Genomic DNA, 497,743 nt, shown 5'->3' on the forward strand with positions numbered 1-497,743 from the left:
GGCAGAGGGCTGCCTATCCGTACCGTGGCAGGACGATCCATGTGTGTTTGAGCCCATATTCCTTGGAAGAATGGCTGGTTTGGGCAATGACATTCCTGAAAGAGCAGAGGACACCCTGTTTATAATGTTTGTCCGCAGTTGTGCTGGGTTTGGCTGGGATAGAGTTGGTCGTCTTCATAGTAGCTGGTATGGTGCTGTGTTTTGGATTTGTGACCAGAGCAGTGTTGGTCACACAGGGATGTGTTAGCTGTTGCTGAGGGAGTGGTGCTTGCGCAGCGTCAAGGTCTTCTCTCTTCCTCCCCCTGCCCCGCCAGCGAGCAGGCTGGGGGGGCACGAGGGGCTGGGAGGGGGCACAGCCAGACCCCACTGACCAAGGGATACCCCAGATCATATGGCACCACGCTCAGCAATAAAAGCCGGGGCAGAAGGAGGACGGGGACGTTCGGAGCGACGGCATTTGTCTTCCCCAGTCACCGTGAGGCGTGATGGAGCCCTGCTGTCCTGGGGGTGGCGGAACGCCTGCCTGCGGTGGGAAGCATGGGAAGGACAGAAGGAATTCCTCCTTTTGCTTTGCTTGCACGCACAGCTTGTGCTTTACCTGTTAAACTCTCCTTACCTCAACCCACCAGTTTTCGCACTTTTACGCATCTGATTCTGCCCCATCCTGCTGCGGGGGAGCGAGTGAGCGGCTGGGGGGGCTGCGCTGCCCGCCGGGGTTAACCCACGACAGCTGTCCCAGGTGAGACTTGCGACATGGCACGGCGACAGAGAAGGAAAGGAGAGGAAAGCCCTCCGTGGTGTGTTCGCAGCCGGTGTAAAGCCAGGGAAGGTGCCTGGCTCCGTGCTGGGCTGCACCCTTTGCGCAGCGAGTGCTCAGCCCAAGGGCCTCTCCCCTGAGCCGTGCTTGCCGTACAAATGCTGGTTTTACAACATGGAAGGCTGGGGAAGATGAATTTCCAGGATCTCTTCTATCTTCAGTGAATGTTAGCCACAGAGTTTGTCGGTGCTCGTAAAAATAATATTGTTGTATCTACTAAAGAGTATGTAAATGTTTAAGTTAAATCTAATTTCTGCTAGAAGAGTTTCTGACTGATTTCTTTTGTTAAATCTACTGGGCCCTTCTATTCAGATACATTGGTATAAAACAACATAGCCAAATACAGAAGGTGGAAAATATTTAGTGTCTAGCGCAGAGGGAAATTGAGTTTCTTCAGTTCCCATGATGAGGATGATGATAACGTGATATGAGCTTTCCTGACAGCCCTGGATTTACACAGGGTTAGGTATCATCGTGGAGGAGCTGCCAAGGAAACCTACCTGCATGATCCTGCAAAGTGAGGAAAAGTACTGCTGGGAGTGTGCTGAGTGCCGCCAGCTTTGCTGACCTTGCCTCAGGAAATCCCTTTTCTTGCTAGAGCCTGTTTTTCTTGGAAATTCTCAGCAGTAGGTTTTCACTCATGAACACTGAAATCATCAAAACAAATGATGTGGACCCATCTGAGCTGTGTTGGTTTACAGATGAGTATCTGTGCATTCAGATATCAGCCTAGCACTCGCATGTGGTTTGTTTTCAAGCGGGAATTCTTTAGGAGTTTTATCTTTGAAATACCCAGTCCTATGATTTCCCAAATTTCCCCCTCAAAGCAGATATTCCCGTGGTATGTTTTGCAAACACTCAGAGTTCAAAATAGCGCTTGGTCTGTGTTAAGGCTCCTGTCGTACTAAGTACTGACCTATAGTGCAAATTATGAAGGCTTTTGTTTTCTTAAATAGCTGGCCGCTGGAAAAATTCAGGTCGGAGTGAGCAGGAGTCATGTTGGTTTAACTCCAGTAAAGCAGTCGTGTGTAACTAATACTGTATTATTAACACTGGGGGAAATTTTCAACTTTCAGCATCTTGACAAAAAAACAGACAATAAAAATTGCTCGGTGACTTTTTCTAACCTTTGTAACATGTACTTTACTCACCAAGACCACTGTCTCTCCACTCCGTGGGCTCAGGCAGTGAAATAGAGATTAGAGCTGTGCCATTCACTGGGAAAATGCCTTTATTTTTTCTGAAGTGAACTTTTAGGAAATACTAATTTATTGATTCTCACATTTTTAATCTTTTGCTCTTTCATTTTTCCATGGTTTATATCTTCATAAGTCCGAAGTCCTGCATGGTGATACAGGTATTGAGGTAGGTGCAGGCATGGGATGATCCTCTGATCATCGATCAGATCACCAGAATGCAGACAGGCCTTGTGTCCTGCAGAAAGTGAAGTTTAAATAGCCAAATGCATGCAGAATTAACCCACCTGTGTGACTGGTTGTCCAACCTGGCTTTCCTCCCTGGCCCACCTTGCACACTGGGCTCTTATTTCGTAAGGGCAGTTTGTGCTTAGGTGCAAAATTGATGATTACAGAAGTCTAATGTCCTGGAGCTGCTTCTTAAGCCAGAAAAGGTCAATAAACAGAAGCAACACAGTCCCACCGATGGACAAAGAGTCTCTGTCCTGCGGCTGGGAGGGGGCGTATGACTTTAACAATAAGGCAACCTGCAGAGTAAAAAGTTGTCTGTGAGAGAAAACAAAAGAAGTGGTTTAGGAAAAGGATGGTTTACAACTGAAAAATGAAAGTTTTAATGGGAAGTTTTCATCCTGCTCTACTCAGAACAGAAATACTTGTTCTGTGGTGGATATTACAGTTATGACTATTACTGTACTGCTTCACTTGTATGAGGCATGTGGAAATAATTCTTGGTTATATTCAGTCTTTACACCATCAAGAAATGATAAGGGTTGTGTTCTCCCTTTCAGAACTGTGAGTAGTGGCAACTAGAGAAAGAACAAGAGGAAACTTCTTACAACTGGCAGATAGCAGGAGGAGGAGATGATGTGGCAGGAGAAGAACAATTTAGGATTTTTAATTGAGTAGCTAGCTTTTAATGTGAAAGCAGCAAGTAACTGTTTTTAAAACTAATGCCTGTGAATATTATTAATTTTCTTAATAGAAAACTAATGATTTTGCTTTATTGCCCTTCCTTGACCACCTTCGCTGACTTGGGTGGAGGACCACGTGCTGTCTGTTTTCATGGCCAGGGCCACTCACTGCATCTTCCCTGCTGTGCTTTGGCCAGGTATGCTGCACCGGTCCTCTCCTCCAATCCTTCCCTTAATACTTGGTTAAAAGGTGTTGGCGTTTCAGATGAAATGGATTTCAAAGGGATGTTTGACAGAGGAAAGTACTTAACCTGGAGAGGTGAGGAGAACTGAATGGATGAAGGAGGGACTGCAGAGAAGAAAAAATAATTATGTGTGAGCACATATGTGGAATATTTTCCGAGGTGCTTTAACTTGGGGAAGTTGTTTCCTGAAGTGGATGGTGCTAAATCAAAGAAAAGGGGGGATTCATAATTGTGGGATTAATTTGTGGGCTATTTTGGGAGCCAGCAAGATCTATTTGGAGATGTAAAATACGTATTTTATCAGTTCATTTCTCTGAAGAGCTAGACCTTGCTTGCAACTGTAAGTAATCTGTATGACAACTCCCAGTGAAACACGTTTCATACATCATTTTAGTTCACTGTGTGACTCTAGCTAGTGCCTTGTGCTAAACTACATTGTTCACAATCGGGTGATGCGTTATTTATAGTCTAAAATAATGAGCGATAGCTTGGGAATACACATTCTCTGAAAGCTCCCAGGGCAGGTTCAGCACATATTTCCACGGTGAGTTGTACCTTACATCACCCCACTGCTTTCCCCATTTCTTGCCAGACAGCGTTAAGGAGCTATTGACCTGTCTGATGCTGTTCCTGAAGGGCTTGAAAACGTGAATGCGGCGATGCCTCGTGTCCGCCCGACCCCACTTCGGGGCAGCTGCTACCATGTGTCTCCAGCAACAGCCTGAAGGACGGAGAGGAGAAAATGAGTATCGGGATTGCTTTGAGAGGTACGGCCTGTGTCAGGGCCGAGGAGAGGTGCAAAGGGCTGGAGGATGTGTGTGGACGTGGCGTGGGACAGCGTTTGTTCTGGCGGAGGCCACAACCCCAGCAGAAGGATGACTTCACCGAGCGGCTCAAGTGTGGGCTCAGCAGAACAAATCCAGGCTGTGAGTACGGGCGTTTGATCCGGTGCCTGGGAACCCATCGCAGCCTGGACACGAGGAGTCAACCACGTCATCAGCAAAGGTAAACGGCGTACAGCTCCCTCTGCAAACGGAGGCACCGGCCGTTTAACGCAGAACAGCCGTTGTGCTTCTTCCCACAGCAGCGGCAGTGCCCACGCTGCAACAGCCTGGGACCCTGGTCGTGGCACTTCTGAACTCGGCACTGTTTCAGCAGCTAATGCTTCATCTGTGTTAATACTTTTTTTTTTTTAATACAGAACCACTCTTTTTCAAGTTTGCCTTTCTTATGTGTGTTATGCGCTCATGCACGCGTTTTGGATCAGCTGTATGCACTGCACACATATGCAGGTTGCTTAAAAATTTATTTGATCTAAGAATTATTTTTTTTTCCTCTGACAAGTCCTCCTGGCTCTGGTTTTCAGTGGTGGAAAAAGCCAGCTCTAGCCCTGGAGAGCTGGAAGAGTGAGACATCTCTGGTGTACTCCAGAATGGGAAGAAATCGAGACATCATTTTAAGGCCATGCATCATTCCTAGAAAATAAGCTTGCATATTTTACATAAGAATTGCATAATTACTTTCTACCTCTGCACAGGGCTAGTTCTTTTGCATCTCATAATACCAAGAGTTTTTAATAGACATCTTAAAGACTCCATTGTCTTTGGCAGCATCCTGGCAGCTTGGCACGCAGCGTAAGCTGTAACAATGACACCGGCTCCCTTCCCCTCCCCTCCCTTAAACACCGTGTTACTGAGAATACAAGAAAATCTGGCAGAAGTCAGCGCTTTCCTCCCGGGTATGCCTCTCTCACCCACCGCCCCGTGTGCGGGAGGCTGCCGGACGGCCGGGACGAGGTGTTGCACCCCGGGAAAGGAGCGACATCGTCCCGGGTGTCGGGGTACCCCGGGGTGCCCCTGTCCCCTGTTTTGAGCAGAGGGAGGTGCATTTACCTGCGAGAGTTGAGAAACGTGCACTGGCCAGAGGCAAACCAAAGGCTGTCTGATGGGGTGTCTATGTGACCAACAAGCCCGGTCGCTGGGTCTCACTGGGATTTTGTGTGTGTTATTTTGGCCTGCAGTTTGCTTTAGCTCTCTCTTTCTCATATTTTTTACACTATACTGGAAGCCACTCCTGTCTCAGATGCATCCATGTAGCTTGTTTCTAAAACACTTGCAATATTCCCTTAAGGCAGCAGGGGAAAAGGGGGGGCTTTCAAAATAGAGTTTATGGGGAAAATCTTTCTCTTGGCAATTTATTTCACTGGCTTTGTCCGCCCCAGTCTGCAGCGGTGAAGGCTCTAGCCATACCTTGGTGATTGTTTCGTGGGCTGTTGAATTTCCATAGCTGATGCTGTTCACAGGGGCGGCTTTTGCTTTGTCTCTTTGCAGGGGCCGGTTTTGGTTATCGAGGTCTGGTGATGTCCTGGGAACTGCCGACATTTGTGTAAGCCATCCCAGGCGCCGTGACCGCAGGGCGGACCGTTAGGTGATCTGAATATTACTTGAAATAGTGTTAGTCTAAAAGCCGAGTCCTGCAGGCCCTGAGAAGCGTGGGGACACGGGCTGTTCCGCTGGGTTTGTGCGGGCATGGGCAATCCCAACATTGCTGCAGAGCGGAGAGCGGTTGGGTTAGAAGTGCCCGTGCCATCCGTGGCATCGGTGGCATCCCCAGCGGCAGCCCACCTTGGCCCCGAGTCCCCCAGATGCCCCAGTACCCACGTGTGCCCAGTGCGGGGTACCCCAGTGTCCCCAGTGCAGGGTACCCCAGTGTCCCCAGTGCAGGGTACCCCAGAGCCCAAGGACAGCCCAAGCGCAGCGGGGCGAGCACCGTCTGCCCAAAGCACTGACGGGTGTGCAAAGCTCTGGCAGCTCAGGCGGTTGCAGTAATTTTCTGTTCAACTGCAAGCGGACCAGAAGCCAGCAATATTGCCATAGTTTCCTCATCGGATTTTAAAAATCTGAGGTTCACCTCCCAAAATTTTCCAAAGCTCTGGTCTCTGGTGGTACCTCTGCAGCACGAGGCGGCGGGTGGTGACCAGCAGCTTCTTGCTCATTCGCACAGGTGGGAAGGTCGTTGTCCTCAGAAGCGTGAGACGAAGCTTGCGAGGGGCACGGCGTGCTCTGCAGGGACTTCACGGCAACAGCCGTTTCGTGGAGCGAAGTATCAGAATGGTACGATGCACATGTACGGGCCAGAAGGGTGCATTTGCTTAAAGTTAGCTAGCTAAAACCCCCTGAGAACTAACTGCGTGATCGGGTTAAGAAAGGTGACGGTCCTTGTTGGGGTCTCTCTCTCCTGAGGTGCCGACTGCCTGGTTGTGTTGCAGCACGACGCATGCAAACCTGCGGTGGGGAGCGGGAGGTCACCGGGCTGCGGCTGCGCTTAACGTCAGCGAGCGCCGGGGCTCTGCTCCGGCCAACGCGGCAATGCCAGCACAGCGTGGGAGACAACGTGCTCTTGACTTCTTCGTGGGTAAACACGTGCCAAAGCAGAGCCCGTGCGTAGACCTGGCTTCAAAACCTCAGCTGCAGCAGCAGAGCAGGTAAAATGTGTTGTTTTGGGTTTTTTTTCCCACAGAAGCGATTCTTAGAAATAGTCAGTAGTTTTTAATAATTACTTTTTATTAACAAGCGAGAATAACTCTCTGAATAACTTGACACAAAAGAAACAAAGTTTGAGGTGGTATGCATTTCTGAGTATCTGTTTATCACATTTTAATGTTGATGGAAAAATGGAGAAAAATGTTGATGGCATTTTTGTGAAATTCCACCCGTTTATGACCATATGAAATTAAAGCTTTTATACACTTATAAAGAATCTCCAAAGGGAACAAATATGTTTTTCCTACTGGAGTCTGCTTAAAGCATATAACAAATACGATTGCACAGCTCAATATTTCATATAAAACAATATGCTCTACCATTTTAATTTTCCCGTATAAAATTGTTTTTCATATGAATTCATGTTGCATTATTTTCTGATTCCAACTAAATTAGAACTATATAGATATAAATGATATACATTACATTTATTATACATAATCTAGGTAAATATGGAGTAATTCATCAACCATACCTCAGCTTTCATATAAATTATCTTTGTGGCATTTTCGCTTTTATATAAAGTCTTAGAGTTAGTTGAAGGAATATTTGACTGTATTTGTAACTATTGCGGCATTAATTTAATTGCATTTCTACATAAGAATTAATTTTACTTTCTCATAAGGCGTGTGGAAAGCAGAGACAAAGGAGGTATGGCAGGTTTTACTTCTAAGTATTTTCGGATTTCTGTTAGGTGGCTGGATGCTGTGGGCCATGCCGGACCCCTCTCGCAGGCGGTGGCGGAGCGGCACCTTCCCCCCGGGGGGGTCTGAATCCTCGAGGTGCTTTCCTCGGCCACCCAGACCCCGACACCTTCTGCCGGATGGTAACGCCGCCGATGCCGCTGGCTTCCCCGGGGATTCCCAGGTTGCAGAGCCGCGGGGACCGCTGTGCCTGGGGCAGGACGTGCCGATGGGACCACGGCGCAGGAACAGCTACGTGGGAACCGGCGCTCGCCCGGCGTCACCGCTCCTTCGCCATCACTGGAGGTCAAGAAGTAGAAGGTGGCCAAACGCAAGGAAACCAAAAAAAAGGTAGGGGGCTGGGGGAGCGCAGCCCTGGCAGCGCCCTGAGGGGCAGGGTATTAGGAAAATCCAATTTCCAAGGTACATGGTGGAGCAGGAGCCGCCCCGGTGCGACCTCCCTGCTCCGAAGGCATCGGGGATCGGCAATGGGGCGCAGCGCGGCCGCGGGTGTGGAGCTCCGTCCCCCCGCTCCGCCGCGGCACGGGGGCAGCGGGGGGTGACAGTGTCTGGCGGGCGAGCTGCCCAAACTGGCCAGGGGGCCGGGTGCCAGGCTGTCATCTCCGTCACTGGGAAATTGGTCTTTTGGTGTAATTTTCCTCCAGTAATTAGTCTCTCTGTGATTTTTAGACTTTGTGTCATGTTGTGAATGCAACGTGTTCGACAGCATACCTGCCGGGGAAAATATCTTCTGTGATGGGTAAGGAAATATCATTTTTCATGAAAGACATCAGAAAAAATTGAACGTGAAACTTCTGAGCAGTTGGGGGCACGATGACTCTCAATGACAGGGAGGACTCTGTCTGAGCCAGTCGGCAAGTGTCAAACTGCGCTAGCCTGCCTTTTTCTCGGCCGTTTGGGCTTTTTAGTTCCACACAGGGCAGCACGGGCACGGTGCTTCCTTAACACCCGGTCCTGGGGGCAAATGGGATAGCTACGGGCAGGCGACATTTCGCTGCATAAACCACCTGTAGATGTACTGGTCACAGGGAAAAAAGGGGCAGCTGAAAACCAGAGACAGCAGAAAAGCACTGTGCAAATGAAGGCCTCGCTTCTTTAAAGGATTTTGTCGCATGTTTAGGGATTCCAATAGATTAGTTGACTTCCGTGCAAATAATGGCAGTCAATTAAATTTAAGCCCAAGTATTGCGTTGGGTCTTAATATTGTAAGTGAGGTAAGTATGTATGGGGTTTTTTCAATACTGAGCCAACCTTATCGGAAAACGGTCATTTCCAGTGGGTGGTGGAGCTGGGAAGGGGACAGGGCAGACCCCGCCAGAGCTGCTGCTGGACGGGCTCAACGGGGTCAGGCGGCTCGAAGCAGACCACGCTCTTCGCACCAAGGAGCAGCCACAGGCTCCAGAGCTGCTGCTGGGACCCAGTGGGGACCACCGCTGGGTCTGGTCCGGAGCGGTGTCCGGGGGGCTTTGGCTGGAAGAGCCGCCTGGGCAGCCTGCGGTGGCCGGGCGGCTGTGGAGCCCTTTCCCGGGGCCGCCCGCGGCGCGGCTGGAAATCGGCTCGGAGCGCCGCATCCATCACGCCCAAATTGTTCAGCAACCTCCAGGACAGCGTGAGCAGCGAGCAGCATCTGTTCCTCCCCGCCAGAGCCGCGATGATGGACTGCCAAGGACGGAGCTCCCTCCTCCTAACTTCTCGCTGTCTGGAAGCCAAGGTGAGATCGAGTCGATGTAAAACGCGGCCACGGTGCCCGCAGCTGGCGGGGCTGCCTGTGCGGGGAAGGGAGCGGGGGGCGGTGGGTGCAGACCCTGCTTCGCCCCAAAGAGAGCTCGGTGCAACGCCTGCCGAAACTTGTGAGGGCTCTCCCGACTGGTTCGGTAGGGACTGGGTGAAGCGCAGGGTTTTGCCAGGCGCCGTTCCAGATTTAAGTGGGGAAAAACGCGAGTTCCCACCCGAAGCTGCACAGGACAGGACACGTCCTCGTCCTTGGCCCCCCTGCCCGTGGCAAAGAGAGGACAAAGGCCCTTGCTCCCCATCGGGAAGCCCCCCGCGCTGGAGAGGGCTGAGCAGAGGAGCGGGAGGCAGCACGTCCTGAAATAAGGCGTAATGCTGCTTTCATAAAGGGATGCGGCATTAGATAATCTAGGAGTCTCTTACGTGATTTAGTGGAAGTTAAAATACCATATGTGTTAGGGCTTGCAGGATACTATGTTATTTTTAACATCCACACATTTGTAGGAATTGTAACTAAATATGTTTTCCAACAGGAATAAAAGTACAGGCTTAGGTATTTTATGAATGGCAGCTGTGTCAAGAGTGATTCAATAAAAATATGTGCACGGTGCTATTAATCCAGGCAGGAATTTTGCTGGCGCTGCGCGGGGTGTCTGGAGCAGAGTTAAAGTCCTCGGCACTCACACTGCCCGAGCCTGCGTCTCACCGGCCTTCGGAGCGAGCCGGAGCTCGGCCAGGCTTTCCCAACAGCGCATGCCGGGGATATTTAAGGGGGATGTTTTCACAGTGCATTAGCTGGGCGGTATCCCTGCAGAAACCCGTGGAATCATCTGCCCTCCTGCTGCTGAGGGGAGGTTTGCGAAAGCATTTTGCCTCCTCCTGGCTGAAGGTATGGGGAGATATTGGCCTCTGCCAGCGAGGCAGAAAAAAGATGCTCCCCCTTTTCTACCTTTAAATCGCACCTTTTCTAGCAATAATTGGAAGAACTGATACTTACAGTTAGTTTGTCTTGGAAATGACTTATGTCCGCACCACGTGAAAGGGATGGTAATACAAATGGCAATAAATAAATTACGCGGGGCAAGTGGCAGGCAGTGATACTAAGGCTAATAGCAAGTGTGGCTGTTGCACCTGCACGTGCCACACTCATTACTCTAGTTAGGCGCAGGCATAAAAGAAAATATTATTGTTATTGTTGTTGCTGCTATTATTGTAATTATTACTCCCGTTTCCCGCTGGGGAGCGGAGGTGCGAAGCCCCAGGTGGCAGCTTCACGGGGGGGTTGGAAACCCGCGGGGGGGTGAGTTTCTGTGCCTCTGCGCGGCGGGCAGAGGGCAGCCCCCAGCCCTGCAGACCCCGTCCCCAGAGCCCTGCCCCACGCCCCAGCCTGGCTGCTGGCACAGCCGGCGGACGGGGCAGGACCCCCGCCAGGTGCCCCAAAAGCTGCAGGAGGTGATGGGGAGAGGGTCTGCCCCACGCCGCCCCGTCCCCCATCACCGCAGCCGAGCCGGCAGCCTTTTTCCCCGCCGGGATGGTGATGCCGGGGTGAGTGCCCGGCGAGGCGATGCCTTGGCACTGCCGCTCGGCTGCGGCTGCTCCCGGGAGCGCTGGCGCGGTGAGGCCGGGGAGACCCCACAAGCCCCCAGCCCCGCAGCAGGCGAGGGTCTGTGTTCGTGGTCCCGTTGCTCGCCAATGTCGGGGGGTGTGCTCAGCGTGCCCTGCGGCCCGAGGGGAGGTGGCAGATGCCACCGAGCCGGCTGCGGGGCAGGCTGTAAAGGCTTCGGCGTCGTACCTGCGAGGGCATCAGATGAAACCCTGCGGGGAGGGCAGCTGCCGGCACGGCCCAAAATCCGGCAGGGATGGGCTGACTTCTGGGGTCTGCCCGGGTCCTGCACCGGCGCTTGGAAACGGCACGAGCGGGGGCTGGGTGAGACCCCCTCACCTGGGTGGTTTCCTTGCGCGGTGCAGGGAGGTGGTGGCGGTGGCATCGGTGGCGGTGGCATCGGTGGCCGCGGTGGCCGCATGGAGCCAGGGCTGCCCTCTGCAACCTGCTGCTCTCCCGAGCACGCCTGGGTGCGTGCTGGCCGAGCTGCTCCTCCATCCCGTCCCACGTCGGATGCAGCTGGGCCGTCCCGGTCCTTCACACCCGCCCTGGAGCTCCTTGGAAGCCCCGTGGGCACCAGGCGCCTGCGAAGAGCCGTGGAAGCCGTGTTGCCAGCCCGGCGCGGGGCGGCACGTGCCGGCAGCCGTTCCACCCGCGTACGGGCAGGTCAGCCCCGGCGCGGGCAGTGCCTCGGTTTACCTGCAAGCCGTCTCTGCGGGCGCTTGCGGGGGCCTGGGTCACCCCACGCCTGCCCTCTCCCCTCCGGCCACCGCAGCCACCCTTTTCCCCGTGCCGGGGGCTGGCCCGGCCCCGGGTGGGAGCGCGGGGGGCTGGTGCCCCCGCTGTGGGAAATGCCAGCCTGCTCGCGCTTCCCATCGCTAAGCAACAGCGGGTGAAATATATCCCGATTTCTGCTGCTCCCATTTGGCACCTCCCACCATGTTCTTTCATGTGCAGTTGCACAGTGTAGCGGATAAAAAGCCCGTTTTCTATCTTTGGGTGCCAGTGCACATTGTAGCCATCGTCGGGAGGACAGGGAAGTCAATTGGCAAAGAGTAAATGACTGACATTAAGACCCTGAGCGACTGCCTGTACCGAGGCGCTGTTATTCATCTTGGGCCCGGATGCTGCCAAGCAAAGTCCAAAAAGTTTTTTTTCTGTTTTTTTTTTTTTTTTTTTTCTTCACATCAGAACTTCAAGCTGATCAAAGAAACAAACACTTTTAATGAAACATATGCAAGATACTTAGAAGGAGAAGATTCACAATGCATCTGCTGCGGGACCAGAAGGCTTATCAAAAGTGTGAAGTAGGAGGAGAAAAATTACGAGTGTATGATGCCAGAGAAGATTACAGAAATATTAAGCAGAAGGAATGTAAACACGTATAGCTGGTGATAGCTGGCGCGCGGCTCGCCGCGCACAAAGAGCCGCCATGCAGCGTTGGTCCGAGGATGCTCTTGCCGTTGTGTGCGAGAGCTGGCATGCAGGGCATGGGTGGCCCCCGCCGCAGCCCGGCCAGGGACCCCTGCAGCATCCCACGGACCCAGCCCTCCCATCCCACCCCTCGTCATGGGAAGGCAGCCGGGCCCCAGGGATCAGGCAGGGCTGGCCATAGCCACGTTTCAGAGGACAGTCCCCCTCCCAGGAGCCCCTCTCTCCCGCCGTCTGGCTCTATCTTGACGCCGAAACATGGGCAGAGAGCTGGCCACGCCGTCTAGTTCAACTGTCCGTAGAGCCGAGGAACGTCACAACAGCAATTTGCATTTTCCTTATGAAACAAAAACTTCAACGTAATACCAATTTTCTTGCGATGTGTTTTATTGAAAACATAAATACTGTGAAAAACTGTAATTTCTAGTGATAATATAGTAGGTTTACTATCAGCAGGAATATCACGTAATTATTTCTGTTCCACATTCAGGATTGTGCAGACATATGGCTTATCTGTTTCAGCCACTGGCCAAATTCTGCTCTCCCTTAACCCTTGCAACCTCGGTGAATTCAGCGAGGCTGCACAATTATAGCTGGCAGCAGGATCTGGAGCTCTTATTTCTTGTTAAATGAATATTTTTCATTTTCAAAGCTGCCTTCCTGTCTCCCCACATCCAGACTGCTATTCTTGCTGTGCAGTATAGTTTTGCTTTCTCCCTTCGCAGTGCTGGCAGTTGCGTGCAATGGGCTTTCTCCGCCAGTAAGTGCCACCACCGGCTCCACTGCAAGGCAGAGTTGGGGTGTCCCAGGAGGGGTGTCTCTGCCCCCTCCTCAGGCTGCTGGTGCTTTTTGGGGGGGGCTCAGTGTGGGCAGGGGCAGGGCACAGTGCCCTCCTGAGCACGGTGCCCACCAGGCATGGGAGGACGCGTGCTCGGGTCCCCGCTCTGCCGTGGGGACGGCCGGCAGCATTTCTAAGGGCTGAACCACAGAGGCTCAAGCACCAGGATGACAATAGTTAAAAAATAATTCCTCTCCAAAGGGCAGGTTGGCAGCCTCTGGAGTTTTAATGCAGTCTCGTGGCTTCTGTAAAAAGCCATTTTGCAAGCCTAAGCGCATGCCTGAGCAAGAAACGCACGCGCTGTGCTGGCTGGAGGGTGCTGTGGGCATCGTCCTGGGTCCTCCCCCGGCCTCTGGCTCCCTCGGGATGGCAGACGGGGCTGCCGTAGCATTCCCGGTCTTTGCAAAAGCAGAGGGAGGACCCACCAAGGGCTGGTCCACCAGCGCGTTTGGCTTAGTAACCTGCCTCGGGCAATGGCCAACGCCGCTGCAGCATGAGATACAGGCGAGGGAGCTGCTCCGGGATGGCTGAGCCAGCGCTGACCGGGCACGCTGTGGCCTTGTACTGTGATCTGCAGCCCTAAAACCGCTACGGGCACCCCAGTGCAGGTCAGCCCTGCTTCCCAGGGTCCCGGCTCCTCTTCCAGGGGCAGCCGTGCCCAGGCTGCTTATGGGGCTGGTGTGGCTCCCCAGGTTTGCAGGTCCTGCCCCAAGCCGCTACCCCACATGGCTGAACTGCAACGTGGTGCTGATCGCACTTCACCAATAATAACCCTCTCTATCAAACGATAATCAAATTTAGTCTTTTTCCTTAAATATTTATGTGCTGACCTAGCAGTTTGATAGATCTCATAGACAGCATCCTATCTGGGTACTATCAAATAATCACCATCACTGTCAGTCAGGACTGGCTCCTGTTGCTGTTGTTTCCCATCTCTTTTCCTAACACACGCGCAGGAAGATGCCTGTTTTCCCTCTGCCCAGGAAGGCTGACGCTCCAGTTTCCCTCTTGGCATTGCTCTGCAGGCAGGCGGGGGATGAGTCGAGGGGACGTGGCAGGTCCCGGCTGCCAGGTCAGTTTTGCCCGAGGTTACCAGCCACAGACGACCCACCAGCATATGCTGAGGTGGCCAGGAGGCAGGTTTAATGTATGCTCCTGACCTTTCCGATCGCTCTTCTAAGCTCTGCATCTGCGAGGCTGCCTGGTCACCCAAGAGGGACGGGTGCCCTCGCTTTGCCCTGTTCGGGAGGTGAAGCCCCCGCCGCTGCTGCCTCCCCCATCTCTCCGGCCGGAGAAGGAAAGGAGGAAGCAGCAGGCTCTGAAACACGCGGCGGTGTGGGCAGCACAGCCGTTGTCACCGCTTTCCAAAATGTCTGGCAGATGTTTCCTCGCCTTTTGTGGCCACAGCTGCCAACAGGAATAGAATAGAATAGAATAGAATAGAATAGAATAGAATAGAATAGAATAGAATAGAATAGATTTTCAGTTGGAAGGGACCTACAACGATCACCTAGTCCAACTGCCTGACTCCTTCAGGGCTGACTGAAAGTTAAAGCACAGTGTTAAGGGCATTGTCCAAATGCCTTGTACACACTGACAGGCTTGGGGCATCGACCACCTCTCTGGGAAGCCTGTTCCAGGGTTTGATCACCCTCTCGGTAAAGAAATGCTTCCTACTGTCCAGTCCGGAAGGCTCAAGTTTTCGAGGAAGGTTGCCACACTGCTGTCCGCGGACCGTCGGTGGTCCAAGGAGCAGAAAGAAGCTGGGGACCCACTGGGAGTGGGCGGGCGGGTGCCCCCGGTTCCCAGCTGCTAGATGTGACTGAAAGGAGCCAGGCCACCATCCAGCACGGCTTGGCTAGTGAAGATGCTAGTTCCATACTTTCCTACACCTGTGAGGGTGGGATGACCAGTAAGGCAACTGGGCATCACACCCCTCTCGACCACAAGTATTTCACGGGGCCGGGGGGGGCTTTCCTGTGTTTTTTCCAAGCAGTTATTCTGGATTTGCGACACGGTTACTGAAGAAGCACTTCCAGACTCCGCACTCAGGTATAGAGCAGTGTCTGCTTTGGAAAAGCTTGAGCATTCCTTAGAAATGCACTGTTTATTGCGGTTTATGAATAGCTCTCATGGTGTCATGTAAAGCCTGAAGTATTACGTACCACTCAGCGTGGTGTTGCTTGTCGGAGAAGGAGCCCTAGCAAAGTCAGACTTCTCTGCGGTTTTCAACATTTGTAAAAGCAAGCTGGAAATGAAAATAAATGAAGGCATGCAAATAAAATTCTTTCCAAAACACCCATGCTCAAGTGGGTTTTTTTCTACCACTGTTTTTAAAAAAGCATCTGGCAAGCCTTTCTTCAAATTTATTTTAGCTAAATGCAAACAAACAACAACTCTAATAAGCATAGTAGCATATTCATTAACAGTTCTGGCTACAGCTTTTGAAGATAAGATGAGGAAAAAGTTCTTTAATTTTACTTGGGGAAATGTATATGATCACCATGAAAGGGATTTTAATCATAAATAGCAAGGAGTATAAATGTATATAAAGCCCTGCTAGCACAGACATCACCTTTTCTGCTTCTCCCGGTGAAGGTGGAGCCGCAGGAAGAGCCGCAACCTTGTAGAGTGGGCGCTGCATTAGCACAGCCCTTCTGTCTGCTCGGATATTGGGATGGACACCAGGGTTCACCCTGGTATAAAGCCAAATAATAAAGCACCCCACTAGAAACAACCAACCTGTTCCAGCCTCATACGCTCTCCTGCCAGCAAAATGCCTGTGGTTTTTGCTTCTTGCTGAATCTAATGATCTACGTGAAGTAGCTTAACTGCTCCAAATCTTCCGTCGGCTTTGCTTTCCGAAAGAAGAGCCCTCGCAGGAAGGGCTGGGCACTGCGCCGTCCCCCCGGCGCAAGCAGGCAGCCTTGGGGGAGCGATGCTCGAGCTGGGGTTTCCCAGGGTTTGCCAAGGGCAGGACTGCAACGCCTGGGGATGGACGGATGGACACGCACGTGACACCTACCTGAGGTTTTCCTCATTTCAGACCCTTTTGGTCTACGGATTCAGAATCGCAGGAGCTTGTGTTTATTGTTTCAGTATTCGTCAATCAATTCCCACTTCAGTGGCCAGCAGAAATATCCAAGGTTCCTTTTTTACAGTGTTTTCTGTATGCAACGAACGTCTCAATTACAGCAGGCCTCTTTGTGCTTATATCCTCAGCCTTAAACTGTTTCATTTGCATGCACTGGGTGACTATATTTTGTTGTTGAAAAGTTAGCCTTCAGAAATGAAATTCAAAAATTCATCAACTTGAAAAGAGCTGTTGGGCATAGAAACTGCTTGATCATTTCTCAGCAGGGCCTCCAACACCCGCAATCTGAACTACGCAAATGGCCCGGCAGCCCTATGAAGAAGCACGCAGACAGGGAACCCTTTCTCCAGGATCACCCCAAGTCGGCACCAGGTGAAGGAGATGCCAGCGCACGGCAAAGCACGGGCACGTGAACCGCACGGGGGGAGATGCTGCAAGTTTTGGTAAAGCTGTGGATCCCATCGCCTTTGAATGAAAGGTGGCTGGCAACAATAGGATACAGCTGTAAAGATATAATTTATTGAACGTTACGGTTATGCCTTTCAAAGGTCAGCATTGCACTGTCTAAATTGGCTGCACGGGGTTTTGTACGAGGAAAGATAAGAGCAAATAACCTGTAGGCACGATCCCTAATGAAATCTATTCTCACATGTAAATTGATGTTTCGCCCTGCCTCTGGCATACGGCAGACCCAGCGCGGCTACCCTTCAGCACACAGCCGAAGCTCCTGGCTCCCTTCCTGGCTGCAGCCGAACGATCAGACGGCCGTCGGCATGCCGGGATGCTCCCACCGGCGACGCACCCAGGGACAGCACGACCGCAGCTCGCCTGGGCGCGGGGCTTTCTCCGTCCCACCGAGGCTGGTGCACGTGCTCCAGAATTGCAGAGAAATAATGAGAGAAACACGTTCGCGACGGTATAAATGAGACTCGTTAGAAAGCAAGTGGAAAAGATGGGGCTGATGTGAGTCATCAGGACTAAGAGTTTCCCAGATTCGTTTAGTATTCGCCGTGTGTAGTTTCTAAGAAGTCATTGCGTCTTTGCAAAAATTTCACTGCACACCTGCGTATCACGATGGTTGTTTCAGGCCTCGATCACACGATGCCTTCCCCAAGCCATTGATAATCACGTCAGGTTACTCAGGAGAAGCCAATATTTTTGTGCAAAGCTCAGATAGTAGCAGGTAATGAGTATTCCCATCTCAGCAGATTTCTAATGCAAACTCATACAGAGAAATATTACACATTAGCCTCCTTTAGAGGAAGCTCATTAAAATAGGAGTGTTTGCACTCCCACTGCTGTATGAAGATGTTGCATTTTTCAAATTTGATTCCTAAACCAATTAGTTTTCCGTACTATAAATGCCTTTCTTTATACACTGCACATTATAAGGCAGGGTTGTCATTTCTTTAATGGGAATCATTATTTGAGCTGAAATGTTTGGTCTGGTGAGTCAAGTTGGTTTCCATTGTGTAAAGTAAAAATGTAGCTGTCATTTGCCTGCTGCTTCTTGCTGCCGTGGTTTCTGGATGCTGAAGCATCCAGAGGGTACCCAAGCCCTGGATCCCACGGGATCCCCTCCGGGCAGTGGCCTGCCCGGGCGGGCACGCCGCTGCCTGGAGGGGATCCTGCCCACGTGCTTTTGCTTTGTCTGAGATGAACCGAAGTTTAATGTTGCTGGAAAACGTCCTCGGCTGTGAGACGCGTGCCACGAGGCGCTGTCTGCACCGTCTGAATGGGAGCGTGGTTTCTTTTCCTACTCGGCAGCTATCCTCCGATGCTAAAAGCTGATGGAAGCTGGTATCCGTGCTGCCTTTTCTCAAAAATGTTTGCCCCCCTCGTTGGGGGACCCACGTGGGTCCCTGGCACCGCTCCCGTCCCCGGAGCTGCATCGTGTTCCCGGGGCAGGGATGCCTGCGCAGCAGCGGTGGGAAGGAGGCTGCAAGGGTCCCACTGCTGCTCACATCTGATCCATGCGAAGTATGTGTGTGGGGGGGTAAACGAGATGTTTTTACTGCACACTTCAACCCTGTCTTTAAAGTATTGAGCTAGCATAAAATCCTGTTCCTTTTTAGAGGGATGCATTGCAAGGAGCTGGAGACATTCTGAAGACATACACAAGGAATCTGTTAAATTACATTTGCATTAAATTAACTTGGGTGGTCCGTGCGTTATCGAACATCTAAAGGACCGGAGAAAATGTATGGCTTAAGAAATGTATTATCACTATCTGCAGTGACCTGTTTAGTGGATGTCAATATGTTTTCTTTTAGGAGGACTCATTCATTTTTGCTCATAGTGAAACTATCCAGCCTCCCCGAAACATCTCAATGGGTGGTTCTGGGTGTTTTGCAACATGTGTGGGGTGACAGCTGCTCTCTGCGGTGGTTACCGGAGGTCGTGACTAAGAGCCATCAGACACGTATAACACCAGCTCTGTCTTTGGGAAAGAACAATGGAAAATTCTCTTCATTTCTGCAGCAAAACAGAGCTATTGCCACATGATTGCTCATTAGCAGTAAACAATAATTCTCTTTGTATTTGTTCACGTTTAGTGCAGCTTTATAAAAAGTCAGTGCCTGATAGACTAAATCATTGAAATGAAGACAGTGAGCCAAATTTAGCTTTCATTTACTGCCCTCAGGAGAGATGACCAGAATGTCATTAATAAAGTAAACAGCAGTAGGTGGCTTACGAGTAAAAGACATTAATTCCTGAAAGCAGGACACACATGGCAACATGTACATTGGCCAATAGTTTAAAAATAATTACGTCTGAGTTGTTTATACAAACGTGGCTAGATTTTGGTTTTATCTGAACTGATCAGATCTGTCCTGAAAACCAATCTCAATTCTGATTTCTATCCGGTCTAATGGTTCCCTGACCTATATCTACCGCTTACAGCGTGCACGGACAATAACGGCAGAAAAAATGCTATTGCCTGTCTGCACATGCTTAGGGCAGAATACGCAGCTTAGATATCGATGTGCTTTTGCGAGCGGCGATGAAATGCGGCGTCAGGTGGCGGTGACGGAGGAGCTGCACGCTCCGCGGCGAGGTGGCAGGGATGCCCGAGGTCACCCCGGGCATGCCGCTGCTTCGGGGCTCAGTCGCTTCACGAGGCTTCGGCACGTGGCAGGGCTGGGTCACGGCCGGCTCGCTGCAGTGGAGGAATGCGTTCCTGTCATGGCACCAAGTGGTTATAGTATACGTGATTTTGTTCAAGCTGATGATCAACCAGAGTCCTGCATTTTGAACAAGTCCAGGCATTGAAGAAGCCCTGTGGAAAATCTGCCTAGCCACAGGTACGTGCTTGCTGTGGCAAGTATATCCTGGGTGAGTATGTGCCATACCCTATACATCCATATTTCAAAGAGCCACTAACTTAATTTCTGGGGTTCATGTGCTCCAAAGCCATTTTAATAATGCTAGAAATGATCGAAAAGCTACGCCCTCACCAACTGAGGACTTGAGCAGCAAGACTTCCATTTTGCCAGCCGTGGATACAAAGCCAGCCCAATGCACGCATCCAGAAGCATCAGAAAGTTATTCCTGGGTGCCAGGGCACAGCCTCACATTGCGCTGCTCGCGGTGCAGGAGAGAAGCCGCTGTGCATCGCCTGGGTCCCTCCTGCACTTTGCTGCGTGCTCAGAAATGGTCTCTTGGGAGGTGTTTTATATGTAGTCACAAAATAGCTTCCCGATACCTTTGGTAAAACTGTATGTGATGGTCTGACCACAGTGCCGCCGGACTCAGTCCTCAGGGCCCCCGATATCCTTGTTGGTAGATATGGATAAACATTTTGCTCTTCTGTTTCCCTCATGGGAGGCAACAGCAGACACCCGAGGGTCAAGTCCTGGGACACGGGACAGTACCTCGACCCACGCGTTCAGGCGTGCGCTGATGTATTGTTTGGACAAACCCCCTCGTCTGTTGCCAACCCTTAATGACGGAGAGGTTTCCCTCGGTGCTCTGAGAAGCCACTGCAGGAGCGTTTCCAGCAGTCCCGTCAGTTCTGCCTGCAGCTCTTCACACGCGGAGGAAATGGCTGCTCCTCATCCAGTTAGCTTTCTGCAAGCCCCCCAAATTCACAAAAGTCATTCTAATTATTCACTTAAGAGAATGCTTGATAATAAGTGTAATAAACTTGGAAACTAGGTGTAAATAAAATATAGGTTATTAAAGTACTGTAATATGATGGTAAAGAGCTTATAGGTTCTCGTAATTAAATGGGCTACGTGTAAACAACGGTGCTGGCAGCTTAACTGTCCTCAGCAGCCACCAAGTAGGAGATTTCTTGAGTAAGCCGAGAGGAGAGCTACTGTTTGCATTATTACCTCTCTTATTTATTAACTCCCAAATACACAATAAACCCACACAACGCATTAGTTTGCAATCAATAGCACTCTTTGGGCATAAGGCTTTATGTCTTCTTTCGTGCCATCTGAAAGGGGAAGTCAAACCGGGTATGACGGCAAGTTCCACGCACTGAGTTAGGGAAGTCATTTTTCATTTCAGGAGAAGTCCTCTCCAATAATGGAAATGCTGAAGGTTATTACAATAATAAATGAGTTGGCAGTGCGATTTATATAAGAAACTAATGTATTTTCTTATGGAGCACTGTTTAATTCCTTGTAAATCTCGCGCTTACCGCCGGACAAGCTCTGACTCCCGAGCGGCTCTGCCGAAAGCCTGCAGAACCGGGAGTTCGTGTGGTTCATTTCTTGTTGTCCAAACAGCTGTTCGTGATCGTCCTCCCTGCAGGTATCTGTTTGGGGATTAGTAATGCTTCGCATGCTCGTACATCACAAGAAGTGGATGTGTAATTACATTAAACATGCTTCATCTCCTTGGACTCACTTATCCCAAAGTGCTGATATTGGCTCAACTGAATGAATTTTCTTCATAGACTCTTTTATTTTTTAGCATAATGTACTATTTGCAGATAGGAAGCCCCACACCAGGCAGTAGCTTTCGGCTTTCTCGCCGGGTGCCCCCGTTTTCAGCCTAACGGTTCCTCTCACGTGGACAAAACCATTTGGTTTTCGCACCTCTGTTTTCTGGGCATGGCTGACTCGGTCTGGCTGGACAGCAGACCGGGGCTGGTACCGGGAGATGCTGGCTGGCTGAGGGAGTCGCTGCTGCTGCGTAATCCTGCCGGTACGGTCCCCCGCCGCGGTGCTGTGGGGCAGCCGTGGGGCAGCCGTGGGGCAGCCGTGTCCAAACGGGAAGCTCTTGGCGAAGAAGCGCAGGGGTGCCCGTTCCACCGTCAGCAAATCTCGGAGGGTCTCAGTGCAGGGATATCGCACGTGTCAACCCCTCGGACAAATGCAAAGGGGGTAAAACCTCTTAAGAGGGTGAGCCCACCCCGTCCTGCCCGGATGCTTCCCCCCGGTCTCCGTGGTTCAAGAGGTGTCGGTGGGACCGCAGCGATGCAGGGGGCTTTCTGCAGGCTCCTGGCAAGGGGAAGACATTTCTTCCTCCGGCAGGCTTTAAAACATGAGTTAGGGGCTGGCCGGGCCAGAAAGGCTCTGCTGGAGTTGCTGTAGCCCAGCCCAAGCTCGGAGCATACCCCAGAACAGGGGACAACACACGTTATTTGCCTGGTAGAGCGCTGTGCCTCCTGTCCCTGCATCTGAATGGCACATAAAATCCTCTGAAACCCAGGGAAGAGGAATGCACTGTCCTGCACGGCACAGGAATGAATGAAGTCTTACAGATTCTCCCCTACCAACAAACTAATGTGCAACGGTACTACTTCTCTGCTTAATAGCATTTCCATTTTTAATTCAAAGCTCTGAGTGTTGTGGACAAGACAGACATCAGAAACTAGTAAACCTTCACAAAATGGGACTCTCATTGCTGGAGTTGGAGGTGTGTACCCGGTTCTATGCCACCTATACTGCATCACAGCACATCTGCGACCATTTCCAGGCATACTTTTTTTATATATAATATTTTATATTATTCTATATTCAGTGTTCTACTCTCATATTGAGTCAGAGCCTGGAAATGTTTCCTGCAAGACAGTGCCACGAGCAGCCCCTCTGACTTTTGAGGTGCTACCCTGTGTCAGCAATGACTGTACTGGCACCACCCGCCTGAGGGTGAAGGCTTCTGAAATGACCAGCATTGTCCTGGGTGAGAAACAGATACCTCCCTGATGTCTACAAATGAGAAATATGCAAAGAAAGTTATGAAGAAATCAGTAATAAGGGTTGAAAAAAGCTTAAAAGGGCTTTTAGGAGACGTCACCCCACTCCATCCCCTGCAGCTGGCCATTGAAACAGGGAGGTTTCTTGGAGTGATGCTCACTGTGTCGCAGGAGTTTCTGGTGGACTGAAAGCCGCCGATGGAAGAAAAGGAGCCCTCACTACACCTCGGGGCTCGGGACCGGCTGGTGCAGCCCCTCGTGCCTCCAGCCCCACCGAGGCTCCTCAGCCAGCCCACGGAGGCCCAGGCTTGGTGCCAAGCTGCTTATTTCCTAAATATAGTGTCTGCAGCAGCTACTGCATCGCTCATCAAATGCACCTGCCTACTCACACTTACCAGGAATGTCACCTTAAAAGGAAACTAGAGTTGGAACCTTAAAACTTCCCAGGAAAGTCCTGTAAAGGATGGGCACCCCCCTCCTAGCCAGATGGCAGAAGGATTTTTCCAGACTACCCTGGTTTCTTACAAGTATCTGCTGAACACACGCAGCTGCAGCGCTCTGGTTAAGGAAACACGAGTCACACTTAGATGCCCAGTGCATTTTTCATTTTCCTTGGGGGTCTAATCAGAAGAATCTATGATTGAAATAGATGAAGACAGTCACTTCAGTCTTTATTGCAGAAAAAAAAGAAATTAAATAAAAAAATAAAACGGAAAGACGACAGGGATGAAAACTTTAAATGAGAACCTCATGCCCCTGGAGTGATTCACATCTCTGCATGTTTTGGTCCCCCTCTAGCTGCACAGCAAAAGCCATAAAGATTTAGTGTACTCCCAAATGCGGCCCCCCTTCGCACTCATCCTTCATGACTGAGTCTCCTTGATTAAATCGTGTTGATTTTAGTTTATCTCAGTCCTAGGAAACCACAGATTTGCCTACATCAGAGTCCTAACAAAATCAAAAAAAGAAGTCTCAGACCCGGGAAGTTGCCCCAAGACTATATTAAGTTTTTCCCAGGGAAGATGCTGGATCCCAAGCCCTGAAATGGTTCACTCGGCTGGGACAGATGCAGCATGCAGGCATGCACAGAAAAAAGCGTCAGGCTCTGCGGCCAGGACTGCCCCGTGTCCGCTCCGTTCTGGTCTGGGGAGCCCTGGTGGCAATACCTAGTGAGCCCTTTAACCAAAGCAAGTGCATCGACTTCTGTGCCGTACAGCTCCTCACTACCCTTGCGCTGACTTTCAGCTAACTGAAATCAGGGGAAAAAAAAGATTTTCTTTTTTAGAGCAGCCACCCTTCCTGTGACGTGCCTATTTGTCATGGTCCTGACCCTCGCCCCTCGCAAAGCCCCTCGCAACGTCCACCCGGGAAAATTAGCACCTTTCTTACGGAACGCGAGAATGAAAAACATCCCCCAGCTCCCGATGGCTGCGTTTCAGTTATTGCTAAATCATCCCTCTGACTCCAGCGCGGCGTTTCCTCCGTTTTCCCCTGAAAGCACTTGCTTCATTTCTCTCACATGTTTCCCCGGCATCGTGGGGCTGCGCCTGCCGCCAGCCCGGGAATCGGCTTCCTGCGGGATCCCCCGCATCCTGACCCGCCGCACGGCCCCTTCCACCCGCCCGCGGGTACGCCCCGGGAATACGGCAGGAGTTCAGGAAAACTGTTTTTCTCATGCCGGGGGGGGATGAATTCCTATCGCATGTGCTGTAGCCGGGAGCGAGGAGCTCTCGGTGCGATTTCCTCCGGAGGGTCAGGGTGAGCGGCACGATGGGCTCGTGCCCCGAGGGCGTCCGCAGCCACCGGCGGCACCTCTGCACCTCCCAGAGCAAACCCTGGTAGACGTTGCACACTTTCTCACCATCCTTTCTGATTGCCATACAGGATTTCTCAAAAAAACCCCCCAAAAACCCAAATCAAAAGCTGCGAGTTTGTGATCCACTTGGATTCTGCTTTAATTTCCGCGGTGCTTAGATCCCACCTGTTGACATTTGGGATGTTTTCTACTCAGGTTGATGCTGCAAAAATAATAATGAAAAAAAAATCCTTCAAAGTAGATATAACGCCACTGAAAACTCAAAATGCATATTCTTAGTCTTTTGTTAGTCGTAGTTAGCTGTGAGGTTAGTTATCCTTCGTTTCCCCATGAAAAGAGAAGCTTTTGCAGCTAACTGCGTCTGACCACTCGGTTCCCCAGGGATGGGTCTGTGGTTCTATGCGTTTTTTCTTACCTTTCCTTACCCGCCTTTTTTAGGCAGTAATTTCCTGGACACTACCCGTGATTGCTGTGGCTTCAAGGCAGGGAAGGTCCGAAGGGGTGACGGGGACGGGAGCGGTGAGAAGCCTGAGCACCCCCGGGACGTGGTGCAGGGCAGGGGTGCAGCAGCCCCTGCTGAAGGTTGACCTGAAGGATGCCCCAGCCCTGGCCGAGGTCTCCTGGCACGGACGCCCCGCTGCCCCCCCGGTTTGGCAGCGTCCCCCCCCTCCCCTCGCCCCCTCCGCGGGAAGGAGCTGCAGGGCTGGAGGGAAGTTCGCGGCTGAGCCCTAACGAACGCGGCTTAAGAGACTTAAAGGCCTTGAATCTCCCCTTTGGTGGAAGATTAGAGTGCATTTCTCCTCCAAATTCGCACCAGAAGAAGCGAACTTCTTTAATCTCGTTCAGGGCCTTGTTATCCTCTTTTCCGAGACTCATCCCATTGAACGTGCAGCATCCCCAGACGTTTCCCAGAGGTCCCCGGCGCGGAGATCAGCCGCCCGGCAGAACCGGGGTGCCGTCCGCCTGCACAGGCAGCTCCCGTCGGGGGGATCCGTCTTCCGAGCAAGAGGTCCCGCTGCCGATGTCACGTCCAAATTCCCCCGACGGGCAGCACCCGCGGCATGTGGGCTTGGGTGGATGCCCTGGGGAAGGTGGCCACCATCTAACAGGCAGAATATCCACAGCAGCTGGGACCTCGCCTCGAATTTTAGTGCTGTTGTTTACATAGGGACTGAATCTGAATTTAGGGAAAAATGCCTACTGTTGCTGTGCATTCTTCATTAATGAATATTTTATTGTGAATATTGCTTGTACTCTGAGTCCAGAAGCTGTAGTAGATAAATGGACCCTTGCCTGCAGCTGGGTTATGCAGGTAGGCTGGAAGACCTCTTCATGACTCAAGATCTGTTTTGATGGAAACTCTTCGAGGCGATACTCCAATTCACTCTTCACGATCCAAATTCCTTGTGCAAGCTGGAATACTGCTTGGAGCAGTTTTCAAACATCAGGACACTTTAGCAGTTAGTCCCAAGTTTCAGCAATCGCTGAAAATCAGCGTTGGGTGAGTGCAGCGTACAGAAACTTGCCTCATTTCTTTTTACCTTAGTCCTTAAAAACTAGCAAGCGTTCCATAAAAAAATCTCACTTGTCTTAAGAAGCATCTTCTGAACACAGAAGTGGTTATTGCACTGATCTCCAGCCATTGATCTTCTTGAGTGGCAATCATAAGCAGCTCTCGTGAATTTAATGCGAATTCACGTTCAACCAAGTATCAGGCAGTAAGGCGGCAGGACCAGCGTGGCTCAGACTCCAACAGGAGCCTGCGGAGAAAAGGGCTGGAAATTCTGAAACTGAAAATTAACACACTCAAGCTAGAAAGAAATTGCAAATTTTTAACTGTGATCTGTCTTTAATATTTAGATAATGAAGTGGCAGTTTTTCTTCTCTAGCCTTTAAATGAAGATCACCTCTCAGAGCTCAAAGAGAAGTTACATTGCATTGCTGGGCAGCTGTCTGCAGCCTGTGATACAAGGGTACTTTCTCACCCTCAGGTACGTGATCTTATTAATTTTTCGAGTGATCTGGTACTTCCTATGGATAATGGACAAGGTAGATGGCTAATTCCCTTTTCTTTCTTTTTTTTCTTTCTTGTGGAGGAAGAACAGAAGAACAGAGAAAAGTGGGGAAGAAAGGAAAGATGTAATAAGACATACTTTCATGTAGTTGTATTTAAAGAATCACAGAATACGTTTCTTCCATCGTCTGCAAAGCCGCGCGGCGTTTCAAAAGCACCCGCACATTCAAACGGACAGGAATATTGTGGTTCATACCTCTCTCCCATTGATCTCTAATTCTACCATTATCCAATGAAAAATACCAATAGCAATAAAACAGAGAACTAGATGTGCCACAGACAATCTTCAAACGGATGGCTTGGCGAGTGAGAGGAGGAAATGAAGCACTTAAATCTCTCATCAGATGTTCTGAAAATTATTTCAGCTGCTAAAAATGCTAAACAAATTTTTATTTCAAAGGATATGTTCCAAAATCTTCCCCTTTGATAATTGCTTTTTTTTAAAACCATCTGTCATATATTTCATTCCCGTCTCAGAGGGCCAATGCTCCCCTCCCCTGTGCGCCTGGGAGGGTGAGGGGCAGCCCCCCCAGGTAAGGCTTTGGGATCCAGCCCTCGCCCCGGCATCCCGCGGCCAGTTGTTCGCAGGTCGCACGTGGTGGGAGTTCGGGATGCGGGCGCGGTGCCTGCGGCCGAGGGCGTCTTGCTCCACATTTCTGCAGTTTTAGACTTTTTTTTTTTTTTTTTTAACAATTTTTATTATTTATCGTGCATCATCTGGGTTTAGATTTAAACCCTGCCCCCGACGTTTCCCAATCCGTTGAGGCTATGTCCTCGGCCCTTCGACCATTTTCACTGACTGGTAGCCTCAATCTAAACGTTGGGCTTTTTTCTTTTTTTTCTTCTTCTTCTTCTTCTTCTTCTTTCTTTCCTTGGAAGTTCCTTCAGTCCCAAAACAGCTAAAAAAAAAAAAGGAGCCGCTCTGCCTGGCTGGTTTGGCGAGGGGGAACTCGCCGCTTTCTGCCTTTCTTCTCGCTTCTCCCCCCCCGCCGGCTGGAAGACCACCGTACCCCCCCGGCCCCCGGTGAAGAACAAGAGGCGAAGGGCCGGGGGGGGCAGCCCCGGCCGCCCCCTGCCCACGGCTCCGCTCGGTGGCGGCGCGTTCCCAGCCCTGGAACGGAGGGAAAAGTGCCACCTGGTGGGAGAAGCCTTTTCCCGGATTTCACCCCCAAAAGCCGGGCCAGAGGCTTTGGGGTTGGGGGGGGTGGTCGGGGGGGGGGGGGCAGCGCCCGTCTCTGCCCCGCCGCCCCCCCGGACGGGACGGGACGGGACGGGGAGGGCTGGGGGGGACTGGGGAGGATTGGGAAGGGCTGGGGAGGGCTGGGGAGGGCTGCGGCTCCTCTGCAGGCAGCCCCGGGGGTCCGGAGCCGCCCCCCCAGCCCGGGCTGGAGCCGAGGCCCGTCCAGCCCCCGGGGTGGGGGGGTCCGGGGGGGTGGCAGCGCTGTTTGACACGGTGGGTTAGCACTTCGCTGCGAAATTGTCAGCGATGGCTTCTGTCACTGACAGATCGACGCTCGCTCAGTCAGGTTTTTTTTTTTCTTTTTTTTTTTTTTTTTCCAAAACAATATTGTGAGAAGGTTTGAGATTTGCAAAATGCTTTCAATTTGGTGATGTTGTTGGAAAAATATTTGCTTCCAAATCAGTGTGCAGTGTAAAACAGAAGGGCTTAATGCTTGGTGCTTTGCATTACATGCTTTGCTAAGGAATGAGGAGCGCAGCTACGGCAGCCTTTTCCCACTGCTGGGGAAACTGAATGCTCTCTGCGGAAAACAGGATGTTATTGCCTGACTTAATTTTCTTATGGGGTTAGGATTTCAAATATCACTTGAAAATACCAAAGCTTGTGCTATTCTTTGACAGATTGATAGCCCACACTGTGATTTGTAATACTTTGGTGAACATCTTGAAATACTTATGTCATGACTGAGGTAAGGTTTGAAAAAAACATTTGCTTATTTTGTTACACTTTTTTAAATGTTATGATTTATACTAATATTAGCATATTGCTAACCCAAACAGTGCTGCACTCGGCTGTGCTTTTCCCCTCGCTGCTCGGTGAACCAGCACCTCTCCTTCCCGCAGCAGACCGGGGCCACGTGCCCAGCACCGGGCAGCAGGATGCGACTCCGGGCGCCCAGGCTCAAAGCCCCACCATCGTACAGCAACACCATCCACAGGCTCGTGCTTCACAAGGCTTCCTCTTTCGTCTTTCCAAAAAACCAAGCACAATATCAACCCAAACTGAGGCACAAATGAGCGACGAAGGAGTGCAAACGCCGTGGCGGGGCTTGGCAGATGATGGGGTCAGAGCTTTTTTGAAGGACACCGGTCCCTGGCTGCTGTTCCCGCACCGCACGGCCGGTTCTTGCCCCGGGGCTTTCATCCACGCCGTGCTGCGTTGGTGACGCTCCCTTGGGGTGGCCATGGCGGTGCTCAGCCCCGCTGTCCTCCCCGGCCTGGCGGAGGGCACTGGGGTGCTCCTCGCTGGGTGCTTATACCCCGAGGCAGCTGGCAGAAGTGGTGGTGGTGTGCTAGAGAGCTGATTGATCATTATTCTTGGCTCTAATGCATTTTGCTTGGCTAGGTATGCCGAGGTCCTTGGGCTTTTTTTTTTTTTAAGTTAGACCTCTGAAATCTAATGATCCTAAGGGTCTCTTTTGACATTACAGCAACATTTAAAATGAATTTGTAGGGGAATACACAAGAGAGGTAAAAAGTCAGGTTACCGTCGCATGTAGTGAAGCCATCTGACTGCGTGTAGCGAGGCTTTTGTGGTGGCAGGTGCCAGAGGACCCCCAGCCTGAGCCAGTCGCGAGCTGCGGGCTGTTACCTGCTCATAACCCACCCGAAGGGGCAGGGGGGCACAGCCTGCACCCTGCCAGCGAGAAAGCGCTTAGTGGCAAGGCTGGACATGGCCATCCTGCCAGGAGAAAGCTGTCGTGTTACGAAGTTCTTCCCCAAAATGACGTGAGGTGCGCAGCGTGTGTGATACACATGGGAAAGGGACTGGCGTCGGGGTGTCCCCATGCCTCCCCCTCTGTCCTTAGCGCAGAGGGTCTCCAGAGCTGCCCCTGGCACCCCCAGACCCCTCACTAACGGGCCGTAGGCTCAGCCTGCTCCTCAGCAGAGACGTTTGTCTCTTCAGGGTGGTTCTCTGAGGTCCCCATGGGCTCTGCTGGAGGCCCTGAGGGTCCTTGGTGCCCTCCCACCCCGGACGGCTTCTGCACGTCCTCCTGCACGTGTGTCACAGCAAAGCGACCGCCAGCATTCATTTCCCACCCCGAGCTACTTGTGGTTGGGTTTAATGGGCAGTTTTTCTCCCTTGGAGCGCACGCCTTGGGGAGATGACCTTGGAAAGCAATGCTCCTCCCCAGCGTGGACATGAGGTAGGTGTCGGTGTCATCTCAGGCCACGCTGGACCGACCCCAGCAGCGAGTGGGGAGCCACTTCTCCTTCTGCAAAGCTCCAGACATGATGGATAACTTTCACACTCCTGGGCACAGTGAGGTCTGGGGCGGGGATCCATCGCTGCTGGGAGTTTCTAATGGAAAAGAGTTCCTTATGTCTACAAATGGCTAATGGCAAAAGTCTTGGAAATGTATTTCTGTTTGTGTAAGAAATGTAATAATGACAGTTTCAGATCTAAAGCAGCCTGGGGCTGTACCCCCACGTCAGCGGTGGCGGGGACCATTCCCGGTCTCTGACCACCGGCGGCTGCCCCGGTGCCCATCCCGAGACTCGCTGCTGCTTCTCCCCCAAAACAAAACCCCCAACCCTACGCCACTCTCAAAATAGAACAAACACCCTTCCCTTCAGCTGGGGCTCAATCTCGTGTTTAAAGTGGAAACAAATGTGCCCCGCGCAAGCGGGCATGTTTAATTTGGGCGTGCGGCGATGGAGGGCCAGGACCGGCAAAGCCCGGCGCGGCCCCGCGGCAGCACCCCCAAGTGCCGGCGTGGGAGGGGGCTGCCTGCGGAGATGCCGTGCATGTTAATGTCTCGCTGGCTCCCTGGTGCCAGCAGTTGCAGCTCATCTGTTGGCAGTCGGCAATGTGCTGAGAAAATGTATCTATTGGATTAAAAAAAAGGCTATAGGGTGACCAGATGTTCTGGGCACCAAACCAAAACAGTTTGAGGGAGGGGGGAGTGAGATGTCTCTTCTAAAGTCGCATTAAGTTCTGGGGTTGTCTTTTCTGTGTGCAAAGAGCTCGGTCCTTCAGGGTACGCTGAGTAGCCTGGAGGCTGCAGAAGGCATCTTTCTCGAAGATGGGATGTTTATGCATCTCTCCCTCCATCTGACCCGTGGCAATAAGCTGTACTTACATCAGGTCTGCTTTTGCACTGGGCATCCTAGGATGCCTGATCGACCTCTCCTTAAGGGACCGGGACACTCGTGACAGCCCTAAAAGCTGCGAGACCCGTGCGTGGCAGGAGGATGGCGATGCTGGCTGATGTTTTTGTGGATACACTTGCTAAGAGTTTTAAAAGGGTGCTTGACACTGGTGGGGGTAACGGAACTCACTGTTTTGGGGTCCAATGTGATCACACACAGAGCCGTTTTGCCCAGTTTCCCTCCTGTCCTGGTTGAAGATGCCCTTGGGGGCAGGAACATCTCCTCTCAGTCACCAATTCCTCTTGCTCCTCCAGTTCCTGGGCATTTTGCTGCATGTGACAAGAGCCAGGGCTGATCTGGGCTTTATCCTCATACAGGGTTTAACCTCATTAGCCGATTGCTCAGATTTAACCTCAGTATGTTACGTGGCTTTTGGGGAGTGCAGCCCGGTGGCTCCTGGAGACTGAAACCAGGAGGACAGCAACTGTCCTGGTGGACTGGCTTAGTTTCAATGGGAGACCCTGGGATATTACAGGAGGAGGTGAGAAAACTGGTCCTCTGGAAATATTGCTGCAGATACACAGAAAATACGGAAGTTTTCTTACACTTTCCTCTCCCTTCAGATGCTGCATGAAGGGCAGGGTGAACGACAGTGGAACAAAGCCTCAACAGTTTCTCCAAGTCGTTCCCAGCCCAGCTCTTACTCTTTGCATTTCTCTCCTTCCTTCTCTCCCCTTCCCAAATCATCTGGAGTTTTGCTGCTTGGCCCCTTCTATTCACATTTGCACCCATTCTTCTCAAACCATATGTAAGGGTTGGTTTGCAAGAACGTAGCCTTGCGTGACTCCTGGAATAGCAGCAAGCCCAATAGCAGAAGAAAATTCAGCTTGAAAATGAATAGTTCCCCCTTAAGATGAATGCAAATCAGGGAGCTTGAAGAATAGTGGGAAATCAAGTAAAGTTAAGTCCTGGAAACTATTACCTCCTGCTGGTAGTTTAGGACTGTACAAGAGCCAAGTCCACAGACATCAAAGTATTTACAAATTAAAATAAAGTCAGCTCTCATGGTGCTGTAGGAAATGGGATGGGCTGATGAAGACCCAATGTGGGTTTCTTCATAAAAAAAGGAAAATTAATATGGGAAGGAATTTTATCATATGAAATTGCTGTATGCAGCCCACCCTAGATTTCAACAGTGGTTATAAAAATGACCCTTTAAACCAGTATCAGCATTATAGTAGCTTCACTTTGCTTTCTTTCATGTTCACGTGAGTAGCTGAAGAGCTACTGCAGTGATTCCAGTCCTCTGGGGCAGCTCGTGCCCGTGCACGGCGGCCGACAGAGCAGTGCCGGTGCACACGACCGGGGAACACGTCCAGGGCAGGTGGGATGAAACATACTGTGGAGGAGCCCGGGTCTTTCTGATGACTACAAAAGCAGCCCAAATGACCGGGCTAAACCAGAGACCAGCTTTTGGATGGCTAAAGTTAGGTCAGATGAAACCGTCTGTTCTTTTCTTTACTGGCATCAAACAAGCAACTTAGAAGTGAAAAGCTTTTAGACTATAAATAACTCAGCTGTTCAAGTGGCAATTTTTTCTTGTGAAAACAAAATCTATTTCTATCATCTTATCTTTTTAACAGCCTTTCGAAATTACACTTTTTAAAATAAACTTTTGGGGCAAAATGTGTTCTTAAAACATTACCCTCCTTCCCTGCTTTCGGTTACCTTCAACCTGAGCAAAGTAGTGACTCAAGAGGATGATGGGACAAGTCCAGATAGGCTGGATATAGTTATATAAAAGCGATGATTGGGAAGTGGGATTAAGTCCTTCATCCACTAATTCACATGTTGAAATGGAGCTTTTCCAAGCAATCGACAACACGCACCTCCTCCTTGCTGGCGATCTACTGCAGGCTGGGGTAGGAGGACATGGCCGTATTTGTCATTTATGGACATTGTGGTTTGAAAGGCAAAAGGGAAGTTCATGCTTAAAGGTTTCCAAAAGCCAGCTTACCAACATCTTGAAATATTGATACCCAAAATTCCTGAATCCTGCACTGCACAAAGGCGTAAGTGATAGGAATAACAGAGAGAGAACCCATGGTTAACTACATTGATGATACTCACTAGAAATGAGCAATTTGTTTTCCAGAACTTACATTTATGAGATGTGCCCCCTAGCACATAAAGAAATGAATATGTATACACAAATGTGTCTATGCCAGTATTAAGATACCCACCAGTTCTTCCAGCCCAAATCCAAGATAAAATCCCCATCCCCTTCCCTTACACCAAACTGAGAGGGGAAAACCTGCTCACACCGACGAGCATCCCCATCAGCTCTACAGAAAGACCACAGAAAAGATTACAAACCTCGACAGTGCTAGTTACAGGGACATTATCCATAAAGCATGTAATCCTATCCAAACCTTCCGACAACAGTTTCACAGTATGCCAGAATTTTTTTAGGATATTTTCTATTTTCATCCCGTGATCCCATGTAATACATAGTCTTGGCATTTCTTATCACTTCCAACCATGCATTTCTCGATTTTTTTAATGTTTGTTCCAAATTTCAGTGCTGTGCATCCTTTTTGCCTTAGACCAAAAGCATATCACACATTCTCATCATTTTAATTAAACTAGGGCCAATCCAGGGCAAATGTTTGATTTTGACTCAAAAGGTGCATGCAAATCACAAATTCCATTTGATTCAAAATGGAAAAGGCTCCCTGCTACATCCTTACTGTATATGGAATTAAGCAGTCTGCCAAATTCATGGCTGCACATCACTTTAAAAAGTGTCTGCATTTTTGAAATTAAAAAATGAATTCATACATTAAATGTAAGTTGTGCATGCATTGTTTTTAAGATCCACAGTGAATACTACAGTATAAAACTCAGATCTTTTCACTTGAGGCAAGCGCCATTTAAATTTATCAACTCTCAACAAGCAAAGACTTCAGCGTGGATGCTGACTGAGATTTGCATTAAATGTCTACTGAAACAAAATTTCCTAGCCTGTGAATGATCTTAAAATGACTTCCTCTTGTAATGGCTTTCCATTAAAAGCATTTCCAAGTGCAGCTGCAGAAATGGCACCAGTGGAAGGTATGAACGTGCACCTTGAGCTGGAAAAGCATGGTCCTGCGGGGGTGAAACGGCTTCTGTCCCGTGAAAATTTGCTATTTATATCTGGACGAAGCTGGAACCATTGACAATGTACTGCGGAACACCAAAGCTGTGTCTCAGAAACAGTCTGGTGGAGGAGGCACAGAGTTTGCAGTCCCGGCTTCTTCCTTCTCTGCCCGGTTTGCTCCCAGCGAATGCTGCAGACCAAGGGTCAAGTTCGGGTGCTGAACCAGGCCGAGTACAGCCTTGAACTTTGGCTGCAGCTGTCTCTGGTGAGGATGCTCACTCCAAGGTTAGTCTTGGATGCCAACTTCATTGTAAAACCCACCTTAGAGCTGCAAAATACTTCAGCTCAGTATTTTTCCAATACGCCACGCACTCATCAGCTGTTGCCTGGTGCTCAGTTCTTCCACCACCAGGGATCACTGGTTGGGTTGCAGCCCCTGCCAGGCCCATGGCCATGCGATAGGGCTCATCCTCTCTCTTTTGCTTTCTCACGGAAGCTCCAGAGCTGTGCTGGTGGCTGCCCACCTCTGCTGTCCTTCCCACGCTGCGTGTGTACGTTAGCAAAGGAGCACGTGGGTTATGTCCTCCAGCGCAGGATGCCCGAAAGGGTGAAGGACGGGGAAGACGTGGTGCAGTGTCAGATTGGTTGGTCCGTCGGATCTGGAAACACCCAGAAGTCACTGCTTTGCCATCTGCTGGAACATTGCCTCTCCACCCTGGGAATGCAGATCTGCTTGCTCTGAGAGAGGTCATCATTATCATGAAGTTGTTCCTTCTTCCTGTTTCCCATTACTGACGGGACACAAGTTTTGAACCACTTCTTTTTTTTATCAATAGAGAGCTCCTCGATGTGACTCTTTTCTTCATGCCTGCCGGTTCAGCCAGGCAATCTCCTCGTCATGGGAGCAGTCTGCGTCCTTTCCCGGCTTGGAACTAGTCCAGAAGACAAGAGCACGTTGGCTGAGCTGGCTCGAGATGTCTGCGGCTGCGTCACATCGCCATGCGATTTCTCATGCTCACAAAGCAGCCTGTTGACTTCTGAGTTTGAAAAGTAGCTGCAGAGCCCATAATGGTGTGAACTCTGATTACGCTTAGGACTTCATGCCCCCTGAGCTCGCATCTGAACTGTGCAGGTGATTGCATTTTTGTTGTACTGGCTGAATGGGCGTCTCCGTTCATGTTCCGCTAAGCCACAAAGCTTGCTTGCATACTCGTTCCTCGGCTCTGATAGCCCTTGCTTTCCCATTTATCTTCCTGTCTCACTTCCTTTCCTCAGAGCCCTTCAGTAAGTTTTGCAATTTTGTACTTTCAAATATGTTTGGGCGAGTCTCAGTAACACCTTTGTGAAGGAAAGGGCAATTCCTGAAACTGCTGCTCTTACGACAAGTGTGGCAACTGTCCCCGTTTCATGACGGTGATCCACTTGGGTGCCCAGTCTCCTGTTCAGGCAGAACACCTCCTGACAGTTAACTAAGAGCACAGCCTTTCTCATGTCGATCCTGGTGGCTTATGTGGCTCTCAAAAGCAGCCCAAGCTCTTGTAGGCATGGCTTATGTGAGCAAATACATGGCTGCTCACCAGTCATCATATCCTGCTATGAAAACGTGGATGGAAGCTGTGGAGCAGTTTGGGTTCTGGTGCATTTTTAACTCTCCAATCCTGACATCTGGATAAACCCAGTAGTACCTACCTTCAGCCCTTCTGTGCCATACCTCCCATTGCTATCGTCCATGAAGCTGCCATCGAAGGTGAGCCCAGGGTCTGCGTTCCAGTCCAGGACCTCCATGCTATTCAGCCCTGGATCCTGGGATACCATCTTATATTCCCTGCTATTGAACCTCCTGATGAAAACCAATTTTTTTATTAAAAACAATTTTTTAATTGCTTCTCCCATTGGAAGGCAAAACCTTACTGCTCTGATGTGAGATATCCAATTTCGAGGCAGTTTAATTTTAAAGGCTAACTGAAGCCCATTTCTCCTTCTCTAAGACATTGCCTTTTGTTTAGAGTGCTCTTCCTCCCCTCTGATACACTGCTAGGGACGAATCACATCCTTCTGTCTAAGTTCCGTTGGAATAAACGAGCCAAGCCCTGGTGGTCTCCACGCACGGAAGACCTCCCAGTGCCTTGCTCATCCTCAGGGCCTCTCCCCACCTGTCCCACCTGCGTTCCTCCCAGCTGACCAGAGTCTCTCCAGCTGTAGGTACATCCTTTATATCCCGAAGAGGAATTTTTGATGGCCTCTCTCATATTCCAGGGGGGATTGGTTTCCATAAATTGCCACACCATCGGTTTTCCCTCCTACCAGGCTGCGGTAGGAGAGAGGGAAGCACGCAACACGCAGGTGTTAACACATCGTTCTGCAGGATGCTATCAGCACCCCGGGGATTTCTCTGTGGTGAAAAGCAAAGAATAAACATTTGGCGTTCTTAGCCGTTCTCATTTCATTTCCTCCCTCGCTGGCTGCTGTATTATGTGACATCTTATCGCTAGATGCTGAGGAGCCTCACTTCCCCATGCAGGCAGTGCCACTGCTGTCACATTTATTGACTGCTGGCATGGATAATGCTTGTGAAGCATCTCAGCATGTAGGTCAGGCAGCTTCATACCAAAAGGCTCTGCCTGAGCTGCCTGCAGCGTGCTTCGGGTCTGGTTGTCGCATAAGGCCACACTCTGCCACCGAAGGGATGTTCCTCTTCTCCCGGACACAGGAGTCATGGAAAGCCCCGGGGTAGCATCGCTCCCCACAGATTGGGGTTGTGGTCGTGCTTGTGAAGGACACAGATAGCATGTACAGCGCAAGGCCTGGGCTCAAACATTCAAGGGAACCATTAACGAACCCTGTATTTGCCTGTTTCTTCACCGTGAAACCCGCAGGATTAAGCACTGCATCTCTTGCACGTAGTCAGGTCCTTTGGAGTTTTGTGGCACCAACCTGGATCTGACTGGAACAAAGCTGCACATTTAATTTCTTCCATCCGAATGAGTCTTTTTGGACTGGGGGTTCATCGGGCTGGAGACAGTTCAATGTGTTTATAAGCAGCCAGCCCAACACCACTGGGAGAGGAATCGGCTGCAGCTGAGGAGAAGGTTCAGCAGGCAAAGGGGGCTGAGTACGGGTCCCCCCCGTGGAGCACACCTCAGTGGGGTGCTGCTGAGCACTGGTGCTTCAGCCGTCGCGGGTAGATTCCCAGGAAGCAAAGAAATACCCCAGAAAAGCGATCAGGGGGGCACTCGCAGTGGTACCGACCGCTGGCACAGTCCTCTCTCCGGTGGGTTTTCAGGCCCTCAGTGCCGTCGTTTTCCTTTACTGCATGTTTTTGTCAGGATCTAAATGTTTTTTCAGCCAAACTGTATTTGAGTTATTTATTGGTAGTGTATTTTCACATGAAAAAATCTACAGGCTTGTAATTTGGATGTAATGCTCCCCAAAAGCCATTCAGGCAAAATTTCTTTTTAACTGTGGCTAATTACATACACTTGGTTGCTCAATACCAAAAATAAGAGCATCCAATGTAATGTTTATTATTTCTCTCACAAAGGGGAAAAATCATAAATTCTTTCTAATGGGATATTTAATAATAAAAAAGAACATAATCATTAGTATCAAAAGATGTATGGCTTCCATGGGGTTTACTTACCAGCATTTTGTCTGATTACATCTCTGTTACACTCACAGCATTAATTATTGGAGACTAATTAGGCAAAATTGCAATGTAAACCCTAATGAAAACTGGTCTCACAAAACCCTAACTCTCCTTGCTGCATCCTTTCAGCTAGGTAAACTTTTTGCTTGCAGCAAAGAGCCGATCTTGCTCGTTCATTTATTTGTCCTTCCGAGTCTTCTCTAAGCGCTTGGGAGCGTAACGCTTCCCACCGACGGGCGGTTTTACGGTACCGATCGCACATTTGACTTCGCTAAGATTAAGCAGGACTATTGACGGTGCAAGTTATTTTCCAGCTTTGCAAGTAGCTGTGCACGGCTCTCCTCTCTCTTTTGTGAATTCTCGTAAACGCTTTGATTCCCTTTGCCTCGTCCTGGCCTTTCCGGCTCTTCCAGGCGGCTGCGCGGCATCCCCGGTGAGCCCCCCGCGTGGCCGGTAGCCCGCCTGCAACGTGACCTCCTTTCCAGCTGGGCTGGAAATGCTTACAGCATCTTTACTCCAGCAGCTGATGTGCTTGCTCAGCTAAACAAGGTCACAAATTTCTTCCTCCCCAAGGGGCAACTGTCCTGGGATACAACCTTTCACAGGATATCTGAAATATAGTGAATTTCTGCTCACTTGCACAGTTTTTTAGAAGTACAGAAGCATGAAGGAGAGATTTGCCACCTCCATGCTGAACTTCAGCTCAATATGCTCTGCTGACTCCTTTGCTCTGTGGTGGGACTAAAAAAAAGGGAAAGAAAACGGCTAACTGCGTTGCTTCTTTTTTGGATAATAGATCCATTTAATTAATTTGCAATATCTCTCATTTTAGCTTGACAGTCATAGGAACCTACATCTCAAAGGATCTCAAGGCTTCTCACAAACACTATGCAGAGATCAGTGCAGACAACACAGGAGCATGGACGGACGCTGAACAGAAACATTCTTTTATCTGCAGCAGCTTCTCTTATTTGCCCGAGATAAACGGAAGGAACAACGTCCACCCGAACACCGCCATCACAGCGCTGTACAGGCTATCGCTGCAACCAACCCCTAAGAAAATGCCGTGGTGCCACACGCCGAGCTGCCGTTTTCCAGGAGAGCTGCTCTGCAGGGGTGTTCCCCCCGCAGCAGGACGAGTTGGAGAAGGGAGCAGAGACGGGGGGGGTGTGGCAGGGCATGGGGGCTGCTCAGGACAGCTCTCCACGCTGCGAGGCTGAGGACCAGAGGTGTGCCCTGGCAATGGTAGGTTGGCCACTATGGACGTGACCTGAGTACGTCCTGCCCTGTATTTGGTGGGCCTTGAGAGGAGCTCGTCACCCTCCTCTCTGCAGCGGCCTCAAACGTATTTGAAGAGTTTTTGCACGTCTTCCTTCACCCATCTCTTCCCTAGACTAAACAAGCCCAACTCTTTCGATCTCTCTTCTTAGGTAATTTTTTCTCGGCCTCTGATCATTCTTGCTGCTCTCCCTGGACTGTCTCCAGTTGGTCTCCAGCTTCCTCCAAACGCTGTGCCCAGACCAGAGACAGTTCTCCAGCTGAGACCTTCCCACCGCTGCCTGGAGCAGAGGATTACTTCATGTGTCTTACACATGACACTCCTGTTTATACATCCTGGTACGATGTTTGCTTTTTTTGCAACAGGATGACATTGTGTACTCAGCCCAGACACAACCCAGATTGCTTTCCTTGGAAGCAGTCCCTTGTATAATGTTTTCCTAAATAAAAATAATCATTACTTGAAGCTGTGTCCTTTCTAGTTTCCCAGTGAGGCACATCTGAAGTTTTCTTTTTCTTTTTTTTTTCAGTGCTTAACATTTTTCCCCATCATCTATGATCATTAATATTGCACAGAGACGATCTTCAGCACAGTACGCTTCGGATTCCTCACCATCAGAGTGATGGCCTCTTTTTCATATTTATTTCACTGGTCTTTTCGTATCAGTTCCATCTCATCTGGCTAAAAATAAATGTGGAAACTGGGATTTCTGTGCCTATCTCAGGCTGACACAGCTGCCAAGCAGATGTAGCTGCTTTTCAGTTTTCCTGTTTGTAAAATGGGTGCAGCTAAATCTGTCTGCAGCATAATTATTAGCATGAATGACAGCCTATGCTGTAAAGGATGTGGCACCTATGGCTCCTTAGGCATTTTCACACGCTGTTCCTTGATGCACAGGCTCAGATCTTTGCAGGTTGAAGGCCAAGAACATGGCATTTACTTTTTACAGGAAATAAGCTACAGGAGTGCAAAGAACGACCCCTTTTTACGTTTGCTAGAGATCCAGCCTTGTATGTTGCTTATTTTTTCCCATTTTTTCAGGAAGTGACATTCATTAGCATCTCAATTTACTTATTATTTGGATAATGCTAATGCATTTTGAAAGCCTTTCTAAATTTCCAGGTTTTAGACAGAAAGAAATTATTCTGTATCAAAAGAAGGCCTTGTTCCAGGCAAGAATGCAATTTCATTGCTAATAAATCTTTCCAATACTTTTTTAAGTTCAAGTCCATTTTAATCAGTAGAGTCGTGGCTGCTTGGAAACGGCCTTTTCACCAGCAGCAGGTAATGCCAACGGCCTGCTGCCTGCAGTTGTGTTTAACTCCACAAATTGAGATCCTGAATTGACCTCTCTCTCTCCTCTGTGCAGTCCGCAGTATTTCATATAGCAGAGGAGACGGGCGGTGTTTTCTTTACGCATGCAATAAAACATACTCAGTGGAAATACAGGGGTTTGTGCCCAAACCCAGGAGAAAGGTGTACCTGGCCCAACTTTGCTCGTAGACACTGTTGAAGCGCATTAGAGCACAGTCACCAAGGTACCTGCTTAATCCCTTAGGCAACCAGGATAGGAAGCATTTCACCTCGTTTTCGATATCTACAAATGTGGTAGGCATCTGAGCTTGAGTTCTAATCAGCAGAGGAGAAATAAGTACTTCTGAGGCACATTTTATCTGCCATGGTTTGATGTCTACTTTAGGATGAGATGAGCTGGGATGCTGTAGACTGCTAAATCCCATCCCTGAAGTCTGCTGGCAGCTCAGGTTTTAGCAGAAAAGTTCTCAAAGTTCATAAAAGTGGGGTTTTTTTTCTGTACATGTGCAAAGACGTAACTCCTTTTTTGGTTTTTGCTATGTTTTTGCCATACAGGTAGTGAGGAAAGCTGTAACATCTCCGGCTCAGTAAAGCCTTGGTTGACATGAGATCCCAACTAGCGTCTGTGTTCTCCTTGAAATCCTTAGCAGAAGACAGAATAAGGACGGCACCAACAGTAGTAATAACAACAGCTATACATCATGGATGGTAGGGACTGAGGGCAACCGATAATTACTGCACAGCTTTATTGGTAGTTAATTAAAAATAGATCCAAAGATGTCATGTAACCATTACTTTTGTTTGTAACCACGATTTAACTTTATTGGACTCTCTGTACCTCTGGTCACACAGTCAAACAATTTATTCTTCCCTAGCACCGTTCTGTCCCTGTAGGCCAATTAGGCAGAGATACCACCTTATGAAAGAAACACATGATGAAGCCACATGTCTTTGCTGCAATCAAGGCAAGTCATCACTTCTGCTGTTTATTTCTGATCTTCCCCATGGATTTCCTGGGAGGGTTTTGCCCTGTGAATTATATTTTGAACCTTTTAATTTATGCAGAGAAGATGATTCTGTGAAAGATAATATTGTGCAATTATCTACAGTTATTACTATAATAGTGAAATGGTGATCTTAATAATTATACTACTAAAGCTAGCATTTCATTAGAGGAGGGCAACTCTGGCTGTAACGATGCACTTTGATACACTGTTTCTGTGATTTGTTAATTGCACTCTCAGAATCAAGTACTGATTCAGTGACCATAAACTCTGCTTCCTATAGCATCATTAGATCATAAACTCCCTAATAGCAGAAAGTTTTAATTATGGAGCACATTCTCTCTACAATAAATATTTCTCAGTGTGACTTGCAGTGTGCAAGCACCAGGAGTCCAAGGGAATTGCAGGCGGGGGTTTGCGAGGGCTGGCAGGGGTGAGCTTGTGCGTTCGAATGGGGGCAGCCCCCATCTCCCCACCGGGTATAGCTGCGCTAATGCATCAAAGCCTCCAGCCTCGGCCGCTGCCTCCGGGCTCCGTTACGACGTGCGCGTGGAATTGCACCGTAATGCATCCAGAGTCTATTACAGCAAATAAAGAAAATAGTCAGAGAGAGGCTTGGAGGTGGTGGAACCGGCCGCTTCTGTCAAAATAAAAATTCTGCGTGCTTATTCTTAAATCGTTCTGTTTAGAAAGTAGGGAGGAGACTGCAGTTGGCAACAAAGGTTTTGGGTGTCTGTGAAATGAGGGTCATTCTCAGGAGGAGCATTCTCAGGAGCACCTCTCGGCAGGTGGGAAAGGGGTCCCTGCCCAGTGGGTGGGGGGCTCTGCTCCCCTCCGCTTCCCGAGGAACCTGCCGGAGCACCCAGGTCCTCCTTCAGCCACGTCCTCGGGTTTCCCTCCGGCAGGAATGGAGTTGTTTTGGAGACGAGCTCCTCCCTTGCCCGAGTTCGGTCCCGCAGGGAGAAGCTGGAGGCAGGAGGCTGGCACTGACCCGTGGCCCCCAGCCCAGCCGTGCCAGGCAGCCAGCAGGCGTGTGCCCGGGGGCTCTGCCGGGGGCGTTTTAGTATAGCCTGCATATAGAGCAGTATGGAAAGCGAGCTCTCTGGAGGATCTCACAACTCCCCTCCCTATGTGTGGGAATTGGCCAAAAAAAAAAAAATTAAAAAAAATTTGAAAATTGTGGTTTTGTCCTCAGGGAACCTGAGGTCTCTCGGGAGGTTCTGTAGGCAAACTGATGGAAATGAACGCTAATGACACCAGCATGACCTGTCTGGGCGAGGGGTGGCAAATGGGCAGGGGCGGGCTGCTGCCGTGTGCCCGCCGGTTGCCCACCGGTGCCGCTCGGTTCTGCATCGCTGCCGCCAGGTGCCCGCCGGGTGCCAGTCTGCACCGCAGACCTGCCAGCCCCCGTGGGAAATGCCAGTCACTCCTTTACCCGGAGCAGCGCTGGGATCTCCTAATAGCAGCCCTGCAGCCGGTGTTATTTTACACAATCCACCTGCTGCCCTGTATCAATAGTCCCAAGGTTCCCGTCTCTTCTCTTCTCCTTGCGGAATTCATTAAATGAAAAGAAGGGAAGGAAAAGGCATTCTCTGCTGGCTGGTATGAGTTGCTTTTCTGTTTTCAGCACTGAAAAGGCTGTTTACAGGGGTGTGTTTTAAAAAATAGTTGGGAATGGTAATTAAGTGGAGAATGGGATAAACAGAAGAACAGCAGAAGTTTTACTCAAGCCATCCATTCACTAGAGCTCCTTGTTCCCCCTTGGTGAGTTACATCATCATCTCCACTGCATTTTTCATCATTACCTAAGAAGATTAACGGCTTTTGGATGCCAGCATGATTTTAAAAGTCCAGTCTCTCCTTAGTGTGTATTCATATTGTGTAATTCCCTATTAAGTTTCACTCCAGCTTCCAGGGGAGAAGAGATCTCTTATAGGAGCGCAAGCATGAGTGAGATTTACTGCCAGATAGCCTTGTCAGATGTGTGGCAGAACTCCGGTTGAACCTAATGGGATTTGCATACCAGCAATTGCTGAAATAATCTGGCCCCCAAAGCTGTTAAGATCATACATATTAAGCGTACATAAAATAATAAGGAAAAAAGGCGAATTACCGGGGGGATGGGATAAAATCATTGCCTTTGGAGGAGTGACCCTGACCAGCCGCAGCTGGGGATGTGCTGCAGCCCGCATCCCGCCGTGCTCGGGGCCGGGGATCTGCCAGACCTCCCCGGCCTGGCAGGGCTGTCGGGAGGACGGGGCTACAACCGGGACGGCACCCACCGGAGCAGGCGCTGGTCCGGGTCGTCGCTGGCAGGCACTGGGAAGGTTATCGGCAGCAGGTGACTTTGTGGGTGTCTTGACGATTTAGTGCGGAGATGTTGCTCCAAAACATACTTCAAGTGTGAACAAGACTTGGTTTTTCCTACGTAGGAGGAGAGAAGCGCGGTGGTCCTCGATGGTTTGTGCAACAGCTCTGTGCTCGTTGCAGGGCAGCTCCCATCACTGCATCGGTGTCCCTGGGAGCGCTGGCATCCAGGAGACCTTCCAGCGAATTTCCTGGAACACACCCTGGTATTGCTAAAAACCCCCTTTTGTTTTGAGAGTTTTTATATTACCATCGCACAAGACTTCCGTTAATCCAGATAAGACTGAAATCTAATTGTTCTTAATAGCCACATGTGGACTCTGGCAGGAGAACAGGGGAGCTGCCCTCTGCGACTGCAGCAGCCCTTCGAAATCCCCGCTGGCAATTACACAGGTTTGCAGGTATCGGTGGTGATCTACCAGAGACAGCAGTTTGTTACCTGGGGAGCTGTCCCAGCAGCAGGGCTGTTCTTCATTTTCTACATTTATCTGGCCTCCGGGCTGGACTCTAGGAGCCCCTGAAGCCCACCGCCGCTGGTGGGTGCCCCGAGCAGGCTGCGCACCACTGCCCACATCGCCCCGGTGCCGCCGGCCTCGCAGCAGGAGTCGTCCTCCCCAGGGCAGCCGGGGAGGGGGCAAACCCCTGCAGCCATCGAACAATTCCTATTCTTCAAACTAGTATCTGTGCCCTTGAGTTTTAGAGCTGAGCTCCCCGCTGCTGTGGAGGAAACCCCATCTGCAAGTCTATTCCCTAACTCCTTAAACTCTGGCTAGCAAAGATCGTCTCAGTATTGCATATTCCCAAGACAAAAAATTGCACATAACGTGGTTTCGAAAACTCCTAGAGCACACAAGAGAAATAAATAGACCCACAGACTGTTTTTACAGAATCAGCATGTATTTTCAACTCATACCCAGGCAATAAAACATAAACTAAACCTATTGCATTTGACTCGATGCATTTGAGTCTCTCAGAGATAAAGAACAAGTTCTGGGGTACAAAAGGGCAGAGAGCCTTCAGAGGACAGTGCTGTTTAAAAGCAACTCAGCAAAGGGACTAAATCTTAACCTGCTAGATTTGTTATTCCTTGTGTTATGGATACTACACACGTATTATATACAGCTATGTGTATTATGTAGTTGTGTGTGTATACACACAGGGAGAGGATCCGCTATGGTTAAGGTGATTATTTTAACATTGTCATCCTACACGCCTAGCTGATATGTATATTTTGAGATGAATGTTGATATTATTGGTTTCCTCTTATGACCTCTGAGCCGTTTGCTTTTGATAACAAAATGTGGAGCAATCCACAAGGAATTATTTGAGTGATTTTCCTAAGACCATCCTGTTCTTTCTGTGGTAAGATAGAAATGAGGATTTATATATACCGTCAGCAATGTATAATCCGCCTTCTCTAACCTGTCTGGCAACTCCTATCAGAGCGTGCTGCGAAAAGGGAGAAGTGTGTGGAGTCAGCAGTAACTGTGAATGTGCAATATGTAAAACTAAACCAATAAAAAGGAAAGGAAAGAGGTTTAAAACTTGATGATGTGGCTCCAGGAGAACAGTTCACAACAAGGGGACCCCCCCGCTCTGCCTTTCCCATGCACGCCGAGGATGGGGGCGAGACCCTCACAATCGGGAGGCTGTGGCAGCCCCGTGCCCGGGTCGGTTTGCCGGTGGGGAGGCCAGTTGCTGTGGAAGGACGAGCTGTGGCGCAGGTGCACTCCCTCAGCCTCCCAGGCAGGCTGCAGGTTGCCCATCGGCAGTGGTCTCTGGCCGAGCCCCTTGCACGCGTGGGGGCTGCCGGGGGGGACCCTTCGGTGCCCTGAGCCGGACCTGCTCCGGGGGGACCCGAGCGCAGCCGGGCTCTGCGCGTGGGACCGTCCCTCGCCCCGGCTCGGAGCCCGGCGGGCACGGACCCCCCCGGGCAGGGACCCCCCGCACCCACGCGTCCGTGTCCCTTCGCCGGGCGCGGAGCAGCCCTGGGTGCCGCGGGACCACCGCCTGCCCGCGCGGCTGCTGATGGGTGCTGCGGGCCCGTCGGCGCTGCGCTAGGTATATTGCTGTTGCGCACACAGGCAGATTGTCCACCAGATGGTACAGCCTACTCTTTGAGAAATATTTGAAAGGGCAACAAAATACAGCAGAAGCCATTTGACAGTCCACATGGTTAGCGCAGAATTAGCCAAAATGACTCCGCTGGAAGCACAGCCAGTGCTGAGCAAAGCTGGAGATGCAGCTGAGGGGAGGCACCCAAGCCTTCCGAGATTTCGGTACAAGTGTCGTGCTCTTCTCTCATCCCCGGTCCTCCTTCCTACCTAGCATTGCTCTTCTGCAGCGCCTTGGGCGTTTGGGATGCCTTTAAGTGAAAGCACTGGTGAGACTCGCTCCCAAGCTGCACTGATCGCATCTGGACCACGCAAGCCTACCGGGTACCGAAAAATCCCCCGGATTTTTGCTGCAGTCTCTACCAAGGTCGGTGGAGCTGGAAGAGGGAAAGGAAACTGCAGCCGCAAAGGGATTCCTCCCCCGGGCTCCGCTCCCTCCCGTCCTCCAAAAGCAACTTACTCATCACGCGATTTATGTAAGAGGAGCCCTTTCATTTCTCAACCCGCCTGCGTTTCTTCACCCTCCCTGGCCCCCCATGCTGAGTCTGGAGCTCTCTAACCCAGTGCTCGGCATATGGCACAACCCTGGGAAATTTGTTGGGGTGGGAGACTGGGATTTCTGTGAGTGAAAAGCTGGCAGTCCTTGCTGGGACCTGAAAAGCTGGGGTTTTTTTCAAATACTGCCTGTTCCTACGTTTGCCCACCAAACTGCAGTAAAAGGGGGTGCATAGAGCTGAGCAGGGGCTGCTCTGGGGGGACTGTGGGGCTGCGAGGCCACCCCAACGTGGTGAAGAAGGGGGAGCTGGGACAGGGCAGGAGCCTGCAGAGACCCCGAGCAGAGGGCTGAGCCTGGAGCAGGGGATGCGGGGAGCAAGGGGATGCTGGGAACCAGTGGGAAACACAGGGGTACCAGCAATCCCAAGCTCTGCTAACAGATTCCCCCCACACTAGAAGAGGTTTTATGGTGGACAACATATGACAGTAGCAGAATAGTAAACTTTCCAGCTTCGCCTGAAATTCTTCCATTTTTAGTTCCCAGTAGGATTTTGTTCTGGGGTGGGGAGAGGTAGGGAAAGAGTGGAGGGTTGGAATTACACATCTTACCCCAAAGAAACATGCCCCCATCAGAGTGGTTTTCACCAGGGAATCCTGGGGTGTGACACAAAGCATCCCAAGCCCTTTCCCTTCCTGCTTTACCAGCACGTGCAATGGAAGAGAACGACCCATGCCGTGGCGGGCGAAGAGGAGCTCGTCACTTGGGCAAAGCCTCCCCCAGGCTCCTGCCATTCCTCCAGACCAAGGAGGAACGAACGGGGCTGTGACCCATCCCGGCAGTGGCACCGCCGTCCCTCCGCACCGCCAGCACCTCGGTGGCATTCCCTGGGGACAGCGGGGCCAGTGGGAAATCCCGTGTCCGTAGGAGCGAGGAGACGGCAGGGGAGGACACGTGCCCACCTCCCTGGCTCGGGCACAGCGATGCGGTCCGGTGTTGGTACAGAGATGTCCTCGTACGAAATAAAGAGCCAAGAAAGGAGCTACCGAGTGTCCCACTTGGATCCTGGCGAGACTTACTGCATTGCCACTGATTTAGGCAATTAAAGGCGCACTCTCTGCTGCTCCAAAGCTGACATCTTCAGGTGGCTCATAACAAAAATTAATACCGCTGCTAACTGTGCCACCTAGTCATGCTGCAAAGTAAATTAATTACTGCAACAGAACTAATAATAACAGTTTGGGCAGAATAGGAGCAATATTATGGTTTGCCATCAGAGACTGTGCTGAGACTTTTGCCTCTCTGCTGCCCATGAGTGCAACCCGGCAATTGCTGACTGTAACATTTCTATTGTATAGTTTATGCTAAATATGCATATCTTAATTGCATTAGTCAAAATAATTAGCTAATATATTTTTGCATAATGACGAGGTAAGCAAATATCACCATAGCTCAGTGCTTCTTGCATGAGTAAATTTGGAAAATTAATAGACTCCCAATTTCCTAATTATCTGTCTTTTATTCCAAACTCAAACAATGAAATGCTATTGCAGACTCCTGGGCATCTTGTAATTTAGTTTGCACCTTGAAAATTTTTAAGCACCTGTTTTTCTCTTTTCCTTTTTTCCCCCCTTTGAAAAGGAAACGTGAACAATCCTTCCTCCCTTTCACTGTCTTAGGGAATGAGGCTGCTGCACTCAAAGTGGAGGACCACAAAGTTCATGAGATTCCTAATTTCCAGACAGAGCTGGGGGTAGGAATTAGAATAAAAGCATCTTAGACTTAAAAATATGTATTGAATTGGAAAAGTATTAAAAGTTAGTTCCTTAGATGGGGAAAATGGGCAGTAATATCTATTAGGCATTTAATACCTCTGGAGGTGGATTGTTTCTGTGTGTGTGTTTTCAGAAGTGCTAGCCTGGAGTGTTCCTAAACCACTGAAAAACCCCACCACATGCTGACATTGTGCTAAAAAAAGGGTATTTTGCCAATAAGGATTTTTGCGCATCTCCAGTTTGCCAATTTTCATTTGTCTTCCAACGATGCAGGACTCGGCTGTTCTCCTCCTTCCCCCGGCTAAAAAGACAGCAGCCGAGATGGTGGGTGCTCCCAGCACCCAGCCCGAGCTTCAGCCCTCGGGAGACGGATCCCGGCTCACTCCCATCCTACGGGAAGGTGCCCGGGCACCGTGTCTGGCGAAGGATGGAAGGTCCTATCCCGGCGCTGACAGGCGTTTGCACAAAAGCAATTAGCACATAGCACTAACCAGCTGGGTTTCCGAGGGGTAGTCAGGCTTGCTGGGGCTTACGGGAAAGCAATTCGAGACGTGATGAAGAGAGCTCTCTGCTGATGACACTTGTCTCCACCAGACCCTCCCCGGCTGGTCCCTGTGCCGATGTAACCGTGCTGTGCTTTCCAGCGCCAACAAAAGCCGGAGCCGCTCTTTCCTAGAGCCCCGCGGAGTCGCAGAGTGCCATTTTGGTACTCAGACCCACCGCTCCAGCTGCAGCGGCTCAAAAACTATACCAACTTCTATATTAACATGCAAATTGCAGCATTATGGGACGGGTCTGGATGTAAAGCTTGTAAATTAATAAACACGGATCGTTAAAAGAAAAAGCCTGCTGGAATGGCTAAGCATTCCCTCTCTTTAACCTGTAGACGGCATGTAAGTGGAGAACTGGGAGCATCTCTGAGTACAAATGAAGAGCACACATCTGCAAACCTGATTTTCCTGGAACTTTTTCCTCACTTGGTCTGGAAGCCGCGGGCTGCAGACACAAAGAAGGCATGCTCCGCTCTCAGCAGGGACTCCTCCGCAGCCGCAAGAGCTGCACAGAGTCAAAAGGCAGGTTATTCCCTCCCTCCCCAGAAAGAATGAGAATTTTTTTTCCACACTTTTTTAGCAACGGAATTTTTTTCCGCTAAACCATTCATTCTTCGCCGAGGTCCCCTGTGTGGCTTTGTGCAACTTGCCACCCTGCAGCGCGCTGCACCTGGTGTTTGGTTATGAAATACAAGATTGCGTTTTCCTTCGACTGCCCCTGTTTGTGGTCACCTATGAGTTGCTTTTGCCTGGATGTTAGAGGTTGGAAATCCGGATAGGAATGGAAGTGGCAAAGGAAGGACTGAGGGGTCGAGGTGCCAACCACCACATTGCTTGCAGGCGGCTGCAGGTCCCGGCCAGCCTCGGGAGACGGCAAAGACCATCTGCAGACGTTAGTGGTGTGGTCAGGGAATTCCGGGATAAGGTGCCAAAGTGCCTGTGGCCGTCACAGAATTGGGCACATCTGGCTCAGCTTGACACAGCCGGCATCCAGTTCAGGCTTTGAGGGGCAGAAGAGCCCTTTTTGGGGTCCCACGGCTGCCACGGTCAGTGCTGGGCACACCGGGTGCCAGCAGCACCCACCCATGCACCGCATTTGGCTTCTGGTGTCTGCTACCATCGCCATTCGTCCTGGCAGTCTGTGAGCACTTGTTTCCATTTATAGGCACTTGCCATCCTCATTCTTTCTTAGTGGAGAGAGGTTTTATTCTAAAGCATCAGATCTGGGAAGTCTGGAAGGAGTCACAGCCACCCGTTTAGCAGGATGATACTTGTATGCTGTTAGTATTGCATGCTATTTTGTTACAGATTGCTTTAATCTAATCATTACAGGCCTTGTTGCCCACGTCTTCATACATCATACTTTTTAGAATACTCTGAGAAGAATAGTAATATTGTGAAACAGCCTTTAAAATTGAAAAAATATTCATCTAAAGGGAAGGAGGTTGCTCAGCCGTTTTTGTCTTCACATTCAAAAGAATCCATGGCCTTTTCCCAAAAAGCTGAATCATGAATTTGAGAGGGAGAACCGTAACTCCGGTAAGGCAACCGCCTCTCCAGTGTGTCCTTTCGTGCAGCACTCTGCAATGGCGTGGCTTGAAAAGCAAATTACGGGGAAACCCTGCAAGAGGCGTAACTTGTGCAGAGGGAAAAGGCATTCCCGTATTTAAAATCCCCACGGCTAAAAGAGATGTGGCCGAGTCAGTGGGCACCGGCACCGCGAGGGGATGCTCACAGGATGGGTCCCATCGGGTAAGCCGGCACCCGGGGGTCTGGGTTGTCACGTACAGAGCCTGAGGGGCTGCTCCGTGCATCGGGAAATGCCCCTATGTTTTCAGAAACGTGGTCGCATCCAGGCAATTTGAGCAAAATTGCAGGAAAGGTGCAGCTCGACCCCAGAGCAGGAATCCCTTACGCTTCTGCAGGGGGGGTGGTGGCCCCTGGCAGGGGCACCCCGCAAATGAGTTTTCCACGGTTGCATGAGGAAGCCGGTGCCATTCTTATCGTTTTATGCAAATGTTATAATTTCCTCGCTGCACACACAGAGGCAGCGATCATGGCGGGTTTAACCTGTGTTTAGTATATCACTGTCAGTAACTGTCTCGTGAAACTTCTGCAATATAAATGAACCAGCTGGTATTAGAAAAAGTGTGAAGATCTTTTTTTTCTCCTTTGGGTGGGGGAAGGGAAGGGGAGTGGGTGTGTTGCAAGGTTTGTCACATAAAGCTGAGAGCTTTGGTGGTTGTGAATATGGTTTCAGTAGAGTTCGGGCTATTATTATTTTTTTTTTGCTCTACCATGTTTCAGGAAATCTGCTGATCTTGTCGCACCTATTTGGTCGGCAGCTGTTATTAAGCCTTGTGGCACATTTGCATTTCGTCAACCCTCACTGCTGGGAATCCCGGCGGGGAGTGGGAGCCACACCACCGAGCCTGGCCCCTTCCACCCCTCCCCAAGCCCCAAGCGCCCCCCGCACGCTCAGGGTGGGCAGATGGGGAGCAACACCTCGGCAGAGGCTGGGGAAAGCAGTGAAGGCTTTTGGGGGAGCACAGACCCAGGCGGGAGAGCCTCTCTCTCCCCCTTTTCGTCACGCACGTCCAGTGTGAAAGCCAACCCTCCGCACCGGCTGTCTTTGCCGTCAGACCAGACGCGCCCCAGAGCAGCAGACCGGAGCTCTGCATCCCGGTCCCGAGGCACCCACCGTGTCCTCGCGAGGGGACGCAGGGCAGAGGGAAAAAGTGAAGAGACCCTCAGTATAAACTTCCCCGCACACCTTTATAATGTCACTTTTGGTTCATTTCCTAATCTGGGAAAATGTTAAATATCCACATGGGTTTGCTTATGGGATCAAAACAATTAGAGCGGAATTTTTCTAATATCCACGTAGGTCTCGCCTGCGGCGATGGATGTGAGCCCCGCGCTGCTCTGGCTGCCTCCCCCAAAGCAGCGAGGGAAGAGGCAGAGCGGCAGGGAGAGCCGGGGCCACGGGGGTCCGTGGGACCAGCCCCGCAGGGACGTGCAGACCCCCAGCTCTGTTTGCTGCCCCTGCACCCCTGCCTCTGGCATTCACCCCCAGGTTGTGTTTGTGGCTAAACAGAGGTGTGCCTTTGCTTTGAGACGGCTCATTACAAAAGGAATGTGTCCTCTCCATGGTTCAGATTTACCCTTCCTTCTCGGTGAGATGGAGGCATATTGAATCCTCTTAAAAACACTTATTTTTCAGTTGACATGGTCAGCAGAAAAATTAAAAGCCTGAGGAATAGCTCTGCAACTGCAACGGTGCGTTGACATGAGGGTTGCCTACAGCAGGCTGCTCCTTGATGTTAGGCGGCTCCTTTGAGATACTCCTGCCTTCTTCTCCTTCCCTCGCTTGGACTTCTCGGAAGTTTTTCCAGGGAAGCGTCCGCTGGGGGAAATCGGATGTGACATTTGCAGCCTTTTGTTTGCAATCTTGGCCAGATTGGAAGCAATCAAAAGTCATTTCCATCTGACGCTCGTCCTCCAGCCTGCCGGGAGCGAGCCGGGGGTCGCGCAAGAGCTCCTGCTTGCAAACGGGTCGAGCGGCGCGCTCTGCCTGTCAGTCCAGGTGGGCAGAGGAGGAGAAGCAATCTCGTACCTTGACGTGGTCCTTCGGAGGGCAGGGCTGACTTAGGGCATCCCCTGGGAGTGGAGATGAAGGGGTTAGAGCTGGCGCGGCTTTGCCCTCGAAGCAGTGGCGTAATCTATTTTGCAGAGGACAGACGGAGGTCCCCTCGTTCGTCTCCTGCTCTAACATCGACACCATAACTCAGGCTGGATGGGGTGGCTTCACCGGGTGCTAGGTGGGACACAGCCATGCAGAGCTCCCGGCGTCCCACCGCCCCTCGGCATGAGGTTGCAGCAGCGCAGGGTGCCGAGCATCATCTCCAGGCTCTGCCTATGAGCTGCAGGACCTGATGGCTTTGGGTGCCACCGCATTCGCCAATCTGGTTTGTACCAGAGACCACCCCGGCGCCCAGCCACCCCCTCGGCTCTGCCAAGAGGAGCACATTTCTCCCACCGCCGTGGCGAGTCCCAGCAGCCCTGTCCCTGATTTAGAGCCAGCTGCTATGTTTTCTCAGAGTTGAAAATTGTACTGTCAGCAATATCACAAAAGTGATTTCTTTATCAAAGGTCATTACCAATTATTTTGTAAAGAACTGACGCTTCAGTAATTACCTGATTTTATCTTTTTTTTATGTAGGTCATTTATATTTCATTATTGTCATGTTATGGCCTATCTGCTTGCAAAGAGGCATATATTAAAACCAGCAACTTCGCCTTAGTGTCAGAATTATTGCCCTATATTTCATTTGCCATTTTATCTACTGTTCTGGAGAAGATCATAGCTTGTTAGTTAAAGTGTTATATAAACTAACACACAGACACACACATATGCATGCTCCTCTCCCAACAGTTTCACTCTATATTGCCACCCTCTTCCCTACAGAGAGAGCAGTAAAGAATTTCCTGCCTATTTATTTTTAAATGCAGAGGACTATTGCCAGTACCTGGCTGCTTTTACATCACATCCCCATGAGAGGAACCCCACTACAGCCTGCAAGGGAATGCTGGCACTGGCAGTTTTGTCTTTCCCTACGGGACGGTGATGCCAGAGGGTCACCGAGGCAGGGTGAGACGCAGGGACCGGAGGAGCCAAACCACCGGGCAGGAGCCAGTGCCGTCCCCGGCCGCCCAGCCTCCCGGTCCTGCCTGCCGCTCAGCGCAAACCTCCTCGCCTTTGCTTTTTTTGCAGGCGAGCACCCGTGGGTGCCGCGGGGAGGCACAGCTTCCCAGAGGGGCGAGCATGCTACCTCACCGATGAAATGCCGTGCGGGTGTCAACGTCCCCCCCAGCCTTCCGCCCTCACGGTAAAAATGGTCTGGCAAAGTGTTGCCCGTGAGAGTAGTTTAATAAATGTTTCAGGCTGAGGCTGGGTAGGGAGCGTGCGGGAAAGGGAAGGAGAGGAGATATATTGCTGCTGCCTGGCAGCCCCGGCGCAGGGTGCCCGTACTCTGTCACCAGGTGTTGGTGGCACGTCCCCATCGACCCCGCTGCTCCCGGCCAGAGACCCTGCCTGCACGGACCTGATGGAAGCGATTCAAGCGGATGGGATATTTATTATCAGTGCTGAGTGATTCATCTGAAGCAAATAACTGATGTGATGAACTAAGTCTTATTTAACTCAGAGAATAACCACAGGTAGATCCTGGTTCCCCTGAATTTGCCTTCTCTGGTTTTGGGGTTGCTCAAATGCCTGTTGCCGGTGCTGTGCACAGGCTGTGGGGAGCTCTGCAGAAGCCCTGTCACCTGTGCTGCAGTTGGAATTAGGGGGGGTTTGTGTGTGAAATACATCACAAGGTGTTACCTCCACACCCTGGATATGTACTTTGGTTGGGAGGCATCCACGGACATCTCTGGAAAATGACCCACCTCAGGCACACAGAAGGGTGTCCCTCCAGAAATACCTGTCCACCGGCTCCACTGGGAGCTAAGGAGATCTGACCTTTAAGTGTTGGATAACCAACGCTCAGAGACAAGCCCTGTTTCATGTGCAGAAGTGGATCTGCGGTAGGTACGCTATGATTTAATGGGGAATTTCTAAGTCCTGTCTTCCCCTGTCCTGGTGTGGCCATGGGGTGACTGGTTGGTGTAGAGGCTGGTAGGAAAATACGGTGGAAAGAGAGCTGTCGTGTGGTTCTCATGTAGCTGCTTTAACCTGGTTATGAAGAAAAAACAGCTTCCAAAGAAGGCTTGTCCCAGGGTAACTTTTCTAATGGAGAAACTCTCCTTAACATGCACACAGGATATCGACAAGATTTCTTTCCAGGACTTGATGTGTGCCTGTGCCTGTGCCTGCACATACACTTTACAGTGTAAGCATTTCCGTTTTCTGATAAAGCATCCCAATGGGTGCACAGACAAGTAGGAAAATAGCTCCACACAGAGACGAATTTATAGTCCCAGCTGGGAACTATCAGCTAAAAACAACACCAACAAACCCAAAAAAGCCCCCACCAAAACCCCAAATCTAGGAGAAGACAGTAATATTGAATACAATCTGTTCTTTCCACGCTGTTTGGTTTATTATTAACCACCACCACTTTTTATTTCTTGTTGCATCTTGCTGATTAGCAATTCCTTGAAGAAATTTCTGGGGTTGTAAGTTGCTTGTAAAATATGTATTTGTTAGGGGGAAAGAAAACTAGGCCAGGTCCAAGACTTGGGAGCCATGCAAGCGTCAGTTGAAGACATCCAAGCCCCATTCAGCAGCCTGATCTCCCCGTGCAAACCCTGCCGGCTCCCAGTTGCGGCTGGTTTTGCTTGTCCTGAATGCAGCGGTGCCCGCCTGTTCTGCAGCAGCCTCTGAGCGGGCACACACCAGCCAGGAGCAGAAGGACCCGCCGTCGGTGACTTGGTCGGCTGGAACAGACGACAACCGGTTCAGTCACGGGCGACCCGTGGTACCGCAGGGCTCTTCGGGCTCTTCCCCTCCCTCCCACGGGAACTCAGCTACCGTGCAGAAATGGAGTGAGCCGTGGGAGAGGAGCAGGGACACGGTCACGTACCCGGGTGATCGGGGACCCTGTGAGAGGCCAGGGCTCTCGCCTTTGATCCGGCAGCCAAGGATGTAGTGTTATAGCGGTTCGGTACAGTTATTGCAGAACCCTATTAAAAGTATTAAATTCATCCTTATTAAATCCTAGAGGGCTTAGAGACTATTCTGCTGTTTATCATATGGTTTTACAGTTTATCATGACTGTCTCCTCCACATATGTAGGAATGACTAAGAAAGGGAAAATAATTTTGCAAACTCTGGGCGGGTGTTGCTCTCCGACACTGCACGTAAGGCTCACCCAATGGGGTTCGTATGGATTTTTGACACCCAGGAGAAACGCTAAATTCTGTGTTTGCTGGTGGAAGTTGCGCAGCATGGTGATGTCCAAGGCTGCTGTGTGCCAGAGCCGACGGTGGAGAGTGCCTGGCCGGAGCGCGGCCGGGCAGTGATGCTCCCCTCCCTGCCCGGGTGCCAACCGGGCGGAGGGAGAGGAGGCGAGTGCTGGAGAGAGGGTAGTTACTCCAGTTAATGACAAATCCAAGCAAAACTCTGCTAGTAAGCTAATTCTGTAATGGGGCTGTCTTGTATTATCATTTATGTTTCCCCATTGCCATAATAGTATTTTAATAATCTACGTAGCATTTAATTATAATTCAGTTACCTGACATAAGTAATTTCAGTGCCCTTTAATATAACAAATCTCTGGCGTGAAATATCGGAGTAATAAGACCTGACAGGTGGTTGTTATTATTCTGCAAACCTGACTGTCTTCAGCTGCCCCCCGTGCTTGTAAGGGGAGAGCCAGGGCTGCCGGCCCAGCTGGGGATGGGGTCCTGCTCCAGGGCTCCCGGTGACCCTCCGAAGCACGAGCGTGCCTCAGGACAGCCAGGCTGGGGGGCTCGGGTGCCCTGGCATCGCTGGTGAGGACCAGCCACATCCCGGGGAGGGCAGGGAGCGGTCCAGGCTCTGCCATCCGGGGGTGGAGGTGTTGCGGTGCTCGCAGCATCAGCGTGCTCTGGTCGCTGCGCCTGGCTGCAGGGCGCGAGCATAGGCTGTAGGGCAAAGAGACCACAGAGTTAATCGGTAGCAATTCTGATTTGTTTTCTGAAGTATAGGAGCACCCCGAAGAGGAGCATGCCTGAGACCAGCACCTCCGTGCATAGAGCCATCAAGGAGCTGTCAGAGAGTGATGTTCCCGCGTGACCTCACCCTTCCTCCGTCTGGATGCAAGGCAGGAACATTTAGGAGAGCTGGAAAATATATGTAATGGCTGTCTTTTGCCAGATGTGTGAATAAAACCAGATGTGACAGATAAGCTAAGAACAACTGCATGTCAGCTCACCCAAGGGCTGGGGAAAGCAGCCCCGGCTCGGCTGCGGAGAGGCAGGGTTAGCTCCGACATCGCTTCCTGACCTGCTTAGAAAAATAGCTACAGAGAGGTTGCAGGGGGTTTATAAATCAGCAGCACTGATCGCAGCATGTGGGATGTTCTGTTAAAAAAATAAAATGTAGAAATAAATGGTGACCTGACATATGCCAAAAGAAGTTATGGCAGCACGGCTGCAGATGATAGATGCCACGAGTGTGAACAGAAGATGTGAGACATGAGACCATCTCCGGGAAAGGTGGCAACAGCTCCAGCGTCAGATGAGACAGGGGAGAGACCCGCGGAAAGTGGGAGAAGGGGAAAAGACGATGCGAGCGTGTGAAGCCCGTGCGTGGGAGCAGGGTCCGGAGGGGTCCGTCCCTCCAGCCCGGGAGCTGCGAGCGGGGGGGCAGGCAGGGTCCTGGGGGAGCGGGCTGGGTGGCTGCGGGAGGGAGTGGACGCTGCTCCCGGGGCACTGCGGGGAGGTTCATTTTATGCATAGGTAACTCTGCCAGACACGTCTCTTGCTCTACTTAGCATTTAGCCTCCCCTGCCACCGTCGCATGTGCGGTCGCAGATGTTAGCATTTATCTTTCATCTCCTTTTTTAAACTGGCAGGTAAGGCTCTGTCTAACCGGGGGGGTGTGGGAGACCCCCGCCGCACCCCGGGTCCAGCTGCACCCCATGCCCACGGTCCTGCCCCTCCTTGGTCCCGCGTGGGGGTCCCGAAGGCTCCCTGCGGAAGGGCTGCAGGGCTCGGCTCCATCCAGGAGCAGTGCTGCAGAGCGGGGAGTGCTTCTGCCTGCTCCTTATTTTATTTTTTCTCTTTTTGCTCCCTAAGAATCTTATCTGGGAAAAGTTCATTTAAATAAGCGTATCCTGCTAATGGTGTATGTTCACTCTTGAGAGGTGCTGCTCTGAGGAAGCGTTTGGCATGATGTGTGCACTTAGGGTGTGACTGTCATGTCTTTTAATCGGCTTTGTATTTACTTCAGGAAAGTCACTCCTCACGCACTCCATGGCAAGTGAGAGGCAAATCAAGTCCCTAATTTACCCCCGCAAGCTCCTGCGAGCAGGAGGGCCAGCAGCCCCGCACGGCAGCCCTGCGGCAGGCGAGGTGGCCGGAGCGGGCAGGGACCAGCGCGGCTGCGAGAGCATCCCCAGCCCGGCCAGCCGCACCGGGGCTTGGGGGGGTCAACAAAGGCAAAGGCACGTTGCCTTCACAACTGCTGTCCTGAGAAACTGTTTAAATAACAGAAAAACTGCATTCTCCATTTTGGGACAAGAGCCTTTTGCCTCCTACTGTTCAATTAGTAAGCCAATAATTCCCATTTTTCCATTTTCTGGATGCGGCCGTGGTTTTGGAGGGGGAGGAAGGAGGGTTTGTGCAGCTCATGAATGCAAGAGCACTAGTCCTGCTGGTCAGCTAATGAGAGACTAACAATACTTGTAACAATGCTTTTAGACTCCCTGTCCCTCCCCTGATACCATGCCTGTGTGTGAGTACTGACACAGTTCATAAATGAGGTTAAATATTGTAGCCCAAGTATAAAAAGCAGGAATTTGCAGTTGCACAGATAGCAAAGCTGGGGCTTACATCCCCGTCAAGAGCTTAACAGTCAAGAGTTGAGAACTTAAGTAGGACATAAGTGGTCTTGTGGAAATGTTTCTCATCCTTGGGTGCAAGGACGAATTCCAGCTCCAGTGAACAATACTCTTTTAGCCAACTTTTAAGTCTTGCTCTTGTGCTATGCCTACCTAGTGACAAGGTTTGAAAGGATAGAAAGGATAGTTTATTTAAATATATTTGATTAAATGAACTGATGACAACTAGTCTATTCATGTTGCCTGTTGGTGTCTATTGTAAAAACGTCTTAGACTACTTGTTTTTCTCATACCTTCCTGATGTCTGATGGGAGATGCTCTCGAACTAATGTAGAGCTTCTTTTTGACCTAGCTGGAGTTTTCTCAGTTTTGCAGTGTCATTAATCACGAGAAGTCCGTGATTTTTATTCTTTGCTTAAAAACATACTGCAAAACATAAGCACCTAAGGCCCTTCCCACCAGCAAAGGTGAGGTAATAAACGATAACATAGGCAGGGATGGTGAGGCAGGGATCTGGGGAGATCATCTGGCCATACGCAGAGCGAGAAGGGTGCTGGCATTTTGGGCAGCACCTGGAGCCCAGTCCCTGGCTCCAGCCCGCGGCGGATGCCATCGGTGCGGATGCAGAAGCGGTGGTGGTGGTGCAGGTGGGACTGGTAGGACAGAGTAAAGCACATTCTGCTATTTTCATTGTAAACCCCACAACCGCTGCAAAAAATCCTTCAGAAGCTGCATACAAAATCTATGTGCAAAGAACAGTGCGCCAGCCACAAAGCCAGGCCTTTCAGAGCTGGAAAATATCAGATTTAGGATTGTGCATGTAACTCCCATTCCTCCCTCTCCTGTGTTTCCGCTATGACAGACTGCAGTCTCCTATTTTTGGACACAATTCAAAACGTCTTCCCTTAAAAAGGCCATTTTATGCTGTGGATGAATGCAAAGTAGAAGACTCGCTATCCAAGGGTGGAAGGTGTGAGCACCCGCTGCTTTCTGCATGGGACCTGCCTCGTGTACTGCACCCGAGAGGTGAACGTGGGCCAGGACCGAGGTGGAACCCAGCCCACACGTCTGACATCGCATATGATTTATTACATGTTGGTATATGTGTTTGTAGGGGTACTTGTATATATATGCATATAAGTATGTATATATGGATTTAATATGTGTATATATATATACACACGCATATGCATTAGAGGTAATAGGATTTACATAAGACACACATAAAATGAAAAGACACGTGTAGATAGCTACACACGCACACACCCACTTAAGTTCAAGCAGGACTGTAATTATATCATCTTGCAAACTTTTTAAACAAAAAAGTAATTTCCTTACAAATGGAACCCTTGTTAGATAACTTCATGAAGGAATTTACACACTTTAATTAAAGAAGCAGCTCTGCCTTGTCCTCCACGTACGACGAAATAAGGCAAATAGTTTTAAAATATTACACTCAATTATACTTATAAATCTTGCACAGGTAATGAACATATTCTTTAGATTGCAGAAAGAGCTGGACACTTATCTTACTCTTTAAGATAAAATACCACATCCATATAATGCATTGCTAAGCTTTCCTTTTACCATACACGTTGCCCAGAATCCCATTTTCTATTAAATAATAATCATTGTAATTAATAGACTAGTTATTTTATCTCCCTAATCTGGTTACAGTAATTTATCAAAGGTATGTAAATGAATGCAAAAAAAAGGCGGTTCATTATTATTTTCTAAAGGGTACATGTCTCTTGCTGAAGCATGTAAAATGTAATTCTCTTGAACTTAATAAGATACTTGACGTCGTGTAATTCTCGGAAAGAAAATCCATTCAATACTTTACTTTTTTATGTCACACTCAATTTGTTTTACTTACAATTCTCTGGCAGTTAAGGCTCGCTAATGGGCTGTTTTCCACACGCGCTTCTCATGACCATCAAAGATGCCACTGACGGAGGGGTGGGATATAATTCTTCCCCCGCTTCGCGCAGCCCAAGCCTCCCTCCCGCCCTGGGGACGGAGGGGCTGGGACACCGGGCGCTGCCCTGGGGGACTGCAGCTCCTCGCCTCCCCGCCGGCGCGGGCAGGCGGCATCTCCGCCTGCTCCGGCGCATCGCTGCCGGCGAACCGGAGCTGCTCCCGGGGAAGCCACGCGGCCCCGGGCTCCCTCGCCAGCCCACGGCCGGCACGTGCCGGCGGCGGTTTGACGGGAGGCAGCTGGTGGGCCAGGAGGCAGGGCGAGAGGGGCAGGTTGTGGTCTTGGTCTGCTGAACGCGACGCCGGAGCGCAGACCCCGCACCCGCGGGTCGCCAGGCGCTCCTGCGGCGTCACCGCTCCGAGCCCACCAGCCGTACGCGACACGAGCCATGATCGGCGCGGCTTTTGCCCCAGTAAGGACCGCAGCCCTGGGTGAACGTTGCGCGTCTCCGATTTCCAAGCCATTGATTCAACACCGGTTAGAAGGAGAGAAGGAAAACGCTCAAAGGGTATAACGTAGCTACTAATAGAGGCAGTGTGGGCACCCAGATGAAAGGGATCTGATTAATGATAGCACCTGAGATAAGTGGCACTTTAACCAACTTTAACTGTTGATGTATGATGACATAATGTCCCCTCCAATTAATGACAAGGATATAAAACACCTGTATTTAGCAGAGCAGATGTTGCTTTTATGGTTAAACGCACACAGAAATTGACTTTTAAAGGACCAACGTTAACTTCTCCATTATTTGTTTCTCTATTTGTTGCACTGTATTATGAGCAAGAGTGAAATGTAACCCCACATGCGAGGAAGGAAGAATACTTGCTCTTCACTAACAGTAATTTATAGGTCATCTCAGTTTATGGAACATAGGGTTATCTTTGCTCTTACATCTCTCTAGAGGCATCTCTCCCAAAGGATCTCAAAGCAACTTCCAAACAGAAGAGGAGTTTTTGAGGTACGTACTGGAATGACGTTATCCCACATCTTAGCCAGAACAAAAGCATTATGCAGCCTTTATATCGTATTTTCTTCTCATTCGTTGTCCACAAAGGGATAACTGCCTTTGAATCCAGCTAATATCTCTACTGCAGCTCCAGTGACAGTTATTTATGCTTTGACCCTAAGGAAGCCAACTTGTACTGTTAGTCATTCACATACTCACATCTATGTTATGCAATTCAGTTGCTATTTTCCGAGGAAAAAACATTTTGTTAAGAAAATTCCCATTAAGGGAAAAAAAGGATAAGGGGCAATTTATGTCCGGGGTGATCAAAGGATCCTACCTTTCTCCTTTGGCTTCGCAAAGCATTTTGGAGTGTTTCCTTCACATTAAATACAGAAAACAGGGAGAAGATGTTGCATTTCTCCATTGCTTTTCATCTTGGAAGGTGTCACAACTACCTGCTGTCCCCCCAGGCGCTGGGTGAGGAGCACCTGGCCGGGAGCAGACAGCCTGGGTCGGGCTGTGGGCTGCAGCGGCTCAGCAGGGACAGAACACAGAAATTATCATTCCCCTCAGCTCCTGCGCTAATGAGCAGCTCACACTTCCCAGGACTGCCTTCCCTGTGTCTCCTGAGGTTTAAAATACAGTAGCTGCATATGGGCTCTACGGAGGGTTTATTTATAGACCATAAGTGTTTCCAACTCTTCCAAGCTGATTGCAAGTCTTACAATATTAGGCACTGTTCTTAAAGTCCCAGCTTCTATACTCCTGGTATTTCATCTGAATCTAAGATTTCAGTGGGTAAATGAGAAGTAGCTGAGCCTCACGGGAACAGAGGAATACTACAAAACATCTCCTAGAAGTAAAAAGCCTGTGAACAACCCTTCCCTCCTTCCCTTCCTCACAGACGAGAGATAAAGAACCACTGACCAAAGAAGTCATCCCTGTTTTTTATGTCAGCTGTGAGCTGTGGATGTGTCTATAAACACCTGTAATTGGCAATGCCAAGCCCTACATCTCCTTCAGCCATCGCTGGGAAGGATCATCAGAAATACCCGCTCAGAGAGGCTGAGACCCCCAGGCACAGGCTGCTCTCACGTACGAGAGACATTAGCATGTTACTTATTACGAGCTATATCTGAGATTTTAAAAGAGCACTTTGTCTTCTTCTGGCTGGTTGTTTTTTTCAGAATCAAACACTTCGCATTACCAAGATTGCAACAATGACCTGTCTTTTCCAGTATACTAATATCATGGTTTTATATACTGGGCCTCTTGCAGCTGCTAAAACCTTGTGCCTGTCTATGTGTCAGGTGTCCTTGAGACAGTTAAAAATTACCAAAGAAATATTGTCCCAAGACAGCAGAAGAGCATCCGTGCAGTTCAGCATGCATCTCATCCTCAGGCCACTTAACCACTCATTTCACTCCTCAAGGAGCTCCTCTTCCCCAGCTGTGAACGGGGCAAAAATTCACCAGAGAAACACGAGAAGAAGCTGAAGGAAAGCAGACTGGGGCTATATCGTACGTGTCTCAGGAATTACTCTGAGGAATCAGGGTTGAAGTCAACAGAGTGACTTGTATTTTTCTGTTTACCATACATATTTATTTCACATCCATCACCCTAAACCTGCTTCAATTCTGACACCAAGTTCTTCAAATAATATTTTCAGGTGTTAAAATATGGCTCAGTAAGTGATTATAGCTCAAATATGATGAATGACCTTTCCTCCTAGAGAAAAAAAAAAAGACCTAAAGCTTGATATCCACACTTTGGTAACAGCACTTGCAAGGACTGTCTTGATGTGTATTGGACTTCTGTAGCTGATCTCCAGTCCAAAACCTGCCTTTTGGTGCCTGTAGATAACCCCTCTGAGGGCAGTTTCTTTTCATATGCAGTCAGTCATGGAAGTAGGATCTCGGATTGCAAGTTTGAGACTAGGCACCACCTCTTTCTTCAACCGTGGCAGCTGGTATGAAGATAATGATAGTAAATTAATGCTTTGTTGGCTTGCTATGTGTAGAAACAGCTGGTTTTATTTCATCTAAAATATCAGGACTATGTGGGATGTTTTGTGACCTCTTTACTTTTGTCTGGCCCATTTTTTTATACATCTCTTGACAGGATCTGGGGACAGACTTGAAGTTAAAGAAGAAAAGGAGGTAACGTGGCATTTCAGGGGTGACTTGCCACGTGTGAGAAACAGCCTGGGATCATGTCCAGCAACAATACAGGGAAAAGGAGTTTCTTTTTGTTATTAAGGACATCAAGTCTGAACACAGTGCTTACACACTCAAAACATTTCTGTAAATATTTATTGGCCAAATAAACTCTTTGGAATTGCTTGCATTTCCTTGGGGAACTCAAAGGACTACTCCTGCGTGCCATCTTCCCCAGATTTTTCCCCATTAGTGAATCACTCCACATAACACCTAATATCCTGGTGTTACCAGGCATTGGGTTTGCCCCTTTATTCTTGTTCTCTGTCTAAAAATTAAACAGAAAAAGTGAAATTTCTTTTCCTTCACTTCTCCTCCTTGCAAGCAATAGGTAATTATTCATTTTGCTTTTCCCAGCTTTCTGCTGCGCTAAGTCACTTGCAGAGCCCAGAGCTCCTCTGCAGGAGCTGGGTGGCTGCGTTTGGCCCTTTGGGGGCAGACACCTACTATCTGCTGTCACAAGGCATCTTGTAGAGGCTATGAGAAGGCATGAAAGCGAAGAAACATTCAAGCTCACATACAAGGAACGCAAAATCATGTCCAATTATCACAGCTTTCCTAAAGATCCTAAAATATTGCTTCCATAAGTCAGTCTGAGACAGAGAATTACATTCATTTCATCCTCCTGAGATTAGAGAAGAAGTTCAAGTTTCTGTTCTAGATAAATAAGATTTCCTTAAAGCAGTTTAACAGCTGCAACAAAAAAAAAAAAAAGAAAAAGTGAAGACATCCATTTTCTGCAATCAGTCGCACAGTGGCAGGTGCAAGTCAAGGGGCATGGCCTTTAGCAGGACCCAAGGGTTGGCCAGAGCATTGCCAATTAATCATCCAGTAAAATGCACTTGACAGCTTGGAGAAGTCTCCAATTCTTTTTCTCATGATTGCATTGCTAATTTGGTCTTTAAACTTACTAAGAACAGGCAAGACTTAAAGAAAAGCTGTCAAGTTTTCCAATATAATTTTTTTAAGGGGAAGATTTTCTAAGTTGGTTCAGTCAGTCATAGCTTGCGAGTGGCTAATATAGCTCAATAAGAAAGCATTTGAAAAAGTATTTCACCAGTGATGGGTATTCTCCATGGTGTTAATCTGCATGGGCTAATGCACATTTTCTTTCAGGCATGACGTAAACCCCTCTTTTCTTTCATCCACCTGTTTTTTTAAGGCAATACTGGTGAGAGATGATGCCTGGAGGCACAATTTAGGTGCCAAAGCCCATGTGGAAAGGGCACACAGGCATGCCTTGATGTTTCAGAGACGTGCTCAGATGTTCAGAGCTACTTTACTGGATCCAAAACAGAATTAGGGTCCTCAAAATACCGCTGACTTTTGCAGGAGTATCTCTATTTATAAACCATGACTCTGGTGTCCCTCATTTCTCCGGGACCACATAAGCCGATTGGCAATGACTGCGGTGGGCAGACCCATACCGGTGTGCCTGAAGAGGCCCCGATCCTTATAGAACCCTGTCCCATCTTGTCGTGGACAAAGAGGGGTTAACATTCACTGCAAGTAAAGGGGAGACCTATCCAGAGCATCCAGCGCATTTACACATCAAGCACTGTGATTCAGCTCCTGAAGAAATCAGTGGCAGGAGTCTCCTCGCCATGAGATGAACTCCAGGGCATCGGAGTTAGCTACAGACTAAATGGAGGTGCCAGGGCATCTTGTGTCCCTTCAAAACTCATGAAAAAAACGAGAGGCAGTAGTCATTAGTGTATTAATTAGAGGTGTTGTCATTATACTAGCGGTGAAGAGGGTGACTGAGAAAGTACAATTTAAGGGTAAAATGGGGATGAATTACAATACCAGAGTAAAAGAGGGGACTAGTGTTACGGCGGTGGGCTCTGTGGGGTGGTACCCACCTCTCCTACTGACAGAGGTTCAGCTCATGCTCAGCACGTGGTGGCCTGGGCTGCATCTCAATTTGTGCAACGAAAGAAGGCATAAAGGAGGCATAAAGTTGTCCCCAGCTCCACTGCACCAGCTGCACAGTAGCTGATGCATTTGGGTCTTGCCCATGGCTGCTTAGAAATTCTGGTCCTTACCGACGAGAGGACACTGAAACACAACGTGTGTGTGCCCGTGTGTGTGCGTGCGCATATGTGTGTATGTATTTGTGCACGTGTGTGAGTGCATTTGTGAGTATATTGGTGCCCATGTGCATCCAATACTCCCACACCTACACGTACCCAAAGTACTGCACTATCTTGTGGGAAAAATGTGTAAAGGGAAGTCATGACCTTGCGCTCACAGCATTTAGAGAAAAGCACCAGAGTAGCTTTATACTGTGTTTTCCTATTTTCTCAAAATAGTCAACTTGTTTGTTTGATGCCAACATCTCATAGACCGAAACAGCTCACTCGGGGATTTGGGCATGAGTTGGCACGTGTTACTTCTAGTTTATGTAAGGTCTTACTGCAGATTCTATTTTTAACCATGTTAATAAAAAGGATTGTTCATCATTATACCAGCTTAGCAGACACAAATCACATGCCTAGGCAAATCTTAAGGGGAAGTAAGGTGATTCATTCCATTAATCCTCTGCTGCACAAAGTCACAGTAAATCCTGGTTCTAATAAGTGGGTTGAAGGCTAAGACCTTAGGGTTCCGCTGTCTAGTGTTTGGCTCTACTTGCTTTTGGGCTGTCAGATTTCCATTTCCAATATACACTATTTTTTCTCTGGTAAAAAAAAAAAAGAAAAACAAACCCAGAAACTGAGCCCTTTATCAACACATAAGATAGATCTTAAATGAGTAATAGTAATAGACAAACATTAATAACTTGCAGTCTAAATAAGCATTGAAAAGTTTGAAAGCTGTTTTTTTTTTTTAAATATAAAAATAAACATGAAAAATGTTTTGTCCTAGAAACAGAGCCAGCAGTGTATTATCTCGGCAGACTGCAGCTGGACAGCAAATGACATGAGATTGTATTTTGGTTCCTCTACTTCAAGTGAAACATGATGAAGCCAAGTACATGCAGAAGCTGTATTGGCAGAGAGAGGAGAGGAAATGCAAGTGTACGTGAAGTTAACGGGGTTACTCCGGTGCAGAGCGGGGGATCAGACACTTCCCTGTAAACAGGCAGGCAATGGAATTTGCTTGGACACATCTACTGTCAAAGACTGAGAAATTTTTAATTTGAATGAATTAAGAAAGATAAATTCTGTTTTCCATAGGCACCCACTCTCAATCTTGATATGTTTCTGGGGCTCTCTTTCCCCCCAAAAGATGAGCTCTTCAGCAAAAAAAGGCAGATGTAGTGGGTTATAAGCAGAATAAAAGTTCTTGGAATATTCAGAGTATGTCAAACCCACGGGGACCTGATAATACTTACTTTGGCATCAATGCAGGTCAGTGATTAGATAACTTGAGTGTTGCCTCAAAGGCTGTACTTGTTCATGATATCCAAGCTGTCCACTCACCTCTCAGCTTCACAGCAAAGCTGTTGTCTCCTTGACATCCCTCATCGGGACTTACCTCCACGTGGAAGGCCCAGTAGTGCTGGATGATACGCAAAGACCGTATCATTACAACTATAACTTCCTTCCAATTGTGGATGCTGTTATATCAACACACAGATACAGGGAAAGAGGAATAAAGTGTGCTGGTCGTAGGCACCTTTATGCTAGTGAGAAAGGAACCTCATCTGTGTTTGGGCTTGGACCAGGTTCTTGTGTACCCAACGCAAGAAAATTCAAAACCGACATGCAGATGATGTGAAACGATTTTGGAAATGCCTGCAAGTCATCAAATGGTCTAACAGCCCTTTGTCATAAGTGATCGAGAGCCATTTAAGGGCCAAAGGGCAAGTGGGAGATGCCCAAGCCAGGACCATGTTGGCCACGTCGTGCGAAGAGCCAGACTACTCTGCTGACCGCGCCAAGCTGGTTTCAAGACCCGAGCCTGTGTCTCCGCGCAGCCCTGCGCTGCCCACGGGGATGTGCAACGGCCCGCTCGGGTTCCCTTACATGCGGTGGGCATGCCCAGAGTGTGGCTGGAATAAAAGTGCCTTGTAGTAATGATGGTGACGAAGGTGTTACAAGCAGACTGATGAGTAAACGCTGGGGGTAGTTTACAGGCTATGCTGTGCATGAGAGGTTGGAGCAGGCAAGGACCTTCCTTTAGCTGTTCTGTTACTCCTCTGTAAAACCAACAGTGGGAGAGAAGAGGAAAAGTAAGAGTCACATTTGTATTTAAAGAACTCTTACTAATTCCCCCTCTCATTCCCTACTCAAAATAAAAAAAACAAAAAAACCCAACAAAACTCACCAAGACTTAGATCCCTCAAACTGCTGTCTGTTACAGTAACATTAAGTATCTTACATTCACAATTAATCCAATAAGGCACAGAAATTCAGAGTTAAGTCTGACACCCTGTCCTGCAATCATACTGTTGTAATAATAAAAAGGTACAATTATGTAAGCTGAGACCTGAATGTCAGTTTGGATTTTCTCTGATTTTTTTTTTCCTTGCTCTTTATTTCAGAGGCATAAACATGAACAGAGCTGTTTAGCTGCAGTGTGACCTTGCCCCTCTTCCCCTCCGGAGCCGCCAGTTTTGGGGGAATAATGACAGTCCCTCAAACCTCCTGTGGCCTTTACCCCCCCGGCACACATCCACCCGGCAGGGTTGTTGGGCCACTGCCTTTAGCTGACACAAGGGGAGTTTCTGGGAAAAGCCTGCTATAACAAACGCAAGGGCTGTGCAGCATTAGTGCTGGCACGAGGTGGAGAGCTTCCCATTTCTGACCTCCCCGCCAGGACCCTGCCCCTCCACGACTCTCCGTGGTTTCCAGAGTCAGGATTAAATTAGGATTACATTTCTCAACCTCTAAAAAAAATCCAGGAAAGGATGAAATGTGGGATTAACAGCTCTGGGCAACAATCTAGGAAAATCTGTTGGTTGCTCAAAGATCTTGAACTGGTAATACAGAGATTTTGTGAAATTAGGAGTTTTAAATGCTTCTTGTAGCAGTCTGCGCTACGCATATGGCTAAACCAATCCTAATCTCTCAGATACCCAAGTCCATGTGAAGAGCTGGAAGGTGCTGCGAGATTCTCCCTCTTTTCCCATAGAAATATATTTTTGAATGTGAAGAAATTCTATAAATATCCCATAATAAAATAATAAATTATATATATATAAAAATAAATTTTATTATATAATAAATTATAATACCTTTGCAGAAATGGCAAAGTGCGGTACTGCGGCTCAGGATTATCGAGCCCTTACTGTCCATCCCTCGTAGATACCACGTCCAAAGCTGCAGAAACAGGCGTTTTGCCCTTGCTGCTTCACAAGCCTCAGGTTCATTTCCACCTAACTGTGGATGTTGTATTTCCCCTTGTGGTGGCTGCGCATATGCTTGTGAGCAGTCAGGGTCTCATGATGAGGCACAGGAGGGTCCCATTTGGTCAAAAATGAAGTTTTTGGGGGTAAAATTAGCTCTCAGCTGTTGAGTTCCTGCCACTGCATGGCCAAGGGTGGTGGCTCAATCAGCAGAAAATCAGAAGGCAGAGGCGAAGTTTGATGGGAGCTTTGGCTGCATTTCTGAGAAGGATCCAGCTGAGTGCTGGATGTCTTGAATTACCTTCCCTTGATTCTGTCCTAATGAATTTTTCCCCGTGGAACCCTTTGCAAAGAATCTGTGTGCATCCTGTGACATTTTCCAGAAGCAAGACCTAAGCAATCCTTTTCTCACAGTTCACTTGGAAACGGGCCCAGAGATGGAAAGTTTGGCCAGTTTGGACAGCAGCACCTGAGCTCCGTGGCTCCGGGTTTTCACTCGGAAAGAAGGGAGATGACAACGGTGAACCACATCCCGCTGCTCGGGGAGGTCTGGACCTGAGTTTGTTCCAGACCCACCAAATCCCATTTGATGGGACAAGAATTGCACAATGACAGGTAAAGCATAGTGATCTCCAGGACCAAAAGCTTTTCCATAAATTAACACTGTCCTCTCCAGGGTGTGCATGCCTAAGGGAGTTATTAGTAAATGCCACAGAGCCTTGTGTTGTGGGTTACGCCAAATCACAGACAAAAATGCAATGAGATATTAGTTCCATTTCTAATAATGTCTCACAGACTTGTTACACCTTCTTTAAGACCGAGTCAGGAAGCACCTCGCTGCTGCAAAGATTATGATAACACTCCAACCTGTTTTAAAATTGAGGAAAAGTGTCATTATCAAAATGTCATTCCAGCATGCATGCTGGCTGCTTTTATGTCTGTATGCTGCCTTTGCTACCAGGAAAAAAAAAAAAAAAAGCTTTATGCATAAGCATAGTCTTTCCAACCTGTTTCCACCCACCATTTCAAGCTAGCGCAGCCTAGGGCAAGTCCTTGGTCTCTAAATGGGGATATGGGCCCACTGACACCCGTGAAAGCCAGCCAGTGCTCAGCACGGATCTCTGGCCTGAGTCCATCCCCGGTCCGTGAAGGACGGAGCTGCGGCTGCTTAAAGGGTTCACACGTGTCTCCACGGAGGCAACACGCTGATGGACAGGCTCCCTCGTTACGGACAACTCTTCTGAAACCCGGGTGCTTTTACAGCATCACACATTTGGCTGATCAGCTCTCATCTAAGCATGTAAACCCTCATCTGCCTCATTACCTCTGGAAGGGAAGGTAACATATTGCATGATTCAATGCAATGATAATGCAATAATAATAAATAATAAAATTACACTCCTGTTGTCTTACTACCAAGGTTCAACAAAAAGGGAAATTTTACTGATATTGCTTGGCTGGGAAATGAAGCAGAAAGTATTAATAGCAGAATAGTTTTTGTGTTAATTCGGAAGTGACTGGCCCTATACCATAATGTAGCAGGACCACACCCAAGGCAAATAAGGCTGCAGACAAAGGTATCGTTGTCTTTTGAGCGTCTAAACTCCTACAGCAGCGAGCAGGCTCGGTGGCGAGCACGGATCCGTACCTGCGCTGGGAACCCAGATGGATGACATAAAAGCCATGCATCTTTATTAGCTGCCGTTGTGCAGCATCTGGAAACGGAGCGGGAAGGACTGAGCAATTATTTTTGCGGTACCTGTCCCAGGGACAGGTGTATTGTGCCAGGACGTTTCTATGGCTGGTTCAAGGCGCCCTGAGATGGATGAAAATCGTTATACTTCTGTGTAGTCAGCAGTCTGACACTGATGCCACATGATCTGGCTGATATTTTCTCCCGGGGGAATATAGACCAGAAACTTGGTAAAAAAACAAGGGCACTGCTTTATAAATCTGTTACTTAGAGATTTGGGGGAGGGGGTGGTGGCAGGTTTTTATATTTGATGACAATTTTCAAGACTTTCTATACCAGGTCATGCTGGAAAGTTAATAGGAATTAGTAAAAGGTGTGAATTTTTTAATGAGTTAGTTAAATTAAGCCATTGTAGAAACATGCACATTTGGAATGAAAGTGACCTTAATCTAAAATAGCTTGATTTTCTGCGACGTGAGGTGAGTTAAACTGAATTAAGGCCATTCTAATTCTAAGTAGGCCTGTGGTCAGACATTGGCTCTAGGAAACACTGTGGTTTGAGACATTACCACTTACTAAAAACACATTCCCACATGGATTTGTTTCCTTGCCCCTTTACCTCCTGGGTGGAATAGGCAAAGGGGGATGCAGCCAGCCCTGGTGCCTCAGCTGCTTTTGATCAAGTGCCCTTATTCCTAAGGGTGAGATATTAATATTATTTACCTGAGAAGGGTTCTGTAAGGGGTTCTGCCATCCTACAGAGAGACTGCAGGATCTGACAGCCCGGAGGATTCCTTTTGCTGGGCTAGGAAATATGTCTCTGTTTTGAAATCGAGGTAGCAAGGAAAAGGCAAATTACCTCACTTTAAAAGTTCAATGGTCACTCTCAAATGTGTCTGACAGAGCAGCTCATGCTGTGGGCTGGATATGGGAATCAGAAAGAAGCGGAGGGGAGTGTGAAGGGGAATACACGTGAACACTGAAGCCAAGAAAGAAACGAGATTGCTTTAGGTGACAAACTCTGTCTGGCCAGGATGGGTCTCCCAGGATCCCTGGAGACTACCCAGCCATGGGGGAATAATGCAGACTTTGCAGTGAAGAGGTAATTCAAAACATGAAATTTGGTGCAGAGTTTGATTTGTAGCTTTTGCTTTGAATTCATGCAACAACTGCTTAGCGCACTGAGATTTTGCACTGATGTTCCCACTTCCAGAAGGGTGCTAGCGACTTTATTAGCTTGTTTTTTAAAATAAATTGTATATATGCACAAATACACACATATATATATATATTGTCCTGCTCTGGCTATGCATATATGGGTGTATCTGCCTGTTTTTCTCTTCTGTTCTTAAACATTAAATACAAAATGATCAAATATGTATTCATATTCACAAACATTAATTACTAATAGCGATGTAATATTTACATATTGATTTTCAAAAATTGAGTTATTCCTAAATAACTGCTGATGCTATTCATCAATTTCAACCAAACTAGAATAATTCTTCCAGTGATTACTGTATGCTTCCAAGTGCCAAGAGGACAGATGACTGAACAGGGCAGGATGATCCTATAACTGGCGGGGCAGCTGCGTCAGTGCCGCCCGCCTGTCTTCCCGCAGGTACAGCTCTTGCCATTCCCCTTGCTTAGCGCAGAGACGATGGTCCAGCCTGGGCAGCGGTGCGGAGGAGACCCCCAGCCTGCAGCCCGAGAGCAGGTCCATCACCCCGGGGTGAGAGGCTCCTGCAAGGGAGGGTCTCCTGCCTTGGGTGTCCTGGATGCTCGTCGTCCCTAAACTAGCATTTCCTGGGAGACAAAGCTGGGAAAAAACACTGAAACATCTCAGCTTTGTGTATTTTTTCTAGTTGCGTGATTATTGCTTTAGCTGCTAAAAGAACTCATTAAAACACCAACTCTTTTGCTGCGGGAGGCAGCCGACGAGAAGAGGTTTGTGTGCCCGTCGGTGGTTTCGCCTCCCCCCGACGCGGTGCCATGCCAGCTCGCCGTCCGGCAGCGCTGCGTCCCTGGCTGGTGGCTGGCACGCTTTGGGAATAGCAGGGTGTCTGCCTCCACGTTTCGCTTTCGGTTCTTAATGAAAACATATTGCTGTAGTCATCCAGTTACTGCAGTGTGAGCAGACGGAAGGCTAATAAGGACATTATTGGGGAAAACATATATGAGCCAGGAAGACACGTTCCTTTTCCAACATATAAACATACCAGGATGATAAAGATGTCTGTCATTCCCCGATAACTACAGGCTGTGCATCAAACGCAGTGGCGTGGACAGTAATACCATTCCCATGACTAATGCCACAGGAATATCTAATAGAATCAGGTCCCAAAATACCTCTTTTTTACCTGCTTTTTTTTTTTTTTTGCCTCATATTTCTATTCTGTCATTCCGATATTCATTTTTCCTAATATAATTTTAAAACTTCCTGATATGATTATATTATTCATTGTATCCTATTAGTGAAAACAAAATTACTCAAACGAACCTATTAGGACATGACAGAAAACTGCTGACATGATGGAAAGTTTCTAGGGTGCTCCTGTTTGGATTCATGTAGCCATTCTTCTTTATTACTCCCGACGCTGCCTATCACCCGGTACCGGAGCAGGGATGCACCGGGGGCTGCCGGGGCGCAGGGGCTCAGCTGTGGGTCGGGGCCGGGCTCTGCCGAGGAAGGTGGGTGCTGCCGGGCGCGTGGCAGCTCCTCGGCACTTGGGGTGATGGACGCGTGGGGCAGGACACCCAGCCCGCTCGTGGCAGCCGTCCTAGAGGGAGCCCTGCCTCAAATTACCTCTGTTTCAGGTAAATAAACAAAAAAGCAAGGCAAGTTGGAAAGTGCTCCCGGGTGTCCTGCGGGTTAAGAGCGAGCCAGCCCTATGGGTACCCCTGGTCTGCAGAAAACCCCCCTCCTCCGGAGGAGAAAGCCCCTCGGTTCCTTCATCAAAAGTCCTCCAGAAGCGCTGTTCAAACCTCATCCTTCCTCGGGGCAGACCTCAGCTCCCTCGCCAGAGCCAGGCTGCCGGCTGGTTTCCAGCAGGATCCTCCTGCCTCCCCAAAGCCCGAGCTCTCCCGGCTCCCCCGTGTCCCACGGGATCGTCACGCGGCTCTCGGGGGTCCCCGCTCCCCCGGGGGCCGGGCAGGGGGAGGCAGGAGGGTTCCCACCTGTGGGCTTGACCCAGCACCCGAACCCCGCAATACGTATTTGCCGTTACTGACCCGCACGTATAGAAGCCGTTTAGCTTCTACGAGCACGCCTTAGCACGGCTACGGCATTTATTCTTCACTGAATTATGACAGCCTAAGGGAATAAGAGGAATTTACCTAAGCACCGGGAGTTCAAGGTCCCGTTTTTCCCCAGGGTTCAAGGATTTAAAGCAAAAGTTGATTCAAATGAGCGTAAATTGAAACGTTAGCTAGCCAATGCTTGCAGGAGGAAGGTAAATATTGTGATACCCATTGCCGAGACAGGCTGAAGGTGACAAAGAAGGTGAGCGCAGCAGCACAACAAACTTCTGGAAAGAGCTGATCGCCCTGAAAATCACCTGAGACAAAAAGGCATAAGCTGCAAATGCTTGTGACCCCTTCATTTCCAGTGATAATGGAGCAAGCCTTTCTCCCTCTTCTTGCCCTCTCTTTTTTTTAGTATTTCAAAGCCTGAAATCTGTATTTTATTCCATAGCTAAAAGGAAATGCACCCTGATTACAATATTACGGAAAGGAGTATTATTTATAGAAAATAGCAGCCATTGTGCTTTCCTTGAAAGTTGCCTTAAAAGATTTAGTTTATATTTTTGATGATGAGTGAAATTTTTTACTTTAAAAAAATTAATCAGCTGTCAGTGCTGCAAATTTTAATTCTCTATTCACTAATGTTTAATAATGCCATTATATAATAATACATTAAGCAGCAAAATAAGACAACCCACTTCATTTTGCTTTGGTCTGCCTTGAGGACTGGCACTTGAATCCTACAGATGAAAGGCTAATACTTTTATCCCTTAAACTACTCAGTCAGCCCCTGAAACTAAAGGACTTAAAGGAGAATAATTGGCTCTTTAAAGAAGAAGAACAGAACAATGTGCTCTCTGCCTCTCAAGTTCCGTTTTGCATCTGTCTCCATATTCGTTTCTTTGTATAAATAAATTAAATAATGTTACCTAAAGAATTAGATCACAAAAATATTCTCTCTTTACACTTTGTTCAAAATTAATTTCCAGATGGCCGTTCTCTTATGTTCTAGCCGAGGAGAAGGAGAAGATCTTGGCCCGTGTGAACCACAACCGAGGGCGGAGGGGGGGAACTGTCACTTCATCTTTGTATGTATTAATTGTAAAGACATCGCAAGCTGATGTCCATAAAAAACAATGTGGGGACGGTAGCATTTGCTTTCAAATATCCTAAATTTGCAGTGCTCAGAAAGAGGGGAAGCAGGAGAAAATAGAGGCAAAAATATACAGCCAATTTTTATTCATGTCCTGAAATCTGTAAAGGATGCTTTTGCCTGGGAGAGAGCACTTGTGCTCTCCATTTTGTTTCAGCAAGGGCAGTCTCAGGCTCCTGAATGTTGGCTGTAACTAGCGTACACTCGCCAAACCTTGATCAAGGCTCAATGCCAAGAGGATTTCATCTAGTTGAAGCAAGAATTCAATGTTCACTTGAGCTGAAAACATCCCTGTGCTGTGGCCAGCACAAGGTTATGAGCACTTATGTCCTACTTAAGCCCTATTTTGAGACCATAAATGTGACTTAAATGTTTTGCAGGCTGAATAACAATCCTCGCCACAAAGGTGAGTTTCAGCCCAGGTCTTTAGGCATGTTGTATCTGGTTTTTTTAGACTTCTTTTTTAAGCCGCTGCATGTACTCGTTCTGCATTTGCTCTATTTACAAGGCTAGCTTTTCTCCCCTTGGAGTTTTTCCCATCACTTCTGTGTCCACAGGCGTTGCAGTTCCCTCCTTACTCACCTGATGCACCTAGCAAGCACCATTGGCTTTGCCAATGAAGCTTGCAAGATCCTTTTTTCCACAGCTATTTGCAAATCCATCATGTAGATCTTGCATGCTTGGATTGTAACTTGGCCATCAGAGCTTGTAAAATCTTTCAGCCAACAAACATGCACACATGTGCAGTAACCTTGATTTAGGATTTTAATCTTAGGGATGTTTATGTAAGCAAAGACACATTGCACATTGGTTGCCAGTGAACTTTAAACATATGTGAAAGTATAAGGGCATGTGTAACTCCAAGTGTGTGAGTAGGCTGCTGAAACTAATCTCATTATGGAGTTCCCACCCGAGCTCCGTGATAGCAGCACCGAGTGGATTATATCCATCTTCACAAGTCATAACTGATTAAGGGGCAGACGGGGAGATGTTCTAGCAGTCCATCTCTGACTGTAGCGAAGGAGTCGAGAATGGGAAGTCGTCACTGCTCAGGTGCAGACAGCCAGGGAGGAAAATGTGAATCTCTCTGCTCAGCACTCACAGCCCAGAGTTTGTCCTTGTGTTAATTAAATGGGAGGATTGCTTCTTTTAAGGCACAGCTGAAAATACGCCGCATTTCTTTCTTAACAGGGTACTCACCTGGGAAATTGGAGTCTCGGGTGCAAACCCCATCCCTGCCTCAGGAGACAGGAATACCATTCCAAATCCTTAGGAAAAAAATTGTAAAAATATAGATGCAATGTCTGCACAGCACAGCTTTGCACAGATACTCAAACAAAGCCTAAGGAGCTCAATTAGGTAACAGAAGCTACGTGGCTGCACGGTCCATAGCTGGTCAGCTACGGCTGCACGGCAAAGCCTTAGGTGCATGGACGGCTTTACATCGTGATGTAGGGAGAGCCTTAGCCTCCTCTGCTAAAGCTGTCCCACTTTGCGTAGACCAATTAATTGACTGGGTTGAACACAGAGTGACCCCACCACTTCAGACTCGCAGGCTGGGAAAACTGCAGCTCATCGGGGGTCCCACAAACATTTCTGCGTTTCCTGCAGCTCGGGGCAGGAGAGCCTGAAGGACAGCAAACGTCGCCGGGTCTCCTGCGGGCTAGCGGGCAGGCACTGCCCCGGGGGCTTCCACTCCCCCGGTGGAAGAGGGAGCTGAGGCTGCCACAGTACAGGCTCCTGGGGTATGTTTGTGGCTTTTCAGCATCGTGCGTGTTCAGTACACATTTGCTCAACTGGGCTGCCTAAGGGGCAGAACATCTGCTTCGGGGATCCCATCAAGGTGGAGGCACGATCCAAGACCCACCAAGGTTTTGGTAGCTCTCCAACAGATGAAATTTAATTGCCACAGAATTACCAGGGAAAACTTAGCACTAGGAAGGCTCCAGTGCTCCCAAAGCCAGGCTGCAGCTGAACAGGAGTGTGTGATGCTGAACGGCTGGGGCTGGGCAAGTCCAGCTCCAAGCCATGCCTAGTCACTCTTGTCAACCAGCTTGTAGCGCAAATTATTTTGCAAGCCCAGAGCTGGTGCAGCTGACAGACTCACTGCCATACACCTTGAGTTACACGAGACAGCAAGCCGGCTGATGGGGCTGCCAGATTTCCTTTAGAAGTGACCACTCAAAATCTCCACGGACGTTATGCTCTGCACCTTATTTGCTACCCAGAGGCAATCAGACGTGTAAACTGGTGTGGCTCTGGCTGAAGTCAATGTGTGAAAAGGATTTACACCATCAGAAAGGCTGTTTCTGTCACCCAAAGAAGGTAATTAAACGGTGCAGAATTTCAAACCAGCCTTAACCGCTTTTTTCTGCTTTTCCTCCCACTCACATCAGTTTAGCAATCAACCAATTATAGGCAATTTTTTTCCGTGACTCTCCTTAAGCTTAGAAATGACCGGGGCCCCAGAGAGAAGGGAGCACAGCTCTCTTTTGACACCAAGAGGTCCTGGGGTTTTCGTGTGTCTGGTTTTGTTTCTTAGCTGGATGTGAAATGTAGCTGCTCTTTCTGGCAAAAACTTTCCAAACAGGATGCTCGGATAATCCGAAAAGGATGCTTCCCCCTGCTTCCCCTCACGAACAAGGAGAAACAGAAAACAGGCTGAGGAATCTTAATGGCTCCCAAATGTCTTGACACCAAAAGCCCTTCACACCTGGGGAGCGGACATCAAACGTCTCCGCCGGGCTGGTGGGCACCCGCGTCCGAGGGGCTGCACCCGATGCACGTCCTCCAGGAGAGCTGCAGTGCCTGCAGAGCCGGGATGCACTTCAGTGCAGTTTCACAACATCTGTTACAGATTTAACTAAGTAAAACCTGTTTGTACAATAAAATATTGAGCCTACGTTCGCTTATTATTCACAAGGAATCCATAAATATTCATAGTAATTTTCTGCCACTCCTTTGGGGATTTCTTTCCGTTTAGTTTCCCCCATTTTCTTCAAGCATCCAGGACTGTTGCGTTCCCTCTCCCTCCCTTTGGGCTTTTTGCACTACTCAGGTGCTTTTAACAGCCTCTGCAGGTACCGTGCGGAGGAGCGGGCTCCACACAAATACCAGCAAAGTAGCAACGAAATAATCAGGTAAAGCGAAGTGACACATCCCTAGGGGAAAAATTTGGGACTGTGAGAGCCTCACCGAGTACGGGCAGAGTCCGGGTGCATAACGTCACCTCCAGGGAGGTGGGGGGGCTGGCTGTGGGACGGCGGCACCTTCGGTACCCACCGCCTGCCGCCCCCCGCACGCGGTGGTGACGGTGGTGGAGATGGCGATGGTTTCCCAGGGCAGCCGTGGTCCAGGCTGGGACCTGGGATGTGGCGTGGCATCCGTAGCTGCAGCAGGGCCAGGACCTTTCTGCTCTTTGGCAAATGCCATTATCGGCATGTCAGGCTGTGCCCTTCGGTGCAGCCGTGCCGGTGCCGTCCGACGTCCAGCGGAGCTCCTCACGCTCCTAACAGACAGGGATGCGCAGGTGGCTCCCGCTGGAGAAATGGAAGTTGCCTGAGTGTAAAAGCAGACAGGAGCACGGCACTTTTCTGAAAGGCATGTATCTTTAAATTCAGCCTGTAGTGAACGCAAGGATCTTTTTGATATTAAAAAGAAGTAGAAATTCAACTCTGAAACCCAGATTTCTAGAGGTCTAAATCTGAATTCCCTCTGCTGAAATGCTTCTATAATATTACTTGATTTCTCCAAAGCAATCTGACGGCATGTGAAAGTCATTCTTATTTTTACCCTTCTTACCCATATGAAAAAGGAAACACAGTCCATTTGCTGTAAGCCCCTAAGCATCTGCTGATTTGTCAGTTTTATTTAGTTAAAATGCATTCACTTTTGCTGCATAGGGGACCATTTAGACAAGCTAGCTGGAGAAAATTAGTTCTACTTTACCAACATTAACTACCCTGATTGTACATTAATTAAGATATGCTTTGTGACATCTGATATGTCCTCATATAAATATTTTGGGAGTCAGGCAGTTTTGACAATTTGAAATTAGTATGGAAAGGGTAAAAATAGTGTTTGGTGGGAAAAATATTACTATACCTTGAGAATGTAGATGCTGTGGGTATTTTGTGTATGAGTGGATGTTAATGTTCTTTCATTATTTTTAGTTTTGGCTCCTTAATGAAAAATTCAGTCCAGTTACACTTACTGTGTGAAGTAACCCTACAGTCTCTGAGAGAGGCAGAACATGACATTATAACCCACCTTGCTTTTCCAAATCTTTCCCGAACAGACAGAGCTGCTACTAATTTGCAAGTTCGCTAATCTGGGAATATTTCCTGTGAAAGTGTCTTGGCAAAAGGCTTAAATCAGGGCACAGCTGCTGTTCAGGAGCATGGACCAGCCAGCTGATGTGATCCAGCATCTCCCAACCACCCAGAGGTGACTGCAGCAAGAAAGCGCACATGAGAAGGTCTATGCCCAGGAAAACCTGGTCCATATCACATTGGGGCATAGGGATAGTAAATTTATTTATAAATGTTGTCCCATCTTTCCAAACTCACCTCTTCCTTAGCTGCACAGCCCTCCCTCACTCTAGCTGCAAGCTGAGAGCCATATTTTCGGGATGCTCGACAATTGCTTGTTCATCAAAATAGCCATAATCTTGGACGTGCATTTCCTCCTCCTTACGGTGTCTGGAAAACATAGGTGCACTGAGAGCAGTATGGCTTGAAAGTTTTTAAGAGTTAATATCTGTCCCTGCAGCTGCCCTCACATGGGAGTCTCCATCAGAAGATGCTTTTTGTGATGAAATGTGGACAAGAATGGCGCAGGGGAAAGGGAGCCATTCTGTGAAGCTACAGTGGTGTGCAGAGAACTTTCGGAGTGATTAAAGGTGTATTAATATTTTTTATAATCCTCCTTCTTACTGTCTGAAATGAAGCAAGAAGTGCATCTACCTATTCATACATTGAAACACATTGGTGTAACCATACCGGCTTCTGCCAAAATACTCTTATTTGAGAAATTAGATGGTATTAACTGTTTGGAGCCTCACATAACATTTGATTCACTGTTTTTCTAATATTAAGGAATTAAAGGGCGCTTTTCCCATAGCAAATACTTACCCTGACCATCCTTTTCAAAGCTTCTTTTTGCAATGAGGGAGAACGTTGTGCAACTGGCTTAGAAAATGTCAGGGTCATCGGTAACAGTTTAGGGGACCTAAAATTACCAGGGGAGCTCTGGTCTCAAGATCAGCTCCCATAGATCTTTCTCCCGTCATTTCAGCCCTTTTCTTCAACATCACCTGACCGTGAACAAAGGGTTTCAAGGGTCTGGTGAGCCATGAGTTATTTGCAAGCAATATAAAAGTAGTGATAAACCTTTAAAAACAGCTGTACAGCATTTACCACATAAAACAAATAGATATAAAACATGTAGGTTTGTGTTTTTTTTCTTTACATGCATGCTTTTTAAAGCAGAAAAAGCCTGCCTAGGTAGCTGGCCTTTAAGCCTTCAATTAATTGAACAAAGATTTTAAAATTGTTCAATTGGTTTCATTAGGAAGTGTATAATAGAATAATAAAGTAAAACAAATGATATAAAGCAGACCCACTAATTAGCTCTACATGATTGATACAGCTTTGGACTAGGCATTTGATCTCAAACAAAATGCAGTTCCTTGTTAAGAGGATTTTTAATTGATGTGCAGAGAGGTATTAGATGATGTTGGAAAATAATTACTCAAAAGCTACTCATGCATTTGGCTGAACATAACAAATGAAGTTTGGGCTCTGGATCTGGCGGAGTGGACACATGCTAATTAATAATGAGAGGAACAAGCATCTTCCAGTAGTTTTTAACCCAGTGTTTACTAGGAGATTGCGTCGCAATTATGCACCATAATGAGGTTGTCATCTAAACAAAATCAACATTACTCAGATGTCATTGGAGATTGCTAAATGTTGCAGCCCATATATATGTTCAATTCTTTTTACAGATGGTAATATGTTATTAATCAGCAAAAGCTGTTGCTAGCTCTCCAGCTGCCATGGGCGTTCTGGTACGAGGGGACATTGACGCTCCTCTCCTCATTTCAGACTGTAAAACATCATGTCGCCAGAGCGGCGGAAATTCTAAAATTTGTTCTAAAAACCCTAAGCAAGAGGGATTAGCATATTCCTCCTCTTCAGAAACGCGACAAGTGGAAGTCTGAGCCGCCTTTCACGTGAAAGCATCGGCCGGGTGCTGCTTGTCCAGCCACCTCCGCTCCGCGCGTCGGCGTGCCCTCGTCAACAGCCCTCTGCTGCTGCAAGGCCCTTTTCAACAGCCTCTGCGGGCGCCAGAGACGAGAAGAGGGCCAGCCAGTGCTGAGTTTATCCTAGCTGTCTGTACGCAGTCCCTGCAGGTTAGATTTGAAGTCTATTGGCAAGGGCTGCGGGAGCTAGAAACGGTGCGCGCCATGCGGTGCCCATCCCCTGAGCAGGCTGCAGTCTCCAGGGCTACCGAGCTGGCACTGCCACCAGCGCTGAAACCGTAGCAGTTTAAAAAGAAAATAATAAACCTTGTAAGAGCCAGTTGCTTAGGATTCAAGCAGTCTATTTTTTCCCCTGTGCCACTCTGCTCTAATATCTCACCGCCTTTGCAGACTAAGGATGCAGTGCTGCGTCCTGACGATGAATTCCTCCTCCCGCAGAGTGGCACGGGGCTGGCGGTTGACTGTTCCTGCACCGAGCGGTTCTTGCCATGTGTTGGTGGGAAGGCTGCTGCGAGCAGGTGGGTCTTTCATCTCATGCCGATGTTGATGAGTGCCTGATTCAGATTCCTGCAGGTGATGAGGCTGTTTTGACTGTCACCCAGTCCTCCTCACGCAAGGGCTGTGGGACTCGATGGCTCAGGGGTGACATGAGGTTCAGGGCTTGGCGTTTAACCGTTGTCTTGCCATGTGAGTTTCTTTCATCTTCAGGCTATTTAAGCAAAGGGTTTGATTGAAATTATGATGTCTTCCTTTACCTTTCTGCTGAGCCTAGCAGCAGAGGTGCTGATCTTGACTGGGGCTTTTGCAGGATACCAGACTGGCTACGACATCCTCTTATTCTATGGAATATTTGATGGTAAAGATAGTATAACCAAATAGGCAGGATCTGCTTGTCTTTTCATGTCTTTCATTCCTCAGTTATGTAAACTCTTTGCTGCCTTCTCCCTTTGGAAAGACAACAGTATTGATGTATGTGCTTGTGGAGCACCCCAAGGTCTCTGGAAGAACAGCTCAAGGTGAGACATTCTTCTTCAGGAGGTGGCATGCCTGCTCAGCTGTCTGTGCTGGGTTGGGCTGCTGTTGAAATGCTGGAAACAGTTTAAAAAGAAAAATATCACATTTTCAAAAGTTCAGTGTACCTCTGAATGCTGTGATGCCTATTGTTCATCTCTTCCATGGAAAAAAAAAGCTAGATTTTAGGAGTTGGGTTTTTTTTATTTATTTATAGAAAACCCTCTAAAATACATTACATATTTGCAGAGTGATTTTTTGTTAAAGTCAGTAGCCTCTTTCCAAATAGCTTTTTCTGTTGATTTTTTTTTTTCAGAAGCTTTATCAAGAACATTTTCAGGTTGTGTTTTTATCTTAGAGTACTTCCAAAAAGAATCAATTAACTTATTTTTTAAAATCACTGTTATGCCTTTATTCTTTGGAGACCAATTCATTTCAGATACAAGCTTTCTACTTACACAAAGGTAGTACACAGTAAATGGCACGATGGGCTAGTGATATTTATTATCAGGTAGACCTCAGCCCTGTACAGTTAGGAAATAAGAAGAAGGGGATTTGTGTCCATTGTTCAGTGGCTATCACGGAGGGGACCCCCTGAATTCATCAGCTTGTGGCAATTCTCTTCATTGATGAAAATGACTTCAGAATGACATAATAGGTCTCCACTATTTCTCATTTCCACATGCATTTCAGGGATACCATCCTACCAATAACGTATTAATTCTCAAGCATTCTCAGTCCCTTCAGAGGACTCCCCCAAGATGCTACCCATTATGCCTACCCATAATAAGACACAATGAATAGAGGTTTGGAGGTTCAGTTGTGTAGATACTGTCTTCAGTTTTTAAAATCCACGTCGTTAGGGTCTTCTTTGTCTAAATAATGCTGCCTAACATTCCTCCTGTGTCTTGAAAACACACTCCATCATCCCAAAGATGAAATGGGGCACTTGGAGAAACTGAAAAATAGATCAGCAGTATCTGATTTAAACTTCCATCAGTAGGAGTGTGTGGAAATATTTTCTTTCTCAGTTCTTCATTAGGAGTGTCAACAACATTAAAAAAAGAAAAAAGATCACTATTTCGGCTGAGACTTACTCCTTCATTTTTTATTGCTGTTTATGTAACTTGGTGGCCTATTGCCATACCCAATGAGAAAAACTCCTCAAACATCTCCTAAGAGAATGCTAGCGCTATGTTAAATGCACCGGGCCTGCGCTGGTGAGGCTTAGAAGCACCATGAGAAGGTGTTGTGCCAAACGCATGTCTAGTTTACAGTGATATTAAAGTAGTTGTAGCTTTGCTAAATGCCATGAAGTAACCGTGGATTTACACCAAGACTGAGACCTGGATTTTGGTGCAAGGTGCAGGCATAAAAAAACAGTCCGTTTCTGCAAGAAGTTGGCATTTCTTTTTTTGTTATGCAGTACAGTGTCACTTGATGGTCACGAGGACAATGCCCTGAGAACGACTTCTCTTCCGTGGCTGCATCAGCAGCGGTTGCAGCAGCTGTAGCAGCAATATGTACTTTTATCCCTGGAAACTCTGAGAGTTGAATCCTCTGGGTCCTGCTGGTCCTTGTAAAACAAAGCAAGTCTTAAAACTTTGCTACCATTCTTTACCTTTATAAACAAAACTCAATTTATCTTTTAATAACTTAGCTTTGATTTAGAAGTATTGAATGAGGAATGAACAAAACCAGACATTTCTAAAAATCACTTTGGGTTTGGATGCCTCATTTCTAGTTGTCCAGTGTGAAACACCTTGAGCAGACTGGACTTCCACTCTTGGTAAACGGTCTTTAAAAATCTCTTATACTGGCACCTGAGTTTGGCCGCACAGGTGCCAGGGCACCCCAGCTCCTGGGCCAGTTTTGGAAAAGGTGCATGTGGGGCATCATTTAGACATAAACATAAAGAGGATTTTTCCCGGGGCCAATTTTTATTTTCATTGTACATTCAATTAGCGATTGTCAGGCAGCACGCTAAATGAAATTTCTTCCTTGCTATTTTTTAATTGCTTTCCAGTTTCTACATTTGCCCCCACACAAATACATGCACGTAAGCATTTATGCGTGTGTGCCTAAATAAACGAGCCCTGTCAGAAAAATCAAAAAACCCTAATCCAATGGTGCAACAGTCTGGCTGGCTGTGCTGGGAAACATAAGCTGCGTTATAACCAGGAGCCTGTTGTTCACAGGACTGATTATTTAAGACAACCGTTGCTCCTGTGTGCAGTCCTGTATGCACTGGGCAAATTATATTACTAATTTACTAGCTGGCCAAATGTCACTCTTTTGTAATGCACCGCATTCCCCGTAGCTCCAGACAAGCCGCTCCGCAGCATCCCTCTTTGGGAGACAACTTCTCAATTGATTTCGAGAGCGATGCCAAAAGTCTCACTTTTCTACTTCAAATAAATTACTCTGACACTTCACAGCCATGGCTTTATATTTTTACTTAAATGTGTGTTTTGTGGGTGAGAGTGCGGCGTGGTTTGAACAGTTGTCAGAAGTTTTATTTTTGGAAAAAGACAGATAGTATTTTGTGAGATAATTAAGAGTTTGTGAAGTTTCCTCGAGAAACGAAAGAGGCCCAAACCATCATCTTCTGTTCATATATGCATTTTACACTCAATTCCTCATTTGCCACCTCCTCCTCCACTAGTTTATAAATCTGTTAATTAATGGTGTTTATTCTCCTCTCAGCCTTGCCTGAGAAATGGTTTTATGATTATATTATTAGGAAGTGATGATAACGTATGTGGGAAAAGGTATTTTTTTGTATGTGGGCTTACCGATCGCTATGGAAACAAGCAAATATTTGCAGACCTCAACTACTGATTAATACCTACTGGTTATTTTGGCTTTATAAAGTTACTGTCTAGATGTGAAGAGTTTCTTGCGTGCAGTTCTCTATGACAATTTATTTACATGTGTAATAGTCTCATCAGAAATGACTCCGGTAATTTAAGGCTCCATCACATTGTAGCAGTTTCTGAAACAGCCATTTTATCAGCGTGTGATTGAAACACAAGCACTTGGCATTATTTTTAAACCCTTTGGTTCACATTTCAGTGACAAGAGTTTTATTACAAAAATATTTCTCCCTGAAAGGAGGGATGCAGATACATGCACTGACTAATAGTGTGTTATTAAAGTAGTATTGACAAGGCTGCGGCTGCCAGAACTGCTTGAACGGAGAAACTCAAGCAGCGCACTACGGGAGGACATTGCCAGCAATGTGAGCTGTGGCCCTCCTTGCCCTCATTGCTACAACACGTAGTATAACGAGCAACCTCAACCAGACCTGGGTTTGGACACAGCGATAATTAGCGTCGAGGATGCACTGAAGCACACAGATCACTGTGACATCGAGTGACGAAGGGGGATGATAGGAGAGAGGAGGGACGGGTTTGTCTCGATGTGTGAAGCTCTTTACACAAGTGTTACAGAACTTCATAGGAGAAATGTTCTTCTGCATGAGCTGTTGGGCTTCTCTATTGGAAGAAAATCGTTATGACCTTGGTTTGCAGGTCATAAACCCATCACAGAATTCTCTCAGGTAGCTAGAAAGTATTCAAAAAACAAAAACTTCGGTTAGTAAATTCTTTACTCTCCACACATTTTGGTCTTTCTAGAGAATCCTCAAGTCTGAGTTTTAGAATCCTAAATTCTGCAGTCTTCCAAAAGAAAAATAAAATAAATAAATAGATTTGGGTACGGGTCAGAATGATTTTGATTCCCGGGGTACTTTTGAAAATGGGATTTGAGTTCTTTAATCATAAAGGTATTAAAAATACTGAGGTAAATGGACAAAATGTAGTACTGAGTGTCCCTCTTACTGAACTATTAACTTTGCCAATACAGAATTACTAATCTACTTTATATTCTTGCTTGTCATAGCTCCACACTGACTCATGTTTTCATGAAATCTTTTTCTTTGGTTTTGTATAAATTTATGGCTCATCAAAAGAGCCAAGCGGGCAGCACCAGAAACTCAGCCCTGCTGCATTTATGTGAAGAAGAGATGTAGCACAGCAGAGACCACCATCACACACAACGCAGCCACCTCACCAGCATCCAGCCCAACTCCTTGGAGATGTCCATTAGCTCAAGGGTACCAACATCTCTCCCTTTGATCCCCATACCAAAATATCCACATGTGCTGAGCCACCAGACACATACCACAGTCCTCCCAGACCCAAACTGATGAGGCTCTCCTGGCATGGATGAAGGGTGTCAGCAGCTGGGTGGGAGAACAGAAGCTCCATGCGTTGTCTGATAGTAACGGGCTGGCGTGCAACCACTTCCACCAATGCCCACTGATGTCCTCTGTGGGTTCTTGCTGGGTCACTTCCCCCACAGCTGGAAATAAGGATTAATCAGCAGCTTCTGTGCATGTACAACCTCATTATACCTTTGATATGAAAGCTGCCTTCAGATTTACTGCAGCCTGGCCATGGCTCAAGAGCCAGAGGTTGTCCACCCATGAACTATTTCTTCAAGGCAGTTGGGGCTGGGAGATAGACGGGCTGCGGCGGGGAGCAGCGAGGCAGAAGGAAATGCAAAAGGTAGTAAGTGAAGCCATGGTGATCTGCAGGGCCTTGGGGCATCTCTCTGAACATCTGCAGTCACCTCGGGCAAAATCCTGTCCCTACTGAAGTAAATGGAAAATTTGCCGCTGACCTCGAAACGGCCAGAATTTCGTCCGGGTGCTGCCGGGCTGTGTCGCACCGTGTCGCGGGGTGTGCAGGCTGCCACGAGACAGGGCTTTGTCCCACCGCGGGTGCCTTGCTGGGGCTCCTCCACCCGGGGCAGCTCGCAGAGGTTAGCAGGGGCTGGGGGTGTGAGCACGAATGAAAAGGGGGCAGAAACGCCGGAGAGAAGAAGGGCCAGAGGTCTGTGGTTTTCCCTGCTCTGTTGTTTGATGGTGAAATTTTTCTCTGGGGAAAACTTTATTTTTAATCCAGTTGGGTTTCACAAGTGAATGCTTTAATGGTTGTGCCCAAGGTCCTTAGTCAGTCTTAATCGGTGTTACAAAATCAGCAAACGTGGCAGTTTACCAGAGGTCTGTCTGAGGGAGACTCACAGCTGGGATTACAGAGAAGCAGTGCATCGGTGCTGGACTGGGACCGGCCACCTGGGCTGGTAGCCCTCAAAACGCTGCCGGCCTGCTACTGGGGTAGCAATCCAGCGACTCAGGTATCATTCAGCAAGGTCAAATGTATGGAGCACATACGTGCCAGGGCATGGGTTTGATTCCTTTTAAGTCCCGGCTCCTCTCTCTTTGCAGAGTTTGTGAACAGCTTACGCAGTCACTGAGGTGGTGGCCTGAGAGCAAGTCCTTGAGAAGGTCTAGGGCTTATCTCACTTGATTAATATTTTCATTTTGCTGTGAATATAGCGATGCTTTGCCTCTTCACCTCTTTCTGTGGATCTTGAACTGTTTTCTAAGTAATAAATTTGGTCTTCAAATAGCTGTGTGAAGAAGTAGATACCGTCCCCTCGGTCCAGAGGAGAAAACCACAACAAAGGAAGGATAAAGCCTAAACCGCGTTGTTGCTGCACAGGATGTTGGATATGTCTGCAGCTGAACTGCAGGTTCAGAAACCAAAGTATGTGGTTGAAAATATAAATCTAAATCATGTTTGTAAGTATGGAATGAGTAACTTTAATCATATAGATATTTATTACGTAAATAGTACTGTAATAATGTATCTGATGATTTATCCCTTCATGCTGACAAATTACCCCTACATGACTTGCCTGAAGACACTCGTGAAGTCCATCTGCCAGGGAAGAGCACAGCCTGGGTCTCCCGAGTCCCGGTCCCGTGGATTGACTGTAAGACTATCTTCTCCCAGTCAATAGCTTCATCAATCATCATTTAAGTCAGCTGGATGGTTGGCTTTCTAAGGCCATCCCCGATGATTTATTCCTACCCTTCTCTCTTCAAAAGCTTGCAGCCTATGACTTGTCAGACGTCTGTAGAGACGTGCTCTCTGCCCACCGGTACTTTCCCCAGCGCTCGCGCTGTGAGCAGCCTGAAGCTCGCACTGCTGCTCTCGGGCACGCCGATGGCAAGACCCCTCCCGGAGTGACCTGCCCTCACGTGGCTCCGCACCAGTTTCTCCCCAGATGACGACGGTGAGCAGAGCTCCCCCGGCCGCAGCCCGGCTCCTCCAGTTTCGGGCGATAAGGGAGGAACGCAGAGGCCGATCTCACCGGGGCTGGGGCTCAGCCGTTCCCTCAGGGCTGTCCCCGCTGAGGGGGTCTCCGCTCCCGGCTCCAGCGGCGTGCAAGCCCCCACGTGCACGTGGATGCTGCGGTAAAGGAGGGCGTGCCGCAAGCTCCTCAAATGGATTTTTGGGAATACTCGTGCCAATTCTGTATTTCTACCCTCAGTCCCACCGCTTTATCCCTTTTCCCTCTGCTTTGCTGTCAGTCTGGTATTCCGCTTGTCAAATACGTGCTTCTCATGTATCATCTTCTGCTACACCAACTCTCATAATTCATCTTTATTCTCCAGTTTTCTGTCTCCTTTCCTGTCCTTTCTACTCAGGATTGCTTTTTTATGTGGTAATTTTATTTATTTCCACACTTGGGTTTTCTTTTATTTATTAGTCCTCTGTTAAAAATCACTCGTGTTAATTTTTCCCACACTAGTGCTTTTAAAATATGACATCTCTGTACATGCCCTTGTAAAAAAGTAATACAAGGCTGAAGTCAAAGTATTAATGGTAGGATTTTCTCGGCATTGATCTCATTCTGCTCCTTCTGAAATCAATGAGAATGGGTTAAGATAATGCTGAGCAATTCTTGGGAAAAAAGTGCCTCTGACTGTTGCGGTAATACAACACAGTTTGCTTAGCGTGTTATTAACAGTCCCAGCACCTGAAGACAACTGATGATAAAAGCATAAGAGATTTTAATAGCACCGAGGTAGGGCTTCAACACGTGACCTCAGGAGACCTTGGAGAAAGAAGGAAAATTCAAATAACAGAATATAGTCCTGCCTGGAATCCTGCAAGTGTGTGGATAAGATACTCAAATTTTTGGCAACACCAAAATCCCCACCAAAACACTTGACTGCACTGTCAACTAGGTGCAAGGTCCCACCTGCTCTTCGCAGTGCAGGATCAATTGGAAAGAGCTGGCCAGGGATTTTCTCCCAATAGAAGCTGGTCCTCTTCCCTTTTACCTCCTCCAGCAGACCTACTGCATCCCAAAGAAGAGAAAAATTCTTTATGTAGGAGCTACCTAACTTGTAGCTTGCTTTTTTTGAGACTTCTCATGGGAAATAATGTACGTTTGTAGCAAGGAGGAACCTGGAGGTTTATTCCAGGGATGTTCAGTAGCTGTGGCAGCTGGCATCCTGGAAAACCCACCTATTCCCAAATGCCACTCTGGGATCCCAGCAGGGTCAGAACAAGCTCTGGTGAGGAAGGAAGCCTTTCCCTGGATTAGTCCATTGTTAAGTCTTCACGATTATTATTTTGAGTGCCAAACGCAGCCCTGAAGGAGGATCAGTTACACCTTCTGCTTCCGCACTTTCCTCTGCCGCGTGAATCTGTGTACATGCATCACAATATTGATAATAGCATCAGCTTGGTATTTTACTTAGCAATGGTCTGGTTCCCTTAATGAAGCAGTCTCCAGCTTCTTCATTTCCTCTTCTTAGTAGCCAGATTATTGACTTGTAATTTGTCACAATGATATAGCTTGGTTACTAAATGGAAAATGTTTAAATCAAGCAGCAATTAATGCATTGTAAAGCACTTCAGGTAATTGTGTAATAAGCAGCACATTACCTAGAGTAGTAACACATTTTACAGCTAAACCAGCAGGAAAAATAATGTTTTTTGCCAGGTTATTTTAGGGTGTGAAACATGCTGTTGTGGAAAGGCAGTGTGAATCCATATTATGCAGAAATCAATGGATACCCATCTTTTCAGACTACAGTAGGAGCTGTGTGACAAGGGCACAGCATTTTTCCTAATCAAGCAGGTTATGTGAAAGCTAAGAGTCAAGCTGAGCTTGCTATATCCAGCTGTACTTTGTTTGCTACTTAATGGAGCAGGTCATAGTTATAACACCCCAAAGAAATCAGCTCGTCTCAGCCTGAGGAGCACAGAGAAAGTGTTGGAACTCCAGTGGCTCTGCATTAAATCACTCCTATAGGTCATCTGCAGAGAGAGGACTCGGGGAAATAATAAACCAGCGTCGTTCTGCTGCTGGTGCTTAAGGCTCATCCCCAGGGGAGGCAGTCTCTGGGTTTAGGTTGGGAAAAGCAATATGGCTAAAGAAACAGTTATTTATGTATTATACAGTCCTTGGCAAACCATCAGACACCGGGCTTGCAGCTCCCCCTCCTCTGGACAGAAGGAAGAGGAGTTTGTAAAGCAGGTTGGCGTGGATAAAGGATGATGTATGTATGGCTTCTGCTGTTAGAGGACCCGGGGGTCTTTAGCACTGGTGGGGCTCTGCAGAGCTACGCACGCCGGCCATGGAGATGAGTTTGCCATCGCAGTGCAATGTTGGGCTCTACTAATCCCGGTTTTCCAGGAGCTGGTCATGGCAGGGAGTAAAGTGTCTGCAATGAGGTCCCCAAAGCTTCAGCCCCATGTTCTTGCTGGCTTCCAAGCGTTCCTTAAGGTTGGAGGTGGACCCAATTTCACATGACAGCAAAGATGGTGGGAGGAGAGATAATCCTTAACTCCTTCCTAGCAGTAAATATCACTGTGGGTAGGTAAAGCACAAGCTGATCCTTTGGCTTTCAAGGAAAATCTTCCCTTTTTTTTTTAAAAAAAAATGGATTTCAGAGAAATGCTCCTGTAATGTATCCTATTTGGCCTTCCTGAGGAATCATTCCAGTTCTGGGACTTTAAGAGGAAAGAATAACACGTACATCATGTTCGCTCCTTTTCACGGTGCTCCTGGGGAGCGGCTGACCAAAGAAAGTGCTAACCATCATGTTTTCACCTTTAACTTTGAAACATGCTGATCACATTTTCTCCTTCAGCCTTTTTCTCTCAGCTGCTTGTGTATATAGTTTATTCAATTCATGGCAGTGTACAATAAAAATCAATAAAAAGCATTTATTATAAAGTACCAGAGATTAAAATAACTGACTTGGCTATGCTATTAAAACATGGGTCGCTCAAAGCAGGGATGCATGCTTCACACAAAATATGATTTATGCTCTGCAGAGGGGAAAAAGTCCAGTAAGCAGAAAAGGAAGTTTTATTGTCTTGCCAATGAATCACTGTCCTGCTTTAAAAAAAGTTAATAGACATGAAAACATTATTTAATAAAACTAATGTAGCATTTTATTATAAATACAACTGTTGTAAATAACGACTGTTTTCCCTGCTAGCAATAGTACCTTCAAAATTTTAATCAGGTCAGCAAAGTACCTGCCTCAGTTTCCAAGATTTACATAAAAACAATTTCATTTTGCTCGACAGTTTTACTTATTCACATGTTTCCAAGAGCATCAAAAGCTTTTGTTTGCAAGCTGGAGTGACACTGGGGCTACGAGTGCAGCGAAGGGGACCTATGCCACAAATACCATCTGGTGTCAGGAGCAATTAATCTGTGTCTTATTTACGCGGGCAGGACCGCAGCTCTGCTGGAGCCCTCCTGCCCGCAAACCTCACCGCGCCAGCTCCTCTCCTCCTCCCGCGAGCGTGTGGGAGCGCACCCTCAGCTTCACCTCCGCGGGATTTGAGCCCCGCTAACGTATCCCTGCGTACGTGACGCACCTTACGCAAACCAACAACTTCTTTTGGTTGAAGAAGGCTAATCTGAAACGACAACATTTCTTGGGAGGTTGTGAACAACAGGCGGGTTGCCCACCGCTGGTTTTACAGACGGAACTCACACGCTCCCACTTTATGAAGCACAGCCCTATTTCCCGGCACAGGCAGGCAGAGTTTCGTGCCCTCGTCCACATTGAAGTCACGTCCATCCATGGTGAAAAGGTCTGGTCTCCAAAGAAGCCGGCAGGAGCCGGGGGGTCCCGGGAGGACCTCCGGGCGCTGCCTCCCCGCGGGGACCCGTCCCGCGTGGTGAGCGGGTGTACGTCCACGCTGCGGCCCCGCTGCTGCCCTTGACGACTTTTGCCAGGCTAACAAGCCGGCGAGGATGGAGTCCTGACGTCCCGCATCTCCTGTTGGTAGCGGATTAGCAGCTGTCCACGTTAAAAGGCCGGGCAGCCCATCGCACAGATGCCTTCTGAGCATGCTGCAGTACGGCGATGCGGAGTCGTGAAAAGCTGAAGTCCTGGCAGAAGCAGCAAGACGTCTCTGCTGCATTATTAGCTGCTCGATGGAGAATTTCACAGGCAGGTTTGAAGTTTACTCAGCTTAGTAAAAAGAAGAGGAGAAATAGCTACTGTAGTTTGTTGCAACAGGCAAACTGAAATTCATTTAATTTGTTACTTGCCGTTTTCTCCTATAAACTCAAATACTTATTAACACTGTAAATATGCCTTTTTACTGGCTCGCTGACAGCTCACATGCTTTCTGTGCTGTCTCCTTAAACATTTATGAGCATTCATGAATATGCAAATTCACAATCTAATGTCTGCAAAATGGTTGCAAGTACAAATGCTGTGTTAATATTTCATACAATGATGGGAGCAAATCAACAATCATAAATTTTGAACAAATATGTTGCTTCATTAATAACTAATGAGGCAGTGCATGGAGCTCTAGATTTGGCATTTAATAGTAAAAGTGGTGTTTAAAAAGAGCTTATCAGGCACTACTTTCATTTGAAAGAGGGTTAGCAGCCTCTGTGGCTTACAGGAGGGTTCCAGGATGAGAAATGCTGGAGACGCACTCACAGAAACAGAAACAAGAGTTACAGCCGCACCTCCAAGAGTGACTCCTCTTCCCCAAGTATTTGCTGGCTTTGGAAGACCAAGAGCATTGCCAAACTGCACAGCACTCACCTGGAAGCCTCAGTGGTCTGCCTGTCTTCGTGAAACACGCTTCATATCCCGGGCTTTCTTTAAAGACTCCCACGTGAGATTTCGGCAAACTATTGGTGGAGGACCTCATTTTCCCAGCCTAAGCTCTGGTGAGGCACCTTTCCCTGAGGAACTCGCGCACGCTGCTTTGGCCAGCCTGGCTGGCCACGTGTCGGCAGTGGACCGTGCAGGACGGGACCACCAGCAGACCCGCTCCCCACCTGAGGCTGTGGCAGCTCCCACGAGCAAAACACAAGTTGCTGGTCTTGACGACTCTTGGAAAGTCACCGAGTGTGGCATATGCGGCTCCCACCCACGTGCGAAGGGCACAACAGGCTACACCAGTTTGTTCTGCCGTACGCCGAGGGGAGCGCTGGAGGCACCTTCCTCAGCCTTCACCTTCTGACAGCTCAGAAGAGAAACTAGTGATCTGCAAGGGGAAAAATAACCAGCCTTTCAGATGCCACATACGAATGGTGATATTAAGAATATTGTTAGTGTCTAAAGGTGTCAGTCCCATCCTGGGCAAGGTTTCTTTGCCTGTGCTGACTGGACCCCGTCCCCGAGCTGTGCATGCTCGCAGCAAGGGCACCGAGCTGCAGCGCCTCGTCCTGCCGCTTGGGAATACCGCAAGGGTCTGCAAGCTGTGGGGTGGAAATACCTGCGGTATTTTCCCTGGAGATTGCAGGATACTTGATGTAATACTAGGTCCCCAAAACACCAAAATGACCACAGCAATCCCGTGGTTTTCTTGGGCAAGACTTGGCCATTGGGAGATGGGCCCTGAGAGAAGAAGGTCTCTGCACCAAGGCGGTTTGCCGTCACCCACATCCTTCCTCTGAAACGCCCAGCTCTGCCATCACGATGTCAATAAGCATCAAAGTGTCTGATGGCACTGCAGCACATGTAAAGTCAGTTTAACTGGACGCCAGTCCATGGTGGAAGGGGAGGAAATCACTAAGAATGCCTCCCAAGTCACCCTGCACTTGAGTATCTTCTTCCGGCATCATTTGCTTTATACAGAGTTACTTTGACTGTGATTTAATTAAAGCCTGTCTTTACTGTTTCCCTACACAGAACCTACTCTACTCCTCCAGTGAGGTTAGCAAAATGGCATTTTTTTATTTTTCCTGGTAGCACTGTTTTCTGTCGCTCTGATGGAAGGGGGACCCCTGTGCTTCTTCCACGGAGCACAATGTCTACCAAAACTCCCCCTTAATTTGACTCGATTCGCTCGGGCAAGCAACGGCAGCTTCCTCAGAGCGGCTGCGCGAGCGGGAGAACGTACCCGTGATTCATCTGTTTATTTTCTTCTCTCCTCTTTCCTCCCGGTTTTGCTTCTGAAGTTTGGAGAGCTGGGGCCGCTGGGCGAGCGCTGGAGATCAGATGCATTCCTGCAGGGCCGGGGAGCGGCGCGGGCGCTGCTTGCAGATGCAAACTCGCCTCCCGAAACAGCCACCTTGTTTCTTTTCATGTCCGTGTCCTTTCTCCAAAAGATTGTGTAAACCATTTGACAGCAAAGCAAGACGGGGCAGTAAATGTCAAGGGAAATGGATGGGGGTCAGGAAGATCACTTTTTTGGAACCTGTTGATTTGTTTTAGGTTGACCAAAGCACAAACAGCTCCGCCGTTTATCTTGGGGAGGGGAGGGCTGCGGAGCCGAGCGGCAAGAACTTGTTAAAAGTCTCCAGATCCTGTCAAAATGCCTCCGTTTTATGGCTTTCAGTCGAAGGTTGAAGTTTTTGATGAGGTGCATGAACAGTGACCTCATAAATTGCTCTATAAAGTGTAAACATGATTTCTAAAAATTCTTTTTGAAACCCAACTTTAATAATAAGCCAAACTTGTTGGAACTGCCTTAAATATTTATGTGCGTGGCATGCTCTCTGCACAGCTTGTAATTATAGAATATTATTTCTCTTTTTGTACATTTTTAGGCTGTGCTGCCACTAGCTTTTGACACTTTAATTTAAGCATAGTTAAAAAAAAAAAGGATAATTTCTTTTTTCCACCTTAGTATAAAGATAAACCAGTGAAATCATTCCTGCATTTGCTGGTACAATTTCAGTTTTTAGCTATGTTGATAATTTACTTTTGATGCTAATTAATTACAAGTAATCATAAAAACAAATTAAAAGCACTATACTTGCAGCAGGTTTTTTTATGCTTATGAAATAATGCATCTTTATGCATCTGTTTACTTGCTATGTAAAAAAATGTAATCTATATTCATAGAAAAACAACTTTAGCACTCTGCACTGGTGCTGTAAACCATTACCACTCACGGGTTTTTAGCTATCTTTCCTTTTTCTAGAAAGAGGGCAGTCCAGTGTAAAACCCCAAAGTCCATCAGTTTTGAAGTGTGTGTTGAAGGTAAAAGCCTGGGATTTAGTGATCAACTGTATTTATAGACAGATTTGGCACTATGGATTTCAAAGGAAGTGCCCATTATTTATAGATAAATATCCATCCAAAATGACTTGAAATCAATTAATAGTTTAAAAGTAGCTCATGCTTAAAATAAATTATTATACATTAACGCTCCAGACTAGGCTTGGCAGGGCAGGGATACCCAGGTCCAGGGCTCTGCTTGCAGCAGAAGGTGGGGCCAGACGCCGGGGGTCCCTTCCCCCTTCCCACCTGGGTTTTTCTGTGCCATGAACTGGTTTTTAGCTGTGGAGCGGTAAGGCTTGCATTTGTGTGCAGGATTTTCTACTTGGTTTTGCCTCTTGCTTACTTTGCACGTGTGCAGATAATCCCGCTTGCACTCTGGCGGACCCTCGCCCGGCTGGTCCCTGTCAGAGGCGCGTTGGGCTCCTTGCGCAGGAGCAAAATGTTCTCAGAGGTGGGTGAGAGCACAGAGCCGGTCCCCTTCGGCACCTACAGCCTGCAGGAGGCATCCCCCAGAGACACGTATTTAGGTTTTAGGATCGGTCACGCATCGAGTTGGTGCTGCTCCGTAATGGGAAACGTGACCCAGCATTGCGTCATGGTCCTGCTTCGTTCATCAAAACATTCTGTTTGCCATGAAATCATCCCTTTCTTTAAGGTTTTATAAGGGAATGGCCCCATTTTTCATCTGGGCTTCTGTCTGGAATAGCTGCGGAGACGGCTTTGAGGTGCTGCTGTTTGTACGTGTCAGGAATGTGGAGATGTGGATGTCATCTGTGTCCTGATGGAACTGGCTCTGCAATGGCTCCTAATCTTCTCACGCGGTCTTCCGTATGTGTTAAATAGTTTATGGGAGAAGATAGAGACTCACAGATAACCCGCAGGTTTTGGGTCGATGCAGCTGGTCATTAAGACCTTCTGGGATCTCACAGGGAGGACGGATCAGAGCCAGTTCGGAAAACTTCCTCCCACCCTCGCCAAGTCTCAGAGCTGAGTCACCAACAACTCATTATCAAGACTTTGTGTATTGACCTAACTTCTGGAAGAAGGTCTTGAATTCCTTGGCAACTTCCAATATTAAGAAACAGAAGCTTTTATGGGATTAGATGTGAAAATTAATAAAACAATGCTATACAGTCATCTCTGCAGTACGCAACTCGGTATTAAATGAAGTATTTTTGTTATACTTCCCCATATTTTTTTTAGTTTTCAACTTGGTGCAAAATTTTGTTGTTCAAAGTTTTGTAAAGAAAAGCATGGAAAGGTCTGGAGGGGGTATCCTGAGCTATGGCAACTGGGAAATCTGTTGTCTTCACCAAACCCAGCCAGGCTAGAGCACTTTCCCAGCAGAAAGCAAGCTCTCGTTCCACACCAGAACTGGTGACAGGCATCACACCTGGGGCTCTGGTCTCCTGGTGGCTATGGAGCTGGGAGGTACCCACCCCAGGCTACCTTGTGCCCTTGTCAGAGCTCAAATGCTCGGCGTGGACAGAAGATCATCCACCAGCTTGGCAAAGGTTCCAAGCTGCTGGAGCTGCTGGACTTCATCCTCGGGCATTTAGACCTGGTCACGGCAGCTATGGGGCTGTTGGCCATCACCTTCTGGGACTGGGAGGAGCAGCAAAGCCGGGCTGTGCCGGAGGCAGTCCTGGTCCGGGTCTGCAGAGCTCGGGCCACGGGCGCAGCCCGCGTGGTGAACACACACCTTCGGCAGGACGGGGCAGGGCAGGGCTGCAGCACCAAATCAGTTTGGCAAATGAGAAACAGCACACACACAAAAATGTGTGCAATCAGATGGGAACAAGTTCAGCAGGGACACTTAGGCAAGAACAATCAAGGGTGCAAAGTCAGGATGAAGATCATCCAGTTGAGAAGTTGCTTAGGTGTACAGGGAAAGAAAAGGCGGGTGGGATGCAGCCGTTGAGGACTACGAGGTGCCTCAGTGGAAGAGAGAACCTGTTTTCCAGGCTCATAGCAGGTACTCGGAAAGGATGGGGTAAAATACAGTGAGAGAGCTTTGTTGGCCATCAGGACTATGATGGCCATGGTGAGCAGGACACGAGAAACAGATCCTCTGGGAGGCTGCGGCATCCCTGGCACTGGGAGCGCTGGGGAAGAGCCAGTGTCTATCGGGAGTCACAGCAGTGCTGGTCTTGGGTCTTGGAGGGTCCTCTTAGGAATGAATATCTGGAGGTTTATCTCCTTCGACAATTAACATTTTTGGTTTGGGTGTTTTCTCTGGCATTGATTTCACAAAGGGGCTGAACGCTTGGATCTCTCTCATTTTGGTGGTGTCTGGTGTTTTTTTAGCAAGACGGGTAATCAGACTGCTAGCAGAGATTAGGATATAAACGTCTCCCATGGAAGCTTACCATATCTGCTGGTGGAGACCAAAAGAAACATTTAGAAAAAAATTCCAGTAGCACTTCAAATTAGATGTCCCGAACAAAATACCTTAACCTCACATATGTTAGAGGTGTTTAAGATTTTTATTACATATTAAACAAATGTAGAGGGCAGTATATATAACACATGCAGTACCCATATTTGCTACATGGTTGTTGGACCTCTATATACAGTCTTTGCTTTTAATAATCACCTGCTGTATAATAAATATCCAACTGCTGTCTTAAAAAAAAAATCTAGAAAGGTGCATTTACATGCATGCTTATTGTATGTTAATTATTAGCACCAAGTATGCCAGAGAGGTTTAACTATGCGATAGATATAGATCTAACTAAATACCATAGGTGTTAAAGCTCAAGCAACACGTTTTTGTTAATCAAATGATACTGAATTAACATACTGTACAATAATTGCCTTGTTAAATTTAAATTAAAACCTTATTGAGACACATAATCTGGAGTGTGACTCACTGTTCTAACCACATTTAGATTGTTGTCAGTACAATTAGGATTTTGAATTTACAAGTTGGTTGTTTTTTTTAAATTTAATCAATCACTATAGCAACTGCAAAATTAAACAGGAGATGTTCCCCCTTCCAAGTCCAGTTTGTTGTACTGACTCCTCTTGCTGGTGGAAAAGCAAATTTAAAAACTTTCTGAAATGCAGCCATTTCAGAAGCTCGTCCAAGGTTCTGAGCCTGACCTCCTGAATGCCAGGTCTGGGAGATGCAAGGACCTGTGGAATCCATCACCCACCCTCTAGGAAAACCCTTTTGTGCCAGGTGGTGAAGCAGAGCAGCTCTGAGAAATCAGGAGCAGCACACGCCGAGCCGGCATTTGTCTGCTGTACAAATCAGAGCCCTCACCAAAGCTGCTGCTGCTGCTGCTGCTGGTACTTCTTAAAAAGGTGGGTGCTGCCTGTCCAACCCCTTTTTGCTCACTCTGTTGCTCAATGGAACAAACAATAACGCACCCTCGACTTCCCCAGCACATGGCAATCTCAGAACTTCTGGCTCAGGAGAGTTTCCCTGATTACTGGGGGAAGTTTCTCTTTGTTTGAGTTCAGATTTAATTTCACGTGGCCAGGGAGAGGGTGGAGTGTCTGAAGAAGGTAATGGACTGAGGTGCTCGAGCCCCCCGGCCCTCAGCGAGAGGGTAGTGTGTGCTCCGCCAGGTTTTCAGCTGTTCTCAAACTTCAGGTACAGGTAAGGTGCCATGTTCAAAAGTGCACGGGCAGAAGGGCTGCGGCCGACGACGGCTCTGGAGGGGAGAAATTGTCTTATGAACTATTTATTAATTCTGCCTATGAACGTAGGAGAAAGGGTGAAACTAACAAAGAAAATTATTTTCCAGAAACAGTTTTCTTAAACAAACAAACAAACAAATTCAGAAAAATAGCAAACCTTCTTCTCTGTGCTGTAACTCCCAGCTAATTCCCTTTCAGAGGGAGCTGTAGGGTCTGGGAGAGGTATGACTGCATGTGCAGCTATCCCTATACCCCTGAAAATCTAGCCTTTAGACAGCACTTTCACAGATGTTTATAATGGTTTCTCGTCTTTGCAGCAGCAATTCTGCTTCCCTCCTTGGGTTTGTCCTTATAATGTAGCTAAGCTCTCCGTTTGGGCTGGCTATAACATCCACTGTGTGTTGGTGCATGTGACCTTTTTCCTTGACTTTTCGCCTGGCTGTCCGTCCCACGCTGGCTTACAGCTCGTATTGGAAAAGCTGTGAGAAAGTCACTTAAAGAGAGGAAAATTCCCCTCCGTGCTGGTGCTCAAGGGCTGGGAAGACTCCCACACCAGCACTTGCTCTTTGCTCGATTGCGTTATGTATTTACTCAGTTTGTCCAAGAATGGAACATGCCAAGGGGAAAAAAAGCAAGTGAATTTTTCATCCAGAATAAAAAGTATTTGGGCTGGCTTTGAACCTTAACCAAACATTCAAGCTGGCTTATACAACGTGCAGCTTAGTTTGCTTGTGTGAACGAAGTTAAATATTATAGAATTTCATGAAGTTCATTATTTTAGCAAAGTGCAGTTGGATAAAGCATTTTTAAGGCTGCAGAGAAAACACATTTCGTACATAACTGCTTTAGTAGCGATTAACGCCGGTCCTGCTTCCTGACACACTACACCAGCGCTGCCGAAGCCAGGGCAATTACCCGGAGCCTTGCCCACGCCTGAGCAGACCCCAGCGCCCACACCGCCAGCACCTGGCACCATTAATAATCCCATTCATTGAACTCTTTATTTGTACCCTTACAGGTTTAGACATTGACCTCAGATTTACAGGTGTAACTTAACGAGGCACATGTTGCAGCCAGATGTCCTGCAAACAGATACCACATATATATCTTGGTACACGAATAATCCTGAAATATTCATTATGAGGCACGCTCATGAGATCTGCCTTGTTATTAGAGTACCAGTCTTGCACGTCAGCCGGAACAGATGGAAAAAACTGGAAAATGTATTTAACATTCCTGCTAGTTTCTTAAAAATAATTATCTGATTAAAAGTGCCAAATGCGATTTTCATTTTTCCTTATTCATCGTACTAGTAAAAGTGTAGTTAAATTGGCAGTGATGCAACACCACAGAATTATGACAGGAATCATAAAAGGAGCAGGCCAGCGAGTGAATTTTAACTCCAGAATACAGGATTTAAGTACCGTCCAACCTCATTAATTTACAACTGGGGCTTTGTGCAATAATCATAACATATAAATTATACATTAGGCACCTTTCAATCATAATAAATGTGTTGAAGGTATTCTGCAAGGAACAGCTAGAGAAACAAACTGTGGTGCATGGCATGGAAATGGCCCAGAGGACGTCTGCAGCGTGTGGGCTGGGGGCTCGCTGGGAGCGCACCAGGGCCTTGCTGGGAGCTTGCCAGGAGCTCACCAGCCCTGGGAAAGGTTGGCGTCTTCCTCAGGAAACAGACACCGTGGCGGATGGTCTGGAATGGGGAGACCGGGGTCCTCTCCTGGGCAGGGAGGTTGCATGGTGTCCTCTGCTCTGGAACACCAGCCGGCTTGTCTGCAAATGCAATGGCTCTTTAATGGGCCATGAACTTACTGAAAACTTCATTCTTTTCCTACTAGTAAAGTGTCGGTGGTGTCCATTAGTATGTCAGAAACCACTGAAGACGGGAAAGTATATACCTTAATTGCAAGAAAAAGACGTGAGAAGCCTGATTTTAAGTGCACACAGCTGAGGTGGGATTAGTCTCACTGACCATTGGGTCACTTCTGCATCTGAATCTGCTCTAATTGCCCCATGCCCTTTGCAGCCAGTGGAGTGACACCCATCCTTTGGGGTGAGTTTTGGGTGGTCTCCGTTCAGCACCTACCGTGGGATGAAGGGAGGGATGCCCAAGCGTGCTCCCAAGGACAGCGGGGAGAAGCGGGTGACCGCGCAGGACAGAAACCAGACAACTGGGCAAATCCCACCCTCGCTGCAAAGGTCTTTTGAAAGAAGAAAGAGAAGCTGCAGGTGAACATTTCAGCTCTTGCATGTGGGTGAGACATGTGGCTGAATGAGATTTGATCTTATTTTTGCAAAGCAACAGCCAAGTTGTGATTCAGGACCGTGTGTTACGCAGGCTGCCTTTTGCCTTTGACTTCAACTTACGTTTAACCCAACGAAGATCATTGTCTTTCTCAATAAACACCTGTTTAGAGTTTTTTAAATGTCTGGTTCCCAAGAGTTGTGTTATAATAAGGCACGGGTTTAATTGCATTGAAAGGAGAAAAAAAAAGGTATGATTTCTAAAAGGACAGAATACTTATGATATTTATGGACCCATTTAACACACTGCTTTGGTTTAAAGAGGTGGGGATTTACATGTGTTAAGTGCTCCTACAAATCTCCTTTACCCTTTCTTGGAAAAGGGCAACACAATAATAATTGTTAAATTTATGTGTTAAGACGTCTGTACTGTAGAGCTCTGCACATCAGTAAGCTAAGCACAATAGACTATCTGCCTCTACTTTTTATCCTTTAACTATCTTCACTAAAATGCCTGATTATCCCCTTACCTGTCTAACGGAGTGACTGCTGGCGGGCGCTCTGTCGTAGGGCTCCGTCTCTGCCGGATGTACCTGGCAAGGGGCTTCGATGAAGTTCAGGAAGCTTGTATGCCTGCTGCTTAAAGTTAACAAAATTTAATTACATTGCCAGCATATAACGTTTTGGTCTGGTAGACCACCAGAGCAGGAGTGGCCACCAGGACTGACGGCGGAGCCTCCAGGGTGGGCGAGCAGCAACGGTGCTGGAGCAGCCTCGCTGGTGCCTGGCTAGCTCCCTCCGGCTGCAGCACCAGAAATGGAGGTTTTCCCTTTAATGGACTATGAGGGTCCATTAATTCTGGCCAAAGCTGCTCCAACCCCAAGAGCGGTGCTGAGCCCCTGCCGTCCCGTCAATGCCTATGGGTGACGTAGCCTCGTCGCGGCGGGACGGTGCCGACTCCTGCACGGCAAGTTTCTCGAGGCAGATGCATAATGTTGTGCTGAAATACAGCAAGTCACTAGAGCAGATCTTCCTCTACCAGTGATAGAAATAGGCTGCACAAAATGTCAGAGATGTTAAATATGGTGCTAATTGCTGTTTGTTTATTCTTCTCCTTAAAAACCTTCAAACCAACTGAAATGAACCCTCAATGAACTTTTATCACTGATAACACAATCTCTTAATTTAGATGCCTGTAGATGAGCAGGCTGGGAAAAGGCACTCGTGTTTATCTTACCCTGCACTCAGTACAGAGCCCTGGAGAAAGTGTGTTTCTAAAGGCACTGATAGTCAGACAGTCTCCTCTGGGAGAACGGTGTGTTCCCAAATGAGGCTTGTTATGCTGATATTTATCACAGTTTGATTTTTAGAACTCCTGAATATGTTTGCTTTTCGTATTTTTCCATACTCTGCTGACTTCACTGCTATTTAGAACGACGTTTCTCTGCCGAGTGCGTGCTCGGGTGAGAATCTGATATGCACATACCTGCGAATTTCCCGACGCTGGAAGCGGTGCAGCGTCTGCGTGGGGATGCTGCTCCCCGTGGCACGCCGGTCCGAGGCGTGATCGACCCGGGCTCCTCGGTTGCAGCTGGGGAGGGACAGGGCAGCGGCGGCAGCGCTGTCTGCGCTCGGAGAGGGTGCACTGCCACGAGAAGGTCTGAGCTGGGCTGGGCTGGGCTGCCAGCGCGGTGATTCACAGAATGGTTTGGGTTGGAAGGGACCTTGAAGATCACGTAGTTCCACCCCCCTGCCATGGGCAGGGACACCTTCCACTAGACCAGGTTGCTCAAAGACCCATCCAACCTGGCCTTGAGCTCTTCCAGGGATGGGGCATCCACAGCCTCTATGGGCAACCTGTTCTGTGCCTCGCCACCCTCAGTGTAAAAGATTTCTTCTTTATACATAGTCTAAATCTACCCTCTTTCAGTTTAAAGCCATCAACCCTTGTCCTATCACTACAGGCCCTTGTGATCAAAGCCAGCTTTGCTGTAGGATGAATTAATTGTGATCTGGACTCCTTACATCATGACAAGCAATCTCATCAAGATATTTCATTGGGGTTTCATATATATATACAAACACATATACATATATGCATATATATGTGTGTGTTTATGTAAGCATATATTAAATATTTAAATAAATTTGATCAAATTATCACCAAGCTTGACAATACTGTTTAAGCTGTTATAACGCAGAAGCGAGGCTGCACAGGGCACAAGACTGGTAAGGCGGTGCTGTTAAGGACCCCACCTAATGCCCATGGGATTGTTAATATCCCGTCCATTTTGAGTCACGGTACTACCAGGACCTATTATGACATGAGGATGCCCTTCCACATCTGCTGTGCTACTCTCTGTTTCTCTCTGGTTTCGTTTGGATCATGTGGATATTACGGTGGTTTTCATGGTGCTGTGGGCACCAGAGAGAACATGAAACAGAGAGGTATATTCCCAGTTTTAGTTTAAATCATCAATATTAAGAATCAGAGCTCAACCCGGCTCCCCAGCTGCAGGCACAGCTTTTGGTGGCAGATACAAATATTTACTTAAGAGCAATGGATGATAGCATTTCAGATTTGAACTCAAATGACTGTAAACTAGCTGGGAGCCAGAAAAACCAGGTAAATTATTATTAATTCCTTCACTGAGGCAGCCTCCAGGTCTCACACCAGCTGCAGACCTGTGTGTGTAACCTTAGGTTCGAGGTTCCTCCCATTCCCTCTCGAGCTTGGCAGCCGCTGATGGGAAGCTGGGAGATACCCGATTTCTGCTCCCTCCTTCGACTCGGACTGCTCCCAGATGAGAGAGGCAGCCCAGCTAAGGCCATTTATTGGCACAAATATATAAAGCAAAGGAATGATGAATATTTAATCTCATGTCAGATACTAGGTTAAGTTAATATGACAAAACAATTATTATGCCTTGTCTATAACCCTTTCCAACTCTTAATAGAAATTATATGCTCAGTAAACAAAACATTGCCTGATATTTAACTTCTTCCAGTGTATTTGTACATAGGACTAGTGTGCTTATCCAGGAATGCCGAGAGCCTGACTCCCCACGCGTGTGCGCAGCCCGAGCTGCGGCAGGGACGGCTGCTGCCCTGCCGTGCTGCAGCCCGCACGGCCGAGCGAGCGTGAGGACCCTGCACCTTCTGCAGTTATTTTGGCGCTCGCTTGCTCTGGATTTTTTCCCAAACTCAGAGCAGTATTTTTCAGCACTGAGCTCATGCAGTGATTGTTTACCTGTTGTTGAGGACAGCGAGGCACGCTTTCCAGCCTCTCCTTGCAAGCCAAGGGCTGGAAACTTCCTTTATCCAGAGATAAGAGCGGAAATTCTCATCTAATCCCAGGGCTCCAGAGGCCACGACTCTGAGAAAATGCTCTGCCTTGCAAAGACCTGTGAGAAAACTCAAGAAAACAGGCGATGCAGCCCTTGCTGCAGGGGAGAGAGGCACCGCAGTGGCCCTGCACGCCAGGCTGCCGCCGCGGGTGCTCAGGAGGGGCACGGTGAGAGAGGAACGGGCGGCGAAGCCCCGCTGGGGTGGGCAGAGGAGGGGAAAACCTCTCTCCTGAGAGAATACCAGGTGAGGGAATATGCCTGTAAATGCGGCAGGGGTAAATGCTGTGGGACGAAAGGTACGGTTAAATTAAAAGAAAATGTTGGCGCAACAATAAATGACACTGGATAAACTTAGCCTGAAAACTAGAAGAAATTTCCTAACTGCTACGCCGGTTGGGTCTTTGCAAATGCCTTTTCAAAACAGCAACAGGGAAAAAAGTCTATCGACTCTAAGATGACTCTTGATAAACATTACAACAGGACATATGTTGATATAATTACTGGGGCCAGGACTTAAAGGCTCTGGGAGCATCTTCCAGGTTTCGTTCATTTAATTTCTCAAAAATGGTTGCAGTGTTTTCTGTTCCCAGTTCTTGCACTGAAGACTGCTCCTATCTTCTCTACAGCAAAATTCTGATGTGCAGGGATGGGCTTCTTCGCTGGGATGAAGCAGTGCCACGAGCAGAGTCTGTCTCTGCTGCCTGCATTCATTTCACCACTGCAAGCAGGATCCTGGCTCCGTCCCGTGCACCCTGGTGACAAAGCCCTGCACTGAGGATCCTGCAGAGATGGGGACAACAGGAACTATTTCCCCCCTCCCGGCAGAACCTGTTTCTGACTGAGGTGTCTGATACAGTGGCTGTTCTGCAGCTGGTGCTGTGCAGTGCTCGCCAGCTCCGCTGCCAGCCCCAAGGAAGGGAGATGGGAGAAGGGAATTTCTCTGGCTCTCAGCCTTGAAGTGGCCCGCACAGAGCACATGTGCTGCATAGTACAGGTACCTCACCAGACAGAGGTGACAGGCACTGGGAATATTTATCTATGCTTCATTCTTATCAGCAAAAAGACAGGAATAAGTTTATGGAGCTTTTTCTCCCAAGACGTGTCCTCTTTTCACACACATTCTCAGCAGACCAAGAGAACACTTGTCCATAGCTGCTGGACCTCCAGTAGCTCCGAGGACGTGACAAACGCCTGGAGACCCCATCTGTGGCATCCACACTGTGCAGGTCCCATCTCCGGGGCACACACAGCGGGTCTGGCAGAGCCTGGCCAGCCCCGGGGCTGCCTGACGGGCAGAAATGTGGCCTCGTCCCCTGCCAAAGGTCTCTTCAAAGCCACCCGCAGCCCCGTGTGATGGACATGACCTTCCCAGCACTGCTGTCCACCTCTGGCCATCGCCGACACTTTGTGCCCTTCAGTCTGCATTACACACCGGATAACTTGGGCTTCAGCAAGGGCAATCAGTTACAGCTGTTAACCATCGGGTCTGCTTGCAAAGCTCCAAAGAAAATCCCAACGTACAAATCCAACTGCAAATCCGCATGATTCACTGGCTACTGGTGCCAGATGATTTTGTTTTACCATTTATGCACAAAGCATTAGTGTATCATACACTAGTGATGTTTATCATCTCATATTGTACACACAATATTTGGCAGCTGTTTGCCCCAAGAAATGCGCTAATCAAAGCCACAGCTCAGCAAAGCACTTACGCATGTGCTGAACTCCAAGCCTGCACCCAATTCCCTTCCTTGCCAGAGAGGGGAGCGGCACACGCTCACAAATCAGCTTATGCCTCGTGTGGTTTTGCCGAAAAATTGCTCCTGTTGGGTCAAGGTTGGCCACAGCGGTAGTGGTTGCTTATCAAACGAAAGCTCGAGCGGCAGACTTGGGGTGGCTTTGTCGGAGGTGATGGTGACAGCCCCTCGCTCCCCGTGTCCCCTCCAAGATGGTCTGCCTCCTCAGGGACCCTTATTCCCATGGCAAAGGCGCAGGGTGGGGAGATTTAGTCCTTTTCTGGCTCACCCCTGTCCCTGACGTGCCCCTGCTCTTCCTCCCCACCTGTGCTCACCTCCTGCCACATATATATGTTAGTACATACATGTTTATAATGCACTATATCTATGCAAATACCTATACCCATACACACACACACTATACATCTGTGTATACAAAAGACTTCTTTCTGCCCAGGCTGGCTGCTTCTGTGCTTGCTACGAGCATTCGGGTGACGATGTGTTTCTCCAGAGGAGCGTGAGCACCGGAGCCCTACGTGCCGGCTGTGCCGGGGAGCGCTGGGCTGGAGCACGCTGCAGGGTGCTGGAAGCAGTTATGCAGAAACGCTATGTAAAACTCGAAGGAGATAAATTCTTTTTTTTTTTTTTTAATGACTGATCTCTGCTCTGAAGCTTCAGAACTTACAGTTGTTCTAAAAGAGGCTGTTGAAATACCTATATTGTCTGTGGATTTTTTTTTTTTTTTTTGATGGCTCCTATAAATGGCTGTTACAGCACGAGTCCATTAGCCTCTGGCTGGGCACTGCCTGTGACAGCCTCTGGTGAGGCACCTCGTTGAAACTTCAAAAGCTTCACTACGTTATATCCACCACTCCCTTCTCCCTTCTTATTGCTGTGTACAAAAATTCAAAGAGGTTCAGAGAAGTAAACCCGTGTAATAGTGGCGTTAAGATTTAAAGGTGAAATCATTGCAAGGACATTGAAATTATCCTCATTATAACCATTTCTAGGCCGGTGAGCTGTGGGTGAGACCCACCTGCAAAGAGCTAATCCAGGCTGGCTGGGTATGGAGATGTGCAGGCAAGGCACTGCACAACCTTAATTTCTGTCTGTTGGCAACATTTCCCCGATGAGGAAGACCCAGCACTGATGGCGGCTTTGAAAGCCAGCCCAGGCTGTTGGGGCCGTGGTTTGCCGTGCCGTGCCGTGGTTGTGCTGACTGTCCTGGGGCGGTTGCCCATGCATGGGGACACAGAGACCTGGGCAGCCGCGGAGCTGGGGATGTCCTCGGGGTTTTGGACCCTGGCTGCCGCCTGCTCTGCGAGGTAAAACGTGGCTAGCAATGAAAGCGTTTGAAATGTTTGGAAAGTAAAAATCCTGTAAATTCTATTATTGCACCCCAGCAGCAGCGAACACCGTTAATTTACATGGGGCGGTCAGGATGAAACCTGAGGACCGCAGGCTGTGGCCGTGCAGCAGAGGACAGGGATGATCAGAGAGGCAGCGCCCGTGGGACCAAGGTGCGTGCGTGGAGGTGTGAGGGGCTGGGGGTGCGTCCGTGGGACCCCGTCCTCGTGCTGCCTGTGGCTGCGCGGTGCCCCCGGCCGGGCCGCTCTTCAGGTGCTCCTGCGGGATGCTCCAGGTGGGTGCATCCGCATCCCTGCGGACGCCGGGATCCCAAGCCCTCGATGGGCTTCCCAGGCGCCTTTGCAGTTTATCAATTCCCATTCCCACTCTCTCCTCTTTTCGGTTTGCCTGTTTATCTACAATCTGTCTATTTAAATTCCTTCTAAACAAGATGGGAATATCTTTATGCCTGTTTGTAAGAATATTCTGCATCCATCTGTTATTTACATCATTCATTTTCCTGAGGTGTCTCCAACAAATCCTGGCTGGATGCTCTGTATGTGTTATTAATAAAACAGCTGTAAAAATATTAACTGTACGGCCTAATTGTCAGCCCTGATTAAGAGCCAAATTTATCCCCGAACGGATGCTGAGACACAGAATGTGGCTGTTATCCAGATCTGACCCTTGCAGCTCACTCTTTGCTTTGCTCTTTGAACACTTCAGTTGCAGAGCTGCAATGAAAGCCCTCGCCCTCACTCTGTTGCGTTCCTCTTTGTTTCTGTGCGTGGAGTCGCCAGTGCTCATTTTATTCTTTTAATTTGTCACTTCTACCTTGCTGTAATACAGTATTACTAGCGACGTTTAACCTCCACATCATGTCATCTGGGCTGAAATAGCAGCGCTCCAGCAGTGTGTTACTTTAAAAATTTATCAGTGTAAACTGGAAGCACCCTGTGTTTTCTCCCTGTGTGGAGGAACAAAACTGCATTTTCATAGCCTGACTCCGAAAGTTCAAATCCCTATTGAAGGGCCTCAGCTTCTCCACAGGAAAAACAGGGAGGTGCTGCATGAAAAGTAAATTTTGCTGCTCTTTTGGGGGAGCTCCACCTTCGGGGAGCACCTCGAGTGCACCCGGGCCATTGGGACCAACACCTCGGACTTCTTTGCAGTTTTTCAGTGTAAAAGGATGCTTCTCCCTGCCTCTCCTTGCCCTTCCCTGCCTCTGCGCTGGCTGAACCTGTCAGTTTGCTGGAGAAATCTAACAATACGTCCCGTTGTCAGAAATACCAGAGGTTTATCCTTAAAAGGCTGTGCTGTGCACCTGAGAGACAAACCAGAGCTTGGCAAACCAGACTCTGCAGATGCCTACGGAGAGGGAGGGAGCCCTGAAAGGCAGTGTTAACCTGGCCGTGGGGGCAGCCACTCGCTTCAGGGTCACTCCTTCCAGGATTTCCCACATCACTCCCAAAAGCAGCTGCCAGGCTGGATCTCAGTGCTGGAAAATTCAAGTTGACATAATAATTTGCAGGGTTTCAGTTAAAAGTGCCCGGTGGAGTCTTAACTGCTTTGCTGCTTCAGAAATATCATCCACTGCCAGTTTAACGGAGCACGAAGTTCGCCGAGCTCCGTAGAAATGTGTTTGCTCTCGCCAGTGCCCAGTTTGGTGCATGCCTCTTTGCAGACCAGCACGTGAAAGTCACGGCAGGACAACCAGAGGCATGAAACCATTGCTCCATGTCACTCAGGCTGATAGTACTTAATTCATTGGGCAGTTGTCCTAAAGCAAGAACACTGTTTTTAGAGGAAAATATCAGGATTTAACCCAGAATACGCATTTTCATTAATTTTTACTCTCAGTACTCTTTCAACAGGTGTCTTTTTCCTTCATCCTGTGGTCAGAACATGGGCCCTGTTTTCGCTGATTCCTCCACCTTTTGAAGGGCGACCTATGGTAAGAGTTGAACAGCACCAGCATCTTCTCATTTTGCAGAGACATGAGGAGACTGGGGAAAAATGCGAGCGCAGTGCCAATGCGAGTGCAATACCTTGTGCTAAGCTGTTTCACAACAGAGGGGTTGTGCAAACCCTACGGAGAGTCACCACGGGTGGCAGAGGACCCGAGGACAACACTGGTTCCTCACCAGGAAAAGAAGCATCCCCACTGCAAAGCTGGTTCCAAATCAGATACACTTTCTAAAGCAATGTGCTCGCTAGGATTTTGTGAGAAAAGAGTCTTGTTTTTTGAGATCTATGGAGATTCAAGATATTCCGCTTTATTTGAGAGCATTAACTTTTCCTGGGTGTAATTTCAAAGACAACTGAAATTTTGCTAAATTTAGGACCGCCGAGATGAAGAGCCTTCCCTGCATTTTACTCCGAGTTGTGCTCTCCCAGGAGCTGTAGTCTGAAGATGAGTGTTTGTGGCATTTTTTATGTTACCATGGGGATTGCTATAGTAACAATTCTCCTAACCCTTCATTTATTAATTTACTTTGTTATAAAACTAAAGGTAAACCAAATATCCAAAGAAACAATAGCTTTAAAGAGATTTCACCGTTCCCGTGATCCATGTTTAATGTTCCAGCGAAAGGGCCTTGAGTTTGTGTTTAAAGGACAACATTTGCAGATAATTTAATACAGTCAAAGGAATGAGATTCCACAAGGTTTCCTTTGAGACTGGAAAACAACAGCTGATCTATGTCATAACACATTACAGCGCGCGGCAGTTTAGCAATCCTTCTGCAGAGCATCCCTCGGCAGAAGGGAGCTCCAGCCTTCCCCTGCCCGCTGCGAAAGGCAGCGGCCGAGGGAGGCAGGGGATGGAAATCTCCAAATAATCTTTTCTGCCGCCGCAGAGCCGGGGGATGAGGAGGATCGGCCTTACGGCAAGGCCGTAGCGTCTCTAACGAGCAGCGTGGTTTCCATGCGGCACGGCCGGGAGCGGGGCGGGATGCCAGCCCCGGGGTTCCGGCTCTCCCCATCGCTCAGCCCGGTCCCCGTCCCGGGGGTCTGGGGGAAAGGAAACGTGCAGCAGCGCTGCATTGTGGGGAAAATGCAGGCAGAGACACAAAGGAAAGCCAGAAAGTATTAAATATTTTTAAATGCCTGTTTTATTTTACAAGGTGCAAATATTACACTTTGCAGTTACGTAGTAAATACCAGATTACTAGGTAATTATGCTTAAACATTACCAAGTACCGTACCTGCAAAAATAATTGCTATATTAAGGGCAGTTATTCAGTCCCTTGATAACCCTATAGTTTAACGGTTAGAAACAAGTATATCATTTATTCTCTTCACATAAAAGCTACCGACCATTCAGGTATTGCATATGATCAATAGAGGTTTTTAATGGAAGTGCTGCTGATCTAACCTAATAACCAGAGTATCATAAAAGGCAATAAGCAGCTTAAACCAACATGTGAAGCACAGTCTATATAGCAAGAGCGGGAGCTGTTCCAGGGCCCCAAAGGGTCTTCAAATCACTTTATTTTTATGGGGCAAACGTAACCACGTCAAAAGCCAAACTTGACATTTTAAAGTGGTTTAGAACTCACTGTAAAACCCTACTTCGGGCACAAGCTTTCTTTACAAGGTCTCAGCCCTGCAGCTATTGTTGTGTCTCTGTAGTTCAGCTTTCCCAGGCTTATTTTCCTTGAGTGGGTTGTTGTGTTCTTTTTTTTTAAGTAAAAATTTTATTGATGTGCCTTTTTTTGAAAGGAAAAAACATTTTCCTCTTTTTATTCCATGTCGTGTATTACGTCTCTGTGAAAGATAGCTCGGCCATACTGCGGCAGCCGCTTCCTTAACACACAGAGCTGCGTTTTCATCCAAATAGGCCAAATTAAAGGCTGAAGCTGTGAATATAAAACCTGGGATTTCTAAAGCAGGTCGGGCAGTTTGGTAGCCAGCTGCCATTGCCTTTCAGTGACAGCTCCATCCCGTAGGTCCCTTTGCAAATCACTCCCTGGAGAGGCTCTGCCAGCCCCGGGTGGGTGAGGACGGTGGGGGCACGGTGCACCGAGGGGTGATCCAGCAGCGGGACCCCCCCTCGACCTGCTCTTCCCTTCCCTGCACGTGTGTGGTGCGCCCAAAAGTGCTCTGAAAAAAGATGGAGAAAAGGAACTGGTCTACTAAAAGGTGAACTTTGCATTTCTGCCAGCACAGCAAAGGAGGCTTTCCAGCTTGATTTGTGTAATAAAGCTTTTTATGCGGCTCCAGTGAAAGCGCACCGCGCCCGTGCACTAAAATGTGTATCTGTGCCAGCAACAGAAAGCAAAGCAGCCAGCGAGGCCGTGCGCATGGACTTATCAGTACATTATAAGCACTATATAAATATAGCATGGAAAACAGACAACACTTCACAGATGCCAAGGCATCTTCCTCCGTGTGCTGGTGAGGCGTTCCCTCTGCCCTTCCTCCCGGTGAGGAGCTGCTGCAGCACTCCTGTGCTGGGGTCTCTCGGACACGGTGCCTTCTCCTCCTCCTGCGCCCTCCCGGCATCGCGGATGAACCCTGACTCCTGCTCCTGAATGGGGAAGTGCTGAGCCCTTACCAGATTTAGGAACTTTCTTTTGGAAAAACTCCTTACCAAACCGGGGATGAAGTCGCCCCTCGTGTCTGCTCGGTGACGTGAGGCTTCATCTTCAGCCTGGAGGCCAGACGTGCCTTCTGCTGGGGGAGACTCGGGAAGGACCGTGGTGGTCGGTCAGGGCGTGCGTCCAGCCGGCATCGCGCTTAGGTGTCTGTGACCTTATTTTCAACGCCCTCGTTACAGCCTTGCCCTTGTTGAATGGCCAGTGCCTGGAGGAGGGGGGTGCTTGGGTGCGAAGGGGACCTCAGCACACATCTCTGATTTCTGGTGACCGAGCGTAGTGCTCGCGTGGGCCCAGCTGTACAGGAGCTCCTGACGATGCCAGAAGTTCCCGAATCATCCTCAGTCAGGTCCCCGCGGCAGCAGCTGCCTGCAGCACATCGCCTTGCCTGCTCCCGGCGGGTACCGGCATCCTCCGCCTGCACAACCTGCGCTGCTGGGGGGACACACAGCTCCGAGGAGCTGCCCAGGCTGCTTGCTCGAGGACTGCCTGATTTTGGCACCAAACTGAAATTATTCCGGTTACGGATAATGCCCTGCTGTGTGTGCCGTGCTGCAGCCCGGGGGTGAGGAGCCCAGTGGGTCCCACGGGGGAAGCCCAGCGCCTTAGATCTGCAAACGCCGCTGGGACGATGCTCGCGGCTTTACGGCTTCGTGGAAGGACCTGCCCGCGGCCGAAGTATGTCCACGCGCTGCTGGGTCCACACCAGCGTCCTCCTGCGGGAAGGCGATCTCAGGGGCTGGGAGAAGCAAGGACCCCCGCGTGCCGGCGGGTGACAGCACCCTTCTTGGCTGTGCCGAACCAGCCCCGCCGCTCGGTGCCAGTGACGCGATGCGGCTAGAGCTATGCATAAAGCGAGCGCAAGGAAATCTGTCTCTCTGCGAGGGAGAAAATGTCATTCTCTACTTAGTGCTGCTTTGCATATTCTTTTGTAAACACAAAACTGTTGTTGGCAGCAAAAATTGCTTTTCTGTGAAAGTTACAGGGTCACGGCGCAGGTGGAACAGCACGGAGGGGACAAACAAGGTTAGCCGGGCTCCTCTGCAGCGTCAGGCTGGATCCTGCTCGGTCCGTACAGCACCCAGGTGTCAAACATGCGTCTGAGCCATCAGGGCTGGATTCAACCCGGGTGCTTTGCATGGCAGCAGACCCCGCATCTCCAAACGCCAGCTTGCTCAGTACCTCCGAGGGGATGCCGAGAGGTGCCCTGGGGAGGCAGAGGCATGGCGGGCTCAGCACCGCTCTCAGCACTGCTCCTCTCCTGTGGCACGAGCTCTGCACCCCGTGGCGCTGCTCCGTATCCTCAGCACCCCTCTGCAAGTGGGATCACATCCTGCCCTTCCCTTAGCCGTGCTCTGGGGCGAGCGGGTGCGGAGGGGCACGGGGGTGAGCGCTCTCGGCAGCACCGGTGTCTGAAAAGGTGGCTGGTGCTGTGCCAAAGAAGAAGTAAAGATAATGATAAAAATTGATAAAAATTGATAAAAGTTGTCCTGGACTGCTGGAGGCAGCAGAGACTGCGCCCGACGGTGCAGCGAGCGATGGGGAAGGGTGAGAGCCGGGGGCTGGCCCCTGCGGTGGGGTGGCCGCAGGAGATGACCGAGGAGGGGCTGGCTCCGTGGGGGGCTGCCGCCCATCCGCCGCCTCCCGAAACGCTGCGTCACTGAGCAGAAGTGGCTAACAAATCTCCATATGGCAGCCGGCTTATGTTGGCGGCCTCAAATCGAGTTAGGATGAGTAAGTGGAATTATATTGCATTGTTATTTTTAATATTTGAAATTTAGCCTATATTGGAGGCGCGGTATTGCTCTGTTTGTGAAGTATACATAAAATAGCAGCTAGTGACATGATCTCCATTTCAGAGGAACCCAGATAAACGTCACAAGGAGAAACACGTTCCAGAAAGGATATTTTCTTTGAGTTTTCAGTGTCTCTAATACAGATTGAAATGTTGTAAATCCAAGGTAGCAAATTCTATTAGTATCTCATTTGCAAGAGTCTTAACTGTGAAGAATGAATTGGATTATTTTGAAGGGAAGCGAAAGGTTTACATGCTGTAGCACCAAATCAGAGGGAAATCCAACTGTCCCAACAGAGGCACCCCACCACAGGCCCACCACTGAGCACCTCATCCTGCAATGAGAAGGATTTATCCTAGAATCATAGAATGGTTTGTGGTGGAAGGGACCTTTAAAGGTCATCTAGTCCAGCCCCCCCTGCTGTGGGCAGGAACACCTTCAATGCGATTCATCTTCAACCTTGAAGGTTTCCAGGAATGGAGCATCTACCACCTCTCTGGGCGACCTGTTCCAGTGCCTCATCACCCTTGTCATAAAACATTTCTTCCTTATATCTAGTCTGAATCTCCCCTCTTTTAGTTTAAGACCATTACCCCTTGTCCTATCGCTACAGGCCCCACTAAAAAGTCTGTCCCCACCTTTCTTATAAGCCCCCTGTAAGTATCGAAAGGAGATTTAGGCGCTTCATCACCTTTGGACTGACGTCTGCTGGCAGAGTCATTCCCAGACCAAATGCCCCGATGTTTGCAGGGTGGTTTGGGTCCACTGGCCCTGGCACCGGGTGCCCCGTGCCCAGGGTTTCTCCACGGGAGCTGTGGCCAGTGCCGGAGCCGAGCCCAGCAGTGCGGTGGTGGTCAGTGGTGAGCATGGACAACCCCGTGGGACCCAAGCCGCAGCCTTATTTAAATAGGACTGAGGAATATGTATCTTATGGTGCCTTCGGAAAGTTTACTCCTTGTCTAGAGAAAGGGTTTAGAGCTCTTTCAGATTATAAGACATTTTCTGCCCTACTTAGAATTGGGGCAGATTTCCAAAAATGTTTGGGTATTAAAAGATTCGGTGAAGCTCTCACCAGGTCCTTCAGAAACAGCTAAGCATTGACACCTGTGACAGTGAGCAGCCTAGTTTCCAACGACGTATCAGGTGCCTGTCTAGAAAATTTACTTTGAAAGGAGTGATCCCCATGTGTCGCAGCGCCAAGCAGATCAGCACCCAAGCCCCAGATCCTCAGAAGGCATTTTGGCACCTCTGAAGCCAATAGCATGGGCTGAACGTGTGCGTCTGGAGTCAGCGGAGGGGAGCGAGTGCCTCCGGAGGGACGCTCGGAGCACCCGCGGCCGTTCGGCGGCTGAGCTCAGTTGCTCTGCGGGGGGCCGGAGCCGGTCCCGCGGGCATCGCCGAGCCTCCCAGGGAGGACTTTGCAGAAATCGGCCCTCCCTTGGTGAGACGCTGGGCAATCTTCCACCAGGGGAAGAGGGAGGTCCGTCGGACGCGCCGAACGGGCGATGCGCAGCAAAGCTTCCCTCGTCCCCCGGAGCAGCGCCAAGCGCGTTTAAGTCGTGTTGGCTTAGTCCATGCAAACAGGAGCAAGGGAAGAAGAAGCCCGCGAGAAGGGTTCGTAAGGCTCAGGCGCTGGTACCAGAGCCACGCGGTTGGAGAAAGGGAAGGAAATGGAAAAGGAAAAAGCATGGACCGCAGGCTGCCGCGCCGAGGCGGTCCGGGCAGAGGTCTCCTCAGCCGCCCCCTTGCATAATGTTTTCTCAGAACTTCTGAAAAACTCCATTAGCTCTCTCTGCTTGAAGGTGACATTTATTTTCAATTCTCCCCACAATATGATGATGAAATTACATGAACTTTAAATCAAACTTTAGTGCGACAGGATAAATAAGCCTCACAGCTGACTGCACCGAACTGGCATCAGAACAATCGCGCCGGCGCTGCAATTTTATCATCTTAACAAATGTTTGTTTTCCATTTGCATTTGACAATGGAATTAATAAACTATTTCACCAATTTAAGTCTTATGAAAAAGTGTATCCTACGGCTCGGCTCCTGACCCCACTTATCTCATTTATAGAATTTGTAGTCTTTACAGGATGGTAAAATGAGGGACTTTCATTGCATCGTTTGAAACGCCTCTGCTTCCAATTTTCGCAGTAATAGTAAGGGCGCTTAACAACAATGGTCCAGTGATCTGGTTTGTCTCTTACCTGCCCTGCAGCCACCAGGCAATTGTTAAATGCAAAAGCCACAAAAGCAGATAACAAAATAGACCATTAGTGTATAGGTTTTGGCCACAATGGTTTCAATAATAATTAATATGCAGGATAGCTAGTCGTGTCACACACCATTTCAGACCTGAATTGCATCTGTCAGTCCAAATTCTGACTACATGCGAGGCATCCAGCACCGAATCTAGTTAGACAGCTAACTGAATTAAAACAAAAATCTACAGATGCATGATAAATGCACAGGATGCTATGTCACACATGAATGACTTCTGTGCAGGCCAAATGACAGATGTATTTCCTCGACTCCAGGCCAGACTCCAGCACAAACCACTCTTCATTTATCAATAATTGGGCCTTAATTTCATTTGGCAGTGCTAGAGCAGCATGCTCAGCTTCCTCTCCAATAGACTAACACTAATTAGACTTTTTTTTGGGCATCAATCTTTTTATTTTATCCTCTAATAATCAACCATAAGCATAGCTATATCTTGCCTTTTTCGAGGGACATGGTAGGCTTTACCCATAACTCGTTATTAGCGATAATGGAATGGGAATAGGAACCGTTCTATTATTTATGTCTGAGAGAGAGAGCGGCACCGAGGTAGGAGCAGGGATCATATTCTGCCTATTCACACTGAATCAATGTCTTGATTCGCTTGCCACCTCTTTTGAATAATAAATGTCATGTTCTATTAGTCCTTATATACCAAAAAGGGGATTTTAGTCAAACAGAGTCTATTTATCAGGGAGATTTTGGGGGAGAGTTAAACACAGGCACAGCAATTTGGATGTAAATGTGGCACACAGTATCCAGGCACTGGGACTGTTATGGTTCAATCCTGGAGACTGCTGAGTACTTCTGGGTGGTGCTGGGCAATGCCACTTAAAAAAAAAAGTAATCTTCACAGGAATTATGGGCACCAGGCAAGACCAGGTTTCTTAACTTCCCGGGTTAGTGATGGCAATCTGTAACATCCAAAAGAAATCGATCTTACATAAAATTTTTCCCTATATCCTATCACATATATGTACATGTATGTGGGTATATGTATATACACACATACTTACACACATACACACATATATTTGTAGGGAAGTGAAAGAATGTACATGGGAGCATGCATATGCATAAAGGCAGAGATCGGATAATCGTATAGCTTATTTACACCTCACATTATGCCATCAAAGGATTTATCCCTGCAGAGTTGAGCTTTGCAGCTAAATTCCCTGCAGTTTCAAATGCGGTGATTGAACTGACCTTGGTTTACATAAGTTTTGATCTTATCACCCATCTTCCCTATAAGCTCAGAGACGAGCACGATCTTCCCAAAGCCTTTTTCTGCCTTCAGGTGACAGACTGAAAAGACTGTTCCCATTTGCAGAGAAGACCTCAGCTTTAGGTAAGTGTTAAGCCCTATTGATTTGCTCCAGGGATCAGTGCTGCTCGGCGCCGCTCGCGCTCCCGTCAGTGTTTTCGCACAGAGTGCTGTGTTTATTGGCACAGACTAAATCAGTGATGTGGTCCTCGGGGCTGATTGCTATGCCCAGATGATCTGTTGGAGTTTGCTGCATGATCCAATCTATGGCATAATTGAAGAGGATGAGGAACAAAATTCATCCTTGTTTCACCCCAGTAACTACGCCAAATTCAACAGAGAGCTCTCCATATGGTCCAACACAAGTTAGGTAATGTGTATATTATGCCATAATAAATGAAGTCTCATAGGTCTTAGTGGCTAGTTATTATCAAAGATCTTTCCTAGCAATTCATTGTGATTGGAACAGAATGCAGCAACTGGAAAAATGATAAATAGTGCTGCCGTGCAGTTATGATAGTGATGGAAAAATCTGGGCTTGCAGTCTTTTGCTAAATAACAATGTGCCCACATGTGTTTGCTCTCCACTTTTGGAAAAGTCTAACCATTCTGAATTCAAATTCATTTATTTCCAGGATGAATGCAGATGTATTTGGAGGGCCTCTTCCCAAATAAGCTGTGTAAATCCTGGGAGACATCTTATCCCAGAGGGTAAGAAATCTGGGAGCACTCATGTGCTCTGGTGGTGTTCCAGTGAGTGAGCAAAGGTGGAGCATGCCTGGGAGTCAGGCTCTCCTTTCCTTTTGCTCCATCCCACCCAAATAAATGCAGTATTTTGACACTTCTTTAAGGTTGCAAACCTTTTTCTGGTCAGGAATGGGCTCAGTTTCACATCCTTCTTCTTTGTTGTTGCTATTTTCTCATTATTACTATAATTAAACTTTTTATGTAACAATTACATTTTCTCTAAAAAAAGTTCAGATGGAAATATCAGATAATGGAACAATATTCCACGGGGGTAGCAGAAGTGCCATTGAGGATGTATTTAACTACATGACTGGACAAAGCACCTGTAAAAAGTTGGTTTTCTCTCCAGCTCCATTTCAATGACTCTTAGTGTATTAAGTAGCCATACATTATATTGCAGTTCTGATAAATTATAGAATTATTTGTCACTGCTACCCTCTACAAAGAACTTTATTGTCAGTCTGATACCTGCCTTGCTTATTTATTTATTTCACTTGATGAGAACAACAAGGAAGCTCTTTCCTCCTGGTCCAGGTGCTCCTGGATGTTACACACATGTCTCTGCAAACAGAGCAGATCCAATAACCAGGTGGATATGCAGCTTTGATACTTCACAAAACCCCTTACTGGAGTCTTTTACCCCAAAAGCACCTTTTTCCCTCTATTTTATTACATGTGGCTTTCAAAATAGGGGTTTGCTTCCCAACTGTATCTTTGCTGTCTAAAGTAACACCGGAGAACAAAACACTGGTTTTTTCCATATTAGCCACAGAAGGAAGAAAGACCAGGTCTTCACAGAAGTCTACCCCAGCTCAATTGACTGATTACCGAATTCAATCCCTGATTATCTGAAGACGTGCACCTCCTTCTTCTGTCCATTTACTCAATCTGCAAGCCTGCCACTTAAAAAAGATTTGTTAATAGGGTTTCAGTGCCACTGGGCCCTTAACATTTCTTTTTGCCTATAAACTAATTTTATTGTTTTACTATAGTGAGGAAAATTGCTGCATTCATCTTGGAATGAAGAGTATTACCCTATTAAAGACAAATAGCTGATTAACAAAATAAGGTTTTAAAAAAATACTACTTTGGAGTAAATAAGAAGTTGCTAAGCTTAGTATAATTATGCAGCTTTTTACTTTCCCTCTTGCTTCTCCACGTCCAACTTCTCGCCCTAAAACTCCGGGACAAGGCTCGAGCAGGGAGGTGTGGGCTGCAGGAGCCAGCAGTGCGGAAGGGGTTTGCTCTCCACGCTGTCCCCAGGTGGGAAGATGGGCCAGAGACCTCAAGTCCTGCTCAAACCGGGAAAGCGGAGCCGGGGGGCTCACAGCAAAGGGCTCTGCTGTGAAAATGCAATTTTCCCATGGGCGGCCAAAGAGCAGAAGAGTTCCAGCAGGCTCCCCAGGCTACTCCCAAGCTTCGCCTGCAGGCTGCAACCCCAGGGATGCCATTCCTGCGTGCTTAGCCTAGGGAAGCTCAAAGCTCGGATCAACAGCGTCTCTCCAGAGAGGGGGGCACGCCGGGGCAGAGCCCGTGGCCCCCCGCGCGCATCGTCCCACGGCCGGCTCTGCTCCCCGCCGGGAGCATCCCCGGAGCACCCACCGCACCTCCCCTCCCACTGCCCCCACTTATCGATACCTTCCTCGTTCCCAGACTTTTCTGGTCTGTTACCATGGCAATCCCTTGCCTCAATAGGGTCCTTGTGAACTTGTTTACCATCCCAATTATAACATTTTCAAATCCAGGCTGATTATGACAGCTCTGTGTCGCCCATCTGTGCCTGATCCGATCAGCACTTCCACAACAATGCATTGGCAGGTCACCACCGCCCTGCAGCACACGTTCCCCCACGCTCGCCGAGCACAGCGCTTCTCGGCAGCCGGAAAGCAGCAAATTTAGACGCTTGCGGGAACTGGAGGATTCGCCGCTCGACGCCCAGCCTGCGAGGCAGACCGAGAGGGCAGAGGCACGTCCGGGAGCATTTGCCACACTGGCACCTCCCAGATTTCCTTTAAGGAAAGTAAAACGTAAAGAGGAACTTTTCTGTTGAGTTTGGGATCATGTCCTTGCTTGCGTCCTCATGGGATTAGACAGCGTGGAGGGAGCTGTCACACTCGCCGGCGATGCTTGCAGATCACTTGTCCCAGCCCCAGGCAGGAGAGGAGCCGTGGGGTGCAGGACCCCCAGACCACCCAGTGCCTGAGGGTGCTTTGGGTAGAGCCTTCTTGTCTCCCGTCTGGTCCAGACGGACACATCCATGGTTGGGCAGGACGGGAGTGAGGACGGGATTTAGGCACCGGCAACTGGGGGGATGTGCCCACCGCAGGGACACAGCTTGTGCCACCAACCATTAGGCTGCGAGGAGAATTTTGATGACCTGAAAATGGTCAAATAGTGAAGGTGCTGATATAATCTCAGTAAGTCCTGCAGGTGCAATCAAACTCCTGCTATAATAATTACAGTGCACCTACTCCTTTTCTCCACGTACAGCTCATATGAGGCAGCCTGATATTAGCAGATAGTAATTGTTGATGGTGTTCAGGTGGGTACAAGAAAATTGATTTTTTACAGAGCTTAGGTTTCAGTAATAAAAGTATTCCCAGGCACTGCTTGGGAAATCCTGGACCGCCTCAGCCACAGTGTCGGCACGAGGGGACTGCGTCTGTCACGGAGAAGAGGGGTCTCATCCTGTGCTGCCCTGTGGAGGGCAAGATATTGGTACAGTTATACCAAGGATGTATTTGGCCACAGGGTTGAATATTAAAATGGGTAGGATATAGACATTGAGAAAAAAGCAAAACCATATTCCTTTTCCTTGGCTTCTTTTTACGACTATTGCTCAAAAAAAATGGTGTGGTTTCACATCCTCTGGAAATAAACCACTTTTTCTAGTAAAAATGCAATTTGACCAAGGCATCGGACATAGCATAGCCAAGGAAAGGTTCAAGGGACAGGTAGCATCTCTTACAAGTTGACAAAAACCAGACGAGCTTTGGGGCACACAAGCCCTTCTTCAGACCCTGCATATTCACAGCTAAATTTCATAAGGAAAACCTGCTAATTTAACAAAGAGGACAGGGAAAGGTATGAGAAACCAGAGGCTTTAACATACCTGCCAAAGAATAGATTGGAATGGATCTCTTAATCCTACAGGCAGGAAGGAACTGAAATCCATGGTGGAAGTTGCAGCCAAATCATTTCAGGCTAGAGATAAGCAGGTTTTGGTATAAATTTTCAACAGGGATGAAAATTTAGCCATTGGAAGCATCTAGCAAGAACTATAACAGAAAGCCTTTCCCTTGAAGTCTTAAAATCAAGACAGATATCCTTCTGAAAGAGTTTCTCTAGCTCAGCAGCAGGACTGTGCTGGATGCAGCTATTCTGGGGCTTAGATTAAATTAAAGGATGATAATGGTCCCTTGTCTCTGAATCTATAAAAGAAAAGTACACTTTAAAAAAAATATGTGCTGGTGTCACTTGTGCCAACTGTGACTCAACTGCAACATGCGCATATTTCTCACAGTTCGGGATTTTTCCAAATAACTCGGTGTTCTCAATGGGTTCATTATGAGCCTCTGAAAGAGCATTGTTAGCATCAGTCCGGGATGGAGCCTCTGCTCCCTCCGCTTCCGTCCCCGTCCCCTTCCCGAACCCTGGCCATCCTGGGGAACGCTGCTTCCACTGGGTTTTCCCAATGAAGATAAAGCAAATCTGTCTGTCAGCATCTGTCTGATTAAGTATTTTCTTACTGTGCTTAAAAAAATAAAAAGGGATTTGGTGGCTAGCTGGAAAAGTACAATGGTGCAGATGTCCAAAAGAAGCTCCTGAGACACCGTATAAAAACAATATTTCTCTGGAAAAGAACAAACCAAACCAAAACACAACAGGAATTCGTGGTCCCCCAATGAAAACATTCTAATCTTCCACAATTTAACTGTCCGAACACTTTCTCCACGTCTATGGATGCCTGCCTCTGAAGGCGTCACTTTCCCGTGTACAAACAAAGCACTTTCTGTGCACTTTGGTTTTTACGTGGAAGAGCGTTGTCCTCTGCCTTTTCACAAGCACAGGTTAAGAACAGTGGAAACAGCCTCTGGTCGCTGGGGGACCAGGCGGTGGAAGGGCAGGTCCCCGCTGCCTCTCCTCAGCACGGGCGTGCAGCCCAGCTCCGTGTCTCCTCTGACGGGCTTTGCAATCGCACGGCTTGAACTGCAAAGACTTCCACAGTTTGTCCAGTGATGCATAATATTGGTCTAATTCTTAGCAACCAAATGAACTTTGCTTTCAGAATGAATGCTAAATTATGGTCTTTTTTTTTTTTTTTTTTTTTGCTTTTGTCCAACAATTACTGAAAGCTAATTTCCAGCACCTAACCTAGCTTTCTGGGGAAGTACAGACGGGTTGTGAAAGTTAGCTGCGCACCAAGCGTTTGCTGCTGGGAAGGGTTTCGCTCTCTGGCTCCTGCTCCCACCCACCAGGCATCGCCGCCGCAGCACCTCTGGCTTTCCCGGGGGATCTCAGCCCCGGGTCCAGCCCTGGCCGGGCAGTGCCAGGAGCCCGGCCCTGCGCGCTGTAGCTGCAGGCAGCATGTGCCACCAGACCTGGGGAGGGGGATATTTCCCTCCCCGCTCCCCCAAGCCTGGAACGGAGCATGGATTTGTTCTTTCAGTACAAACATCACAGGAGATTATAGGCTTGAACAGGCTTCCAAAGCACCATTTCTCTCTTTTTTTTTCTCATCTCATTTTCATCCCATTTCTGTTTCTCTGATTCCAATTTCAAATTCTGGAACAGCAATCGAGAGACTCTTGCTTATGAGCGGCAGCAAAAGCTACCAGTAACTTAATGAGCGGACAGCACTGGCATGCAAACAGCCAAGTAGCAGCTTTTGAGTAGCATATCTCCATCCTCCTCCTGCCCACGGTCAGGCTGCCTCTCCTCGGGTTGGAAGGGAGAGTTCCCGTCCTCATCCGCATCTGCCTGCCCCGCATGGCTGCACTGCGCGCTACCATGTGGCCGTGGGGACCTGGTTCTCTTTCAATCCATTTGCAACACTAGGAAAATGATGGGTTTTGGGGTGGTTGGGTGGGTTTTTTTTCAGATCCATTTTCTGTTTTTGTTTGCCATTAAATCCTAACTTAATTTCAGATGTGCCTGTGGCAGACAATTTTAGTTAAACGCCGCCTTGACTGCCAGAATACTTCTACCGTACTTTGTTTTTTAATCCCACTAAGCTGAGAACATCTTTCGCTTAGTTTGGAGAGACACAGCTGAAAAAAAAAAGAGCACAGAAGGCCCGTTTTTAAAAATGGATGTGTCTGTACATCAGGGACAGGGCTCTGTTTCTCTTACTTGTGCCGGCAGTGCCCGACCCCGCTGCGAGCCCACGGCTGCTGCTGCCAGCCGAGACGGTGCCGCGGCCAAGGGCTGGCTTCTGCAAGGGCAGAGGAGAAGGACACGGAGGAGTCTTTCATCCTAACATCCCTTTCCCTGACCTTGAGCCTGCCTGGATGTTACCCCTGCAGAAATCCTTGTGAAGGACAAATTGTGTTCACAGTCTCCTGAACCGCAGACCCCGCTTCCCAGGTGGGACGGGTTCCCACGCCGTGGTCGGTGTTGCGGGAACACAACAGTGTACAGCAGTGCATCGCCTCTTCCCATCCCTCCGGGAGCACCCACAGCTCCTGATGCTCCTGCCCTGGAGGGGCTCCTGCGGGGTCTCTGCACTGTCCATCGCACTCGCTGTGTGCTGGGTTTTACACTGGGCGAAGCTTGGATGGAGGAAGGGTCAAGCCCTAAGCCTGTGCCTCAACCAGGGAGCTTGTTACTCTGAATTTCTGGCCAAACCTGGCGTGTTTCTGCAGAAGTCTGTCCTCTTCCCCTTCCCAGGCAGAGCCGGGTCCTCTCCAGTCACTCACGTGCTGCCTGGCCAGCTGTGCCGTGGCATCTTCCAGGTGTAGCCACTGTGGGTTTTTTAAAGCACAGTGTTCTTTATTAGTTTTGTATTTTATATTTATATTTATGCTGTTATTATTATGTAGTGAACTGCTGTGCTATGCTAATATTAGAAGTTCCTGGCAAAAAAAAATCATGTAAATTCCTCCAGGTCCCAAGCTCAGAGAAATGGAAGAAGACCTGGGTTCGGTGACCCTCCCGAGGGTTTATTGTACCGTAGCCCAGCCCTGCTAACAACTTGCTTCTGCCTCAGTGGGAAGAGACGCGGGACCCAAAAGCAGCTCTTGGTCTGCAGCACGACCGGGGTTTGCAGATACCAGGGTGGGCTCCACGTGGCTGGGGGCTTGCGGTGAACACGAACCTCAGGCACGCACGCCGAAGGGCAGGTTAAAGCTTTGTTTGTTGATCGGATGATTCATCTTCCTTGTTGGATCTTTGTTTTAGATCCAATTTCCAGGGCATTTGAAAAAACAAACCAGAATCAGTTTGGTTACCTAAGTTGATTACTGTGTTTGTTATTTAAACCACAAAACTTCTATTAATCCCCGACAGGACAAACGCCTCTGCTCCTTCCAAGGGCCACAGCTGTGTCCCCCAGCTCAAACCAAGCCCCTGCTCCCGCTCCCTTTGGTTGCTTTTCCCCTTCCAGTGGAGCATCTCCCCCCAGCCCACCACGTCACCCCCGAGCATCTCCATCTGACTCCACGGCTCCTTCTGACATCTGGTGAGAGCAATAAATCCCTCCCAGCTCTGCTCGCGGAGGTGGACCCGTTGCTTGCTTAAATACAGCCCATGCTATTTGATTACCTTATGCCCTATGCAAATCTTGCCAGTGCCACTACCTTTCCGGTAATCTCTTAATTCTCTCGACTCTCCGGGAAGATGCTGCTGCTGGATTTCAGGCACATTCTTCAGCGCGGGGCTTTGCACGCAAGTGTCTTGCTGCACGTTTGGCTTTAGGCCCAGGGCTGGATTTAGTCATAGAGTGTTAATTTTAAATTCTTAAAAAAACTGAGGGTGAAGTGGGGAGGGTGGCTGGAGATTTCTGCTTTATTAGTGTTAGGGAGACAGATTCAGCTTTGTGGCACAGCGGAGAAAAACTCAAGGAAAACTGGTTTCAGTGGAATTTCCTCTTGCTCTTGATGGGAAACGGGTCAGGGGCCGAGTTCACCCCATGCCCGCAGACCCTCCCCGGGGCCACCCGCTCTGCCAGGTCTTCCTCGCCTGGAGGGGAAGGAGGCTTTCTGTGGTGAAGCCTACTTCTACAAAAAGGCCCCATTTCTGCCAAATCCGGGGTTTCCAGCGAGACCGGGAAGTGCCGAGAAAGGGAGCTCAGTGCAGGGGGGGGACTCGAGGCCGGGGGTCTGGATGTCCCCGCAGCGGCACGACCCCGAGTGCCCTCTTGCAGCAGGCAGCAGTGGCATCCACGCTGGGATATCTGCCCTGGTAAACTGGTCCTCGATTACAGAAAAAAAAAAAAACCCAAAAGGTGAAATGCTTGCACGCGCTCGCCATGCCAACTTATCGGTGAGTTTCTAGCGATTGCTTTGGGGCAGAGTCCTTGCAAAGGACAGCTGGGGGGTGCGGGCAGCCTGGGGCTGCCAAGGGAAGGTCCCCCCCGCCTCGCCGAGCCCCCACGCACCCACGGGCAGGGCAGGGAGCAAGCGCGCGAAGCAAGCACGCAGCTCCAAACCCGCGCGGAGCCGGAGGATTACATAAAGCATCCCATCAGGAAATAGAAACGCCACCGTATGACTCATGCAGCCAGCATGTCGCTGGAACTGTGAATTTCTTCTTTCATGAAAACGTTTGGGGACTTTTCTGGGAAGTCATAGTTTAGAGTTTGTGCTCAGGAACGGTGTGAGCAAATATTCATGGACGTTTTACCCGGTGAAGCCTGAAGAGCAGCTAACTGTTGTCAGGATGTGTCAATAAAGATCGCAGCACAGCATGTGAAAGCAATGCTCTATTTCATTTTATTTTTTCCACGGACGACGGGTCAGACTGCTTGCTTTGGGCTGGTCCTGAGCTGCAGACCTGCGTCTGTCCCCTGGACCCCTCCGCGCACAGGCAGAGCTGGGCAGGCAGAGCAGAAGGGTATTGCCCTTGGTTTTCTGCAGATGCAGAGATTACACTTCTGAAGGTGTTTTTAATTCTAAGAGAGAAACTGGGATCAATCACCTCTGCTGGGTGCCCGAGCCCAAAGCCACACCACGGCTGCGGCTACCAGCAGGTTGTTCCCAGCTCCGGTCCCCAGAGCTGTGGGACTAGCCCCTGCCCTGCTTCTGGTCCCAGGCGAAGAGCCAATCTCTTATGATGAACAATCAGCTTTTTAATGCAGAAACCTTCTGTTGTGTGAGGAAACACTACTTTGCATGGGAAGACCCTTTTTTTTTTAATTGGGAATGATTGAAAGATGGATGATCAATAACAGCAAGGACAGGCTCTTTATGAGCCTTGAAATGATTTGCAATAAACCTTGGCTCCCTGGAAATACAGATCATGTGTTCACTGGAGATAACATATGATTAAGATTGGTACTTTTTTTATACCTCATTTTCAAAGCATACACACCAGAGTGAGCAATATTCAGGTCTTCATAAAACGTGCTTCAGGAAAAAATATCAAGGGTCGCATCTCAGCTTTGGTAAATTGTTATAAACGATACGATACAAATTCCTCCATGAGACGTTCCAAAATGTTTTAATTTGCCTTTTTATTTGTTTTTAACCTGGTAGCATCTCTGGCAAAGCTGGTGGTGGCAGGGCTGCCACGGGCAGGGGCCGAGCCTGCCTCTGGGCTGGGTCAGTGGTGGGAGACTTCTGTCCTGCCCACAGGTCTCACTCTTTCTCCCTCCCACTAAATCGATGCTAATTTTCAAATACTCTACATTTTGCTCCCAAATATCTCTGCTTCCAGTTCCTAGCTTTCTCGGGAGAGGGTGAATAAAGGTGATTTGCTAAAAAGGGGACTTAATATTCAACTTTCTATATCATTCACCTATTTTTGATGGTTTATTATGATTGAAGGTACAACCCCATTGAGAGATCACTGCCTGCTGAAATTTTAAAAAGAATGGGGAAAATTGTATACGGTTATAGATTTTTTGATATGCATGTTAGTTTTAATCTGAGCAACATTATCATAATTTAACAGAGGAGATGTGAAACATTCAGATACAATAGCTGATGTAATTAAATGTAGAAGGGAGTTGCAGGGAAATGACAGGTTTCCATTTTCAGTACAAACACTCTTCCAAAAATTACGGGTGCTCAGCAACAAATATGACACCTATCTAAATTCAGGAAGTACAAAATGTTCATATTCATATTAAAAGAGAATGTGGAATCAGAAATCAGACCGAATGGTGGAAATGATGTAGTGGCGAAGACCGAGTCAGAAGAGAGGGGGGCACGGCTGACCTTGCCAGCTCTGAGCGGCACCTCTTGTACGTATTAGAAAATAAATCCTGATGCCGGTTTGCCTGCGGAAGGCTAAAAGTGGTGCAGTTCTGCCTTACATCCGATTGACACGTTGCAAAGCCATTTTGTTTTCTTGAGCAGTGGGAACTCTGTGTTTTTCCCCAGGGCTCCTGCCCGAGTTCTGAACTCTTCTTCCTCCTCCTCCTCCTCCTCCTGCTGCTGCTCCCTGCAGCCCCGTACCAGGGTCTGGCAGGACAGGGCTGTGGACGGGTGCTGTGCTTTCGGGAATGGTACAGGGATGGAGGGTGTCAGCGCTGAGTCGTACTGCACGGAAAGGAGAGGACTGGGAAGCTCTGCGTGGGAGATGGGGAGGAGGCAGATTAGTGGGTGTTCACTGATTTTATTTGCTTTATGGAAAGGCAACAATTGCCTCCATTCAGCAGATGAAGAAATGAGTCACCGAGAAGTTGATGGTTTGCACGTAGCTGCGGAGGACATCTGTGTCACGTCAGGCGGTGGAGGCCTCTACCCCAGCCTCCATCCTTCCCCCTCTCCCTTGTGTCCTTCGCCAGCTCCGTTTCACCCCGAGAAACGACGAGGCTGGGCGGTGAGACGCGCCAGGGCGAGGGGCTTTCTCCGAGGCGGGAGGCTCTGCAGCAGCAGAAGGGACTCGCTTTAATGTCAACTATTCCATTACTGAAAACTAGGGGGAAGAATTACACCGGGCTGGGAGCCGCCGATAAACAGGCAGCTGGCACAGGGAGGGAAATTTCTTTCTTCTATTACCTTGTGCTTCTGCAAGTCACAACTTTGTCAGCCAGTGCCTAGCTGTGGATTCAGGAACCCAACTGCAGACTCCCCGTCTTTTCCATGTCTGCTTGTGCCTCCGCCAGCAGCACACCACCGGGCCAGATGCTCGGCGGGGAGCGACTGGTGCGCGGCCAGGGATGCGGGGAGGGGGCAGGATAGCATCCTTTACCCCGGCTGTGCAGCTCCTCCGCTGCCCGCGGGGGGACAGGGACGCCAGAAGTGGGAACCACGGAGGTAGTCCCCTTTCCCCGGTAATGGTTAAAGCAGGAGGGGAGCGGCGTGGGGCATTGACCGTGAACTTGAAACAGCTCAGAGATCAAAACCGAAGTGAAACAGCAGAAATCCCTTGCTCCAGCTGAGGAGCTTGTGGAAATAAAGCGTATGAAGCTGGAGAAAGGTCAGATCCACTGCTGGTGTAAATCAACACCGCAGGAAAGAGCTGGGCCAGTTCATGCGCGTGCAGGACCTGGACGGCGAAGCCCAGCCACCGAGGGGACGTTAATTAGCGTGTGCTGGTGTGATTAAAGCAAGCCAGGAGCGAGGAAAGGTGGGCTGGTTCGGGGAGCGTTCCCCGGGGGAAAGACAGGCTTACAGTTTCCCAGCTCAGGTTTCCCCGGCTGCAGAGACCGTTGCCCTTCCCATCCCCAACGGCCGACCGCAGCAGTCCTTTTGCCGCTGGATAAAATCCACCGGCTGGGAACGACTGCCAAAAACGCGGGGCTGGACGTTACACAGCCCTCACGTGCTAAACCTGGGAGCGCAACGGGAATCCCTGAGCGGGGCCAGCGCGGGGACGATGCGGGGACAGCACCGGACCCCACTGGAGCAGAGGGGACGGAGAGCCCTGCAGAGGGACACCACGGGAAGGACAGATGCCCGCTTCCCATTTGCACAAACCCTATAGAAAACAGGCAAATTAAACTTCTTTGCATTGAACGGTATGCAAATCCAGGCTTCTCTGAATATCTTCACACAGCGAGTTTGCCAGAAAAGTACACAGCTGCATGGTAGTGAAATCCTCTCTGATGACTGGTTAGAAAAACAGAAGATTTGGTGCTGCTTGTAAGACTTCCTCCTCCTCTGATGCAGAGCTCGTTTGCTTGGTAGACAGTTCTCATGATCATTTCAAGCAGAAGGTAGCGATGGCGACTTGGCAAGACCCACACTGAAAATCCGTATTTGGATCATGAATCAGTACCATAATTTCTGTGTAAAGGAACATTTCAGGAGGATTTATAGCATAGCATGCTAACATCAGATCTGCTTGTCACAGATCGTGTTAAAGGCTACAGATAAAAGGTTTGCAGTTTACAGCCCTGGAAAATTAGAATGAATTCCCTGCTGTGAGCACAGAGCAGTGACTAGCAGAAATCTTTCCTGAGACACTAAGTTGGACCAAGAGCCGCAGCTGACTGATGGCAAAAACAACTCCAGGAAAATGATGAGGTACCTGGCCACTGCATCCCCAAACCCCCGGTGAGGCAGCACCGCTCAGCTCAGCATCAGCGCGCCGGGAGCGGCGGTGGCCGAGCGCTGCTGGCAGCCCCAGAGCAATCGGCGTGCCGAGACCCCGCATGGCTTCACCGCCGTGAGAGCAAGTTGGTTAACCCTGGCACAAGTTTGGGATCATAATGAGATAGCTAAAAAATAAGTGAACATATTTGGAGAGGACAGCTTTTCTGTACACTCCTTTCTTTGCTGAAAAGACTTTCTGCTTTTTAGTTCAGGACCTCTGACCTGTAATGAAAATCTTTTCCTAGTTAGTGTTGGGGTTTTGGTTTTTTCTGATTTAAAGATCTTGTAATGTACACAGACTGCTGCCGTTCCAGAAGTCTGGTACAAAACGATGCTGATGTGAAGCAATCCTCCCCCAGCTCTGCAGTCAGGTACAGGCTGAATTCAGGGAAGTTCAGACCGAACCCAACTTCCACAACTAACCTGCCAATTTCTAAAGGGCTGAAACCCCATTTCTAAGCACACAAAGATATTATAGCTTCATCCAGCTATACTTTAAAATTATTCAAAATTAAAGAGTTTCGCTTAAAGCTGTGATTGCATCTATGCACCTCTCAACACAGTCACATGCCAGGCAAGCGCACAGAAAACGGGAGCTACTTTCAACGCACAATTAGGAAAGACTGGATGGACTCATTCAGATTTCTTCTGTGAGATTTTAGGATGTTCAAGCTCAAAATGCGAAGTAAAATTTCTAAAACATTGAAACTAATACGTAGAAAAAAAATTAAGAAGTTTGCCGAAAAAGCTTCTAAAATGAGAGCACAGAATTTTTCACATGGAAGAGATGTACAAAAGCTCTACGAACATGTTTTCTCTTTTCAAAAGCTGTTTTCTAAATGTCAGTTTTATCGCCTTTTTTTTAAACCATTTATGACCATATGTGTTTTTATGATATTCACAACATGCTTGTGCCACACAAGATGCAAATGTAATTTCCTGTTATAATGGCACAATATGCATAGCAACAAATGAGAAATGAGTGACACAAAATAATGAAAAGTGGCTCTGTGTGTGCGTGTGTGTGCGCCTGGAAGGGGTTTTTTTTCCCCCTAGAAGGGAATTACCCAGAGCATTGACAGGGGGTTCAGGCTCCTATTCCTGCACAGCCGGTGCCCACATGTGGGGTTTGACCAAAACTCATTCCAAGGTGTCTTTCAACTCTTCAATTAGCAATTAGAGAAACCTCTTCGTCACAGATGCCATCTCTTTGTATGAGCAGGAGTTGGATTGCCCACTAATTGCCCTATTACAGCTTCATCCACTCCAGCCAGCCCTTTCACCAGGTGATCCCCATTTCCATCCCGTCCGGACGAGCGCAAAGGACTCTTGTACAAGAAGGTGGAGGAGCGGGCATCTCCCCGGAGCGGCGACCTGGGGCCGGTGGGAGCAGCCGACCTTGGAAAAAGATTAATCGCGCCGGGTTTGTGCATCCCTGCGAGGCAGCAGGAGCTCTTGCAGCGTGTGCAGGACCTGGACACATGCTTGGAAGTGAAAAAGAAGTTAGCAAAAATGGCTGGAGGAGGGCGAAAAAGGTGAAAGAAGTTAGCAAAAATGGCTGGAGGAGGGCGAAAAAGGTGAAAGAAGTTAGCAAAAATGGCTGGAGGAGGGCGAAAAAGGTGAAAGAAGTTAGCAAAAATGGCTGGAGGAGGAGATAAAATAGCAAGATGACTTGGCATAATTAGTCAGGCGCATTTCACCAGGTCTTAAGAGACAGCTGCTGCCTGTCCAGGTCTCTGTTTCCCCTGCACAAACGCTGCAGTAAGAGGTGGTGCCACCTGCGATGGGACAGTGCGGGGATGGGAAGGGACAAGAAGAAAAGGAAGAAAAAGGAGACCAAGAGTCGGGCAGGGAGGGGAATAGCGATTCCCCTGCTGAGCCCCCCGTCCCTGGCACTGCTCGCTTCTCGCACCGAACTTCTCCACCTCTACCGCCTCTGGGGATAAAAACTCTAAGTTTTTACGTTAGCAACGCTGCTGCTGTTGCTTTCAGAGCCGTCATTCCTGGATGCTTGGGCCAGGCCCACGGTCAGCTCGGGAGGTACCCCTCCTCCCAGGCTTGCAACCTCAGGGCACCGCAGCCTCCTCTGGAGCAATCCGTACTGTTGCTCCTGGTAACAGTCGCGTACGACAGCACATCTCGCAGCTGCCCTCATCAGAAATGCAGAGCGAGATGCTCCCCGGGGCTAGCTTCGCCCCAGGACATGTGCCGCGCACCGCCCCGCCGCCGGGAAACACCGCCGTGCCATCGCACCGGGCGAAGGCGAAGCATCGCCCACACCCGGCGTGCCGCAGTGATCCGCCGGCTGCCGGGATGAAATTCGGGGCCTGGAACCTGCCCGGGGCACGGCAGCAAACCAAGGGAGGTGTCGGCAAAACGAAGGCAGAAGCGGTGTGAAACGCCGGCCGGCCCCGTACCGCCGGCAGAGCACGGCGGCGACTGCGGGGAATGCTCCTTCTGCGGGGGGCTGCCCGGGTTGTGCCGTGGCCTTTCTTGCTGCTTTTGAAAGAGAATTAAAAAAAAAAAAAAAAGGGTGGAAAAATACATCATCAAGAAATGCTTGATTAAATACCGCTTAGCGCGTGCCGTCCGAATCACGGAAACAAATACAATAAAGAAGCAAATGAACCAAAAAAGGGGAAGAATTTCCTGGGAGGTGAACGGCGTTTGGGGGCTGCAGGGGCAATTTTGGTGGGAGCCAGGGCAGCGCCGTGCGGTAGAGGGGGGGGCCGGGATGGCCGAGGGCACCGGCGGCATGCCGAGGGGGGCTTGACCCGTCCCTGGCCATTCATTATCCAATAACTGAACAAAAAGGGGCTTTCAGGCAGTGCAGCTGACAGCGACTAATATTACACCGCAAAAATGTATTTTTAAACCAGCTGCAAACTTCAAAAGCCTCAAGTGAAATATTTTATTTCCTATTTTAAGTAAGCTCTGAGTGCACGACACATTGTGACTGGGGCTGGTTGGGAAAATGTTTACCGAAACAGTTCCTCGCAGGAAGAAACTGTTTGAAAAAACCCCCAGTTTCATCAAGAGACCGTATCACTCTTGACAGGGAAGAAATTACACAGAAAAATGTTTTGAAACAAAAAAGTGCATTCAAAGTTTTCATTAGCTATTTTAAAAGGTTTCATTTTTTATAATGTTTTCATTTTATGTTCCTACTATCTTAACAGTATGACATACTGCCACTTCTTGTGTAGGAAAAGGATAAAGTATAATGCTGAAATATTTTGGTATTTTCATCCTGCTTATTAATCATTATGGAAATTTGCAATTAAGAATCAATTGAAACATTTTATCCTCTCAAGAACAAAGTACTTTGCATTATTGTAAAATGATTCGAAAGCCCGATTTATGACTTTATTTGAGAATCCACAATTGATTACACCATATTTCAGAGTCTTATTTGCTTTTCACAAAATGCCAAACCCTCCCAAATACGCATTGTTGGTTTTGCAGATTCATAGACGGAGAGGAACCGTTAACAGCCAGTGCTGACACACGCTCCGCTACCGAGATCAATAATCTAGGATAAACGATACATATATCAGCTAGGAGAATTTAAAACATCTGAGGTGAAATTTTGAAAAACAGATCAGAGAGTCCAAAAATAGGAATAGGCGGGGAAATCCCATTTCCTGAGAAATTTTAAACACATTTGTACATCTTTTTTTCCAGCTGGGAGCAAGTGTCAAAGTGTTATCCTTTCTCACACAGTGTAAATGGAGAGTTTGGGCTAGTTCTGGCTATGACCTTCGGTGACACGTACAGCCTGTTAAAAAGGGAAAAAAAAGTTGTACTTAAAATATTCATACCTCGGCTTGCAGACTGACATGTGTAGCGGTTCGGAGGAAAACATTCCTCAGGGCTTCAGCTGCCTGATTTCAGCTTTTGTAGGAATTACTCATTGAATAATAAATTTCTATGAATTATTTACACGTTTCTCGTGTAATACACTGGAAGACAATTCCCACCTTGATGTGCATTTTCAAGCACGCAACTTTGCCGCAGCTTCCGAAGGCGATCCTGCCCCTCACCCCCCGCGCGGCAGCCGCGGAAGGGCGCTGGCGCCTTCTCACACCTCGCCGAGGTCACAGGCTGAAATCCCGGCGGAGACCAGGTGTGGGCTTCCTCTGCCATCTGTGAATCCAGGATGAAATATTCCTGCCGTGCCGGTAAAACCGCAGCTGCCTGCGCCCTGCCCGACCGGGGGATGCTCTGGGAGGGAGCGGCGAGGGCGGCGGGGGACCACGGGCAGCCCCACCGTCGCCCTTCCCCTGGTCCTGCGTGTAGGCACGTGCCTAGAAGTGGCACCTCTGCCCGATAAAGCACAGCAATAAGGCACGACCGTTTCCTGCGTGTGCTGCAGAAGCAGCTGATGGAATTAATCACCTATAAGGGTTGATTCAAATGGATCATCTTCTCCCATTTATAAATCATGTCTCCCGTTGGCTCACCTTGCCAACCTGCGGTACCTTGGTACCCGCAGCGCTTTCTTAATCACTGCTGGGCATTTGTCTCCGGTAAGGCACAAGGCACAGACTCTCACCCGTGAGCAGCTGTATGGCAGCCTGGGAAGGCTCTGGAGAGCAGCAGGCACAATAGGGACAGAAGGACAATTCAGTGGACATTTGGTTGTACCAGCGTTTGTGCACACAGCAAAGGTCATGAAGATTCGCAGGAGCATAGCATCCCCCCATGAATGTAGCATCTCCCCATGAACACGGCATCCTCCCATGAGGATGCTGCGGATGGCCACATTACCCAACAGCGTACCCGGTCACCAGCCCGGACCAGACACCAAAGTGCCACCGGCATCTCAGGGTGCGGGTTCGCAGGCGCAAATCGGGAGGTTGTCCTCATCGCCCACTTCCAGGCATGGACCTTTCCTCACCCTGCACTCTCAGACCCACCTGAGCCCCTTGCCCGTACTGTTGGGTTGGTTTAGGATGTGTCCCACCACTGCCACCTGGAATCAGCTTTGAGGCACGGTGGGGGGATGCCCAGCGCAGGTCCAGCCCTGCCGTCAATGGGGTGACAGTGCTGGGACCCAACGTGGCACCCGGCAAAGCCGTATGGGGCTGCAAGCACCAAACGCTGATGGAGAGGAAAGGAATTGAATTTTACTCCTGGACAAATACTCTGGAATCGCACCGGGGGATGGAATCAGACAATTAATAATGAGCGGAGGAGCAGTTTCAGTGGGGTTGTGCGTGGATGCAGCTCCCTTTGCAAGGAGTTAGGGCTGGCTCGCTCACCCCGGGCTGGAGCTGGCCGGGCATCTCCCTTATGTACTTATAAATAATACGCAGAGGGATTTTTTTTTTCCAAATGTGTGCAATATCGTGTTGTCCTAATTTAGGAGCTTTTGTATCTCGTCATAAAGAGCCCTAGAACAAGAGGATTAAGGGAAAACTCTTTGAAAATCAGAGCCCATGTTATTGCTTCTTGATGGACTAACAATTCAGATCTAATTGATCACGGCATTAATTATACATAATCTCTATGTACTCGGGTAGCCTTGTGGGATATTTCTAATCAAATTAAAACTAATTCAAAGCAATCTGACATTACAGAATGTTTTGTCTCTATTTTAGGACAGGGAGTCAGGGGATATGAAATGCATATTACATCTTGATCTGAGTGCATGCACTGTAAAAAGGCCTCTAATATAATCACTTCCACGCAGCGGTGATTATGAGTACGGTAGTCGTGTGGCTCACAGAAATGATTTTTTTAAAAAAATAAATTAAACTGGCAACATGAAAAAGCTGCTAAGTCGACATGTCAGCGTGAATAGGTGAGTCGATGCTTAAAACGGGAGCTGGGGAGGACGGCGGGCGGCTCTCCTGCCCTGGACGGCACACCTCCAGTAAGCAAAACAGCGAGGGAAAAAGGGCTTTCTGAGCAGGGGTAGACCGTTTAATCAAAGCCGTAATAATATATATACATTTGCGGATTAGAGGGCTTTTCATCATTTTTAACTGAAAGCATGGGTAGATATGTTTTGATTTCTTTTTATGAAAACACTCTGAGGAGTTGGGAGGATGTATTTAAGTTAAAAATAGTGGTTTTAATTGAAAGTAAAAAGGCAGCGTGCTTACCTCACAGCTTGAATGGAGCCCATCCAAAAACACACAGCAAGAAAAAAGGAGCGGGGACGCGATGCTCATCTGGTGTAAATCAGCGCGGCTTTATGGGCTTCGCCCCGCCGAGGGTCTGGCCCCGCTCGCCGCCTTCCCCGCTCCCGGGGGGACCAGCCCGGGGCCCCTGGCAGGAGGAGGGCGGCCGAGCCCGGTGGGGTGCTGGGTGCCGGGGGGCTGCCGGGGTGCCGGGGGCTGCCGGGGGCTCCTCGCCCAGGTGCTGCCGCTCGCCGCTCCCCTTTGACCCAAACCTGTTAAAAATCTTTGAAGGCTTCACGTTAGCGGCTCTCTGTATGTTTAGAATAACAGAACACGTTGGAAACTTCAATAAAAAGTGGTTTATTGATTCTAATTAAATCTTTTTTTTTTTAAAAGGTATAGCAGACACCGATCCTAGTTAACTTTAATTTAGGACTGACATTTACATGCTGCCTAAGAAGTGGGAATTCAGAGTGGACAATTCATTTTAATTTTGGTGAAAAATATCATTTAAATGCCAGAAAACTGCATATTTAACATTTGCAGTAATTAAGTGACTTTAATTTAATAATAAATCTCTCTTGTCTCTATCTATTTACACTCATTCCTCTGTCTTGGCCTGGCACATTCTGTAGTGATTGAACTACTACTAATTACTTCTTTTCAAGTGTAAATATGTTTTAATACTTTCTTCTAGCCAGGTAGCACGTTTACTATTTAGCCGATAATAACTTTTTGTAATGCAATCCTTAATTCGGGGCCTTCTTTCGTACGACAAGTTTTTGCGTCTATCCCGCAGCAGAAACAAGTCTAGACTAACCAGCCTGCATCTGGTCTGGGCGTAAATTCCTCTAAACCACCATCTGGAACGGTTTTCATATAAACACAAAGAAAATTCTACAATACACCCCCCCACCCTCCGCCCTTAGTCATCCTCAAACTGTTGTTAAAAAAAATCACTTTTTCTCTTTTCCTCCTTGATAGCACTTTGTTTTGCAGGGCACAACATGCAAACACAGAGCTCCCATTTTAAATTTTCTGATCAAAGATGGGCATCCAAGTATTTTCTCAGCACTCTGCATCAAGGCCTGGTGGATAGTGCCACGTTTGCCCTCTGCCCCTTCCCTGGTTTATCCTCTATTTTCTACCCAAAGTACAGAAGGAGATAAATGTGGTTTCTCTCAGCAAATTGTCCCTTGGTGCAAACACCCCTTAGGGACTTAGGCTGCATGAGGAGCTAAACCTTTAAAATTTGATCTGGATTTCACCTGAAAAGTTAAAAAAAAAAAAATCCTTCCTATCTTCCGATGCAAAATGAGCTGAGGTGTCAAAAATTTTAAAATATTTCTGAGCCATGATGGGACTCCAAGTAGAAGAGAGCAAATCTGGAAAGGGGGAATTCAGCAAGCAAAGCTGTTTGTGCTCCCTGGCAGCCCCCACCGTGCCCATGGCTGTCCCGTGCCGAACCTGCCCCCGCGGACCACGTCTTCTGCTGGGTGCAGACGGGGGCGAGCCCATCGCCCCCGGTCCTCAGGAGAGCCCCGGCGCTCAACCTGCCGGCCCACCCAAACTGGCCGGTGCCCTTCAGCCAGCCCTTCTCTTGTCCTTACAAAATGCACAAGTAGCAAGCACCTGAGGTTCTGTACTCTGCAAGATACCCTTCACCTCGGGTCACTTTGCTCTCTCGCATCCATACATCTTAAAGTGCTTTGATGTCCAACTCGAGGCTGCTGCTGTGCCTCTTTGCTGACTGCTGAGGATTTTGCTCCATATGTTATCGCTAGAAGTGTACATGTGTCAAAACCCTTTTTGAGCAGAGTTAGCTTAATGATACCTATTATTTAGGAACTGTAAATCAGTTTAATATTCTAATTAAGCCATTCAGTACCTTCAGACACACGGTGTACTGGAGTCCTCGCGACCATATGGATATGCGGTGGGAATCGTGCAGCTCGGCACATTGGGATTTAGCCATATGACTCCCATTAATAAAAAGGAGGTACAGAAATGCACCCATGCTCCCCAGTCTGACACCCTGCAGACCCAGCAGCACTGGGCAGAGAACTGAGGGATTCAGGCACCTGACACGGCTGAGCATCAGAGGCAGAGGCCATCACAAAATGCTGAGGTCCTGGGAAACCATCCTGGGTGGGAGGCGGGGGGAGAAGCAGCCAGGGCGATGTGAGGGATATGGGGCGCAGGACCGGGGGCTCCAATAGCAGCCCCAGCTTTGCTGCTCACAGCACGAGTTTTCAGCAGAGCTCCCTGGCTTAGGGGATAAATCCCAAGGGGGGTCCCAATGCTGCACCAGATCAGAGCTCCACCGGGGAAAGCAGGGACCCCCCCAACCCACCTTGGGCAGCCGCTGCAGGGACCTCGCACTATTCTCCGTCCTTCCCTCTGGTCAGCCAACAGCGATTTGTGCCAGCAGAAAGGCCAAACGTTGTGTTTACTCACCCCTGTACCCACCTTAGCTCAACAGATCCATTGAGGACAGGCTATTCTGTTAAATGACTCCAATTATTTATAATTTAGCAATTAGTCCTAACTAATATGTCAAATGAGGTTGAGCCCAGAATCCAGCAGGAAGGCTGTGATTGCGGGTTACTGCCCAGGCAGCTGAGTGTTGGCTTGCCCACAGCCTAGGCTTGCCAGGAACAGAAACACCGCCATGTTTTGCTGCACCCGGCTGAGACATTTCCAAGTAAAGAATTTCAGTGATTTTTCTTTTTTGTTTTTTTTAAAGGAGGGGAGTGGGATGTGGTGGTTTTGCCCCCCAGCATCTGGGTCCCTTCTCCCACGGGGCTGCAGCATCCCCCAGCCAGGAGGGTCCCACCCCACCCCGCTCCACGTGCCTCTGAGGTGCCCGGGCAAGTCCTTTTAAAATACAAACTGGTATTAAGAGATGAGACGGGAAGAGTGCAGCTGCCTCCTCTGCAGCACCGCAGACAGCCCGCAAACCGGCACAGCGATGTGCGGAGAACACCGCTCAGATAGCTCCTCTTTATTATAGGATGCAACCCCTCGTAGATCGCTGAGGCTGAACTCAGTCAAAGAAATCTTGTGCTTCACAACAGATGTTTCTAAATGTTTGGATTTATTTTTTATGAAGGTTTTACAAGAATCAATTCCAGTTTATAAGGCTTTTTTTTTTTTTTTCCTTTTCTTTTTTCCTGAGGACAGAAGAGGATTTGGAGAGTGCTTTCTTCTGTTCTGGTTGAAGTTTTACTTATTGCTTTTAAAACTCCACAATTTTATGTGAGCTGCAGCCTTTACAGACAGAGCCGCTATCGCATTTCACAAATCACTACTTCTCGTACAATGTAACACGTGAAATACTGGAGCTGCGAGGCTGTGAGCTGATAGATTTACTGGGCACAAGATGCAGAAGGAGAAATTAGCTCTGTGCATGGCAGTAAACATTTTTTTATTTATTTTTAGGGAAAAAGGGGCTGCAGGCAGAGCCGATCTGCCTGTGGGAAGGGAGCGACTTGGGGGCTCCAGCCCTGCCACCCTGCATCCCCGGGACAGACAGGGCTGGCAAGGTCCCCGAGATCCCTGGTCCCCGTGAACATGCGTGCACCTCCTGGCAAAAAAAACTTCTCAGAGAGAGAATTCTCAGAGAGAGACTTTGGAAATTTGGTCAGGTTTATCACTCAGTAATATAGCTATTCAAAGCAGGAACTGGAAAAAACATCTATGGCTGAAGCAAATGGCAAAGTTGGGGCTGGGGAGAGCACTCCCTGTCCTTGCAGCTGCCTGGCACTGCCAACCAAAAAATCCCATTTTCCCCTGCTTCTAGGTCTGCCGAGTTTCCTACTGTGCGGCAGTCTCCAGGTGACCTCTGGGTTTGGGGTTTTTTCCCCACAAAAGTAAATTCAGCCATTTCTGAGTATGCGGCTATGGAAAAATATATTCTACCCATTTTAAAATATTATGTCAAGCTTTTCTTTTAGGATAATGCCATATCACACGGCCTGTATTCATCTATAGCATTTCACACAGCATCTCTGCTGTACTAGCGCGTGTGTATATTTATAGAGAGAGAAGGTAAATATCATTTACAAGCAAAGGTCTCAGCCGAGATATTTGTTGAACAATCTTCCTAAGGTGACTAGAAATTGATTTTTCTAGTAATGTCAAAGTCTGTTGACAGAAGAATATAAAAGGACAAAATATTTATTACGAAAGCATGCCTGGATTTGAGTGGAGATCTGCCTCCCGCTGCCAGTCAGCAGCCCCTGTCCCCCGTAATAGTTCCTAACAGTACAAAACCAGAGCGAGCGGACCCGACCGGGGGGCACCAACGTGGAACGCCCCAGTCAGTCCAAGACCAGAAACCCCAATGACGGGCCATGGCCCCAAACGGGGAGCGAGCGCTCACCCAGCAAACATCACCTGGGCTCTCCCCCCTAACGCGTCCCAGCAGGCGCTGTGCAGCCCTCGCCAGCCGCAAGATGGGATCTTCTCTATTAGTTTTCAACCCTTGATCAAGTTTCCAGGCATTTTGTATTACACTTGATTTAGCTTTGCTAGACTAAGCACATTATTAATTGGTTCTCTTTTTATTTACAATACTATTGCTTGAAATATATACTACACTCGGTAATTGAATTTTTGGAATACAGTAATTAAAAAAGTCAAAAGAGCAATAAACAGAAGCGTTAGTAAATAATTGCATCTGAGAACGAGCATAAATCATCCAGATTAAATGATTTTATATCATATTTGAACTCTTTAATTTTAATTTATGGTTTCCAGACAATTTACAACCACTGCTGACTTTGTTTTCCTCTGCCTGCCTCATAGCCTTAGTGCTGATAAAAAGCTTTTCAAGAAATCTTAGATTTTTTTTATTATCATTTTCCCTTTTTTTTTTCTTTCGCACTCTGCAGGGGGTGAGCTGTATTCCAGCACCGGGGTCAGCACAAGAAAAATCATCGGAGATTGCTGCTGGCGTAGGGCTCGCCAGTGCAGCAGCGGGGAAGAGTTTGGAGATGGGCCGAGCAGGGCTGGGGGGGCAGGCGGAGGTGCTGCAGGGTGAGCTCGGGGGCTGCTGAGACCCAGGACTTGTTGTCCCTCCCTGCTCGCCTTGGGTGGGCAAAGCCCCCACTCACCTCCAAGGGTGACCCCGAGTCCTCCCAAGCCTGCCTGAGCCGCAGTGCTTCTCCTGCAGCCCTCCTTCACCGCTCCCCTCACCTCCGGGCACTCTGCTCCCCAAGGCGGCGGGGTAGTCAGGAGCACAGGGGGGTCTCGGGGTGGCTCTGCGTGTGCACGGGTGTGCAGGGTGCTTGTACGGGTGTGTGTGCGTGTGCTCCCACGGCTGGCACCCGGAGGGTCCCCCCCACGCAGCACGGAGGTGCCAGCCCGCGCCGTGGGACATCCTGACCCGCAGGGTGACTCTCACCCCTGCGGTGCAAGGTGCCACTTTCCAGCCGGCTGAGGGACGCAGTTACAGGTCAGGCGTTGGGAACGCGACTTTTCTCAGCAGCACCAGGCTTCAGGGCGCAAGCGCTGATGCTCACCATCGGTCTACGTCCCGCTGTCAGCCCCTCGGGGTGGCCGTGATGCCCCGTGCCCTGGCTGAGCCCCAGCCCGGATCCCAGCCCCGGCGCTGCGGTGAGGGGCACCCAATGTGGTGATTTTCCAGCAGCCGGGGCAGGTGCTGCAGCTCAGATGCTGTCTGAGGCGTGAGCGGGGATTATTGCTGCCCGCTGGTGTGATTACTGCCCTGCCTGCCTGCGTGGGGCACTGACCGACTCGAAGATTTCTGGCGTAACTTTAAGACCTGTAATGAGCTGGGTCCCAGATAATTCTTGGCATCTGCATCCCCAAGGCCAAGGGGATGAAGCTGTCAGAGGCAGGAGCCAGCGGGGCAGGATTAACTCTGCGCTCCCGCACTTCGAGAGCTGCAGAAAATGTCCCTGTGCCTGGGCGCTGGGTGCCGCACAGCCCGGGCTGGCCGAAGGGCACGGTGCCTCTCTGAGGACTTGTGGTGCGGCGTGCCATGGGCAGCTTGGCTTTCCTTGGGTTGGAAAGTCGGGAATTTGGTGTGGGGATCTTCCCTGGTAGGGAGGGGAAGGAGCAGATTTAGCCAGGGGGTTGGGCTTAAAAATAATGATTCCCAACCTGGCCATCGAGTAGGAAATTCCGCTGTTTGCAGAGAGAGGGGCAGGGCAGCAAGTGGGCAGGGGCTGCTGCTGGAGCACAATGGGACAGAGTTTATAAAACATTTATCAAATATTTAACTTGGCATTTTCTCTTTGAAACAATATGTTATTCAGCTTTTACGGCCTTAATTTCATTTAAAATTCCTGCAAGTTGGACTAATAGAAAAGGGCCGTTGCTTAACATAGTATTAGAAGGAAATTCATGGGCTGCTCACGCTACTTCTGTTTGAAGTTTATTTACTTTTTTCCAGTGAGCTGAACTTTATTCATTGTCACTTTTGAAATGTGCCATCTTTCTGGATTACACTTGATAAGCACTTGCTGAGGATATAAGCTATCAGTTTTGGAGTTTTGATCTCCCAGAATTCAATTTTTTCTGGCTTAAGATCAAAAGATGACAAATATCTTGAAAGAAGGCAGAAGCTTTATTGTTGCTATTTGAGGATATCAGCATGTCAAAAGTAGAGACGGGTTGTAAACTATCCTGTTACTTGGGACAAGTATTTCCAACCTACAGATTAACTTCAGCTTGATAATTTTACACATCTTTATTGGGAATAAAAGATGTTCTGTTGTACCGCTGATGCCGTCCACTCGCTGAAATCTGACAGTCGGCGCGGTTACTCTTCCTGAGGCATTTGAAAATGTCACTGGGGAAGTGCTGCTGCCAGAGGCACATTTTAACTGGCACTGGGAAGAATCAGCGTATCTCAAAGCATCTCTTGGAGGAAAAAAAAAAGAAGAAATACGAGACTTGTAATGCCGGCATCCACAAAAGCCTTCTACAGGCAGGGAAGGAAGCAGACAAATTATTTCAAAATGCTGAATGTGATGGGAGGGTAACAATGCACATACACTTTGTGCTTATGTAGGCAGCGAGCCTTCCCCAGGGGTAAGGTCTCAGAGCATCTCCCCCCTCTGAGCAGCACGACCTGCCCTTCCCAGACCCTCACCACGTTGGGTCCGGGTTACGCGGGGGCTGTGCGGGATGGTGTACGTGTGGGAGGCTGCGTGGGATGCTGGATGGGATGAAGTCCAGGAGGCTGCTTGGGGAGGCCGTCTGGGGATGGGGATGGTGTACAGGATGCTGAGCGGGGATGCTGTACAGGATGCTGAGCAGGGATGCTGTACAGGATGCTGAGCGGGGATGCTGTATGGGATGCTGATCAGACTGCTGGGTGTGCAGGGGCATGATTGGGGTGGCAGGGGTGGCATTGGCATGGCAGCAAGCTTCCTGGCAGTTTCCTTTTTTTTACTTTTCTTGGTGGCCTTTGTGGCAGCCAGCAGCAGGGAGGGTGCCACGTGCCGGGCGTTGGGCTCCCGCAGCAGACACCCGCCTGTGGCCACCATGATGCTCACCCAAGCAGTGGGACCGTGTGGATCCCGCTCAGGACCCCATTTTCGACGGGGGGGAAGCACGTCACTTTGTGGGAACGGGTCAGCCGGCCTCCAGCCTTGAAGGGAAATAACAAGCCACAGACCCCCAAATCATCGGAAACAACAGCCAAACCGTGGGGCTAGAGAGGAGAGGGGGAAGCGAACAAACCTCTTCCATTCAGACCCACGTGCCCCACGACGCTGCCACGGCCGTGCACCATGCGATCCATCGCCCCGCGGCACGGCTGTGCCCCAGCCAGTGCTGGGCTGTGCCGCAGGTGGGGGGATGCGGCAGCCGGCACTGTACCCCTGCGGGGGCCGTGGCTTCGCCTCCCCGGGGCCGCTCGCCCTGCGGTCAGGCACTGCGGGCTGGAACCGCCGCGGAGCCGCGTCCTCCCCCGGATAGCCGCAGTGCCGCACGCAACAGAAGTGCTTTTAACCACCGCAGCATTAATTGTTCTGCAGCATTAATTATTAATTTTCTTCATAGCAACCCAGTGCCTGGGGAATCACCTTCTTTTCTGGCTACCGTACAGCGGGAAACAAACTTCCCTCCGAGTGCTTGCGGTCCCACCCACCCCTCCTTATTCCTCTGCTGCAGACAATGCCAAAATAATATTCCCAAAGATGATTTTGAGTAAGGTAGGACCTGTAGTCTATGTCCTACAAAAAGCGGAGCAAGATAAAATGCTTTGCATAAAAAACTGATTTTCTCTAAGTGCCTTGATGCATTTCAGAGGCTCTGCCTAGCACATCACTGACTTCTACATAGTCCAGCCTCAGTCCGGTTGTATTCATATTTCTGGAGCAGCAAAGAAGAAGAGAGTGACTTGGTGTAGCAGCAGCATCATGTCAGGTGGGTAAGAGGAGGAGGCAGGAAGGATTTGTAACCTGCCTGTCTTTGGAAGAGGTGCCGGAGCATCGCTTCGGCACAGCCCCTCCAGGCAGTATCCTTATCTGTGGGCACCTGCTTATTGCAGGATTGGGTCTTTAAGCCCTCACCACTATTACTTGTGTTGGATTTTTTTTATCTGTGGCCATCAGAAAGGTCTTTAGGACTCCTAAGCTTATGTCAAATTACTCTTTCATGACATATTCCGTGGCTTTCATAATATGCTTTAGCACCTGGTAGAGCAGTGGCTATTTGCAGTAGTTCTGCCTTTTGAGGCAAGGTTTGAATCACACCTATGTATTTATAAAGAAAAGAAATGGCATGATTCATCAAGGAAAAAAAAAGAGAAAGATGTGGACTAAATGCATCTTTAGATCTCCTCTCACCAGAGAAGAGGCGTTGTCATATTAGTGTGCTGTTGTATTAAACAGCAATGCTAATTAAAGATGTATCAAATTACTCAAAGATAATTCAATTTTTTAGCCCACAAGACAGTGGCAAAATACATGCTGAAGCACCACATCAATTGGCACACATTATTTAGAAATGTCTTAGCAATGTAATCTGAATGTAAAAAGGCAATACTTAGCCAGTCCTTCCAGTATTTCTCTCCCTATAAAAAGAAATCCCAAGCCATAGAAGTCATTTTGACTAACGAAAAAAAAAGACATGTGTTATTCCAGGGCAGAAACATTTGGGGGTTTTCTTGAAAGTCCTTAATAGCAATTCCATGCCCTTGGGAATACTTGTGCTGCCTCTGACAAGAGCAGGGCAGCCGGCGGGTGCCGCTGGGGTCAGGGCTGCAGACTGACATGTGTCCCACATCCAGACTCATTTCCCCAAGCTCACAACAGCCTGTGCTGTGTCGTGCCAGACAGAAACACTCGCGAAGCTATTCCCCCAAAATCGCATTTAAGGAACACCTTGCTCATTCAGAGAAATTGGGCACATTTTAAAATAGCTGTGAAGAAAAAAAAAATTGGCCAAGGAATTCTGGTGGGGAAATAGTTGGTGACTTGTGAAAGCAGGATGGGCTGGAGGATACCAGGTCAACTGTGAGGATAAACAAAAGAAAAACCAACTTTTTCAATATATACTTTAAGCATCTATATACCCAGAAAAAAAGCATAAAATAGCCTAAGAATGTGGTATTGCTAAGAGAAAAACAAGCTAAGGTGAGTTTACTGGGGTTTTTTTTTTAGCCTCCATTTTTTAAATCCAGAAACCTTACTCTCACACCCAAGCAACGAATATCATTTCGGTTCTGCGAAAGACAAGATATGGACACCAGCTCTTGCTTTTGCTCGTTAACTCTTATACTCTGTGATTATGAAGGTTGTAAACCTGAGCTCGAAGGCTGCGTCTCCCCGGCCAAGGCGCGTGACGGTGCTGAGCACCCCGGGCAGCACCCTGCCTTTGATTTGGGCAACGAGCTTCTGCTCTGGATGCCTGCACGGGGAGCAGGCAGCGCAAACTGCCGTCGGGCAGCGGCACGTCTGGGGGGCCGAGGGCCGGTTCGGCAGCCGGCGCAGGCAGCCACGCGCCCTCCCGGCTCCCGGCTGCAGGCAGGGCTCCTGCCAGAGCTTACACAAAGGGGGCTTTTGTGCAGGGTGTATGCAACACAGGGCACTATTAAAAGCAAAAAAAAAAAAAAAATAGAAAAGAGAAAATTGAGCCTATTGTTTGGAGAGCTATTACAATTTCATTGTTAGGCCAATTTATTGGAGAAGGGTGGTGTTGGGCTTCTGCAAAAGCTGGCAGCTACCGGCGAGGGGCAAGAGATGGGTCTGCAACCAGGCACTGCTAACTGCGGGAGATGTTGGCTCTGCAAATGAGCAATGTTCTGATGGCACCGTAATACCGTGACTTGAAATGTACCCTATACCAGCCAGTACCCAAATCCCTCCTCGGTGCTGACGCTGCCATGACCCTACTGTTACTGCCGTGCCTTACTTTGCCCTGTTCTCCCTGTTGGGCATGTCGCCCGCTCCAGCCGGGAGGACAGTACGTTGGTTACCGTGTGCTTTTTCTCCACGGAGGAGACGTACAGTGGCATGTGTGGAGCACTAGTCCAGAAATAGACTCTAAAGTCCATGTTAAGACTTTTTGAAAACATGCAGAGGAAACGAAGGCTGGGAACAGCATTCTTCCCCCAGAGGAGGGAAGAACCATTTCCCAGTACTGCAGTCAAGAATTTGCACTAGTGTTTTGTGATGCTGATTGAAAATGGAAATTATTGGAATGAAAATGAAATTATTTGGACGCACTAACAAGGGCTGGAGAAGTGGCCAAGGGACAGTCGGTGGTGTCACGTGCTGGGTTGGAGGATGCAGTTTGGCACCCGATCACAGACCTGGCTCGTTTGCTGCCCTCGTCAGCGTGAACCACACAAGGGAGGCTCAATGGTGGGGAGAGCATGGGAGGGGAAGCAACTAAATACTAGGCATGGCTTTGCAGCCTGGGATGGATGCAACAAAAACAGTTATTAAGATTTTGAGCTGCATACACAAAGCCATCACTCTTCATAAAGGAGCATCACACTTCCCCTAAATAAATGAAGTTTTGCCTGATTTTCTTCATCTACTTTTGTCTTCCTGCTATCTGACAGGTCCCGTTCTCATTTCACAATGATTATTTTGGGGATGCAGAGACATCATCGATTTTAAAACGGACCAAAGCAAAGGTCAGAAGTAAAACAAAGCAGAGGTTGAGGCAAATTAAAATCCACTGGGTTCCATGCTGTAGGGAGAGGAGGTTGAAAAAATGCAGCAGTGTTTTGGATGTCCTAAAGCTGGAGGCAGGGATGGACTGAAGCTCTTCCAGTCTCCTCATTTTTCCACTTCCTAGAGCAAATACTCATGACAGCTCTGTGCACCCAGACCAGGAACCGCTCCCTCCGGCTCATGGTGGCATAGACTTTTCCCATTTTCCGAAGGCTCAGAGCTGTTGGAACCGGCTGAGCCGCGAGCCTGCCAGCTCCGGGTACAGCCTGCGATCCTTCTGCGTGAGACCCATTGGGTTTAATGGCTCAGATGCAAGAACAAGCTGATGCACTCTGCTTTTGAGCTTGGCATTGTGATATGCTTGACAGTTACATATGAATATTAGCCATCTGCAGGATATGAAGATACAGCTATGATTTCTCTCTTTATCTCCTCTTTTCTTTTTTTCTTTTTTTTTTTCTTTTTTTAATTTTTGGTGGAGCAAATTATTGCAGAACAGTATTTACCAGTGGTCTCTTTGGCCCTGGATTGAAATGAACACTTCTGAGTGCTATTTGGCAAATACACAGAGAGTAAGATAATAAGTAAAAAAAAAAAAAAAAAAAAAGAAACCTGTTTAAAAGCTATGTTGAGAGAAATGGGCTGTGGATAACTGCAGTTCTGATATGAAGAGTTTATCAGAACTTCGGATTATCCAGCTTTTGAATGGGAGTTTGGCACTTGTGTTAAAACAAAGGTCATTTTTCTGGATAGTTTGGTTGACTAATATATTTGCGGAATAAGCCTTACTTGCAGAGCATTAGTCATATCTTTTTAGGTTACTAAAATTAATTACTTTTGCATAGGTAAAACTCACTGTACTTGCTATTGCTCTATAGCCCTTCTCTGTGGCACAGTCGACTGTCTGCTTGAAAGAGCCGGAGCTGAAGGACTCTCCTGGTGTCATTGCCTAAGGGGGAGCAAAGGCCAGGGCGTTCCCGCGGTGCCCATCCCATTCCCAAGGGAGCAAGCACCGAAAGGGGGATGCGGTACGGCTCGCATTTCCATGCTTGCTTTTACCTGTCAGAACTGAGCCAGCAACCGTGTCCCTTAACACACCGTTACAAGCAATAACTTAAAATAGCCTTTCATCTGACGCTTGGCTTTCCCAGCTGCTCGGTCTGCCCATGGCCCATCGCCACGGAGGGAGCATCACTGTAGGGGTCGGCGTTCGGAAGATCTCGCGTTGTCACGGAAAGTTAGAGGGTTAGTCGCAGCCTTGTGATGTACCTGTAACCCCACCTCCCCTTGTTAGTATAAAAGGAATTAACTGCGCAATAAAAGGCGGAAGTTGGCGCTCACACTACGTGTGTTATCTGTCTCTTTCCCTGGTCCGGGCCGACCAGTGATCTAAGCGTGGCACCTTGATATGTAGCGAATGCTACACATCACCTCACTGAAAGCTGCCTCCACAAACTGTAAACAACTAACAGTGGCATATCAGCCCCTCGAAATGATAACTAGCAGTTGAAAAGGTCCCTCAAAGAGGGGAAAACCCCAGGAAAGCAGAGGGCGTCCCATGGTATAACCCTTCTGCCGCTGCTGTCAGCAGGAGCTGCCGGCTCAGGCATCCCCAGCCCAAAGGTAGGGCTGTCCCCGGCAGCCTTGCCAGTGACAGAAGAGAACGAGTGTAATTGCTTTCAAGAGCACAATTAAAAAATCACTTACTTGGGCTTTGTGTGATTTTGCCACAAATCACTTTAGCATGATGGGATGTGTATTCTGTGCCTTGAAAACATATGCTGGGGCATACTGGCATGTGGAGAAATTTAATCCAGTGCATTGATGTGCATCTAAATACAGGAATAGAAAACATCTTGATTGCCCATGGAAGGAATAACCTTCTCTGGGCAAAAATCATGCTCAAAGGACATGTTTCTCCCTACAATTCTGTTGACTTCATTGGGGATATAGAGGGAGAGGAGGAAAACTGGTTACTGGCTTATGCCTCCCTTGTTTATAGGATCACAAATTTCACCATGAAGAATCTGGGAGAGTTCCCAAAAAAGTTGGGGCTGATGAACCGGTGACATGGAGACTGCAGTTAGGGGAAAGGGTGGCTCGGCCCGGCCCGGCAGCAGGGCAGAGCCTGTGAGAGCCCCAGCAGGCTCATCCTAGTGGCAGGGACACGGGACAGTACAAGGAGAGTTAGGGCAGGGTAAAATACAAAGAAAAACACCACAAAAAATAGTAACAAAAGCCTTGTGATCAAATCAATACAACCTATCATGAGGCTTTTGTCCTCCTCCAGCTCTTGCTCTTAGGGACCTAGACAGAATTAGAAGGCAGATTAGAAAGACCAGCAGCTCATTACCAACAGCCAAGGATCCCCTAACGAGCTGGACTGCCTCTTGCAACGCCCACGCTAAACTCACCTCACCTAATTAAACACCCAGGGGAACTCCTCCGGGAAGTGAAATGCTAAGCATAAAAGAAACAAAAAAGCCCCAAACCAACCCTGGAAAGCCCCAGCGATACCCAGGCACAGCCCCGCATCCATGAGCGGTGGCAGGAGGAGCTGGCTCCCAGGCCGCGTTTGCTTGGAGCTCAGCGCGATGCCTTGGTTGTTGGCTGCATCACTCACGCCTTGGGAAGTGGTCCTAAAAATGGGTGGAATTAGGTGCAAGAAACATCATCCCCGGAGGGGATTTGTCGGTGCACGGTGCAGCCGGCAGTGCTGGGGTAGCAGCGGAGGGGGCACAAACTCCCGCCTCGCTTCTCTGCAAAGTCAGCGGTGCCAGGCTGCGGAAAAACACGTGCCAAATCTTTGGGTCAAACCACCTGATTTTTGGTTTGCGGACAACGCCGGGACCCAGCCCCCGGCTCCGGGGATGCGATGAGGGCTTTGCTCGTGAGCCCAGAAGCCATGCCCACCCCCACCTGCCTCCTCGCCGTGGCGGGCAAGCTCCGCTCCAGGGCTCTGTCCCACGGCTCAGCCCCTGCTCCAGCCACCCGCGGCTTCTTGCTGGGGCATCGTCCGTCAGCATCGGCCCTTCCAGCTGGGAAGAGCAGTCTCCCCAGCTCGGCACGTGGTGCGTCTGCTTTCTGCAGGGGGAACCGGCTCCCCCATAACTTTGTAACTTCATCGTTAACAAAGGTTGTATTTAAGATTCTCGTGTCTACTGCTTAATAACACCCAAATTAGTCTCGATGGAATTAGCTGTAATTAAGGACATTGTGAAATATGGTGGGGGCAAACAGAATTACACTATATTACTTTATTAATAATATTCTTTAACTACACTGTAAATTGCTATTAGGCCTGCATATTACTGCCTGGATATGGAAATAGTCTTTTGCTATGCTAATCTAACACAATTTTCTTTTAAATGTAAACAAATTATACTCTATTAATATGCTGTTCTACTTGCATAGTTAATTATTGTAACAGTAAGGAATAAAATTGTTCTGCTTTCTCTGTTTCTGATGGAAAAAGGGCTACATAAATAGTTTAATAGGGAACTAATTATGCAAAAAATTTAGATGCCTAAAATGTGTTTGTAATTGCATTAAAATGGTCTTCTGTTCAAATATTGGAAAGCCTGCTAATTGGAGGCTAGCTGGAAATTTAAATATTGTGAATCAATGATTTTAATACAGTACATGTTTGGTTGTGTTTCTGTTCATATTTGTCTTTGGAAATGAAGAGAATATTTAACGGTGTTTAATAAGAGGAGCTCTGGATTTCATACCAATGAGGTTCGTAAGCGGAAGACAGGAATTTTAAATGTGCGTGCCACGGCGTTAACCTTAACTCAGGCGGGGGTAAGGTGGTCTCTCCCACCGCAGCACCGCCAGCGGCAAACACCACACCATCCCCGGGCGAGCGATGCTCACCGGGACAGCGTGCGGGGGGGACGATGCCACGCAGCCGCCTAACGAGCTGGTGCGGCCGCGAGTTCCCTAATCGCCTTGGGCGCGCCGGGGAGCGCGAAGACGCGCCAGCGGCCATCCCGCGGGGAGACGAGCTGCGAGGAGACCCGTTTGGCGACGTCCCACCTCCGCCACGCAGTCGGGCACGGCACGGTGCGGCGGGCAGCCGGCGAACGCTCCGTCACGGGGACAGGGTGGCGGCAACGAAGCCGATGGTGGCTGCTGCGGTGTGACCCGGCGGGCAGGAGCACGGGCAGGAGCGGGAGCCCTCCCGCCTGCCCGCAGTGGGAACGCCGGCATCAAGCGTGCTCTTCACCGCAGTGCACCTAAGCAAAGCCTCGGGCTCGGCGCGAGGCGTCTGCACCGGCGCGCTAGCACCCAAGTATAGCGATTTGGAGTGGAAACACGCAAACAGCTTGCGGTACAAAGAAAAGGATAGATTTCCAAATGGCTAATCTCCAGCCACCCACACAAGTTTTGTCTCTCTTTAGCACCTTTCTCTGTTGCTAAGTCTCGCATCCAAAAAATGAAGAGGAGACACTCCAAATTATGCAGCAATATTGTGTCGAGCAGCTGAAAACAGGCTCGGAGAAGATCTCAGGGAACACAGCGAAATCATTATTATCTTTAGCAAAATGACACGGGGCAGCGCGGGACCAACAGCACGGTGTCCTTAAGGGGCCGGGGTGAGCAGGCGAGGCCCGTGCGCGCACCCGCGGCGCTGGGCTGGAGCGGGCTGGCGCAGACGGCTGAGCACCGCGTTGGCAGGTCTGCTGGCCCTCGCTGCCATCCGAGAAGCTGGGAGGACAGGCAGCAGACGCAGGCGGGTCTGTGTCACAGGGAAAGGGTGACCATCCTGTCCCGCTGCCCTGTCTGGGAGCGATGCTGCCCAGACTGAGCTTCCCTGCTTCCACGTGAGGTTCGCTCCCACGTGCTGCTATCCGCTTCCCCCGGCTGTCCTTTAATTGCGGATCGTATGAAGCGTGATCCGCTCGGTAGCCATCAGAGCGGCCTGAGCAGCAGCAAGAAGCACATAGCAACGGTGGCAGAAGAGGAGTTATTTACTCGGGCTGTCCTAGTGAAAAGAAACAGCAGGCAAAAAAATGATGCGATCCAACATGGGGCTCGCGGTCCTCCCAGCAGACAGGAGATGCTTTTGTGTGCCATGCAGAAGGTAAATGCAGCGGGAACAAAAGTCCCCCGGCAGCGACCGAGGCCGATCCCTCCCGGCTCCCCCTGCTCCCGCACAGCTCCTCGGGAAGCAGTCTCTGCTGAAGGGACGCCTGCAAATGAAACCGCAGCTAATAACGCAGCTCCGTGGAGTGAAGTAGAAGGCCAGGCGAAGACGGAGCCCCTGGGGAAGTGCTGGGGAGGGAGCTGCGTCCCTGCCTGCCAGGCTGGGGGCCAGATATCACTGCATCGCCTGGCGGCAACGGCTGGGGCTGTGTTTTAACGCTTGTCTTGAAAGAAAGGAAGAAGAGGGTCCATGCTGCATGAGGAAGGTGCACCAGGGTGGTACGCTCGGAGCAGGGCAAAGGGCTGCATTTGTCCTTGGTCCCCGCTAAACATAATATAGCATGGTGCTGGCCAGCTTGGTTAGGTCTCCACCACACCGAAAGCAGGAGAGCCACGTCCCTGCCCATCTGCTCTGCACAGCACCCAGCACAAGCCCAAGGCTGCCCGAGCATCGCCAAGCGCACAGGGGTTGCTGCATTTGCTGGAACAGCTACTGCACTGTCATTATCCGACGTGCTGCTTTGTAAAGCGTCAGGGATAGCTGGGGTATGAAAGAGGCCGTGGAAAGGCAATTTTATCCTACACTTGATAATCCCTCCATTTGCCCTTCAGGGTGCATCAGATTAAATGGAAACACTTAAATTTGTTTTATGCTATTTGACGTGACTGACCTGTGCCGTGCTACTTCTGTATTTAAATGAGAGGGGGAAGAAAAATCCTTAAAATATACCTGAAGCGGGCATGGGCAGAGGAGAGCCCTCAAAGTGAAAATGCTTGACAAATTAGATCGGTCCGTGAGTTATCACTTCAATTTTCATAGTAAATACCCTATCAAACAGAATTTCTTAAGCTTGCTTGTAAGGAGCCGAAGAAATCATTTGCTATGGGGGAAAAAAAAAGAAGAAATGAAAAAAAAGCCAAAAAGACATGTCATATCCCAGCTATCCTGCCAAAATCCCCAAACAGCTTCCTAGCTGTTTAAGAGAAGAGCATTTTAAATATCTTTGCAGAGTCTTGTCTGTTTGTCTGACAGATGTCTGCAATGTACTGGGAACTGTATTCATGCTTAGAATGTAAATAAGATTATAGGTCTTTAAATATTCCCATTACATTGTATTTACCTAGATGCTGATGAAAATAAATAGGAAGCATTTCTGTTGGTTTTTTTCCTAGCAGGTTTTTTCTCTGCATCCCACAAGCAGGCTTAACATTTTTTGCCTTGTCAGTTAAATGCACAGGTTTCCACTCTAATCTAGTGGTTAGTCCAAAGCATACATCTGTTAAACTAAAAGGGCAATTTCTGGCTAAAAATATAAATTGCTCATTTTGAAGTATCATTCATACCCTTTTTTTTTTCCCTAGAACAAATAACAATGGTCTTAACCACCGAGTTTAATCAGGCCTCTGCTCCATTCACCTGGGGACCACAGTATTCCCCAGGGGAGGAGAGCCGGCTCCCTCGTTACACCAGATATCCGACCGCACGAGAGTTCAGCAAATCAACGGAGTAAGCTGACACTGGAGATTAAATGGGCTTTTTGCATTTACCAGCTCTGACATAATTAAACACCAGGAGCCACGCAGGAGTGCTGGGAGCTCGGCTGCCGAAAAGGGGGCAGCTCAGGGTGGCCCCCCAGCAAACCGCCCCGCAGAGCGACCGGGTTGCCCGGCGATGGGTGCCCCGGGATGTCCCAGCCCCGGAGCACTGCCTCTGGGGGAAGGCAGGGTCTCCCCCCGCGGTGGGGAAGAGGGGATCTGGGTTTTGGAGGGGGGCAAATGGCCATTTTGGGATGCAAGGGGAGCACGGCCCCGTTCCCATGGTCCTGCCGGGGCAGGGGAGGGTGGGAAGGAGCCGCTCCAGGGCACTGGGGGTGGCAGAGGAAGGGCGGTCATGGCAGGAATTAGTCATTCCGCTTTTTCCATCCACTGCAAAGACTTAATTCCAGAAATTAATTCAACAAAATCTACATTCATAAAACAAAGCCTTTCTTCAAAGCTCCAAACCAGATGAAACAGCCCCACTGATTCACCCTTCCCCTGCCCCCTCCCGGGCCTTGAAATAGGTTGAGTGGTTTTGCTAAATACCCGGCGATCCCCGGCTTAGATCTTGGATGCCAAGAGTCAACCCAATGTTATGGCTGAGTAATAAATCCTTTAAAAGCAGTGTTTGAATTTGTAATGGAAATGTTGACAGACCCTCAACTAGAGCAGCGCAAGCTCCGCAAAGTCAATCTTGTAATTGATCCTGACTTCTACATCGAGCCACATGTGCGGGGCTTTGTGCACTGGGCAGCGGTTGTTAATATAGCTGCTTTCACCTGAAACAAATGAGGTCTAATTAGATTAATCTGTAAATCAGTGCTCACCAGTTGTATGATTAATGAGCACTTTGCATTTCTCAAAGATCAGATGAATGGATTATTTGAAGGGATTTAATAGGAAATAATAGATTTCCTCATCTGTGACAGGGCTAGCAGGGATCCCGCGTCGTCTGCATGAGCCTTCGAAGGGGGAAGGAGGAAGCGTAGACGAAGAAATTGGAGGCTCAATCTGTCCTTTTTTTGAGGAGCTGAACTTCTGATTGTGCGGGTGTCAGATGGACACTCTACAGCTGTTCTGGAACCATGTGTCAACATTATTTACCAAACTAATGTGATGATAATTATGGCATAAAGTATGGGGAGAAAGCATGCAGGCAGAATGGACATACATACTTAATGATTTTATTCTCCTGCATTCAAAATCAGTAGGAGCCGAGCTTGTCGCTGGAGACATGTTGAAGCAGCAGTGCAAGCTGTCTGTGCAGGATCCAGTGATGACTGTATGCGGCAGCATGCATTCAAAGTAAAAAATTAATTTACAAATGGTTTTCAGGGTTCCCACCAGATGGAAGAGCAATGAAGTCACGAGCGGTCCTTCTCTGCTGCTTAACCCTTGCGCTGACGCGCTGCGGCGGGAACGCGGCCAGCTATAAAAAATAATAATCTGAGGCCCCATTCAGAGTTTATTTTTAAAATGGTTACTTTAAAACCGAAACACCTGTACTTTTACTGCTGGCTAAGATGGACTGCAACATCACATGCAGAAGGCAGATGTGTAACTGGAGCCTTCATAACTGGTTCGAATTATAAAAACATTGCTTTAAAAGAAAGGGAGGGGGCTTGAGAATGCATTTTTAAGAAAGGCTTTTATTTCGAGATCAAACCTGAATCTTTAAAGAGTTTCTTCACATCACCTTTTGCTCCTGCTGAGCACTGGTTCTCTCTACAGCGAGTCCCACTGACATGGGTAAAGCTACCAATTAATTTCCAAAAGCTGGTGAAAGCCGAGGGGGATCGGGCCCCGAAGGTTACGCAGCCATCGGTTCCCCCCGTCAGGACACATTTATTTCTCCTAAACCATCCACCGACGGGGCATTGCTGAGCCCAAGCTCCTCTGCGGTCGTGCCCGATGGGACAGGGATCCTGAAAACGTTCCCCGCCTGGACAGGTGGAAAGCACACTTTTTCACGAGCAGTTTGGGTAAAACCCCCCGATGTACAAGGAATCCCTCCGTGCAAACTGCAGTAACACCCCCGTGTCCCGCTGGGCCATTGGGATGCGTTGAGGACACTGTGTGGGGTGGCAGGGCAGGCTGCTGCGGGCTCGGGGACTGCGCCCCAAATCCCGGCTTCCGAACACGGCTGGGTACGGGGAACGAGAGGATGGAGGGGACCCAGGAGGAAAGGCAGGAGACCGCAGGGCAGTGTCGGCTGGGGCCATGCCTCGGGGGTGGTGGGGACGGGGGACGGCCGTGTGTGGTGCCGGGGCAGCCGCGGTGAGCGCAGGGAGGACTGCTCGGCCTCGCGGAGGTGCCGAGCCGCTCCCGGGACGCACAGCTTCCCAGAAAGGCTTTATCTCTTCATGAATTGAATTTTTCAGGCGGCCTGTGAGAAAGCAGGAGGGCTGAACTTGGATGGGCTCCGTGCCTTTGCGCAATGCTGTTATAAAACATTCATTGTGGTAGAAGACGAAGTTCGGATGCGTTCCTAGAGCGAGCCATAGCATCCCTCCCACTATTTTTTCACAGGGGGGATATAAAATCCATGGATGCGCACCAATTTTTATCAGAGGAAGAGCGATTTATCCTTGGGGAGATGAGCAGCCTTTTCTCTCCAGCCCCCTGGAAGCCCTCAGCAGCCTACTTGGAGATGCAGGATGGGGACCGAGGCGAGGGGCCAGGCTGCTGCCTGGGGACAAAGCCTGCAAATGGCTTTTCTTCGTGGCTTTGTCCCAGCCCCGAGCTGCAACAACATGCCCTCTGGAACTAGGGTTTTGGAGCTCCATCTCAGAGCCGAAGGGCCATCCTGGGGCACGAGCGGGGATGCTGCGGGAGCGGAAACGCTCTCTGGGAGCAGGCAGTGGGGGGAATACCTCGTCCCCACCGACCCAGCCCAGGGAGCGGGATCACGCTGCGGGGTGACTCCCATTTCACAATTTAGAGTTGGTTTTGCAGCAGACATGGAGAGGTTCACACAGCGGGGCTGGGGTGTGTGGCAATGGCAGGGGCCGTTCGCCCCAAGCCTGGCCCTGCTCCCTCCCTGGGGCTGCCCAAGGCCAGCACCATTAAATGTCCGTATATGCTGCTCTAAAAAGATTTAGATTTTTTTTCCCCTCACATTTTGTCTAGTAATATTGCGAAGACCATAATAGGAAGAAAAATTTATTTTTCATCCCAGCCCTTTCAATACCTTTTGGGATTATCCTGTGGCTCTGCAAAGTGACCTGACCTCCAGTGCATGGTGCCCCTTTTTTTACTTCTTTCTTTTTTTTTCCTCTTTTTTTTTTAACTCTGAGCTCATTTGAAAATTCCAATTTCTATAATAATTTGATGCAGCTGCTAAGATGTTCTTTTTCTTTTGATCACTGTTATTAATGATGTGCTGTAACATATGCAACGCTAGCAATCCCAGCTACTATTTCTTACAAAGATCATTTTGTACTTCCCCCTCGTTCTCTCCCTCCTCCCTCCCCCCGCTCTGATGAAGCTCATATGTTTTAGGAAGTTCATCTCAGAGTTATTAGTCTAAGAATTAGGAAATGTGTGGGCAGCTCCTCTGTGGTATAAAAGACATTGGAAAAAGAAACCATTCCCCTTTATTCCCAAAAGAAGGATATTGGCTTTATTTTTGGTCTTGAGTTTACTGTTAAATATTTTATGGTTCATTCTTAATGTCATCTTTTGTAACTCTTATTTGCATCTATGTTTTGATAAAGCTGAGGTTTCTAGCTTATTATTTTTTACTTTCTTAAATGCTACTAGACCAAATTACGATCTTGATTTTGTAAATGCAAATGCCAGGTAACTCTACGGGACTCTGCGGATTTGCCCCAGATTTATAACAAGGCAAACGCGATCAGAAATTGAAAGCCAGGAGTCTGATTTTGCTCCCGCTCCAAGGTATTCAAACCCAGTTCAACTAAAGTCAGCACATTTACACCTGTACGAGGCAAGGAACAGACACAATTTGGCCCAAACCCTGTATTTAAAAGTTGTAGTGGTCAATACTGTATTCATCCCACCTTGCAGGAGTGAGCCTGTGAAGTGGATGTTGTTGTGGTCCTCACTCAGGAATGCAGGGAGCGAGTGAAACCCATCCATCCCTCTCATGGGGTCTTCCCAACAGACACTCTGTGTTTGCACTCTGCCATTTGCAATTAGTTTTCCTGGGGTATGTTCAGAGTGTTTTTTGTCATTGCATGCAAGTGTGTGTGTGTGTGTGTGTGTGTGTGTGTGTGTGTGTGTGTGTGTGTGTGTGTGTGTGTCTGCACCAACTGGCCACATCTACTGACAAGAACACAGTTGGAAACAAGAAATTTTGAAGGACGGGTTGTAGATTTTTAAACTGGCTTTTGTGGCCATCAAGTATAGCTGAACATGTAGAAGGATCTAGACCATTTAGAGATTGGACAATTTTAATTTTATTTTTTTTTAATTTACCTCCTCCCATTCCTAATAATTTATATACAAAAATACATGAACTAGGAATTATTCACCCCAGAAAGCCATGTTGAAGGTGGGTAAACCCAAGGAGACAGGAGGCATGGGGCAATCCTGGTGCGGGGTTGGGTGCTGCCCTTCTGCATTGACTTGCTTGGGGGCACCCGCGATGCTCAGGGGGATGAGGGCACAGGAGGTGCAGCTCAGGGGCAGGTCCTGGGTGGGCTTTAGGTGTCCATCTGCTGACCCAACGCTAACACCCTGGCCCATCTTCAGGGATGTGTCCCTCTGCCCCATATCCCCCTGCCCTCGGTTTCAGCCCCATGTTGGGGCAGCAGAGAGAAACGCTGCTCCTGTTCCCCCGCATCCCCATCCTCACGCTGCAGTGCCGGGCACGGAGGGGACCCTGGGCACATGGGGGTCCCCAAGGTAAAACCCAGCCCTCAATGTCTCCCTCTGCGGTACAGCACGCTCAGCGGCCTGTGCCAGCTACTCGGGGAGTCTCTCCTGCCTGCACACACGTGCACATGCATGCACACGCGTGCACATGCGTGTGCACATGCACACGTACTCGGGCACACGCATGCGTGCACATGTAGGCATACTTGTGCACACAAATACGCGGGCACACAGGCACGCCTACTCACGCACACGTACACACGCACCTACACGCGCTACCCCCCCCTGGGCTGCTCAGGGGTGCAGCGGGGGCTCGGCGGGGGCTGGCCCCGCTCCCCGGCGCAGGCAGGAGAAGTGCAGATCCACGGGGCTGTTTGTTAGCAGGAGACGACCTGCTTGTTTCACAAATAGCAATGACTGCACAAGACAACACTTAAGGTTAATGAGAGGCTAGGGGGAAAGGGAGGCTGATGTGCCTTGAGCTATTAATGCAAAAGAAATGCCCTGCTTTGAGGCTGACGCTGATGGAAATGGAAAAGGGGAGAAACAAATGAACAAAGCCCCATATTCAGGCACTGTAAGGTGGCATCATTTGGCACGCACAGGACACCCCCAGCCAGGACCGCAGGTGACCAGGTTGCCAGACCACTTTCCTGCTTTCCATTTGGCTCACCGTTATTTGAATGCAGCAAACTCAATTATTTTTAGTCTTCTAGCAACAGAATAAAGGGAAACAGGGACATGATGGAGGGTGCGTGTATTGACAAGCACTGCTAAATGGCTCTTTATTCATGAGCCTGGCTGCAGAAGTTTTCGTGCCCTACATTTCTCCCCCCCCAAGTTGGAACAACGCGACCATGAAAAAATAATCCAGGCTGCGATTTTTCCCCCTTCTTCTTTTCTTTTTTCTTTTTTTAATTGCTTCGCTATACGGGCAAAACAGGTGCTGAAATGTGAAACCCTACTGAGGGATTTCCTCTGCAGAACAGCTTGGTGCTAGCACGGACCTAAAGTTAGACGTGCTCCCAATGCTGCATGCTAAAGCGACTGCCTCTCCTATGGAAAGGGGCTCCATACCGCTAACTGTCAACAAAATAGCACACTGTCACTTTAAGAAAAAATAAACTAAAATATGAACTACCAAAAACCCTGCCATTTCCAGCCTGGGCTTGATTAATGATTTTTCTATCTAATAAAAGGTTCACAAACCATCTGTTTTTCTCCCTAATGCCTTGCCCAAAGGTTTTTCGTTCCTATTTCAGGCTTGGGGCCAACTGACATTCCCCTCTTTTTTTTTCCCAGCCTTGTAAACAAACCCTTCTCTCTTTTTAATCTTCCAGTGCTGTTTCCTACCCATCGTTATGCATATTCATTGCGAGTAAACATTTTTAGTGTCTACACTTAATCTCTTCCACTGGCAATTACTGTTCTATGCTGTTTTGTAATGCAGAAGGGCCAACGCTTTCCCTTCTAATAACAGCTGGGTCGCAGATGGGGCCTGCAGTCATTGTAGAAAATAAAAATTTACAAGATGCCAGTGGAATTTATTTCAGTTTTATGGAGTCACAGGAGGAACCTTTCTGTTATCCGCCTTCAGTGAAATCTGCAGGCACAAGGCAAGCTTTTGACATTTAATCAAAGGGGGGTTCAGGTAGGGTCTGGAACAACACGAGGAAGAAAGCAGGTGGATCGTATTAGGCAATGCCATGGTTAATTTATTTAGAAGTGATTGGCTTAGATGTGTGCAGCCAATATTTGACATCGTGTATATATCTTGTTTAGCATCCCGCTTCTAAATTGTTACCGCTGTCGAGGCGCTGAGCTGTCACTGCGGACCGAACCAGGTGTTAGGGCTGGTTGCGGCGCAGAGGTACCGGTGGCGACGGCGGCGATGGCAGCGAGAGCGCGGCAGCCGCTGCGCCGGGCAGCCTCCCCGTCCCCCCGCGCTCCTGTCGTGCTCCCCGCTACGGCGACGGCTCCTCCGGCACAGCCCGGCGCCTGCGACCGGGCTGCTGCGTGCAAGCGTCAGCCCTCCATTTAGCAAAGGAGTTTCACGAGAAATTTCCTGTAATTCGACGATATGAAAATGACTTTCCTTGGAATGTTTTTAAAAGCTCGTGTTTAGGTGATAGCAGAGATCTCGCACAGGATTAGTCTCGCTGTTACGTGCCGGTAAGTCGTTCTGCAGTGCTCAAGAGCTAAATGCAAATATATAAATGAAAAATGAGTATCTTTAAACTTGCCAGGCCATGCTCTGCTTTCACCAGCCCCGTAAATCCGGGGGAAATTGTGACCTCAGCGCACTCGCTTGGGATTTACACGGGGGTAAACAACAGTCAGATCAGCTCGGCGCCACTTTAGGAGACGTTTAAGATGGAGGGGCTGGCAGCTGCCTGCACTATTCAGGTCTGCCTGTCTGGGCAGAACAGCATCTCGGTGGGTATCGCTGTTTCCCAGCAGGAGAAAAAAATCTCAGGAAGAAATGTCGGACAGCAAGGGACCATGGCATGGGGGTACTTGGGGTGCTGACAGTGACACTCCAGCTGTGCACGGGGCTCCCATGTGGCCACGGCCACGGCCACGGCATGTCATGGGCATGGCATGGCTGTGGCACCGCATGGAAATAGCATGGCCACGGCACAGCCACGGCACGCCCGTGGCACAGCATGGCCACAGCAGAGGCACTACATGGCCAGGGACAGGGCACAGCACCGCCACAGCAGAGGCACGGCATGGCACAGCCCCGGCATGACATTGGTGTGATGTGGCCCATGGCACGGCCATGGCATGGCACAGCCACGCCATGGCACAGTCGTGGCACAGCAACGGCATGGCATAGCCATGGCACGATCACAGCGTGGCCACAGAAAGGTGACAGCACAGCCATGGAACAGCGTGGCCACAGCTTGGCATGGCCATGGTTTGCCACCACCATGGCTCAGCCATGGCACAACACGGCACAGCACGGCACGGCACAGGACGGCACAGCTCGCCTTCTTCCACCCCACGACCCTCACCATGTCACCACCTCCACCGGCATTTCGCTTTGTTCCCAAGCCCGTACCCACGGCAGGAGGTTTCCCCCTGGGAAGCCAGAGCTGGGGCTGCCTGAGGCTGCCGGAGGCCATCAGCTGCCTTCCACAGCCAGAGCGATTCCTGAAATTTCCTGACAGGCAAATATGTGGATGCACATAATGAGATTAGGAGTTGAAGTAGTTTAGAGGAAACTCACAATAAATAAAGGACATATTTCTATTTAGTGTGCATTGTATAGACAATTTTTCCAGATTTTTTAAAGTAGCTGAATGAAAAGATAAATGGCAAGTCTCACATCCCTCTTTTTTTCCCTCTTCCTCCCCTGTTACCAGCATCCAGAAACAGAAACTTATCGACTCACTCAAATTAATTAGATTTTAGGTTGTGTGTTTTTTATTATTCATGCATTTTCTTCATTTATAAACCCAGAGTTTTCAAGACTCTCTCTACTAAGGGCAACAGATCTTTTCCTTTTCTTAAAGATTCAAAATTTTTACTTCTCAAGGCATCCTGCTTCATGTAGAAGGAAACCACAACTTTCATGGGGAGAAAAATGAGAGAAAAACCTTCAGTTATTGTAAAGAGTTTATTCCTGCCTGACAAGTATTTCCCAGTGCTTGGATTTATGAAAAAAAAGTGCTATTAAAGTGTGTGGCTTAGTTAAAACTTTCCCTCCCCCCTTCCATTTTTAAAAATATGATAGTGTTATTTTTATATGCAAACTATGTTCAGAATATTGAATTTGGTACATTAAATACCAGAGATGAAGATCTTAGTAGCTTTTAATGAAGAGGATAAATTCTCATAACTAGATTTCCCTGTATATCATCCCCAGTCCCCTTTTCCCAACCCTTTCCTTCATTTACAAATTCAAAAGCTGCAAATAAGCCACTGTGAAGTTTGCTAATCTCAGCGAAATGCTGTTTCTATTGCAAATATTAGTAAAGATTACTACTACTAAGTCACAGGCGGGTAGAGGGCTCGGCGGGAACCTCAGAGGTTATCCAGTTTGCAGATCCTAGCAGTTCAAACTGGATCTGGCTAATCCCAGCATGAGCGAGGCTTCCCTGTGGGTACAGGGTACTTGGGAACCATCGTCCTTCTCCAGCAAAAAACGGGAACAGGGGAAGAAGCAGTAATCGCTTTGAAAAGCTCACCAAGCCTGGAAAAACTCAGAAGCCAAAAGGGAAAATAAAGTGGGGAATTATACGTGCTGGAGAGAAGCCTGGGCTGCAAACACAGCCCGTGTCGGCCCTGCGCTGCAGCTGCCCCAGGAGCCGTGGGGAGACCCCCGCGATGCCACAGGTCCCTGCTGACACTGGGGGGCTCCCAGGGAGCCGTGGGTCTGCGTACCCCAAACCCCCTCACCCTGTCACATCCTCGGCATCCCGACCCTGGGGCTGCCCATGGCTCTCCGGGGAGCAGAGGTGCCGTCCCGGGCCGGTTCCACAGAGAACCCACAGCTGGAGCAGCACTGCCTTACACCATGCCAGAGTCCAGCCCCTACCCTGGAAGCAAAGCCTTTTTTTTTTTTTTTTTTAATTGTACCATACAGAGAGAAAGCCAATAAAAAATAAACAACAGGCAGTCTTGATACATAACCTAAAATTATTTTTGCTCTGTTACTGCAGAAACAGCCAGAAGAGGGACCATAGATTAATTAGCATACTCTGAGCTGACATCACTGACGATGTTGCCGAGGATGCTTATAAACCCAAGCACTGGTCTGGGCATTTCAGCTCTGTTATTAACAAAAAGGAAGGGTAATCATTCCTGACAAATGAAAAGCAGCATTGGTGGGAGAGGATAGCAGGCTTCGGAAAGGAGCTGCGGAAAAGGGAGCATTGCAGATCGCTATACTCCAAATGGCTTGTGCGACCCATGAAATATTCAAGAGCTGATATGGGCTGCTTGGGGCTCCGGCTCTCTCCGCATCCTTGTGGTTTATGGTACAGTCTCAGCTCGCTCTCCGCCACGCTGAACATTACTTGCCTTTGCAGCGAGAGCAGTGTGTGGCGCTCAGCATCATTTGCGATGATGAGAGGTTCCTCAGCTCCCCAACTTTTCCCTTGGTCTTTATCGCAGGACTAACAGGTGGCTGCCCACAGGACCCCACTCCCTGCCTGCGCCTGCCCGCACTGGACCGGTGCGGGACGGCTCGGCAGCATGCTGGATGGAAAACGTTTTGCAGCAGAGCACACCAGCCTCCCCCCATCAAAAACACCCCGCGGGCTTGCAGCCATCACTCCTGGCCACAAATTTCAGTTTAACTTTGCACAGCATAGTCTTTGGGGCGGTGGAGTATGGCCAAAATCATTGCTGTAGAAGGGATGTGTAGGAAGAAGAGGAGGTGATGGTCCTTTGGTGGCTGAAGGAAATGTCTGGGTCTCTGGGACTGCACCAAGGCATAGGCAGCAGCAGCTGCAGGAGGACGACCCTCTCAGCTGTCTCTCTCAGCTTGTCTCACCTTGGCAAAGATGAGAAATAGGCATTTTCTCATTATATTGGACTTCTGGCAGTGACGAGATGCCTAACATACCGCAGAAAAGTGGTGGCAGCCGTGCTGGGCCAGAGCGAAGGTCTGCCTGCATTAACGTGCCTCCAGTGCCCAAAGCACTGCCTGCTCAAGAGCCAGAGAGAAAGACCCCAGACCAGGCTGCAAAATACATCACTAAATACAGATCAGATGGGGGACCCCATCTATTGTATTCAAGGAAACAGAACTTACCATCAATTATAAATAAATGGGATTGGACCAAAGAGGTATGAATAATTAGCTTATTTTCCTAATAAAAAAGAATCTACAAATTAGGAGGTCTTTGTTCAGCCAGAGCTTCAGACCACTGCTTTCCTAAGGCCAATTCTTCCCATGGACTTGAGGCCATGCCTGACACTCCTTCAGTAGCTGGCTCCTCTCACGCCCCTCTCCAGAGGGAAAGGGGACATGGATTCCCTGCCAGCCTGCTCCTTCCTTCAGGCTTCAGGGCAAAACAGTCAAAAAAGGCAGGAGCGGAGGCTGGTGCATACAGAAAGGACCCACGAGTGGTGGGTCACAGGAGCTAGCTTAGCAGGACTTCTGGGGTTACTTATCTGGTACTGAGGATCTGGGACTCTTGAGCTTCTGAGTGCTGAAGGGGAGGCTGAGGAGGGAGACTAATCATTTCTAGCAGAAAAAAATTCAGTGAATTGCTAGTTGGGTACCAAAATGAATGAGTTTCCTGAGATCTGTGGTTGCATCATTATGCTAACATTATTGCACATCTCAGCCTTTCCTGAAACTACACGTTTCCTTCCACAAGATACACTAGGCTTCTCTTGACAAAATATGCAGCATTAAAAGTTGTGGGATGTGTTTCCCAAGTACACAACACCATATCAAAAAGAATAAGGAGTCCCAGCATGGCAGGACAACCTGTAGGTGCACAGTTAGATTAATACTTTGCTCTGTGCTGAAGGACTCTACCCAGGATACAACAAGGCGGTTCACTAGTCTGCAAAAAAATAAATAGCAAACTATTTGCTCAAAATGAGTTTCTTGGGGAAAACGGATGGTTTCTCACCTACAATATAGAATTCTGAGAATAGGGAAATTTACTGTGGTTCATACTGGGCACACTGGACAGGGAAGAAGACTCTCCAAGAAGAATCTTTTCCATTACTTCTATGCTACTTCCTTCCAGACAATGCTGCTGCTGTATTCGGGGCTTTATATGACATAAGAGCGGGTGATTGGGAAGATAGATGCTGCTCCTACCCCTTCAAAACAGGCATTTGCAGGGAGTACAGCCGTCTGCACCACAGCTCTGAAAATGGCCAGGCTGTCGTAAACTCTCTGGAAGAGCAACAGAAACACTTTGACAGGTGGGTTAGCTCTCTTTTAGCTCTGGCTTTGTGTTCCCATCTCAGGCAATGGCACAAACGTAGTTTATGCTATAAAAGATAAGGGTCATATGCATATAGAGTATCTGCATTATGGCTGGCACACCATTTGCAGTTGTTTGTCATGGGCCGCTTGCCTGTTAAAAGTGACATTGAAAATATAGAAGGGGTAGCACATAAAATCCACAGCTAGTTTGGGCAGTTTGTCAAAGCTGGAAACATCTTAACAGAGCAGCAATGAGGCAACAACTTCCAAAGCATCAGCTGAAACAGCTGGAGTTACTTATTCAGAAGAAATCATCTGATAACAGTATATATTTTAACGTTTTCTGAAACCAAAATGGTAAGTAACAACTGAAAACCCAAAAAGTCAACCCGAAAAGTCAAACCCAAAATGTGTATGCAAAATATGCAGCTCCATTATCTTTATTCTTATTATTTACAATATTGAGGACAGTTTCAGTGATGTATAAATGAGATAAGCACAAGCCACAGAGTTCAGTTTTGGTCCAGATCCCAAGCATTGCTAAAAATCATTTTCTTAGAGGACTTATTTTTTCCATTTTATTGTGATAACGATAATTTTTGAATTTGTTCATCAAATGGTACTTATCAGTTTGTAAGATATTGGACACTGGCTTTATTTTTACACTCATTTTTCATAGTAAACCTGCTAGTCTAAATTTTCATGTGAAGCACCATAACCATTGACAGTGGTAGAGAGCTAAGGACTATGCTGCCTAAAATCAGCCAAAATTATACTCATGCACTACCCAAATATAGGCAAGAAGCACCTAGAAAATATCAAAAAGGAGATGTAGAGAGCTAATAATGGGGTACTGATGGTCATCCAGAATTAAAGGGCTGTCAGGGAGTTTACTGATCTATGAATTGCATCATTCCGTCTAATAGTGATGACTACAGAAATTCTTACCTTCTGCCTACCAACAGAAAACTGTCTGAGATTAGTGAAGGTGGAAATTATTATCACACAAAGATTTCCCATAGCCCCGGCCAGAGAAGACACTCACAACAGGTACCTTTTGGAGAAGTCCTAGAAAAGATGTAGGGCCTGGGCTGGGCTTTAAAAGGAGCTATGTCCCCTCCAGAGGTCATCAGTTTAGCCTCATCATGGGTCAGTGGTCCCATGGTGGATGCTGAGGGGGAGGAAAGTGAATGATTTTATGACTCCCGGCAGGAATGCCAGCACAGCCTCCTCCAGCAGGATGCTCTGCAGTGATGAGCAAATGGGATGTTCAGGCTGGGAATAACAGAAATTGTACTGGAAAGTGCCATGGGTGAATTCAGAGCCAGGAGCAAATGAAGTAAATGACACCTGCATTTTGCAAAATTTCACAGCCTACTGAAGTACGCAACAGTAGATTCAGGAGCAAACCAAGTCTGAGAAACAGCAAGAGAAATGTGATAGATTTAGTACTGGTAAATGAATGACAGGTATGTGCAATACCTCTTTGAAGGAGTTTCCCCGAAGAAAATACCTTTTAATTTCACAAATTTGTCATCTACAATGTCAAACAGCTTTGGGAGAAGAATTCACTGTGAAATCCAGTCTGATCCAGCAACAAGGCTCTAGACAAGCCGGAGGTAAAAAGCATGAAAGGAATGCAGCTCAAGGGTGCGTAGGGTCCTGCTTGGAGCTAAAGAGTGGGCAAAGACGACAGAGATCTGAGGTGACTTAATTAAGATGCATGAGAAAATAAGAGACGTAAGAATCCTAGATACTAGCAAATAGACAGTGAGAAGCACAAAACAAAGGGCAAGGAGAGGTTTTTAAGCAACCGAGACCAGACCTGGCAAAAAATGCTGAAAAGGCAAGAGGTGATGGCAAAGAACAAACCCTTGTCCCAAGGAGCTGAAGTGCCCGGGATAGCGCGAGCTGGGGTGGACACTAGGAGCACTCAGGCTGGAAAAACAGCAACAGAGACTTGATCAGGAACAGGGAAGGCTCCATGCTTGCATGTGGTATCAAAAGAGGTATTTGTGCAAGAGGAAGAAAGAACTGAGAGATATCAGCTAAGGGGAAAACAGCTGTTCCTCCTTGATAGACTTAGCATATAGGACATATCTGCTTTCAAATGTATAGGACAATTCTGCTATTGGGTGCAGTACAAGTGACTTGTAGCCCACATGAAAAGAAAAAAGAGCCTTAGACACAAAAATCATGCTGATCAAGACACATGAGTTCTTGATCTTCCATGCAGCGGGACACAAGCTGCTAAATGGCTTGAAAATGCAATGTTACAGGGCTTTGCTTGCAGTCAGCTATGGAGAGCAGCGCAGTAACAAGTCCTCCAGAGAAAACACTAGTGTGATATGGCAATACAGAAGAGGCTTTAGTAGTTTGGTGATGTCTTGCAGATGAAGGCAACCACCAGATCAGGACTCTCCTCTTTGGCTTAGAACAGAGAGAGTCAGACTTTGGAACAGACATTTCTATGAAGTTCAACAACTCTTCAGGAGGGCTTCTTCAAAAGGCAGCCTCTGAAATGGCAGCAATCATGAGTCTTGGCTATTACAGATGATCCTGTACCTCCCAGGAAAAAAATTAGAATTTTATTGATCTATTTTAAATGGTTAGGAACATATCTGTCATCTCGGGTATGTGTTTGGGAAGAGGAGGCAAGAGAAGAGAACGTGATGCAGAACTTTATTAATAAGAGCAGTAATACGTATAATTTCATGTGCACTGCACTGAGAAATTACTGCTCACTATCTAAAACTTGTTCCTAATTCAAAAAAAAAGAAGAGGAAGAGGAAGAAGAAGATCAAGAAGAGGAAGAAGAAAAAGAAGAAGAAAAAAAAGAAGAAGAAAGATGAAAAAGACTCAAAGTGCAAAATCAGAAAATCAGGTTGAATTTTGGAGTTTCCTCTAAATAAATATTAGAAACATTCCAAGAATGTTAAAACAGAAAATTATCAAATCTGCTGTATCTGTCCTGTACTTACAGACAGAATTTTATCAGTGAGCTCAAAAAAGCAAGCTAGTTTTGCTTTTTAAAATTTTACTTCTAGAAGCAATATTAGTGAACAAGGTAACTCTTTGCAAAAAGAGTACCTTTTTCACTAGAAAAATAGTGGATTTTGTGCCTAACTATAACAAAACTTTCTCTTTATGTGATATGTTCATGTAGTATGATCACTGGCCACATATTAACATGCAACACAACATCAGCTGAAATCTGGACTATTTGTTTGCAGTCTTTCTTACAACTAAAGCTCATTTCTACCATTGGCTCCAACAGGGTTTCTGCTGTGCTCCACATAAATCAGCAGCAAAGCTGCCATGGCCTTTTCTGGAGCACCCGCAAGCCCATAATGAAGGTCTCCATGAAATGGTCGTCATTCTCCTCATTTCATACAGATAGGAAGAACAGTATTTGTATTTGGTTTGTGCAGAAAGGCCTCCTTTTGTACAATCAGCTGGGCAAATTTGCATTTGGCACCATCCAAGCACATAAATAATAAATTCATTACTCCAGAGCTGTAATATATGGGTTGGTGTATTCTATGCAGTAGTGTAAAAGCAATATCAAAGCAATCTGTAGGACAAGCCAAATTTTAATCCACTCCTATGGCTAATCTCTAAGAACACTGCAATGGTCCTTCAAATGAACTGCTCCCCTAGGACCAACAGCTACAAGGCTGGTGCCCTAGCTTGTACATACACATGTGCAAGTAGTGCAAAACACTTCATCGCCTGAATACCACCAGCTCAGACACTGATCCTAGTCAGCGCTGCCACTCAGGGAGAAAGCAGGAGTGTCCCAGGTCTGTGCTGACTGCAGCAGGCAATGTTAGCAGGCTGTGGAAACAAGGAACAAGCGAAGAAGAAAATCTGCCTTTTGTAGCCTAGCTCCCTGCAATGCTGTGTTTCTAGTGGGTACAGATACAAAAATTAAACATACACCACTACCCCCTCTTTGATATGCAAAAATGCAACTGGCACTGCTTTCAATGTTTGCCATATATTCATCAACACAATCAAAAGTTTACTTTAAGTAAATATCTTTCATTAAATACCAATCCATGTACCAACTTTATTACCCTCGTGGGCCATGCTGTTTGTATAGCACAGCCTAACACGGATGGAACTGCCATTAAGCCAGGAGAACTTTACATGCTATTTCCTTATACACAACAGAACTACAAGTCAACCGCTCCTATTCCAGGATGAGTGCCCAAATGCATCTTTGCACCATCCTCTTGCTGCATCTTGTGATGCAGCCCTTCTAAAGCTATCATCTGAGAACATACTTCTGCAAAATTGTTATTATTTATTATTTTTACAATGGTTACAAGTGCTCCAGATCCTTTTCAATAATACATGAAACACCTGCACTGTCCCCAGTTGCTTTACAGTACAACTTAGACATGAATCAATGCTGTGCTGGGGATGAGGCCGTACTTGATGACCTCTCCAGGTCCTTTCAGACTACTTTTTATTATTTGGCCAGAGCAGACGCAAAGTTTGGCAAGGTGAGAGTCTGTGAGGGTAATTGCAGACCATCATGGTAGGTGGCTGTTCTCTGCAATGGGATCATTAGAGAGTACGCGCCTTTTTCTTCTATCCATTTCACTTTTGCATTTCCCCATCAAAAAATACATTTTCAAAAGAGCTACAGAGAATGGTCAACACAGTAAAACAATTCATATGGTGGATGATAGGAATTTTTTCCCCATTTTGACACATTCAAATGTTTGTTATGCATTGGCCTGCCCATTAAAAGCAGCCAGTGTCTCTTGACATCTGTACTATATAGCCAGCCTTATGCTATTAACTGTCTCCACTACTACAACCGCTGCTGCAATATCCATGCTCTCAGCCATGCAGTCATATAGATCTCGACTTTTTTCCTGGCACAACCTGTACTTTTAAAAGTAGCAGCAGTTCTCTGAGCAGCGACGAAGCCTGAAAAGAGCTGGCATGGGGCGTAAAGGGGCCCCGGAGCCCCCTTGCCGCAGCAGTGCAGCCTCACACACATGGCCCACCTCCTCACCCTTCACTCTCGCTGCGATGGGCCACGCAAGCTGCCGGCCTTTTGTTGATGTTTTCTTTAAATATTATTTTGTGCTTTTGGCACGGGGACGGAAGCATAGTAACCAGCTGGCACGGCCGCTTCCCTTTGATTGCAGCATTGATTGTGCACCACATGCCCTTCGCCTCCTCCTCCTCCTCGGTTTGCTACATCACTGGAGCTGATTGCTGCGGCCACTCATAGAGAAGGTTTGGCAGCTGCAAGACCCAGATGCCAATTTCTTTCGGCAGTGGCCTGTGGGTGTCAGCTTGTCTCCCTGTTTGGCATTTCCTCTGGCAATGAAACCTGCTCTGTGTCAGTGTGTCGTCTGCAGAATGAAAAAGTTATCACTGAAATACATCCGAAAGAGCCATGGTGAGGATGGAAGGAAAACTCTCTTGAAATTTGCATGGGCGAAGGAAGAGAGCAGTCTATCTCTGACCCGGGACTCGTCCAAACTGGCTCTACCACGGTAGCAGCAGGTGGCCGTAGAGGCGGCTCAAACGGCACACCTGGGAGAGGTGTCCCGGCCAGCGGGCTCAGCCTGAGCACACTCCTTGGTTGGAATTGTTCTTATGTGGGTCTTGCTTGGGCACGCAGCGACGGGTTGGTCCCGACACTGCCCTGTGGAAGAGGGGAGACCCGCCGCCCCCATACACACGCCGCAGCCCACGGTGCGGCACTGGGCGCTCCTTGGGACAAGGTTGCTGAAGGATATTGCTATCCACATAGTAAGGACACTAGTCCTTATTATGAAACAAAGGTACTTAACATTTTCCTGGGAAAAGACACATTCAGAATAAGGTTGCCTCCCAAACAAACTTGCCTACCAAAATAAAAAAAATAAATAAATAAATTGCAGGACTGGTTTGGTATCTTTACAGTGATTTTCCTCTATATATTTGAAATTTACTTTTTTATGAAAGATTAATCCAAAATATCAGTTACTAAGAAGTGAATATAACTGAATTTTATTTTGCACATAAATCCTTAAAAAAGCCTAATACCCTACAAAACAATAAAAAAGATAAATTAAATGAATACTAAACATACTGTTTCTTTAAATAATATTTTAAAGTACATTTCTCAGTTAAGGCCTAAACAAGGATCTTTGCCTTCTTTGAGCTGGTAATACTGATTGTCAGAGAAAGGAAGTGGAAACCTGATTATTTCCCCAATGAAACTGAGGGGTTTTGCTGCCAACTTCAGCAACAAAAACCGAGGGCCTTAACCGTTTGCTCAGATAATTTGCGAATGATTACTTGTGCCTTTTATACAGTTAAAATAATGAGCGGATTGCAATCTGCAGCAATTAAAAATTCTGCTTTTCTCCAGCTCAGCCTTAAGATTGTATTTTATTTATGTATGAATATCCAATTCAAGTTGCTTTTCTATGTTTAAACCCCTGCGTGAACTCTTTCGCCGCATCCCGAAGCAGACATGCTGGGGGTTCGCACGGCATCCTGAGGCACGGCAGATCCACCCCTCCCCATCCCCAAAATGCTCAACTCTATACCAAGGAGTTGGATTTAAGCCATAATATTTAAATGCCATTATATCCTTTTGTTGATGTGTGCAAAATGGGCATAAATCAGCTTTGGTCTTGCCTTTCATGGGTGTAAGTCATCACAAGCACTACACTGCAAGGAGCGGAGAGTCAGGCTCACGGTGAGGTAGCTGTAGGGTAACGGTTTTGCACAAATCACACGACAACTCAGTCGTAGCTGGGAGTGAAAAAGCACAGGGAGTTTTCTGGTGCTCTGATCTAACCCCTACTGACCACTTTCTCCAACTATATAACTTGGGCGCGAGTAAATCAGCTCCTTTGGAGCCAACAGAGCTATGTCACACCAGCATCTAATCTGTTCATTGTGCTTATTATGAAACAGCTCTCTAAATCTTTTGCTGCCTTATCTTTACCTCTTAACATTTAAAGAGGCATGAAATATAGCTCATAACTTCCACTTACTAAACAAAAGTCCTCCCAGTAATGTCATAGCTGTTCTTTTTGTGTTCCTAGCAAAAGCCCTGGACCAGGGACTGTCTTTCCATTCTGTGTACAAGCACTGTCGAGCACAACACAGGGCTGAAAAACTTAGGGCACTCAAATAAATAAGTAATAACAACCCACCATGGCAGTCCAGCAGAGGAACACAAGCTAACACCCGTCCTATTGGCACTGCGGTCCTGCCTGCACTGCGGACAGCAGATCAGGAGGCAGGGGAGAGAAGGACTTCCCCATTGCTTGGTGGTCCAAAGTGAACGTGGATTAGACAGAGAATTCATGACCGCCAAACACAAACCCAACAGAAGAAAAACACAAATAAACAACATCATTAATCTGCTTTAGGTAAAAAGAGGAGAGCAGTGAATACTCCAGGAACCACAACAGCAGAGAGCATGTGAACACCAGGAAGTAAAAGGACATCACTTAAAGGCTGTAAAGACGTTCTTCAGCAATACCAGATAAATAGATACTGCTACAACTAGTCAACCGGCTCCCACAAAGCTAATGACTGGGAACCTTCCCATGTCCTTGACACAGGCGCCAATCCCTGCTTCACCAGAGGGAGGTTTATGGACAGCAGCCTTCCTCCTCCACAATCAGGCTGCCCCGTCCCTGTCCCGTCCTGCCAGGCTTGGGAATGCTGTGGCGAATACCCTGGCGCTGGGGGCCAGGGGCTGGGGCTGGGCAGTGGAAATCTCGCTACTGGTTGCTACTGCAGGAGGAGGAAAACCGAGTCCCATCACTCGGTGAGGGTCTCAGAAGGGCTGGAGAAGGACTTCAACAGCATCTCCCACATTCACACACTTCCTCCCTTCCTCTCTCCTCAAGCACACAAACATGCACAAACGCCCATATTTAATACTTTGAAATCTATGTATACACACACATATGCTGTTATTTTCATAACGTTTGGTGTGGATTGTTGAGTGTAACACCTCCCAACTAGAAATATTTTACCTATGGTGAAATAGTATAAACCTATTTTAAAATGCCATTTTCCTAAATAGGGTCATGAAACAACCGCGTGGCTTTAAAGTATCGTTTCTAACTCTTAATTAACCTTGGAGTACTCTGGGGAAGGACAGAGTTTCTTCATTTCTCCTCCCCTCTGTGACTGGGACCATGCCTGGGAACACAAGCCTCGCCACCAGTTTTAGCACAGGCGTAGGCAGGTCCTCGCTGAGGAGATGTCACGGTGACCACAGCGAAGGCAGGGAGAAATTTTCAGCGAGTCTGAAAAAGGCAGGAGAGAGATTTCACACGCTGCCTGTGTCTTTGTCTTGTCACTCCAGCCCACCGCTCTGGAAGGGAGCGCGGCGTCAAGCACAATGACAGACGCTGGGGAGCCATCCAGCACCCAACGCCTCCCCGGAGCCGCATGCTGCCGCTGCTGAATGCCAGCCCGGAGATGCTGGGGTAGCGTGGAACGGGCCCAGCATCCCCAAGTTTTGCATCCTCTCCTCTGCTCCGCAGGCTGCACCGCGAAGGGACTCGCCACTCAGGGGAGGGAATGTAGGAAATCGGGAGCCTGGGGCGGGGGGAACACCGCTGCCTGGGACGACGAAACGAGGTTTGCCCGTTTTCCCAGCTAACAGAATGCAGCATGCTTTATCACCCAAGCATTAATCCAAGAATTACCCAAATACCGTGGGAGAAAGCGCAGCACAGGTCAGTAAGGTGCTGGCCTGGGAAGCATGAGATTTGGGTCTCAGCCCCTTGCAGCCTGCCGCGGATCTCCTGTGTCATTTCTGCCATTTCCGCTTCACTCTTGTCTTGATTAATATGGTATGTACAGTTGTATAAATGAAGACACTGCCTGCTTGGGGGGAAAGCATAGCCATAAAGCCAGCCACAAAGAAAACTAAAGTAAGACTTAGCTGTGGCTGGGGCAGGACTCCAGAAAAGGAGCATTTTGCAGGGCCAGAGAATTGTGATATCCCTGAGAATTAAGGCCTTCGGCTGTGTTTCAGGCCTAAATTCCCAATGGTCACTTGGAAGTGAATCTCGGTGCCTCAATAGGCTTTTAGGAATTTCCAAGGATTAGGTTTAATCAGTGATCTGAAGTAATTTAATATATTTCCAGTGCTCTCTTCTTTAATACTTAATGACTGATGATTAGGTTTGTGTATCAGATCTGAAATCTGCAAGTTATGTGGCAATTAATGTTTGAAGTACTCTGTAACTTCAAATATAATGATCATATTTGCAAAGTAATTACAGAATATATGTGACTAATAAATAATAACACTTAGCACTTACACAGCACTATTCACCTGAGGAGCTCTAAACGAAAAAATTCCAAAAATAATAGACGCGATTCAAATGCAAACCAGGTTTTCAGCAGCACCTCATGAGAAATGATGTAACAGTTTCTGTGTAGCCAAAGCACCACGCATGTCGTGGTGCTAACTCGGTACTGCAAGATGCACGTGATGCGGGTGACCGAAGGCTCTCACTCTGTTTTGGCAGGGAAATGGAGGGTGCAGCTCCAAGGGCAGATTTAGCTGCAAGGGCAGTGCTGGGAGCTGCTGCCTGTGCTCCGTGCGCCCACTCCTCTGCTACAGCTCATCACCCTTCCAGCTGCGCTTGGACAAGGCTGTACACGGACACACCATCAGCGAGGTACACCCAGGACCAGATTTAAAAAAAAAAAAACCAGCCCTGCAAACAACAGCAAAAAATACCTTTTAAATGCTCAGACCGCTCAACAGGTGGACTACAATGCACTGCAGTGTGCAGGGAAAAATGGATGGCAGATGGAAGGAGGAGCTGCGGGACATGGCTGATGCCCAGGATACGGGACGGACCTGGCCGTTCCCTGGGCACTGGATCTGTCCTCTCCCTGGAGCTCTGCTTTGGGAGCGTGCCACCCAGCCGCAAGCAACCCATCCCTACTCAGCTACAACAGGCAGGTGAAATCCCAACCTGTAGAGGCAACAAGACTGCTTCTTTTGAAAATAAATATTTAAGCACCCAGTCCCTATTTTGAAACAAGCTTCACATACAGAGGCAGATGTACGTGTAACTCAATGTACATTATTCAAAAGAGCGGGTCTATATAAGAGGGTCAACAATCAGCCAAGGCACCCTCTGTAAACAATCGTTTTGGTGTGGCAGCTTCTGGCAGACCGTGCTCCAGCTGCAGCATCCCTGCCGCCTCTCCGGGCCGGCTGCGTGCCGGAGGAGCGATGCTGCTCCCGAGCCGGCACACCAATGCCTGTCTGCCCTCATCTTCTGGGTCTGCAGGAGATTTCGGGTTCGTCCTTCCCTCTCCTGTCCTTATCAGCAGATGAGTTAGTTAGGAAAAAGGGAGTGATGTAACGCAGCAGGGTCCAGTCTCACTCGTTTCCATTACACGAACTTCCTCTCTGCTTAATTCCTGGTTGACCTTGAAGTTTAATTACAGGCTAAAAAGAACAGTTATGTAACGGAGGCAGCAAACCTAAATAAAACAAAACCAGAAGGGCCATATGCCACATAGCCCAGAAAAATCTAGAATCAAATTACACTCTTTGAATTATTTACAATATTTCTTCTTGCCAAATCTAAGCAAATATTCCACTTGCTTCAACTTCACTTTAAGAGCTTTAACTGTTTACTGTAAACCCAAGCATACAATAGCTCTTTCATCAAACATTTAACTGCACATTTCACATTAATAAATATTACAAGGATATTTTATTATAAAAAAGGCTAGATGTAGTTTTCATGAGTCTTCTAGCTGCTATACTGAAAATGAGTCTGAACAAGGCATTTCCTCTCAGGCCATGTAGTCTAGTAGCATTTGAGCTACTGAGTAAATATAGCAAAGCTAATATTATTATTATTTTAATAGCAGTTTCCCACCACATATTGAAATGGAAAAACGAACAAGGAAACATTTCATAATCATGTATTGTGTTTGCTCAGATTTATTCATTGTAATATGATTATAAAATACTATATACTCCTCAGTGGGACTGTTCAGCCTCTCTGATTAGGCAATTGTCTGAACATGCCTATCCTTATTTTCAGCAGGGAGCAGTACTTGCTTTGTGCAATAGGAGAGCTTCCACCACAATGGGTCATCCCATCTTTAGGCATTTAAATTAAAGATTTAAATGACAGAACATGGATTTAGTAACTACAGTTGGAAAATGGTGACCACTGTCTTAGTTTCCTTATCTAGAAAAACAGGATAATACTTGTTTGCCTGCACCGTAGGAACCTCCTGAGGGTTGTTGACATTTGAATGGCACTGCAAAGAAGTAAAGAAGTGATGTGATTAATCACTGTATAAGCTCCATGCTTTACAGCTAGGTGAGATGAGAATATCCCTGCCTTGACAAGTTGTATTCTTGAAAGACAATGTAAAAATAAAGAATGAGGAGGGTTACAAGGATGAGAAGGAAAGGGGAAAGAGAAGATGTAACAGATTCAACCAGTGGCTTCCAGCTCCATATTCCCACTGCCACACCACCACCACCTATTGCCTCCCCAGTTGGTTTTGCACCCCTTTTGATTGCAGCACACTGGAAGTGACATGCAGGGAACCAGATTTAAACCAAACCAAACCATGCCCGCTGGAGACAGCTCTCCGTACCGTACAGCAAGGCTGCCCCACTGCCTGGGGGGCTCAGACCCCACCTTGCACCCCGGGGTGGCTGCCCTGCTGCAGGCTGGTGAGCTGTTCTGGGGTCGGCTGTGGGAGGGAGGTCTTCGCACTCTCCTTGAAGCTGTTTTGCTCTACTGGAAACACACAAACTTCCCTGGCCTGGAGGAGAAGAGTAAGAGGAGCCTGTGCTGTGGGCTTCTGCTTAGCCACCTCACAGAGGGTGTCTGGGCTCCTGGCCCAAAGACCGTGCACATATTTTCCATAAATAGGTGGTATTTATTTATTGTGTATTTCACACAAGTATAGTTGCAGAATAAAAATATGAGGTGCCATTGCAGCAGGACCCGAAAGACATCATCTCCTAGGTCAGTCTCTGATCATTAGCTTAGACCATCCCACATGCTCTTGCTTTTTCTCTCTCCCCAGAGTTGTTTCCCCCCGTATCTTCCTGTGAATACCTGAGTATCTGTCCCACACAGCGAGGAACAGGTCTTCCAGTCGGAGACTGCAATCACCACTGAGGTTATTTGGGATGTGCCTTTTCAAGATAAGAACTACGACTATCCACCAAGGAAATCGGAGGATGAGTTAACTTTGGAGAGACAGAGCTCTTACAGTGTTTATTTGGTTAATATTGCAACCGCCAGCAACCTCTGTATGTAAAGAACATGGATATATACACAGGCTATTCAACGCGGAGCACGAAGTCCATCTGTTTTATGCCTGACCACCACTTCGGCTCTCCAGTGATGTGAAACCCAAACTTTTACTGTCTTTGCAGTTGGAAGAAGTCTGTTTTCTCCTGCACCTCCATACTCCTGGTAGGTATGCATCCACTGCTCCCAAAATAAACTTAGCTTGAATCTAACTTGAGACAGGAATTGACAGCATGAATCATGCTGGTGCAAACGTCATCTCAGTAATTGGAACATGGATATATGCCTGTGGAAATTATAAAAGTAGCAAATAACTGTATTACAGAACTAAGGAGAGGAAACCTGGCTCTGCCAAATCAAAGAAAGCTTTACTTGGCCTTCAGTAATGTCAAGAGCTAGTCTCATTGCCACTCTTTACAGCTGACAGTGTATTCTGCTTACTTCACCCATCTACAGATGGGATTCATTGCACCTAACTTTAGTCATATAGGAGTTAGGCATCTGGTCTGAGCTACTCTTCTCAGCTCCTCTTGCTGTAAATGGAAGAGGTGAGTACCTCAAAAAGAGGGGAATTCATCACATCCATTTTCAGGAGCAGTCTTAGGTCAGGACAAATCACCTCTCAGGAGTCAAATCTCTCTCCATTAATTATAGAAGAAACCTGGATTTTCTTAGACTAAACCAACTAATTTTCACATAGCCAATGACAGCTGTGATAAATCTGACCACATGGGATTGTACAAAGATTTTTGCTTTTGCCCCCATTTATCTCCAAATATCTGTCATTCTTTCCAAACTGTGATCAATACTTTGTGTCAAGAAATATTACTGAACTGGTGATTCTTTCTTTTATGGGCATGTTATGAGAGATAGGCCTTTGCTATAATGCTTTGGAGCACCTCACATAATAGTCCCATAAATATAATATGAGTTGAATTATCCATACTGTATCCACATTTCTCTTCACTATGACATGCCAAATTCATCTCCTCTCATGGATCACAATTCAGGTAAGTACAAGCAAGCCAGGAAGATGTTTATTTCATTTTTAATGACTCAAAGATGTCTTGAGGTCCTTCTGGTTATTTGAGAGACAGTATTTCTCAACTGCTTTATTTTATTCATTAAGCTAAGCTACTTGACTTCCTTCAGTGCTCCTTGAAGTGCTCAAGAGGGTCTGAAGAATTAAAAAGTGAGGTTCCCTCCAGACAGTATGTCTTCATATATATTTTTACAATCTGAAAAAAAAAAAACCAAAACCAAAACGAATTTGCAGAACCATGTTAGGAAGTAAAGCAACCTTATTTCAGATTCCTCATGCTTACAGGACACAGGTACTCCTTGTTCTATATTTTCTGTCATCCAAGAGCTCTTCCTCAGCCTTTTTGACCAGGCAGACTCCCTCACCACTGTCATGATCTTGTGCCTGACCGCTGCAGGTTGGGTTTGCCTCATTGCCAGCTGGAGCTGCTCTGCACTTGAGCCCATCAGTGGCTCTTGCTGGGACTTTCCTACTTCCACTGGCTCAAGATAGGAGATAAAAATGTCACTTTGGCTCATCCCATGTACTTTGACCTCAGCTGACTTTTCTTGTCCAGGAAAGAGTGCACACAACTCCTTTTCTATCCTACCTTAGAACAGGAAGATCAGCAAGGAAAACCTTCTGCCACTTTTGTGCCTTCACCTTCCTCTGGGCTCTGGCGGAGGTTCTTCATATCAAGGAGTCTCACCTTGAATCTCAGTTCTCTCTTTTCAGGCAAGTCAGTGCTTCCCATACTAGTACATCCCATATAATGAGGTAGCCAGCAGGATTTATACATATTTGCAAGATAATTTGAGTAATGGCTTATCCTTGACAGTACATCCTGAAGTAGAAATGCTTTAAACATGAAGCTGAGGTTTAGGTTTGTGCTCGGTGAGAAGGAAATAGGGGGAAGTTGTTTTTTTTTATTTGGATATGAAAACTGGACATTGGGAAACATCAGAAAAATCACAATAATGTACCTTTTTTTCCCCTCGGAAAGCCAAGTCTAAGCCTGCATATGAAACATGTGGAAGAGAAAGCACATATGAAGCCTTTATTTGATGAAGAACTGTTTCACTCAGGAAAGTTGATACAACCTCTATAGACACCCTTTGGTACAAATAGAGATAAACCAGGAAGACACTTGACAGAGGAGCAGCTTGTGGCTTATGAAATCAGCCAAGCTGGCTATGATGAGCCAGATCCAGAACATAGATGAAATTTGCTTAAATGGATCTTTATGAAAATGATAACTTCACAGTCTTGGGAAAATTCCCAGAGAACAGGGAACACTGCTAGCATGGACACAATGTCAGCTTGTTCAGGTATCAGCAAGGCAGGAATAGACATCTTCTCCTGACCAACCCCTTTTGCACACCTCAGGAAACTGTCAAAAAAATGACGAAGGCTACAAGGCTACTGAGACGGGTTTAGCTCCAGCCTGCAACATCTGAAAGCAGTGCTAGCTCTCCCCTTCCCCCTTCTCGAGTCTTTCACCTACTTGGCTGTGTACCAGAAAGAGCCTGAACAAAAGTGAGAGACCCTGAAGCTTGAAGCCACTCTATAGTTAGAAGCGGCGCTAAGATTAGAGAGCGAGAAGTGTGAGATAGCTGAAAGCCTGTGAATTGTGCTAAGGATAGAAAGTTAGAAGTAGGAGGCAGCCAAACTCGATACTGAGAAATCAGAAGTTGAGCACTAAAGTTGGATGAGATTTATGAGTAGAGAACATAGCCTCTTACTGCTCTGGAGGCAAGGTAGTGCCTAGCAGCCAAGGATGTCCTGCGAAGCCACGCTGTTCGGATCTGATAGCCTGCTTCCTAAAATAGGGATTATATCACATCTTTTGATAGAATGCGCGATTCACGTAAAGTACCAGAAGACCAGAAAACATGCTTTTCTTGCCCGTAGCTCCCAGGGAAAGTCCTGTCTCCCTTCGGCGCTCTAGACAGAGCCGGCAGCCAGCCAGGTTACCATGCATTCAGAGACGCTTTGACTTACTGCAGTGCTTCCACAGCCAAGAGATTTGCATTGCATAGATCTGCCTCTAGACTCTAGAAACAGGCTAAGTAGTGAACTAATGAAAAGGAAGGGGTGAATGATAGTACCTCTATTGCTGTTACCTCTCACAAGCAGCAAGGAGTGAACACCGTGAGTTGGCCTTACTCTCTAAACCCAGTTAAAATGTCATTAGCCAGTGCAATTCCTCCCACCTGTTTCAAGATACATCTCCAGAGCATCTGATGCACCAAGCATCATGCCATTGGAAAACGAATCTAAATGCCATCCTAATCGTATTAAACACCAGCACCATAGCCTGGGAAAGGACAGAGCATCTGTGATGAAAAGCCAGGGGTCTCTTGGGTCTCACTATACCTGTGGCAATTGTTGCTCAGTATATTAAATGGTCTGCAACCATTTAAAACCCACCACAATTTTAGCAACAGAAAGTGGTGTAGAACCAAGAGCTCAAAAATTAATTCTTACAAAAAAAAGCTTGAGAGGTGGGAGATTTTTTTGCTGCCTGCCAAAAATCAAAGTCTGTCAGTCAGTAGCAGTCAAGTACAGAAGGTCAGAGATAACCTGGCAGAGCAGATCAGCAAGGAGAGAAAAGGCACGTTGGAGCTGGCATCACAGGCAAACCTAGCAGCCTCCAGTGGTTACCATAATTAAGAAAGACAGGTGGGAGCAAAGCTCTGTGTGGATAAGAGAAGGCTCCGCGCCACGACCGTGCTCAGCCTCTACATACTGGATATCTTAAGCAGGCAAAATATCTCCACGCACTGGCTGTATCCGAGGGGCGCTGGCAAACCTCTGCTGGTAGCGCCTTCTCAGCAGAAATCTGCATTCAGCGCAAATGCAGGCTCTCGTGTTGAGGCCACACTTTTTAAACTGAACAATGCAGCAGCTTTTCAGATCATGGTCAATTAAATGTTGGCAAGATTGCATAACTTCATCCAAGCTGTGGATGGCCATGATCAGCAGCAGCTGAAAAGTAGCCAAGAAACATGTGGATTTGTGTTGTAAAGGCTAGAAGAGGCAATTTTAACCATTAAAGTGCAAAAATGTAAAACTAGAGCAATCGGGATTAATTACAGACACTATGAGACTCAAAGAGTGACAGGTAGTATGAAAAGGAAAAGGAGAATGCTCTGCAGATCTCTAAAGGTGAAGACCCTTCCTTGCCCAGCAGACTTTTCACAGCTCATAAGACAGGCTTGGCTATGAAAAGATTTGCAAATTCTTAGGTGAGTTACACAGAAAATTCCAGTGTGTTGCTCCTCCTTTTATTGGGCTCCATTAAAGGTGTAAACCCACCACGTAATTTTGTTAAAGGCCTGTGAATCAGTCTGGAGCTGGTAAGAGAAGCCTTGTTGGCAAGTTCTGTCCTTGCTAGCTGAAATTTTAACAAGATGTTTAAATTGTTGACTGAGGCTCCAGACACTGGATTAGGAAGCGTGCTTTGGCAGGTGGGAGAAAGCAACGGAAAACTGCCTTTGCTTTTTTAAAATGAAAAATCTGAACTTCATGTGAACAAATGCATTCAAATGAGTCATACCATTATGTGAACAGTCAAGTGAAATATTAGTCCTGAAAGCTCTTTCCTCTCTCAGCTGGCTTCATAGGGCGACTGGGATACGCCACAAGGACTCCAGCCCTTTAACACACACTCTATACTCATTACAGGCAGGGAGCACAGAGCAGAAGATTCACTGCATGTTGTGACAGTCCTGTGCTTTTGCCTCCAAAAGGGGACATCCGTCAGTCTTTGATGCTACCTTTCTTAGGCAGAACATACCGCACGGTCTCCCAAAGAGTAGTCTGGGAGTCAATCATCCCAAACCATTATCACTGCAAAGTGATTGCCATCACAGCTGGCTTTAGCTGAAGCCACTAATGATCTTCTTGCATCAGCATCATTTATATCAGTGTATGACATGCGACTGCCAAGTTACATACTTTATAGAAATATAAGGTTCTGTGTGTGAAGAAGCTTTACCCAGAACTTGAGCATAGATCTCCCAAACTTTATAGCAGACTAACAGTCTAGAAACAGCAAGTACCAAAGTGGTCAATGGTGCAATGGGGAGAGCTTTCAATTTCCCTTCTGATTACACTGAGAAAGAAGATAACCTCAGGTAAAGGACACATGAAGAAAATTGGTACCTGAGTAGAGCTGGAGGGAACCCAAGAAAAGAACCTGGGTGTAAAAGCAGACAGGTGACCTCAGACCAGGTTCTTTTTTCTGAGTGCAGCTGGAGGATGTAAGAGGTGGGATCCCAACCACATAACTGGGTAACTGTCTAAATGGGCTGCCAGCTGGATCACCAGATAAGGAGGCAGAACTGTGGTCTATTCTATTTCTCCTCAGATGCTTTTATAACAAGTGTGTTGTTGGGGTTTTGAAAATACATCATTTTAGTTAACCTCTTCTAGTTTGTGATAAGGGTGGTGTTGAAATAACTAGAAAACACCAAAGCAGAACAGTTCCTTAAACCAGAAAACTGGCTCATTCCTGTAACAGCTCACACCCCAAATGGTGTTTGGGTGTTTTCCAGAATAACCAAATAGGATACCTCTACTTAGCTGCTGAGCTAATTCATGAGTTAATGAGGCAGAAACTCTGTGGAAGGAGCACTTTCTGATGAAGAGCATTACCCTTGGCAAGCCTTACTACAGTGGAGAGCGTCCGAACCCTGTCTTGGGGTACGTGTTACACCTGCCGTCCCCTGCAACAAATGGCTGGGACTATACAAAGACCTTCAGCATGCAATCTGGATGACTCTGCCTGGCTCCAAAGTCATCACAAGTGTCATCCACATGTGCGGATGCCCCAGTGGAGGGCCAAGGCCATGTTTTGTTTTCTGGAGCATTTTACATGTGCCAAGCCAAGACCCCATTAACTTGAGTCACACGTGAACTCTCAGTACTTCAGACGTGGCCTCTCGCATGAATTAGTATCACACATGCTTTTTCAAACAACGGAGAAAGAAAGAGATTGAAGACCAGCTTTGAAAGAAATTAATGACTCGCTTTGGAAATGTCTGTTTAAGTGAATTACCAGCTTCCTACTCTCTGCCCCTGTCATTATTTTCCAACTTTTGCAACAAAGGGGACAATGTCCCAAGGCAGCAGTTTCCTTCACTGCACAGCTCCGAGCTCTGAACACTATACCTGCATGAGACAGAGCCCTTGGCAAAAGAAAACAACTCTTCTTGTGTGTCACCTGGGGTCTCTCTAGCATGCATTGTTTTAGCTAATTATGTGTGTGAAATATATATGTATGTACGCATGTATGCTCGGGAAAATTCAGCTATCCAAAATTCTACATGCTTCAGCAGATTTAAAGTACCATTGTAACAACCCAAAGGTATTGGAACAGGCAGGAACAAAGACAGTCGTAAGACCTTGATTTAATTTTGGAAAAATCAGATTTCCGGTTGCACTAAGAGGCAAACTAAGTACCTTGGATCTTGCAAAACCCCATGAATCAGATTTTGGTTTTGTAAAGCCATACCTAAAACCAGAAGTATTTTGAATGTAAATTCCAAAGTTTGGAGTAGGATTAGATAAAATATTCTAATGTAAGCCCATGTCTAGTTAATGGATAGAGTTCTCCTTCAGTATTTATCTTTCTGCTGCTCTTTCTTTATCACTACTTGATCCCCAGCTAATCTCTACTTCATAACTGAATGTTCTCTCTGCATATCTTAATCAGCTCTGCCTTCCAGGTCAAAGATCAGGGCATATATTTTAAAAGGGTATTTCAGACTAGAGCAGACACTCAATTGTTATGGTTGCAGTATAAATCATTTATGGAGAGAGAAGCTTTCTGGCTAATTCTCAGAGATATGCAAATGATAACTTCTGCTTGCTGCATGTTTACAATGCAATAACCATAAATGGAGATAAAATACGAAAAGTCCATGTCCCACAGAGGGAGGGGTGGGCTGATCTCAAATTATGGATGGGTTGAAAAAGAACAGATAGTTTGCAATAAATATCTAAACTTCTAGGGCAGGTTTTTTTCTTTCATTCTTTCCACGGCAAAACAATACAAGGAAACCACACAGGAACAGCTGGATCCCAAACATCCCTGTTTTCAGAATATATGCACCAAGATATGCACATACTGCTGCTCTGGGGGCTGCTGGTGGCTTTTCAAGCACGGAGCACAGCGAGCACTGTGGGAGGGCTCGCAGGCTGTTAAAAGGGAATCTCTGCTGTTCCTGCAGGGGCGTTTAGCAGTGGTGCAACTCTGCTCCCATTGAAGTCAATGGGAGTTTTACTTCAATGGAGCAGAGTTAGGTTAATGCTGAATGTTTTGGAAAACACCATTCCCACTTGCCAGCCTGAATCCTCTGAGATCTTCCCATCATTAGTTTAATTCAACCATAAATGTTTGGAACAGCAGCCAAGGGATTAAAATGATCAACAAAGTCAATTGCTTTGTTTGTAAATGTTCTTTTGCTTAGTTTTCTGCAATGTAAAAGTTGTTCTATGAACCTTGTTTTGACTCATTTAAACCCCATTTAGTAATCCTGCAGGAAAGACAGTATTTGTGATGTTAGTGTGATATCTTCCACCTAAAAAACATCCCCTACCCTTAGGAACTTCTAGGAGCTTGTCCCAGATTGGGCTGGTAAAGGCACTTCTGTTTTACAGAAGTGTGAAGTGCTCATATTTCAATAAAGAGTTTAAGAAAAGAATGCCAGAATTTTGTTCTTTTTCCAGAGTTTTTGAAGATGAAGACATTGAAGCTTTTAGAAATGCCTGGCATAGCATTTTTGGAAAGGTACATTAGCCTGCTTTTGAATTTCAGAACTGACTTAGTCTAGAAACCTCACATATATTTTCATACGCTGAGGCTCATAGAGGAATAATGAGCAGGTGGAAATGCCAAAATTATCTGAAATGAAAAAAAGACTAATTTTAACTGCTATTCAGAAATCTGCGACGACCTGCAGAGATCTGTCCAGGTGAGATTATTCTTGGTTTGGCTGTGCGATTCAAGTGATCAGCTCTGTTGCATTAGGAACTGCTACATCTCCATTCAGTGGGTAACTTTTATGAAAGATGCTCACCTCCCTCCTCCCTGCACACCACTCCTGTTAGCGTAGCACTGCTGTCGCAGTCTCCAGCAGCCCCACACTCCTGCCGTGCTAGCTGACTGTGTTTCTGGTCGTGCAAAGCAGCTCTGGGCAGCAAGCTATGGAGCAGACGGTTTTTTCTTTCCCCTCTGTGTTCTTTCTGAAGGAGGGATGAGCTGGACAATCTACTTGGTAGCTTTACTGCAGTCTTAGGATGGACAGCTGCACCCTGAAACCTTGGGTTGTATTTCCCCCTGCATTCCCTGGCCATAACTATAACTCCCTGTTCTGGAGAGGGATGTCAGATCTCTCCTTCTTCATCATTACCTTTCATTGTGATAATTAAATGGCTTGGCTCTCAACTTGGCCAAAAAAGCTTTAAAAGCAGAGGTCTGAGAATCTGCCGCTACCCATTTTCCTTTTCACTTGATGTGAACGCTTCCCAGCCATTTGATATTCCCCACTCTCTTTGTGATTGATAAATGTGCATTTGTGCACAGGTGATTTTTCCACCTCTCTAGTCACACCAGCTACTATACCTCCCATTGAGGTAATGGAAAGCATCCACTGCTTATCTCTGAGCAGCACATTAAACAAAGCAACATAATGAGCTGCATTTTGTTGAGGGCTCTCCAGGTCCCCCAAATCCTTCTCAAATGTTATTGTTTATAAAATGTTTGATAAAAAATAAATGATGCTTTCAATTTAAACAAAAACTCACACTGTTACCGGTTTTAATAACAGTTTTGACAGATGAGATTTTCATCATCTGTTTTTTCTTTGTAAAGGCTTCTTCAATAAACTAAAAATGCTTTAAACTAACAGATGTGACTATAAAGTAAGGCTGAGACATCAGGAGCTGAGGTTTGTCAAATGCTACAATATATAAATTAATTCCTAGTTTAAGCTTCCACTGAGCATTGGAACATCTATTTTCCCTTGTTGTTGGTTACTGAGTGGTTAGCTGACCTGGCACAGGTCTCACACATGGAGAAAAACTGAGCTTAAGAAATCTATACTTGTTCAATTAAAATGATATAGTTATATATGTGTTTTGAGCACTAAATAATGCAACAACTTATTGATGGTAAGTAAGAAGTTTGAAGCCAGAGCTAGACACCTGATGATGGTCTGGTATCCATCAAAGGGGAGCATTTTTCAGTTCCCTTGAATTCTCAGCACTTTTAAAATTCAGGCTAATTATCTGAATGCCGAAGTAGGAGCCCAGAAGTCTGCTTGTAGGCAAGAATTTCAAAACCTGCAGTCTGATTTCCTCCCTAACATTCCTCTACCTTTTCTTCAGGTCTAACCAATTTAGATTCTCTTATGTTACAAGCCTGTCTAAGAGGCACCCCAGAATCAATTTAGGGTAATGCTGATGCTTGAATAACTGATAAGCTGTGTATTTTTTAATCTGTGAAAAGTTCAGAAATTAGAATTTCCAATGATATTCTGTTTGCTGTAAACAACTTATATTTACTGATTTAGAGAGTTTTGCTTTGTTTAATGGGCTTTAAGCAATGCAATTTTTAAAGCTTGATTGCTTGTAAACCCTAAACCTGTTTGTTTTTAAATTTCTGATATTATTGTTCTTATGCTTTGCACGTTTTTCATCAGTCCTGCTTCTCTGACGAGCTGAGCTTCTGCAACGTAACGAGGACTCTGCACAGGAGCATGTGGCCACGTTGCTCCGTGCTGCTGACGCTGGCAGTGACGGCGGGGTACAGTGAAGCGTGGGGGATCCAGCCCTCTCCTCAGATGGTAAGGAACGCCTCTAAAGAAAACTTAACATGACCTGTACATTGCATCACTCATCAGCTCTGATTTTGGTCCCAGGGGTATTTCCATAACAAACTCCTGCTGGGTAGCTTGCAGGCAAAGGAGGAACAGAGAAAGGAGAGCATCCTGGGGAAACCTGTCCAATGCCTCTGAAGCCCCGAGAAGTTACAGTGCAGACACATCAAGCTATTTATTTTTCTCTTGTGGTTCTTATCGATGTGTTAAGGGTGTTAGTTTTCTGTATGTGTAGATAAACTACTTATACAATATGGCCATTACTTCAGCTCTGTCTCCAGATTTTACTGTAATACAAAAAATAATAAGTAAGACATAATGGGGTCTTGCCTCATGACTACGATTCTTAGGTGCTGCTGCAATACAAAGGCATGCATAAATGAATTAATAATAGCCACAAGGGTGATGGTATGTAAATATATTAGCTTAGGATAGGAAAAAAAGGGCGGATGAAACAAAAGTACTGATGTCATAAAAATTCAAAAATAAAATTATCTGAGCGTATTGATTTGATAAGTGAAAACTTAAATAAGCCTTCGGAAGAGAAATTTTCCAAAAGACACAACTCCTCTGAGATCTTTGCTGTCAGAAGCAGACAAGGTGCAACAAGGACGAATTCTCCATCGGAGGAGTCTTGGATATTTATGTAGATTCTTGAAAAGGTACATTATACTTACTTTTATTTGATGTTTCATTATGGAATCCCAGAGACTCCCCTGAAATACCTCCTCATTGTTATAGTTTTTATACCTTGATATCGCTCTATCTCAGATTCTCTTTTCAAACTTGGAGTGCCGTTCATTAAATTCTTTCTTCTATGGAGCCATAAATGCAGTAATCTAGATCCTGATAAAGGCTTTAAAGCTATCCCATAGGATACTTGTGGTTGGAACTGATGGAACATTAGTGTCAAGGAAGCATATTATTTGAGTCTCAATATAATTAATAAACCCTTTCTCTCCCCCACAGGAATGTGCTAAATCTCCGAGTCTTGTTTGTGTTAGGCAAAAGATTTAGTTACCTCTAACAGAAAAGAGGGAAAAAAAAAAAAAGATGAAAAAGGCTTTAAATATTTAACAGTTTAAACCCTACATAAATTGGAGATTTGAATAAAAAATCAGCCCAAGTATATTTGTATGAAACTGGTGAACAGAAGGAATATACATGCTCAGAGGAATAGATTTTATGCCAAACATCAATCAATCCCAGCTCCGAAGCCTATTTATAATACTGTGGGGGTTCTGGACGGTTGCACTTCACACTGTGAGGACCAATCCATGACATTATCTGTTGAACAATTGAAGTCTTTACAAATAATTAAAACTCTGTTTGAAAATGGAGATATTTTCCACAGCTTTTGTGTCCATGCACCGGATCATAGATATTTGAGTGTGTAAATAATGACTAGTTAATGTCGAGAGCCTGTAGCATATTTGCCTTGCAATACTGCTTTCTGCTGTGTCTTTCTCTCTATCTATTCACCCCTTGGCACAAATATGTACTTATTTCCACCTTTCGCTTCCCTCTCCCCTCACCTCCATCCACGGCAACTGAGTGCTGTTCCAGACCCCGAAGCAAAAGAAAAAAAATCATTTTTCCCTGCCTTTGCAACCTCCTGTCCTCCTCCCAGACCCCTCTATCTTTCTCCTTCTTGTTGTAGCACAATGTTTTCCAATCATTTCTATGTCCTCTGGGGCTGTTAGTAGTGCCAGGCCAGGCCCCACTCGGTTGCCCTACTTACACCTACGAAAACTAGGGCTAACGCTACCCAAGTGCACGTACGGCGCTGTCGGAGGTGTGAGACTCATCAGGCTCTCTCTACAGCAAAGAAATTGGTTGAGAATTGCACAGATTGAGAAGCGCCTCAGCTGTTGTTTCCAAATAATGGAGGAGTTGCTTGGTGCTGTATGGATGTTCCATGGTACCTCATACCCTAAGGAAATGCCCTGATTTGCTGAATTTCCTCAAGAAGGATACCTCATCACATTCCTGATGAGGGGAAGCATGGAGGTAGGGCCAGGGCTGGGCCAGAGCTTTGCCCATTGGCACCAAGGGAAAAAAAAAAGCAATAGCAGAACTTGGCATCTTGTTGGTGCTATTGATGGAGATCATTTTGCACACCTTTGTGGCGCTATGCTGCTCTGACAGGCCATGTTGGTCCCTTCAGTGAGAGACCTGCAGATGGGTTGCAAAGATTCATGGCAGGTTAAGGTTGCCATGACTCTGCTCTAGTATTTAGAGACTACAGCTACGTAGTGTGTAATAACAGGAATGTAATGCAGCATAAGATCCATAGATCAAAACATATGGTCCTGGGGATCCAATATCTATGCATCATACATACATATATATATATGCATATGTACGCATCTATGCATATACTATACCTATCCCTATTATCTCTAATATAGGAGTATGGACCAAATGCCCATGAGTGACTGGAGTGCATTAGCAGTGCTCCCGGATCACATTTTTTATTTAAATCCTAAGAATTGTGTTTCCATGCTCCAAGGTCACCGAGCAGTGCTAATCACAGTGCACGACACACACAGTACAGCCAGAAGATTGACTTCAAAATCACGCTCCTGGTGAGAGCTCAAATGCCAGTGTCCCTGCACCCAGAGAGCTGGAGTCTCACCATTGATCTGCGTGGGTCCTGTTCTGTTTGACACCAGCACCGACAGCAACGGTGCAGGACACGACATCCCTAGCAGGGCTGGTGTGGTTGGTGATAACTACCCACCACTGCGCCTTCTGTGTGCTGGGGAAGACGAGGGAGCTTGCTCATCAGCACAAGGTTAACATAATCTTCTATCTATGGGAGAACTGACAATCTCTACCCGTCCTGGAAAGGCAACACTGACCACAGCACATTTTCCTTCCAAGGGAGGTGAATTCAGAGGTTAGAGCACGGGCAGAGGTCACAGTGAGGTGGTGCATCCTCACATGTTCCAGCACGCTGTGCTCTGGATGCTGCTCAGCACAAAGAGCCCTCATTTCTCAAACCTTCTCAAGGATGTGCTTATTCTAGACATGAAATTCATTCCCTAAAAATTAATGACACCTTTCACTGCTTGCAGTAAGTCAAGTGCTCATATACCTTTTCCTGGACCAGGGCCTGAGTAAACAATAAAAAGAAAAATAAACTACCTGTCAAATCAAACACGTGTGAATTTCTTGAGGCTACATTTAGTAATAGGTTAATAGGACTCACATTTCAAATGAAACCTTCTAGAACTTACTTAAATTTTAAAAATAGTTTAAATTATTTTAATATTTTTCTTACTAGTATTTCTTGCATCATAAGCAGCGCCCATCCACAATTAAAACATCCAGATGTTTTAACTAAAGTTAAACTATGAAACCGAATAAAAATAAAAATCCATGAAACACTTGCCAGATAGCTCAAGCACATCTGTTCAGAAAAATATAATACCAGTTCAAAATAATAACAGCAACTATCATTTTCAAGCATGCACGGGATTAAAATAAAAACAAACACGGTTTTGTGCAGAGGATGAAGAATTGGAAAGCTGAGATTCTGCCCTGGAAATATAGTATCATTTGACCCCCTTTGAACTAGGGAAACATAAGCATATAAAATAAAACTGGCAGTGAGTGGCTGGTGTCCTGGGTGCGTTACGTGGGTCACCACCCAGTCTGACCCAGCCAGGAGCTTTGTCAGGGTGCTGCCTGCATCACAGATCACAAAAATGACCTTGGACAACCTTGGCCATCCAGGCAAGCACCAAGGCCACTGCTGTACATCTACAGGACAAAGAAGAGGTGGTAGTCTCATCGCTTATGGGGGGCTTTGGGTCCCTAAAACCCAACGCCAGGAGACCACCACCTCTTTTGGGTTTAAGCAGGAAAGACAAAGTTCTGCAGATTGCTCTCTTGCCTTTAAGCACCTAAATGCAATTTAAGCTCACGTTCGCCTGCTACCAGAACAGCATTGTTGGCAACCTGAATGAAGCCCATCTGCATGAGCTCTTTGTCTTAAATTAGTTGGGTGGTGTGGGGCCTCATCCTGCCGCAGCTGCATCCACAGGAGCTCCGTACCACCGAGATGAGCGATGTACCCACTGGGGAACCAGTTCCTTCACCACCAGACTAACGGCTTTCCAAACAGCCTCGCGTAGATGCGTGAACTAAAAGGTTGCACCCGTAAGAGTGCATTTCTACCCTGCCTGAGACGTGGCTCCCCAGCCTCTGCGATACCCTCGTAGAAAGCAGCCAGCCTTTGCAAAACCCACCCTGGTTCTTCTCCTCCCAGCAAACAGCTCGTTAGTTTTATTCTGGTTTTTTGCACCCAGAGGAGCCGGTGGCGGGGCCCTGGGTGCCCGAGCGCGGCGGCGAGGCCAGCCGTGGAGCTGGCTGCGTGCGGCAGAGCAGCAGGGGGAGCTCAGACATCCCATTTGGCTCTCTCCAAATGTCAGTCCTTAAGACCTTCTGAGCAATTAAACAAAATTTAGCATGAATCAATCATGCAGACATGAGGGTGTAAAATAATGAAGATAGATGTTGTTTAAATCCTTATAAGAGTTCCTGCCTGAGCTAGATATCATCCTGAGTAGTATTAGATTATCCAAGTGACCTTAGAAGTGTTCAAGTGTCCACATTAGCACGTCGAGATAGGAGGGAGCAGGCGGCGAAGTGGAGCGCCGTCAGTTCATTTGCCTCCTGGTTTTGGTCCCTTCTTTTTCAAGGTAACTCCTTCCCCCGAGCACTGCTGGCACGGTCTGGATGCACGGAGGCAGAGCGCCGCATCGAGCAGCACCAGCAGCCCTGCTGCAGCGACTGCCAGCGCGAGAGGAACGCTCGGTTGTCTGGGTTCCTTCTATCTTTCTACGAGCAAAATAAACCTCGGGCTTTGAGAGTGAAAATCCTTCTTAAAAAACTCTTCCCAGATGTGGGACCAATATATTTAGTTTCACTTAAAGTTCCTGAATCCGAAGGTCTATGCCGGGCTGGCTGCTCTCGCCTGTTTCCTCATCTGTGCTTTACAGAGGAAACAGGTGGGTTTAAAGCTCTCTAAAGACACCAAAGCGGTTCTTTACAAAGTGACTTGCAAAGCAAAAATGAAAAAAGATTATTTTTTTTCCCAGGGGTTTTTGAGCATATGAAGCACAAAAATAATCGCATAAATGGCGCAAAGAAAAAAAAAGGTTTTAGTCTAAGTCAGCAATCCAAATGCAGCCTCCACTCTCCCTGCTGCTTCACCCCCACGTCACAGGGACACGACACATCAGCCTGGATTTCAAGGGCCTCTTCTGCTTAGTAGTGGCCAAAACCAAGACCTTAAATCCCTAGGAACTGCGGGAAGCTGGGTTGCAAATCTTGAGATCTGGGCAGGTGATGCCATTCAGAAAGAACAAAATGTGCAATGCATTTTTGTATTCATTAAGGACAAAAATAGGTAATACTGGAGAGGGTAGCAGCCTGTCAGGGCACTGAGGGCTGGTTTCCCTGGCTTTCCCACCATGCCTGGGGCTGCTGCTGTGGCTGTCCCCACCGTGGTCCTACCTGGGGCTGGGGGCTGTGCCCTGCTGGCAAGGGCACTGTGTGCTGGGTGTCCCAAGGCTCCCGCTCAGCCTCTGCCCCGGAGCAGCCCCCCTCTCCCTGCTCCCGGACACATGCAGCCTTGAAATGCTCCATGTGTCTTCCAGACCAACCAGACAGGTCTCCCGGAACAGTGAGATGTCCATGTCATTTACAGCTGTTTCCCTCTTCTGCCATAGCTTAAATAAAACAAATAAATAATGAAATAAAAAAATCTTAGCTCTTCTAAAACAATCCAGATCTGTATCTTCCACCTCTAGGAAGAGACATACAGCATCGAGTAAGAAAATATACTGGCACCTTGCTTTCTTCCTGACCTATGCCAAATCTTTAAGCTGGGTTTTGCTCCAGAAGTTCTTTATCATTTTCACTGAGAAATCTTTGTATGAGAAAAAGAAATGCCCCTGGGAGCAGCAACCAGGATTCAAGTCAGGGTCTGTAACCCCAACAGCTGAGCTCAGGACTTCCTTGTCCTTGTGCTTTCCTGATCATCCAGCTCCTGCACCCTCCTGCTGAAAAATACAATCAGCTGTGGGTGCCCGCGCTGGCTGAGGCGAGCAGGGGAGAAAGCAGGACTCGGTGGACAGCCTTGATTTTGGACCGTGCTTCTCTGCACAGCTACAGGCCTTTTTACACAGAGTTTTGCAGAGGGCTTGGCTTCAGGTGCACATTGCACATTTCACTGGGGATTTGGTTGTTTTGTCTTGAGCTGAAACAAAAGTGGCATAAAGTCAGCTTAATTTCTGTGATTTCACTAATGTGGTGGGAAAAGAGGAAACTGGCTTCTTCCTTGGAAGAAATGCTGATGCTCTTTCATAATTTCTATAATGACATTTGATATTATGGTGATGAGTGCCTTAGAAATACATATGATAATCATTATAATCAAGCACATGTGTCTGGAGAGTGTAATAGGTACATTCTATAAATTGGAAAATAAACATGTGTTAAGGAATGACTTCTAATACTAATTTCCATTTTTAGAAAGCAAGGTCCCAGATCCAACTAGGGATTAAAGAGCCAAAACGGGACTTTGAATGGGATAGATGCCTAAATCCCAAATCATAATCCACAGCCCTCCCGCCCAGTTGTTGCTAACTGTGAAGGCAACTAAGCTCATTTGGTGACTCAGTATGCAAAGCGTTCAAGTTGCTCAGCCACCAAAAATTCTCCCTAAGTGAGGTATTCCCCTGGGTGCTTCCCTTCGCCCAGCAGAGTCACGCCAGGGGCCCTCCAGACATGCCTGCCGGGCTGCTGCTTCTCGCTGCCTGGCTCGCACCAGCCCACGCTGCCCCACGAGGGCTGGCGTTTCGGATATGCCGCTGCGTGCATTTCCCTGACGGCGGTACTTGGTGGTTCCCTGTTGGGTACCTTGCTTTCACTGGTCCCCTTCTCTCTGAAGCTCCAAATCTTCATCTAAATTGGAGTTCAGGCTTCCACTTGGGTAAGGGTGCCTAAGGACTGGCTACTGCTCTGCTCTGCTGGGTGTCACCTCCTCGCCTTTGTCGGGGGGTCCGTAAGCCCAACCTGACTTTCCTCCCGTGGTGAAGCACAGTTTTGCTCTTACAGTTAAACACAGACATACAAATACGCCACCGCATATGCAATTTAGCAGTAAGTAATTGGAGGCCACTTATAAAAACCAGTTAATAATTATAAGCGACAACCCTGCCTCACCTCCACGCTACCGAAGCTTTGCACTGATGTAGTGTCACAGACAGCAGCAGAATTACTCTGGGACAAAAGTAGGGCAATGCTCTGCTGAATGAGGCACATCACATTCCTTCTGAATGGAATAAAAACAAAATATCACTTTATGGACCTCTCAGGCAAGTCCAACAGCTGTTGTAAATCAGAGTAACCCCACTGGCTTCAGTGGATCTACTGCAATTTATAGCAGCTGGGAATCTGGCCTCGCGTTCCCCAGATAGGTACTGGATTTTACCATTAGCAGTTTAATCCTGTAAGTAGGGATTTATTACAGAAAGGAAAACATGAATAACTGTGAACAGAATGAACAATGTTATATTTTGAAATGAGTAAAAGAACAACACTGGAAGGTGCATAATAACTCTTGAGAAACAAAATTAATACTGCAAAGCCTGAGCAGCCAGGCACTGGGGTTACTTGGCCTCCCGAACTGTGGAATTTAACTCTACCAAAAAGCCTTGGCCCTTGACTGGAGTGCCGCTAAGATGAAAGACACTGTGTCTCTACCGCACTACACAGCCTATTGATTTTATAAGTCATCAATGTATATTGTCTGTCTATACTATTAACAGGACAAGCAGGAGGTGCACATAGTCATTTGACTGCATAAGCCAGTTGTCCCATGCTGTGCCCTATGGGAAGCCACTGATTCTTACACTTGGAGCAGGGACAATGCAACTTAATCAGACTGACAGGAAACAGGCAGCAATTACAGTGTGCAGCTACATCTGCTGGGTTCCACTTCACTGAAGGAAGAGTTATCTCAATTTTAATGTACATCCCTTTTTCATGTTTCATTTAACCTCTGCTGTATTATTAAACACATCAAAATATAATGACAGTCATTAAAAGAGAAAAAGAGAACATTTTGGAAATTTTGGACTCTCCCCCTTTATCTGTAATTTAACGGTATCGGTTTTACTTTCCTGCACCATTCTGCAGCAGTGGAAGTCTAATTTAATATATAGTTTTGTTTATTTTAAATAGCAAGTACAGACCCAATCCTACTTCTCGCAAAGTCAATGGCAAAATAACTACTGATTCACTGAAAGCAAGATGTGACCTGCTGATACTAAGTCTTATTAATTTAGACAGTGGAGTGAAGCCTTCCAAATAGTTTGCTCATTTTCACAAATTGTGTTGCTAACCTTGAAAGGCTCTTATTGTTAGTGTTTAACTGGCAAAGGAATAATTCTGAACTCTTAAAAGCGTCTGTGTGAAAACTGGGGGAAAGGGAACAAAACCTGCCTCTTGAAAGATAACGGGAGCCGCAGCACAGACTGCGAGGGACAGAGCCTTGTCCCTCATGGGCCGAACAGATAACCCAGCCAGGTGCACGCAGCCAGGACGGGAGCCCACCCGGGCTCTGCCGACCACCTCCAGCTTGCGGGGAGCAGGGCTGCGCTCACACCAGCTCCCGTGTCGTACTGAGGGCGTTTATGAACTTAGGTCAGATACCTCCACCCGTGCAAAGGATAAGCTAGTAATGTCCTCGTCTTAGCAGGAGACACAAAGTGCGACTTGGGAATCACTGGGCTGGAAATGAGACCAAAAGTTTTCAGTCTCAGGTCTGTGTGAAATACTGAAAATCTTGGCTGTGGGATTTGGTGCAGACAAGGCTGGGTCTATCAACATCGCATCAGGCTGGAAGTGTTCTCCCCCGTCTCCTAGCCAAGAGCTGGGGGGATTGGTAAAAACTCTGCACACAATCATGTGCCTAAGTCACAACTTCAGGGAGTACTGGTGATTCATCTCACCAGCCCACCTGGCTACTGGGAAAAAGAGGCGAGACTGGAGTCTTCCTCACATCCCTGCAGTTCAGGAGAAGAACCACTTGGGATGGGAGACCAAAGGTGGAGAACAGGTCCTTCAGTTCTCCCCACCCAGCTTTTGCCTATCCATAGGATTTGGTCACAGCATGGTCTTAAGTAAATAACATTATTAAATATTTTTAATAAAGTGCCTAAATGTGTTCAGGTATCTGCTAAGAACCTTCTTATTGTTAATGATTTATTATTGTCACTGAAAATAGGTTTGAGGGCTTACTAGATCCAACCTGCCTCAAACTTTCAGAAATATCCTTTCTGGTAAAATATTAATTTATTTCTTATTTTTATACAATACTTCCAATAGAAGTTAAATTCTTAATATTGCTGTACAACATATCTGCATAACTTCTCTATTGTGCTGTTACTCTGATTTACTACCTGAGAGTAGCTGTCAAGATTTGGTGCTTTTTCCTCTACAGCTTACCACTTACTACCACAATCATAACATTTCAGTTTTACCCAGGAGTATGTCTCATGTATGTGCCCATGTCCTGAGCTGGCCAGGCAGGAGCGTGCTCTGGAATCGGCGCGGCATGGTCATGTCAGCGCATCCCCACCCTGGAGCCATAAGCCACGTGGGGAGGATGGCTTCAGCAGCCCGAGCGCTGCACCGTGCTAATGCAGCTACGTGGCTTCGGGTGCAGAGCTACAGCTACTCAGCTACTCGTAGCTACTCTGCCACGGCTTTTAGCTTCCTTCGGCTGCTCCTCTATTCATGCTTTTGCTTGGTTTGGTTCTTCATTCTGCAGCCTACCAAGCAATGCTGTCATATATCTGCTCCATCAGACTGCAATTTGTAAAGCCAACAAAAGGGCAAGTCAGCACTATCTCTTGAGTTTCCCAGTGTCATCTTTTATCAGTGTGTATCTACTAAATCCAGCCAACACTGCCTGTAATCACTCTTGAGCTTGTGAGAAATCTTACTAAACCCAACTTCTCCAGGTCAGCAGGGGCATTTACATGCTTCCATCATGACAGTGTGCACTGATCTTTGTAGAAGCAAAGCCTCCTGTGGTAAGCTCTCTAGGACCAAGACTGAGTTTATTTGTGTAGAAAAGTAAGAACAAAACAAATTAGTACGATGATGCCATTGCACTCATTATTACTTCTTGGTAATAGTCCTAGAATTGGATGCAGAATAATCCTACAGGAATATATTGTTATAATTTATTTATCTAATATTTTGTTCACTGAGGGAGGCATGTGAGTTGTGCATCTTAAGTCAGGTTCTCAACCAACTAAATCTATACTGAATTCAAAGGAAATCAAGTGATTTACATCACTGAAGGACCTCACCCTCTGTTCTGCAGATACTCCTAGCAAGTCTTTCCACTGCAGAGACCACACAGTTCTTCAAGAGCACCACATTGCACGCAAATGTCTAAATTATTACATGGGTAGCTCTGAGCAGCAACAAAATCAGTTTATTTCAAACTGGTGAGCTTTCTTACCACAAAGGAGGGAAGCGTTTTGGCAGGTATCGGCATGAGAAGTCAGCATGGTTGCAACTGAAGCTCTAACAGAAGCTGCAGCCAACAATGCAGTGGCATAAATAACTCTATGGCTACAGCTCTCAGTAGCTACAGCATGACTGAGCCACTGCCTAGAAGGTAAGCCTGAATTCGGGAAACCTTGTGAGCAAAGGAAGCTCCCCAGACTCCTGGCCACCCTTAGGTCAGTATGCCCATTCATGAAGTGTTTGCAACGCAGTCCTTGTACAAGGGAGTGGCCCGATGGTGCAGTTGACCTGGAGGTCTTGAGGGGCAAGTCTACACCTTAGTGGTGAGAAAGCTGGCTTCTTAATGGGGCTCCACATACTGCCAAGGACTTAATTATGATCCCCCTGTGGAGGACTTTCTAGAACTGGATTTATCCTAGCTCACAATTGTCTAGTCCTAATGTTCTCCGTACGGTTGTAGTCCTGCTGTGCTGTTACAATGATCAGAGGTTGACGGCCACCCTCGCTGGAGGAAAGCTCCACCTTCCCTGATGGACAGACAGACAGACGGGTACATGACGATGAAGTGGCAGAGCAGCCAATGCATTTTCCTATTGTGCCTCATCCCGTGAAGCCTGTGGACAGTCTTTCTGTGAATGGGGACACAGCAGCAAACAGGTGTGGCTTAAGTGCAAGGTGATGCAGGCTATGCCATAAAATTTGATGGGACTGGTACTCACTGCCTCGAGGTGCTCCACGTGGGAGAGGTTTCAAGGCCAGGGCGTCCACCGCACCCAGGAGAATGCCCATGATTACAGGATGTATTCAAGGTTTCCTCCTCGGTGTGCCAGCTGGGGCACCCACGGGACCTCAGGGCACTCTTGGGGTTAGACAGTGTGGACAATGGACCAATTTGGCACTAAGGACACCATGGCAGGGTAAGTCATAAGCAAACATCGTGTATAATTTGCGGAGCAAGTTGGTACCAAAAAAGCAAGTGTTTACATGGAATATTGTGCTCTAAAATTTTGTTATGCAGTTGTGGTAAATGCACAAGCACTTCTCAAAACCTCCTGGCTCTCACAAGCTGTGCAGCATGCGGGTGTTAGAACCCAGCACCGTCATGGTGATGACTTTCCTCCATTTACTGCTCTAACTATCAGGCAAGGCTTTCTGAAGTGCACACAGAAAGCAGCTCAGCAGCAGGTGAAACGCTGCAGCTGCACTGATGTAAATGTTCTCCTTTGTTGCGGAACCAAAACGTGCCAGGATTCATCGCGCAGGATGACAGGTTTCCTCTCTCTGGAAACCAGCTTTTCTAACACTCGTTTTATGTGTGAGCTTCCAGTCCATTTTCTCCAGCAATCTTTCACTGCTGCATTTAGTATGGAGCTTGGACGTGGCCTTTTCAAGAAGGGAGGGAATTACCAAAGTTTTCCCAATGTTTTTTTTATTTCTAGTTTTGGAGACAGATTTCTTCCCCCCTCCTGGAAGATGAGAATCCTTGCATGCACAGTGAAGCTTAAATGATACGTCCCCTAAGCCTCCAGGTTTATTACAACTTACTTGGGAGATGATTACAGCTCCCAAAAGTCTTACCTAGGTTACTAATAACGTCTGACCATTAAAAATCAGATCTGTTCTACCACTTTAAATTAAGGGCATGAAGTTTGAGAAGAAGAAATAATTATCCATTCCGATTTGTTCTCTGTGTAAATACAAAGCCCTGCCTGCTGCCAGATTCTCTTTCCCTGAGAGGCACAGGACAGCCTCTACCAGGATGTGGACTACCCACATTTTTTTGCCTGCAGCCTAGTTATGCACCTAATTAAGAATCACTGGTTCACATATGAAAATCTAAAACTAGCTTGTCTAACATAAATTGAAAGTGTTAAACCAAGATGATACTTCTAAGCTGTAACCTAAACAAAATATATGAAAGCAGCTACTCTGTCTGGAAAACAATGAAGAAACCAACCGGAGGGGGTAATCAGCATTTGAGGAGTCTTTAATCTAACAAGGACATCTTAAGTGAAGTTGCCTGAAAAAACAGTTATGTGCAATTGCCAAACACCTACCCATATTCAGAGGATTCCTCTGAAGCACCGCATATTAATTGGAAGGAAGTTGGAAAGCTTTCTGTCAGGATCCTATAAAAAGCTTCATTAATATGGGATACAGTGGTGTATTGCATATTAATAAAAAGGCAGCCTAAGATAATTAAAGGGTGAATAAATTGAGAAATATATTGTCTATATGTGGTAGAAAAGTCTAACCTGGCACTGATATCCATGTGCTCATAAAAAAATACAGATAAGCGAGTGTGTACCAATAAGAGACGCAAAGAGGTAAGGGTAACTGAGGAAAGAGTGGCTCAGCTGGAGGTGTTACGACAAAAGCAAACACCCTGCAGAAATGCACATGAGTAGTCCTATTTTCTTAAGACTTTGTGAGTGCAGGGTCTAAAGAGGTTACCAGTTTGGGACAAATGACCCCTAACTTGTAGTAAGTACTGCTGCTCAACTCTAAGAGCATAACTAAAAGAATCATTCTGTTGAGCAAGACCTTAGATTGGATATGAATTATTCCATTTTCATTTCATTTAGTTTGATTTTCTCTCTATTTCCTATTTTCTAAATTAAATAAACCTTGCTTGATTTAAGATAATTTGCCTTTACTGACTATTACTTAAGGATAAGCATTGCAAAGCCACTCCATGAGAGGAGGAAAACAAAAACACTGAAATTAGGGTTTAGCAAAGCAGATATCCAAGTGAAATACCTGATGAAAGGCGAGTTGTCTACACCTCAGCCCCAAGAGCTGTTGTGAATCCAGGGAGATTCTGGACAGAAAGGAAATAGGGGAAAATCTTAAAATGAAGGTGCTACCTGTGTCCCAAACTCACCATCTACATCCAGTAAGTAATAGATTTTGTTCAAATATTTCCTCCCTTTCTCAACATCTAACATCACTGCCACATTGTACTACTCTACATGCATACCTGCTACTCATTTTACTGCCATCAAATAAATAATAGAATTATTTAATATTTCCACTCTATGCACTGAACAGACATTTGTGATTGCTACATCACTCACCCTCCAACTAAACAAAAATTTCCCAGGTATATTATACTCGCAGAGAGTTTTCGGCGGCACAAGGATGAACAATAGGGCTGGGGAGGGAGTTACCCATGGACTGGCAGGAGTAACTCTGTGGTGGGAGGAGCAGCAGTTTTGGTGCAGGTGAAGATTTGGGCAGGGGAGTAACAGCATCTGCTTCCGTAGATAGACTGCTCTCCATGTATGGAAGATGTGGAGAGCCCAGAAAACCCACTGCTGTGAGAGGGAGGTCTAAAAAAGGTCAGAGATTGTATGCACAGTATGTAAATGGTCATTGAGAGGGCATGTTTATGGGAAATAATCCCTTGAGGTGAGGAAGACAAGGGAATAATGGAGATAAAAATGGTCTCTGTGGGAGCTGTAGGCTCACAGGCTGAGAGAGATGTTTGCAGTCTCAATATGCTGTACACCTTTAAGAAATAAGCTGGCTTTGACCAATGCCACAAGCTTTCCCAGTGGTTCTACAGACACTGTCAAGCTTCCTTTGCGTATCCTATGCTTAAAAATTTTATAAGCTGAGCTACTCTTGTATTTACAGATAGTACAGCAACAGGGACCCATAACCGGTAAATAGAGTTGGATGATACACCTTTTTTCTTAGGGGTTATGTGGAGAGATTATGGGCTTCAACAATTTAACTGCCTTGTTTTATTTCTACATTATATTGCAGTTGCATCTGGAAATCAGAAAATTCAGTTTTAAAAATAAGAGAGGGAAAGAGAGGGGAGCAGAGGAGAGAGGAGGAAAGCAAGAAAAAAGAAGAAATTGAGCAAGTTAGACTGGATGTGTTCAGTTGCTTACTGGCTTGACCTAATCATAGAGGTTTCCCCCAAACTATTAATATCTGAAAGCTGAATGCCATTTTACTCATTATTCTCTCATTACATTTTACTATTTCCAGAGAGACAGGCAGCAAAGCATCTCTCTGACATTGCACCCTCGACCCCATGAAAATCTTTAACAGATTAATGTCTATAGTCTCGTATCTCTTTAGTAGCTGCTAATCTATGCAAAGCAAATTGTTTTGGATTTACCTAGAACATCACTGCCCACCCTGTAATTTGTAACTGCTGTTTGCCGTGACAGAAACTCTTAATCACACTACACGCTAGAGATATACCTTAAACTCATTAAAAGCAGCAAACTTTTTAAGGGCAAAACACCAGGAGCAGCTAACCACCTTGGCAGTTCAATTCTGAACAAAATTTCTCCATGGGACAATTCTTTCCATGGATTACTGTCCCTTGCACCATGCTTGTTGCCTGGGAGAGGAGGCGTTCGTTGGCTTGGATCCACCAGCTACACCCATCTCCTCTTCGTGCCCACTGCTGCCACCTCCGTGGCATCCCACCACGCTGCTGGAGTGGGGCAGAGAGGAGTCACGCCATGGGGCCGCACTCCCCAGCACCAACCTCCCACCTCCCATCCCACAGCGACTCACCGACGCCCTGGTAGGACAGGTCTCCTGGCTGCGGATCCGTCCTCAGGTCTGCCACTGTCACCACCGCTGAGCTGCCTGAGCACCTTCTTGATGAAAATCAGGATGTTCCACCTAGTACAGAGACATATCCATTTAGATCAAAATGTATCCGGGAACAATTTTTGCATGAAGATGTTCTTTCATTCCCATCTGTGCATATCACAGTTTTAAATAACGCTTGCACTTTCCAAACTCTTGCTTCACCAGAAAAAATAGCCAGAGCAAACTACAAGACAAAAACAAAACCAAAAAACCCCAACAAAAATAAATGAAAATGAGTAACGAATAAAACACAAAGAAACAAGGAAATGCTGAAGCAATCACTCCTCCTTATACATTTGTTTTGCTGTCTGACATACACAATAAATTGTAACAGTTACCAAATAACCATTCAAGTTCAAATGATGTACACACATCTATAATCTTAGTTAGCTGCTTGCTGGCATACTTCAGGAATGCCACTGTGTCCTCTGGTGTAATTCTGTATCAATGACTTTTCCAAATAAATCTAGTTGCTGGTTTATATTAATGAACTGTCACAGTTCCCATTGTTTTCCCATGGTCTTGCAGCTGCATTCTTTCACAGGTGCTTGGCAAATTAAAATGATGCTGGTTTGGGGTTTCAGGCTGATACAAAATCACTCCTTCAGCAGATTGTTAGGGAGTTATTCATGCAAGAAACACATCTTTACTTTAGACAGTCTGCTTTTCTCCTTATCCTCTTCTTCCTTCACTGACCCTTTGCATTTCTGATGCTTCCTGGTGATGAAATAAAAATCAAGATTGCTTCTTGTTTCTACTTAGAGAATAACTCATTTGACAATAATAAGCTTGGACTGGAAAGCACGGCTTGACTCTGCTCTGTTATCCTGATGTAAACCAAAAGCACTCCCAGTGAAGCCAGTGTGCTGGGCCTCATGATGGTGTAAACTGGCGTAGGTCTGTTGTCTGAGTGGAGCTGGACTAGGTTACAGACTAGTTAAAGATCTGGCACAACTTAAATGGGCATAACTGGTAGGATAATCGGGCCAGTAATTTTGTTAATCTACTAAAAGAACAATAATGGTAATTACGATTGTTTAATTTCTAAAGCGCAATTCAAAGTGAAATCTCAAAGCATTAAGAGTATTTATGACAGAACTCTCTGCCCCTGATCCTGGGGAACAGCAAAGCCCGGCAGCTTTCCCTGAAGTCAGCGGGAGATGTGGGTGCTACCGCTTCTCAGCCTCCATGCTCCCGTTACTCTGAGACAAACAGGCTTTAACCACCAATTACAAAGTTAGAGGCATCTGACATTTCAGGCTGTCTCCATTTTTGGATGCAAAAGCTGTAACATTCTGGTAAGGACCTCATCTGATGGTAGGCTTCTCCACTGATTTGCAGGATCTTTGTGTACTCAGCAGAGAGATGCTTTCTCGTGGTGGGTGACTGCAAGCAAGACCCAGCCTTGGGTGCTTTGAATTGCCAGCTGGAGGCATCTTAGCTTTTGCTATTCATATTAAGCTTAGGAATATCAGCTGTTTCATCTATATCTTCAGACTAGACCTGTAAAGTCACAAGCTATGAATCTCTTTGCTGTTGCACTGTTCTCAATGCAGAAGCAGGCAGCTACCCAGAGAGCTCGCAAATAGGCATGTGGCCGTGCCCCTTCCAAGCACAAACAGAACAAGAGGAAAGCTTTAGGTCAGCTGAACTAGATATTCAGCCGGTGTAACTCCGTGCAGCTTTCCCTGACTCAAGAGGTAGCACACTATTCTCATCCCTTGGGTAAGGCTGATCTCAAGGACGTGCAAAAAGGGTCATGGAGGAGCCTGCAGACTGCACAGACCACTGGGCTCTGAGGATCCATAGGAAATGTGCACACCAGCTGTACCTCCATGATTCCCCACCGAACCCAAAGGCTCACTATTAAAGTCATGGGTAAGAATGAGATATTAAATATTTGCCACGAGGTTAAACAGTTGTTGAAATGATCCAGCAGGGCGTCATTGCTTTTATTTAAAATATTTCACTTGTGACTCAATATTAACAATAACAATGAGAATATTTAATATGCAAGAACCTATTCATTTACGCTAGCCAGATGCACTTTTGCTTTGTGTTTCCTCCCTCTAGTGCTTTTTTTTCCTAATCCCTCATTTCTTTTCAACCTTTTAAGCTCTCTCTCTAGTTTTACAGACAACACAATCAATGTATCTGAACAAGGCCCTAGAGTTCCTGCTAGGGAACAGGAGGTTATTATATTTTAGGGATAACTTCATGCATTTCCATTGCTCCTTCTAAACCAATTCTAAGATATTTATTTACATTTAGTGCATATTAAGCGGTGAAAGAACGTTGCACTGGAGATGATACACACACCGCAATCAGTAGGTTCTGAGTTGGCAATTTTCAGATCATCTGAATGAGCACGGGGCAGAGGGAGATCTTGTGTCAATGCCCGTTTTACTGTCTCATGTGTAGGAGGTGGCCCAGAGACAGTGCAGAAACACGTCTGTATCTCTGATACTCTAGCTGGGGTGTCTGGAAGCACCAACCACAACTCTGCTGTAGGGTTATCATACCAAGAAACAGTAGGTCTGGAACAGCGCACTCAGACTACGTCCCGCTCTACCTATTCCCTGTTCTGGTCTCTCCTCACTTTCTGCTGCGTAGAGCTTTCTGGTTTCCTGAAGATCAATTACAGGACTTCACCCAACAGAAGGACCTCTCCTGCCACCTCACTGATCACCCTGCTATGCAACATTTAAGCTACTCTAGCAAGGGACAAGTTTCCTACAACTTCCAAGTCCCAATATGATTAATGATACAGGTTCCTAATGAAGATGACAACTTAGGGTAAACTACATGAATACATATGCTTTTGACTTTATAATTGGTTTATGCTGCAGGGCCCAACGTTCAATATAAAATGTACTATCCATAAAGTGTACCTGCCTCCAGACTCCAGCTCCTGGGTTTGGTCCCAAAAGGACTGGGAGGCATGAGGGAACAGGTCAAGCATGTTTATTTTGATGGCATTATGGGAGAAAAGTGAAACACATTTCATTTTTCAGGAAGGACAGCTTACAACAAAAAACCCTAACATCCTGATCCTACTGGTTCTGGTACCAACCAAGAAGTTTTAACCAATGTAAACCAAATCTCAGATCATACAGTGCACAGAACTGGAGCATGATGCACGCCTTCTTCAGGTAGGGGTTTTGTGATGCAGGCTCATCTGATGCTGTCAATTTGCCTGTTTTGCAAAACAACACACAGGAGCAGCAATGAAGGTTATGGGCAAACAAAATTACAGGGTTATGATATGTAAGAAGAAAGTAGTGCAAGCAAAGATCTTGCAGAAAAGCAGCAGATGCTAAAGAATTGTGTTCCAGGATTTCTACACAGTTACACTGAGCACAGCAAAGGTGTAGAACAGCATTCAGACACGGCACGTGGCGATAGACAAGAAAGCCTACGAAGATAAGCGTTACAATCAGCATGGGGATTTTGTTCATAGCAGTAAGATTATCTGTTACAGATCCTAGCTGTGAGAAACTAGGTACCCACTGGAGATGCACATTGCAAGAACCCACTTGAAAAAGCAGCAGGCAATAAAGTAAGAGAGCGCAGAACCATCACCAGCCGTGGCAAAAGGCACCGTACCGAACACCAGAGAAAGATGGAAAGCAGAGGACCGAAAGATTTTCTGAGGTTAATATCCTAGGCAGTTCATATTCTCCTGAGTCACACATGCTCAGTGAAACCTTGCAAGTTGCATTACTTGAGTTCAAACACAGATCTCATCCTCCACCTTGCTTTTTCAAAAGCCAGCATTCAGAAATCCTGTGCTTGCTGCTTCACTCATCTTTATGAATTGATTTCTTTCTAATGGATCAACAGCACTATCTTTTCTTAAGGACTTCACCTGTAGCAAATTTAAACTAAACCTGGCCTGCAGCTATCAAAATCATACCAACCGGTGTGGATAGGTAGTTCCACTGCTCCCAGCTCATACAATGCAACCTATTTGGTTTTTCTTCTTCTCAAAATGATTGTTTCTGAGAATGAGAAAGTTCAGCCCATTGTGTGGTGCTGATGATATCTGTAAAAAATGGCATATCGTAACCCTATTTCTTGTGAAAATTTAGAGTAGGTTTCAACCTTAAATATGGCTGCTCTTTTTTAAGATTCCAGAGGGCCCTATTAGCCATACCACATTAGCTATTAATGCAGAACTCTTAAAGTACATCCAAAAATTCATCTAGCTTATTTTCAAAAAAGAATGGGAGGATCTTTATTTTAAAAATCCTAAACCTGCAATATTACTGCAACTCTGTCATGTTAAAGGGATGATGTCAGGTAGTTCAGTTTAAAATCTAACTTTTTATCAAAACCAAAACATTCTACAAAAGCCAAACCCTAGTTCACTCTCTATTTGTGACAGTCTTTTCTTGATACCTTCCCTCTAAACCTTGCCTCATCAGAAAACTTGCCCAGTTCATGAAAATAGAAGACTTTAGAATTTGATCTCATTTTTAATACAAATGTCTTCATGCTTTTTAGGACACATTGCTTAAAATAACATTTACATTGGATTTAACCACTGTCCTGCAATACAATATTAGCAACCAGAGGGCTTGCTACTCGTTTGTGCAGAAATGACAAGTCACAGGGTGTTTCATCTCTTTCTTGCCAGCTGCTAATTGCATTACAAGATGCTAACTTTAAGCATATGCAAGTCTTATTTCCAGCCTCCAAGCAGAGAGGCAAGTCCAGAGAGGTGCTGTGCACCTGCAGCTCCTACACAATTTGCTCTAATCAGGTTATTCTCTCTCTCCTGGGTGCTTACAGGCAGCCTGTTATCCTAGCAGTTGGGTATTTCAGTTCAAATCCTAATACTCCGTTATTGCAGTCAAATAACTCCATCCTGATGCGACTGGCACGGTGTGCTGAAGCGTAGTTACTTTCCCAAGGCCACAGCAGATGTTTGTAAGGGAGCACAGGTTTGACCCAAGACTTGTCAGGTCTTAACCACGGTCCATCCTTACCCCCTCTGTGGAAGCCCGTGAGATCTTGTTGGTGGTTGAATTACAGTAGCATTACCAAGATACACAAGCCAACCCTTAGACTCTTTCCAGATAAGAAAATTCAGCGAATACAGTGGTAACATGTTTGGGCTTGATTTTGTGCCATTTGTAAGAAATATTTCTTCCTGATCTGCTGGCTTATTACTATATGATGCTATCCCATCTTTTCCCTTCATCCCAGGGTGAGGTATTGGGTCTACTCAGTGTTTTTTGCTGAGATGTCTTTGATGTCTTTTACGATTTCTCATAGCCAGAGGAAGCCTCTCTCTCACACTTCCTCACACTGGGTGTTTGGGTTGAAAGGCACAGCACTTAGGATTTGGTCGTGAGTGAGGTGCAAAAAGTAAACAGATGTTATAAGTGGAGAAGACTAAATTAGATCATGGAATTTCAAGATTGTTTCATTCAGATTCACAGCTGGGAAGTTATTAGGAACAGAAATAAGGACAAGCATTTTCTTTCACTATCTTATTTTCAACCTGAGAAAACTTGCCTGAGCTCATCTTAAAATTGTGCAGCGACAAAGTCACCTCTCAGCCACTTTCTCATTCATCTTTTCTGAGATTGTCAAATCTGTCAAACACTGTCATTGGGCTGTGAGCTACAAGTTTAAGAACGCCTTTATAGTCCGTGGAGATACGTGGGTGTAAGATGACCAAACATAGGTGTCTATACCAGGGTGAGCAGAGACACGTACCTCACATGTAAACATCTAAAGTGCAGACAGCCTAAATTTAGATATCTGAGTCAAGAGTAAATCTTTCCTGAAGCGATAAGAAGCACTTCATCGGGATCCAAGACCAACAGAGGTTTGATGCTAGGAAACTCATACCACTATGGGTTTTCTGCTCTTTGTATTACTGTTTCCTTTCCAAATTCATGAAGATGAAAGTTAAGCTGTTGCTAGGTCTGTGCAGTAATTGCACAGTGGAATATAAACCAGCTGCCCTTATAACTTGTGAATAAAAATAACAACAGAGCTGGGGAATTCAGATCTCACAGTTCAGAAGGAGCCTATCCACTAATCCTGATAGGACTCTACTCTCTCAACAGAAGTATCGTGGCCTATGAATTGATCTTGCTCTTATTCATTGATCCCGGTCACTTGTTGAATGATATCAGGTTGATAAATTACATTTGAAACATAATCTATAACCGACTGGCTGTTATTGAGTACGGTACGTTAGGATAAGCCACACCATCAATTTTGACTGTTAGATCTACACCTTGAAACTTCAGCAGTAGGTTGGAGAGTGGATGAAAAAATATTTTTGTAAATATAAAGCAGAAGGTACTAGACTGACTGTTTCTTGGCAAAGGAGATGCAGACTGACTGCCTGTGCCCACACATGAGGCTGGAAACCAGTAACAGGGCTGGCTTCAAATGAGAGCAATTCATGTTCTCACTTGATTAGAGAAGCTTACGTTTTCAGTGGTTGAGGACCACTAAATTGGTGAGATGATCTGGACTGAGATTAGAGCAGGTTATTTTAGATAAAATAAACAATAATTTCTGGGATTATATCGACCAAAAAGGTTATGCCAGCTCCTCTGCCAGAAGCATAACATAATTCTGAGATCTGCTGTTCCCCGCTCAACAGTTTCCAGGCTCTTTGTGTTAAGGGTTCATGCATCAATCATTCCCCTACTGCCCCTTCCTAGCTGCCATAAGCATCCTGCATTTCTTTATAACTCCATTTATTACAGAGAATCTGTAGGGAGCAAAGGCTGTGGCTTCCTTCTCTAATCTTTCTACACTGGTACTGTTAAAAATCCAGAAATCTCCATGGGAACCTGACTTTGTTTTGGATGTTGGGTTCCCTTTCTTTACCATTATCAATGGGAGTTGATGGCCCCGCACCCAGGAGCAGAACCCTGCACAGCATTGCAGTAAGGCTTTGCAACAAGCACGTTCACGCTCAGGGTAGGTATCACCAGGTCCTCGGGGCCGGGCTCCTGCGAGGGTGGAGCAGCGCTCTTCCCTTCCTCGCTCACGTGGATGCACACCCCAATGCTCACCAAAGCTAGAACTGAGACCCCTGGCAAAAAAGTGGATGGTATATATAAACGGTGCTATGCTGAACACAGTCCTTCATGAATAACTTTTTTTGCAATTTAAAGTGAAATGAGATGAGCCTTTCAGAACCTGTCATTCAATAAATTCAGCACTATTATCTATATTTTTGCTATGCAGAATATAAAAAATAATTTTACTGGCGAATCAAGCAGCTATAAACATTTTAAGCCTTGAATTACTTCCTCCCTCTTCTGCCAAAAGACACACAGTTCAACAACATGATGTAAAAAAGAGACAAATGTTCTGGATCTTCTCATTTTTCTCCTGAAGTTGGAACAGTGAAGGTGCAAGGGTACAAGCTCTTTTCCACAGCCATGAAGGAAAGAACTCTACTTTCCTTCCATGCAAAAGTCTCAGGCAATAATGCCCTACAGTCCCTATAGCTTGTTGGGACATTAGATAAATGGAATCTCTTTTGATTAATAAGTTTTGTCAATATTCATCATCTGTGAACATATACAGAGGAAGAGGTCAGGAGAAGGCAAAGTACCAGCCCTTCCTTTCCGTTGTTAATATTCTTGGAATTCAATAACAGTAAAAGAAACAATTATGTGGACAATTATTTCAGTGTTTCCTTTTACAACAATATAAAAGGTAGAAAATGAACATTTTCGTATGATATACTATATTCACTCTGATAGTATTCTGATGCTTTCAATTACTCTTGTTTCCAAGATTACATTGCACAGATAAAATAGTCATCTTGGAACATTAAAAAACAAAACAAAAAACATCATTCTCCATTTATGTAAATTTTATTCTTGACAATTATAATGAAGGCCACATAGAGAAGTAGGTGCATTTGCAACATCATTCTATTCATGCCTTCATTTTTTAGGCTTGATTGTTCAAAACTCCACTGAATAATTGAATGAATAGATGATAGCACACAAGAATATTTTCTTTTAAATAAGAAGACATTTAATTATTATGTTTTATATAATGTGGAACACTAAAGTCACTTGGAAACAGCTTCAAAAAAAGGCTTTTTAAAAAAATGTGGGTTTTGTTCAAGATTATTTATTTTGGGTTAATGGGTTTTGTAAAAGTGCTCAAGTGATTTAGGAGCTTAAATCCAGGAATAAGCCAATGAAAGAAGAGCTGTTAAGATACCCAAGTATCTTTGTACAATGTATTTTAAATGTTTTTGAACAAGCAAAGATTGGGAGGAAGACAAATTTGTCTAGAATGTAAATAATTTGCCCACTAATTACAAGATATTTTATGTGAAAAGTGAATGAACTTATATATATGTATGCCTTAAATATAAATCTGAATATTTTTTTAATGTCTTGTGTATTGCAGTTTCTATTATGCCTAAATGCATGTGCGTAATTCAAAGTGGATCTCAGGAAAAGAATGTTTTTGTATGAAGCAAAACAAGATCCAGAAGTAGCCAAATGAAAGCTCATCGAGGAAACAGAAAAGAAGGTATTACTTGCAGGGAGACTTACTTTATGGCCTCAGCTAAGCTGGCAATGTTGACATTTGCAAGGTCTAAACCTAGGATGAAGGGAATACCTACCACAGTCTATGTTACCATGTTGAGGAGAAAGCAGCAGCAGCAGCAGAAGGGCCACTGCCACAAACAGGCAGAGGAGCATCCTACAGAGATGTCTTTTGTTTCTCTGTGCACGCAGAAGATATTTGGGCTGAGTGGAATTGATCAAAATTTTGCCAAAAAGGGGCGAGAGTCAGTCATCTGCACTTTCTTACCCTTTCTCCATTAAACTTAGTGAACAAGTGCAGTTTTGCTTCGAAGAAGTTGCTCTGCAGTCATTTTATTGACTCATTAAGGTCAAGGCCCCATATGTAAAAAAATACTTTACTGGTGCCCAGTACAGCTGGGTAAGCTGCGGTGAAGTACTCGGGAAGCAGAGAGCGGGTGCAGAGGAGTTTGTGCCCAGGATACCGCGCTCTGCGACAGAAGGGAAGGGACACAGGACCGACGTGGTCCAACGTGCGGCGTGCCCCTTGCCCCTCCTGCCCACCCCTCCTTCCATTTCGGCTTGACAGGGACAATCCTACCGGGCCCTCCTCTGCGGCAAGCCTGCAACAACTAACCGGGGAACAGCAAGCCAACTTCATATCCAGCCTACCTCCTCACATCGGTGAAGTTACAATGGAGATTAGTTTAGCTCAATACGTTTTGGTCTATTATTTCAGTAATTGTTAGGTTTTACCGAGTGATCTGGCACTCAGATTTGCTTGGATTGTATTCTCCTCTGCTCATACAGTTCCTGCTCAGACTTAAGAGTTCTGTTTGTGTCCTATCTCTTTTTTTCAGAAGAGCTACTTTTAAAACCCGGTGCTGACTGAATTGCTAATCTTTAAAACATTTGCAGAAATAGAGATTTCATCCCACACAATGGATTATCCGAAAGAAAAAGAAATATTGGCACAAATATCACTCTGGCTGGGGTTTATTCTATAGCAAAGCAAATAATCTGAAAGAACAGAAGTCTGGTGGCCTGACTCCCATGTGTAGGTAGCACTGATGAGTAACTTCAAATTTCTATCTGCAATACTTAACTGTAACTTACACTAGTCATCTCATGCCTTAAATAGACCAGAAAGTTTTTTCATTACAGCATGAAGATATGTCAGCTTTTGAAAGCTGAGCCTCCTTTCAGGAAACTGTAAGTAAATTTTACAGCCTTTAACTTCACTATGGTCTGACAAAATCTGACCATTTTCATGTACATCTCTTGTGTGTTTTGTACTTCTTCACCCCAGGTAAGCAAAGGTTTCTCCATGAAGCTTGGACACTCAGGTTTATCATGCTCAAACATCATTCCTTGTGCTCACAGCCACAGGATCAGGTGCTCAGGATCCTTCCAGACCTGGATGCCTTGGAAGTTGCTACAGGCTACCACCATGCATTTGATCTAGGACAACCATAGACCTCAGAATCAGCATCTATGCCAAATGCTCTTTGGGCTCCTTGGAAGAAGCAGTACGGCAGGTTTGGCTGAAGCCACACCAGTCAGAGGTCATCCTGACTGCAAACACAATGACTTTGTTATGTTGTGTGTGTGAGAGGCAGGAAGGTTTGAGACGCTGCAGTGTGATCCAGTGTCAAAGACAAGTTTTAAAGCATAGACCTGCTCTTGAGCCAAAGAACTAGGGATATCTGAACAAAAAAAAGTCTTTAGAACATTCTTCTGTGAATAAAAGGAGAGTACACCTGATCAGTATTGCCTATTATTAGAGTATTTGATATAGCCAGAAAAAAACCAAACTTTGGGGCACAAAGCATTCATACCATTCCCACAGAATGGGAAATTTCCGGATAAGTAGGTGGGACACTTGTGCAGAGTTCAACTTAACATGTTGCTCAATTAGTCAGTTGGAGAGAAAAATGTAATTAGCATCTGCTGAACAAAAAGGATTGTTAGCAAAGAAAGAGGTGGTAAAACCCTATGGGATATGACACAGTTAGGTGGTTTATCAAAAAACATAAGTGCTCAGAATAGTAAAAGAAATTATACCTAATCTTATAATATATAATATAGGGGCAAAAGGGCATTAGTTATACCAGTCACTGTCACGCTTACTTCAAGAAGAATTTGAGACTTAAGTTCTAAAGGTAAAGTGTAAGTTCTAAAGTTGATTTAATTTTAGTAATTGGATTTTTGAAGTTTAATTTCTAAGAACTTCCTCAGTTGGTAACACCAGGGCTAGAGGCTGATAAAAGTAATGCAGAATTCAAAGGCAGGTCTCCTAGCTCAAGTGTTGCACTCTGAAGTTTTGCATTTAACATTCACAGGTAGCCCAATCTGAGCAATCATGTTATAGCTTACCAGTGTGTTACAAGTTCAGAGCAGGGATTTTCTATGCAACCCAAATATAAGGTAAAACTTGAAGACTGACAATTAAGGAGCAATTAACCTGTTTTTCATGTATGAAATCATTCACTAGAGAAAGCCACAGTCATCTTATTGTAACAACATTGTATTATTATCAATTTAAAAACTGAGAAACAAACAAAAAAACTCCCTTGTTTGGAAAATCACTAAATAAAGCACAGAATCTTCCTCTTCTTTGCATCATTTTATACAGATAAAAATAACCTGAGTTTTTGGAATCTTCAAACAACAGCATGTCACTGAACTGCTTAAGATAATGCAATGACATGTCAATGAAATGTAATTGCATGTTTCACTGCACCTCACAGAGAAAATGATCTAGAACGATCTCATGTTTTATATGCTGAATATATTATGATACACGCCTGGAGCCCTTGGCATGTGGCTTACGTGCCCAGAAGCTTGCTGTTCCCTCTCGGTTACACTTCTCTGTGCCATTACTACCTACATATTACTGCAAAGCTTAACGTTCAGGGCTAAATTCATGAAGTCTCCACTAGCTTAAGCTTTGAAGTCATCATGCCAATGGCTGTTCTGGTGACACTAACAGCCATCGTTCTGTCTTCACTGTCTTAAACATTCCAGACTTTTAATTTGTACCAAGTGCTACCAAAATCTCTTCCTTTGCCCTTGAGGGTCCGGGAAGGGCAAGGCAACAAGGAAAGGTATTATGCGTTTTTAATTCAGACAATGGATAGAGTTGACAAAAAAACAACATACTTTTGGACAAAATCTCTTTATCACATCCCTTTCTTACAGATACATACTTATTACTAAAGCAGGGAAGAAAGCAAAATGCCAGAGCTGGTGAAAGGACTATGTTACTGAAAGCTCGACAACTTTTTGCAGCTATCTGTTGGCCTAATAAAAGACACTGCGGTCTACAACCCCTGCAGTCCTACTTCTCCTTTTCCCTGACACAGTCAGGGCTCCAGCACTGCTGTGAAATGGCATTACTCTTCTGATTTGTGATATTTTGGCATCTCACTGTTTATTATCTTTTTATACCTGTAGGAAAAATATGTGACAGGTAGGGTACTGGAGAAGATTTTCTAGACTGACTCATAGCTAGGGTAAGCTTTTACAGGATGCTATCTGTTGTAGGCTGTCCAGTGCCAGGAACACTGCGATGCAGTGAGCTTCTTGCTACACATCTCTCAACGTATGCAAGCTAGTTGCCTACTTACCTAGTGAAAATAGCTTGAACTTTCTAGAGACTCAGGGGGTTTTCCTTTAGATCACAGCTGAAGTTATTGCTACCCAAATAGAGTATGTCTGCAATCCACAAGGAGATAAAGAAAAATACATTTTGTCAGAGGAGGTTCTTTTAATACTGAAGTCATAGGAAGGAAAGAGGGCATAGTTCCTGAGGCAGAGCCTAAAAATAGCAGTTTAGGTTTTGCCTCCAAAAGAGCACTAAATACATGCTTAATTTTAACCACATGTGTGTTCCCATCTTGATTCAACACAATGTTTAAGCATGAAGCACATGCTTAACTGGGATTTAAAAATATACCCTTAGAGTTAAGCACATACGTGTGTGCTTAAAACCACAGAGATAAAACTGCTCATGTCCCTACTTCTGAGCATATATTTAAGTGTCTTCTTGTCATTGTGCATAAGAAAATTGAGTGCTTTGTTACAGTAAAGGCTGCTCTACTGCCATGGAAAGCACTGCAGTGGTCCAAAGACATCTGCTGAGAGTGCTTGTTTCATTGCAATCCTCTGAAGTAAAGCCTGGGGTGTGGAAAATAGATGGAAGGAAGTAAGCATCTGGTTTCATACTGAATGTGTTCCTACAAGACGGTAGATTTTTTCCCAACTTCAAATCCTGAAAAGAATGCCTATGAAAGAACAAAACTCAATGCAAAAGCCATCTCTGAGAGCAAAGGGTGCAAAAGAGCTGAAGAGACATTTTGTTAGGAAAAGGGAACGAGGTAGGATCTCCACCCAGAACTTGCAGCTGTAAAAATAACACCTTGTTTGATGGGATATTTGAGGATTTGGTGTAATTTGTTGCAGTGACAGTGGACACTATGCAAAGCGTGAGACGGAAAACTTAGCAAAGACCCACAGAGTCACTGTTTTGTCAGAAGGGGTGGCGATATTGGTAACCGAGGATGAGTACGTTGAATTTGACAGTGATAAGCTCCTGAGTGGATGTGAAATTTAAACAGAAAAGAGTTTGTAGAGTGAGGCTGCAGAGTGTATTCTCACCCTGTAGAGTGAGAATATAATCCTCCTGCCTTGCATATTCATCCACATGACACAATAGTGGGAGAGCTTCCAAGGTACTTATTAGCCAGAAGTGTGAATGTTGGCCAGATGGTTTCTTTGGATTCTGAATAGTCAAGAGGATCAGACCTGTGATTTATTGTGGGTTCGGCAAGATATGCAGCTACAATAGGCTTTGCTGCTGTTGTTTGGTCAGCTATGGTTGCATGTTCATGCTGCTCTTGCTTTAGTAAATCCAGATGCCTTGGGTGAAATGGCGGACTTACCAGCAGCCAAAACAGCAGTAGCCAAAGACAGCTGAACACATTGCCATGGAGTTCTCTGAACCGCCTCATTGGTCATTTGAATATCTACTGCCAAATTTGATATAGCATCTTCCTTTGAGTCATTAGCAAGAACAGTTAGTTTAAATTAAGAATCCAGAAAATAGCCCTAAATGTATTTCTGAAAGCTGGGGCATGGGCTCTGGGTAGTTCTTCCCCAAACATTTTGGCATCCATGGAAAGACTCCTTGAGGATTTTATTTTCTCTTTACATGAAGTTTTTTAATTAACAGTACCAGAATGAAAAATCCTACTTTTGTAATGTGTATCACTGGTTTACCCATATTTAATACTTAACTCAATGATGGCCTGTTCACACTTTCAAAAAACATTTACAAAGCTGACCGACGGAGTCCTTTTTTGTTCTCAGTTCATTTCATTGATTTAGTCCCTACTACGTGCCTTTGCTGACCAAACTCTCTGAAACGTATAATTCACTAAAATTTTCTGAACAGCTTTGTAGTAGGAAACACACTCACATTTGCAGCATTCCATGAAGCACTCCAGTTTTCCATCAAATACTGAAAGGTATTTTATTGCTTTTGATAATATTCAACATATGATGTGAAAGATGCACATACATTTAGTCTTTCAACATATATTACTTACTCTTCTGTATTTACTCTATGATTATTCAAACATTGCACAAATTAAGTGCATAGAGACTACATGCAAAGTGCTGAAATCCTAAATTGGCAGCATTTGCAAGCCAGTGGACACTCACATTTCACAGCTGTGGATTGCCATGTGCACCACAGGGCCTGAAAGAGCAGAAATTATCAGGGATAATTTACAGGAAAGAAGGTACAAACCCAGCTAAACCCCACTGCGGTCAAAGTTAGATTGAATGTGGTGGTTTGCTGCAACAGTTTTTCAGACTATCTCCCCACAAAATCAGTTCACATTTACCAAAATTCCAAGACGAGACCAGCCCTCCACGACAATGAGAAACTATTCTACTAACACCAAGCAGCTCAATTTAAACTTTTTGCATGGTTACAGAATCTTTACAACAACCTGTTTGAATAGTGCTTCTATTTTTTTTTAATCTCTAAAATAAATTCTCTTTTAACAGGCTTTCTCTTACAGTTCTATGAGAAGTTACTTGATTTTTTTCTATAGCCATCTTTAGTTTCCAGTGCTAGTCTCATGACAAACTACTAATCTATCAGTGTAACGAACTCCCAGAAATCTTCCCATTGCTTTCAAATATGTTGTAAAATTTCTAGGGAAAAGCCATTTATGATGAAGAAAAGCATGTTCCACATAAATTCTTCTATTTTATTTGATGTTTTTGTTGTACCACACAAAAATCTGACAGCCCTTGATCACCTAAATTCATTATACGAACTGGAAATAATGCATATTTTGTGCAGTGGGTTCCCTGCTTCCACCATCAACAGAACACTGTAATGATCATTATTCTAACAACCCTCAGTTTTTGTAAGGCAAAAGGAGTTTGTGATTGTTTATGTAATATTCATTATTATGACATTTTTATGGAGTTAATCTGTGAATGAGTATCTCACATACCCCACCTGCAATTTCAGATGTGTTACTAATTTTGACGGGTTATAGATATCTATATCTATATATCTATATATATATATAACATGTACATATATGTATCGATATATATGTATTATATGTCCATCTCTCTCTCTCTCCATAAATACATGGTTACATGTATCCAATGTCATCTTTCCTCTTCCTGAGTGGATGAATGAAGACCTACTTCCAACTTTAGTTCAATATGAAATTTCGTTCCCTCCAAAACTTTGAACCTAATTTGCCATGAAAATGAATTCTAGTAGAATCTCCTTCCTCATATTCATCTCAAATAATCAACTTAATTTTGACCAAATGCTAATAGATTTTTTTGGCAATTTTCACATAGCTATTCGCTTTGTTTTCCCCTGCTGATATGGCACTCCCCCTAGCAAAACAGAGATAGATTGATATAATCAAACCTCTGATGACCATGCCAAAGAAAACACTGGTAAAATATGAGCTGATCGATGGCAAAGCAGACCTTCTCCTGGATCTAGAAATAATATACCTGTGTCTCCAGTTCACAGTGTTTAAATCAAACATCACGTTTTACGTTCAATCTCTTTATTAAGCACACATACACTTTTTTTTTTTTAAAGTTAGATTATGTCCTAGGCTGTTCCCAGAAAACTCTGTTGCACTTGAAACAAAGGTTGAAATTTTTATCATACACTGCATGGTTTAATAAAAGGAGCTTAATATGGAAATGAAACAAATCTAGCATTAGAAAAATAAGCAGAATCAAAATCCATTTAACTGAAACCTGAAGCTCTTTATATTTAAATCATAATACACTTACAGTAGCAGCTTCACTAAAAACTGTCCTTGTCAGAGATAGCCCTTTATTCTTTCTTCTGTATTGCTTGTCAAGTAGCTAATTCAAGTAGCTAATTGTGAAAATAACTAATCCAGCCACCATGTATTCCTTCAATTATTTTCATCTTCATCCCTTTTCTATTCTTATTTCCATGTATTTTTTTACATCATCTTTTAATTAGATTATAAGGACAAGCAAAGTATGTCAGCCCACAGTACCCAAACCCAAGGATCTCTGATGATCTTCTGTGCATCTGGGATCAATAATAAAAATAATATATAATAATAATAACAACAATATGTTGTTAATATATAACATATATTATGATAATATATAATAATAACAACAACAATTTTCCACTATCAATGTAGAGATTTCAAAGAACACTCGATATGTTAAATAATGCCATTTGGGTGAACAGACTATTAAATCTCATAAACTCTCTAAAAGGATCCCTTCACATGATATATGAGCCAAGAAAATGCCATCTATCTTGGCATTTTTTAAGCAGGCTGTATAAAATGTTGTGAACTTTGCCCTTGGCCTTAGATAGTTTAAAATAATTTTCCATGTAAAAACTATGAGCGTCGAGACTCATGTATAAAAGAGGAATATTAGACAGAAGACAATTCTGGTTGTCGTAGCCTGACTTCAGCTGGGCAAAACTGGATATGAAAACTCTTGCAGACCTACTCAAAACTGTCTGGTGGTTTACTTCACATTAAGAAAAAAAAAAAAGCTAAGCAGCTATTTTTATGATACTTGGCCTTGAGAGTAAACATATCACCTCCAATGAATTAGCCATCACTAAGGTTTTTAATCACTTAGTCATACAGCAGCTGCACGCTTGTATTCTCTCATGAAGAGTGTCACTCTAAAAGAAGTTTCCTATTTTTTGCAAGTGAAGAACAAGCATGTTTGATTTCAACAAAAACAAGTAACTAAGTTATTCTTGTTCGATTAAATTCTAGGAAGAAAGAACATAAAATCTCCAAGTGGATACATTTTCTTTAGCATTCTTCCATTATTGATTCAGCAAATTTGTTCCTGTGTGAATTGTGACACTTGTCCCATCTCTCCGAAGACATTAGCTGCATCACATCAGCACCACCCAGTAACTGTGGGTTTAGAGCTGCTGATGGCCTGAGCCCAGGGACCAGATGCTAACTCTTTTTCCACTGTTTCTTTAGAATATTTTTTCTTGATTGCAATTGTTCAGAAGACAGAGACAGATACCTGTTCTGTAGATATTGAGGAAAATGGTAACTTTCTGAAATACTGATATAAATTCCTATTATATTTCCCATGACATTTGGGAAATGACTGTAGATACTCCTATTAACGGGGAGCACAAGATGCTAAAACCTTCCACGGCACTCATTCCTGCCTTAGAGGTCAATTAGATGCAAGTTCCTAGTGCCTCCTAGAAAAAGGTCCGTAATATTTAATTCAATATCTGCTAGAATTAACTAAAAGACTTCCAAATCTTAAGTATCTATCCAAATGTCATCATTTACCTGAAAAAGACGTTTGAAACAACAGCAACATGACTTGTAGAATTTGCAAGCTTTGTCCTACCTTTGCACAGATAAAATATTAGTTCAATGCCAAAAATGAAGACAAAACTGTTAATGAGAGTAAAGTCCTAGAAATTAAAATGATCGCATCTGAGATGGAAGCAGTACTTAAAAACTTTAACGTGCTCAATCTGGGGATGATCTCCAGCCCAGATGACTTAAAGAGCTGGCACGGTAAATCATCAGTCTATCAAACAACTAGCACAAACATATTATTGAAGCATGGCAAATGTGGACATCTTTTAAGAACAGGTTAGCAGCCACTGAACCATTAGCTAGACTTTAATACACAAAGTTTAAGAATAAGCTTTGATGAAAACAATAATTAAGCACATGAACATAAGTGGGAGAATGACTTATGAAAGATAGATGATGTTAGACAAATCTAATGTTTTCCTCTGATAGGAAACCTTAGGATTTAAGCAATCTAGATCTAGTGTGATTGGACTTTGGAAGTGTTTGATCATCCAACACAGAAGAAGTGTCAGTTAGCTTGAAAAAACATGATTATTTAACTAACAAAAGAGGAGCTGACAGTAAGTTTTCTGAACGTACTGGTTGAATATAACCCACAATGTTCATCAATGATTAGTGCTGGAACTGATCTTACTGCTCGAAATTTCAACAATGATCTCTGTAGTAAGGGGAGGAGTATGCTAATGAAATGTTCCAGTGACAAATTAAGGGAGGTAATGGCAATGACAGGAGCATCATACTGGAAGATCTGCTCAATGAAGACCAAAGCAATAGAAAGGAGATTAGGTTTAATAATATATAATGAAAAATATACTTAGTGAGTGATTCACCCCATCTAAGAGCCATCCAGAAGACAGGTCTCTAGTCAAATGCAGCTAGATAGAGAACCCTCCAGACAGCGATTCATCACCTCTATTGTTGACACCTCTTTTTGAGCTGAGGATCCACACCTGGCCTGCTAAGATTAGGTAAGTTGAGTCTACCAGTTTGATAAACATAACAAAAAGGTTATAACCTGACAGACACCAGTTAGAAATAATACAGGAGAATGATCTGGACATACTACTCAGTTGCAAGATAAATACCAGTTATCAATCCGGTATGGTTGTAAGAAAAAAAAATGATACTAGGATGTTATCCAGGTTATTTCTGGCAGACGTAGACAACCATTAACTGCATTGTACAAGATGTCACAAGGGCCATATGTGGAGTGCTGTATGGAATTCTAGTCAACCTGTTCAGAAAAGATGGATTCAAGCTGAAAAAAAGGCTGGGAAAGGCTACTTAGAAGAGAATGGAGAATCTAGCATGTAAGGAACTTATTGTTTACCCTAGCATGATTAGTATTATTATTCATAAACAAACTCAAGAAGCAAACACAAGAGAGAAAGCACTAAAGTTACAGGATGATACTAATAACAAAAATACTGTCAAGCTTATCTTTACATGAGGAATTAAAAGACTTTTTTTTTTTTTTAATCAATCAAAGGACTGAATTTCCAAAGCAGATTTCCAAAGTGAGCAATACAGTAAAATTCCAGGTAGTCTTAAGATGATTCTCACACTTTATGGAAGAAATTACATGGTGTGTTTTTCTGACATAATAGGGCGTGATCAAGAAATTTTATCTTCCATATTTGAAATAAGAATTTAAAAGAGAATTTAAAAATTAGCTGAAATTTTGATGTAAGAAGAGTAAGGGCATTAAACATTTCCCAAAACACATTCAGAGTTAAACTTTTCAAGTACATCTTTTATGAAAAGTCATGTTATGATGTTTTCTCACAGCTGAAAGCTTCTTCCTTTACTTGGAAAGTAAGATTTGTCTTCAAACGTTACAGTGGAGTTGTATTTGAACTGGTAATTCTGATATCCATAGTTATATTTATGACTACTCACAAATTCCAAAATTAAAAGAAAGAACAGAAAAGAAATAAAATCCAAAGGAAGAAAAGAACAGTTTGTTTCATACACATACTATGTTGATTCAATTCAAAATCTAAAGAGAAATAACCTCTATTACCCTAACAAAGGGCTTGGTCCTGTAAAATGACATCGCATGCAAATTGTCAGTGATGACACTCATCAGCGCACTGAATTCATCTAGAAGCCTAGACACTTCACATCCGTTTTTGTTTGTGTTAGTGTAAAATGTACATTTTACATGGCATGCCTTGTTCCAAACACCTCCTATCTTCATTTGTCAGCTTTGTGAGGAAAGCCGTAAGTTATATTATTGTAAGTAGAATATTTTGCTGTACTTTAGTCAGCACCTAGATGACAAGCAGTAGACAAACAATAACAATAATGTTTGTTTTACTGGCTTTTCACTAAGTAAATCAGCTATGATACACCGCCAAATAACATTTCCCTATCATTTCACAAAAAAAAAAAAAGTATTTTAAAAATGTTTCCAGGGGAAAAACATTTTTTCCAGATGCTGGTTCTTTAGGAAATATTAAAGATACCCGCTGAAATCTTTATAAGAAATTGCTTTATTGCACATTTTGTATTCTTAGCCAAGCTGTCATCACGACCTATGTATTTCCATAACTACCTACATATGCCCATTTACTTGACTGAAGTAAACGGACACAACTAACTTCACTGTAGTTTGACTCAAGAAGAAATTTTTAGATGACAAACATAAAGGGCAAGCCCCCCCTCCCCAAAACATGGAAAACCTCTTTTGAATTAAAAAATAGCATGTAGGATGATGCTTTGAACAGAATACAGAAATATTTTTTTTTAAATAAAGTATGTTAAAATTCACTCGTATGGACTTTCTAACACTCACAGAACATACTGTACAGTCTTATCAAGAACAAAATATCACCGACTGCCGCTGCTGCCAATGAACACAGTTGACCGTTACAGCACACAGCATTTCCAACTGGGCCATGACTGCTCAGATCCATGAAACTGATGATGAGGCTGAAGGATTTAGGAAATCCATCACCAGAAAGGTCTAACAGAGATAGCCCTAAGCCCTGCAATTACAAAGGAAAGCAGGCAAGAGGAAAACCACTGCCCCTGCAGTGTGCTGGTAGAATACATGTACGCACATATTTTCACCCTGAATGTGAAACATCCCCTGTACCTACTGGCCTTTTTCCAAATCCACTGTCTTCTCCCTAATGGACTAAGGTATTGCATACCCGTTAAAACCACGCAGTATGTCCTAAAATGATGATATTTCATTTTAATTGAAATCAAACATACTCTTCCACTAGGGAATAAGAAAGTACACCAAATTTTAATAGGAATTCACAGAAATACAGAAGAATATTTTTCTCCCTCCTATATTATCTTTCCATGGAAATCTGAGAACAAATATTTTTGAGGCAATAGACGAATTACTCTTAGTTAAACTGTACTGAAATTAGTGAAGTTATATGAAGTAATAATTTGGTTCCTTTGTTTCTGTGGAAATGAGACTGTACTGGATATATGTTTACTAAACTACACTACTTACCATAAACTTCACAAAAAGTACCTATAGATTTAGCCTCTAAAATAAAGTTTATTGATAAAGGGAGTCTACTCTAAGTCTACTCTAGAGTATTATTATTCTGGAAGAAGAGTGCCATTTTCTAAATTTGCTTTATATACTGTAAAAATCAGTTCAGATAAACCAAAAAGAGACATCTCTTTTCTGTAAAGAAGCATCCTTGCAGAATGTGATGCTGGCATAACAATTCCTCTTTAGAGTCACATTCTGGTTTACTCTGAATGTTTCCTATTTACATAAATCCTAATATGCTCTCTCAGAATTTCCCTCCAAACTCTCAAGCCTTCAGTTCCAAAACCAATCATATCTGAGAAGGGAAGAAAGGTGAAAGCACAATTTTTGTTTCTGTGGACAGGCTGGACATAATGAACCTGTCCAGGAGCTGCAAAACGTCAGAATTCTGCCAGCAGAGAGGCTGTAGCTGGTTAGGTGTTGGTATCGTAGCAATCATGACCTCTCGATTTTCTGGGCTTCAGAGAAATGCTGTGGACACTGCTGAGCGCTAGTAATAGCTGGCCGTGACAGCGACAGATATCCCATTGGTCAAACAACTTGCAACCCTGCAAACAAGGAAATTACCTACCTCTAAAACACCCTCCTAAACTGGACAAGGCAACGCACACTGACTGCTCCCTAGGCTAGTTACATCAAGAGAGTGTACCTTCAACTACTTCTTGCTAAGGTGAAGCTGTTGTGCTTAAAGAAATGGTTCTGAGCCAATTAAGAGCTGAACTGCTACTTGTTAGATGTTAGAAAATAGATTGCCTAGCTCACAACTTTAATTCTGACTGTACACTCAGAACTTCAGTTAGCAAGGTTATCTAAAAATTAGGTTTGGGGCACTTTTTCCCCTCTTTACCTTCCTCTCAAGAAAACACAAAATCTTACGATATTCCTCCTGATCTTGGCCAGTCCATGATATCCACATTTTACACTATGTTCCTGTCATGCACATTTCTCAGTCCTCAGACCTCATATTGCAGTGCAGGTTTCTTGTGACAGAAAACATGAGCACAGAATTCGATAGTCATTATGAATTTCTATAGTGACAATGTTTTTGGAAACTACTGACAATGCAGCACTGACTTGTACAACCTCCTCTGATCAGAGCGCACTGGACTCTTACACACTCTGTTGGACTTGAGGAAGAGGTATAAAACCCTCAGCTTAAAAGTTGTAAGGGCTAGACCTTGACAAATGTTTTATTCTTTGTTATTAAAAAGCCACACTGATAAATATACAAGGGAAAACAATACAATTCAACTACAAAACAAAGAGCAGAATAATGTTAAGGGAAAAAGCTGGCAAAGAAATGTCAACTGTAGAGTGCTGAAGTGTCACAAATCTTAAAACGAAGTGCCAGAGGTACAGGTGATGGAAGTGGCAAGCCCTCACTCTCCTGAGAACCCTGTGCTTTTTCTCACTGGCTCACAGATTTTTCAGCTGAGATTCAGATAAGACTTCAGTTGTTTTAAGACCTATTTATCCCATCAAAGTCAGCAGTAAAAATTTACAATGATTTAACCAGATGTCTCATAGGACTTGGACACATCCCTCAGGATGTATCACGCAGTCTCACCCTCACTTCTAGGAAAGCCTTACTGCTGACAGCGTCTTTTGTTGAAATGGGCATTTTTGAAGTGGGCCGCTGTTGTGACAAAAAGACAGGGGACACAACACTCCAAACTCTCCTGAAGACATCAGTAAAAGCATTTTGATCTGCAAAGGCCAAATTTCTTCCTCCCGTTCATCCCCTCAGACTTCAGCCACTAAAGTTTTTGGCTAGGATTTTGAGGTTCTTCTTCGGGAATTTCTTGGTTCCTCTTTCTTTGTCCCCAGAAGTTTTACCATGGTGAAAGTTTTCAGCCTTACTTAGACCTCCCATTTGTTCTAATGAGACTTTAGTTCTAATGAGAATTTTGACTCAATGACTATGGGATTTAACTACCAAAAATATTTACCATTTACACAATGTACTACAGATTCAAGGTTCATTGCAAATGTGAATTAGCCCATAGGTACTTGCGAAGCAGAAAAGACTTAAAAATGTCTACAATTATAAAATAAACTACAAACTATAAGAAATACATCTATTTAACTATATGATTAAGCCATATAGTTATTAATGTCGCAAAGTCAAGTACCTCAACCATAGTTCTGTCCCCTTTTTTTTTTTTGCCTTGTTTCCTGAATGAAGCAGAATATAACAAGGAAGCACAAAGGGATGTATTAGAGGTTGCATGGAAACCCTTAAGCTTTTTTTGTGCTTCATTTTTCCACTTTTTGAGGGAGAGGGGAGAAGCAAACAATTTAGTGGTTTGGGGGTTTATTCTACACCATTTATGAAGTTCAACTTTGTTCCACCCCTGCTTCATCACAAAAACTAACATGGCGGCTCTGGATCACATCTCTTTAATCTACAAGATCAGCAGGAGGGAAAATAATTAGAGTATCTTGGCCCAACCTAGTCATCTCAGTTGTCTCCATCTCTTCTCACGGGTGTGCCGTCACGGATGTGAGGATGCATACTGGTACCATGGGGTAGGTCTGGAAGCCTTTCATAAGCCTTTTTTTTTCATTCCCACCCTCAGTTTGGTGTTGAGCAAGTTCCTACCTCATGGGATGCCAACAGGGTTTGAATGGTGTGGCTCTGCAGCACGGCTGAGGAGACAAGCTTGGTCCTCCACTATGCTCCATCAACGCTCTGTGGTCTCCGAGCTAAGGCTCCACTCCCTGGCTCTGAGGGCAGCATCGCCCTAGGCACAGAGAATATTCTTGTGTACTTAAGCATCTGCAAGTGAAAGAAGAGAAATAAAGATTTTTACCAGTTTATAATTCACCCAACCTGAATCCTGACACATCTCAAACATTGAGGGTGTTAGACTTTCTCCCAAAAAAAGACCAGTAGTAACTTTCTCACAGGCATGTGTTATGTAGCCTAAAAATACATGCCACTACCATCTCTGTCTGGAACAAACACTTCTAAGGTTTTTTCTTAGAACTGCTCTGCAATACCTGGACTTTGTTTTGGTGAAGGGTCCCTAAATTTACTACTGCTAGCTCGCTGACACTTCCATGGACTATCAGCATAGTAACACACAAGTGGCGCGTTTGTATACAGTGCAGCTGCACAGAGCACAGGCTGGGCGTCCTGGCATTAGACTATTTTAATGAAACTCATCAGGTCTTATCTTCTTATTTCTGACCTTGTGAAAGCTATTGACTTGCTTTTCTATTCTGATGGTTTAGCACTCAATATCTGAAACACCATTATGAATAAAGTGAAGTGTAGTATTTTATAGATATGTGTGGCCTACAGTCCTCTGCCCATTTTCAGTCTTAAAACAGCAAAAAGCAAAGGGAGGGGAAACAACTGCAAGGTGTTATCTCTGGGCAAAACACAGATATGTTCTCGATTCAGTGCCAACAATACCCAGTTTTTGAAAGTTACCTCTCACTACACATTACTTAAAGCATATCCAAGCAAAGAAAGGCAACACCCATGCAAGGATTCATTAGCAATAATGTTGTGGTTTCAGCCTCGTTCCTTTAAAAATGACTCACCAGAAAAAAAGCTCAGAAAAGACCTCTGTCTTAATCATTGTCCTGGCCTCAACATGGCTCTTTTTATCTGCTCATGCAGAGCCGTCACGCGAGGAACTCGCTGAGCAGCAGAGCCTGCACCCATCTCCCCTGCTCCTGGGCAGCCACTACCCTGCTGGGAGGGAAAAAGCACTGCTGTGGGGCGAGATGCAGGATGGTGCTGCACGCCCTCCATCTTGGCAGAGGACCCACTGAGCCATGTGGCTGAGCATGGCCAGGAAAGCCCTGGGAGAAGCAGCCTCTCGTAGACACGTCGATACGGAGAGCCAGGCAGCGGCAGCCATTCCACCAGCACCGCTTGTGGTGTTGGACAGGAGAGCATCAACACTGTAGCTGCAGCCAGCTTCTTCAGCACACATTTTTGACACAGGCATTAATTACCTCATCACATGCCATTTTTTCCAGAGGGCCCCTGCCTGGTTCCGTGCACGGAGCGGATCATGCTCACTGAGCAAACTGCCATGCAGCCGTCATTTGGTGCGTGGCCCTAGGACTCGTTAACGGCACCGTATGCAGGCTGTGCATGCCATGCCGCCAGAATTAGCAATTTCCACATGGGTTCTTCCATGGCATCAGTTATTGTAGCAAGACAGCGCTTCATAACATTAATCAATTTATTTTCAAAATACTCCGATAAAATTTCCAAAGAGTTTATCTGCAAATCCACAAAGAGTATCCACTGAACATGTGCACACTCAACTTTTTCATGGGTTTACAATAAGGCCACATTTTGACGGATTTTTATAGGAATGGAAAAGAGCACCATCAAAGCCCCAAACTAGAACAAAATGCAGTCTAGTACTTTGCTATCCTGCTGTTGAAGTCTACAGGCAGGGTGAAAAAATTTCTCTGGAGACATATAGTTAACGGACACATTCAGGAACCTCAAGATGTGAATTTTTGTCTAATGCTCGTACTTGTAACACCACTTACCATGTTAACAGAGTACCTCAGCTAACATCGCATGGCTCCAAATTGCTTCACATGCCTTCTGAGGTGGTAAAAGGCCCAACTGCCAGCAGCCCCTCTCGGTCTGCAGCAACATCTGCACTTGTGAATTGTCCATACAAAATTCTGTGGCACACTGAAAACCAGACATATGGGGACAGTATAAAATACAGTGGATTAAAATTGCAAAATAAATAATACTGGGGCCAGTACGGCAGTTGTGTTATTCCTTTTCCCATTTAATTTAAAAACAAAACCCCATAGCCCATTATTAACTGTAGCTTCTGCATTAATTTTCAGTCTGCCAACCTAGTGTACTCCAGAAAGACAAGGTCTTGCTACAGAAACTAGCTTCACTTGTGTTACTATGTGTGAAGTCTTATGTGTCACCGTAAATTTACATTTTGTGGTTTATTAATATTTCACTGTTGTGAGGTGAATAATTATATTTACCTCTATTTTCCCTGAAAGTAGTGTATTTTTATATTACTTTAATACCACCAATGCTTCAGTTATTGTTAATATTAAAAATGGATTTAATTATGACTTGATTAATCCAGAACTAAAACATGGTTGATATCCGAACAGGCCAGGCACAAATCAGGTGTAATTTACATCCCTAATTATTGCATTAACAATTTCTTTCTTCTGAAACACTGAAATGGCACGCCTGGTATAATCATGATGAAGAGCACCAGCAGGCCAGGAAACGTAGTCAGCTTAAACAAGGTACGCGCTGCACTGAAATAGCTAAGCACAACAGATAAGAAATGATACCAAAGAAGCCTTTAGAAATTAGGAAACAGGGCTGGGACAGCCCTGCACACTGTGCGGGCCCGTGATTTCTGGGATTCCCCGATCCTCGGGGGGAAACCGTCCCGCGGGAGGGTCCACGAGCCCCTCACCCTTGAAGGCCCGCCATCAGAGCACCAGCAGCCCCCGCTCTCCTCTTCCTTTCCGTACGCGGGGGATGAGCGTCGTCCAAACCGGGACTCACGAGGCCCTCTTTTTCCCAGTCTAATCTCTACTAATGCTTCATTTCTTCAGTGGTATCTGGAGAACCTGGACGCATTACTGGGTTAAATAATTAAATAAAGCCTTGCCTCTCCTCTGTGGGCTCACGCTATTTTTTTTTTCCCTCCAGTTTTCTCTGCATTGATCCACTTTGGGGGAAAAAAATAAACCTGCACTTTAAACAACAAGCAATTTGGCACCGGCCCTGTCTCTTCTTTGTACCACGTATAGCTCTAAGACCACTGTTGGTGCCAAGGGAGTAATAACTCACAGATAAAAAAACCCCCTCAATTCTAGAGGGACACGGCTGTGCTTTGAGCCCTGCCAGCCTGCCGAGCCCCCCCTCGACACCCAGCTCTGGGGTACAGCGAGCGAGGAGCCCTCACCACCAAAATCTTCCCTCTCCCCTGGTCCTGAGTCCCTTGCCGTGCCCCAGAGCCCGCCAGCCGGGGACGAGGGCACTGCCTGCCTTTGCGTCGCCATCAGGCAGGGCCGCTTCGCTCCTTGCCGCCTCTCCCCCTCTGACAGCCACCCGCGCCCCTTCGAGGGACGGCACCCCGGGGCTCGCACCACCCGAGCAGCTGCCCACGGGCACGGGCACGGGCACGTCCCCGGGGAGCACGGACCCCGCACGCCCTGAGAAGAGCCAGCCTCCCCACCACAGGCGCCTGAGGGGCTGCCGCCTGAAGAGAAGGGCAGGCTGTCATGGAGCCCTGCCAGCTCCAGTGGGCTAAAGCGGCCCTCAGCCACCCCGGGGCCCCTGCCTGTGGGCACAGGAGCCCCATTTTGGCTCGGGCCTTCTGGGGGTACAGCAGAGGAATGGGGTGCCCCGTCCCTCACAACTCTCAGGCCCTTGTGGGGCTTCCTGGGCGGCCTTGGGCCTCCCTCGTGAGGTACTGACCTTTGTCTGAGGAGACCTGCGCTGGTGGCGGAGCCGTGGCCATCACCACCCTGCTCTGGCCGCCTGCCGCAGGCTGTGGGACTTTGTGCCATCATCCGGGTCAAGGCTCTGGGACTGCGCCTGGCCTGTGGTTGCCCACGGCTCCCATCCCGCCTTCCCTCATGGAGCACGCCGCTCTGGCTGCTTTCCCGTGTCTACTCTTCATCTACGAGGCGTTCAAAGAAACGTCTACGAGCTGTTCAAAGAAACATCTACGGCAGGGAGCGGATGGAACAGGCAGCCAGGTCCCAGCGGCCGTCACCAGCTTTGTTCGGGAACAGTTCGAGACTCAGAGCCTCGCTGAACTCGGTACTCTGGCCACCAAGGCAGTCATTGAAGACACACTGAAGCTGATATGCTAGAAGCAGTAAGTAATATTGATGGTGTACGCTGTCCCTTAAATGTTCCGGTAAGTCTCCTGAGGCCAAAATCCTGACTGCCCACATCATCTGTGCCTTGGACTTCTTCTGGCACCTAAAGCACCCCAGTGTGCCTGTATCGTCTGGATGACTTGCACCTGCACAGACCACTGCAGTTCTGTGAATACACGTCCCACGCAGTGTCACCCATCTTACATACTCTCACACCACGTGCCAGGGCCTGTGAACAAGTCCCTTCTTCCGAACGTCATGGCTGGGGCAGAAGACAGAGCCCTCGTGGGTGCCACCTCCTCCTGGGAGGATATCTGTGCCCTTCTTCCCTGCAGGAAGGGTGCACAGCAGCTTTGCAAAGCTATACTGAAATGGGTGCTCGGTAGCCTGTGCCACAGGCAAAATTACGGCAACTCGTGCTCAAGGAAGAAGTACAGAGCAGGGCCTCCTTGACCCGTATGCAACATGTGATGGAGTTGTCGTTGGAGGCACCAAACGTGATGCTGTGCTCAGTACCCACTGGCATCAGGAGAAGACTCCAGCTTGACTTCCACGATGGCCAGCAGCTCAGTTAGAAGGGCGATGAGTAGGTGAGTGCTCTCTCTGAACCATTACTTCGCGTGAGAAACAGGGGTGCTGGTGGCTTTGGGGGCTCCTGAGGGAGGAGTCCATTGGAGTGGGTTATGGGCAGTTCCGATTCCAGAAAACAAACCCAGCCTCCAGCTGCAGAGGGAGGCCACCCCTCGTCTAGACCAGGTATCCTCACACCTACACAAAACAGCCACAGGAGAACGTGCAACTTGGCGGGGGCACCCCCCTCCCAGGCGGCCACCTTAGCACCCATTTCTCACTAGGCTTTAAGGCCACGCAGGAAGATGACCGAGTTGACATCAACATGGGGGACACTCCACGTTGATATCCTGGTGGTCAGTGGGTAGCCAGCTTCTGGAGCACTGCTGAGGGGGGAACCGTGCTGACCTGGCGACATTTTCACAGTTAAGAGTGATCAGGTATTTTTGTATTACACGGTAAGTCTGCAATCTGTGCCCTTTGGAAAGGCCCTTATCTTCTAAGTAGCTCTTGTTTTTCTCTCACCATTTCACCGTGGGGTACAAATGACCACATGTCCTTATCCAAGAGTGTCTCTGAGCGTACTGCAGTGTGCGCATGGCGCATCGTGGAAAGTGGGACACTTCCCAGTCCAGGAGAGGATCGGAGGAAGACACAGATCAGCGAAAACGAGGCCTGGGATCTAGAAAGCCAGAAGTTTTACAGGGGGTGTACGTGTGGCTGGTATCCCCCCCGCGCAGGCCCCAGGGACCGTGGCTTTCACCATGCACCAACGTGGTATCACGGTGCCGCTTTCCCCGTGGCACCCACCCTCGACGTCCCTCCCCAGCCCTGCTCCGGGCTGGGACACCCTGCCCGCACCCACAGCGCTGCGTGGGGCCCTTTGTACCCTCCGGTTCCGAAAGGTTTAGATTTACGGCCCCCTCTCCTTTTCTATGGCTGCTTTTAGGTTTACACTTTCACCTCCAGGCCCAGCAGAGTAACGTGGGTGCAAGAAGACCTCTCGCTCGTCACAGAGGGTCTCCCACCACCCTTGAGCAAGCTGCGGAGGGCAAGAAAGGGGGTCCGCAGCTCTCCGGCCCCCCTGCCTCATTACTTCTCCTACTCCCTTCCAGGCCTGGGCCCTGCAGCCTGTCCCCCACCTGCACAGCCTCCTTCCCTTGGTGCGTGCGCGTGTCCCCCCGCCACGTTTTACTCCCTTTAGCCCTTTCCCATGCACTTCTGCATTTTAATTTTCAGGAACTGCTTGCGCGCCATCGGAATTGCGCGCTCTGCTCCCATTCTATTTAAAAAAAATAAAAAAAAATCAACACCCCCCCCCCCCGGCATCCCGCCGCCTGCAAACCCCCTCCCAGGTTCCTGCGCTGTATGGGCGGGGGGAAACAACGCGCTCCCCCCGCGGCAGGCGGAGGGGTGCCCGCCTGCCCCGGGCGCTCCCGCGGAGCACGTGGGCGGAGGCGCGGATCTCCGCGCTGCGGCGCGGCCGGTCCGGGTGGCGAAGGCGGGGGTGGGGGGGGTGGAAGGCGGCGCGGCCGGGGGGCGGCGGGCCCCTCCATCTTGCTCGCCCCGCGCCGCGCCGCGCCGTCCCGCCCGCCTCCCTCCCTCCCTCGTCATTGTCTGCGAGCGGCGGCGCGGCGGCGGCGGCGGCGGCGGCGGCGCTTATAAGGCGGCGGGCATTGCCCGGATGTGAGCGGCTGGCGATGTGTCTTCCAGGGAAAGATGCTATTATCCGCGTCTCCGCGGGGGAGGCCGTGGTGGTGAGGAGGAGGAGGAGGAGAGCGCTGTAAACTTGGAACAAGTTTGGGACGGGCGGCTCCGCGCTCGCTCTGGGGGTTTTGCCTTTTTTTTTTTTTTAAGGAAGGACAGAGGGGAAAGTCCCCGAGCCGCCACGGCGCTCGCAGTTTGTCAGTCACCATGTGTTTGTAAAAACAATAGAGGGAAAAGTTGTCGGACCTTCTTTTTTTTCCTTTCTTTTTGCCTTTTTTTTTTTTGGTTTTTTTTTTTTTTTTTTTTTTTGGCTGGCTGGCGTCTCGGCTGTCTGGGTGGGGGAGCTGGTGGCGGGCGTTTGGTGGTCGGGAACCCCAAATCCCAACAAAGCCAGGTGTAGGGTGCCTGTAAAGCTGTGGAGTACCCCGGAGCAGGACTGACACTTACAGTACTTTTTCGTGGTTTTGGAGGGTCACACACGTGTGAGATAATAAAGCACTTTGGCAGAAGATTCCTCTCTTCTTTTTTTTTTATTTTTGTGTTTTTTTTTTTATTTTTGTTCTTTTTTTCCCCCCCTTGGAATATTGTGAACATATTTGTGGCCATTTAAGGTAAAGTTACAATTTGCTGTTAGAGTAACTTGTTTGTGTTTTTTTGTTTTTGGTTTTTCTTTTTTTTTTAAATTGTCGATCCCAATGTGTTATTTAAAAAGAGGTGCAAGTTATTCGATGTGTAAATGCAAATAGAAAGTACACCGTGTGCGCGCACACATAATTGCTCGTGTGTATAAATATACATTCTATATACACGGTGTAATTACACGTGTGAGATCTACACTAAGGTGCAAACGCTCAGCGTGCTAACTCGGTGCTTTATTTCCTACCGGAAAATGAAGTCGAACTAGTTTTCGTGGAGCGTGTCGGGCCTGCAATAGCAAAATGTAAAATAAAAGTATAACATGCTGAGGGGGGAGGGGGCCGCTGGCATCGTCCCCAGAAACTTGAGCGTAAAGCGAATCAAAGGGCTGATTTTGCAAAGTTTGCAGCAATGCTCTCTGTAAAACGAAAACCTCGGGTTTGAAATTTAGCTGTAGGCACGGGGGGGGGGAATTGGGGGGAGGGGGGCATCCACAAACAAACCAAAACAAAGCAGAATAAAAAAAAAAATGGACTGGATAATACAAGGGGAGAAAATATTGTTCCTCTTGGCAAAGTCTCCGCATCACGTGTATTTGCAGCCTCGTATAAACTCGCTTTGCCATGTGTATGTGCGCGAGCTGGGGAAATTTAAAGTATAATCCCTGCAAAAGTGCGGCGCGGGCGGGAGTCGGCGGCTGGCCGGGATCTGCAGCTCCATGATCTGCGGGTACGGAGGCGGCGCGCCGCCCGGCCCCGCGCTCCGCTCCCCTCCGCGCCGCTCCGCTCCCCTCCGCGGGCGGGCGCGGCAGGCCGGCGGCGGGGCAGCGGCCGGGCGGGCGCGGAGCCGGCGGCGGCGGCGGGAGCGCGGGGCCGGCGGGCGGGGGCCCGGCCCGGCCCGACCCGGCCCGGCAGCGCGGCGGCGGCGGCGGGTAGCGGCGCTGCCGGGGCTGCGGCGAGGCGAGGCGGCGCGGCCGCTGCGCTGGGCTCCGCTGCGCTCCGCGCCCCTTCCTTCCCTTCCTTCCCTTCGCTGCCTTCCCTTCCTCCCCATCCCTCCTTCCCTTCCCTCCCCTCCCCCCGGGCGCTCGGAGGGAACCGATGACTCCGCACAGGCCCGAGCCGCTCCCGGGTTGTTGTTATTAACCCCCCCCCCCCCCCCCCTCCGCAAATTAGAAATTGGGGCTAATTGTCAAAGGCTGCTCTCTGCTTCCCTCCCGGCCCCTCCACCCCCGCCCCGCGTCCCTCCGCACCGGCGCCTCCGTAGCCTGCGACTTTGCATCTCTTTTTTTTTTTTTCATTGCTGTTATCGCTCTTTGCCGTTTCTGCCTCTAAACGCTACTTTGCGTGGAAGAAGGAGAAGGGAAAAAGTTGGGAGCGGATGGCTGTAGTTTCTTCTCTGGGATCCTCATTCATTCCTCGCTGAACCTCCTGTTGCATAAATGATGCTCCGGGAGCGAGGCTTTTTCTTTTTTTTTCTCCTCCGGATTTGGGTTTAGAGTGGATGTTACCGGGTTTCGATCGCCTCTTTGGAAATACAATATCGCTTTTTTGTTGTTGTTGTTTTTGCTGCCCCTCCATCTTTTTTCCCTCCCTTCTTCTCAACTACCCACCCCCGACCCCCACCCCCCTGAAAAATCCGATTGTGTTTCCTGCAAGGCTCGGGACTGGGTTTCTGATTGCGGTTATTTCCATGTTTCTAGGTTTGTGTGATTTTGCTAAAATGCATCACCAACAGCGAATGGCTGCCTTAGGGACGGACAAAGAACTGAGTGATTTACTGGATTTCAGTGCGGTAAGAAACAACGGTGGAAATTAACAACAGCTGTAAAAAAATATCTTCTAGCTGATCTGTTAAACTAAAAAAAAAACCAAACCAAAAAACAAACCAACAAAAACAAAACAAAACTGTGATCTAAGTACATTGGGCAATTTTTAATCAGCAGCTAGAACCATGGTAAATATCTTTCTGCTTTAAAAGAAAAAAAAAAAGAAAAACAAAAATTAGAGTCTTTTTATTATTTCTTATTGTATGTGATGGGAGATGCAATCGTGTTCACAGCTTATTTTAATGTCTTGGATGTCTAAAATAATTCATACAAAAAGAGATGCCCCTAAAACCGAACATTTCTCATCATTAGTTAATAACAATATCTAGCACTTTTACTGTGCTTTACATTTTATAGCGTTGTTGGCACGTGAACTAATTAATTGCTAATTAGTTGCTTATATTCTATTTTCAGTTCTTCCCTTGTTTCATTTTTTGGCACATGGAAAGTGCAAAGAAATCCATGACTGTCTCAGTTTAAAGTTTTCACTGAAATCTCATATGGCTTCTGCTGTCATTAAAACTGCTCCAATCTTTTCTGAAGCCCCCCAGCTAGATGGTGCTTCTTTTTAAAAAAAAAAAAAAAAAAGTACTTTTTGTCTCTTTGGGCTGCTCCTGGCCGGGCTGGTTTGGAGGCCAAACGTTAATCCGGACGTGTGCACTTGTCTAGTTTTGTCAGGCTCCCCCTCCCCCTCCCAGCCCCTTCCTTCCTCTCCCCATCCCCTCCCTTCCCCCCAATATGTCAGGAGTATCTATCTATCCAGTTATTTATTTATTTAAGGGGAGAATCAGTTTGCTGTGAGATGCATGTATGTTCCTAAAGACCAGCAACACCCCGCAAAAACCTGCCTCCCCCCCACCCCCCCGTGTAAATGAGGCTGCTTCAGGCTGGTGCTGCTGCTGCTGCTCCAGACTTTGCTTTGGAGGAATGGCTTGGGGAAGTTTGGCCAGGAAACGTAGCCTGAGGCAGCTTTGCAGCCCCCTCTTTGCTTGTTGCACTTTTTCCATTTGTTCCTTTGCTTTTTGCAGGCTCTGACTCAGGGAAGGTGCGTATTATCCACTAGACACGTCGAAGAAGAGAGAAACCAATTAGGGTCGAAATAAATGCTAGGGAGAGAGAGAGGGAGCGAGAGAGAGGGAGAGAGAGGGGGAGAGGGAGAGAGCCTTGCTTCAAATTGCTCTCGTGTTAGAGACGAAATGAGAATTTAGGGCAGGTGGCACTTTGCATTATTATTATTTGGGTTCACATATGACAGGCAAATCGTAAAGCGGGATGGAAATGGACATTGCTACATTTATGGCCAAGGTTTCAGCAAAAAAACTTTTTTCGCCTTTGTCAGCGTGAGAGTTGGAGAGGGGAGCGAGCCCCGCTTCTCAGCCTGGATAACGCTGCTGGGGACTGGGATTGCTCAAACTCTTCGGGAAGCGAATATTGTTTGGGGAGCTAATGAGCCTAATAAAAACGTGATGATGGTGGTGAGGGGCTGGTGGGGGCTGTAAGAAATACTGACTCATTTTCAGGTCTGTGGGGGATGATGTTTCGTGGTAGACAAACTATTGAACGTAGTTCACAGCGAATGTGGAAGGAACTTTTGACTAACAGTGGACTCGGGAATCTCTTGTTTTCCAGTAGTAATGCCTCTTTGTTTTTTTTAGATGTTTTCACCTCCTGTGAGCAGTGGGAAAAATGGACCAACTTCCTTGGCAAGTGGACATTTTACTGGCTCAAGTATGTAAAATTTTTGTTTCATACGTAGTTAAAATGTTGTTAGTTATTTATCCATAGGCATTACCTTTGTTGTGGTTGTGTTAATCTCTTCTGGGGTGCAGATTCATTCAGATCTGAGCGGAATTATTCCTAAGCGCTGACTGTTATTATTACTACTTATTATTTCCACAAGACTGGGACATTTTGACAGTATTTCCATACATTTATAGTATTTTTACCCCCCCCCCCAAACTTCTCTGTATAATTGTGCAAGGTGATCTAGTTTAAATCTTTTTCTTTTTTCAATTGAGCATTGGAGATTTTTATTTACAATTTCAGATGCTGTCTTTTGTATCTCAGAGATGATAAAACATCTTACATGAGAATGAATTTTGTGAATAAGAATTGAAGGCTGCTTAAATAAAATAAATAAATAAATAAGCAAGTATCTGAGTATAAACACCAACCTCTTCCGGGAAAAGAACTCTTTAGTATTAGAGATCACTGTTTGCTGATGGAATATGTGTCGGTGAATTAAAATCTTCGGGCCAATTTCTTTTCCTGGTAGAAGACAGGGCATTTTCTTTCTAAATATTTGACTGCTTTTGAAGAGTCCCTGAAATTTAATTGGAGGATTTGTTTGTTTGTATGTTTGTTTATTTGGCTGTAGTAGTACTATATGGGCAACTTCTGCATTCCCTAAAAACAGGAGTCCTGTTTGATGACAAAAGAAATATCAGAGCTCTTTGTGGTAGAACATATGTGTACAATAATTGTCTGGCAACTGAAGTTTTATATACAGGTTTTTATATGCCTGACAAATTAGAAGTAAAACTAGCAAGGATACTTACGCATTTGAAATTTCCTTAGTCTTCTATTAAGTTTGTTAAGAGGGTTCCCTGCCTTGCGGATGTGGTGTTTTGGACAGGACACAAATACATCTCCGGGTAGAGAGTTGCAGTGTTTTAAAAGCACAGGCAATTACACATACCAACACACTGTATGTAGTATTGTTATACACAGAGTACTGTTCTAAATCAGATGGTAAATTTGGACAAGTCTTCACTGCAAACTGCCAGTGGATATCTAGATATAAACACGTCATTGCATATAGTTTCATGCCTGCTATTTGCAGTTTGTACTCAATTAAAGGAACCTCTTCTATGTATTCAGTATAGCCATTTTTATTAAATGCACTAGTATGTCAATTAACTTCTTATTTCCAAAGAAGGACTTCCTAATTTGAAGGTAGTCTGTAATATAAATTTTGATCAAATGCCGCCAACAATTATTAAGTACTCATTTTGTGAATTTTATTCTATTCAGACTTTCAAAATAACATGGTTTTGGTTTTGTTTCACAAATTTGGTTATATTATGAATATAGTGACTTGGTGAATTTTACTATTAGGTTTGAATAGGTTTCCAAATGTAATTTTCTTTATATCTCGCAAGCTAAAGGTTTTAATCCTATTTTTTGTCATTTTCTGAATTACATAATTTTAATAACTGATTTATCCGAATACATAATATTCACTATATTTGTTTTCACTGGAGAGAAGCGAAGAGTGTTTGTGCCAGACAAATCAATTTGTCATGCTTATATACCAGTCAATGCAGCAGCTAACACTTGGTCTAACAGCAATTGACTAGATAGTTATATTTAATAAATGCATCGTAAACCTCATCTATGAAGTCATTTTGATCAGAAATACCACAGGATAGCAAATCTGAACAGTGAGTGAAATCAAGGGTTTATATGGTTTTTTATTGTCTCTAAATCTGAAAGATTAAAGTAACTTTGACGCATCATTTTAGACATACGAATAATTTAATGTGCTGAAGTACATTAGTAATATTAAGATATAGACTATTTAAAATAACACCTGAACTCTCCCATACTGTTAACAACATGTAAATGCTTGAATACACCAGTCTCTGATGGTGGAGGATGAAGTACCCTGCTTGATAAAGGAACGTATACTGTATGTTGATAGATTGTTTGCACAATGGCATGCAGCACAGGGTACTGTCTTCTAAAGGAAAAGAATTTTGAATTTCCTATATAAAGATCTGTTGCTTGGTTATTAGACAGGGAGTTTTGTAGTGAGCGATCGGTGATTTCAAAAAAAGTTCTCAGAATCTAGGTATCAGTGAATTGCCCCTCACTGATACTCGGTGAGAGGGTGGATGTGTGGCCTGAAGATACAGTTGTGAGAAGGAGAAGCGTGGCTATTGTTTCCCTGTGCTCTTGCTGGCCAGCTAGCTGTGTGCGAGAGTCTTGCTGCTTCAGAATATTTGGTGTGCAGTGTTGTAATGAGCCAGGACTTGGGAAATTCAGATTTGATATGATAGCACCCAGACAACTGCTTCAAGAGATGTTTTCTGTAACTATATGGAATGATTAAAGATAGCCCCATTAATAACATAGGAACACAGTTTATTATTCTAATTATGCATATTGATAATACAGAATTTTAGTGATCTGAATGCAGCTTGGTCTTCCTCCTGGACAGATGCCCTTCTGAAGTTTGAGCTGACCTTCTCTTAATGGTCCTCTTTTAAAAATTGTGTTTACTGAGATGGGGAACCGCAGATGTCATTCCTCTGCATTAACCTGAAACGTATCTTACGGGGGGGAGGGAAAAAAAAAAAAAAAGACCCCAAAGAAAAGTAATCCCAAGCAGTGAAGTGAAACTATAACTGTACTTTAGCAAGTGTGGTAATATTTCATGCTTAAAGTCATCTTAATAGCTTTTTACTCATCTAATATATGATGCTCTATTGTGATTTGTAATGTGTGAATGAAAATAAAGTAAAGCCACATTTCCTTTTAATCTTTAATTTCACAAACATGGCTTCTTACCATGTTAAGAAATGGTGAGGGCTGCAAGGGAGAAAGGAATGTAACCTGAGCCACAGCCGTGACATTCCCATGGAGCATTTTTCACATGAAAGGCTTTTGTCAACCCAGTAAAGGACCAGGAGTTTTTGTTTGATGTTTGCAGGTGTTCAGCAGAGAGCACTAAAACAATTCAGCCATGCTGGTTTAGAGACTCTGACCTTAACAGGGAGAATTGGTGAAGACTGAAATTATTTTTAAGAAAACTCCCATGGAGTTACCTCAGATTTGTATTGTATTTGTAAAGTGATTTAATACCTGTTACTTAAATTGAACAATACACATCCATTAGAATGAAGCTGGGTTTTTATTTTTTCTTTTTTTTAATTCTTTTTTTTAGGACACTTGCCAAAATAAAATTGATTTTCCCAGATCTTCTAAAATTTTCTGAATAGTTTACCTTAGCTTCTGCAGTAAAAGCATTTGTCATAATCTAAGTGCAAGCCATTGTAAAATAAGGGGAAGATGATGATCGCTGGTGTTTGATTTTGGGAATGGGTTTTGAAGCAGTTTTTCAACAATTGTGGCGCTGAAGAATTTGCTAGGTCTGTCACATTTGGCATATTTCAGTTTTCGAACTGATAATCAAAGCCCACATCTTCCTGATTATGTTCAACTTCTGCTTCTTCTATTTTAAGTATTTAATTTTACCTAAGTTTTCAAGCATCTGTTATAGATTGCCCACTGTGTATATGTTTGAATATTGTGTGGGTGTGAGTAGCAGTAGAATAACTGAATTCTTATGATTGGCCATTCCTAGTGCACAAAAAAAAAATCTAAAATCTTTACTCAGTGATGTCTGTGCTAGCAAAGTGAAGTCAGTTTAAAGGCTTTAAAGACTTGCTTTTAATTTTGCCATTAGTTTGATTAGGGCTTGTCCTGCATTAGAATAACAGCGATTACAAATTAATACATCTTTAACTAGGGTATCACAAATTCAGCTTGGTTTTGAAGTCCTTTCTTTACTTTGGATGTGTCTGTGAGTAAATTATAACCAAATAGAGTTTTTTAAGTACAGTTCATTTTTGGAGTGTGGCCTTCTGGGAAGGGTGTATAATTCTGCTGTTATTGGTTGATTATCAGAAAAACTGAATTAAATACAGTCTTTATCTTGAAAACGTTTTGGTAGCCGCTCAGGTTAGGCACACCTCAGGATGTGTGCATGGGTCCTGTTAGCGTCAGTGGGAATAATGTGTGTGTGTGCTAGGGAAGAATGTACTCTTTACCAGGGAGGATTTTGGAAGAATGTAATTTATTTTGGGGGTTATAATGCAAAATTGCTGTTCAAAAGAAAAAAAGTAAGAGATGAGAAATTTTAAGCGTATGGATCAGAAAAGCACTTTTAATAATGAAGGAAAAGAAGTGTAGTAGGTACATAGCTATTGCAAGTACATAGGTGGCTCTGAAGAGTAGTCCGCATTTATAATGGTATATGTCAGAAAACACAGAAAATTATGATTGAATTTGGGTGTTGGCTTTGCTTGCGTGTTGCACCACGTTCTCTCTTTGCCAGGCGGCATTCCAGGTCTCCAGCACGCTGGTGCGCAGGACATGGCACCTCCCAGCCCCAGACCCTCCGGCCCCTCGCCCGGTCCGGTGCTGCTGCTAGCCCGTGGCTGTGCTTTGTAATACTCCTCTTCATTGGACTGTTGAAAAATACTTGAGGCTTTAGCTACGTAGATACACAAAGGCAACTGCTTCCATATTTTTCATCCCTAATGTTTCGTAATTATGATTAAGAAGAAGAAGAATGCTAGTTACCTCCCATCCTTCCAGCTATGTTTACTTGTGAAGCATTCGATCCTCCTCCCCTCCGAGTCCTATTAAAGAGAGTACTGTGGGGGCAGAAAAAGACCCACGCTATGATATTTGAATTGGCCTGAGACACCATAGCGCATACTTCGAGGAGCTAAATATTTAGTTACAAAGAAGAGAGGTTACTTCTGAGTTTGTACGTTGCTTGCAGTGGCAAACTGAGTGTATCCTGCAGAGGACGTTCCAGGGACACAGCCACCTGCAGTCACTCACATATATTTAAATCTGGAAGCTAAGGTCCTATCTTGGTAATTAAAAAAAAAAAGAAAAAAAAAAAAAGAAAAAAAAAAGAAAAAAAAAAGAAAAAAAAGATGCAAATCCCCTTGATTTCTGATGTTGGAAGAAAACTAGCCTTATTGAATGGAAGAGGGTCTAAACAAATGCTCTGTAAAATGCTTGCATTGGATCTGATTTAAGCAAACTGTATCTGAAACAGTTCAGTCATGCTGTTGGATACTGTAGCTTTTTTTAAATACTTTTTGTCATAAGTGTCTACCTTGTCAAGACTCCTGAATATGTTTAATAATTTAAAAACATAGACATTAGCTGTCTGAGAGGCTGAAATGCTTGGGGGCCAGATCCAGCCAAATGTCACTTGCAGGAGATGTTTGTGCCTGCCGTTGCCAAATTTAGCAGTAACAGAAATAATGTTTTAGATTATTCAGTGGATACGAGGTATCTGTGAAAAAAGTGTATCTATTAAACCAGTGAACTTAGGTCTGAGTTGGAGTTAAGTAGGAGTACAAAGCTTGTCTAACATGTTCAGTAAGGGATGCAGGAAAAAAAGGCATTTGGGAGCGTGTGAGGTACAATTTGGCTTCTTCCCATTAGATTTGTACTTGTGCCACTCCCAAATTCATATTGATTTTTGTCATAGGCAAATGCAGCTTCCATTGACTGAGCTCCCAAGAAACATTAAATAGCCACAAATAATTGTCAGCCTGTGCATCTTGTGAACACCAGGTCACACAAATTTTAATCTTTCACCACTTACACTTATTTTTTGGCTACTGCAAAAAGAACATGTGATTTAATTTTTTTTTTTTTTTTTCCTCCCCCATGATTTAAACCATTACTGAATTTTGGAATTGCTTTGATATTTTACTTACCTAGTAAGTAAAAGGATTTAAGCACACACTTTGGGATCCCAGGAATGTTGCGAATGAACTGCTTGACTTTTTTTGACAAGATCAGCAAATATCTTTACCATACTATTGTAATGAGGAAATCACTTAAATAACAGATGAACAACTAAGTCACATAAACATATATAATAGAACTATGTAATGAAAGTTTATGCTGTTAATTGCTTGAATCTCTCTTAAATGCACAGAATCATGGAGCACTAAAAGCTGTCATATAAACAGTTTTGTTTTGAGTTTAAAATTATTCCTTTTTTTTTTTTTTCATCTGCTATGATAAACAAAGTCATTTTGTAAGCTTTACAGATCAAACATTTACTTCTAATGGTAAACTACATTTTGTATCTGGAAATTTGTGTCTTTGCAAGTCCCAGAAAAAGAGTAGAGCCCCGGTGGCCCCAGGCCTGTGGTTTTCACTGTTTGATATCATGATGTTATTTAGATCAGTTCCCATAAGCCAAGATAACAGATCTGCAATTGTTGAATAAGAAACAGGGTATGTGTTTGTAATGGTTTAAAGATCTTTTACCAAAATTCTCCCAGATAAACGATACCAGGGCGCTGGACATAATCAAAGTAGAAATAAAAAGGGATAGAAATTACATTTCAAGAAGTGGAAATTATTTTTTTTTTATGTCCTGAGTCGGAGGCAGCCTATTGTTTTGAAGCTTATGAAATGCAGCCTTACGAAAGTCAGGTGCCTACATCTCCTAGGGCTCCTCATAGCTGGCAGAGGAGGGATTGCCCCAAGGCGTTTCAGATCAGTGAATCATTTTCTGGCGATGCCTATTCTCCACCAAAGGACCTAGCGATTTGCCGAGGCGTAGCTTGCTGTGTTCTGGCTGTCGAAGGCTAGGTGAGACGGATCCCCCCCAGCCAGAGCACACTCTCATTGCTCAGACAAATTTCGAGTTCAAGTAAGCTCACTGTGCGGTCATCAGAGAGAAGAGCCGGCATAGCCTGGGAATGTTTTACATGTCCTGCTGAAGATGTAGGCATATAAAATTAATATACATGTAATAGTATGTACCATCTGCCAGTGTCTGTAGGTAGTCCGTAGAGTTCCTCTTGCACCTCAGAAGACAGGAGGAATAACAACAGTTAAAATGAGTCCCTTGAATAATTTAATTTGGTGTTACTTATTCTGTACTATTAACCGCTAAGTAAAAGTCACTACCAAATTTCCTCATCTGCCTTTATGCAGCTGATGCTGCCTGTCAGTCTGAGGCAATGAGATGTCGAGGGGCCTCCACTTCTTTTGTCATCTGGGAGGTATCGTGTGCCTCCCGGGATCTAGCCCAAATGCTGAAATCTGTCTCTTAGTGCTTGTGCGTCAAAGGTTTTCAGACCTGTGACTTTAAGGTTTGCGCCTGGGCACGAATCTGCGGTCTTGTAACACTGGCCTGCTAAATTTTCTTCTTTAACCTGTTTGCAGTGAAAGCTTTCTGCCTAGTGCTTCTTGGCAAAGCAGAGCGGTGGCAATGACCAAATTCTTAGATAATTTTTCTAATGTTTTCAAAGGCTGTTGTGTAATTCCTTTTCTTTGCAAACTTACAGAAATAGGAAAAGTGCTGAGGAAGGTTGGCATATTTACTCTTTCTGCCAAGGTAAACACTAGTGCAGTCGATCTGCATATCAGCCAACCAGGTGTATTTAAAAATGGGTTTATCTTGGTGGATTTCAGAGCGGTGAGAAAGTATTTAATGTGAAGGTGCAGTTACAGCATTGTTCGCGTGAGAGCTATTGTGACAGTCACCGTTTAACGATGTCTTTCAAGACTACTATTGGTAGTAATGACAATACGTAGCTGCAATCTATTGTTGTCTGTGCTGGGTATTGATCTATTTTGGAAACAACGCTTCACACACGGTGCTGTATTTGCAGAGTACTGTTGTGGAATTTGACTAATCCCCTAAGACTTGATTTGTTGAATATAATGATTTTCTTTTCACCTGGTGAAAAGGCTTCCGAGGTTAAGATGATGTATCTGGCACTTGGTGCCTTCTGCTCCACCGTCTCAGCGGGGTACCGGGGAGAGATGCTGGGCGCTGCACTTGCGTGTTCGCAAGCCGCTTGGTCTTCTCCTCGCCGAAAGCCCGCTCTCGTTTTCAGCTGGCTTCAGTGAGCCCAGCACCTGGGCTTCATTTCCTTCATTCAGGGTTTTACGTGAAATCTGCATCGGCGCGTAAGTGGCTACCGCAGAAAGGGACGCCGACGGCCCTGGCACGGGCGCCGGCGTTGTGGCGAGGCAGGGGCAGAGGAGCCGAGGCTCTCGCGCTCTCCGGCTGCTGGGAGAGGCGAAGTCGCTCTTGCTTCGGGCTCTGTGAGCCATGGCAGGCTGTCATCCGCTGCCTGCGAGCTGGCACGCTGCCGGCAGCCTTCCCAGCAGCTCCGTCCCTTCCTGCCCTTTAACACGCTTCCCATTGCCAGTGCTGCCCTTGGCACCCTGCTTCGTCGTGTGCGTGTGTGCATGCGGCACCCTGCTTTGTTGTCTGTGTGTATGGCGAGCCGCGGAAGGTGATCTTAGGCCTGATGCAGAAGGGGTTCTTCCTTGGTTGGTGCTTCATTTGTAAGAGTGCAGAATCAGGGAGGCTTCAAATGGGAGATTTTACCTTTGGATTCTTACCATTACAGCAGATCCTTTCAGGCCCGTGGGCTATTTCTGTGGGTTCCAGCAAAGTTTATTTTAAAAAACAAAACAAAAAACCGCTATTGCATATTGCATTCACTATGTAGCGATCAGTACCTCTGCCAGGATAATTTTAGGGGTCCAAAAATGGAAAAAAATTGAAATCACTGAATTAATTCTTAGGCATGTGTGTAATCCCTAAGAAAATAGGGATTCAGTTCTTTTTGTTCTGTAGTATATAAAAATCAGACTCTCGCCTGGTGCTGTTTTTCTCAAATAAAAGCCTGTCTTGTTCCTGAAGATTTGGGATTGTCAGGTTGACATGGTACAATGCACTTTTTCCTCTGACTGTACATTTAAATACGATCGACCTATTTGATAAATAACTGGTACAAAGGTTTTGTTATATTAAAAACAGCTAAGTATGACTCCTGATCAAATATCAAGACTGTAATTGAATCTCAGGGGTTCTGGTACTGTTCATAAAGCATTTGAGTTGTTTTGTGCTTCATGACGTCAGCCAAAAGCTTGATTGAATTATGTTCTTGTATTGTGGGAGCACCTGCCAGTGCCACTAGACTTAAGGGTCTGTCAGCATTTCCATTACAAACCTTTCTGATAAGTTTGTGACTTGGCTCTGAGCGTTTGAACTGGGCTGAAGGCTGGCATATAAACTTTCAGCCTGGAAGCAAGTCGTTCCACAAATACAACAAACCCAAATAAAGTCCCCAAACTCTAACCCCATGTATTCCTCCCTGTGACTCTCCTCTTGCCTATCTCTTCATGAAGATCTGATGCTGTTCCTTGGGCACAGTTTCTATTTGAAATGACTGCGAGATCTGACAGAGCAGAAGCTGAAATACTGGGTTTCTTCAGTATTTTAGAAACAAAGACATGCAGGGATGAGGCTGTGACATAATCTGTCTCTGTAATTCTAGTACCACAAGACTGTTTGGGTGAACTTTCATGCATTAACATGATTTGGGAGTACCTGTGAGCGTGGTCCATTTCTGCTGGCAGTACTGCAGGGTATAGCATAGGTTTCCTCATTTTTGAGGGGATTCTTGGCAAAGGGAGAAGTGACAGCAGTAAAGCTTGCATGTACAGTTATAATGCAGAAATAACTATTAAATTATTTTTAGCTCCTCATAGATGTGCATACTTAATTACGAGGACTACACATAGCAGCTGATCCTGAAATGCGGAGGAAATATTTAGTGCCGTGCCGCTTGAGGTGCATTGCATTAGGAGTAAATGCTCCTTATCCTTAGATGACTGCTGTCCATTAGGCCTTGTAACTGTTTAAATGCTGCAGATATTTTGAGAGAAGGGCAGGGATGAGACTACTGCATTCGTGATAAGGCAGATTCACCATCAGACCTCCTGAAAGGAAAGAAAGTGGCCTAATAGCTTGATTAAGTTTTGCAGCCATGAGACCATCATAGCAAGTCCCGGGTTCACCCCGAAGCTCACCCTGCCGTGTGTGCGGGAGGATCCTGGCTCTTTGCCCCTCCTGCTTCTCCAGGATTAACTGTTTTGCTTGGGCTGTGCACACGGGAGATGACTTGGACTCTCTCAAGACTTATCAATACTGCAAAACCTCATTCACACAGCACTTCCCATAGCATAAATCACATCTACCTGAAATTTAGACAAGCATTCTGACACAGCCTTTCTGAAATCTGCTCCTTTGCAATGAATACTGTGTAGTCAGCCGGAGGTTGTGAATGTCCTCTCCACAAGACATAGTACCAAATTCTGTGGTATGACTTCATCTGACTCTGAAATGTTATTTTTTCAGACGTAGGATACTTTTTCAGTGGTATCTGAATGTTTGTGGCAGAAGGTTGAAGGAGAAGTGGAAGAGAAGATTTGGAAAATACTTTTTCCTGTTCTTATAAATACCAATAAATTACGTGTTCTGTGATTCCTGATGTGACTGTAACCTGTCAGGCACGCTTTCATTGTGCTTCTATACCACTGATGCTACTTTTCTGGTCAGACCTTACAAATTGATCTTCCCATGCTGTGACTAACTAGCATCAGCTAGTAGTTGCTGTCTATTGCCAGAGCAGTTGGTTTTGGTTTGCTTTAAACTCGTGTTGTTCGAGACCACTTATGTTCTTTGTGCTAATCTGGGCTCTCCTAAGCCAACTTTATTTAACAGTATTTTGTCCGTTACAGTCCTTTGGGAAAAATTATGTGTTAAGTCCTGATTAGAGACTAGATAATGCTTTATTCTGCAGCATCAGAGTTGTTAGCAAATGCATTGCTTAACTTTTGTTTTCTGTGGCTAATCACTTTGTTGATTTTATACTCTTTGGAAAGATTTACTTACTTAGGAAATACTGTGTCTTGTTATATAAACAGAGGAAAATTCATGTTCCTAAAATTAGATATTTTGTAAACATGACAAATAAGAGCGTTTAATTTATGAACTAGGTTATTAACTAATGGACATTGTCTTTTTCCCTCTCCTAATTTTCTCATTTATATTCCATATTTTTTTTTTTTCTTTTATCTCTGTCTTTTAAAACTGAAGCGGTTAATTGGCACTAGTAGCAACATAGTGGTGAGAGTGCTCCAGGTTCATGCTCATGTCAAGATTTGATTAAGCGGTTTGGTCAGTGTGAAATACTGATGCTTCTTCACATCTCCCTGCCTGTGACTGAAGTGTACAACAGATACTGAAAATGTGTTGATATCCAATTAGGAAGTTAACATGGCAAAATTACCAATTATCAGAAAGTAAACACGCAGCTCAGGACAGCTTTCGTCAGCAGACAGGCTCTCCGTCGTGTGTGTTGTTTGGGAGATGCCCCCTTTCCAGGGGACTGCTGGTTCCCTGGCTGTGGCGTAAATCCTTAACAGTAAAATTATTGGCAGTAAATTGTCATTTCCTTTTTAACCTCAAACCCAGTTTAGCTGAAGCACAAAAACGTTGTCAAATTAAAAAAAAAAAAAAAAAAAGGTTATGACCCACGTTTTACCTCTTTTTGAGCCTCTGTTGAGAATTCAGTTGAATCCAGGTTATTTCAGTAGTATTGCATCATCAGCATGGTCACTTCTTACCTTTACATGGGTCCCAGCTTGTCCAGCTGTTTGTCGTCTCATTTTCTCTATTTCTTCCCCTTTACTGACTTGTTTTTATTCTTTCATCGGACTTGTGAATGCAAGCTCTGTAGGACAGGAAAAACACTGCAGTTCATTAAACCTTCATTATCTGAACACTGTGGGGCAAGATTTAGTCTTTTTGCAGTGCAAATCCAGGGTAGAGAGCTCTGCCACTGCACTGTGAGTATAATGTGGGGCAGTGGCGAAACACCTTCCAAAAATAAGGATTGTCTTGCGTCCAGAAAAAAACCACTGCTGGACCGTGTGGCCGTCTGGATCTGACTGGTACAGTAACTCAAGCCCTTGATTCGATATCATCCCCTTTAATTCCAATGTTTCGTTGCTTAGGGTGCAGAAGAGGTTATCCATTTAAAATTTAGAGGTGAAGAAATAGGAATGGAGGAAGGAACTGAAAACACTGTAAGCCAAAACTTAACTAGAAAACGGATAAGGTGACTATTATTTGCATTTTTGTGCTTCTGGAGTCCCGCTGCCCAAGTGTTTTATGTGGCCATTGAACCCATAATATCTCACTACAAGGAGATGGTGAGATTTATTATACTAAAAGTACGATATTTTAAACTTTAAAAAATGTGTATCTAACTGCTTTTTAATGTAATTCTTAAGTGTAAAAAAAAAAAATCCTCTGGCTCTGCCATTGGGCAAAATTGTGATGTATTTGTAAACAGGGCAATGCCTAATGCCACGCCTAATGGAGAGTTGTTATTTTCTTAATCCAAAATAGAAAGAGCTTAAATAGAAAGTGCAGGATTATAAAAGAAGCAGCTTTATTCTTTTTAATATAAAGTTGTTTCCTCTTATTCAGCTCAGACCTAACCCCACTGCTGGAGAAAATAAATTTCTGGTGGCCTCCGCAGTGGTGGGATGAAACCACTTGCACTGACCGGCCCTTTGCTATGCACTTGTAAAGGGTCACAAACACTGGGAGGTCTCTGGAGTTGCTTTGCCATTTTGGTAATATTTGTACAATCATATTTTTCTGCTTAAGCCACTTTCCTGTCCACTGCTGTCTAAAAGACCTAGTACAACAGGAAATTAAGAGCAAAAATTAAAATGAATAATCTGTAGAGCATTTTCAAATTTGTCTGTTGTATTTATCAGAAGTCAATTTGAAAAATAACAACGCTGAATAGAAATAGAAGTGAATGTAAAAAATAAGACATAACACTAAAAAATAGATTTGAGAAATAGCACTCTTCCTGGTCTCTCATTTGCGCTGATGGAAGAATTCCCGAACGCGAGCGAGGGGCGTGTTATGAGAGGGAAGGACGGGGCTGCTCGCTTGCTCGTGCGTTCACAGATGGCACCCATCTTGTCTACTGTGACTTTTGTCAAAGACTGGCATCTTAATCGAACGTAATCATCTAGGTGCCTCCGATGTCAGTGGAGAGAGATAGGTGTCTGTAAAGAGATAGGGAGGCTTATCCCTGATTAAGATAAGGGTTTAAGATGGCTCTTTCAAGGTACCTGTCTCTTCATACTAATTGTAAAAACAACTCAGTGACTAGATGCCTGCTTTTTAGATGGCTAAAGTTAAATGAGATGAATCCCATCTTAAAGGTCCCCTGGGTTTACTTAAATCCTTTTTTGTATTTTTTTTTTAGAACACAAAATTCTTCATTGTTACGTCTCTGAAGAATCAAGAGCCGATATCATATAGACTAGAAAACTGTTCTCTCACTGCAGTGTTTTATGTTATTATTTATGTATTTATTACATTTATTAAAGACTGCCACTGTGTTTGGTGTTGTGCTTTTTAGAGGGTTAATTGGTTCCAGTTGCAGAGTTAATTGATTTCAGTTGGCTCCCAAGGAGGAGATGTGAAATGGAGTCTCTTCTGAGGGTGGCACTTCCCAGGAGAGGAAAACACCTCCTCTCCCCTTCCTGCGAGGTACAATTCTCCTTTGTGCCTTAAGAGAGGAAATTTTCTTTGCGTTGCCATTTCATCTCATTCTTAACAGCGCGTCCTATAAAATGCCTCCTTCCGAGTGGCAGGGTGTCTATGCAGTCATGAATGCACGTATCCATTATTAGCATCTTTTGATTTTATTCCAACTCGGTGACTAATAGCAACAGATTCCAAATAGTTATTCTGAGACTTTTGACTCAGTCCAAATTTTGCCTTAAAATGGGTTTGCTTACATACAAGAGCTATTTTGCTCTCCTGCATTCATTGTAGCATTTGCAAATTATTTTCAACTTGAAACGGGTTTTAGTCGTTTCTAATTTAATCAGAGCTTCCTAAGAGGACTTCAAGGAAGAACATCTCATTTACTGATCGATGAAACTGGAAAAGTTCCTTGTAGAGAATCATCAAAAATTCTGGTTGCTTACTGTCTAATACTGGATTTATGAACTATGGTCAAACAGTTTTTCTGGTGGGTATTCACACTTCTTATGTCTGGCTCGCTCAGAAATACTGCAAACATCGCACTTTCTCATTAAAGGCAACTAATTAATAAATATGAGAAAGTTAACTGATGGGAAAACGTTATCTAGGCACTACAACTTGGTAACCTTGACTTTCTTTTGAGTAATAAAAAATAATAGGTAACATGCGGAAGGAAGTGGTGGTGGATTTATATAATCTTATCAGATCCACAACTGGAATATATCAGCATAACTCTACAAACACCCACCAAGTTGTGCCATTTTATGCTGGGGATCCTGTGTTCTGCTAGGAAACTAATAGGATAAAGTCTAAAATATCTTTGTTTTACTGAGGGCAGCGAAGAGAATCGTTGCTTTCTGGGAAGAAGACATGCTACAGCTCCGTAGGTACTTGTGAAGGTACTGCCTTGTACCCTTCCTTTTTATCTTTCATTGTAAAATTAAAAGTACGCATTTCCTGGTTGCTTATTTGGCTGAAGCCTCCTTCAAGCACACATTCAATAATTTGTCTTATTCATCTCCTCATCATGCTCATGGTTATGTTACATTCACCTACAGTAAGGATTCAGTGATAGAGGAAGAATGAATATGGATGAATCGATGAATACAAGTGCTGTAAGTGATTTTTAGAGCTTCTCATATTCAGTTTGACAGTCTCAGATGGAAGACTGTCAAGATCAGTCCCATGTTTTGAATTGTCAAGTGCACTTTATGTGCTTTTCCCCTTGAGTTGGAACCCGGTCTTTTGGATATTGAAAGCAATGGGAATTTTCCTGCTGACTTCCCTATGAGAAGGATTGGGCTCTTTGTCTGCCTATATTCTGCAGATTTATACATTTCATTGCCCTACATGCTCAGGCTAATGAAGGAGACAGGTACAGGTGTGGAAAGGCATGATATGAATAGGTGGGCTTGGAAAAGGAGGCTCCATTTATTTATTTATTTTTTTAGGCTTGCCCAGAAGAATAGTTTTCTCTTCTACTCTGCTTGAGATTTTGCTGGGAGAAGATGTTTGCAGGTATTGGAACAGCCTATTGAAAAGTTGTTTCCCTTCAGCATTTTGAAGTGATTTAAAAATTATTTTTCTCTACCAGCTTCACATTAATTTGTAATGAAAACTTCCCTTTAAAAAATTTGCTGTCATCCTTATAACTAGTGTACACTTTGTATTTCCTTGTCCTACTGTTTGGGTTATAAACATATTTAAAAAAATATATTCACACACACAACATTATCATGATTCGGCTTAAGCATCTGTGGTTATAAGTGCACTTCATTTCACCTAATTAAGTTATTTAGTCATTTACACATTAGCAATGTACTACATATTCCACTTTTACAGGAACTTATTTTAATTATACCCACAGTACTGTTCTGCTCCATTATAGCCATAGATCAAGCTGAATAATAACCATTCTAAAAGCCATATGCTAAAAGAGATTATAGGTCATTAAGGCCAAATTAAGGTAACATTTCTGATGGTCACAAACAGAAGTCTAACCAACAATTATCTTCTTTCAGGTCTGTAGATATAGTCCTCTTTGAGCTTTTAAGATGACAACCAAAGGACAATCTCTGATTCCTAATTGTTGGCATTGGTTTCAGAGGTTGTAATTTCTGAAATTAATAAGGTTTGCTAAAGCATAACAATATTTGTTTGTTTTTTGCTCTCTGATTCTTGTGTTTGCCAGAGGGCCCCAATGGAAACTCGATCTTCTGAACATTCAGCTCTTGCGGAGTACCTGCATTCACCTGCTTCCTTTAGTTGTACCAACCATCAAAGCTCATTTTCAGTGGTGTTGGGTTCTACAGCTTTGGGCTTAACTGTCTTCTGCTGAATAGGGTTGGATCTAATTGTCTCAAGATTAATTTTGGCTTGGAGCTTGCACCTAAGAAGCTTACCAGTAATTCCCTTTTGAGTGAGCCTTGGTAGTGTTTTCCTCTGGAAAGAGCTGAGCTATAGACAAAGTTTCTGCAGGGAGAGACCTGGTTGTCATATCTTTGGTATGTGCTGCCTAGCAAATAAAAGCCCTCCGCTAGTTTCTAGCACTTAAAGTTACCTGTGAGTAGCATTGTTTTCACTGTCCAAACACATTCATAAAAAGTAAAGCCCGTATGTCTACTTTGTAGTCATTAGCAAATGCCATATTACAAACAGAATTACTTTCCCCACCAATGAATGGGAATAAATATTTCCACTGCACTCAAGAATTCAGAAAAATCTGGAGGAAATGGCTCAGACAGGACAGTGCTCCTTGAAGGTCGGTGACGATGGGGCTGGTAGGTGAGGTGGGCTCTGTGAAGGCTCATGGATGATTTCAGGCAGGAACATCACAAAGATCCCTTCTTGCTTTGAAGTCTGTTAGGCTGCAGGCAAAGACAGACCTTTCTGGAGCACTGCAGGTTGTGCTGCTTTAGCCATTTAAGGAGAAGTTTTGTAGGGGTTTTTTTGTTGTTTTTTTTAAAGCTTTCTTAGTTTACAGACAGCACTACAGCACTTCGCAACAAAATAAGCTAGAACCTATTCCTGTCTATGGGTTGTTAGTTTCCCACTCTTTCTTTTAGACTCTTGAGGGTATTTAAGAAAAATATTTACAATAGCCTTAATGGATAAAAACAACTGTTCTAATAAATAAATAAACAAATACATACATACATGTATAACCACAAAGAGCCATCAGTGGTTGTACTTACAGTGTTCAGTTGGCGCTTGGTTCAAATCAAGCTCTGGTAGAAAGACAAAAGGAATACACTCTTTTTTTCTGCCCAATGCCATGCCAGTGAGTACCATCATGGCTGTTGTATCCCTTTGTATTCCAGAGTAAATCACATGAATTATGAGATATTGTAGGATAAGATTCCATGAACAGCTGGGATTCCTGTTGCATCTCACAAGTAACAGCAGAAAAAAATACACTCTCTTATGCAATGGATTTGTTAAAAACAGGTAGTCCTGCATTCCTGAGCGGTTTCTCTCTGTAGATAGCTGACTGGCCACTCACATTTTATCATTCCCATGTTTGTGTCTTCAGTTGCCAGCCGTTGGACTTCGTAATGAAAGACTTCTACTGCAAAGTATTTTCTTGGTGTTTATAGACATTGGGATGTATATCAATGCCATTTATTAGAGTATTTGAAAAGGAAGTTAGGGCTGGAAGGGAGGTTTTGGATTAGCAGGTCCAGGTGCCTGGTATTGCTTAGATTGTCATGCTCTGCCTTAAAATTGTTAAGGTTTTTGATCCAAAAATTGTCTTGGAATAGTGTTCCAGCATCTCAGTCCTGATGGCCAGAAGTCTTATTGTAATGTTTTGACAAAATTTAAATATGGCCAGTTTATATTCACTTGTTCTCGTTCCAGCATTTAAATAGCATGTTTCCCTTCTCCATCTGTCCCCCTCCCCCAATGTGTGGCATGTCTCTACAGGAACGTGCCTTTTTTGGTAGGAAGACTCAACCAGACATTTGTGTCTCTCAGATGCGTGCATGCACTTGCCCCGGTTGAGTTTGCTCTGTACTCTTCCCAAGGAGGGAGCGGAGCGGGGTGCCGGGGAGCGATGCCACCGGAGCAGGTGCCATCTCCATAGATCGAAGGGAGTCCCATCCCACCGTGGCTGCAGCTGAAGCCTCCCCGTGGTGCCTTCTGACCTCAGAGCTACCCCTGGGTGTGGAGACCCTGCAGGTGCTGGGTGGGCTGCCTAATTGGAGTCATTTAAGCTGAGTGACGGAGAGCTGCAGGAGCTAGTTAGGGTGGGGTATGGGTGGAGTTGGGGATGGCTGGTGGTGTCCGTGGGGCTCCATGCACTCTGGCTGGGGTTGGACTTGTGTGGGCCCTGGTGGTGGGATGGCTGCCTCTGCCTAAGGTAAGGAGTGGTGAACAGATTTCCACTTGAATGCTTTGAAAGGAAATACACAGGGTCTGGTGTACCTTGTCTGTCTTGCTCTTGCCCTGTGGACTTTTCCTTTGGAAGTCTGGGTTTTGCTTTGTTTTTTTTTTCTTGGAAAGTCTTCCCTTGGAATTTGTGAATTGAATATTTTTGCTTTATTTTAGATTGTAGAAAGTAAGGTGGGGTGTGTTGGTGGAAATTCAGAGTGTGTATATGTATCCATGTGTTTGTGTGCCAGGTTTTTGGCAGTTGTTTTCAAAATCTTATTGCTTAAATAAGTGAACTTGCTTGCCTTATCTATAGATTTATGGCGTTTTGAGAGGACTTTATTTGCAGGAGATAGAATCTGTTTCATCATTCTATTCTATGATTCTGTTAGGGCTGAAATAGTTAAATCCTGTCTCCTGGTCTGAAATAAAAATACTGACCCAAAATACAGATCCACTGCGTGGCTGGACTTCGTTGTATGGAGTCCTTTGCGTCTGAGTCAGGAGGATCCCCATGCCTCTCTCTTGTGCACGCGCCTCGTGGCTGTCTCTGAGATCAGGAGGTAGAGCCTCGCAGTATGTCAGCCTCCATGGTGGTGGTGATGTGTAGAGGTTAAAGTGATAAGGAAGTTTGCCTGGATATTAGCAATGAGATACCTACCTAATGTGTGTGGGGGTTGGGTTTTTTCCTCCCAATATTCTCCTTAAATTTTTGTGTGGTCTCCCAGTTTAACAGGCTGGTGTAAACCTTTTGTTTGCAGTAGGATTGCAAGCAAATGCTTGCATTTTGATTTCCATCCGCTTTGAATGCACTCTTAGATATTGAGTTAAGCGTAGTTTGTATTTCTGAAATTCTGTGTGAATAAGCAGCTCTTCTACTGTTAAACCTTCTCTGTTGTGCAGGGGTCAAACTGTAACCTATATGTAACTTAAACTCTGGTCTAAATTGAAGGACTTCTACTCAAGGAAGAGTCCCATTGACTTTGCTCAAGGAAGGGATGCCGCCCATTAGTGATGCGCTAAATTCCACTTGTGTACAATGGTATAAATTGAATGTAACTTTACTAAATTCAGTGGATTCATGCCAGACTCGCGCTCGTGCAACTAAAAAACTTTTTTGCATTTTGTCACAGAACCTGATAAGTCGTACCATGGAATCAAAAGTGCGCATAATGTGCAAAGTCAAACTATATTTAAAGTGCCTTATTCACAGAGGAACACCTCTAACCTTTCAATATGTGAATAAGATGTCAACCTAGTTCTGTAACTCCACCAGGTTTTGACATGATAATGCATTTGCAGTCACTTATATGCTTGCATTGGTGAAGTGCAATAATTTGCCTATGTTTATTTAAATAGTGCAAACTTTGAACGTTATCACCTTTTTATTTAAGAGAAAAGAGACTACAAAGATGACATCATGGGAGCATCATGCATAGACAGTTAAATTTTAAACAGGCATGTATTTTAAGGTGTTTCCTGCTTTTTCGCCTCTCCTTTTTGAAATTGAATTGCAAGATCCCTGGAATGAGGACCAAGTTTTCTTCCTTAAACTGAAATATCTATATCTGTGTCAGTATTTACAAAAGTAGTTCTAGCTTTCCTTGCTATATAATTAGTCATCTAAGTGAGTGATCTGAATTTCACATTCTGTTATCAGTGAGTTGGAGGAAGACTTTCAGTTCTAGAAACCTGGCCACCGATTTAGCTGTTCAAAATATAGGTGTGGGAAAACTCACTTTAAATCTGCCACTTTAAATAGTGAGGGGTTTTGGTCACTGGAACAAGCATAAAAATTGGTATTAAGTAGTATACATTTTAATTTGAAATTTTGGGAAGACTCCATGGCAACTGTAATATGAAAGGAGTAGGGTCTTTCATGAATCCTTTGGTCTTTAGGTAATCAGGCTTTGTTTGCTTGCTTGCTTATTTGTTTTGGGTTTTTTGGGGGGGGAAAATAGGCCATTGGACTGCCAACTTCTGTACATTGGTATTTCTTCAGTGTGTAAATTATTTTGAAATGCGAATTCTGTTCTGAGGCAGTCTTGAAAATTCATCAACACCTTTGCACTCTTTCACGAAAATATGGAATGTGCATTGTGCTGGGAATGCTTTTGCAACTCAGAGATTAAAGAGAAGGAATCCTAGTAAAATTTTTAATGTAACAGTAATTGTGAAAATGGTAAGAAGAAGGTGGACAACTATATATTTTCTGTACTGGATCAAAAATAACTGGAGGGGTATGAAAATGATGTGAACAGTAATACAGATAAATCTAGTAGTTATTTGAGATTTTACTTTTTACTTCAGTCATCGTAGCACTATATTACTAATGTTTATTTGAAGCATGAATGCAAGGGACAACTTTACCAGCTTGCTTGTCACACAAGTTGATATCTAAAGGGAACTATCACTGATGGAAAACCAGAGAGACTAAATAGATATGTTTGGTCTCACAGGCAGTCCATTAATTTGCTCAAATTAAATATTATCTTTAAATATTGAAAGGTTAAATGTACACTGATAATGGATTTAGACAGCCATTAAGTCATAATTGCTCTCTAATGTAGTTAGCAAAAGACATTATTTGATATAACTTATTGAAAAGGGACTAAAAGCACCAGGATTTTTTTTTTCACTTGCCCTTTTTCATATAAATGTACGAGATTAAATTCCATTTTCATTTAACACGGTGGGACCTACTAAACTCTGGGAGTTTACGTGGCTCTAAGTGAGGGGGCAGGATGTGGTCTGTGCCCCCCCATTGGGCTCCGCTTTGTTGGGTGCTTGCGCCAAGTCCTTCGTGAATGTGTAAGAAAGATGGATCGCCTCTGCCCCCGCTTAGAGGGGGGAAAGGCGTAATGCTGAGTGGAGGGAAACTCCCCACCACTGCGCTTGTATTCAGGAGCATTAGAAATGAGATCTTAACCCCACAAAAGGGAAAGATGCCCAATATCATCTGTGTTGCCACTGAGGTCAGGATGGTAGCCCGTAGGTTGGTGAGCTATGATGAGGATAGGCGCTGGGTCTTTAGAAACAGTCGGGAGCATCTTACCGGGTTTGTGCCAGCCATTTCGGGGGCTCTTCTTGGAGCTGGTCCATCATCAGCTGTGAAATACGAGCCAGGGTTGAAGGAACAAAGTCTGGGTTACAGGTGTGTTATGGTCACCAGGGCTTTATTTTGGCTGAAATTAAAAATATTTTTAAGCTTTCATAATATTTATCTGCAAAGGTATGTGGATGCAGCACTTGGGGCTGAGCTGCTTCTGCAGACCAGGTTCACTGACCTCTTCAAATTGTTCTAGGGCCACTAGTGCTCATGCTGCAAATCCCATTCTGTTGAAGTTTTCTTGAGGTCCACAGGGGTTAGATCGTTAGCAGGTATAAATCATTGCAGTCACACTGAAATCCCCAGAGCCAGGATGGTCAGAGGGAGGTGGTTTAAAAAGTGATTGCTCTCAGCTGGGGTGGAAATGGGCTGCAGGAGTGCCTTTGGGGTGTTGGGGTAAGTCAGCTGGGGCAAGGAGATGGTTCATGTGTGTGGCTTGAACTTTCTGATTTGATTATTTCATTTATTTCTTTGTCTATTAAAGCTGACAAACCACCTTTGCAGTTTAAGTCGCCTTGTCCATGATCTGTTATCTATCTATCTTTCTGGGCAGTGGTACTCTAGAGATGAAGGGCTTTCGTGAACACTATGAAAGTGTTAATTTCTAAAGCTGCTCTGGTTTGATTCAGAGCAGTATTTCAGTCTACCGCCTGTGAATTCGGTGTTCAGAGTTCTTGCAGGACTTTCTTTTATGGCAGGAAGAAAAAGATAAATATCAGTATTTTCTTGGATAGTGTCTTTTGTTTAAAGTCTGGAAGGCCCTTAATCATAAGTAGATGTTATCCTGTAAATGGGATGTTTTTCTTCTTCAGCAATATTTAATGAGTTAATATCAAGTAGAAGACTTACTTAAAGGAAAATGCTGTTCTCATCTATTACAGTATTATATTAGAAGTTAAAAAGATCTCTAGAACATTGTACTGCTTGGTTTTGCCTTTTCCGTGCAATTCATGTAATGCAGGTAATGAATCAGGATCAATTTTTCTTAATTTTCCTGTTCTGAATCTTATAAAAAAATAACCAAATTGCTGCAGAACGATTCACAGTGAAAAACTTTATATGAGTTCTAAATTAATTACAAATCACAAGAAGATGCTTTTGCAAAAGAAAGGTTTTACTTTTATCTTTTTTTCTTTTTTTTTTCCAAATTGTGGTGTAGGGTGCAATTGGGATGAGGACAGTGTTTGACCCTTCTTTGGCTAAAGCAGCAATAAGTGCATGTGACACACTGAATGGAGAGTACATTTTTAGTAGGTTAGGGGATGCCTATAATAAGAAACTTAACTGAGTTGTCAGTCTTTTGCTCTGTGAGCTAAATCATAGATTTGTACCACTGAGAAGTGCCTTGATTAGATACCTTTGAATATATCTTGCACTCTAGCATGTGCAAGGAAATAGTTTACGTTTCTTACAAATGAAATGACTGAAACATCTTTGTCTTAATGAAACAGGTATTTCCTTAAAAATACATTCTATGTTTTTTTTAATTCCTGATGCTTTATCTTTTGGGCCCTTTAATTTGGGCTCAGTTTGTAGAATGTAACGTTTCGCTCAGCGCAGCTTTGTTTTGAAGGAGAGAACTCTCTAGATTTTGTCAGTCACAGGTTTGTGAAGAGACCAAGACCATGGTAAGATAACACACCGTATGAGCAGGGCCTCCTCATTCTGCTGCTTCCCTGCAGCATTTAAACAAAGTACTAGGATAAGGATTTTTTCCCTGGAAACACACATGTGGAAGGCTTACAAAAGTGTTTTTAGTTTGGATAAAAGGAAGAAAAAACCCCTTGTACAGCAGTGCCTAGCTTTTGGTGTCTCTTGGTTAACACAGTCTCACCTTGCAGGTACCTGGAGCCAGAAAACCTGTCTGGTCACACCAAGAATGCGAGAAGCGACTCTCTTGATTCGCTTACCCTCCGGGCTCTGTCCAGGGAGATGCTGGAGATTACCTCTTTCCTTTCGATGTAAAGCTCTTTTGTTGAAAGGGAAGAATACATGAAATGTATTTTGAAAATTAATTATCTCTCTATGGTTAATTCTTCCCCATGTGTTAGTTCCTGCAATATTTGATGGCTTTACCATACTCATGCTTTGCTATTTTTGTTATTTAAAATTGGCTTAATTATGAAAGGAAGGAAAGTAAACTGGCCTGTCTAAAATGGGAAAAAACCCCAACAACCCCCAAACCCCACAAAACCTGCAAAACTAATAGACATCTAAAAAGGTTACAATTGTATAGAGAGAGCAGTTTGTTTTTCAGCACAAGATTTTCATTCCTTGTCTATGTAACACTTTGATATTGTTGTAAAGTCTCCATCATGGCTCAGGGGGAAAAAAATGGGGCATGGATACTGGGTTAGAAATCCCCAATTTCTTTGCAGTGGGTTTCCTGGCCATGTCAGTCTGACATATACAGGTTTTGAAAATGACAGTAAAAAATGAAGCTATTAAGTTGGGAATTGTGAACTCCCTCGTTGGGATTCTGAATTCAGGGACTGTTTTTCTGAATCCAGAGTGGCTCATGAGTTCCCGTTACTGTCATTGGATATACTTTGATAGTCATGCTTAAAATGAGGTTTCCTGCTTGCTTCAAGACCTAAATGTAGATGGCAGGCTTATGTGCACCTGTTTCCTCAAAATCCAGCCACGCTTTACAGCGATGGCACAAGTGAAGTATTGTTCGTAGACAGATAGCCTGGTTGTCAGATTGTGTACATCCAGTATAACAAATGGGTTACCGCTCTTCTAGAGCGTATTATTTCTCATGATTAGTAATACACCAAAGGAACGTACAAGGTACTTTTAAAGAGATAATTTTTTTCCCAGGCGATCGTCCTGAGCGGAAACCAAGAAAATGGTGCAAGTCCTTTTACCTCGAGGGTCAGCCTGTCCTTTTCCCTGGAGCACTGCTGCTTTAGCTATTCCTCTACCTTTTACCTGATAATCTGCATTAATGTAGGGAAATTTCCGAGCATGTAGTAGGGAGAGAGCAAATCTGAACCCACTGCAGTTGAAATACTTTGACAAGTGCTTGTCTTTGCACGTGCTGCCTCTTGCTCTGAACTCTGCTCCAGTAGCATGGGGCTGGCTGGTGTCACCGGCCAACCCTGCTTATCTGGAGAGCGGCGGGGATCAGAAGTGGGACAAGAAGCAAGTAGGAAATCCTTCTCTTCCTTAACAAAAAATGTTGACAAATACAGTTTTATCTTTGTTACATTTTCATCAAAAGTTTTGGAGGAAAAAAAAATGAAAACCAGGAAGCAAAATATCATTGTTTTTCCAACTTTGTCCAAGACAAGTCATCTTGTTTGCTACCTTTTGTAATTGTTTGTTTCCCTCCAACCCTTTTTTAGACAGAATTTCCTGGGAATCAAAGTTGGTTCATTTTTAAGTATGTTGGGGAAAATATTCTTGAGAAAATTGCTGGTCTGACTAAAAAGAGCTGTTACTATTAAAAGAAAGATTTTTAACAAGTTGGATCCAAGTAAAATCCAGGTTTTATTTATTTGAAAAACCTTAACGCTGAGGTGGTCTAGTCCTGAACTGTAACCTTATTGTCACTGAGCAAGCCCTAAACAAAGAGGAGGATCCTTCCCCAGGAGCTTAAAATTGGAGTATAAAACAAGGGAGAACAGATGGATAGACAGATTGGGGAGCACAAGAAAACAAAGAGACAGTATTGTTCGGCATAAATAGCTGTGGTCGGCTCATCCCAGCAGCTGAACCAAACGGAGGGCTGGTGAATAATGTATGGCTGATGCGATGGGGACTGGAAGACCATGAGAAGGATACAGGGAGGGAGTGCAGTCAAGAGGGTTTTCAGATATATTTTGAGTTGCGAGGGGATAAAGCTGGAGGTGGAGAGGAGAGAAAACGGAGGTTTAGGGTCAGAGCAGAGGAGGAGATGGTGAGATAGGCAATGAGGAGACAGTGTGGACTGGATTTCTGGAAAAAAATAATAATGGGCTTAGAGGGAACTGAGAAGAACCTTCTGTTCTTGAGAGAGGATGAAGGAGAAGGCTGTAGGAGGGAGAGGGGAAGAACAGGGAGGAAGTAATGTTTTATTTGATAAGTTATTCTTTGGAAGGAATTGGCAAAGCACTGTGCTAAGGGAGAGCTAGAGCCAGGAGAATGAAAGGGAATGAAGATTGAGTAAAAGGCAGAGAAAAGGCAGCTGGGGTTGTGGGTGTGCGATTCTATGAAGTTGGAGTAGCAGAGCTGTTTAGTAGGAAGGCCACAGAATTTAAGAAGCAGAGGAGTCGTCTGTGGTGGAGGACATCTACCTGGTCATGGGATTTCCACCCAGACAGCTCACATTGCAAGAGGAGGAGTGAAGCAAGTGATTGCTGGTACTGCCAGCCAGGACTGAGAATCAGCAGGAACAGCTTTGTAATAGGAGAGAGGGACAAAAGACTCAAAGGTGGGGAAGAGCTATGGTGAGAACCATCAACCATATCTATGGGGAAAAGGAAGGAGCGGATAGAAGAGGACTGAGAGCAGGTCAGTCATGCACTATTGGGTTGAAAATTGTGGAAAAGTGCATGGAAGGAAACCAGAGCAGGCATATTGCCTCTCCTACCTCCCAACTCTCTGCCATCCTCTGAAGTTGTGGTCTGACTGGTTTGGAGACTGAATCGGGAAAGATGATGCCTTGGTTTTAGGTGGGAAGGGATTGAATAGGGAAGTTGGTGAACATCAAATCAAATTAATAACTCTTGTGCACAGGAGTGAATAGGTATTGCCTATCAAATGCCTATTTATTGCTCTGTCAAATGGAGACAAAGTGCAAGTGTCTGACTTCAGCTTTTTTTCTTACTAATACATCCCATGAAGTCCCCAAAAGAGAGAGTAGAAATGCAGAGAAGAGCAGAAGTAAAATAGGAAAAGGAAAAACAAGTCAGTTGAAGAAGTGTAGAGGCAGGACCCAGAAATAACAAGGAAGAGTATTTATGCAATACTGTTGGAGTTAGAAGAGTAGGGAGGGGTAAGTGGTAGGGTTTGGAAGGGGCAAAAATGGCAGAGGAAAAACATAGCAGCTGGGTTGCAAAGTGTCAGATGAGGTTAGGCGTCCAGGAAAGCGGCTTAGTAAAAGATGTGTCTTTGCGATAGCTGGGGGGAATATGGTATGGATAGATTGTGAACGATTGAGATCTTCTTATACCTGTATGAAGGCCACCCTTTCCCCAGGTAATGGTGCTGTTGGAAACACTATGCAGCACACTGGGATAGGGCCTTTTCCAGAGGCACTCATGGCAGGAATGGTGGGAAAAACAGTGCTGCAAGTTTAGAGTGCTCTTTGCTCAGATAGCAAAATTGTGCCAGTCAATACCTCATTCTTCGAATATAGATCTTCCTCTGGATTTCAGTGGGGTGGCTTTGAAAAAGAGTGAGAAATGTCCCTCCATTGGTGTTTTCATTTTATGCTCAGCTCATATTAAAACTGGTTGTCCTCTGGAAAAAGCATACCTGCAGCAAGGACTGATGTCAGTCCAGGTTTCATCCATCAGGGATCTTGTTGCCGTCATGGTGCCGTACGCGCCATTACACATATTAGCCACGAACAAGATGATAGCCGTGAAGTTTAGCGCTCTGCGTTAGGTGTGCTGTCATTGCCTCTCTCGCGACTGTATGTCATTCATTTCAGATTTAAATATCTAATGGCTCTCATCAAACAACATTTAAACTTTCTATGAAATCGTGCAAATGTTCCTTTAGATCATATTATAAGTAACAATGGATGAAATGAGCTTGAATGGGAGGGCTGTGTTTCAGTCTCAGGGGTTCTTGCAGCTGCTGGTGATGACAGTGGAACACTTCAATTGAACTGCAGCCTGGTATTCAGCAGCACTCTGCCCATTAAACAACGTATAAAAACAGTATAAATGGTCCGGCACATTTCCTTTTCCACACTATTTTCATCTTAGTCACTGGAGTGTTTCTGTAGAAAATAATTTATTTACTGGGAAGCTAACAAGGAATGTTTTGGTCACTGTGAGCACCAGATGTGGTGTTCGGATTGTAGCATGAACAAACTTAATTCAACAAGGAAGTCTTTATGCATTGAGAAGGATCTCACGTGACTGTGCCGTTTGCTGCTGGTCCTGCTGGAACAGACCTGCCCTCGCAAGGGAAGCGGGAACGTGCCCCCGATGTCTCAGATGGTGAAATGAAGCCACGAGCTCTGGAGGTCTTGAGTGCCTTAACAGCTATTTATTAGTATTTGTTTATTTATTTGGATAGTGCCATATTTGTGTTAGGAATTTTATAGACTCATAAGGAGACATGTTTAGTCACCCAAGGATATTGCAATCTAGTGTGGACAGATGTCACATTGAGTAAAGAAATCAAGCCGTGGGGGTTGGAGAGTAGCGATGTGATAACACAGGGGGAGTTGAAGAAGTGTTGCTGGGAAAAAATAGGTTTATTATTAAGAGTGCTATTATGTAGAAGCTGAGTTTTGAATATAGTTGAAACCCTGCTGTGAAGTATATTTTAGTCAATAGCAATCACATCCTTGGCCATAGGTAATTTCACTTCCCCCATCCCCCTTTGCTGTTCAGCTGACTTCTAGGGTTTTTTTGCCTTCCAGAATTCAAACACCCACTAAAGCCAGTATCATTAAACAGAGGAAAACAAAGAAAAACGATCAAAGGCAATACCATACATTATCATCAGAAATATTCAAGTATCAAGAGCCATCAATGAGCAAATGGCCTTGCACTGTTGTGCCCTGGTGCTCTGGCCAGCCGTGTTCTATTGAATGAGCAAGGAGTACCAGGCTGAGGAGACTGGCAAAATGTCTAAAATGGAAATCGTGTTGTCCGGTTCTCCACCAGCAAACTGCAGGGTCTGAGGTCGGTGGGAACCAAAGGAGGTTAGCATCGCAGAGAAGGTGCGAAGCCCATGGTAAAATGCAGTAGCTGTCCCACCTTTTGCTTTGCAATGCATAAAGTAGATTTTTTAAAAAATAAATTTTCTTGGTTTTGTACTGCTTATGAAGCACTCAGCCAAATTTTTTTTAAACCTGTGGCTTTAGCATGATGAGCCATACAGAAATAATCCATCTCCTCAGTCTATAAATTTTCTTTATTCCAGGAGTTTTCAGGAGGGCTTATACAGCAACATGACAACTTGAGACACCTTTATCTCATTGCAGTGAACTGTAATGAAAATGTAATCTGAATCAGTAAAAATGAATTGGTGTGTCTTTAAAGTTTAAAGTTAAATATAATAGCAATTGGTAGCTTAACTGCTCTTAAAAAGTATTTGGTGGGGTCTTAGAGCCATTGATAGTCTCGGTCTTTTGCCGCCGCCTTTGGCAAACGCTGGTGACTATTATATGCCTTTGTAGAAGCAAGTGGTCAGTGGCAAGCTGAACTCAACTGTCCTGAAGCTGTGTGTGTGCAGCCGCGCTAGGGGCTCAGAGGTGGTGGGGATGTGGGGGGCCGGCCGGGTGCTGGGGTGAGGGCATCCCTCCGGCAGCTGGGAGACAGGTCCTCCCTGTCCCTCCTGCCGGGCCGGGCAGGGGGTTGCCCTTCCTTTTTCTTTACTTTCTCCCCCCTCCTTCTCAACTTTGATTGATGGAAACACTCACTGGGAGTTGTTTCTTGACATCCTTTTAAAAAAATGAAAGCACGAAATGTTATGATAGTGTTATGTCTATTTTTGAAAGTAAGGCTGTTAATGTAAAAATGGTGCTGATATGCTGGAGTGAATTATAAAGGCAAGATTATTAAATCCCTGAAAATTGCTAATTTATTATTTTTCTCACCTAATTTTGATTTATGGTGCATGATTATAGTGACACACAATTTCAAAAACAAGTGAATTGCTGAGAAATTATTTGCATATTGCAAAATTTTTCATGAGACTTTACATTTAACATTTCCCCCCCAAAATCCACCCCTCTTCTTCTCGGCTTTCATTTGAAACCTTCTGAGCTAAAAGAAGATTGTAAGGGGTTTAACTTCCATAGCTTCCCCATACAAGCGAAAGGTGGTCTTATGCATAGTAAGGATTCTTACCAGGTTTGGCTGTTAATTTTACTCCCATGGGGAGCATATTTGGGTTCACGTTACTGCATGCTGCACATTGAAAGCTCTAGCACTTTGCTATATGGAAAGGTTTAACTAAAAATTAACTATCACAAGCGTTTGAAAGAGCACTGAGCCCAGGATCTTACCATGTTTCGTTCTAAGAAAACTGATTCAGTATAGCAAGGCTGATTCTGCCAGCTCTGAAGAAACTTGGGGCTGGATCCTGTAAACCCATTTCACAGGATTTGTTTTGTTTTCTTTGAATGGGATTGCTCCCAGGCACAAGCACTGCTAAGCAAGAGTTTGCAACATTGGATCCTTCCAACAGCTAGGGACAACTTCTTCTTGGTGAGGGGTGGTGACAGCAAGTCCTGAAGACCCAGTTCCCCTGCTGGTGTTTGTGCTTAGGTTCTGGCCGGTGCAGTGGAAAATATATGTGTGTATCTTAGGGAGAGTGGTTTTGACCAGTTTTCAAGAAGTGGTGGGAACCATCCTAGTACAGCGGTGTGTGGCTGAGGACATTGAGGACAGGCAGGTGCCTGGCTGTTTGAAAGCACAGTGTGTACATACTGCATACATATACATACATAAATCATCTTGTATACAACGAAGGCATATTTGCCTTGGTTGGATGTGCCTTCGGACAGTGTCTGGGGACAAACAGCTGTCTGCCCTTTGCAGTTGGCCATTGGTGTGTTGAATTCACTGAAGTTAGAGACAGGAGGAGATGCGCAGTCAGCGTAATAAGGAATCGCCAAATGCTCTTGGCCAGGGCTCTGCCTGCTGGATGCTCCCGCAACGAGCGGATTAGGGCTTGCTGGTGTGGGCAGAAAAGGGGGAGGAAGAGGAAGCGAAGCACCTCCAAGTGTGAAGGTGACATGCAATCAAAGCTGAAGGCGTTGTTTCACGCGGATGCCTCTGCCTGTGCTGGCAAGAAGAAGAGAGCAGTGTGATGGGGTCGGGTGAGGTGACATCGCTGTCCCCATCCTGCAGGGCAGGAGAGGTCAGGACCGAGTTCCCTGTACCTGGGGACTCGCTCGGGAGCTCCTTGATGGAGCAAGACAGTATCCCATGGAGGGGATCCACAGCCTTGGCACAACCATGCCTGTATTGTACCCTACTTCCTTTCTGTTCAAATTCTGCTCTTATTCCTACTGGCATTAACTGCGGGAATGTAAGCCTTGTTGGAGATGCTCCAGGCTTAAACAGATGTGAATAAGAGCCCAGATTAGTAATGTGGTTTTCTTTCTTCTTCTCCCCCCCCCGGTTAACACCCACCTAAGTGCACCTTGCTCTTTGTGTGCAAGAGCTAATTTAATCTAAGCATTCATTGAGGGCTGGCTCCATCCTCCTCGAGTTGTGGAAAAGCTCCCATTAACTGTAATAGTGCAGGATCACGCTCTAATGGCCAGATTTGTACAGGCATTAGGTGCCTAGACTTGCAGACAGGTATCCAATAGGATTTTGAGAAGCACGGAGCCATCTAACTGTCATTGAGAATCAAGTATCCAGGCACTTGTGGAAATCCTGCTACGCACCTACCTGCACCTTTAAATGCCCTTTAGAAGTCTTGCTTTGAAAGCCAAATCTGGAAAAAAAACAAATGAAATCAGTGGCAAAACTGACCTTAGTGTGCAAGCAATAAAGCAGCTGAGGATAGAGGAAACTACGATTGCTTGGATTTTTATTCATATATGAAACAAGCTTGAGACTTGTTAATTTTGCTGAAGTGCCATGGCAACATACATATCTGTTTTGCAGCTTATGAAATGTATTTTTGGAACTACTGACTCACACACTTGAATATTTCTGCTGTACTAAGAGAATGTATTTCCTTTTGCTTTCGTGCAGCTATTCAGCATGAAAATAAAAGCAGTTCCCTTCTGGTTTGTATCATGCTGCAGCTCAGGGCTGTTTTCTGGAGCAGTCGCACCTGGGCTGAGCGTGCCTGATGGGATGGCTGTGTGCTGCTGCTGGTGGGAGCTGCTAGGGTGGGCACCGTGCAGCTCTCTCCACGGGCATAAAGCTCTAAGCCGCGGTCTCTAAGTCTGATACGGACTGGACGGTGGGTAACAGGCTGGCAGTGAAGAATATTAAAATACCATGTATTTTGTCAGTGCAAGCACCTTGCATTTAAGAGAGTACAAGTTACCAGGTTTTCAGGCACTCTTGAGACCGTAGTGAGATGGGGATGGTCTCCAGGGTGGATTACGAGCCTATGGAGTGCCAGTGCCATAGCCTCAAACCAGCATGGCAGGGTTGGCAGCATTGCAGATTTGAAAAAACCTTTGCTTTGCTGTGGGTGCTGGTAGGTGTGCCACCTTAGAGGGGCTGGGGAGGAACGCAGGCAGTCCCTGTTGCATCCTGCCAACGCTGGCTCCTCATCTGGCTCTCTGGGCGAAGGCAGTGAGCGATGGAGCTGATGTCCTTCACCTGTGCTCACACAATGGCACTTCAAAAGAAGTTTCCATTTTCAAATAACGCAGCTGAGAGTTTTTATTGTGTGCTCTGTGGTTCTTGCCGTTCTCGATACTAATCTCCTGTTGATCAAGGCACTTGGTGACTTTTGGCTGGCAGGAGTAAAGCTTTCCTAACAAACCGGCGAGTTCAGGACGTGCTGTGTTCACACAAGAGCCTCTGTCATCGGGGGTTTGTGACAATGAAAAAATAATTTTTACTTGACAGTGGGAAGCAAGCGGCATACCCTGCTGCTATGAATATTCAGTGACGTTCCTCAGGCGACCTTTTGCACAGATCAGGTTGGTGAACGCTGTGCCTGCGGTACCAAGGCGTGACGTGCTTTTTCTGCCTCCCCAAAGAAAGCCGTGCCACGGGTTGTGTCGTTGCGGGAGGGCTCGCAGCAGGCACACCCGAAACTGGGAAGAGGATGTTACTGTTCTAGAAGATTTCTTTTTCTGGTTCCATTTGAAACTGCATGGGCAGAGTTTCCTATAACCTATCTATGAGAAACCTCAGGGCCAGCACAAGAAGGGGCTTGTTTCCCACGGGACCCGTGGGATGCGGGCAGGGAGGCTCTGCAGCTCCTGCTGTGCTGCTCTGGGCTGGCTTAGCTCTTTCCGGTACCTACCTGCCGTGTTTTGGCTGGTTTTATTCTGTTTTTATTTGCTTTGCACAATGGCACTGTGATCCTAACAGAGCACTTTTATGGCTACTTTGAATAAAAAGCTAGGTCCAACATTATCCACAAAACTGAAGAAACTCAATTTCTGGGTTGGGCCTTGCCAGGATATAATAGTATCTACTTACCTCACAGGCTTATTGTGGGCCTTTTAAAATCAATATTTAAGGATATGCAGTCCAATGTACTATGCAAATTAATTGTTATTATTTCACTTCTAAGCAGTAAGTACGTGTATGCTCTGTCATTTAGGGAACATCAGAACCCAATTACTTAAAATATCTGCCTAGCAATTTTGGTTAGTCTATTGTACTGTGTTTAAAAAAAACTAATTGTAACAATAGCAGTAGAAAAAAATTATTTAAAGTGGGAGCTGATTCTCTACACTAGTTTTTAAGATACAAAAAAAGGCACTAGTGATGAGACTACGCTGTAACGTGGAAGTTTCCAACCAGGAATGTTAAGGCAAACCCAAACCCTGCGATGTGGAGCTGTGCACCCAGGAGGTTGGCAGCAGAGAGCGAGGGCTCCTGCCTGCTCGGCCCCTGTGAGATGGAGACCTGCGCTTGGCCCTGTGCGTTAGGTCGTACTGATGAAAGACCAGAGGACAAGGCAAAGAGCGATGATTATGAAGGGCCAAAGGGGGGGATTTATAAATTTTAACTAATAGCCGAAAAAGAGGTGATATTTCAAATGTTGCAAGTCAGGAATGGGGAAGAGAGCGGTGGTATCTGCCCCTGGGGAAAGGGGAGTGTCGGTCCCCAGGCTGATGGAACAGTCGTGTAGGGTAACATGAGGAGAAGCGTATTAAATGTAAGAATGCGATGGTGCCTGTGGAAATGTGTGGAGTAGACGGGGCAAAGAGGTGGGAGGGCTGTCTCTGGAGATAATTAAGCCAAGGAGGTGGCACGGCGGGCCGGGCAGCTGAGCAGGCTGTGTGCTGTGAGCACCAAGCAGCCAGGAGCTGGCAGGACGGTGGCAGTGCCGGAGCGTAACGGCGCTGCTCACGCGCGCCTCGGGACGTGGGGCGCGGGGCTCAGGCCATACCTTGCTCTTTGCTTTGCTGTTCGTGACGCTGTAGGATGAGTTGGAGCCTCAGCTCTTTGCCTGAATTGGCTGTGCGCTCAAAGAGGAGAAGTGTCTTTAAGCTTCTTTCAACACCGTTTCCTCGGATTAGCTGTGTCTTGGCCCCTGGTGAAGATGCACTGACCTGCCCTTGTAATTCACCTCATTTGAAGCCCCAAAGCAAAAGCCAGGAGACAGAGGAGAGAAAGGAGGGAGTTCTGGAAGGGGACAGGGGAGCAAAGCTCAACATCTTCTTCACGGGGGTGGGAGCCTGCCCCCAGCAGGCACTGCCAAAATGTGGGTCACTGAGTGTAGGCAGGGCGCAGGGACGGTGGTGGCATGTTGTGCAGATAGGTTCTAGACAAATGTATGCAAGATATAACCTGGGGAAAGTCTATTCATTGCAAGAAAGAAGAATGGGGCGCCATCAAAGAGTTTAAGTACTTATAGCTGGTTTGGAACAAAGCTGTGCTGGCAAGTAGATGGACTAGATGACCCGCCAGGGCTTTTTACATCTCTGTCTGTGTTTAATTGCATTTGTCACTGGACTATGTCTAGAGGTTTTATTATATTATTTTACTAGAAAATGTTCTGGATTGTGCTATCAAGACCAGGTGGCAGCAGTTTTACAGCATGTATTTTCCTTTCCAATTTTCAACATTGAAACTTGTAGAATGTCTTTAACTGATAATTTAACTCCCTACCTACTAATTGGACCAAGACATAACTTTGTAGCTTTATCTCTTTCCTATTCCTCATTTTATTTCAGTTTCAATTAGTGAGTGTGCCTTTAGCAAGAGACTAAGATTGTTTTTCTATCTGTTATAAGATTTGCCTGCAAGAGAAATGCATTTTATTGCCTGTCTTCTCAAATGCTCAAATAGCATTCTCCCCTTTACAATCAATGAAAAGACCAACAATCTTATTTGCCTTAGGTTTGGCCTCCCTGTGCAGGGCTGCTTCCCTCTTACTGGAGCTGAGGAGGAGGCTTACCTGTGCTGGCACTTCCAGTGTAACAAAAACCTGCTTTAACCTCCATCTTGTGTCATATTTTAAAATTGAGAAGAGTAAGCACGGAAACTGGACTTCATGAGAGATGCCAAAATGCTAGTGAAGACTGATGTCCTGCAGAAAGCTCCGAGAGCAGCAGCACCTATTCCTCTGAACCGGGGAGTGAAGTGGCAGCACCCGCCTAGTCCCACAGATGACCCCTGCCAGTTCCAGTTGTGAGATGATGGCACTGAATGTTTTATGGCATGTGGGTTACTGAGCCTGATTCGCAGCTGTTTGGTCCTCGGTAGTCATTTGCGGTGAAGTTGCTGGGTTAGGATCGTTAGTTTTAGTTATTGGCTGAGTTGCAGAAGTGCTTAGGAGCTACTGGCAGGGTAGTCCAGGACTCAGCTGCGCTCAAGGTGATATAAAAGAGGTTGCAAACACTGGAGGTTTGGCCAAAATATTTTAAATTTTGCTAAACAGAAATTCTCTATTCACTGACTTTAATGTGATACTGAATGTGATAGAGAAAATAAAAACCCAGTAGGTAATACAGTGTACAGTGACCCCAGCCAGAGACTCATATTCTTCTGTCACCAGCGCAAAGGGTGGGCAGTTGTGTATTTCTTGTAGACATTGAATGTGTCCTGACAACTTTCTGCACAGCTTCTCAGTTGCTAGAAAATGTAGGTTCTAGTTGCCAGCCACAGTTAATTGGTTATTACTCATTATTTCTTTAATTTAATGCTCTGGTTGACCATACACTCAACTTATTTAAATTCTTTTAAGAAACAATTTGTCTCTTGTTTGCCGTAGAGATATTAACAAGCAAAATTGAAACCTTAGAAGTTTGAGACTTAAACTTTATTTCAGAGCTTCTGTAAAGTTGCTCAGTGGACATAGGCTGTCTTTACAGGTAGTGCTTTTTAAAAAAAACAGAAAACTTTTAATTATAAGCACTGCATTCCCTGTGTACTGGATCTAGATGTGTGCTTTGCGGACATAGGAAGAAATACTCCTCCTGGCTGGTTGGCATGCTGGGGTTTCTGCTTGTGATCGCTCGATCACCACTGGTTGGACAGTGCTCTGCTTTGTCTAGCTCCTTGACCTCATCTGTAACGTCAATTAGTTCTGCTCCCGGAGCGCTGTTGTGTATTGCCTTTTCAAAGATTAATGTCTTGGGTGAAAATGTTCCTAAAAAGTACTCTTCAACTGCAAACATGTTACATTTTGTTCTTTTGCACCTTGTTTTCCTAAGCAACAATTATCCAAAAGAATTAGAATAGTTTGTTCTAAGATGGTTTCCAAATTACTACTTTGCTGTTATTCAGACCTCTTCAATGATTGAATTTGATCTACAGGTCAGATTTGCTTAGCTTCATGCCTCTTTATTGCTCTGTCACCTGTGGGTCCTTGCGGAGTCTTACACCTGTGTTGACAAGGGTTATATTTTGGGGATGAATTGCTAGTTTTGTCTATTGGAAGTTCAATCTTTCAATTTTTGTGTTCTTTCTTTTTTTCATAACTTATCCTAAATTGTCATTCAATTTTAAATAGATACTTAAACTTTCATGTTTTTTGTTAATCTTGGCTTTTACAAAAAATAATTGTCAGTGAGTCCCTTCACCTGAGGTTTAGTGTCCGCAAGTTAAATAACTGACTTCCTCCAAGTAACTTCCTAATCTGCTAATTTCTCTTGATTTTCTTCTCTTGTGTTTTCCACCCTCCCCTTCCTGGCTTCATGATCCGTGTTTATCACTGCATAATGCTATTTCCTTCCAACCCCGGCATCTGCCCGGGTGAGCACATCTTCCTGCGGTTTGCCGGCCGTGCCCCTCGCTTCCACCATCAATCCACAACCCATTGTAGCCTTTCACACGCTGCAGCGCTCAAATTTAGCTTATTCAAATACTGTGGATCTCTCTACTTCTCTCTGGTCTGCAGAAGGACCTAATTTATTGGAGAAACTGAACACTTCTGTAGTCAAGGTTGTTGGTAGCTTATTTATAGCCTTCAGTTGTGCTCGGTCCCTCCCTTCCCCAGCCGAGCCCTTCTCTGAAAAAAAAAAAACCAACCAACCAAACCACAACAGAACATCTCCCTTCTGCTTTTCTGAGGCTTTTGAAGAATAGTGAACTTGTCACATTTTCTGTAGGGATGAATAAAAGATCCCCAGATATTGCAAATCTGTGCCCCAAATTCACATGTAACCAAATGGCTTTTTGCAAGTTGGTGGAAAAATGTTCTGATAGTGTTTTTTCCCAGTATTTTGCTCTTGAGCACGCCTCTGCACTTCCTGGGTTTGGCCAGGACCAGAAGTGGAAGTGCTGAAATACCATGAGACAGACTGTTCGTCTGAGGTTTCCCACTCACTTTTCCAGACCCAAGCAGTCAAGGCAGTTTTGATAAACATCTGAAATTTCTGGATACTGAGTTGAACCAAACCTCTGTACTTCTCATTCTGGGTTGCTCAGTGATGCCCTTTTTTACTGATGGGCTGTTGGTCCTCCTTGAAAGCAGAGATTTCTCCGTCTCCTGCACAGTCACACACACAGGCTTATCCAAAGGAGCCACCTTCTGCACAGTTTACCAGCTAATTCTATTTATCTGCTGTTACCCCTCTACGTGCTGTCCTGCCAGGCCTCAAGATCACCAGCCCTGCTTTAGTCTGGCACCATGCGGGTACCACTTTGATGGCCATTGAAACCTTGTCTCTGCAGAGCACAAAAAAAGACAATGTTTTCATCCAGGTGGAGGGATTTAGTGGAGAGGGAGTTAAATCACTGATTGTAATCAGTTGCGATGAGATTCTCATTTAAACAATGAACTTCAGCTCTCTTCTGCACTGGTATTACTTTTGTTTCTAGAAGGTAGAGTGATTCTGTATGTATCACTTGCATTTTAGCAATTATGTTGCTAATTCAGAAATAATTTTTGTGTTACATTAAAAAGAGTGAATGAAACTCTCATTAGTTATTTGGTCCTGATTGTAAATTGTGGTTTCCAGCAAGTTTTGCATTTGGATGAAATTTAGAATTGAATTGTAATAGGCAAAACCCAGCAGTTTAAATAATTTTTAGTAGCTTGACTCTAAGCTTAAAAAATTTTCTGCATTGAAATGAACAGTGGCACTAAAAATACGAACTGTTAGCGATTTGTATTAGCTAGTGTATTGAATTGATTGGTTTTGGTTAGTGTCTTTCAGTGTTTTAGAACTAGTAAATCTCATGCTTTCTGTTTTTATTGATAGAGTGGAAGAAAAAGATAAGCTAGCATACTTATTTCAACTCCAGCCTTGAACACATTAGCCATTGGGCTGTACTGGTAGAACAAATGGAAATGAAGGAAATGTTCTCTATGTGTTCGGAGAAGAGGCTGGTGATGGAAAAAAATATTGTTGTTTTTCTGCATGCCAGGCTGCTGGGACTTTGGCTAGTTATTGCTATTAGATTAGTGGCTTATATTTCTTTGAAATATGAACACCAAATTTGCGATGCTTGAATATTAACTTCTAGCTCATTTATATTGTTTAATTACTGCAAGTTTAGATCTTAAAAGAAGCCAAAGTTTTAAATTTACATTGAATTATTCTGAAAGTGATATTTAATTCAAAATGTTTGAAGTTTGATTTCTGACTTATAAAAGTAAGTGTTTTCCTTACTCTGGTACTATTTTTCCCCTAGAGTCCCGATTTTTCAGTTTTGTAGTACAGCCAAGGAAGTTGGGGGAGGCAATGGCAGTGAAAAATCCTTTAAGATATTAAATATTGAAAGATTTAAACAAGAAAACAAAACACCAAATAGACTGGAAAATTCCCCGCCAAACTGACACATTTGGTTTCTTTCAGAGCACACAGCAATATATTGCAAATTAGAAAAAAGTGAACGTCACCAAATTCAGTCCTGTTAAAGCTCACAGTTTGGAGCTTTCAGTACTTGTGTCCTAGAAATCTCATGTATGTATGTAAATACACATAGTATATCTATAAATATACATACATGTACACACCTGTGTGTTTTTTTCAAAATTAACTTGCAAAATTAGGCCAAGAATATTTTTCTATATATGCAGCTTGATTCTGCATCCAGCAAAGTTAATTGCATATATTTCAACTACACAGGTAGTTGTAGAACTTGTAGAAGTTAGGAGAAATATGCAGTTTCCCTGAATGAGGAACTGCTGATCTTATAAACAAAATTATTATTAAAAACCAGATTAATCTCTATCTTTTTTCTGATATCTTAAAAACTCTAATCTGGGGAATTTTTTTCCCAGTGGTCCTAGTAAATGCAGTCATAAGCAGCTTGGTAGTAAGAGCTGCTTATTTCATGCTCCGTTTTTTTTCTTGCTTATTTCTTCTGCAAAGTGTTCCCTCTCTGTTGAAATTTCTTAAGTGAAAAAGCATCTTAGGGAACGATGCGTTTTGATGCAAGACAGACTAGCGATAAGCACTAACTGCTTTTTCTGAAACAGTAGTGAAAAGGAGGTACTAAGCACAGCCAACATAATTTTATAGCGACTTACACTTTTATTTGTGAAACAGCGTATTTAAATATGTTAATGTAACGCACATCCATTGGAACAGAATACAGGCTATAAACTTCACACTGCGAGCACGAAACCTGGGGCTGCCTCAAGAAATTTTTGCCAACTCTTATTAGTTTTGTATCAGATCATAATGGGCAAAGGTCAGAGGAAAAATGAGTTGTATGTATCAAATGGGTTTATTTTGCACATTCAAGATTATTTTCTGTATTTGTCACAGTTTCCCTGGCTTCCCTGCAATCCTTGCTTTTACAGAGCAGCCAGAGGAGACAAAAACTGTTGAAAATGGGAAGACTTAATCTGAAAAAGAAAGCTGTTATGAGCCGGTCCATGATCAGGTGTCTTACCTTTCACTCTGCTGAATTTGCTTTCTGAAATTAATTTGGCTGTTTAAGAAGAACATTTGTGTTATTGTAGCATAGAAACGTATCATCATTTTTATACGCGTTCACAAATCATACAGCTCAGCCGGTAATTTTAAAGCTTGTCCAAGAGTCATGTTTGTGCTGAAACTCTGCAGAAGACGTTTCAGCTCAAAAGAACAATTTTGGAATGAAACGCTGTATTTTGCATGAGATGGAATGGCTCTTTCAGCATATGGCAATTATGATGTAGCTCGTTCTGGCAGGGGAGGCAGGAAGTCTGCAGCTCGGAGTCCTTTGCATCGCGGGGTGTTGACAATTACTCCTAATGTCGTTAAAAGTAACCAATTACAAATTTTATTTTTTTCTCTTCCGAGGTCCTAAAATTTTTATAGTTTATACTGCTATTATAGATTCAGCCAAACCTTTGCAAACCACTTCTAGGCTGCGGCACAGGCACGACGCTGTGCGGAGCGCGGGTGCTCGCTGTGGGCTGGCACTGTGTCGGGCGCCATGCGGGATGTCCTTAACCTGATAGTTCAGTGGCGCAAGGTAAACACTCTAGCACAAGGTCAGTATCCACGTAGCAAAGTTTCTCTTTCCACCGGGCATATAGGGCTAGCCTCTTTTTTTTTTTTTTTTTTTTCCCCCCCCTTTTTTTTTCCCCTATTATTTGTTCACTTTGTAAAACAGAAAGCAACCTGTTGATGCGGCACAGCAAGCAAAGGTCGTGGGCTGGGTGCACGGGTGAGGGAAGGGGCCAGCTCCGCAGTCACTGTGAATCAGCACGGCCCCACCGGCTTCCCTGCAGCTTTGGTAGTTTGTACCAGCCTTCATTTTGGAATGATGAATTTGATGCATTATTCAGTTTTTTGGAACCGAGTGTAATTTTCCTCTCTCTGTCCTCATCTTCTTGAAGTCAGGAGGGGTAACAAGATCACTGTGTGAAAATACCGCAGGTGGAGTGAAAGGCTCTGTTTGAAGGAAGTATTGGCCACAGAATAGAAGTTGCAGGTCTGTTGCTGGAAAATTAAAATAAAGGTTGGTTTGTTCTCCTTATCCTCCCTGTCCCCAACATGCTGGGAAGGGGCCACGATAGAAAGATTGCATTAGAAAGAAATAAAAAGCACTTGTGGTGTTTATTCTCTATAAAACACATTTCAAGCATCAAGACCTGTAGTCAGTATAAATTCTAAATGGGAAAGAACAGAGTGTGTTAGAACTGTGAAGAGGAGATTAAAGGGTTGATTTAACTAGTCATGTTGCAGCCCATAAACCATATCTAAATCTCTGGGGCAAGCTTAAAAGACTACATTGAGGTCAATCTTTAGAATACCTGGATTTGAGGAAATTGAAAACAAATTTCTGTGCAGAGGAGTTCAGATTCAGAAATCTCTGGTTCATTCTGCAGGGCAAGCTCCTCTTACTAACGTTATGAGGAACGAGTGCTTCAGCCAAAGGGTGATGCTGACATAAGCAAAAGCGGTGACTCATTAATTCAGCTTTGTTTGGTTGGGCAACCAGAGAGAAAAAACTGTCCTAATCCTCTTAGACGTAGGAGAGGTGCCTCTTCGTGGTGCCGCTGGAAGTGCCTCCTCTGCAGCCCAGTTGCCCCAGCAGCGTGCCCGCCGCGGGTTTAGCCGCAGGTGGAGCGGCGTGTGCGCAGAGCCCCTCGCCGTGGCACAGATAGCATCGCCGCGTCCCGCGCCAGGTGAGCCCGGCGCTGCCAGGGCTCGGCTCCCGGCGCGTGGCTCGCACCGCGCTCGGCCGGCTCCCCGCCTCCTGAGGCGCTCGCGGCACGCCGGCAGACAGATAAGTGTAGGTTTGGTCACTTGCCTAAAGTCATATAATAAGTCAGCAGCAGAGCTCTGAATTTGATAACTAATATAAATATTTATTACTGGTTTTACTCTGGCAGCGCTAGATATCTGTGCTGTGTCGTACTGCACCTTGTGCAGAGTTTCTGCCTCGGAAAGCACAGGAGCCTTGTAGCTGCCTTTGCTTTTTTTTTTTTTTTACTTCATTTTGTGGAGGAAAATGGACAAAATTAAATATGTGCATTTTCTTTAATTTTATTACAGATTTGTTTTTTTATTAATGTTTCTGTCCTGACCCAGTTTCTCTTTTAGTCTTTTCCTGTGCTGAAGTCATACTCCAGTGAATGACATCATCTCTCTACCAAGGAAACTACTCTGATGTAGTTCCTGTAATTCAAACAGTAACTCGGTTAATTCTGAATTAAAGGAGCTATTATTGCAAATATGTTTTTAGTGCAGGATCAGAAGATGACTGGGAAGAGTTTTCCTTTATAGAAGGGGTAGGCTCCCTAATTAGTTAACTGTAAGGAAATATATGGAACAACAAGAAGGACGAGAGGAACTGTACTTGCACTCTGATCAATTTGCAAAAATTGTCTCCGTTTAAAAAGTACTTTGTTAGACTATCTGGAGAAATGTGTAATGATCTGCCAATGTAAGTAGTGTGCCCAGACTTGTTACCCAATTATTTTACATGGGCAATTAACAGCTGAGAGGAGTTCCCTGGAAGCAGTTTGTCTGTTATAGGTGAATCCTTGCCTGTGTGCTTGCACCGCGGTACTGGTGTACGTGACTGAGGCTCACCGAATTTAATTTTTTTTTCATCTATGTATATGGGAGTATGTAATTCATATGCTTGTTTATATATGCACATAGAAAGCCCTGTATATAATACTTCGTGTAAATCCCTGACTGCGAGACCCCGCTATGGTCAAATGTCATGCCTTTGCCCAACCCAGTCATGGTTGCCAGTAACTGCCACGCGACCAGACCAACGTGGATTTCCCTGGACTTGTGCTCAAGAGTGGCCAAAAGTATCTTGTTTGGGTTTTTGGGGAGCGGGTTGATTTTCTTCTCATCAGCTGTGGAAGATGTGAGCCTAATGGCCAAAACTCGTCGTTGCCGTAGGTGACGGCAAAGAGGATTTAAAAGAGGATTTAGTGGGAGCGCTGGGCGGCCCTGCCCGTGGGGGGGTGCCGGGCCCCCATCTCGTCCCCACGAGGAGTGCGACCTCCCGGGGCCGGCAGCCTCTCGGAGGCAGGGCACGCCGCCCGGCTCTGCACGTCTGCCTCTTCTCAGCCCAGGAGAGGGGGGACGCCTTTGCCACGGTGCGGATGGGTCGCTTGGACTTTACGTCGTCCTGTCCCCCAGTGCTCGGGTGCTCGAGGACGGCGTCGGTGCCCAGGCTTCTCGAGCAGGTTTCCTCCGGGTGCTGTCCCAGCCGTGACCGGGGCGGTGGAAGGGATGTCCGGAGGAGGGAAGGCGCTCCGGCTGCTCTGCTCTGCGGAGGAGGGGGCCGGGATGGAGGGGCTCACCTGTGGGCACCCGTGGCTGCCCGGCCACACCAGGGCAGGAGGGAATTACCGTTTCACAGCAAGAGAACGTGGGAGGTTAACGTGTGAAGAAAGGAGAGCGTGTAAAGGTGAAGACTTCAGTTGAAGTCAGGGTGAGGTTTTCCTGTCTTTCCCCACAGACTGTGGCTTGAACTGTCTGGCAGAACAGCAGAGTCTGGCACTTCATTTGGCATTGCCAATTGCGTGCCTGTGCAAATGTATCTGGAAAACGTATAAATATATTAATTGGGAAGATAGGTACAGGAAGTCCATTAGTAAGTGCCTGGATTAGATCTTTTCTATCTTTTCTTACTCAGTGAATTTCCAATCCTGGTGTCTAGCAACAACCACGTACTTACCCGTCCTGCTTGCGAGCCCTATGCTCTTAAAGGCAATTGAGGGAAAAGTGAAGGTCACCGCAAACCGCATTTCACACATAATAAATATATGTGTAAATTTCTACTTGTTGAAAAACACCCATCCCAGTAAGCCTGACCCAAGGGTATAAATGCTGTTTCTTCAGCCCTAATCTCCAAACCAGCGTGCAGAACGAATCACTTGGACGAGAAATATAGTGAGCATGCATCACTTTGTCAGACGTGATGCTCACAGTGTCACTGGTGCAGGGGTAACATGCGGGTACGCTGCAGCTGGGCCGGAGCGGCAGACCCTTCCCATGCGGGTTGCAGGCGTTTATTCCAGCCCTGTAGTTCATCTGTTGGACAGACCCATTTTTGCAACTTCAGGATATTGTGGCAGCACCTTCAGCTAAGGGAACAGGAGGGAACCTGAACCTTTAAAAATTGATTTAAAATACTTTATGCGTATGCGACATCCATCACCTTCTCTACTGGTCTATGCAACATCTGTAAATTGAGCTGGCAGGAGAAATTAAGGGGTAGGTTGGTCTGGAATATCATAAGTGTAAAGAAGGCAGCAGTTACTTTTTTTAATCAAACCTACATGGAGTAAGGTTTACAAATTCCCAGCATCTGTGTGAGATTGAATTTGGCTTGTGAATTATGCTCAGTAATGGCCCTCAGTTTTGGGAGGTTGTGGTGGGCTGACTCTTCTGAGCAAAGGCTTTACCTTGAACTCCTGAAGCACGTCTGGTGCTGGGAGTGCTTGAGATTCCCTGTTTCTGATCCCCCTTCTCCAAGATTTCTGGATCCTGTGAGTTGCAGAAAGTGGCATTGGTAGTAAAGTGGGGATAAATAGATCACTCTTGCATACAGGTACATATTTATTATGGGTCAATAAAACTGACCTTTGGAACTCACCGTCCACATGACACCCCCCCCCCCCCAAAATACCTGAGAGTTAATAGCCTGTTTATGGCAATAGAAGCAAATTTTGTAGTGTATTTTACAAAGTCAGTGAGGACTGGGAAAGAACAAGGTCCAGCTTTGAGGCACAGTACTGAGAACTGGGGAAGGAATTATTAGGGAGTGGTGTGTGAGTGCTTCATTTAAAATAATAGAAACAATGCTTTGCACTTCCTTGTAATATCTACTGCCATCCAAGAATATGAAACATAAGTGAACAATAGCCCCATATATAATGGGATGTTTATGCTATCTTTCAAAATATCCTATACGAATCAAGAGGTGTAATAAGCAGATATGAATAAATAGAGTATTGTACATGGTCAAGAGACAGAGAAGGGTGAAGACACAGGTTTATGGGAGGGATTTCTGGGAATCGTAGGTGTTACCGACATGGGCATAAAGGGAGGGAAGTATTCCTATAAACACGCACCATATCCTACACTCATGGCTAGTTCCTGTTTCTGAGCAGAAGAATGCTTTCCTTGCAGAAGTCAGTCATGAAGGCTGGCAGAGGGATATGTTTTTACACGCACATCTATGGATTTACTTTCATGAATAATGAAAATACAATACCTGTATAAATCTCCTTAGATGAGACTAAACTCAAGTTTACTTTAATGATGGTAAAATAAAATAACACGAAATCCCCTGGGAAAATTGCAAATGCAACTCTGGCTACTGAAGAATTGTTATGCTAAAAGGCATAGACTAGTTATGGATGGAAAGAAAAGACTTTTTACTTAATCCTGGAAAGAAAGTTGAGACACACATTAGCGGCAAAGCAATTATAAAACGTTAGAGAAGAGACAGTGATTATTGGACTTTATGACAGGAAGTCATTGAGAATTTCCTGAAAGAAGTAAAAGAGGAGTGTATTTGCATTCTGCTCAGCGATTTGGGAGTACTTAGATATTTATAGGAAAATTCCAAGAGGTTGTGTGTTTTCCATTATACAGATTTCCTATAAAAAATAGATAAATGTTGCCACAGCAAACTAATGGCTGCATATTCTGCTCTCTGCTGCAAAACTTACTCATGTTAGATTATACTGGGCTTAAATTTTTACTGAATCATTGATTTACTTTGCACGATTGCAAATTTTTTTACAATACAAAATATGAAAGACGTACACTAATGAAAAATTCTTAGAATTTAGGAAAAAGAAATGTTACTGAACTTTTTATATGAGGAAGAAACCCATGCCACCTGTATCTTTAGATTTGGAGTCCATACTGCTCTCAGGTCTCTCTTGTTTCTCTCGTTCATATAAAACCTTGTTTTGTGAGGGTATCCTGGATAGAAGTTGAAAGATCCATGCGCTCTTCAAACTGGAATAGGGTTAACTCTGGTGGGCACGTTGGGCTGACTGGTATGGGGCGCAGTGTGGGGCAAGTTTGGGTCAATAGCCCCCCAGGGCCATTGGAGTGCTCGGGACACTCTTGTCCATTAGCGAGGTCCCTTTCTTACCAGTTCCTGCTGTTGCCCTCGGTAACTCAGCTCTCCTTGTCTGGTGCTTACCCTTCTGATTAAAATTTATTCATCCCAGAATTATGAATAATACACAGGAGGAGGAAGGGGGGGATATAAACCAGGAGGAATATGCATATAAACATGCAGAACTTCACACCCCAGACTCTTTCATTGCTCTCTGGAAACTATCTAAATGTCTGGTTATTTCTCCTCTCTCCCCATTGTATTTGAATGTATTCAAACAGCAAAAGAATTTCCCTGTCATTTTTTCTTTCATGCCTGCAGGATTAATAGGTAAATAGCTGGGCTTGTCCTTAAGGCTTTTGTTTGTATTTGTGAGTGAGTAGGTGGCATCTGGATGTGAAAGTTTAATGACGGAGAGTGGCACTGCACTGGAGTGGGTTTTTAGCGGAGAAGGTGATGGGACTTACGGTCCCCTATGCCTTTGTCGGGAGGAGAGACCCTCGTCCTATGGGGTGCGGTCCCTGGGCAGCCCCTTGCTCTGGGGTGTCCATCCCAGGTTGCAGAGCTGGTACACCTCATGGTTTTCAGGCAGACCAGCATTTGGACCCATGGATAGTTGTTATTCTGGGGTCTCTGCACATTTTGGGGTCTCTGCACACTTTGTGGTGGTCTCCAGGCATTGCTGGGAGCATTGGCTTTGTTGGGCTCTCATGTGCTTGAGCTTCAGTCGGGTCCAACGTGATCCTTCAGTTCCTAATGATCTGCTTGCATCCATTGAAGAAATAGAGATGCAAGGAGCCTTATGATTTAGGATCTTGAATGCTCTGTTGAAACTGGGCATGGGAGCACTGGAATGCCTCAGGTCTGATCCTTGCATGTACATCTATTTGTTATGTGGTTGTAGACAAGTCATTTAGCATAAAGATGCTGACATTTATGTGGATGCCTAATTCCACAAGTAAACGCTGAAATATGTAGTTTTCAGAGAGATTGAGCAAGCGGGCCCACATTGTTCTTTGTGAAGCCACTCTTGATTAATTCCTGTATAAATAAAATCAGAATCAGACCCAGTTTCCCAAAGAGAACAGAATAAAAATAATTTCTGTTGTTTGGTATGGGGGTTGGGGTGAAGAGGTCATAATTTCCCCAGATTGAGGGGTAATCTGATCCTATCAATTCAATTTTCCAGTAAATGTTTGCTTTGTTTTCCCCCTGCCCCCCTATCCAAATCCTTCAAGTTGTCTCAGAGTGTTTTAACAATTAATCTAAAACATATTAATGCTCGTCAATGCTTCTCTCCACACAATGGCTTTTGTTTGGCTTCAAGTTATGGTGTGTGTGAACTTCCTTCTAAGCTCATATTCCAAGCCTGGATTCATCTGAAGCTGTAAAACCTAGCATCGCCTTTGGGGAGTTAGAGCCTATTTTCCCATCCCAGAGGAATTCCTCTGGCACTGCGTATCCTGAGCTTCCGAAGGTTGCTGGTGTAAGAAACCAGACTCTGCTTCTGCATGTCAGACTAGGCAATACAGTTGGTCAATATTCGTTCCTCTTGCAGACCAAGTTTGTATGAGGACTGACCTGATGTATTTAGGAGCTTTATTTATTCCCCATCATGAAATTCCAAGTCCACCATTTTTTTTTGCCTCCCTTGCTGTCTTTGGGTTCAATCCTCAGAGCTGATCAGCTGAAGAGAGTTATGTGGGTATGTTGCTGGATTGTTCTTTTTAACTGGAATGCATGTGCATGAAGGCACATACATTATTATTTTTTTTAAGAAGTTGATCTGTGCAGACATCAACAGGATATTATTAGTCCCAAGAACTGACGACAGTTTGACAGCCTGATGCGTAGAGGAAGGAAGTTTACAAACATCTTGGAGAGAGCCATGTTGAGCAGTTGAAGGAAATGAGGCATGTCCTGCTGTTATTGTGCTTATAGCACTGGGATTCCCAAGGGGCAGAACAAGCCCATCTTGAGACCTCAGTCTGGCAAAGAACAAGTTGACTCATATTTTATTTTTGTTGTTTTTGTTACTAGTCTGTTATTGTTCCAATTGTGGTGTTGCTTGTAAACAAACTGCTGCTATAACTTTATTTGCAGCTATTGAATGATAGCTTAGGCACATACAGGAAAACAGGCATCTAAAGCTAGTTGTTATTTTTTTTATACATTTTTGATGTTGCGATGCATCAGTTAGGGTATCTCCCAGATTAATAAGTGCAGACACCGAGTCTGATTTGTGCGCAGAGCTGTGCATACACTGAAAAAGAAGCTCAGTGTGAAAGGCAGTACCCTGAGAGCTCCTGACTGGGAGCCCCTTGTCTTCCACGTGGGGTCACCAGTAAGGGTGAAGCTTCTCCCGTATATTTGGGGACTGACCCTATTGCTCAGTTTGGTTAACCATAACACAGGACATTCAGTGAAATGAAAAATAGGAAGCTAGTGACAAATTCTGTATAAAATAAAAGTAAGCGATGCAAAAATCACCAGGGCTGAAAGTCTAAATCCGCTGTTTGTGCTGAATGGGAGTACCACTGGCACCAGTGTTTCTAAAACTGAAGCAATAAAAATCTAAGAAATTAGATGTCCTGTGTGCAGAACATGCCAGTGCATCCTTAAGAGATGTGCTTGACATATGCATGTGTTTCCACTTAAAGACCATGATGCAAACTCTACATCTCTGACTTTCTCATGGCTATCTGTAGGTGTTTGCCAAAACTTCTTCTGCTGTCAAAAGTAATGGGAGTCCTCTGACTAAATTTGTGCCGTAATTACTCCTTTCTAAGTTACATTTGATCAGCTGAAGTGTTAACTGACACAAGAAGCTGATCTGAACTCCTTTCTGCAGCGCTCACGGTGTGCCAGGTCATTCACAGTTTGGAAAGACGACGTGCAAAATTTTATTAAAACTTTTAATACAGAGACAACAGCTACAGCTGTTTAGTGGGCAGTTACGGTGATGGTGATACCGTAGTGTCCCCCGGAATGTCAGGTGTCATAACTGGGGGAACAGCAACAAACTGTGGCCAGGGAGGTTCAGGCTGGGTGTGGAAACCACCTCCGCTGGGCAGGTCCCCCGGCGCTGGCCTTGGCTGTCCAGGAGCGTTGCGGGATCCCAGTCTGCAGAGGTTTCTGAAGCTGGGATGGAGAGTGCCGTGGCTGACCCGATCCAGTCTTGGATGCAGTCCTGCTCCTGGTGGGAGGTTGCACGAGACGCCTCCAGAGCCTCTTCCGATGGACAGTGCCGTGGCTCTTCGTTTCTGGGCTCTGGTGAAGCCAACAGTTTGGCTGCCATAATCCTGGCTAAAGTTAGCCACAGCAGAGAGTGAGCCTGAGGAGAGAGGAGAAATGCTGCACAGAGCAAGTCTTCAGTTTAAGACTTTCCCTTTGACTACATTTGTGAATAAAACTTTCCCTCCAGTCGTGTTTTTTTTTTTTTTAAGCATTTCCTTGCTTGGAACTTTAATCTTAACTTCTCCTATTTTATTTTCTCTCTACCCTTGTTTTGCTGTTCTTTCCCTGCTCTTGAGTATGACCCACATTCAGAGCAAGTTCTCAGGCAGTAACAGCATATAGCATCTTCAGGACTATTGTGTTATTTTCAAGCTCAGGCTAGATCTCCAGATCAAATGTTGTGCGATGCTTCCGTGTCATGGTGGCTAGTGCAGCTGGGCAGCCAGTATAGAGCTGTCGCCAAACCTGGTCCCGGAGCTGCTGGTTGGGGTAACAGCATCTCCCTCCCAGGAAGGTGTGGGGTAAGGGAATGACCACTGTCTGCAGCCAGGTACTGTGCTAACCAGGGCCGGAGGGCTCCCTAGGTTATTATATAGATCGGGATTAAGATCTCATCAGATACGCCTCACAGCCAGAAATCACTCTGTCTCAGAACAGGGAGTCAGCTGTTGCCATTTCCAACGTTGTTTTGGGTTTTCTTGCAGTATTTTTTATTTCAGTAGCTAAAGTGATTCAAGAATTAAAGTCATTCATGGGAGTGAAATAAACTAGACTTTTAAAATATATATACTAAATAAAAAGCTTCATGTTGGCACGTTGATCTACAAGGGTGTTTTAAAGCCAGTAGATTATCACTTGTGTTACAAAGAATAGTTTAGAAAAAAAAAAGCAAGGTTAAAGTGTATCCTAACTCTCTTGCTCATGTTTATAGTACAGTTTTATTACTGAAGGTAAGACAGATAACTGGGCATTACTCCAAATTCCTGGCAGTTTTCCCTTTCCAAGGCACTAATATTGGGATTAGCGTGTTGTTTTAAAGCCATTACCTTTCTTCACCTTCATAATTGCTTGTTCTTAGGGGAGAATACTGAAAACTCAGTGCTCATAAAGTGACTTGTTATGCAAGGTATGCAAAGTTATATTTTGTTACCAGTTGGATTTACTTTAATCTCTCTGTGTGCATTTTTTGTATCGTCTGTATATAAATTTGTGGGTTCTTTGATTATTTAAGCGTATGTATAGTCCACGGGTAGTGGACCAAAACCGGAACTCAAGATCCTAGTGCTTTTGAGCTTCAAAAAGTTGGTATGTCACCTTGCGGTAATAATTTACCATTCATATATGAACACTGCTGCCCTGCCCATTTTTGGCATCATGATGACCTGGCCTGCTGTAGAAGCTAAGGTATATGAAAGGGATAACTGCCGTATATGTAAGTGGAGAAGACGTTGTTCCTCATGTGGCTTAGGGCTATTTTCTCTGTGGGCTCAGAACTGAGCTCAGAACCAATTGCATTTCTTCTCTGGATGCTCATTCCCAAGAAGACCCAGAGTGAAAGCATCAAGACTACAGTCAGTGAATTGTTTCCCATCTGGGTAGCTAGGAAACAGATATAATGTTTATCAATTCACTGTGCTGCTGCTGCTTGGGGGGGGAAAAACCACCTCTGACCAGCGATGGAACGATGTTCTGACTGGGAACAGAAAAACAGGGTCTCAGATTCAGGAGGCGACAGGTAGTCAGTGGAGCAGCAGCAACCTATGCTGACTGCAGCTAGGAGAATCTGAAATGGGCTGACAGAGAGAGAGACAGCAGGAGAGAGCATTTACTGCTAACAATTGACTAGATCCCATGCCCTTGGGGAAGTTTTTGTTCTTTTCTTGGTAGGGGAAATAGCTTGGATGAAAGATATGAGGATATGAAATAAGTTTAACAGCAGGAAGTTGTGTAAACATGATTAATTCCATTAATGGAAACTTTCAAATTGAAGGTTGTCAGTCCTTGTGTATATACCTCTTGTTTTCTTGTGAAACGTCATGCAGAGTATTGAAACACTATCATAAGGGAAGCATTAAAAAAAAAAAAAGAGAGAGAGAGAAGAATATGCTTGGTTAGTTGCCTGGAAAGAGTAAGAAAATGCTGCTGCCTTGCCCAAGATTATAGTAGATTTGGAAGGTTTTGTGTCATATTTTCCTGCCATGTTTTACTTGTCCTGTATGAATAACAGTTCGTTTGCAAAGCTTGTCTGGGAAGAAGGCATGCATGACAGCACCAGAAAGGCAGCTTCTCCATGGCTGCTGGTGAGAGGATTACTCGAAGCAGTGCAAGCAAGAAATTCTAAAAATCAAGAAGCCGGTAGCATCACTCAGCAAAAGGACAGCTTGCAACTTTGAGTTATAACGATATTGTTAGAAAAACACCCAGTGGTATTTAGTCTGAATTCTGAGGTGCTAAGAGGCATGTGTGCACTATCAGACTAACATGGGAGAAGTAACACCAAGTGACTTGTCTCTCTCCAAAAAAATCATAGCAATGCTGAGATTGCAGAGCACAAGTGTACAAGGTGCTGTTCCCTGTGGCTTGGAAGAGATAATGAATGCAGGTTCATTTTCACTGTTATTTGATCAATTTTTCGACGACTATAAGTATACATTTGTGTGTGTGTATATGTGTATACATATGTATGTGCGTGCTCATCTGTGTGAACTCATATATTGGGCTGTGGATGGTCTTGCTTACAATCCACAAAGCATCTCGCCCCCCCGCCCCGTCCTGCACAGTTGAAATAAGATGCAGCTGACATCAGTCTCTTTGCCTTTTTATGATATGGGGATGCGGTGGTATCAAAGCAGGCAGGATGAAAGCACAAAAGCTTCCTGTTTCCAGCTGTTTTCCTCAGCAAAGATTTTTTTTAAAATTTTTTTTTCCAAAGATGATGCTTCCTTTTAAGGGGTTTTTAATCTGCAAACTGTTTCCTCAGTTTATTTCACTACAGTAAAATGTGTTCCCTTTAGGTCATATCTGTCTCTTTTAAAAACCAACCTGCCCTTTTCAGTAGTTTTATTTGCTACTCAAAAGAACAAACATGACTTTATAAAAAACCTTTAATGAAGTACAAAAACCAATAAACCTTTTGCCACTAGAGCTGAAAATTTATAGTGATTTTTTTTGTAAAAGAAAAACCTTGAATAAATTAAGTGGAGGAAAATATACTGACTTTATAACACTTCAGAATTTTTAATACTGAGATTCTTGCATTTGTACCTGTGCTTAGTGTACAAAAAAAATAAGTTTAGATTTATGTCATGTAAAAAATGCCTTATTTGGGGACACAAGCAACTTTAAAGAATGGAAGAAGTAACGACTGGGATACAAAAAGAAAATCTTCCAGCTGCTTCCATTATGTTAGCCTCTATTCATTAAACTGATCTCTCTTTGTTTACTTTCTTTTAAAGTAAACATGTATAATTAAAATATATTGTGCCTCTCTCTACGGCTCTAATTCTGTATGTGGGTTTGTCGCAATCGGAAATACCCTAAAGTGCTGCCAACATCTCAGTGGAAGAGGGGCCCTGCATTTTATTAAGGTAAAATGTTTATGGGGGAACTACCCGGTGGATTTAAGCTCTTGCCCAGGTTGGGTCCGGCAGCCGTGGTGCCTTGCTGGTGTTGCGGAGGTGTCCGCCGCCAGCGCTGCGTCTCTGCTCTTGGCCACCCCAGCGTTTTTGCTGATGGAAACCCTCGGGTGGGTTCCTGCCCGCTCCCTTTGCAAGGTGGATGGGGAGCGAGCAGATATCAACCACCCTGGGTGCAAGCAGTTGTATGGCATCGCCGGAGGTATATGGCAAGTCCGTAAACTGCAACGAAAGCGAAAGCATAAGGGAGAGAACCACCTCATTTCGTTTGAGCTGTAAAGCTTTCTCTGACATATGTTTTGAATGGAGATGGTGTCCCAAATGCCAAGATGTGTTGAAGGATAGCTGGTTGTTTTTGGATGATTGTCCTATATTTACTGCTTACAAGTTTCATTGTTGTTGAAAGTCTGCTGTGGTCTGTAAATATGTTCTGGAGCTGTATAAAAATATCACAATTAACATATTCAGAAGGACAACAATTGTCATGGTTGAATGACTTAGAAAGTAGCACAGGCTGTAAACAGGATGTGCTGAAATGAACTAGCACACAGTTCCGCTGCAATGGTCTTTTCAACGAGCGTCTGCTTGTTATCAGCACTTCTGAAAATAATCTTTGGATCCTCTAAAGGACATAATGCTCTGGTTTTTAAATCAGTTCTTCTAAGACAAGAAGCTTAGCTGGCATTGCTACCATTAAAGATATCCAGGTTTGGCTTGGGAGTGATGCCTGGATTCCTGCTCTCTAGCTTAGCAAAATGCTATAAAGGGAAGAAGGGAGAGAGGGGGAGGAAGGATGAAAATTCTCCCCCAAATTCTGCTGGAAAACCCCTTCTATTAACAAATTCAATAGCTAAGAGGGAGGCAGGATGTCCTAAGAGGAACTTGTATCTAGACATGGTGGGTGTAAAATTTCCATCTCTTGAGCTTGCGGTTGTTTTTCAGTCAGCAGTGTTAAGGTATGTAACAGGAAAAAATACTTCATCAGAGTGTTATAACATACTCCAGTAAGACATTGCTGAATATTTGCTTCCTTGGTGGAGGGACATAATTTATTCAGTTTCACATCTCTGCAGTTTTAAATGCTGTAACTTCATTTCAAAGCATACCTTTAAGGACTATTTCTTTCTTAATGACCCATCAGATGAAAAAGTACAGAATTTGCTAAAAACACCTTTCAGAAAGCCATGGACTCTTTCCCAGGTTTAATTCTCAGCAGCGTTCTCCAGAGTTCTTATAATTTAGAAAGGTGACTTGAATGATGATCTAAAGACAGAGGATTTCCAACGATGTGCCGAAGCTTCTCCTTGTGGCATCTTTCCCCGCGGGAGCCTCTGCTTTCCCTAATCTTCATAGGAGCGGTTTCCCTTAGTGTGGGCAACTGGGCCTCAAATCCAGCAAGGAGGACGAGATGCTGAAACAGTTTCCATCCTTCCCTTACAGGTGGTTTTTAAATTTATTTTTTCTTAATGAGTTCCCTTGCAAAGAAATTGTGGCCTTCTTGGGAACAGCGAGAGAGTCGGAGTCCTGTAAGTTTCTTATGAGCATATGGTCAGGCTGAAAAATAGCAGATGCTGCATGAGCAAAGGGCAGAGCCTCAGAAGGTAGGAGATGAAGAAGGCTTCAAGAGACCCTCGCTCAGTGATCTTTCAGTTCAAAATCAAATGCTGCCATTATGTAAGTTATCCCTGGCAAAAACTTCAAGGTTTGCAGTCATGCCTCAGCTGTTCGTGGAAGAGTGGAAGTTTTCCAAAAGCGACAAATAATTTCTCAGACTTTCATTTTATCAAATACAGTTGAGTTACGGTGCCTCAAAAGAATCCAGTGAAAAGGCCTAACAGTCTGAGTATATTTGGTACAAGAAGCTATGCAGGGCAGATATTGAAGACTGAAGAGGTTTTGCAGATATATTTGGTATTCATTATTATCCTGTAAGAAGAACAGAAAGCCTTGAGAAAATTCATGAAATCATCAGGTTTGAAGAAAGGAGGTTTCATTAGTGGTTCCTTGCGTACCAGGGAAACGAGTGCGTGCTGTGTGTTGAAGGTAGCCCTGTTCCTCAGCTGGCGGAGGCTGACCAGTGCTCGGAGTCTATGTTTAAAAACAGCACCGTGTCCCAGGTGCAGATGGGTGGACGCTGTGCCTACATTCCTTGTGAGTGAGCAAGTCGGCTGTCCCTATGGTCAGCTGTACCTGTGACTACGTGCGTATCTGTTGAGGATAGGCATTCTTTTATTTTTCGTCAGTAAGTATAACGAGTGGGTAGTGCTTTGTGTATTCTACAGTGATGAATTAATTTGGTGTTCATTGTGGTAGGAGTGATCATAATGAATTAATTTGGCATTCATGTGGATGTCATGCTTTTTTTTTTTTAAGCTTTTCTATTACAATGCAGAATTAGTTAGTAGACACTTAAAGTGTTACACATCCGATTCAGTTGTCATCATAACCTGTTTGTACTGTTCCCTTGTCTGGATGTTGCTAGTGCATTGTATTCATTTTCTGGAGAAAGGCTTGCTGGGTGGCGGCAGGGCCATTTCAGTTAGAGTGATGGTACAGCAGCAATATGAGATTTAAAAGTTGCCGTTCCTCTTCTGCTTGCCTGTTTTAAAGTACCTGAGCAAACTCCAAGGGTGTAATATGTGATTGATTTTACGCAGCTTGGAATAAGAAAAAGGCATTTATTTTTGCTACATAATGCCCAAATCTAAATGCATCGTCAGTAATTTGTGGCATTGTTGAAGACAAATAGACTTTTCCTTGTGTAAATATTAAATAGTAAAAAAGCCATAAAATGTAGTCTTTTGCTTCTTCTCTTCCTTTTTGCTCCTGAAATGTGCTCAGTTGATAAATATATGTATATACACACACCTATATTATTTATCCCTTCTTTTGAAGAGGGCATATGATTGCACTTGCATTTTCTTTTCTGTTGGTAAATGGACATGCTGGCGAGTTGAAACAGTAAACGTTGCTTTAAAACTGAGCTGATGTGTTGTGATGTCGCAGGAAATGTTTAAAATGTGACTCTCACATTAAGGGATTGATTTTTAAAGCCTTTAAACAGTTTTTATCTGTGGATGTTCTCATATTTAGTTCTTTCTATGTATAATGTATATTAAGATTTTAGACAAAATATGTAATTTTCACTGGAAATGTTCTGTGATGCCCCTAACAGGGCACTTACCTGGAATTTCTTGTTCATGAAGTGCCTGATTATTAGTGTGATCTGGACCTGAGAAGGTACAAACAGTGGAAAGGTGATAATAGTTGTTGTTGGTTTTTTTTTTGGTTTTTTTTTTGGTTTTTTTTTAAGTCAACAGAGAGCATTATGATCCTCCTGTGCAGTGTTGCCAATTTGACATTGCACCGTGAGACTCAATATTTGGTGTTTAATTTGGCCAGGGGAAAACGATGCAATTATCTTGGCATTTGGTATTTTTCTTCTTAACCAAAAGGAAATCTCTAACTTTTGCTTGCAGTGAAAAGCAAAAAAACATGAGCTGAGCTTAATGCACCACAAAAACTAAAGAAAACAGAGAAAGCAAAGTAAGTTTCATTTTAACCAAGCAAGGGTTGAGCTCTTTGGGTTCAGCAATGTGTAATATGACCTAACTCCTGCATCATAGAATCACAGAATTGTTTAGATTGGAAAAGACCCTTAAGATCATCCAAGTCCAACCGCTAACCTAGCACTGCCAAGTCCACCACTAAACCATGTCCCTAAGCACCACATCTACATGCCTTTTAAATACCTCTGAGGATGGTGACTCAACCATTTCCCTGGGCAGCTTGGTCCAAGGCTTGACAACCCTTTTGGTGAAGAAATCTTTCCTAATATCCCATCTAAACCTCCCCTGGCACAACTTGAGGCCATTTACTATTGTCCTATTGCTTGTTATTTGGGAGAAGAGACTGACCCCAACCTCCTTTCAGGTGGTTGTAGAGGGCAATGAGGTCTCCCCTCAGCCTCCTTTTCTCCAGGCTGAACAACCCCAGTTCCCTCAGCCGCTCCTCATACGACTTGTGCTCTAGACCCTTTACCAGCTTCATTGCCCTTCTCTGGACATGCTCTAGCACCTCAAGGTCTGTCTTGCAGTGAGGGACCCAAAACTGAACACATTATTGGAGGTGCGGCCTCACCAGCGCCGAGTACAGGGGGACGGTCGCCTCCCTGCTCCTGCTGGCCACACAATTTCTGATACAAGCCAGGATGCTATTGGCCTCCTTGGCCACCTGGGCACACTGCTGGCTTATATTCAGCCGGTTATCGACCAACATCCCCAGGTCCTTTTCCGCCGGGCAGCTCTCCAGCCACTCTTTGCCAAGCCTGTAGCATTGCTTGGGGTTGTTGTGACCCAAGTGCAGGACCCGTCACTTGGCCTTGTTGAACCTCATACAACTGGCCTCGGCCCATTGATCCAGCCTGTCCAGATCCCTCTGTAGAGCCTTCCTACCCTCCAGCAGATCAACACTCCCGCCCAACTCGGTGTTGTCTGCAAACTTACTGAGGGTGCTGCACTCAATCCCCTGGTCCAGATCATTGAGAATGATATCGAACAGAACTGGCCCTGGTACTGAGTCCTGGGGAACACCACTTGTGACTGGCTGCCAACTAAATTTAACTCCATTCACCACTGCTCTTTGGGCCCGGCCATCCAGCCAGTTTTTTACCCAGCGAAGAGTATGCCTGTCCAAGCCATGAGCAGCCAGATTCTCCAGGAGAATGCTGTGAGAAATGGTGTCAAAGGCTTTACTAAAGTCCAGGTAGACAATGCCCACAGCCTTTCCCTCATCCATGAACTGGGTCACCTTGTCACAAGGTTATTCAAGCAGGACCTGCCTTTCGTAAACCCATGCTGACTGGAGCTGATCATCTGGTTGTCCTGTACATGCCATGTGATAGTGCTCAAGACGATCTGCTCCATAACCTTCCCTGGCACTGAGGGCAGACTGACAGACCTGTAGTTCCCTGGATTCTCCTTCTGGCCCTTCTTGTAGGTGGGTGTCACATTTGCTAACTTCCAGTCAACTGGGAACTCCCCAGTTAGCCAGGACTGCTGATAAATGGTGGATAGCTTGGTAAGCACTTCTGCTAGCTCCTTCAATACCCTTGGGTAGATCCCATCTGGCCCCGTAGACTTGTGTGTGTCTCAGTGGTGTAGCAAGGCACTAACCGTTTCCCCTTGGAAGATGATTCATTCTGTTCCCTGTCCCTGTCTTCCAGGTCAGAGGGCTGGGTGCTCCGAGAACAACTAGTCTTACTACTAAAGACTGAGGCAAAGCATTAAGTACCTCAGCCTTTTCCTCATCCTTTGTCACTATGTTTCCCCCTGCATCCAATAAAGGATGGAGATTCTCCTCAGCCCTCCTTTTATTGCTAATGTATTTATAGAAACATTTTTTTACTGTCTTTTATAGCAGTAGCCAGATTAAGTTCTAGTTGGGCTTTGGCCCTTCTAATTTTCTCCCTGCATAACCTCACAACATCTTTGTAGTCCTCCTGAGTTGTCTGCCCTTTGTTCCAAAGGTCATAAACTCTCCTTTTTTTTCCTGAGTTCGAGCCAAAGCTCTCTGTTCAGCCAGGCCAGTCTTCTTCCCCACCAGCTCGTCTTTTGGCATGTGGGGACAGCCTGTTCCTGCGCCCTTGAGATTTCCTTCTTGAAGAACATCCAGCCTTCCAGGACTCCTTTGCCCTTCAGGACTGCCTCCCAAGGGACTCTGTCAGACAGATTCCTAAACAGGCCAAAGTCTGCCCTCTGTGAGTCCAAGGTGGCAGTTCTGCTAACCCCCTTCCTTACTTCTCCAAGAATCGAAAAATCTATCATTTCATGATCGCTGTGCCCAAGATGGCCTCCAACCATCACATCACCCACAAGTCCTTCTCTGTTCACAAACAACATGTCCAGTGGGGCGTCTTCCCTAGCTGGCTCCCTCACCAGCTGTGTTATCTTCTACACACTCCAGGAACCTCCTAGACTGTTTCCTCTCCGCTGTATTTTATTTCCAGCAGACATCTGGTAAGTTGAAGTCCCCCACGAGAACAAGGGCTAGCGATTGTGAGACTTCTCCCAGCTGCTTACAGAATATTTCATCTGCCTCTTCATCCTGGTTGGATGGTCTGTAACAGACTCCCACCGTGATATCTGCCTTGTTGGCCTTCCCCGTTTCTTACTCGTAAACGCTCAACCCTGTTGTCACCATCATTAAGCTCTAGACAATCAAAATGCTCCCTAACATACTATCCCCCCCCTCCTTCCTTGTCTGTCCCTTCTGAAGAGTTTGTAGCCATCCATTGCAGCACTCCAGTTGTGCGAGTCATCCCACCACGTTTCCATGATGGCAACTACGTCATAGTTTTCCCGCTGCACAGTGGCTTCCAGCTCCTCCTCTTTGTTGCCCGTGCTGCATGCGTTGGTGTAGATGCACTTTAGTTGGGCTGTTGATCCTGCCACTTTTTGGGGGGGAGAAGCCCTAATTCCTACGTGACCATTCTCAGGCACTTCTGTGGTTTCTAACACAACAATAACTTGTGACACCAACTTTTGCTTGAACTTGAGCATGTATTTTAGAAAGGAGGGGTTTTCAGCCCAAGCAAAATCTAGCCCACTGCATCAGAGTGTAATAATAAAAGACGATTCTTGACCCATGATGGAATGCTTTTGTTCAATCTTTTTCAAGTCAGGTGCTTTAAAACCATTTTATTAATATGTTACTGGTTCTCTATGACTTTTCATAAGGGATGTATGAGCAGCTTCAAAACAGGTGCATGAGGAAGGGTAGGAGTCATTCCCTCAAAGATCAAGGGAAGCCTAAAAAACTTCCATGGAAGCTTTGGAAATATTCATTTTGGGGAGAAAAATAGAGATTTATGGTTTTAGGAGTATTGTAACATTACAAATAGTGCCAAATCTCAGAAGAGTGTTGAGCGTGAATATGTTGTGTTTTGGCATGCTTAGAACATTTATGCGATAGTTAAATGTAAATGCTTTATTTGGTAGCTTTTAGCAGAGCTGGCTCTTCAGGAGCCCAGGCTTCCTTACGTGCATGGGGAAGCTCATCGCAGGGGCTCCCATGTGCACTGATTGCTTCCTCTCCACTTTATTAGTGTTGAAAGACACAGCACAGTGTGCCGAGTGTGCGTGTGTGAACACAGAGAGGGCGCAGGGAAGAACAGAAAGCGGGTTGGAGCACCAGGACCTCGAGAGGTTGGCATGTGTCCTGGAGGGGGAGCGATTCTGTCCTCGGGGACTCCGGCAGCTGGCCGGGCCCCCAGGAGAGCAGGGCAGGGCAGCATCTGGGGCTGCTCTGCAGGAAATTTCACTAAATGCCTAAGCTTAAGTGTAAGAACGAGTAGTTGGTTTGGTGGTTGGTTGGTTTGGTGTTTTTTTTTTTTTGTTGTTTGTTTGTTTTTTTTTTTGTACAGCTATATCTGCATCTACTGCAGCGAGGATCTCTTTTATCCAGGGCATGGTTTATTTATTATTTATTGGGGCATGCAGATAACAGGCTTTTGGGGTTTGTGTTTTCTGTCAGTGAGAGTTGTGGAGAATTGCAAAATTGAAAGTTAAATGTGAAATCTTGCACGCTGCTGGCCATCGGAGAGAGGATGCACCTGGGGCTGAGGTGTCTCAATCCCTTTCTCTTTCCTTGTAAATTCAAGTGTGAGAATGAAAGTATGGAAAGAAAATATACCTATACTTAGGCAGTTTGTTGGGGTAACTACGTATATAGAGCCCCTTCTTGGCCATCACATTCATCCTATTCAAATTCACAGCTTTAACGAACTGATGTCAAATGAATTTTAAAAGGCTTTGGGGTGGCAGTGGTTGTTAGAAGCCCAGATCTATACCAGGGCCAAACACGGCACTAAAGCCAATAGTTTGCCATCACTAACGTTTAACCAGTGTTTATCTTTACCGCGAAAGGCTGCCTTTAAACCAGGTGGATTAAGCCAGGTGAAGTCACAGTATGCCCTTGAAAATATGACAAACTCTCTCACTTTGCTTTAAAAATCCTTTTGCACTACAGTGTAATAGATCACTTAAAATTTCTGTAGAATTGGTTTCTGGTAGGCTTTTCCCTTGTCAGTTGATATTCTTTGCCCAGAAACGTATGGATTGTCTTACGATAGCAAGTGTCCAGTAAATAGAAAGTGTTTGCTAAGGGCTGTCATAATACACTTTAAATGCAAATACATCTAGGGCAGTTTTAATGTAATTTTCATATAGATGAAGTCATTCTAAAGTAGGCTTAAATTAAAGTGCTGTTCTCCAAAGACTACAAGTTTAGCAGAAAATGTCCTTTAGTTTCATTAGATATTTTTCTTCTGTTTACGTTTGATTTCCCTTTCATCAGATCTGCATGGTTTGCAATCAGGACAGTATCTTTTATTCACTGCAGTTGGTATAATTTCTGACTTTTGCAGCAGCCAGTTGGAAGATGAGCTGGACTGGTGGGGGTTGTTTTTTTGGTTGTTTTTTCTGTCTTTTTTTTTTTTTTTTTAAACCTCAACTTTTTCCAGTTACACATTCCTTGCTAATCTTTCTGTTTCCAAGAAACATAAATATTGGGAATTAACCAGTCATGTACTGGCCAGAGGTACAAAACCCAGCTGCTGGTGTGGTCTGTAAAAAATCTGGTTTAGATAACAGCATCATGTTGAAGTGTATACAGAAACAGCTCTAACAGATGCAGTCCCGATTCTGAGCTGTCCATTCAAAGGGAACGCTGATCACTGAATTTATTTCCCACTCGTAAGTGGAAAAAAAAATTGCACTTTTTTAATGCTTGATTTTATTCATTTTTTTCTTTATAATGAAGGAAAAAGCCAGCCTTCACCCCTTGAGTCACAGGGCAGAGCTCCTGCTGAAGAACTGGTGATTCATAGCGGAGGGGGAAGCTACAGGAACGGGTTAGAAGATGACCCAAGCGGAGGGGAAGTTTGCGGGCTCTGGCTGGTGGGTTCAGTGCCACCACGGTGCGCTGAGGATTTGCCCGGCTCTGCCTTGTGCCAGTCGCTGTGGTCCCACGGGGATGGCGTGGTGACGGCTCCCGTCCCACAGCCCCACAGCCCTGCAGCTGGCAGCAGCCAGGCGTATGGCCTGAGTCGCTCCAGCCTTGCGACTTCAAAAGGGTGATGGTCCTCTGGCTTTGCAGCCAGCACAGAGGGCTGAAAAACTAACCCCTTTCCCCAAGGTTTTGACAGACTATTTAGAACTAAATTCTGCTTTGAGATTTTGCAGGCAGAAAAGAGAGGAATTAAGCCCACTGGGTTGCTTCCATTAATTAAGAGTTTCATTTATGTGCTTTTACAACCACAAAGCCACTAGTCAACTGTAACAGTTAGAAGTTACGGACAGTTTAAGTCAAAGCAAAACTGCGCATGACTGAAAACAAATACCAACTTTTTTTTTCATTATTTGTCACTCAAAAACATATAAGGAAAAGCCCTGTTCTTGTAGTGCCTTTACCATCAATCTTTCTGCACGGTCTGTTTGCAGAGTCAGGTCTCCAGTTCAGTTACAGTTTCCTTAATGTTGTCCCAGATTGAGCTCTTGTGTGTCAGATTTCATCTGGTTCTATTTAGATGCCAGGATCCTGGTTTTTATAGAAGTTCCTGGATTAAACTGAGGGTGCCTGGATTAAGTTTTTAATGAGATATTTCAGCACCTAAACATATTACCTAATTTTGAAAATGCCCATCTTCCTGCTTCTTCCCCTCATTTCCACTGAAGGTAGTGGGTCTCTTCTACATTTATATTTAAAGATAAAATTGCATAGTTAAATTGCCTACCTCAAGTTTAAGAAAACAGTTTCGGGCATTTTTTTCTTTTGAAATTGGGGCACATGGGTTTCATGACAGTGCCTACCCTATGCTAAATGTGCTGTTATCTACATGATGCTATAAATTATTGGACTGACTTATTCCATGAAATAATCTCCTTAATGTATATGAGCAGAGCATTAACCTGGTTGTTCTTTTCCCTTGCCTTGTGGGAGCCCTGGTGCCCTCCCCAGATTGTTGTGATATATTGCAGCATTGCTGCCAACTGCTAATGAGATTACTAATGCAGTGTAACTGGGTAGCAAATTATTAAATGCTATTCCATACCATTATTCAGCTTATTTTAAGCAATTTGTGAGAGGGGCGCTCCTTGTAAATCAAACTCCTTGTATATTATTTTTGTTAATTAAGAGTTAAATTAAATCCAACATTTTCAACGTTGCGTCACTGACAACAATACCGGACCACGTACTTCACAATAAGCTGCGGGAAAAAATCCTCCGCTGGAGTGCGGAGGAAGGACTGAGTAACTGCTCTGCTCTCGCCCACGTGCTGTGTCCGGACGTGGTGCGCAGTGTGCTATGCAGTCGTCGCACGCTCCGCTCGCGTGTTCCCTGTGCACGTCTGCGTTGCCAAAAGGATTTGGGGTCCTCGTGCAGGTAGTTAATGCTAAGTATGTAAACCTTAGGAATGAATTATCTAGGTTTAATTAACTAAAGCATAGGGTTTCCTAATGTTTCATGGCCCTGTGAACCACATATCGTGGTATTACTGCTGTGCTGGCAAAAATAACAGCCCGCTCGACTAAAGAAAAGCCCAGATCCACCTGCTGCAGGTGCTGCTCTGCCTCGCCTGGCTGGAAACGCTCTGGTGACCGATGCTTAACCCAAGTGTAGATTTAAGCACGGCTTTCGGGGAGCAGGAGAGAGGGTTGGCTTCGAACCTGGGACACTTCTGCACGTTCTGCTCCGTTACCTGGAGCATTTGAGTGCCTTTTCTTGTATGGCAGTATTTTATATTTATTATGTAAGTATATGTAACTTTAAAAAAAAATTTAATCTGTATATCTGACTAGCAGTGCTTGTAGAGACTTGGTGTCTGGAAAAAAAAAATCATTGAAGGTGGTTAAATATGAAATTACTCGTTGGGTGCTTAAGTTGGATTTCTGTGATGAATTTCTCTTCCATGTGTAAACGTGTTTTGTTTGTAGTACGTCTTACCATGTGGTTGTGTCTCAGAAAATCAGAATGTTCTAGCTGCGTTCAGATTTTCCTTATAAAGCTCATATTTTCCTAGACTACACAAACATGTGCAAAAAAAGAAAAAATTGGAGAATTTATTTATTTAGAAGCTCAATGCAGATTTCTCCCAGAAAGGGAACAAAGTGAATGTTAAAATAAGAAGGTAACCTTTGACTCTTGGTGTCACTAGCCCTTTTCAGTGCTACATAGCTGAGATGAGCATCTGAGTGTTTCACACCACCCTGGGGAAGCAGAGGTCCTCAGAGAAGCTTGGTGGGCAGGTTGGGCAGGGGAGGTGGGTGAGGCATAGTTTAATTGTTGATTTAATTGTTATTTGGAAGAGAAGAAAACAGGCAGTCTAGGCGACAGTGATATTCAGATATGGATACAACCCCTCTGCCCTTCTTGTTGAGGTCCTTTGAGATGCACGTGGTGTGCCGTGGGGTCCAGAGGAGCTGGAGCTGCACGGGGTTGTAACTGGGAGGGAGCTGGGTGGCACAAAGGGGTGTCAGGGTGCTGCCGCGGGAGACGTGGGCAGACAGAACAGGGGAAACAAGTGGTGTGGAAGTTAGTGATGAAGAATGAGGTTATTTAAGAAGCCCTCCCAGAAGTCCACAGTTGTCTCCTGATTAGCCATCTTATCTTAAGTGGCTTGGCCTTAGGAAGGTTTTAATCAAAGCTTCCACTATTGCCTTTTGGCTTTGAATACTAGTTTGGAACTGAAACGTCCATTTGCTTCATACAGAGGCCTTCATAATTTGTTATACAAGCAGAGTTTAAGTAAATCAGTCCTTACTTATTTTTAGGTTGTGGTGTAGAATGTATACACTTTGCCTGGAACAGCGTGATTAATTACAAATTTGGAGTGCTCTAGTTATTGGGTTCAAGTAAAAATTAAGTACTTTAATATAGACTATGTAGGAATATAGACTAAATTAATTAGATAACCACAGTTTATAAACCACATTCATTTTATAAGTGAAAGAGTCCTGAGAAACAGACACTTTCCTACTAAACTCTATCTCCTTTCAGGTTAAAATAAATAAAAGATTCATTTTACTCAGGAGACCCTTCTCCCACAACACTCCCTACCCCCAAACTATCCAAAACCAGAGCAAAATCAAACCTTCAGTAACCTGATAAGCTAGAGAGGGCACTATAACTAGAACCTTAAACTTTTCTATCTGCTTATAGTTTCAGCAGATCTGCTAAAAACTGGTTAAATGCTGAAATTATGCAAATGGAATGGATATGTAGAAGTCATCTGTCCTGACAAGCACGAAGTCTATGTCATAAGTGTGTTAGAAAATAGCTTATGTAACTCTACTAAATACAATGTGAGGTTTTATGACCTCATCCGATGGCAGGACAATGCAATTCTTTGTTATGAATATTAAGATTGAGAACAGTTTAGATTTGTTTACACTGTTGACGTTTTATAGCAAATGCTGTCAAGTGGTGCCTCAGACGCTCCGTGGATATTTGTATAGAGTTTGGAAATTCAGGCAGAAAATAAAATGACCATCTGATTCAAATGAATTTTTCAATTATTTGTGGCTTTAACAGAAGCAATTGAAGTGTATTGTATATATCTGGCAGCTGGTCCTACTTCTTTGGAAAAAAAAAAACCCTGAAGCTTTGTATCTAATCCCTTGAGCAAACCAATAGTAAATTGTTTATCAAATAAGTAGTAGAATTTCCCATTTTGAATCTGTGCTTTCTTTACATTGCTGTCACAGGATATTTATATGCAACTTTCTGCATGTTGGAGGTGGATGGATTCACAGTTTGTCTATTCCTCTTTTCTTGTTCAAGCCCGAACTGTTGCCTGAACTTGGTGTAACTTCTCCCCATCCTGTGCCTGCAGTCTGTCAACATCCCCTCTATTGTCTGATACTAAAACCACATTTGATTCCTCATAAATCCCTTTATTGTCTCCCCGCTGTTTCCCATGTCATATTTAAGTTTTCTTCACTGGTTTCCATGGCCCTTCACAGTCTGTGCTTTTGTTTGTGACTCCATCTCCTGGCTCCTTTCTCTCGATGAAGTCAGTCCTTGACTACTTCTGTTACCTTCAAGCTTCATACTGCCCTTCTTCCAGATCACCTCCCTGTCTATTTTTTTTTACTATTCCTGTTAAAATGAAGAGCAAAATCTTCAAAAAAGACTGCATCAATGGATATGACTTTTAAATTTGCCAGTCCTTTAGCTTACCAAAGGTCCAGGTGACCAGCTTATTCTTCCCTTCATCTACTGCTCTTTAATCCTTCTTCTGTATTTTGTAATTTTTTGTTGAGCTCACTTTTTATTTCGTTCTTAAAAAACATAATACTCTGAGGGGGGAAAAAATCTTTCGAAAAACAAAACAGCAGAAAAGGTCTCAATCCACAAAGCGGGTGTGTTTAACTTAATTTGTATTAGCAGTATCTGACGTACTGTTTATAAGGTGCTTCAGAGCACAAAGAGGAAATAGCAATCCCGAAGTATCTGTTTATCATACTTGTCTAAGTATGATAATAGTCATAATTAGTCTAGTATTTTTCCCACCCTTCTCATTTTTGACACAATGAGAAATGCTAATCGCATGTTAGTATGGCATGTGTATAAAAAGACTCTTTCCTGTAGAGATCTTGGTCCTTTTCCTTCTTATTTGAGGATATTGTGAATGTTAAATCTCATATAAAATTATTTTCATTGGTTAATATACTATTTAATATACTATTTTTTCCCTTGAAGGTAAAATTCAAATCTGAAGATGTTTGTCTTTTTCCATTTACTATTCTTTGTATTTTAGGTCATGTCAGCAAATCAACACAGTTGGGGAAATACTCGGGGTTAGCATAAAGGGGTTTACTGGTGCAGGTAAAGATATACTGGCTGAATTAGTGCAGAATTGAAATGCCTGTTTTGCAAACAGACCACTGCTAGCCACGCATTCAGTACTTTGGCTTTTTTTTTTATATTATGTATATTTAGCATGTAAGACTATCTTTGATTTGCTGTGTTAAAATTATAAAAAAAAAGCAGCTGATGTTTTGTAATGCACACCCTTTCTGTTACCTCTTTCTCCAAACAACTTTCTTCAAAGACCTCAGTGTTGAGGACCTCTCAGGGGTCAGCCCATACCACAAACCCACCCCAGTAACCCAGAGCCTGTCTGGGTCCGTGAAGGAGCACCCAGCCTGCCAGGAGCAGAACAGCCATCAGCTTTTTTGAGCTAACACGGTGGGAAACAGGGTCTAGCTTTTCCTTTAACACTAACTGCTTTTGTCTTCTGCTGCTGGCAAGGGTGGGCTGTATCCATTTGTTCATCTCCGTCACCCAAACCGCCGCTGTAAAAGCCAGTCCAGGGAGGGATTTTTGTAGCTCTGAACACCCTTTCTCCAGGAAGCACAGGGCTACCCACTCCTGTCCTCCACAGTTGTTACTCCTGCTCTTCTTAGCTAGCTTGGTTACCCTTCTCTGTGCTTCTATGCCATGTTTCTATTGCAGCTTCACCGCTGGATTTTCCTTTGCAGTTCTGGTGTCTTCTGTGCCTTCTGATTGTCTGCTGGGGAGAGCACAGTGCGTAACAACACGTTACTCTGGTTTCATCGTGGTACACGTGAAACGATGCTCTGAACCAGAAGCCCTTGCCAGACCAGTCCTCTGGTGGACAAAGGCTTGGACCATGTTAGGTTTCCTCCAGTTATCCCTTTGCTCTTTACTTCTGGAGAAGCTAAACTTCCCATGTCCTTGTCCGAATCGCAGCCCTCTGTGCAAGCGGGCATGGGTGGGGGAGACGAATGTGCAGGGTGGGAAGGCTGGGAGGTTTATAGGGGTCGAGGCCGGGCAGGACTGCCAGGCCGCCGGTGGTGTCACCAGCTGCCCTGCCGCTGAAGCAGAAGGGCTTGTCGGAGACGAGCACGGTGTCCAGAAGACGCCCGCTCTGTGTGCAGGAGTCAAGTGCTGGGAAGGAACCACCATTTTCCTTGGCATCTTTTCCCAATGCAAACACATTACAACATTTTTGGGGAGGTTAAGCAAATGTATTGATTTTGACTGTAGTATATTACCTTTCTTCTTTGGAAAGTCATCTTAAATAATTTGACCAAGTCCACCGACGAGCATGTGGAACGTTTTCCTTTCACTCTGGTCTTGCACAACTGGTCCTATTTGCTGTATAGGCAAATTCAGGAATGGAGCACTTGTCTTCTCTGAAATATGTTCTAAGTATTCATGAAAGATAAAAAGTCATCAATTTAAGCATTTTTATGCTCTTGTGTGTTAAAATATTTTCCAAGTTTGTTACAGTATTTTGGAATTACAGTAATGCAATTCTATTTCAGAGCCAGAAAGACAATTCTATCAATAAATTTTTTTTTTTGCACTTATGCACATGAAATGACTGTTCTTCAAGAATTATCTTTGGCTTGATATGTAGTTTATTTAGATCCTTTACAAAGAATATGGCCTAGCACTGAGTTAAATAAAAGTTAAAGAAACATAATTCTGTGTTTCTTGCTCTGAAGCTGATAGATAAAGGCCAGATTTTTCACAGACACGCTTTCAAGTACAGGCTTCTTGCTCAGCACCTGTATTACTACATTCGTTAAGTGTCATGATTTTGATTGTGCTGCTTCTCTGAATGTTGCTGTTTTAAACATGAAATATGATTTATTCTGAATTAAGGGAACACAAATACTAAAGATGAAGTTTTAGTCTTGATTGAAATCAAATGGAAAACTCCCACAGAAGTAGAATTTCACCCTTGTCTTCTCATAGCAAGGAGGTTTAGCTGATAAAAACAAACCAAATTTGCCCCTTCTGCTCACTTTACTATTTGAACATCTGAAAAAAAAAATCATATATATATGTGTATGCTTCTCCTATTTACTCTCATGAGCATAGTGGTACAAATACACAAATGAAATAACCTGACGTGTGCTGGGATGATGGTGTTGGAAGGGTGGAGTGAAGTTTAGGTTCTTGGAGTGCACCACGAAACACCATGGTGGAGAAAGCAACGTTCCTAATCAAGTTTGCTACAAAATTAACAAGATCCACCACTGCGCTCTTTTTTCTTCTATTATCTCACCTAGTTGCTAGACTACTGTTACTGTGTGTAACACCAGGTACATAATTCTTTTTACATGGCTTTTTCATATGTATCATCTTTCAAACGGCATACCTTGTTCTGCATCACTGCAACACTAAGAACTAAGTAAGTTCTTAGTTACTTTTGCTAGTCTGTCTTCTCTTTTTTCTTTTTTTCTCTTCCCTCCCCCCCCAAACTTTCTACGAGCAAAATGCCTGTGATATCCATCTTGCTGTTTACCAGAGTAAAGCATGAGAATATAATTTCCTATCCTGTGATCTTAAGATTTTATGTATGTGCCCAAATTTGTTATTGGAGGTGGTGGGAGGTTCAAACAAAATTATATTCCAGAGTCATCTAGTTTATTGTCCTGTGTTATTGCTACAGTCTTGGATGATTTCCCAAGTATTTGTTTGGATTATTCCTGCAAAGAAGAGTTTGTTTTGGTTTTTTTTGTGGGTTGGGTGTTTTTCCAGAAAAAATACTACTTTTCTAATTCTAAAGGTTCTGGGAGCACTTCAAGGGTTTCAGTGAAACTTTCTTTGGTAAAAGTGCAAGGGACTGGGCATTATAACCAAGGTCAAGTGCCCTTACATGGTGCCTCCAGTTTATGCATCACAGCTCCTTAAAATAAAGTAGTTGTTGGCCTGAGAGAGTCACACAGCTTGTCAGAGCTAGTGGCCTACCGTGAAAATAATTTGAAATCACATATATTAGGCAGTAAGTTGCCCTTTAGGTCACCTAATTCTAAACTTTTTTCCTTTTCTGGAGATGGGAGGTGTGTATTAAGCACCGTTATTCATTTGAGATCTTGAGCATGGTGGCTGTTTAAAGACACCAAATATTGAGCTGATGCTTCTCTAAAGCACAGGTGGTGGTGGAGGTATAATAGTGATTGCCTGTGTGCTAGAGTGCTCAGACCTCAACATTTGTGGTGGACCACGATGGTATCTGCTGTGCTTTTGCTGAACTCAGTCCCGTCTGTATTTGGGCACGTTTGGAGTGTACTTAGCTGATGGGGAGCACCGGGAGGTCTGGGCAGAGCGTGAGCCTCACTGCTGGAGGGTCTCAGAGCTTCACGCCCTGCTCAGGGGCTCCCAGGGCATCCCTCCTTTTTTTTTTTAGTTGTCAAGGGAACCCTAGTGCAAGAAGCAGAACCCTGCAGGCTGCTGAAAAGTACTTTTAGGGTTAGGTGGCTTTCTAGAACTTGTTCCTCTGCATAAGTGCAGCTTTTGGCCCCAAAATCAGTGCTCTGGATTTCTCCCTGCATCCTTAAGCATCAGCAGTCTCTCTGAAGTTGCAGTACCTTCCAACACGGGGGTGTAAACAATGTGGATTGCAATTCCTTTTTCCCCAGATCATTAATAGAGGTATCATGATTTGAATCCAGTCAGTCTTGCTCTACAGCACTGAACATCTTTTCTAGATTCAGTTGAATATGCTTTTCCAGGTTCTTTGCTTAAAATGGTCAGAGTGGTTTGACTCCATTTAAATGCCAGTTTTACTTTTTTTAGATAGAATTTCTCAGATGCTGAGTGAAGCTTTAGTTATTTAAATCACACTGTATTAATCACGTATGAATTGCGTTCTGAAAAACTGACCAAATCTTCCATGATGATTTGCTTTTTGTAATGTCACATTGCCTAATGCTTGTGATTAAGTGAGGTTAATTTACAGGAGCCAGATTCTGGAGAAAATTACATATGTGTTCAAGTTTATGCACTCTGGGATAAATCCAAGCTCTGAGAATAAGTCACTGGAGAATTTTGCATTGACTTTGGTGTCATTAGGGTTTCACTGTCCTAATTACCTAACTGGCAGTACTTACAGGGTACATAATAAATTTCCGGAATTAGGTTTAGGAGCTTACAAACCTTCTTGCAATATCTGTCATACTAAATTATTAGTAAACTAGGCTAGATTAACTAGGTAGTAATTAGTGAGGGTTTTTTCTTTTCTACCAAGGGAGAAATGCTGTTGATTTGAGGGCTGGTTAGAGGGGGACAGAAGAGAGCTGGCTTTTGACTGCTGATAGCTCACTGGATCACACTAAGACAAGACTTGTAAACAAGATGAAAAGAGACAAGGAGCACGCATGCAAGGTGCAGACGCCCATCTGTTCATCGAGCACTCCAGTGTCATACCCCACCACATAACCCCTTCATGGCCACAGGCACACGGAACAGTTGAGAGCTCCATGCACGGCATAACCCATCACACGGGTGCTGAACCCGCTCCGGTGACACTCCGAATCTGCTCACGGGCTGAAGAAGAAGTTGTGCCTCTCTGAGGGTTTGTAGGCAGTTGCTGCCTTCTGCGTGGGGATAGCGGGGGTAGTGGGAGACAGCTGTGGTACCAACGCAGCAACAGCGGGAAGGCTTTGGCCAGCTCCGCTTCCATTGAAAAAATATTTTCCAGCAAATTCACAAATGCAATAAAACCGTACTTTATTATTTGTTCTTTATAACTGTTTATATCCAAGAACAATTTTCATCTTGCTAAGCTCTCCGTTTCCCAGCTGAAGATCTAGGGTATTTTTGAAAATGCGTCTTTTTCCCCAGCCAGAGCTTGCATTTTTATAGAGCTTCATGATACGTGTTTTAGTCTGAGTTCCTTCCTTTTGTCTGTAGCTGAGATAAAGAATTAGTAGTTTAAAACAATAACTACATGTTCCACTATGATCAAGGAATTAGATAATCTGGCATGTTTGCTTAAGGGGTCTGTATCTTGGGGCTTTTATAGGGCAGTATTAAAGCCCTGAGCCTTCTTATTATGCCAATACCCAGAAGATTGCTTTAATGAGAAGTAAAGGGCCTTTTTCCAATTACAAGGGAATAACTGTATTAAGTTCCTGTGTTATGTCAACCTGCTTTGATTTGATTACTGCGAAAGAAATGGATTTATCTGTCAGTGTTACTTAATTAAGCCTTCTCATTGATGTTTTGCAGAGTAATATAGTGTAGTTTGCACATTTAAGTCTAAATACAAAGAAAATTGGTCGAAAGCTAAGACGTGACCCCTGAAGATAAGGCACAAGAGCCATTGCTTGTCATTTTCTGATCAGAGTCCAGAACTTTTAACTGTGGTGGAAGACCTTGAGCATTATGTGGGCTGAGATTAAAGCAAGGTAAAGGTCAAGGAGTTTTCAGCCAAAATTGAGATGGCTGAATATTTTGGAGTCTAGGCAAATCTTACAGAATTATTCTGTGAGGTTAGTCTCCTAATCTCTACGTGATATAATACGCTTGGGTATATAGAACGATGCCTGCATATCTTTAACATCGGTCTTCCCCTGATGTATCCCCAAAAGCTGTCCCTCTCCCTGCCCAGGGGTGTCCTTTGTGTTCGGCGGTGCTCGCCTCTGTCTAGGCAGGACTTTTTCTCCAGGTTAGTCTTGTGTGTGCCCAGGGACTTGATCTGGGATGTTTGCAGAGACAAGGAATACCTCAGCCCTGAGGTGTGTGTTGTTCCTGTGTTATTTTGAGCACCTGATAGTGCCCTCTGATCATTGGTACGCTTGGCTCAAGGGAGAGGTAGGGATAACGCAGCAAAGAGTACCAGAAAGGACAGCCGGGCAGGAATTCAGCTCACCACAAAAACATATGTTTAACTGTAAGCACACAAATAGTTCCTTTCACATCCCTGGGGCTGTCCAGCGGTTGGCCATGAAGCCAGTATTTCCGTGTGCTGCTAGAAAGTACTGGGCACCTGCGGGAGTGTGGTGCCCCTTCCCTTTGCCTGAAAAAAAAGGATTTTGAAGAGCATGACTCGGAAGCAGCACCACGAGTGGGTTAAATCACGTGTATCAGCCCAGCATATGTTGAAGGGACGATAGTGGACTCTCAGCTGGAGCTGGGTGGTGGGCTTTCAAAGGAAAGAGCTCGGCAGCCGAGTGCACCCCTTGCCCGGGCTGGTGTGGGGATGCCGCCTTCCCTCTCCACTGTCCCTCCTCGGCACCGAGTGCAGGAGAAGGATTATTGCTCAAAACGTAGCCCTGAAATGTGTTATTTTAGGTGACGTATTAGAGTGCCCAAGACGACGGCATCTGTATTCTTAAAATATAAATAAAAATGCACAGTATAGCAGTCTGAAAACCTTTATTGGCATGTAAATCTTGCTCCTAGCGCTGGCCACGAGCCAGCGTAAGGGGCCTTGACAGCATGCATTATTTTAGGTTAGCTGACTTTTACAGCAAATAAGTATGTTAATAAATGAAATTTCTAACAGGCAGCTATGCGAATAACACCTCCTTGTTAATGAAAGCAGAGCTCCCCAGGTGATGCCCCGCGCAGGGCCCTTCCCTGGTGTCGCTCTGTCCTTTGCCCTCTGTTTTACGCACACGCGAGTGGGCTCGTGGGTCTGCATGGCAGAGCGGAGAGTGGGATGGGGATGGGGCCGTGCCTGCAGGTGCTGGGTTTGTCACCTCTCTGGAGGTGGGCTCAGAGCTCTCGCCCGGTCCCCCAGGCGCTATTCCTGAGGGCTGAGCTCTTCTGCTCGCTGATGGATTTTGGAAGCTATGCTCGAGGGTGGGACGATGCCCATCAAAGTCAATGGGATAATATCTGCTGATTTTTAGCAGGCAATGGATCGGGGCTCTACAGAGTTAATTGCCTGTTACATAACACAAATGATTTTAAAAAATATGCCTAATTAACCTAATAGAATGGTTGATCTGATCTGTCAGGTAAATGATACACATTTTCTTTCTTTTTCTGGAGCTTAATTAAATATTTACCTAAGAGTGTCTTGTGCTATTAACATGTTCATCCGTTATTGAGATAATAGGAATTGTAATTGGGGGAAAGTATTAAACTATAGAAACGTGTGGGGGTTTTGTTTGGGTTTTTTTGGTCTTGGAAGTCAACCAGATTTGGTCACAGCACCCGTATTTTAAAGCGCTAATGACCATATCTGTTTCTCAGACGACCAAAGTTCCCACCAGCCCTAGAGGTCTGCATGAACCAACGCACAGGTGGGAAGGGAGCTGCTCGTGTGCGTGGTCTTCGGCAGCGCTCTGAGAAAGTTTCTCTAGCCAGCAAGACCCAATACATGTTTTTCCAATTAGATTAAAGCTACTGTTTGTGCATGGCAAAAGGCAAGCAATGTTATTATTTCATTAGGATGCTAGTGGGTACACAGGAGTAAGTTGGTAAATAGCACTGAAATGTGCAATAATACTGTTATAAATCAATGTCAATCAAATTTCCTGATATTTAACATACTGTAAGTAAAAAAAAAAAAGTAATGGATTTAAGCAGTATGGTCTAGTCCATCAATGTACTAAAGGATGTGCTTAACGTTAAGCATGAGTGATCTCATTTACTTGAATTAACACGAGAGTGAACTATGATTTCAGTGGAATTATTCACAGGCTTCCATTAAACCTGTGCGCAAGTGCCTCGCTGAACTGGTGTTATGTTTAGCCATTAAGTTTTTAGCCAAGTGGAAAGTCTCAGGAGGCTCCCAACTCATTTTAGTAAAGGTTTTGTGATGGCAGCGGTTGTGCAAGCATATCCCAGCATACTTGAGTGCACTGCAGAAGATCTTTAGCTTTCAGTGTCAGCGGTCCCTGGCCAAGTCGGGTTCCTCGGTTTCTCCTGGGCCTTGGTGCAACCTCAGAAGTAGCGTGGCCAGCTTGGAGGTGCACGTTGCTGCTTGGGGTACCCGAGAGGGACAGCCCCGTGCAGATGGGGTGTCTTTGGAAGAAGTTACTGCATGGGTCTTTTTGGTGGTGTGGGGTTTGCCTTTTTTTTTTTTTTTTTAAGCTCCACATTTGGAAGACCATTCAAAGTTACAAGGAAGTTTTAATAACAATAAACTGGGTTAATGGACAATACTGGGAAAGACTTGGGGAAAGTGGAATGAAAATAGTTCCATCAGAGAAGAAATGTTGGGAATTGTGAAATGTGGAGAGCATTCATATGCAAAATGTGTCTATGACCTGGTTTTTGTCAATGAAAATGCAGTGTTGCAGTCCAGCTAGCCTCTTTTATCCAGTGATCTGGAAGCACACTGCAGTGGCTGACTAGCGAAGCTCACCTCGCATTCCTGGGGTGACTATCAAGCTGTCCCTTTGGTGCACGGATGAAATGCACAAAAAAAAATGGCAGGCTGAAACAATTCTGTGTCTTGTTGCAAAGTTAAGAGGAACTTGTAGAAGTCCTGGTTCTTTGGTCTGTATCCTAAATGGCAGGTTTCACCATGTCCTAGCACATATGCAATGGGACGAGTTATTCCTAGAGACACCCTCTCAAACGGGGAAAATGGTTAAAAACACCCTGAAATGGACTGTCTGAAATTACTGGAGTGTCTCCCACCCAATGGTTGCAGTGAATTCTCTATCAAATGATAGAGGACAAGACAGAAATACCCCCTCTGTGCTTGGCTTTAGGAATGTGCTTTTCTCTTCTTGAGATACAAGTATGTGCGTAAATGCTTTTCTGCAGCAGAAGCCTAGATGAGGTGCTGAGAGGTACATTTACCCCAAACATGCCTTACTTTAACTTCTAGGTTTCATCTGTTTTATCATGTTTTATTTTTACTGTTTGACAATACCTATTTTTGTGCTGGAGATTTTGATAGGATTTTAACTGGTACAGTGCAGTCACTTTTTAAAGTGTTAAGAAACACTGAGCCGCTGAAGTAATTTTTATGCTCAAACCTCAGGTTCCTGAGGGTCCAGTTCATTTCTGCTGTGAATTTAAATGAGTTAATTTAAGCAGTGGGTCAGAAGCCACTACCATCGTAGTAGCCCTGTGCCTGATTCTTAATTAAAGGCAACAGGAGATTAATTTGAAACATTAATTTAAAAGTGCCTATACAAAAGGAAAGAATTATTGCAATAAAGCCTAAAGAACTTTTTTGTCCCTAGATGTAGAAGACAGAACTAGCTCAGGGTCCTGGGGGAATACAGGACATCCTAGTCCATCCAGGGTAAGTATATCTAATCTTTTTCCCCCAAACCAGACTTCCTGCATATGTAAATTTACAATCTTAAATATGAGTTTTACACCTGATTGCGTAGAAAAATGGGCATGCAAACTTGGCTGTAGCCTGTCTTCTCTTTAAAATTGCCTTTTTTTTAACATTCAAACCTGATCCTGTGATTGAATTTGGCACCTGCTCTGCTACTTCTAACAGGTAGCGAGAATATTAATTAACCATTTTTTCTTGCTAGGCCCTACCAACTGCTGCCACCACCCAGAGCGCGGGTGGAGCAGAGATGTTGCCAAGCGTTTTGTTTTCCGCAGCTGGATTTTTAGGGATTGTGGCTGTCGCCAAACCTGGGGAGTGGGCCAGTGCCCCCGCCGTGGGCAGCGCTCGTCCCCGTGCAGGGGCTTGCCGGCCACTCCACGGCCACCCCAGGGCCCGAGCTCAGGGCGGCGAAGCTGGAGAGGGGCCGCCGGCTCCGTCCCACCGTGCCAGCCGTGCCCCTGCCCTTCCCGCGGTGTACCTCAGCCGCTCCGTGCCTCCAGTGAGGGGCTTCCAAACCCTTCTCCTCAGGCGGGGGCTGGGTGTTTCGGCACGTCCCCCCCTACTGCTGGCACCATCCGAGCTCCAGGGCAGGTAGCCTGGCTGCCGGCTACTTGCCCACCTCCCTGCCCACCTCTGCTCCGAACGCTGCTGAGGATGGGGCAAGGACAGTCTCCTGTGCTCCCCACGTAAGAGTGGGAGCCGCCGCCGGGGAATGCGGACACCGAGCCGCTGTCTGGCACGGCGATGCTCAGCGTTCGCTGAGATTTGCGAGACAGCTGGACTCAGTCATTCCGATTGTGGCTGTGGACGGTTATCCAAATTCTTTAGACACCTCAGGATCGGGATGCCGGTTACTTCGGTAGGGAAGAAATGCTATTTCCAGCAGAGCAGCTGCGCCCCGAGCAGCACAGTGCGGGCAGCCCTGCCGATGGTCCCCCCCGAGCTGCCCCGGCAGCCCCGCTCCCCAGCCGGAGCATCGCGGCGTTGCTCGTCCTCGGCGCTGGGCACGGCTTGTGCTTCAGTACCAAGATGATTATTTCTGTTTACTTCCTGCAAACGCATGAAGTACACTTACGCTGGGCAAAAAGTGGCTTTGCTCTTACTTATGCCCTTATTTAAACAGTTTGTTTAAATTGCTTTTTAATTGTTTTCTAATTAACGTGAAGGATCGGGGCTCGCAAGCAGCATTGCCGGGAGCTCCGTGCCCTCGAGTGTCTGTCTGGCGAGGAGAAATGCGGTTGCCCTGCTCGTCCTCGGTCCGTCCTTTCCCCTCGGGGCAGGTCCTGCCCCCGGCGGACGTTACGCCAGCTGAGGTTTTCAGCCGATGTCCGCAGCGCTGCACCGCACTGCGGGCAGCCGAGGGGGGTCCCCCGTTTACGGTGTGGCGGGGGGACCCTGGCGCTGCCGCCGAGGGAGGGAAGCCTGACACCTTTTCTTATTCCGTCCTGCTTAGCATCCATTACGTCATTACTGCTCACATCTGTCAGTTTTATTTTTATCCCTTTTTTTTTACTTGACACTTGTATTGCTTCCGAGGGAAAGATGTTTTGAAAAGTAAATTCTAAATTTGCACACACAATTATTTATGCATGCAAAAACTTGAATGTGAGCGTACAATTAAGTTTTGAGATATAAAGAAAAGAGCACGAGCCTGGGAGTTTCTGGAGTTTCAATCAAGACTGTGCATTAACTTTCAGTGTTATTCTGCAAACAGCCTGACCTCTCTCTCTTTCCTTCTTTGTAAAATGGTGATGGTATTTCCATGTTGGGAGAATTAGTTTCTCGTGAGTTCTTCTAAACCGAAGAAACAAAACATTACATAACTGGTGTGCTTGGCCAATGTTTGTAGTTAAATTTAAGATTTTGCTAATCGAGTGGCTGAAAGCAGAAGTTTCCACCAAAACTGTTTCAAAAATTAAGGGCCTGATCCTGGCAAGATTTTTATACGTCCTTGACTCTGTGGGTAGCGTCTGATGCTGTTGATCCTCAGAGAAGTACTGAGAGGTAACAAGGCAGCGCAGCGTGCGGGCCAGGAGGGGGTCGCTGCCGCTCACTAGCCACGCGTAGAATTGCACACCCAAAGGATGAGTGCAGGTTATTTTTTCAGTGAGAAGTAACTTTCCACACCCACTGTGAAAAAAATTCTAATTTTTTTTTATAGTCCAGTGTATGTATATAGCAGTGAGGTGATTAAGGTGGCAAATTTCTACATATAAATAGAATTAAAAAGCAAAATGTTAAAAGTAGTATTTCTTTGCTGTTCTTGCATATGTTATGGGCAAGAAGGCTTTTATGCTAAGAGAGGGCTTTTTGCTGAATTGCACAGCACGAAATTCCAGGAACCCTCGTCTCAGTCACCCATTCAGGATTATCCACACAGCAAACTGAAGTCAATTACTAATGAAATAAAAATTTGAAACAGCTTTAAAAATGTTCTGGAACACATCACTTCCAGCAGAATCAATAGGGGAAAACAATAAATGGAACAATATTACTTATAGTTGGCTTAAAACTTAGAAGGGAAACATGGACCTGTAGGTTTTGAAAAATGCTATTTAAACTTGTAAAATTTTGTTTTTTCCTGATTTGTTAACAGAACTATGGAGATGGGACTCACTATGATCATATGGCGAGCAGAGACCTTGGGTCGCATGACAATCTCTCTCCTCCCTTTGTCAATTCCAGAATACAAAGTAAGAAATCGAATTTCCTAACTTGACCGTGTTGTTGAAAGTGGAATAAGTGAACCAGAAATAAAATTCTGAGGGTTTAAATCCCTCATTCTCATTTTTGGGGTTGATCGTACTCGGCATAAGGGTGGGAACATGGATTATTTTTTTTTAAGCTGTCATGCAATTTCAAAAATGTACACCGATGATGTTTATTGAACAGACTATGTTTTCTTGCTGTGAGAGGGATAGTAACTGCAATATTTGCTGAAAGAGGTAAATGGTCGTTTTCTAAGGCTCAGCCTTTTGTTTTCAAAGAAGTGGCCAGTTGGCAGAGAAAATAAGGACGTGCTCTGAACAGGACTTTTAAAGTAGAAAAGGATTTCTGAAAATACGATAAATATATGTTCACAAAAGGGAACAGATAAATAACTGGTGAGGGACACTGAAGCCATTGTTTGTTTTGGAGCATGGTGGATCGCTGCCTGCTGGGACCTGTGAGCTGCAAACTCCTGGATTTCAGGCGAGGGTAGTTGCAGCCTATTCTGCTTTAGAGGAGTGAGATTTTGCCCAGGGCGTTTGGCAAGGACCCTCCTTCCACCCCACACCCCATGATAGAAAGTTTTGACACCCCTGAATAATCATTTAGCTTAGCAGCAAACACCAAAGCAGTATGAAGAGAGGCTATAATTATTTGTAAGTGAATGATAGCTACTTTCTTTAATTATGGTTGATAAATGAGTTTAGTTAAAGTAAATATATGATGTAAAAATATTAGTAATGCTTATGCTTGGCCAAGATCACACCCTTCTTCTGCAGTTGTCAATGAACTAACCAAATGCTTTGCTTTAAAGGATTGAATGCGAGCCAAAAAAAACATGGAGCTGTAACTGTGATATATCATTCTTCAGCTCTAATATATGTCCCTAAAATATGCCTTGTCTTTTAATATTGGGAAATATTTGTGAGTTGTTTAACATATGGGACAATGTTGGAGCTTGTAGTCATTTGTATGTATTCACGTACAAAACATGGTTACAACAGTTTTAAAGGGTCTAATATAAGCCAAAAAAAGCATGGAAATTTCAACACTCCCATCTTAACTCACGCCATGGGGCTTAGGTAGTGCGCAGAGACGCTTTGCAAATAGCCACACGCTTCTGTGAAACCCACTGGGCTGCGTGGTGCTTTCAAGTTTAACCTTTAATTTGAGTCTTTAGAACTTAAAAGTCTCTCTCTCTTCTCCCTGCCCTTGGGTCACAGAACAATCTCGTTCCTGACTCTGATTGTTTTTGCCAATCTTAGCGAAAGTACTGGTTTCACTTGGTTGAAGAAATAGTTGTTTTTATAAAAACACATTTGGAGGCACCCGGTTAAAGAATTAAGCCATGTAATACTCTGTTGAGGAACTTTGGAAGCCCTGATGTTTCCAGAAGGTCCCGCTCCTTGCCATCGGAGGGGTTTGCAGAGCCGCCGCTCACCCCGTCGCGGCTCTGCGGACCCGAACCAGCGGTGTCTGCTCCAGCCGCAGGCGTGAGCCGAGCAGCGTGGCAGCGTCCTCGCAGCGCGTGGTCCTGAAGCGCCCTGACGTTTTTTGGTTATTATGAGATTTGGTAATTTCAACTGGAAATAATACCAGTGATGCTCCTACACGCATAGATCAATGTGTGCGCGAGCGGACGGTGAGCGACTAACAGCTTTTGACAAGCGTGCTATTGCGCAATAACGTGTGCGTGCTGCCGGGGCAGTCAGCTGCCTCCCGCAACCCACGGCGTTTTGCATCCGTGCTTGGGTATAATTCTCTGGTAATTAGAGTGGACTCTTCTTAATTTGTCCCGTCGGCGCAGCCCTTTACTCCCCAGTTTTGCTCCGCTCCTGGGCGCGGAGCGGTAGTGCCGGAGGAGGAGGGCTGGCCGCTGGGCTGCGTGCGTGTTTCCCTCCCGCTCGGACACCTCCGAGGGCCGTGGCCGGGAGGTCTCTTTCTGTGCCGTGTGGGAATGGAAACCCTTAACCGGCACCAGGACAGGCGCTGTGGTTGCTCACCCTGCCTCTGTGGAGGACTGTCTGTGAAACAAAGACCACTGTCAGTCTGCGCTGGTCACGTCTGTATTTGTGATTTTAGGAGAAATCTAAATATTGTGGTGATGAACAATGCACAGTGCTGTTTACTCGGATGGAGGCTGCCTGGACTGCCAGCTCCCAACTCCTGTTACTCCAAATGTGTTTTGTCATTCCCCTTTTCCTGGCAGGTCTGCAAACTCCCCCAGGAAAGGTCCCCGTAAACTCTGGTGTTACGCAGCTGGCACCTGCAGAGCCACACTGTAGTTTTCTTTCCATGCTCCTCTTTCTCTTGGCAAGTGATAAAAAGCCTGACAATTATCCAGCTTGAACTGGTTTTATACTGGTGTATGCTGTTGACTTCAATGGAGTTGCTCCTGATTTGAGGTGGTTTTCCAGGCAGAAAAGACTTTGTTGTTACTGGGTAGAGCTATTACTGACCCTGTACCTGTGAACCACAAATGTTTGCAGGCAGCCTGTGCTTAAATGAGGGCTTATTGTATTTTATTTCTCAGATACTTGGTTTTTAAAATATATTTTTACATGGTCAGTGTCTACCAGGAAGCCTGCGCATTAGGCTTTGGAGCAAGCCCTGTGGGGAGGAGCAGAGAGAAGTCGCAGAGCTGCATGCATTACTCAGCTCCTCAAACTACTGCCTGCGTGTATTCAAACACAGCTTGCTTTGTGTGTGTCTGGAGTCCCGCTACCCTGCTAGGTATTTAGTGTTTTCTTAAGAGTATCTGAAGAGTAGTTACTTGGCCCAGCAATGAAATGTGCGTGGCCAGATAGCTGTGACGGGTTTGGCACATTGGGTGTTGCTTCTCATCACCTCTCCGGTTTCTAGGTGTGCACTTTGGGAATGTCTCTTATCCCACTACTTTGAATATCTTGCTAGTACATTAAATCATTTACCAATGTACAGTAACTTGCTTCTAAACCCCCTGTAGCTTAATGGAGCGTTCCACTGCAAGGATTAGATTGAGGTTTCAGGCACTGCTGAAGAAAGCTGCTGGCTTATGTGGTGACCTTTGAATCTCATCTGGGTTAGTGGTTGATATTTTGATTTGGTTACTGTGGTCATATTGTGACAGCTGCTGGTTCATTATAATTCAGTTCCTCTCCTCAGTTTGCCTACCAGGAATATTTAGGTTTGTGTTGCTTCAAAGTGCTCTAACCACCCTGAATTTAACCCAGCATGCCGCACAAGGTGGAGCGTTGTGAACGCTTTCGGTCACCAGCCGCTGTGTGCCGGACAAGCAGTCACGGCGGAGGGTATGGCAGGCAGAAACTTGCTGCAGGAGAAAACTTTCTCTGAGGTTTACAAGGCTGATTTAACCCAGTTTGTTGAATGTAGTAAAAATGAGAATAGAAAAGATCAAAAGCACTTTCCTTATTTTGTTGCACGGACAGTTTGTGTACTCCTTCCCTCTGTATGTAATAATTCTGGTGTTCACAGTAGTGATTTTATATGACTTCTTGAAAAAGTTCCTATACTACTAACTAGAAGACAGTATTTAATTTCTGATATTGCTTTGAGACTCTCTAAAAGGATGTAAGGTCACTGAATGTAGATCTCTTAATGGTTGTAGGAGTTGGTCGGTGACCTAATATGTGAAGACAAAATCTTTGCTTGTGTTTATTTTCTCTTTCTATTGCAAAACCCAAAATGAAGAGCAGATACAATGACTTACTCTTACTTCCCTCCCAGTTGTCTGCTTCAGATCAATGCGGCACTTCTTCGGGTTGTGCCCTTACATGATCACTTGCCTGACGTGCTTTTGGGAGGGCCGGCGCGTGTGTTTGCCAGCGACTGGCACTTGTATTGCAAAATAAATATTTTCCCCTCTGGTTTCATCCCTTTTCCTTTTAAAAATCTCCAAGTCGTAATTTTCCTCTTAGCATTGTTATTTTGGAGAAGGTGGCGTTTTCTCGCAGTTGGAGCGGCCGAGAGGTGCCGGTGCCAGCGCGGTACTGGGGGGCTGGGGCGGCGTGGGCTGCTGGCCGTGCCGGGGGTCCTGGGGACCCCGGCTCGGCTGCCGATCTGCAGCACGCTCTTGGCGAGTTCTTTAACGTCTTTATGCTCAAATGTGCCTTCCTCTTTATCGGAACGCACGCTATATATTTTGCAGGGATATTGTGAGATGTGATGAATTACTGTCTGGAAAACATCCTGAGTTCCTCGGATACTCCGTATACGTGCCAATTTTTAATATTATTTTTAATGCTATGATAGCGCTTGTCTCTGTACGAATATTGCTGTGGCGTTTGCTTTTAATCCGTACAGCTTTGATTCTGTTACTGTTATTATAAGTAGAACTGGAATTTTTGCAGATTAGTGAAGTTTACCCAACACAGCATTATAAGGCCTTGCTTTCAATTGCTAAACTGTAAACATTTGGGATGAAATTTTCCATGCTGTGTATCTGACTCAGCCTGATTATTATTTTTTTAACCTTCTGCAGAAATGATTTCAACATTTCCTAAAATGAGATTACATTTCATCCTGGCAGATTTTTGATTTTCTCAGTTAGTGTCTGGCACATCACGAACATTAATTCTTTTTCACACCACCTCTGTTATGTCAGGTGGCTTTGGTTCCCGTTTTGCAGCTGGAGAAGTGAAGGTATGTGAGGAACCATGAGGGAAGTGTCAAAAACTGTCCAGTAATTTTCAGTTGTAAATTTGAAATGCAAAAGAGTTTGATGGTCTCTCAGTTCTTGCATTCGGTGACACCCAAGGATGCCACCACTTGGGAAAATCGCAGTTGTGATGCTTCATATGGGTCATCCACATTATGGGAACACACACTCAGTAGCCACTTACTGATCTTAGTGGTGTCCCGTTTTTTTCTTACTGTTTCCTAAAGCCTTTTCAGGGCAATGCACTATTGAAAGAGCCTGGCAACTTATGGTGGATAGAAAACAAAGGAACTACTATTATATTTGGAAAAAAGTAAATTCTATATGACATACAGAAAGACAGACATGACAAGTTTTTAAAAAAGCAGTCAAAAGTGAATTTTCAGGAATCACAAGCAGAACTGTGTTTTCCAGAAAAATCTGTGACTGTCTGACCAGCTACAACATTAACTAAGACGTGTTTTAACAACAGAAAATCTGACTGTAACAACTAAAAAGGTCAGGAAAGGCCTTCAGAAACCAAAGAACTGGAAATCCCGGACTCCAGTTTTCATTCGAAGTATTTTACATTCGTGCAGCTGACACAACCCAGCACCTGCAGTGTTGGGAGAAGTCACGGAATGGACGATGCATGACAGGCGAGCGCTTCCAGAGGGGGAGAGCCTTATCTCACTGAGTGCTTTCCCAACTGCTCAGCACCAGGTATTCCCCAGCCAGGTGGGAAATGTTAGGAGTGATATGACCGTACTCATTTCCACCTGGAAATGAGGCACTTTGGGGTGGACGCAGTAGGGATCCCGCTGCAGTACTGCTGGGGAGGGGATAGGTGCTGGTGTCCGAGTTTCTTATCAAGCACGATGACTGCCACGTCCCCAAAGTGGGGTCCCCCTGAAGTGGGGTGTGACTGGACTGCAAGAAGGCCCCTTTGACTTGGTCCTGTGGTTGTGTATGGAAAACGTGCTGGGGCCATGAGCAGCACTGCTATTTCTATAGGTGCCAGTTATGACCTGGAGAAGACAGGTCCCACCAGGCAGGACTGCTTCCCACGGCTGTGGTGCTCCACGCCGTGCCGGGGGGGTAGGAGGGGGAGCTTCGGGGCTGATTAGAGAAAGGTCTGAAAACCTGAATTCAGCTGCCAAGTTTGAACTATTTGGCTTGTTTGGCATGGCATGCCTCGAAATCTGCATCTGGCATCTTGGTTTTCTTGGTTCTATGTTTTTATTCACCACTGAACTCACTTAACTCCCCTTACAACCACTCAGGTAAATGCTGCATGGATATACATGCCCACCATCCTAACCCTTGTTCTTCCCATCCCCATGTGAGTACAGAAGGGAAGACCTAAGACAGGGTTTTCAACCTAAATCCAGGAAGAGTAATCTCTGGAGGTTTTTTGCCAAATCTAGTTTTGTTTCACAACCAAAATATCTCAATTTCAATGTCTCCAAACCTTAAAAATGGCCCTAATCTGGGAAGTAAATGTGCCCCCTTGCATATTGTGAGAGCAGGGCACTGTAAATGCATCTCCAAGAGCTGAATTACAAACCAGCAACTGATTTCAGACATGGTCCATTCCGCTCTTTAATGGACATGTATCTAAATTTACGTGTAAGTTAAGGCTCTGTGTTCCTTCCTCCCCTTACCCAGGAACAGCTGGACAGGATTTCTTCCAGCCTTTTTTTCTGGATTAGTTTCAGTGGTTTCTGCACAACAAAGTAGAAGTGCTTCTGGATAACCCTGAGCAACATTTTGAGTTTAACTATGCAGGGTGTCAAGGCTGAGACCTGAAGAGCTTAGATGTAGCATTTTAGCTTTCTAAGATAACGACAATGAAAATCACGTTATTTACTGTCAACTGGGGCCTTGAAAGATGCCTTAAAATGCTTTGTAGAAGAACTGGCTCACGTATGCATTCTTGTCGTGGAATATGCCTGCTGCTTCTCTTGTCTCACTTGCCTATGAACAAAATTAACAGAAAAAAAATCTGTGTTGAAAAGTATTTTGTAGATGTAGATATAAATATGTTACAGTTCCCAATCAGGAGTTAATATATTTTGCAGCAAGTCAATCTTGCAAGTGCTGGCAGTCAGGATTCTGAGTTTCAGCATTCAACCCCAGCCTCTCATACAGTCCTGAAGAAAAGAAATTACAAGGACATTTCCATTTATTTGGGGAACGAGCAGCAGATGTATAAATAGAAACTGTAGACTGTGGCAATTAATGTCTGCATACTGAGCAAAGAATTGAAATATTATTTTGTACTACATAGTTTTCAGTGAAGTTTACATTCCATTGTGTTTTGTTCTTAAACAAGTCCAAGCATTTTTAATAAGTTATTTTGTGTGACAGTTGTATTCTGCATAGCATGGCATAGACTAAAGCTGTGTGAAAAATTTGCATTGAACTGCAAATGTATTTGATCTGTATTTGGAGTACAAATTGTAAGTTTGCAAAATACTGCCTGAAGTTATCCTCCCTGTAGGCAGAAAGGAACATCCTAACATCCTCCTGCTAATAATCCAGCCCTCTCTTCTGCAGCGACCTTCTGCAGACCTGGAGGTTTTCGAGCCTGCCGTTGGCGTGGCCCTGGAGCGGGAATTGGGTCGTGCAGCATGGAGTTGCTGAGTTAAAACCATGGAGCGTCTGCAGGCATTGGATAATTGCTGCTCCCGGTGAAGCCGGCTGCAGGGCTGGCTCAGAAACCGCCGGCGGGATTCACCTAACCAAAGCGCAAACGGTACAGAGCTACGCAGGTTCAGCTGGGCTCCGAGGCTCTGGTTTTATCTGCTTGAGACACTGCATTTTTCTGCATTGCAAGCACATTAGTAGAGAAACGGCTTTTAAAGTAACATCCAGAAGGCGCTTTAATGGTTAATGAGCTTCTGCCCTTTATATAGATGAATGTAGTTTGGCTTTCAAATAAGCATTTGCTGCTGTTCTCCAGCTGAGCTGATATTAGTGGCAGAGGGAATTTGAGCTCACACCTGTTTGAGCATTAAAAGAAACCTGTAAGTGACTTCCTTAAAATATTCATAGAGAGGAAAAAATTAAATTTCTAGAAAACCTTACCCCACCAGGAAAACCATTGATAGGCATTTGAAAAGAAACAAAAAACCAAACCAAACAAAAAACACCCCAAGCCTCCAAAAAACCAACCACCACCAAAAAAAAAAAAAAAAGGATTTGCGAATTAGTTACAATCTTCCTGTTTTCCCCAGTTGTTTGTAGTCACATAATCAGTGAGCGTACACCTAAAGGTAGCGGCGTGCTTCTGGGGGACACGACTGGCCTGGATGTGGAATAGATTTGCATTACAGCTGGAAAGTATACATGTGGGAAAATCTGTGAGACAAAACAAATTTGTTGAATTACTAGGTCATTTACATAGCTGCTCCAGTCATGGTCCGTTAAACAGGCAAAAACAATGGTTTTGTTATGCTCTCTAGTTAAGGCACAGAATGTGTAAAACAATGCCGAGTTAGCTGGATAATTAATAATCATTTTGAGCCTGTATGTACCTTAGGTCTGAACTTCGCAGCGTATGAAGATGTTGAATCGAATAAGGCGTTAACTAAGTAAGATCAACTTATTTTGTTGTGTCTTGGTGTATTCTCCTACAAAAAAATAAAGCTGCAACCATTGGGGCTCAGGGGTGGTTGAGCCTTAATGGCAGTCTATATTCAAGCTCAGGCACAGGCAGAGCTTTGGCTGTGCATTGTTGGGCAAAACTAACTGCCGTCTGCATTTCTGCAACAGATTTCTTCTAAGGCTTTTCTGTATGTCTAAGGACATGTCCAGGAGAGAAAATTATCATTTCTTTCTGTAGGAAGATGTGATAGTCTTGGAGCAAAAAATAATTTTTACTTTTGTAGCTAAATTTTTAATTCTCTTTCTCGAGACTACTTCTGACAGTTTCTGTAATGACTTCTCTATTCTTGTCCCCAGCCTTCAGCCTCTAGTACTGCTCTGGATTTAGCACATTTGGTCAGATGCACTGAATATACAAAATCAAATATAGAACAGTTCCAATGAAAATGATAAAAAGGGTATGACAGGAGGGTACAGTAATTCTCTACAGCATCATGCCAATAGATACATCTTACCATATGGTCTGAATTAAGGACAGCACCAGTTCTCACACTATACAAGGCTGATAGTATACTAGGTCCATGCTTTGATCCTTGTACCATGTGAAATAAAAAGATATGGAGCATGCATTTAACAGGAACCATCAGTACTTTAATTAGATTATATTTCTTTTTAACTAAAATCAGAGTACTCTGATACATTTCTTCTTTCTGCAAACTTTTACTATGTGATTGTGGTCTTAAGCATATTCAATAGTTCTAAAAAGAGTACAGAATGAGAAGTGATGGAGAAGGATATTCTGGGAAGCAAACATGCTGACTAAATGTGGTAAAGAAGAAATTAGGCCAACGATCAAATATTAAAAAGAGTGGCATTGTGTGTGTGTGTGAGAATTATCCAGAAAAAGCACTTTTGATTAATTCTTGGATGAGGAAGCTATATAAACAGATCGGCAGGAATTTACTTACAAGCATTTTTAATTTGTTGTTTAAATACCTTTTAATTATGATATCTATATCAACATGTTCATATCCTTTCTACTACTTATATTTTCCTTTTTATATGTCACTAGAATTGAAGATGCCTGATTCTGGTTCATATTGCCAGCAAATTTTGTTTTTCCAAATATGCCTTGTAGGAGAATATTTTTTTTTTCCATGCTAAATCTTAACTTTCATGTAAATCTCATAGCTAGGGAATTGATTCCAAAGCTAGTTTTGGCTGAGATTACAAGTCTCCCATGGTATATGGGGCAGCACCCAGAAGGTAACTGAAAATCTGAAGAGAGAGCTTGTTTTAAGAACTCTTATATGGGGAGGTTTGCAGGCATCTATAGAAGTTGGCCCTATGGCTGTAATCTGCTTAATCATGCTGTATTTCAACTAGCAAAACAAAAACAATAAAGAAAGAGGAATGAAGAAACATGAAAAAATTAATGAAACTTTGGAGTAACTGCTGTTGACTGAGCATTAAAGTGGGCTTAAAGCCAGGACAATACTTGTAATAATTTTTAAAGCACTAAAGTACCTGCTGATAGTCAGGTGAGGTGTGCAAACAGAGCAGCTGTCATATTCTAAGTGTAGCTCACATTTAGCTTTGCATATAAGAACCTGTTTTCAGAGGGAATAGAAAGATGGTGCCCTGTAAATACACAACATCAAGGGCAATTGGTACCTACTGAAAAGTAAGTGTAGCAAGTATATTCTACACAGCTATGCTAAGAATAAATAATATGATGAAAAGCATACTAACATCCTAATACAGAAGAACAAGTATGGCCAGAAAATATCGTAAGAAAGGCAGGCAAGCAAGAATGTAAGATGAAACATCAAGTTCAGAGAACCTGTGGGATGAGGTTCAATGTTAAAAAATAATAATCTGAAAGCAAAGAGAGGGAAAGAAAGGAGCAACTGTACATGAGGTTAAGATAAATAATCATGAAAGATTATTGCAATGCATAAAGAAGAGGAGGTCAGTAAAGTAGATTTTAGGACCTCTTAGAGATGGAAAGGGTAATTTATTGACAGATGATGTAGACACTGCTAAAAAATAAATGGATTTTTCGCCTCAGTGTTCACAAAAGAGGATGAGGAACAGATGCCAGAATCAGATATAAATTTCCCAGGAGAGAGGCAAGAAATATTGAAGGAAATAGGGATTATTCCAGAATGGGTGGTCACACGGTGGGTGAGAACATCAGTAGATGGATTAAACTCTATAGAGGAGCTATCACAGAATTCTTAAATAAGAAAAGAGAAGGGGCTATTTCATGTTCATGGGGGGAAAAAAAACCCCAAACAAATAACTCCGCTCCATTCCTTAGTGTCCTCAGCTGTCCGCAGAGATAACCATGAAGGGAGCGCTGTGTTTCACCACAGTGGCATGATGCTTTTGTCCCATAAGTACTTTATCGACAGGTTCTGTGTGTGTCTCTTAGTTATTTTAAAATAATTTTAAGTACTTAAAATATATTTTACAATGAGGAGTCCAGTCTCCACGAAATGTACAGTCCTGTATGGAAGGGAGACTGAACTTGGGGCCATCCATAAGCAGTAGCTCAGTTGGGTCAGGAGAAAATTGTCTTCGAGGGAACCATCGCAGATCAACAAACTTAAGGTGAAGTGCTTCCAGATGGCTTCTGCTATATGGTGTGTTCTGCCTCCTCAAAGAAAATCATTGATATCTTTAGTTCTGCCAGAATAAACATATTCTTCATCTGATGGGAAGGTTGATATTGCATGGTCTGATGTTCACATCCAAAGGCAAGATACTTCAGGTCATACATCTGGGATGTTTTCATTGGAGTAGTCTATAGGAGTATATAAGACCAGCCCATATATGCCTCTGTTCTGTTGTTGCATTTACCCTCAGGCTCAGAGTTGATGCTCAGCCACTCTGGACCTGGGTCTATGAAGAACTAATATCCAGAGTTCTGATGCTCTTCTTTCTGAGCCTTTTAATGATCTCTGGAAGAATCATACTCTTGCTGGCTCGGTCTTCAGTGCGTGAACTTGAGTGAGCTTCACACTTTTATGAATGACTGAACTTAAATGTTAATTTAACAATGGAGTTTCATCTTGGTCATCTTGCCAGCCTCATCCTTGAGTCTCATGTTTCTTCAGAGGCATTTTGGCTTTCACAAATTTGATATCAAAGGTTCTCATGCCTCTTCCCAGTCCAGATTCATTAGTTTCTTGTACGCATTAGGTTTGGCTGTCTTCACAGGAATGATGTCTGAGTGACTGGCAGGCAGTAGTACTGAAGCCAGATGCAAAATGGGATGCTTGGTTTCCATTGAACAGGCAGATACCAAAACTGAGGGAGGTAACGGGTAGAATATTTAACACAGAGCTAAGCTGTTACAGGGCTGGGGACTTAAGATTTGTGGTCTTCCTCAGCATATACGTTAGAACAACATCAATGAAAATTTACCAATATTTGGAGGATTGTGCAAAAAACAGTGCAAACTGAAACTGAACTTAGGTTGTCCATCTGGCAGAGGAGATCTTTAACATTTGGATACCAAGCTGATTCAGCAAAACGCTTTATTTTTAAAACCTTGCAATACTTAAGAAATAGAATCCAGATCAAACAAGATTTCACATCCCCCAGGCAGAGGTTTCTCTCCAACACTTTGGACAGCTTTTGCAGAAGACCAAACCCTTTCTTCTGTCCCCTGAGTGGAGTCTCTTACCCTCTTCCCAAATGCAGCTGCCGGCAGATTTTCTCTGCTGGTGTCTCATCTCTGCAGCTGCAGGGCAAACGTTCTAGCGGAGAGGCAGTTCTGCCTTCATCTGATCTTCTTTCCTTGACCTACAGACTGGAGATGTGCTTTGTTTTTGCTGGTCATCCTGAGGAGACACACCTTCTGGTACCTCCACCCATACTGTTTGGTAGCATCTGAGATGATGAAGGCTAATATCTAAGGAATGGAAGTAGGTTTGGTAGGCTCATGGTTCTCATGAAAATTCTGTGACTAGATTTAACTAGACCTTCCTTTTAAGGCTCTTCTCCCAACTTCTACTGGAAAAGTGAAATATCTCATAGATGCACTGTAAGTTGGATAATGCTTTGTAACGCCTGCTTATCTTGATGGGAATATGCTTTGGCTTCAGTAGTCTTCTATGACACCACCAACCTCTGAAATAATGTCTCTTGGGATACAAGGGATTGCAGAGGAATCTCTGAATAGGTGATAAATTCTCTCATAATCCTCGTTTTGTGAACGGGAGCACCCAAATGCAACCAGAGACTGAGCTTATTGCTTGTAGCCCTCCATTTGTCCATGTTTAAGCTGCCAGAGCTCCCTGCCACTCTCCTGGTCATGACCAAATAGCATCCTTGTTGTTGAGTTTAGTCAGTGTCCTAAATCCACTCAATATACTCCTAGTTTTCTGTTGATGGAAACTGCAGAAAACCAAGAGCTTTCAAAGTATGAATGAAGCAGAAAGAAGTCACATGTAAAATTTGTCCTTTTTTCTACAGAGCATGCTCAGGTTACATTGTCGTGATAGACTTACGGGTGTTCACTTGAGGATGAGTTTTGTTACAGAGGCACTTTGGCCTTCTGTTGTTAATACGAAAATCATCTCTCCATGCCCATAAGCAAAATTTTCCATATGTATAACACACCCAAAGTTCCAGCTATCTTAAAATACATTCTGTGCCTTTTTGTTGTGGTTGGATTCAAGGCAATGGAGCTCCAGCCTTTGCATCTTTGAGCTTCTCTCGACTACATTTTGAAAATTCACCTGAAATTCACTATTGAATTGTTTCTGCTTTTCTGCGGAACAGAGCAAGAGGCTTTTATCACCTCCAGAGTACTGGGCTTACACACGTGGAATGTGCTTGTTTTTAGGTCAACCTGGGGAGTTCCCTTCCTGCCCCCCCTTTCTGGTGGTAAGCCAGGTGGCGAGGCAGGTTAGTGAGGCAATAGTAAGGATCTGTTTGGTAGGCTTATAAATGCTAGCGAAGCACGGCAGACTGAGCTGTGTCTTGTTTAACTTGATCATTTAAATAGCCAGTCCTTCTCCAGTGTGTTTTGTTTGACTAGGTTTCACCTCTTTGTATGGCAGAACTATTCTTTGTCTAACTTTGATATTTTTTTTTTACATGTGAAATGTTTTTGATCACATTATATGGAGCTGTCATCACACCCTGAACAGTTGCAATTTCTGTGCCTGCTCATGTGGTGCACACCTGTAACATGTTGGGAACGGACTTGGCTTTGAAGCTAGACTTGTTCTCTCATAAGAGTCCACATATTTCTTCCATCATGTAATGAGATTTGCTGATGATACAAAACTGAGGGGAGCAAGCTGCACTTAAAAGAGAGGCAATATAAAATACAGCTTTGGCCACAGTCTTGCAGTTGGATCCATGCAGGAGGAGTCCTGCCACAGTGCAGAGCCCTGTTGACTTGAACACGGCTCTGTGTAGTAATAAAAATCTGCTGGCGAGTTTCTATTGCTATAGTTTTGGTTTTGTTTTTTTTTTAACGCTTTCAAGATTTTAAAATGCAGGGCAAAATAATTACTTAAATGTAGAGGGAGAGCAAAAGTAAAAGGGGAGGGAAGGAAAGATGTGCTGGTGGGAGGATTTGAAAAAAGCTGGTGGTTCAGAGGGATGCCATGAGATTATTCCAGATGTCAAGGAGTGGCAAGTGGATGTCCCTCTTCTGACCAGAGATGGAGAGCAGCCAGCCGCGGGCCCGCGATAGTAACAAGGGTGATGTGGGATCTGAGGGGGTTTTAAAAATGTGAAAAGGACTTTTGATTCAGCTACTGAGATGAATAAGGAGGGAAAGAGGGTAATGTGAACCTGCTTCTCTTCTGATGTGTAAAACAGATGAGAAAATATGCTGAGCACCAAAGTGAATAGGAACCCAAATTCTGCTTTCATGGCTGGGGCGTGCAGTTGGTCTGGAAATTTGTCAGTAGAGCTAAGAGCAGGCTCTCGTTGTAGTGTCCTGCTCAGGCTGAATGGGGCTACAAGGTGAGGCCCTTCCATGTTCTATGTAGGCTCCTGTTGCTGCTTAATGGAGGGAGACAGATCTGAGGGTTGATGGAAAACAGTGCGTTTAAACCTTCACCCAAACACAAAACAGGTTTGTTTTTTCTTTTGGGGGTTTCTCCCCACCCACCCCCCCACCCCCCCCCCCCAAAGCTAAGGTCTGAGCTTCATGAGCAAAGGTTGAATAAAAGTCAGAGGAAACTATTTTGGCACTTTATAAAGGATGAGTGAGGCCACATCCGTAATCCTGTGCACGGTTCTTGTCACCTTATTATTAGAGCTGTGTAAATCTGGCAAGGATTTGTATTTGCCAAATATACCTCTGGCCTAGATTTGGGCTTATATTTGGAATTCAGGCCAGTTTTAACGCCTGTGCAGTTTGTAATTTTTGCCAGTTTTAAGCAAAATAACAGGAAAGAGGATAATGAAGGACAGAGGAGTCAGGAAAGCAGAAGACTAAGGAAGGAAGGAACTAGAAAAAGAGAAGAAAAAAGGACAAAGGAATACGGGCCCCATTCCTTCTTTTCTACTTTCTCCACAGCCCTTCCTTAACATATCCTGTTCCCTTTCATGCTTCGTTGTTGCTCTCTTTGAATTTAGAAGAATTAAGTGAATTCATCCACTCTCTTCTGCTCTGCTTGTGCTCTCACATTTGTTTTTTTAATTTGCAAACTTCTCCCTTAACCTCCCTCTCATAAATTTCCCCCCATCTTCATTTCTTTTGCTGTGCCCCACAGTCCCTTGGTGGATGTGCTGGCTGTGAAAATTATCCCGGTCCGCATATCCTCTTCTGGTGCACAAATGCTTTGATGTACATGCATACCAGTAAGATTAAAATTCTAGGGACTGAAAAGTATTGCGCTCACATTCATAAAATAAGCCTCGCAAACATGCTGGTGAGGCAGATAGATATTATTTGCTGATGTTATCTCATCCCATACGTAGGTTAGGCGGAATAGGCAGAGATCCATTCCCTGACAGTGGAAAGCCCCACGTGACGTTCTTTCTGAACGTCTCCTTGCTCTACTGTCAGCGTGAGAGTGCAGGAGTTGCTTTCCCTGTGGGTTGGCCATGTAGGCTGGTCCAGGTGGAATGGTCTGAGCAGATTTTGCTAAATTAAGGGTAGAGAAGCTGTGACTTCCCCAAGGTCAACAGGAGAATCAAAGGCAGAACTGGAATAAAACGCAGTAATGAGGTGCAAGAAGCCCAGCTTCTGGCTGTAGGTAATACTGGTCTCTTGCTTAAGTTTGTGATTCTGTGTTATTGGGAGCTCAGAGTTTTAACTGAAGGCCCTTAAATTGCAGGTTTTAAGTACAGTATGAGCCTGCTGCTCCTCCTCTGCCTTGCCAGCTGTCATTATCCGAGAGACCCCAGCACAGTTAAGTGCTGTGTATCGGTTATCCACCTTCCTTCAGCAGCTCCGATGGGAGGTGGCCCTGCCATGTGCCTCATCCTCCGTTGCTCGGCCGCTGGCACAGCGTGGAGGAACGGGGCTGGAGACACTGACTGCAGGTGTGGGTGTACGAAAAAACCCAGGTCTGTATTGGTTTTCATTAGAGATAATTATCTGTCTCATAGGGTTGCATTGGATGGGTGGAGCTGTATTAACGTTGCATTATTTGGTTACCTTCTTCAGTGATGATTCATTGATTATTAACACATACAGATTTGTATGTGGCATAGGAATAATACAGGAACATAGAAGGTGCCACAGCGACAAGCTCACATGAGCGTCGACGCTGAGAACTCCGTCACTTAGAGAGGGGGAAAGGCAGGTTTGCCTCCTGCAGGGAGGACGCGATTGCAGAGGGTCCCTTCTGAAGGTTGGGGGGATGTTGCAAGGCTATTTGATCTAGTGACAAATATGAAACTGGTCACAAGCCTTGAGCTGAGCAAAGGCCAGATGTGGAAGGAATTACATGCAGAAGTTCTCATCCAGGGAAAATAATACAGGGACGCATTAATGGCCGGTGCTAGAACCAGATACTATCAGAAGTTAAAAACAGAAGTGTGTCAATATTGGGAATAAATGTCCTGCTTGGTGGGTTGGTCACAAACACAAACCAACCTGGGTAGGTTTGCGTACATCCTGAAATTTCTTCTGTTTTACGCTCTCTGGCCTCACGCTTGCTGTACCGCTCCATACGGTCTCTGAGCGAGTACTGTGGACAACAGCAGAGAGGGGTGGTGTATTTTTTTTTTTTCTTCGATATTATCTTTGGATATCTCTTGTGTGCTTTTCTGACTGTGCACCTCTTTCTTCAGAGGCACATGGAAAACTGCTACGTTTTCATAACTTTGACAACATCTGAACTTGCAAGACTCCCTTGCCCTCCCTTGCCAGTTTGCATTTTATCGGTGTTAAAAGCTTTGCTTCTCCCCTGCCCCCAGCCTCCTCCAGTCCTGCCAGAATACAACGTGTAACCTAGTACGCTCCTCTCAGCAGCTTTGGCATGAAGCTCATAAGGAAAAGCAATCTCCAGGAATAAAGCAGATATTTCCCATCCCTGGGTAGCCGAAGCAGCAGGGGTGCGGTGCAGAGGTGCACCGTGGCACGGACTTGCTCCGCAGCAGCAACCGATCATTATTTTTCAGATTTTGAGATTTACCTGTTGTGCTCGGTGTAACAAAAGAAATGAAATCTCTGTAATTATACTGGAAGGGGGAGGAGATGGTGTTTTAGTGCCTTTGATCTGGAGCTAGAATAGGCTCAGCTTTTGGAAATTTAATTTGAAAGAATCCAACGTACACATCTGCTTTTTGTACTGCAATTTCTTTTGAGCCAAAACCCAGAAATTTATTAATGCAAACGTGTGGATTTTGTTCGTCAGAAGAGAAGGAAGCCCATTCAAAACATAAGTTGACTCTTTTTCTCTGTAGCGCTAGAAAAATATTAATAGGTATGATGGCTGCTAGCATTACGGAGTTTATAGGCAAAGTTTTGTGTGAGCAAGCAGACAGCATAAAATAGTAGGATACTTCTGGGAGCATACAAATTTCTGGGAAATAGAATATGTGAGTATTTCCAAGGTACTAATGAAAAGAATGGGAGGAAAATTCTCTCAATAAGCAGTTTAAAAACAACAACAAAACAAGCGTGTCAAAACTGCTCGGTGAGCTCGCCTGGGGTGGGAGATGGAAGGAGCCCGCGCTGCCCGCAAGGAAGCAGAGGGTTTATTTCAGTTGCTCTGCTGATGCCCAACGTGCTGTAAAATTACATGTGCCTCGTAAATTGAACATGATCCAAAATTCAAGGTAGATACTTTCAAAACATTACTTAAGAGATGTGACTTGTGTTTTTCAGGGCTTTGCATGAAAACCAAGAAAAGACACATTGGACAGAAAAGCATGCAGGAGATATACTTTGGCTCTAGTAGATGTTTCATCAGAATTTCCCCTATGCACCGTTTTTTTCCTATTCCCTGTCAAAACCTGCCAAACAGGGGCTTGGTCAGTCTCTGAAATAATACCGTGTAAATGAAAACGTATATCTTGAAGCATATGTAAAGAAGCCCTGATCGTTCTGTGTGACAGCAGAGAGCTAAAATAAACCTGAAAGGTTTTGTTTGTTTATTTTTAAATTAACCTGTTTTCATGCTTGTGACTGGAGTGTATTTTCAGATTTTGAATGCAACTCATTAGGCGTTTGCCTGGGCGAGACCTTTCACCAGGTGAGTGTCTCTGTGACAAGAACATCCTTCAGATCGACACAGTCAAACGAGATGACCAGCGTTAGCTTCCTTTCGAGAAGTGGACATTCTTATCTCAGCCGCCTTTATTTCTTTCTTGTGTCCTTTCAGAAATTGCACTTTTCTTTATATTAGTAGTGCAGCAGGGTTGAGGCTGCTGCAGTGCAGGCAGGTTACAAAGGACTGGCAAATTTTGTCCAACAATGGAAAGAAAAGGTTTTTGTTTCAAGTGACGTAGCTTTAGGTTTGCTTATGGGAGTTTCTGGGTGGGGAGCAGGTATCCCTGCCATCGCTGCGGGGCGAGTGTTCACCGGTTGACACTGGGATGTGGGTGAGTTACCCAAGTCGTCAGCTGGCACACGGGTTTTGATACTTCATATTTTCCCCCCCTGTGCTCGCAAACTGCTTTCTCCTGGTTCATTTTACAAACTCGGGTCATCTTCCTTCCCCTCTCTGGCTGCCGAGATGCTGTGCCCGCCGTTGGCTGGGATTTCTGTTGCTCTTCTCGGGCTTTGTTGGTACACGGGAGGCATCCGCCGCCCTTGGTGCGAGGCGTGAGCCCGCCGGGGCGGCTTTGCCGCCTGATGGGCAGGCGACGTTCAGGTTCTGGTGGGTGCCGTGACTCGCATTCGTTCTCCTTCCATCCAGCTAAACGGTTTGAAGGGGACGAGGCGGTGCGCTGTGAACGTGACCCACCACCGCTGCTCGGGCAGAAGAGGTTAAAGTGTCTCCTTCCCGCAGCAGCGCCCCAGCATCCCCCCTTGCCGGGACTCGGGCAGGAGGGGCGCGGGGCTGCAGCGCTCGCGGCCGACCTCGCCGCAGGGGACCCCCAGCTTGGCACGGGGCTCTGCTCCCTCCTTGCTGTCCGTCCATCCCCCCCAGGGGCGCGGGTGGCTGTGGGGGGCCAGAGCCCTCTGAAGGGAGCATCTCGGGGCGCGAGGCACGGTGGGTCCGGCGGCGCCTCCTTGCCGCGGTACCCGTCACCCATCCGGAGCCGGGATCTCCTCCTCCCCGTCCTGCCACCTCTCCCCTTAAAACTTCCACCTCTTTCGGAACGCCGGGCGAGGGCGGCGGGGCGCGAGCGTCGCCTCCGTCCCCGCTCTGGGGGTGCCGTGGGGCCGGGGAGCCCCGGCTCTCGCCGGCGAGGTGCCTCCTCGCCCCCCTCCCCGCGCGGCGGCAGCGGCGGCAGCGCCGAGACAGGGCGATTATGAAGACGTCAGTCGGAGCGGAGGCAGGCGAGAGGGGAGACGCGCTCCAGATGAGGTCCTGGGGGAGCCGAGGAGGGTCATTCATGTACGACCATGTGTATGTGTCTGACAGACTGTGAAATGGTGCGTTGTTGCGCGGCTGCGCTGCACCTGGGCCCTTCATCTGTGATTGATTGGTTTGGTCATGTGTAATGGTCCCATCTGCTCCGTGTTGTTTTTCTTTTTTTACTTATAAACACCGTTCCCAGCGGCTGGGAGAGGATGAGCTCGGTTTTGTCATCTTCACTTACACTTTAGCTCAAAAAAGTGGTCAAGGAGGTGAGCTCGAAAGGCCGCCCGAGGAGCGCGGCACCGTGGTGCTTCTTGTTTTGTGCCTCGGCCGCTTTCTCCTCCCGCGCGGGATTCAATCCCGGCTGGGATCCGGCTGGTTCACGAACCGGGAGAGACCCCGAACCCGAGAGTGAAGTGATTTGCACAAATCTGCGGATAGCGACTCTTACTGCAGCGAGGAGTTTTTTTGTAACCGAGCCAATACTTAATTAAAACCGCTGACATCATGGTGTTATAATTAAGCGTGGCATTAATTAAGCTGGAATAACGATTTTTTTTTTTTTTTTTTTTTTTATTAAGAGCTGCTCCAATTGTATAAGCGCATGATCGGCAAAAACAAAATAATTTTTTATTAAAGGAGGAGAAATCCATCCCCGCGCTCAGGCTTGCCGGGAGTGAGCTGGTGGCAGAAATAGTGTCGGCAGCACAAACTTTGGGGGGCTTCGGCGTGAGCAGGGAGTGTGAGAGGTTGAAGGGAAATTTGGGGTTTTTTTTTTTCCTTTTTTTTCTTTTTTTTTTTTTTTTTTTTTTTTACCCAAAAATGCTGATCGGCTCCTGGCATTCTGATGGCTAATTATGCATCGGAGAGCTTCGACAGCTGCATTCATCATCATAAAATGTAATAATTAATGACATTCCAACAAAGAAAAATATGCAAATGAGAACTCATTAGCATTTTCATATTCAGCTTTGATAATGCTTTTGCTGACAAGGTTGTAATTAATGAAAATTCATGTCGCAGTCAGGAGATTGGATCGGTTTCATTCCGCTCACAATTCCCAAATGCTTGCATTATGGAAAATCGGCGGCTCTGCCAACTTTTCAGGGAAGAAAAAAAACACACACACACACTAAAAGCACCAGATGCAAATTAATGGTAGGGAGCCTTTAACTCTTTAAAGCCCTATCCCCCGAGGCGGCCCCCCCCGCCCCCCCCCCCCAGAAAAAAAGAATGAAAGAAAAACAACAACCCTGATGCAGAAATAGTTTGATGCACGAGCATCAGGGTATTTCAGAAATAACTCTTGGTTTCTTCTCAGAATATGGGAATTTCTGTAAAACTTTTTTTTCCTCCTCTCTATTTTTCCATTTATTATACCTGTGTCCTAATAAACTCTGAGAAAATTAGGCATCTTATGTGGTCTGTTCTCTCCCAGCCTTATCTAATTAATTCTACAATTGTTTATACATCCAAGGTTTCCTCGTGCCTAAACAGATCCATTGGCATCAGCTGGACGGTGGCTTAGCACGGAGTGCAGGATACGGCCCCGGCTGTTTCCTGCTCCTTGGAGGACAGGCATTCGCGTCGGCTGTTCTGCCGCCGAGTTTCTTACGAGGCCTCCAAGAAATACGGCTTTGCTCCCGACTGCAGCTGGCTTGCCAGTCCGGGTTACCTTGGATTTGGGACACGGCTGGAGCGGCGTCCCCGCCGTTGACACCTGATGGGGCTCTGGCGCCCGGCTGGGTGCTCCCCTTGGGCAGGACCGTGCCGTGAAGCACGGAGTCGCGTCGGTGGGATCCCCTGGCACGCCGTGGGGAGCGGAGCCGGGCTTCCCCAAGCCCCGGCTGGGACCCGCCGTGCCACACCGAGCCGGCGGTCCTGGGAAGCTCTGTTGTGACAACAAAATTACAAAGGAAGAGCTGCGTGAAGCATCCCAGGCCGGGCGGTGGGAAGATGGAGGCAGTCTCAGTCACAGATCGGGCTGCCTCACCGGTGCGGTAGGGGTGATCACACTGCTACGGCCAGGACTTTTTGCAGAAGAAGACAAACTTTGAGCTGCTGCTTTCAGAATCCAGCAGCAAACTGCAAACGTTCCTTGCCTGCTTGAGCGCCTGGGGGCTAACGCAGCCCACTTCAGCCGTGGGGAAATGCAATTCCCTGGTTTGGGTTTTGCATTTATTTATTTATTTAACCCCCAAACCCGCTACCCGGGCGGGACTGGGCAGAGCAGCGCGCGTCCCTCTCCAAGAAGGTGGAAGGTGGGACGCTGCTCGCAGGGACACCTCTGTGCGCGCGGGGGGTGCTGAGCCGTTCTGGTCCGGAGCAGTACCGCACCTCCCAGGTCAGGGAAAAGAGCTTTCTCTTTTCTCTGCCCACAAGCTATTTGAGCATCAATTCTGCACAGACCATTGGATTTTTAGGAACTTTTAGGAGCTCGGTACTGTGTAACTTAATTTGTACTTCTATATAAAATCATTTGTATTTTTTGCATAACGATTTCTTTAAAATGCATCAGGTTTTACTTTTTGGTATAGTTTCCTTTTGTATGGGCAAACTGCCCAAGCAGATGGTGTAATGTCACCTGTAAGCAATCTGAATAGATAGGTTCATTCTTACATTTTAGAGAGCTTTTTATTTCCTTTATATACGGTACAACTATTGCAGAGAGACTGTTCAAGATGGTGTTTCTTTTTGTGTTTCCTTTTAAAGAGATTCCTGCTGCGATTGGTTCTTTTTTTCCCCCAAAGTCTGTGTCTTTGGGCTCAGTGAAAAATCTGTGACTTAAGAAACTTTCCTGGTATTGTTGAAACGACCTCATGTGAAATCCTTGGCCATTTTTAAAAAGTGTAAATGAGGAAGTGATAGAATAAGTTAAAAACACATTTGATTGTTTAGACACATAACGTTTTAATTTTAGAAGTTCAACATTTGCTTCAAAAAAAAAAACCAAACCCAACCAACCCCCAAACCCATAGTTTTAAAAAGCGCATCTTTTAATGACTACCGCTTTTTGTAAATGCTGTTCTTTCTGGAGGTGCCAGATTGGCATCCCCTGACGCTGCCACCCCACCTACCCACGGGACAGAGGGGTCTGGCGGCGCCGCGCTCCCCGGCCAGGCTTGCCCACGCTCCGTGGGCAGCGTGCCTTTGCCGTGGGGCGCGGGGAGACCCGGGCTGGCTCGGGGGGCTGCGGCGGCGGCGGTCGTTACTGCGGGTGCGGGTTTGCGAAGCTGGGTGCGCTTCTGCCAAGAACCGAAGTGAGACCACTGATGTATTTCCTATACGTTCCAGCTTATCCTTGTTTTAGTGAGCTATTGGGAGGCAGATTTATATTGCAGAGATACCCCCTGGCTTAAAAGGAATAGCAGGAAAGCATACAAGCTTCCGCCTGCGTAGTTTTTTCACGGTTATTTCTTAAAACGAGGGGCCATTTTTACTTTGTACAGCAGTTCATACGATGTGTTCCTGGTCCTCGGTGGGACCTCAGTGTACTGGTGGAATACTGGTCTTAACAATCTGAACTGGTGGTGTTACAGATAAGCTTCACATTAGTTCATTTTCTACTAGTAAGGAATTGGAGCTTGCCTTGGTAAGGGCCAGATAATGCTTGTCCTCTTATGCAGCCAGTCCCCTTGACTTCAGTGGAGCTGCTGGGAGGGGTAAGGTCAGAAGTATTTGTAGTTAGAAAGCTACAGAGAAACTGTGAATACATTATCAAACTTAAATGCATCTCTACCATACAGGCTCCTTAAAAAGAAAATAATCATAGAGGCCTTTTTGTATGTTTTTCCTTGGGGAGGAGCTGAATAAAAGATGTTTTGGTTTTGTTTTTTTTTTTTTAATTTAAGGTGAATGGGAAGCAATGGGATCTTGAATGGACTGAGAGAGATGGTTTTGTTCTTAGCATGAAGGGAGAGAAGCCTTTGTATATAAGCACGCCATATATTTTATTTGTGTTTATTTGATCGTATAAAATCACAGGGCACTTGGGGTAAAATATTCAGAGCTGACTGCTGATGTCAGCGTGCACTGTGTGACACCCTGGGTCTTTGAGGAAACCAGAGTGCTCTCATAAACTTTATTTTAAGTTATGAATACTTCATTCTTCTGAAAATCAGGCCTTAAAGTGATGCATCTGAAATTAGTGACTGTTTCCAAGGGGAAAAAAAGAATTTACTGGATTAGAAGAAATAAACAGCTCAGCAGTGTTAAAAAAAAGAAGAAAAAAAATTAAATAAAATAATTGGATAATTTTTCCATCGTTGCCGTATTTCGTAGTGAGAAGCCCATTCCCATAGCCATCCTGGCCGGCTGTGGGAGCACCAGCTATAACAAAGCATTCACGGGTTCTCAGTGCTTTTGCAGGGGAGAAGAAGAAATTATCCCAGGGTTTCAAACTCTGGTAAAGGATAAAACCCAAGAAGATCAGATTGTCGTCTCATCCTTCTAACTTCAGATTTTTTTTTTTTTTTTCAAAAATACTTTTTCAGGCCCATTTTGGCATCCTCTTCATTTTTATAGGAAATAAATTTCATAATTAACCAGGACATTTTATGCTTTAATTCCAGAAACCTATACAGTATTTCTTCTGTTTTCTGGGAAGTAACACTGTTTCCTGTGAAAGACGGCTTTCTTTTTCCAATCCATAGAAAAGTCCTGATTTGATTGGCACTTCTGGTTTACCTTTAAAAAAATGTCCTTGCAATTTCTGTGTGAGTACTTTAACACTTGCAAAGCTTGTTCCAAGTTCTGCCCTGGTTCAAAATTTTACCTTTTCAGAATGTTATCGTTCCAGTAAGAGTTCATCTGGGAACAAGCAGCAAACAAGCTAATAATTTATTGTCAGAAGTAGAAATATTTGCTGTAGTTGCTAAGGCAGAAAGTGGAAAGTCCAGGGTGAACCAACCCTGGTCTTACCAGGAGTTGTTCCTGATAGTAAGAAATTACAGCACTATGTTAAAGGGTTTTGAAGACGGCTGAAAGTTAAAATTTTTGGAACTTTCTTCTGTCTGGCTGTTTTGCGGGTGACAGTGATACCTAGCTTCTCTGTGTTAAGTCTACCACAACCTTTGTGAGAAAATTTTCTATGAGAGTATTTTTTTATTAGAATTCATTAGTGTAATAATTCAGAACTACTGATTGTCCATAGAAGGAGCTACAAGGTTCAAAGTTTCTGAAAATCAAAGCATATTTGTCATAAATACATGTATCAGGGTGCTTAACAAAGTGCAATGGATAAGTTGTTATTTCTCAGGCAAAAAATAAATAAATGATTCTTGCTGGAGTTTAGCAGGTTCTTATGGCTCTAATGTCCATTTAGGTCAGTTGGGAGCTTTCTGTTTTCAAGCAGAAATGGGGATCATTACACCTCTCCCTGCACAAGCCCCAGCAATGTATTTTGTGCAGGTGAAGTAACACAGAAAATAGAGTCATTTTTTCTGGGAGACAGACACCTCGGGTTTTCTGGCTGGGAGCAGACTGATGACTGCCGCCTTCCCCGCGCAGCTGGGTGCGGCCAGCCTGCTGGATGCAGAGATGCTCGGAGCTGAGCTCTTGCTCCATGGCAGAATTTAAGGTGAGCAAAGTTTTCGGCTGCTCCTGCAGCCAGCGAGCACTGCCGAGACCGTCCTTGGAGAGATGCTGCGGCCGACCTCCTTGTCCTGCGTCACCCGTTTGACGTTGCCAGAAGGACCGATGAGACGAGAATGGCCGACGGTGTGTGCCAGCAGTGTCAGGCGTAGCTTGCTTTTCTGTCCTAGTATCCCAAATGTGTAAAACTTGTGCCCCGGTGTGGACTCGGTGTCTGAGCGAGGTTCTGAAACACTTTCCTGTGGCAGGTTCTCTGTGTTGGGTCTCCAGTACTCACTTCATGAAAGTGGGTGAATTTTGGACGCTAACAACATACTAGGCTTGTACTTAGACTAATTTTTAGCTGCATTAAATTTTGCATCTGGTGTATTTAACTTTCTGATAAGAAGACAAAGAATAGTTCCAGTAGTTGTTTTTTTTAACTTTGCTTTTCCCTTGTTTTTAAACATTTTGATTAAAACCATGATATAGGGAAAGTAAATACTTTGCTAAAGTTTTTATTATCTTTCATTAATGGCTTGGAAAACGGTGCATCTGAAAATAAATTCAGGCTAAAATTTCAGATTTGCTAATGAAATGCAGAAGTCCAACACCAACAATTGCTGTACTTAAAAGCTTCTTGGATCAGGTGTTGTTTTACTGTATGGACATTTTAATTAGTAATAAAAATGTTAATCAGGATCTAGTAGTGGAATCTAGAAAGCACAAATACCTGCCTCATTTTGCTTTGTTTTACTGGTGTGAATTTAGTATTTCTCTTTCCATCTCCCTTCTCTGCTTCATTTACGTGTACACATCTATTGCTTTGGATAGCCAAGCAGGTAGTCACATCGGTTAGAATATCGTGAAGCAACGAGTTTATTCCGTGAGCCTATAGAGCTGTATTACAGAAAACATCAATTTTAAACCATTTGTCGTCTTGGTGGTGCTAGCCCAGTGGCTCACCGATGCCAGGAGTGTTTTAAAGAGCCATTATCTATTTGGTATGTGCCCAATTAAACAATAAATAGTTTAGAATGGCACATGCACTTTCTGCGAGGGTGCCTGGGAATTTTTCTGTGAAAACAGTGAAATCACGTACAAAATAAACTGCCCTTAAGCGTGCAAAGTACTCGGGAGCTGAGGAAGGCTGTCTCCAGACGCACGGGATGGTTCCGTTCCTGCCTCCGCATCCAGCTCCCGTGGGCGTGTCGAGCAGGTTTTCCCACACGTGTCCCTCGTGGCAGGGCCGAGGATGACCACGATTCCCACTTTTCCCCAGGCCTGCTGGGGGTAAATTCCCCATCAGGGTGCCCGCCTCTCCCTGTGCCAGGATGAGACCCGCGGCTGGTTGCAACTCTAATATACTCTGTGACAGCCCCCAACAAACAAACCCAGAAATCCTTCTCTGTCATCTCTGACAGTAACCTTAAATTGTAAAAACACATTTTGAAAGATGTGTGACTTTTTAAGAAGTTGATGTCCTTTTAATATGCAGGATCTTTGGGAAAAAAAAGTACCCTTTTTAAAATTAAAGCACGTGCCACAAAAGCATGCATTTATAATCATAGGGGTCTTTGTTCCAGTGCCTGCAGTACTAAATGCTAAATCAATAATAAATTTAAGATCTGTGTGAAGAACTGCAGCACTATAGTAATGGATCCGACTCTTTTTCAGCATTGGTTTCATAATGGTCTTTGTTCTGCCAGCGCATCAAGAGTACTGCCTGCCGTTCACCTTGCCTTTCTGCCTGGGGTGGTCCTGAGCTATCAAGTTCAAAATGGTGACTTACTGATTTATGTAAAAATTTTCAAAATTTTTAAAGCATTTTTTCAGGTTTTCTGCTTTAATCTTTGTTCATGGTAGTAAAACCAATGATGGTTTCACAAAAATATAGAAATAACAATAATATGTTTAAAGTAATCTAGAACCACTTTCTTACAAGGAATAACAAAATACAGATATATTTTTTAAAAATTACATTTTTTTTCCCCACTGAAATTGATGTTTTAAAAGTTCATTAATGACTACTTCAGTAAAGTGACCCCCAGTATTCCTATTAATGATTGCTCGGTGGTTGTTTTTTTTAAAATCCCAATTTCCTGAAATCTTGAAATAGGGATGCATTTAAACTTAAATTTGTATTGGTCTCTGTCAGTGTAGACGATGGGCTTTTCAGGGGGTCTTGTGGGATAGGCACAGCACTGTGTAACCCTGTGCATAAAACTACCAAGGTCTTCCGTAAAATGATTCCTGATGTTCCCCAGCAGACCCCAGAACCTCCCTGGTCGTCTGATGGCTCCTGCTGGTGGGATGGCTGGTGGGCATCAGGGCAATGCCGCCCCTGGAAGAGGGGACCTTGGCGCAAGCCTTGGTAAGAGGTAGAATGAAAGTCATTTGGAAAATTATTGGGTTTAAGCCTTAAAAATGATGAGAAAAACTCATTCTGAATAAGAACGCATTTAATACTAGGAGAAAAAAAAGTTATATTACAAACCTACTGAATAATTAAGCAGTGACAACATGCTATTTCAGGTGTAGAAAGGCACAGTTTGGCTGTGGGCGTACTGAGTTCAATGGCCCTTGGTTTCAGGGAAGGCATTTCTCTGTTCCTGTGTGATCATTCTGGAAATCTCTGGGAAGTGTCTGTTGATCCCAGCACTGGGCAGGATGGACCCTTACCGGTAGCAGTGTTGGCTCAGCCTTTACAAGGTCAAAACTGGAAAAAAAAAAGGGGGGGGATTACAAAAAGTGCTTAAAATTAGGTTCCCAATTCCAGAGCCCAGCAAATGGTTTGTTTTGGTGAGTTTTGTACCAGCAGTTTCCACTGCCACCAGTGACACTGGCTTGGATTTTCTCCTGCCTATGAGACTTTATTTAAATGCCTAAATAAGGATGTAACTTTGGTTACCTACTTTATTTTTGCATCGTGACCCCAGGGCATTGCCCAAAAATGGTTAGGCAGTTATTTCTGCAGATTTTATTTCTGAACGATAGCAGACCTGCATGATAGTGGACCAGAATAACAACAAGTTTACAGAAGTCCTTCTGTCCTCTTACACAGAGGAGAGTCTTTGTAAGGAGTTCTGGAAATACTAGCTACTGTTTTCAGCACTGCATTGCCAAATTATTTAGGAACTTCATTACACGCAGCTAATTTGCATGGTTTTTCTTCTAATTGGTCCATTTGTTATTTATGTCAGTCAAGATCAATCTCCATAGGTGTGGCAAAGCCAGTATTCCCAGTTCATGTGGTTTCCCAATCTGCTGCTGCAGCAGCTGGTTACAAGGATTCCTTCATAAGAGCCCAAGATTTAGGCTCTTCAAAAGAAAGTGATTATGGGTGGTGGGTGCCTTACAGAAAGGGTTAATGTACCGTTTGCATCTTTGGTTAATTCAGTAGTATGATTTGGTAATCAAAACAATAAAAAAACCCAACTGTGGCAGCTGTGGGCTCATGCCTGGTAGTCGCTCGGAGTTGGGTCTAGTTGTGTGCACGTGTGTAATGCACACGTACGTAACGTTGAACGGTGAGAAGGCTCGGGGGGGTGCGCGTAGCTCCACCGTTTGCGCCATAGACTGTAAAGTCATGGACCTTGAAGATGGAGAAGATCTTTCAGACCATTAGTGCTGTTATCTTGCCTATGTTGGAGTTCTCTTGACAAAAAGGGGACAATCTGTTAAAAAAATACGTCCGCAGAGATCGTGGTGGGTTTCAGTAGGATGACTCCAGGATGCCTCCTCCTGCTAGCCCTCAGTCTCAGGGGTCCCAGCCCTTCGTTGGGGTGACATTTCTACTGAGAACTTACCACCAAGGCTTTGGGGACAGGGATTTTATGCTGTTTTCTTGGTTTTTTTCAGCTTTACTTTTTCTTTGGTCTTCAAGCTACTAATAACATTTATGCTTGTTAATAATAGAAATGCCCTACACTTAGCAAATTTGCCAGGTATAAAAATGGCTTGATCAGGAGTACTATTCAAAGTAACAAAGACCACAAGATTTTGGAGAAAATAATTTTGGCAAACCACCTGTTTGTGTATAGCTATCTTGGTAGATCAGGTAGAGGCTTTGGAAGGGCTATATGAAAATTGAAAGACTACAATATCCAAAATTTAATAAAAAATAAAGTAAATCAAAGTAAAGTCTATAGTCAAACTCCTTAATTGTGATGCATTTGCTGAGTTTCCCTCTTCCATCGTCGGCCCTGCTCCGATGCCATATGGTCTACCATGGAACATTTAACTTGTCAGATATAATGGATTGTCCTGGAAGCAGATTTTTGCTTTGAGCGTTCGGCTCCTTTCTTGCATTTCACTCTCAGCTCCAGGCTGCAGGATGAAGGATTGTGGTGGAAATGCAAAGAAGAGACACACAGTTGATTCCCCTTAAGAGAGTGACCTATATGCCACAAAATTTTACCCACGTAAAGAGGCATTATCCCTGTCACTGACCCTAGCAGGCTGCATGTCAGAACCATTTAAATTTGTCTGGACTTAACAGATTGTGCAAATGTTTCAGAATCAAGTGCTTAGGAGTAATAAAGGCTTGTCATTTCAACTTAGGCAGTGGCGGCGCAGCTCGCGCTGGCCAAGGGATGAGTATTATTTATTGTGACCTACATGTAACCTAAGCTGCCTGCCTTGTAGACCTTGTAAATTAAGTTCATCTCCCAGGGCTACTGAAACTTAAAAAAATATATTATCTGATAAGGAATCCAAATAGCCATTACTCTGTGCTGTAAAGTAGAGGTTAAGGTTGGGCGTGATCATCTCTATGGATGGGCCAGTGGCAGTTAATTACCATCATACGTTTTGTGGTTGCAAGAGGCAGTGGACGTTTCTCCTTGGTGTGTTTGTACCTCGCTGAACACAGGGAACCTGCCGGGGTTGGAAGGGGGGACTTGGTTCGGCAGCTGTGAATAAAGTGCTTCCACAGGTGGACTCTAAAGTACGGGTAGACATCGTCAAGTTTTCTATAATAGAAACTGAAGCAAGTGACTTCTGAAGCAAATGTGACAAATGACAAATTCTTCCCTGCATTGTTTTTTTTTAAATTTCCTCTCACTTAAGTATAGTAAAAAACAGTAAAGTATTGACTAGAAACCATACGTAACATTGCTGTCCCATTCCGTGAAGTAATTTAAGAATCTAGGATAAAAATCTGGCCCTGCTAAAGATACTCAGTTTTATTCGATATTAGCGCAGCTGATATTTCACCTATGAAGAATAAAATATTTGTAAATCAATCTAAATTTTGCTCTTCAGGGTAGCTTTCCTTGCAGGTATGAAGTTTGTATTGAGGAACGGTAATTTTTTTTTGCACGAAGGTGGTTGTCTTTGCATTTGGCAGCGAAAGAAAAATTGTCAGCTGGTAGAAGTGGGAAATCCCCCTCTCAAGGACTTTTTTTGTTCAGTGCAGGAATCGACATTCGTAGGTGTCTTCACAAGAGAGCTTTATCATTCTTGATCTGATAGCGTTGGAGAGCGTGTGTACTGATGCTATGAGTTTGCCTGTATTCTCAGCCCAAATTGCTTGTTCCCAAAATGTTTAGGAAATGTCAGTTCTCAAGTGTAAAAATCTTATTAGGGTATGCATGCCCTCTGCTGGATATTACCGATTTGAGACTATTGGGTATTTCATATTGTTACAGTATATTTAATACCACATCATTCCTGATGTTTTGCCATATACTGAGAAGCTTGTAGTTCGTTTTGTCTGCTTAGCTAATTCAAATTATCCAATCTGTTGTTTTTAAAACATCAAAATTGTAACAAAAATAAATGCTAGCCTTTTTAAATTTTATTTTCTGTACTGAACAACATTACAAATAAATACAATTTCTGTAGAAATGTATAACTGAGTATTTAATCTCAATGTAAAGCATTATTAGAGACTCAGGTAGTTCTGTCTATATATGCAGAGAGCTTGTGAAGACAGGCGAAAACCAGGAGGGAAATTTCTAGAAAGGCATTGATGCTTTTGGTATTAAAACCTGAAAATTTATCTTTGCCATCACGCTTGTAAAATGGGTCCACGCGTGCTTGTGGTCAGCATTTGTTTCCTTCTTTCTGGTGTGTAGATGATGCTGCAGACTTAATTCGGGCTTCAGGCAGGAGGGGTGGGCTCCGCCGCCGCGCGCTGGGTGGCGGAGGGCTGGCCCGCTGGGTTGGGTGGTCCTGCTGCCGGAGCGCAGGGTCACCCCGAGTCCCGAGATGTCGCCTTTTCTGTCGCTTTGGAAAGAACGCGGCCGTCTAATAAGAATGGGTGCTGTTTATCATGCTGAGGTGTAGATTTGATCCCCAATCTGAACGATAAGGCTTTTGATCTCTTTATCCTTGCTCATGTCCAACACGGTTTGTTTTAGTAGCCTTTTAATAAATGCTACTAGATAGGGGTGGTTTACAGACCAAAGATTTAGAGCCCAGACTTGGGCTGCGGGAAGGTTTATTGTCCTCTTTCAATTCTGTGTCTTTCATGGCCTTAGATCCTTATCTAACTTGTTTTAAAGCGATTCTGTTTTCATGCTTGAGTGAAAACCCAGGTTTCCAGATACATGATAAAGATCTCCTGAACTGGTCCCTGAACAAATGATGAGGGATCACCCTGCAGTGTATTTCAATTTAAAATAGCCCTGTGAGGCTTACTTAGGATAAACCAATATGCAGTGCTTTACATTCAATTCTTGTATGTTGCTTTCAGGTCTGGAGTATTATTACAACATGTTTTTGTCTCATATCTTTATGAAAATGTTGCCCCTTTTTATTATTCCAATTCTCTAGTATTACAGAATGCTTTTTTTTTTTTTTGTTCTCCAATGCCTGTCTTCATCCCCTGCCCATCTTTTGACTATTATATGTTCCAAGAATGAGAAGGGCAAAACATGGTGAATGGGTTTTCTTAGAGTTTTTGTTTCTCTCCAAAATAAATTTGCCTATTTCCAGAGTGATACAGGTGTTCATACTTAGATGATCATAATTATTTCCTCTAGACTGAAATTCCACGCAGATATGAAAAGGAAAGGAGACTGAAGATGTTTATGAAGTCAGATGCATCTTCCCTCTAAATGAAGGATTGTCTCCCATAAATGTTCTTCCATTCACGGCTTTTGAGTGTAGGTGCCCCGTTGCTCTGGGCTTACTGAACGTGGCCATTCGTGCAGCATCAGGCTCTGCGAGACAAATGTGGTGGCCCACGACAGTGAGAAGTCTTGAAGGTTTCTTCAACTTGTTAAATATAATTTCTACAGATGGCATGAAATAAACAGTTGTTTTGTTTAAATACCTAATTTAATTATGAAAGTTTATTATTCTGGTCTCAATTAGTGCTTGTACTTGATATTAAGCTCATTAATGTTCCTTGTCCGTAGAACGCAGTATTATTTATTGGTTGCACAATTGCAGTGATGGCTACGAAATGGCAATACCTGCGTATCCTCTGATTAACTTTAAGGTGCTGAAAACCTGTTGCAAAGGGTGCAACGAGCTTGTTCTGACTGGATTAGACACCTTCAATCCTGTAATTCAGCTGTACCTGCCAGGCAAATAACCAACTATTAGCCTCAAAGCTTTCTTTTATGGGATAGTGGGATAATCTTTACAATCTAATTGATTGTGGTGGGACTAGTCAAGGACTAAGGGACCATTTAATATAAGTCTGGTAGAATATGGTCTTCAATATTCTCTCTTCATATTCTTATTCTTGTAGTTCCAAGTATAGTTTTGCCACAGCTGTTTTGTTTTAAAAGCACGCAAACAGAGAAATCACATACTGCCCTGTAATAGATGCTATTATTTGGTGGGTTACAGAAATAGATTGAGCAATTTGCCTTAGTCTTTTGGTTTGGGTCCAATATCTCATGAACTGAGATCAGTGGCAAAAAAATTTGTCTGGTATTTTCACGGGCCAACCGAATATGCATAGAAGGGACTGTGGGGCTTGGGGTGGGCAGCACCGGCGTCGGTCCCTTCCTTGTGCTTGAAGCCATCAGCCCCACGGAGAGCACGGGGCAAAGCTTGCTGAGAGCACCGCGTGGGATACCCTTCAGCAGGCAGCACAGCCTTTCCCATCGATATATATGCATATATGTATAGACGCAGATACGTATAACCTTGCCTGTTTAAGCATGAGCGCTAGGCTAGTGAGGTGAGTCAGTGGCGAAGTACCACTTCTGCTCTGAATTTCCTTGCTTTAGGTTGTTCAAGTCAGCTCTGTAGCTTTATTTTAGTATAGGTTTTAGGATTTAATTTCCTTTGCATTTTGATGGTACTGTTTAAAAAAAAAATCTCCTTTTGTAATGGTACTTGCTCTGGCATCATAACATCTCTTTAAGAACCATTACTGTTTACTGCACATCAGTGTAAGTGCAAAAATCCTCTTTCATGTCAAAAAGATCTCTTTCCCTTAGCATTGTGCTACATTTTGGGGTGTGATGCCATTTGAATTATTGGGATTAATCCCTTAGCTTTGTATCTAGTTTGTGGACCTTCCCTGGATCAGATGCCACGTCATTTGTCCTATTTTGTGAACGTTATTGCGCAAACTTTGCTTAAAATCTATTAGATTTCTTTCTTGTTGTCTGTACTTCACATATAGCACAAAGCAGAAATAGCTCATTACCATGATACTTCCATTACCATCGGATGAGATTCTTTGTGATGTAAAATACGCTGTTCAAAACCTCGCTGAAATAAATAGGGTATTTTGACTGTATATCCTATGCCAGTAAGTGCGCTACTGTTGGAGAAGTACATATGTATAACCCGGGTCAAGCCGGAGTTAGTAACTTAGCCGAGCTAAGCAACTCTCTCTCTGGTTTAAACGTTAGAAGAGGAGAAATCGCAGCCAGACCCCCGATGTCAGCAGCCACCGCTCGGCCCCGCTCGACCCCCCGGCTCTGGGGGGACGATGCCTTCCGAACCTTTTCCCTGCCTGCCCCCGTGCCTCACCTTTCCCCGCAGCCCGAGCACAAGGGCTGCCTGTTCCCCTGCCAGCTCCCTGCCTGCGGCTGCCCGGGAGCTGTGCCGGCGAGCAGCGCTCCCTGCCCGGGTTATCAGCGGAGGAGACGCCGGGCTGGTAGGAGAACTAGCTGTCGCACAAAGGGGGACAAGCCTCGAGCCAGCTGTTAGCTGCGGTGCCAGGGACGGCGTTCCGATTTGCGTCCCTCGAGTAAGAGTCCAAAAAATTTCATTTAATGCTAAAGGCTTTTTTTTTTTTTTTTTTGCTTCCTCCCCCCCCCCTTTTTTTTTTCCTTTCTCTTTTAAAGAAGAGTGTATTCAAAAGTTCTGAAAAAATAAAGAAGCTACCTGCTGGCTCCTCTGATGAAAACATGGGCAGGCTATTTTTTCTGTCAAGGGCAAAAGATAGCAAGGCCTGGGAGGCTGTCCACGGAGAGCACAGGGTGTATGCATTTCTCCGAGAGCGAGGTGCTTATAGGTATAGGATGTATAGTGTACTACGGCTCATTTATTGTAGTGGGGTTTTTCCTCGGATAATTTATAATTCTATACAAATTTTAGCTTGATTTCTCTGCTGAAATGAGTCAGGTTTTCAAATCTCTGAGGCAAAAAAAAGGCAGTGCTGGTAACGTGGCTGTCAGTGGCAGAAGTCACTGTGCAGGGGCGGTCCTCGTGTCAGGCAGGGCCGGTGGTCGGAGACCTTCACTCACACTAGTGAGCGTGGAGATGAGTCCCGCGCTCCCTCCCTGGAGTGCTCACATCCTCCCTTTCTCATGCAGCCAAACTTAAACAAGCATAAGAAAATTTTGAATGCAAGAACTGTAGATGAAGGCAGAAGTAAACTGTTTCATGATCCTCATCACAATGCAAATAAACCCTGCTACGGCTGATAACACGTGTGTGTTCGTTATATACAGACAAATCTGGAACTATAAAGTTCAGCCCCTTCCTCAGTTGCTCAGAACTTTTTCCCAGGTATGCTCCAGCTCTGTGTTCCTCGTACCTGGTCTGACTTTGACACTGGCTTCTCCTTTAATTTGTCATTCTCTGTAGGGGAATCGATCGGGGTCCCTTCAGGATGCATTTGAGACATCCAAGATCAGAGGGAACAATCATTAATTTTCAAAAATGCTAGAAATGCAGTAACAAAATAAGAAACAGGTTTAAGCAAAATTGCAGACCTGAACAGACCGAAATTTGCAGCCATTAAAATTCCAATCCCTAATACAATTACTTTTTTTTTTTTCCTTTCCTCAGACAGGTTTCCCTTCTTCAGTCTAACCAAGAATTAAACCCCAAATGTAGGGCAACGGAAACCTGAATTAGAATATTCTGATCGAACTCATCTCTCAAAAAATATGTCAAACATGAAATCAATGTAAACATTGAATTGAAGTCGTTTATAGAAATAGCATCACTTCCTTTTCTCTACAGATGGAAAGAGTTGCCTCATGCCTCTCATTCTGCCTACCAGAAAAAAGCCAAGGTGCCCTATCTCCCAGGGCAGGGGAAAAGAGAGTGGGGAATCAGATGACTTGCATTTGTGCTTTAGAAGTTGCTTAAATTTTCTACTTAATTTGATTAATTTTTCAAAGTACACCATGGAAAGGCAAGTGGCTTCTTTATTGATTGATTGGCAATCCTGTGCTGCCTTTATTTTCTACAGTTAAACAAAAATGCAAACAAAATATTTATGAAGCAATCGTTTTAGTTTAGTGAAGATAAGCAGTATTTTTTTCTAGAGGTATTTAGAGAGCAGAGACTTGAGATTCAGTGTTTGTCAGAAAACAGGAGCTGCATGTAGTTCTTTCTTTGTCTCTCCTTTGATTGGCATGCATTGTGTCAATTAATTGAATATATATATATATTTACACACACGCTAAGTTATTGCCTCTGATAATAATGGAGATGCTTTTTCTGCCTTACCTAAAGAACAAGTGCATACTTGAAAGTTATTCACCAGCCTTTGTAGGTCAACTTCTTCCATGGAGCTTTGTTTCAATTGTCAGATCATAAAGCCACGGAAGGGTATAGATCGTGTTGCGTGTTCGGAGTGCTGGTAACAAATGGCACATTTTAGCATTTGGTCCTCTAGGTAGAAAAAATTAATCAGATGTCTGACAAGATTTGTTATTCGTCTCTATTTCAGGCTCCCTTTTTTTTCCTTTTTTTTTTTTTTCCTGGCTTACAACAAATATTACTAACGGGTACTTTTAGGTTTTAAAATATGGACAACAGTACTCCATGCAGTAAAAGACTTGAACGATTAATGCTACCCTTATGCCTCTTTTGAGTAGTTTTAGCCATGGGGCTTGGCACTGCCACCATTGTCTTTGTGCCAAAAAATATCCGCAGCGGCTGCCGCATTCTAGTACTAGAGGGTTGTCTCGAAAATTCCGCAGTGAATGCGTCGGGTGTCTACATCGCTGTAGACGCTCTCTCCTTTTTAAAACATTTTTAAAAAAAAGGAGAGAGAATCTTTAGCTCTTGCAAACCTCAGAAAGCGCACAGTACAGGCTGGGGTGTTCAAGTGACTGAAAATGATGCATAATGTACAGTAAACGTAGAAATTCAGGAGAAGCTTTTGTATTTGTGAGCACAAATAGTTGCTTAAAGAGCCTACTCTTGCATATTATCAGCACTCTTGCAAATTTTATTATCTGAAACAAATGTGCCAGTGAATTTTAAGCAGAAAATCAACATCAAGAGTGTAGCTAATTTTAAATGGACAGTTTATACAAAAGATATTCCCCCCCCCCCAAATGAAGTGTCATTACAAAAAGTACGATAATTTCATAATTACAGTTGATAGTGAAAATCTACGTATGTATATCTTTTTAACGGTTTCTTGACTTTTTCATGAATTTCGGTTATTTGTTCTTAATCGAGGAGGCGGATTTCTAGCTGTATGTGGGAACAACAACAACAACAACAAATGTAATAAAGTTAAAGGCTTACACTATCAGAATGAAATGTGTTCACTCATGATCTCCAAAGCTATCTGTTTGGTGGTAAAAGTGGATGCTATAGATGAAATCTTTACAAGGAGCATAATCCTAAAAAAAAAAAGTCAATCTCCTGCTGGCTGCTGTGCCGCTTTGGTACCTCACAGACTTCGACAGAGTCCTGGACGAGTGCCCATTGATGTCATGGAAACACTCAAATTACTGAGAATGATTCATGTCTATGCTGTTCTCTTATCCTCCCCCACACAAATAGAAGTAGATTTTAACCCTGACAACTTGTAATTTGCAGTGGGTTTATTTTTGTATCTGGATAAATATTTTTTAACAACTGAAATTAAGATGAGGCTGCCTGTGTCTGATACGATAGAAAAGAAGATTACTGATACCCAGGCAGCAGCGAGAAGCGCGTTCAAAATACCTCGTGTCGCTGCTTGTACTTGGTTCCCCTCGACCCTATTTTTCTGTTTGGGATTTTTTTTTCCCCGTCCTCACCGCTTGTTATTTGCATCGACTTTCTGGCCCTCTTGGGGTGATGGGAAGTAGCACACGTAACTCCAGGCGTGCCAGCAAGACATTTTGTTTTCCGATCTCGGCATTGGACTCGGGGATTCACGATTAAAATTTCATTGTCATTTCAATCTTGAATTATTTCTGCAAAGGCTTCCAGTACTCTGAACCTGAGGGGGGCTATGGAGTGGGTGATCCATCATTTTTGTATAACCAGATACAAGTGCTTTCAAAAGTTATTACATGTGCAAATGTCCTATGAATTGCAAGTAAATTTTGGAGGTTCCCCTGTATAAGTAACTACTGCACGTGGAAAACAACAAAACCAAAACCAATTGAGAAACAAAAGCAAGCAAGAGTCTTAAACTGTGATGAGGAGAAAGGTGATTTTTTTATTCCAAGCCACTTGCAATAGTCAAACTTTATCAATAATACCTCTGAAGGGCAATCAAACCTAGTAGCTGTATATCAAAGGAAGGGCTTGTGGAGTCAGAATGTGGCCACACCATTTTGGGAACGATTAAAATTAACTCCATCATCCTTTGTGTAACGACCTGCTTCACCGTGGGTTCTTTATGAAATTTGGATTGCATTGGGAAAACGGAGCGCAGCAGAGCCGTGCGGCCGTCGGGCAGTAGCAGCGCCAGCTCGGGACCCCTCACTGCTGCCTTGCTCGGGCCCCGGCAATGGGCGAGGTCGGTGGATATCGTCGTCGTTATAACCTGATATTTCTAAACGCAGTTAAAGGACGTTTTTTAATGGCTCCGGTAGGTACGCGAGCACGGCGGCTTTATCTCGGCGGCGCAGGCTTTGGCGTGGGGCTGCCACCGTGTCTCTCGTACGTGGGGGTGCGCAGCCACGTGAACCCGGCTTCTGGGTGCAGAGGTGTCCCCGGCATCGCTGGGAGTTGCGCGCAGAGATAAACTGAGCATCTGGTCCCTAGTAACTGGTACTGTGTGTTGTGGGTTTTATGCCCCAGCCTATAATAAAAACTTTAATTTTATGAGTGATTTTTACTGTGTTCTTGGATGTTTTGTTAGATAATACCTCCCCCCCTCCCGTGATTATCCTCACCATAAGGGTGGTCTTTTAGTGTCAATATGTTTTGTATCAGCCCTCTTGACTGCTCTTTGTCTCCGGAGCACGTGGTGCGGTGCTGCTCAGCCATGACTTAATGCTTTGCAGAAACCACCTCTTCCCTTCTTGATTTTGCTTGAGTCTGGCCATTCAAACCTGAAAGAACCTTTATTTTCCTTTGCAAATATGGCATAACCGTAACTGGTACTGCAAGTCAGGCTGCTGGTTCTGAGTGTTAAAGGCTTCCTGGGGAAAAAAAAGAAAAAGAAAAGGGTGCTTAGGGCTGGCAGAGGGTCTGGGCGGTCCTCGGGCCCCCGCTCGAGTCCCAGCGCCGCCGGGGCAGCCCCAGCCCTGGTGGCAAATGACGAATTCCCAGTCGGTGTCTTTCCCCGGCGTAAATTCCATCGTCGCCTCGATCACGGGGGAATTTCCTCCTGGGAAAGAGAGCGGGGAGCCGCATCCCCAGCAGCTCCTGGGTGTGAAGCTGGCTGTCCGGAGAGCCGGCGAGGGGCTCGCCGTGCCCCCGGCGCGGCGCTGGGGTGGCGGGGGACAGGTAGGGTGCCTGGGTGCTCAGCCCCCGAGGCGGGGGGGAGGCGCGGAGGAGGTCTACTCACACCTTCAGCCAGCTGGTGGAAGCCCGTTAAATCCCGGTTCCAGGAAGTGTGTGGAGCAGCGCAGCCGAGATTAGGAAGTTTATTTCACATCACCATCCTCAGCATGAAAAAGTGTTAATCCCTTTCTGTTGCCTACATGCATTACGCAGTCAGCAGTGCCTATTTTACATATGTAAACAGCACTAGGAAAATGTGGTGAACATCATATAAAGTGCTTGGAGAAGCTATATATATATCTGTTTATATGTGTTATACATCTTTTTTTTTTTGTTGTTAACAGGTAAAACAGAAAGGGGTTCGTACTCATCGTATGGAAGAGATTCGAATTTACAGGGTTGCCACCAGGTAAGTGAAAGTCTGCTCAGCAGAGGGGTTGTGATAAATACTCTGATAAATGAGGTTTGCTTCTTAAAGTTGTACGTCTTAGGGATAGGCTCCATCATAAACGGCGATGGCTGCAGATGTGCATTTCTCAGAAACGGGCTTTATTTGCAAATGCAGGTTTTAAAGCTCCTGCCTGAGCTTTTCTAGCCAGGATACAGTTACTGGAGACTATGAGTACTTGGGTTGACCTAATACCGCCCTAGTCAGAGCTGCTGTGAACTATTGATTATTGTCCCTTGCAACAATGCCGCACTGTTCAGCATGGCGGGTCCTTCCCAACAGCACAACTTCAGAAATTACAGAAGTGGAAACACACCGCAGAGCTTGTGTCAGCCCCTAGCTTTGGATGGCTACTGCAATAAATTATAGTTTTCATAGAATCTGTATGATGTTGTGTGAAAACAAGGTTGTATTGAGGGATAAAAATGTCTGTGAAAATATGATTTGTTGTCCCTTTTTGTTTCTGAATTGTTTTTGGCTGGAAGTCAAGGCCAGCAGGCTAACAGCAAAGCCGTCTCAAGGGAAGCATGCGTGAGCTAGAAAAATAAGAGTAGTTTAATTAAATAATAAAATGCCAATGTAATACAAAGGTATAGCATGTGTGTGTGTGCGCCTCTCTGCACCTTGCATTTGCATACTTTTAAGTCTCCAGAGAAAGTCTGAGTCTAAAAATACTATCAATAGCCAAAAGTCTGTGCTTTGTTTCAAGACAATTGATTTTTTTAAAAGACACTTTCTTTTTAATTTCAGTAGCAATATTAATCGTGTGTTTAAATTCATTTTGTTCTTGAAGAGTGCTAGGCTTCCTTTCCTTTTTCTAAGTGCAGTAGCTTTGCACTTTGGAAAACTATTGAAAGACTTTAATAGCCTTCTTAATATTCAAAGCTTTATACTGTTCAAATCTGCCAGGAAAATAACCCAACCAAAAACAACCAACAAAAAACAGCCAAGATGCATATTATTTCCCTATAGGAAAGGGAAATACTTGATCTCTACTTTCCTTTTGTATGTCCGTGTTCTTTAATAATGTGGGGAAACAGCCTATTCTTACGTCGTTGGTCTGGTTTTTTTTTAAACACTTAGTGTAGAGAAACGAAGCCATTTGAGCAATTAAACAGAAATTTCTGTTCACAGTGCGCACGTGTCCGCCATCAGTAGCGGCCGGAGGCCGGGGCGGTGCTCTCGGCCGGCTGTCGCCATGTGCCCCTTCCCTCCACAGCCCCCTGTGTCCCGGGTCGCATTCTGGCCCCCGCGCCTGGACGGGGCTCCCTCAGACGGACAGACGGGCTCCCACGGACGGACGGACGGACGGACGGGCACAGCCGTCCACCACAGGGGAAGCATCCCGGGAACGCTGAGCGGCGGTGGCAGGGAGCTGGGCTGCGAGCCCTGTGCCCCCGCTGCGACACTGTGGGCTCCTGCGCGGGACCCTGCCTGCGGGTCTGGTTTCGGAGGTTTTTTGGTGGCGGGCAGCAGTTTCCCTTGCGCAGGTGGCCGCGGGGCCCCTGCCGCTGGCTGGCACGGAGCTGCTCTGCTTTACCCCTCCGCTAACGGGGCCGGCGTCAGCCCAGAGGGAGGTGAGGTTTGTTCTGCTGCCGGAGAGGCCCCTGCGCTTGCCGGTCGTCGTCCGCGTCATTTTGAGTTTTGGGGACGTTTCCTGTGCAAAGTTTTGCACGCTGAGCTTGGACCGGGAAGGGTGATAAGGGAAGGCTGCTTTGCCTTGCTTAAAGCACAATTAGCTATGTTTAATTCTATGTAGAACAAACTGGAGGGATGCAGAGATGCTCGCTGGTGAAGGTTTGCAGGCCAAGCCTTGAAAGTAAAGTTAGTGGTGCACTGAACCTTCGCATACATAACTCTTGAGTGAGCTGGTAAATGACTTGGTGATTTCACTTCCAATAACCAGCACAGATAAGTGCAGAAGGTCGCATGTGTAACCTTACCCTCATCTGATCCAAACCAACTGCAGTAGCTCTTAATTAGTTTTAGGAGCCATTTCTAGCTAGTGCTCTTTGCTTTGAAATCCTTGTATGCTTTTGCTTTCTATTGCTAGGAGGTAGCAGGATGTGTTTCTGTCCCCAGTGCGTGCTCAGCGTTGGGGATATTGTCCCCCGTGTGTAGTAGCACCCATCCAAGGGTGAGACCTGTCTCCTCTGCAGCTCCAGCCTCTTGGAGATCCTGCTCTGCTGCTCTCTTGAGTCTGCTGCAGTTTCACATTTCGTCTGAAAACATACCTTTTCTTTGCTGCATTTTGCTTTTTGTTTTTCTTTCAGTCTTACTGTGTTTGAATGATCTCGTGATACTGCAAGTAAGTTAGAAACTGTTCCTGAGTTCAGAACGGCACTACACTTCAATAAGTTATATGGTCTATATATGCCTTGTGTGTGGAGTCTTAATGTGACCCGTACTGTGGCCCCTTTGTGCACCCATATCTGTGAATATCTCCAAGACGCAGATGTGTATTTTCTTTACTTTGGGAGTAAAAAGTTAATCTTGGAATCTAAGGGCAGAGAAGTGCAGCTGTAGGCTTGAGAAGACAGTTTGCCGTAAACACATAATTTTTTCTTAAGCATCCTCAGCTCTGTGTCCCAGCCAAAGCGCGGTGGCATTTTGCACAGCATTTTGCTCTTGGTGGTAGTGGAGAGTGACCTGGTGCCAGATACCCCCAGCGTCGTACGATACAGAAATTACTCAGCGTGACGTTACTGCCGCATCGCCGCACCCGCGGTGCTGGGAGCGTGGCGGGGTCGGGGCAGCTCCGATCAATCCCGTGGGGACGGCTGGCGCGAGCTGCGGACCCCTCCCGGCCCTGCTTGTGCCGTGCCACCGCCTGGCTTGGCCTCTCTCGGCCAAGTGACAGATCAGCAAACAGCTGAAACCCCTCGTGGGGAACTGCCGGGTAATTGCTGTAACGAGGATGGTTGCCCGCAGAAACAGGCAGCGCGGTTTCTGCCTTGTCTTTTCATGCAGCACCAACCACCTGCAGGAGAAGTCCACACGCCGCTCCTGCTCGCCAGACTTCTCTTCTGGTCCAGAATGCAGGAGAGGACAAACCTGAAAGTGCCAGCGAGCTCCAGCCTTTCGGCGAGCTCCTTCGTATTGTGTGAAAAAGAGGATAAGCCCCGACGGGCAGTGCAAACCGGGGGGATGCTGAGCACCGCAGCGCCGCTGCCTGTCCTCTGTGCCAGGGAATACGGTCTGTCAAGATACCAGAAAAACCCCAACATTTATTCCAATAAACAAGCCAATGGCTGTGGCTGTAGTATGAGAGTTAATGCGTTTTTTTTTCCCCCTGAACAATAGCATTGAATAATTATTTTTCACACTTTGGTGGACCAATTCTGGAGTTTCCTCAGGAGTCTGTTGGTACAGACATAGTCGGCTCTCTGGATGGATCCTTGATTATATCTACGTGGCAGTGCCCTGTGGTTGTGTAGCGTCAATGAAAAACTGATGGAGAAAACCCTACCTATCCACTCTCCTTTTCTTTGGTTTCATTCATGAAAATTTGAGGATTATTAGGAAGATACTACAATAAAAGTGCAAATAATAAAAACTCCAATCCATGGAACAGGGTCTTTCTTTCTACCGAGAGCATCCACTTTCTTGAAGTATAGTGGAAAAGTAGGTGTAGCAGATGACCAGTGCCCAGACAGGAAGGAGCAAAAAATATTTCTAAAATAAGAATCTCTCGAATTCCTGAAAGGTACAGAAGGAATAATGCTTAATGCTGAGGCGGGACCATCTGTTGTCTGTTCTCCAGGCTGCAGAACTATCAGGATCCACCAAATTATTAACACGTATGAACCTTCAGGCTTAAAAGAAAATTAAATGCTACAAGCCTATTCCAAGATTTCTAGGATGTGCTTTCACATGTATTGAGAAAGATTAGCTTATCTAGACAGAAGATATTGAAGAAAACTTGGTGAATTCCAAAGGAAATATTGGTGGTGATACTGCGGATCGTTGAGAATCCCCTGAAGCCTTGGGTTATCCGAGGGACTGGAGTAGTGGCAGTCGCTGTGTGAGCTCCTTTCTCCTAAACCCAGGAGGAGCATGCAGATTTTGTTGATTTCTGAAAGGTAAATTGCTACCTCCAGATGTGATGCATTGCTCTCTGTAGATGAGTTCCTGGAACAATTAAGGAAAACTAAATACCTAACGATATTGAACTTGCTACCTATTAATCTTCTGGTAGGAAAAAAACCAACAACCTCTTTTCACACAAATAGCAGCAATGATCTGAGGTTTCATCCCTGTGCTGTGTTCACACCAATGAGAGAAGAGGTCAGATACACAGCAACCCATTTACTTCAAGATGATTTTTATTTCCGAGCCTAGGGCCCAATTGGGCTCTCACTGAAAACCATAGCAAATACAACACTGATTACAGTGGGAATGGAAGAAAGCTTATCTTGGGAACTATTTAATTCCATTAGAGAGAAGTCATCTAAGAAACATGTACCGAAGTTGTTGTCAAGACACTTTTGAAACACTGGCTTCATTGAAGTTAATGACAAAAATCTCATTTCATTCAGTGAAGTCAGGATTTTGCATGTTGTCTTAATTCTGTGCTACTTACCATTTCCCCAAAGATCAATTTTTTTTTATATTGTGCTGGTTTTGGGGGGATTAGCAAGGCAGTAGTATTAAAAAAAGTGCACCTACTTGATTTCTCTAACTTTATTCTAGTTTCCTGTATTAGTCTGTATTCTTGGTTGGGTACTCAGATGGTAAGTAAGGGTCTGCACGTGGTAGTGAAGAACAATGCATCTGCTTCTTTATTTAGAGAGCTTCATGTAAGTCAGCCCTGTAAAGAGGTAAAGGCAGAAGGAACTAGAAGAAATGAAATGGTGGGTGGAACTGAGCATCAGCCGCTCCGCTGCATCAGCGATTGCAGAGCAGGGGCTGGTGCAAGGGTGTGCGTGAGCTTCGTGGTGGGAGCAGGGAAACACTCTGGAGGAAATGTGAGTACCTTGCGCTGGCTGGAGGATCAGCTTGTAAATCACCATGCTTCAGTTTCCCAATTACAACTAAAAATGAGGGGCTGTGTTAATGAGAGAGGCATGGATTTGACGGATGGACCACTTAGTGGATAAGGAATTGGCTGGATGGTCATACTCAAAGGGTTGATGGTCACACTCAAAGGGTTGCAGGCAACGGCTCGATGTCCAAGTGGAGATGGGTGACAAGTGGTGTTCCTCAGGGGTCGGTATTGGGACCGGCACTGTTTAACATCTTTGTCAGCGACATGGGCAGTGGGATTGAGCGCACCCTCAGCCAAAGTTTGCTGATGACACCAAGCTGTGTGGTGCGGTCGACACGCTGGAGGGAAGGGATGCCGCCCAGAGGGACCTCGACAGGCTCGAGAGGTGGGCCCGTGCGCACCTCATGAAATTCGGCGAGGCCAAGTGCAAGGTCCTGCACGTGGGTTGGGGCAATCCCAAGCACAAATACAGATTGGGCGATGCGTGGACAGAGAGCAGCCTTGTGGAGGAGGACTTGGGGGTGTTGGTTGACAAGAAGCTCAACATGACCTGGCAATGTGCGTTTGCAGCCCACAAAGCCGACCGTATCCTGGGCTGCATCACAAGAAGCGTGACCAGCAGGTTGAGGGAGGTGGTTCTCCCCCTCCACTCCGCTCTGGTGAGACCCCACCTGCAGTACTGCCTTCAGCTCTGGGACCCCCAACATCAGAAGGACATGGACCTGTTGGAGCAAGTCCAGAGGAGGGCCACGAAGGTGATGAGGGGGCTGGAGCACCTCTCCTGTGAGGACAGGCTGAGAGAGTTGGGGTTGTTCAGCCTGGAGAAGAGAAGGCTCCGGGGAGACCTTATAGCAGCCCCCCAGTACCTAAAGGGGGCTACAGGAAAGCCAGAGAGGGACTTTTTATAAGGGCATGTGATAAGACAGGGGGTAATAGCTTTAAACTGAAAGAGGGTGGATTTAGATCAGATGCAAGGAAGAAATTCTTCACTGTGAGGGAGGTGAGAGGTTGTGGCTGCCCCATCCCTGGCAGTGTTCAAGGCCAGGTTGGATGGGGCTTGGAGCAACCTGGTCTAGTGGAAAATGTCCCTGCCCATGGCAGGGGGGTTGGAACTAGATGAACTTTAAGGTCCCTTCCAACCCAAAGCATTCTATGAATTCTACAGTGCTTATAAAACATTGATATTCCTTAGTGCAAGAGGATCTGGATACACAAAATACTATTATTAGACTAATGGTAACGCGTGCTGCTTATAGTAGTGTGGCTCCACTAATCGGTTAATAGTTGATGAGACCAACTTCGAGTAATCCAGAGCTATTGCGCTTTTCTGAGCAATAGTTAATTCAAAAAAGCGATGAATAAAGAGAACTGCAAAATGAGCTTGATGGCCAGAAAACATACACCATAGATTTCCAAGGCAACGCTCGAGATTGTATGTGGGAATAAATTAGATAGTCCTTTGAAAATTTGGATTGTGCCTTTTTGGCAAATGCATAGTAACAGATACTTAGCTTTTAAGGTGTTTTAACTTAAAGCAAATCCCCAAATCCTAAGATGACTTGTTTTTACTACCAGGTCTTTTAGAAAGTGAGTCTAAATGTTGGTTTTGGATATACTGATTTACTTGATGTTCAAGAAATACTCTCAGAGGCCATTTGGAACCATCCCACTGTTAAAAAGCTGACTCTGGAATGAAGTGCTAAGGTAAAAGCTAATGGAGTTGTACAAGCTCAGCCAGGGTTTTTTTTCCCCTTTTTTTTTCTTTTTTCTTTTAATAAAACGCAACTGCTACCAAAATACAGTAAACTCTATCCAGATTGAGATCATATCTGCTAGCCATCAGCTTAATTCAAGATACCATGGTAAGAGAAAAGCCAACCACCAGAATGACATAGGCATGATGTTTAACTTTGTTTTTATTGCAGCTTCAGTTCAAACAAGCAGCATTAGAGGCTGCAACAAAATGGCTCCTTCGTGCATTTACAATGCCATAGGCATCCGAGGGCAGTCCTCCCGAACCTGCAGCAGCTCTGTGGCTTTCCAGGATTTCCTGAGAGACTGTATCGGTAGCAATTTATTCAAGGAATCCAGATCAAAAAGGAGTAGACTCCGAGATCCGAAGAAGTCAGAGGGATGTGACTGGCAGGGCAGCGTTCCTGCAGAGAGTGTTTCTGCACTGTAACACAACATATATCATTTAACTTGCCTCTTCTCTGTCTTCCTTTCAGTACTTTTTCTCCGACTCCCCTCTTCCTCCTTGCTTTCCCGTGCTCTCTTCTCTCCCTGCAAAACCTCCGCCCCGTCCCTCTGGAAGCAGTGCTGTGGGTTTCCGAGAGGCTTCTGTTCAAGGGCACAGCAGGCTGCCATGGCAAGTGAACGTGCCAGTTCTGGCTGCGGTTTCTAGAAACTCATTTAAAAGTTCACGCAGACCCAACCGGAGTTCAGCCTTCTTATAGCTGCTAATGTTTTCCCGTATTCTCTCCCATCAGATCTGACTCCAAATATTTGTTGGACGTTGCAGTCTCTTCACAGACGCTACGCGCTCTTTCCTGACGTCCCTCCTCCTGCGTGCGCGTGGATCCTCTCCTTTACCTCCCATCTTTTCTTACTCCCCTGGCCCTCTGTGATGGGCGAGAGGAGCCTTTGGCACACAGTGGGGCTTGCGGCCCCCTCTCCGTTCAGCTGGGACAGCCAAGGTGCTTTCTCAGAAGGTTTTCTTGTTAGATGCGTGTGGCGTTTTATCCTCTCTGTGTCATAGCTCGCTCCGAGGGGAGAAGTCATTGGCTTTTCCTCCTTGAGCAGGTGGCTGCGTGGCCGACATGCTCCCCGCTTCCCTCCTGTCCCATCCCTTTCTGTTCCATACCTACAGTAGTAGGCTGAACATTTCCCGTGGAGGAAGGCAAGGAAAGCCTTGGATTTTAATTCTTGAATGTTTGTGGCTCAGTGAGCGTAGTGGAGGGAGGATATGCCGTAGCTTTGACAGAGATTTTGTGTAGAAGTACCAGAAGTATTGCTGGAAAACTTGAAAATGAGTGTAATGGGAATGAAAGGAAAAACACAGGCGGCTTCTGCAGCAAGTGCATGTGGATTAACTCAGCCCAGCTGCCCATGCCTGCCTGTCTGTGTGTCCGGTAAGGCTGTAAATCCTTGCATAATGCTGTTCTTCTCATGCTGAGAAGGGAATGGACAGAAATAGCTATTGCCCATTTTCTCTTTTCTTCCAGAAGTGCTGGGACTTCCTTTTTCTGCTGTGAATTATTGAATTGTTGCAACATCTCTAATTATATGAAGAGGTGCCCAGCAAAGACAGAAGGGAAAAAAAAAAGCAGGAGGGATTATCTTTTTTATCTGATATGTACTTTTAAAAGGTCCTTCTTCAGTGCTTCATTCAGCATGAGATTGAGGCTAATGCATATTCTGAAATCAGGCTTCTGATTTAAGCCGCTAAAGAATAACTATTACAAAAATAACCCTGGTAGCATCACACAGGGGCTTCCCACATCTCGGAGACCTCACCAATGAACGCACGAATGCTGCCCTGTGCATTTAAATGCTCTTGGTTTTCTTGAATTTGATCAACAACACATTCTTCACTACCTTGCAGAGCACTTTGGGGGTTTGCTTTCTTTTTCCCTTTTTTTATGGCCTGCCCAGCTTTTCATAGTAAACAATAAAAAAGATGGTATCGTGACTGCAGACAAGGAAGGTGTGAACCGAGGTGTGTGTGTGTCTGTGCACAGAGCTGCTGCGTTCTGAACTGCTTCTAATTTGTACTTTGTTCATGAACGTCAGGGCAAAGAATCTTCCCGTTTTATTGGTATCGTATACAATAAGTTATTAAATTTCATCTCTGTAATACACCTGCAGTAAAATAACAAAACATTACTGCACTTAAGGAACATGTGTGTGTGTTGCAATGTTCCACCCCTCCCTTCCAAACAGCTGCTTACGGATTTCAAGATCCATTGTATATATTCCCTAGAGCCCACCTCTAATAATCGAGACACATCTGCCATTGCAGTATTATAGGCATATGTAGTTTTATTGAAAACTATACCTGTATATAAAAAAATTAAATAACTCCTACCTCAATTAAATTGGCAAGCTACCTTTTCTGAAGATCATATTGCAGACCTCTGGAGACACAGTGAGTTCATTTTATTCTTCTGTTACAAATTACTTAGTATTTTTTTGCTTAGTCAAATAACTAGGTTTCCTCTCATTTTGATGGCAAGATTCCCTATAATAATTTCTCTTTCGTTCTCCCTCCCTATAAAAAACACACAAAAGCTGTACTAAAGTGATAAAAGATACCTAAGGTACCAAGGAATTTAGGTTCCTACGAAGTCTATTGCTAATCCACTTTTCGTGATTAGATGGGAAGTGTCAATGCCCTTAACAAAAGCTCCAGTGCTTTGTTTATTTGCTTTTAAGTATTTGAACGCTCTGACTTCTTGACTGAGCAATATGTACTTACCAGCCACAGCTGTGTGTGGATATGATGTGCTCCATAGGAAACAGAGTACAAAATAGAATTATGCTGTATTGTACGTATAGCCTTTGGCTAAAGTAAATGCAAAGAGAAAATGCTCCTTGCCCCTAAAGTCCAAAATTCCTCCTCAGCGGCTACAGCCATACTAACCTTTCGCATAGGTATAATCTTGCATGTGGGGTAAGGAGATGGAGTAGCTGAACTCTGAATCTGGCTTCCCCTGACTTCGTCAGTACACGTTCCTGCCCCAAGCACAAATGATCAATATGAATGGATGAAATTCTGGCTCCCGTGAGGTCGATGGCAGAAGTCCCATTTGGTTCAGTGGAGCTGGGAAGCAGAATTTTGCCAGGTAACTTCTGTGGTAATTTATAGTTGGAGAAGATTCACCTCTGTCGTCATTTCTGCTCGAGCATCTCGCTTTGGGAGGTGGAATCATTGCTTCTGCTCCAGAAATTAGTTCTAGCGCCCATAAACTATCCTCCTGTGATCGTGGGCACGTTGTGGACTAATGTTTTTGATGTTACAGCACTAAAATAATGACATAAGAGATAAAATTTCCATGTTAATCAAATGTATTAAAGGAACAGACTTAAGTTCAGATGTCTGAATGGCTCATTTAGCAGAATTCCTCATGCATCCAGAAAGACACGGTTTCATTGTCCATGTCATAATTGAAGAAATGCTAAAACCCAATACTGCAATTTAGTGGTAAAAGGAGTGCTTTTCTCTTAGCCCTTTGGATCAAATGTTAAGCTGAGGGCTATTTTGTTGGAAGTGAGCATTCCAAGGGCACCTTTCTGGAGCTTATAACCTGGCAACAGAATAACACTGCGATTTGTAATGTGCAATAATAGGTTTATGTTGTGGTTGAGTGCTAATAGGAGCTTGGTTCGCCTTCGCAGTCGCTGCACTCTGACTTTCTGTGCTATCGTGAATGCGATAAAAAGGGGAATGATGCTTGCGTGCAGTTGTACTGTGGCAGGTTGTGGGCTCGCTATGCTGCACGTTACTGGTTCAGGTCTGGTCAGTGTTTGATGGAAGACCTCCAGCAAAAAGACAGGCTGTGCTTTGACTAATTCTGGCAGTTTTCAGAATTGACTATTGAGTGCCACGTTGTACAAGGGTGATAGCTGGGGATGCTCTCCTTGGCGTATAAGGTATGGTTTGGCAGGTTCTGCTAATGTAAATGCATAAACCCTAAAAAGCAAAAAATTGGTCTCCTGGAATAACAACTGAGACCATTTTCATTGCATACTTGGTGCAAACAGTGGCATTTATCAACCATTCATTGCTTTCTCCAAAGACGACAGTCTCCTGTGTAGCTGTGTGTTCACATCTTGGTGGTGAACTACGCGCTCCTTTCCCTGGCTCCATTAATAAGCCATGTTCTTTCTGAATCACTCGTAACGAGCCTTCTAGGCCTGTTAGATAATGCGGCTCAGCTGTAAGGTAGTGACAGTTCAAGCAAGTTCTGAAGAAAAATACCGCTTTTTGGACTATCAGAAATTCTTATCATGATTGTGAGGACAAGGATATAGTCTCACTAAAGACACTATAGCTTTAGAGCTTTACTCACAGAACCATTGAGGTTGGCACCTTTGGAGGTCACCTCATCCAACCCCTTGCTCAAGCAGGAGCAGCTAAAGCAGGCTGCCCAGGACCACGTCCAGGCGGGTTTTGAGTAACTCCAAGGATGGAGACTCCACAACCTCTCCTGGCAGTCTCTTCCAGTGTTTGACCACACTCACAGTAAAAAGTGTTTTCTTATGTTTCAGTGGAATTTCCGTATTCCAGGCTGTGCCCGTTGCCTCAGTTCTCAAGTGGTTTGGGTCACTGACTTCCAGAGGGTTCAGTAAATCTCCGGCTTTCACTGGCAATTTTAGGCAAACACGGAGAGAGAAGGAGGAGCTCACGTGCAGGCAGTGTGTATGCACACGTACACAAGACGCATACACAGCACATACTCATGTGTTTAGGTATTACAAAGGATTGTGATAGACGTGAGATAGCTATAAGAAATGGATTTCTGGGGGAAGCTTCAACACGCTAGTAATGACCTAATTTCTGACACTTCTCAGACAAAACGGCCTTGCTGTCTTCTGGGAGCAGTTGTCTTTTGAGAGTTGTCTTCTGCTCCTCCCCTCTGTTTCTCCCACCATTTCGGCAGTAGAGGTACCCTTCCGCAGGAGGCGTCTGCCCTCCGGAGCTTCTCGCCCGTTCTGACTCCTCTCGGTTGTTACTGTTGGGTTTGGCTGTCAGCGGTGGGGTGCTTTTCTGTGTGTTTCTGAACAGAGCTCGTCTCAGTCCTGTCCAGGCTGTGACTGGGATCTCAGCATCGCCCGGTGCACAGAGAAATAAAGAGGTTATTTTAAATACTATTTTCTTCAGGTCACCATCACGTTTCTGAACGCGATGATCTCCCACAGTTGCCACAAGCCTGCATGGCCGCTTTTGTAGCGTTTGCTGTACGCTGTCGCATTGCTCATTTCCAACAGACCATTTCCAATAGCCTTTTTACTGCCCAGAAGTTACTCGGTTCTCCCACCACCCCCTTCTGACATGTGGTTACCTGCTGCTTTGCAGGGGAATGAATAGCATCTTTAATCACACTTAATTACCATGCGACTGCAGGCAGGAACTTCACGTACAGAACGGCTCAAGATGGAGAAACAAGATCCTTTACAAGCACAGACAGATACAGAACACTAATTATTAAAATAATCACTATTTTCAAAACACACACTGCACAAAATTTAGTCAGGATCTGTATTCTCTAAGACAGCTATTAATTCGTTTCTACAAGTCATAAAATTTCCCTTATTTTGCAAACTTCTTTACAGTATTTCTAGTTGCAATTTAAGCAATCTTTAAGTTGTCTGAATCTCTCCGAGTTTCAAAATCTAGTGCATCTCACTTGTTTACACTTTGCACAGGCTAATAATTATATTTTAGGTCATTCAGATACAGAAGTAAATAGTTCAGTATATGGATGCACTGAGAAATCAGTGTTTTAACAAACAAGCGCCATACATTTAGACACCAGATCGTTCTTGCTGCATTGCCTGTGGAATTTCTTCACCTGTTTTACTGCATACTCTCTTGGAAGGTCCAGATAAACACAAGCCCACGATCTGTATATTTTTAAGAGCTTTCACATTCCAGTAAACTCTCACCACCTGATTTTCACAGAAAGCTCTTTAACTTCCCTCTTGTTAATAGCGGGAGAAAAAAAGAAATACCTTTACGTCCCACTTGAAAGCCTGTGTTTGAGTATTGCAGCGTTACTCCCTCCGTGGCTGGTGCCAGCCTTAGCCATCGGTCCAGCCTCGCATCAGCACTGACCTTAGTGATATTTTTTTCTTTGGAAGAAGACACTCTAGCCGTGCTTCTATTGTTGTGTGATTTATTCCTTTGCTGCTTGGCTTAAAAAAGGAGCAATTACGTTTGACAAGTAGAGATTTCAGGGAATGTATGAGGATATGAATCCTACCAGCTATTTATGTATGGAATAATTAAAAACAATGACTAAGTTCTGCTATCAGCCTGCCTAAAAAAAGAAAACCCTCTGATACCTCAAACACACAAGCAACATCAAATGGCTGTGGAGTTGTCGTGGAGCATTCCCTACTTCTTTTCTAATTCTTTGTCTTCGCCCATCTGAGGATGCTTTTCCAGCTTGTTTTCATTCAGCGTTAGAACGCTCCCGTGGGACATCAAAGGGCAGCGCGTTCCAGGTGCGTGAGGATTCGGGCCCCTAAGTCCCACCTAGGTTGTGCGTGGCCCTTCGGTGACGGGCTGTTCCCAGGGACGCGGGGCAGAGGACGGATCAGAGCCCCGGAGCCCGGTTCCTGCGAGAGGTGCCCCGGGGAGGCCGGGCTGGAGGGGGCTGGCACGGGCACCCACCGCCGCTCTTGTGCGGTGAGCGGCTCCCGGAGCCGAGTCAGCTGAATCATCCCCCCCAGTCCTCCGCTCGGGAGCAGAAACCCACATTTTCAGTGCAGCTATGCCCAAGTTAGGACTCCACATCTGTAGACCGGGGGCCATCGACCAACGACTTGGCAATGCCTTGTGGTGTGTCTTTCTCGCTTCCCCTTTCCTGTTTTGCTTGATTGTCATTGTTCCCCTTTCGCAGCTTTTTTTCCCCGTAACTGACTTGTGTTTTGCCGCAGTCTGCGGCTGGCGTTACGATTGCTCTGGTTAGAGGGCTCGGGCTCGGCGTTAGGGGTTGGAAGTGTCCCTCGCAGGTGGAGGAACAGCGCTCGAGCCCTTTCGTGCCTCTAAACCGTGTGTTTCATTCGGCTGCAGCCTGTGCTTCCCCCGTGCAGCCATCCTGCTCCATCTTGTGTGCTCAGCCTTCTTCAGCTTGGGAGCAGCATTTTTAAAGCACTTTTTCCCCCCACTCTGGCTTTGAAAAGTGCCGAACACATTGTTGGTACTTAACAAATAATAAATAATAATAACACAGGAGCCAGGTATTTCTTTATGCCTTTGCAGCAGATGAGGGGCATGTCTGCCAGGCATTCGAGTCTTGCTGCAGTATGTTTAGCAACAATGGAGAAGTTAATATTTTTATTTCGTTTTGAAGTTAATGACAGAATATAGCCATCTGTCTGCATGTTTATAGGTCTGTCTTTTTTTTTCTTTTAAACTATTTTCTTTCTTTGAAAATGGATCCTGGTTGACTGTCAGGAGAAAACATTTTTTTTTTTAAATAGTAAAGATATAGGGTATGCTACAGTTAGAATTATGGGTATTTCCCACATCCTTGTCTTTCAAAAGTGCCTGGGGAAAAATGCATATAAAGCCTAATAAAAACCAACTGTATCACTGAAATATAACTCTCTTGGGTATTTCTCTGTCTCTTTTTTTTACATAGTCTATAATACACAGTGTTACCTTTACATTGGATAACAAGGTGCTGTGACAAATCCAATTTTTGAAGAGAGTTATATTTTTATTTTTTCATGTAATGCAAAAAATGGCAATTAACTGCCCAGCATATTATAGCCACCTACAGAGAAAATTAGCAAGAAGCTGCCCATTGCTGTATGGCACCTTACTGTCATGTCTTCCCCATGCCATGGAAGGAGCGATGGGCTACTGCAGCTTACCCACACAGTCTTTAATGTTATCTGTTGTGAACAAGAAGATAGGAAACAGGTTGTTTCCACCGTTTGAAAATCCTGCTTGCCTTCTTGGTCCTGAAAAGTAAAATTTTAAGAACCTCATTCAAAGGTTTTGTGAGGCCATCTTGTGTCATCAAGAAGAGTCGCCCACGTCTTATCCTCTGCCTACGTCTTATAGAATCATTTAGGTTGGAAAAGACCTTGGTAACAGAGCTCCTCTGCCTTTTTCTAACGCCCTTTCAGTGACTGTTGTCCAAAACACTACTCGGTAGTTGCAACCTGGTTCACTGCTCCCCTTTTTTTAAACCTTGGGCGTGGAAGAGTGATCATTTTCCATGAATCCTTACTATTTTCTTTTTAATATGTATTTCCAGTTTAAATCAGTCATTTTTAGAAGTTTTATTCCACGATGACCAGTCTTGGACAGGCTTTGCAAAATGATTGATTCCCAGCCCAGCTTTGGAAGACTTGTGAGAAACCACATTTGCAGTTAGTGCAAGTCACCACTCTGCTCTTCTGGCAGCATCAGCAGAGTTCTGTAGCAGCTATATCCTTCTTCATCCCCAGGCATGAGATACGGGAGTCACATATGGAAACTTCTACTGCTTGTCATATTTTATGGGCACATGGCACATCCTGATATCGTAACGATAGATTTGACGTGATTGTACACGTGTAGAGCAGCACAGACAGTTTGGGAACTGGAATGTACAATAGGAAGACACCTTTTGCTGAGTATTTTTCAGCAGCCCAGCAAGGATGAATGAGGCTTCTTCCTCATGTGCCCTTGTTGCTCTGTCTGGATAGAACAATGATACTGTGCCAGTTACTAGAATCTTACTCTGAAGTTACCTGGTGTTACAAATTTTGCCATGTAACTTCTGGCTCTGCTTTTTTTCCACCTTCCTTCCTTTATCAATTCAGTTGCTGTAAGATACCTTGTATGTATAGGACGTTAAGTAAAATCAAGAACAAAGCAGTATCTCTGAAACTTTGCTCTCCTCTGTGCTTTTGTTCAGCCTGGTATTTCTTTTCTGTAGAGTAATTCAGCATAGTGGCTTTGAATTATTTTTTTTTCACTTATTTCTTTTGGGTAAACTTATTACCCATTTTGTGACAACTTTTGTCTCTAGTATTAGTCTGAAGTGGTTGTACCATCCCTGCAGAGCTCTACTCCACATCAACTCTCTTCTGCATCTTTTGACTATGAAGGCACTGCTGTAGCTTGTGTTAGTGCCGTGAGTGCAAGCTGGAGTCAAGGACCCTGTAAAGGAGACGTCAGGGAAGGCGCAGAGGGAGGCGTGTCTCCATGCAGTCCCATACTGGCTTATTTAAACCAGCAGCAACCTGCATGGGCACTGGCTTTGACTGGGTGGCTTATGCTCATTTCCCTGAAACCAGCAGTGTCGCAGAGCAGGAAGAACGCTTCTCTCTGCAGGGTAGGCAGGATAAAACATTACCTCCACAACCGTAGAGATCCTCCTCCCCTTTGCCATGCAAAAAGGAGGAAGGAAACGCACCATTTGGATAGCGAGTGGGATGCGTAGAGGGTCTGCTCTTCCCCAACTCCTGGAATACCACCTCTGTGGGAGCCCAGTGGGTGAGATTAACTGGAATAAGTGCCTGCACAGCCTTTTGGACTGAATCAAGCACTGTATCTTTTGAATTAAATGAAGGTGCCTCTCTTTACAGGCACGTTGCTCCTCCCTGAATTTGGGCAGGTTACTAGATACATCTGCTTAAATTTGTATAATAGAGATGATATGAACAGATGAAAATTGTACTGTAAGGGCGAAGTGTTGCTGACTGTTTTTCTTCATACATGAGAATACTCAGGTTACTATATTTGCAGTACATCTGCCTGTAGTAAGAAATCCCAGGTGTTCCCCCGGTGAACGCAGGAAGGTGCTGCAGTAATCCCGGGTGTGAGGGCACGGGCAGGCGTTGGATGGGCGCTGCGTGCTAAGGAGACAATCCTGAAGAGAGACGTAGACCAGAAACGTGAAGGTGTTGAGCATGGGCAGCGCCTGGCACGGGTGAAGAAGCCACTGGGTGATCTCCATGCACCGGGCAGTGAAACTGCAGCTCCCATCCCCTCCCAGCCACTGCGGCTGGGGATGCACTGGGGCCAGCCAGCTCCCGGCGCACGCTGCAGCGACACGGATGCGGCCGCAGCATTTTGTGCTTTGGCCTTTCACTGAACGCATGCGGTCTTCATTTTTACTTAAAAGCCTTGGTTTTTTCCTCCTGCAGCGCTGACCTACCTGGGAGGCAGTTTGCAGCACGGCAAGCAGGAGCGGGCCGGGGTGGCATGCTCCGCTCTGACTCGCTGAAATACCAGCTTATTATATTTTTACCTGTGTCAGCATAAAAAGATGCTTTTTTTTCCCCCTTCCAATTTCTCATAGCAGCTGAATTTGCCAATTTTGTTGTTGTTGTAGGTTGACTAATTTTTTGTCCTGTCTTAAGCGCAAGGTGACCTAAACTTCACAGGCTTCGCTTGAAATGAATATGCCTTTGCACTTTGTTCAGCCTCAGCTATGTGCTGTGTTAGAATATATCAGTTTCTATTGAAGAGCATGTACTTTAGCTGTGCGGAAAAAGACTGCGAGTAGCAGAGGGAAATTTAAAATAGAGGAGAAAAGAAAGTTCCTGTTTTAAATACCACGAGTGTCATTAGTTGGTTTTAGGCGTGTTTGCATAACATGGTTCTGTAAAAACTAAATGTGACTTTATAACACTGAAAACATAAGGCTCCTGTAACATGAAACACGATTTTGCTACTCAAAACTGCTCAAGTTTAAATTTTTAATAGTCCTTTCCCAAGAAAATGATGGCAACATACACCAGTGTCGTGTCTTTGCGTCGTTCCTATCTATTCACTTGCTTAGGTCCTAGGAAGGTCATTGCCGATCTTCTGGAAAGAACCTGTTTTGTTCAGTTGCCGTCTCATCCGAGCGGGAATACGTCCATCCTTTCTCCAGCTTTTGTGTTCCCCTGGGGAGAGCTCTTCCCCGCCTCGGGGAGGTGGAAGGGCTGCGGAAGGTGGGGCGGTGGGGGTTCCTCCTCCCCCGGCCCGCTCCGCTGGGCGCCCGCCTTGGCTTTGCCGGGTCGCAGCGTGCCGCTGCCTCGGGCACACAAGCGTGACTTATTTCCAGTTCTTGCGTACCGTTAGCTTCAAGTCCCACTTCTTCCCTCCGCTTCCTTTGCAACGAGCGACGGAGGTTTCACTTCTCTGCTCCTGACCCCAGAGCAGGCGCATGCTCTTTCACGTCAGTGTGAGCTCTAACTAATTAAGCCTCCTTTCCAAACCTGTGTGACGCAGATACACATTAGCCATCGGCCTCGTATGATGCTAGATCATTTGAGGACATGCAAATGGCTTTTAGTCTGAGCATAATGATTTTTTTCCCTACAAAACCTTGCTTCCCCACCAAAAAGGGGGAGGCCATTGTTTATCTTTCAGGCTGATGAATAGTAAGAAGTTAAAAAAAACATCCTCTGAGGCACTTAAAGTATTTAGCATGGGTTTTGTTATTTTTTGGACAGGAAGTTTCTTTGGTCTCTCAGATGTTTTTATGGTAACTTTTCTTTGGTTAAAAATATTGCTAACATAATTTCAGAAAAACGCTGTTTCCCATGCATTTGAACTTCTGTAAGCCTTTCCTGTGTTCTCATATTCAAAGGGAAAACAATAATTATATCATTAAAAATGGGAATTCAGCCACAAAACACCTTTTTAAGACTGAGGCATGTCAGGATATTTTACCCTGTCTGAGACAACTTGAGCCAGGATTTTTGTTATAAGCTGTTTGTAGTCGAATGCTTACACAGGGAAGAGTGATGATAATTGACTTGTTAGGTTAACAGGTCTTTTTTTAGGATTTGTAATAATTTGCCAGAGAGGAACATTTTGAAGCAAGTAATGGTAGGACATCCTTACTGAATCATGTTGAAGTGCTTACTTGAGCTGAAAAAAAGCAGAGCCCAATGAAGCAGCTCTTGCCAGCAAGTCTTCAGTATTTTTCTCAGGGAGAAATAGTGCAAAAAAGTCGTTCTCTGCACAGCATTCTTTTCTGCATGTCATTAATCCTCACTGTCTCCTATCCATCTCCCCCCCCCCCGCCGCCCATAAGTGACTTCAGTGCTGATACCTACCAGATGGTATAGGATTGGAGATGTTTGAAAAAGTGGGCACTTATAGATGTTCTGAACTTCAGCGTTGCATGGAAATACAGATATTTGTGTACTGGGAGGTACTGTGAAAAGCAGGGATACCAGGACATGTGTTCCATAATTTAGTGAGCGGTTCCAGTATATATATACCGACAAATACCGTGTTTATCTGATTATTAATCAACCCTACGTAAGTTGTTATGGTGCCCTTTTTTTACAATACATTAATATTCTGATGCTGTGTCCTTTTTCATACCTGAAGCATCTTACCATATGTATTTAGCTTGCATTTTTGAGTGGAATAGGTATGGAGGGATTATCTGATAAATTCGGAAGGTGTTGCAGATCAGCCGAACTCTCTGACGATGTGGCAAGCCTGTTTTCTAGCAGCACTGTGGTGCTCTGTAAAAATACAGCAGACAATGCTTTGCTATATTCAGCAATCGCCGAAAATCCAGCTGCTGTCCATGGGCCAAATTCTTCCCTCATTAACACCCAGGAGGCCCCTGGTGACTTCAGAGGATTTATCCTGGGCTGAACTGAGGGCTGTTTAATTCCGTACCAAATCTTCTGTCCTGGAAAATGACTCTACCAATGTGCTTCAGATAATATTCACGTTAAGCCAACCTGGCTCCACGTTTTTGTACAAACTGAGTAGCTACAGTTGCTCTAAGCTTGCTTCATTTTCTTGATTGCAGAATCTTTTAAATGTTACCGCACAGCATCACGGTATGCAAAGACTCGGGAGCACTCTCAGGGTCCGCGGCAGTGGATTTTCACGATGTTCGACCGACTGCGGATCGTTCTGGGGTGAATTTTCCCAGTAAATGGCTGCTGTGCAGGGCCCCGTGGCTCACCTTCTCAGCTCCGTGCGGTTCCTTTCTGACATGGCGCCCTTACAAACCGGGGGCCCCCCAACAGAATATCTTGGATTATTTCCCCTCGCAGAGGGGGCTGTAGGTGCCGAAGTAGGGGTTTAATCCAGACCGCCCCGGCGCCCGGGGCCATCCCCGGAGCAGGGCGCAGCGGCTGGAGCGCGGCCGCAGCCGGCAGCCCCGGCGTGGGGATAATCCTCGCTGGGAGCCGCACAGAGCAGCTTCAGCCGCTGCAAATATTGGAGCTGGTACTGCACTGCGCCTCGGCCATCTGCAACATCAGGATGTTGCAAAAAACGGCTAAAACCCAAACCCAACTCTTTTCGTGGGCACAGTTAGCAGCACGGGAGAACTTTCTAACCGTAAACCTCTGGGCTTTGATCAAAGTCCCTTCGATCGCTCAGTCTCGTCTTCCCCAGCCGCCCTCACCAAATGCCAGCCCTTCTGGGCATTAAGAAACCCAGCAGCTTTGTTAGTTTTTACGGGTTTTTTTGAGGCCCTTGGAGGGTGATCACGATGGCGCGTTCCCCACCCCATCCCCCTTCCCCAGTCACCACGAGGACTTTCCCCTTTTTGCGTTTGTTACTCAGCGGGACATGTTTATATGAGTATTACCTGTATTTAAGCATGTGTTTTTAAACACTATAATCATCTGGCTCAATTTCAGCCTGTAAATGAAAACTATATTCTGAAAGATTAATAACAAAGCAGAGAGAATGTCCTTATCGCTGCCTCCGAGCGAGCACAAAGGAGCCGGGTGGTGCTTTGCTGGGGAGGAGGCGGCAGCCGCACTGGGCTGGACTGGGCGCACAGGGTGCAACGTGGGGCTCTTCAGTTATTAGGCTCCGGAAAAGTCACGGAGTTGTATGGGACACCCCATTTCATATATGCAAGTGTGTGGCAGGGTGTATGCATCCCTACATACACGTTACACATCAGATATAAGCATATTTACGACCGTGTTTTGCTGATCTTTGCAGCAGTGAATGCGCTAGGGTTTTCATTTCGACTGTAGTAAAGGAGGTATTTCCAGCTCCAAGGATTCGAGCGTAAACTGTACGGCAGAAAATCATAAATTGAGCAAAGACTGTATTTTGCAAAACTCCTTAGTGGAGGAGAAAGTCCCTTCTTCCCTTTGAAATTTTTGCACCTTCTACTTGTTCAGTTGAGGCACGTTTTATCCGTTTTTCCCATATACTAGGAAATGAAATATTTTCATTATACTAAAGCTTTAGAAAAACAACAAAGACCGTGCAATTGGTGGTGAAATCATTCACTGTAAATGTGAAAGATGGGGATTGTTAATGCAAACAAGTAACTAACCTTTAGTGATAATCAGGCAGCAGTATAATAATCTGAGTCATCATGCCTAATGGTGAATGAAGGGATGGGAAGAAGCAAGCAAACACCAAGAGTAAATGTGGGGAAAATTAGGTAAGAAGTTGCAAATGTTTTTTTCTCCTGCTCACCTGAAATAGATGAAGAAAACGAGCACAGGAACAAATCTGAAATCCTTGCTGGCCGGAGGTGGTTGAACCTCAGCGACATTTAAGAGCACTCTGTGTCCATGAAATGCTGCTGAAACCAGTAAATGAACTTTGAAAGATGTTGCTGTTGTGCTGATATTATATTCAGTGCTCAAAAAGCACAACTGGGAAAAATTACTCCAGCAAGGTTTAAACTTAAAGAGCAATTTTAAATTATGCAGAGGAAGAGATAGTGAAAAAATTAAAAAAACCTAGAGAACTAACACTGATGACATTAATGCACAAGGGTTGGTTGAACATGAAAAATTATTTGATAATACCTGCAAGCATTTTTTAATGGAAAAGGTCAAAGTCAAAAGAAAACTGCTGAACACTGTGCACAGCTATCTGAAGGTGCTGCCCTAGAAGGCAGAAGAAATGAAACAAAAGGTTATTTGCCATCAGATAGAGAAAATAAAATAAACATATTAAAATTTCTCTCACTTCATACATGTGAGTGTTCTTGAAAAAATAAATCTCTGTGAAAAATTAAATCTCTGGGAGAGAAGTTCCTTTGTTCTCTAAAAGTCAAAATTTTTCTGCAAATACTTTTAAGTATTATGGTTGGTTGAGTAAAAAAGGAAAACAGTACCTTAGCTTGAAAACACACTCGGCGAAACCCAGGGAAATTGTTTCTCTGTGTTTGCCATCAATGGGTTGCAATTTACACTTGGCATTAGAGAGAAATACTGGACGTAAATGACACAGAAGATTTTACAGAGAGCTGCCAAATTTCCAAAAGCCAAAGAAAGGAGTATTTGTAGGAATTGGACAGATTATGAACAGATGCCCTGATAGTCACATGATAAGTGGAAATTTAGTTTCATAATTTGATTAAAAACAGAGGATTGAAATCACAGAAGGAAATAACCAAGAAATGATTCAGATGTGTATGCAGTATGACTTAGTTAACTTGACTTAAGTGAAAATTCATAAACTGAGGATAGAGCATGTAGGAGCAGCTGAAATCTGGATGATGAGATATAATCCTGTATCCTGTGATTTTACTAAAGGAGAGGAAACCAGGACAGTTGCAATTAGAAATTTGTTGTGTTTAAAAGAAAAAATCTGAAAAAAATTACCTCCTATTCATCTGTTTCAGCATAAATTAGACGCGATTTCAAGAAATTCGAGTTGCTTTGTTTGCAGATTTGCAAGGGAATCGATGTCGAAAAGTCAAATGGAGATGGTTTAAGGGCAGTAGGAGAAGAGCAGGGATTTGGCAGGAGAACGCCAGTCGCTGCCGAGCACGGAAGAGCCTGGCGTTTTAGGTCCAGCATCCCAAATTACCGTGCCGGGTACCTGCACGGCACGCGTTAGGTTTTCAGCGTTGAGGAAGGTCCCGGTACACCTGCCTTTCTGCTCTTTTTTCCCTGGGAAAAACCCCGTAACGAAGTTGGGCGGCAGCCCCCCGCGGGGTGGGTGCCCCCAGCGAGAGCGGGAGCTGCGGGGCCGCGTGGGGGCTGCGTGGGGGCTGCCTGCCTGCGCCGGGGCTCGGTGCCGGCCGGGGGCTCCCCGGGGAGGTGCGGGGGCCGCGGGACCGCCGCCTCCCTGACCTACTTTCCCGGCCCACGGAGACGTCGGTGCCGGAGCAGAGGGAACAATGCAGAGAAGCGGCGCTCGCAGGGAGAGCCGGGAAGGCCTAAATGCGAATAAAGCCAGCGAACGAGCTTTGATCTTTATAAAGTGTAGAGGGTTTTAATTTCAGAAACGGCGCGGCGGCGTGAAAAATAGCGGGGCGCTCTGTTTTTTAGATAAAGCGCGTGAATTCTCGTCCCGCACGTGAAATTTATTGCTTTTAAGGGGATACACCTTGGGCAAGCTAACTGATAAAGCAGCGTAAAACGCGCAGACGCGCCCGCCTTCGCGGCGGCTCCCGGCTCTGCCCCACACCACTCGGAGCGTGCCGACGCGTCCGCGGGCAGCGGTGGGAGCGGGCTCGCCGCTCTGCCCTCCGCGCGGTGGGTGTCCCCAACCCGCCTGGCGCGAGGACCGAGGGCTGCCTGCAGGTGCCGAGGACCCCGGCGGTCTCAGCCTTCATCCCCGCTCCTCACCCTCTCCCGCTCGAGGGGGAGAAGCCTCCGGACCGCTCCGGCCGGGAGAAAAACCAGGGGGAGACGGCCGCGTGCGACGCGGCGGTTCGCCTCCCATCGTGCCGGCGCGATGCTTCTGCGAGGCTTTCGGCGAGGGGGAACATATGTCCCGCGGTCGCTATACGTCGCGCGGGACTGCAGCTGTGTGCGCAGGAACACTCGAACGTGAGCGCGACCCACAAACGTTTGGCAATCGTTCAGAAAGGGAGCTTAATCTGTTTTCATCTAAGCCCGTTTTTCTCTTGCCTGCAACGTCCCCGTGATGTTGCGTTTGATTCTGGATCACGGTATAGCATGAAGATGTCAAAAAAAAAAAAAAAGAAATATATCCAGGTTGTCAGCAGCAAAAAACAAAAAAAGGCCATTTCTGAGGTATTTTTCCCTGATCGGTGTTTTCAGAGGCTTTCGGATTACAGGCTTCAAGGCTGTTTTCCTTTAATCTGAATTAACGTTCTATTAGCAAAATGCAGCACTCGGGCTCTAATCTCGCCTGTTTCTGTAACAAAGGAAAAACAAAGTATCTTTTCGTAAACATATTTCCTGCTTGTTAGGTCTGAAACAAATATTTAGGTGAAATTCATGTGATTTTCATCTGAAAAGCAAAACTTCAGGTTTGCAATGGAAACGACGTTTGTTTTTTCCAGGAGGGGTAATATCATATCCATATGGATATTACTTTGTCATAGTACGTGCATATTTTCTCCCTACCCAGCTTTAATTCTTTGTCTAGTTATTCAAATTTTGGAGGCAGGATTCACTAGTCGGTGACTTCTTTTACAAATTGCTAGAAAGAGGACAGGATTGTGTGTAACAATGAGGAAAGCAAAAACATTGCAATTGATAAAAAATACAGCTGTGTGGCTCAATGGGAGAATGGATTTTACTCTGTTGCCTTTTTTTTTCCTTCTGTGATTGTTTTTAGCTCAAACTCTTAACGTTCAACTGGCAAATTCAATGTATTATTAGCTTTGTTTATTATGAAACAAATAAACTGCAAACCGCACGGGTCTGCGAGTGCAGTAGATGCTATAATGCAAGAATATGCCCGCAGGATTTATACGGATGAGCTCAAAGGTTCGCCCCGTCTTGCGTCCTGCCGGCTGTCCTGCTCGCACCCAAAGATAACCCGCTCCCAGGGTGCAGAACGTATACGCACATTAAACCCCTAGCGAAAGACCGGAGAGGAGTTTGACAAATGTAACACTTGGCTTTTAAGCTCATCATTTCTTAGCGGTAAATATTAACTTTGATGCCTAATAATTCATTGCGTTTCTAAGATCCAATTTGGAGCAAGAGCGAGCTCCAAAGGCTGTGTAATCGATGGCATTGTGGTTTGTAAACGTTTTATCTCTCTCTTTGTTGCAGGCCATTAGCAGTGTGACATGTAGGCTGAACAGTAATAAATGCCCATTGTTCCTTTTACAAGCATCTCGGAATAAGTACATATATATTTTTACCTTGGTGTTCCTCCCCGGAGTGCTGGGTGAGGGCCCCTTAATGCAGGAGCCCACCTCTTTTTTACCTTGTAAGAATGTCTCTGTCCCATAGCAGACAAAGGAGGGAGCTTTTCTCCGGTTTGGGTTGTTTGTTTGTGGGGTTTTTCTTTAAGAGAGTGAAGAAACGAGGCCCTGACAGTTGCGGTGAAAATTTTTGAGATGCGTTTTTTAAAGAAAAAAATCAAAAGTCAACCTTTGCCGTAGAAAATGCCCTTTGCAGCGTAGCACGTGGACGCGAGCTGTGGCTCGAGCATCACTCGGGAGCGCGCTTTGCGCGTGGGGCTGCAGCCCGGGTCCCCGCCTGCCCCCGCAGCGGGGACCCCCACCCTGCGCTGGGGGGACCCCCGCCGGCACCGCCAGCCCCGGGGACCGCCAACCCCGGGCGCCCACCCACTTTCCTGGGTGGAAGGTGTGGAGGCGGCGGTGGCGACCAGCAGCTACCTGTTAGGTCAGGGGGAAGGAACCGTCCGGAGAAGGTGCAACCGGTGGCCCGGAGGAGCGTTCGGCCGCTCGCCGAACAAAAGGCGCGCAGCCCTCGAGACCCGTACGTGTGCTCCCTCCTAATAGACCAAGGCGAGTTTGGGGGTCTTTTTCTGTAGAAACCTCTGCATCTTCTTGTAGAGAAAAACGTTTGGGTGAAAAAACACAAAAACAACATAGGGTCTGTGTATGTTTTATGCTCCTAAAGTGGATCTTGTTTAATCTAAAATAGTTTGCAAACGCTGTCTTATCTACGTTGGTTTTTTTTAAGTCAAATGAAATGTAGTAGGCTTGGTATAGGAATTTATACAGCTGATGGCTCTAAGTCTTTCAGACTACCCGACATATGGATAAACCATGCACAGATTTAGCAGGTCTGTCTTTATGTTAAAACGTATACGTGATAAAAATATATGACTGAAGAGAATTTCTGCGGTTAGCGCTGTTTCATTCTGAAATGCTCCGAGACATTCAATAAAATTACATTTATTTTCAGAGGATATTCACAATGAATCGATAACCCTTTTTTCCAGAGAGTTTTTGCATATATTTCTCTACCATTATGCAATAGACTTGCAACCATTTTTGCCGGTGCAGGTGTTGTTTATTAAAAGGAGCATAGTCATTGCAGGTGTATATTAGACATTAGCTGAACGTAAAGATATTAGCAAAAAGTGCCTTCTGACTGGCATTTTTATATTTTTACGTCTCGGAGGGCTCTGTAAAGGCAGATGCTAGGCTGCACACCAAGAAAGGGTTTCAGCCCCAATCAGTCAGAGCCCATTTGTCCATCCCTCGTCAGCGAGTCTCATTTAGTCTCTCTGGGAAAAAGAGGAATATAGTTTTCTAGAATCAAAAGTTATCTTTAAATGTTTTTAGAAGTATAGTCAAGGAGTAAGGATGTTTTAATTTCTGATTTTCCAGCTCATGGGTCATATTTGACCAACTGCTTTCAGCAGAAGACATGCCACTTTGTTGAGCTATTTAGGAATCAAAAAGACTGTCTTAATTTAAAACAAGGAGCCTTTGTTTTAGTTGGTGACTGCCTTGTGAAATTTTTCAGTTCTCAGCGGGTTAACCAGGGAACAGGGGCAGAGTCATAATTGGCCTATTTAGAGTATTTTGCATGTGAATAGTGTGTTAGTGAAGCATTACTAAGTCTGTTGTGAGTGACATGGTGATTAGAATTTAGATTAGGGAAAACACATTCTGTACTTTATCAAGTACAGTAATTAGTTCAGTCAGTAAAAGTTGATTACAAGTAACGATAAAGTTAGATTTTTGGTACTTAATTTTAAAATTTCTTTATTAAATGGTAAATTTGTTCTTAATATAAATGGTAGTATCTACACCTGTTATATTGCGTATCAGAATAATTAAAAGAACAATGTGTTCAATGCAGAGTATAATCAGGGGATTTATATATTATGGGTAAGTTTCAACGTAGTTTATAGCAAATAGAACATTACTCAGGAAATTGTTCTTCTGTCATAGTCTCTTAAAGATTTATAATTTTTCTTATAGCGTGGGTCAGATAATGTTTGCTGTTGTTTCATAGAAACCATAGTCCTTTTGTAGCTGAGAAAACGTTGCGTTTACTGGGATGCATCTTGTTAGTTAATGGTACAGGCATAAAATGGATATATTGAAAGTCCTTTGCTGCTGCTAGTGCTGCTGCTATACAATAGCGTTAATTGTTTTTGGTTTTCTGAGGTGCTTTTTTTTCTGATAGCATTGCAAAAAATATTAATAATGTATAATTTCATTTTCACGTTTTAATCACATATTATGTACAGCCTGCTGTGCAGATTTTTATATTGCAAAACCTGATATATTTAATTCACAGATAGGAATTTTTCCTTGCACGGGGATAGACAATGAAGCTGTTTCATGCACACTGAAGCAACCGCTCTATCAACAGCAGGATTTTTTTTTTTTGTTTAAGTTTTATTATTGTTAAATCCGTGCAGTTAACTGTCTTGTTTGCAGTGAAGAAACTAAATTACCTTCAAATATATTAACAGAGCTCCAAAAGTTTTTAAAACACTGATTGCATTTGAATAAGTAGGCAATAAGTCTCCTTTAAATGTAAATAATCGTATTTTAAATTAATTACTTTGTGTTTTCCAAGTAAAGGAAGAGAGGCTCAACTGGAAATTTTTGTAATGTCTCCTTTAAAGATTTGGCAGGTTCTTGTTTCCATGTTTCGGTTGCTTATGAAGGTTTCTTTGCTGTGTTATTTTTAGGAATGAGAAATAGCTAATGATGAGGAAAGTCGGATTTAACATGCACACGCACACACGTATATATTTTTAATCTTTTAGCAAAGTCTCCTTGGAGGTGACATGGATATTGGCAACCCAGGAGCGCTCTCCCCCACTAAGCCTGGCTCCCAGTACTATCAGTATTCTAGCAATAACCCCCGGCGGAGGCCTCTCCACAGCACCTCTATGGGTGAGTGACTTTGTGTTCAACCTTTTTTTTCCATTTCAACAAATAATTGGAGTTTCGTCCTGTTTAGCAATACTTTGAAATAAATACAATAAGTGGCAGAGTGTATGTGTACGCCGCCAGGACTCTCGGAGGGGTTTATTTAACGTTAGCTGATTGTTCCTCTCTGTCCTCTTTGTTGAGCACGCAAGGAGCCTTAAAAAATCGCATTTTCAAAGCAAATCCGTGTAAGGCAAAAACAAAGGCCCTAACACTGGAGATCAAAATATGAACAATTTTCCAGCATTTTGCTGTTGGACGTAAGAGCGGTGGCATCCGCTCGGTGTTACCAAAACTGCTGCAAGCCTGGCGTGAGACGGCGGGCAGGGCGATTAGCAGCTGGCTCTCTTAGAAAATATCTGTGCACAAAAAAAAAAAAAGCGCCTGTCTTACGAAGACACCGTTTTGTCTTTTTACAGAAGTACAAACAAAGAAAGTTCGAAAAGTTCCTCCAGGTTTGCCATCTTCAGTAAGTACCGCTCGTCTGCTCGCTCGCTTGCGATCGCGGTGGCTTTGTTCGGTTGCAGGCAGATAGAAACGAACCCGCTCCCGGGCTCGCAGAGCGCTTGGCGCTAGAGGCAGAGGACAAGGTAAGGAGAGTTAAAAAATCTCGCCGCTTGTCCCGACTTGGAAGTGATTAATTGCACGGTGGGGACGAGCGTGTGTTGCCCATGTGGATTTTCAGCGGCGGACGCCGAAGAGCTGGCGCGGGTGGCGCGTACCTGCGCGGGGCGAGCGTCCCTTCCGCGTGCCGGTTAGCTTTTTTGTCGGGCTGATGATGATTTATGGCTTTGCATGTTCAGAGAGATGCGCGGAGAGGATTTATGAGAAATTTCCGTGGGTCTCAGCCCGGGATGCGGGGCGAACGGCTTCGTTTTCACGCGAGGTCTCTGAGCGGTGGTACCTGCGGCAGAAGCTGGCTGGGGTGAGCCCAGGTGTCAACCGCTGGGATCCAGCTGCTGCCAGAGGCATTGTGGGTTGCTCAAGCAATAACGACAGAGCTGGTAATTACCCAGGGTTTGGCCTGATGTTTTAGAGAATATCCCCGATACCTCTTTGTAAGGAGGGTTACGGGTGCCACCCAGCTACGCCGGGCATGCTTTTCAGCATTTATCGTGAAATCTTCCCATCGTGCAGTCAGAAGTTGGTGTTTCTCTTTGGTGGGGTGAAGTCCTTTGTTTCGTGATCCAACTAATGATTCTATTAATTTTCATTTTTTCATCTTGGTGTAAAATAGTTCTGTTTTTTTTCCTGAAAAAGCTGTACCAAGGTGCATTACGTCTTTTGAGAGCATTTACTTTTAAATCCATTACAACATGTAGAAAATAGCGGTTTTAAAAGAAATTGTACGACATTTCAGTAAATACAGCATGAAGAGTAGTGTGGCTAAAGAGTGCATTTTATCCTAGTATTTTTATTCCCATTTTTTCTCTGCCATTGCTTTAAAAATACATAATACATATTTTCGTATCAATATCTGCAAACAGAAAACAAATCACTCAAGAGGAGAGAGCTTCCCTTTCATACCTGATAACTCTATTTGTTTTATCTCTAAATCTGGTTATTAGGAGGAGCTGAGTGGCAATCAATCTTGCAGAATATATAACAAATTGGCATGTTAATCTCAGATGGGTTTTATGTTTTTGCCATAAATCCACGTAAATTTGCAGTTTGCAAACTAGCATACTTTTAAAGCTTCAGTTATTGCAGTGACTGTGCTAAACGGTAGTTTCATTACTGGTCACTTTATAAATAATACAATTTTAATCTGAAAGAGAAAAACACGTACGAGCATCCTAATTTAATCGCACGGATTGTCATAATCTTTATAACGTTAAACAAATGCAAACATAAGTCTTTTTTGTAAGTTGCTGAAATATGGAAATTCTCAAATGCAAGTTTCCAGTGAAGTAATAATACTATTTTTTTTTAATTAAAAATAAGTTCCCACACGTGTCTTTTAAATTTATTTCACTATGTGTTTTTTGGTTTGGGTTTTTATTGGACTTCTTTACAGCAATAGCTAATATCCTCCCCAAAGGTTTTTACGAGTACTATTATGCTTGAAGTTAGAGGTGGATTTAATTTAGATGAAACTTTAGCTTTTAATAGTTTTTCTGACAGCTTCACGTGATATATCCCTCCCAGCTCTTTACAGTCGGAGGCAAGGCTGCGCATAGTAGGGGTAAGGCAGAGCCACCGGCGCGCTGTGAGGCACCGCGCTGCAGGACGTGGCGCCCCGTTCTGCCCCGTTCTGCCCGCTCCCGGCACCCGCCGGCAGCGACTTCGGCAGCTAGTTGTGATAGCTCAGGAATTGTGCCGGGCTTTTGTGTAGTCATTTGCAGGGGAAAAAAAAAAAAAAAATCCACCCCAACCCTGCGTTTTTTATGTTTTGAAATACTGCTCTGTAGACGGGTGACCATCTCAGGACATTTGCAGGGATATTTTTGCATCCGTGTTATAAAAGGTGCTTTCAGTAAAATGGTACCTGCGATCTGCCCTCCCTGCGCGGGGAAGAGTGGCAGCGTTTCTGTTGGAAATGTCAGCGCGCAGGGGTTTATAACTGCTGCAAAAGTTTTTTATGGATTGCTCCTTGCTTCGAAAGAATGAAAGGCAATTTGTGTTTGTTGCAGATTAGACTCAAATGTGTGCTTCCTTTAGTTTTTTGTGAATACAGTTGTTGTACTGAATGGAAATAACTTCTACAGCTCAGTACTCTCAACTATTTTAACAGTATTTTTATTTTTAAGTGAAATTATCTCAAAGTAGAATATGCAGTTTAAATACTTCAAATTATTTCAATGAGCTGTACAATTTATTAGAAAATAAAATACAAAACGGTATTCTTGAGTATTTTAATCACCCACAGCTCTATCTTCCAGGAATAAGTAAATTAAAATACAAGTCCAGTAGTGTGAATACAAGAATAGTGTGGTTCTGAAGGAGATACGGCCTTTTTTAAGTGATCATACAGATAGGTGTGTGCGTCTTGTTGTCTTCATGTATCATGAATCATACATTTCATTTGGAATAATACTGCTTTAGAAGGAGCACCTAGGTGTCTCAAACAGAACAAATATCTTATAAAAGGTCGGATTATATTTAGGTTATGGATTGTGTCACACTGAATTGCCAGGATTTATGATGCTGAATGAAGTATATGCATTTATAAGCTGACTAACTAGATTATAATATACTTAGTTGATAGGGTGGAAATATAGCTGTATTTCTCTTAAAATATGTATATTAACTTGTTCTCAATGTGATTTATGCAGTGGATATGGAGATTAATGCAGCAGCGTTTGTGCAAGCAGTAATTGTTGATTAATTCATAAGTAGTCCTACAAAAATTTCAATGATAAATGGTAATAAATATGTTGTATCAGCTCCCCTTTATTATAAGAAATGGCTACAAGTTTGGAAAACAAAGTAAATTGAACTGTGGAAACAATCAGGGTTTAAAACCCAGCGCAGGTTGGAACTGCGTGGGGAGCGGGGGAGGCGAGACCCTCGGGGTGCGGGGAGGTGCCCCCCCGGGCAGGCTGCGACCGCCCTGCCCGCGCTGGAGCCCTGCGGCCGGTCTCAGCCGCAGCTCGTCACAGCAGTAAGAAACTGGAGACAGACCCGGAGCTGAGCTGGAACCGGACCCTTGAACTCCAGCAGCTTGGCCTGAACGAAGATGTGGGGCGGGGCGGGCTGCGTCCCCCACCAGCCCGCTGTGCCCGCCCGGCCGCCGCGGGGGCTCGGGGGGCTCTTCCGTGGCGCGCGTTGGGGTTGGCTTTGCCCGGCGTGCTCGCAGCCTCCCGCGTGGAGCTTCTCCCGCCTCTGGGGTTTCAGGAGTTCACGCTAATTTCAGGTGTCGTAACCCGAACGTGTCTGCCCACCCCAGCGTGATCTGCCGCTGCAGGCAGCGGGGCGGGGGGCCGGCTCCCCCCGGCTCTGCCTGCTCCGAGGGCACGCGTGGCCTCGCCGTACCCCGGGCTCCTGTCCGTGATATGATGGGACGTGACGTACTTCCTTGGACCTACGGACCCTATATAGTCTCTCTGGGGCAAGGGGTTTTACTGGGACCTTTCCATACTGGAGTTTCTGCCTTCAGTCAAGAGCCTGGGGAGCTCTGCTCCCGCTCGAGCTGTGCAGTGAGGTTCAGGGTATTTTGGATTGAGCCGACTGGAGATGAGATACAGGCATGACTATATTGGGAAAAACTGGATTTTTTCTGTTAAAACTAGATTTCCTTGTTTGAGCGCCCACATGCCTTTACTGAGCTATGCGATGGTAATGTTTTGTACCCAGGCTGGTGCATGGTGCGATCCGGATGGCTCCTCTGTACGATCACCTCCTCACCCTCAACTTCATCCTAAGGCTTTGCTCTTCTTTTAGTCTTTAACCTGCAGCCTTCATCCATTTTGGCTGCTGATAGTTTAATCACATCTGACCTTTTACATTAAGTGTTTGCCAAGTGATGTGACATTTTCTGCCTCTCTTATCTTGACCAGTAAGAGGTAGGAATGAGCAAGCTGTGCTGGTATGTACAGTTGGAAGCGTCTGTGAAGGAACAGGATATGGAATGGGAAGTCTTTGAGGGCAAAAGTGAGCAGAGAGGGAAGGACTTAGGTTGTAGAGGTGATGTTTGAGGGGTGTTTTTCCAGGAACTTGTATCATTCTGACTTCAGGCAGTCCACCCCAGTGGCACTGCGGCAGGAAAGTGGTGTCCGCCCAGATGTTGATTTCCAACAGGTAGCACCTGTAATGCAAAGCAATGTATTGAGGACAAAAAGAAAGCTCAGAAATGAAGCCTTCACAGAGAGCTTATGATGCACGGTACGAGTGCTTCATTGGCTTTCTTGGAGCAGGATTGCATGCTCCAGCAGAAGGAGGGCTTACCGAGACTGAGGCGGGAGCAGCTCAGAGGAGCACAAGTGGTGACATTGCCTTTGAGCCCCTTGCGTGGCCAAGGCAGGCTTTTCCCCTCTGAGAATGAGGATGGGTGCGTGAGCCCAGCAAGGGCCGTCTGCAGGCTTTCTGCATCTCAAGTTGCTATTCTTTGTGGCCGAGCTTTCCAGTAGCGTGCCTGGATGTAACAAATTGCTCAGCTCATGCATTTCCTCCATCACCAGTGCTTTTGCTTTTGGTATGATTATCATCTAGTAGACGTGCTATCAAGTACAGTCGTTGTGGCACAATATATTCATTTTCCATTTTCCTTCTCCGTGGATGCTCTTTTCCTTTACAACTGCACCAAGGCCTCCTGCTCCCTTAGCTCCACGGGAAGAGTGTATGGTTGCAGTTGTCTGATCCCCGTTTATGGCAGACCCGGGAGCTGTAACCCAAACTGAAATCCCACATCCTGCGCTGCCCCTGGAGAGAGGTGTTCAGGTTCTCAACCCGTGCCGATAAATGCAGCCCCTTCCCAGGGAGGATGAGAAACGCCGTGCTCTGTGGGCCAGTGCTGCTCGGTGCGGAGTCGGAGGTGCTGGCGTGAGCCGTGGGCTTGTTCCCGTGTCCTAGTGCTGGAGGGTGTCCAGCACCCACAGTTGAGCAGCCTTGTGGGAACAGGCTCTGCAGTCTGCTTCGTCTGCCGCAGGAGCACCTAAAGGAGCTCAGCGGTGTAACCCCGTGGTCTGGAGAGAAGTCGCAATCACAAACCCACAGGTTTTGCTGCCATAGCTCCATTGCCACCGCCGCACAGCAGCACGAACGCAGAGCTGGTTTGGGGACGCTTTAAGGGTGGGGGTTCGCATTATAGTAAGAGGTCCGGTCGGTATCTAGCGAAACGGGAGGATGGTGGCGGAGTTACTCCAGCTTGCACCCTGCTGATAGTAAACCCTGAGCGGGCGATGACGCAGTCCTTGTTTCACAGTGTACATCCAGCTGTATTGAGCTGTATTCCCTGAATCCTGTGTGCCGGCCACTGTGGGGGCAGCAGCGAGGGTGATGTTTGGGGGGTCCGGGCTTCCCCGAAGGGTGGCTTTCCTGGCGGTCCCCTGCTGGGACCCCCACGGAGGTGTTCCACCCCATGCATGGTTCCTCATGTCTCCTTGAGCAGAGGTGGGGCGTCCTCGAGCATCCCCCATCCCCGGGACTGGCTGCAGTGAAATGAAAGAGCAAAAGCCGTGGCTGTACCAGCAGCCCTGGCCTGGCCCTGGCGTAGTCGTTCCATGCGACAGAGACCGTTCAGCCAGCGGTCACGGTCATGTCTTTCTGGTTTCCAAGGTTAATTCACTCTTACGAGAACCAACAGCTTTAAAATAAATAAAAGGCTTAAAAATGGAGGAAAGAGGAGGAGCTGACAGCTCCTCAGGTTGAACCATCTCCTTGGAAGCTGTGTCTGTAGGAGCCCTTGGGGAAGATGGGTGACCTCCTGCTAGGGAATGGGGCTTGGGGCTCAGCTCCCTCCTCTGCCAGGGGCTTCATCTCTGCCCGCCACACACACTTCACCCTTTGTTCGTCAGATAAATGCACGTGGGCTCGGGGTGAAGGAACCGGGTCTGGCAGTAGGAGCTGAGCTGCACCAAGGAGCAGGATTGCCATCACAGCCTGGACAGTCATCGCACGTTATTTTAAATGTAGATCCTGAGAGAGTTCTTGTGGGGAAGATGTTACAGCCAGAATAAGGAGTGGGAGAAGTCAAATGTCATCTCAGTTGTGTTAAAAGAGAAGAAAGGAACTGAAAAGTTAATTGATTTTGTTGATGATCCAGCAGGTAAAATCTCCCGAGCCTCAGTTTTAATGGCAAGAGCCTCTTTCTTCATCTTCATTTAAGGTGTCCCCTCTTAGACTGGAGACATCTCTCTGCACTCGCTGTTGTGTGTATTTACAAGCGCACCAGCTCTGACCTTGCTAGCCAGACAGATAAGGAAATGTATGACTCAGTTGTACATCCTAAGGAAACACCTGCTTGGTTCCAAAAATCAAGAAAAGAGAAATACTACTGAGATGCCACCTGGAGTTTTTCCACAGCTTTATTCTGATTTCCACGGGAGAAGCCTTGATAATTTTGCTGGGAGGTGAGGAAGCACTGCTTGTGCTTTTTGTGCAGACTTCGCAGACTTCCTACCTCAAGTGAAAAAAACACAACCGTACGAATTTCCCTTCAAACATCCAACTTAAATGGGAGTTTTCCAAAACAAATACAATGTCCCCGTCTTTCCCTGTGCCACCTGCCATAACAGAAAATCGGCCAGTCCTGGGACGCCGTGGTGGTCATTGCTGCCAGCGTCTTTGGGGACATTTCTCCACACTGGACCTGTTGGGTGCTTTGGAGCTTCCCGGGGTTCAGCAGTGGGTTGGGGGTTGTCACCCACCGGAGACATGCCGGAGCACTCCAGCTGCCAACGGCACTGGGGCAGCGGTGCGGCGCCTGCCTGGTGGGGGGATCCCGGTCTGGGGGTCTTTGAGGACCAGTGACACGGGGCGAAGCCTCCTTGGGACAGAACTGACCGTCTTGGCGATAGGCATCCAAGGACAGCAGGGTAAAATGGGGGTGAAAACTTGGAGGCAGCTCACTGGGACCCGGCTAACAACTGCGCCAAGTGAGAGGGAGCGAGGTAGGAGCTGGATGGAGGAGTGGATAGAGGAACTGATTTTATAATTTTATCATAATGTTTTAGTATAATTCAGTGACTTCCAAGGTCTGAGAGCCTACAGAGGTGAGACCGGACCCGCGTAATGCACTGTGACGTGCTTGCAGTAGGGTACTTGGCTTTCCGCTGCCTCCCGGCAGCCCATACGTTCTCCCGAAGTCCCACTCCCTCTTCCCGGGGCGCTGCCCGGGGCTCCCACCAGGGATGGGGCTGGCGCACGCTCGCTCGCCGCGTTATCGGGCTGACAAGATCCTCTTCATCCGGTGGCCCCAGGGGAAGCAGCCTGGCTAACATCCCTCCTCACCCTTCTGGCCAGCCATGTAAATCATACTGCATTACGATTTGGGGTTTTTCCATATTAAAATTAGAACCTGATTAAAGTCCACGCAGCTTTTTTTTTTTCAGTTAGAGCAAAGCTCTGCGTTTTGCTTTAAAGTAAATAAATAAATTTGGAAATGCAGCTTTAGCACAGAGCAAATGAAGTCAAACCAAGGAAATGATAAAATCTACTGTACAGGGGTGAGGTGATCGGTTAAAAGACCTTCTATTGCAAATCGTACCTGAAATCCCTCCTGAAGGACTAAGGAGTCATTTTGCAGACAAAGTGCTGTGGTGGTGTTGTTTTAAAACAGATAAAAGGTAGAGGAAATGCAGATTAAAATGGCTTAGTTTTTAGTTTTTAATGAATTGCAGGGGATATCTTCAACATGAAAAAGCAATTAGAAAGGGATGGTCCGATGTGTGTTTTTCTTAGGCCTTGGCCGTATGTTATATTTAAAGGTAAAACCTGTACTGCAAAATTCACACACGTCTAAATGTTTAACTGTTTTGGACTCCCAAAAAAATACAATCCAGTACTGAATAGTTCTGGCCCATTCTTAGCAGCTGGTAGCAGAGGTGTGGGATTAGTGGGGGTTTTTTGTTTAGCTTGAGCAGAGACTCCCTCTTCAGAGTACTGGAGGTAGTGCAGAAGGCACTCAGTCTTCATGGACTCAAGGTTTTGGCCAACAAATCCAGATGATTTCTGAGTGCCTGCGAAAAGGGCAAAATGAGACACAGTAGATACTCAGCAGTATTTTTAAGGCAGTTCTTTAAAAATTGCTTTTTTTGGGCAGTGCAGCGTTTATTCCTCTGCACAGCTAGGATGGTGCCGGTGCCCGAGGAGCAGAACCTGCTTACGGGGATTTTGGTTTGTTCTTTGGGATGAAGCATGCCCCGCGTGCCTAAGTCTGATGTCTTTTGTCCCCTCCAAACTTGACGCACATTTTTGATTTAAACTTTTCATCAGTCTATCTACTTGCATATGCTGAGCGTCACTACTGGAGGGTTCTCGGTAGAACAAAAGGAAAACCAGTGATGTGCAGTTTTGCCAGCGGTGACTCTGCAGCTGGAGGAGCTGCTGCAGCCCTGGCCGGGGAGCCAGTCCTGCCTGCGCCCCACTGAGCCCCGCATCTCGGCTGCCTGTTTACTCCCTTCTCCAAGGATCGGTCAGAAAATACATTTTATTCAGCAAATAAATGTAAAAATACATGGCGATTTCATGTCCCGCCTTCAATCATTTTCTTTGTATAGCTATGTAATTTGTAATTCTTTTTTCATTTGGGAAGTAAGCCGAGTTTCACAAGTGCAAAACTCAGCACTTAATTTTTCTGTTTGAACTTGAGGATAATTGTTAGGAAAAGGCATTTATAGTTAAAAAAAAAATCTCTGTGCAGCAATTTGATTTTGTAGCTTTACTATAAATATTATCTGTAGATTGTATTCATTACAAGCAGTGCAGCGCCTTCAGATCTCCGATTAGCACAGTTCAGCATTTAAGATATAAGCATTTAAATCCTGTCTTGTCTCAGGCCTTTCCAATGTGGTTTTAGGAAAGGATGGCTTCTGGGGCTGGGGATTTATTTATTTGATCTCATTTGCTTTAAGTTTCTTTTCCGTTTCAGAACGGATTGGACGTGGGGTCAGGGTGGGGAGAGTGATGCAGCGTGCAGAGGGGAGAGCAGGACGTTAATGACGAAGTTATCTACGGAAGTTGAAGATACTCCGTCAAGATTGATAAGCTTGCACTCTGACTGGAGTGCATTTGTTAACACCGTCTCTGTATTTTATCAAAGGGACATTAATTTTTGCTCTGAAGTATTTTTTGCCTTTACACTGAAGCGGTAAATGAGCAAAAAAATCAACATAGCGAAAATATAGAAAAAAAATTGCATAAAGAGCTCCAATAACTATTAACGTTGTTAAATGCATAGCAAAGCTCCCCTGACAGTTTCTTGGCACAAAACCTAGGAGGCCTACAATGGCTGGTTGTTTTTTTATTGTTATTTTATTTTCAATGGCACACAGCGCCTTTCGACAGGCCAAACAAGCGGTCAAAGTCAGCGCCTGAGCGGAGGGGACACTGCAGCAGCCCCGGCGCGGTTTTAGACCCACAAATGCGTGTTGCGTTCTGCTCGCCAAAGCTTCAGCCCCACGGGCACCTCCAGGAGAACGGGACGGGCCGTCCTGCCCTGCTTGCTCTCCCCACCGAGCTTCTGCTGGGCTGCGGTCACCCACTCTCCTGCTGGAAATCCCTCCAAAGACCGCAAGAACACCCTCTTCTCAAGTCCTGGGGGGGCTCCTTTCAGCCGTGCCGATGCTCTGAGATGTTACACGCTCACGTTTGTCGGCGCTGCATATTTAATGCGTACAGATGTAACGCAGACGGGTTTAATCTCTGGCTCTGCAAAGGCGCACGCAGGTGCCCGGGGTGGTTCCCGGGGGTCCGCAGCGGGCCACGGCCACAGGAGCCCTCCCGGACCCAGCGCCCACCCACCCACAACGTTGAAGGGCGCGGACGGCTCGGCGATGGGCGTTTCACCAATGCCATCCTCTCGCTACGCCGTAAACAAGAAAAGGCTCAAAGGCTCCCGTATTTGCCGCTTTTCTGGCAAATAATAGAATTGAATATTTTCGGCACCTCAAAGACCCGTGCCGTCGGTAGCCGTCGTGTGTTATGGCATCACCCAGCACCGCGGCGAGACCCCCGAGCTGGGGAGCGCGTGGCCCCGCTCCGGAGCGCGAGGGGCTGCGGTAACTTGGGTTTTTTGAGCTAGGTTTGCGTATTGCAGACGATCTGACTGCGTTTCCAGATGAGAACATCTTTTCCCTGCCAAAGGCAAGCCACGAAGTGACAAGGCAAAGTTAAATCGCTTGGTCCGAGTCCAGTTTGGCGGAGCCAGCCCTTCCCGGCGTGGCGGGCGCTGAGCCGGGACTGGGACCGGGACCGGGACCGGGCTGGGGCAGGTCCGGAGCCGGCAGCCCTCCCTTGTTGTCATTGCCACCTGGTGGAGTACAAAGGATATTGGTTTTCAGCAAACTCGCCTTTAATTTTGGCTCTTTTATTGCAACCACACTTTGGCAATAGTGTGCGAGAGTCCTTAACCAAAAAGATCCTCTCGTTTGCTCTGCAACACCTCATTTCTCCGCTCACAGTTCATTTATGATTCTGATGAGAGTGTTTTTTCAGGAAACACACATTTCACTTTTTGACCTAGGAGCATCTGTTAGAATTTTTTTTAATACTACTTTGGCATTCTGGAAGTGTTAATGTCTTTCATATCTGTTTAATGCTATTTAGGGATATTTATGATCACCTCTTGGTTACTTGGGGTAAAGTGTGTTGCAATTTTTTTCAAACAGACAGGAAAGCATTCATATGAGGAAACAGATTGCTTTAAACATGTGCTTCCTGTGACAGTAAAAAGAACAAATTAGATTTAACACTGTGTAATGAATGCATAAATGTGTACGTTTAAGCTTTTAAAAGCCTTACATTTGGTTCTGGCCTAAACAAAAATCGAGAATCACCTATCAAGGCACAACAAAGTAGATTTAAATACGTACAGCCAAGCCGGTTCGTATTTTCAAAGCGATCTGCCTGCCGTTTTCCGTTCCAGTCTAGACTTTTTCCCCTTAAATTGAGTGAATGTGATCTTTGGATGCTCTTGCCTGATCTAAAAGCGCTCTGCATCCATGAGCCACAGAAGGACGAAGAGCTCATGCGACCGCACTGATGGAAATTGAGGAAGGGCTCACCCCTTCCATGAGGACCGACCTCACCGGGGCTGCAGGGCTACGCGCCGTCCCACCCGGCGGGCGGAAGAAGCGGCTCCCGCGAGGACCCGCGCCGGCCTCCGGGGTCCCTCGGGATCCCGTCCCCCAGGACACCCGACCCCCCCGGGACACCCGGCACCCCGGGGGCTCACGCCGGAGCTCCCGGGGACGGCGGTCCGGGCGAGGGGCCGCGGGCGCGCTGCCGCCAGCGTGGCCGAACCGGAGCGGCGGACGCCAACAGCCTCTTCTGGCGCTGGCCCATGGCGGGGCTGATGGCCTTTGGGTTTTTTGGAGGCAAAAAAACCCCAAGGAAACGGTGAGAGTTCACCGGGCCGGGAAATGGCCTGGAAGTACTGGCTGTGCTTTCCTCCGTCTTTGACCTGTGCCTCATTTTTTTGGCTACGCTGGCTGCTCCAGCTTAGTCTCAGAGCCACGTACAGAGCTCAGAATATGACGGAACTCTCCCTGGAAACACGACTGCAAGGAAATTCTGGCACATGAAACGTGTGCCTTAACAGATACCTTCAAAATGCAAACAATGGCATAATATATACTTAATTATTGTTCTTTACTTACCTACTAGGGGGTAGAAACTATTTCGAATCATAGCTGTAGCAATTCTCCAGGAAACACTCTAAATGTCTGCTTCTTGTTTGCATCCTTGTTTTTGTTTGAAGATGCATCTGGAAAAGAAGTAGAGGCAGTTTCTGTCCGCCTTCACCGAATTGGTTCCCTCACACCTCTTATTTTTAATCTTTCCGGAAGATTTCTTAAACATAAAACCTACTCAGGTGAAAACAGAGCGTGGGGTTTTGTGTCACTGACCGTCAGAGTGCTTCCCAGTGCAGAGTGAGGGTGTGGGGTATCGGCTGGTGCTAAAATAGACTTGGATTCGGCACACGCGCGTCCACAAATGGAGCAAAATGCCAGAAAGATGACCGGTTTGTGCCGAGCCTGAATTTTTTTGCAGGCTGTGGGAGTTCGGTCTAGAATACAGTTTGTTTGATAATTAGTGCACATCTCCTAAGACTTCCAGCGATTCGTGTTTAACCTTTCTGCCACCACGTTCTGACATAAAATTAACGCACCTTTTATCATTCTCCGGTATTTAAGTAAATATTTTTGAACCATCTCCGTGCAACAGGTTTCCAAAGATTTAAAGTATGCCGCAGGTTTCCAAAAAACTTCATTTTTTCTTATATTTTAAATGTTCTGTTTGTGCAAAATTTTGAGAATCACCATAAGGGCTTCTTTGCATTTTTAATTTAGTAACTAACATATGAATAAATTTGCATATTAATTAGTTGCAGATTAAATCATGCATACATAATTGCCTCCTTACTGTGTTTAATGTTTGTCAAAATCTCCAGCCTGGTTTGATGGATGTCGTATGAAAGATTACAATTTGATGTACCCTTGGAAGTATTTACACCAATAATGCAGGATTCTTAATAGCAGAATTCTCTAGTTATATACAGTTTCTAATAAACATGTAAGATAGGTGCATGTCCCTTTTGACTAGATTTTTTCCTTGCACCAAGTCATTTACTATTCATAATCATTAATGCATCTCCTAATTATACAGCATATGTCTGTTAACCACTTCATTGCCAGTCTTTGGGCTGCAGCGCCTGAATTTTTAGTACAAGTTGTGTTATTTGAGAGGCTATTCCCGAATTGTTTTGCCTCCGACCCGAGCCACCACTTCAGGTTTTCCTCGCCCGCGAGATCTGGAGGAAGAGTTTAAAATGCAAGGTACATTTTGCGGTTTATTATCGAGGTTGGAGAAACGAGCTGCGCTTAATTCATGGCTGAAGGCTTCTCTGCTGTGGCTACTGCGGTAAATAACCAAGGACGTTCCAAGTGCAAAAATACCGTCTACCAAAACCGTCACGAGCGTCGTGCCGAGCCGAGCCTCGAATCCCGCGGGGGGCGGGCAGGGAAGCCGGGGCTGGTGCGGCGGCGGCAGGCTGGGCTGCCGGGGGGACGGCGTGGCCCCTGCCCGCGGCCGCCCCTCGTGCTGGGCTCCGCGTGGCAGGGGGAGCTCCCGGGGGCCGTCGCTTCGCCTTTCCAGCGGGCCGGCACGGCGCCTGGACGCCAGGGGTGGCCGGCCTCCAGAGACGTGTTGGAAATCTGGACTCGGGTTCCCGAGACGCAGGTTCGCAAAATTCAGCAGACTTCTGGGAACGCGTAAAGGCGGCGGGTTCGTGTCTGCCGCTTGGGTTTGTCTCAACTTTTAGCTGTGCTTCTGATCGCACTTCCAGGTTTTGTCCACAGCTGTGAGGGCCCGCTATTTTTAACGAAATCTAGATTTTAGTGGAGTTACAGGATTTGGGGAGCTGAGGCTTCAGAAAAAAATAAAACCCCCAAAGAAGAGGAAATACTGCAGGACTCCTGATAAAATCCCGAGAGTAGGCTACACTGAATTTATCAGCAAGCAGTCGATTTCCTTCTTAACCTGGCTATACGTTAACTACTTTTCAAGCAAAAGCAGTTGTAGAGGACTTCCAAATAACCATATTTTGTTACAGAAGTTGGCACTCACATGTGTTAGGCATTTAAGTGTGAATTTGAGCAGTCGATGGGAATATGGTGCAGTGTTAGGAAACAGCACCAGGGAAGTTGGACCTTGCTCCCCAAGCTTGCTGCCTACCTGATAGAGTCTTCTGGCGAGCGACTTCACCTCTGGGTGCCTTTTTTTGGCTGTCTTTGTTCACCCAGGCTGTAACCCCTTCAGGTCAGGCTCCGGCTCAGCACGATGCCTGTGCAGCGCAGGATGAGAGGGGCTTCTAGGAACGGCTGTGGTATAAAAATAGGTATTTTAATATAGCATCTGGATTTGTATAATCAAAAATGTGCTTTTGAGTATTAATTAGGATTGCTGAAAGGAAAAGTTCATGGGAAAGTGTAAGCGTGTCATTTCAGTGAGAGATTTCTCCTGTAATATGTATGTGTTTACAGTTGGTTTGCTGTGTATTTTAAGTGCACGCGTTTTGTAGATAAAAAAAAGATATGCATATTTGATATAATATAAAATACACAGTGAAACCACTGCATGGCCCTAATTACTCACAAAATCATATACTTCGTTTCAGAAGACCCAGCAGCCTGACGTCTTTAGTCCAACCAGTCAGGTTGCGAGATATATTTTAGCACATTATTCACTGTGAAAAGCCCAATGAAATCAAAGGTACAAACACCCTTTTCTCCTGAAGGATTTTACATAGTGAAAATAAAACATCGTGGAACTAGTGCCCAAAGACCTCACAGACTTATTCTCTAATCACAGAAGAACATAAACTGCTTAATACTTACCACTAATTATCCTCCCGCACTGTGCAATTCGGTATTAAACCACAAAAGAATGTTCAAATACCATTAAGGGACAAATCTACAAAAGCAAGAAAATTGTAAGGCCAGGCCAAATTCAGAAAACTCAACCCTGCGGTTAGCAGATGCCGCGTACAATAACATCTCTGGCCCCAATTCAGTCCCGACGCAGGCTAGGCACCGTGCAGGCTGTGCATCAAACACAAACACGCCATTTCAGGAGTTGCTTAATTAGTGGCGACTTGTGCCCTTATTTAGAGAGACGTCCCAATCTTTGCTCCGCTTGCCGGTAAACCCACGCCGTGGCCGTCGTGGAGGCACCGTGCGCAGCACCCGTGGGTGCAGGAGCACGCCTCTGCCTTCGCAGCGCGCAGGAGAGGAGCGCGGTGCTCTCGTTGCACCTGGATGCCCAATCTAGACAATTGTCTACTGCTTTTTATGTTACTGTCGCATCTCATCTAATTTTCCTATGCGAAGGGTTAAAATTCACTCGGAAAGCTAAATTCTTCATCTTTAGTGGGAAAATTGACAAATGTTGCACAGAACATCTTTTGTTTGAAGATCTCCGAGGAAAGATAGATACCCGACAGTTTCCCTCCTCCGGGCGATATTCCTGGAGAACTAGAGACAAAACGATTTTCTGCAAAGAGAGGGGAAAAAAGACTGTAAGAGGCAAAAATGCTAACATTGGTTACAGCCCAGTCCGGCACAGGAGGCAGAGAGCTGAGACTGAGGAAAGATCTGATGCTTTTCATGCTGGTGCTTCAATAACCTTCCATAAACCTTGCCGCCCACCCGCCTGCGCCCCAGTCCCAGGCTGGATTTAGCTCCTCTCCCTGTGTGCCGGAACGAGGTTTAAGCACTAAGTTCAGATCCTGATTTCTTGGAAAGTGAGCGGGACTTCCGAAATTTTGCAACATGCTTGGGGTTTAAAGGCCAATTCAGTATAAGCAGCAAAAAGGGAAGAGAAATGATGTGGTTTAGTAGAGGAGAAGAGGTAACCATGACTTACGAGATACAAACAAACCAAAAAAGCTCTGGCAGAACATCAGGTGAAGCTTTCTGTGGCAGGACGCAGATTTTTGACTCGGGAATAATCTCCCATATTTCTTAATGTAGAGGTAAAACTGATAAAATAACAAGACACCTACTATGTGCTAGAGGCCCTGCTGTGCTGCAGCTCAGCTGAGCTGCTCTTGCACATCCAGAGCTGGGGCAGCAGAAATCTTTCAGGTGTTATAAACCCCTTTTAATTCCATCTTTGCTTCTCGGGTGACGTGAGCACTACCCCAGTCAGAAACACAGCCCCGGCAGTCGGGGATGCAGAGGGAACAGGGCTTCGTTTGCGTCATTGGGAAACGCAAGCCCTGATTTTCCCTGTGGCACGAGGAGACTCTCTGGGTAGGTTCTGGGATCACCAAGCAGCATTAAATACCCATTATTCAGGTTTGTTTTCTTTGTTTGAGCAGATTCCTCAAAGAAAGCCTTGCACAGGGCCCCCCCTTCTTTTTTCTGAGCAGCATCCCAGTTTCATGGTCTCCACCTTGACCAGACCTCTCACCGTGCCTTTTCTATCTCCCCTGCCCATCTCCTCTTCCATGCAGGCTGCTCTCCCAGGGTGGCAGCAGAATGGGGTTCAAATTTGCCCGTGTCCTCCCTAATTCTTTGAGGTCTTCAGGACCAACCGCTTCATCTTTCCGTGTATTGCCCATCCTTGCAGCCAGCAGCAAAACCAAACTGTATTGCTCAATACAGAGGGTGATGTGTGTGGGTGGGCAATGCAAAAGGATTTTACCTTGTCTTCTGATTTTTTTCAAAAACGCACCATCTCTACCCCTACTCTTGTCTGGCTGTTTGAGGTCGGGGGTTATTTTCAAGTACAAGCAATTCCCAAGTACAAAGTTAATCTTCAGGGCAAGTTACACACATGTAAACATGACCTCCTCGTCCCCAAGCATCCCCAGGAGCTCTGAGCTGCGGTGGCAGCCCAGCCTCCTCTGCCGCAGGCGCGTACTCCTCCCAAATGCCTTGTGCATCGCCGAGTGGCCAGGTCACCGGTTGCCAGGACCAAGGTGACTGTACTTTGTATTTTCCCTTGGAGTCGGGGCAGAGAGCCCGAGCCGTTCCCCCGGGCGTCCCCGTGCCGGAGGAGCGTATTCGGGGAGCCCTAGCCTCTCATCCCCTTGGCACCATTGCCTCGATGTAACTGCAGCACCAGCGCGGTGCCTGTGGCCTCTCTGAGCTTCGGTTTCTCCATCTATACAAAGGGAAACAGTGACAGAATAATATTTAACTGCTAGATAGAGGGGCTGCGAGGCCTAACTATGTAACAGCTGAAAAGTCTTCCATATGGCAATGTGCAATAAATGAGGAGCAGCGTTCCTCTCCCGCTCCCTCCCCAGATTCTTGTGGCAGAGTGGGAACGAATCCGAGTTTGCAGGATCCCACATCTACGTTCAGTCCTGCAGATCATTTAGCAGAGAGGAGGGTAGTGAGAAACACTTTTGAGTGCTTTGATCAGCTCTGCTAACGGTTTACTATGTAGACAAATTGCTGCACGTGACTGAGAAAAAAGGCCACGTTTTGGTTCTTAACATTAGCCATGTGTCCACTTGCATGGTGTCCACAACTTTTTCTTACCTTTGCCACAATTTTTTTTGCTTTTCTTTTAAAAAATAATTGTGCAACAGCGTAATAGATATAAATTCTTTCTGAAGTTCTGGTGCAAGTAGGTCTTTTATCATTTTATAGAACACTGAACCCACTTGGGAGAATATATATTGTTGCTAATGAAAATCATATTACAGTGTCATTTTTTTTTCCCTAAAGACTGAACATAAGATCAGGTCCTTGATTGCGTTATGCTTCAAAAACATTTATTTATTTTGTAGTAGCAGCTAATGCTAATGGAGAACAATTGACCAAGAACTTGTGGAAACCTCTCAGTAAAGCAATACGAGCAATAACTACAGCGCTGATCACTCTAGATTGTACTGCAACTGCAAAAGCAAAGATAATCCCCTATAATCTGAAATTACTTGTTTGTTGTGTGCTGCGTACAATCGGTGAACTGCTTGGCAGTGTATGAAATATTAAAAATCTTACTCTGCTCGTTTATTTACCAAATACTTCTGCAGTGGACTCTGAACTATGATACAACATCTGTAGTCTCACACTGAGACCAATGGCACTGCAATTTCCACCTGTAGGAACTTCCCATCGCTTAACCCTGCGTGCCTCGGGAACGTAGAGAAAATGTCAGAAATGAACCTTAAATGCACTTTCCTGTCTGTTTCTGTAATGAATCCGGAATCAAAGCCGGTGGGATGTTGAGGCCTGTTGTCTAGGCCAGCAGAATTCCTGACTTTGGCGGGTAACCCCCGTGCCACCTTACAGTAATTGCAGGGCCTGTTTACAGTGCCAGAGCAATGTGGAGAAGCCATCATAGTATTGCTAACCCCAAAGGTTCATATACCATGAGTCAGCCACCCTCCCATCCACAAAAACAAGCTATCACGAGATTTTAAAAATAGTAAAGATTGGGTTGGCTTTATTAGCCTTTGGGGTTTTCTGCCTCAGAGTTCCCATTTCCCAGCTCTCCTCCACACTTATCAGAGTTAGAAGCTCAGTCTTCAAAATACGAAATCTGAGATCATCCTGTAATCAATGACTACAGCAGCTCTGACTTTCCAGAAAAGAAAGCCCACCAAACTTTCTGATACTCAAGATAGAATAGTAAAAAATGGCAATAGAGCCTTTGCGCAAGAAGAAATCCTGGCCCATGTGGTTTAAGTTTCTCTCTTGGCTTTTCACAAGCAGTGTAGTCAAAAATAAACCTAGTGGCAAATGGATATTTTAGATAGACAGTTTGTTTAAAATAGATTAACTGTAAAGTATGTTTGTATGCCTTTTTTTTTTTTTTTTTTTTTTTTTTTTTATGTAAGATAAGTTTTATGGAAGGCGACGGATAAGCCAGAGTGCCCGGTGCCTCCCTACCTGCTCCGGGGGTCCAGGCTGGCTCCCACTGCAGCTGAGGGGATGTGCTCAGCCTGATCATGTGTTAGAACTGGGTTATCTGGAAAGCAAACGTTGGATGCTGGTTTGGTTTTCAATAGCTAGTTTTGATCTAGGATTTTATTATGTTACTAACTTCATGTGCTATCTAGTAAATACAGTCTGTAAAGCATTTGAGGTAAAAGGAGGAGAAGTTTGGTATTTTACAGATTAAACTTGACGGATGCTTGCAGAGATGTTCTATAGTTTGTTCTGGCAATGTCAGACTTAACTCTTTTGCCATATTCCTGGCATCCAACCTCAGTTACAGCCCCCACTTCCGACAATTAGTTTGTGCTTGGCCGTGCAAGAACAGGAGCACATGCAATTATGTCACCGAATCAGTCACTGCTGAAAGGGCAATTTGCTTAAAACCTGCTCTGGATGTGGCAGCTGTGCCCGTCTAACATGTTCGATACATGCAAACGTACAAGAATTCGGTGGAATCAGCACTGTTCCCGACACTCACGAGTCATGTCCGACCAACCATTTCAATTCAGAAGAAAACCTGCGAATGCATTTTTATTGAAATTATTTGAAAATTTAGCAAGGCCCAGGTACTAGCGTGATGGCCTGACTCGTGCACAGAGCACTGCTGTTGACAAGGACCCTCAGACCGGCATCGCCCTGGGTGCTGTCTGGGTCAGTCCCGAGTCCGTCAGAAGCAGGCTGAGGCCGTCCCGGCTCTTCGGTCCAGGCTCTCTGCTGGAATAACCAACTGGCAGGGCCACTCCACAAGCTGCACCTGGTTAAAACATCTGGTGGAGAGTTTGTCCCCTTAACGAGGAAGAGGGGAGCATGAGTTGAGTGCTGGGAAAAAGGTTCGCTTCCTCCTGGCAGAAAAAGCGTAGGATTGTTGGGTTGATTAGTATTGCCATCAATAGGTAGTCTATAATATTGAAGCGGTTGTATCCACATTTGGCTGGTTTAAATTAGCTTTTTAGAGACTGTGGCTTTTAGGATCTGATTTATTCATATAGCATCTGTATAATTAGATATTTATACTGTATTCAGTCTATGGTGCACAAGTATCTGAATATGAACCTCTTCCTGGGGAGAGAGGAGAGAATATTAATGTACAAAACCGTAGGAAAATAAGCATTACCTTCAGTTGCAATGGTTACGCAAGAGACGGTTATAAACTAGTCACCTGGAGTTCAGCAGGTTTATCTCTAACTCGATTTGGGATCCTCCAAAACCAAGACCAGAAAATGGCCGCGGCGTGTGCTACCGAAAACGTGCCCCATCTTTATGTCTGTATAAGGTAAATATGGTGCAACTTGTTCTTGTCTTCATCCAGCGTCTGAATGAGTTTTCTGTGGTTCGGTTGTGGCCCCTCGGGTGAGAGGCACCGGGGGCTGTCTCTGGCTGAGCTCTGCGGCCGCCAGCGCCGTCCCCGCGCAGGTGCTTGGGGGGGATTTTAGGAAACCTTCAGCTCAGCTCTGGCACCTCCTAGAGTAGACCTGGCTTTGGGGAACGGAGCTGGGGTTTGCTTCTCTCTTTGTGTTCCTTAAATAGGAGAGAAGCTGGTCGGAAGAGGCTTGGTGGGGCGTGAGGTGGGGCATGTCTTCGTGGGACCTCTGGCTGGAGGTCCTGGTCACTCAGCTGGGGCAGAATGCCACAGCTGGGTAAAATTCTTCACATCTGGGCATTCAGAGCCACTTCTGCACCCACGGCGGGTACATTTTAATAACTACACTCAAGGATTTGTGTAAGAAGGATGAGATTATCCACGTGACCCAGACTTAAAGGAATTCTGGCTATTTTAGTCATCTTACTTGGTATTTTACCATTATTTGTTTCAATTTGTGGCTGCAAGCTTGTCATCCAGCAGACAGCTTCCCTTTCTTTGCTCCTCTTCTGAGGACCTCAGTTGCAGTAGCATCAGGAACATGACTGCTGTCTCTCCCTTCCAGCATCCTTTTGCTGTGACGTTCTGGAAGGTCTCTGTCCAGACACAAAGCGTGCCAGTGGCAGAGCCGCTCCGTCGGGACACCATCCCATGCAGCCCCCCTGGTTGACCGAGGAGGGTGCTCAGCACCACTCTGGATGAGGCCCTTTCCAAATTCTCTGTCTCAAAAATCTTGCTGGAAAAGCAGGGACCCATTCCCTCCGCCTCTCCTGGACTAGGAGAGATGACCTCCTGCGGGAGCTGCAGAACCTGCCTTTCTGTCCTTCTTCTAGTGCTTCTTCTTGGATTTCTCGAAAGTTTCCTCACTCTTTTCTGGAATCTGACACAAGAGAAGCAAGGAGAGAATGGAGCCCAGTACATACATGCCAAAGCATTGAAAAGATATCACAGAAGTCACAGCACTGATGATTTTCAGGCAGCCCCACCTGGTTTCTCTGCCTGTGCACCAGTTGGCCGTACCTTGCCTGGGTGGCTGGTCCAGGGTGACCAGCAGTGCAAAGGGAAAAATGGAACAGGAGGGCCGTAGAAGAAATTGTTAGCTTAGATAACGCTGAAGTAACTGGATTCTGACAACATGGCCACGTACCCTGGTGTCCTACACTTGCCATGTCATGCTCCGTAGGTGACACATTGACCTGAATTTGTCCCTACTTGTGTTGTGTTAGGGGAATATGTTTATGCCGTAAGCACACGGATAAGTTACACCTGATCAGCCTGGTTCTGTTACCAGTGACCTAGAAGATGCTGAAAGAATGACGCCCAACACAGAAGGTGCTGAAACAATGCATTATCGGAGCGTTTTCTGCATTTTCAACTCCCCTGCCCTTTGGTGGCATTCCCTCTGGGTACGGCATAACACCACGTTTACCAAAACAAAGGTTTCAGTGCTCCTCCTTGACCCTTTCCCTGGAAAACGAGTACCTTTGGGGCAGCGGAGACAAGGCTCTGGTCAGACAGGACCACAGGGAAGCTGCTCCTCCTCGCCGGAGGAGGCCGGCGCGGTGCCCGGCAGCGGCGCGGGGCAGTGGGACGCGCTGTCCCCACGTCACTCTTCCCCGCCCGCGCCTCGGCGTCTCCACGCTGCCAACCTCTCGTTGAGACGAAGGCCGTAATTGCAGCGTTGCCGGCACCGCTCCGCGGCAAGGGCTGGAAGACGTCGGCGCTGCCTGATGCCCACCGGCGGGCAGGCGCGCGGGGGGAGCGGCTCGGCGGCGCAGATGCGGGCGCGGGGGTCTGCGGGGGGTCCCGCACAGCTGCACCTGCGGCATCCCCCTCCACCCTCACACCGGCACGTCCGGAGCTGAATCCCGGCGGCGAGTCCTCGCCTGTCTCGGTGCCGAGTCCTGGCGGGGAGCTTGGCTCTCCAGCAGCCGGCATTAACGACAAAACCCAGCGCGGAACAACCGCTCTTGCCCGGTTCAGCGAAAATCCCCGACGTGGCTGTGTCGCGGCCAGATGCAAATTCATTGAGCGCTGCATTTGGAGATTAAAACACCAACAAAGATTTAATTTTTTAAAAAGGCTGTTCCTCGTCAGATAACTCCCGTTGTATTTTTAGCGGTTTGCTCTTGTAATCAACGGGCTCCCGTTAGCGCCAGGAGCCCAGCTCGGGCCGCGGGGCTGGAGACGCGTCTCCCGGCCGTGCCGGCGTGCCAGCGGCAGAGCCGCGCTCCCAAAAGCTGGAGGGTGGGAGCTGGACGATGCCGCGGGGGTCTCCCAAGCCGGGCTGCGCTGGGGGGCTGCCAGGGCGGAGGGGTGCGGGAAGGGGAGGGTGGGTGGCGGAGGGCTAACACCCCCTCGCCCTGCGTCATTTCAAAGCCCGGCGTGCGGTCGGTGCCTCTCCGACCTATTCCTGGCGGTTATTAATAATGTGAATTTTATGTAAGATACACGTTTCTATTTCTGAAAAAGAGAAAAGGAAAGATATCCAGGACAATCGCAGGTTCCCGAGCGAGGCAGGAAAATATATTAAAGTTATCTCAATGTATGTGTCGAATGCAAATATGATACGGTAAAGTAATTAATTTTTCTTGTCATGTGTTGAGAATTATGTTATAGTTATGGGCTTACTCCCTGCAAACCGCATTAACTTCTTATCAAGTTATGTACAGTATATTTATACCGAGATTTTCCCATTCAGGAGAATGAAAGCACTAATATGACAGGATCCAAATGAAGTTGGACTGTTCCCCACTCCGAGGTTGCAAAAACCAAACTGAAATCATCTGCAGTCATTTTCATGACACATTGGTCCCCATTCAAGGATTGCTTTTCAAGAGTTGCGGGTCTCTCTCCATTTCCGTGATCTAGAGACATCAGCACGTGAAATCTTTAGAATGATCCGGTGCCAGTCAGAAACGGCTCTATTCTGCTGGAGTTAGGGGATTGTTTCCACGGCAGGAAAGCGATTAAGTGAGACGATTTAAAGGTCCATCCAATCTAATTTTGTGGTAAAATTTGTACTAAAATGTAATGCTAGTTGTATAACTTTGTGTGGAGCTGTGAAACTACAGCTTTTATTAAGAGAGAAAACACCGCGTTTTACAGTTGGCAAACGCAGGAGGGAAGAACGGGCTTTATTTCTAGGTGCGTCTTAAAACCACCAGAAGGTGTGTTTTTTAATAAATGATCAAAGCGCTTTGTTGTTTTTTACCTCTGGAGCATTACTACTACCTAGGTCTGTAGGAAGTTCGCTTTCTGAAGTAGCTTTAACGGCGCGGCCGACGCTCTGCCCATCGGCGAGGTGCCCGGGTCGGAGGAGCGCTTGCTCTCCCTTTCTGGCGGAGCGTTTTGTTGCGCGTTGACCTGCGGTGGTTGGGATTTTTGGCCTTATGTATTAGGCGCTGAGGGTGGTTTAAAGGTTACAAATGTGATCTTGTCAGATTGACAACTAACTGTTCTAATGAGGAAAAAATCCTCAAAGCATGAAATTTGAATGAAATGTGTGATTATAATTCAAGTACTGTTTACCCAAACCTCTGGGGACCTCCCGAATAAATGCAGAACAAGTGAGTTAGATAAACCTCCGCTCATTCTTCCCCCCCGGTCCCCCCCCTCGCGCGCGCAGCCGCGCACGCCGACCCTATAGATCCGGGTGGAAAGTCTGAAAGAAAACTTTGCCGTCGCCCAAGACGACAGCTCGGAATTGACATCGCCATCTCTTTGTCGTTGATTAATACTGTATGTGGTGCGTTACCACGTCGAGGAGTAAGGAAATAGGTGCTTTGAATTATTAAAGTTGAGCCCGGAGACTGGCTGTATGCTCGGATGGCATTTGCTTCGGCATATGCAAATGATTTAGTTTCATTTGGGATCAATTCCCAGGGGCCCTCCTTTCCTGTGATGCTCTGAATTTGGCAAGCTCAAGTGAGTCCCGACGTTTGGGGGGGGGGGAGGTTGGATCCCCCCCCCCCCTTCCCCTATTTCCCCCTCCCCGCCGTTCACCGGGCGGGCGCGGGGCGATGTTTGTCGGCAGGGCCGGGATATTTATTATTTAAAACCCACCAAAAAAAAAAAAAAAAAGAGAAAAAAGTGGGGGGGGGTGCGCGGGGCTGCGCGGGGCGCGGGCGGGCCGCGGCAGCTGCGCACAATGCTGGGAGCGCGCCAGCAGCACGGACAGATGGCGGAGTTATTAGATGTGCATCATACGATTCCCTTCCTGCCACTCGCTTTTTAATCAAATTAAAACAAAAAAAAAAAAAAAAGAAGAAGGGGAAAAAAAAAAAAAAAAAAGGAGAGGCGAGCGAGGGAGCGGGCGAGGGAGAGGGGGAGGCAATTAAGCGCATTTGTATTCCGCTCGGTAATGGGCCCGGCTCCGCGGCCCCGCGGGCGGCCGGCGGGGAGCGCGCCGGGCGGTGCGCGGGGCGGTGCGCGGGCGCGGGGCGGTACGCGGGCACGGGGGCGGGGGGGGGCGCCGAGGTTGGAGGAGGAGGAGGAGGTAGAGGAGGGAGGCGGGGGGGGGGGGGGAGCGCGCAGCCTCCGCCCCCGCGCGGCGAATGGTCTCGCCCTGCTTTGCATATCGAGCGCGCCTGGCCCGGCCATATGGGAACATGCGAGTGGAGGAATTGTTGTGAAAAAAGGGAGAGCGAGTTTGAAATAAAAGTTGCGAGAGCGGGAGCGGAGGGGGACGGCGGCGGCGGGACCATGTACTGCGCATACACGATCCCCGGCATGGGCGGCAACTCTTTGATGTACTACTATAATGGGAAAGCGGTAAGCGGGCGCTGCAATTAAAGGTGTAATTTGGACAAGTTTTATGGCGGCGGGGACGAGCATCCTCCGCGCCGCGCTCCCGGGGCCCGGCCCGGCGGGGGGGGCCGGGGACACGGCCGCCGCTTTTTGCGACTCAGGGCGGGTTTGGGGGATTCGCCTTTTTTTTTTTTTTTTTTTTTTTTTGCTTTTGGGGGGCGTCTGGTTTGGTTTGGGGGTTTTTTTCCGGCGCGCCAGAAAGTCCGCCCGGGCTTAAAAGTTTGGGGTCAAGTCGAAATAATGCAAAGGGGGGGGGGGGAAACAAACCAAACCCAACCAAACAACCCACCGTCAAAAAAACCCAGCCCGGGGGGGGAAGGCGGGCGGCAGCGGAGCGGGGCTGCGCGGCCGCGGAGCGAGCGGGGCCGCGGACACGGAGCGGGAGCGGCTCCCAAAGTCCTCCGAAAACGGCAAATGACAAAAAAAGCCCCGTTCCCGCCCGCGTTGGAGTGACTTGCCTGTGCCGCCTGACTTCGGTCCTTCCCCCCCCCCAACAGAAACGCTTTATTTAAGAAGAAAAAAAAAAAAAAGTGTCTGGTATTTTGTGCATAACCCCAGCAGAAGGTTTATACTTGCCATCTGGAGGTTTGTTTTTTTTTTTCTCTGGCTGGGTCTTGAGAAGGAGAAGTATTTCAGTATATTTTAAAATATTTGGGGGGGGGAGGGGGAAGGGCGAGGTAAGGAGGGGAACTGTTGCTGAAGGGAGAGGAAAATAAAATTTGGAAATGCTGGGAAGGGAGGGCAGCGCGTGGGGGGAGCGGGCTTCGCAAACTGCTCCAGCCTGTGTTCTTTCAACTTTCTTCCCTTTCATCTGATACCAATCAGGGCGGCGTAGTTAGGCCAAAAGGGAACTGTTAGAGTTTTAACCCAGGCCCGTTTCGGATGGAGTGGATGGAGCAAACTAATTATCCTGCCCGGGCGTGTGTGAATGTGTAGGCATGTGTGCCATAGACCAGCGTGTGTTTATAATACATCCAGCTCGAATTGTTTCGTATGGAAAGCCGCTCTCATGAATGAACATCTGTTTGAATAACTGAGAATTTTTTTTTTTTTTTTTTTTTTGTAATATGCTTACTGGCGAGAGTTGTGGGCCTCATCTTTTGTTTTGAATATTTTGCAAATAATGCGTTGCAGTAATGCGGGACACTTGATCTGTGAGTGGGAACCAAGGGAATTTGCGCAGGAAAAACAATTGAGATTTAAAATTATAAAAATGCAAAAAATAAAGATTTGTATAATTTACTGCAGGGCCTTTTTCCCTTTTTTTTTTTTTTTTTTTTTTTTAATTAGCTATCCCTATTCCAGAGCGGTTCAGGCTACACCTAAAGTCTACCTGACATTCCCATGCATGGCAGGGCCGGCCAGCCTCAGGAGCTTTAAAAGAAAAAGTTCCTAAATGCTGCTATTCATCCTCAGTAATAAAATCCTGGCGACAGCAGCCTGTGAGCAGGAAGCAGCGATGCACAGTGCTTGCACAGCGTCAGGGCTACGGTAAACAATTTTCGACACTTAGACCAACTTCATTATTCTTTGGATTTCTCTCGCGGGGGGCGAGATGGGGTGCTCGGTAAGGGAAATGGAGGTGGGTGTGGGAACCGGGGCTTTCCTTTTGTTTGGGGATTTTTTGCCCTCGTCCCAGTTGTCTGTTTTTTTGTGGGTTTCTTTTTTTTGAGTAACCAAATGGAGAAAGCAAAACGCCCAGCCTGCCTAGCGAGCGGCCCCACGGTCCGTGGCACCAAGGCTGGGAACGCCGAGACCGTGCCGTCGTCCTGTCGTGCCAGCCGCCTGTCGTACTTACATAAAACTGCAGAACATGACATCATAGGGCTAATAAACCCCGCTCGGCTGCCGGGCCTTTTCCCCCATTCTTTGTGTTTTTCCGAAGGTGGGACCGGTAAAACCCAGGACGGCTCCGTCACGGGAGGTGCATTTCTGGGCACCGGTGGAAGGTGGTCGCGGAAAGCCCGCCCGGGCTCGGCGCTCGCCCGCGCCGGGAGAGCACAAAGAGCGGGGCGAGGGTCCCCGCGCCGCCCTGGCAGCGCTGCCCGCTCCTTCCCCGGGGTCGGGGAAGAGGCATCGGCCGCGGCGAGGGAGTCGCGGGAGCCGGGGGACGAGGCCGGCACCGCAGCCTTGGGGAGGGGGAGAAAGTATTCCCGCGTCCGCTCGACAAACAGATTTTTGTGTTTTATAGAGCCGGCATTGTTCTGGCTCCGGTTCCGCATTGTGCGGCTCTTGATGCGGTGCCAGGCATCGTGCGGAGATTGGGGATGCCATGCATTAATTGTTCGCAACGCCTCGTCGAAAGGACCCTCGGCTCTTGGGGCTGCGCAGCTTTCGCCCAGTTGCTGGAGCGGAGCGGGGGCTGCTCTGTCTCACGCAAGTTTCCTTGTGCAGGAAAGATAGAGTTCTGAATTCCTCCCCCCCTCCTTTTTTTTTTTTCCCCCCCTTTTTTTTTTCCCCAGTGACAAGTCAATTACTTGTTTAAATTCAGTTTGAACTCTCTGAACTGCGAGCAGGCAGCGGAAGCAGGTCTTCCCTGGGAATAAACAAAAGAAGAAAAAATGCAAAATCATTCCAAAGCCCTCTGAATCGAAGTTGCTGTGGGAAGAGGAGTGCAGTTGGGTACAGGAGTCACAAAAATGGCTGGAAAAAAATTAAACTGCCGTAAACGCAAGATTTGCAGAACACATTTTCTGCAACTTGCTTGGTTTTTTTTGTTGTTTTTTTTTTTTTCTTCTTGCTCGCAGGGTGTTTTAGGAGAGCTCACTCTATGGGAGAGCACTTTTTGCCTTTAACTATTTACTGATATTCATCGGTAAGAAATCTTTTCCTTCACATCTCTTGCGATAGAGGATATTTGTTTTAGAAGATCTTAGAACAATAGCAAAACCTGGCAGTGTCAAATAATAAAGATAAGCTAGGGCTTGGTGATTACACTGATGGTGTAATATATAAATGTTGGGCTCTTGATCCACTTGTTTTCCCCTAAAATATTATAAAAAAGACGTTTTAGCAAAGGAGTTAGAAGAGTGCACCGTTACCTGCGATTAACTGGATTAACACTTGGATTACGTTGGAAGCAATGAAACAACAAGAGCCATTTTTTTTTTCCTAAGCCTTGCTTCTTGTTACCCGAGATGCATGTAGTATTTTAGGATGTGCACATTACCTGAAAGGGGATGGGGGCAGGATCACTGTCTAAATTTGATTTTCAGAATTGCTTATTTTCAATTGCATCTCACTGAGATTTTAATAAAGTATTATTTGGTCATAGACAATATATTGAAATGCATGGAACTATAAAGCAGAAATTATTGCAAATGGAAATGAAAAACAAAAGTGGCAAAATTTTCTTTTAATGGTATCTTAAGATCACATCATCAGCTCCCGCCATGCGCATGTGTTAAATCATATAGGGAAACCTATAATTATTGTAATTGCTCTTTTTGCTTTATCCTAACAAGCTTCAACCCATCTCTCAAACTAGTTGTTTTGAAATAGTTATTTGTCAAGTCATCAAATCACAAAAAGTAAATGCTAATGAGTTTTTCCTGTTTACATTCTGTCTGCTATTCTTATTATAAAGCTTTTCAACTCCATAAAGTTCCTAGATGAAGATGAATGCTCCATGGTATCATTCCTGCTAATAGGCTAGGCCAAAGAGTGTAATAATTCCATGTACCACGCTTAATAATGACAAGTGAGGAGTTGTGAATGGCACGAGGCTGGCGTCGCTCTGGGAACGGCGCGGAGAAAGTTTTCTTTTTGAGCACGAGGAGGAAGAAATCTCGAAATCGAAGCGAGAGACCCTGGTACTTGCACCCTTCTGGCTGAACCGGCAGTAATTCAGCGTGATGTTTATGGTTCATCTTTGTTTAAAGAAATGTCAGCGTTTCATTTGCTGGGGATATTGGAGTCCTGACACGCAGATCATAAAAAAAATATTTATTAGCAAAAGTTACAAGATACTTGAAGCCATTTCCGAAGTGTAGGCATAGATTTTGTAACGAAGTAACACTAAATTTACAACTCCTTCATCAAATTGCATCCACGTATGGGTGGCTCAGCCTTCCTGATTAGAAATCCGTATGTGTATGTATATACGTATGTATATAAAAACGCTTACTCTTCTTAATATTGTGAGTAGAAGCCAAAATATCTGGAAGTCTTTTCCAGTATTTGTGGCGTTTATGGAAGGGCTCTATGTTTACGTCATAAATTAAGGCAGTCTCGTAGGCTCCCTACCGATAACAAGAAAACAAAATTTTGTAAAGTATTAAGCTGTATATATGGTCAGATACACACACACGTTTTGACAGAATCAGTGCTTTTGTGCTTTACCTTCTGGAGGAAGGGAAGGGAGATGGAACAAATCTATGCTGAATCTTTGAGTTTGCAGAAATAACTGTAGCACTGTTTTTAAGGGTCAGGATACCTTACTGTTCAATTAAAACTTACACTTGGCAGGTCTGATTGCTTTCTTCCCCCTGTACGTGCTGGAAATATAAGTGGCCTCGTGTTTGCAAAGCTGGGTTTTGCTGAAATATTTTAGGAATTATTCAAGCTCAGTATTCTTGCAGGATGTTACGTTGAATCTTAGTTTTAAATATGCTTTGCATATGCTGATCAGAAGTGAACTTCACCTCTTCATCTGTGCCAGTTTGGAAATTATTATGGTTTTTTTTCTCAAAAAGAAATTATAAATAGAATTTTATTTTATTTGGTTATAGATTGATGGTGGACATGGAAAATGATGTTAGGGTGTTGACATCTTTTAATAGTGTATATTATGAGCTGCTTTTTTGTGGGCAGGGCTGGGGGGGTTAACAAAAGATCTAATGGCTGGTGCAGTCTTTAAATACCTTTCCAATTGATCTACAGGAAATTGTGCAGAAGAATTGTTTGTTTCCTGTTTCAGTATAAATCTGGTTTGCATTATTCTTGGTTTACTGTAAAATTGCCGTGGCACTTTGGAGACATGGGATTTGCTTACTTTGCACAGGGAATTTATTTTGAAAAGTGAATATTCGAGCCTATATTGGCCAGTTTCTTTCTGATTTTACGATACCGTGTTGCTCATGGAACTTTTTTTTTTTTATTATTATTATTATTGGTTTTTTTCAACTGGCCTTTGAAGTTTGTCAGCCTGACGGGGTGGTGGGAAAGGTGACTGCAGTACAGTGCCTGCAGCTTGGTGGGGAAGGTAGCAGAGAGTTGGTCAGCCTCTCTGCAGGCACAGTGAAATACTGTGGGAAACTCTGCTCCAGGGACAAGTCACCTGCACGGGATTGCCCTTCCTTTGGATGGATCCTCCTTTTTTTTTTTTTTTTTTTTTTTTTTTTTTTTAACCAAAGGAAGTTGTTTTTTTTTTGTGAAGATGATCTAGTCAAAACTTGTGTGCCCGTTTCTCAGGCTGCCCTTTGCAGTGCTGCTGTGATGAGTTTGCTGCCTCGCTCCCCAGCCTTCCTCCTCAGGCACGCAGCGTGCTGCACTGCCTGCGCTGCCAGGGCATCTTGTAGCTGCTCGGGTATTTTTTCAAACAGACCACTAGACGTGAGCTTAAAATCGTCCTTTCAAAATCCCGGTGCCACAGAACTGTATTTCAATACATCATTGCCAACACTTGGAAATAAAAAACCGTAATGCACTTCTGCTGAAAATAATCTCGCGTACAGCAAGAAGCTGTATTTAACTAACACTGGCTAGGGTGTACCCAGTGTTTTCTTATCAAAAGTGTTTGTATTTATTATTGTTTGGTTAACGAAAAGATCTGCTATCACGGAAAGCTGAGATTATTACGTCAGAAATGATCTCTCCCTCTGTTGTGTTCCTTTTTACGGTGGAGAAATTCTCAGGCTCATTAAAAAGTTTCTGTGAGTCTCTCGGGGCGCAGTGTGGAGACTGCATTCTCAGGCCTCAGCAGGTATCTCCAAATATTTAGCATCTAGCTTTGTTGGGGCATGGCAAGTCAGAACCATCCAAAAGCAGAGATTTCACTGGGAAATGTTTCTCCCCCAAAATTCAGGGCAGGTCTTGCTTTTCTTAACTTACTGAATTTATCTGTCTCCATTTGCAAGTTTTTGGGGTTGGGTTTGGGGTTTTTTGGGGGGGGGGGGTGTTCGCTTATTTGTTTGTTTTTTCCTTGTTGTTGGATTTTTAGTCGGTTTGTTTTCCCTGAGAAAGTATTATTACAGTGTTATCTCCTGTAAGTCAAAGGGACTTTCAGAGTTGGAAGTTGGCTACAGGAGGAGCAGAATCAGACCCTTGGTCTTGAGGGATTCGTCCCTTTGTGCTGTGGGTTGTCTGGTTTCCTAAGGCACAGCTTCAGCTCTAGATGCTCTCAGCTTTTTCCCAAGCAGAGGTGTCCACGTGCAGTGCAGCATGCAGAGCACAAATCCTCCGTCTACATTTTAAACTTGCGTGCACACGAATACAAATACACTCTGCAATTTGTTGTGTAAATTTGGTACTCGAGCTTTGAATTCCTTCCCCTATAAGGACTTTAGTTTTGCCTACAAAATTAATAATATTTAAAAAAAACCCAACAAACCCTCCCCAAAGTTTGAGTAGAGGAAATTTCGTACACCTGCAGAGCTTTATTAGGTGTCTGCACAGGAGTGGGACTGGTGCGAGAACTCATGTGCACAAGATCAAATTGTTCTTTAAACCGTGTACTACTCTTTCCGTAATGAAAAGCAGCTGAACAGAAGAAGAGGGGTCTCTAGCCCCCAGCCGGGGAGCGATCGAGCCGGGTGCTGCCCGGGTTCAAGGGCGACAAAGCCCGGCAGCCCTCGCCCCTTGTTCTCCGGAGACCCGGGGCCGGGCTGGGGTACGGAGCGAGTCGCGTCCCCGGCGCGGGGACACGGTGCCGGTAATTGGAGGGGCCGCGCGGGGAAGGTTGCGCCGCAGCTGCTGCCATTGTAGCCGCCCCGGGAATGAAAAGGGGATGGGAACAATCCCGGCTAACATTTGACTTGGCTTTTTCACCTCTGCAGCCGGGAGGGTGAGAATCGCAGAGCAGCAGTCGGTGTGCACCAGCCACAGCCCTGACAAAGGGGATGTCCGCTGCGAAAAACAAATCTTCCTGCTTTAAAAATAGCTCTTTGCTCACGAAGTGGCCTTTCATAATTGCAGTTACAAGAGTTTATCCAGCATCTGGTGAATCATCATTATTAAATTCTGTTATTAGCCTATACGTTGGGTTTCTTTTTTTTTTTTTCCCTGAAATCCATGATAGCAGCAGTCATGCCTCCCGGGAGACACAGTGCACAGCTAACTCGTCCCTCAAGGACAACCTCATGGAAAAGGTCTTGTGCAGTGTATTCAGTGACCCCCCCACCCCACCTTTTTTTATTAAAAAAAAAAAAAAAAAAAAAAGCTGAATTACTCAATGGCTTTCTAATGAACAAAACAAACCAAATTGATGTAACATGCATATTTAAACCCATTCAGTTAAGTACTGACGTGATTAAAATAATCAAATGTATTACTTAAAAAATTAAAAAGGTTAAGTTCTGCACCCCATTATTTTATTGACTTTTAAATATAAATTGCAGAAATGTTTACATTCCTAATGGCATTATGAAGCTAAACCGACAAATCGGAGGGAAAAAGTTGATTGCCCAGCATATTATTATTAGTGCACCTGTCACGGCAGTCGAGTTGGCTGCGGAGCAGCACGGGGGGCGAGGGGGGGCCTTTGTGAGCGGTGGAAGGGCTGGAAGGGACCGCCAGTGTATCTGAAGCGGAGGTTTGCTTTTTGCAGTGGCTCTTTCTTGCCGTCAAGTGATTAACAGGCTTTCAGAAATCTTACGCAGCTTAGAAAAAAATATGCAAATAGAGGGAGAGGTAGTACTCTCCGATACCTGCTGCATGAGGTCCCTGCAAGCAAATACAGCCCAGATAAAGGTGTTTGTGTGGGGACTGAATGCCCATTACACACAGCGAGAGCCTGTATTTTTCAAAGGATTTGTGTTATCGTCAGCAGAGAGCATTAATCTAGGTGAGAATCCCAGCTAGGTAAGGCTAAAACTGCTTTAATACAGCTGCTGTCAAGTGCTGCTTTTCTGAAACGGGAAGCGCACTGGCGGGTCTCCCCCTGTTCTTGCCCCGGCCGGTCCCCGATCCTGCTGGCATCCCACCCCGCCGAAGCGTCCCGCCGTGCCCAGGAGATGCTCGGGTGCTGGCCCAGGAGCGCCCGCGGCCCTGGGGGAGCCCATCGTCAGCCCCCCGGGCTTCCCTCGGCGAGGCAGCGCCGCCCACCTCCCAGGCCCTACGTGGTTTTTCCTATTCCTTTCTGCACGTTAGCTAAATATTTGTTATGGCACTCTCTGCTGCTTGCAGTCTCTAGTTTGACTGCTGGGAACGGGAATAAGGAAATACGCCAGTTCAGCTGCTCTCAAATGTTGCTCTGCCCCCATGTAAAATAGGTAGAATATAAGAGCTGAAGAAGAAATGATTAAGCTATCAATGTCTTTTAAGTGGTGGTTGTTTGAGGTGCTTAGACAGTTACAGATTTTGAGTTACAGAAGGATTTGAATTCCTATGATTTCTGAACACCTGATACGTATTGCATCTCTCTTACATCCCCTCCAGCTTCACAGCAAAATGGTTGCGTAAATACATCCTCAGTCTTGTGGTGGCTATCGGACTCGAGATTTTTTGGAATTAACGCTATTTCCAGAATGAAAAAATACTCTTCAGCTGTGGCAGAGGGGAGGGAGGGGGGATGTAAGCAGAACACCAAATGTGTTTCTTGCCGTTTTAAACCGTGGCCATGCCTACTGCGGAAAGCAAATCCTTCTGCATCCGCAATCGTCACGGCACGGTTCAGCGCCGGAGCCCGGGACAAGATGTCCGTGTGCTCCCGGTGCCGGTCCGACGGGAAGTTTGGCTGGCAAGGGGAGGGATGAGCGTGGATCAGCCATCTTCCCCCCGTTCGGTTTGCAGCACATCCTTGCGTGTGGTTTGGGAGCGGGGACAGCTGCGAGGCTCCGAGTGATGGCAGCTGCCGGGATGCAAAACTGATTTTCCTATTAACACCTGAAAAAGAGAGGGGGTAGCGCTGAAAACTTAAATAAGGTAACGTAAGCTGATACGCGGTGCTTCGGGATAGTAATCCCACTTCCCAGGAGTCGCATAACGAGACACAACCGTTGCTGGCCGGCGATGGTCAGGAACCCCTGCCCGGTCCCAGGACCCCTCGCAGAGGGTGCAGGGAAGTTTCTGGGCTGCCGGGATCCCGCTGCCTGCGAAGGTGCTCCCAGGCAAGTGTAGCTGCCAAACAGAATACTACTTTTTCTTTCCCACCATTTGAGACTTCTAACTTGTAAATAAAAAACATCTCCAGGATAAAACTTGCCGGTCGCTATTTTTATCAGGAAAACAACAACAACGACAACAAATGGTGTGGATGTTTTTTTGTTTGACTTCCTAAATTAGTGTTTTACGAACTGTTCACCATTTCAGAAGTTAAACACATGTTGTTTTCAGTGGTTCGTTAGAATACAATGCTTTTGTGCTAATCTACTTCAGGCAGTTTGGATGCAAGGTGACCGGTCCCAGTTCAGTCTCACGTCCTGGTGGCCGATAGGCACCATCTGTTGGGATGATCTTATTTTCCTTTTTTTTTTTTTCCTCTCCTTTTTTCTCCCCAGCCTGCCCTTCCTCACACCAGTGGCACATGTATTGGAAGGGGGGGTCACTTCTGATCGGAAAGGCAATGGAGGTGGCCACTGTTCAGCATCTGTGGGACTGTGGAGAATTCATATTCAGTACAGTCTTAGGAACCGTAGGATAATAGTCTGCTTCAGCGTTGAGAAGAAATAAATATCCCCCCTATTCCCGGGGAGCACCGTCTCCCCTGGTTAACGAATCTGCGAGCGCCGTGCCAGCACACATCTGTCTCGTGAAGAAGGGCTGTTGATTCTGCCAAAGCCAAGAGAGGGCACCTTGTAGGGGAAAATAAAATTACACATGTATAGACAGCTCTGTACTGATCACTTCTGGCAGAAGCCTGTTTCTGATAATCCCCCTCGCTGCCTGAACCACACACACAGATCTGTGGAAGTCGGAATACGAAATAAGTTCTGCTGCTTCGATTGCACGCAGAGATCTGCCACAATTTTGAGGTTGCAGTTGTAGATCTTCAAAAGATCTAGACTGAGGTCTTTAATTTGGTATGCTATTAACTCATAGGATGGTAATTTGCTTTCAGTGTCTTGGTGTCTTATTTATAGCCTTAACTATTTTTCATAGCAACTTTTACTGTGCTAGGGAAAGGAAAAAAAGGGAAGAAAGATCCAGTAAATAAAATCACGCCATGTTAAACCATCCTTTTTGTGTCCTGTAGCTCTGTATTTGATCTGAGAGGAAATGGCAGCATTTTCAGTTTCCTGGGACAAACTCCGTAATCCGGGGGGCGTAGGCTGTGCCCGCCCCAGGTACGGTGCTGAGGGCTGGCCGGGGTGCAGGGATGTGGTCTGGAGCCTGGGTCCAGCACCGCAGCAGCCACAGCATTTATATTTTTTGCTTAAAAGCAGATTATAAGCACTTTCAAAGTACAACTGTTCTCTAATGAAAAATATTTGGGGAAAGTTCAGAAAGTCTAATGCAGAAAGAGTGGATGGTGACAACTGGGCTGCTGGCTCAGTCATCTGCATTTCTGAATCACCTTTAATGAGTGTTTAAATATAGTGTATGTGGCTATGGACTTGCACTGTTGGTAACTTCTTGATGTCCATCTATGATGTCCAGCCTGAGGTCCCAGTCACCCAGTGCAATTTTATAGGGTCTTGGGTACTTATGTTGAGCTGTCATTTGCAGAAAAGGGGATTTATGGGTTTTTTTTTTGTCTTTTTAATCTCCAGTAAGATGTAGACCAGATTCTCATAAGCACGTACATGCATGCAGTGGCTTCATTGGAAATATTCATGTGCTTAAATCTGTGCATACTAAAACTCCCAGCTGGATGAGATCCCAGGACTCTTACTTGCAAAAAAGAAAGAAGAACCATAAATACAGACTTTCATGTGTGCGTTGGTGTGTTTGCAGTTATCAGCGCACAGGTGGGAGCGCTTTCAGGTCGGAAGTTTTGAAAATTTCTACCTTTAGAGCTTCCTTCAGAATGGTTGGAATGTTTAATGGTTTGGTTCCCTTCCGCGTCGGCCACGGAAGTAACCATTAACCGTTTGAGAAACGCTGGCGACGGTCTGCAGGGATGCCTCGTGCGATTAATAGAAGCCCTCAATGGAGAGCGACAAAGGGCAGCAGGCGTTAGAGGGGCTACCTGTGCCCGACGGAGCTTTGCTTCTGTAGGACTGGGTCAGTGGGAATTTAACCCTTTAACTCCGTGTCTGCAGGCACGGGCTCCCCGGTCCCAGTCCTGCGCTCTGTCCTCCCCTGGGGCACGATCCTGAAAAAGCCCTGCCTCTCCGTGTGCTGGTGCCAGCACATCCCATTAACAAGAGCTGGAGGACTTTTGAGCCCCGCTCTGGCATGGTAGGCATCTTTCTTCCTTTTCCTAGACACACGAGGCATTCTAACATAAAGGTCAGCTTCTACAGGTGATCCATGAGCTAAATTCTTGAGTTCCTTTTATGCTTTCTGATAGCTCTGAGAAAGCAACTATAGCATGGTTCAGCTTTATTTTTAAGATAGAGTTAACAGTTGTACCAGGCTTTGCCCACTCCTCTTTGTGTTTAAGCAAAGCAGCGTACACCCCAAGGGAAGCTTCTTTAAAGATTTATTCCAGTGCTGATGCCACAGCAGAGATGTCCTTCGGTCTGATGACGCCCATTTGCTAATAGGTAGGGAGTAATTGGTTTTCTGGGTAGCTCCTTTGCACTTGTGGTAGAGACACATTTTTTGAAATACTGCTGTGTCAGAGTCTGAAGTCTGGTTCATAACCGTATTTACTTTGAGGTACTGATTACTACAGCTAATGACTGCTTTATTAGAGTAGGAATACCTTTGGCTTGGCTTGTGGCTCTCAACTAACAAGCTAATCTTTCACTGCTACCGGCAGCCCTGTATTCAAATGCCTCTTGTGATTTTTAGTTAGGATAGTCATATTTGCATAAATGCGTTCATATTATTTAAAATTGCATTTTATACCTATCTTGTTTATCAGCTCCAGTGAGTACACAGTCTTTTCAGACACTCTTTTCTTGGTGAGACTGGGCATCGGGAGATAACAGTGTCGCAAACTGGCAGATGCTTTATCCTGGAGCTCGTGATGGTGTGCACAAACCATCATTTTTTCCTTGCAATAATTATGGTGTTAAGAGGCATTTGTGTTGTGTGCTCTCTTTCAGCTTGCACCATGTTTGGTTCCTGTTATGCAAATACCGCTTTAAACTTAGAAATGCCAATTTGCATTAATATTTTGGTTTCATATAGCTAGCTATTGCATTGCAAAAACAAGTGCATTTTAATGAGCATTTGGCAGAATGTTAAAAAAAGATATGGTACTCATTAAATTCTATTCTATGAAATGCAGTAGTTTGTTGCCAAAAATCATTAGGATAAAATATAATGCAAGTTAAGGCCACAAGTATAGCCCTCATCAAAGAGTGCTGCGACACTGTGGAGCTGCAAAGCCATGGCGTCGTTTACTGCATCATGCAAACTTCTCTCCCTAGCTGCGAAGCAGGAATACTGTGAACTTTCAGCATTTCTCAAAACCTACTTGCCTGTCCCTGCACCATCTCTCAGCATTGCCATGTCTAACCTTCCTGCTCTAAGCAAGCTCATGCTGGTGTCTGTTTGGTTCCTTTAATTTATCTGATCCTGCAGACTTTTAAAGGACATAAACACTAAATTGGAAAACAATATTTCATTCCCTAATGCATTTCAGAGCCCAGTTTTGCAGCCGACGTTCCATTAGGCGTAGGTTTCCTTTGGCATCCTTGAACCAGAGTCGTGCATGATTCAACGGCTTTGTCACGTCGAGGAAGGACCGCAGCATCCCTGCAGGTCAGCGGAGCTGCTCGGGGGACTCCTGTGGTCGCGGGGGACCTTTTTTATAGAGTTTTTTGTAGTTTGTCAAAATTCAGGCTCTATGCGTGCATATAAATACACAGACGTATGCGTATGCATCTGTCGGTGCCGCCCTGTGCCGGTGCAGCTCGCCCTCTCCCCAGCACACGGTGCCAAGCAGCTGAGAGCTCTCTGGATTTTCTGCCCCCTCGTCGCTCACTCCTCTCTGTACGAAAATGCCTCTGCCTGGGAGACGGCTTCACCCCGCGGAAGAAGGAATGCGAGCTGGGAAAGCTCGCCCTCCTCCGACACTTTTTTTTTTTCTCTTTAAAAATTTTTTGGCATATTAATATTGGAAATGCTTCCAAGGCTGATACTTGAGAAGCTGCTTTTCTGTAAGCTGGCTGGAGGAGGGCTAGGACAGGGTTAAATGAATTCTTTTCTTCATTACTCAGAAGTGATATAGACTTTTCTTTGACTAATGTAGCTTAATTAGTGGTCAATTAAAACTGAACATTGTTGAATTGAAGTTCTTTGATCAAAATCCTTGGCATGGTCTCCCTTTCTTTAACTAGCCACCATCTTGAATTCATTTGGAATCAGTAGTGTAAACAAGTTTAAAACTGGTTCTTTTATAAGAAGTCAGCAGGCTTGTATAGCTGTGGTTTCTTTCTTTTCCTTTTTTTTTTTTTTTAACTTCTGTAGGCGGCAATTCAAAGCAGTGTTAAATGAAAACAGTGCTACACCCTGAAAAGTGCATTTAAAAAAAAAAAGTTGCATTAATTAATCAGGATTCAGTGGTTGCTCCTTGTTCCATTTCTTGTCATAATCTGTATTTTCTCTCTGGTGAATAATTTCATTATTATCTGAAATATATCTTGTTTCATAATTGGGCAGCAGTTGTTCAGAGTGTGTTCGGGGACTCCGCAGTCGACGAGCAAGCAAAAACAAAACTGGCAGAGAGAGGAACGTGTTTTAAAACCAGTACAGGGCCTTAGATTTAATTAGGGAAGTGCAGCTTTAACTTCTGGTGATGTTGAACAGCAATAACTTAAGAAAAGACTTGATGCATCAGGCTTGAGGGGTTATTATAAGAATTACATCCTAGAAGGTTTCAGGTAAGTGAATGTTAATGCACAAGAAGGGCACAGTTCAGATGATGGTCATAATGTGTCCTCTAAAAATACTTTGGGTTACATTTTTCTGGTTTAGTTAATTTCAGCAGTAAGCTTGAACCGAAGATAACGATGAAAACGCTCGGTCATTGCTAAAAGCTTTGTGAAAAGTCGTTGTTACATGCCCAGCTTTATTAAAAGCTAAATCGAGCTAGAACACAGCTATCAGTGCTGACAGTGAATAAAGGAGATTTTAAAACAATGTTGAGTTTTTGATCAGCAGAGTTCTCTCTATAATATGGATGAAGCAGGCTGAAATTTTAAAAATACATGTATTTATCACTGGCTTTCCTTTAAATGCGGTTATTTAAGCTACAGTGTTCATATTTTCATAATGCCTTATTAATATTATTTAGCAGCTAAACTCTAAAAGAAAACTACGTTGGGGGGGGTTGGTTTTGGTTTGGGTTTTTTTTTTTTCTTTTTTTTTCTTCTTTTTTAAGTTTTTCAGCTGTTGGGTAGGGTTTCCTATCCGTGTCCATGCTGGTTCCATCAGCATGCTCTTGGGCTGCCCCGGGCTGTCCAAGTCAACTGGAGCCCATGGGTTTGAATCGCAGCCCCAGATTTTGGTGTTTGAGTATGTGACACTATTCACGCTTGTAAGACTCGATTCTCAAGCCTGTGCCGGGGCTGTTTTGTGTGCCTAATTTGTGTGCACAATTACGGTGATTGCATAGCCTGGCTGTGTACAAAGGATTACGGAGCAGCGGCGCGGCAGAGTCGCGGGCACAAGTGCTTCATTTACATGCAGTCATGGTAATGGGGAAACACAACTCGGAGCGTGTTTGAAAATCAGACCCCGAGAGTACCCTTCATTCAAAGTGCTTTTTAAACACTAGCAAACTAAACTTCTCAAATACAGCTGTGTGCAGCTCGGGCTGTGAACCGGTGGAGCTTTGGAGCGGTATTATTTTTTTTTATTATTATTTTTTTCTTTCCGATTTGAATCCGCCCATCTTCGCATGACGGAGTTTGAGTTTGAGTCAGACTCAGCCAAGCCCAAATCTGCATGTCAACCTTCTGAATTTCCCATGTTCGCGTTTAAACCGTGCAGATTCACACAGTCCTGATACTCTTGATATTAATCAAGGTTACTCAGAACCGCTCCCCTTCCCCAGCACGAGGTGTGCTGCGTAGGCAAGCGCTGCCCAGGCAGCGGAAAGCTTGCAGGCTGCTTTTCAAGTGCGATTCATCCCTGAGGAATGGGGTTCAAGGGGTTCGAACTTCTGATGCATTTACTTCAGCCTAGTACTGCGGCATGGACTTGGGCAGAGCAGAAATCTTTGTAGCCCAGCCTGGCTCTGGCTTGGAGCTGGCCTCCAGATTTCCCCTTCCCACCCTCCCCTCCAACCTAATGCATCTACCTCGTCTTTTCGATCAAAATATTTTATAACGTAAGTCTCCGCTGGAAATCCTAATAAAGAAGTTTAAACAAATGACTTGCATATTTCCTAACTGCTTCTGCCTTGCTCTGGGCTTTAATTGTAGGAGGGACTAGGAGGAAATTGCTCTGCGGCGATGACATGAACAGATTTCTTCCTTTCTTTGAATGATGGCATTTTCAACTTTTAATCCCTTTCATCAGAAACTGGGTGAAAATCATAGTCCTAAACAATAATTAAAATAAAATTTCCATCTCTTGACAGAGAGAGAAATTGTTTATAGTAAATGTGCCTTTCAGCCTTCCCTCATGCCTTCTCCCAAAAGGGCTGATTAGGATGTAATAATTGGGGATGATAGCAGGAGGAAGACGACAATTCCATTTAATTAAAGATAATTTATTTTACTTTAACTTGGTGATGTCCCACATGAATAAGAGTAGATTTAGCAGATAGATTTATTAATGGGTACTGACATCTCTGCTGACATAAAAAGCAAACATTTTCTTTCCTCATTGTTTTTATTGTGTCTCGCCACCTGAAACCGCTGTCACCCCACTTCCCGCCGTTCCCGGAGATGAAGACATTTCCGCAGAGGGCACAGCTCGTGATTCATTACCCGAGATGGGTCTGAGGCACTGGGTTCGGATCAGGACCCGCCTCTTCCTAAAAAACGAACTGCAGGAAAGCAGAATCCGGTCTGGCCTCCTTTCCGCTCGTCACCGAGACCTTCGTTTCCACTTGGGCCGGTTCAGCATCCAGTTATCCCGGAGTTCCCCAGTACACACAGAGCACTGGGTGAAATCCCAGCTTCCCTGGGGGAGTGCAGTGGGTGCATCCACCTCTCTGTAGAAGGAGTGTAGACGTGGCACCTAGGGCCATGGTTCAGTGGTGGACTTGGCGGCGCTAGGTTAGCAGTTGGACTCGATGATCTTAAAGGTCTTTTCTAACCTAGATGATTCTGTCATTCTGTTCTATGATTCTCCGCCGCTGCTGAGAGAGGGGTGGGCTGGAGCTGGGGCACCGGTGCCTGACGGCAGGCTTGGCGTCCTAGCCGGTAGGAGAGGAGTTTATAGCAGATCTCCTGGGGATGCTCCATCAGCCTTAGTCCTCAACAGAGGTGTTTCCATCCCTAGTGCTCTCCGGTGAAGCACGGTTTCCTTTGGGTTGCCCCAGTCCCTCCCAGTGCGCCCAGCTCAGCCTGCGCCCCCTTCGGTCCCCTCTTTCCCCACGGATGAACGTCACAGCCCCGCCACCAACTCTGCTGGTTGACACCCGCCGTGGGGGTACGCGGCCGGGTGTACAACCCACCGCTCTTGGGAGCTCGTGTCAGGACTTTAGGCAAACAGATAAGGTCCAATTAATGATTGTATATGCTTTAAATTATTTGATTGCACTGTGCTAGGTAGATAATGACCAGAAACACTGGAAGATTGCAAAATTAAGGCTCTTTTCTTGTGGAGAGATTTGAGAGGAGAATACGGGCAGATGTCTGATACATTCACTGTCTCTGCATGTATTTGTAAACAGAGCATAGAAAATTAAAAAAAAAAAACAACACAAAATGGTTCTCAATAAATGTAGTGGAGAAAAGGAAGTTAGAAAGCAGATCCCAAAAGAAGGAAAATGCATGAAATATCCTTTTCCTTTTCTCTGTCTCTTCTGGGAACTCCTTTACTAAAAAAATAAATGCTTAGAAACATGCTATCTTACATGAAATGTGAATTAGAATTCACGTATGGAAACTGCTCCTGGAACTGAGCCAAGTGGCACCTTTGTTCTTTTCATCATCACTTTTATTTCTGTTTTCCCACTCTTTTTCCTCTGCTCCCTCTTTATTGCTTTTTGGAGGTCTGGTTTTGCCTTGCTGAGCATCTGCAACTGTTAAAATCCTGGTAACTGCAGGATGTCGGCTTAATTTTTTAATTTTGTCCCATCTCTCCCATCACACCCCTGGTTCTTTGTCCTTTCTTCCTACCCACTCACTCTCGATTTTGCTCTTTTGCTTCTCCTCCTGGAGCCGTCTCCTGCTCCTCTCCATTGCCCTCTGCATCCTCGGGGTCCTTCCCTGAGCCCCGCCGCAGCCAGGCCCATCTAGCCAGTACTCGCCGAGAGGGTTGCGTGTTGGTTTAACCAAATCGGGTAAGTTGGCCAACTCTTTCTCTCCACTCTTGAGTCGCCACCTCCTCGTCGGCTTTCGTGGAATCAGCGTCTCCAGAATCTAGAATTTTCTCGTTTCTCTGCAGCCTCTGTTGCATCTTCTGTGCTGTCTTTCCATCACTTCACCCGTGCATTCTCCAAATGCCAGCAGGGCTGGTGACGGCTGGGTCAAGTCTCGGAGAAGCGCGACCAGAGTCGTGCTGAAGCCTGGAGTGCTGTCAGGGCAGGTCTCTGGTTCTCAAAGCCTCCTCTGCTCCCGTCCCTCTGACCTGGCAGAGGCTGATCCCCCCGTGCTCACATCCATGGGACCTGGTGGCTAAAAAAAAAAAAAGAAGAAAAAGAAACCCAGATGGCAAAGCCATGCCCAGCTGCACATCACTCAGCTGGGCGGAAGGTTTTGTGTGACGCCGCTCTCTGATTCTGCCCCTCTTGGCTGGGCTCACCGCTGGTGGTTCCAGGGATCCTGGGCATCCCCCTTTGCTTTGTCCCTTCTGTAATACGCTCTGGAAAACATGGAGGTCTTTCTGCTGTGCCCATGACTCTGGCCCATTGCTACCTATTTATTAAATGTCCCTCTCCATGCATTTTTCCCTCACTCTTCTTTCTGCTTTGCTTCCTATCTTGTTGTTCCTCATCCCTGGGGCTTCCTCTTGCTGTAGGAGGCCATATCCCCGTCTCTCCTTGGCCACTCTTTGGTGTTCTCCTTTTCTCGCTCTTCCTTTTCTTTCCCTAACGCCTATTGGAAACAGTTGGGCTTTGGCAAGACCATTTGGTGAGCTCTGGGTTGTGCGGGATCCCGGAGAAGCGATGTCACGTTAGAGCAGAATTCACCTGCGGTTCCCGACCCGGCTGGCGGTGGTGGCGTTGGCTCTTGCGCTGCTTTGGTAACGATCCGGGAGAGCTGCGTGATAAAGACAAATGGCAGAAAGAAATCAGAGTCTGAATAGAAAATCTCCGGGTCTATTTATGTTATTGTTGCTTTTTTAGAGTGTGTATTACTGCACAGGGATGACATAATGTTGTAATTTTTTTTCTCTAATTTAGCTGACCCCTTTTTAACTTTGGGCGTTCACGAGATGCAGTATTCAGCAGTCCCATCTGGAAGACATTTTAACTGAACAGGATCTGCGGACTTAGAGGATCATATAGGGTGGGATAAGGAAAAAAAAGCCAGGCAGCTAATGTTTAGGGCATGCTGAGCGTAGGGCAGCTCTTTGTGCGAGCAGTGATTCCTGGTGGGAGCGGAACAACCAGTGCGCGGCAAGTAGGTGGTTTGGTCCAGATTGCAGCGTTTCACCTCAAAACGAGCTGTGGTTTGTAAATGCTGGCACTTTGTAGTGGCTTTTGAGTCGACGTCAGTCTTTGCGAGTTCCTGCTCGACGGCGTTTGTGCGAACGAGAGGAAACCCAGGGCCCGGCGGGGCAGAGCACGCTGCCCGCGCCGGAGCGGGAGGGGAGCCAGACGTTTTTGGGTACGCTGGGCCAGTCCCGCGCAAAATTGGTACTGGTGGGAGCCCGGTGGAGGGAGCGCATCCCTGGTGCAAAAACCTTCACCGAGAGGCGTTTCGGCCCGCGGGGTCGCGGTCAACGAGTCTCGCTCGCGTTTTTTAACGAACGCGAGCAGCAGGAGAGGAGATAATCGCGGGACCGAACCTGCCGCCAAACCCGCAGCCCGGAGCCGGGGTTTTCGGCGCGTGGGGACGGTGCGTGCCGGAGAACCGGCGCCGGTTCACGGAGGCGATGGCGGGATGCGTGCGAGCGCCGGGTCTCGCACCTGCGCTCGCTTTCCGCGGCGCTGGCCAACCTCTGTCGTTAACCCCGGAGAGCCCCCGGCCCCCCCGCGGGCGCTGGCGGGGGCGGCGTGCCGTACAGGTGGTTCCCCTGGCCGCGTACACTTGTTTTTCACGGCGCACCGTGCACTTAACGGCTCAGCGGGACCTGCAATTTCATACCTCTCACGGGGCCGGGGGGGGAGCGGTTCGCATGTGCTTTTCTGCGTTTGGGGCTCATATGGTCTCAATTACCATTTGATGGCAACGCCAGGCCCGAGGCCCTTTCGCGTGTTTGTCCTGTGAGAAAGATCTGGAAGAGCCGACATCTGGTTTTGATTGCCGCGATTGCAGGTTGATAGAATAAACGCAGGGTGAGGTGGGTGGGTTTTCCTTCCGGCCCCTTCCAGGCCGGGCTGGTAATGTGCTTCACTGGCGGGGCTGCGCTTTTCATCAGCGCCCGCCGCCCCCGCGCCCCGCTCCTCTTCCTCTCCCCCCGCTCACCCGCAGCAACATGTGGCCGAAATTAGGGACCTGCGGCTTGAAAAGTGCCCTTCTGCTGGAAACCTGGAGCAGGTCAGCCCGCGGAAAGGGGGGTCTGCTCCTCGCGCATATTAAAGTACAGATTTTTTTTTTTTTTTTTTTTTATTTTAACGAAAAGCTGGGGAAATTCAGCCCTAGCCTGGCAGAGCAGTCGCTGGTCTGATGGCAGAGCTGGGAGGAGTGAGAACAGCAGCGGAGTGTGTCCCTCAAGTGGTCGTAAAGGAAGGAGTAGTGACTTTTTAAAAATATATTTTTTTTAATATTTAATTTTTTCAGTGTTGCTGGTGAGAACATGTCCCTCTGCGTGCTCTGGCTGGGGACCGTGCTGCTACACCAGCTCTTGCCCCGCTGCTGCCCGGGGCAGTGCCATCCTCGGGTCTCGCGTTCAGCCCCGGGCGGCTGGCGAGTTCCCGGGCTGCAGAGGCAGCGAGCAGCCCCAGTTGTTAGGAGCGTGGAACAGGTCGCGACCGAGAAATTGGTAATGCCTGAGAGCGCAAAGAGCAGCGGACGGTCCTCGGCTCGCGTGTGTTCAGTCCGGTTGGCAGAAGCCAACCAGTACCACCGAGGCGGCGGTGGGTGGGAAGAGGCGGCACGGCATGGCCGGTGCGGCAGGCTCGGAGAGACTCCGGCAGCGAGCGCTTGCTGCTTGGTCAGGTACTCGCTTAAAAGAGTTTTTCCCTCTATGCGAAGCTGACATCTGCTAATGTAGAGCAGCTTGTTCCAGCGAGCAGGTTTATTCCTCCTGACAGTTCTGATAGCCAGTACGCTTTGCCATTTGGTAATGCACTTATACTATAATAAATGTTCTCTTTGAGATCTTAATTTTAAAGGAGTTTCGCCATGTATTTTGAAGTCTCTGGACTGCTGATTGATGGGTTTATTCTCTTCACAAATGTTTCCTTATATCAGGTACCTATTTAAGTGGATTGCTCCATATACAGAAATAATCACAGTTGCGTTTTACAGCTTGTGCTTTACATTGGTGCCATGCGTGCCAGGTGATAGATTCTTCCTAACTTCACGTTGCCTGTGAAGGCCGGGATGGGGCTGCCCAAGCCCCATTGCGCCGACGCAGCCATTGCGCCGGAGGGATGCCCTCCCTGCCTCGTTCAGAGCATCTCACAAGCAGGAAAATGGAGACGCGTTTCAATTTGAGGGGAAGTCTGAAATCTTCTGGCAACGGTATTACCAGTGCCTGGGAGCAGAAGAGAGGTGGAGGTAGACGAGGAGAAGAGCCAAGATGGAAGGGGAAAAGACAATCTCTCGCATCTGCTTGCTGGGGCTGGGCTTCCAAACACCCGCAGCCAGCCGCCCCCAGCCAACCTGGCGGAGAGACCGCGGTGGGCCGGCCGGCCCCGCGGTGCCTCGATGCCGGAGGCATCTCCCGGTACTTGGGAAGCGCGCGCATCCCCACCAGCGATGTCTGCGAGGGGCGGCCGCATCCCTGACCCGCGGAGCTGGGGTTTCTCGCCCCCAGCCCTTGCCAGCACCAACCAGCACGCCTCCAGTTCACTCGACAGCTACTATTATGACTTATTAGTAGGTGTTTTCGAGGCCGTTTATCCTTTATGTGGTGGACGCTGGATCCCCGAGGCTTGAGCACGGCGCCGTGGGCGGAGGGCAAGCGCGTGGTCCATCCAGCCCGCCAGCAGCCAGGGATGCTCAGCTTGGCCGGAGGCGTTGGGGCAGTGCCTGCTGCATCGGCAGCTCTGCTAACCGAGTCTCTTGAATACTGGAAAATGAAAGACATTGGAAACACGTTCCCAGGACAGCGAGCTTTCCAGAAGAATTGAAGAAGAAAAGGTGTTTGGAACTTGCAGGCAGGCTCCCAAAAATGGCAACAATGTGATAATTTTTTCATCATGTCATATTACAGAATGGCGTGTTTTTCCCAGATCATTATTCATCATCTTTCAAACCTCCCAGCATGAGTCAGAGTGATTTTCTAAATTCAGGCTCTCTTTTAAGAATATTAACATCTTTAAATCTATAATATATTTTCTGTCAAATCAGAAAGTCACTTGTACACATCTGTGGTTTACTCTCTTTTGCCTTTTTGGAGACAGCATATTACCCTTTTTACCAGTGCCATAAATTTAACCTGCTTTACTTTCACTATTCTGGATCAAGTTATTGGGTTGTTTTCTTTACCAACACTTACTCATGATAATTGATGTCTCTGTTTAAATGGGGTTATCGGCGCAATTCCATCTTTGTAAAATTATCTGGCAAACGTTTTTGGACAGATTATCAACGTGATTAAATAATACACTGCTTGCTATTTTAAACATTGCTTTGTGGAAGAATGACAAAAAGACAGGGGCCAGTCAGAATATTGTTCATCCAGTTAATCATCTCCTACGCTCTCTTTATTGCCTGTTGAAAGTACTGCAGTCCCGATGATACAGAGGGAAACAAATCTGGAGACTTCTGCACATTTTAACATGAGAGGAATTTCCATGTGTGCTCTTAGCTAATGTCGTGATAACATGAGAATCCCACTGTGATAAAAATTTGAAAATAATGAATATTTATGTTGAAAGAGTGACACTTCTTCAGGAAATACACATTTTTTTAAAAAAGCTACCTTATAGCTCCTCAAATTCTTCCTGTGACTGAGCCTGTCACAGCAAAACGAGTTAATTTGCTTCAGCCCAGTGGCTTTCACTGTGTGAAAATTCAGCTGTAAAACCAACAGAAGAATAAATCAACTCTCTGTCTTTAGCGAGGAAGAGTTACACCCAGTTACATGACACTTTGTAAACTGGCATTTATTTTGGCTATTTTTCCCGTCATTTCACGACCGCCAGCCTCCGTCCGCCTTCCCCTGCTCCTCCTGACGCTTTCCTTCCCTTCCCGACCTCCAGGCTGACCTGCGCGCCCAGAACGTGCCAAAGCCGACATTCAGTGTCTTCATACGACTGCTAACAACAGTAGAGCAAAATCCCCGAAGGCGTCTGACCCGAGTTGAATCGCCGCCTTGTCCTGGCGCGTCTCCTGTTGCTACCAGGGCGGGCGAAGTGCGGCTGCAGGCAGGCGAGACCCCACGGCAGCGCCCTGCTGCTGCACGGGCATCCCCAGCCAGCGCCACGGCTTCAACCACCGCCACGGTTTGCTGTAAATTCCTTTCAAGTCCTGGCTCTGCCTATTTGGGGGATTTCCGAAGCGTGTTCCTGCCGAGCCCCCTCGGCATGGCGGGCAGCGCTGGCGCGGGGGCAGTTTTGCAGCTCAGGCACCCGCCTTGGGAGACTCTGACCCCGCAGCTTTACGGTTCAGTTTGACAACAAGCAACGAAGCGAAGCAAACTCATAAATTGGGGAATAAGTCAGCAAGAGGCGTAAAATACATACTCGTTTTCTTTACAGCGCGTACGGGGAGCCGTTAGACCTTTATAACTCATGCGCTGCAGGTACTGCAGAGAGCTGAGGTGCAAAGCCAAATTTCCGTCGGTGGGAGGGGGCCCTTTCCGGACCTAATTTTTGTTGAGCTGGAGTCATGTCTGAAAGCAGTTAGGCTGGATGGCTGCAGGAATATGGGAAAGACCAGGCGTTGCGGTTGAGACCAACGTATGTCGTTGTGAGCAAGAGGGCTGGGCTGCGTGGGGAGAGGTGGGCGAGGAGGGACCGTCCCTGTGGTGGGGCAGGGAGGGAGAGGTACCGGTCGCTCCTAAAACAGTGGGAGTGATCAGAGGGGACACAGGAGGGGTTTTCTTCATCAATTCCCAGGCCAGGGCCCATCTCGTTTTTCCCAGGTAGCCGCTCTTCCCGCGCGGTGGGTGGGATGCGCTGGAAGCCTTGCCTCGCCGATGAGGTCACCCACCGGGTGTTCACCGATCCCTTGGGAAACCTCCCCGGCAGCCAGGGCGCTTGGTTGGTATTTGACAGGGATACCTGTCAAATGAGTGCGAGGGAAGAGAACTGTAACGGCGTCAGACCTTTTCGCTGAACGAGTTACAAACACCTAGTTTTGACTGGTTTTCCTCAGAAACACACACCCAACTTTTACGCAAACCTGGTGACCTCGAGCGCAGCGAGTAGGGGACAACAGGGATCTACTTGGGCGAGAGCAAGACGTGGTCACCTCTGGGTAGAGGGGCGATTGCTCTCACAAGGAGGTGGCACGGGCATCCTGTATCCAGCCAGGGCGGGGATGGGTGGTGCTGGAGGGGTGGGGCAGGGTGGGGTGGGCACCGCCCTTCCCAGGAGACCCTCCCTGCTCCGTGGGTGCAGCCCAGGGAGAAAACCCTGTGCCAGGCAGTGGCATGCACCAAGTGAAAGGCCCCGAGCTGTTAAATATATAGTGATATAGCAGAATAGAGAAATTCCTGTACGTTAAATACCGTGGCACAGCGAAGCTGTTCTTCAGAGGCACCCGTTACACCCCTGCAAGACGCGTCAGAGCAGTGCAGCTGCTCTGCGATCAGCATGCACGCTGCTTTGTTTGGAAGTGCAAGAAGTGCCCGACGCATGTTTTATTAAAGCGCCGGCATAGCCAGCGTGCTGCCTTTGATGTCCTTGCTGCTTTCCAACCTCTGTGCTCGCTTCCTCTCTGGGTACTGGGGATATTCAAGCACCTCTGGTTTTTTTCCCCTACCTGTCCATCTTTAATCTTTCAGCATTAAATGTGACATTCAGGTATCTCTTCTGAAAACCTCTGCAGTTTCTGTAGGGTTGTTCTCTGGTAGCTGCAGGACTTGTACGAAGCATTTTCGAAGCCGGTGCAGGAGCAGCAGTGGGAGAGGGCAGGGTTGGGAAGGGGTGTTTGAGGAGGCATCTCCTTACCCTCCCGCTGACCAGAGAGCGGAGATTTGAGATGACTGATGCCTCCCCTGGCTCTCCTTCATCCCATCGCTCAGGTTTTTCAAAAAGCCTCTTGCCTGTGTTCCCGGCCTCCCCTCCCTTAGCTGAATCACAGCACTCATCTTTGCAAGAGCTGAGGTCAAGAGGAACTTTCCCCCCCGGCCCCAGGTTGAAACCATCACTAGCATCCTACGCCAGCTTGCTTTCTGCATCACTCAGCATCCTAAAGGAAGAGCTGATCGGAAAACAGCCATGCTGAAGGTGCTGGTATTAGAGGTGACACTTGGGGCTGTCACAGCTCGCAGCTGGTGCCTGCCCCGACCGATGGCTGCGGGGACCAATCCTGGGGTGGTGGGTTGCCCCAGTCCCTCGCCATCACGGCAGAGCCTGGGATGGCGATGTCTGGAATCGCAGCCCTGATCCGGAATCACATCCCTGCTCCAGAATCGCAGCCCTGCTCCAGAATCACGGCACGGCACGGCATGCCCAAGAGCTGGGTGCTCCTGCCCAGCCCGGGCCAGCCCTGCCTGTCCCCGTGCAGGCAGGCAGCGGGGTTTTGGCTAGTACTTGTTATTTATTTGTACCTTTAATGCAGTTAAATGCTGACACAGGAGTAGGAAGTCAACTCCCGTGATGCCAGTATCACGGCGGTTGGCAGTGGCTGCGTCCCACCCGGAGTCTCCCGCTCAGCGGCACTGGCCGATGGCTTCACTGCGGGTTGGTTTGGCCGGTTGGGCGCAGAGCTGTGTTGCCTCTTCTTTTACCCATCCCAATAGTCTTCAGGCTTTCCTGGGGCTCGCTCCCGGCTGCTGCCGCCCTACAGGCAGTGGGACACGTCTCCTTCTCCGAGCGCCCAATGCCGAGCACCCCGAACCCGCGTCAATCTCGAATGGGGCGTGAGGTGCCGTATCGTAAAAAAGACTTTTGCTTCGGTTTGTACTGTCGGGCTTGTCCCAGGCACTGAGCTGCTGCTGGCCCTGTCTGCGCGGGCGACGTTGGGGCTCACGAAGCCAGGGGAGCTGCTCTGCCGCCCGGGGATGCGATGCCAGGCTGCCCTGTCCCGTCCCGCGGTCCCGTCCCGCGGTCCCGCTCCTTGCTGGGGCTTTGGGAGCCCATTACTCTGCATCCCGCAGCCCCTCGGCCTTTTGCTCCCTGGTTTTTGGGTTTGGGTGGTTTTTTGATTTTTTTTTAACGAGAGGAGCCCTTTGCTCCCCCTGCCCTGTCTGGCCGCTCTTCCCAGCCCCGGCGGCGGCCGTGCTTCACTGGTGGATTTCTCTTCCCTTTCGCTGTGACCTGCGAACGTCGGAGCAGGCGCTCTGCCAATTTTGTGATCTGCTGCCTGCTTCAAAATGGAGGCAGGAAGGTATCCATTTTCATCAAGGAGATGACAGTGCTTCAGTCTTCCTGACCATCTGGAGAGAGGCACCTCCAGCGCAGAAACAAAGCGCGGAGGAATTGAGGGAGCGTATAGGCAGAGAGAATAAATCGCGCTCTAAATAATAAATTACGCTTATCAGCCCTGACTGGTTTTGGGGGATTTTTTTGCTTCTATTTTGTTTTTAAATGCTGTCCTGGTTGGACTAAACTAAAGCAAGAAATACAGCAGATATTTTCTAAAAGGCAAGTTGCAGAAGGCTCTGGTGTATTAGTAAGCAAATATAAGTAAATGAGTGTTTTGGCACACGTACTAAGTTTATTGCATAGACAAATACAATAAGTCTTAAGAAAGGAGGAGTTTTTCCCCTGATGTGTACACATGCTGTGTTGGTGGTCTTGTGTAGATCCAGGTTTTTAATAGTCCTTTAAAGCTTCTCTGGAAAGAGCTCGATCCATGGGAATTTAATATCCCAAGATATGTTTGTAATTTTCAGTGTTCTTGATAATGCTGTTTTTCTAAGTTTCTTTTTTTTTTTTTTTTTTTTTTTTTTTTTTTTAGTTTGGGAGATAGTTTTTTTACTTCCTTGCAGTGCTTTCAGTTCTGTTCTTAAGTGGGTAAAGTCTGTACGCCTTCATATGAGAAAATCAGCATTGTTTCAAGTTCTTGTTTATTTTAAGCTCTGTAATGCTCTAGGAAGAACATATGTACATCTGTTTGTTCATTTTATTTACAGAAATACATAGTTTGACAAATACCTTGCAAATATCCTTGTTTAAAGCTGGAAAATGTCAGGCTGGAGTTTCTTTTGAAGCTTAAAATTTATTTTCCAGTCACACATATACTGAGGTTTTTGTGTTCTGAGAGAAGAATTATGTGGTGTTGTGAACGGATTTATACTGAGCAAGGTAAAAACTCAATATTTCTTTCCTGCTTCCTGCTAAAGGCATACTAAATTAGTCTTTTTTCCTTAGGTTTATGCCCCGTCAGCAAGCACTGCCGACTACAATAGGGATTCACCAGGTTATCCATCCTCAAAACCAGCAGCCAGCACTTTTCCTAGCTCCTTCTTCATGCAAGGTAAGACATTGCTTTTGAAAGGAAATCTATTTTGCATACATTTTCTGTGTTTGTATTTTAGTTTATATGTAGTCGAGACATGCCGGAATATCATCTTGTGGTCTGTAACATTACCATTAAAATGAAGACCTGTACGTCTTCGTTTGACCATTATGCCTCTGAACATCTTGTTTTGATCCTGCAGTGAAGCAGCATAATGAATAACTTGCCAGCCTCTTATCATCTGAGGTTCTTGAAGCATTTTTTTCCAGCGTGTGTGTGTGCACATATATTATGCATATACTGAAGGCACACACATTTGTGCTTGTATTTGGTGCATTGTTGTTTTATGTTGATGAGAAAGATTTTGTCTTACGTAAAGTATACAGTGCTACAAGTATGTCTATGTGCGTGCATATGGAATTAGAGCAACCTTTTTAAAATGAAGCCATTTCATTTGAGGGTGGGTTAATAGTTTTCATGAATTCACTCCTACCATGTTGTGTTTCTTGCGATGATTTTGTGCAAGTACAGTTAAATTTGGTGTAACTTAGTAAATAAAATTCCTAGAGTTTGGAAAGATCCACATACAGTTAGGATACCCATCTTTTGCCACATTTAGGGCAAAATGATTAGCTTTTAAACACTTTTACATATACTCTGCTTTAGGCTAAGTACAGGGTAAGTAGATCTGTTTAATTCAGCAGGACTGCTAGGCTAAAGTATTTGCAGGGCAAGGGACTGGAGTTTATTCTATATACATATGTATACACACTTTCCAATTCGCACCCTTGGGAAAAAACCCAAAACAACCCACTTTTGTGTCCCCACCACCTGAAGGTCACGGGCGCTGCTCAGCGTCCCTGGGGATGGCTCAGCTCCCTGTCTCAGGGTGACCGGGCTATCGCCTGCGGAGCTCCGCCACATCTCCGGCTCTTCCTTCGAGGATGCTCGTGTCTGGGTTTCCATCAGGCAGCTGGCGCGGGAGGACGAGCTGCCTGCCTGCAAAGGAGCAGGACCAGCAGGGATGCGGGCGGGAAGGACCAGCGGACCCTCCTGCCCTGGGTCCGGGGCTCGAACGCTGCCAGGAGGGGTTCTGCTGGTCCTCCACCCGCTCGGGTGGGTCCTCGTGGGAGGGAAGAGGACGTCGTTCAAAGCACTGACCCCGCTGGTCACCTCCCGTGGTGGGGGATCTGCATCTGGACCATTTCCTGAGCGGTGGGAAGTATGGGCCAGGACTGAAAAGCAAATGGTGCTCTTGGCTTAAAACACGAGTAAATACCCCGCCCCGAGAGCAACCTGCTATGAAACTCCTCTGGAGTTACAAAGCTGGGGATTAATAGGCTTCTAATGATATCAAATATTTACCCTTTGTAGTGCTTAGCCATTCTGTGGTTTTAAATGTTATCTTCTCGCAGATTCGTATTGAAGACATAAATCTGAGTTAAATGACTGTTCAAACAGCCATGGGAAGGTGATGCTAGAAATGTTGCTGCTGCCAGGGTGTTTGAAGTGTATAAATAAGGCAGGGCTGTAGGTGAGATATAATAATTTTTTATTAGACCAACTCCTGTAGTTTGAGAAAGCCGACAACTTTTCCATCCCACATGCCCGTCCTTCAGGTCTGCTGATCATTATGGAAAAGTTACCTTTCCATTTTTTCCTTTTTTTTTGTTAGAACATTGGCATTCTTCCAGTAGAAAATACATTTCACTGTATTATTATAATTCCATTTCAGCATGTCTAGTTAAATGCAAAATATGCAACCAACTGTTTTACTCGATAAAATTTGGGGAGCCCTTTTTATACTCTTCAGTGTGCATTGTGCCTCAGCGGTGAACTAGCCTGAAGGATGAACGCTGTGCTTAGGAGGTGCAGAGACACAAGCTGTGAAATCCCTAAAAGGAGAAACCATACAAGTGGCACTACTCTCTTTTTAAACAAACAAACAAACAAAAAGCAACAACAAAACGGCTCCAAAAACTTTCTGGATGTGGAAAGTCAAAGTTCAGGAATTATCCGATCATTACCAAGTTGAGGCTTCTCCAAAGCTCGTTAGCCCATCCTCATTCTGTAGGCTTCACTGTATTTCGTTTCAATGTTCAGGCTTTTGTCCCTGATGAAATTTGTTATAACAGAGTTCATGTACTTGAGTTTATGATACCAGAGCAGGAATAAAGCAGCAGGAAACTTTCAAGCCTAAATGACGTGACTGTAACGAAGCATTGCAGGATGACACGAGTATTCACCACTGCTCAGTTCAGCTTCATTTTTATTAAAGTGCATGGCTTTCTGCTGGAGCGGCGTAGCCCTGTAGCCCCGTTAGGGTCGTTAGGATGGAGTTTGCAGAGGCGCAAAGCCGCCGGTTCCGCGGGGTCTGGCGCCAGCGGCCAGCGGTGTTTCCCTCCTGTCTTACAGATGGCCATCACAGCAGCGACCCGTGGAGCTCCTCCAGCGGGATGAACCAGCCTGGTTACGGGGGCATGCTGGGCAACTCTTCTCACATCCCCCAGTCCAGCAGCTACTGCAGCCTGCACCCGCACGACCGCTTGGTAAGGCTCGGACGAGGGGTGGGTGGGTGGGCGGCGGAGGGGGGCACGTCGCCCCGACCCGCTCACGGCGTGGGCGACGTCTTCCAGTTGGGCTGCCGCAACGTTCTCCGCGCACCGTCGGGTGTTGCCCGCTCCGCAGACCTGAGTTTGAGAAAGCTGGGGCGGCTTTGCCTTCAAGATTTTGTTCGGGCTCTGCTGAGGGAAGGAAATTTTTAAGCTGGAGGGTAGCGCAGGCTGGGAAGCCCCCGGGAGCGGGGGCGGCTGCCGCTGGCTGTGGAAGGATGGTGAGGAGGTCCCGCCACGGCTTCGCCCGGCGTGCAGTACCTCTTTCCACTGAAGACCACCACCTCTGGACAGAACCTCTCCTAGTGCCACTGGGAAGTGAAAAGAGGAGGAAAAAAATGGTCACGCAGAGCTTTCCCTCAACCGACGTCGTGAGAAGAGGGTCGAGCCCGTGTTCGTACCCTCCACCCGCCGAGGAGCTGCGCACGCCTGTGCTTTTTGGTGTTTATAATTTATGGCAGTCAGTGTCCTTTGCTGGTCTGAGTTTATAGATAACTATCTAGCATCAATTTTCTGCTTTAAAAAAGGGAGGGTTTTTTTATTTTCTCTGGTACATTCTGATCCCTAGCAGGAGGAAGTTGCTGGGACCAATTCCATCTATTGTATTGGAACAGAATAAAATTGGGATTAAATCTGATCTGAGTACAGCTTAGGGGATATTCTCCTAATATCATGGCTGAATTGATTATGTAGAAATAACACTGGGTTCCATCAATTCAGTTTTTTGTTATGTTTTCGTTTTAAGTAAGATGTGAAAGAATGAACAGACAGCTAAAGTGAAGTAATTTTTCTCAAAATGTGTGAAACATTACAAGTAATGTTTTTCTATTCTGTGCCTATACTTTTCATGCTTGAAGGTCATTAAAAAGGAACAGTAGTGAGCAGTACTGGTTTTAAGGGAGGAAAGAGTCCGTTGCTGTAAGGTCTTGCAGAACCATCTTTCGGAGAATAAGAAGAATTAAACTTACTCTTGCAAACTGAAAATTAATTTGCAAAACAAATCTTTAAAGTCTCACGTTTAACGAGGTTAGCACACTGCTATGTAAAATTAATAGGAAGTCAAGAGCAAAAGAAATTGCCTCAAAAACTGCTTAATCATGTCCTTATAAAAGGCATAATTAAGGTACTAAGCAAACTTAACGTTGCTCTGAAGTGACAAGCGTATATAATAAAAATTGAACATAACTTTTAAAACCCAATTTAATCTAATTTGTTATCTACACTGGTGCTCATTCATCAGAATTAGGTGGCTTTTCATGGTATCAGCTCAGGGTAGAGGTAAGAGCAGAGTGCCTTCATGGGGCAAGTCTGCAAACATTTTTGCATTTAAGTTTACCTCGATTCTGAATTTCTTGGTTTTGTAACTTGTAGGGTCTTTTATGAAGAGCTGAAATATTTCTGTGATGTAAAATGGGGAGGGATGTTCCACCTAAACTCCCCAAAATGTTTTTTCAATGCAGGTATTGTTACATTTATTCTAAATTTCAGAGATAGTGAGGACCACTAATACTAGTCGAAGTTGTAGGTGCTCAATGCCGGCAATGCTCATATTAGTCATTTATTATGTATGTCTGGACTGGCAGAGCCTTCTATGTTTTAGTTAACACTGGGGCAGAAGGGAGGCAGCGATACTTTAAATACTCTCCACATAATTTCTGCTGGAGCATCAATGAGAGGTCAGCAGTTTGTGGTCAGCTGGAGCGTCCACGCGGGGTCAGCTGGTTGAGGAAAGTTTGAGTGATTTCAGTTCAGTTCCCTGCAAATGTCCTTAACTTCTCAGTGACCTGTAGAGAAAATGCATATAGCAAAAGAAAGAAAAGTTGTTGTTTATTATTTTTACTTTCTCAGGCATATCAGTGATTTTCTAAATAGATGCATTGAATAGTTCTCCGCTAAGCTCTGTTCAGATCCCGTGTTTTTCCTAAAATGTTTGGCCGTAGTGGTTTGATGTCTCCCCCTGAGAAATGAGAAAATCCCAAACCAGCACTTCGATACGTGTCATGGAACAGCCGTTTAGCAGGGGAGATGGAGTCACTCATGTTCAGACCGTTGACCTAAGCAATCGTTGTTTGCTCTTTTCTCCATCACATGAGAAATTCTGTTCAGCTGTGCCATTTCAGCCAGTTGGGTTTGGGGCTGAAGTCCTGGAATGGTTTATAATGAGTCAATGCCTGAAAACATTATTCAGACCTCCGTCAGAGTTGATGGTCGTTTTTCCATGGATAAGAAAAATAGGTTTGGGCTATGTTGTTTACATTCTTTGAGATAACTTCACGGTATTCGGATACTTGGCACTTAATTACAAGAAATCCTGTAAAAGTAATTAAATAGTACAAATGAAGGGAAGATGTTTTCAGCCAGCTTACTCTGAACCACCTAGGGAAGCAGAGGGCACAGAGATGATCTTGCTCTAGCACTTCAGTGCCTTGATCCTGGGCCAAGTACTGCCATGTGTCTCCAGCTGCCCGTGTTTCTAAGGAGGCTTTGTATCAGAGTCTCCAAAACCTAGAGGTCTTCTGCAGGACCTCTTCTCTGCTGGGGGCAATGCTGTGATAGAGATAAAAGCTGGGCATGTTCTAGGACCTGTCTGCACACAGTCTTACATCAACCAAGAAAAGACTATTCAACAGTGACAAATGGCACTAATGTAAGCCAGGTTGATAGGAATGCAAATTCAGCAAAACATTTGACCGCAGCAGTGTTGCGTCACAGTAATGAAGGTTTGTGTTGATCCAGCCATATAGCTGCCAAAGTCACAGAATCATAGAATCGAGTCACAGAATTGTAGAATCAAGTCTTCTGTGTGCTGCCCAGACGCTTGGCCCACGCTTGTTTGGAGAACTCGGTCATCGCATTTTTGATCGTCTGTTGCACAGAGGCGCTGCAGTGGGAAGGAAAATTGATCCAGTTGATCACCTGGGGTGCCAGTGTGTTTCCTTATGGCATGTTTTGTAATACCAGCCGTGCACGTCTTGCAGTCAGATCTTGTTTTTAATGTCAAAAGCAGTACGGGGTTTCCACCACTTCCCTCGGAAGGCTTCTCCTCCAGCCAATAGCTGCCCCTGTCAAAAAGGTTTGCTCGATACATCACCTAACTTTTCTAATTCCTTCTCATTACATCTCTATGGTACTATCATCAGTTACGAACTGTCCACTGTGGATATTTATCCATATCAGATAGGTGGATGCTGTGTCTCCTCCAGAACATGCCAAATTAGGGTAGAAATATACGCTCCCTGCTTAGTCTCAGGGCAGCGTTCTGCTGTTGGCGGTCGGGTGAAGTACAACAGCACTTGGGACTGGGGCAATATGAGCAGCCTGCTGCTTTCCATGTTCTCAATAGTGAAAATATTTCCTTTTTTTATCCTTTTTGCCACAGAGCTACCCATCACACTCCTCAGCAGACATCAATTCCAGTCTTCCTCCGATGTCCACCTTCCACCGCAGTGGCACAAATCATTACAGCGCATCTTCTTGCACACCCCCTGCCAACGGGACGGACAGTATCATGGGTGAGTTGAGGTCGGGTGCTGCGGCTGCCGCCCGAGGCTCTCTCTTTCCCTCCTGTCTCCCCTCACATCTGCTTCAGCGCACTGTGCTAGAGCCACAGAGGTGAAACCAAGGTGGAGGGTTATTCGATGGTGTATCCCAGGGTGCGGAAGGACTAGCTGCTTAGTTCAGTAGGTGCAGAGAGGTAGCAAGAATTTCATGGAAGTACATCGTAGCTGACCTTTGCCTCCTTTGCTTATGCGTTTTACTACTACTACTACTTCTTTTTGTGAAGTAAATGTAATTACAGCAAAGGGCTTTGCTTCAAAGTTTGTATGGAAGACATTGCACCAGCTAAGTGCCCGATCCCGCTAGTTTTGAAGTCTGATTTTATTGTCTTTAGAGATTTATTCGCCTGCAGTGCTGTGCGAGGTGATACTTCTGTGTCACGACATTCATCCCCTTCAGTTCTTTGCTGGGTTTCCACATGGTGTGGGGGAAGCGGCGATGGCGGCGTGTCCCTGTAGGGGAGAGAACCGCCTCTGACGTTGCCGAGAGTGACGCTGTAAATTAAGAGCATACCTCTGCATACTTAAATATTTGGCAAATACCGGTTCATACTTAAATACAGAAAATAAAAAAATATTGCTTTGCCTGTATCTCAAAGAGCAAATAAAGCTAATTAAATAATTGGTAAATAGGGAACACATCGCTGGACACATGTTTCAGATTACACACATGATTCTGTATTGAATGACTGTGAGCAGGACTAATGCAGTAAGAATGGAGGGTGGGTTCAAACATTAACACATGGGCATCATATTTTTCAAGGTCTCTGAACAAAGAAGAAACTAAATACAGTCTCTTCTTAATTTGTCACTGTCTGAGAAAAACGTATCTCATTTCAGGATAGCATTTCTGTGCTCAATCTTGCCATTCCATTGAGAGTTCTTCCTTTACAATATATTGCTGCTTCTGTGCGTGTGACATAGGAAAATCACTCTCTCTTTCTCCCTCAAAAGAAGTCTAATAGAGTCCAGTTTAATTCAGCCGTCTTTGCACCAGTTATGCAGCAGCCTTACAGGTAACGTTTAGGGATGCAAAATCTTGCAGAGGGACATAAACAGGTAGGAGTACGAATGCAGCCTCCTCTGCCTCTGGGAGCCACCCAGAGAAGTACCTCAGTTTCCCATGTAAAAAATGCATCCGCATTTTCATCTGGATTCATCTCCTGAAAAACCGAGTGTGTGAATCAGAAGAGCAACAACACAAACATGCAGATTTTTTTCAGCAGCTGTAAATATTCAACAGCTAGTACTGTCGGGCTATGTCTGAACTGAGGGCTGCAAAAGTATTTCCTGGGTCTCGAGGCAAGCCCTGTTCTCCTCCTAAACCCGTGAACCTCCCCTGAAGCCTGGGCACACGCTGTCTTTTCCCTGATTTTCCCGAGGAAGCAGTTTGAGCTGGCCCTGCCGGGAGCCGATGTGCCTCCATTCCGGTCCCGGGGAAGATGACCGGGGGGTGCGTTGGCGGAGCCCCACCGTGCCGTCCCCACGTGGGGACAGAGACCACAGTGAGCAGGGCTGGGGCAGGTGAGCTGCCTTCCCCGACGGTCGTGCAGCTCTGAAAGGCAGCAAGGAGAAAATCCTTTCAAGGGACTATAGGACGGCATCGGCAGTGGTTAATTTTATGCTAAGCGTTGGCCTTTTATTTTCAGAGGTCTGAAGCGGTGCTATGTTTAAGCAACCAGTTATTGAGATAGAGTGCCTTTAGCATACGCTGTATGAGTCTATCGTATCCATCTGATGCATGTATTAATCCCACTTGCTGCTTTCACTTCTAATGACATGTTGTTTGTATGACATTATGCACTGTGACATGCAGCTTTTCCAGGAGAAACATTATGTGCATTTCCCCTTGAGGCACTGGTTTCACAGTAATTTTATTACCAGAGCAGTCACATAATACTGCACTGTATATTTTACAAGAATGTTAAGCTTCCAGTTACAGGAGGGTGGTGAACTGTCGCGCAGTATAAGAAGAATATGACTTTTATCCAGCAATGTCACTTCCTCATAAGTTGGGAACATCATCAGCTGTGAATACTGAGATGGTGCAAGTTTTTCCACTCTTCTTAACATAGAAACATAATTTCCAGTCTGCTGTTTCAGAAAGCACTATTCCATCAGAACAGCGTGAGTTTGTACTAGAATTTAAACTATAAAAAGTCTGGCTGGAATTCTCTAATAGAAGGCTGCAGCCTATCGGTTACACTAGATGCTTTGCTAGATACAATTATACTCGCTGAGATACCGATTCCTGGAAGTTTATTCAATAATCTAAGATTTACACTCAGAATCCCACCAGAAGGATGTGAAAAGGCTGTACTTCATCATTCTGTCCCTTTGCCTTCCAGCGCAGAATTGTTCTGCGCAGAAACATGCTGAGAAAGTTTTAGGAGATTAACTATAACAATAAACACGCTCTTCAACAGAGTTAGAATCAATCCATCAAAAGGTTGCAGTCTTTCACAGTGTCTTCAGTACATTAATAGTCTTGTGAGTGGGGGGATAGCTCACAAGGAAAAGCGACAGCTTTGGCAGTGCATTTTCAAGTCCTCTTTTACAATCCTGTTCCCAAGTTACCTCTTCTTCTGCATCTTGCCAGAATTTGCTGATGTTTCGTGTCGGTGGAGACCTGCCTTCTCAAGCGGGGAAGTCAGCGTTCAGGCTCATGTGTGCCTCGTTGTATTCCCTAATAATAAGTACATTTAGACCAGTTTGATGAAATAAAGACTAGCATAAGTAGCTAAGAAGTGCCTTGCTGCTTCAGACGGTTGGTCCGTCTAGCTTAGCATTCAGTGGCAACATGTGATCCTGGCCATTTCTGCAGCTCCTGCCCTTCATGCTGCCCCAGCAGCCAGGGCTGTCGTGTTAGTGAGGTTGAAGGGGACATCCCTGCCTGGTTCTTCAGGCACCTATTTATGGACCTGTTGTCCACGCAGTCATCTAATCCCCTCTGAACCTGCTGAAGCTGTCTGCTTGCACGGCTTCCCCTGGCTGCACGCTCGCTACCTGCTCTGTGGAGATGGACTTTGCTTAGCTGTTTTAATTTCTTTTCTGGGAAGGTTCATCAAGTGTTCCCTTGCTCGTACCTCAAAGCTTTGTCCATCATCAATTAATTAATTGAAATCTTTCTTGAAGTCTGGATTCAGCTACTTCATTCAATTAAAGCCCAGTGCAGAAATGTCTTGGATAAACTGTGCCCTTCCAGTTTGGGGGGAGTTCCCTAGCATTCCTTGCGCTAAGTTGTTCCGTGTTTTGCATAAGAACTTGGAAACATCTGTCCTTGTTCAGACCAAAAGCTCATCTATGCAACAGTCCCGTCTCCAGCAAAGACTCTAAGGATTTCCTTGGGAGGAGTATAAAAACAAAGCAAGCCTATATGATGTTTTCCCAGTTGTTCCAGCACTGGGTGCAGCGCTCAGTATTTAGGAAGCTTGAGTTCCTTCTTCTCCCAGCCTTTCCTGGAGGCTTGGCCTGGCACAGTGACATTAAACACTTGTGAGATGGTGTTCCTCCTCTTTCATTTTGACTCTGCTCCCTCAAGACCCGATGTGGTCCTCCCTCCTTCTCGTGTTGCTATAAACAACGGATGAGAGCCTTTCTACCCTGTTGTTTGGGTTTAGGTAGCCTGTGCCATACCCCACTGTAGTGGTCCCTTTTCCAAGCCAGAGGATCCACGTTTACTGAGCTCATCCTCTAAAGGAACCATCCTCTGCTTTTTCTGACTTCTCTCCACTTCTTCTGTTCAGTAGACCTTGATGCTTTCATGATGGACTTACCAGGTCTTTGCTCCCTATCCAAAATAGAGGTGTGTCGTGAATTCATCGAGGGACGTAACGGGCTTCTGGGTTGTCTCTGCTCGTGACACAGTCGTTGCTCGTTGGGGTCTTCTCAGGGGCAGCGAGGGGCTGGTGCTGCTGCTTAACCGTCAGCTCAGGTCATCAGCTAATTACTTGCTGCAGCTCTAGGTTTTCTCTTCCTCCTGATTAGGTAACCGAGAGCCTGCTTGTGTGTATTTATGGCATAAGGCTTTTTTCCCCCCATGTTTGTTGCCTGGTGTTTTCTATGTATGTATGGCATTTATTGCCTAGCAAGTTAGTGTTACAAGAGCTGCTCTTTGCACATAATATATTTTATTATCCTGAATCAGGATCTTGCCAAACGTTACAACCTCGGCGTATGCCATGTCTTTTTCCAGGCCATGTATGAGTATGTTGAACGGTACAGATCTGCACAACTGGGAATTTGCTGGTAATACTCCTCCCTTATAAAGCTAACTATTAATTCCTTCTCTTGTAGTCTCTCTCTTAATCATTTTTTAATCTGCAAGAACATCTTCACTTCCCTGTTATCTGAAGACAGTTTAGTTTCTTTAAGAGCCTTTGCGAGGTGGCTTTGTTGAAAGATGAGAGTACAGATCCGTTATATTTACTGGATCTCCTGCATCGATGTACTCGTTGTGTTTTTGAAAGAATTTAGATTTTCAAGACATGTTTTGCTCCACAGAAGCGGTGTTGGTTGTGCAATATGGTGTATTTACCCATATGTATATTGCACTCTGTTATCTTTCCTCGTACAGAAGTCAGATTTAAAATGTGGTGGCTCTTTGAATTCACATAACTTTGTTTTCAGTATTGGTTTTTAATATTTTCTACCTTCTTTACTTCAGCACTAGGTTGGTCTAAGCAGTCGATTTTACGCTGTGGTTAGAAGTTAGACATTTTTGAGTTTGAGTTTATTGAGAGCTCTTAGAAATGTCATTTGGCTCTTCTTTAGTTTTCTTTTTGTTGACTTATTTTAAAGCCTTTACATTGACACTTCAGTTGGAGCCAATTTTTCTGACTAATCTCTTGTAAAATATCATCTGTCCCGTGGCAAGGCAGATGAAAATAATCTGTTTAGCATTTCTTCTATTACACTTTTTATCCTTGAATTCTTCTGTTGTATCTTGGTTGTTTGCAGGTCCTACCAACTCTCCATCATTGTCTTTGTTTCTGATGGGCTTGAAAAAGCTTTTAGTACTAACTTTTAAGCCATTAAAAATCACTTTTTCAAAGTATTTTTTTGTCTTACATGTAACTTGCATTAAATATTTGCCTAAGATACTCCATCTTGCTCAACCCTTACATCTTATGGTTTTCTTCCGAAAGCTGAAGGGAAGTGGAGGAGCACTTGTGATGAAAGCAGCCTTTTATTTAGATAGGATCGATATCTGTTCTGCATTCTACAAATTTTTTTGGAAAACCACCTGAGGATTGGTTTTACCCAGAGGTGACAGAGTGAGGCTTTAGACTGTCTCAGCCCCTGCCGTGGTGATCCTCAAGTTATTTCAGAGTTCGTTCAGCCGGAGTTTGGCACACTCTCCGCAGGTTATCTCGCGAATGCCCCTGCCAAGAAGATTTATAGGGCTGCTGTGGGAGCACCGTGCGTGGATTTCATCAGATTACTCTTTGGTGCAGGGTGACAAATCTGGTGCCAGCTGGGCTGGGCTGCAATCCTTCTTCCCCACGACTCTTCCCTGCCGGCTGCTCGCGCACGAGGAGCGGGGTCTGCACGGACGTGCTCTGGGTATCGTGCATTGTCAAGACAGATGCAATCCCAGCCTAGTCCCAATACACTTTCTTGCTTTTCACATACATTTTCTTCCATTCTGGGTGCTGTTCTGGACATCAGCGATGCTTTTCAGAGCTTGGGTAAATATCCCGATGGTTTAAACCTGACAGTTGTAGTGCACACCAAAGCTGCCAGCTAAGCCTGTCCCTGCTCAGCCTTTGGAGTGCCAGCAGCTGTATTTAAATAGTGTTTCAGTGAAGCTGATGGTAAAGGGATGGACCAACAGCTGTACGATATTAATAGAAACAGTTGATTATACTCCATAACTGTTCCCTATGTAAAGCAGCGCTGTACATTACCTTTCTCTGTAGCGATACCCTGGGTTGTCTTTTCCTGCGTTTGAGGTCTGGTTCTTATTTCTGTAGTGCCCAATCCTGGGACGATGTTAGTTTTGTCCCATTGCTCCTGAAATCTTTGGGCTCTTGCAGCAGATGCTCCTTGCTGTGTTTCTTAAGACTCTATTTTTCTGTTCTTCCTTCAAATGCAAGGTTTTCTTAATCACCTACAGATTTCAGTCATGTCCCTTACATTACCAAAATGACAGCTAAAGCAAATAATAGTTCACAGTGTAAAATGCTTGGTGATGTAAGAAAGAAAAACATACATTAAAATAGTTAGCTGTATTTAAGTAATCCCAGTGTTTTTGTGACATGAACACTCAAAGATCTCTGTCTATTTACATTTATCTTGGTCTTCCAAGCAGAAGGTGCCGCAGTTACCTTCCTTTGCCCGTTTTCTCCACTGTCCCTGAGCACCCAAACCCAAGAGCACTGGCTTTGCAGCAGGGAAGGAGCCTCAGCCCAAAGCGCCCATGCGCGCCCTCCTCCCTCCTCTGGCCTTTCCTCGGGGTTGTGCAGCCTGCAGCCCAGAGCCATCCCGAGCTGGGGTCGCGTCTGGGGCTGGTGTTCAGTAGCCACCGATGGATGTTCGTCTCCGTGAATTGGTATTTTTAAATCTATTTATATGTTTGGTCTTTGCATACCTTAAAGCAACAAGTTTCCCCATCTGACTGGACGCTGGTGAACACACACACAGTCCCTGCTTTTTTTTGTTTTAATGCGTGGCTTTCAGTTTTTGTATGGGGATAGCAATGAATGATGATGCAGAGCTTGCCTTCCCCTTGTTGTAAACCTCTCCTGTATTGCTTTTCAAGCATCCCTTTCCCAGTGAAGCTCCCTCGTCTCTGCGAAAGGGAACTTTGCACACTGCTGCCTATCTCTGAGGCTCTCCCTATATGTTTTCCAGGCCTACCGCAGTAATTTGTCTTCAAAGTCTTTCAGGAAAAGTTTAATATTCAGTATATCTGAAGAATTCCTTTGTTCTTAGCGATAACTAATATAAGACGTGGCCCAGCTCAGCGCTGTCATGTTTCTAAGAGCACGTGGAGCAAGACTGTGGTCCCTATGTTCGCTTCTCCCACAGGACCAGTGTAGCTCATCTCATTAGGAGAAACCAGCCTTCAGACAGACAAATGTGGGACTTAATTTTAGGATAATGCAGTTAGAGTCACTTAGAAAAAGGAAAAAACAATGCATGATTTACATTTAGATTCACAGCTCACTTTAGAGCGAAGTAACTGAATTTCTGGACATCTGCCTGGTGTTATTTGAGTCGCAAACCTTTAGGTTGTGATTTACAACATTAAATTACCCTGATAAGTTGTATCTCTAGCTGACACCGCCTGTTCTATCTGTCTTCGCGTTTCTTTATATATCTTTCTTTATACATCTCAATGCCTAATTTCAAACTGAGCTGAGATCACAAATAAGCTGTCATTGGCAGATGAGCACATTTTCAAGTATACAATAATAAAAATAAAAGTTTTAACTAAGAAAAGGGGAAAAAAAGGAGTCAGCAAAGACATCCTTGCAAACCGCACTGTACACATTTGTCTAACAGCATCTGGGACACACGTAGACCTTGAGGCCTTTCTAAAGGAGTCTGCTGTAGGAGAAATGCTGAACCATCAGAGTCATGCAGTCAGGTTAAATGCAAAGATGCTGCATTTCTTAAATTTGTTAACGTGCATGTTGTACGTGAGAAATAGAAGGAAAATGCTGTTCTGTGCTATTCCTTAAGTTTTCCTAACTAGAACCTGCTGAAGCTGCTACTAGAAATTTTGGGCTTAGGCAGGACGGGTGATCAGTAACTGATCCCTCTGACAGCAGAGGTAAGGTAACTGCTAAGCAAGGAAGGCTGGGATGAAAGGGGCAAGGGCTGGAGACTAGGAAAAGCTAACTGGAGACAGTGGATGAGATAAATGCTTACCGGGTGGGAAGACTGGAGGAGGTGGAGCAAAAGGTTGTTCTGAAGGGGCATGGCAGGACATCCCCTGGACCACAGATTTCCCTGCTGCTGCTGTGGAGCTGCAACGTCCACCGGCAGATCAGCTCATCTGTTTTGAGCGCTGGTCCCTATACATTCAGTTATGAGTAGTTACACCCATGGCCAAAATCAAAGAGCTGTAAAATGGACCCAACCTTGCTCTTTGCCATGCCCTGAATATTTAGCTGAGTAATGCTGGGGTGAAACTTGGAGGAGGCTTTTTAATATCACTTTTTAATGACCAAAAAAGTGCCCATGCTTGCACTTTGTGGTACGAATGTGGGCAATTTGGTCCCCAAGTCCTTTTCCCACGGGACACCCCTGGCTAAGAGCAAGGGCTGGGTTTGCTCCTGAAGTCCCCTGGGTGTGGGATCCCATGGCCTCGGGGTACGGAGCCTGCTGAAGGGAAGGAGAGGGGCTGAAGCCCTTCAAACCCCACTGTGTATGGGATCCTGTCCTGCCTCAGCCCTTGTGTTCCAGACATTAATCCAGACTTTCAGGGGTGGTTACCGACTGCTTGTTTCTCATTTTCTGGCTGCCTGGCTTAGGGTCCTCAGAGATGAAAGCAGAAGTATCGATCACAGGCAGCAGTCAGGCAAAGCTGCGCTTTTAGTTTATAAATGAACATAGAGATGCTGAAACTGGTGGGATGTTTCACCCTGATTTTTCTTTCCTTCAGTTTCTCCTGTAACGGAGAAGTTTCAATCCTGCCACCTGAGCGTGAGAAACTGGTGGCCTGCTACACCATGATTTTTCTTGCCCTAAATTTCTTACGTAAAAGGTACAATCCCATCACCTGAAAGATGGTGAAAAATCATTTCATTAAATGCTCATTAAATGTTCAAGTGAAGTCAGAAGGAACGCTTTGGAAAAGTCCATATGGAATTTAATAATGTCTTTAAAACATGCATTCAAAAGTATGCAAAGCACCAGGGTCACAGAGTGAACAAGGAGACAACAAAATACTGGGTAGCTGCCTATTGTCGGCACTTTGTCCTTCCCTCGCAGCGAGGGAGGCTAGGGCTGCCTGGGAGCGCGGCAAGAGCCTGGAATTCATGACTGGTCCCAGTGCGGGCGCGGAGAGGGGACCTGGGCTGCGCAGGCAGGCTGAGCTCGAGCATTCCCAGCTCCGGGGACTTTGTCTTTGCTGCCTTTATAGTGGTCCTCGGTGGTAGTTTTGTGTGTGAAATATTGCCCTTATACACAAGTGCCTTAGAGTTTTTGAAGAAGAACACCCTCGTTAGAGTGGATTAGCACAAACTCAGCGCCCTGGGACGAGCACCGGCTCTGAGCGCAGGCAGGGCAGGCAGGAGCCCTTCCCCAACCCTGGGCTCCGGCTCGCTTGCATATTTTGCGTGCTTGCATATTTTCCATACCTTTGAGCATCTTCTATTAGAAGCCTTTCTTCAGAAAAAGCCACGTGGCCAAGTACTATCAAATACGCAATGTATTTTTTAAAAAAAAGCACGTCAAGTTCATATTTTCTCTGCAAAAATGGAGCATGAATGTGTTTGATATCTACCTTAGCAAACAAATTAATGGTAATTAAAGATTAATTTTATGTAATTAGCATTAAAATGCAATTAAACTATGAGTAAGTGGACCAGGAATAGAAGTCTATGATGTCTTACTGTCTGTTTTTACATCGAGTCTTTTGTTTTTCAGCAAACAGAGGAAGTGGGGCAGCAGGCAGCTCGCAGACTGGTGATGCGCTGGGGAAAGCACTTGCCTCTGTAAGGAAATATTTACTTTGGAATACACGTTTACCGTTTTGAAAGTGTGAACTTTAATCAGAATTTGGACGCCTGGAGTTTACGAAGACGAACAGCAAACGGGAGAGATCTGGTCTCAGAGGTCACCCGCGTGGAGTTACTGCCAACCGAAATACTGAACAATCAGTGCAAAATGGTGTTTAAAAAGTTTTAGACTTAATTTTATGGTAGAATAGAAAGGGAAAGAGGGGAAGCCTTGACCTGGTCCCGTTGACCGGGTGCCAAGGAGCTGTGTCTGTTAGTCTATCGCACACCGCATTTCCTAGGGCGAGGGAGGTCTGAACAGAACCCAGCGGCAGGATGACTTCTGCACTACCGAGCCATCCGCAAACAGGATTCCTTTTGAATTTGCCTTTAGATTTTCTATTTTTCATGGCAGTTTCCACCTATTCAGTTACTGTGGTTGCTGTTAAAGTCAGCAGTTACCACCTCTTACCTGGGTAGCTGGGGTACGGCAGTTTTCCAGCTCAGAGCGGGGGGAAACCCTGCCGTGCCCCAGCTATTGCTGCGGTACCAGTTGGCACGGGCTGACTTTTAATAAGGACCACTATAGTTATTTTCTGGGCAGAGTGGGTTCCATTGAGTTCTCATGAGAGTTAATTTTTTTTGCACATTCTTCGATGCTTCATTGAAAAAGACGAAAAGTCACGCTCTAGTTTGCCTGAAATAACTGATACAGTACAGAATCCACTTTGAAGTGGTGCCCTGACAAATGGCACGGGTGGTGAGCGGGGATGCCGCGGGGCGGTGGCACCCTCGCCCGGGCACGGGGCACGCGGGGGCTTTCTCGCCGCAGCAGCGGACGAGTAGTTGGAGTTTGCTGCTGCGGATTACCCGCCGTGCCAGGGTTTGACGTGCTCCACTCCCTTTGCTTTATTTTGGCCGTTAAGGGATTTCAGCATAACGAAAAAGCAATTTTCAGGCGTGCTTTAAGGCCTTGTTCAATGACACTCGTTCGTAAAGTAGTCTATGCAATGAAAATGTGTATATGTACCGTAGCAGATCCGTGTGACAATCAGAAACCATCGCTTAATTGGCTAGTGTCTGTTCCCATCAAAAGGGGTCTGTTGTCTGGCTTCCTGCATCTAATACAGTTTTGTCTTTATAAAAATATTAATATTTGAATAAGAGGCTTTTTAACCTGTCCTGCTTTCATTTAAATGAACTGAATGCATAAGAACTCCATATTTCTTTCTGCATCAGTTTGTGATGGCTTTAGATTAATTCTGTATCATCTTTTAAAGATCTATTCTCCAGATCACACCAACAACAGCTTTTCATCAAATCCTTCAACTCCTGTTGGTTCTCCCCCTTCTCTCTCAGGTATTGTTGTTACAATTCTATTTTACTGAACGTTTCAACGTATTTTTGGTAGGAGGTGCCTAAATGAGCTCCTACGGTACTGGGTGTGAGACGCGCATCCAGCCGGCAGCACCAGGCGGTTCCCGAATTGCCGTGCGGCGCGCGCAGGCGGCCGCCGGTCCCTCAGAGCCGAGCAGAGAGGTGTCCTACGCGCTGTATTTCCCCGCGCAGAGAGAAGGTGGTTGCAGCTCTCGGGCGGAATGCCTTTCCAGAAAAGCAGTGGTTTCACGCGCCCTCATTGCGGCTTTCTGCAGCGCCCTCGGGGTCTCGCGGCAGATGATTTCTGCCCCGTGCAGAGCGCGTCCCCGTCCCGTGGCCGTGCCCCCGCGCGGAGGCACCCAAGCCCTCGTGGCAGCCTCGCTCCGGGGTGGCCGTGCCAGGTACGTCTCCTCGGACGTTCCCCCCCCACCGTCCCCTCCTGGGGCCGAAGCAAACGCTTGCTTGATCCATAAAACGTGTCTCTGGACAAACTGAGCCCCTGTGAACCCAGTCGATTCGTTTCATGCTTTTTTTACAATAATTGCATATTTTAACTAAACCCACTTTACTAATAAAAGCCTAAACTGAAAAGGTCCGGAGGCCCAGGGTAGTTCTCATGAGCATCAGGTGTTTTAAATGTTTACCCGAATACAATTCAGATTCCTTAAACGGTGAGACTTTTCAGCTGGAGCATTAGGCTTCTCCTCCCACGCAGCACACGCTAACGCCTCGGAGAAGGCCCCTTGGCTTTCCATCCCCTCCTTGAGACGAGGTCTCTAATCACGAGTAACCAAAGACCCCGGTCTCCTCTTCGTTGTGCATGAGCCCTGGATCCCGTTAACCTCACCGGGAATCCCAAAAAGCAGCCGAGGCGGCCGTGTTTCCGTAGGGCAGCGCTGGCGAGAGGTGCGATCCATCCCTTGCTCCCCATGGGGCGTGAGTAGCAGGATGGAGGCGGAGGGAGCTCCTGGGCTCCTCATGCTTTCACGTGGTGCCCCAGCCTCAGGGACCTACACCTAGTAGGGGCTCTGCAGTGCCGAGACCCTTTTGGAAGGAGGGATGGAGAGAAGCTTGTGCCAGCCGGCAGCCTCTGCAGGAGGAGGTCCCGGAGGAGGGCTGGGAGGACACCGCGTCCCCCTCCATCGCGCTCGCCCCTTGGGAAGGAGCACGTAAGGTCAGGGTGACATCCAGTCCCCACAGAGCCACCCCTAGCAGGGGCTGGGGGACAAGAGGGACCACCCGGCCCGTCTCAGAAAAGGACTTTCTGCCCTTATTTTGCCTAGAACCACCCCCGAGGTGTAGGACCGCCAGCACCGGGGCTGCGTGTCTCCTAGCGAGGTGCTGCCCTCCTTCCCGACAGAAGGGGCCGAGCCAAAGAGAAAAATCCTGTGCTAATTTGGGCTGCGTTGCTCTCTGCAGGCTCTACTGGGTAAATAGGGAGAACCGGGTGTCAAAATAAATAAAAATAAGGAGTATAAGTGCATTTAAATAAGAGCTGAAAGTGTTTAGCATGCAAAACGCTTTCCCTCAAGGATATCAAGGGCTAGTTAAAAATGATTTCAAAAGTAAAGATTGCCGTTCATTGCTCCATACAGTGCTGTAGCAAAACCTCAACTAAAAGCTCCATGGGGACCAGAAAGGGAAGATTTAAGTTTTAATTAAAACTGACATAATTTTGACTTTTATGAGAAGAAAAATCTTAACTGTGAGAGCCTAAAAAAATTGCCATGAGTTCCACCCTGGCCTATCTCAGTCCAAGCAAATGCCACTCAATGTAGACAGTAAGATTAAATCCCTAATATTTCCATCTCAAATTCTTAACCCCGTTTTATGAGATCATTCAGAAGATCACTCGTTCAAAAGGGCATTCCAAATTGTCTAAGCGTTGTGCTGTATGTATAAAAGCTGTTGGGAAACTACTCGAAAACACTTCTTTTCCCCATGTTTGCTTTGCCTCTTTCACGAGGGCAAATTTTTCCTTAGAAAATGCTGCTGGAGACCAGGAGCCCTTTTCTTCCCGCAGCAGCAGGAACAGATTTAGAGCAGCGGATAAAAACCAGAAGGTTTTCGGTCAGACCCTTGGCGGTCTCACCGGGCCAAACCAAATAATCTGCCCAAAGAGAGCGCAAACCTTATCAGCGTCTACGTGAATGTTGTGTGCAGTGCTTTTACTGACTTCTTTTTTTTAAGATTTTGTAAATTTGATGATGGGATGACGTAACCGGTGGCACTGAGCGTGTCTGGAAGCAAGGCTAGGAGAATGGGCTAGTCTGTGCTGGGCTCGCATAGGGGTCCAGCCGCCCTGCAGCACCCTGCGGCCGCGCTGCTTCTCCTTCCACCACCGAGACGTTTCCTTCTCCCGGAGCCTCTCGCAGCTCCAGCTGCCGAATGAATGCAGCCCTCTATGTGGAGGAGCAGCCTGGGGGAACTTTGTGGCCTGCATCTACGTGCTTTGCTACAAAATACCTTTTTTTTTCATCCGTGTGTATTTTGGAAGTTCTCCATATGTCTGCTCTATAGTCTATCTGGAATACGGCATTTACATGTCTACAAAACTGTCCAAAAAGTTTGAAAGACATTTTTGTTTGCATAGTTCTAATGGTAATTCCAATTTTACTATTAGCAGGCACAGCTGTTTGGTCTAGAAATGGAGGTCAAGCGTCATCATCTCCCAATTATGAAGGTCCCTTACACTCTTTGGTATGTTTTGATTAGTGACCTCCTCTGCCTCAGTATTTTACTTGCTGTTCTTTCCATTTCTCATCCATTCTTCTCACACAGGTTTTCATTTCGTTAGTGACCGCTATGCCCTCGGACTTGATTTTACCACCTCTAAATTCGTATCATGGGTGCCCCGTGCTCTAGATACGTGGTGCGGTTTCAGATGCTGCTGGCCAGCGTCTCCTGTCTGACAGGGGATGCAGTGCTGGAATCTACCGAAAAGGGGAACGAGGACCACAAAAAGAGGGGAGGATGAGCAGGCAGATGGAATAGATGGAAGAGAAAACGGGAGTAGAAAACCGTGGTGGCTGTCAGACAGGACGGAGCGTCCGTCAGTCCCACGGAGGGAGGGAGGGAGCGCGGCTGGCGCGGCAGTGATGGTCAGGAGTCCTCTCCCCGGGAAAAGCTGGCAGGCTGAGTTTGCCAGGCCGAGCTGGTCCTAAACGCTCGTGTGGCAGAGAGGGTTAAAGGGACGTCAGTAAGATTTGTTACCTTTCCTAATGGAAAGATGAAGTAAGAGTTGGAGCTGGCCAGAAGCACGGTAGGACAGAGCAGAACTGTAGAGAGCCCCACGTCCTCTGTCTCACTCTTCTCGGTCGGTTGTTGGTCTCGGTTGGAAGTCTAGGGGGTTTCGCTGATCAGTGTGAAATGCCTGACATGTTGTTGGGTGTAAAATAAATAGCGCTAGAGCTTAAAAGTTTCCTTTAAAAAAAAGCAGTTGGGTAATTCCCGAGAGCACAGTGTCTGACCCCCTAGTACGGGGTGATGCAGCAGTCCTGTTGGCTTCGTTAGAAGTTTGCCAGAGTCAGGAATTGGTACGGACTATTTTTACTGCCCCGATACAGAAATCCTTCTCGCGATTGACCGCGGTATTTTCTAGGCTGACTGTCTTCTGGAGATTTTTTAGTCATTTTGGTTTTTGGAGAGCAATGGCTTGGTTAAGAGATTTGCTGAAGAGACCCATAAGCTATGCCTGATTATTTTTGCAGCTCAGGTTCCCCAGTGCTTGGGGACTGTCCTGTCGAGCTTCCCCTTTTCCTATTTTATTAAAGAGCAAAGACTTCAGGTGCCCGGGTCCGCGCGTGGCTTGCGCTGGGGATGGCTGAGGACAGCGGTGGGGCTTGGGGGAAGCAGAGCAGGGGGTGCAGGGGGGTCTCTGTGGGCAGCCGGTTGTTCCCAGAGCATCCCACGCACACGCGCATCCCTCCTTTTGGGGAGCAGCCCCTGCGACGGGCAGGCTGAAGCCTCGAGGTCGTTATTCCCTGCAGCCCGTTGCTTCTCCTGGTCCTCGGCCCGCCGGCAGCACGCCTCCGGGGCTGGTTTTTGGCTTAGCGGGAGCACGGTGTTGGGAGGCAGTAACGCGGCGAAGCAGCGGTCCGGGATCTCGAAGACCCTCCCCAGGGCCCAGAGTTTTTAGGATGGTCGGAGAAGCGGGAGGTGAGGACCCCTCCTTCCCGGGCGCAGGGTTGTAGGGACCCCAATGGCATTGTAGCCGGGGGGGGGGGGGTGTTGGGAGCAGCCCTGTACCCCTCGCCCCCCGGGACTGCCCCGGCTGCTAGTTGTTAACCACATCGCTCACCGGCCGTAAGCTGCTCAGTTAGGGAAGGGTTTTTATTGCTGCTTTTACCAGTGATAAAAAGTGATTTCAGGATGCATACCTGCAGGGAAAAAATCTGACTAGCAGCAAGGGACTGTAGGACCTGGTAGTTTCTCTTTTTCTCTTTGTGTGTGATCGTGGGATTAGATGGGGGAGGAAAATCCCAGTCAGAGATTGATTACAATTAGAGGTATATTTGTTTCTTTACTTCTACTTCTTTTTTATTTTTTTTTATTTATTTTTTTTTTAAGTATCACTAAAACTTTTCAAAGACATAGAGGGCAACATATGTACTGTAATGATTATGTTCATGAGGAATCATTGAACCTGTTTTGCCCATGAAAATCAAAGCTGTACTCGTGTTAACCATGCTCTCTCCTTCCCCGAAACGCTACTCTAAATATTGCCCTAGGGAAACAAAACCACTCCTCTCAAAAAAAAAAAAAAAAAAAAAAAAAAAAGCCAAAACCAACAAAAAAAAAACAAAAACACCAAGGGGTTGAGAAGGAAGGACTGGCTGTCAGTGACCGTGCCCCCGCGCGCCCCACGCACACCGGCGGCAGCGCCTCGTGCCCGGCGCTGGGCATCCCTGCGCGCCTGCTGACGCTCTTCCCGCTTTGTTTCTCGCACACCAACAGCAAAGCCGGATCGAGGACCGCCTGGAGAGACTGGACGACGCCATCCACGTCCTGCGCAACCACGCGGTGGGGCCCGCCACCGCCATGCCGGGGGGCCACGCCGACATGCACGGCTTGATAGGGCCGTCGCACAACGGAGCCATGGCCGGTCTGGGCTCCGGCTACGGCACCGGCCTGCTCTCCGCCAACCGGCACTCGCTCATGGTAAGCCGTGGGGCTCGCCGGCGGCGCTGGGGTGGAAAACTAACCGATCGCCGGGGCTCGGGGAGGGACGGGCGGGCGTAAGGGTCCGCAAGGCTTCGCGGCTTCTCGGAGACGGTACGCGCGAATGCCCGCGTGTGCGTTCGCGGCGGGAGCGATGCCGCCTTTCCTTCCCGCGGTGCGTAGGGGAGCTATTTCCCAGCTCCAAACCGTTTCGCTCCGGTGGCAGCCAGTGCGCTCGTTTCTGTTTTTCCCTGCCCGCGCCCTCAGCCCAGCTTGGCACGACTCTTGCCACCGGTACGGAGCCGCTCCGCGCCCGGCCTCGTTAACCATCCTCACCGACGCGGCTCGGGTCGGCTGAGGGCACGGGCGCACCGAGAAGTCGCCGGCAGGCGCCGCGGCGGGCGTACGGGGAACGGCAGTCCCGTGGCAGCAGGCAGGAGCACGCTGGCGAGAGCGGCAGCGAGGTCGGGCTCTCCCGTGCCTTTCCGTCGGCGATTCACGTGGCCGCACGTCGGGGCGAGCTGCGCAGCCCTCGTTTACCTTTCTTCTCGCAGCCACGGGCACAGAGGTGCAGATCGTGCGTGTGTGTACGTGCAGGGCAGAGGGCACGAGGGGGTGTGAAATCTTCAGGGGTTCACTTATTCTTTGACTTCCAGGCCAGGTGAACATAAAGTCACTGCCCCTACCCAGGTCCTGAAATGCTTTTCCTTTTTTGCTTTCAAAAAGATTGTGGTAGTGTTGCATTTTACGCAGGACCCACCACTTGCTTGGGAAGCTGGGTGTAGATTTTAGCGTAATGCACGGTTTTGGCACGCAGAGGTGAAGAAGGTTTAAGGAATGTGAGGTAAGCCTGTCCTTGTCTTAAACACGTGCTTAAATTTCGGGGGAGAAGGTAGTTCAGAGTTAGAGCCATGTATGGTCACTGTGGCCTGTGTTCCACTCTGGATTACGCGACCTTTCTCCAACGTGAAATAGCCGGTGCATGGAAGCCTGGCTTTGCAGACCCTCCTCGGGCTCGCAAGCTCGTGCTCGCGTTACTGAGCCCCTGGTCTGTCACCGCTGCCTGGGTAAGTGGTGTGTCACAAAAGCCTGGGGGATCAGGTCTGCAGCTTGCGTTACGTGCACCACTTGGGTCTCCAGGACAGGTGTCTTGCACTCTGCAAAGGAAATACTTTGCTGTTGCTTTCTCTCTTGCAGAGAAAAAGCATGTCTCTTCAATCTTTTTCTTTTTTAATGTATCAGAAAAATAATAAGGAAAACCATCTAACACAATGCATGTGAGTCTACAGAAATCTTAAAATCCCTCAGCAGAAATTAATGCAAAAATAACTGTCCTGTAGGAGCTGAGAAGCAGCAATTCTCGATTAGGAAGCGGTGAGGTTCTGCACGTGCAGAGCTCAGCTAGATCAGTGCAATCTTCAACAGGATTAAAAGGCATTCGGTTTTATACTTCCAAATTTCATTCCAGAAATAGAGTTGCTTACTCACACGTGGAATGGAGGAAGGGAACAAGGAGTTATCTGGCAGTATTTTCAGATGGTTCAAGCTATTTAGGTTAATTAAGACTAGGGGAAAATATGTGGAAAGAGAAAGGGACCTGACAGATCCACGGCCAGTTTGCTGCTGCACAGCGCTGTAGGGGACTAGGCTTGATCCCCTGCTCATCCCACATGCTAAGGGCAAGGCAGGGCAGATTAGAAGAAAGAATTTCAATTAACCATATACATATAGGGAGGAGAGCGTATGCCTCTGCTAGAGTCGCATGGAAGTTTCTCCTTAGTGTGCAAGAAGCCCTAAAAACAAGACCAAAACCCCATTGAATTGAAAAGGCACACGAGAAAGGACACCAGAACTGATGGAGTGGCAGCGTATGCCTCGGGTGTATATTTACACATACATACATGTGTGTATACCTTCCCTGGAGCTGCCTTCTGTTTTGGTTTTCCTATCTCAAAAAAGTGTAGCTGGAATTAGGAGGAGTTCAGGGACAAACAGCAGGAATGATTGCAAGCATGGAAGGATTTTCATGTGAAGGGAGGTTGAACAGATTGTGGCGATTTTGTTCAGAAAGGACATGAATGAGAGGAGACATAATAGAGGTACATGGAATAATGGACAGCATAGAGAAGGTAAATCTAGCTCTCCTATTCATCTTGCCTTATAATTAAAGAACAAGGGGACATTCAGTGAACCTGACAAAAAGAAATACTTTTTATTCAACACACAATGACCTGTGAAATTCATTGCTCCAAGATGTAATCAAGGCCAAATGTTCAGAAGCATTCCAAATAGGATTAGACATCATATGGAAAATGCAAACATTTAGAGTTTTATTTGACAGGATTCAGACAGGATTCCTCCTTTTTTTTCGCAAGGGAATTAAAAAAAAGGAAAGAAAGAAAGAAAAACTTTGATGCCAGGGTGTGAGGCAACTGCTAGGGGAAGGCAGGAGCTTCTTCTGGTGGCCAATTATTTGATAATTACCGCATTCCCGGGTCTGCTGCGCGCTGGGGATGCCCCCGCGCTAGGCGCCGTCGTGATAGTCGGTGGGGTGATTATAAAATAATGAGCTTGCAGCGGTATTGAGAGCACGGCTTTATTCAGCAGGGCCGTTCCTGAGCCTCGTGCGATGCTGGGGGAAGTTCTCAGGCGGCTCGTCCAGCCTGGCTGGCGATGCTCCTGCCAGCGGAGCGGAGTGGAGCGGAGCGGGGAGCTTTCGGCCGCTCTCCATCCCGCGGCAGGGACGGCTCCGCAGCCCTTGGCACGCTCCGTCTCTGGCCGAGGGCGAGGTTTTACGGCTAAGCTTGGGTGCTAATGGCCATCCAGAGCCTTCACGACTGAGGTCTGCCATCTCGTAGGGAAATGAAAATATCCCAGCTGTCTCCTGCTTCCCCCCTGCAAGAAGTAGTTGGCTTTTCAGGTATCCTTAGCCAGCTGTCCTTGACCAAACAGTTCTCCCCTTCAGACTTGTCCACATACAATGCCCTGGGCTGAATATTTGCCCATAGTTTCTGTTGCTTCAGGTTATTAAAATCAGTTGTTGAAATTAAGCACCTGAGAAAGGAAAATAAGGGGGGCGTTGTTTGCTTTTTTATTGGGGCAGCTTTGTGACAGGCTCTGCTCCTCGTTAAATTAAACGTTACTAAAAGTGACTCTGTCGTGGGTAAAATATCATTAAAAGCCACAACTGAGCCTGCGCCATTTGCAGATTCAAAAAAATGTGAAGTGTTAACTGAAAATGGTCTGGTGAAAAGCTCTGAGAGGAGGTAAAAAGATGCTTTTTCAGCAGCTCAGTTAAATCCATCTCCTCTCCCCTTCCCCAATAAAATTAGCATGAACCAGACATTGTTTTGCTCTCTGTGGCAGTTGCTGAGAATTCACAAAAGGAAATTCTAGATTGTAATTTAGCTTGGCCTCAGGTAATATGTTAAATACACTTGGGATACATATAATCTAAGATTTTAGTTTGTACAAAGCTATTTTTTCCTCCAGTGTTTAAACAATACTGCTTTTAATGAAGAAATCTGGCTTTATTAAAAGCCAGATCTGTGACTTACAACTGTTTCTGCATATCTGCTCTCAATCAAGAGAAAAGAGTTTAATTTTTGTAGCTTTGTTCGCTTTGCATATGTTAAACTGATGCAACATGCACCCAGGGCATCACTTCAGAGACAGTTTGTTCCATAAATATGTGCTCCTCGCTTAAATACCAGATGTAGGTGAAGTTAGACTGAAACAAAAAAAAGCAGCAACAATGAGAAATCGAAGTGCTGGTATCGTGCATCTAAAAAATGTCTTCATATTTTTAGGAATATGTAGGCACTTCCTTTTTCAGGAGAAATGCCGAGTGATGGGGTCCGACAGGTTTTGTTTGTACTTCGCTAAATAAGAATATGGTCAGAGCAGGGTGACGGAGCAGGAGAATTCGGATGCTTTGAGAGCAGTGCTGCTGCTGCAAATGAGACGGGGACATTTCTCTGAAAACCCGGAGTCTGCCGCGTTCCCAAGCAGCATTACTCACTGTCTGAAACCGTAACTTGGGTGAAAGAGTCGGGCCCGATAATTTCTTTTGGAAAACTGGTATGAATTTTGAAGTAAAAACATAAGAACAAAGGAAATAGTTTTTGAGTAGAGTCAGTCTGAAGTTAGCCTTTGACCATTTGATACATTCCACGCTGAAAAGGAAGTTGAAGGGGGAAAAAATTTAAAAAAAAAAAAAAAAAAATCAAGGAGGATACTGGTAATGTTTTCCACATTTGAATTTTAATACATGAAACAGGCTATAAAAGGCTGGCCAGCTGCAGTAAATAAAGTAGCAGTGGGAGGTATGGACCGGAAACTTGTCGAGCGCGCTGGTGGAAGCGGCTGTGCCCACCGCGCACCTCCACGCGCTGCCCGAGCGTGCCGGAGCGACCCCGGAGCGGTGCAGAGCCCGCGCTCCCTGCCGGCATTCCCTGCCCACGTTCCCTGCCCGCATTCCCTGCCCGCTCTCCCCGCCCGTGTTCCCTGCCTGCTCTCCCTGCCCGCGCTCTCCCTCGCGCAGCAGATGTGCGACTTTTCTCCCCAGACAAAAATAAGGCAGAGATCGGTCAGATGCTGCTGGAAACGGGAATCAAGTGCTCCGGTTTTAATGGAATGAGGCCAGGTTTACAGCTGTGTGGCTGGGAGCGGAGTTCTACTCCCTGTGCGAACGGTTTGCTATAGCAGGCTGTCTTAAAAGGGATTTCTTCTTTTACATTCCCTCACTTTTTTTATTAGTGGCCCAGTAAGGAGAGCGTTTAAGCATTTACTAATTTTTAGCAGGCCCCTGGAATTTGCCGATGTCCCTGTTTCCAATTTCCCCTGCGCCACGAGCAAACCGGCGCACGTTAATTCACGCCGTTTACAAATCCAATGTATTTGATACCAGTTTAGCGGCAAACTGGTTTAGCGGCGAAAGCCCGGACGAGCTGCCCGCTCCTCTGCGCCCGCTGCGTCGCAGCAGCAGCACGTGCAGCCAGGAGAAGGGCAGCGGGAAAGCCGCAAAATCGGGATATTTCTTAAATCGCAGCCCTCGGGTGCCAGAGCTCGCAGGGCGGAGGGCAGGAATTCGAACGCGGAGCATCCCCCAGCCGCAAAGCTGGGGTGCAGCAGCTGCTGGCCCAAAGCTGGTCCCTTTGCGGGGTGTATTTGGGGGTGGGGGGGCCGGAGGGGGAGCGCGGCGGGGAAGGGGGGTGAGACCCGCTCGTCGAGCAGGGGAGGCGGGCGTTCGGGTTTCCCATCCCCTCGAGAGCCGGGTTCTGCAAACACACGTGCGCTCGACTTTATTGCCACGCGTCGGTCCCGTTGGGACCATCCGTGACGTTGAGGTTCAGCGCGTGCACGAGCGTTTGCGGGATCGAAACCATCGTAATTAAAACAGAGGTAGCCTCCCTTCGCCGGGCTCGTAAAGCCGGTACGGAACCGCCCGGGGCGCCTGCAAAGGCGCCTCTGGGAAGAGGCAGAAGTGGCTTAGAAACGGGGATGATGCGGGGTTTGTCGCCGGGGCGCTCGTAACGTTTCTGTCTCCGCGAGGGTCTTCAAGGCCAAAGCTGTAGAAGTCGCACGTCAAGTCAAAAACTTGGGAGTTTTGGCCGATTTAATCTGCCCATCTCCATCTCTCAAGGGCATGAGCTAAGCGTATATTTTCAGCTTTAGCTGTGAATTTCCTGGCTTTCCGCAGTTCCTGTTATTCCAGAGGTTACGCGGATTGCAGGGATTTTATCGTTACGTTTCGAATTGAATTGTAGAAAGCAGCAAAACGCTAACTTTTGCAGAGGAATCTGAGAAGACACGTGTTTCTCTTGTAGCGGTGCATGAAGGTATTGATTAAAAGCATTACAAGCCAGAAACTGGTATACATTATTTTTAAGATAGTGCTTAGAAACCCATCAGCCAGCCTGCATGCTTCACGTGAGGGCCCACAGGAAGAGAGCGTGTTCGTGTGTATTTTTTTTTTTACATCCACATTAAATTAACTTATGGAATTTTCCACCCCTAGGAATTAGAGTAGCAGCTCATGAAGTAATTCAGTTATGTCATTCGTACATAAACAAAAAGAGTCAAGCGACTTGGCAATATTTAAAAGACGAAATTTGGCTTTTGCTGTTTTGTCTTACTATCTCTTCTTAATTTTTAGCACAGTTGTAGCTGCTGCGTCTGTGGTTTGTTTTGCTTGACCGTGGTTTTCAGTTAGCAGGTATAATGTAAATTTAAAAAAAACGGACAGAATGACCTTGCTGGAATGAAGTCTGACACAACAGGCACCGGTGTTGGGTTTTTATATAGCACCGTTTTCTGCCTAATTGGTTGACATTCCTAATGCCGCGCAATTACAGCCTTTATCATATTTTTAAATTATTTTGGAGCTATAAACTTCATTTCGACCGGGAGAGAAACCACCGACCGATATTTAAACGACACCTTTTCAGCAAAGCGTTGTCCTCGCACAATGGCTCCATTCATTTCGAAGCAGCTAATTAGCCACATGGTTTAAAAACCAACCCCCCCCCCCCTTGTCATATTTGGTTTCCCGGGACTCCCGCGAGCTCCACGTGGCCGGCCCGGCGTGCGCGCGCGCTCCCGAGCGGCGACGGCGAGCAGCTGGCTCGCCTTAATTGAAATTGCCGCCGGGTGCGACGGCCGGACCGGAGCCGAGGCAGGTGCCGGGGAGGAAGGCGGCGGCGCGGGTGGGTCGCCCACCTGATGCTCCGGACGGGACCCCCGTCATCTGGAACCGGGCACCGAAATACGGCGTCCAGGTGTGCCGACTTGCTCGCGGCGTGGTTTCCTCCCCTCCCTCCCCGGGCGTTCGGCGAAGAAGAGTTAATGTTCTTAATCCGGTACTTTAGGACCCTTTATATCTCCGGATTTAGCCAACGCTTAAATGAATAATCATCTCTGCTGGAAAGAAATCGCGGGGATTATTTCCGCGACTTCCCTCCGACGGCCGCAGCGACCCGCTTCTCTCCCTAAAGGGTCTCAACCGGCCGCTTATTCCCTTAAAATACTCCCATTCCCCACGGTGGGAAAGCGAAGCCGGCGAAGCGCGGGAGACCTCGCGCCGCGTTAGGGCTTACGGGGGGGGGGAGGAGGACGCGGCGGTGGTGGGCCGCTCTCCCCGGGATGGCGAAGGGCAGAACGCCGCGGGAGGGGGCCGGCGACCTCCGCGGAGCTGGGGGGAAAATCGGCTGGAAGTCGGCTCTTCCCACCCGGCGGGTGCGTGGTGCCAAACCGAATCCCCTCCTGCCGCGCCGGGGCGGGGGGAGGCGGGCTCCCCGGGACCCCACGGGGACGCGGGTGGGCGACGCCGCGCGCTCCCGCGACCTCGAGGCGCGCACGCTGCCGCCGAGCCGGTACGCCGGCCTCGCGTGGAGACGTGGCACTGGCGCTTTTTTTTTTTTTTCCCCTTCTTCTTCCCCTTCCTTTCAACGGCAAAGTCCGGCTTTGCCACTTTCAGCTCCGTTTAAATGGCTTTTGCACACAACTGGCTCGCAAACGGCCCTTTCATAAGATATTTGGCGAGCCGCTTAGTACTCGGCGCTACTTTTTTTCTGTAGAAAAAAATGTGAACTTTGCTTTTTTCCTGATTTAATGCCACTCTTAATGTCTTTTTTTTTTTTTTTTTTTTTTTTTATTAAATCCTTTCTTTCGCTTTTGATCTTATTTATAGCTGAGCCACCGGTCATATGGAAACTATTATTGTATAGCATGGAGATGAAAGACTTCGGTGCAGTTAAATAAGAGTGAATAATTTGGACCAATAATACACACATACAGTGAGAGACCATTTGTGTCAGAGTGCCCTGTGCTGTTCCCTTTTTAATATAGCGTTAGAGGTTTATAAGGGCTTTGCACAAATCTGCTTTCTGTCAGACTTATAAATTTTGACAATATTGAACACGTGTTAACATGCATCACCTTACAACTTTCTTGCCGCGTGTTTTTATTTATCTAATTGGATAACAAAAGGTCATCATTTTTAAAAGGACAAAGCTTGTTGCTTGTTGCATTTGTTCACGATACGGGAAAGTTAGGAATAATCTCTTCCTAACCGTAGCCCAAAGCTGTGGTCCAGGCTATAGGTAGTAGTTTTTCCTTTGTATTTAGAACGTTAACGGTGCGTGTGAAGGCCGGCTCTCAGCGTGAGAGGGGTTAACTGTAAGGAAAGGGGTGCGACGCTCATAACTTCATAGGAAACCTTTCCCCATTCTTTACAGTTTATGTCTGCTCCTTACCATGCCCGAACTTCAAATGCCCATCTGTGAGCAATAAAAGAAACATTTGTACGACCATTTCTTACCACTGCTCAGGATTCACTTCTGGGTCAGGACGGGGCTTTCCTCGCCCTGGAGGACAAAGTCTCCGTCGCCATCTACATGGCAGGCGGAGAGGGAGAGAATCCGGCTCATTTCGAAACGAAATGCAGCGCTGCGGGGCTGTCAGGTGCAGCTGGGATTTCGGGGAGGAGGCTCCAGCTCACAGGGACCAGAACAGCTCTCCGTGTCAGTGGGGTCTGATCGCCACGCGGACACGTTTTCTCTTCCACGTTGACCGAAAACCGAGCGTCTTCCCCGGTCCCTCCGCAGGGACGGGTGACCCCCGGTGTGCCGTGGCACACGGCGAGGGGTGATGCCGGCGGGGGGAAACTGGTGTCCCGGCCCCCGTTCCTCCTGGTCCCCGTGGCAGCGGCTGGGAAGGCACGTTTGGAGAGCGGGGATTCACTTTTGGGGGGGCATCCGCGTCTGGAGCAGTGGAGGGGGGGCTTCAGCCAACAGCCTGCTCTGGGGGCACTTCTCTGCGGGGTGATGTTAATGGGCATTGCGGAACGGCCAAATTCAATGCCCTACGTCTTGATGTTGATGAAACAAGCATCTCAGGCAGCAGAATAGTTACTTTTTAAAAAAAGAAGGAAAAACGCACTTTGTGGAACACAGGCGAAACTGTGAATTCCTTCCCGGCATCCCAGCGTCACGTTCTTTATCTGGGTTAACTACGCATATACATCTCCATCAAGAAATGCTGAGTATTCAAGAATTAATTCCCACATATTTTTTTAAAACAGCTTCCCATTCATGATGAATGCATAGATAGCGCAGGTAATCTGGAGTACGTCCAGGCTAGCATAACCAGAAAAACCTGACGTTTGTACTGAGTACCTGTTACCGTATATAAAAATGAAAATGCAAAGGTAAGAGAAGACAAGGTCTAGCCTTCTTCCAGCTATTGAAGTTTTTAAAATGCCATAAAAGACTAATGCAAGTGTGAATTCAGGCATCGTCTGTCCAGGTTTTCGTGCCATGTCCATCAGCCTAGTACCTGCGCAGGTGCCTCCAAAGAGACCTGCGCTGGAAGGTCCGCAGGACGATTTTGATCCTTACTCTGGGATCAGCCTTCTCTGCACCAGTATTTATTTATCTTCCAGAAGCCTTTTTAACCTTAATAGCCAAAACCCCACAGGACTGGGGCTTCTCACGGTTTTTCCCTTTGGCGGAATTATCGCAAGCGGACTGTACCTCACACCCGCGTACGCACACGTGTGCTCGGGTACCTCTGGGTGCCTGAGCTGGTGACTGCGGAGGGGAGGTTAAGGCAGACATTTGCACATCAACAGCAGAGTCCGCTTATACCTCCCGTGCACATTTTAGGATTTGTTCTTTGTTGGGGTTTTTTTTCCGCTCCAATCTGCTGAGTGCTGCAGTAGGGGGCTGTTTAAAGAGATGGAAATAAATAAAATATTAATAGAACTTCAAAGTGAGTTTGATTCTCTAAAGATAAGTATTATTTATAATCTACACTCCCGGGCTGGGGGGAATGATTCATATCTTCGCTCCACCTCAGGGTAGAGCTGTTGTTTGTATAACAGACAAACCGGCGGCCCTGCCGGCTGCGGAGGGAGGGGGAAGCAGAAAATGCAGCATCTTCTGTGTCCCTGGGGGTGCCGGGAGCTGCCCACACCCCAGGCTCGCAGGCGTTGCTGCTTTCTGTCCCTAACGCTTTCTGTAGGACAGGCTTTATTTCAGTAAGTCGCATCCCTGCGTCCCCTGGCAGATGGTGGGTTTCGGCCGCGTTCGGCAGCGTGGCGGTGCTTTTGAAGGTCCTGAGCTCTTGGTGGTTGGGTGGAAACCCCTGATGACATTTAAAAGAAGGAAGGAAATGATATTTAAGGAGAAAAGGAAATTATGTTTAAAGAGAGAAGTAAGTGGCCAGCCCATTTTAGGGGACATCTGAGGCCTGAAGTTCGCTGTAAAAGCAGTCGTTTGGGTACCCGTGCAGGCCAGAGCATCCCGTGGGCGGGGGAGATGCGGTGGCGTGGTGAAAACCACAGCGCTGCCGGGAACCGGCCCTCGTAGTCCTCTGCTTGTGGAAGTACTCGGTGTGGGTTAGTTTGGGGCTTTTACTATAGATACCTGTGTGTGCACGTACGCACACACGCAGAGGTGTTTGTAGCCTGGTAGAGTTGAAGTCTTCTGTGTCTCAGAAAATACTCTCTGTGGGGGTAACGAAGTGATGGGGCTGCCTCAATCTTCTTGCAAGCGATTGAAACTGGAGAAATAAACTATCCAGGAAAACATGCTGTGGAAAGGCCGTTGCAAGGTGGTGGTTCGTGTAACCGTGGAGTTAGAAAGCGCCGGTGTACCGGAGCAGCCCCCTCGCTGTGGCACGGGGAGGATCGCGGGTGGGAGGGCTGCTGCAGCCGGAGCTCCATCCCGTCTCGGGGTGCCTGCCTCCCATGCAGGGAGAGGGGAAAATGGGCTTGAAGTCAGTCACAGTGGATAAGAAGTAGTCTTTCTTTCACGCAGGGATGGCCGTAGGTCGGGCAGGCTCGCTAAGCATGCCTGGAATTTGCCAGCTGGCAGGGAAAAAAGCTGCAAATCTCAACAAGCAAGACTGATCCCATAGTCAGTTGTAAAAAAGAATAAAAGAATTGATAGTTTTTATCATTCAGTTGTGAGCTGTAGGTGGTTATCTTCCAGATCTCTTGAGAACCTAAAGGAGAAGAAATGTGAGGAAATCTTATTTTATGGGAACCAATTTTAAAAATATAAATAGAACTATATATCAGTATGTCAGTGGTAAAGTGGTGGTGACTTTATGACATTGGGTTTTTTGTGTCTGAATTCAACACTTCAGTTTAGAAACCCTCCAAATCATTAACTTTTGATTATTACCGTGTCTGCTTCTTGACGTGGTAAAACAAGGCGTAGTCTTCATGAAGTCAGGCCAAATAATCAAGGTAGCCAGGTTGTCCCTCTTCAAGCTGGACCACCCAACTGGAGGCATCTCGTGTAGCTCCGTAACGGAGGTGGTCCAGGGAAGGAGGTGGGCTGCTCCGGAGCAGGAGCAGGACGGGATGCTTGCCGTCTCTGGGTCGGTCAGTCTGTCTGTGTGTCTGTCCGCCAGCACAGGTCATGGACGGAGGCTGGCAGGGAAAGGGAGCAAGACGTGGTGTCTGTCACCGCGCATTTACAGCTTCCAGCCGCTCTCGGGAGCTCTGCTCGAAGGGTGGTGGTTGGTTGCCAACCAGAAGTGGTATCATATGTTTCTTTTGTCTTCCTAGACCTCAAAACGAAATGGTTTAATGGTTTTCGTCTTTTGTAGAATCACAGAAAAATGTAGATCAGCGGGGACTCGCGGAGGTGGCCGGGGTGAAACCCCTGCTCACGGTGGGGCCGGACTGGGAGTCGGGTCCAGCTCCCAAGCGAGGTCGGTCACCCAGGGTCGGAGCTGGGTATCCCTGGGGATGGAGCAGGACAGCCTGTTTCACCAGGCATTTTCTTTCATAGGTGTGGGGAAAAAATACTTTTTCTCCTCAGAATGATGTCAGCAGGACTTCATTGTGTTTCCTGCGTTGGGATTTCAGGAAGTGGAACTGCTGAGCTCTAAGTGCCCCGTAACAACTGATTCTTTCTTAAAACTGAATAATGCTGGTTCCAGTCTTTTCTTAGTATCTCATGTTTTAAAAATTATAACGTCTCAACAAAGAGAGAGTTTTTGTCTCTGCTATTTTACGCTTGCTTTCGGTTATTTGCATTTCGTCTAGTAGTAAAAGATTTTCTCAAGTTCCCCTTGGCAGGATTCCCTTTTATCTTTCTTACTGCGGTCTCGACTTGCTGTTAACAATTATCCTATATTATCTTGTAAGTCTGATCAGAAACATCCCTCCATCTTTTTATCTGCCCGAGAACTTACTTTTTGAGTGTAAAGAGCGATTTACAGTTCTCTGCGGGGTTTATCGCCCTTTTGGCTCGAGCGTTAGGGGACGTACGCACCTGAGGAGGTGGAGCGCTGAGTTTTCCGTGCGGACGCGCTGTCCGTCTGTCCTTGCAGACGTCCGTCGGTACCTCTCCGGCTCGGAGCGCAGCCAGCCGGAGCTGCCGTGCAGGACCGGGGAGGCAGCGCCAGCGTTGCCACTCCGGGTGCTTTTATATCAAAGCAACTTCTGACAGTTTTGCTCTTCAGACGCGTAACTCTTCTCGGCGGTGTCCTTTATTTAATGAAGGAGCAACCCTGCTCCGCAGAGTGTGTCTGTGAGCCGCGTAGAGGAGAGGAACGGATGCGTTTCCATCGCGCCCGTGCTGTCAGCTCCGATGATGGCATTACTGGAGTGTTTAATAAAACCTTTATTGGTATATTACCCGGAGTCACGGCGTTGGCAGGGACGGCGCCCCTTTGGGTTTAGGACTCGGTGGTTGATGAAATCCAGCGAGCGCTAATTTGGACGGGGCTTCTCGTTTTGGAAAGGCAGGTGACACGTTATTATGTTTGGGGGGAGCGGGGGCCGCGCCGCTCGCTGCCGCAGCTCCCGCTGTCAGAGGCTTAGCCGGCATTACGGGGAAAAAAAATGGCAGGCCTGCGAATCTGATCCCCCAAAATGAAAGCCGAATGCCAAATTGAAATTCCTGCAGGATTTCCGATAGCAATGGGGGAATTGAGAAGCCCACAATTAAGCATATGGGCATTAAGATAATTGTCAGATCTGTTGGCGGACATGATAGAAGACAGATGGGTAGGAATCGGCGCGCTCGGCTGCGGCACCCTGGGAGACAATTTGACATTCTACCTGCCTGAGCTGCTCCGCCGCGGTTGTCACGAGGCGTGCGGCGCAGCATCCTCCCGGGCGGCCGCGCGGCGCGAGCGCGCGGTGCGAGCGCGGTGTGCGCGCACGGTGCGCGCGGCTGTACGGGCCGTCTGCGCCCTCTAGTGAAACGCAGCCCGGCGCCGTGCCTCGCCCTCCCCATCCCTCTCCTGGGGTCCCCAGGATTTGGGGTTCTGCCGTCCGCCCGTCCTCACCGCTGCCTCTCTCCTCGCCGGCAGGTCGGAGCGCACCGCGAGGACGGGGTCAGCCTCCGCGGGAGCCACTCGCTCGTGCCAAACCAGGTCCCCGTCCCCCAGCTGCCCGTCCAGTCCGCCACGTCCCCGGACCTGAACCCGCCCCAGGACCCGTACAGGGGTGAGTACCGTCTGCCCGGCAAGCCCGTCCCGGCACGCAGCGTCCCCAAACACGCGGCCGGGACGGCGGTGACCGGGCTGGAGGGACGAGGCGTCCGAGCTCCTGGTCGCGGGGATGTCGGAGACCGTAACGCAGCGCGGGGCACGGCGGGGCAGCGGGGCAGAGCCTCTTCCCTAATTCAGCTCTGCTCTCCGAATTGCTACCGCTAGAAGCGTGCAGGCAGCTTGCCTCTGGACAGTGAGCTTTGATACCAGGACTGCTTTAAGCAGCAAAGTTAAGAGCGTAGAAAACACTGCAGGACGCACATCAAAAAGCTGTGCGTGTAAGGTGAGACTCAGACCCACAGATTTTCCACCACCTTTACGGTTCTGCCTGTGGGAAGGATGGCACCGGCGTGCCTCTCCTTGGCTCACAAGATGTGTTGCACTGTCCTAAGCCTGGCAGACTCCTCTGCAGGGTTATTGGAAGCAGGCCTGGAGCTAACCGAACCCCGAGGACATCAGGTGTCTGTCATTACTCCTAGAGGCAGCTGATCTTCCCATTAAAGTGAGAGAGAAAGAGCCCAAACTATTATAAGGTCTTGTCCATTCATTGTAGCTGAGGTATTTTGATTATTTTGAGAATGGCATATTAAAGATTTTTTTTTTAAGGTGAAGGAAAAGTAATGTAGTGATTGAAGAACAAGAGTAGCAGCTAGGCATCCTGTGCCCCCTTCCACGGCTACCTAGCAGCTGGAAATGCGGGTCTGGGCAAGATCACAAGCTCTCTGTCCGTTTGTAAAATGCAGATAATGTTGTCTGCTAACAGGTAGCGGGTGCGCAGAACTCCTTCAGATGCAGGAATCAAATTTGCTCTAGGAGTTCAAAGTCTTACTTTCTTCCTAAATCCTTGCTTGCAGAAGCAGCTTGGGGTGAGGGCTGGTGCACGTGCCAGCTCCCCGCTCCGAGCAAGATGCGCGGGTCCTGTCATCACGGTCCCCGGTGCCGTTCAGCTGATGTTTCGTAGACAGCGAGTCCTCCTCTGTTCCTGAAGGCGGAGGAGCAGAGCTAGACCTCAAAGCCCTGGCCGAACCCCATTTTCAGGAGCTGCCACCCCCACGCCTGGCTCTGCTGGGGCTGCGCCCGCGGGTCACCCTCCGCTGGGGACGGAGGACACAGACCCAGACCGTTCAGGCGTTGGCGTAAGCACTGCTTGACAGCTCGTCCGTGTGTTTTCTCGCAGGCATGCCAACTGGACTGCAAGGGCAGAGCGTCTCTTCGGGTAGCTCCGAAATCAAATCTGACGACGAGGGAGATGAAAACCTCCAGGACACAAAGTCTTCTGAGGACAAGAAACTAGAGGATGACAAGAAGGATATCAAATCAATTACTAGGTCAAGATCTAGGTAACAGTATATAATAGTGTCGCTTCATTTAATTCCTTTACTGGATTTCGATGAAGTGAACAGAACAGGAGGAAACTATGAGGTTTTTTCCTGGCAGGTAAAACCACAGCCTAAGTGGAATGGCATGGCTGTTCTGGCAGTACCGAGTACCTTTCTGGTACCTCTACTCCGGGACATCCTCAAATTGGAACAATTCACAAATTTGGACACTGAGCAAGTTCTCCACAACCTGAAAAGAAATTGCTTTACGCTAAAATCTATGAACTAGGCTGTTATTCCTCTCTGCCTATGCTTGCAAATTGGAATACAGTATGGATTTTCATCTCTTTAAAAATGTGCCTAACAGCTGATCACACCTGCACCTGAACTAACAGACCATATGCTTTTCTTATACCTCTGAAATAAAATTGTCATTCCCAGTCCTCAATTTTGGTAAATCTCTAGGGCTCCCTAGGTTTAAGCGGAGGGTTTAGAGGTCTTTACTTTACTTGTTCGGCATATTCTTTATAAATTTTGGGAATGTATTAGTGAAGTTGTAGCTGGATTTTATCATCTGGGAGCTCACGCCCATGGTGAATGTGAACAATGTCTATGGGTGCTGCAAACGTGAACCTGAGCAAGGGACAGGCTTTACTTCTGTCCCTTGGATTTCACCTGCCTCACCTGCACGTCACCCCAGGGCCCGAGGTACAGCTCAGGACTGCAGGTCCTCCTCGGCACCAGTCGAGTCCCGAGCTATGCAGCAAAAAGCCCGGTGAAGCTGAAATCCAGGCACGACCCTGCTTTGTTCAGGGGATTTATTTTTAAAGCTGGAATGGCAGTGTCCTTCTGCCTTTTCTCCTTCCACGCCTGGTTCTCTGTGTAAAAACCAAGGCGAGGTAAGAAGCGTCTGAGCAGACGGGCTGCCCCCGAGAGAGCGCCGAGACTCAGACCTCTCAGGCCGGCACCCACCGGTGTTTAAAACATTAATTACATTCACGTCTCTTATGACTGGAGAAAATAGATGGCACTCGAGATTTTCTCTGAATAAATGTGTTGAAGTAACCATATGTAGAAGTGAGGCTTTCATGTGCATTTACGATATGGTAAGAAGAAGGCACCTTTATGCTGATGCGAGGTGATCGTGGTTCTTGTTAATTCAACAAATACTCTGTCGCTTATGCATATTTATATGTGCTTTGAAGCTGTTGTAGGCTAACGTTTTTGCTTTTAACACGCTTGCAGCTTTAAATGGTTACTCCTGATGCTTAGTTATATGTCTAAATCCATGTTGTTAGGGCTGCTGAAAATTTAGATATTTAGTTATATGTCTAAATCCATGTTGTTAGGGCTGCTGAAAATTTAGATATTTAGTTATATGTCTAAATCCATGTTGTTAGGGCTGCTGAAAATTATTACTCCATTTGCATAACCAATTCAAATTATATAGTGCCAGTGATTCACCAGTGGATGTGTTTTCAATTTCAAATCATCATTTTATCTGGATAGAAAGCAGGTTTGTTGCGGAAAGGATGCAGAAGTTCACCCTACGGCTCTTCACAGCCAGAAATTACTTCTGTGGCTCTCTGCCCGCGGGCGTTTCGGTGCCCCGAGCTCCGTGCCGGGACTGGGGTGCTGCCCACGCCGGCTGCCCGTGGCTCCCCTCTGCCACTGTTAGGGAGGACGGCCGATCCTCCCCTTGGGGAGTAGAGCAAGTTTCTTCCAAGCCCCGAATGACGGTCTGCTGAAAGGGAAACGTGTAAATGCACGGCAGTCGTTCCGGCTCGGAAGGCACTGCTGAGGGGCCGCAGCCCGTGGGAGTTGGGTGCTGGCACTGGTGGGAGCTGGGGCAGGTCCCCTCGCCGGTCGGGGACGAGCTCCTCGCTCCTGGGGCGAACCCACAGGCAGCAAAGATGGAAAGTGGGAGCAGTGCAGGGAGCCACCAGCGCCCTTTGGGGTTAAAGGGTGACTCTGAGCGGAGATTTGCCATGATTTAAAATGTTGCAGTACTGGCTGTGATAAAATACGTTATTGGAAAAAAGCTGTGTTTTTGCTTCTTTAAAATATTGGAAGTCCTGCCTCGCAGATTGTAAAGCCTCGTTACAAACCAAGGCTTTACTCAGAGTAAAATTGAAGGGGACTGACTTTCGCAAAGGTTTGGTGGAAGGGGAACAGTAAATAAGAATCGTTCAGAAGGTGTCTGTTCGTGAATTGTAGCCGTGCTTTTGGACAAAGTCTCTTGAAAATCTTGGCGCTCCTTATTTTCCACATCATTAGAAAATGATGTATTCCTTTTGTCTCCCAGCAATAACGATGACGAAGACCTGACACCGGAGCAGAAGGCCGAGAGGGAAAAGGAGAGGAGAATGGCCAACAACGCTCGGGAGCGCCTCCGCGTCCGCGACATCAACGAGGCTTTCAAGGAGTTGGGCCGGATGGTGCAGCTCCATCTGAAGAGCGACAAGCCCCAGACCAAGCTCCTGATTTTACACCAGGCTGTGGCTGTCATCCTCAGCTTAGAGCAGCAAGTCAGAGGTCAGTGTGCCGCCGGGTCTCCGTACATCCCTCCGGGGCTTCGGCCATGTCAAACACGCCTTTTTGGGTTGGGGAAAGCCTGGCCGGGGGCACCGGGTGCCAGGGAGAGTGGCAAGACCTAACCCTTGGCACCCGGAGCCGGCCGGGCACGTCTGAGCAGCCGGGGAGCTTGCGTTCCCCTGCGGCTCCGGCACTGGGGATGCCGGCATAGGTCCTCGGCAGCCTCGGCACGCTTTACGTTCTTCGGCAAGATCCAAATTCAATATTAAGCTTGGCTGCTCCTTAGCAAAGCGCAAACACGGAGGTATTTGCAGAGCTTGCGTACGGAGTCGTGCTGCATTTCGGCGCTCGATCTGACTGAGCTGCGTCCTCCGCTTCAGCCCGCTAAATTCCTGTAGCAGGACCGGAACGAATAACTGACAACGAATTATTCTAAACGCCCATGCGATGAACCGTAGACCAACCTGGTATAAGAATGTGAATATCTGAAACCGCCTTTTGCTTCAATTCAACAGAAAGAAATCTGAATCCTAAAGCAGCGTGTCTGAAAAGAAGGGAAGAAGAGAAAGTATCTTCAGATCCTCCTCCGCTTTCCCTGGCAGGACCCCACCCTGGGATGGGAGATGCCTCCAATCACATGGGACAGATGTAAAAAAAGGCAAGTTTCTTTTCAGCCATGCCCCGGGAGCCTCCTGCCCCGCACCCGGAGGGGTTGCCCCCGGTCCAGCCCCCCGTCCCAGGGCAGACCGTCCCCCGGGGGTGGACGTGCCAGCCCACCCCTTATAAACTGGTTTTCGGGTTGCCCCGCGAGCACGCTTGATTTCCGAGGCAGTGTTCGGGTGGGTTGCTGGAGGAGGGTGTAGGGACGCGCGCAGGCTCGGCTCTCCTCGACTGATGAGATTTTTTACTTCTTCCGCAGGTCCAAGTTGCCACATTTCTTCATTTAAGCAAGAGACCACTTCCTTAACAGCTGTATTATCTTAAACCCACATAAACACTTCTCCTTAACCCCTTTTTTGTAATATAAGACAAGTCTGAGTAGTTAAGAATCACAGACGCAAGAGATTTCAGCATTCCCGATTATTAAAACCGAGAAAAAACAAACAAAAAGTGCAACTTGAGGGACGACTCTCTTTAACATATCATGCAGAATGTCTAACGCAGTATGTTACGAGCTGTAAGTGCACAGCCTAGAGACTGAATGGCAATCTTCTCCACACTGTGGGACAATGCATTTGTGCCTAAACTTCTTTTGGAAAAAAAAAAAAATATAATTAATTTGTAAGTCTGAAAAAAATATTTAATTTAAAATTGTAAACTTGCAATAATGAAAAAGTGTACTTCTGAAGAAAAAAAAATGAGCGTTTTTGTTGGTGTGCTAGACAGCTAGTGTTTATACTTACTGGATATTAAAAGGGAAGCTTTGCTGCCCAGATATTTACAAAACCAGCAAACGTCCTAATGAAAACTGAAGCGATGACATTAGCCATTCCTTAGGGTAGGAGAAACAGATGGATCTTATAGACCTATGACAAATATATATATATAAATATATATATAAATATATATTAAAAATTTAGTGAATATGGTAAGCTTTTGTTCATTTGTTTCAGACTTTTTTGCTCCTGTAAAAAAATAGTACTGATTAACTTTTTTAAAAAGAAGATTTTACTGTAAATAAGGATTTTTTTGTCTTATTTCTGTCCCTCTCCCCTGTTTTTGTTATTGTAACCTGTAGTGCCAACTCTGTCTCTGGAGGGGTAGTGCAGGATGAAACGCTGACCCTGACGTTGCTTCTCATTCATAACTAAAGTAGAGAGTTGTTTCTTCAGTCTTTGGGGAAGACAGGACTTCGGGGCCGGCGGTGTGCCGGCCCCCCGGGCGCGGGAGCGAGCCCCGGCCGCCCCGCTGCTCCGCTCGACCCTTTTCTGGGATTTTCAGAGGTACAAGGTTAGAATGCTACAATGTTACCACTGTGCCTTCCAATGTTTATATCATCGGAAACATAACATAATCAAAGTGGCTGTGATTAACGAACCGATTAAAGTGTTACCTATGTGTGTAGCCTAAATAGTGTGCAGTGAGGCGTTGCTGAATACATGGTCAGATTTGGGGGGGGGGGGGACGACACACACCATCGCGGGGGAAAATTGCAAGTAGTGTGACAGATTTGATCGACTTCTTTTTCTGTTGTTCTTCTCTCGTTTTTAAGTGGATTATTTAAGTGTAGACCACTCGCTGCCTCCTCCTTTCTTTGTGAAATGCCAATTTCGGTCATCATGCAGCATTATAACAAGCCTTATGAGTCCTAAAGCATTAAGTTGCACTTTCTCGAGGAGGGGTGGTAGTACAGTATTTCTCTGGCCAGTACGAATGAAGTTTTTACTTAACATATTTAATAGTAACATAGCTCAAACTATGGCACAGCAGCTCATCAGATAACTAGCTTTGAAGTCTGGGCACAATTGAACCAACTTCCATAGTGAATCTTAATAACGATTGACTTTGGTGTACAGTACGATTAACAGATAGTGCTCCTAGTTAAGTATTTGTCAGCATCCTTTTGTCTCTAATTCCAGTTTCTATTTTTACAGCCACACCAACCTGGCATGTATTTTAAATAAAATCTCCCTGTTCGAGTAGATTTTCCACCTATCAACACTGAATAAATGCCATAAATCCATCAAACGGTCTAAATGTTCCATCTGTTCTCCTGTTTTGCCAGTTATATAGTAATGAAAAATACATTTGTAAATTTTATGCAACAAATGGCAAACGTATCATTATTTTGAAATTGTGTATGTAAAAGTTATATTTTTACATGTAGACTCTTGTTATTATGTGTTTTAATACATTGTATCAGTTTTTTTGTTTATAAAAATCTGTGTGGTTGAAAAAAAGTCTCATTTAAATGAAATAGTGAGATACAAGAATCTGAATTTTATGTTTGTTTCTGAAAACGTAAAGAACAAATATGATAGTTACCACGTGCTCACCTTCGACATCCCCATACCCATTTGGATTAGCTGTGTGCGTGCTGAAAACTGTAAATATGTTCAGTAGCGATAAAACTTTCAATGTTTTGATTTGTCGATAAGTTTCTCAAATGTGGAGGTGGATTCAACTGCTAGAGCAGACGCTAGAGGAGACCACACTAAGGCTTAATTCCGAGTTGCAGAGGCTTATTGCAGGAGAAACGCTGGACTTGGAGCAGGCCTGGTTTATCTGAGAGGGGGTCTAATAAAGCTTGAGCCCACCCGGCGCTAACGACGGCCAGTGGTCCCCTCGGCAGGCCGGAGGGCTCTGCTGCTCCCAGCCGCGCGGGTTGGCCCTCTGGATGGCGTGAAGAGCACGATGCCGATGAACAAGCCATATATTTTTTTCCAGGAGACCTCAGACCCGGTGGACCACACTCGGTTTCGGTCTGTCCGAGTGCACCACTCGATCGGGGTAGGGACCGGCAAGGCGATCATCACCGAGATGCTGAGGACTGTGCTTCTGATAAACGATGTAAAAAAAAAAAAAAAAAAAAAAAAATTATAAGACCAACTTCATGTTTATTTAAAACAATCTGTGGACAGAAAATAAATGACGAGTTTAGTTTCTGGAACTTGCAGAGAAAGAAAAAGCTTTTCTTGTTCCGCTCGCACTCGGCTCCGGCCGAACTCGAGGAGCAGCTCGGGGCCGTGCCGCGGGACGGACGCCGGCGGCGCTGCGGGCGCTCCGGGCTCGCATCCCTCCTCCGTGCAGGATGCGCCCTCGTCCGTCCTGGATTTAAGAACTGAGGATCCTGGCCGGCTTCCGCTCCGGATGAGGCAAGATTTCAAAACAAAAACGCCCCACGAGTCTGTAATCCTTCATTTTTTCCGTTATTTCCCAGCCCAGGTAAGGTGTGCGCATCTCGAGCTGCCTTTCTCCGAGGGGATTGAGCTGATGATACTTAGTGAAAGCGGTGAAGGTTTTAGAAAGCCGTACCCTGTGGTAATAGAACCGGGCTAAGAAACTCGCAAAGAAAGAAATAAAATACTGAATTAGCAGCTTTTTCTGAACTGATCCACCTCCACATTCAAGTAATTTATGAATATGCTGAATAGGGAATCTGTTCATCTAGAACTTTTTTACCATTTGTCTTCTGTGTAGCTGCAAGGAACACTAATGTTTATACAACTGTCAGTCCTACCAGTGATGCAACTTGTACTGATTCAGTCTTCCGAGGTTTTGGGGGGTTTTTTTAGGTTTTTTTTCAGGGGGCGGGGCGGGGGGAGGCAACGAAGACGGGTGGTCAGGGCGAGGAGGGGTTCACCTTTGTATCCAATAGGCAGAATATGATCCATGTCCAAAAGCGAACAATACAGAATATTGCCAGGAATGAAGAGATTTCAGCGGAAACAAGCACAAATAAAAAAAAAAAAATAAATTTAAAAAAAAAAAAGAAAAAAAGGAAAAAAAAAAAAAGAAAAAGAAAAAATTAGTCCACTGGTTGACTGGAAAAAAAAACCTAGAGGTGGAATACAATGAATTCCAACACAGCGGGGCACCAGGGCCCGGGGGGGCCCTACCTTTTCGTTTTGTTTTTGTTTTGTTTGTTTGTTTTTTAAAAAACATGTTCTTTCTCATGGGACTTGAAGTTGATTCATATTTGTGCAGTGCTGGTTTGACCATACTCATTTCAAGTATTATAGACTTATGTAATGGTGAAAATATATGAACTGTGGCCTTTTTCATTCTTGTTACTTGTGATGCAATTAAGTGAAGATAAGAAAAAAAAAAAAAGCAGAGATTTACCATGTATCAGTGCCTGGCTTTTTGTTATAAAGCTTCGTTTGTCTAGTGCTCTTTTTGCTATAAAATAGACTGTAGTACACCCTAGTAGGAAAAAAAAACTAAATTTAAAAATAAAAAATATATTTGGCTTATTTTTCACAGGAGCAATCCTTTTATACCATGAATATTACGGAAAAAAAAATTGTCAGATTCTGAATATTTCTTCTTTGTAGATTTTTGGAATCATTCTGAGTAAAAGTTTGTTACTTTATTTTACTATTTAAAAGATGTTATTTTACCATGTGTTATTGAGATGAAACTGTATGGTAGCTTTTTTTTTTTAGTTGTAGGTCGCAACGGGGAAATTTTTGCGACTATACACATAGCTGCAGCAGTAAAAGCAAAAAAACAGGAAAAAAATGAAAAAAAGGGAAAAATATTAAAAAAAAAAAAAAAAGATGAACAGTTACACCTTGTTTTCAATGTGTGGCTGAGTGCCTCGATTTTTTCATGTTTTTGGTGTATTTCTGATTTGTAGAAGTGTCCAAACAGGTTGTGTGCTGGAGTTCCTTCAAGAAGATGACAAGCAAACAAAGACAGCTTGGTGTAGGCCATTACCTGTTTCTCATCTGTAGTTATTCGATGCCGTCATGTACATGACCGTTCTGTAGCAATAAATGTGCCATTTTTATAAACCGTTTCCGACACTTGGGTTTCATTTCATTCCGCATTGCCCATCGCCGCCGGGGCCGTCTGGCCGCCGCTGTGCCCCAGCCTGGTTTGAGGGGGTGGTTCTTAGGAGAAGGGGTGCTTTTTTTTTCTTTTTTTTAATACGTGTCTGCGTTTTGGGTAAAAACCCGTTGTTTCCGTGTGTCCTGGTGTGTGTGCTGTGCCCTGGTGGGGCTCGGTGCTGGAGGAGCCGGTGCCGGCGGCCGTGCCGGGCGCTTCGGGCTTTCCCCCATGGTCGCTTCTTCACTGGCCGGGAACGTTGGCAAAGCGCTTTCCGATCCTCTCGGAGGAAGGTGCCGTAAAAAGGCAAGATCATTTTCATTCTCATTCTCATATAGATTTTACTCTGCTCCGTAAGTAAAACATCGGTATTTCACCCTAAACTCCTTGAGCCCCTGCAAGAACACAAAGCACCTGCTAGAGCAAGCGGGGGATGCTGCACGGGGTGTGCTGGAGCGCAGGCAACCCTCGAACCTCGGAAAAATAGGCGGAATCTGTAAAATCCAAGGCTGCGTATCTGCAGAAGTGTAAACCGTGCAAGTGTTTCGCTCTGCCCTCGCTTGCCGTGCTCGGTCGGCGCTCACCATGATGGTGGGCCAGCTCTTCGGCGGGTTTTTCTCTGCTACAATGTCATGGTTGGAGCTGGAGCGAAGACCCAAGATGCGCGATCACTGTACACCGAGCGTTGCCAACCTCACTCATGGTTTCATGGTATTTACGCTTTTTTTTTTTTTAAATAATAATTCAGTTCTGGTTGGCACTGTTGGACCTTCTCAAGCCAGACGGAGCCCACGGAGTTCAGAGCTGTACGAACGCCTCGCCTCGCATCCTACCGACAGAAAGTTGTGCCGGCGGCGGTGGGGACGTACAAGCCGAGAGGGGATCTTGGTGGAACGGCCTTGGGTTGGTTTGGGAGAAACGAGGAGGGGGCTGGTTCACACAACATAATACAACACCGGAGATGGACGTAAGAACCATTGGGGATTTGCGCTGAGGAATGATTTACCCTGCGTGGTGTCTCTGGGATCTTGTCGATGATTACTGACGCCTGCGAGGCCCGTCAGCGCGGCTGTCGGTAGCAAAATACGAGGACTCGATTTAATCAGTTATACATGACGTGCATCTGATACTCGCAAAGCTTTTGAGCGATAACACCTTTAGTTTTGCCGATGAATAGAGTTTTATTGCTGCGGTTTACCCTTCTACCACAATTCATTATTGCTACTGAATGATGCAGTTTGGTCTCTTTGAGCGTTACAAATGAAATGATGTGTTTAACTGAGTTTTCCTTCCCGACCAGGATAGTAGGTCGTTTTAAATAACTGCAGACGCTGGCTCCGTGCTGTTTCCTGGGGGAGGGTGCTCAGACATCTCAGAAAATAATCTCCAATTAATTCCTTCTGGAGAACGTGGGTTTCGGGGCCAGCCCCTCGAGGCTGCGCGTGGCCGGGGGGGCTCTCCGCGTGCCCTGCCGACTCTCGGGGCATTTGGGAGGAACTCCTGCAACCCCCCCCGAGCCCACACCCCCACTTTTCACCCACAACCACCAGACCTCTCCTTCCCAGCACCGCCAGCCTGGAGCGAGCAGGAGCCCCTGCCTGTTCCTGCCTGCGTCGCCTGCCCTCAGGATCCCGCCGGAGCCGCCTGCCCAGCGCGTCCCAGTGCTGCCAGTCCTCCTCTGCCCGGGAAGATGCCTGCGCTGCTACACCATCCCCGGTGCCACCGGTCCCGTCCCGGGCACAGCACGGCTGGAGCGAGGAGTCAGGCGGGCAGGGATGGAGGAGGAAGAGGAGGAGGAGGAGGAGGAGGAGGAGGAGGAGGCAGCGTGGGCAGCCCAGCACCAGCTGCCCAGCCACCAGCGCCTGCCCGTGCCCTCCCTCGGGCATCGGAGCCGCTCTCCAGCTCGAGTGGGTTATTTCTCCACTTGCAGAAACCAAAGATGCTTTGCCAAGGGGGTGCCCCGAGGGGCTGCGAGGGCTGGGGAAGGTGGACGGGTGGGATGGGGCGCCGGGCACGGCTCTGCCATTCCAGGGCCGGGCAGAGAGGTGCCCGGGATGGAAATGTGGCCACTGACAGCAACTCAACCATGCTGTGTTAGAGGGTTTTCAACAGGGCATTCAGTTGGTAATTCATTTATGAGGAGCTTGGGCTTTTTTGTTGTTTACTAATGAAGCAACAGGACTCCACATTTCTTCTGAAAAAGAATAGAAGAGCTGAAGGGTGGAAGAATGGGTCTCATTCTTCTGGTGTCTCTATAGATAGAGTTTGGATGAGGAGACATCCCACCCTGTCCCGTGGCTGACAGCTCTAGGAAAGTTGGCTTGATACCATATGCAATTACACTGCAATTATGTTGGTAGCCAGTAAATACATCTCGAGTGTCTTGAGCTTGTAAATCTTCAGAGTGTGAGCACTGGGAAGGAAACCACCCCGTCCTCTCGGCTGGAGCTCAGACGCAGAGCCCGGCTGCATTACACGGCACGGGGGTCGCAGCGGGGTAACAGGGAGCTTCACCCCATTTCTGAGCCAGAGGAGACCTCTCGGACTCCATCCCCGCACCCCTTTGCTGTGAAGTTCCCTGCAGCGGTCTTCTCCGGACATGTAGGTTCGGGGGTTTTTTTGGTTTGTTTTTAAAACAATGCTGAGGCTAAAATGCAGCTCCCCGGTCTTGTTTACTTTCTGCTTTGGTACCTGTGGTTTTAAGAGCTAAACCCTGTTCACGTGGGCACACAGCGAGGGTCCCCCCAGGACGAAGCCTTTCAGGCAGCTTGTCCTTTTACGCTTGGATGCAAACTGCCACTGGCCCTGCTGTTAGCAGTTCCCCACCCTTATTTAAACCCTAGCAGTCATCATTTTGGTGGCACGGACGACCTTTGAAGACAAGCCCTCCTAGCCTGGGGTGAAGTACATGGTGATTAAGACTCATCTCATATAGTTCAGGGGCTCGCCCCAAGACTACGGCTTTAGCCCATCACTGTCAGATGCTGATTTACATGTGTGCCAGGGGAGTGTGGAGACAGACTTTTGGATTTGGTAACGGTTTTTATGTACTTAATGGGGAGGTGAGGATCTTGTCTGGGGGAAGCATCCATCACCCAGCATCTCTGGGAGCAGACCGCGCTGCTGGAACGAGCGCTGTGGCCCATGGCTTGGTACTGGTGTTCTGAACAACACTAGGAAAAGAGATTACCACTGCTTCTTTCCTATGACTAGGAGAAAGACCTCATGTTTTGGGTACTCCTATTTGCAGAGAGCAACTCTTCTATCAGAGGGCACATCCCGGGACAGCCAGGCCACCCGTGCAGCAATGGCTTTCACAACAGCTGCATTTTCTGATGCCAAAAAAAAAAAAAGCAACAATAGATAAACCAGGGCAAGAGCAAAATACCCACGTTTGCACGCAGCGCGTCTGCCTGAGCTCCCTCGCATCCCGGGAGGACTCAGTCCGTACCTGCTGGTGGATGAGCGAGGGCTTTGCAAAGCTGCAGGGCTCTGCTGGTAGGACAGGCTGGGGATTCTGCCCCTGCAGAGCCGCAAGTTGGTAATAAGCCGTGCTCTGCAAACTCTGCCTCGCTGCACACTTTAACCCGCCAAGACGCACGTGGATGGTTACCCCAGGGACCGGGGCAGGACGAGGCAGCCCGCCGCCAGCCGGGGCTCGTGGCAGCCCGTGCCACCCACCAGCCATCCAGGGGCAGGTCCCGTGCCCCAAACTGCTGCTTGGGGATGTTTAGCTCGGGCAGGCTTTGCTCAGCGGGCACCGAAACGCCCCGGGACGCACACCGCTGTTGTGGCCAGCGGCTCTCGCGGCGGCGGTGCCAGTCACCTGGCGTCCCCGGGATGCTCGGTCTGGAAAACTGCATCTGGAAGCGGGATTGTAATACTGGAGAGTACGCGTGCACGCCCACGCACAGTATTTCTGCTAAGAAAAAACGCAGCGGTGCCAAAAGCTGCAGGAGGACAGTGCTGCGGGAGGGAACCTCTGCCCAGGGCAGACACCCAGCCCAGGCTTGGCCTCAGCACAGGGAGAGGAAGGAGGATGGGATGGGATGGGATGGGATGGGATGGGATGGGATGGGATGGGATGGGATGGGAAGCAGCTGGGGGAAATGACCAGGCCAAAAGCAGCAATGTAGGAAGAAGTGGGGGATAAAAGCTGTCCGGCTCCCTGGGTGATAGGAGGGGTGGTTCCTGGGTGTGTTAATAAAATCAATCAATCAATCAATCAATTAGAGGCAAGGTTGTTTGCATTTTGGGAAGATGGGCAAGCCATGTGATTTTTTTTTTTTTAAGAACAAAACCAGTTTGGAAGCACACTGGGGTAGCAGAAGGCCAGCGCTGGCTGTGTTTTGCTGCGGGACTTGCCAGCATTTGCCCAGCAGCGCGGTGGCCCTGGGACAGGCTGGGGCCACGTGGGAGCTCGGTGACAACGTGACGAGGTGCTGGCAGTGACTGCCCAGCCTCAGGTAGGATGGTCAGTAATGTTTCCTTGACCCCCAGCTGCTTTTTTTTTTCTTTTAATTGCTTAATTTTACCCAGCTACCACTGACTACACGCTCTTAGAATAACTGAAGGAGTTTCTCCCCCTCCTTTCTGCTAATACCAACATTACTGGAAGTTGGCAGGTTCAAAGTCTGTTTGAGGCACTTCTGAGAAGAGCAAGCAGGCACTTCCCTGAGTAAATGGGGTTTCTGGGGTACTCCTGACCACCCGCTGGCTGGGACCGTGTCCTTCCCAGGAAAACTGATTTCCCATCTGATGCTATTACCAGCAGCGTTGGCAAATCTGCCAACATTTTCCCATTCCCCGTAGGGGGAAACCTGGAAGTTTTTCTGGTGAAAAATGAAAACATTATCCCAGAATACCCCCAAATAACACAGGGTTATGCAGGAATCTCCCCCAGAAGGTGATGCGCGGTGCTGAGTCCTTCTCAACCCACAGGATTCTCTGCAAAAACAGTTGCCAAACAAAATGGGCTGAAAAGTTTCTCTTTCAGTAAATAGCCCTTTTGGCAAGAAATGCTGAAAATTTTCTGTTCGTTTCTAGGCGCCGATTTTCTCAAATACTGCTGCTTATACGATCAGATAGATTTCTGTAGTATGAGCTGCTTTTAAGCTCTTAAAAACCCACTCTGTTGTAATCTAGTGTTAATCAGATTGTAGTCAGCTGTCCCTGGTATAGAGCAGTGGGGCTGTCAGACCGGGCAGCCTTGCTGCGATGCTGCGGGGCGGCTTAAAACCTCGGCGGTGTTTAACGAAGTGCCGCTTCGTTAGCAAAGAGAGCGTTTTGGTGGTCGTATCTCTGTGAGGACCTGGGATGCTGAAGGTGAAGCCGGGGGGGATTTGCCCAGCCCCCAGCAGCGAGGAGGAGCGGGTCGGCGGAGTTTGGGGTCTGCTGGGGGGGAGGCAGAGCCCCGGGGTTTAACTCATCCCTCCGTCTGCGGTTTAGGGTTTGGTACTTGGAGCCCTGGCATCCCTCCAGAAGCGCTAAATACCTCGGGTAGATCCTTAGCTAGGACTCATTTATCTTCTTTACTCCACTAAGCCAATATTGTTATTTATAAGAGAAATCCTGCAGACTTCTTCTAAATCCATTCCCCGGCACAGCTGGGTAGATGTGCTCCCGGCACCGGCAGGGAATGGGTTCGTGGTGGAGCGGTGAAGACCTTACCCGGGTCCTGCCGTGGCCCCCCAGGGCTGGAGCTGGGAAGGCACAGGACAGAAATACTCGCAGACTCAGCTGTCTATTCTGAAAACAGCCAAAATTTTATTTTAGTAGGGTTTTTTTTAAGAGCGTAATATTGATAGAAACAACTTTTTGTTGTCAAATACTCGGTGCCTCTATCAGAAAAAAATAGCATTGGGAAAGTAGCACTGCAAATTGAATTCCAATCTACCTCTAAGAGAAGCCCAGCAAAGCATCCCCGAGCTCAAAGCCACGCGGCGGGGGCTCCGGCACAAAGCAAACTTCGGTGCAGATGTGCTGGTGAGCGCTCAGATACTTACCGAAATGCGCTAAATAACTGTAAGCCTGAGCTTCAAAGAAGTCTAAAGAGGATTAAATCATCTGAAATAGGCCAGAACTATTTTGTTGCTGCCGGTTTTTTAACTTTGTCGGAAGAGTGAGTCACTAGCAAGATGCCAGAAAGCTCCCCACCCTCCTTGCACGGCCAGGGAAGACGGTGCAGGAGCAGCAGCCGCTGTCCCGGACCTGGATGCCGGAGCCAGTGGGCAAGGACCAGCACCGGCAATGTAGGGCACGCTGAGCCGGGGGGCTTAGTGATGCTCTAATCCAGAGAGAAAAATCGCATTTGTAAAAAGAGGGGGGGGGGGGGGGAAAATTATTGCATTGCAGCCTGCAAGCTGTTGGTCCGGGGCTGCGTAACACCCTGACACCTCTTCGCCTGCTGCAGCTGAGAAGGGGAAATGTCATGTGGCTTTTTGTCCTGTGCCAGGTCCCGCGGCATCAGCGATGGCAGAGGCTCAGGCTCAGCAACTTTGGGGATAAACTCTTTACACCAGAAGCATCCAGACTCCAGTTTGGGGGTGAAGCATCCCCATAGTGCTGCGTGTCCTCGTCCTCTGAGGTGTCGTTGTCTTTTTGGTCGTATTTGAACCCAGGGTATGGGCTGGCATCGCCTGTGGCCCTCCATCCCCAGCAAGCCACTGGGATCTAATGATTTTTGAGGGCAAATATGTGACCCCTGGAAGGCAGAATTAAAATTCTGGGGACTCTGTCATGCACCAGTGTGTGTGTGTGTATGTGGACACGTGGACACCCAGCATAGACAGAATAAAAGGTGATAGAAAATACTGGTGATTAGTCAAGATAAATCCTTAGTTTTGCCCATACAGATGTGGAAAAAGATATTTAGCATTTGCAGAGTGCTAGAACCGTTTTATGCAATGCTAAAATGAAGTGGAATTCTTTGGGTATCCCCTGCCCCATCCGTGGGCGTCTGGGCTGACCGTCTGGCCCAGGCTCCGGAGCCACAGCCGTGCGGGGGATCACGAGGCTTCGCTGGAGATCGCGGCAGTGTGTGTTTGTGGAGATGAGAGAGGAGCAGTTCAAAAACCCCCTCTGAAATAATGGCATTTCAAGAGATGGAGGCTTTGGCTGTGTGTTGTGGGATTTTCCCACTTGGCCGCTGGTGTGTCCGAGGGCTGGCACCGCTCCCTTGCTTTTAGCAGGACTTCTAAAGGGCTTGGGTTAGCGTTGCTTGAGCGCGGTGTGATGCAGAAATCAAAGCCTCCTCCTTGCAGGCTACAGTAACTGTAAAGCCATGTGTAAGACCCTGCAGGGGTAATTTCAGGGGTGATGCTGTGCCCTTTAGCAGAGCTCCTTTCTCAGTATTTCAAGACCATCGCTGGAGTGTCTCAGTGCTGGCACACAGCAGCAATGCTCCAATTTGAGCCGTAGGGCTCACGGCCATCCCTGTCTCGATGCTTGGTGGAGCTCCTGGATGATGGTTTCGCCTTAGATGTGACCTGAGCCGTCACATTTGACCCAACGGTCAGGTTTGAGAGCAATGTTTGTGCTTGGCGTTAACTGTGGAAGCGTTCTGCTCTCCTCCCTGGGGAGCGGCGTTGGCACCGTTCATCCATCCCGCCAGCAGCACCCGTAGCTCTTCCACTGCCTCGACCTGTGGTTTGGGTGGTAGCCAGCCCGCCCCGGGGCTGCTGGGCTGGAGGACACCGCAGCTTGGCTGGCCACGAGCTCCAGCATCCCTCTGATGACGGGGAGGTTGACCGGGAGTTGGAGGAGTCTTTGGAAGCCGAAGAAGTTCAGTTTGACCTTTTTCCCTAGAAATTAGAGCTGTGGGTGGGAGAAGCGCCAAGGAGGCAGGTCCCATGGGGCCAGGGTTTGCTCTGGGGTTCGGCCGCGGGGAGGCTGAAGTCAAGGGCTGTTCAATACATTTGGGGCAAATTAAACAATATGTGGGAGCAGTAGAGGAAAACAGCTTTTAATGTGGATTGCTGAGCCTACATCAGGGGAAAACCAAGAGCCTCTCCAGGAAAAGCACTGGCGAGGACAGGTCGGCGCCGTGGGGCATGGGTACTCGCAACCACGGCAAACCCATACAGCAGTGCCCTTCATCTCGGCTGCACACCAAATGCGACTAATTAGCAAACAACGCCAGGCCTTGCTGCAGCTGAAAAAGGATTAGTACGAGGCTGTGGAAGATCCCTCTCCCGAGCGTGGGTGTGCCGGGTCAGATCGTGCCCTCCGAAACTGTGCCGCCAGCCAGCCGGTGCTTCAGGGAGGGAAAGGTGAGCTGGGTTTAGCCTTTGGTTTCTAAGACCATCATAAATTCCTACTGTCTGTCTACATCATTGCGGTGCCAATAATAAAATAAAAGGCGAGAACCCCATGAAGCAGGCAGGTGACAACAAAAGCTTCGGTGGAATGTGGAGGAGCGCCAAGGGAAGACAAAAATATCGACATGGATTAAAGACAACGGAGCCACACTTAGATGCAAAGATTATGTGAAATTCCTGAATAATGTGGAATAAAAGGGACTGAAAGATCATTAAAATTAATCAGAGATTAACGGAAACAAAAATGCAAGACTGCTGAGCCAGTCTTATCTGCTGTCAATTGAACTTATTTTAGCTGAGAAATAAGACTATCAGATTTGGAGCATAACGATAAGGATAAGTAAGATCTCTTAAACCTCTAGAGAGACCCCAGCAAGTGCTCCCAGCCCTTCTGTGACCTCTCGGGGGGGGGAGCAGCTCGGTGTCCCTGTGTCCTCCCCATCCCCACGGGCAGGTTGGTACCCGGCTCCCACCCCCGGCTCCCCCTGCCCCATCCCTGCCCTGTCCTGCAGGACGAGGCCAAGCAGCTAAACTCCAGAAAAGCAAATGGCCTGCCTCTTTGAACTATTTATCTGCTGTCACAGTAACGGTATTTGGAAAAACTTTCCCCCATCAGCACATGCTTTTTCCTAAGGGAGGGAGCAGGATTTCTGGGAAAGGTGAAACACAAAAAGCTGGTGTGAATGGGGCCAGTTCCTTTTAACTGCGTGAGAGCTACAACGAGTTACATCCGAAGAAGATCTGGTGCACAGGGTTTATTTCAAGAAAAAAACATAGCAAATATGTAGTGGCTTGTTTGTGAAAATGTGGTTCTGATTAAAAGAGTTATGCTCTAAAAAGGAATAAAAAAAAAATTAATATTGCTCTTGAAACATCACAAGGGAACGCTCAAACACTTGGGAACGAGCTGAATTTGGCGATGGTGTGGGCTGGCTACTCGGCAATGCTGTGGGCTGGGTACTCAGCGGGAAGAAACCCACACCGGGCTGCCCAGGCGAGGTTTTGCGGCAGACCTGGGGTTTGCCAAATGCCCAGCCCCAGCCTGCCCCTCACCCTGCCCTTCCTCCTGCGCCTGCCGGGTACCGGCTGCCCAGCTGCAGGGATCCGGCCCCGGGGCTGTTTGATGCTGTCGGTCGGAAGTCAGTCGGATTCGAGGAAGCTCAGGATATTACAGCATCAGAGCCGGCATAATTAGAGGCAGATCTGCGATTGCTGTAAATTGTCCTAGCTTCATTGAAGTCAATAATCTTTGAAGTCGATGGAGGTATGATAACTTACACCAGCTGAGGATCTGCCAACAACTGTTGGGTTTTTACAGTCCGTTATTCATCCTTACAGCCCAAGTACGAACCGCCAGCCTTGCCTGGCCAGGCACATCCCTGCGCTCGAAATACTGTTCCCGTGTCTTGGGAATATTCAGCAAATGGATCCTAAATGGTGACCTGGGGCTGAAAGTGTGAAAATCAGGTGCAGGGAGGAAAACCATGCCTTGCTACAGCACTGGTGATGGAGCAAACTGAACCGGACCATCCCCTGGAGGGCTCACCCAGCAGAGAGGGCTGGGAGACAAGGAGTACTGAATAAATAGCTGCGTGATCCCAGGATGGTTAAGAAGCAAATCAACATGTTTGCAAAGATGAAAAGTGATGCATTCACCTGGTTATAGATCAGTTTTATTTGTCTTTAAATAAAAGCCTCGCTGGGGTTTTTAGGGCATTTAAAAAAACTAACCTGGAGACTGAAAAATTGTTTCCAATAGCGCTGTCTCTATTTTGAGATAACTCATCTAGTCTTCCTTTTTCATTGCCTGTAAAATCTCTCTATAAGAGGAACTCTGTAACAACCAAAAGCCCATGACTTCACTGACTTGTTCAGCCTTTCTTCTCTCCCCTGCACTGCAGATCAGTTTATTCCTGCCAGGCTTTGCAGTGATGCTTTTGGGCAAGGGCATGAGGATCCACCAAGGAAAGGAGTAGGTATTTTTATGGTGCAGCATCAGAATTTGGCTTATGTCTGCTCAGAAAAGTGGGTCTCGATGTTTATCATCTTTACGCCTCGTTTGAACTGCCTCCGGGACACACGTATCCCTCACCGAGTGCCTCGTCCTCGCAGCCCGCTACGGCTGCCAGCCAGTACAGAGTCCCCTCGTGAAACATGTTGCAAGTGGTTCGCCCCACCAAACCCTTTCTTTCTCACTCGATTCCCCTAAATTTTACGGAGAGCTCATTGCCGCTTTGCTGTAGTGTCTCTACCTTCAAGCTCCTTCTCAGACCGTGAGGGCAAACTAATACAGAAAGCTAAATTAGACATATTGCATAGGAATGCAGGCTCCAATCAGACCCTCGCTGCTCATTCCTCTGCACAAAGCATATAAATTCATCCCAGATGGGTAAATAAGCAGTCAGCTTTTATTGAGAAAACTGTGTATTCATTTTGCTGCTGCTGACTAATTTCTCATAGACATTCCTTCCTATGTATTGAGCAAGCATCTTCCCGCATCCCTCTGATGCACTGTTAGCAGGAGAAATTATATCATAGTATTTCTAATTTGTGTTTAGTCATTCTAGCTCTTTTTAAACAGGCTTATCCAATCAAACTGGGGCTCGGCGGTGGAGGTGAGCCAAAAATCTGGAGACCTACTGCCAGGGCTTCGTGCTATCGTCTTCCGAGCAGTGGGGACTCGGTATAAATTGATCAGATACTCGGTGGAGAGAGACGTCTCCTAGACACATCCAATTATGCCAGCTTCCGTCAGCCCTGGTTTGGAGAAGGCCAGCTATCATCTGCTCTAGTCGGGAGGCTGCGGCTTTTGCAGCCGATGCCTCTCGAGTTCTTTTTGATGGCTCGGGCAGGTTCTGCTCCCGCGCGCTGCAAAGCAGCTCTTGTAAGAGCGCAGCGGTGGTGGCTGGGGGGTGTTGCTCCCCGATCCCCCCCCGGCAGGGGCAGCCCCTCGGTGCCGGGGTGCTGGGTTGCAGGGCCCGGGCGCTGGCAGAGCGGAGGCAGACGTCGCAGCTGGGGCTGGTCCCCGGCTCCTTCCTGCTCTGCCTTTCCCACAGCCCCGGGTATTGTCTCGGCGGCTGCTCGGGCTGGCTGGGGCTGGCCGGCCCCGGCAGACTGCCCATGGCTTTTGGTTCTTATTCTTTAGAAAAAAAAAATTAAAAAAAATTTTTTTTTGGGGGGGGGGCAGAAGAAAGAAAGAAAAACAATAAAGTGCAAAAAGAAGGAAGTTTCTTCATCTGCCTCCCTGCGGGGGTATCAGGGTCCCGTGGTGGGGTTGGGTGGGCGACCCAGCAGCTTCCCCTCTGCCCTCTGTGGGGTGCTTCTCCCCGGCACACACCGGGGTGCTGGCTCGGCACCCAAAAGCTGTACAGCTGCACCTTGCCCAGGGCACAGCGGATTTTTGGTGCAGTCTGAGTGCTCGCGGCTGGTCGCGGTCCCGCACAGTGGCGACCTCAAAGCCATCAGGACAGCTGATAGATTCACCCCACCCATGAACCTCTCTCTTTAATGGGATGCTCCTTCCATTTCATGCAGTCATTTTTGCACCATGAGAAGCTGGTGGGGTCCGTGCACCCCAGGGTTTCTCTGGGTGGACCCAGCAGTACCCTCGGAGCATCCGTGACAGGCTGAATCCCGGCATCCATCGTGGTCCCAGCTCTGCTGCTGGTGGAGCCTCACACCCCCTTTAGAGGCTGCAGGGCCACCTTTGTGGGGGCTTTTCCAGCCCACTCACTTTCACGTGAATGCATTTGGGGTCTTGCATTCCCACAGTGCGCTTTGTAGCGTGACTTGGGGCTGCAAATGGATTTGAGGTTTGTGGAAGCTCAGTGTGTTGTATCATTGTCTTCTCTCTCCTCCTCCATCCCTCTGCCCTCTCCCTGTCTCCTTTCTCAGTTACTTACTAGCAAATAGTTGTTTGAGGAAGTCTGATAGTGGCGCGGGTTTATTTCTCATTAATTTTTATCCAGCATTTTCTTGCATGTCAGAAACACATGGCGTATTTCCAAGGGAGAAAATATGTGTTAAGGTCTAAAATTTATCCATTCAAAGATCACATGTAAAGCCAGGGTGGGTCAAGCAACGTCCTGGAAGGCTGGTATCAATTTTAACCTGGTATTCAGTTATTACACAGGTGCAAGTTCTTAAAACAACTCAGGAAATGAAAAATAGGGAAGACATCAGGCTAGAAGATTGCCACTTATTCAGAAATTTGCATGGGGAGAAAGGGCTGCGCTCAGCCAGCTGAACCCCGTACGTGGTTGTCAGCTGGGAGGGACAAGGGTCAGGCGGAGGATTTGGGGAAGGAGGCTGGGACCACGGGTCGGGAGAGGAGCCGTCGCGAGGGCAGGAGTCAGGCTCAGTCCTGGGTCTTCTTCGGAGATGCCCCGCAACAGCCAGGAGAGGGGGGGACGGGGGTGTCGGGATGAAGCGGGGTTGGGATGGCTGGGGGAAAGCATCAGGGGCAAGGGTGAAGCACAGGGGACATGGGGTTTGCCGGGGGAAAGAGCGTCTTAAAGGTTTGTAAAATGTTCATCTCCTTTCAGACCCTTCCTCCGAGCCCCGAGCGTGCCGTGAAAGGTCTGGTAGCAACCTGGCGTGTGATATGGAGGGGAGCTGGAGGCCAGGGTGGGGGGATGCCGGGGTAGGAGCAGCTCCGGGACCATCCCAAGAGGCAGCAAGGAGATCCCTTGGGGGACAACGGGGCCGACGGCAGGCGGGCGGCTGTGTGCAGGCAGGTGGAAAAAGTGCACTGGGGGTGCAGAATTGGTCCGAGAAAGAAGGGCAATAGCTGGAAAAGGAGGTGGGGAAATGGAGAGCAGAAAGGAGAGGATGAAGCCAGTGACGCTGCAGGGGTGGGTGAGTGAGCAGAAAGCAGGAGAACATCCCCAAAAGCCTTGCGAGGTGGTGTTATGGAAAGCACGGCTCCCAGGCCGGCGGGCAGCACCGCTCCTCTGCCGCCGGATCCGCAGGGGCAATGGTCCACCTTGGGGGCTGTTTGGCAAACTTGGGTAGCGGTTTAGTGTGGTGCTTGTATGTCACGTTAAGAACCATTTTCAAGTCTTTTTTTGTGCAAATCAGACCACTTCTCGCTCTCCAGGGAATCAGAGTATCTGGAGCTGCTGTTCAGCAACCTTCAGGTGACTGTCATGATTCCCCAGGGAAGAAGAAAATGGTTTTGTAGCAATCAGTAAGAACAAGAAATGCCCTTTAGTGACACCCTGCTAATCTGGAGGGAGGTTCAAAGTAAATTTTCAAAAATCCTTGTGGTTTAGGGCCAAATGCAGTCATCGACAACAGAGCCAGATTCTGCCATTTGCCAGCACCGCGAGGTCGGGCGAGTGCTCTCAAAACCGAGCGTTGCCCCAGGATAAAACCGGGGGCCTGGGCTAGGCTCAGAATAAAAATAGCTGCTAAGACACACTGCTAATATTGAATAGTTCATCTACAGTTCAAAGGGCAAGTCTCCCAACCCCAGAGGTGAGCCTGGCTTAAACTGTCTGGCAGACTTCTTCTTTCATCCACAATCCCAAATACTTAATTTTGTCAACCTTGATTTTAAAAATGGCCAAAAAAAGCCCATGATGTGGGTTGATCTAAAGCAGAGAGAGAGAGGTGCGATGTGCACATCGGCCCGGCATGGCTGTAATTGTCTGTATCCTCAACGAGCTCGTTCCTGACGAGGGGCCGGCAGCGCACCCCAAACCTGGCTGCTTGATGTGCAGCCCCGTGAGCGCCTGTGTCTCCTCCTGCCTGGACTCGAGGAGTACAGAAACATCAACAACAATTAAAGCTAATGGGAAACAAATGCTCTGTCCAAAACAGCCATTGATTTCAGTGGGAGCTTTATGAGAAAGTCGGAATTGGATTCAAAGGGTTTGTCTTACATTTGTCTTAACTCCTGGCTCTGCGTCCCAGCTTGTTCCTATTTTATCTAAATCTGGTCTTAGTTCATAGAGCTGCGAGATTTGTCCAGCTTAGGGCTCGGTTCCCGTCTTGCACTCGCCCCGAGGCTGCCGGGGGGGGGGACGACGGCTGCTGGCCGGGGGGGGACCGGGCAAGGGGTCCCTGGCTGGCCACAGCCACCGTGCCCCGACCTGCCGCGGGGTCCCTCGCCGTCCCTTTCACCCGCTGTCCCCTCCGAATATGAGGAATAAGGGGCAGGACCCGAACGCCTCGGTGCTGCCGACGCGTCGGTCCCAGCCACCGGCGGGCCGCCGGGGTCTGGTACCGATTAGCGCAGCTTTCCGGCGGCTCTGGGCGCGAGGCAGCGGGGAAGGGGCGCGAAGAGCAGCACCAGCGCGGGGGGCCGTCCGCCGGCAGGAATCCCAGCTGGCTCAGCACCCGCCAGCCTGCGCCCGCTGCGTTGGGCTTCGCCCAAGCACCTGGTGAAACTCTTTAACGTCCAGTTTTGCCGGATTTGGGCACGCCGCGGGGTCCGGGATCTGCGCCGGCTGCCTCTGCCCAGGGCTGCGCTCATGGGGACCAGCAGGCACCTGCGGTACAGGGCAGCCCTGGCGAAGCACCCAGCCTTGCAGAAATCTGGCGCTACATCAGTCAGAAGGGCATCTCCATGCATAGCTGCGTCTTTTCTTCCTTCCTAACGAGTAATTTAGAGCAAGTGGGAGGCTGAGCATCAGCGGACCGCAGGACCTGCATGGCCGCGGCTAAAGGCAAGCTGAGCGGGGAGCTGCCCAGGGTGTTAAATCGCGGCCCTGCTTTGCGGCCAGAAACTTGCAACACCAGCAGAAAATTGCTTGTTAGGCTAATTGCGCCCTTCCTCTTTTAAGTGCAGGTGTAGATGAGAATGAGGATACACAGAAATACAGAATTGTGATATATATGTGTGCGTAGAAATTAGTTTGCACTAGGGTTTGAATGGTGGCTAACTCCAAGCCGCCTATAGAAGACTATAAGCACTCCTCTGCAGATAAATGTGAGGGTGGGATTATGATATGCCATCCTCAGTCTGTAAATGAACCACTTCTGGGCCAAATCCCTTGATTTCAGCGGGGAGATGATATATAAGCTAATAGTGAGCTTGACCCAACTTCTCTGTCTCTGCTTAACATTTTACCCACTGGATTTAACCAGAGGTCTGCTGCTGTGAAGGTGAAATCGCCTATCTAGCAGTGACTACTTAAACGCTGAATTTTAGGGACCAAACGGCTAGACCGGTCATTGCAGGAGCAGCAGCATGCCCCATGCCTGCAGGATTTCCATCCCTACATGCCCGTGCCCACCAGCCCATCCCCGGCCAGGGTTGGCAGTGTTCAAACCCACGGCACGGCGGTGCTGCCGCCTAACAAACAGTTTTGGTAACCATGGCTTACGGTAATTGCACCGATGCATCAGCTAAAACTCACGGCTCCTGGCTGATGGTTGGTGGGTCTGGAGAAGGATGAGGCTTCTGCAGCCTGCTCCCATCATTTTTTCTGAAAAAGACGAGTATCCTTCTTCAAGTGATTTATCAGAAGTATTCGACATCAAACATTGATGCTCCCGCGATCGCACAAAGACTTTGTAGGCATAAAAACATAGCATGAGTAAGGATATTTCCAACCGTTTTACTCCAGAAATTGCTTCATAAATGAAACATGTAAGAGACTATATTTATAGTAGAAAGAACAACTCTCTCGGGATATGAATAGCATTATACTGTATCATGTAATTAAAAGCTGAATATGACTAACACATTCCCATACAGATGTATCACAGCACTGGCGACCATGTGGGATATGTGGAGAAAAAAGACCCAGTTAAAGAAACCACAAATTCCAGGGGTGGGAGTGTGAGGAGGGGGATAATGAAGCGCTTTGCAATCTATTTTAATTCTTCCTTTTTTTTTTTTTTCCCCTTTGCGAGACCACGAACACATGAAAAGCATTAGGTAGTGCCGTGCCCGCCGGAGACCCGGCGGTGGCTGCCGGACCGGTGGGATGCAGCATTGCCAGCTCCGGCTCAGCATCCCCGGCACCGCACTGGCACAGCCCCCCGGGAGGAGAGATAACGAGAAAGTGGCAGATAACTGCCAAAACCCCCAAAGGGCAAAGTACCATCCTGCAAAGAGACTGGAAATTCGGACGAAGGTGGGAAAGTGCCTTCGGAGCAGCGGGGCTGGCCCTGGGTGCCTACGGAGCTGAGCGCTCGGGCTTTGGGGTCTGCGCCGAAATGCGGTGGAGCTGATGGGCGTGCGGACCAGGAGCCCGTAACAGCGTTGGGATGGGCCCTCTGAAGGCAAGCGGACCTTGAAATACAGGCACGGCCCTGAATTCATCTCTGTAGGTCTCTCCTCCACCAGCCGACACAGCCCGCTCCCAGAGACCCCGGTCAGACTCTGCATGGCTGTGTTTTCATTCCAGATCTCCTCAAACACTGCTGTATAAAAGCCTGATTGCCCAACACAAAATTGTCTGCTTAAGAGAGACAATGGGTGTTGAAAGAAACAAAAGAAGAAAATATAGCTGAGGAAACAGTGTAAAATAAATACATAAATTGGGGGGGGGGAGACAAACTTGTTTTTTCTTCAGACTTTTTGTGTATTGGAAAGCCAGCACCATGCCTTCTGCGGGCTCAGGGAGGTATTCGCGCCGTCCGTCCTTGCGGGTCGTGCTTTACGTGCAGCATATTGCCGTTTTCTTCTGGCCTCCCTCCAGCTGGCCCACATCTTTCCTGAGGTGCAGCTCCCGAAAGCGGACGCCGTCCTCCAGCTGAGGTCTTACCAGTTCCCCAGGGAGAGGAAGGATTTCTTCCTGTGCCTCGGCTCCGTCTACGACGCGGCGCGGTGCGTATTTTCCTTCTCCCCAGCGGAGCAGCGCCGGGCTGCGTGTTCAGCCCTCCGAAAGTCTTTTGGAGCTCGCCCCTGCCTTCTTGGCTCGCCGTTCCTCCGCATTTCATCCGGCTGCTCCGGTGCCCCTGCACCGCGCCGCGGTCGGGAGCCTTGCTGGATGCGTGCCCCCCGTGTTGCCGGTCTTCAAGCCCATCCTTGGGCACGGTCCTCCGGCCTCCGCCTGCTCCGTGGCATTTTCCTCTAGGCTGCGCTCCCTCGGTGTGCTTCAGTCAGAGCCCTTGCCGGAGCGCAGACATATGACATCCGCAGCTTCTCCTCCGCGCGCGAGGCCTGCTGCCCTGCTGCAGGATGAAATTAGATTGGTTTGACATGATTTATTTGTGACAAATCCATACTGGTTGTTACTCATCTCCTTGTTCCATATACTTAAAAATTCGTTGATTAATTGCTCTGGTACTTTCTGCAACTTGATGCTGAGTTGACGGCTCGGTAATATCTCTGCTCTTCCTTTTTTTTTTTTTTTTTTCCAAGGATAGAAATCCTGTTTTCCATCTTCTAGATTTCTGGTATCTCTCCTGTTCTTAGGACTCAAGTTCTTGAAGAGAATGACCAAGATGTGCGTGCTGGCATTTGCCAGCCCTTCCAGGGACCCAGCACAGCCTGGGACCAGGTCCTGCATCTCTCTGGACGGGGCTTACTCCGTCTTTCTCCCCGCTCTGCAGTGCCTCTGCCTATGCAGGGTTAAATTGTAAAGCTTTGGAAGCAAATCAGATGCCTTAATGACACATCCCTACTTTTATTTATAATATGTTCTTCTGCTCTTATCACACATACTTGTCTGAAATACATTGTAAATCAATGCGCCCTAATCCAATCTCGTGTTAATTAATTCTTCCACTTGCCTTCTACTTGGGGGAAACAGAAGAATAGATGTAAAAACCATGATAGTGATGTTGGAGTGGCTGA

The 497,743-nt window shown here is 46.3% G+C and overlaps 1 protein-coding gene across 17 annotated transcripts; it reads left to right on the forward strand.

Annotated features, from left to right (window-relative positions):
• The first annotated feature begins 232,760 nt into the window (after positions 1-232,760).
• Positions 232,761-479,642, forward strand: TCF4 (transcription factor 4). 17 transcript variants are annotated; one of them, XM_075020177.1, is made up of 20 exons: positions 232,761-233,471; positions 235,196-235,287; positions 236,977-237,049; positions 312,136-312,197; positions 314,836-314,932; positions 354,122-354,186; positions 381,804-381,933; positions 382,389-382,438; positions 434,345-434,450; positions 436,848-436,981; positions 440,424-440,556; positions 450,202-450,269; positions 451,553-451,631; positions 454,273-454,349; positions 456,606-456,809; positions 470,145-470,280; positions 471,502-471,664; positions 473,949-474,178; positions 474,694-474,836; positions 475,098-479,642. In XM_075020177.1, the coding sequence occupies exons 2-19, from the start codon at positions 235,216-235,218 to the stop codon at positions 474,828-474,830; spliced, it is 2,016 nt and encodes a 671-aa protein (XP_074876278.1). In that variant the 5' UTR covers positions 232,761-233,471; positions 235,196-235,215; the 3' UTR covers positions 474,831-474,836; positions 475,098-479,642. The 17 variants fall into 17 exon arrangements, with proteins under 17 accessions (XP_074876278.1, XP_074876279.1, XP_074876280.1 ...); XM_075020178.1 differs by having other exon boundaries at positions 232,762-232,910; XM_075020175.1 differs by lacking the exon at positions 232,761-233,471 and adding an exon at positions 234,095-234,225.
• Positions 479,643-497,743: the final 18,101 nt, after the last annotated feature.

Source organism: Buteo buteo, chromosome Z (genome assembly GCF_964188355.1).
Source record: "Buteo buteo chromosome Z, bButBut1.hap1.1, whole genome shotgun sequence".
In the NCBI taxonomy this organism is placed as follows: domain Eukaryota; kingdom Metazoa; phylum Chordata; class Aves; order Accipitriformes; family Accipitridae; genus Buteo; species Buteo buteo.

Coding starts and splice junctions, on each gene's coding strand:
- TCF4 (XM_075020167.1), top strand. CDS start 234,997: ATGTTACCGGGTTTCGATCGCCTCTTTGGAAATACAATATCGCTTTTT. Junction 354,187..381,803: donor ATTTACAGGGTTGCCACCAG/GTAAGTGAAAGT, acceptor TTAATCTTTTAG/CAAAGTCTCCTTGGAGGTGA. Junction 451,632..454,272: donor TTCTCCCCCTTCTCTCTCAG/GTATTGTTGTTA, acceptor TTTTACTATTAG/CAGGCACAGCTGTTTGGTCT.